This window comes from Anastrepha ludens, chromosome 2, assembly GCF_028408465.1.
Source record: "Anastrepha ludens isolate Willacy chromosome 2, idAnaLude1.1, whole genome shotgun sequence".
Classification (NCBI taxonomy): Eukaryota; Metazoa; Arthropoda; class Insecta; order Diptera; family Tephritidae; genus Anastrepha; species Anastrepha ludens.
Genome location: NC_071498.1, coordinates 183,895,837 through 184,421,378, shown reverse-complemented (window position 1 = coordinate 184,421,378; position 525,542 = coordinate 183,895,837). Strand labels below are relative to the sequence as shown.

General features: G+C 36.7%; 26 protein-coding genes and 1 long non-coding RNA gene across 42 annotated transcripts; 12 read left to right on the top strand and 15 right to left on the bottom strand.

The window, feature by feature from the left end:
- Window positions 1-4,304: 4,304 nt before the first annotated feature.
- On the top strand, window positions 4,305-5,647 carry LOC128860968 (transmembrane protein 179). Its single transcript, XM_054098795.1, has 4 exons — window positions 4,305-4,561; window positions 4,630-4,773; window positions 4,838-5,081; window positions 5,155-5,647. The coding sequence occupies exons 1-4, from the start codon at window positions 4,452-4,454 to the stop codon at window positions 5,347-5,349; spliced, it is 693 nt and encodes a 230-aa protein (XP_053954770.1). The 5' UTR covers window positions 4,305-4,451; the 3' UTR covers window positions 5,350-5,647.
- Window positions 5,648-10,960: 5,313 nt separating this feature from the next.
- On the bottom strand, window positions 10,961-35,216 carry LOC128856103 (ecdysteroid-phosphate phosphatase). Of its 4 annotated transcripts, none has more exons than XM_054091485.1 (10): window positions 34,896-35,216; window positions 19,528-19,768; window positions 18,956-19,151; window positions 18,615-18,716; window positions 13,917-14,086; window positions 13,329-13,659; window positions 12,719-13,226; window positions 12,474-12,640; window positions 12,125-12,370; window positions 10,961-12,057 (listed from the first exon to the last, which is right to left on the bottom strand). In XM_054091485.1, the coding sequence occupies exons 1-10, from the start codon at window positions 35,000-35,002 to the stop codon at window positions 11,816-11,818; spliced, it is 2,310 nt and encodes a 769-aa protein (XP_053947460.1). In that variant the 5' UTR covers window positions 35,003-35,216; the 3' UTR covers window positions 10,961-11,815. The 4 variants fall into 4 exon arrangements, with proteins under 4 accessions (XP_053947460.1, XP_053947462.1, XP_053947463.1 ...); XM_054091487.1 differs by having other exon boundaries at window positions 35,103-35,210; XM_054091488.1 differs by lacking the exon at window positions 34,896-35,216 and adding an exon at window positions 29,851-30,047.
- A 9,392-nt stretch (window positions 35,217-44,608) lies between these two features.
- LOC128856102 (uncharacterized) lies at window positions 44,609-47,211 on the bottom strand. Its single transcript, XM_054091484.1, has 2 exons — window positions 46,890-47,211; window positions 44,609-46,826 (listed from the first exon to the last, which is right to left on the bottom strand). Exon 2 carries the CDS (start codon window positions 46,769-46,771, stop codon window positions 45,503-45,505), a length of 1,269 nt encoding a protein of 422 aa, XP_053947459.1. The 5' UTR covers window positions 46,772-46,826; window positions 46,890-47,211; the 3' UTR covers window positions 44,609-45,502.
- A 967-nt stretch (window positions 47,212-48,178) lies between these two features.
- On the top strand, window positions 48,179-56,262 carry LOC128856101 (two pore potassium channel protein sup-9). Of its 2 annotated transcripts, none has more exons than XM_054091483.1 (4): window positions 48,179-49,047; window positions 53,020-53,192; window positions 54,778-55,178; window positions 55,394-56,262. In XM_054091483.1, exons 1-4 carry the CDS (start codon window positions 48,921-48,923, stop codon window positions 55,686-55,688), a joined length of 996 nt encoding a protein of 331 aa, XP_053947458.1. In that variant the 5' UTR covers window positions 48,179-48,920; the 3' UTR covers window positions 55,689-56,262. The 2 variants fall into 2 exon arrangements, with proteins under 2 accessions (XP_053947458.1, XP_053947457.1); XM_054091482.1 differs by having other exon boundaries at window positions 48,180-49,047; window positions 52,975-53,192.
- Window positions 56,263-56,589: 327 nt separating this feature from the next.
- On the top strand, window positions 56,590-58,698 carry LOC128856100 (tubulin beta-2 chain). Its single transcript, XM_054091481.1, has 2 exons — window positions 56,590-57,382; window positions 57,441-58,698. Exons 1-2 carry the CDS (start codon window positions 56,990-56,992, stop codon window positions 58,386-58,388), a joined length of 1,341 nt encoding a protein of 446 aa, XP_053947456.1. The 5' UTR covers window positions 56,590-56,989; the 3' UTR covers window positions 58,389-58,698.
- A 7,806-nt stretch (window positions 58,699-66,504) lies between these two features.
- On the top strand, window positions 66,505-68,724 carry LOC128856099 (omega-amidase NIT2). Of its 4 annotated transcripts, XM_054091479.1 has the most exons (5): window positions 66,506-66,893; window positions 67,335-67,490; window positions 67,660-68,169; window positions 68,228-68,461; window positions 68,528-68,724. In XM_054091479.1, the coding sequence occupies exons 3-5, from the start codon at window positions 67,665-67,667 to the stop codon at window positions 68,629-68,631; spliced, it is 843 nt and encodes a 280-aa protein (XP_053947454.1). In that variant the 5' UTR covers window positions 66,506-66,893; window positions 67,335-67,490; window positions 67,660-67,664; the 3' UTR covers window positions 68,632-68,724. The 4 variants fall into 4 exon arrangements, with proteins under 4 accessions (XP_053947455.1, XP_053947454.1, XP_053947453.1 ...); XM_054091480.1 differs by having other exon boundaries at window positions 66,505-67,490; window positions 67,663-68,169; XM_054091478.1 differs by lacking the exons at window positions 66,506-66,893; window positions 67,335-67,490 and adding an exon at window positions 67,498-67,602 and having other exon boundaries at window positions 67,663-68,169.
- A 274-nt stretch (window positions 68,725-68,998) lies between these two features.
- LOC128856098 (uncharacterized) lies at window positions 68,999-71,033 on the bottom strand. The gene is made up of 2 exons (XM_054091476.1): window positions 70,106-71,033; window positions 68,999-70,041 (listed from the first exon to the last, which is right to left on the bottom strand). Exons 1-2 carry the CDS (start codon window positions 70,889-70,891, stop codon window positions 69,535-69,537), a joined length of 1,293 nt encoding a protein of 430 aa, XP_053947451.1. The 5' UTR covers window positions 70,892-71,033; the 3' UTR covers window positions 68,999-69,534.
- Window positions 71,034-72,276: 1,243 nt separating this feature from the next.
- LOC128856096 (PC4 and SFRS1-interacting protein) lies at window positions 72,277-74,598 on the top strand. Its single transcript, XM_054091474.1, has 2 exons — window positions 72,277-73,049; window positions 73,527-74,598. The coding sequence occupies exons 1-2, from the start codon at window positions 72,431-72,433 to the stop codon at window positions 74,543-74,545; spliced, it is 1,638 nt and encodes a 545-aa protein (XP_053947449.1). The 5' UTR covers window positions 72,277-72,430; the 3' UTR covers window positions 74,546-74,598.
- Window positions 74,599-75,067: 469 nt separating this feature from the next.
- On the bottom strand, window positions 75,068-76,712 carry LOC128856097 (DNA repair protein RAD51 homolog 1). Its single transcript, XM_054091475.1, has 5 exons — window positions 76,498-76,712; window positions 75,976-76,440; window positions 75,827-75,918; window positions 75,640-75,769; window positions 75,068-75,576 (listed from the first exon to the last, which is right to left on the bottom strand). Exons 1-5 carry the CDS (start codon window positions 76,600-76,602, stop codon window positions 75,328-75,330), a joined length of 1,041 nt encoding a protein of 346 aa, XP_053947450.1. The 5' UTR covers window positions 76,603-76,712; the 3' UTR covers window positions 75,068-75,327.
- A 269-nt stretch (window positions 76,713-76,981) lies between these two features.
- Window positions 76,982-77,602, top strand: LOC128860960 (uncharacterized). The gene is made up of 2 exons (XM_054098784.1): window positions 76,982-77,091; window positions 77,185-77,602. The coding sequence occupies exons 1-2, from the start codon at window positions 77,060-77,062 to the stop codon at window positions 77,453-77,455; spliced, it is 303 nt and encodes a 100-aa protein (XP_053954759.1). The 5' UTR covers window positions 76,982-77,059; the 3' UTR covers window positions 77,456-77,602.
- On the top strand, window positions 77,494-78,153 carry LOC128860951 (mitochondrial intermembrane space import and assembly protein 40). The gene has a single exon (XM_054098772.1). It carries the CDS (start codon window positions 77,494-77,496, stop codon window positions 77,941-77,943), a length of 450 nt encoding a protein of 149 aa, XP_053954747.1. The 3' UTR covers window positions 77,944-78,153.
- An 11,216-nt stretch (window positions 78,154-89,369) lies between these two features.
- LOC128856094 (protein similar) lies at window positions 89,370-285,740 on the top strand. 2 transcript variants are annotated; one of them, XM_054091473.1, is made up of 14 exons: window positions 89,370-89,649; window positions 89,781-90,276; window positions 137,967-138,154; window positions 141,032-141,279; window positions 141,351-141,575; window positions 141,646-141,812; window positions 141,892-141,998; window positions 182,597-182,738; window positions 237,618-238,696; window positions 249,672-250,141; window positions 250,291-251,059; window positions 256,433-257,295; window positions 282,043-283,036; window positions 283,130-285,740. In XM_054091473.1, the coding sequence occupies exons 2-13, from the start codon at window positions 90,164-90,166 to the stop codon at window positions 282,688-282,690; spliced, it is 5,019 nt and encodes a 1,672-aa protein (XP_053947448.1). In that variant the 5' UTR covers window positions 89,370-89,649; window positions 89,781-90,163; the 3' UTR covers window positions 282,691-283,036; window positions 283,130-285,740. The 2 variants fall into 2 exon arrangements, with proteins under 2 accessions (XP_053947448.1, XP_053947447.1); XM_054091472.1 differs by lacking the exons at window positions 89,370-89,649; window positions 89,781-90,276 and adding an exon at window positions 125,118-126,274.
- LOC128856095 (uncharacterized) lies at window positions 253,259-254,475 on the top strand. The gene is made up of 2 exons (XR_008453795.1): window positions 253,259-254,144; window positions 254,199-254,475. It is a non-coding gene; the product is annotated as an uncharacterized LOC128856095 (long non-coding RNA).
- A 413-nt stretch (window positions 285,741-286,153) lies between the features above and the next one.
- On the bottom strand, window positions 286,154-296,813 carry LOC128856058 (uncharacterized). The gene is made up of 7 exons (XM_054091426.1): window positions 296,063-296,813; window positions 295,825-295,996; window positions 295,574-295,735; window positions 295,522-295,529; window positions 293,262-293,350; window positions 292,902-293,199; window positions 286,154-286,497 (listed from the first exon to the last, which is right to left on the bottom strand). The coding sequence occupies exons 1-7, from the start codon at window positions 296,790-296,792 to the stop codon at window positions 286,154-286,156; spliced, it is 1,803 nt and encodes a 600-aa protein (XP_053947401.1). The 5' UTR covers window positions 296,793-296,813.
- Window positions 296,814-304,346: 7,533 nt separating this feature from the next.
- Window positions 304,347-308,611, bottom strand: LOC128860945 (uncharacterized). The gene is made up of 8 exons (XM_054098759.1): window positions 307,993-308,611; window positions 307,736-307,895; window positions 307,400-307,661; window positions 307,197-307,335; window positions 306,982-307,111; window positions 306,248-306,919; window positions 305,044-306,195; window positions 304,347-304,576 (listed from the first exon to the last, which is right to left on the bottom strand). Exons 1-8 carry the CDS (start codon window positions 308,246-308,248, stop codon window positions 304,393-304,395), a joined length of 2,955 nt encoding a protein of 984 aa, XP_053954734.1. The 5' UTR covers window positions 308,249-308,611; the 3' UTR covers window positions 304,347-304,392.
- Window positions 308,612-311,269: 2,658 nt separating this feature from the next.
- Window positions 311,270-312,706, bottom strand: LOC128856092 (triosephosphate isomerase). Its single transcript, XM_054091469.1, has 3 exons — window positions 312,599-312,706; window positions 311,935-312,534; window positions 311,270-311,851 (listed from the first exon to the last, which is right to left on the bottom strand). Exons 1-3 carry the CDS (start codon window positions 312,656-312,658, stop codon window positions 311,645-311,647), a joined length of 867 nt encoding a protein of 288 aa, XP_053947444.1. The 5' UTR covers window positions 312,659-312,706; the 3' UTR covers window positions 311,270-311,644.
- A 56-nt stretch (window positions 312,707-312,762) lies between these two features.
- Window positions 312,763-325,100, top strand: LOC128856093 (uncharacterized). 2 transcript variants are annotated; one of them, XM_054091471.1, is made up of 4 exons: window positions 312,763-312,848; window positions 318,713-319,150; window positions 324,428-324,573; window positions 324,787-325,100. In XM_054091471.1, exons 2-4 carry the CDS (start codon window positions 318,862-318,864, stop codon window positions 325,012-325,014), a joined length of 663 nt encoding a protein of 220 aa, XP_053947446.1. In that variant the 5' UTR covers window positions 312,763-312,848; window positions 318,713-318,861; the 3' UTR covers window positions 325,015-325,100. The 2 variants fall into 2 exon arrangements, with proteins under 2 accessions (XP_053947446.1, XP_053947445.1); XM_054091470.1 differs by lacking the exon at window positions 312,763-312,848 and having other exon boundaries at window positions 318,476-319,150.
- Window positions 325,101-325,205: 105 nt separating this feature from the next.
- Window positions 325,206-343,176, bottom strand: LOC128856091 (uncharacterized). Its single transcript, XM_054091468.1, has 7 exons — window positions 342,348-343,176; window positions 328,660-329,034; window positions 327,808-328,548; window positions 327,340-327,469; window positions 325,676-325,861; window positions 325,408-325,546; window positions 325,206-325,336 (listed from the first exon to the last, which is right to left on the bottom strand). Exons 2-7 carry the CDS (start codon window positions 328,902-328,904, stop codon window positions 325,206-325,208), a joined length of 1,572 nt encoding a protein of 523 aa, XP_053947443.1. The 5' UTR covers window positions 328,905-329,034; window positions 342,348-343,176.
- Window positions 343,177-345,138: 1,962 nt separating this feature from the next.
- LOC128860939 (uncharacterized) lies at window positions 345,139-345,776 on the top strand. Its single transcript, XM_054098746.1, has 2 exons — window positions 345,139-345,450; window positions 345,527-345,776. The coding sequence occupies exons 1-2, from the start codon at window positions 345,176-345,178 to the stop codon at window positions 345,663-345,665; spliced, it is 414 nt and encodes a 137-aa protein (XP_053954721.1). The 5' UTR covers window positions 345,139-345,175; the 3' UTR covers window positions 345,666-345,776.
- Window positions 345,777-356,668: 10,892 nt separating this feature from the next.
- LOC128856090 (uncharacterized) lies at window positions 356,669-358,868 on the bottom strand. Its single transcript, XM_054091467.1, has 4 exons — window positions 358,435-358,868; window positions 357,856-358,108; window positions 357,304-357,677; window positions 356,669-357,238 (listed from the first exon to the last, which is right to left on the bottom strand). Exons 1-4 carry the CDS (start codon window positions 358,756-358,758, stop codon window positions 357,029-357,031), a joined length of 1,161 nt encoding a protein of 386 aa, XP_053947442.1. The 5' UTR covers window positions 358,759-358,868; the 3' UTR covers window positions 356,669-357,028.
- Window positions 358,869-359,093: 225 nt separating this feature from the next.
- Window positions 359,094-371,409, bottom strand: LOC128856088 (uncharacterized). Its single transcript, XM_054091466.1, has 12 exons — window positions 370,681-371,409; window positions 370,122-370,427; window positions 369,466-370,060; window positions 368,350-369,396; window positions 368,114-368,285; window positions 367,581-368,051; window positions 367,391-367,525; window positions 367,241-367,325; window positions 366,960-367,149; window positions 366,731-366,881; window positions 366,453-366,582; window positions 359,094-359,380 (listed from the first exon to the last, which is right to left on the bottom strand). Exons 1-12 carry the CDS (start codon window positions 370,733-370,735, stop codon window positions 359,277-359,279), a joined length of 3,441 nt encoding a protein of 1,146 aa, XP_053947441.1. The 5' UTR covers window positions 370,736-371,409; the 3' UTR covers window positions 359,094-359,276.
- Window positions 371,410-382,317: 10,908 nt separating this feature from the next.
- LOC128856087 (myosin regulatory light chain 2) lies at window positions 382,318-384,212 on the bottom strand. The gene is made up of 3 exons (XM_054091465.1): window positions 384,103-384,212; window positions 383,030-383,269; window positions 382,318-382,903 (listed from the first exon to the last, which is right to left on the bottom strand). Exons 1-3 carry the CDS (start codon window positions 384,103-384,105, stop codon window positions 382,478-382,480), a joined length of 669 nt encoding a protein of 222 aa, XP_053947440.1. The 5' UTR covers window positions 384,106-384,212; the 3' UTR covers window positions 382,318-382,477.
- Window positions 384,213-392,266: 8,054 nt separating this feature from the next.
- LOC128860925 (pyridoxal phosphate homeostasis protein) lies at window positions 392,267-394,864 on the bottom strand. Of its 2 annotated transcripts, XM_054098732.1 has the most exons (6): window positions 394,625-394,864; window positions 394,347-394,562; window positions 392,919-393,066; window positions 392,623-392,864; window positions 392,506-392,563; window positions 392,267-392,461 (listed from the first exon to the last, which is right to left on the bottom strand). In XM_054098732.1, the coding sequence occupies exons 1-6, from the start codon at window positions 394,712-394,714 to the stop codon at window positions 392,454-392,456; spliced, it is 762 nt and encodes a 253-aa protein (XP_053954707.1). In that variant the 5' UTR covers window positions 394,715-394,864; the 3' UTR covers window positions 392,267-392,453. The 2 variants fall into 2 exon arrangements, with proteins under 2 accessions (XP_053954707.1, XP_053954700.1); XM_054098725.1 differs by having other exon boundaries at window positions 392,267-392,563.
- Window positions 394,865-396,300: 1,436 nt separating this feature from the next.
- On the top strand, window positions 396,301-397,187 carry LOC128860915 (uncharacterized). Its single transcript, XM_054098715.1, has 2 exons — window positions 396,301-396,564; window positions 396,628-397,187. Exons 1-2 carry the CDS (start codon window positions 396,400-396,402, stop codon window positions 397,039-397,041), a joined length of 579 nt encoding a protein of 192 aa, XP_053954690.1. The 5' UTR covers window positions 396,301-396,399; the 3' UTR covers window positions 397,042-397,187.
- A 37,697-nt stretch (window positions 397,188-434,884) lies between these two features.
- LOC128856086 (acyl-CoA Delta-9 desaturase) lies at window positions 434,885-455,777 on the bottom strand. 2 transcript variants are annotated; one of them, XM_054091463.1, is made up of 5 exons: window positions 455,520-455,777; window positions 454,736-455,119; window positions 439,863-439,993; window positions 435,969-436,360; window positions 434,885-435,836 (listed from the first exon to the last, which is right to left on the bottom strand). In XM_054091463.1, the coding sequence occupies exons 2-5, from the start codon at window positions 455,115-455,117 to the stop codon at window positions 435,437-435,439; spliced, it is 1,305 nt and encodes a 434-aa protein (XP_053947438.1). In that variant the 5' UTR covers window positions 455,118-455,119; window positions 455,520-455,777; the 3' UTR covers window positions 434,885-435,436. The 2 variants fall into 2 exon arrangements, with proteins under 2 accessions (XP_053947438.1, XP_053947439.1); XM_054091464.1 differs by having other exon boundaries at window positions 454,736-455,777.
- Window positions 455,778-484,262: 28,485 nt separating this feature from the next.
- LOC128856085 (acyl-CoA Delta-9 desaturase) lies at window positions 484,263-490,370 on the bottom strand. Of its 5 annotated transcripts, none has more exons than XM_054091462.1 (5): window positions 490,322-490,370; window positions 487,459-487,711; window positions 487,174-487,304; window positions 485,189-485,394; window positions 484,263-485,108 (listed from the first exon to the last, which is right to left on the bottom strand). In XM_054091462.1, exons 2-5 carry the CDS (start codon window positions 487,694-487,696, stop codon window positions 484,607-484,609), a joined length of 1,077 nt encoding a protein of 358 aa, XP_053947437.1. In that variant the 5' UTR covers window positions 487,697-487,711; window positions 490,322-490,370; the 3' UTR covers window positions 484,263-484,606. The 5 variants fall into 5 exon arrangements, with proteins under 5 accessions (XP_053947437.1, XP_053947433.1, XP_053947435.1 ...); XM_054091458.1 differs by having other exon boundaries at window positions 490,063-490,366; XM_054091460.1 differs by having other exon boundaries at window positions 490,168-490,366.
- A 464-nt stretch (window positions 490,371-490,834) lies between these two features.
- LOC128856084 (acyl-CoA Delta-9 desaturase) lies at window positions 490,835-512,685 on the bottom strand. The gene is made up of 6 exons (XM_054091456.1): window positions 512,462-512,685; window positions 498,114-498,680; window positions 495,673-495,803; window positions 495,185-495,576; window positions 494,945-495,120; window positions 490,835-491,419 (listed from the first exon to the last, which is right to left on the bottom strand). The coding sequence occupies exons 2-6, from the start codon at window positions 498,607-498,609 to the stop codon at window positions 491,259-491,261; spliced, it is 1,356 nt and encodes a 451-aa protein (XP_053947431.1). The 5' UTR covers window positions 498,610-498,680; window positions 512,462-512,685; the 3' UTR covers window positions 490,835-491,258.
- Window positions 512,686-525,542: the final 12,857 nt, after the last annotated feature.

Here is a 525,542-nt window from a genome sequence, read left to right as displayed (position 1 = left end):
GTCACACAATTTATTCGTACACCCTGCGTAGTACTTAAAAAACTTTAGCTTTACGCAAAATATTTGCTGTGACAATATATATATTTTTTTTTTTGGTCAGTATAAGAATGAATTGCCGCAAACAAAACTCACGATATTTCAAGCCACACTGATGAATTCCAAGGAAAGCAGGCAGACGTAGCAAAATGCTGCAAAACATTGATTCGTACACTTTCAGTTCATGATATTGTTGCTACAAAAGGAACAGTAAAAATCGTTTGTTTTTTTACTTATATTGCTTAAAACGAAATAATATAGCTTTTTTGTAGTTTGTCTCGCTGATTCAGTTTCAGTTCCGTTAATATCTCGATTGAAAGTGTCAAAATAGGACGAAGTGCGAAGTGCGAAGTGCCATTAGACATGCATAAAATTGTTATTAAATTGTACGTGGAAAACAAGTATCTGCGCGAAATCGACAAAAAATTGACAAACCGCATTATACTGTGCAAAGTGTTATTGCTAATTACATTAATACTGGTAAATTGGAAGCTAATCACCACCAAACCGGAAGGCGAAAAATATTGGCTTCACGTGCGGAACGCAACATAGTAGCATCAGTCACGCAAAATCCCAAAATAACCTTCACGATACTATGCCGAAATATTCTAGACTCTTTGCATAAAAAGTAAGACAGTCCGTGATTGTCTGCAAAACGCTAGTTATCATAGCAAAGTGGCACGCTACAAGACCTACATTTCAGATATTAACAGAAAGAAGAGATTGGAGTTCGCCAAGCGCTATATAGGTAAATGAGCCAGATTCTTTTTGGGAAAATGTCATATTCAGTGATGAGTCGAAATTTAATGTTTCCGGATCAGATGGACCTCCAAAAGTTTGGCGGAAAGAAAATACAGAACATAATGAAAAAAATCGTATTCCTGTCGTTAAGCATGGAGGAGGAAATGCAATGGTTTGCGGGTGCATAGTTGCATCTGGAGTAGGAAAAATGGGTTTTATTGATGATAAAATGGACAAACGTCTGTATTTAAACATTTTGAAGAATAATTTGAATGATCATCAACGGTGTCGTTAAACTTTGACTGAATGCTAGAGGGTTCTTGTTCCAACAAGGCAATGACCCAAAACACTCATCTTATCTCGTGTAAGAATGGCTTATTTACCACTGTAAGCAGCTTAAATATTCAATCACCTGATCTGAACCCAATTGAGCATGTCTAGGAGCTCTAAGAAAGGAGAATCAGAAAGCACAAAATAACATCAAAAGCGTCATTAAAGACAGCTTTAAGTGTTGAGTGGGAGAAAATCGCAGCTAATGAAACCAAGGTATTAATAAAAAGTATGCAGCGACGTTTGGAAGCAGGTATTAAAGCTAAAGTCGGCCCAATAAGTACTAAATACTCGTTTTTCCATTATTTTTTTAATAAAATATTATATATCAAAATTTTGTTTGTTTTTATACCTCGTGCTAAGTATCAGGTGTATATGTTTATAAACTGTGAGTGTACGAATAAATTGTGTGACCACTGTACGTTCTCCAGAAAAAATAATAGAAACAGAAAATTTTGCCCTAAAAATCAGTGTTCAGAAAAAAATCTTACATGTGAAGAAACAATTAGGTATTCCATAGCACCTTGCGAAGAAATATATAATATTACCAAGGCTTTTTGAATTTTCTTCCACATTTCTTCCCTATTTGTGGCTTTGAAAGGCGCGAATATCAGTTATACCCTTGGGGAACAAGGAATAGGAATTACTTGTTTGTGAAGAGGAAGAGTAGGCGAAAGCCTACAAGAAATTATACGCACACACACGCGAGCAAGTAAAGTATTTTTATAATTCATCCTTTCACAATTTAACATACTGCATTTCGTTTTCATTAGTTTGTTTAGTTTAAATCTCACAAATCACAATATTACCAAGCCATTCACTGAATATTCACAAACATGTAATTTCTACTGCTTTTGTTTACTTTTTCGTAAAGTAACTGTTTTGGGAATACGCTAAAGTACTCAATTTACTTTGCTTGGAGCCTGACGTCACAACGAATTCGGGGCGTAATCTCTTATAGTGCCCACACTTGTCGGCGTTATCGTAGTCCCTGTCTGAGCAAAACTTGAGCCCGTAGGAAACAACTGTTTTCGTTTGGTTACATATTTACACAATACATCAGTTTGTGTGGGTTTGTGCTTGGCTGTATCGACACAATGTTACCATTGATTTACACACATCCGCGTTATCAGTTACAATTTTTCATTGTGTTACCTATGATTAACGTTATTCAACTTTGTTTTTATGTGATTTTAATAAAAGTCAAAATTTTTCTAAGTTCATTTTGTTAATGATTTCGAAATGTACTGTTTGGCAGCACTATGTGGTGAGAGAGCAATCAGCTGACACGTTTCTACAGAACAATTCAAAATTAGCCATTTACGATACTACAGAACGGAACGGTGGTGATTTTTCATTTACATGGGGTTCTCATTAAGTTCATCGTGTTAGCTGACACGGAACATAAGTTTACCGTGGTGAGAGTGAGCACCATTATTCTATCATTCTTGAGTTACGTCAAATCGTTTACCAAATTTACTGCCTTCGTAAAGATGCTGAGTAACGTAGACAATGGGAGAATTATCAATGTATTAGTGAAGTAGTGTGAATGAATTGCTATGGCCTTTGGAAAACCGTCTCGTGTGTACGCCAAATTTGAAAAATTTAAATTGCAACCCTGCTCCTGCAATCGGCCTATCACGCCTATCACAATGGGCTCGTAGCGTTTGTTGCAACGGACGTTCGACTGACGTGACGTATAGAACGGTAAGTGGGCCACAATGAAAATATTGCCGCATATAAAAAAAAACTCAGATAAACGTATTTGTTATCAACGTTACTGTATGGTTGTGAGTTATATACTCCTTGTGATAGTGTGTGTAGTAGTAAGCTTAATGTTTTGTATAACAACATTGCAAGATACGTGTACTGTAAAAAACGTTATGACCATATTTCTGTTTCTGCGAAAAAAATGGCTTCCGTATCCTTTTACGACTTGCTTAGGTTTAAATGTTTAGTTTTACTCCAAAAGATCATAAACACTCAGGAACCCAGATACTTCAAAGATCGACTTATGTTTTCAAAGTCCTGCTGTTCGTTAAACTTAGTCCCGATGAAATACAGCTGTTTGGTGACTGAACGTCAATACTTTGTGTTCTCTGTCCGTCTTTGGAATACCCTACCATACAAAATTAAACGAATAAAAGAAAGCTCGTGTTTCAAAAATAAATTGCTTCTCTACCTTGCCTAAAATTGCCGAATGTACTCAAATGGTTCCACATTATTTAAATATCTTCCAATTAATCCCTACTCCTACTACTACTACTATTTTTACCTTACTTTCCTTTTTTAATACTTTCTCCAACTTATATTTCTTTAGTACTATCTGTAATTTTAATTATTACTGTTAATTCTTTTATGTAAACTATTCTTAAGGTCAATCATTGTAAAAATAACCTATGGTTGTATGTTTAATAATAATAAATAACTAATAAAAAATATTCTTGTCGTAAAAGCAAATATTATATTTCATTGTGTAAAAAGAGGTTTTGGTTGATTGTGAAAGATATTATAAAAATAAACCTTATTGAAGCGGAAGAGGGTTTTAATAAAATTTATGGTAGTCGTAGACCGACTTGACTCAATTAATTTAAATCCCGTTTATTTTTTGTTTGATGCAATAGAAAATTGTTCTTCTTCAAGCAATTGCCATTTTCGCCGGCCTTGCCGTATAGTAAAAATAGGAAATACCCAAGCTTTGTGCATTTCGACATTAGGTACGGCACCTATGTGACGCCTTCGACTCAAAAACCCATAATCCATTTAGGTGTCAGTCAAATTCGTATTCGTAACAGACGCAAGCACCCATTGAGACGGGCCTACAAGAGGCAGCGTCAGCCGGTTCTAAATTACCGGAATGACTTTTATTTACATCACTTCGGCAGCATTACCCATCAATGTTTATGCTGCTACAATAACAACATATACATAGTATTATATTTATATGCATTATTTTTATAATATATTCATAACCAAAAAAATCTCTGCATGCACAACGATATATAATATTTGATTTCACAGTGACATTATTTTTTTTTTGTTATATGTGGCAATACTTTCATTAAGGCACCTTGATCTATGTTCACGTCACGATAGTCAAACTTGCGTTGCAACGATGTAACGGTTCCATTGTGATTTGCCTATAATGTGCCTTGGAACTCACCGTGTGTATATTCACCTTGGCAGTCTCCAAACCAATCACTTTGTAGAGTTCTCTATCAGTGAATGTAGTTTGACGTTTATTTGTAACTTCTTGAATTCGCTTTGTTCTAATATCTGTATTGCAATATTGCAATTAATTTCGTACAACTTGCAAAGTGAAATTAAAGGAGGCTTAGTTAAAAATGGCTTTGTCGAATATATTATTGCTGAGCCAAATTGCTGGGCATGTAATATTGGTTATATTGTCGTTGTGTATGCTGGTCCCATTGGGAATGAGCATCCGTGAATTTAGGTAATTGCCGTGCATACATGTTTAATACGCAAAAAATGATCGATGCATAATAAATAATTTCCTTAAAGTGGGCATTGTTTACTTTTCACGACGGGAAAGTGGCGTGAAGAGGATGGGATGTTTGAAGTGAAATGGTCTTCGACTGGTTTTTGCCATTTCCCAGTTTTGACTGCAATTTTTCATTTCTTAATTTCGACCGTGCAAATTTATCGGTATGTATTTATTTGATACTTCGTAAGGGTTTTGGTACAAATGAATGATCATTTATAAATATAGCTATTCAAGAATGAAAGACGAAGCTTCGTTCCTTTCCCTATTCATCGACGTTGTGCTTGGAATTTGGATGTTAGCATTTTCGATTCTATCGGCGGTTATGATAACTTTAGGATTTATCGTTTGGTGTGATGGTATGACTGAACGTTTTCCCTCGTGTGAAACTGCAGCTGGACAAAATATAATACACGGCGACCAAGACCAAATAGACACATCTGGTTTTTACATTGAAATGGGCACAGCACAGGTGAGTGTAAACCTACATTAATGTAAAATTTTATTTTAAATGGTCCGTCCGTCTTTCATTCTTATCTTAACAGTTCGGCGCTTGGGGGGCTTTTGCCATATCGGTGGGAATTGGAGTAATAGCTATACTCAAACTCATCCACAATCATCAAGTACGAAACATTAAGGTTTCTATGTATTTGGAACGCCAACGATTGGTAAATCAACACCAGCATCAATTAGATGGGAATTCAACACCGCCATTAATGTCGGAGACTACCAATAAATAGTGGTTGCGAACTACGTATTACGCGGAGACTGCAACCTTTTCATTCATCCGAGTATTTTGTTTTTTGTAGTTGCACATTACTGTGTTTTACTTATTTTGATATGAGCAAATAAGTCGGGGGAAAAACACACCAGTTGTAGAATTATACAAACATACTTATACGCATATAATAGCGAACCGTTATTGTGGGTATCAAAATCTCTATTTTTTATGATTTATTATAAACTTATTTAGAACAAAAATATATTTAATGTGATATTTGTCGTATAATAAAAGTAAATATCTAACTCCTCAGTTAATAGTCCGTTTATGCTGAATACTATATGTGCATTTATCCACACTAAATTCTCTGCCTAAATGGAACTAAATGCTAAATATTTTTTGCATTAAGAATCTAATTACCGAAAACAACTCTACAATCTTGGAAAAATTGGTTAATCCAATCAGTATATGTAACAATCCACAATTGCAAAGAGCTTTATACCTGATGAAGAGGTGGTGTGCTGACAGCCTAAACAGCCAGCAATTCCTTCAAAAGAAAAATATCCTTACCAGGAATGAGAGAAATCACCTTTAACCGAGTCGTTATTGAAATGGCCAGAGAAGTTAAATACCTTGCCTTTATCATGGACCACGAGCTTAGCTAGAAGAAAGATGTTAATGCAACCATGTCGAAAGCAACGTCAACTACACTGACGAGATCCAGTACAAAACACAACTACAGCTAGTGGGACAGACATTAAACGGCATTAGTCGGGAAACCCTTACCACCTTCCTCCGAATGACGCTACCAAAGTCCAAACACCAGAGGAAGAGATTTTGCTACCTCGAGAAACCCTCGAAACTTTGGTCCCATCACGTTCTGGATATTGTAGCAGGATAAACACCTACTTATCCCGAATCGACCCCGATCTATTCAATATATGTTCGGCATCTGTCTATTCACATGCCCCCTTAAATCCGCTCACCTAACATCACTCTCCCTTTTGACCCAATCTGTCGAAACACCATGCTTCCTGTGCCTAGCGTTAGATGAGATAGAAATGTATATATGTTTGTATCTATCTATATATATATACCGATAATGCAGCGAAATTCGCTTGCAATGCCCCAATTATAACCAGCCCAAAAACAGAAAGACTCGATATAAACCGACATATAAATACATGCATAATACACAAACAGCGGCAATCATTAAAAAACTACAAGCACGAACACTATTCCAATATTAATAAGAATGGAAACCCTCCACTCTACCCAACAAATATACACGGATTTAAAACCCGAATTTTCTCCCGCCTTCGCCTAGGCCACACAACAGACCCATGAACATATCTTAAAAAAAGAAAATCACCCTATCTGTACAACCTCAACAAATGTCCAAATCACGCCAACGCAAGAAATGAAATACTAAACTCAGAACAAATAAGCGACATCCTGTTGTTGTTGTTGTTAACAGCATAGGTAGCCCTGTCAGTGTAGGCATATCATCGGTCGTCTTCGTCTAGCTCATCTAAGGGTAGGCCCAGGAAACATGCTGTTTCGACGGGTTGGGTCCAGAGGGAGAGGGGGGTTAGATGAGTCGGTTTGAGGGGGCATGTGAAGAGGTGGTTAGTGTCGTGCGGGGTACCTTCACATGCCGGACATGTGTTTGGTATGTCGGGGTCGATTCTGGATAAGTAGGAGTTTACCCTGCTACAGTATCCAGAACGTAGTTGTGCCAGTGTTACACGGGTCTCACGGGGAAGCTGGAGCTCTTCGTCTGCAATAGGTGGTGGTTGGACTCCGTTTACGGCATTCACAGGACGGGAGTTCAAGAAGGTGGTAACGGTCTCCCGGTGAATGTCGTTTATAGACTGTCTAAATACTGTCCGGTCCAGTAGGTTACGGTCAGTCTTGTCCTGGATATCGCCAGCGTAGTCAAAGAGGTGTCTCCTGACGTGCCTGGGAGGCGGCTCGGGCTCAAGCAGGTGTCTGCAGGGATGAGACCTACGGTAACATCCGAGCAGGAACTGCTTGCTGAACAATTTGTTGTGCTCCGCAACTGGGAGCATTTGTGCCTCGTTGTGAAGGTGTTGGATAGGTGACATCAGGAGGCACCCGGTCGCTGTCCGAATGGCGGTATTTTGACAGGTCTGTAGCTTAGTCCACTGCGAATCACTAGTTCCAGGCGACCAGACAGGCGCAGCATAGTTTAGAACCGGCCGGCCAATTGCCTTAAATGTCGAAAGCAACAGTTCTTTGTCTTTGCCCCAAGTGCTGCCGGCCAGCGATTTGAGGACCTTGTTGCGATTTTGGACTTTAGTGGCAATTGCGGTTGTATGCGCAGAGAAGGAGAGCAAGCTGTCACAGGTTACACCCAAAATTTTGGGGTTATCGTCGGAATTGGTGTGTCGTCGACTTTTACCTTAAGGGACAGCTTGACCTCCTTTGTCCAGGTGGTGAAAAGGGTCGCCGTGGACTTGGTGGGGGAAAGTTGGAGATTCCTCGCAGTGAAAAAGCGAGAAAGGTCGGTGAGGTAGTTGTTCACTTTGGAACACAGGCCATCGATGTCATTGCCCGACGCCATTATCGTGCAATCGTCAGCGTATGAGATCAGGGAAACTCCCGCTGGTGGTTGGGGGAGCTTCGAGATGTAGAAGTTAAAAAGCAAGGGTGAAAGGACACCACCCTGCGGTACGCCTTGCTTAATCTTCCTCTGCTTTGACATTTGATCTCGAAAAATCACTGACGAGTGCCGACCGCTCAGGTAGTTCGCGGACCACCTCTTCAGCCCTGCCGGGAGTGTCGACTGATAAATGTCATCTAGTAGCGTGGAATGGCTGACTGTATCGAAAGCCTTTTTCAAGTCCAACGCTACTAGGACAGTCCTCTCGCAGGGGCGGTTTTGGTTGAGCCCGCGATTTATCTGGGCGTTTATGGCGGTGAGTGCAGTGGTGGTGCTGTGCACTCGTCGGAAACCGTGCTGATGTGGGGCTGAGGCCAGGTGTTTCGTGTAGAGTGGGAGTAGGAGGGCTTCAAGTGTCTTCACTACTGGGGAAAGGAGAGTTATCGGCCGATAAGACTCCCCTTGGTTGGCGGGTTTCCCAGGTTTCAGTAGTGGGACCACTCTCCCTGCTTTCCACTTGTCAGGGATGATGAGAGTGGCCATGGACAGATTGAAAACCCTTGTGAGAAATCGCACTCCCAGGGGTCCCAGATGCTTCAGCATCAGCGCGTTTAAGCCGTCAGGGCCAATGGCTTTCGATGATTTCGAATTTTTGATGGCTCCTGAACCTCATCACCGGAGAAAGTAAGTGGCGCACTGTTGTTCGTCAGTTTGTGCAGCCTTCTGGTAGCACGACGCTTGGTTCTGTCGCCCGGAGGATGCAATATAAAAAGCCGGCTAAAATAGCTCGCGCATCTCTTCGGGTCCGACGAAGTGCAACCGTTGAAGGTGATAGCCACCTTGTCGTTGTGCTTCGTCGGGTTCGACAGGGACCTAACGGTGGACCAGAGCTTACTCACCCTAGAGGTGAGGTTACAGGTCTTCAAGTGCTCAACCCATTTGGTCCGCTTATGTTGATTTACCAGTTGCCGGATCTCCAAATTGAAATCCCTCATGCGGGGATCCCCGGGATCGGCCTGGCGTAGGTGGTCACGTTCGTTTGCTAAACTGGCTGCTTCGGCTGGGAAATGAGGACGAATGTCCTTATAACTTCCAGCTGGAATGAAGCGAGCCGCAGCAGCTGTGAGCACCTTGCGGAATGCGCGTTCGCCTACGCGCACATCAGTGGGGATGGGAAGAGCGGCGAAGGTGTCCTCAGTGAATTCCGTGAAGCCGGCCCAATTAGCTTTTTTAAAGTTAAAATAGGACCGGTGATTCGCGGAAACGAAGTCGGCAGGTCTCTCGATCGAGACGATAATGGGCAAGTGGTCTGATGCAAGCGATAGCATAGGTCGCCACGTTATGCTATTTATCAGACCCGCGCTAGCAATTGTTAGGTCAGGCGAGCTGCTACAATTGCCCACTACCCTGGTGGGGGCGTCGTCGTTCACTGTGCTGAATGTCGAGTCGTCTATCTGCTCTGCCAGTTGCTGTCCCCTACGATCATTTGGCAGGCTTGAATGCCAAAGATCGTGATGCGCATTAAAGTCACCTACAACCAATCGGTTTTCACCTCTGATGAGCGCACCTATATCAGGGTGATATCCTGCCGGGCAGCAGGTGACAGGGGGTATATATATGTTAAAAATTTCGAGCTCGGAATCGCCTGACCGGACAGCTATGCCTTGACATTCTAAGGTGCTGTCCCTGCGGTCGATTCTGACGATACTGCACAGTGTGGTGGACTATAAACGCTAGGCCACCACCATTGTCTCGCTCGCGATCGTGTCTGTGCACGTTATAGCCATCCCTGGTGATCAGAGATGACCTAGCGTGCAGCTTTGTTTCTTGGACCGCAGCTATCTTAATACTGTGCCGGCTCATAAAGTCGACTATCTCGTCGACCTTACTCGTAAGTCCATTGCAGTTGAATTGGAGAAGCTTGAAGCTTCTCGGTGAGGTCAGTGTAATTCGGGGGGTGAGGGACGCGTGGTGTTGTCTGCGTTGGGCCTGCTGCGCAATCCACTGTGGCTGTTGCGGCCTGATGGTGGTGGGCGGCCGCGCCTCCGAGGGCGGTAGTGGGTGCAGAGCTCTGCAGCAGGGGGCAACGTAGGCAGTTGTCCACTCACGGGTGGTGCGCAGGCCGGAACATCTCCGAAAATGGCACCAGCCATTGCAGGAATTGCACTGGACTGTTACCAGATTCCGAGGTATTACGGCCTGACACACGGAACAGACTGTGCGGGGGACCAGGAGCTGCTGGTTTGTCCCCGCACTGGGGTTGGAGCTGGAAGGAAGGGGAGGGGTTGAAGGGGAGTTGTGTTGCTCCGATAGGCTCCTCACCGTGTAGGCGTTGGTAGTGGTGGCGGTTGGTAGTGCCGGCCTATCAGGGGGTGTGTTAGCCGTGGAGGCATCAGACGCCTGCTGGCGGGAGCAACACGTGGCCACATACCGTGTGGACCACTCCCTATGTGACTTAAGACCCGAGCAGGTCTTAAGGTGGCTCCACCCGTTGCACTTATTGCACCTAACCGAGGTGGAGTTCGGGTGAAGCCGTTTGTGGCAGACGCAGCAGTAGAATACTTCTGGCCCAGGGTTGGATTCGATTCTAGCTCTGAGGAGAAGTATTTGGAGCAGGATTGCTGCGAGAGTTTGCTCCTGTGACGTAAGGGGTGGGATGATATGGGTTTCACTAGACAATGGCGACATCCTCGCCATTCCTAGTCACTCAAACATCGAAAAAATAAGCAAATTCATTAAAACTATCGAAATGACAATATAACAAATAATCCAGACACCCACAGACGACTCAGAGCTGATGGCCTCTGCAGCCAATGCTCAAACATAATTTTAGTACTGGTATTCACACCAGTCACTAAATAATAATTACATCCAAAGTTATATGAACAAATGCCACGAGTACACGTGGTTGGTTTTAAAGTCTACATATATCTCTACCGTACAATTGCTAAATTATAACCGCCTCATTCTAAAACCTTGTAAAAGTGATAGGAAAGCACTCTAATTATTTCGAGATACATATCAATATGCACCAATATTTATTGACCTTCATTTGTGTTTGGTTGTGACAACTTTTCATTTCATAAATTAAATACGTGTAAATATGTTTAATATTGGTTTCCATTGTATTTCAAATCAACGTGCTCTAAGCTTTTGCTGTTTTAAACAAATCGTAAACCACGGTCCAGAAGACGCCAACTGCTAACCATCGGAGGGTGGTTAAGAGTTCAGGCAGATGCTATTGCAATCAATGCCAAATATTTTAGAATAGCTGGTATATCATTTGATACAACTATTTAAGTTCTGGAATTCTTAATTACAAATATAATGAGCGTCATTGCGGACTTCTTTTCTTAAAAAAAAAAAATATGAATATATAGATTTTTGATTCTTTGATGAGCGCAAATTAAACTTTATTATCGCGTTTTCGATTATAGATCAAGAATATGCACTTACTTTTGCGCTAAAATAGACAAACTCGCAAAAGTTATTGAATTGTAATTGAAGTTGTACTTTGCTGAAAGGATGTAGCATAAGAAACGAAAATTGTACCATATTTTCAGAAGCACCGAGTACATTTCATGCTCATATTTGTATATTTTCGACCTAACTAACCACAAATGTAATTTACAATTATATCACTGACATGGTTGAACCGGCATGTAAATATGCAGCCGAAAAGAAGAGTACACGTTTCTATCGTCCTTAAGAAAATCATCCATTAAATTCAATTAAAATTTTATACTTCCAATTACTTCGGTGTTGCAGATCAAAAAGTTGTTTTGAAACTGTTATATTTTCACAAAGGTTTTCCGACGCGATTTTCAGCTACCAACAGCATCTCACCAAAGCACGAACACTATGTGGCAGTTAGTGCATTCCATTCAAAGCGAGGGTTTTTCGAATGTGTGACGGGCAAACATTCAGGTTCCACCAGCTTCCAGACGCCGGCATCTACCTCCTCTACAGTGCCTAGACTGCAATATGGTATTTTGTGTATTACTTGGCGCAATTCATTTGTACTACGGGGTGGCGCTCCAATCAATTGACGTGAGCACGTATCGAGAGTGGTAGCGTGAGCCACAATCAAAATGTTACCCTCTACAAAATATAAATAAATTTTATTAGTTTAGTTCCTTTAATTTTGGTTTTTTGGTTTTGTTCTAACTTGTCGTTTCAATGATTTTGCGCATAATTTCATAATTACGCGTATAGAACTCTTCAGTGGTTTCCTTAATGCAATCATTCAACACATCCGCAGACATAAAGGGCTGATAATTAGTATCCACATTATAATCAGCCTCCAGCAACTCTGATTTACTCAACCAATCGGGCACACCTTCCGGATACCAAGCCATCCATTCAAATAAACCCGGTTCCAATTTTATTTTGAATTTGTGACGTGACTGCAAACCTAAAATTTTTAGTTTTTAAATAACTTATATTTTTCTCAAATTAAAATAAAATGAAGTAGAATCCAAATAAAATCCATATTCACAATGCTGCTCGTGACTCACCTTCCAGGGTGCTAGTGCAAGTCTGCAAGCAGCGATAGGCTGGTGAACAGTAAACATGATCGATGCACACGTTGGATTCAAGTAATGCTTCCCCAGTCAATTTCGCTTGGTAAAGACCAATATTGGTGAGTGGTGAGTCATTTTGCCAGCCTTCAGGACATCTTTGTCTATAAAAACAAGATAAATGCAATTGACAGTCAATTTCATTGCGCAATGTTTTTGCGAACTGCATTCTCTTTAGTTACCTTCGTGGCAATTTTTTGGGCATGTTTAAGTCTTTGCGTACGTAATTGCTGAATTCATCGAAGCAATATGGTACCCAGGTGCCGAAGGTGAAATCCACACGCTCCCCGTGCCGCATTATGTATACCCGACGGCATTTGGACGACTTTGCTTCAAGACTCGTAGCCTCGTGCGAACGCTCCGAGTCAGTGCTCAGTGTGTCATCGGCGCGTGGCACCGCCACCCCAATCGGTTCCACCATTATCTCCATGTCACCTCGCCGTTTAGCGACCTCCATGACGTGAGGTGAACTCATTTCAAAACTTGACGTGTCTTGATGTATGTTCTGCCGCTGCACTACCTGATGACTTGCCTGCTGATTGCTATTGTGCGTTACGTTGTGATTGCTGAGGCCCTGCACCAATGGCAAATCCAAGCAAGGTTGCAATGTTTTGCGCAAATACTTTTCCACACTATTTTCAGAGTCCTCATTAAAAGACGAGCCCTCGATTAGTTCAGGCGGCAGACCAACTATTGCATCAAATATGGCATAAATTATTAATTCTTTTTTTTTTAAATTAATTCATTTTATTTTAACATGCGCTTATTATAAATACATTTTGATTCACTTACTTTGATGATGCAAGTCTATATGCTGTTCATCGTGCTCAATAGAAATACTACGCCCGTCCACAATGTCAATTTCTTCGCCCGATGTTAGTGAAGGTGTCATCGACTTGGACAATTGCACAACACGATGAAGTGTCCACGCGTCCGACTCGGCGGTTCGTTCAGTGTAATTCACAGGCAAATGTCCGGAGCTGCCTGTTAGCCACGAAATTCCCTCGGCCCAGCCATCACACGAATTGTCAACTGCATCTGTATTCAAATAAATGTAATCGCCGATGCGCAACTCCAGTTCATCGATTTCATGCGGACTATGGGGGTACACCACTTTATGCACCTACTCCGGTACCTCACAGAAGCGAGAAAACAAAAACAAAATACCAATAACACACCATAAGGTTTGTCAACCAGCCATGTTCGATGGGAGAGAAAAAGAGAACATATGTATGTATGTATAACGGAGAATCAGCATGTGTCGAAAATTAAAAAGCAAACGATAATAAAAGAGAAAAAGGCAATTAGCAAAGAATTGTTTAAACCGGTATGCATAACAAAATTAAACAAACAATAACAATCAGAAATGCGACAATATACTTGTTTAGTGGCTAGTCGAGGGTCGCGCGAGTACAGACGCAGCTCCCAATTGGTGGCGCAGGATGCATCAAGCGATTCCACTAATGTTTTCAGTGCATTGAATTGGTTCTGCGGAAACTGATACGCTAAGGTAAGGTGCAGTGATTTTACGTGCGGCTCCAAAGATATAGCTATATTAAAATATATATATATTTATATACAACATGTATATGTATGTATGCAGGTGTGTATGTATATAAAAATATAGTAAGTATATAGTATAAGTGTTATGTAAATATAAACTAATTTACGATCGCATATGGTGTTGTACGTATTATACGCACATGTACATATACATAAGTGTACATAAGTACCTACATTGTGCATGCAAAGTAAAAATAATTCACAATAAAAAAACTCCATAGGCAATTATCCCAGAGTCTTTTATAGTCAAACCTTATAGCAATAAAAAAATTCAATTGCGAGGATAAAGTGAGATTTTTTATACAAATATATAGTATGTACATATGCATATCTTTTTCATGAACCTCCGGATTTATTCTTAAAATTTTTAATTTTGATAAATAAAGAAAAAAATCAAGATATAACAAATTTTTTATATACTCTGGTAGTCATGTTATCCGAAATGAAATATTTCATCAGCGCAAAACACTTAGCCGTTCAAGGCATGTTACTGAATGGTAAGTCTTTGGCCAATCACAAAACTGAGTCGTTCAAAATGCGTAGACACGACCATCGGAGGAACGGAACGATCCACTACGGACAAAAAAACCCCCGATGATTTTCTTTTAATTACGGTGTTTTTCCTAACTACAAACGCGTAACAGACTTTTTCATTTTATTTAATAATATATTGCTTCGTTTATCAAAAATATTGTTTAACATATGTCATTGATTGATATAGAAAACGGAACTCAAATATAATTTTAATTATTTATATATTTAAATAATTAAATTATTAATATCCTACAATCTGTATATTTTTTTTTTCAGAATACAAAGGAGGAGGAGCGGTTTAGGCAGACGGACGTTGAGCAATTCAAAACTGACTGGCAAATTAAATTTCGCCAGCAACATTTTTGCCTTTTGTTTTTGCCTCATGAGCTACCGGCTCACGATTTGAGGAGCTTGTTGCGGTTTGAACCTTAGTGGCAATTGCAGTTGTGTGGCTCAATAAATCTAATGTTCAAGAAAAGAATTGTCAGAAAACCGAAGGTAGATTTTAGAGGTCAAGAGAGGAGGTGGTCCAAAACCAAAACATCGAGATATCGATGTTAAGGGTTGTCCAACGCTACAGCAGCAATATTCTCAACAGAACATCCATGTTTTAGTTTGTCAGTCCGTTTTCTACCCTCAACAGAACAAGTTTCTTGACATTTTTTCACCAAGCCATGAATTGTCGATTAATTCGGATGATTATTTCCATATTTCCATTGGCATAAGAAATTACTGTGTAGGAAAGAAAAGGCGTCGGAGATTTGGCATTTATATAAAACACAATGCCAGAGGAGCAATATTTACCCGCAACCTACTGGACCGGGCAGTATTTCGACAGTCAATAAACGACATTCACCGGGAGACCGTCACCAATGAACTCCCGTCCTGTGAATGCCGTAATCGGAGTCCAGAGAGCTCCAGCTTCCCCGTGAGACTCGTGTAACACTGGCACAACTACGTTCTGGATACTGTAGCAGGGTAAACTCCTACTTATCCAGAATCGACCCCGACATACCAAACACATGTCCGGCATGTGAAGGTACCCCGCACGACACTAACCACCTCTTCACATGCCCCCTCAAACCGACTCATCTAACACCCCTCTCCCTCTGGACCCAACCTGTCGAAACAGCATGTTTCCTGAGCCTACCCCTAGATGAGCTAGACGAAGACGACCGGTGATATACCTACACTGACAGGGCTACCTATGCTGTTAAAACAACAACAACAGCAATATTTACAGATTTTGAAGAGATTCGATAAGTAGCTCGTTGAAATTTGGGTTTTTGAGAAACAGCAAACCGTTAAACAATTATTCACTATTTATTTTTACTGTGTTTTTCAACTAAAATTAATTTAAGTTCTTCCTCCAAATTATGTAAATATGTAACTAGTTATCATGATTCAATTATAGAAGGCTAAGTAAGCAGCTTTTCGTTCTCTCTTGACAAATCGACTCCTTAACTTGCTTCTTTACAAACATTCAGTATTGACCAACACCAAACAAGATTTCTAATAACGCCAAATAATCAATAAAACCCACGTAAAACATGACATATTTGTGTACCATGTTTTTCTTATTCACACGACATGTCATGCTGTCTTTCTGCTGCAGAAAACGGTCGGTTTGTTAATTTTCATACATGTAAGTCTCGACCAGGCATTTGTAAAATTTTTTATTAAAATCTTTTCATTAATAGATGTTTAGTAAATACAATCGCGGCCACCGAGCTATGTATCTCATATCAAACGAAAAGCTCGAGTGAAGTAGAGGCGAATTGTAACGGAAGCAATGATTCACCCCGAACTGTGACGCTGTGATGATTCAATCAACTGAAATTTACAAACACAACTTCCTTTTTTCAAAATTTAAACTTAAAGATCCGTTACAAAAAATTGGTTTGAATGCTGCTAAATAGACGTATCCTCTTCGCCGTACGCGATGTGTAATTTGTTAGTTTTCTGAAAAATTTAGAAAACGTAGGTTATTTCAACAAAATACGTCTGAAAAACTATTTGGAACAGTGTTGCCATGTTCACACCCTACAGATCCAAAAATTTAACGTACATTTCAGCAAATATTTGAAGAAGTGGATGACGTTTATAAATAAATGGGTGCAACGGTATACCGAAGTTTAAAACATTGAGACTTCCCTAAACGAGCCCCAAAAAATAAATATACCTCTCCAAAGCTAATCAGAAAATCAGTGATTTGTTTGTGGCAAACATTTATCATTCTGTGAAGTTGAAGAAGCTTTAAGGAAATATACACCCATAATAATAATAATCGACTACTTCAACGAACGGTCAAACTGCCGTTTATTTGTGTTTACCATCAATTTGAATGCAGTTTTGATGAACGAAATTTTCCAAAAACCATTGCATCGAGGCGGAAGGTGTGTAGAATGGAAACAACAGAGTGGGAATGAAATATTAGATTGGCCTTCAGAGACACCTGATAATGTCCACCCTATTGAAAATTTTTGGCCAATAGTTAAGTAAAACCTGAAAGGAAAACAAATATAACATAACGTCGAACAAAAATAATATAAATTATGACTCGAAGAGATGGCACCACCATTGCATTTTATTTAATACATTGCATATAATAAATATTATAAACCCATACAGTGCAGTTTGTTAGAATCGAATTAGTTAAATTTGCGTGCGTAGTAACTAGTATTATGGAAGCCAAGTACATTAAGGTAGACAAACTAACTAGAAAAGTTGTAGTTTTCGTTGCAAAGAAAATCATTTTAACTTTTCTAACTCCAAATGTTTTTATGACTAGAGATCGACCGAATTTCGGCTTCGGTTACATACGACTCAACGGTAACTTGCATATATTGTTATTCACACTTACCCCTATACATTTTCTGCTGTCTTATTCCTGTAGTTTAAGTTAAATTTTGAGCTGTAGTTATTAACGGACTTATTATAGAAATTTTTGTAGTACATTTTTACCCGCTATATTCCGCTGTTATGAAAATTGTTTGCTCTTTCCGACAAAAGAGACATAAACAAACCCATCTATTAAGAGGTAAGAGCGTCAAAGTGTTCCCAGTTGGTTTTTATACATCATTGCGATCAGCTTTTCTCGTTTTAGAAAATTGTTTATTTATATCCTTTATTATTATCGATAATAAGATTTTTATAAACGACTTCTTTGCGCCGTTCTCTTTTTAATATTTCTAAACACTCCTTTAGGGATTCACTGATCCCGACAACTATCATGAGTTTTGCCGATTTTTGGCTCGTCACAAATCTAACTACAACCTGGGTGAACTTATAGCAGCTCCCTGCTATCCGGAAGCAATCCAGTTAATTGCAACGTTTTTGAAAATTTGTTACGCAACTAGAACTAACTTTAAACACATACAATATCACTTAGTTTTTCGTGGTTTTGTGTTGTTAGATATGCATTACATTTGAATTAAGATTCGCATTTTTTTAATTCAAATCAAATCACCAATATTTTTTCTTTTATTTTTCTATTTCAGTACTAATTAGCTACTTTGCTTACTTTTTTACTACCTTTCGGTAAGAAGATAAAAACATTTCTCTCTTTCTCCATCCTTTGTAAACGTAACCCTTTGTTAGAGTGTCGAAACTGGTGGCATTACTTATTACCTAACCTTTTATATTTGAACCATGTAGTTATAATTAATTAAATAAAATTTGCTTAAAAATTAAAACATAAAAATCTTGTGAACTATAGTAAATTAAAATACTGAATTTTCTTGAAATGCGAAAACTTGTTCTTGAAAAACTGTGTGTATATATGACTAGTTAGATGGTGGCCCCCAAGGAGACATGACTCTAGTATATTTGTTAATAATCATACCTTTTTTAGATAATTTTTTTAGGTTTGTTTTCGTTTGTTAATTCAAAAATATACATATCTATTACTATAATATATGTAGCATGCGAAAAACAAATACACCAACTACAACTTTTTTAAAATAAATATTTTTTCCTTACATCGACTACTACGCGGTATACAACGTGTACCGGACGAAACAGCACCGCACCATGGGAAGCATGCGACTATTGCATCGAGCTGCTCATACGTGTCGCTTATGACTGTCAACAAATTATTTCAATGGCCATAAAACCGCACAAAAATTGTTTACAGTTCAAGAGATACATAGCATATTCCAGTGAAAGCGTTTTTGAAAAAGTGTAGAAAAGAGCACCAAAAATTTGCCATTTACATTTAGTAGAAGAAATAGTTGCACCCTACTCCACACATTCACGTTCACAACTTTCTTTACATGGCAAACGAAAAATTACCAAAATCATTTACAAGAACAGTGTCATACTTGAGTTGGACACCTCCTTAACGTATTGCAGTGATAACCGTTTTAAATAGTTTGCATCTTCTTCGGCTACAAAGAACCCCATAAAATTCTGACTCATATAGGGCTCCAACTTTAATGGACGATCTAGAAGTGCTCCACTCATGTCAACCACCTGTTTTAGAGCTTTGGATAATTGTAGTGAACTTTCATCAGGTGCCTTCATACGAAAAAGAAAACAGCGAAAAATTTTAACGTTAGTATTGAAAAAACATAAAACTTAAAACATTTAAAATCATCCTTTTTCTAGTTTTGTTTGTCGTCTTTAATAGTAATATAATATAATAATAATATAATATTGGTAGTAGTAGTAAACGCATACAGTGTTGAAAGATACAGAGGCCAAAGTTTTTCACTTCGTAACATCTGGCTTAATGTTATCCTACAAATGAAGAGCCTACAATTTTGCAGATGGGTTTTGGACGGATGGCAAGTTTTTTTTCTTGCACTCGGTAGGTGCCATTGCCTGCATCTATGAAGTCTTAAAATTATGAACAACTTATGGAATAATAGTTCTATAACATGCATTTATATACCTTGAAAAATGAAACCAGTGTGATATGTGGCACATAGTTGTGAGCGCCGTTCCAACCGCAAACCATGCGTGACTTGTTCCAGAATTCCTCTAGCTGTTGCAGAAAGGGGCCAGTTGGACATGCATATAAGATGTATTCACGAGGATTATTTTCGTCCAAAGTAGAATCATTTACATGAGCAAGCAACCAGTCGGAAGCAATTTGAACTCCTCGGTTGCCGGTAGCGGCCAAAGCCTTTTCGCTGCGTAAAAAAGATTTAAATATGTGCAGTATTATTTATAAGATAAGCAATATTTGTTTTATTTATCCTCTAATCCAAGTATTTGGATTCTTTTTTTTTTGCAATTTGAGTTGACTTAAGGTTAAAGTAAAACAAAAATATTTTCCCAAAATCTGTTCTACCTTTTCCCTCGGTTGTCAAAGGTAGCTTAAAGCAGTTATAAACATTTACAAGCATAAATATGAAACACATTCTTTAAATTATATTTTTCTTGAAACGCCGTGTATTTAAATGTGTACCAGTATAGTGAAAACACAGAAGGCAGTGCACAAATTTTCAACCAAAGTTTCTTTTTATTATTCCAAAAATAATTTGTAGCGTTGTCAGCATGACCCCAAATTTCGGAGATAATAGATTTGCCCTATTATCCCCACCCACCCGTTCTAAACGTGTAAAAACTATAAACATTAGTGAAGAGTTTCCAGAGCTCCCAGTGACAAAGAAAGACGACCCCAAATTCGTTGTAATAAAACCTAAAGATTCAAATAAATCGTTCGCCGATTATTCGATTTTTGCAAATTAATTTGATTTCACAACAATCCGACGGCAGCTTAGTAGTCCAAGTTTATTGATTACACTGCTACCTATCATGATAACCTCAACTGCGTTAAGGGCACTGTATATGTCCTTTTTCTCAACAATGCCCCAAAAATGAAATCATTTGATGGCTTAAAAGAATATGGCGTAACAAATGTTTATAAATTTCAACGCTTTGTCGAAGGAGTCTCTAAACCCACAGGAGTTATCTTAATTTCCTTCGACAACTACTTGTGCCAGAAATATCAGCAAGCAAAAGAAATATTGAAAATATTCTGTCTAGTGCACCGTATTTTACCCTAAACCTTTCGTCACAGGAGCAACTCATTGCAGCCAGTTTGCTCCAAATACTTCTCTTCCGGGCTGGCGTCGAACCCAACCCCGGACCTGAAGTATTTTACTGCTGCATTTGCCACAAACGGCTCCACCCGAACTCCACCTCGGTTAGGTGTAACCAGTGCAACGGGTGGTGCCATCTTAAGACCTGTTCAGGCCTTAAGACTCACAGAGAGTGGTCCACAAGGTCTGGGGCCACGTGTTGCTCCCGCCCACAGGCGGTCACCGCCTCTACGGCGACACTGCCCTCAGTGCCGGCACATCACACTGCCGCCACTAACAACACCTCAACGGCCAGGAGCCCCCAAGAGCAACACGACTCCCTCTCCAACCCACAACCCTCCTGCTCCTACCCCAGTGCGGGGACAAACCAGCAGCTCTTGGTCCCGCGCACAGTCTGCTCCGTGTGCCAGACCGTAGTACCTCGGAACCTGACAACTGTCCAATGCAGTTCTTGCAGTGGCTGGTGTCACTTTCGGAGGTGCTCCGGCCTGCACACCACCCGTGAGTGGACACGCGACTACGTTGCCCCCTGCTGCAGAGCTCTGCACCCGCAACCGCCCACCGTGGCGCGGCCACCCGACAACATCAGGCCACTCCCCATTTTGCGGAACGCACAGCAGGACCAACGCAGACAACATCACGCATCCCTCACCCCCCGAATTACGACGACCCTCCCGCGAAGCTTCAAGCTTTTGCAACTGAACTGCAACGGACTAACGAGTAAGATTGACGAGATAGTCGACTTCATGAGTCGGTTCGGAATTAAGATAGCTGCGGTCCAAGAGACAAAACTGCACGCTAGCTCCCCCCTGATTACCAGGGACGGCTATAACGTGCACCGAAAGGACCGCGAGCGAGACAACGGTGGTGGCCTAGCGTTCATAGTACACCATTCAGTGCAGTATCGTCTTATTGATGAAGGCATCGACCGCAGGGACAGCACCTTAGAACGTCAAGGTATAGCTGTCCGGTCAGGCGATGCCGAGCTCGAAATTTACAATATTTATATACCCCCAGTCACCTGCTGCCCGGCAGGATATCTCCCCGATATTGGTGCGCTCATCAGGGGAGAAAACCGATTGGTAGTAGGTGACTTTAACGCGCATCACGATCTTTGGCATTCAAGCCTGCCAAATGATCGTAGGGGACAGCTATTGGCAGAGCAGATAGACGATTCGACGTTCAGCACTGTAAACGACGACGCCCCCACTAGGGTAGTGGGCAATTGTAGCAGCTCGCCTGACATAACAATTGCTAGCACTGGACTGATAAATAGCATAACCTGGCGACCTATGCTATCGCTTGCATCAGACCACTTGCCCATTATCATCTCGATCGAGAGACCCGCCGATTTTGTTTCCGCGGATCACCGGTCATATATCAACTTTAACAAAGCTGATTGGACCAGATTCGCGGAATTTACTGAGAACATCTTCGCAGCCCTACCCACTCCCACCGATGTGCGCGCAGGCGAACGCGCACTCCGCAAGGCGATTACAGCCGCCGCGGCTCGCTTCATACCTGCTGGACGGATCCGGGAATTACGTCCCAATTTCCCAGCCGAAGCAGCCGTTATGGCAAACGAGCGTGACCGTCTACGCCAGGCCGATCCCGGGGATCCTCGTATAAAGGATCTCAATTTGGAGATCCGGCAACTGGTCACCCAACATAAGCGGACCAAATGGGTAGAGCATCTGAAGTCCTGTAACTTCACCTCTGGTGTGAGCAAGCTCTGGTCCACCGTAAGGTCCCTGTCGAACCCGACGAAGCACAACGGCAAGGTGGATATCACCTTCAACGGTCGTACTTCGTCGGACCCGAAGAGATGCGCGAGCTACTTTAACCGGCAATTTATATTGCATCCTCCGGTCGACAGATCCAAACGTTGTGCCACCAGACGGCTGCACAAACTGCCCTACAACAGTGCACCGCTTACTTTCACCAGCGACGAGGTTCAGGGGGCCATCAAACACATGAAACCATCAAAAGCCATTGGCCCCGACGGACTAAACATGCTGATGCTGAAAAAGCTGGGTCCATTGGGAGTAGAATATCTCACAAAGGTCTTCAACCTGTCTATGGCCACTCTCATCATTCCTGATAAGTGGAAATTAGGGAGAGTGGTCCCACTGCTGAAGCCTGGGAAACCCGCCAACCAAGGGGAGTCTTATCGTCCGATAACTCTCCTTTCCCCAGTAGTGAAGACACTTGAGGCCCTTCTACTCCCACTCCTCACTCAACACCTGACTCCAGCCCCACACCAGCATGGCTTCCGTAGAGTGCACAGTACCACCACGGCACTCACCGTCATAAACACCCAGGTAAACCGCGGCCTTAACCAAAACCGCCCCTGCGAGAGGACTGTCCTAGTAGCGTTGGACCTACAAAAGGCTTTCGACACAGTCAGCCACGCCACGCTACTAGATGACATTTTACAGTCGACACTCCCGCCAGGGCTGAAGAGGTGGACCGCGAACTACCTGAGTGGTCGTCACTCGTCGGTAGTATTTCGAGACCAAACCTCAAAACAGAGAAAAATAAAGCAAGGAGTACCGCAGGGTGGTGTCCTTTCACCCTTGCTTTTTAATTTCTATATTTCGAAACTCCCCCAGCCACCAGAGGGAGTCTCACTGGTCTCATATGCCGACGACTGCACGATAATGGCGTCGGGCAATGACATTGATGGCCTATGCTCAAAAGTAAACGACTACCTCGCCAGCCTTTCTCGCTTCTTCACTGCGAGAAACTTAAAACTTTCTCCCACTAAATCCACGGCGACCCTATTTACCACCTGGACAAAGGAGGTCAAGCTGCCACTTCAGGTACACGTCGACGATACCCCAATTCCGACGATAAACAACCCCAAAATTTTGGGAGTCACCTTTGACAGCTTGCTCTCCTTTTCGGCGCACACAACCGCTATTGCAACGAGAGTACAGAATCGCAACAAGGTCCTCAAGTCGCTTGCCGGCAGCACTTGGGGCAAAGACAAAGAAATGTTGCTGTCGACTTTCAAAGCAATAGGCCGACCGGTTCTGAACTATGCCGCGCCTGTCTGGTCGCCTGGAACCAGTGATACGCAGTGGGCGAAGCTTCAGACCTGCCAGAATACTGCCATCAGGACCGCGACAGGATGTCTCCTGATGTCCCCTATCCACCATTTACATGACGAGGCGCACATGCTCCCGGTTAAGGAGCATAACAAAATGCTCGGCAAGCAGTTTCTGCTTGGGTGTCACCGTAGGCCTCACCCATGCAGACACCTGCTCGAGCCTGAGCCACCTCCCAGGCACATCAGGAGACACTTCCTCAACTACGTGGACGAGATCCAGGACAAAACGGACAGACCTCTCCAGGATCGGACAGTATACAGACAGGCTATTAACGACATTCATCGGGAGACACTTACCACCTTCCTAAGCTCCCGACCCCCGAATGCCGTTATCGGAGTCCAACCACCACCTATCGCAGACGAAGATCTCCAGCTTCCTCGAGAGTCCCGCGTAATCTTGGCACAACTACGTTCTGGATATTGTAGCAGGTTAAACTCCTACCTATCCAGAATCGACCCCGACATACTAAACATATGTCCTGCATGTGAAGGTACCCCGCACGACACTAACCACCTCTTCACATGCCCCATCAAACCCACTCATCTAACACCTCTCTCCCTCTGGACCCAACCCGTCGAAACTGCCAGTTTCCTGGGCCTACCGTTAGATGAGCTAGACGAAGACGACCGGTAATTTACACTACACTGACAGGGCGAAGATACTGCTACAACAACAACATCTCTCTCATGTTAGAGCACTTCCTTCAGTCCACTTTGTAACTGATTCAGCCGCTTTTAGTATTGCAAATCTCCCACCTTCTGAACACTCAAACAAGATGGATTTGGAAGCTGCACAACAATCAACTCGAAATTTTCATTCGACAAATAACATACATCTTATCAAATTTTTAAATGATTTTACCAACTCGTCTATATCAGCAGCATAAAAATATTACATATAAACAAGTTACTAGTGACTACTAATCACATAGAAACATACAAACTTAGCCAAGTCAAATATTTTACACATATTAACAACGTAATATATATATATTATAATATATTTGTATATATATATATATATTATAATATATTTGTATATATATATATATATATAATATACTTATCTGTTAATATAATATTAATAATTATTATTTAGCACTAGATATACCAGAGCAGTCATTTTGACTGGTTGTGCGATTTCAATTCAAAATTCCTACACGAGTATAACATTTGCTTTCCGAAATTATGCTATGACTTTTGTAGCTATAAGTGGATAATACATTTTATGAACTTAATGTTACTTTATATATATTAATAAAAAAGATATTTTTTGCTATTGACATTTATACCAGTATCAGTCAAAATGACTGGTGCATGTTTCTATGCAGAAACGTGTGATTTCGGAGAAATCGTGAGGAATATATCGCCAAGTGGCTTCGTTTGTCTCGTTATCGGCATTGAGCTGTTGCTATTGTGTTCCTATTACAACCATATTTTGGAATATACTTGTACTGAGTTAGAAGCCTCTCGAGTTTTGGGGAAAAGCTGGGTAATTACGCTAGCAAAATTGAAGGTATTTATTGCAATATTGTTCGCACTTGGGGCGTCCGGAGGAAATACTTTGAGGCTTCAATATTTGTAGAACAACAAGTGGGGATCATCATTTTTCTCCAGCTCTATGTGTAGACGAGATTTTATTCAGATTCTGCGTTAAACGCGTTTCGACAGAAGAAGTCAGAGGAGTCAAAATTTACAAACAGACGGATGCTCTAGTTTCAGCAGTTTAGGACAAAGTTAATGAAAACAGTCAAACCGGGAGCTCATATTGCCGTGGATGAGCAACTGTTTCCAACGAAGGCCAGATACAGATTTACTTCGTATATTCCAAACAAAGCTCATAAATTTGGCATACATTTTTGGCTGGCGTCTGAAGTAGAGACGAAAAGACGAGTCTCGAAATGCACTAACCTCCTAAGCGAGTTTGTCATAATGAAACTTCTTGAAACGTATACCAAAGTATTCCTTTGGCTTTAAAATTAAGATCTAAAAATACTTCGTTGCTTGGACTAAGTACAAAGCATAAACACATCGAAATTGATAAAACTGCTAAGAAATTACCTGTAACTGAATCGTTTTATAATATAGCCGAAATAAACAGCTGAATATATTGTACAAAAACACAACAGGAGAAAATAGTTCACATTCTAAAACTATCTGTTTAGATTTGTTGTTGATGTTGTTGTAGCAGCCAAAACATTCCCCATACATGTACGAAGAGTGCTGCTGAAGTAAGTTCTTGACCGGATATATAGTCCCATTAATCTGGGTCGTTCCGGTAACGTAGAACGTATCGGGGGCATGTATTTAGATTTGTAAAAGAACTTGCTTCAGAATTTCAGACTTCACGGCAAAAACTACACGAATATGATTTTCCAACTACAAATGTCACGGTTTCTGTACGCAAATGATGCCAAATAGAATATTGCAATAATAATCAGACTACAAAAATTTGGAAGACATGCAAAAAAAATATATGCAGAGAGTGTACACTTATGAAAATATACCTACAGTGACTCACAAAAGTATTTTGCATGAGAAGACAAATAAGTTCACGCTTCAATTCCTGTATATTTTTTAAATTCATTTGTTAATTATTTCATAAATTCTTAAACATAAACCTTATATCTACATAAACAATGTATTAAAACTTTAAAAGAAAAATATGTTCCAATGTAAACGTAAAAAAAGTAAAATAAAATAGAATTCATTGCTCACAAAAGTATTTTGCTTTTGACTAGGTGGTGAAAAAATATAGTAATTTCTATTAATTCAATATTTCGTATGATAACCATTATTTTTGGAAACTGCTTCCAAGCGCCTTGGCATAGATTCTAGTAACTTGCGACAAAAGTCAAGAGGTATTTTTTCCCATTCTTGGAGTAAAACATCTTTAAGGTCACTTTTTGACGAAATTTTGTGTTCTCGCACTCTTTCTTCGAGATTTTCTATGGGGGTTGATATCGGGACTTTGGGGAGGTGTTGGCAAATGTTTTGTATTAAAAAGTATCCACATTTTGACATCATGAGCTGTATGCTTGGGGTCGTTGTCGTGTTGAAACAAAAAGTGGTTAGACGACATTCCCATTTTTTCTGCACTGGAATGTAAGTTGTCTTTGAGAATAGACAAATAAAGATGTTTATCCATCGTTCCATCTATAAACACCAGCTTTCCGACTCCTTGGGCCGACATACAACCCCACACCATGACGGAACCTCCACCGTGCTTAACAGTGGATTTTACATTTTTTAATCGCAGCTCTTCATTTGGCTTCCGCCATACCATACGACGTCCGTCCGGACCAAAAATGTTGTATTTGCTTTCATCACTAAATATGACGGTTTTCCAAAACTCAAAACTTTTGGTTTTATAGGTGTTGGCGAATAAAAGCCGCTTTGCTTTATTGACTTGTGAAATCAGTGGTTTTTTCCTTGCTGCACGACCGTGAATATTGTTGCTTCTGAGGGCTCTGCGCACTGTCTCATCGGATACTTCAATCTGAAAGGTTGATTTTATTTTGTCATTGATTTTTGGGGCTGATAAATGTGGGTTTTTGCGATTTTCTTTCAATATTTGGCGTTCTTCTCTCTCAGTTAGCAACTTTGGTCGACCAAAACGGGTTAAATTTTCTAAATTACCGCATTCTTTACACCGTTTTATTACATTTTCTATCGTTTGGCGGCATCGACTAAACATATTGCAAATATATTTCGTAGATTTTCCTTCATTATGGAGATGTAAAATAATTTTTTTTTCAGCTGTAGTTAGTTCTTTACCCTTTGGCATTTCCGATATGCACAGTACCACAATTACAAACGAAATGAACTCAATTACAAATAAAATTGATTATAATACGCACTTGTAGCCACAACTTCAGCGAAAACAGAAAAAGTAACTGAACTGCGTCCAGTAACGGTATCTATAAACAATAAGCAAAATACTTTTGTGAGCACACATTTTCATTGCTACGCACGTTTTTTGTTATATGCACCTAGCGGTACAATTTTTGTGCATGATGTGTAGCCCAATTGCTAAGACAGTGCTCAATAATGCGTGTAAGTATTAACATTTTTATTTTCGGATACTTAGTACATACAAAATCTTAAATTTGTACATACGCGCTATTATGCAAAATACTTCTGTGAGCCACTGTATGTAGAAATTGTGACCGACAAACTGTCAACAATTAAGTATTTTGCTACTTGACGATGTCTATAAATTAGTTTATCTATTACAACTAATGTTGTTCAACTTTTTTTTTATTTTTTTAGGAGTGGATGAAGACTGGAAGTCATAATAAGCAATTTTTCTTATACACCAGTCATTTTGACTGGTTTTCGTAGAAATAGGTATATTTAAATATCTGGTAAATCTAGTGTTAATATTATGCATAAAATTGGTCAGTGGAATATCAGAGGGCTAGGATTCCTTGCAGTGTCCCCTCACTTGTTTTGAGAGAATTATTACGAATTTTCCAATGAAATTCACAGGAAATGTTGATTTCGTGCTTATTTTGCTAAAACTAGCACCAACACTATTCAGTTAATAATAGTTTTTAAGTTATTTGTTGATAAAATTTGTCTTTCACCTTCACCAAATTTTGATACAATAAGTGCACTTATCACATTTATTTTAATAATTATTCAAACTAAATTAACATACACACACGTTTGTAACACTTTTTATTTATGTATATATACCTTAAATTAACAATTTAAGTTGCATTTATAACTTGCGAACTATTGACGCGCCAGCTAAATTAACAATAACTGAAAAGCATGGCTGAATGGAGTGCTGCCAGAAGCAAACAAAAAGAAAATGGAATGCGATTGAAATCGAAGCAACATAGGAACATAATTTCCACACACTCTTTTTTGTTAGTATAATGAGGGAATGGGGGTTTACAACCTCTAAGGTGTATATATTGAGTTCATATATATTTATATATATACAATATCGATATGATTTTCGAAATACAGTTCAGCTTTACGTAAAACTCCTGTGTGCAGCGGAGACGGTGTTGGACTATTAAGGGTTATTTTTTTTAAGTGCGGCCGAAGGCCGCCTACGCAGAAGAAAGTTTTACGCAAAATTTTTTAATTATTATTTTTTATATGTAGATATTTAATACATAAAAAGGATATATATCATGTATTCATAATATAGTGAAAATTTGGAATTAAAAATCGCGCGATTTTTTATTCCAAATTTTCGCCTGCGGCGCTATTTGTTTTTATAAAATATATATATATTAAATATTTGTGACGTATTTTTGTTTACAATAAAATATATGTATAAATATATATATATATCAAATATTAATATATGATATTTTTTCAAATACAACATATATATGTATGAAATATTAATAAATAACTTTTTTTTTGTTTGAATACAAATCTAAATACACCCACCAAATACAAATCTGTAAACTCAAAATGCATACAAAGAAACATACTTTACTGAAAATCAAGCATTAATATATATATGAATGTATATAAATATATATATATATATATATACAACTCATTTAAACTTAAAAACAATGATATTAATAAAGTAATTAAAATCCCAAATTACGGTTTATAACTGTATAACATTGGAAAATAACAGTTAAACAAACGGTATACATACGCAGGTTCCTTGCATTTTACAGGAGCGTCGACTAAAATGGTTTTTGTAAATATTTTGCAATCCACAGTATTTTTGCGTAGAACTCCTTTTCGCGTGGGCGGCCTTCGGCCGCGCTTCAAAAAAAAAAACCCTCATCAGTCCAACTCCGACTACGCAATCCACAGTATTTTTGGCTCCGACTCCATGCAGTATCCCATCACTTGTTTTGAGAGAAATATTACGAATTTTCCAATGAAATTCACAGGAGATGTTGATTTCATGCTTATTTTGCTAAAACTAGCACCAACACTATTCAGTTAATAATAGTTTTTAAGTTATTTGTTGATAAAATTTGTCTTTTACCTTCACCAAATTTTGATACAATAAGTGCACTTATCACATTTATTTTAATAAATATTCAAACTACATTAACATACACACACGTTTTTAACTCTTTTTATTGATATATACCATAAATTAACAATTTAAATTGCATTATAACTTGCAAACACTTGACGCGCCAGCTAAATTTACAATAACTGAAAAGTATGGCTGAATGGAGTGCTGCCAGAAGCAAAAAATAATAAAAAAATAGAATGCGATTGAAAACGAAGCAACATAGGAACATAATTTCCACACACTCTTTTTTGTTAGCATAATGAGGGAATGGGGGTTTACAACCTCTAAGGTGTATATATTGAGTTCATAAATATATATAAATACAATATCGATGTGATTTTCGAAATACAGTTCAGCTTCACGTAAAATTCCTACGCGAAAAGGAGTTCTACGCAAAAATACTGTGGATTGCGTAGTCGGAGTTGGACTGATGAGGGTTTTTTTTTTTTGAAGCGCGGCCGAAGGCCGCCCACCCGAAAAGGAGTTCTACCCAAAAATACTGTGGATTGCAAAAAATTTACAAAAACCATTTTAGTCGACGCTCCTGTAAAATGCAAGGAACCTGCGTATGTATACCGTTTGTTTAACTGTTATTTTCCAATGTTATACAGTTATAAACCGTAATTTGGGATTTTAATTACTTTATTAATATCATTGTTTTTAAGTTTAAATGAGTTGTATATATATATATATATATATATATATATATATTTATATACATTCATATATATATTAATGCTTGATTTTCAGTAAAGTATGTTTCATTGTATGCATTTTGAGTTTACAGATTTGTATTTGGTGGGTGTATTTAGATTTGTATTCAAACAAAAAAAAAGTTATTTATTAATATTTCATACATATATATGTTGTATTTGAAAAAATATCATATATTAATATTTGATATATATATATATTTATACATATATTTTATTGTAAACAAAAATACGTCACAAATATTTAATATATATATATTTTATAAAAACAAATAGCGCCGCAGGCGAAAATTTGGAATAAAAAATCGCGCGATTTTTAATTCCAAATTTTCACTATATTATGAATACATGATATATATCCTTTTTTATGTATTAAATATCTACATATAAAAAAAAATAATTAAAAAATTTTGCGTAAAACTTTCTTCTGCGTAGGCGGCCTTCGGCCGCACTTAAAAAAAATAACCCTTAATAGTCCAACACCGTCTCCGCTGCACACAGGAGTTTTACGTAAAGCTGAACTGTATTTCGAAAATCATATCGATATTGTATATATATAAATATATATGAAGGCTGGAGTTTAGAACAGTGCCGATCTTGGAATTTCTGGCAAACTATAATGTTTTTTTTAATGAAACTTGGTGGAGATGTTAGTGAGGTGTTAAGGAACACTCTTTATAACTTTAAATTAATCGGGAAATAATAATTTTTTAATTATTTACATTCAAAATGCCCTTGGGAACATCACTATAATTTGCCACATTACACTCTATATTTTTTAACATTTCACTATAAATCACCAAATATACACTCACACGCGTGTTTGTACCGATTTTTATGCTAATATTCTAATTATATCTATTAAAATTAAATGCAAATTCATTTGCCTTTGCAATCACATTCCAATTTTAAGCGCGAACAAGAAGAAGATTGGAATTACAACAGTATGGTGTTGCCGGATGCCTGCAAATGAAAACAAAAATTAAGTACTTGAGTTTAGTGTTAATGATGGGAATGGGGGTTATTGTGCCTGCTTACTACATACACGCATATGACGTTTTAATTTTGGGTTCAATGGTTTTAACACGGAAAGGAGTTTTACGCAAAAATACTGTGGATTGCGTAGCCGGAGTTGGACTGATGAGGGTTATTTTTTTGAAGCGCGGCCGAAGGCCGCCCACGCGAAAAGGAGTTCTACGCAAAAATACTGTGGATTGCGTAGCCGGAGTTGGACTGATGAGGGTTATTTTTTTGAAGCGCGGCCGAAGACCGCCCACGCGAAAAGGAGTTCTACGCAAAAATACTGTGGATTGCGTAGCCGGAGTTGGACTGATGAGGGTTATTTTTTTGAAGCGCGGCCGAAGGCCGCCCACGCGAAAAGGAGTTCTACGCAAAAATACTGTGGATTGCGTAGCCGGAGTTGGACTGATGAGGGTAACAAATTTACAAAAACCCTCCTAGTCGACGCTCCTGTAAAATTCAAAGGAACCTGCGTATGTATACGCGATAAAGAGTTCCACGCAAAAATACTGTGTTAATTAATTTAATTTAATTTTAATTACTTTATTATTTTTTGTGATACGCTTAATATCATTGTTTTTAAGTTTAAATGAGTTGTATGTTTTTATTTTCAAATTCATTTCTCAACTTTAAATTACAGCAAAAAATACTGCAGTTTTACAATGAACCTTCCACTGAACATCCCTGCGTGCGAACTTCGCTTTCATTTCAGGTGTATGGCAACACCAACTTTTCGCTAAATTATAGAACTTTAACATTAAATTACTTAAAAACTATAAGCCTCCGGCAGGTTCTGTTTTCAGTTTTAAGATGAGGATACACCCCTCTATCACCCCCTTTTTACCGTTTTTTCCAAAGCGATCGGCACTATACTAAATTCTAGCCTATATGAACTCAATATATACACCTTAGAGGTTGTAAGCCCCCATTCCCTCATTATACTAACAAAAAAGAGTGTGTGGAAATTATGTTCCTATGTTGCTTCGATTTCAATCGCATTCCATTTTCTTTTTGTTTGCTTCTGGCAGCACTCCATTCAGCCATGCTTTTCAGTTATTGCTAATTTAGCTGGTGCGTAATAGTTCGCAAGTTATAAATGCAACTTAAATTGTTAATTTAAGGTATATATACATAAATAAAAAGTGTTACAAACGTGTGTGTATGTTAATTTAGTTTGAATAATTATTAAAATAAATGTGATAAGTGCACTTATTGTATCAAAATTTGGTGAAGGTGAAAGACAAATTTTATCAACAAATAACTTAAAAACTATTATTAACTGAATAGTGTTGGTGCTAGTTTTAGCAAAATAAGCACGAAATCAACATTTCCTGTGAATTTCATTGGAAAATTCGTAATAATTCTCTCAAAACAAGTGAGGGGGCACTGCAAGGAATCCTAGCCCTCTGATATTCCACTGACCAATTTTATGCATAATATTAACACTAGATTTACCAGATATTTAAATATACCTATTTCTACGAAAACCAGTCAAAATGACTGGTGTATAAGAAAAATTGCTTATTATGACTTCCAGTCTTCATCCACTCCTAAAAAAATACTTAATTGCGGCGCTTTTTTTTCTTTTTTTTTTAAATATATATATGTATATATATATATCATATATTCATAATATAGTGAAAATTTGGAATTAAAAATCGCGCGATTTTTTATTCCAAATTTTCGCCTGCGGCGCTTTTTTTTTTCTTTTTTTTTTTAAATATATATATGTATAATATAGTGAAAATTTGGAATTAAAAATCGCGCGATTTTTTATTCCAAATTTTCGCCTGTGGCGCTTTTTTTTCTTTTTTTTTTAAATATATATATGTATATATATATCATATATTCATAATATAGTGAAAATTTAAAATTAAAAAAATATATATCATATATTCAAAATGCATACAATCAAACATACTTTACTGAAAATCAAGCATTAATATATATATGTATATAAATATATACATATATCCATAAATATACCTATATATATATATATATATATATATATATGAATAGACGTATATAATATAGAAATAATTTGTAAAATTTTGTATTTCTAGTCATTTATTATCTTCTAAAATTGTTTATTTATACGATGTCTGGCAGCACTTCGGCTGGTTGTAGTAACCAAAATAGAAGGATTCTTGGTCAATCTTAAAATTTTTAAACTCAAATAACTTAAAAACTATAAGCCTCCGGCAAGTGAGGTTTTCACTTTTGGATAGTAGAATACCCCCTCTACCCCCCCTTATACCCCTTTTTTTAAAAGGGGCGGGAGAACAAATGGGTATTTTCCCGTATTTTTGCGTAAAACTCCTTTCCGTGTTAAAACCATTGAACCCAAAATTAAAACGTCATATGCGTGTATGTAGTAAGGAGGCATAATAACCCCCATCCCCATCATTAACACTAAACTCCAGTACTTAATTTTTGTTTTCATTTGCAGGCATCCGGCAACACCATACTGTTGTCATTCCAATCTTCTTCTTATTCGCGTTTAAAATTGGAAAGTGATTGCATGGGCAAATGAGTTTGCATTTAATTTTAATAGAAATAATTAAAATATTAGCATAAAAATCTGTAAAAACACGCGTAAGTTATAAAGAGTGTTCCTTAACACCTCACTAACATCTCCACCAAGTTTCATTAAAAAAAAAACATTATAGTTTGCCAAAAATTCCCAAATATACCTTGTTCTAAATTCCAGCCAGAGTGTTCCTTAACACCTCACTAACATCTCCACGAAGTTTCATTAAAAAAAACTTTATAGTTTGCCAAAAATTCCCAAATATACACTGTTCTAAATTCCAGCCCTAGTCTCAATTCTTTCAGTTCCTCAGAAACTTTATTTTAACTTTAAAATCTAGTTACTGTATAGTGGTTATATTTGAAGAGGATAAGACTCCAGTTTTCAAATGATACCCTTTTTACTCCGAAAATCGGTTGACCCCATTTCAAAGTTTTCTCCTTTCTCTTATTGAATCACCCTGCAGCTAGCACTATGCATATGCGCGTGTATGTAAGTATGTATAGCCTTTACACATTTTGACTAAAGATAAGAACTGAAAAAGTCCACGCCAAACACAGATCAAAACAAACCACGCCACGCCCACCGACGTTCCAGGCACGTGCCTCTAACGAAATTATTTACATATGTATGTGTAGATATACTCCTCACTCCTCTCTGTACTTAATATTTTGCCGAAATCAATAATCACATTCATTTGACTGCACTATTAATCTCACTGAAATAAGCGGTAATTACTAATATTTAGATAATAGTAACGGTATTTTCGACGACGCGACCATTACTTCCATACAAGTCTCATCGCCCATACTTCCACTTACGCTCGATGCTTTGTGAAGCCCATTTGCAGTAATGTCTGCAATGGTGTTAGGTGTTGCTTTGAAATTCTAGTTGGCGTAGGATTCTTTCGCGGCGGAAGCTGAGCCATTGCTTACGCTGGTCTCGTTCCCAAGCCAGACAGAACACACAAAAAATTCCTTACAAAATTTAAAATAAACGCTAACAATTTTTCCGAGCACTAAACTTACGCACGAACGCACGCAAAACACTTCAATGTTCGTTAAACATGAGAAAATTTATAGTCCAAAAAGAAAACGCGACGCTCACCATTTAATCACTTGCGCACAAATTTAGAATGCCATATTGATGAAAATTCAACATGATATCGGCAATAGATGCCGCTGTAGAAATGAACTGTCACAGAACCTGGCGAACCCACACAAGGTGACTTCGGTATGGTGGTTTGTATCTAAACGTATAGAAACGCTTTGGTTTGTACCAAAAATGATAAATTAAGAGATTGTCTAGACAAATTGAATACAGATGTGGCGTCTTCTTAAAACAGCTAATTTATTTTTAGCGATTTGGACAAGTCTGACGTCAAACTTCTTTCCAATGCAAAACAAACAAAAAAAAAAGGACATGTTTGTGAATATTCAGTGAACAACGTGCCAATATTGTGATTTGTGCGATTTAAACTAATGCAAACGAAGTGTTTTTAATTGTGTTTAATTGTAAAAACACAAATAAATATCTTTTTCTTAATCGGCGTATCCATGCCGGATGTTCGCGATTACATACAAACGTCATTGTGATCTTAGTCGTACGGTTGTCAGGTCATATTATTAATGATTTCATTATATTTTTGTCTGTTTTTCGCTGCTGCTGTTAGGTCGCCGATTGTTTTGAGGCCTGTCCACTCTTTGATGTTGTCTAGCCATGTCATTTTCTTCCTACCAATTCCTCTTTGTCCTTCAATTTTTCCTTGCATCAGCAGTTTTAAAATATCATACTTGTCACCTCTTGTTATGTGTCCGAAATAAGCGACTTTCCTCCTTTTTATGTCCGTAAGCATGTTCCTAGCGGTTTGCATTCTATTTAGCACTACGCCATTTGATATTTTGCCATTCCAGCTTATTTTCAACATTTTTCTGTAACACCACATTTCGAAAGATTCTAGTCGGTGTATGCTTACGGTTTTCAGTGTCCAGGCCTCGCATCCATATAGGAGTGTTGGCCATACATAACATTTTAAAAATCTTGTCTTTAACCCGTTTGTTATGTCCCGGCGTGTCAGTATCTTTTTGATCTTCATGAAGGCTGTTCTAGTCATTTCTATTCTCCCTCTTATCTCCTGATCATGGTCCCATTGGTCATTCAGTCATACACCCAAATACCTGAAACGTTTTACTCTTTCTATTGTTTTGCCACCTATGGTTAGTCTCGCATAGGAATAGTCTCTGCTGCTTTTATTTACAATAATAAATTTGGTTTTGTCAAATAAATATAAAGCCTCCAAATGCAGTTTTTTCGCAGAAGACGCCGAGGCAAGAATATGTGTGTGTCCCTATAATTTCTTGTGTTTAGTAGTTAATATTGCTTTCACCTACTCTTCCCCTTCAAGAACAAGTAATTCCCCTTCCTTTTGTTTGTATATTCTTGTGCCATGACGTCGCAGCGAATCCGGCAGGCGTAATCTTGTATTCTATAATTCTTGAGTCAAACTCAGACGGCAACGAAGAAACTTGGCTGTGCCGTTTTTTTTCGTATATCACCAACACAGTCTCAGTTTTTTCGTCAACAAACCGCTGTCACAACCTCAAGACATAAGCGAATCAACTGATTCTCTCAAATGCGCTTAGCGCCGGTTAACAGTTTGATATTGCCAACACCTTTATAGCATATGGTCTGTTTTAAATGTTTCCACATTAACTTGCTATGGGATTTCTTCAAGGCGAATCTATTAAAGGTGGTGTTGGAAAATCAGCTGAGTTGTTTTTTTTTCTTTCGCCTTGTCCATGTGGCTGTCAGCTCAGAATGAAACAAAGCGAATTCATTATTTGTTTTCTAGTTTCTCAATACTTGCTTTGACAATCAACCCTACCAAGGCGGATTTATTAAGGAGACAGCATTCACCCAGCTGAATTTTTCGCCATAGGTATGGCTTACGTTAAAATGATATGAGTTAAATATTTATTTATTAATTTTTGTTTTTAAAAAATATTGCGGAGCGAACTCCGTCTTTTTTATTCGAGCCTTTAACTAGAACTAAAGCTTATAATATTTTCTTAATTCTAAGCATACCCAAAAAGCATAGCCAAATTGACGATGTCACCTGCTTTGCCGCGTGATATTGTTCCTGGAATTTCGTTTTGAAATAGTTCGCACGGTAAATAAGCAAACATAGTAGCGTCAGCATAATTGCAATAAAAGCGGATGCGCGTGCAACGAGTCGCTTACAGCGTATGCAGCGTTAACTCCTCCCCACTTAAATTCGATTGTCCTCAATCGCCTTTAAAAATATGGCAGGTCGTTTACACTCATCGTGGATGCGCGAATCGAGGTCGGGGGTTGAATGTTGGTTAGAATTATTGGTGTTACCGGGAGGTTCTTTGATTCTGTGATTTTCGTTGCTTTATTTGTTAAATTTGATGAAAATTTGCATAGATGTATCAGGAGGGCTGTGATGGCTATTATGACAATAAATGCTGTCATCGAGACTTCACCTACTATGGTTCCAAATCGTAGTGTTGATTTCATTCGTGTTACTCATATGTAATTCCTTTAGGCTTTCAAGAGTCAAAATATTTTCCCATTTTTCCTCTATTGGTGTTATTTGTAATGTCGCTGGAATTACCTTTAGTGGGGGAGCTTCAATGTTCCGAAATACTTTGTCCTTAATAATTATTGTGGTATTGCTGAACTTTATCAAATATGTTCCGGTAAGTTGTCTTTCTTTATTTTCCTGGCGGATGGTTCCATTGAAATCTTGTAGGAAAATTAGTCCGGGGTGGATTTCCTCGATTTCTTGTATGTGTTGGCTGTTACTGTAGGTACATGTTGATGCTAAGCTTTTGATTATGTTTGGTATGCATGTATTATTACTTAAGTCTACTACTTGTTCTTTATTACAAAAATTAATTTTATAATGCTTGATACATTGGTTTCTTAAACCGTATAATTTCATAAAAAGGTAATTTCATAATTTTTCCTGCTTTCTTTACAGGTTTCAATATATAATTATCAAAAGTAATATATGTTGTTAATGGTATTTTCACCATATAGAGAATTATTGAATTCTTATAGATAACATTGACTTTAGCGTATTCCACCGCTTCTTCTGCTGATGCAAATGGCATCTTTTCTTGTTCTAACTTCTCGATAGCTAATTTAATTTCTAGTTTGTTTAATAAAATAGAATTAATTATTCCATTTTTCGCCCATTGCATGGCGTACTTAATATTTATAACTTCTTCTTTGATTAGTCGTATCTTATTTTGAAAATGTATAGCGATTTCACTACTTAGATAACCATCTTTTTTAATTACATTATTTATATCATTAAATCTTTTAGTTAATTCATTCATTCGTTCATTTAGTTCTTGATTTATTAAAATTTGCTTATTGTTATTAATATTTAATTCATTCATATTTTTACCTAATATTTCGAAGTCATCGTGGTCTGGGGTACCAGCGATGTACTTCCATGCTGTTCCAATTATATTAATTGATCTTTTAGATTTATTGGTATTAAGAGGCTTTAGACTTTGTAGGATTTCGTTTGTTTGGTTTAATTCTTGTGATAGGATGCGATAGAATAGATACGTAATTGGGATATTTTTGTCAACGTACGTCTGCACTTGTAGAAATTTTTCGTAAATGGTCAAGTCAATGATATGAACTATTTTAAAGGTTCCGTCCGCTATTTTTGTCTGTCCACTGTTTATGGTTACCAAATGTGACGACGTGTAGTCCAGTATTTGTAAGTCTGCTGCGACTTCGCAAAGGAATAGAATTCTGAAAAATTCGAAGCAATTGGTTTCTTAATTTCCTTTTTTTTTAATTTATGTCCTTCATATGGCTTTTATGAATGGTTTTTCCAGATTGTGTTAAAACTGTGGTGTTTTTGTCTTGGGCAACTATTTCTTTTCTATATCTTGGGGTTAATTTATTGCCAAGTCTCTTGTTTATCCTGACATATATGGTTTCTCCTACAGCATATGCCTTGGGTGGTTCTTTATTTTTATTGTGGTAGTTCAGGTCTGCCTCTTGTTTGTCCTGTAATTTTTTTATCGTTTCCTGTAGGTCTTTTTCAAGTAAATTTGGATCACTACTAACCCTTCTGCCAAAGAATATTTCTACCGGTTTCTTTCCTGTTGTTGAGTGTACTGAAAAATTGTATTCTTTAACTGATTTTTCCAGGAGTTCATTAAATGTTCGGTGTGTCTTCTCTGTTTTGAGGCGTCGTATAATTTCTTGGAGGGTAGAATGGAAGCGTTCAATTTGGCCATTTACACAGCTTGTGTACGGTGGTATCCGGAAGATTTCAATTTTCGATCATGAAATTTATGGAGGATGAATTGAACGATTTTTCATTGTCTATTATCAGTTTCTCGGGTACTAGGGAGAAAAGAATATCCCTCAAGGGTTGTCTAATGTCCTCAGTTGCTCTGGATTTAACTGTTTTCGCAATTGCATACTTAGAAAACTTGTCTATGGCAGTTAAAATTATTTTTTTGTCAGTTAGAAAAATGTCTATGTGGACTAATTGACTTGGATATTGTAGAATAGGGGTGGCCTGAATTTCATGTTTCCTAGGGTGGCGGTCATATTTGTTTTCTATGCATACTGTGCACTTTTTTATAATGTTATTTATTTTTTTAGTCATGGAGGGGAAATAATATAGTATTTTTCTATTACTTTGATTTTGTTTTCTCTACAGTTTCTATGTGCTCGTCTGTGTGTTCGGATTATAATATCTTCTTGCAATTGTTTATCTGCAATATCTTCTACTTGTTTTTGTGTAAATCTGACTTTGCAATTGTTGAAATATTGTGGGTAAATGTCTTGTATTAGTCCCATTGTTCGTTCGTCTGGGGGGAAAGTGGGGAAAACAATTTTAAATTGGTACGTCGAAATATTGTTTGTTGTAAGAAAGATTTGATTTTTAAATACGTTGATTGGTGCATCAACGCTGTGGATTAAGTTGTGGGAAGAGCTCTCATCACTGTGTTGCGTTACCGTTAAGGAATTTAATTGTTCCGTTTGCGGAATTCTCGATAGAGCATCTGCGACGACGTTAGCCTTTCCTGGCTTATAATGCAGTTCGAAATTATACTCTTCGAGAATCGCCTTCCACCGTTTCATCTTACTATTAATATATTATTTTTGTTGCTCAGAGCATAGGTGAGCAGTTGATGATCGGTGTAAATGTTTACCTTTGATCTACCGTATAAGAAATTTCTCAACGTGTTCAGAGACCAAATAATTGCCAGCATTTCCTTTTCGTTTGCGGCGTAGTTTTCCTCAGTTTTGCTTAACGTTCTGGATATAAACGTAATCGGTTTGTCATCTTGTGACAGTACCGCACCTATTGCGAAATTAGACGCATCAGTTGTTAGCGTGAATTCCTTTTCGAAATTCAGATAGGCTAATATCAAGTCCTCGGAGGTGAGGGCTGTTTTCAACTTATGAAATGCTTCGATTGCATCGGCGTTTAAGTTAATTTTAACTTTTGAGGATTGATTTTTGGACATTCGTCCTTCCTCCCCTCTTAAAAGGGATGTCAGGGGTTTAGCGAGCCTTGCATAATCACGTACAAAGCGACGGTAATACCCTGATAGACCTAAGAATGAGCGCAATTCTTTTAAAGTTTTAGGATACGGTATCCTTTTAATTGCATCAACCTTTGCCGGATTTGTTTTAACTCCTTCTGAAGAGATTATGAATCCTAAGAATTCGACGGATTTTTTGAAAAAATTACACTTATCAAAACTTACAAAAAATTACACTTTCATGTTCGCTTCTTGAAGCGTCTTGAAGATTGATTCTAGATGACGGATATGGTCGCTTTCAGTCTTGCTGAAAATGATTATATCGTCGATATAAACAAAACATATTTTGGCTATATGATCACGCAGTATATCATCAAGTGCCCTCTGAAAAATTGAAGGGGCATTTTTTAAGCCAAAAGGTAACCGAGTGAATTCGTATTTACCATTACTTATTGAAAAAGCTGTTTTTTCAATGTCTGATGCTTTAAGAGGGATCTGATGAAACCCACTCTTTAAGTCCAGCACGGAAAAGAACTGGTTTTCCCCAAGTTGCGTAAGGACATCGTTGATCTCTGGGATCGGGTATCTATCTGCGATAGTTTGCTCATTCAGCTTTCGGTAGTCAACAACAACTCTGTATTGCTTATTTCCTGCGGAATCGGGTTTTTTTGGCACAATCCATACGGGGGAATTGTACGGAGATCTAGAAGGTCTTATTATGCCATCTTTTAACATTTCTTGAATTTGAGTTTCTACTTCCGATTTTAGGGAAGTTGGGTAAGAATAATAGCGGGTATATACGGGTGTATCGGTCTTAGTTCGAATTTCGCCTATTACTTTGGTTGTATAAGTGAGTTTTGTATCTGGTTCTGCGAAAAGATTTGGGAATTTATTTGCTAAATTTCTTAGCGAGTATTTCTGTTCTTGTGTCATATGGTCATCTTTAATGCTGATTGTGTTGACGGTTTTTGAAATTAATTGTTTCATTTTAATTTTAATGGTGTTTTCTATAGTTATGAGGCTGTTTCTCGTATGAATAACTGCATTTAGTGCTCTAAGGCTATCGTTGCCGAGTATACCATGGAACGATTTCAAAGTTGGGAGTATAAAAACTTTAAGGTTAATGCCCCTGAGATTAAAAAGATTAACGTATGTATGTTGGGTGACCTTTACGTTTCCTGCTATTGACTTTGCATAGAAAACTTGTTCGTTAGGCATTGCCTTTTTTACAAAGTTCGGTTGAATGTAATTTTTTGTAGATCCGGTGTCTATTAATAGTTTGAGAATGTCTCCACTCTCCGTCTTGCACTGAATGTACGGTAGCGAAGAGTGCGTCAGCCTAAAAAATGTATGTCACTAGTGTCCAAATAGTCTTTGTCGTCATTGTCGGTGTTATATTGGAAATCGTCGGAATTGTTTTGGAAATCTTCGGGATCGTTTCGGTCAATGTAGTATTGCTCAGGTGGAGTTACCTGTTCTTCGTTATAGGTTTCTGAATCTATGTGAAAGTTTCTTTGCATTTTTTGTGGCGGTAGTGGATTGCCAGTTGTGGGTCTTTTTCCCACAAATTCATTTGGTTTTGGTTTGTTCATATAGTTTATGTTATGCGTACGCATGGATGTATCAACATCCATAGGCTCTGGCCTCGGCTGTGGTTTGAGGAATGGTCGCGGCGGCGGATTGTTCATTTGTCTGAACTGCGGCAGATTGTTCATTTGCCTGAACTGCGGCGGATTATAAAATATGTTGGGTCTGTATGGACCGGAAAGGTTTGCGCGAGGCTGTGGTAAATATGCCAATTCGGGGTAGAATTCTCTATTTTGTCGCGGCGGCGGCATATTAAACTTCCTTGGTGGAAGTGGAGGACGAGGATCATGCATCCTTCTACTTTGGCCGTTCATAGCATAATGAGACCGATAGTTCTGGTTTTCCAATTTCAGGCAGAGATGGAGTGCCTGAGGAAGGTCTGCCGGTTCTCTTATACCGAGCAGTCTCGGCAAATCGCCTTTTAAGCCTCGAATGAAAGTATCGAGAGCTTTGTCTCGGTACGTTCGAGTTAAGAGATGCATTGATTCTGGACCGGCGTCGATGCATCCAATTTATTCGAATGTCTTGGATCTATGGTAACGTCAGAGATGTCGGAAAAGTTGGAATTTGGATTCAGCGCGGCCTGTACGATGTTTCTTCCCTCTCGTTGAAAGATATTACTAACCACTCTGGTCACTACATCCGTCAACTGTGCCATATTTATTTCTGGGGTGTTAGGGATGTTAGGGACAGGAGGTGGTGTTGTATTTGTGTTTAAAACTGGGGGCCTGATTAAATTGTTAGGGTTAGACATTTTCCACTTTTACTAATTTTCACTTATTAATATTACTTTCCAATTATTAGTATTAATTTTTAATTATTAATATTTTATTAATATTCAATTTTCCTTCTAAATTTCTTTTGATAATATGAAATATTCTTTAGTATTCGATTTCCTTTCCTAAATTTTCTTTTGTATATATTTATTCAACTTTCTTAATATTCAAATCTTTTAGTGGATTTTAATATATTTGACTTTCTTTACTATACGATTCCCTTTTGGGTAGATTTAATATTTTATTTCAATTTCGGTCTTTTAGTTTCCTTGAATAAATTTAATAATATAAATTTTTTTTATTTAATTCTCTTTAATTTTATTTTGATAATCTTAACTTTATTGCTTACAATATGCGTCGTATCATTTTCTCGGATCCAGTCGGCTAGTATTTGGATACTTCCTTTTTGCAGTCGCTGTTTTAGTTGCTACTGCTACTGGGGGGCCTCATTTACTGTTCCGTTTTTCGCGTTGTTCCACGTTGGCACTTAGCTTTTTGTATTTTACTCTAAGGTGTCTGGCCACAATCACTAGTTAATCCAGTTAAACGTCACTGTTTAAAGTTTTTTTTTCCTTTTTTGTTTAGAAACTTTTCTTTAGCGCGTACTAACTTTCGATTGAACTTCGAACGAACGCGAACTTTTAAACCGGTCCCTGCTCGGGCGCCAGTTAAATTTTTATTTATTAATTTTTGGTTTTAAAAAATATTGCGGAGCGAACTCCGTCTTTTTTATTCGAGCCTTTAACTAGAACTAAAGCTTATAATATTTTCTTAATTCTAAGCATACCCAAAAAGCATAGCCAAATTGACGATGTCACCTGCTTTGCCGCGTGATATTGTTCCTCGAATTTCGTTTTGAAATAGTTCGCACGGTAAATAAGCAAACATAGTAGCGTCAGCATAATTGCAATAAAAGCGGATGCGCGTGCAACGGGTCGCTTACAGCGTATGCAGCGTTAACTTATGCTTTGTTTGTATGTATTGGTATGTTTACATTTGATTACTGATTTTGACGTGATGCTTGGAAAAAACGCAACAACAAATACATGTAGGGTTTTAATTATATGTGTTTGCTGTCACCTGTAATAAATTCGCCTTGAACCCTACCTACCTACCTAACATATTAAAAAAAAATTATTTTCTACATACAGCTACGGACAGAGAAATACGTTATTATGATTATTCTCACTGAATGACCATGTAAAATAGTTATTTTTGCTTAAATTTATTCTTTTATGCAGTATTATAAAAAAATATATATATATATATATATTATTGTAACAAATTCAATATATACAATTACAATGACTTCAAAAAATCGGAATTCATCACAACTTGAACTGGGCACCGAAATAGCGCACTTTTGACGATCTGCAAGAATTTAGATACTTCCAATCGGTAAAATGTGTTTATTATTTACTTACTTGATGGGTATTTTATTAACTATCCATTATTTTTTAAAATTACGTCACATTCATATTCCGTGAAATAAAATAAAAAATGCCGAGAATATGCATCCGTTTTTGAAAATTGTTCCCAAAGTGAATAATTTGTGTTTTTAATTTACTTTTATTTTCTTAACATGATGCAAAAATGTAAAAAAAATGTTGAGAGAAATGAATTCAACGACTACAACTCACATTAATAAGTAAATAAAAGGAAATAGCTCTATTTAATGCGATATTGTTAATTGATATCGCCATGAACTTTATACGTAGCAAAATATATTTGGATGCATCCGATCTCAAGTATTTGATATCGACAAGCGCGCGTTTTTATTTATTTATTATTTCTCACGTCTTAAAAAAAATTAAAACTTTTCTACATTTTTCCATTTTCCTTCACATGTTTCCCAATATTAACTCATACATAGTTTTATATTTAGAGTATTTCTTTTATAAAGAGGTGAATTCTTCCAGACAATTTGCAACTACTTATTATATTTAAAAGTTGGTTCGCTTTGATCATGTTAAAACACCGAGCAAAATCGGCCAAAAGCTTTCTAGACTTTGTCATTATACGAACATACATATATACATACACATATACAAATACTTTGTATTATTATGCACAGAACTACAAGGACTTTTGGTTTAAGTTTGTTTTAATTATGTAATTGAACGCGCCATTTCAATTCCGCACCTCATTAGTAATAAGACTGAAGGCAAATTTTAGAACATTATAGGTATCTACGTAACAAACCAGCAACAATCAATGTAATTATCTTAATCTGCAAAATGAAAATGAACAACTTATACACGAATGCCTTGGAAATTTCTTCAATATTAAAAGAAGTGATTGTTTAAACAATTCTGTTAAAATAATTCTTTAAAGTTATAATCAAATCTATATAAAAATTTCTGCAGTTACCAACTTATACACTAAAAGTTTTAAAAATAACTAACTAGTATTTTGTGTTTGTTCCCAACCATGTCGAATGCTCTACCCAGCGGAACAATCGCCCTCGGTTGCATGTAAAGATCTTAACAAATGTATTTGATTGAGATATTTTCACTTTTGCAATTCTGCCATTTGTGCTTCAAAGAGAGCAGTATTTATTTTATGCTTGAGGCCCAGTAACACCTCTCGATTTGTTATATTACGCATTTCATTAGAAACATACTCTCCATACGTTGTAAACTCATCACGCAGGGCCCCTGACGTATGTAGCACTTGGGTCACTGATTTTCCATTAATATTTTCATCCAAATTTCGTCCTGGAAGTTGAATTTGTCGTTTATGCTGGCGAGTTTTGGCTTGAGGATTAAGCAATGCGTTTGTTGAATTCGAAGCTGCTGATGGTGTTGACGTCACTAAAGATGGGCAATGTTGCTGTCCAGTGCTTTCATAAAAAATCCGCTTGTTTTCATGCGGTTGCTCCGACTCATCATCATAGAACTCAGCTTCATTGCATGTATCACGACGTTGTATTTTTATAATCCGTGTAGGTATTGGCGCATGATGAAGAGTTTGTTGATTGTGCGATCCGCTTTCGCATCCCTCAGGGCCCGTAGACGGAGTATAGGTAATTTCTTCTTCCTCTTCCCCTTGTAAGTGCAGTGTTTCCATTGCTTCATCCTCTTCTTCCATTGTTTGATTTTCCGAATGATTTCTTTGATTATGCAGTTCCTCCTCTGTATGTATTTCACTACTGTAACCCTGGTGACCAAGGGAAACAGACATTTTTGGTTTGTCATCAATATCTTCAACATCTTTGGTAGTTTCTTCAATTAGTTTTTCTAAAGCACGTGACCGGCTCGTATTTCGATGGCTTGTATTTCGACGGCTCGTATTAGCTATGGTTTCTATAGTTATAGTAGGGGGCTTTTGGTGTATTGTTAAAAATTCTTCGTTTATGTTATTATTCGAGTGCGCAGAACTACCGTTACTCTCAGGTTGTTGTCCGGTCGAGTCTCTTATGATATATTTAGTGGTAACAGTACCATCCTCAGTGATTTCATTCTTTATACGTCCCCTCGACAAACGCCGAGCCATAGGCGAACTTAAAAACTGTAAATTCTTGAAACCAAACCATTTAGAATTATATGGTTCTTTACGCTTCATTCGATTTATTTCGCGGTGATATTGAGTACGCAGTGTGTGGAATTTTTTCTCGATTTCCCCAACAGGTATGTTGCCACCCAGGCTCTCGCTAACCTCAATTAAAAGATTTTGCTTTACATCTTTTTTCCGATAGTCATCGTGTGTCATATCCCATAGACCTCGACGTTTGCGGTATTCATTTATAAGGGCAAGTGTTTTCTCCCGAGTCCATTCCATTATTTCCCACAAAAAAGTTGTTTGTTACACGCAGCAGCTGCCAGGTCAAATATATCTAAAAAAAAAAGCATCATTTTATGTCCTTATGCTGTTGCTCTTTTCTATGTGCTAATTTTACGTGTTTATTTGTATAATATCCTTGTGTACCAAAATTGTATTCGAATTGAATGAGTTTTTTATGTATACAGAAACATAAAATGTTTTAGTAAACGATTGAGGCCGTAGATAACGTAAATGAGTGGCAAGTAAATCACTTTATCAATAATATTTTCTATATATAAAAGCAGTAACTAATAAAGATGAATTATTCAAATTTGCAGATAAATCGCAATGAACCATGTTTTCGTTTGCAACAGCGAGTTTAAGTATTTTTTGGAAATAAATTAGATTTCACGCTTTTGTTTAAGTGTCGATGCTAAATAACTCGGACCAAGTCTCCATGCATTTTTTTTTTTTATTTAGGAGACATTTTGACATTTATTTAAGTGAAGAGTAAGTAAAGAGTTGCCATTACCATTTGGCGATCTATTTCAGATTTTTTATATTGCATATGGCATAATTCATCACATTAACTGGAAACACTCTAAAATAACATTGATTGATTGAGTATCTAAAGTGGCGCCAGTTACTTTATTTTTCGCGATTTTGATAAGTCTGACGTCAGCTCCCTGCGCAATACAAAACCAACAAAAGTAGTAGAAATCACATGTTTGTGAAAATTCAGTGAATGCCTTGGTAATATTGTGATTTTTAGATTAAAACTAAACAAACTAATGGAAACGAAGTGCCGCTTGTTAAATTGTTGAAGCAGAAATGAATATAAAGCCTCAAAATATAGCTTTTTGCGTTTTGATATTATACAAAACAAATGAACAAAACAAACAAAAGTAGGAGAAATTACATGTTTGTAAAAATAGACTGAATGGCTTGGTAATATTGTGATTTTTATATTAAAACTAAACAAAATAATGCAAAAGAAGTGCCGCGTGGTAAATTGTTAAGGCACACATAAATATAAAGCCACCAAACGTAGTTTTTTGCGTTTTTATGCGGACGACGCAGTGGCTCGTGTGTTTGATTGTTTTCATTGCTTTTGCCTACTCTTCTTCTTCGCACACGAGTAATTCCACTTCCTTTTGTTTGTTTTCATTTTGAGAAACCTACGTTCTCTCTGAACTCCGAATGGTAGTCACGCATCAAGTCATTCGGCTAAAGAGGTCATTATTTAAAAAAAAAAAAAAAAAAATGCATTTGGAAGTTTTGTTCTAAATCGTGTTTCATAATTTTTTAGTTTAGTAATTAAAAAATCACAAATCTTAAAATCAGAATAATACCAAGCCATTTTATTAGTATTTATAGATCAGTACATTATCTTCCTTTTGTTTGTTTATTTGAAGAGATGACTTCATTGATTGTCAAAATTGCGGCAAATAAAGTGGTGGCTTTCGGAAGACCCTACTTTTTGTATTCCGTACAAGGTGGCGTCCTGAACTATATAATACAAAACAAACAAAAGGAAAAGAAATCACTTGTTATATTTGAAGATTTAAATTAAACAATGAAAAACTGATCTAAAACTAAACCGAAATGACGCGTGTTAAATTGTGAAAGCACGAATTATATAAACAAATACCTCCAAATGCAGTTCTTTGCGTTTTATGCCGATTACTTATGCCGTGGCAAGGAAGTGTGTGTGCGTGTGTATAATTTCTTCTTCTTCAAGTAATTACCCGTCCTTTTGTTTGTAGATGTATTCTTGAGACATGAAGTCGCAACGATTTTGAAAGGCGAAATCTTGTGTTTTATCATTTTTGGCTGTACACTCTGCCATCAACGATGCATCGATATTTTTCGGGTCTGAGCATCGATGTATCGTTCTAAACATCGATGTTGTATTGCATACATATAGGCACTAATCAGGCATAGATAAAACTATTGATTTTAAGTCCAGCAAATGTTTATTATATTTGTAATTGCTTAAAATAAATTAGTTGTCGAAGAAAGCTAAAAAATTGACTATGGTGTGAATAAAACCAAGTCGTACATCAAACGTAACACTTAAGAAATTTAGAATATTATTCAAGTGCTGATATAACATTAAAGTCAAATCCCGTCTTGAATATCGCAATCAGCAAGCTTTTGCAGTAGTATGAAGCGTCAGAACGTTCGCACCCTATCGTTGGTCGTCTGTACATTCACTTATTTGCTCATTGGTGCGGCAGTCTTCGACTCCCTCGAGTCGCGGACCGAAGCGAAGCGTTGGGAATTCTTGCAAGGTAAAATCACATGTATTAACAATTTAAGATGCTAAAACGAAATGCATACGTAATTGTATTGGCTTGCTTTTCTATAGTATTTGGAGTAGATGAAGACTCTTGTTCCTAATGCTTATATCGTATTTACAGTATTGTTGGCTCTTTATATTATATTATATTATACGCGATAAATGGCTAAAATTATTTTGAATTTTCGAAAAAAGAGCCTTTTGTTAGTCTTCTACAATCGTGTTCACATGTTATAATATTAAAATTTTCGGTGTAATCAATAAAGGTAACGAACAAAAACTCATTCGCAGACGAATATCTTAATTAATCATTCACAAATTATATTAAAATAACGATGTCAATAGTAACTTAAATTAAACGGTGTGCTCTTGATAAAGAAAAGTACGCTGAAATGGTAAATTCATACAACTCCTCTAATTAATTTAAAATAATAAGATAAAAATAAAACTTATCTCCGATAAATATTGGCTTGGTTCATTGTGTCGGTTTTGATTCGACATGGAGGGTTAAAGTTGTACTGTTGAAGCTTTATATTATTTAAAACTGTCAGCATCTATTTACTTTAAATATTATTTGTAAAAAACTTTATAAAGTACGAATATAAAATAACTTTATTCAAGCGCCAAAAACTGTTTGAATTTGGCAGCGGACGTAGATAGTAGTAAATCAAACACAAACATGAAAATGAAAATATTAACTGAATTAATAGAAAAAGAATAGAATAATAGAAATATGTATTAAAAATGGAAAAATAAAATATTACTATATTATTTGTAAGTACATATGTAAATTTAGTCTCTTCGATTAACTTTTCAAAGCTTTCCAACGGTACCATTTGAACCCCCAAGATAGAAATATGTATTAAAAATGGAAAAATAAAATATTACTATTTGTAAGTACATATGTAAATTTAGTCTCTTCGATTAACTTTTCAAAGCTTTCCAACGGTACCATTTGAACCCCCAAGATCGGAACAAAAATTGAATTGTTGTTGTTGTAACAGTAACTTTGCCCTGCCAGTGTAGTGTAATCACCGGACGTCTTCGTCTAGCTCATCTAACGGTAGGCCCAGGAAACTAGCTGTTTCGACGGGTTGGGTCCAGAGGGAGAGGGATGTTAAATGAGTGGGTTTGTTGTGGCATGTAAAAAGATGGTTAGTGTCGTATGGGGTGCCGGGATGGCAGTCGATTCTACGTTACCAGAATGACTCGGGTTTTTCCCGACCAAGGGCTGCCGCCCCAGTAAGCTAGCCCTGTCTAGTGTATCGTATCCCACAAAAATTCACTATTTCAGTTCAGTGTTGATGATGGGGATGGGGGCTATAGTGTCTCTATACTACACACATACATATAATGTTTTAATTTATGAAAGTTATTTTTTGAAGCGCGGAAAAAAGTTCTACGCACAAATTCACAAACAGCCTTCTAGTCGAACGTCTCTGTAAAATCTTACTTGCATTCGAATTTCGTTCTGTTTTGAGGTGTCTAACAACACTAACCTTTCACTAAAACTATAAACTACTTTTAGTCAAAGCAAACTTTTCGCTATTGCTTGCATAGATGACTCACACGTGCATGTCATGAGACCGGATCGAAAACGTTCTCCACTTAAAAATTGGGAGGGAAGGATAGTATAGCTTGAATGTTTCGCTGGTACGCTATTCATTATTTAAAATTTTGGTTTTCATAAAGATAATTTTTTATGTAGATGTGCAATTGCCAAATGCAAATAAGGCGGCGTTGTTGTTGTTGTTGTTAACAGCATAGGTAGCCCTGTCAGTGTAGGCATATCATCGGTCGTCTTCGTCTAGCTCATCTAGGGGTAGGCCCAGGAAACATGCTGTTTCGACAGGTTGGGTCCAGAGTGAGAGGGGGGTTAGATGAGTCGGTTTAAGGGGGCATGTGAAGGGGTGGTTAGTGTCGTGCGGGGTACCTTGATATGCCGGACATGTGTTTGGTATGTCAGGGTCGATTCTGGATATGTAGGAATTTAACCCGCTACAGTATCCAGAACGTAGTTGTGCCAGGGTTACACGAGTCTCGCGAGGAAGCTGGAGCTCTTCGTCTGCAATAGGTGGTGGTTGGACTCCGATTACGGCATTCACAGGACGGGAATTCAAGAAGGTGGTAACGGTCTCCCGGTGAATATCGTTTATTGACTGTCTAAATACTGTCCGGTCCAGTAGGTTGCGGTCAGTTTTGTCCTGGATTTCGTCAGCGTAGTCTAGGAGGTGTCTCCTGATGTGCCTGGGAGGCGGCTCGGGCTCAAGCAGGTGTCTGCAGGGATGAGACCTGCGGTAACATCCAAGCAGGAACTGCTTGCTGAGCAGTTTGTTGTGCTCCACAACTGGGAGCATTTGTGCCTCGTTATGTAGGTGTTGGATGGGTGAAGGCGACGTGATGCCAGGCACCCATGGCAGTCGGTTCTACGTAACCGGAACGACCCGGATTTATATCCGGCCAAGGAATGTCACTTCAACAGCATTCCTCGTATATGCACGGGGAATGTTATGCTGCTACAACAACAACATGCCAGGCATCCGGCTTTACTCATGACATCTTCTTCTGTAACAACAGTTGTTTTTGCAGATGTTGATGAAATTGAATTGCTTATAGTTCATTCGGGATTTCTTTAGGATTCACAACTTATAACTCCTTACCGTTCTTCAGAATCTTAATCGCCAGAAGCTGGCGAACGAATAAGTGTAGTGTCGGTGTTTATAGATCCGATAAAACTTTTGTTTTTCCAAAAAGTGTGCACCACGCGCTATTGACGGGTTCAGTTCCATTTGTTGGACTAGTATCTCAAATTGACCACATTCTGCTCTATTAGGAAGGAAGACATTTCTATGCAATTTAGAGACGTTATAAAGTTTTTAATCAATCCACATTGGTTTTATGAGAGATCGGAACAAGCTTCTAATGTTGACCGCTAGTAGGCAATTCTATATTCAGCATAATAAATGATGATGCCTCACAGAAATTATAGATGAATCAGTACCAAATTTCACTGATAATTAAGTGACGTAACAACTACGGCGGCCGCCGTAGCCGAGTGGGTTGGTGCATGACTCATTCGGAATTCAGAGAGAACGTAGGTTCGAAGAAGAAAAAATGAGGAAAAACATTTTTTTTCTAATAGCGGTCGCCACTCGGCAGACAATGGAAAACCTCCGAGTGTATTTCTGCAATGAAAAAGCTGCTCATGAAAAATACCTGCCGTTCGGAGTCGGTTTGAAACTGTAGATCCCTCCATTTGTGGAACAGCATCCAGACGCACACCACAAATAGGAGGAGGCCCATACACCCTCTTTGCTGTTTGGCCGAGCTCCTCCTCCTATATATATATATATAACGACTCATAGTCTTTAGTTATTACATTTGCATTTTTTTCTTGCTAATGTTTTTTTTTAACTCAGTTTGTCAGTTTGACCGATCTTAAAAGGGATTTGTTGCATGTAATATTACTATAACAAAAGCAACATGCAAACCATTTGAGTACATTCAGCAATTTTCGGCAAGGTAGCGAAGCAATTTATTTTTTAAACAAAGAAAGTTATAAGAATATTTTAAACTCATTTTTATAACTATTAAAATTGGGTGTATTCTCAATTAATTAAGTTAAAGTTTAATTTTGCACAAAGTATATTAATATATAATTGAATCAAATTTGTACTTTTTATATTGTCATTTTCTTAAAATTCTTTATTTGAATTTCGAAATCTAAATCACGTCACAAAAACATGCTTCTTAAAAACAACAATACACCATCACACAACGCTAACAAAACAACCAAAATCTAACCATTCCAATTGACACCGAAAATGTAAATATTAACACTTGCGCATGCAATATACTTGCACTCAACATACTTCCATACACAACGTATACATTACTATACTTATGCTTGCAAATGTAGCGGTGAAGAATAATTTTGTTAAAAAGTACAATGTCACCGCCGAAGACTACCGCATGATGGAAATAGTGATTATCGAGAACAAACCACACAAAGCGGGGCCGCAGTGGAAGTTTGCTGGAGCATTTTATTTTGCCACTGTGGTTCTGGCTATGATCGGCTATGGTCATTCAACACCAGTAACGATTGGCGGCAAAGCCTTTTGTATGGCATACGCAATGGTAAGTATTTAGTTTAATTTATAAATTTATCTTGTTTAAATATTTTCAATTTGCCCTGTAGTAAAAAATTAGACTGTCTGGAGGAGTTTTGTGGTAACTGACCGAACGGGTACAAAACGGACAAGGTTTGACATTTCTAACTCGGTGGACAGTCGCGCTGCTGTGACGATAAGGGACGGTTAGTATGGTTGTGCTGCTAAAGCATCTTTTTTTCTAACGGTTTAGGACACAACAAATAAAAATTTCTATCGAATAGTTCACAATTTTATCCGAATTCTTTCTTTTCGTATAATTAATATACGGCCATGAAAAATCGCGCTCCATTTAATCTAAATCTCTTAAGGAACCACAATTTCTTCACATTTTGGATGAATGATCAATTTGTAACCTTACTCCTGAAATGTCATTGCGGTCGCGGATTTGCGTGCCGGTACATTGTCTTGTTACAAAAGAACATTTCTCTCGACCAATTGTGTTAGTGCACTCACTGGTATACCCTTTTAAAGCTAATTGATCTGCCATGACCTTGTGGGTCGACGTACTCACCTTGGACTATTTGCCTTCAATTCACTATCTCGACTACTCCTCGGTCTCTGCTGTGTTGTGATGAGCCCATGTTTCGTCCATAATTACGAAACGATGCAAACCATCGACGAAATAGCGTTTTAGAACACACGGATTTAATGTTTTCCATTTTTCGAAAACGAATTCGAGTTTCTTGAAGAATCATGGAGAACCTGTTCGGATCAGAGTGCTTCGGAAAGATTAGCTCGAGAGAGAATCACTGTCTGGATTAAAATAAGTCTTAAGATATTGGGGGATAGTTTATAGAAAAAAAGAAAATTTCTTTGAACTCTTTAAGACGCGGGTGTAGCCGTTGTCACCTGCCAAAAAGTCAGTTTTGGTATGCACCCGAGCTCAGTTCTTTTTTGTTTCCGATAGTGTGTCATACTTAAGTGAACGCTACTGTGAGCCGATTGGTACCAGCCGGTTTTCATGTCCGCAACTATATATTGTATATAATATTATAATAATATTATCTGCTATAGCATGGAGAAGGCTGAGACATCTTGGCCAACTGCAGCCAGAAGAAAGGCACATATGCTCAATCCAACGCATCCTAAGTTTAAAAAGGGAACTGTGTCTGGCTGAGGTACTGTGATGAGTAGAGGGCACAAAATACCATGAGGTCGAAGTGCAAACCTCATAAAGAATCCGATCTAATTATGTATGTATATACTTATATTTTCAAATCTATGTGTGTATTAATTGTGTACCAAATTGCAATTGATTATTCTAAATACAATCAAGGCTTAAATATAATATCTAAAAATATCGCATGCATACGCTACTAACTTTCGACTTGCGCAAATAACTTACTATTTGACGGCCTTTGGTATTTCAATTTCTCGAGCCGCTTCATTTTGTGCTAATTATTCTAAAAGTCTGTTAAGCACAACTGAACCGGACCTTCAATCCTGTTCTAGATTTGAGACAGTCGGATTTACTGCAAAATATGTAGTATGTTGTATAAGAATGACTATGATTTACACAGATAAAGAGTTTTAAAATAATGTCGTTACAGGTGGGTATTCCACTGGGCCTGGTCATGTTCCAGTCGATCGGTGAACGTCTGAATAAATTCGCGTCAGTAATAATACGTCGCGCGAAACGTTATATGCACTGCAGCCAAACCGAGGCAACGGAAATGAATCTTATGTTGGCAACGGGCATGCTATCATCCATCATTATAACCACTGGCGCAGCAGTCTTTTCACGCTACGAGGGCTGGAGTTATTTCGACAGTTTCTATTACTGCTTTGTGACGCTCACAACCATCGGCTTCGGTGACTATGTGGCGTTGCAAAACGATCAGGCGCTGATCAATAAACCCGGCTATGTGGCGCTCAGTTTGGTGTTTATACTATTTGGGCTGGCGGTAGTTGCCGCCAGTATCAATCTGCTAGTACTGCGCTTCATGACAATGTAATGGGAAAGAAAGTTCCGCATGCGTGAGTCACCACATCCCTAGGAAGTGGTGAATCTGTACAGTGACACTTGGGCGCCGTTATGTGATGAGCGACAATGACGGTCGATGATTTATAATAACGGTGTGCGCGTGTCGAGTTGCAGCCTATTTGCATTATTTTAATCAGTTATGTTTTGATAAAATACTAAATAAACAACTACTTATTTTTTAGGCAAGCCGAAGACGCCAAGCGTAACGAACAGGATGCTCAACAAGCCGCAGCCGCAGCTGCTGCGCTCTCCAATCAACAACTCGCGTATGATGTCGAGTCTAGTAATTTCAATATGCACGGCAAATTGTTGGCTAACTCACATTATACGACAGAGTACGACGAAACCGTATCAATCTGTTCATGCACATGCCTCGGCGGAACAAGGTGCCTCAATCATGAGACGTTCGCCGATCCTGATTTTCGGCCAACTGATATCATTGAGAGTACTTTGAGTCTGAAGCGTGCGTCAGTTTGATATATGTGTACTCCCATAGTGTTGGAAAAGAAGTGTTGCTGTGATTGCCTGAAAACATTGTAAAGCACAATTTACCCGGACAAGTAAGGTGTTCGTACGCGCATACATACTAACATAGTGGCGTACGCACATATTCATGGATAAGTGCATTCCTTGTACTTCCATATTTATGCAGGTACATACTTAGTTTCATACGAGATGTCCACGCTTTATAGAACTTACCTTATTGAATTGTATACATATTTATGGATGTGTGTACGAACATGTGCCCATAAAAAAGATTAATTTAAACTTCCAAATTCCGAAATGATGGTAGGAGGAACTTCTAATCTACACCTCGCGTGTATAATGATGAGATAGATTCCGAGATTGGCTATTTTCCAACCCACAATTGGAATCACTTAGCCCCCTATTGAAAATCAATGTATAAGGTGTAACATCAAATATGCATGAGTCATTCATGCAAGCTCATCCCATTTTAAATAAAATACTACTCCATGCGTATGTACATAAACACCTATAGTCGCTTACCAAAATAGTTTCACAAAATAATTTAAATACTTAAAGAATTAGAGGAATATATTGTAGGAGTTGAAGCTATTTTAAATAAAATAAGTCAAAAGAAAAGTGTTCATATAAACGCTCAAGGTTTTATGCATTTACTGAAATACAGTAAACTCATATCTATAACTTATGTATGTACATACTATGTACAACACCTATTTGAATAGTATGTCTTTTGAAAGATATACATATGTACGCGAATGCTGACACAGTGCGTAACTTCAAAAGCAAATCAATCAGTACTTTGAGCCCGAAGCACTCCCACTTTCATACATGGTTGCTAGTCGCAGTAACTTAGCTCTGAGAATTCAATAAAATTTCAGAATATTTTCACCTTAAACATATTTCGAAAAGATTTTAGTCAGACGATTGGATTTTTAAATTGCAAAAATACGGTCCAAAGATAAGTTATCAATTGTAATTTCGCAAGTATGTTCTGAATGTCTATAAGCTACAACGATAAGTACTGCGAATTGTTCTGACAGTAAATTGCTAAACGGAAAAAGAGGTCTAGTCGACACGGTCGTCTGCACTAGAAATTTTAATTTTCTTTGCTTTACAACCAATAGAATTGTCAGCAACTGATAGGTCCTGTTTTTAGTAGCACACACGGGTGAGCTACTCTTTAATTCTAAAAACAGCAGCAACAGCGACATTTTCAAACCAATCCTAAAAAGCAATAAATTTTGGAGTGTGTGTAGTTGGCGTGCAGTAAGCTTTAGCGGAAACATTACAATATGCGCGAAATAGTACATATTCAAGCTGGGCAATGTGGCAATCAGATTGGTGGAAAGTTTTGGGAAGTGATATCTGACGAACATTGCATCGATGCTACAGGCACCTATTATGGTGATAGCGATTTGCAACTAGAACGCATTAACGTCTACTATAATGAAGCGACTGGTGCCAAATATGTACCTCGTGCCATTCTTGTCGACTTGGAGCCGGGCACCATGGACTCGGTACGCTCTGGCGCCTTCGGACAGATCTTTCGGCCAGACAACTTCGTGTTTGGACAATCAGGCGCGGGCAATAATTGGGCTAAAGGCCATTACACAGAAGGCGCTGAATTGGTCGATTCAGTCCTTGATGTGGTAAGGAAAGAGTCTGAAGGATGTGATTGCTTACAGGTGTGTATTTATATATGTATGTATTAAAAACAAAAAAAAAAATTTTTTTAATTTCTAGGGGTTTCAGTTAACGCATTCCCTTGGGGGTGGTACGGGCTCTGGCATGGGCACGTTGTTGATATCGAAAATTCGAGAAGAGTACCCAGACCGTATAATGAACACATTTTCAGTGGTACCTTCGCCAAAGGTATCGGATACTGTCGTAGAACCATATAATGCCACACTTAGCGTCCATCAGCTAGTGGAAAATACTGATGAGACATACTGTATCGACAACGAGGCTCTCTATGATATTTGCTTCCGAACACTCAAACTAACTACGCCCACTTATGGCGATCTTAATCATTTGGTTTCGGCAACAATGTCTGGTGTTACGACATGCCTTCGCTTTCCTGGCCAGCTTAATGCAGATCTTCGGAAGTTGGCTGTGAATATGGTGCCATTCCCACGATTGCATTTCTTTATGCCTGGATTCGCTCCGTTGACTTCGCGTGGTTCGCAACAATATCGCGCATTAACTGTGCCCGAACTAACGCAACAAATGTTCGACGCTAAAAATATGATGGCTGCTTGCGACCCACGTCATGGTCGTTACTTGACTGTGGCAGCTATCTTTCGAGGACGTATGTCTATGAAGGAAGTTGACGAACAAATGCTGAATATCCAAAACAAAAATAGCAGTTTTTTCGTAGAATGGATTCCGAACAATTGCAAAACAGCGGTATGCGACATTCCTCCGCGTGGTCTAAAGATGTCAGCTACATTCATTGGCAATTCTACTGCGATTCAGGAATTATTCAAAAGAGTTTCAGAACAATTTACGGCAATGTTTAGGCGCAAAGCTTTTTTGCATTGGTACACCGGTGAAGGTATGGACGAGATGGAATTTACCGAGGCTGAAAGCAATATGAATGATTTGGTATCGGAATATCAGCAGTACCAAGAAGCAACTGCTGATGAAGAGGGAGAATTCGACGAAGACGAGGAAGGAGGAGGCGACGAATAACAGCTGCATCATATCAACTGATACCAGCCAGAGTGAGCCCATTTGTCTGACTCAGAAGTTTGCTAATATTAACGCTGCATCTTGTGGCCACTAAATCGTAAATTTCGATTGTAGCATGATTAGTTTTTAATTTACACCACAACGAGTAACTTATGTTATGCTATTGATTTCATTCCCTTCTCACTCTATGTAATGCGTACGCTTTTTAGTGAAATTTATTTTTAAAACAAATCTTTTTGAATAGTTTTTCTATAAAAAATTAAAATACAAGGAATTGTGTCTGGACAAAATTTGCGATATTATAAAAAGTTGTTTGCTTACTCGACAATTTAAGTAGGACTTATAACGATATAACTTTGTCGCTATCTGTTGTTCATCAAGGAGCATCACCGAGCCACAGGGTTACCTCGTATTTTATCTGTAGCTCGCGCTTTACCGCACGTAATCAGAGCCTAAAGCTGGGACTAACTCCAATTCTCATTTTGCAACAACCTAATCTACATCCCGTGTGAATTCTGACTCCGTGTGAATTCCAAATAGTCGTGTGTCAAGTAAGACAATACCGGAATGCAACCACATTCATCAACTACGACTGCATCCCCATAGCAGCCGGTTCTACGTTACCGGAATGACTCTGGTTTTTCCCGACCAAGGGCTGCCGCCCCAGTAAACTAGCCCTGTCTAGTGAACCGTTTATGGCTACATAAACCTTTGACAGATTGTTCTCCTTTTCTGCGCACACAACCGCAATTGCCACTAAAGTCTAAAATCGCAACAAGGTCCTCAAATTGCTCGCCGGACGGACTTGTGGCAAAGACAAAGAAATGTTGCTATCAACATTAAGTCAGTTGGCCGGTCGGTTCTAAGTTGCGCTGCGCCTGTCTGGTCTCCTGGAACTAGTGACACGCAGTGGATAAAGCTCCAGACTTGCCAAACTACTGTTATTCGGAACGCGACAGGTGGCCTCCTGGTGTCCCCCACCAATGCTCCCGGTAAAGGAGCACAATAAACTACTAAGCAAACAGTTTCTGCTTAGGTGTTACCGCAGGTTTCACCCTTGCAGACGCCTGCTTAAGTCAGAGCCGCCTCCCAGGCACGACAAGAGACACCTATTAAACTACGCCGACGAGATCCAGGACAAAACTTACAGACATCTACTGGACCAGACAGTGCTTAGACAGACATTCAGCGGGAGACAGTTACCACCTTCCTAAGCTCCCGTTCACCGAATGCCGTAATCGGAGTCCAACCACCACCTGCAGCAGATGAAGAGTTCCAGCTTCCCCGTGAGACCCGCATAACACTGGCATAATTACGTTCTGGATACTGTAGCAGGTTAAACTCCTACTTATCCAGAATTGTACCCGACATACCAAACATACATATGTCCGGTATGTGAAGGCACCCCGCACGACACTAACCACCGTTCACATGCTCCACTAAACCCACGAATCTAACACCCCTCTCCCTCTGGACCCAACCCGTCGAAACAGCTAGTTTCCTGGGCCTACCGTTAGATGAGCTAGACGAAGATGACCGGTGGTATACACTACACTGACAGGACTTAGGTCAGGAGATGTCTAATACTAATGTATATGTATACCTGTCGCCCACTGCTCGGCAAGATATCACCCTGATATCGATGCGCTTATTAGAAGTAACAATCAGTAGTTGGTTAGTTTAACGCGCATCACGATTGAACAGGACAACTTCTGGCAGATTGACGATGCGATACTTAGCACGGGAAACGACGACACCCATACCAATATAGTGGATAACCACAAAAGCTTGCCTGATCTAACAATTGCTAGCGTTGGCCTGATTAATAACACAAAATGGCGACCTATACTCTTCTGCCTCAGATCATTTGCATACATACTATCGTGTCAATCGGTAAACCCGCAGATTTTATTTCCTCCAATCACCGCACACATATTAACATTAATAAATCTGATTGGGTCGGTTGGTGGAATATACTGAGAACACCTTACCTGCTTTTCCCATTTCCGCAAATGTGCACATTGGCGAGTAATCACTTCTTCCGCGGCTCATTTAATACCTGCTGGACTTTTAACCGAAATATGTCCAAATTTTCAATCAGAAATGGCCGTTTTAGCAAATGAATGTGAACACCAACGCCAGTCCGATCACAGAGAGACTCGTATAAGAATATCGATTTGGCGGTTCGACAACTAGGATGCTAACACCTGAATACCTGTAACTTCACGTTCCCACGGGCGGGTCTTCTTAAGCTTAGAGAACCATTGAGATACCATTAATTTGGACTCAAGTTCTTCTTCTAATTCCCAATGTGGGGAAACCCGGATAAGCAAGAAAACAATGATGGCTGCTGATTCCACGTATGCTAGACTTCTAAAGTGGTAAAAGTTTATATATCGATATCATGTTCTGGCAAGAGCGGGGTAGTGTCAGTGGTACTTGCAGCTTAAATCAGCTTGAAATACTTCTGCCACTCCCAACTTTCTTATTTAGTCTGTAGTCGTCGAAAAGTTATCCACTGACCCTGGGTCATTGTAAGATCCTTAACGTTATCCTATTCACATATTTCTGGGATTCGTGCGGAACAATTATTTTCAAAACAGACTTGTAGAGCAATGTATTATAGCCACATTTATGCTACCAGAAAATACTATAGAAAACTAGAAAAGTTCCTCATTGATAAGAATACAAGTTCTGGTTGCACCTGCGGCCGGTGTTGCCAACACCTGGTAGACATCCCCAAACACTGCTTTTTCCGACCCAGAGTTCTTGGATAAAGCTCATTTATGCAGTGTAGAAGAGTGTCAACGTAAGCACTGTGTTGAAGTTGTGTCTTACTACTCCACTATAGTCCGCGAGAGCTGGGAACGGAAGTTCGTTGATAACTGTTTCTCTTTGACCTCGGCAGCCTAGACTATCCTCCAGTTATCGGTGGGTAGTTCTTCGTCGCCAAGTTGGATGAACTCCAAATTTTGTTGCGGCTTGGATGGACCTGACCCCCGGCCCGTTAGGGATGCCAAAACAACCCTATGAACAGCTGTAAGATTTGCCCACAGCTCCTGCAGAAGAGACTTTTTTTTGTAAATCTTGACCGATCGCCCGTCATTCACAATACAAGCTTCACACGGTTGGAGAACGTGTCTCTCGTCGTCTTTCCCTAATTTGCGCATTTAACTCTCGACGAGAACTTCAAAGGGGCCCCTTTCGGGATCTCGCAGTCTCTCTACTGCCTATACAAAAAGAATATCCCTCTTAAAGGTTTCGGAGCAACGAGGTGCTGACTAAGATCGTCAGTCCTTGGAAATTGGTTGTTGTTGTAGCAGCAAAAATATACCTCATACATGTACGGGAAGCTCTGCTGGAGTGACATTCCTTGGCTGGATATATAGTAAATCCGGGGCGTTCCGGTAACATAGAACCGACTGTTGGCGGAACATGGTCAAAGCAAACGCTTTGCACGCCTCAGAGGCTGCCTTTCGCTCATTAAGGACTCATGGCCAGCCACTTTGTGCGCTTATTAAAAGCGCCCGAGTTGGGTCTTCTGCGTCCCATCAATCGGGTTAGACTCCCGGTTTCGCCAGGCAGCGACTTCCCCTCAAGGATCTTTACTTTGCTACTGCAGGAGCAGAGGATCGAAGACCCTGGTTGGTCAAATTGTTGTCTACGGAGATGGGTCTTCTGCGTCCCATCAACCGGGTTAGACTCCCGGTTTCGTCAGGCAGCAACTTCCCCTCAAGGATCTTTGCTTTGCTACTGCAGGAGCAGAGGATCGAAGACCTTGGTTGGTCGAATTGATGGCGAATTGATGGCATGCAGGCCTTCTCGGCTCCGTCAAAGCGGCGCCCAAAGAGGAGGACTTAGGCATTACACTAAATCAACCCCGGGAATTTACAGAGAACGTTAAATATAGAGAATTCTCACGAGCTACGAATAGTGTGAGTTGTCAAAAATGAAGTGAAACCGCGAACACTATTTCACCTCGCTTAACTCGACAGCGGGGAAGTTCTTAACAGAGCTGATTACAGTGAATTATGTACAAGTACATTGGCTCTGCTCAGTTTTTGGTTTCTGTATGAAATCAAATTGTGCATTTCTATGTTCCCTTGATAAACGAAAATTTATTCAATTTATATTTTCAAACAAATATAACCAAATAAAAAGACAACATTTAAAATCAAAGTAACTTTAATGTTTGTTGTTTTAATTTTAAAAGAAAAATTTAAACAAAATACGTTATAAAACGACCTCACATTTTGTTGTGTGCGTTTTAGTGTAAATTTTATGAAAATTTTTACTAATTTTTCGAGTCGAAATTAATTTTAGACAAGAATTCTAAGAGCATATTGGTATATTGATGAATATATGTATATGTATGTATATCAATATATGTATATATACATATATTTTGTTAGTTATATTTGTGCAAAAGTTCAATTGCATCTTCAATTCTTATAGTGTTAGAAATGTATGTATGTGCACACGCACTGCAGCAACAATGACCTACCTCACGACGCATTGCCTTATCATATTTATGTGCATTTTTTGGTCCTGTGCCAAACGAAAGTTTTTTAAATTTACCTATGTATATTACAGGGAATAATTCATATATGTATGCATTTTATAGATACATAGTACAAAACTTTGAAATTTAAAATAAATAAAAGAAAACTTCAAAGAAACGTATTTGTATACATATATGGGACAACTAAGTTCTATTGCATCTTTAATAAATATAGTGTTGCACGCACATGTATGCACTGAAGCAACATGACCTACCTCACGAGCATCGCCTTATCATATTTCATGCAATAATTAGGGTGTAAATATTCGAATGATCGAATTCCTGCAAATGCTAAAACAACTTCTTCTGCATATGCATCGACGTATGTGCATGTGCGTATTGCACACTTGATGCCCTAACTATACATGATGCAAAGAATAATGAGATGGCGCCCATCGTGGTCCCGTTACTTTGCGCTCAGCGAATTTGACAACTAGTTACGTGATTTTAGCTCCAGTATGGCCAGATTACCATTTTCGTAACTTGATTTAGCATTTTTTTTTTGTTATTTTTATTATTTTTTGTCTCGGAGTTTTAGTTCTTTCTTCATGACATTTTTCTAGCTGTACTAATTAAAATGTCATGTTTATAATTTTGTAAAATATACATTTTTTAATAATTGTTTAAATAATTCACTCAGTTTTATTTAGCTTTACTTTTTTTTAACATCTGGTGGCATTGCCCGCGATTGCCGGTGTTGTTCATGATGCAAAGAATAATGAGATGGCGCCCATCGTGGTCCCGTTACTTTGCGCTCAGCGAATTTGACAACTAGTTACGTGATTTTAGCTCCAGTATGGCCAGATTACCATTTTCGTAACTTGATTTAGCATTTTTTTTTTGTTATTTTAATTATTTTTTGTCTCGGAGTTTTATTTCTTTCTTCATGACATTTTTCTAGCTGTTCTAATTAAAATGTCATGTTTATAATTTTGTAAAATATACATTTTTTAATAATTTTTTAAATAATTCACTCAGTTTTATTTAGCTTTACTTTTTTTTAATATCTGGTGGCATTGCCCGTGATTGCCGGTGCTGTTGGTGTTCTTCTGTTTTCGGCAGTCAAATCTCTCTCTCGCTCATTTAATTTATGAGTTTTTTTTGTTAAGCGAAACTCTTTCGTTAAGGGAACGACTTTTTTGCTATATTTGAAGTTATGTAACTAAATAGATAAGGTACTCTTTTTGTAAAAATGTCAGTATGGTTTCTTTAGTATTTTCTGGTATTTGTTGCTTATTTTTACTATGAATATACCTCTTGATGCTCTATGTCTCACTAAGGATTGATGACCGGAAGAAACGATTACACCTCTATGGTTTCGATTCGCATTCAATAAATTCAAAGGCTTTTTAAAATGTGTTAAAAGAATTTCACTCTTAAGAAGAGTTGAGAGAGGGGCATTTAATATTTTTGCATAGCCTTAAATGGAGCCAAAAATTAAATTTGCACTTTCAAATTATCAAATTTTATAAGAGTAAACAAATTTTCATTAGCACTAAAATCTTCCCAGAGTGGCCTTTTTTAAACTTCTTTTGTATAATAATACAGTTTTTTTCAACCTAAAGTCTCGGTAGCCTTAAATTAAAAACAAAAAGAAACAAACACCAAACTTAAAAATTGTCGCATTTTCGGTATAAAAAAGCACTAAATTTATTACGAAGAGCAAATGGTTGGCAATACTGCATAACTCTGCAAACGTGACGTCACGTACGCTCTGATGGGCGCAATCTTCTTTCTATCATTCTTGGGTGTTGTTGGTGTTCTTCTGCTTTCGGCAGTCAAATCTCTCTCTCGCTACTGCAGAGTTGCCTAGCTTTGGATATAAAAACGCACTAAATGCCCATTTAAAGAAAATAAAACACGAAATTTTTATTGTGTTACTTAAAGAACTTTGTATGCGTGATAAATTGTCTGTAGAATGTGCGTTTTTTTTAAATAAATGTGTTATGCTTATGTACAATTTAATTTATGAGTTTTTTTTGTTAAGCGAAACTCTTTTGTTAAGGGAACGACTTTTTTGCTATATTTGAAGTTATGTAACTAGATAAGGTACTCTTTTTGTAAAAATGTCAGTATAGTTTCTTTAGTATTTTCTGGTATTTTGTTGCTTATTTTTACTATGAATACACCTCTGGTGCTCGATCTCTCACTAAGGATTGATGACCGGAAGACACGATTACACCTCAATGGTTTCAATTCGCATTCAATAAATTCAAAGGCTTTTTAAAATGTGTAAAAAGGTTTTCAATCTTAAGAAGAGTTGAGAGAGGGGCATTTAATATTTTTGCATAGCCTTAAATGGAGCCAAAAATTAAATTTGCACTTTCAAATTATCAAACTTTATAAAAGTAAAAAAATTTTCATTAGCACTAAAATCTTCTCAGAGTGGCCTTTTTTAAACTTCTTTTGTATAATAATACAGTTTTTTTTCAACCTAAAGTCTCGGTAGCCTTAAATTAAAAACAAAAAGAAACAAACACCAAACTTAAAAATCGTCGCATTTTCGGTATAAAAAAGCACTAAATTTATTGCGAAGAGCACTCACTTTATTCCTCAAAATGCGTATGTCGTTCAAAGCTAAAATTCTATGCCTAGCGACTACAAGAACAAAATGCAGTCTTAGGCGCAGGCGTAGCGGCCATCACTCTAGTTGACATAGCGCTGAACAGTCGCGGCGGCGCTGAACAGTTTCAACTATTGTACTGTGCAACAAAAACTCATCATCTAAAAATTCATTGATAAATTCGAGCTCATAGTTCTAAGAGCAAGTACTTTCATTCATAAAACGAGCCGCCCATATGCCAATTTTCTCGACCATTCGAAAATAGTCAATATTGGAATATTTCGCGTAGAATTATTTGCCAATATTTGATAAATCTTCAATTTTTGTCAAGTCGAGTGCCCGCGGCATCGTGCATATGTATGCAAAAATATATGTATGTAAATATGTGTATATGTACAATGCTGTGCCTATGAATGTGCGCTGTGCCATGAGCGCGCGCTGGATTTCTTGAGAAGTTTACCGTTTTATTTTGAGCTGTCGCTAGTGAGCATACATACACACAGCATATACATATGCGCAAATGTATATAAATTCACAAATTTACATTTGCATATGCCATCTTCCTGTGCGCCTGGTAATGAAGCGTTTTCTATAGAGGATTTTGATTCAGTTGAAGGGATTCAACAAAGTTTTACAGACACCAGACAGACAGACATAACATATGTATATAATTTTGGATGATTAGGAAAAATTCAAATATTTAGGTCATATCAAAAAGCTACCTAACATTCTTTGCTTCTAATCACCAACAAATTCTTATCGACTGCTGCTAAATTTACATAATTCAGCCCCTCACTGTTAATTTTTGTTGAAAAATGTGCCTATGGTGAAATTGTCTTCGCGAGACGAGTACCCCTCGAAATTCCATACGTTCCTGTCATTGAGACTTCTCTATACATTAACGTTCTCTGGAATTTATTATCGCAAATGGCAGAGAAAAGAAAGATGCAATTATCCAAAAAAAAGTTTGTGTGATGTCGTTTTAAAAGACTGCGGAACGATGGAATGTTAGTGCGCCAAAGTTGTCAGAAATTCACAAGGCGAATTGAGTAACTCAGGTGGCGCCAGTAAAAAACAGTTACTTTATTTTCGCGATTTTGATACGTCTGACGTCAGCTGCGTTTGCAATACAAAACCAACAGAATTTACATGTTTGTTAAAATTCAATGTATGGCTTGGTAATATTGTGATTTGTGACATTTACACTAATCAAACTAATGGCAACGAAGTGTCGTGCGTTAAATTGCTAAAGCACAAAATAATATAAAGCCTCAAAATTCAGTTTTTGCGTTTTTATGCGGAAGATGTGTGTGTGTGTAATTTCTCGTGTTTAGTTGTTTCCATTGCTTTCGCCTACTAAGAGGACGCACTTCACAAACAAGTAATTCTCCTTCCTTTTGCTTGGTTATTCATCCGATCTTACGACACTGCGAATTCGGAAGGAGTAATCGTTATTCTATCGTTCTTGAGACTTTCTCATAGAGCGTGAAACACACAAGTCCTTTATCCGGTGTATTTCCACCATGCGTCGTACTGAATAAAACAAACAGAGAGTTTACAAGGATGATAGATTTACGACGGGGAAGGGAGAGGAGCAGCGAGTTATTTATACACGCATCAACATGCTTTGTGTCCTCGTTCTTCTCAGACTAAAAACTATATCAATTGCAAGCACCGCAGTGGTCGTTTGTGAACCCGACGGGCAACACCAAAAGCTCTTTTAAATTGCTGCCAAAATTAGTTATTTATGTCTGCTAATAAATATTAAAAATATTTTCTCTTCCTTTATTTGTTTTGTTTATCGGTGTGTATTATTATGAAGTAACGGTTTTTGGAAGGCGCCGCTTTCGGTATTCTATTCGCCTCACATATTGATAAATTCGCCTTGATTATACGATACTGCAAAAAAATAGATAACAAGGACAAAACTCGGAAAAGTATCGAGTACTAACAAGTACCGGTATCGAGGAATCACAAGGTGAGTATAGCTACAGCTGGAAATATTATAATAGCAACTCAAAAAAGTTGTAGATAAACAGTGTTGACGCCTAATTTAAACAAAGTGATTAAAATGAGTCACTTACCGAAACGTAAGTCCTGCTATTTTTTACTCTTTTAAAGAATTCTATTTATTTTTGCATGTAAAGAAGTTATGCGCTTGGCACTACTTCAGTTGAAGGTCGGAAAGGACAAAATTGCGAATGTACAGAATGCTGTCGACAAGGTTGCGCAAGCGGTCTGCGTACACAAACCTCGTATGGTGACTTTGCCCGAATGTTTTAATTGTCCCTATGGCACCAAATACTTCAGAGAGTACTCTGAAACGATACCTGATGGATATACCTCGAAACAATTATCTGCTGCCGCAGAAACTCATGGTGTTTATATTGTCGGTGGTACTATACCGGAATTGGGTGAAAATGGTAATATTTACAATACCTGTACGGTGTGGGACCCTAGTGGAAAATTGATTGCAAAATACCGTAAAATGCATCTCTTCGACATCGATGTTAAAGGGGGAATCCGCTTTAAGGAATCAGATACTCTAACTGCTGGCTCAAATTTTACAGTGATAGAGGTAGATGGTCACAAGATTGGCATTGGTATTTGCTATGATATACGTTTTGAAGAGTTGGCGAGAATATATCGTAACGAAGGTAATAACTCAAAGAAAAAATCAAAAAATCAATAACTTTTTCAACTTGGATATAAAAGGTTGTGAGATGTTAATATATCCCGGTGCATTTAATATGACTACTGGACCCCTACATTGGGAACTATTACAACGGGCACGTGCCAACGACAATCAGTTGTATGTTGTAACAACTTCACCTGCTCGTGATAAAGACGCTGAATATATAGCTTGGGGTCATTCAATGGTAGTAGATCCATGGGCACAAGTTTTAAAAAGCGCCAATGATGGTGAAGAGACAGTGGCTGTTGATATTAGTAAGTAGTAGCATGCGGTTATACAAACATGCCTTTACCAATAATATATCTTACTATAATTCTTAGACTTTGCATTGGTGGAACAAGTTCGTGCGCAAATTCCGACGTTCAGGCAACGCCGCTTAGACTTATATGCAACAAAAATTGTGAATTATAATAATTTTACATAATGTCAATGGATTTTTTCACGTTTATGAATGAAGCAGTTGAAGTTTTTAATAAAATTACAGCTTAACTGTCTATAATATACATTTACTATAATACATGTAAGCCTTAAATCAATGTTTTTCAATAGAAAAAAGTTCCCAAATACATGTCTTATAAATTGGATATTTGTAATAGAGCATTTTGTCAAAATTATATTAGATATTGGGGTAGGAGGGTTCCCACCAATGGAGGGACTTTCAGTTTTACGTAAACTCCGTACGGCAGATGACTTTTTATGAGGAGCTTTTTCATGACAGAAATACACTCGGAGGTTTCCCATTGCCTGCCGAAGGGCGACCGCTATATATAGTAATAGCTATACCAAATTATATATACATAAGTAATTGTATGTATGTATATGTATACAATAGTTTTTATATAGACTTGTACTCACATAATTACGACACTATCTTTTTACAATACAATATCCACAATATTTTTTATAAAAACAAAAGTTCCAAATTTTTACGAAGTTCACAAAAATTTAATAAATTTCAATAAAAAATGTCATCAAAATTGTCTGCTTTTTAATTAGAATCTTTAGAAAACTTCTGGGTATGCCCATTTATAGTTTTTTTTGGTCCATTTAATTTTGGTATAATAAGTCTGAAGTTGCTCAAAAGTGCGATGATTTATAATTTTTGCTTTTTACAAACGATTTTAAGCATTTTCTTTTATATAAAAGATTTCCGAATAATAAGTTTGGAAGTTTGATTTATAATGTTTTTGTTATGCAATGATCTAAATTTTAAAAAATTATATAAAGAAAAATGTACCGCGAAAAATATTTGGAAATTGTAAAATTATAAAGTGATTTAATTAAGTCGACATAAGTGTACATATCTATAGTAATATTGCCAAAAATTTTATGTTTCACTTTTATCTGAATCTTGAGAAACCAATTGCCTATAAGGTCGCTGGGCTTGGCCAAACAAAGCTTTTATTGCATCATCAGTAGCCATTAAAGGCTGGCTAATGAATTCTAAAGCTTGTACTGCGTATTTTTCTGCGTCACATAATGGATTTTTGCTAGCACTCAAGATATCCAATCCGGATTCGGGAATTCCAACACCCGAATGCAAGACCATCTGCTGTAGAATATTTAAATTTTCAGCGCTAAGACAAATTACGTCAGTTGCTGGAAGGTTTAAGTAACGTATCTTTGCTATAAACTTCAAGTTTCGGAGGATCTCCAACTGTATTTCGCGAATCTGATGTGTGGCGTGAAGCAAACGTTTGGTAGCTTCATCAAGCAATTGGTTTTTGTGAGTGAGATCAGCTTTCCAGCGCGCCAATTCTTCTACCATGACGCTACTTGCAAGAAACTTTGACCGCCATACTTCACACTGGCCTGCAAGAAATTCGATTTGCTCCTAATTGGGAAAACCAAGTGGTTATTCATTTTAATTCAAATAATACATTTGCATGGATATTTACCGTGTGCGTACTTAAATTTTTTGCGGTGTCCAAAAGAGCACGAGCTAACTGAAGTTTATCTTCGGTGAGCACGTTGACATGCGTTTGCATATCTTCACCTACAGATGCTACCAATAAGTTCTTTAATTCAGAGTTTACTTGTGTCTGAAATCTGAATTGCCCCTGATAATAATCACGCTCCTCCTTAGTTTTTCGAAGCTCTTCTCTTAACTTTTCAAATTTTGCATCAATGGCATCGCCATTTTTTTCTTCCTTGTAGCTTTTATCATCTAATTCCTGTGTACGCATTGTAGACATTTGGTTAACAAGCACACCAATATCTAAATTGTTTTTGTTTTTTTTCTGTTCTTTCGGAACTAAGCAGTTGGAGCTGTTTGTTGGCGTCATTAAGTTTGTAGCACCTGTGTAGGGTTCGTATGGAACAAATATTGGGGGCTTATTTTTTTTATGTTCGTGTATAGGAATCGCTCCCTTAACTAATCGTGGTGTCATTAGAACAAGTTCCCCTTTAGGTACGACAGGTGCAAGATTACGTGTTACTGCCTCAGGTCTACGATACAGCGAGTTCAATCCTGGTATTGGCAATATGTTATTTGTGCCACTTGTTGAGGCCTTTCTATGAATATTTTCTTGTATGTTGGTACTCGTTGTGCGACGCACAACGGGACGATGTACATCATTCCCACTTTTACTCTTCTGTTCCACTTTTGCCAAGCTGGCGTTTTCTTCTTCCATACCATCGCCACTTGTACGTCCTCTCTCTAAATCGAAAATTGCAGTCTCCATTTCAATTATGGAATGAGGTAAATCAACTATTTAGAAAAACTAAATAATTTAGAAACAAAGACTATAAATTAGTTAAGAAAAATTTCTAAAACGTAAACAAAATCTGAGTTCCCGTCATAGTTGCCAACTTCCTGCTTTAAACATTAGATTTAGAGCTTTTTGAAGCCATGAGAATGAATTATTTAAAACTGTACCGGTACAATAAAGTTAATATATCCTGCTTTACATTAATATATCCAAAAATAGTTTGAAATAAAATAAATAAACTAAAGGAAGAGAAATTACTTGGCTGTGAATATTTAAATTTACTCAATTTAAATTTTACTCAATTCGCGTTGCAATTTTGGCAATTCCTCTTCCCTTTGTTTGCTTATTCAAGGGCTCTGACGACACAGCGAATTCGAAAGACACAACCTTGTTTTCTATTGGATCTTATTAAAAGTACGTTCACATATGCAATAATTAGCAATGAATCCACAAAATTATTCTACCCGTTCATATATAGCATATATATATATATTGTTTAATTATTATTAACGATATGAAGAAAAGATAAGGAGAAGAAATAGCTAATTTAACTGCGCAATTGGCTGCCAGTATCAAGCAAGCATTATTCAAGATCACAAAGAAAATGGTAAACAAAAGTTTGAGCGAGACCTAAACGGAAATCTCTTAATCAGCCACGTCGTTGGAAAGATCATTTCTCAGCCGTGCTTAACTACATTTTAGACCCAACTTTAGATAAATATTCATTCTCCAGTAGAACGAGAGAAATGAATGCTAGAATCAAAACTGCACCACCCGACATATCGGAAATTGCTGCAGTTTTTGACTACTTTTCAAATAAATCTAAATAAGCCCAATCAGCAAAAACGCGACGCACACGATAGTAATTTGGTTTCAATTCCCTCACCAGCCGTATTTTATAGTCTCGTAAGCCAAGATTTGTACCAATCAGCAAAAATGCGACGCACACGATAGTAATTTGGTTTCAATTCCCTCACGAACCGTATTTTATAGTCTCGTAAGCCAAGATTTGTACGTAAAATTTTCTTCGTACTATAGTCAAAGTACAAAGGCCAACAAGTTGAGAACAACGACGAACCGACATTTTGGTGTCTCCTTCAACACTTCGCTCTATGAACTTCGCGAACATATTTATCTTTTTCAAAGTAAATTTCCTCAATTTAGAAGCGTTGTTCTGGCGTTAAACGATTCTTGAACAGAACTATCAACACAACTGAACAGAAATATCAACACAGTTGTCCATTCTGAGCTGTCAAATCATAGTCATCGATATCGATAGTTCTCGTGCAGCTAATAATTAAAATTATATCGGCAAACTATCATTTAAAAACCTCAAATCGAAGATATTAAAGCAACTCTGCCAGAAAATAAATTGCCGCACAAAGTGTAGGAAAAATACAAGTTGGCGGAAAGAGAAAACATATTAAAGAATAGCGTGGAATTGGGAGTATAAGTAGTATATTTTTGTTTAATATAAAAAATAAAAATTTGTATCTAATCAAAACACTTGCAATGGGCAAAGAAAAGAAACAATTTAGTATTGGAGATTTGGTATTTGCTAAGGTGAAGGGTTATCCGGCATGGCCAGCGAAGATTACTAAGTATAACAATAAGAAGTACAGTGTGTACTTTTACGGAACTGGGGAGACGGCAAACATCAAAGTGGAAGATCTTTTCCAATATGCTGAAAGTAAAGAAAAATTCGCTACCGAGAAAAATCTTAAGCGTTCAAATTTTCGCGAGGCAATTGAACAGATAGAAGCAGCGTTGATTGGAGAAGACTCGGCGCCAATCGATTTACCGGGTGCAGCAGCTGCGATCGACGAAACGTTAGATGATGAGGCGGACGGATTTGCGGAGGTCACGGCGGAAGATTCGCAAATAGGCGATATCACGATGCAGGAAGGAATAGAAGAAGGGTTGGAACCTGTAGCGCCCACCAACGACGGTTCGAAGCCAATTAAAACGAAAGAAGAAAAACAAGTTCCTGTGGTAACTTCCACCACGGATAGCGCGGAATTGGTCAGTCGCAGTGGGCGCAAAATCAAAACAAAGCGATACATTGATGAAGTACAGGAGGGGCCTAACATATCCCATTCTCCACCATCAAAGAAAAAAGTGCCAGCAGAAGGTAAGTGGATCAAGTTATCTTGATCCAAATATAGAAGAATGGATAAGTGATTTGGTTCCGGGATGTATTAGGTTTAAATATAATTTGTCGAAAAAAGCATAATTTACGGTCGTTTTGCACAGAAATTTCAGATCAAACTATTCTACCATCTATGGCTTTTATAGGGCTCTATTTACAGACTACGTTATATCTGCGCAGGATTCCTTTTATGTGTTTCAAATAAGTAACCAACCGTACAATTAATCTTGCATAGGCTGCGTATATAGTATTTCTGAGTATAATTGTATAATAAATGCATGTCTCGGATTTTCGATTGAAAAATTATGAAATTACGTTATACCAAATGTATACGAGTATCTACCTACTGAATATCTGAGTCAGGATTGCACAATTAAATTGGAACCTCATAGATTTGACATTAAAAGGTGTGATAGTAATATAATATATTAATGTTTGTATATATGCCTGCCTTTTCAGGTATTATTGCGGATACGAAAAAATCAGCTAAGAAGTCGAGTAGTTCCTCTAAACCAACAGCCACGATAATTCCAACCGTAAAGCCCTCCGCTGGTAAGAGTGAGGTCTACAACAACCTACTACTAGCTTTTGTACCGCCTGCTAAATGTGTTGGTATCAAATTGGACTTTGGTAAACCAGAGTCATTTCTAAATACCGCTGAACGTACTCACTGGGAGGAGAAAGCTCGAAAAGAAGCAGAAGAATTGAAGGAAAAATTAGAAATTGGACAAATAAAGCTAGAAGCTGTAAAGGATCGTATTATTATTAACCCCCCACGAGCGAAAATTCACCAAGATGCTGCAAATAGATTCACTAACCAAATGATAGAGCAGGAGGATGCACTTTTTGTTGAGCGTGACTTTATACAAATGTCACAGCAGTTGCGTGAAAGTTTGGGCCTTAAGAGCGCTGATGTAAATCGCTGTGTGGAGCTACTTAAACAATATAAAGATTTCGAATTGACTCAATTGATGTTGTTGCGTAATCCAGATTGTGTGGATATTATTAGGCGCTTGCGGCGCTATGTTGGAAATTTAAAAGAATGGTCTTTGAGCGCTGAAGAAGAAATTGAGTTCAAGGCCAAAGCGGAAACTATACGCAATGAAGCGGTTCTTATTTACAATTATTTCAAAAAACTATTTAAAATTTCAGCTGATCAGCAATTTTGGGAACCATTCTGTGATCAAGTGAAAACCTACAAGGAGTGCACGAAGCATATTAGTGAGCAGAACCGTATCACCATGAGTGAGAAAACATATATGAACATTCGCGCCAATTGCAATAAGGATGGGAAAAATTCTCAGGACTTGGAAACAGATTCAAAAAGCGATGCTGAGAAGGAAAACTTGACCGAAGAAAAAGAGATAAAATCAGACAACCAGAAGCAAGCCCCAAGCCATACAGAAGAAACTGATATAGCAGAAATGGAAGATGCCCTTACCACTGCTGAAAGCAATGTACTTGAATCGTCTATATAATCTTCAATATTCTCCGTATAAAGGCAAACATTTAAATAAACAAGATAATTTATTAGCGAACCTGTTGTGTCATTTTTGAACATTTCGGCACTACTTTCACACTAGTATATACAAAAAACATCTTAAACTCAAGTTTACACACATATACATATAAGAGTACATATATGCATTGCTTGAAAAAAAATATTGGATCCTATAGTAAATCGTTGCTTTATACCTTATCACCAGAGACATCCAGAGTATAATTCAAATGTCTAATTTTAGGTATTTGATACAAATCTTGCACTAGTTGGAGGTAACGTTCGATTTATTTAACATACACAGGATATTTTTTCTACGAACAGAATGATTGAATACGAATTGCCCGCAGTACGTCAGCATTGAGCATAACCGTCGTATTTCTAGTATCTTTGGCACAGCGGGAATACAACTATGCAAATTATTTTACCTATATTACATATATGGTATTCTATGAATTAATTGGATATTTTTTAGAAAATGAATTGAATTATTTTGTATGAATTTAACTATTGTGAAATACCCTCAACATTTTTTATTAGAAGATGTATAAGCAGTACATATTTATAATAAAGCTATTCATAACTCTAAACGAAATTAACTTTTTTGTGTCACATGCCCGGAGGAGTCAAATCATAATCCGAATTTCAACCCTTTCGATTAAACTTTCAAAATGTTAAATAATACATAATAGGTTTTATATAAAAGGTTACTATGTGGTAGTTTAATAAAAACAAATAACTTATTTAATAAATGAAAATGTACTACTCTTTTGTGTCTCCAATTCCGTCAGGTAAAATAGCAAATGTCGCTTCGCTCTCCGGTAGGCATGGTGAATCGTATATTTTGCAAATCCGGGTTTCCCCACGTCCTTTACGAAAGTAGAGTCTTGTGGTAGAAGCATGGGCTATTATATTACCACCAATTGGTTTCTTTGTATCGGCAGCGAACATGGCTGGGCCACTATCTACTTGAGCGACCACCTGATTTGTTATAATTACAGCGACGCCAAACTAAAAATTAGCATATAATTGCAATTACATATTAAGTATACGAGTACATTACTAGATTACTACCTCATCAGCTAAACGCAACAATAGACGCAAAAAACGTGCCAAGTGCATTTGGCGTGCTGATAACTCCCCGCGACCTGTATAATCTGTGCGATAAAGAGCTGTTGCACTATCAACTACCAGTAATGCATACCTAAAGAAGGAGTAATTCGATTATCATTTAAATTTGTAGGAAACGTTTTTAAGTCACCGTGATTCCACCATCATAGCAGCAGCTTGCGTCAGCAATTGTGTTTGATGGTCTGTATTATAAGCGCGAGCACAAGCCACATTGTCGAGTACCTTAAAATTATATTAACAATAGTAGTATTTCATTATTATTATTTTAAAAAGTTATACTTCCTCCTTTACAAGCTTGAAACGTTCGGCAATGGCTGTCAAACGTTCCGGTCGAAATGTACCCTCCGTATCAATATAAAGACATTTTCCTTCACCACCATTCTGACTTATTGGCAATTGGCACGTCACAGCTAACGTATGACATAACTGAGTCTTGCCACTACGGAATTCTCCAAACATTTCAGTGATGGATCCAGTCTCGATGCCCCCGCCCAGTAGCTTATCAAGCTCTTTGGAACCAGTTGTCAGCATCACTATTTCTGAACGCTTCTGATAAACAGATGTGGCAGTTGTGAAACCCATTGGCACAAGTTTAACAGCTTCTGTTAGGATCTTATCGGCTTTCGTCTCGGAAAACCCACGAATCTGCAACAAAAGCTTCTTTGGTGAAAACGCTACCGACTCCACTGTATGAAATCCAGCTTCTTGCAATCGTTTAATATCGTTACTTGAAATCCCATTTACCTATTAAACATGCGGGCAATAAAGTGAAGGAAACTTCGATTTCATTTATTTACAAACTTCAAGTTTAGTTATGGATAGGGGTCCGAACTCCTCTTCTAGTTCCACGGAATTGTTGACTGTAGTGGCCGATGCCACAGTATGCTCCCTTCCCATATAAGACATTATACTTTTAAAATATTTCTTTGTTAGAAAGCTTATCTTTCATATCAATCAACACTTAAAAACAAATGTACTAAAATGCTCTTCACAGGCAGATATACGTAAATTGAAAATTGCGCTCATCCTTTCCAGTGCTGCCCAATCCGCAGCTGTACATTTCATAAAGCTTGTTGAAAGTTGAATTTCAAAGCTATGAAAATGAAATAAACAAGTTGAAAATAAATAAAAAACGTATTTCCATATACATAAATATTTTCCGTATATTTATTGAAAAATGTAAGATGAAATAAATGCTACAAATTAAAATTTTAAAAATATGGCACTACTTTTCGCATACACTGAACGCACCGAATCAGAATGTGTCACTCTGATAACCTAAAAATTGGCATAAAACATTGACAGTCGAACAGCTGAATTGAAGAAAGAATTGTTGAACCACATTACTGCAAATCGAAAAGGCATGACAGTCTACTGCTACCTGGACGTGGAATTGTGAGTGGTTTCATCATCAATTTAATTAAGTTTAATATGGTATTTACTTGACGGTCATTCTTTATTCGTGATTTACACGCTCGTAAACAATAGGAAATTACGCGACGAAGATAAAGCCGTTGTCACGCCTGCTTACTTTCTGGGAAGTATAGAAGATTCATTGCAAAGTTTCTTCGGTGAGATTGGTGGACAAACTGATTTAGAATTGGTAAAGTTTGACAAAAACCGGAAACGTGGAATTCTTCGAGTGCAAGACGAATTTCTCTCACGCACCCGTACTGCCATTACCTTGATTGGACATTTTCAGGACATTCCCTGTCATTTTATTGTGAAAGAAACGTCCGAAAAGAAACTAGAGTTTTAACTTTGCCAATATTCATATACATTTTCATTTAAGTTAAGATGTCGTACTGCAAATCGTTTGGTAAAGATAAGGTCTGCTTCGTCACAAAAGAAGATCATGCAATTCCAAGCACTATTGAATTGCCACCACCAGAGCCTGCACCAAGCCTTATAACAAATGATGGTGAAATTAATTGGAGCTGTCCGTGTTTGGGTGGCATGGCAACCGGCCCCTGTGGTGTTGAATTTCGAGATGCATTCTCATGCTTCCATTACAGCAAAGCAGAACCGAAAGGCTCTGATTGCTTTGAAGCTTTTCGGACAATGCAAGATTGTTTTGCTCAATATCCTACAGTATACAATAAATCAGCAGGAAATGATGAAGAGGATGATGAGACTAGTTTAAATATAGCACAGTTGGAAGATGAAGCACATAAAGAGTCGTCAGCCGTTGTATCTCCTCTGGAAGGAGCAACTTTGGACACCACTTTAACAAAGAAAGAAAATTGAAAAATATTTTGAAAAAACTTAATGCGGATGGAAAAGTGGCAAAATATTATTTCAGATTTAAATATAAAAAAGGTTGGACAATGGCGATGAGTAACCATACAGTTTCTTGTTTAAAGCAGTTATTTATTTTAATTGGTTTAAATGGAAGTTAGTTCTTGTTGAAAATAAAATCAAAAATATAAGTTTTTCTCTTGTTCATGCATCTGAAAAGTTATGGCTAAATTATTTACGTGTTTTATAAAGATAGAATTACATCGTAAAAATATTCGTTCTATTACACCAAATCTGTAGTTGGTGATGTAGAGTTCAACCAAGTCCTCGTAAGAGTCGGCGTTATTTAAAGGAGCACGGGAATAGGTACTTACTGTCGTGTGGAGTATCGTCATATGCCGGACATATGTTGAACATGACAGGGTCGACTCTACACAGGTAGGAATTTAAACTACTAGAGCATCCGGAACGTAATTGTGCCAAAGTATCAACATTGGGGGAGCTGGAGTTCAAAGAGGCGATGCATGTCTTTTAAAGCCTCTTTGTATATAAACAGGTCCAATGGTGGGCGAGTTTAGTTTTTCAAGCCATGCAGATGTTTCCTAACGTACTTGGAAGATGGCTCAGCCCCAGGAAGTGCCTGCAGGAACTTGCTGAGCATAATATTATGGCCCCTAATTGGTAGCATGGTTGCCTCACTATGCAGTTGTTGCATGGGGGACATCAGGAGACATCCCGTAGTCGTTTTTATTGCAATATTTTTGTAAGTATGGAGTTACAGGCGACAAGATGGGCGATCGCAATTTAAAAGGAGCTGACCGATTGAGTTAAACGTCGCCAGCAACGTTTCCTTGTATTTGCCCCAAGTGCTACCAGCTACCAATTCGAAAACCTTGTTGCGAAATAAAAATTCTGCAATGAATAATTTGACCAATCAAGATCTTATTTTGAGCTTATATTAGTGAGGTTTTGGAAATTGAAAACTTCGAAGTCGTCAACGCGCATTCATTAATTAATATATTCGTTTGAGATGCTATTACATGTATTTCAATCGTTTGTCTTAAGCACATCATGTTCATTAAATATGGACCAAAGAACTCTTTTTGAAGAATATCGAATTTATGAACTAATATCAGAAAAAATTTAGAATAATGTAACATGCTTTAAAAAAGGTTGTAAGGGGTTGATAGAGGGGTGTATCCCCATCTTAAAACTGAAAACCGCACCCTCCGGAGACTTATAGTTTTTAAGGGGTATCCCCATGAATGGCGTGCGAAAATAGGAAAAGTTCGGGATATTTCTTTATGGAAAAAAAAACTTGAACTATTTTTTCCTTTTACATTAGATTGTTTGATATTTATTTTATAACTTTTCGCTACCGAGCTGTCAAACCGTACGGTCGCATTTAATTCGTTTGTGCGCTATACTTGCTTCTTTCTGTTCTGCGCTACTTAACCTAAGTTTGCTTTTTAAAATTTTTTCCTTGTATTTTTCCGTGCTTTTTTTGTATTTCTGCTTTAAACTTACAAATTATTCTGAAAAAACCGTAATATTACATCAAAATGCCCCCCGGGGCCAACAAGCTGGGGGATAATAGGTTTGCACCTTTATCCTCATCTCCCAAAAGCAAAAGGAAAAAACCAATAACCTCAACTCTGGATGTGTTCCCGGAATTACCTATAACCAAGAAGGATGATCGTAAGTATCTCGTTTTCAAGTCTCAGGATGACACTAAACCGATCTCATCCACATCTTGTTTTGCTGTCTACAAAGGTATTCAAACAATTAGTAAAGACGTTAACAAAATCACAGCTCTTCGAGATGGTAGTCTACTAATACTAGTAAAAAACCAAAAAATTGCCGAAAAATTTTTGTCAACTACATATCTGCGTGGCGCTGGTGCTGTTGTATTTTCACTCCATGACTCACTTAACTCAGTAAAGGGGACGATATATGCTCCATTCATTTGCCAACTTGCCGATGAGGAAATAATTGATGGTCTTAAAGATCAAGGCGTTATTGCAGTTCACAAATTCACCAAATTAAACAATGGCTCGCGGGCACCTACTGGCGCTTTATTACTGACATTCGATAAATACACTTTGCCTAGTCGTATTGAAGTGGCCTGGCGAACACTAGATATCCGTCCTTATTATCCTAATCCCATACGCTGCAGAAATTGCCAGTTGTTAGGTCACACGACTAAACGCTGCAACAACAACCCATCTTGCGTGATCTGCAATCTTCCCTCTAACCATTCCTCCCCCTCTGATTGCACTAGAGTTAAATGTGCTAATTGCGGTGGTGAACATCCTTCTTCTTCTAATGACTGTCCAAAATTTGTCCAATCTAAAGAATTACTCAAAATTAAAACTATTCACAAATGCTCCATGAGAGAAGCCATCAGTCTATATAAGTCTCAAACTCCAACTACTCCTTCGCCATTTTCTTACGCAAATGTAACTGCTACCAGCAATATCGATTCTTTAAATACAAATTTCACCAAAAATCAAAACAAGCTAACCTCAAATGACTCCAACCTCAATATTATAGTTAAAACTTCAAGCCATAACACCTTATCTAATACCAACATCCGTACAATCTCTACAGACTGCTCTTATACTCCATCTCCCTCAGTATCTTTCTTAAATAACTCTCCTTCCCCTCCCTTCTCTCCTCTCTCCCTATCTTCATCTCCTGCCATTAATTTGCCTCCCGCCTCTGCGCCTTCTCCATCTACCGTTCCCTCCTCGCAGATCCCCTCGCTCATGGAAACATAAATCCTTACACTATTTTTCTTTTCCTTTTCTCTTCATGATGTTAACTGTCCTTCAATGGAACATTAACGGTTACATAAATAACTACTTTGAACTTGAAATATTAATTAAAGAACACAACCCCTCTGTTATATTACTAAATGAAACACATATAGCAAACAATTTATACTCCACAACCGTACTTTGGTCACTTCTATAACCTTCCGTATAACACATCAAGCAAGCAAGGTATCGCAATCCTGATTAGAAGAAACATCCCTCATAACATTCTCCCTACACCTCATTCTAACATCTCGTGCATTTCCCTTGAAATTTCCTCCCCCTTTAAAATGATTCAAATTTGTGCCTATTCCCCGCCTCAGCAAACATTTACCTCAGCCGATTTCCTGAACCTTCTCCCCCCTTCCTCCGCTCCTTTCTTACTTGCTGGTGACTTCAATGCCTGGTGTCCTCTTTGGGGTTGTCCCTCAATTAATACCAAAGGCCGCACAATTGAAGACGCTCTACTTAGCTCCGACTGTTTTGTACTTAACGATGGTTCCCCTACCCATTTTTCCATTCATTCCACTTTTACTCATATTGACCTTACATTCTGTTCTACTTCACTCTCCCCCAAAGTTGATTGGCATCGTATTGATGATCTTCATGGAAGCGATCATTTTCCTATCAAAGCTAACATTTCCCACCATAATTCAACTTTTACTAAACCTAGAATATTCTTCAAAACCACTTCAGCTGACTGGCCTAAGTTTGAAGAATTTTGTTTGAAATACTCAGATAAATTACCTCCTTCTAATAATATTAATCAAGAAACTTCCAGGATTCAAAAAATTATAAGATCTGCAGCCAACCAATCCATTCCACAAACCTCTCCTAAGCCCCGCAATAAAAACCCTGCTTGGTGGGATAACGAACTTTCCTCGCTTAGACTTCACAAACAACAAACTTGGCACCATTTCAAATATAATCGCTCGCCATCAAATCTTGTAGCATATAAAAAAGCGAATGCAATTTTTAGAAGAAAGGCTAAGTTGGCAAAAATTAAATCTTTTCAGACTCTCACCTCCAGCATAAACTCCTCTTCTGATCCCAAAATGATTTGGAGAAACATAAAAAGACTATCTGGTAACCTGACTTCCTCTCCTATCCCCTCCCTCAACTCCTCTCAAAGGCACTCTACTATATCCTCAGGATATAGCCTTAGAGTTCGCCACTTATTTTTCTAATATCTCCTCTGATTCTAATTTCTCATCTGTATACTCTTCTAACAAGAAATCTATTCTCTCCCATAGTTACTTACCTCCTCCCTTATCACATTCAGCCAAATATCTCGACTCTGATTTGTCTTCAATTGAACTCCATCTTGCCCTGTCTTCTGTGAAAGGTAAAACTCCTGGCTTAGATAAAATTTCCTATCCCATCATCAAACACCTACCCCCTCTTCTCCTCAATAGACTCCTTAAACATTACAATAATATTTTTCAAACCTCCATCATCCCTCAAGTCTGGAAAACCAGCGCCATCATTCCAATTTTAAAACCGGGCAAATCCCCCTGCGAAGCTACCAGCTATCGACCTATTTCTCTTCTTCCTTGCCTAGGTAAACTCTTAGAAAAAATTGTTGCTACAAGGCTTTCCTGGTTCCTTCAATTTAATAAGCTTATTCACTCTAATCAGGTTGCTTTTAAAAAAGGCCAAAGCACAATCGATGCTCTTTTGTACCTTGACCATTTCATTTGTGATGCTCTATCTAACAAAAACCACGTTTCCCTTCTCTCGCGTGTTGGTATACACGTAGTTCTAAGACAATTAATTAAATGGAAGGTAGGACCCCGTGTTTTTAATTTCGTAAAATCAAAGTTCTTATTTCTGACACATATTCTTCCACACTTCCCTTAGATAACGGAACTCCTCAGGGATCTCCGTTATCAGTTATTTTGTTCACCATAGCATTCGACGAAATTAGTTCTATTTTATCAAATTTTCCTAATATATGTCGCCAGCTATATGCTGATGACCTTCTCCTATTTTCCAAATCTTCCGACCTGAATTCCATATCATCTTCCTTTGTAGACTCCCTTTCCCAGCTATCATCTTGGTCCCTTTCGTCAGGCGCTTCAATATCGTATTCTAAATCTAAATCATTCCACATTTGTAGAAAACAAAATTGTAATTTTCCAACCATTTCATTTAATAATGTTAATATTACATGTTCTCCTACACTTAAGTTTCTTGGATTAGTTCTAGATAGTAAGTATGTATTTAAAGATCACTGTCAGTATATAAGAAATAGAATTATTAAAAACTCAAATATTGTTAAGTACCTATCATGTAAGCGCTCGCTCATTGGCCCAGCTCTATTAATTCAAGTCGTCAACGCTTTAATACTCTCAGTAATAAACTACGCTATTGAAATTTATGGACATCACTCAAATAACCATCTCAAAATGCTTGCTGCACCATATCATTCAGCTATAAGAAGATCGCTTCGTGCATTTCCAACATCGCCTATAAAAAAATTATTAGCTGAATCTGGTCTTCCCTCACTAAGGGATAACATGGAAGACAGTACTATGAAACTCTACCCTAGGATTATTCTTGGTTCCAACAACATGCTACGAAAAGTTTTGTTTTCATCGTCATCACGGATCCGATTGCCAAAAATTGAATCAGCTATATACATTTGCGCGATTTTCGCTAAAACAAATAACTTGCCATTAAAACCACCTAAATTACGTAAACTTTGCCATCCACCATGGTGTATGCCTAAGAATCTTTTATAGACAACCTAGTCCGCCTACCTAAGAACATCACTCCTAATGCGATTTATATCGCTGAATTTCGAGTAGTCGCGAGCGAATTGAAACATAATAGTTGGAGATTTCTTTACACGGACGGCTCTAAAAACTCAAATACGTCTTTTGCTGTCGTTAGCGAGAAAGGTAAGCCGATATCCTATGGGCTGCTTTTCCCTTTCTGTTCTATATTTATTGCTGAGGCCACCGCAATTTTCCACGCTGTTCTCCATGCTTCTAAAAACTCTGGAAAGTATGTAATATGTACCGACAGCTTATCATGTTTTCAAGCTATAAAAAATTGCTATAACCAAACTACTGTGATCAATTCAATTAGAGAATACCTTATTTTATATCAAAAGAAAATTAAGCTAATGTGGGTTCCTAGCCATACTGGTATAACAGGAAATTTTTACGCAGACGAATTAGCAAAAGATGCAGCTAACGCGCCCACATTAACACTCAACTTCTTTACAAAATCTGATATATATCGTCTCATCAATGAAAAGAGGCACTCGAAACTCTTCGTGGATTGGATTTCTTATAATCATCATTATACAATAGTCAACTCAGCAAGGATCAAACCAGTATATCCTTCAACAATTCCAGCTAACTTTCTCACTCCATACATACGTCTCCGGATAGGACACACAATAGCTACGCATGCTCACCTCCTTGGTAGCATAAGAACCAATAACTGTCCATTTTGCAACGACACAGCAACTGTCCTCCATCTATTAGAATTTTGCCCAATGTTACTTTAATACGGATCCTATTTCCCTCCTTTCCAGCCCAACTGAGGAAAACATAAAAACCATATATCACTTTCTAAAAGATTGCGACCTATTGAGAAGAATTTAACACAAATCATTCCTTCAACGGTCAGCTGATAGCCTCTGATGAGGTTTTTTTAGGATGTACATATGTAAATTTACATTGTATAAGCTTATATAAATAAATAAATAAAAAATTATTTTATAACTGTATAAAAAATAAAATTAAAATATTTAAAAATGGCGGAGATATGACTCCACAAAAAAAAAGGGTTGCCGCCGCACCTAAAAAATAACCCTCATCAGTCCGATCCCGACTACGCAATCCACCGTATTTTTGCGTAGTTCTTCTTTTCGCGTGAGTGTATATTTCGTGAATTTTATTGAAGTGTTAAAAAATATATAGTGCAATGTGGCAAATTATAGTGAAGTTCCAAAGCGCATTTTGAAGGCAAATAATTATGAAATTATTATTTCCCGAATAGTTTGGAGTTATAAAGAGTGTTCCTTAACACCTCACTAACATCTCCACCAAGTTTCATTAATAAAGACATAATAGTTTGCCAAAAATTGCCCAATATACATTATTCTAAATTCCAGCCTTTTTTTATTCAATATCTCGAAAGCTAAGCGAGATGTCAAAAAATTTTACTCTTTCATTTCGTTTCCTTTTGTCGAGTTCTATAAGAATCCGCCATAAGATTGTGGCGCCACGTAAACAGCAGAATCCCCACATACATGATGTTTCTCCTTAGATCGTTGAAACATTTCAAGGATGGCGTCAACTTCCATTTTTCCGGAACTTCCAATGTGACTTTTTGTGCACTCAGATTCGCGTTCTTCGTACCAATTTTCAAATTCACAGCTATTCATTTTTTTCTCCAGATATTGCAGGCTTGGCAGAAACTCGATTTCACTAAGGTGTCAACAACTTTCTTTAAAAATTTTCCAATGAGAGTTGAAACACCAATAGCGAGCTAAATCCTCTTTTCTTCCATGTGCCATCTCCTGCTCAACCGCATGATTCAATAATTTTTCATATATTGCCTGTGTAGCTGTGTAAATGTTGTTGAGACAGCCATAGTATAAATTATGACTGATTGGGGAACTCAAATCCACGAGTCCACAAAATAATCTCAGACCTTCAAAACCTACACCCAACACCCGCAGGGAAAATACTAGTCGGCGATTTATTTCATATGCCCGGTCGATTAATGGACAAGAATTAATAATCTCCGTTCTGTCGATGTGCTGAAGCTTCGAACTTTATGTCACCATGGCACTTTCGACAAATCACTAAAGTACTGAGCACGGAGAATACAGAATAAAAAATAATAAAACTGTATCCATGCTCCTTCGACACAGAAACAACGCTGGATCTTCGAAGCCGCTCCGCTAGTGAAAGACGTATCCGTTTCTGCCGTGTACCGATTTCCGCAGAATCTCGGTTTTTTGAATCTACTGGGATGGCCCCGTCCTTTTGGCATGTTGCAAATGAAAAAGTTTCTGGAGAAGTGGTAAACACAACTAGATTCAGGATCAACTTATAGAACTCCTATATTTAGTGAAGTGTAGAAAAATGTATATTATAATGGGTCAAACTATAGTGAAGTTCCCGAGGGCACTGTGAAGGCAAATAATTACTAAACTATTATTATTACATTATAGCAAATTCGAGCTCTAATATCAATTGGCATAGTAATATGGCTAACAAAAGGTATAAACAGAATTCGTTAAAGTACTTCGTTGAATGAAAGTGTGAAGTCAAAACTAAAACATATTGCAATGTATGAGATTACAGATCGTGGAGAATATATTCATTCTTAATTTGGCCGCTGTCACTGGTCAACAAAATCAGCTGTCAGGGAAAAATGTAAGCAAATTTTTGCAAACGTTGCTTAACTTGTAGAAATTCCTATTATAACCATATTTCGAACTCTGATAATTTGAATTAATCGAAAAATGTGGGACACATCTTTTTTGGGCAAAACTTTCCTTTACTACCACGATATATTTGAATGGGGGGCGGAGGGGGGAGGAGGCGTGGCACCACCCACCCCACCCATTAGAAAGAGCAAGGTCACACCATTATAATTGTGAAAGTCCCAACCTCCTAGTGTCCCTATAGAACCCCCAGGAGAAGTTTAAAAATTAGGTTTTTTCCGACCGCATTTGCAGATTGTACTGAAATACAGTTGAAGAGAAGAGTATACAGCAGTCGTCAACCCAGCAAGCATTTAACTTAGGTTTTATATTTCATAGCACTTATGAAAACGTTGTTTTATCGTAAAAGTTATGAGTGGCGCAGGCGAAAATTTGTACTAAAAATCGCGCGATTTTTATTCCAAATTTTCAGTATTTGTAAAAATGTTTGTTTTTGTAATACATATGTATATTTGAAATCAAAGAAGCGCCGCAGGCGAAAATTTGGACTAAAAAAAGCGCCCATATAAATAATAAAAGAATTGTTCGCTTTTGGTTGACTGGGTTTTTCTTATTTCGCTTTGTTCTTCTCTCTCTCATCGTTCGTTTGACAGTTCGCTCCTCAAATTTATTCTGCACGGTATTACAAACGGTTAGAAGAACATTTGTAATAATAGAATTTTAATAGAATTTGGACTATTATTTAGTAAAAATAGCTTTAAATCGAATCTTAATGTAATAAAGAATGTTTATAAGTGATTTTGTTACTTTTCTGTGTTTGTATTTATGTGAAATAAGCGTCTGTAATAGGGCATTTTTTTAAGCTTATGCAAAAAAGCTGCATTTTTAACGTTAAATATTGCTATTAATTCTTAATTTTAATTTATAAAAAGTAATATAAATCGAAAGGCTGATATAGTGACTACATTAGCGTGTTATAATTTTTAAATTCGGTCCACGCACTCAGACATTATAAGCAAATATATCGTGGTAGAAAAGGAAAGCACAGCCCTTTTTTGATTCTGTTTATAAATAAAATCGAAACCGAAAGTGTCGCGCTCAAAAATTGTAAATCATCATCAAAATTGTAAATCGCGCACTACACAATTTACGGTCGGGTTTATATATTTTTTCGCAATTGCTTCATTGGCTTTTCAATAGCTGTTTACACTCATGATGCAAAGAATAATGAGATGGCGCCCATCGTGGTCCCGTTACTTTGCGCTCAGCGAATTTGACAACTAGTTACGTGATTTTAGCTCCAGTATGGCCAGATTACCATTTTCGTAACTTGATTTAGCTTTTTTTTTTTGTTATTTTTATTATTTTTTGTCTCGGAGTTTTAGTTCATTCCACATGACATTTTTCTAGCCTGTTCTAATTAAAAGTAATGTTTATAATTTTGTAAAATATACATTTTTTAATAATTATTTAAAAAATTCACTCAGTTTTATTTAGCTTTACTTTTTTTTAACATCTGGTGGCATTGCCCGCGATTGTCGGTGTTGTTGGTGTTCTTCTGCTTTCGGCAGTCAAATCTCTCTCTCGCTACTGCAGAGTTGCCTAGCTTTGGATATAAAACCGCACAAATGCCCATTTAAAGAAAATAAAACACGAAATTTTTATTGTGTTACTTAAAGAACTTTGTATGCGTGACAAATTTTCTGTAGAATGTGCGTTTTTTTTAAATAAATGTGTTATGCTTATGTACAATTTAACTTATGAGTTTTTTTTTGTTAAGCGAGACTCTTGTATTAGGGGAACGACTTTTTTGCTATATTTGAAGTTATGTAACTAGATAAGGTACTCTTTTTGTGAAAATGTCAGTATGGTTTCTTTAGTATTTTCTGGTATTTTGTTGCTTATTTTTACTATGAATACACCTCTTGATGCTCTATGTCTCACTAAGGATTGATGACCGGAAGAAACGATTACACCTCTATGGTTTTAATTCGCATTCAATAAATTCAAACGCTTTTTAAAATGTGTAAAAAGGTTTTCAATCTTAAGAAGAGTTGAGAGAGGGGCATTTAATATTTTTGCATAGCCTTAAATGGAGCCAAAAATTAAATTTGCACTTTCAAATTATCAAATTTTATAGGAGTAAACAAATTTTCATTAGCACTAAAATCTTCTCAGAGTGACCTTTTTTAAACTTCTTTTGTATAATAATACAGTTTTTTTTTAACCTAAAGTTTCGCTAGCCTTAAATTAAAAACAAAAAGAAACAAACACCAAACTTAAAAATCGTCGCATTTTCGGTATAAAAAAGCACTAAATTTATTGCGAAGAGCAAATGGTTGGCAATACTGCCCAACTCAGCAAACGTGACGTCACGTACGCTCTGATGGGCGCAATCTTGTTTCTATCATTCTTGGTTTACACTGAACAGACCCAATACGTATTTGTGTATTCACTCATACAAATATAAAAAAAGAAGATAGCACGAAAATATTTTGATGGATTGAACGAAACTTTTCGGCCTTGAATGTAGGGTTGATCCACATTGTAAAAAATATAAAAGGTGAATGTATGTGTATTCAATATTTAATAACTCCCGTAAACAATAAAGTATAAAAAATTTAAAGAATCTACTATGAACCTACATATGTACATAAATATAAAATATATATACGAGCACAATTGGCGCGTACGCCCTTTCTGGGTGTTTGGCCGAGCTCCTCATCTTATTTGTGACGTGCCTCTTGCCAAAAGTTTGTTTTGTTTATTCTTTTATGAATTATATCCTAATAAATTTAAACCAAAGGTATTTCTAAAATATATGTATATATGAACAGAAAGACAATTTATTTACATATATATGTTTTATTAACTTTTCAATCAGCTAATAATTTTGTGAGTTATTGAGGTTGTTCCAAAATCAGAATTTTTGTCTTTGACATATAGTTTTTACATTAATCAAATCAGGGCAATTAACTTTAGAAGTACCATTTTTGGGTATTCGAAAACTGGACGGGACCTATTCGGCTTTATTTCCTTATAATTAATCTGAGATTATTAATTATTCAACAGATCATACTCATATATTCCGACATAATATAAGCGCCAGCAAATTATTGAAACTCTTTAATTTTCTGTGCAACTCTGTTTTTTTCGATTCGCCCTTTTTCGTTAATTTTTCGTCGTCGTCGTGCCAGTTCGTTCAGCTATCAAAGTCGTCGATTATTTTGATTCTTTTTTGTTCCGAAATCCGTCATTGTGTAAATGAAATAAGTTTAAAATTGCGAGATGAAAATTAATTGTTTTAATTCAAGTGGTTACTAAAATGCTTTTAAGCCATATGAAATATAATTTGCAGGAAGAAAACGACGATTGGAACATATTTTTGGTGTATAAGCTCAAAGTTCAGCCTTGCAATTGCCAATGATAGACAAGTCAGCAGTGGAAAATTTCGTATTTGGAACAAAAGTAGTACACAAAAATATAGTACGTGGTTAATATATGAGAAAATTCATTGAGTTATAGTGCGACGAAAGTAAAAAGAAAGTTTAATTGCCAACAGCCACCAGTGTCGTGAGTGTGGAATTAATATTTTTTTCTGTTACGTTTTGCTCCAGAACCAGTGGCCATCAAATCCAAACAATCAACAAATCCATTGGGTAATAGTCCTCAGCTAGTTTAGAAAAATAGAAAAAAAAATAAAAGGTCACTTGTGTTTTGATTAACGAAAGTGGGTTGAAGTGCTCCAAAGGAAGAAATCTTTTATTATATCAGTGATAAAACAAGTTTTAAAAGTGGCGTGAATTATGCCTCAAAAGAAAAGAATTAACTTTAAAAGATGATGTGAGAAAACTGGCAGGCATTAAAAAATTGAATTCTGCTTCCGCCTACATTATCGGAACATTTAAAAAGCTTAAGATACGAGCTTAGTAAAAAACTTAAAAAGTGTTTATACATATATATCTTAAGTCAAAGAAATTTAGAAGAAGTTCTCAACAAAATGGTTGCCATCGGAACAAGCATCATTGCGTCTACTGCAACAAAATCAGTTGTCGCCTCGTCAGCCTCGAATGTAAATTTAACTGCCACTGGCAAACCGAAAGAAAAGCGAAGGTAAGTAGAACTTCTATTTAAAAGCAAGAGCTCAATGAAGTGACCTTGTCACCCAGATGAAATTCCGTCTGTTGTAAAAAAGAAAGTTCTATTTAAAAGCAAGAGCTCAATGCAGTGACCTTGTCACCCAGGGAAATACCGTCTGTTGTAAAAAAGAAAGTTAAAGGTAATTGTGCTGGATGTCGCAAATATTCCTTTTTTGATGCTGTACCTGTAGGTGTAGCCCATATAACAATTTGGTAACAATGTCTTCTTTGAGCTCCATATTACCACCTAATTGGCACAGAATATTTTTGACCAGTTAAACTTTATTCACTACTTTTTCTGCATTAAAGCTTTGTTTCTCTTTTTATTGTTTCGGGTAATATTATTGAGCAGTTTATTTTCAAGGTGTTAGTAGTCATATTATTTATTAATGTCTAAAAGAAAGCATGGTTCAGATGTTTGCAACAAAGTAAATAGGTTTAAAGTAAATTAATATGATCACATGTGAGTTGAGGTACGGCATGTGAGTGATTTAGAATAATTTAAGGAATTATGATTAGTGGCTTATATTTATTTTCAGATATAATCGATTTCTAGCGAGTTATATAGCGTATTAAGTTCCATTGTATACATTCGTTATATACATATTTACGGGATTCGCTACCGAGCTGTCAAACCGTACGGTCGCATTTAATTCGTTTGTGCTCTATACTTGCTTCTTTCTGTTCTGCGCTACTTAACCTAAGTTTGCTTTTTAAAATTTTTTCCACGTGCTTTTTTTGTATTTCATTTAAAGCTTTAAACTTACAAATTATTTTGAAAAAAATGTAATATTCCATCAAAATGCCCCCCGGGGCCAACAAACTGGGGGATAATAGGTTTGCACCTTTATCCTCATCTCCCAAAAGCAAAAGGAAAAAACCGATAACCTCAACTCTGGATGTGTTCCCGGAATTACCTATAACCAAGAAGGATGATCCTAAGTATCTCGTTTTAAAGTCTCAGGACGACACTAAGCCGATCTCATCCACATCTTGTTTTGCTGTCTACAAAGGTATACAAACTATTAGTAAAGACGTTAACAAAATCACAGCTCTTCGAGATGGTAGTCTACTAATACTAGTAAAAAGCCAAAAAATTGCCGAAAAATTTTTGTCAATTACATATCTTCCTGGCGCTGGTGCTGTTGTATTTTCACTCCATGACTCTCTTAACTCAGTAAAGGGGACGATATATGCTCCATTCATTTGCCAACTTGCCGATGAGGAAATAATTGATGGTCTTAAAGATCAAGGCGTTACTGCAGTTCACAAATCCACCAAATTAAACAATGGCTCGCGGGCACCTACTGGCGCTTTATTACTGACATTCGATAAATACACTTTGCCTAGTCGTATTGAAGTGGCCTGGCGAACACTAGATATCCGTCCTTATTATCCTAATCCCATACGCTGTAGAAATTGCCAGTTGCTAGGTCACACGACCAAACGCTGCAACAACAACCCATCTTGCGTGATCTGCAATCTTCCCTCTAACCATTCCTCCCCCTCTGATTGTACTAGAGTTAAATGTGCTAATTGCGGTGGTGAACATCCTTCTTCTTCTAATGACTGTCCAAAATTTGTCAAATCTAAAGAATTACTCAAAATTAAAACTATTCACAAATGCTCCATGAGAGAAGCCATCAGTCTATATAAGTCTCAAACTCCTACTACTCCTTCACCATTTTCTTACGCAAACGTAACTGCTACCAGCAACATCGATTCTTTAAATACAAATTTCACCAAAAATCAAAACAAGCTAACCTCAAATGACTCCAACCTCAATATTATAGTTAAAGCTTCAAGCCATAACACCTTATCTAATACCAACATCCGTACAATCTCTACAGACTGCTCTTATACTCCATCTCCCTCAGTATCTTCCTTAAATAACTCTCCTTCCCCTCCCTTCTCTCCTCTCTCCCTATCTTCATCTCCTGACATTAATTTGCCTCCCGCCTCTGCGCCTTCTCCATCTACCGTTCCCTCCTCACAGATCCCCTCGCTCATGGAAACATAAATCCTTGCACTATTTTTCTTTTCTCTTCATGATGTTAACTGTCCTTCAATGGAACATTAACGGTTACATAAATAACTACTTTGAACTTGAAATATTAATTAAAGAACACAACCCCTCTGTTATATTACTAAATGAAACACATATAGCAAACAATTTAACAGCTTATACTCCAAAACCGTACATTGGTCACTTCTATAACCTTCCGTCTAACTCATCAAGCAAGCAAGGTATCGCAATCCTGATTAGAAGAAACATCCCTCATAACATTCTCCCTACACCTCATTCTAACATCTCGTCCATTTCCCTTGAAATTTCCTCCCCCTTTAAAATTATTCTAATTTGTGCCTATTCCCCGCCTCAGCAAACATTTACTTCAGCCGATTTCCTTAACCTTCTCCCCCCCCCCTCCTCCTCTCCTTTCTTACTTGCTGGTGATTTCAATGCCTGGTGTCCGCTTTGGGGTTCTCCCTTAATTAATACCAAAGACCGCGCAATTGAAGACGCTCTACTTAGCTCCGACTGTTTTGTTACTTAACGATGGTTCCCCTACCCATTTTTCCACTCATTCCACTTTTACTCATATCGACCTTACATTCTGTTCTACTTCACTCTCCCCCAAAGTTGATTGGCATCGTATTGATGATCTTCATGGAAGCGATCATTTTCCTATCAAAGCTAACATTTCCCACCATAATTCAACTTTTACTAAACCTAGAATATTCTTCAAAACCTCTTCAGCTGACTGGCCTAAGTTTGATGGATTTTGTTTGAAATACTCAGATAAACTACTTCCGTCTAATAATATTAATCAAGAAACTTCCAGGATTCAAAAAATTATAAGATCTGCAGCCAACCAATTCATTCCACAAACCTCTCCTAAGCCCCGCAATAAAAACCCTCCTTGGTGGGATAACGAACTTTCCTCGCTTAGACTTCACAAACAACAAACTTGGCATCATTTCAAATATAATCGCTCGCCATCAAATCTTGTAGCATATAAAAAAGCGAATGCAATTTTTAGAAGAAAAGCTAAGTTGGCAAAAATTAAATCTTTTCAGACTCTCACCTCCAGCATAAACTCCTCTTCTGATCCCAAAATGTTCTGGAGAAACATAAAAAGACTATCTGGTAACCTGACTTCCTCTCCTATCCCCTCCTCAACTCCTCCCAAGGCACTCTACTATATCCTCAGGATATAGCCTTAGAGTTCGCCACTTATTTTTCTAACATCTCCTCTGACTCTAATTTCTAACCTGTATACTCTTCTAACAAGAAATCTATTCTCTCCCATAGTTACTTACCTCCTCCCTTATCACATTCAGCCAAATATCTCGACTCTGATTTGTCTTCAATTGAACTCCATCTTGCCCTGTCTTCTGTGAAAGGTAAAACTCCTGGCATAGATAAAATTTCCTATCCCATCATCAAACACCTACCCCCTCTTCTCCTCAATAGACTCCTTAAACATTACAACAATATTTTTCAAACCTCCATCATCCCTCAAGTCTGGAAAACCAGCGCCATCATTCCAATTTTAAAACCGGGCAAATCTCCCTGCGAAGTTACCAGCTATCGTCCTATTTCTCTTCTTCCTTGCCTAGGTAAACTCTTAGAAAAAATTGTTGCTACAAGGCTTTCCTGGTTCCTCCAATTTAATAAGCTTATTCACTCTAATCAGGTTGCTTTTAAAAAAGGCCAAAGCACAATCGATGCTCTTTTGTACCTTGACCACTTCATTTGTGATGCTCTATCTAACAAAAACCACGTTTCCCTTCTCTCGCGTGTTGGTATACACGTAGTTCTAAGACAATTAATTAAATGGAAGGTAGGACCCCGTGTTTTTAATTTCGTAAAATCAAAGTTCTTATTTCTGACACATCTTCTTCCACACTTCCCTTAGATAACGGAACTCCTCAGGGACGAAATTAGTTCTATTTTATCAAATTTTCCTAATATATGTCGCCAGCTATATGCTGATGACCTTCTCCTATTTTCCAAATCTTCCGACCTGAATTCCATATCATCTTCCTTTGTAGACTCCCTTTCCCAGCTATCATCTTGGTCCCTTTCGTCAGGCGCTTCAATATCGTATTCTAAATCTAAATCATTCCACATTTGTAGAAAACAAAATTGTAATTTTCCAACCATTTCATTTAATAATGTTAATATTACATGTTCTCCTACACTTAAGTTTCTTGGATTAGTTCTAGATAGTAAGTATGTATTTAAAGATCACTGTCAGTATATACGAAATAGAATTATTAAAAACTCAAATATTGTTAAGTACCTATCATGTAAGCGCTCGCTCATTGGCCCAGCTCTATTAATTCAAGTCGTCAACGCTTTAATACTCTCAGTAATAAACTACGCTATTGAAATTTATGGACATCACTCAAATAACCATCTCAAAATGCTTGCTGCACCCTATCATTCAGCTATAAGAAGATCGCTTCGTGCATTTCCAACATCGCCTATAAAAAATTTATTAGTTGAATCTGGCCTTCCCTCACTAAGGGATAACATGGAAGACAGTACTATGAAACTCTACCCTAGGATTATTCTTGGTTCCAACAACATGCTACGAAAAGTTTTGTTTTCATCGTCATCACGGATCCGATTGCCAAAAATTGAATCAGCTATATACATTTGCGCGATTTTCGCTAAAACAAATAACTTGCCATTAAAACCACCTAAATTACGTAAACTTTGTCATCCACCATGGTTGATTCCTAAAGAATCTTTTATAGACAATCTAGTCCGCCTACCTAAGAACATCACTCCTAATGCGATTTATATCGCTGAATTTCGAGTAGTCGCGAGCGAATTGAAACATAATAGTTGGAGATTTCTTTACACGGACGGCTCTAAAAACTCAAATACGTCTTTTGCTGTCGTTAGCGAGAAAGGTAAGCCGATATCCTATGGGCTGCTTTTCCCTTTCTGTTCTATATTTATTGCTGAGGCCACCGCAATTTTCCACGCTGTTCTACATGCTTCTAAAAACTCTGGAAAGTATGTAATATGTACCGACAGCTTATCATGTTTTCAAGCTATAAAAAATTGCTATAACCAAACTACTGTGATCAATTCAATTAGAGAATACCTTATTTTATATCAAAAGAAAATTAAGCTAATGTGGGTTCCTAGCCATACTGGTATAACAGGAAATTTTTACGCAGACGAATTAGCAAAAGATGCATCTAACGCGCCCACATTAACACTCAACTTCTTTACAAAATCTGATATATATCGTCTCATCAATGAAAAGAGGCACTCGAAACTCTTCATCGATTGGATTTCTTATAATCATCATTATACAATAGTCAACTCAGCAATGATCAAACCAGTATATCCTGCAACAATTCCAGCTAACTTTCTCACTCCATACACACGTCTCCGGATAGGACACACAATAGATACGCATGCTCACCTCCTTGGTGGCATAAGAACCAATAACTGTCCATTTTCCAACGACACAGCAACTGTCCTCCATCTATTAGAATTTTGCCCAATGCTTCGAGATAAAAGATAATGTTACTCTAATACGGATCCTATTTCCCTCCTTTCCAGCCCAACTGAGGAAAACATAAAAACCATATATCACTTTCTAAAAGATTGCGACCTATTGAGAAGAATTTAACACAAATCATTCATTCATCGGTCAGTTGATAGCCTCTGATGCTAGCGCTGCATGTTTTTAGGTTGTACATATGTAAATTTACATTGTATAAGCTTATATAAATAAATAAATAAAAAAAATACATATTTACGTTAATAACTCGTTTGCATTTTAAACGCTATGAACTGTTTTTGACAAATTCAGAACTGGAATTCTCGCTATAGCAGACAACTAAAATAAATAATTTAAATAATTGGCGCGTACATTTCTGATAGGTGTTTGGTCGAGGTCCTCCTCCTATTTGTAATATGCGTCTTGATGTTGATGTTGTTCCATAAATGAAAGCAGACAACTACATACTTTAATTTTTACAAATAATAAACGTTTCTTAGTTACACCGTCACAATTCTCGAAATGAGAGAGCAACGAAAGGATTTTCTGCGACACTGTCATTGCAAATGATACATTTTTGTGTATTTTTTAATTAGTAGTAGAAAAATTGAGGGCGCGTAATAATTTAAAGGATATTTCGTTGGCAATGTATGTATAATAAGTATGTAACTAAACATTTAGCTCATAATCCAGGACATATACACGCATCTGTATATACTTTTATTATTAATTCTAGTGACCGGTTAAAACTGAGACTTGCGCATAGTTCTTATTGTTGTTGTTATTGTTCGTGCTCTATTGATTGCTACCTGAACCTCATCGCTAGATAAAGTAAGTGGCGAAATGTCTTTTGGCAGTATGTGTAGTCCTCTGGTGGCGCGACGCTAGGGCCTATCGACCGGAGGACGCAAACTGAATTGCCGGCGCATCTTGTCATTGTGATTCGTCGGTTTCGTCAGGGACTTTACGGTGGACCTGAGCTTACTCCCACGAGAGGTAAAGTTGCAGGTCCTCAAGTGCTCCTTTTGTTGTTGTTGTTGTAGCAGCATTAACATTCCCCATACATATGCGGGGAATGCTGCTGAAGTGGCAGTCCTTGGCTCCCGACATTTGGTCCGCTTATGCTTGGTGACCAATTGCCGAATCTATAAATTCAGATTCTTTATTCGGGGATGTCCGGGATAGACCTGACGTAGGTGGTTACGCTCGTTTGCTAAAACGGCTGCTTCAGCTGGGAAATTGAGACGTATGTCCCGGATTCTTTCACCTGGAATGAATTGATCCGCAGCAACAATCATCACCTTGCGGAATGCACCTTCACCTACGCGCACATCGGTTGGGATGGGAAGAGCAACGAAGGTGTCTGCGGTGAATTCCGCGGAGCCGGTCCGTCTAGCTTTGTTTAAGTTAAGGTCGGTTTTATGATTCACGGAAACAAAATCGGCAGATCTTTCAATGGAGACGATAATTGTCGATAGTATAGATCGCCAGGTTATGCTATTGATCAGACCAGCGCTAGTAATTGTTAGGTCAGACGGGCTGCAATTACTCACTATCCTGGTGGCGGCCTCGTCGTTCACTGTACAGATTGTCGATTGGCTTATCTGCTCTGCCGAAAGCTGTCCCATACGGTGGTTTGCCAGGTTTGAACGCCAGAGATCGTGTTGCGAATTAAAGGCACCTACAACCATTCGGTTTTCCTCTCTAATAAGCGCACCATTGGCACTTAGTCCCATGCCAGTCGGTTCTACGTATCATCTATCGTCACTGGGTCAACCATAGACCCGAAGTATACTTCGGCTGCCAAAGAGGGCACCATCCAAACTCTACATCGGTTAGGAGTAAATCTGTGCAACGGATGGTGCTCCCTTAAGACCTGCACCCACCCCTACCAACTTCCCGCACCGTTAGATGCCAAGGAATAGCAGCCTGGTCAGGCGATGCTGAGCTCGAAATAATAAGGTATTCCAGTGTTATACCATCCGTCGGACTTGGTGCCGTGTGATTTCTCTCTGTGCTGTAGAGCAGTGCCCAAAGCCTATACTCGCACACTCGTCTTGTTTTTGTTAAACTCAACGATGCTCACTCATAGAAATTATTTTATACGTTCCGTTTTGCTGTTGATGATAACCGATCTTGTTTAGGTCGAGCAGGTAATAAACTTCATAGTTTTATTGTGGTTCATAAGAAATGTTTGAGCATCATTGGAATGGAATCAAAATAAAATGTATTACAGTATCAGACCTGTTATTTAATAGACACACCTCGTACGCATGTATGTATATATTATATGTATAAGTAAATATTTACTAAATGTGTTTGTTTGTTTGTATTCTATGTGTTTGCGGCATTGAACAAATAACGAATTTTGTATTTCGTAACGTTTTCGCATATCGGCCTTCAAAATTTTAATTAAAATAGCCTTTAAATTTTTCCGTAGTGATATCTGCGCACTCTTGACCAAATATTCCATTTCCTTTAATAAACATTTCCTTTTAAAGAAAATCGTTTATAAAACATTGAGTTAAGTTTTATTATGTTTTTCGTTTAAGCTTAGATTTGCTTTTTTATAATATTTAAGGATGCATTTTTATATAATACATAATTTCAATATCGATCACTATTTTTTAACAATCACGTTAACAAATATGTTTGCTCATACATACATACATATGTGTGGTCACGTGTGTCACTACTGATTCTGCAGACAAAAAAGCGAATGAGTTGCCAAATGATAAGCATATTCATATGTACATACATACATGTCGTGGTAAAATTAGGTTTTAAATTTTAAGGTTTCCCCCTATTATCGAGAATGAATGAAATTATTGAATTTGTCGTTACAATTCTCCAGCGAGTGGCACGGAGCGACTGTATCCCACGTAACGGCTAACGTTTAGAGGAAATAATTAACAAAAAAAATCTGGACTTATAATACAATACTCCACTTCAAACTTCAATCACTTTCATTTCGTATTTTTATATATACACTTGTATATACATTCGACCTTGTATGCCTTTGAAAGTTTCTTAGAGTTGGTGAGCACAACCGCTTTTCATTTTTGTTTGTAGCTTTTGCCTAAAATTGCGTTCAGATACAGAAACTCACAATCAGCGGATTTCTGTAGTTATCTCTTTACCAGCTTCGTTATAAAGTGTTTTAGTTGTAGAAGGCGGTTATAATCAGAACTTCGGGTGGCTATAAAATTAATTGATGAAATCTACATATATACATACATATGTAATATTTATCTTTAATTTATATTTCCTAAATTATTAGCTTTGTTTTGTTAAGTTGTTAGCTTAGATACATTCGTCAAAAGGCTAATGTGAATAATGTAGAACATCTATTGAAATCGTCTGCCAATACATATGTATGATGTATTTAAAGGATTTTAGGAAAAAGCAAGGTAGTACCGGAAATACGTATCATTGTTTAATGATGATTTCAAGCAAAATGGGCCGACAAACGGCATCAACCGTCATTAAAAAATGTTTTTCGGGAATTTTATGTTTCATATCCGCAACTTCCATCCGGTTAAGCATATCTTAAGAAGATGAAAACCGCTGTTGTAACAGCAATTTGTCGAGCGTTCGCATGACAGCCGGTTCTACGACCCGGATTAATATCCGGTCAAGATAAATTTAAACTGGGACATAGAGTGGCGCAGTTTCATTCACAAGTAAGGTAGATTACCCTAGTAATAAACCCGTCACCGATGAACAATTTTTACCCGCCTGAGGATTAGCCACACCAACCTACTCACTGAAGGTTCTCCTGCTTCCTGTCCTTTCTGCTCAGATACTCAACGAATCTTTATTTTTGGAGAGATTAAGGCTAAAACATTTTGGCTCTGCGAACCCAGCGTGTACTCTAAAATCTGTAACATCGCGAAACATTTTAAGTATATATAATTTCATCCAAGAAAGCATATGAAATTTTGTAATAATTTATGTAATGTATAATTTTAGTTTTAATATCTTTATATTTGACGTACTTCATATGTATCTACCACTTAACATTAAATTAGAGAGTCGATGGCCTAAGCTACTTGTACTCTATCTTTTAGACATTAAGCATTGTATTCTACATATACTATGCATGTTTTAATAAATAATAATAATAATAATAATAATAGAGCGTATAACAATACCCAGAAAAAATGGAGGAAGGGGACTTATTGATATCCATCAGCTGCACAACAACCAAATAAATAACTTAAGAACATACTTCTACAACCAAGACACATCCCTTCATAAAGCAATAGTACTAGCAGACAAAGAACTAACGCCCCTTAACCTCAACAACCAAAGTCTTATTCTACCAAAACATACAATAGAGGAAACCATAGCAGCATGGAAACAAAAACAAATACATGGAAAACACCCACATATAGTTAACAATGTCAACATAGATCAGCAAAACACATATACGTGGCTAAGAAAAGGAGATCTACAAGCAGAAACACAAGGATTCATCATTGGAATACAAGACCAAATCATAGCCACAAGAAACTACAGAAAATACATAATACAAGATTCAACCATCACATCCGACAGATGCCGTAAATGTAACATATACACAGAAACTATAGACCACATAACAGCGGGATGCCCAATGCTCACTGGGACAAAATACACACAAAGACACAATACAGTATCCAAAATCATCCACAAGGAAATAGCCACATTTCTCAACTTAACCAATGACACAGCACCATATTATGAATATACACCTGAAACCATACTAGAAAACGAAGACTTGTAATATAGTAAGGTCCTTTCTAAACCAGATCTATTAAAATTTTACACTCTTGCAACATTACTACATCGTAACACAAAACAACAGAGCATTGTCCCTTGATACCGATATCCGGGACACATGTTATCTCCGGTAGTTGCGAACCCTACCGAGATGGAGTAACTCTATAATATATATATACATATATATATAATTGGCGCTTACACCCGTTTTGGGTGTTTGGTCGAGCTCCTCCTCCAATTTGTGGCGTGCGTCTTGTTAGAGGGACCTATAGTTTAAACCCGAATTTTTTGGTGGCAGAAATACACTTGGAAGTTTGCCGTTGCCTGCCGAGGGGTGACCGCTGTTAGAAAAAACTTTTTCCTCATTTTGGTGTTTCGTGCACGGAGATTCGACACTACATATGTACGTACTCCCCGAATGGTAGTCACTGTTGCCAAATTACAAATTACCTTAAGTAAGAAATAAACTCGTTTTGTTTTAAGCGATTTTCGTAGATAGTATTTTTCCTTCTCATTGTTAGTAACTATACTATCGTTATTTGGCTTTATATCATTTGCTGTGGTGATTCGCATTGCTTAAGCAACATCTATATCCGATATTCTATTTCGTAAATTCGACTTATTAAGATACATGGAAAAAAAAAGTTGCTCACAACTTAAACAAAATTTGCAATAATAAGAGAATCAATTTTTTGATCACCGTTGCTTGCGTTCCTGCTATTCACACTAGCAAATGATAGAAGGGTTGCGTTTTTATATGATTGTATAATAACGTACATTCCTACTTAATTCCGCTACTGCTGCTACAACTACCACTACATTTTACAATATGAAAACTGTTTGAATGATCATAAAAACTTTGTAATCTCATAGAAAATGCATATATGTATGTAGAAATTTCTCTTAATGAACATTCTACGTCCTTGGCCGAATATAAATCCGGGTCGTTTCGGTAGCGTAGAACCGACTGTCGTGGAAACGATCCTTGGGTCGTAATAAGCACTGCTATAATCTGAAAGTCCAAATTTGAGTTTAATAGAGAGTTTCTTGAATTGGGCTTTCTAAAATGTTATACCTGGCAAAATCTTCACTGAAGGCGTGTGGATTTAGAAGGGATGTGTTGGAGTACAAATCTGCTATGTCATGTTAGCAATTGAAAGTTACTGCTTTTCTTGTATTTTGTTTTGATTATTTACTTTCAGTTTTATTGTTTATTTTGGTTATGTTTTTGTCCGCCTATCAGTGTTACTTCGCTTTGGCTGGTTTTTTCAGCTTTTATCTGTTCATCCGCTTTCTTATCTCATACATTTTGGGGTTTTAAGAAAATTTACATTTTTCCGTTTTATTCCATTCATGTAACATTTGCTTGCATATAAACTGTGGATATTTTTAATTTTTGTTTCGTGTTCCAATTCTCAACAGAAGCTGTTGTTTATTTAGGAGGTCTACGTGACTCTTAATTGGTGGGGCAGAGTATCAAAAGCTTTGATTGAAAAATGCACAGCGTCGACACATTGCGCTTGAATGCGCAACAACAACTACGTCATATGCACGAATTTTGTATTTTGCTCAAGCGGCTGAGAAAAAAAATAAATGAAAGAACAAAGACAACTTTTTGCTTGAAGGGCTTCTCAACAACTCATTTATTATAATTTCAATTATTACATTTAGACTTAAACTAACGTACATATGTATTTGCTTATTCTGCATTTAATATTTAATTTTACAAATTGTTGTCAATACCTTATTCCGCATTTCCTGTCCCACGCTTTTTCAGGTAAGTCAAACTGTTGCAAAACAGGAAATGCGTTTCCAATTACTTTTACTTATTGTTCATTATTTTATTTACAAACTCATCAATTTCGTCTGTTTTACAATGTGAATTTATATTTGAAATTGAATATGTAACTTCTCCCCCCTTTAGATTAGAATTCTCCTGAATTCTTTTATTTAATTTAATAGTTATACGTTTGTGTTTATTGATGACAACAATGACAGTTATTAGAATTATAATAATGCTTAGTACATTGCAGATATGTGAGATTTTACTATGAATTTTCAATTTAAAAATGTTTTCTACATTTGATCTATTTTCCTCCAATATTTCATCGAATGTAATTTTTTTTGTAAAGTTCCGAATGTCTTCATATTTTACACTTTCAATATTTTCTTCTATGTTTTCGATATAATTTGAAAAATAGTAGTCACTAATTTTAATTGAACAATTATTATATCTTATGATATAGTTTCCGTTCATAATTGGTTTCTCTTTATTACATGTTTGATTCATTTGTAAATTTACAGCATTTTTAACAATAATCGTTTTTACGTCTATGGCTAGAATTTCAAGATCCTTATTTCTGGTGAGGTGACAGTTTTGTTTTAATATGCAGTGTTTACTTGGTTTCAATCTTTTTAAAGATTTATTTTCTTCAAATAATAAAGTTTTATTTGCATAAATGAATATTTCTTCTATTTTTGCTTCTATTTCATTATTTTCTTTATTAGGTATTGGAATAACCTTTCTTATTTTTACATATTCAAAGTTTTTAGGTATTTTAATGCCGAATATTAGATAGGTGTTATTTAAAATGGCTGTGCCTAATTGTAGATACTTAAGCTTATTATAATCAATATTATATTTAACTATTTCTTCACTAGTCAAAATATTTGGGTGTAATATTCCATATTTGGCTGATACAACATTTTCTTGTATTTGCTCAATTTTACTTTTTAATAACTGAATCTTTGTATACTGGTCTAAGTATAAATTTTGTTTATATTCGTCATACATAAATTTATTAATAGAATTAAGTTCTTTTTCAATTTTTACTCTATCACTTTTAACGATTTCTTTGAGATGCTCTATAGCTGAACTGAAATAATTGTTTATTTTGATTTGTTGGTTCATTGTGTCATTCGTCTGTAAAAAGTGCGTTTGTATATTTTGTCTATCGTTTTCGTCCATTGTACCAAAAAACCATTTTGACATACTACCTATTGCATTAATTAGTCCGCGTTTATTTCTAGTTTTTACTGGCATGAGCGTTAGTAACTTATTCCTTATGTCTAACAACTCTCGTTGTAGTGTCTCTTTATTTTCTAATTTCATTAATATTATATTGTCCGTCATTTCGTTGATAATAGTTTCTAGTTTGTAAACGTCAATCATGTGTAGTACTATGTCACTATCTTTGGGTATTTCTTGGTTTCTAATTTGTAAATCTATAAATCCGGTTTGTTCCGTTAGTTCCGTCCAAGTCATTATACCTTTACATTGTCGTATCGTTAGTATTATTGCTATCATCATGATCCATGTCTGTAAATTTTAAAGGTCGTTTAATGTTGCATGGATGAATATTTTTTAACAGTCCTTTTTTATATTTAGGTTGTTCTTTGTGCCTAACCGCTTTGTAGTTCTTTATGAATCCCTCACGTCTTTTTTCTTTATAGTCCTCTCTTTTTAAATTAAGTTTATCAATTTTCTTTCTTTTGCATTCTTCTAAATTTTGTTTAATTTTTCCTAGATCTAAACGTCCTTCCTGAACGTCTTTTGGTGCACATTTAATACTTGAATGATACCTTTCGTTATAATTTCTGATTGTTCGTTGAATTAATTGTTGGATAGGTAAATTTTTATTAGTTTGGTACAAAATCCTAAACTTTTCTGCCATCGTATTATGAAATCTTTCTATATCGGCATTTCCTGTATGGCTGTTGGGCTTAGATAAATGTAATTCGATTCCTTGTTCTGTTAGAAATTCCCTTATCCTTATTGTCTTAAATTCATTGTCTGCTATTATTTTATCTGGTTTTCCTATTTTAGTGATATGCTCTTCTAGTTTTTCTATTATAGTCATATGATTTCTGTCATTCAATGGATACGCTGCGCCAAATTTCGAAAATTTATCTATGGTCGTCAAAAAGGTAAATCCTTTGATTACGTATGTATCCATATGTATGATTTGGTTTTTATCTGCAGGAGTTTCTGTGTAATGAAATTTATTTTTAATCGGATGTCGTTCATACTTTACTTGTTGGCAAATGTCACATTGATTAATTACCACTTGGATGAGTTCCATGAGTTTTGGAAAATATATTATATTTTTGATTTTATTATAAGTTTCTTGTATGCCAGAGTGCATACTCTCTCTTACATGATACAGTGATATTTGTTTTACTGCTTCCACTTCAGTTTCAATGTCCTGTGCTCTCATGGTGCACTTAGTAAAATTAATCTGGCTATCGTTTGAATACATATCTATAAGCTTCTCTTGTACTATATTATAGTTGTGTTCGGATAGTTCCGAAAATATCCCTATTTTCCCTTTTGAAATGTATCTTCTAAAAATGTCTCCCATTAGGTTAAAGTCACTTTCTGCAATAAAAATAATTCTTTTCCCATGTATTTCCTTAAATTCTTCCGTTTTATTATTTGTTAATATTATTTGGGTTTTGTACTTATTCACAATTTCTTCTTTTATAAAAAAATGATTACCCAATTCTTCCTCGGCTGAATGTACTGTTGCCATTGTAACATCATCTTCTATATTGTTAACTGAAAAAAAATTTAAAATATTGGTATTTTCTACCATGGTATTTTCACTCCCCTCTTTTTCTGAAATAGTGTCCTCACTATTTTCTAGTCTGCTTAAAAAATCTGCCACTTTATTTTCTTTTCCTTTTAGGTATTCTATCTCAAATTGGTATTCACCTAATTTTAATAGCCATCGCTGGTGCCTGGGTGACATGTCTTTTCCTTTGTATTTGGAGTGGAGATATTTAATTGGCTGGTGATCAGTAAAGATTTTAAATTTTTTACCATATATGTAAGGTCTAAAATAATTTACACTCCACATTATTGCTAGGAATTCTTTATCCGTTGCAGAATAGTTTTTCTCATGGTTATTTAATGTCCTTGAAGCGTAGCACACTGGGTGACCTTCTTGCGATAGTACCGCACCAATCGCATAGTTAGATGCATCCGTCGTCAATGTAAATTGTTTATTGAAATCGGGATAACGTAAAATAGGATGTGTACTTATTAATGTTTTTAACTTTTCGAAAGCTTCAATGTATGTTGGGTCTTTTACATTAATTTTTGCGCCTTTCTTTAGGTATTTTGTTATCGGTTGGGCTACTTTCGCATAATCTTTTATGAATTTGCGATAATAACCTGTTATTCCCAAAAAACTTTTTATCTGTTTTTCGGTTTTGGGTAATTCTAAATTTTGGATAATTGTATATTAATTTTATTTGGGTTTGGTTTCATGCCATCCTTTGTTAAAATGTGCCCTAAAAATTCTGTTTCTTTTTTAAGAAAATTGCATTTGTCAACTTGTATCTTCAAATTTGCGTCCTCTAATACTTTGAAAATATCTGTTATTGCTTTTACATGTTCTTTTAGAGATGTACTAAATATTAGGATGTCGTCCAGATAAACAACGCATGTTCTGTTAATGAATTCGCGTAATGTTTCGTTCATAAGTCGTTGGAATGTCGCTGGGGCATTTTTCAGCCCAAATGGCATTCGTATAAATTCATATAGTCCGTGGGGTGTAACAAAAGCCGTCTTTTCCCTGTCTTTTTCTTCTATTAAAATTTGATGATATCCCTTAGCTAGATCTAGGGTTGTGAAGTATTGTGCTCTTCCTAGCTTGTCCAGAATTGAGTCAATGTTTGGTAGTGGAAATTTATCATCTATTGTTATTTCATTCAATTTCCTGTAATCCACTACTATCCTGTACTTTTTTTCTCCGGAATTATCTAACTTCTTTGGTACAACTATTAATGGACTCGCAAAACGAGAGCAACTTTTTCTGATTATACCCTGCTCTTCCATTTCCTTGATTTGTCGTCTTACTTCAGCTTCATGTTGTGGTGGATACCTGTATAATTTAGCATTTATCTGTTCGTCCGTCGTTGTTCTAATCGTATGTTTTATATTCATTGTACTAGTCAGTTTTTCCCCTTCTTTAAAGAACAAATTTTTAAATCTATTTAAAATTTTCATGACTTCTTTATATTCTTCAGTATTCAGATGTTCCAGATGTAACCTATTCCAGTCAAAATTGACTCCTTCCAGAGTACATATTTGGAGACTTTTGTATGGGTTTACTATAAAATTTGTTATCTTGTTATTGAAAGAAACATTTCCGTCTACTAAATTTATCATTGTGTTAAAACAATTTAATAGATCGGTCCCCATTATAAAACTATATGTTCTTCCTCTTAACTGGGCGACTTTCCACTTAATCTTTGCGTCTTTCACATTAAATTCTTCGGGTGCATCTGAGATGACCTCGAATTCAATTATACCTTTTCCTAGTATTGTTTTAAATTCGATCGGTTGTCTTAACGGTATTTTTCTAAAATCTTGTATATCTTTATTTATTATACTTACACTTGCTCCTGTGTCTATTAAGGCAGTATATTTTTTATTGTTTATAGTAAGTTCTATGATGGGTAAGTAGTCTGAGGTTGTTTCCGAAAAAATTTTTTTTCGTGATTTTGGTTTTCTCTAACATTGTTATCTTTTTCATAATGTTCCATTGTTTCCCTTAGATATTGCCCAGGTTGAGTCAAGCGATTTTGGCTGACATTTGGCCTGGGGTTTCCCATCTGTGGGATTCTTTGAAAATGATTTACCTCGATATTATCTATTTCCATCGGCTCGCTCCGGTTTTGCCCGGTTTGACTCCAGCGATAATGGCCGGAATTTGCCCTGGGATTTCCTACCTGTGGAGACCTCTGGAAATTTCCTGAAGTTTTGTTTGGGACTTTAAAGTGTCCAGAATTAAAATTTCTATTCATATAATTATTATCATACCTGTTTTTATATTTATTAAAATTGTTATTATAATTACTAGGACGGTTATAGCTTTGGATTTCATTCTGATTTCTATTATAATTCATATTTGCATTATTGTATTTATTCACCTTAAATTTTCTATACTCTGGTCGAATGCAACTGTCTTCGTATCTACGTCTGGTCATTATGTCCAATATGTTTCCTAAATCCCTCATATCGTATATTTTGTCGAGCAAGGTACCTTGCGACATTTCTTTAATTGTATTTATTAATATACTATCTATGTTACTCAAATCTATACCATGATCGTCCCTATGATATATTACTAATTCATCCGCTTTATATTTAATATTCTGAATTTCTATAGCTAGTTCACTTACCGTTCTTACACATAAGTTGTTAATTTTTTTGTATATTTGATGTGGCTCCGTATCTGGCCTGTATCTAAGTTTTAGCAGTTTTTTAATCAGCTGCCAGTTGTCTGGTGTCGGTATATTTATGATGACGTCCTTGGCCTGTCCTTGTATGACTTTGTAGAATATTGTTCGGACCGCTTCCTTTTTTAGACTTTCCTCTTGTATGGTTGATAACAGGTATTCTATGCTGCTGAAGAAGCTGTTGACCGTGACTTCTCCTGTCCCGGTGAAAGTTGGCATGTGGTTTATCATTTTAAAGATGTTTTCTCTTTTGCCGTTATCCTGTATTTGGTGTTGTTGCTGCCTTTGTTGAAGATCTAGATAGGCCAATCTAAGCTGCTCGAGTTGTTGCTCCCTTCGTGCGAGCTGCTCTACTAGATCTGCTGGTGCCATTTCCTGTTGGGCCTGCTCCATCCTTCTCTTATCGAATTCCTTCTGCCTGGCTTGCCTAATTTTTGATTGTTGGTTTATCAGCTAGCTTGTTTGCTAAGCTGATGGTTCCCTTTGTTTTTATGTTGGTGGTGTCTACTTTAATAAGTGTTCACTGCACTGCACTTTTTATGTTAGTGGTGTCTACTTTAATAAGTGTTCACTGCACTGCACCTTTTTATGTTTTTTTAATTATACGTATATTAAGTTATACCCTGGAGGGTCCGGTCAACTCCTGAGTTGGCTACGGATTCGCAGGATTAGGGTTTGGGTGTTATAAAAATTTTGTTTATTCACCGCACGTAATTCGTTCACTGGATCCTTTTACTTTTTAAAGGATCCTACCGACTGCGCCAATTTTGTATTTTGCTCAAGCGGCTGAGAAAAAAAATAAATGAAAGAACAAAGACAACTTTTTGCTTGAAGGGCTTCTCAACAACTCATTTATTATAATTTCAATTATTACATTTAGACTTAAACTAACGTACATATGTATTTGCTTATTCTGCATTTAATATTTAATTTTACAAATTGTTGTCAATACCTTATTCCGCATTTCCTGTCCCACGCTTTTTCAGGTAAGTCAAACTGTTGCAAAACAGGAAATGCGTTTCCAATTACTTTTACTTATTGTTCATTATTTTATTTACAAACTCATCAATTTCGTCTGTTTTACAATGTGAATTTATATTTGAAATTGAATATGTAACTCACGCGTTGACATCTAAACGTATTAGTAGAATGCCACTCACTCGACTCAGTACGGGCTACTATGTAGCTGGTTGCATTTTACGCTGATGGTTTTGTTGTGATTGTTACGTTGTGTGACGGTATTTATAGGAGCTAATCGACGCCTTGCGTACCTGCTGTTTAATAGTTTCAAGGCTTACGTCCCTTTGAGACTTAAAATAAAGCAAATTCGTTTTATTGGTTTGCGGCTAATCCTCTGTGCAGCAAAAAGTGATTGCCAGTCAGTCATAACAGCTCACGACTCAGTTCATCTTTCAGCTACCATTTCACAACTCAGTTCACACTTCTGCTCTCTGAGAGTACTGTACAACGTAACGATGTCTGCAAGCAATGAGGCCACATTTCTCGGTCGTTACGTACCACCGCTGAAGAAGTCATTGACATTCAGCGAGCCCGAAGGAACAACTGGTACGATGAGAAATGTCGAATAGCCACGAATGGTTTTGCTGCTACAATAACAACAAGAACGGAGAATAGCGATAACACGAATAAAAATAACAAAGTAGCTGGAGCTGATGGGCTCTGAGAGGATGCCGATGGCGGCCAGGAGCTGTACGACCAGTACGCTAAATCTTGGAAAAGACTCGCAAAAAAAAACACTACCTCTTTTTCGATTTCAAAACCTCCTTCGATATCACGAAAAGGAGTTGCCTATATGCCGCGATGTCTGAATTTGGTATTCTTGCAAAACTAAAATTACGTTCAGTAAATCCGGGATTGGGAAGAACCTTTCCGAGTCGTTTAATTTCAAACGAGGTTTCAGACAAGGCGGCCCATGATATCCACATAATCGGCCCTAACGACAACGCTGCTAATTCTGGCTTTTCCAATTTTGTTAGAGAAATAAGGCAAGTGGACGAGGTGGACGAGGGCGAAACGAATCAACATACAAAAAGTTTCCAATTTCGCATCTTAGCGACACCTTTTGTGTTGGCAGTTATAAATTTGGAAAAGTAGAGGAGGGCTTCATCTACATGGGAACTATCATCAACAACGACAACAAAACCGCCTTGAAATTCGTTTCCACGACAGTCGGTTCAGGGTGGGCCATATAGCGTTTGCTTTTTGAACCATCTATTTTTTTGAGAATGGTAACACAAATGACATGTCAAATGTGTTCATAATTTACTTAAAGGTTTGACATTTACGAAATGGGACGCTATACGCTTGAACAAAATTGGGAAATATTGAAAACCTATTTCCAAAGCGGTTAGTCTTCTTTTTCTTTTCTGATTTTCACATCGGTGGCTACGTCAATAAGCAAAATTGTCGGATTTGGGGCTCAGAAAATCCACACCTTACTGTAGAGGAGCAAATGCATCCACAACGAGTCACTGTTTGGTGCAGTTTTTGGTCTGGCGGCATCATCATGTCATTTTTTTTTTCGAAAATGAGCGAGGAGCCGCGGTTACAGTAAATGGCGAGCGTTACCGTGACATGCTCAACGAGTTGTTTCCAAAAATTTAAGAGGATGACATGGACGACATTTGGTTTCAACAGGACGGTGCAACTTGTCACACTGCCAAAGTTACACTCGAACTTTGGGCTACCGTTTTTGAAAACCGAATAATCAGCCGAAATTCCGATATCAATTGGCCGCCTCGGAGCTATCATTTAAGCCCGTTGAACTATTTTTTGTGGGGAACCGTTAAGGTCAAATGCTATGCGAACCATCCAGAGACGATTGATGCTTTAAAACACGATATCGAGGTTGCCATTCATGAAATTGGAGCCCAAACAATCGAAAATGTGCTTAAAAATTGGGTTGATCGAATGGCCTACTCTAAAGCTAGTCGTGGCAGTCATTTGAACGATATTATTTTTCATTCATAAATGACAATGATCAATCTTCAAAATAAAAAAAAAGTTTGAAAAAATATTGATTAGTTTTTTTTTTATAGCCGATTCAAAAAGCAAATTTTACATGACCCACCCTATACGTTACCGAAACGACCAGGATTTATGGTCGGCCAAGGACTGTCACACAGGCAGCATTCTCCATATGTAAGTGAGGGGAATGTTTAAGCTGCTACAACAAAAACAACCGTCTTAAAATTCAACGGAGAATCTCTCTTGCCAACAAGTGCTACGTTGGATTAACTAGGTAATTGGGTAGTAAATTCCTTCTTCGGGGAACAAAAATCACATTTTATAAGCCTCTCATCGTTCCCCTCCTATTGTATTGCGCAGAAACTTGGACGATAGCAACACCTGAGTGTGACGACCTTTGGAGTGTGAGAGAGTGTTCTGCAGAGCATTCATGGACCATTGCTCATTGCCGACGGCGATTATCGAAGGTCATGAAATAACAAGATGTATGAGTTGTATACAGGTATGGAAATAGTGCAGCGAATTAAGACACATGTCATATGAATGGACATATGTATACGCACAGCTCTGAAATTATTCCAGTGCTGGCATTTCTAATTGGAGTCGGTAATTGGAGTTGGTCATAATCGCTTAGGCGGTTATCGTGACAATTATGAAGAAGAAGATGAGGAGGTAACTGCTGCTCTACATATTACATGTAAGATTTTCTAGACCGTAGAACATAATTTGCCATTTACTTAAGGTTCACTGGTAGTGATATATTTTGCCTGCAGATCCAATTAGCCTTTTGCAAGAGTACAAAGACGTAATGGCTTTGCGTACTCTATATGCAATTGCTAGTCTCCAATTTAGCTTCGTATCCAGTTCAAGGTCTAGATATTTAGCCCTTTACTTTACTCTAAGGGTATTTCCTAAGGATATTTGTATAAGAACAGGTGTTTTATGTCTCCTGATAAAAAGTAACAGATACGTTTTTTTCCAAATTTACCTCTACACCAAAGTTCACACAATGTTGGATGGTGTTTTCCCGAGATTTCTATTACAATATCATCGGCGTATGCAATTACGCCAGCTTCTACAGAAGTGTGGAGATTACCCCACCCTGAGGTGTGCCCCTGACCGGAGATGTCTTAATAATTAGATCATTCACCCAATTCTGCGATTACCATCTGCCCGATTGCATTCGTACTATAAAAGAGACTTATTTAATATAATAAAACTTAACTGGATAAGCAGATACAGTCTGTATAATAAAAGCGTGACCGACAAGATGCAAACTTAGAGTTCCGTTATAAAAAAACTTAAGTGCTAATTCGAAGATGTTTACATGCAGAAGACCTCAAATTTCGGAGCACATTGAAAAAATACTTTCCTAGGCTAAGGCAAGTTCAGAACAGAATTGGAGAAGCGTAATGTTCACGAGTGAATCTTTCTTTTGAGCGAATAGTTGCACACGTCGGCCTTGGTGTACTGCTGATAATCGACAACTTCAAAGAATTGTTAGGCATCCAGCTAAGGTTCATGTTTGGGGCTGCTTCCCGAGAAATTATTTGAAAGTTTGTTTGCGTTTACCGGCAATAAGAATACAGTTTTGATAAATAAAATTTACCAAAAATCATTACTACCGACACTTTTTGTAGAGGGGAGAAACTGCCACATATTCACTTGATCAGAGCACAACAGTTTGAGAAAGGAACACGCAATCATATGAATATGCTGAGAAAAGAACACACTGCTCTGGAACAGGGCGGAATAAATGCGACATTATTGCGAGAAAAGAAAATACCATTAGACAATATTATTTGCACCCTGAGTTTTTGAATGCAAGGTAGTCTGAAATTACGCATTTAGGTAAAAATGTCTCTTTCATTAAAGTGCGAGACTCGATTAGTCTAGATTTTTTTTGCACATTTTCATTATCAAATCGGAAGGGCAAATGCCAAGTCAATGTAGCGCTACACTGAATGTGTAATTTTGCAAAACGATTCAGCACCATGTTAATAAAGCTGCCATTGTGAACTATTAATAATTTAATGGGACTTAGTGTTATTAATTTTTAATAATAAGTTGAGATACGTTTCCTTTAAATAGTTTCCAAAGTACACTTCACGGAATGGAAACCTATACAGTCGAGTTTTGCAATTAAAGTTTTGTCAAAACTTCGAAATGTCTGTACAGATACAATCTACCTCGGTCAACCCGAACGAAATTAGATTTAAACAAATCAGCGAACAAATTTGTCGCATTAATGGCAGTATACCCTGATCAAAAACTTCCCGGAATATACTCAGAAAATTTAAAATAAAAGTTTATTCCTCAAAATTGATATTATCGCCTTCAAAGTACTCCCTGCCAATTTCAACATACTTATGACGGAACCGTATTTTCGGTATAGCCATCAGAGCAGTCTTCGATTTTTCCATTACTTCCTTTCGGCTGATAAAACGCGTTCTCGTAGTGGTTTTTTGACTCGATCAAATAGAAAAAAATCTCAGAGAGCCAGTTCAGCAGAATTCAATGGTTGTTGGTTGGTATTCGTTTCGTTCTTGGTCGAAAATTCATTCATTGATGACAATGTGTGACGGTGTGTTATCATGATGTAAAATCTACTAGTTGTTTTCCCACAAATTATTTCTTTTTTGGTATTACTTCACGTGAACGTCTCAAACTTAAAAATCATGTCTTTGGTTATATCAAGTCAGGTCCTTAGGGACCAACTCTGCAGCAATATGGCGCGAACCCAAATCATTAACTGCAATGACCTGAATGGATCCATAAATAATGTTTAAGTCCTCTGCCAGCTCTGTGATGGTTAATTATTAATTATTATTTAGAGTATCATTAACGAGCCAATTTCTCAACATTTCTAAAGTGTTTGCACCATTGAATTCATTTTTAAAAAATCGAAAATTCGTTGCAGAGGGAGATATACCTAAGGCGGAGTAATTTTTACAAATGTCAAGCAATGGCGGTACAATTTTGGTATGCTGGTTTATAATAAAAGAAAACTGAATATTGTAGTGAACAGCGCGAGTTTTTTGATTTTACAAAATTTCAAATGGTTCTGGGCTTAAACAAAGAGCAGTGACATTGACTATTGGTGGACTTGTACGTGTCAGGTTGCATTGTTCAGTTTCTTCAAACGAAAATTATACCAAAAAAGTTTACATGGCTTATTCTTGGCTGTAAGAACATTGACAACAAAAAAGTCTAACAAAATTGTCTTGAAGATGTGTAAACAAGTAGAAACATTCAAATCGAGCAACAACTTTGCCTAGTTCCAATCCAAAAATAAATGATTAAATTTCGAAGTCACAGCGTGTGTAATTGAAAGAAATATTACTACTACTATTTACGGTAATATGCGCAAAATAATAAATTTCAATATCGATAGTGCGAGCAATTCGCAGCAAACCATGAGGAGCAATAGCTTAGCCCACCATCCATAAAAATAAAATCTAAAATTCAATCGAGTTTGTTTACAATGTTGTGAATCTGCCATAAGTCTAGACTAAGCTAATTATCTATTAAGAAAGATTCACAAAGAGAAGGCAGATAATTAGGAATAAGCTTATCATTGGAACAGATATTTCACCAATTAACATTACTAAGGTCACCCTTTACGCGCTTTCATAATTTCACTCTTCTCCTTTCTTATAGCTGAACTATTCTTTTGTATTTCATTGCGCTTTAAACTATTGAAAAAATGTTCAAATATAATATAATATATTGCAATCTGAACTTATCGAAGAAAATGTCTAATATGAAAGTAACAGTCAACCAGAAGCAACTTCAAAACAGATAAACATAAAAAACAATACATGCTAAACGCGCTAATTACGTTTTAATAGAAAAATAGGAATATCAAATCAGCGAAATCCGAAAAAACAGGCCTACCACTACTTTTATAGGTTTGTTTGCATGTGCGTGTACTAGTTTAGTGCCAGTTGATAGCGCATTTATGCTAGGCATGGAAAGTCAATTTGGTAAACCCAATAAGCAATTTGATGAAATTCATATCGAAGAAAAAACTCCATGGAAATATCGCAACCTAAACTCATTTCAAACCCATCTTCTACAGCTTGTTGTATTTTATTAAATATTAGTTGTGTTTATTTATATGGTTTTTTCTCTTTTGATATTGCATTTTTATCGAAACATGGCAACCATGGTTTGCAGTTGTCAATATCATAACAATTTATCTGCCTGTCTAAGATTTAGGTATACATACATTCACATAAAACAATTTATTTTCTCGTATATTTGTTTTTTCTCTAACTATATATTATTTAAAAAGGAAATGGCAAAATCAACTTAATAACTCATATTTAAGAATTGTAGCAATTCACATTTGACAATAAAAAAATGAATCAAGCGAATAACTATGGGTTTGCCTTTGGTGGAAATATATTAACCCCTGAAGAAACTGACAATGACGAGCTGGACGCGCCAGAAATTATTGAGGTTTGATGCTTTTTGTGAGAGCAGCATTTGTCATATCGAGCCTATTGCTTTGATATACTTGTATGCATGCTACTAGTTACCGTTAGAATGTAATTTGTATAAATCTATGCAGCCATCAACGCTAACTGGAACATATGCATGTACTCAGTATGTCCGAGTAGGTATATGAAAATACGATGCATATAAAAATTCATTTCATTCTTATAAAAAGTAACACTTGAACCATGAATAGTCCGTTAACTTCTGCTTGGATCTCGAATATGCCCAATAGAGTTCCATATAAAATATTCCAAATAGAGCTTTTCCAGTGGATATGGGAAATAAAAAATAATTAATAAAAATCTACATTGAAAGTCTATTTATTTTTATTTTTTATTTCATAAAGTTTACATAATAATAAATTATTGAATACATTAAAACGAACGCAACGCTAGCAGCAGAGGCTTTCGGCTGGCTGGTGACGTGTGTGGGGTCAGATACGACGGAGAAGGTCGGTGTTCTTTCTTTTAAAAATAAGAGAGGATCGATGTTATCGAACTGGAGAAGCAAGTTCTGGGTGCTGCACACTAGTTTGGCAAAAGGGGCAGGTGTTTTATATAATGTCCTGCAATAAGTCTACGCTGGTTATTACGGTGTGCCCAATATGGAGACATGTGTATGGGGTTGTGGTTGGTGGGTACTGATGATGGATAGCCAGGTTTTATTCGGTTGGGGTTTTTTTTGACGGGGGAACTAGCAACTGCAGCTCTCGGATAACATTAAGTCCATTTATACAGTACTCGGGTCCCCTTTTTAATTTTCTTTAAATCCATCCGACCTTCGAAAAAATCTGAGTAGAATGAGCCAAGGTGGTCGCATCTTAACACATCAGTGCCAAAGAAAGTGGCCCGTCATTAGCCGAACCAGCTGCTTACAGTCGTTTCTGCTTCATCACAGGAAGATCTATGATAGTCGGTCGGACATGACAGGTAACATCAGTTTTGTCGGCTGGGTTATTGTCCGAATAATGGTGTTTAAAGTTCGTCCATTCGCGTAGTAACATTGTTTGTGTCTGGCGATGAATAAGTCGGTATATGTCGCTGGGTACGATGATTACGGATGTCATTGTTGGTGTGGCGGAAATGTCCTTACGTTGGATGCCGGATTATTCAAAGTTTCTTGTGACATTATCTTCCTTTGCAGCTGGAAATTTAAAGACAAAACTGTGTCACGAAAAATTTTATTTATTTTGGCTTACGGGTTTATAATTTTAAAATATTAGCAGCAGGCACTAAATATCTACCCTGTAGGAATATTTTATAAGATAAGTAATTTTTTTATAAAATTAATTATACAAATTTATTATTATTAAATTATTCCAACCTATTTGCACTAAATCACTTCTTATTTGTTTGTGGAATGCGACAGTTCAGCACTGGAATCCAGCTGAATCTGTGTGCAGATGTTAACACCACTCGGTTATGCAGTATTTTTATATATATATGTATGTTATGTAGTAGATTTTAATAGTAGCAGCCAACGCCATAAAGCTAAAAGTAGGCATTGAAATCTTAGAGGAGTGAGATTTACTGCAGGGCTTTACGAGTAAAGACATATGTGCATTCTGTCGTAAAAGCACCGGGAATCGTTCAATAAAACGCAAAATAATTGTTTAATCATCAAAATTTATTTTGTCGCCATCCAAATAGGCTCCATTCGAAGCAATACACATATGTAAACGTTTAGTCCAGTCATCAAAGCACCTTTTAAACGCATTTGATCAGATCTTCTTCAGCTCTTTCTGCGAATTCTCCTTAATGACCTCTATCGAGTTAAAGCGGCGTCCACGGAGTGGTAATTTAAGTTTTGGGAGAAGGAAAAAGTCACGGGGCTAAATCCGGTGAATACGGTAGTTGTTCGATGATATTTGTCGAGTTTTTGGTTTCGTGTTCACAATATGAGCCTTGTGAGACGGTGCGTTATCTTGGTGGAAGATCCATCAGTTTTCTTTCCACAAATTGGACCGTTTCCTACGCACATTCTCTCTCAAACGTCGCATAACTTCCAAATAATTTTCTTTATTTACCGTAGAACCATTTGGAACGAATTCAGAGCAAAACACTATGAAAATCAATGAAAACTAGTAGCATGACTTTCCCTTTTGACCGACTTTGACGTGGTTTCTTGGGTTGACTGGTTTGCTTGTCAAACTCATATACCCACGTCTCATCACCTGTTATGATGCGCTGGATAAACGTTGGGTCCGAATTCACTTGCTTACTTGCATGTCTTCAGCCACGATGAATTTGTTGGAAGAAATTCAACTCTCTTGGAACGATTCGAGCAGCCACGTGTGTCATGCCCAGTTGATGGTGTAATATATTGCGAATTGATTCGTAAGACATGCTAAGGTCACGAGCTACCTCCTCAAACTTAAATGATGGTTTTCCAGCACCATTTCCTTGACTTTGTTGACGTTTTTATCCGTTGAAGACGTTGATGGGTGAACAGATCGGGGCAAATCTTCCACGACTTTTCGGTCCTCTGCAAAAGCCACTCGTAGACCCGTGTTTTTGATAAAGCACACCACTCGCCATAGGTTTTCTGCAACATTTTCAACGATTCGGCACGAAAAATCCCGTTCAAAAATTTGACACATACCATATGTGTAACGCGCGCTTTTTAAATGAACAATTCCCGATATTTTTTTGACAGAATGTATGTGTGCTTGTATATGTACGGCATCGCGCGCGCTCGTGAATTTTATTTTAAATACAAATTAATCATAGGTATTCTTTTCTGACAATCTGGTATACGCCGCTTTCGTTCTCACAATTACTCCTGCTCATGTTGTTGTTGTTATTGTAATTCTAATATATGTTGGATGCGCTGTCAATTCTAGTTTGGATGGCGATCGTTTTTAAACGTTAAGTTTCGTCTTGTTCGTTGTTATTTATACATCTTATTGTATTTTCTGTTGCTGCAAAGTGACGACCTACTTTGTTGTTGGGCACGTTAGCGTAGTTCAGCGTAGCACTGCTGCCGTGAGTTTACTTTTACGTCTGTGGGCGGGCAGCCAACAAGCGGGTGGGTCAAACAAAGGCATGCGCCCAAACGTCACAGAGGCTATTTATCGTTTTATCTTTGCTTCTCATTTTTATTTTTTACTTATATTATTCTTCTATTCCCTTTTCCTTATTCCTCATATTTTGTGATTCCACCACGATTAAAGCTTTTGGCCTTACTTATAAGTAATATTTGAGGGAATGCAATACCAAAGTCTGTAGTTACACGAATAATCGAATGCTCAACAGCCGTTCCCGATTTTTTTTAGTTTGTGCTGTAATCGTATTTATTATACTTAATATAAAAGCTGTTGCTCGTACGATCATTCCCCAAAAGAGGCCAATGGCCTGGTAAGCAGGTTTCTAAATTAATTGATATGTATACCTTTTTACGTCGTTTTTTTTTTATTTTTATTTTTTTTGCATCATTCGCTTGTACATCTTTACTTCCAACCGTCATCAGACGCTGATCTGTGTGCACCTTGCAAGGTTTTTTTTTGAATGAAGAAGAGGCGAATAGGCTCACAGTGCGTCAGACGCAAGATGGATTTCAAATTATCAAAGGCATTATGAGAGAATTCCTAGAGAATATCGGGGGTACTGACTTACGATAGAAGATTTTCATTATTTCGTAAGTTTCCCTTGATATGTATTAAATTAATATATTTTTTGTTTCTACATTCAGGTTAAAAACAATTAGTCATAGGCGGTTGTAAACTAAACTGAACTTGACCGGATTTCAGAGCAGTTGGTGGGCTTTTTCCAAAGAGTATTTTGATTGACCTGCAGTTGCGAGTCGAAAAAGACCGCACATTTTTTCCAAGTTTTTGTAAATTTTTCGTGATTTATCCATTAATATAAAGAGTCAAAACTTTTTCTGATGCCAGTCTTAATTTTTATAAACAACATCCGCGTCATTGACTATCTCTGACATAATTGCTATGAGCCTCCTATAGGGTGGTCTTCTTACGTTTGGGATTCAATTGGGTTTATGAATGACTGCACTCGGGCATGAATCATCAAAGTTTTTTCCAATAGCTGCCGTCTCTCGGCAGGCAATGACGCACCGCCGAGTGTATTCCTCAATTGAAAAACATCATAAAAAATCCAACTATCGTTTGGCGCAAGTATAAAACTGTACGCCCCTTAATTTATTACTTTTATTATGCATTATGAGAACATTTTTAAATGTAAATTATATACAAGGAAAATCCTTTTTTAATTTTTCCACATTCTGATATCTTCCCATTTACTATCTTCTAAGTTTGACTTAAACCGTTCTAGATTCAAGTCTCGAATCCATTACTTGTAACTTTGTTTTTAACAAAATCTCTCTATCAATAGTCAAAATTAAAAAAAAAAACTGACATAATATTTTTTTTTGTTTTTCACCGGTTTTCCTTTCATCAATGATATAATTTATTGCGGATTCACAGGAATGATATTTACGAAACCCCGACAGGAAATTCGAGAAAACTTCATTAACTTCTAAATTCTAATAATTCTATAAGTTGTTGTTTCACCACGCTTTCCAAAATCGCTTCAATAGGGCTTAAATTATTTGTCTCTTTTTGTTCTATTTACTTTCTGGACCGGAGTTATCATTGACTCTTTCAGTGAATTTAGAAAATCACCTCTCGTAATTGACATATGTATTTACCGTGGCCAGCAGTGTTACTTTGTTGTTGTTGTTGTAACAGCATAAACATTCCTCATACTCATACGGGGAACGCTGCTGAAGTGACAGTCCCTGGGCGGATATAAATCCTGGTCATTCCGGTTACGGAAAACCGACTGTCGTGGGAACGGGGTGTGTGCCCTATTTCACCGCAGTTATCTCTTTTCATACTCTTCTTCCTAAGAAATCTGATTTATTTTTCACGGTTTTACATATTTTATAAAGTTTTCGTAATGTAATATCTCTAAATTTAATACGCGTTTTATATCTTCACTGTAATTTACATATGTCACATACTCAGTTTATTCACATTATCGTCATTATATTCCACCCCTTAAAATTCTACACAATCTATTTTTGTTGTTCTTCATATAAAACTAGTTCTTTGATTTTGTTTCGCATTTGTTTTTACGTATCTGTTTATTATATATTTGTTTTTTGGCGATATTTATTCCGGTTATATATATATTTCTTATCTTTGTATATACCTCATTTCTCTTTCCCATTTCTCAAGAGTATTTTGTAGTTTTGTAACTTGCTATGCCTTGATTTTCTCTGTTTTAAGTTTTTTTAGACTATGGCTGAACCTTCTATTTGACTTTCTTTGTCTTAATATTATTTGAGATTATGCTCTTTAATATTATCTCTGTTTTTTTGCCCTTCATCCTATTCCACATTTCTTCCGTCAAAATGTTTTTTGAAGAGTATTTTATCATAAAATAAATATTCTAGCAGTTTGTGAATATTTGTGTTGCAAGAAAATAAAAATAAACACCATAGCTATTATTATTACTTCGGAAGGACCGATCATTAGTTTTTTTTTAATTTTTTCACGTTGCTCTGCAATAATCCTCCTAAGTTCTCTAACTCTCGTCGTCGTAGTGTAGAGAAAACTATCATATCAAAATAGGCTGGAAGTTTTGAATTTAGTACCATTGCTGCATAACTGAAAATAAAGCCATACATATGTATTGCCTTCTAATGAGATGATGGTAATGATACCAGTGTGAATGAGAGCTTCAGGTAATTTTTTTGCATCATAACACTTTTCCAGTAAACGAGTGATATGATTTTATTTTTTAACAGTTACAACTTCATTTTGTTTTAAATAAATAAGTGCGCACACACTTATACTAAGTATACACTCACATACATCCACAAAAAAATTTTTACGAAGTTATCAGCAGTAGAATTAATATTGTAAAGTTAAAAGGTAAGATCAAAAAGATTATCTTTTGTGTACATCCGACTTTAGAAGACATGAGCGGATCAGTTGATCAGTTTTTATGTTTGCCTTAAGCCTATTTTGTTTACAGTGCACCAAAATATATCATATCTGCAAGGTAAAAAATAAACAATTAAATAGGAAGTATACTAGTCATGCAGAATTTATAATAGCCAAATTTTTTAACTTCATACTTTGCAAGTGTGTAAAAAGAAGAGAGGGCAGCTTTTTTTTTGGTTTATTCTGGTTTTATTACAAATACAAAATAATCAAATTGTTTTTAAAAGACGATTTCACGGGATTTCTTTAGAAATTTAATATGGATCGTTAATCATTCACGTTTTTTTCACGTGGATACCCATTCCTTTTATTCAATGGGTAACTGGGAATGGGACTATTTAATTGTTGTTGTGTCAGCATAAACATTCCCCATACATGGACGCGGAATGTTGTTGGAGTGACAGTCCTTGTCCGGTAACGTAGAAGCGACTGTTGTATGAATTATGAGTGGATAGTGTTAACACGTTGAGCGCGTCGCCGATATTTCTGACCTTTTCCTTCGGCCGGCAGAAATTGGTCGCTCTCTAAGTAAGCTATAAGTAGCAAGAAGTAACCGGACAAAGAATACCAGTTACGGAATTTCGGCGACAATTGGTAAACGGACTGACAGCGACTAGATGACCAAAATCCACTTCGGGAAGGAAAATTGTTCATAAATTACAGAAAAAGGAAGGAGACGTCCATAAAGTTCGGAAGTAGTGTTCTGGTTGTTATGATGAAAGTTCAAAATTACTTTGGTCTAAGAAAGCCAAACATTTAACAAAAAAAGTTGTTATATTTTGCTTCATGGGAGTCAAAAATATATTTGACTACATTCATCCAGGTTACATTTATCTTTTAACTTTAATACTGTCGGTCCCACAAAAAGTGTAACGACGGTACCTAGGCATCGGAGCCGGGCACGGAGAAAGATCAGCGTCAGTCCCAGGGACCGGGGTCGCACTGCTAGGTTTGCACTTTACATAAGGTTTTCAATTACACTAGTCTACAAGGAAAAGTATCCGAAATAATTTAAACTAATATCTGCTTCTCTGTCCATGCAAAATTCGGATTGATAACTAAAATTAATTTATTAGTTTGAGTTTTCGAGATATCCTAACCTAAAAGTGCAAAAAACCCCATTTTTGCCCATATTTGAGGTTATGTAGCCTTGCAGATGTTTTCTTTCACCAAAATTAAAGGATGTCATCTTTAAATACAATCCTTCTTTTTTCAAATGGCGTTTTGTTTGCTCAAATATCATTTTTTTTCGCAGAGATATCGCATTTTGAAATTTTCATGTTTCGAAATTTTCCTACACCTGAAAATCGATTAAGATAACATAGACATGATATAGTCGCTTACTAATTTTCTTGGGTTTGAGGGCCTGAAATATATGGATTAATAGTATGTAAATTTGGAGTTTGTGGGAAAGCCTGCTTGCGGTTATGTGGGTTAGCCTGATCGCGGTATGATAGGGGTGGTTTCTAGGGGTTAGGGCTGTGTGTGACTCGGTACCCAAAGGTTAGATAGTGTAGGGATGTGGTGAGTCAGCACACTTATGGTGTGAGACAAAATTTTAAGAAAAATAAGACTCAATTCAAGAAAATTAGTAATCGAATATATCATGTCTATGTTATCTTAATCGATTTTCAGGTGTAGGAAAATTTCGAAACATGAAAATTTCAAAATGCGATATCTCTGCGAAAAAAAATGATAATATATTTGAGCAAACAAAACGCCATTTGAAAAAAGAAGGATTGTAGTTAAAGATGCCATCCTTTAATTTTGGTGAAAGAAAACATCTGCAAGGCTACATAACCTCAAATATGGGCAAAAATGGGGTTTTTTGCACTTTTAGGTTAGGATATCTCGAAAACTCAAACTAATAGAGCAATTCTGAGGCCAGATTTGGATTCAGCGCATCATAAACCTTCGGAAATATATAGTCTGGTTTCTGGGTCTGAATGTTGGTTAAATTTTGTCGGCCTGTGTTATTTTTCCTTTTGTACTATAATTTTGGAGCTTCATAGGGGCATCTAGTTGCTAGAAGAAAGAAGTTCCAGTGACAGATGTTTCTCTAAGCGCCGCATAGCTTTCATGCAAGTTTCTAACCACACACTGTGATTTAAATATTAATTTTGCAAGCGCTTTCTCCTTGTATTTTCCATAGCTTCTAGAGTCTAAATTTTTTTTCGATTTCTTTCAATTTCTTTCCGTTCAAAAAGTGCAATGTTAACAAAACAGACTGAACAAAACCATTAATAAACCATATTGCAACAAATCATATCAGATTAGCAAAAATTTACCTTTACTGAGTTCAGCTATTAATTAAATACCAGGTAATTATTTTAGTTAAGCATACGTACTTTTATTAAATGTTTTCAAATTAACCAAAATCTATCCTTATGGAAAATTCAATTCAATTTTTTATAACAACTCGATAAATAGGTAGACAAATCAAATGGAATCTTTTGAAAACAAAATGAAAATTAAGATAACCATTACTGAATAACAAATTCATTGCTTTTTATTATTGCGCTACATCATTTTGTCATTGATGCAATTAAATGATCGATGGTTTTAATCGCAATTGAATGCCAGGCCTCTTGTGGTCTATTGAAGAGATCGTCGCCATTTCTCACGCTACACCTATCTGTACGCCTATTAACCAGCTCTCACAAGTTCTCAATGGAGTTCAGATCCGGGGACTGCGCTGATCAATCTATTACATCGATATGTTTTACGCTAAACCATAAGTTAATAGATTTATTCGCAAAAAAAAAAATACGAAGAGTTAATAATTATTAGCAGCGCTGTATATATTAACCGCTTCGTTTACTTCTACTTGTGTAATTATTATCAATTACGGCATTTAAAAGCGACACAACCACATCATAATTATCGGAGCAACCAATAATTTGGTTTTAGGATTTGACAACCAGCACCAAAGTATTGACTGTTTTTTTTGCATGGTAGGGAATCTTCCTATACATACTCTTACAAGTGACGTTTCAACAATTCACGCACGTGATTAATGAGTATGTTTACTAGCTATTTTGTGGTAATCGTTCTTCGCAGAACTAATATCTGTCCAACTCTTATACATCTCATTTATTGATAAGCCATATTGAAACCACCACTGCCAACTGATCAGTTATAACATCCCTTGTCTCTGTTTCATTATTTTCTTGCCGCTCTTCTTTGCTTGTCGCACCTTGCATGTCAGTTCTGTTTTGCTTTTGCGATTTAATAGCCATATCTTATCACTGCCGTGCTCCGGGCCGATAAGGACTACGCTCGGGAATGTATTTGTTTTAATTTTTTCCGCTCAGAACCACGAGCTAAGAGCAATGTAAATGACTAGGCCTTATGGTGAGCATGAAACTGTTAAATGAGCTTTCTTTTTGCTCTGAAAAATATTAGCTTTCGTTTAAATACAAGTACATGCAACATTTTAGTAAGTGAGGGTTTCTACTCATTTTAAATATACTTCGTCGTGAGTAGCGGACGTCGTCTGACATTATCGATCGCTCGCGCGACGGTTGACCTGTCTCACAATCTTGTCTTGCCGAGTGTGCAAATCTACAAATTGTGAAATTTCATAAAATTTGTTCAACAAGAGGAAGGTTTTTTAAAGCCTTTTAGAAAGTAACTCTTTCTGACGAAAAGTGTAGTTTTTTCGTGTTGATAGAGACAACATAACTCAAAGCGAAAAAAACAGAAGAATACATTTTAATTTGATAAATGTTATACCAAACATACATACATATATAATAATTTTATAAGCTTCGTAAAAAAGTGAAAAAATTAAATAAGAGAGATAAAGCGAAACAAAATTATTTGAAAATGTTTGAGAATCCCAATTCATGGGCTACCTCCACTTTCATGGAGGAGGCGCCCACCCTCTACGATGACAATTTGGATAAATTGTTGAAAAATCTCTGTTGGGAATGCCAACTATACGAGTGCGAACATCAATGCTACGAGCAGGAACCAGTACAAGAATTACAGCAGAAACAATCAGAGTTTGCACCAGAAAAGAAAGCACAATTTCTTGCTCAGCCATTGCATTCTAATCTGGAAACCATAAACACCACAAATCAATTATTCGCGGCATTAATGCCGACGCAACAGCAAGAAGAAAGTCTTTCCGATTTCGGGTTTCGGAGTACTTGTGGATGTGGCGATGGGAAGGTGTGTGAAAATGGTGAATGTGCTTTATGGGTTCCGCAGCAATATCAACAGACATCAAATACGCAAGTACAAAGTCAGTCTAATGCCCCGCAACAAATAATGCAATCATCAATTGGATCAGTACCACAGCAGCATAATGTCGTGACGTGCAATGGACCACTTCAACGGTGCCAGTCTTACCAACGTGAAGAGCAATCGTACGGCGTAACCGTTTATCCACCACGTAACTATCCCGCGCTCGAAGCAGTACCGGGAATAACGTATCCAATTGAGAACGATCGATCACAAAATGCGTATGCGCTACAACAAGAGTTGCCGAGGCACCGATTTCAACAGCCACTGCATCCTTTGCAACAGCAGCATATACAATCGCAACAGAGCTTCCAGCCGCCACAACAGTTCATTCAAAAACAAAATATACCCAATCAACCAGTGCAAGTGCCACAACAATATGGACAACAACACTTTTCGCAGCATCCGTACCACGAACAATTTATTGACTCACACCGCAAATGGCTTAGTCAACAGCCGACCGCACGACCATCGTATCCTGTGCACAGCGGCATTAGCGATGGTTGTGTGTCGGATACTCGTTTGCCTTCTGTGCAAGAACGGAGTGCCGGCTATTATCAACAGGCGCCAACCGGCGCGCCTGGTGTAAATGTACAGCGATTGCTGGGTCACGCACCGTGTAGTGGGAATGTTCCGTGGTCATATTCCTATTGCTACGGTAATGAGCAGAACAAATATGAACCCTGCCACTTCATACAATGCGTTGACATTGAAGACTTTCTGTAAGTGTCGAATTTTTGTTTGTCGTTGTAATTTGTATACTTCTGGTCTTAACCTTCTATGCACAACACTGTTATTTCTACCTTTGCAAGAGAGTTTTTAACCTGAGGAAGAATGCAGAGTTCTCAAAGCTTTTTTATGCAAAGACTAGCAGACCAAAAATTCGTGAATGTGAAATTAGAAACACCGACATCTAGGTCCCGATGCAGAAAAAACGTTTAGATAGAATTCGATATCGTACATGAAACTTTCTGTATATATGAGTGGCAGCTTCAACTGCTGTGGTTGAGCAATAGAGTTGCAATGTTGATAGTACTTCTAAAGAAGATGTTATGCAAAGTTACTACTACAACAACAACAACAAGATGTTATGCACCATTTCCAACTCAATCCTGTATTATTTTTTTTGAAAATATTGAATGAAAAGTTGCAGTATGAAAGTTCTATATATTTTTCTAATATCGGTCGCCTGATGCTCGACAGAAATTAGCCCCTGTAGTGAAAAAGTTAAGAGCCAGGCTAACTAAAATATTTACAGGCGAAACTAGAATTATATTCCTGAAGACTGGATGCGTCTTACTATTCTTGTTTTCAATGATCCAATTAAATCTGAAATATACCAACAAACGAGAAAAATAGATAAAAACTAATTATGTTATCAATATTTCACTCCACTTATAATTTTCTTCTAGAAGGTGCCTAAAACCTAAGGCTGTCTCCAAACAATGCACTTAAAGGAAAAAATAACCAAATTTGCTATAATATTTGTATGACTCGATTCCTTTGTTGTTATCTCCAATTTCCATTTGTCGGCGTAAGGTAATGCTTATATTAGTTTCATGTTATGACAACATTTACTCGAGTCTTAGTTGCTTATCAATAATTAAAATAGCTAACGCGTAGGCATGCCAAATGAAAAGTAGACGCAGAGAGGGACATAGAGAGAGGGAGCGAGTCCAAATAGGGAGAGTAACAAGCGTGGCGCTACTTTCATGGAATTTCTGCGTGTTTCTAATCAACATAAAATATACGACCTTAATTATTAAGGTAGTGAAATTATCGGTGAAAATGAAAGCACATTTGTTGAAAATATCTGTAAAAAATTGGTAGTTGCACACCCATCAGCCTCGATTTCAATTCCTATAGTTTCTGTTCATATACATATTTGTTTAATCTACTTCCGCTTAAATTCAATCCCGCCTGTTGTTGTTGTTGTTGTTGAGGTGGTTGAGCATTTCTGAGCTGAATATGCTCCTAATTAGTGACCAGCACCGTTTTACTACCACTATCTCGTGTGATGATGATTAAGGTTTTTTTTTTTTCTTTTTCAAGTCAGATCCATTTAGTGAGGTCCAAGTATAGCAGCAAATCCTTTATCTCAATGTCTGAGATTTCCTTAACTTGCTGTAGGAAAGGCTTACCGAAGGATCGGAGTCGTGCCCTGGCTAGTCCCGGACATTCACATAAATAGTGGAAAAGACTTTCCTTCGCCCCTTCCGCTTGACAGCTTCTACAGATAGGATTGAAGGGTAGATTGAGTCTAGCTGCATGATCCCCTACTTTCCAATGCCCTGTAAGGGTTGCAGTGATGCGTGAAATGTTTGGTCGAGAACATCCTAGCAGGTCATTCGTCCTTTGGATTTTGTATGACGGCCATGTGTTTTTTGTTGTAATACATTTAGGTATTTGCTTCCATCTTCTTTCGGCTAAAGCATGATAGTGTGAAGCAATGGATGCTTTTAGTGTGTTCAGTGGGGTGGAGACTGCCACCGCCTCTGCTATGTCTAGTGTCGAGCCCTTTCTTGCTAGCTCATCCGCTATCTCATTGCCCCGTATGTTCCTATGACCGAGAACCCATATCAGGGTAATTTCAAGCCAATGGCTGAGCAGTTTCAGCTCCTCTCTACACTGTAGGACCAGTTTGGATGAAATGTAGTTGGAGTCTAAGGCCTTAATAGCTGCTTGACTGTCTGAGAAGATAGCTATTCTTGCACCAACTTCCTTGTAGAGTTCTAGGGATTTGCATGCTTCTCTGATCGCTAAAAGTTCTGCCTGGAACACGGTGGCATAATCAGGAAGACGAATTGATTGAGATAGGTTGAGTGGCTCCGAATGGAAGCCAGCTCCCACACCACAGTTCATCTTAGAACCATCGGTATAAATTTCGATGTCGTATCTTCCAATCACCTCTCCTTTGCTCCACTCGACTCTCGGTGGAAAACGTACCGTAAAGCCTTTCTTGAAGTTTAGGTCGGGGATTGTGTAGTCTGATCCGTTTTTGAGCAGCGGGGGTCCCTGTAGGAGGATCTTACTGTGACCGTACGACCTTGTTGTCCAGCTTCCTATGTCTCTGAGTCTCACCGCGCTGCAAGTAGCTATTGTTTTAATGTGTAAATCTAATGGCAATAGATGTGTTAGTACATTGAGCGCTTCAGTAGGATTGGTGCTAAGCGCTCCTGTAGTTAGGATACACGCTGTTCTTTCTATCTTGTTCAGCTTAGTTTTGTTGTATTTCCTTTCTGTTGCAGGCCACCAAACCAGCGCCGCATATGTTAGTATTGGCCTTACAATGGCTGTGTAGGACCAGTTGGATAATTTTGGTAGGAGGCCCCATTTTTTCCCAACATTCTCTTACACGTGTAAAGTGCTATATTTGCTTTCTTTACCCTGTACTCTACGTTGGACTTCCAGCTGAGTTTGGGGTCCAGGATAACCCCTAGGTATTTTGCCTGTTTGGTTAGCGTGAGGCTGACGCCGTTTGGTTTTGGGAGATTAAAGTTTGGCACCTTGGTTTTCTTGGTGAATTGCATCAGTTCAGTTTTTCTCGGGTTTACACTTAAACCACAGTCCGTGGCCCAATTGCTGAGTAATACCAGAGCTCCTTCCATAATCTCACTGATTGTGGTTGGAAACATTCCTGAAACCATAAGCCTCCCTGAGGGGTTCCCCTGTTGACAGAGCGTTTTATCGTGCTGCTGCCTACCTCACCGATGATTATTCTAGTTTTGAGCATGTTCTCTATCCATTCGTTGAGCCCCCATGCTAAGAGCCTCTTGTCGTAACATTGTTGAAGGCCCCCTCTATGTCGAGAAAAGCGACTAGTGAGTATTGCTTGTATTCTATGCTCCTCTCAATCGCACTTACAACCTCATGAAGAGCTGTCTCTGTGGACTTTCCTTTGAGATAGGCATGTTGAGAGGGTGAGATCGTTGAGTCTGTAATCTTTTCCCTGAGATATACATCCAACAATCGCTCGAGAGTTTTGAGGATGAAGGAGGATAGGCTGATGGGTCTGAGACCCATCCCGCCTGTAAGTACACTTCTCACAAAAATTAAGGGAGCAGTAAAATTTCCTAAATTTCTTAGTGATTTTTGAAAAGCTGTATCTCGGTGAAAAATGGTCGCACGGAGTTCCGACAAAAAGCAATTTGAAGCTTTGAACTTCTAGTTTTTTTTTTTAATTTGCCAAAAATAATTTGTTCAGCAACAATAATACTGAAAATTTGAATTTTGTTTATATATATATTTTTTTTTTAATTTCATAAGATACTTCTCAGGAAATTAAATTAGGATCTTATAGAACATTTTTTCTACTTTCCAAAACCATTGTTTTATTTATTGTGGGGCTATAAGTTGCTGAGATATCAATGATCAAAGATAAAATGGTCTTTTTTCGTAAAATGCGGATATCTCAGAGAGAAATGATCGTAGCGAGAATTCAAAAAAAGCAAATTGAAGCTTAATTATCAAGCTAGTTGACTGTATGGCTAGTTTTAGTCGGAAAAATTTTGCCAAGCCCGTGCAATCAAAAAAAAAATCATGGAAAAAATTTCGAAAATTTTTGTGTCGCCCTTTAACTGACGATTACAAAATAACTGTTAAATAAAAAAAAACTTTTGCTCAAAGATCTTAAAACTAGAAGTTCAAAGCTTCAAATTGTTTTTTGTCAGAACTCCGTGCGACCATTTTTAACCGAGATACAGCTTTTCAAAAATCACTAAGAAATTTAGGAAATTTTACTGTTCCCTTAATTTTTGTGAGAAGTGTATGTAGTAAGTTGCGTAATTGTTTATTATTTCACTTGCAGACCAGAACGCTGCATCTCTCAAAGCTCTAATGAAATGGTAAACTCAAAGTGCAACCGCGTTGCATAAAGCTCTTCGCAATAAGAGTCCAGTCTTCTCCCCAAGAGTCCCCCTGGTTATCAAAAAGTAATGCACATTGTTGTGCGCTAATAAACCTACATAATATTAATAGTTCATTTCGCAGCTCAAATAATGCACACACGTCGACTGCTCAACGCATCGTATCAAGTTCTTCCAATAAAAGCGAACCTAGGAATCACCGAGCGACAAAACTCAAGAATTTTATTCAAAGGTGCTTAGTGATATCACACTCATGTACACTAATAAATAAACTGCTGCCACCCAATAAACCAGCTGTCTATACTACGCTGAACTTTACGCCTCGTCTGTTGTTGCAGGAGTAGTTCTATGCAGCAAGGCTGCTCCAAATACTTCTTCAGGCTGGCATTGACTCTACCCATGGACCCGAAGTTTATTTTTGTTCTCTTTGCAGAAGACAGCTCGACGCGAACTTAACTTCGGTTAGATGTAATCAGTGCGAGTGGTGCCATCTTAAGACTTGTTCGGGTCTTCATATTCACAGAGAGAGGACCTTGCGACCACAATGTGACGTTGCCTCCGTTAAGCACCATAATTGGAATCTTTACGGTTCCTCGCAGCGCACCACAATAGCATCACTCTCGCCTTCTTTAATCCCAGCAACTCTTGGTCCCCAAAACTGCCTTTTCCGTGTATCATTTCCAAGTATAATATAAACAATTTGGACAACAACATTTGTCCACACAAAACCCCTAACAAAGATAAGTTTGAGAAAGCGCTTTTGAGCCGGTTCGGTGCTAAGATACGAGATACAAGTTTTTTAAGCCTACCATAACATCCGGCATATATACGTACATAAATAAGCTGCAGAAAGGAATTTTCCAGTAATTAAAGTTTTTATGCTCTTAAAAAAGAATTTGGTGAAATAAACGCGGTTATTTGGGAAAACTGCTTAGATTTTTTTATAAAAAGGTACTCAAATTTATTTCTCGTCCCTCTGCTTTTCTCCAATGTCTACATGAAAATTCGTTAGTAGGCCAAACACGCACACATCAAACGTCATTTACAATTCGACGTGCGCGTGCGCAAATTGTTTACTGCCCATTCAAGTCCTACACTTAGTTCATAGTACACTTCTTCGCGTCACCAAATATTAATTCCGACGAATACCCAAGTAAGCGTGCAAAATCTTCTCATAACCGAAACTAATTGTAATCAAATCAAAAATGAACAAAACTCAACATTTTTAATAAAGCGAGGGATTTCAATGCGTAACTTGTGATTGTTTTAAGCGCAGATTCTCGAATCCGTATACGTATGCGCTATTAAGAATTCGTAGAGAATTGCATAAGGCGAAGCTTAATAAACATATTTTTTACGATTCTATATGTATGCACATGTGTGTTCACGTATGGCCAAAGAAACTTTACAAATTCTCAAATTCGTGTAATAAGGTACAGTAGGTTCTGTTTTTATGCGGTTTTTTTTATGCGGTTTTGAAATAGTGCGGTTTTTTTTTAATTACAAAATGCATGTCGACCTATCGGGAATTGTACATATAAACAAGATTCTAAACCAGCTCAGCAAAAACTCATCACAGATTACATCAGAAATGCTAACCCTACAAGTATGGAACCGCCTGCATAACTATCTAGATGAGACGTGTACATTTCCTCAAGTGACGAAAGTGATTTTACGCCAAATCCTAAACGAACGCGCAACATGTGGGTATTGTCTGATTCTAATATATTTCTGACTTAAATTTATTTTTCGATTCAGACGTTTCTTAAATAAAGATATAATTTTCAAAAATACAATATTTTGTTTATGCGATTTTATTTAATTATTTCAGATTCATGCGGTCTATGGAACGTATCTATAGTTATAATATGGGACTAGTGCCCTTTTTTATGCGATTTTATTACATTATTTCAGATTTATGCGGTTTTAGCACTTTGAAACGTATCTATAATTTTACTATAGAACTAGTAGCTTTTTTTATGCTGTTTCTTGCGGAACGTATCTACCGCATAAAAACAGAACCTACTGTACTCCTTTTTCAAGAAGGTCGTTATAGTATCTTCAGCATCATCTGCCATTTGTTTCTGCTTTGTAATATGAATATACCTCTATGACTTTAATTCGTATTCAGTAAATTCAAAGGCTTTTAAAAATTTATAAAAAGGTTTTAAATATTAAGAAGAGCTGAGAAAAGAAGATCCAATATTCTGGCATCTTAACATCAAATTTTATAAGAATCAAATTTCAAATAGCAAAAGCTTTAAATGCAAGAGTGACCTGTTTTAGCTTTTTTCAATTATTCAGATTTTTTTATCTTACAGTTTTGGTAGCTTTAAATTAAAAAAAGAGAAACAAGCGATAAACCCAAAAATCTTCGTATTTTGGGTATAAAAAAGCACTAAATTTATTGCGAAGAGTAAGCGGGTGGCAACACTGCACAACTACACTAATGTGACGTCACGCACTCTCTGATGGCCGCAATATTGTTTCTATCATTCTTGGTTCACATTCATATTCTCATATACGCGATTAATGAAAATTTGACCATGCAAACGCAGTCCTGAAAATTATATTTTTTTCGACAAACAAACAAAAAGTTTGCAACATTTAGAAGGAAAAAGAAATCCGAAAAGACTCGAAATTGGTCTATAGCGTATACATATGTGATTATGGGCTAACGGGGATGTTGTAAAAATATATATACTGAAAGAATCACAATTTCAGAGCACCCTAAATTAAAACTTTAATTGTTTAATAATTTCTACATTAATGTTTTTTTATGTGTCGTATAAATCTATGTACAATACTATACATACATATAATTGAACGAGATTACATTCGTCTGCTGTCTGCTGTCATCTGTAGATCATTTTAATGTTCACACTCGAATGTTTTTCAGTGCTCTTTCCTTCTTGGCTTCAAAGTAGCTTACTTGCAATTTATTGCCTTGGGCTTATGATAATTTGTATATTTTATCAGTTTATGTCTCCTTTGCTTTGCTTATATCTTTCCATGTTTGTTGCTAACTTGTAGTTCTATTCCAAATGGTCGTATGTTCATAAAGACTACTTTGACACCGTGATTAATGCATTTTAATTATTTATGAAGAAGTAATTCTTGACATTACCCCTCTCAATCGAATGCGAGTATTAATTTATTTTTATCAAAAAGCTTAAATCGTTCTTTAAATTCATGTACAGTATAGGAAAGTAACCTCTTTTTGATGATTCATAACATATTGGACAGCTTTTGCTTCCAAATAATTGGAACAACCCGGCGTGAATTTGATTTCGTAATGAAATTTTATACAATTTATACAGACAAGGATGAAATAAAATATGTCTATATTGTTTTGATTTCTAATAATATACATTTGTATACGTCATTGCATGCCGTGGAGCGACTGCTATTAGAAAAAACATTTTTATCATTTCTGGTGTTTCGTGCCTTCAACAGGTTGCGAACTCGGGGCACTGGCGAATGGTAGCCAGCCACCACTGCAGCCGAATGGAATATAAACAGTAATTTCATAAAAACATCTCAAACAAAAACAAACAATATACACCAGTGATATTTTTTATGACTATCTTCCATGTAGTGTTGCAGAAGGCAAGATTTCCGTTATCTACCGACGTGACGTCAAAACTCATTTGTTATTTTGTATAAAAATATTCTTATTGCTGTAACGAAGAGCTATTAATCACAGTTTCAACATTTATACAAAATTCTTGAAATTTTCATCAAAAATTCGTTGAATTTAAGAAAATTCTGATTATGCAGCTTTATAGCTCAATAAAATCTAGTTCAAACCTCTACCATAAAACTTCGTGCTGATTTTCAATAGTTCTTTTTTTGAGTCGTAAGACCGAGTTTTGTTACATACTAGTAAGGGCACTATATTTATATATACATATATATAAAGATAGGTATAACTTGCTCACTTTTGTTACATACAGTATTTTGTCTTTGGCCACCTGCTGTAGTGTAATCAGAATTAAAGAGACAGAACAAAACATTCCTTTAACAACAGGTGCCTCAAATAACTTCTTTATAGTTGACCAAAAGTTTACCTATGAAACACAAATACAATAATTTCTCGAACTTTTAAAACTGAATCTCAGCATTTGAAAATTCCGATCATGATATGGACAAAACTTTTTCACTCGCATTTTAATACGAAGATGACTTGTGATTTAAGAAACTGTTTTGGAAATGTTGTGGGGGAAAAAATTAGAATAGCGCGGGCTTATCTTTTTATTTTTGTTATTATTCGCAGTTGAAATATGAAATTGTATATTGTTTAGCAAACAGCTGTTTTTCTCACAGGTTTAACAAAACAGTTCCACGCAACTTTATTCACACTCAAAATTCGAACTTTTCTCGAGGTTTGCTTCGAATAGCTTGTGAAATGGAATATTGCTCATATTACGGAACCATTGGACAAACTCAGGGCCGCATAGAGGGATCAGCTCCAATTTATATTTATTTTAAATGACATAACTTACGATAAGAAAAGTGAAAAAATAATTAAAGATGGATTGAAATAAAATATTTGAAGAATAAAATCCATTTCCCCTATATATGACAACAAGGTGTTCTTAAAAATTAATGTATGTAGAACATAGTACAAAAAGAAGTTGCCTATTCGGAGCTGTGTAGTTACATATCAGACGTTTTGAAATGAGTTCGAAATATAGTTGAAACATTTTTTGAAAATTTTAAGAACATGATGGAATAAAATACCCCTGTAAAACGATTCCAAGCTGCAAATGTGGCACGCTACCACTTCTTTTTACTCATTAAGGCGTCAAAATAAATGCGGAATATTGTCTAAAATTTTTATTTAATAAATTATCTGAAACCTCATTCAATGGAGATAGAATGGGAATAGACCATTTTGTTTCCAACAAGTTTCTGCTCCTGCACACAAAACAGAATTACCAAAATTTCTGTCGCGAAAAATTTCCAAGCTTCATATCATCGGCAGAATGGTCCCCGTCTTCTACAGACTTACATCCATTCGATTATAGCAATTAGGACAATTTGCAAGTAGATAGTAATTAAGGTAGGAACTTTGATAGTTCCAAAAATCAATTGTTTAAAATTGGAAACAAAATACCAACTGAAGTCGTCCAACTGTTTGAGTCTAAATGGTGAAAGAATTAGACTTTATTGGAAAAATAAGTGCGTCTATTAAAACTAAGTAAATAAAAAACCTTTTTAATTTAAAATATGTCTCAACAAATTATAAAATATCTTCTCCGAGGCCCACATGGACTCTTCACCATATAATGGCTGTACTGAAAATGTTTGATGATTAATTTTTAGCAGTTTTAAGGTTTAGGTAAATCGCATACAAAATAGCGAGTAAGGCTGTAGTAAATATTTTTATTGGAGCCATCACTTGCAATTATTATCCTCAAGCTTCCTCTGCAGAAGTAGTAACGATTAAAAAAATACGGAATCGACTTTCCACTACCTACTTCGATGGTCCAGGGCTGCAGTTGAAACGAATTCAACATTTGAAGTCAATTTTCTTCACCAGCTTGATCGAGATTGGAGATGATCTGAGATGGCCAGAAAATTGTCTTATTTAATTTTAGGTCCAACGGTTAGAATAGTTATGCACCTCTACGCCAATCACAGTGGGAATTCAAAATTGGCAATTATGTCTCCGAGAGCGAATATGAGATTTTCTCATACACGCCCGCCCAACCTAGCATTTATTTTACAGCTTTTTAAATTTTCGTCAATTCTATTCAATTATTAACTCAAAAGTGAATAACTGTTCTCGTCTAACTGGCGACGAATATTCTTGTATTTTTCTTGCTTTTTTTTTTAGTATCGTTCATCTGCTCGATGCCATATATTTCCACATGCACATTGCAATAATCGGCGTCATAGACGATGTTCCAGCTTGTTTTTACTCTTATTTTTCTATTAATGTTGTTGCAATTACACTTGCGAACATATCGCACTTGTTACGTTGAAGCGTAACAACTAAAAATCTAAACATTTTCAGTAGAGACGAAAAACTGTTTCCGTAAATATTAATAATATATTACAAGGAAAAAAATATGTAATTGCACGAAAATTTCATTAAAAACAATATAACGGTTGTTTCATTCTTATTTGTTTAGTAATTGCGCTAAAATAACAAATTTTTGAGTTGTTACACTTTTCCTGAAATTTTTTTATACACTTAGTGTTATATTTTAAGCAAACCGTTTGGTTGTAAACAGGCACGATTCAAAATGTTACACTTTATATGACACAAATTTGTTCAGTCACTTGGAGACAACTAAAAATGTAACTCTTTAGTTGAGACAAAAGAAGTCATTCTGAAAACAAAGAGAGAGTCATAACGGTTTTTTTAACGCAAGACTAGACAAACCACTGAACGATTTTTACAGTGGGTAGAGATGACCACTGTACATTGTTTGTTTTGCAAAAAACTAAAATTGGAAAATTTTGAGTTGTTACGCTTTAACGTAACAAGTGCGATATGTAAGTAAATTCATATCCAAAGTTAGTTAAAATATAAACAATATTCATTTTCTCGAAACTTTTCTATCTTATCATAAATTAATTATCCATTTATCATATAAGAAAATTTTCATGAGAATGTTCTATATTTTGTTAATACTAATTAATAAACATAAAATTGCTTTCCGCTCGTAGAGAAGCAAAATAATAGCACACAATGCAGTAAAACTAAAAATTAGTAATAAAAATGTAATTCAATATTTCATTGGCATGCATTTTTGCCGTTATAATGCGTTCAAATAAGTTGATATTGGTTGGAAAAATTTGTTGTAGTGTCGTCAGCAATATATTTCCATTCCTCGTTTAAAGATGTTTGCTTGGACTTGCTTGAAACTGACCGACTTCTGAACCTTTGCTCCAACTACCTCCACCAATGCTCTTTGGATTAATGTCAGAAGGATGTGGGCAAGGTATGTTCAACTTTGCATGCCAACCACATACGAATGACAAGAGTCGTGGAAGCTGAATGTGTTCGCTATCTATTCATTAAACTTTTAAGGTGTGGTAATATTAAAATTCAAGCAAAATTGATTGTAGGCTGTTTCCATTAAGTTTGTATGTAGTTGCCCAGTGCCAATACTTTTGCCCAGTACTGTATTATGTATGCACGGAATTTTTGCAAAAAAAAGAAACGTGTTTCAAATTGCCATTAATAGTGGCATGCAATGGGCGGGTATGGGGGAATGCCATGCTAAAATGTAACTGCAACGTCAGTGACTGCAATGAGTGCCTGGTGAACGTGATCATAGCGACGTTGTAATGCAAATGCCAGATTTCCTACCTTTACCGACCAATGTCAGTGTGTGCGCAGATGAATCGCAGCATTTTTTTTATTTGAAAGGGAGGTGGGGTGTCACATCCGGTCTTAATTATTTGTTTACAATTTATTTAGTTTTGTTATTCGAAAATTGCATCTAGCTCACAACTAATTTGAGATTAATAAGGTTTTCGGATATTTTTGAATGCTTTATTAAATTTTTGGTATTTGTTTTGTGTTTTGCAGAAATAATGAAAAACGGAAAGAGAAATCACGTGATGCAGCCAGATGCCGGCGTTCACGCGAAACGGAAATCTTCAGTGACTTGGCACAGATTCTGCCACTCCGCAAAGAGGACGTCAACCAATTGGACAAAGCATCTGTAATGCGCATTGCTATAGCGTTTTTGAAAGTTCGCGAAATGCTACAGCTCTGTAAGTAAAATTTGAATAATAGTCGATAAGAATTAAATAAAAACTTGAATAAAATGTTGAGTGCCAATTTTACAGTTGATCAAATATAATCTTAAATCTCACGGTATGCCCTGAACTGCTTTATTGAGAAGCAAATCAAATAAATGATAATAAACCTCTCTAAACTAAGTAAAATTTGAGATATTGCACGTAAACACAAAATATTTGTCTTATTTCTCCTTCCCGATCCCTTCCTTGCTATTGGGCAACACAAAACACAAATCAAGGAGAAGCTTAGGAGTCGATTGCTAGGGCTAATGGAGGATTTCTGGCACCGAAATATGGGGCTACGCCAGACGAAATCCTTACTGGGAGGTTACAACCGAAAGAGGTTGTAACTTATAACCCTCCCCAAGGATAAACTGAGATAAACAGGCCACTGCAGATTGCGCAGTCATATCTGCACATGATCGAGATTTGGTCTATTATATTTGTCGTTTCTGCAACCAATCTCAGGGGACTCCTGAGGTACTGTGATGAGTAAAGGGCACAAAAGGCCGTGAGGTCGAAGTGCAAACTTCACGAAGTATTATCTATCTATCTTTTGGCCAAGGCGTGTATCTCGAGAAAATTCGCTCAAACTCGGGACATTTATTACTCTCCACCTCACTTAGATTTGACATGAACACTATTGAGATCGAATAAAACCGCGCCCACTTTTTTGTATATTACTTTTGCCCTGAATGTCGCATTTACTTCTTATGCATTTACTTCTTATCAACTTTTGCGAAATTTCCCTCGCTGCTCAAATTCAATCAGGTTATCGGAGGTTGGCTTATGGAGGTAATTTCTCAAGGGACATGGTAGCATTTTTAGGCATCAATAGCTCTGGCTGGGTGTAGATATCTGCCGGTTGGAGATGTCTCATGTTTTTGCATGCTTTAGTGATATTTGGGGAGTACCAAAGTGGTAGTTCAACCATTTCATTACCTATCCATGAAAAAGATAAGCGCTAATTTGAAATTATTAAAATACAATAAATATATAGGGTGTTTTTTTTAGAGGTTAGGTTTTCAAAACGAAATAAGACATATATAATTTAATGTTATGGCCAAGAATTTAGCTTTATTATAAAGATAAGGGTTTGCCATTATGTTTTAAAAATGATTTCGGGCAAGTGGCCGCCGCGGCTGGCTCGAATAAATTCCAGCCGAGAGACCCAATTTTCGACCACTTTTTGCAGCAATTGGGGCCGTATGTCAGCAATAACGCGCCGAATATTCTCTTCCAAGACGTCAATCGTCTCGGGCTTCTCTGCGTAGACAAGCGACTTCACATAGCCCCACAAGAAATAGTCCAGCGGTGTTATATCGCACGATCTTGGAGGCCACGCCACAGGTCCACGGCGCGAGATAATGCGCTCACCAAAAGTTTCCTTTAATAAATCGATTGTTGCGTTGGCTGTATGGCATGTAGCGCCGTCTTGTTGGAACCAAAGGTCGTCCACATCAACATCGTCCAATTCAGGCACGAAAAAGTCATTAATCATGGCTCTATAGCGCTCTCCATTGACTGTAACATTATGGCCGGCTTCATTTTTAAAGAAATATGGACCAATGATTCCCTCTGCCCATAGAGCACACCAAACAGTGACTTTTTGAGGATGTAACGGCGTCTCAGCAATGGCTTGTGGATTATGTTCACTCCAAATGCGACAATTTTGCTTATTGACATACCCATTCAACCTGAAGTGAGCTTCATCGCTGAACAAAATTTTCTTGTGAAAATCGCGATCGGTGGCCATCTCGTTTTGGTCCCATTCACCGAACGTGCGACGCGCTTGATGGACGTTCGGCTTCAATTCTTGCACGAGTTGGATTTTGTAAGCCCGCAAACCAAGATCCTTCTGCAAAATCTTCCATAAAGTGGATGGGCACATCTCCAATTGCTGCGCGCGATGGCGGGTGGACTCATTCGGGTCTTCTTCGATACTCTGCTCCACAGCAGCAATAGCGTCTTCGGTGCGCACTGTACGACGTCTCTGAGGATGCGTATTATCCACTAGAGCAAACGTGGTGCGAAACCGATCCATGGTTAATCGAATTAGTGACTCTGATGGACGATTATGTCGACCGAATATTGGACGCAGCGCGCGATGCGTCGCGCGAACCGAACCATTATTTTCGTAATAAATTTGCACGATTTGCAAACGTTGTTCAGGTGTAAGTCTATTCATTACGAAATGGCAAACCAAACTGAGCATAAATCAAGTGACAGCTGTCAAAAAGACCATCTACGAAATAAGTAGAGCCAACTTGAAAACCTAACCTCTAAAAAAAACACCCTTTACATATTGATTTCTTAACCCCATGAAATCTCAACCTGATGAAATCAACATAGTTGTTATTATCTTTATGCTAGTTTCAAGCGACTACAAAATACTGTTGATTTTTGGTAATTTTTTCTGCAGACGGTCTTGGGTGTTTTCTTCCATATATAGTAAAAAAAAGTGGAGTAGGCATTAAATGGAGAAAATGCGCAAGGCTGCTTTCGAAAAAAATTCTCAAAAATCAGTAATTTTTGATCCACTTGAAACTTGCACTATACCGAAATTCAGTGATCTATAAAGCTGCATACCCTAAAAATTGTGAGTGAAAAGATTGAAATGTTGATGAAAATTGCTGAATTTGAACAAATTATAACGAAAAATAATTCAAGTTAGAAAATAAATAAATACAATAAATAGTCAAAACTTATCTATATGAGGTGTACACTTTATTTTGACGCTGACTGCGTACAAACCCATATCTTACATACAATATAAGAATAAATAGCTTAATTGAAAAAACTATTGTAATAAATAAAATAACACTAAAGTATTTCTGTATCTTTTTGCAGTCCCGAAAATTCAAAATCTGATTGAAGATTTGAAATTAGACATTGATATTGACGACAACTCAAACAGTGCAACCCAAATGTCAGTCTCTTCAACGAAGGAAACTAATAAAAAGTTCGACTTGCTCAAATGCGCCGAAGCAAGCCAATTCATCAAACAGACCTTGGATGGCTTCCTGATTATTCTCTCTAATGATGGTGATATCACCTATGTTTCGGATAACATCACAGATTATTTGGGACTGGCAAAGGTTATGACTATTCGATTTGTATAAAAATATATTGGTTTGCTAAAACGAGATATTTTTCTAAACATCTTCAGATTGACATACTCGGCCAACAAATTTGGGAATACAGTCACCAGTGTGATCATGCCGAACTCAAAGAGGCGCTCAACATTAAACGCAACGGCACCACCGATAAAATTAAAGATGAGAATATGGTAGAGGAGGGACTCTCCACCGACCATCGCGATCTTTTCGTGCGCTTTAAATGCACATTGACTAGTCGTGGACGTAGCATAAACATCAAGAGCGCATCGTATAAAGTATGTGTAATTGCGATAAGATAAGTATTTAATTATTCCACTTCGTTATGTATTTGTGATCCTGTTTTAGGTTATACACGTCACCGGACACTTGGTTGTCAACATGAAAGGTGAACGTGTGCTGATCGCCATCGGTCGACCAATACCACATCCATCCAATATCGAAATTCCATTGGGTAGCACAACATTCTTGACAAAACACTCGTTGGATATGAAATTTACATATGTGGATGATAAGTAAATCAACATACTTTCATATCTTTAAGGAAGTTTTCAATTAAAGTTCATAAATTAAACGAAATTTTCATGCTTTCAGAATGCAAAATCTTTTCGGTTACAACGCCGAAGATCTATTAGACCAATCACTCTTCGCCTGCCACCATGGCGGTGATTCTGGTAAACTGATGGCAACATTCAAAAGTGGTAAGTAAAAATGTTTTGCGTAGTATTTAGCAGAGCGTCATAAAAATATTTGTTTGTTAAATTTGAATTAGAAGTCTAAGATAGATTTCTGCTGTAATGCAAACAAGAGTAACTTTTTGGATTTTCACTGTGAATTTTCACTTCAGACAGATAACTGCACAATCGTTTGTCAGTTTGGGTTTCAATGGTTGAGCCTGACACTAGTCAATACTTATACTGTTGGTGGTTCTTATAGTATGTTAGTTCTGCCTTCATTGATAATCGTTGACACCCAAAAAATAATGGGTATCCTTGACTCAATTCACTCTTCCACTTGCTACTATCGATATGATCTTGAAACCGACGTTAAGAAGAGCCAGTGACATATACTGACAGCAGGATCATCGTTCTTATAGATTCGGCAGGGTACACAAAGATTCCAATCATTGTGAATTTATTCGTCTTTATCTATATGTACGTCACTGCCGTTTCTCGATTGTATTCTGTGGATCCTGTGGTTATTTGGTGCTCAAACCCTTTTTGGGTGTTTGGCCGAGCTCCTCCTCCAAATTGTGGTGAGCATCTTAATGTTGTTCAACAAATGGAGGGACCTATAGTTTTAAGCCGACTCCGAACGGCAGATGGCTTTTTTTGCGGGCTTTTTCATTGTAGAGATACACTCGGAGGCATGCTATTGCCTGTCGAAGGGTGAGCGCTGTGAGAAAAAACGTTTTCTTTCATTTGATGTTTCATGTATGGAGACTCGAACCTGCGCACTTCCGAATGGTATACACGCACTAATCCATACGACTACGACGGCCGCCAGGTCTTATAACCTTACTTTTTGAACTCATGTTTTTCTGTCCTTTGCCCCTCTTCTTTTTAAAATTACAACTTTCGTCCGTTTTTACGCTCGCGTCGTATTTAACCGCAAGGTGCATTTCTTCGCAATAGCGACCCGTCGCACAAGTTGTGTCACGAGATTATGAGACGAAATCCCGCTGCTTACAAGACTAAGCGTCAGGTTCCGAAAATGCTCCATCCGTTTTGACGTTCATCTCCTTGCCTCCTTGCCTGCCGCGTGCTCTTTATTGCAACCAGTGCTTCCAGTTAAAGTCACTAGTTCCGTCTCTCTTTTCTCCAATGTTTTACACCAACTTTGTGCTTTCATATACATAGAATGGCTTGCACTTGTAATTTCTGCCCGACATTGGCGACATACTACTATTAAACTAATTATCTTAATGTGCGAATTAAAGTGTAATGCAGGAAAATTTCAATAACAAAAAAAAAAAAAAAATAAAAAAAAAACCATACTCCTCTTTATATCACACAGCGCTTACTATAAGGATTAGAGTGGTATGTGGAGAAGAATTTGCCACCTAATGTCGGACGAGCAGCGTCCAGCAAAACTTTGCGCGTCGCACAAACATACATAGCATGTATTCCGTTGTGTGCAACCGTTGTGCGTAATTAGCGTTATCACCCGCACATGTGGATATGAGCCCACATCTCATGCTGAAATATATACATACATACATATTAGTATCTAAGTACTTAAGCACTTATATGTATATGTTTTCCATGTTATCTCTGTAATTGTTGCCTTGCCTTGTAGGAATAACTTTTTTTCAACATTGTTTGTACAGTTCTTGCATGGCTGTTTATAATTTACTTTACTTCTCCTCATTGTGGAATGCGCGGGAAAATACTTTTCACATTTACAAAATTTTCTGACTGTTTCGGTTTTCGGAATGGCAATAAATCTGTGGTAGTGAAAGTTCAATTTTATCACCACACAGTTCTTGCCAACAATAATATATATACAATTCACTTAAACTAACTTTTTACTCATCTCAATTCGTTTTTTGTTTGAGCTTACCAACGGGATTTTCGATTCATATGTAGTAACGTTGCTGCGGAGTAGCTCGAAATCTTCTATTTGAAGTCAACCAGTTCACTTGTTTCTTTCCTAAAGTATATTTAGTGAAACCTTTCTCTTCTTGATAACAACTTAAGCGGTTTTGACCAAGTTTGACAAAGCGCGCCAGTTGTATCTTTTCGTGCTAAAAAATCAAGCCAAGTCCTTCTCCACCTGATCTTCCTAAAACAGAGGATATATTCCTTTTCCTCTGCTACTGCCAGCTGCTACGCCTTGAATACTTTCAGAGCCGGAGCTTTGGTTTCCATTCGGACGACATGAGTCAGCCAACGGGGTTGTTGGCTTTTTATTTGCTGCAGAATGCCTATTGTGTCGCAAAGCTCATACGGCTCAGTTTTCCATCGCCTACGATACTTGCCCTCGCCCACGTGCAAAGGTCCAAAAATCGAAAGTATAACTACCAACAGTGACGTGAGTGCCAATAGGCCGATCGTTTGTTTGATCACAGGAGGTACTTCGTTTCGTCCTCTTTCACCATCAGATCCATTCGTTTTGCTTATCTATCCAGTTTGGAGAAGCAGAACTAATACCGCGGTTGTTAAGGTCGACGATGTCAATATCATCGGCATACGCCAGCAAACCTTGGTACAACGAGATATAACAAACAACCACGTTGTTGCGAAATTTTTGATAAAAAAAGGCCTCTACAGAACGAATTTTGAATATGTTGGCGGTTAGAGTCCCGCTAGTTAAATCCCTCTATAATGAAGTGCAGTGGTCTAACTTTACCTTGTCGCATCTAGTCGCAAGTGGATTTCACCACCCGACAAAATTGCAATCAAAATTTGCAAACATTTCCCAAGGCCAAACATTCTACACCGCGTTATATATTTGTTTGTTTTTTGTCGGACCCGAAAACATGTGTGAGTTATTTAACAGTTTATTTGTTGTTGTTGCTGTAGCAGCATACGCATTCCCTATACATGGAAGGGAAATATGCTGGAGTGACAAGTTTTTGGCCAGATAAAAATCCGGGTCATTCCGGTAACGTCCTTGGTCCTTATGGAATAGGTCTGCTGATGCTAAAACTCTTGGGTGCCAGCCAATCTCGGGTGTAGCCAATCACAGTGTCAATGGTCCTTCTTACAACCCTAAAAAATTAAAAATAGAAAGAGTGTTTCCACTACCAAAGCCTAGAAAATTCGCCAACCAAGGGATCGGTTACCATTTCTTGTTTTCCCAGTAGGGAGACTCTTACTCCTATTTCTCCCATTCTTTAGGATAGATCTAATCAACATAGCACAACCCCGCCAAAACGTTTAACACAAAAAAAAAAAGATAAACCGCGACTTAAACAAAAACCGACTTTATAAGAGAAGGTTTATTCAAGGGAGTTGACAGCGTAAGCCACACATCGCAATCTGAACTCTTGAACCGTGACTGAACATGTGATCGGCGGACTATCTTTGTGATAGACAATTATCCATAATACAGTGCAATATTTTTGAGGACGTCGAATACTGACTCGGTTTTGACCTCAGTTTCTGAAAGTACTTATAGAAGCAAGCAAAGTTTTTTTTCGGTATAATTATAGGTATAGACCAGGAGAAAAAAATTATAACAGACTTTTAACAAAGCATAACAAACTAAATAAATTAAAAATTAAAATTCAAGAAGAGAAAACGGGAAAAGGTAATACCATATTTTGAAAGTATTTTTTCGGCTGGTGCTTAATAAGAAAATTCGAAATAAGTACCAAATGGTTTAAATTGTAATCTTAAATGTGGCAGTTTCGGTTCGTTGTAGCTACATTGAGGCTAATTCCAGGTTTTTTTACAAATGTGTATTCCATGAATAAAGCGTTGGAGCTTCAATTTCTATTTGGTTTTAAATTTTCCCAATAAGGTGTACATGTAACTAACAGTTTAAAAGCTGTGAGAAGGCAAAGATTCAACCAATTATTAAACGGTATTTCCCCTTCCAAATCTTCCCTCCTGCCCGTTATTCAAAGTGCCTCCGAAGATTTAAGTCAAAAATACAAAAGAACCTCAAATACGCAGAACAACAGTGACAATAAAATGTCAAAGTTTTAAGACAAATACCTAGCAAACAAAACAATAAAATGCACGTTCGCCACACGCTGCAGTAAGAGGGCGTGCAACAAAAACCTAAAAATTTCACTCATTCTTTGCTCGTTGCACGCGATACCTCGGACAGCAAGCGGCGCACTTTAGCAAATAATTCCTTAGTATGTAATTGCAAGCTTTTAGAATAGTCGCTTCTATGAAGGAGGGGAACAATCCGCTTTGTCGAGCGAATGCACGCATTTCACGTGCCATGCAAAAGTTGAAAGTTGAACGTGCGGCGCCAATGCACCAGGAATTCGTGTTTCTGTACAAACGTTGCTGAATCGTTTGTGATTCGCTGTGTGTGTAAATGTGCGGGAAATGCATTTTCGTTGCTGCTTTTGCAGTTCACCAAACTTTTACAGAGTTGAAACCTTGATTTGTGCGACGAACCCGAACTCGCCCTAGCCTTCTCTTTTTTGTTTTTTTTTATTTTTTGTGCTGGTGCAACATTTTGCAATGAGCGGCATGATGCCGTATCTTCATCCCTATAACTCTACCCTTTACAATTTCCCCATCACTTTTATCCTTCGAAAACATTTCTCGTGGCGCTCATGGCTTGCCAGAAATTTATTGCTTGGCCGCCTTACTCCTTCGCCACATTGGTTATGGCAACGTGCACACAATGTGGCGTGAAGTTCGGCATCCTTGAAAGCAGTATGCGACAAAAGCAAATGAGTAGCAGCATCACCTTCTACGAGTCGGGCGCTAGTCTTCGTTTAAAACACTACCAAATAGGGTGTGAGTTTGTTGAACTTGGAGGGACTGCATGGCTGTGGCATTATTCTTGACTGCCGCGCAGTTGACTCAACAATTTTGTAGTCTTTATCTGCAAGGCATCATTTTTCGTTGCATTTCATTTCATGTCGATTAGTTTGCATTTCGTTTGTGCTTTTTTTATATTAACTTGCGCTGACTCACATGAGAGATGATTTTTATCTGCTTTCCTGTTGTTGTTTTCAGCATGTTTTTTTATTTTCTTAAGAGAAATTTGACTTGTTTCATAATTTTCACTTCGAGGCAAATTCAAAGTTTACCTCGCTCTTATTTCTTTCAGTTCCATTCTGTCCCTTTATTTACCAGTTCCTCGCTTTATAACTTCTCTCTCTTATTTATACCCTCCCAATTTGTCTGCGTATGATATTTCACTTTCTTCTCTCTCCTAGTAATAGCGCGACGTATTTATGATTTTCCTCTCGGTTTATATTAAATATATTATTTACTGTTTCAGCCGATGGCCCATGCTGCTAGTGCTGCTGCCTTCTTATAATTGTATAACTTGTTATTATACAAATTTAATAATAATAATAATTAGACATCGGATTCTTATGCAATTGCATATTTTTGTTTAACATCACATGAAGTTCGCACCTAGGTAGAAACTCATCATAATAAAATATTCAATTTGCATAAAAATCCGACCTCTAATAATAATAATAATATTTACTGTTTATATTAGGGACATATACTGAAAGAGAGCCACTCTTATTATAGACTTTTTAAAACAATTTTGGGAAAATTTGCTAATACCGTTTACTATTGAAAGCGCCGTTGACTGCTGTTGCAGCATAAATAAATATACATGTACGGGGAATGCTACTGGAGTGTCAGTCTTTGGTCGGATATAAATCCGGGTCGTTCCAGAAACGTAGAACCGACTGTCGTACCGTTGGCTCCATCTTTGGTTTTGTTCACACTCCAAATTTGGCAATTGTGCCTAACCTGTGCCAAACCTGTTCATAAAGGCAGAACTGAGTCTTCTAAGATGATTTCTTAGTATAAAATCGAAGCTACATTTGCTGCCATTATTGGTTCGTTTCTGCGCCGACATCTTAAGCTGTCGCCGCCCGCTCGATTAACTTGGCTGTGCAAACAAAGTATCATATGCTGCTGCTGCTTGTGCCTTTTCCGTTGCTTTTGTATCTGTTTTTGCAAGTGCTACTAAACTCAACAAAAAGCGGAATATGCAAAATAATTCTAGTAATAATTTTGAGATAAGTGTAGCTACCATCACGCACGAAATGGCTCCACATTTGCCCAGTGCGACTGAATACGATATCTTGGACATAGACAAAAAGATCCCCAGTGTTCCATGCCCGTAAAGGAGAATATTTCGACCGACAGCCTTAAGAATGTCAATTTTAAACTGGGACATCGAAAGGATCGTGGTCGCGTAAAAACAGGACTATTCAGAGGTGGTGGTCTCTTGTTCAGCTTGGCCCAAGTTTGTGGGTCCGTGTGCGGCGCCTCGTGCTCAAGCATTCCATACAATTTTTTTATAATGGAATACCTGGGACAATGGGAACTCCTCTGTAGAGGCCGAACAATTGTTTGCTGATTTCTTCAGCTCTAATTATCATTCTGTATCAGATTCCTCTGCAGACATTTGTCTGAATTCTAATACTCCAATTGAATTTGAGCACTCCATAATGCTTGACGATGTAGTTGATGGCTTAATAAATATAAAATGTTCATTTGAAATAAATGAAATATGAAATAATCATTTGATTCATTGATACTGATGGTCTACTTCTTGTCCTTTCAAAAACTGCACCTCTTTTGCTTACCCTGTTTTACCCTTGCACAATGTATAGACCTATATCTAAGTTGTCTACAGTTTCTAAGATGTTTGAACTCATTGCTAAACAAAAAATGTACTTGCAACTAAGCGGTTGATTTCAGTTGATCAAAATGGCTTTATGTCTGGCTGATCTAGTATTATAAACCTTGCTGTTTTCTCTCAATTATGTCGTGTCTGACTTCAATAATCAGCAGCAAGTGAACACTGTTTGTATGGACTTCACTAAAGCATTTGATAAAGTTAGTAATTCGCGCCTGATATCTAAATTATTTAGTTTAGGGTATTAAACTTCTCTGTTGTGGGCCAGATCTTACCTTTAGTCATGCAAATGCGCTGTCGTGGATACAATTTAGTTTCAATCTTTTATTGCATCATCCAGTGTTCCGCAGGGTAGTGTCTCAGATTCCCTTCTCTGCGTAATTGTTATGAACGACTTACCCACCTGCTTTGTTCATCCAATTTCTTTTATATGCCGATAATTTAAAAATTTCCACTACGTTTCAAACCAACCAGATTCTGTAAATCTCCAATCGGATGCTGTTTGGTTTAGCATAAACCGACAAAAAAGTGCGTCCATATTATATTTTCTAGGTCCCGTACTCTTGCTGGCTCTTGCTTAAGCTCTCTTGGCGGTGGTGGAGGAGGTGTTATTAAAGTGACACAGCCCAGACCCAATTATCACAAAATATGCCATTTTAATACAACACTTGTAGAACCTATACAATCTTCCCCTATCCCGAAACTTCTGCTTGGAAAATATTATTTTAATTTCCAAGGCGAAAAGACTTGGAAGTTTCAAGGTCTTTCGAATATTCACCGGCGCCGACGCCGCAATCCATCATAGATCCGTCAGTGTCAAGTGCAGTTATATTCTCTTTGACTACTGAATTCAAATCCCATTACTTTCGCATGGAGAACTTTACCTTAAACTTTATTCTAAAGTCTAGGGTAGTGGTAGTAAAATCCAATGAGTTGCTAGTAAGCCCTTGGCTGTCTAAGATAACACGCTGACCAAACATCCTAGTATTCCAAAAACCACCTTCATTTATTCTGAAGGCGGTATTCGTTGCTGTTATCGAAGGATCATTCTTTCTTTATAAGAGAAGCGATTCGCCGTTCTTAATTGAATGCATCTGTTTTAATATCGCTACTAGAAACTTGCGTAATCATGACATTTTTTATTAAATCGGGCCAGAATCGTTTATGCTTCTAACGCTCCTATAAAAGCATGTAGAGCACTACACTAAAAGTGTAAAGCACTAATTCCCACTGTTCCCGGTATAGTATGTATGAAAATGTAAATTTTCTATGGGGCAGAGAATAGATCACTAATTATGGAAATTATTAAAATTTTAAAATCTATATGCTAGAAAAATATATTGTATTTAAAATATTTAAAAGATGTTTTAATATTACCACTTAATCAGTTATCTACCCTATTACCAATAATTGAATATCGTACAATTTTTCAGTGGAGTATATTAATTTTTGGTTACTTAACAAACTTATCAAATGCGAATGAATTTATTAAATGCACGCCGAAGTAAATGTGAACCGCTCTTGATTATTTCCAACGATTGTAGCTAAAGCCAGCATAAAATATATTAGTAAATTCAATGCAACGACGGTAGCAAGAGCTACAGCAACAATAATAAACAATTCGCAACGTTTTAGTCGAATTGGGCCATTAGTTTTGGCGGCATTAGTTGAAGTAAATGATTTCTGTGATTGAAAAAGTGTTGCTAGGCAAAATGGCACTAAATTCGGTAGTGTAGCGGATGATGCCAACAAGAAAAACAAGTCAACTAAATGCCAGAAATAGCAGAAACCAGAAGTGAGAGAATCAAATTAAGCCGTGGAGTGAGAAAAAAGATACTAACAGAGGCGGTGACCGTTTTAATGGTATTAGTTGAAACTTGCCACTCCCGACTACCAACTGCGTTCATTGCTTACTCTTGAAAGTCGATGGAAATCACCAGTGTACATTGAATGCGACTGACGCCGTTGCTACCAACACGTTCCCACGGCACTTTGCGCTGGCAAATTATGCATGTAATAAAACTGGCGAATCAACACCAACCCAACCACGCGCTCCACCCATCACAAACGCATTTAGCGTAGCTGCAGTATACACCCGAGCTTAACTTAAGTGCATTAACATAAAATGGCAATAGTTTTCGCAACCCATTGCCTCCGACGCCTGCTTCCGTTGTCTGCGGATCCTCCTAGCAGTCGTTGACGAAGCTCTGCGGCGGCGGTGTGAAAAATAAATTCATGTTGCATGTTTTTACTGGTGTTGGTTTTGTTGCAGTCGGCTGATGAGTGCTTCGACGTCCAATGCCTTGACTTCGGTGACTGTTGCAGGAGGTGATGAAGTCGAACGATTACGCCCACAGCGGTGTGGCAAGATTTTGGCACAGAAGCGATTTTCTATTGTCGATTTGTCTGTCTTATTTTATTTTCCACACACATTAGGGGAAAATCGATGGAGTGGCACATTCCTTATCCACTTTTGTCGGTATAACTTTGTTCTGCGTTGCAAACTAGTTTGGCCGTGATTACAAGCGGCTGTCCCGAGTTGCCTCATTCACGCCATGTTTTCAGGTAATTGGACAGTCCCGACCGTGGCTGTTTTCGTCAATGTCCTCTGATTACACAGTAGTTCTTCAGCCAACACCTTAACCCCACCATTTCGCGCCTTGTTTGCGGCTTTAATTTTAAATTATTCACAGTATGAAGTTATATTTTTTGCCAAATGAGAATGCATTCTTGACAGCGGGTATACTTTAATTTAATTTATGCAAATGGGTTTTAGAAGTGTTTCGGTTAGTAGCAACTAAAAGTACTTACAATAGATATAATAAAGCGGCGGCGTAATTTGTTTTTGCGAATGATTTGAGAGGGCTTTAAACGGATATTCTAAATTTCCTTTATAGACATAATTTCTGTTAGCTGAATATAAAACTATTGTCTAGAAATTAAACAAGAGTAAAGAGCCTTAACATGTAAAAAATCGCGTTTAGAAATCTAAATTTGTTTCTGCCATATATGTACTCTCGTATACAGCATTGACATTTTGTTAGGGCGAACTTCACATCCAATGTGTGGTGCGCGTTTTGAGATCCACACTTACAGTTTTTCTCCACGTCCAAATGGTAGATGGGTTTTTATGAGAACCCTTGTCAGCGCAGTAAACACTCAGAGATGTGCCATCCGCTGCCTAAGGGGGCGTAATAAATAGTAAAATTACTTTTTGATCATAACTAACTAGAGTGGGTTTCAAACTTAAGAGCTACTGTCTGTATGCCATGCACAAATATACTAGACGACAGCGGTGAATTCGCAATTGTTGTTGGTTGTCCTGAACTATGTTTTGAATTCACTATCTCTGCAACTCGTTAAAACTCTAATTGAAATGCTAGCAAGTCCAACAGGTCACTGCACGTAATATTTTTTACGTACGTACGTATGCGAGTATTCGATTTTTTCATTTCGCTCGCTTTGCAGTTGTTGGTTACGACTTCTGTTCCCCACAAACTTCTTCTCTACCATAGACATGCCACGCATGCTACTCATTCCACTCACATTACCACCTTAATACCGTTTTAATTACTCGCTTCCACTGGAGTATTTGCATTCGTGCTGCAATTTTCAACTTTATCAATATCAACTCATGTAACCAACTAATTTTGAGGAGTCTACATGTACATACCGAACTCTTTAATGCTCGTTTACCTTTCGCAACGTCGGTCTATTTCATGGTCTGTGCCCACACTGATGTTGGCTGAAACTTTATAATCTATATGCATTACCATACAAATTAATGAGATTATAATTAAATGGCTGACAAAGGGAATGAAAATGAGTATCAACAAGCAAATGAGATTGTATAAATAACTGAAGGAGAGGCAGGTGTGAGAAATTCAACAGGATGTTGTTGAAGTCATTGTACAGCGCATTTGGGCAAATTACAGGATAAAGTTAGTAAATGTAGGGGTCCGAGTAAAATAATTGAACCTCGAACTTTAAATATATTTTATGATGTTGTTTCTGTTTTACTATGAGGGGATTTAGCATTTCGAACTGAGAGATCTATTTTGCTCCTTTTATAAATTCAGAGTATTTTTCTGAGCCCAACTTTCCCAATACATTTTAGTAATTGTCCTATTTGAGTTTTAATTCCCCCTCTGGTAAAATACGTCTACTCAGATGTTTATTTCGCCTATGAATTATACAATATTTAAACCGGCTTAGGCTAAAGCTACCTATCATTGATTTTGATTGCCATAAGCCCGGTAGATTGCCTCAGCATAATCTTCTTTGTCTACTTCGGGAATAAGAGAGGACAAATTACACTTTCATATGCCACAAAATGGCTCAGGGCTTATAAAAACATACATACCCATGTATATTCAAAAGGCTCGAAGGCTTCTTAATAGCTTTTATTGTAGGTATTATTGTCTTTCCTTCAGTGAATTCGATTGCACGGAAAAATTCGCTAGAAGGTGATATCCCAAAGATAATTGTTGTTGTAGCAGGTCTCTAGGCCCTGCCAGTGCGATGTGGTTCCCGATCGTCATCGTTTAACTCATCTAACGGTAGCCCCAGGAAACGTGGTGTTTCGACAGGTTGGGTCCAGAGGGAGAGAGGTGTTAGGTGAGTGGGTTTAAGAGGGCATTTGAATAGGTAGTTACTATGGTGCTGTGTATCTTCACATCCCGGACATATGTTGAGTATGTCCGGGTCGATTATAGATAAGCAGGAGTTTATCCAGCCCGTAATTGACATAAATAATTGTATTATTTGTTCACTACACTTTTTGAAGTGAAAACTTCTTTAGAATCGTTGGGAGTGATTTGAGACTCGATGAAACGAAAAAGCGACACTAAAAAGAGACATACATATAGATCTTATCTGTGCGAGAGAATGAGATAGAACACAGTTATACAGCGTTCTCTATTCTCCGTCTCCTCTTTGTGCGGTGCTTCGTAGCTTCGTGTTGATATACGTATATGTGTGTGGCTGCGTACTGCTGAGTCACGCTAGTATAGTGAGTATTGTATTATGTATACTACAATGCCTATTACTTGCTTTGGTGTTTAGTTCAAGCGTCATACGTATGTATGTTTGTATGTATGCTAGTACGTATGTGTGCGCGCCTGCGTATTACGGAGCCACGGTGAGCGAGAAGGCATTATGTATACCTATACTACACTACCTAATACTTGCTTAGACCAAGCGTCCTACGAATGTTTGTGTGTATGTTAGTACGTCTGTGTAATATACGGGTTACAACGTTCATAATTGCAACTGCGTGTGCTGTATTGCGTCCGTATTTTTATATTCGTAAATATTTTCATTTTTAAATATTTACCGCAATTATGCCGAAAAATAATGCAGAAAAGTGTCGTGAATATCGACAGAAAAATAAATTTTGCATTGGACACAGCGGTTCCTTTAATTGACTTTCTCAATACAACATTCAATTTAAAAATGTGTAACAATCGCACTGAATCGACAACACGATCAAAAACAACAATGGACGCGGTACTTCAAAGATATGTTGACAACATCGAAACCAAAACATTTGTACCATATTTTAGCTATCATAAGCCACTCGTATCATTTGTTGAAATTGAAAACATTGAGGATGAATAATAATAAATTGAAGAAAATAAAATATGAACATTATAACAATATTATAATGAACCTATAATTATCCCGCTCCTAATGCTGCTTTCGTCTCATTCTCTCTCAGTTTGTTTTACGGAAGGTTTCACTTCTATCGCGTCTAACCGTTAGACTGGTATTTTTTTTTTGAAAGTATTTATTCAAAATGCTTCCATTTTAGTTTTAAAATATGCATCATTCAGATTTCAGCTTTTTCAGCAGTTATTCCGTATACTTTTTACCATTTGCTTCTTTCCAAACCCATTCTTTGTCTTTTGAGGCTTCATAAGATAAGGTAAAAGCCAAAGCGGCCAACAACACTACATTTAAAAAAATTATAAATAAATACTTATTCACTGAATATATGGAATATTCTGTAGAAACTTATATACAGTTAAACCTCTTTATAATGAAGCGCATAGGGATGAAAGGTATTTGCGTGGAGGTGTTTCTATAAATACTTTTTTTTGGTTGCGTTGCATTAAGTTGCAATCAGGTATGGGAGGAAATTGCTTTTCTGTAGGTTTTGCTTTCAATTGATTTTCTACCCATGTAAACACTTGAAGAGTAGTAGAAAAATTATTTCTTCTTTTTTTTTTTTTGATTATCAATTTCGTCATGTCCCATCCTGTGAGATTGAGCCAAGGTTGGGTATTAGTATAACGGGTATCAACAACATTTTGAATGAACACCTTGTGGCAAAATAGGTATATTCGCGTTGTGTCCCATACGATTTAAAAAACACTCTGAAACGCGACTGGGCAAAGAGCTTTGAAGAATGTTTTCAAACGAAAGTAAAAGTGTATTGATCATCTTGGAGAATGTTTTGAAAAACAATAAAACCGCCAATCTTAATTTTTGTATTTTTAGACCAGAAATATGAATAGCAACCCTTCTGTCACTTTGCCAGCTGCGGAATAACAAAATATCTGACAAAACAGTCGTAAATTACGTAAATTAACTTCTAAATGTATGGCGAGAAAGCGTTGGCCATCGCGTTAAGAACAGCGAAAATGTAGTTTAAGAATTTAAATTTTCAAATGTACATATGTACTTATATTATACATATACGAGTATATAATTGGCGCTTATACCCTTTTTCGGTGTTTGGCCCAGCTACTCCACTTTGTGGCGTGCGTCTTGATGTTGTTCCTACAGTTCTAATCCGAGTCCAAACGGCAGAACTTTTTCATGGCAGAAATATACTCGGAGGTTATTTGCCATTACCTATCGAGGGGCGACTGCTATTAGAAAAAACTTACTTTATCATTCTGGTATTTCATGCACGGAGATTCGAACCATTCGGCTACGGCGGCCGATATAATATATTACATATGTATTACATTATGTAAACAGAATAATATAGATATTCAAAATGTGTTGAAAAAGTGAATTATTTAAATTATTAAAAAATATCATTATAGAGATAATTTCTTAATAAGAGATGTTCGCTGTGCGATGTTTGACTGTAGTTACGTACATTGCCAGATGATTTCTAGTGCCGTTATTAAATGTTGTGAATCCTAAATTTGTACCTGAGAGCACTGACTCATACTTACTATAAAAAACAAGCATACATACATACATGCGTGCCTGTATTTGTTGGATATACTAGTCGAGGTTATCTTTGCAACCTTAATGCGGAATTCCCTTAAGTTGCTTTTGGAATTCGTTGTCTTGAAGCGATAGCAAAAGAACGTGAGTTTGGATCATAGCAGGTGAGGTCTCAGACGTTCAGCTACGCAAAGGTATTAAAAATGCAGTGCTGTTTGGTTTTGTATTATGTTTACAGTTTTATTTGCAAAAATGCATATTCGAGAGCTGAGACAGTAGGAAATGGCGGAATGGTGGAATTAACGGAAAGGAAGTTAGCTAATGCCCAATGTCTGTGTTGCTCTTAATTCATTACTTTATTTGTGCTGCTGCTGTGCGGGGTTGATCTTAAGCTTCCTAACAGGTAGCTAGTAAATAAGGACGAAGATGCTTTTGCCGTCAGGAAGTAAGAACTTTTACTTCGTTTGCCTGTTGCTCGCACTGTTCCTTTGTTTGTGCCAAGTATATTTCATTTAATTTGCAAGACATTGCCATGACTTATGATGATGAATGAAAATTGCGTGTTACTTGCATTGAAATTGTTTACAAATGTTGTAGTAGAGAGTAGCGTCTCAAAAACGCTTCCTTGCTGTTGTCTTTTATTACGTTTCTTGAAAGAGAAATAATGCAGTCGCTATTAATAAATCTAATTACAATAAATAGAATAAATAGGAAACGTAAGCGTCGCACAAAAAAATTCTTTCCCCCTATGTCCAAAGCTCAAAGTCGTAGGGATTACTATTTATGTATGGCAAAGTTCCGCGGGAAAATGTTAAACTTTAAAATTAGTTGAAAGTGAACTTAAACTCGATTCGTCATCTTCGACCGGTGCAATTTAAAACTGTTGCTTCAGTTTGCGATTTTTAGGGTTTAAGCATTTTAATCTTGTTTCACTGGTTGCCATATCTATGCGTTATAGTCTTTATATACATATTTGCACCCGTATCACTTGCCAATTGGCAACACGTCGCCGGTGTGGCATATGTTTAGTACAAGTCATGCGAGCAACATCACAATTGGCAGCTACACGTCGGTGAAAGCGTCATTCAGCACTTGCCACATGCCTGTATGAACTAGCGCCACCACTTGCAGTTAGTTGCCCCGTTCATTGACGTTGCTGCCCTCAGTCATTTGCCCTTATCCTCTACCTGCAGTTCTAAACTGCCGGATCATTTCCAAACTGTGTACATAGGTATGTGTGCTCCACTGCATTTTGCTGAAAATTGCTGCTCATTGTCACGTTACAATTGCAGAATTGTCTTGGCAATTGTGTTACGCTGCCTGTTAACTGCAGTTTTTCTGTTAATAAATGAGCTTACACTTCCATGCTCTTTCAATCGTTTGGGTGCTTTCAAACTAGCGATTCACAACGTCTTTATATAGAAACTGTTAAATGGGTGGATGGCAATGATAATTTGTTTTGATGTCAATATCCTTTATCTGGTGTTGCTGCAACTCAATTGCTGTAAGTCAATAAAATACATTTAAACAATTGAATTACATTAAATTTTATTGCTTTTATTCTCATTTATGCGCAAGCGCTTCTTGTTGCCCTGCATTGCTCCAGATTTCGGGCAACGAAATTTTATCTTACAGTTCTGATAATTAATTCTATTGAAACATTCTATTTTAAATTGTGCGATTATTTCCTAAAGGTTTTCTTAGTTACATTTTTATTTAACTGTCGTTTGTGAAGATATTCTTGAAAAATGAAATTAAATTTTCACACTTCTGAATTTTAGTTGAATTGATTTTCGTTCGTGCATTTAACTTTCTTCAGGTATCCTTGAATTTTTATGCCGTTGAAAAAACTTTGCATTTGTTTTTTGATAAAATCTCTTCGTGTGCATGGTGTTGGAAATACTGATCAGAGAGCGTTGTTGTAGCATCGTGAATGTCCACTAAATCATGTCATCGGGTGAGATTATATATATGTACCTTCTGCTCAAATATGAACGAGACGTTATCAATAAAACGGTCCGCGGATGACATATGGCAAAAATAAATTTTTTGTTTTTTGGTAGGACTGTTATAAACTTACATGGCGAATTTCAGCGGGATATGTCACATAGTTTGTTTTCTGTGCTACTGTAAACAAGTCAAGCTCGAGTGTCTTCTTCGAATTTAACGATGGAAATTCAAGTTGAACAAAGAATTTGTTTGAAATTTGGTTATTCCAACAAAATTTCGGCTTCAGACGCCTTAAAAATGTTGCAGACAACCTATGGGGACTCTGCTCTATCGCGTGCACGTGTTTTCCAGTGGTACAAATCGTTCAAAGAGGGCCGTACATCGGTTGAAAACTTGCCTCATGAACGTCGTCCAGCAACATCAGTAAACGTCGAAAACATCGGAAAAGTAAAGGAAATTGTGCTTGAAACGTTTTAAAGCGTTTGCGCGAGAACATTCGTCTTAAAAGGAAGGAATTGTGGGACAACAAGTCATGGTTCTTGCATCACGATAATGCACCAGCTCACACATCACGTCTTGTTCGCGATTATTTGAACAAAAATAATGTCAATATCGCTCCGCAAGCACCGTATTCGCCTGATATGGCTCCATGTGACTTTTTCCTGTTTCCCAAGCTCAAGTTGCCGCTCCGTGGAAAACATTTTGAGACAATTGAAGCCATAAAAGAGAATTCGAAGAACACACTCGAGCTTGACTTGTTTACAGTAGCACAGAAAACAAACTATGTAACATATCACGCTGAAATTTGCCATGTAAGCTTATAACAGTCCTACCAAAAAAACAAAAAATTTATTTTTGCCATATGTCATCCGCGGACCGTTTTATTGATAACGTCTCGTTCATATTTGAGCAGAAGGTATATATATATAAAATCCTCTAACTCTTATTTGGAGCATGGGGCGTCAACAACTCCTCTTCGCCATCGAGCACGGTTTTGTACCAGTGCTCTAAGTTGATTCCTAGTTTTATTCCACGATCTCATTTCCGCCTCCGTCTCCGTTGAACGGCGGCAGGGGGTTGGTGATCTGCCTACATTTCGTCCTGTCTAATGGAAGGAGTTCCATCGTAGCACCTGTTTGGCGCTGTTGTCGTCATTCTTCCGTAGGGTGTGGCCGATCAATTGCCATTTTCTTCTACGGATTTCAGTCGCCACATCGGATTGATTAACCTTCCTCAGTAATTCGGTATTATTTTTAGTTCGAGCCAAAAATTACGCATCGTGTGATGTAAGCTGCGATTAATGAACGTTTGGATGCGCCTTGTGACCATTGCGAGTTATGTATGGGCGTAGTTATGTTATTACTTTGCCGGAGCGATGCAAGAGTGCCGAACGGCACTTTGGTTTTGGTAAGTCTGCTTCCAAGGTCAGTCTCACTTCCTCCATCTGTGGCGATCATACATCCGAAGTAGCAAAAATTATCAACGTGGGGAGCGAAGTTGGGGCCTTATTATTTAGCCCTCGATGAAGTGTCGTCTATTACCTATCGAAAGTTTGTCGCTACTTGTTGCTGGACCTCATCTTCGCGCATAGGAGTCCGTTCAGGTTCCAGTAGAGGTTGCCGGGGGCCAACATAATGTACCTGCTTGTGCATATTGTTTTCCTCCTTAATTAGGGTCATACGGTCTGCTTTTTCTGAAATTGGAGCTGCATAGTTAAGTACTGACTGGATAGTCGCCTTGTATGTTGCCTAAAATGTTTCTTCGCCTTTTGTGCTAGTGCGTTAATTGGATCTCACATGTGTGTGTTTTGGTTTAGCACCGCTGAATCTTTCTAGAAGCATCAAATTTTATTTATGGAATTCATGGGTGGTGTAGTCGATGGCTGAAATTAAATAAATATCGTCTGTATCGGAAAAGCTTGTTGCCAAATTAGTTTCTACAAAGAAATTTGAAAAAGAGAAGCTTCCCTTTAAAATCAATCATCGGATTACGGGGTTTTAACAAATTAAAAGATTATTAATAGGGCGCCCGCCGTAGCCGAATGGGTTGGTGCGCGACTACCATTCGGAATTCACAGAGAGAACGTCGGGTCGAATCTCGGTGAAAACACCAAAATTAAGAAAAAAAATTTTCTAAAAGCGGTCGCCTCTCGGCAGGCAATGGCAAACCTCCGAGTGTATTTCTGCCATGAAAAAGCTCCTCATAAAAATATCTGCCGTTCGGAGCCGGCTTAAAACTGTAGGTCCCTCCATTTGTGGAACAACATCAAGACGCACACCACAATTTGGAGGAGGAGCTCGGCCAAACACCCAAAAAGGGTGTATATATAATATGAACTAATTTGTATCCCACTTTTTAGTCTTGTTTAACCGTTTGAGTGCTAAGCGATTTTCTTTAATACATACGAAAATTGCGAAGCAAAATTTGGTCTAAGAAAACTGAAATATGATGGCTTTACAAATATAAGCATAGAGAACACAAAAAATTACATATTTCAATAATTTTATTTTTATTTTGTAGACTAAACTATTAGTTATGATTATAAGAAAAACTTATTTACATTTTTTTAATATCATCTTTTTTTTTTTTTTACAACAAGTTCCGGCATTATTATTCAAATTTTGGCACATTTGTGGTTCCCCACACATGTACCATGCACACCTTTTTTGCAAATGTTGCATATTAGCCGGGAACGCTTTGGATTTTTAGATCCTTTTACACTACATACTACACATTTGCGCAATTTATTTTCAAAATATCGATATTGAACGAAAAATAAAAATTGTTTTTAACGGTCTCCACTAATTTATACTTTTATATGACATAAATTTTTTATAAATATCGCAAAATAATATTCAACACGTTCCTAGCCGAACGCCAAATGCACAGTGATGCAATCGTCGCTATAGCAACGCGCCGCAAATTTGGAGTAATTAGTTATCGTCGCTATATCGACGAATCGCACTCAAACGGTTAAAGTAATGAAAACGAACTTAAAAGGTCTTTGCACTCATTTTGCTGTAAAAAGTGTTGACTGCAGCGATTTGATTCCCATGCCAGTAATTTTAAACTTTTGCTATCTCCCAAATAATTTGCAAATATGCATTTCATTATAGAAAAGAAACTGCGAAGCTAAATATCATCATTCATCGCACATTGCAGTGTGTTACGCCCAAAAGTATGCAGTGAGCATGTAATTTCCATACAAAAATACCAAAAAGTGCAACCTCAAAGAAAAATCTAAAAGCAAAGTTTTCACATTTGTTGTACCGCCGGCGGGACGTGAACTGTCAATCGGTGAAGTGGAAAATTTTTTCATTAAATTATAAAAGATGAAAACAAAATATACAAGAAGTAAGAGAAAATTGCGGCAGCGAAGTAATGCTCTAAGCAGTGCAAGAACGGAAATGGAGAAAATGTAATTCTCGCTAAATTCTCCACAATGCAAATGCATGGCGCGGATTACGCGCGGTTGTGTTTGTTGTGCACCATGCAAATGCATATGCAAATGTAATAGTGCAGAGCTTCTCTGCTTTCGACTTTTGTTCAATTTGCTTCAGCGCTCGCCTGCTTCGCTTTGAGAGCCTTAGTTGATCGCATGACAAGTGATTTGATTGTTTCACTTTTTTTGTCCGCTGTCTTATTCTTTAACTGTGGTTTCATTGGTCTTTTGTTTCCTTCTGGCTTGGTTGGCTGCTCATTTGACAGTTTAATTTAAGCCATCACCCAAAAACACGAATATATAAACAAGCTGAGGTAAGCAAAATGCTTGCATGGATACGTCGCTGCCAAGGCGTCCCAACGTTGAAAGGTTGAAAAATACAGCTGAATGGTTGAAAGGATAGAAGAAAAATGCGAAATTGGCATATAGTGATTGTTAGTACGAGCATTTGTGTACGTGTGAACGAATATATATATGTGGGTGTATTTATGTGTTGTGTGTGCATGTCGGTATGTTTGTGTGTTTTTGCGCGCGTAAAGAATGAAGTTAATGTAGCATACCAAAGCAGTTTTGCGCTATTGAATGGAATAACGTAAATATCAAATATACATACGTACGTATGTACATATGTACATATATAAATAATCAGAAAAATAATAAAAAACTCTTAAAATATGACAGAAAAGTTAAGATTTTGGAATGACAATTTAAGATGCCACCTTATATGAACATATCTATATTTGTAATTGTGGGTGTGAGAAAGTATACAGTGTAACAAAATTTTAAGAAACGTTTAAAATTCATTGTGGCAGAGTTAGTTCTAAATTCATGTAACTTTGTTTTTTTATTACGTTATTAGTTTTACTTTGAAAACCATGCGAAATACACTACATCGAATAAGTTGAAAAAATTAAAAATTAATTCGAAACATCACAATAAATAAAACAAAATACAGAAGAAATACTTGTTTCCTTTAATGCAAGTGTAATATTTGTGCTGCTATAGCCGAATGTGTTTGTGTATGATTACCATTCGGAATGCGCAGGCTCGAATCCCCGTGCATTGAACGCCAAAAGATAGGAAACACTTCTTCTAATAGCGGTCGTCCCCTTAACCGTAGGTGGACATAAAACTGTAGGTCCTTCCATTTGTGGAACACCATCAAGAATCCCGCCACAATGAGCTCGGCCAAACATCCCATTTCAAGCGCCAATTATATGTTTTACATATATATTTAAATGTAATCTTTCTTTAGATATTTTTCGATGCATATCTAAAACAAAAAAGCACGTAAAGCGAAGTGATATTACAAACCATCCTGATCAAAAACTTCCCGGAATATATTCAGAAAATTTAAAATACAAGTTTATTCCTCAAAATTGATATTATCGCCTTTAAATTACTCCCTACCAATTGCAACATACTGATGCCGGAACCGTTTTTTCGGTATAGCCACCAGATCAGCCTTCGATTTTTCCATTACTTCCTTTCTGCTGATAAAACGCGTTCTCGTAGTGGTTTTTTGACTCGATCAAATAGAAAAAAATCGCAGAGAGCCATATCGGGTGAGTTTGATGTCTGTTGGATGGTATTCGTTTCGTTCGTGGTCAAAAATTAACGGATATTGATGACACTGTTGCAAAATGCACAAGTTGTTTTCCCACAAATCATATCATTTTTGGTGAATTCCTTCACGTGAACGTCTCATAACACCCAAATAATAGTCCTTCTTAACTGTCTGACCTTCTGGTAAAAATTCGTGGTGTACGGTACTGAATAAGAATGGTGAGCATCACTTTTTTTTTGACTGTAAACGGCGTGGTTTATTCGGAGCTCTCCACTCACTCGCATGATGTCTGGATTGCGCGTCGTACTCATAAACCCGCATCTCCTTTCCAGTAGTGATATGTTGGATTCAGTCAGGTCCTTTGGGACCAACTTTGCAGCAACACGGCGCACACCCAATCATTAACTACAATGTCCTGAACGGATCCATAAGCAGTGTTCATGTCCTCTGCTCTACAGCCCATATTAGTCACAGATTAAAAAAAACAAGTTCTTAATAAAGGATATATCATCAAGGTCATCTGATACATTGATGGTTCCATTAACACGTTCCCGCCGCCATATACCACTAGTGGTACATTGAGGCCTGTCCTATTGGACGACTTGTACCATTGGTGGTACATACACAATTGTCTCATCGGACGGTTTTCTGAGAATGCTGGTAATGGTTTTCTGAACAAAAAGGAGAGAAATAGTTTACATCTAACGCGTGTTTAAACTACAGTGCCTTAGGATACATTGGCGAATAATTCTGTTTCGCTTAAAAAACAACCCATGTAACTGAATGTTAAATTCTAAATACAAGGGAAATAAGAGAAATGAAATAAAAATTATCCCTGAACGTGTTGGCGTTCAATGGATTGGCAAATTGGCTGACCTAACGTTTAGTTGATCCTGTGAATTTCGGGCTCAACCCAATACCTCATATGCTTCCTTATCATCACTTCAGCATATTTTTCTGTCTATCTCCATTCCGCAACTTGTCCTCTATTTCACTTTCCCACTTGCCCATTTCTCACATTTGCCTTTCAACACTTTTGTATTGTATTATCCTGATTCTCTCTAATAACTATTTTACGGCAGCTACATAGAAGAAATATAAAATTAAATAGAATAAAAGACAAAAAAGGCAAAACCCCTAAAAAGCTAAGATTCTAAATTTAGCACTGGGCATTACGTTGTATAATATAAGCGTTGGATCGCATTGGCATAACTGCTAGGATATGCTTGCACATATCCTTTCTAAGCGGTTTTCTCAGATTTGTATAAAAATTATCGTACATCAATGAGTGCATTCACCTAAGGTCTGCTGGGATTGAAGCAACGCCTGCCTCATCTACGAATGTTACTTCCTTCTTTACTGTTACATTTTTTTGTTTTGTGTTTAGTTTTGTTATGGCGCAGCAGGTATTGGCACATTTCTCTATCCATCGCTGCGATGTTTGTGCGGCTTGGCTGCTGTGGCTTATTTTGTGGTCTTGTGTTGTGATGACTTAAAAGGAAATGCATGTCTGATGTGTTGCTGCCTGCCTGTCTGTCGTGGTGGTTGTGGATGTGTTCTCTGAGTATGTATTGCTTCCGCTTGTGTGTTTTTCTGGGTGATTTTATAGCGGACTAGCTTGGCTGCTGTACTGCCTGTCTATTCGCGCCACCTGCTGCGTCTTATGAGCTTGTGGGTGGTTATATTTTTGCTTGGTTCATGTGGGATAACGGTTTATGATATCTGCAATTGAAAATACGTTCGCATTGCCGTTGAAATTGACATGAACCATTTAACCAGCGATTTTGATGCAACACTTTTGCAACTCGTCGCCGTCGTCTTTATCACTTTTTCACCATTTTCTTATTGCATGACGTTTAGATGCATCATAAATTTCGTCGTCATGTGAATTGTCTTCTTACTCTGCGCCATTGGAGTTGCTTTGCAACTACTTTGGGAATTCGAACGTCAGTTTGGCCATTCCGTCAAATTGAATTTCCCTCCATTTCTAATGAAAATTCACTTGGCATTTGAATAAGAATTGCGATTGTCTAATGTTGCTGACAGCTGAATGACAGCCAAATGACAAGAAGTTGTTAAAAACACAAATGAGGGAAATAAATACCATCAATAAAGAGGGAGTTAACTAAACTTATATAATTTTACAATATGTTTTCGTTTCTTCTCCTAAATGTGGGATCTTGTCTCCGATTAAGGCCTTTGCCAGGTTCGTTTTCCGTACAAAAAACCCACGCCTATGTTGGTCTGGTGAATTCCAGTACGGTCAGTACGGTCAACTATGGTGATATCTGTATGTAGTCTGTATAGGAATCGTAAGCTCACCCGGAAGCAATTTTACTCGTAAGCGAATTTTTTTGTATGATCCAAGGTAATGGTTTATACATAAAACAGTAGATCTATTAGCTTTAGTTGCCTCCGTATGCAAAAAGGCACTCCTCACAGCTTTCCGTAGTACACTGCATTGAAAGCACGTGACATAAATGTGTAAAGTAATGGGCGTTATACTCCGTAGATTGTTTTGTTACTACGTGAAAGGAGTTAATATGATCAGATGTAATATGCGTCATAGTAAAAAGGTTTTCAAAGCTCTACTGACTGCGTTTAACATTTCAGTGCAAAGACTGAGGTCGCCTTATCTGGAGATCATATAACTACTCTTTGGTTTTTACGGTAGTGATTGTGTTGTTGTATTTATTGAATCAGTACGAGTACTTTTTTTTCAAATGTTCTGCTGAGATGTTGGCAGGACCAGCGTCTGTACAACTTTTTCAATAATAAGGGGCTCACTTAATATACTTTGTTCCATATTTCGTAACAATGGTTTTCCCCTCAACTAGTCTATACGAGGTGTGTTCAAAAATAAGGTGAAGTTTAATTTTTCTTTTTCATATTTATTACTTCATCATTTTATTTATTCATCACTTTCAATTTTATCTCCCCCTCAGATATAATACACTTCTGCCAGCGTTTTTTCCAATCCTCGAAACAGTTCTGATATGTATTATACTTTTTGGTATGTCCTCGAGCTCTTTTAGCGATTCGGTTTATCTCCGCAATCGTTGCAAAACGCCGTCCTTTCATCGGTCTCTTCAATCTTGGGAAACAGGAAAAAATCTGGTGAATGCGGTGGCTGAGGCATGAAATGGTGTTGTTTTTGGCCAAATAATCTCTCACAAGCAAAGAGCAGGTGGTTTATCATGATGCAAAAGCCATGAATTGTTTTTTCCACAATTCCGGGCGTTTTTTTCGTATTGCTTCACGCAAACAGGACATAACTTCAAGATAATACTCTTTATTTACCGTACGATCTTGTGGTAAGAACTCCTGATGTACTGCGCCATGGTAATCGAAGAAAACAGTGAGCAAATCCTTGACATTTGATTGAACTTGGCAGGCTTTTTTGGTCTGGCTCTCCGGCACTCACCCATTGGGACGATTGGGTTTTGGTTTCCATGTCATAACCACATACCCATGATTCGTCACCAGTTATGACCCTTTTAATCAAATCTGGATCATCGTTGATGTCATTCAACAATTCCTGAGCGATGCTCATGCGACGTTGTTTTTGGTCAGAATTCAGCAATTTTCGAACGAACTGTTTGAAGAAGAGAAAGTACTGAATGTAGACGTAATCTTAAAAAGCTGAGTTATTTATTTATGCATTTTAAGGACTATAAGGAAAATATCTTATGCTCGGGACTTTTTCGAGGGATTTGAAAAGAAGAAGATTTGTATGCACTTAAATTAAGCGCGGCAAATGTGCGTTTCGAAGTTCCTTATTCGAGTTTTGACAAAGTTTTTGGAGATTTCTTACCCACTATTCCAAAATATATAACAAATTTGCTTTTAAACACAATATAGATTTATATGAAAGCTCTTACACCTATAGTGGTTTTTTCGGTAAAACTGCTAAGCGAAAAGCATCTTGGTAAATGCCAAAAATCTGTTTTTATTCTATCTGTATTATATTGATTCGAAAATCAGTTTGCGGTTCTGTGTAGCCATCTGTTAAGTTTTGAAAATTTTTCTTGTTATATGCAATTATTTAAATAAGGCTTTTTGGATGATTTTTATTCATTCAAATTTAATTGTTTAAAAAATTGATTTACCTATTTTTCGGTATTAATAGGGATTGCTAGTAGTTTGAGTACATAGCATTATTTGTTTATTTTGGTAGGCTTATTGGAAGAAATATTTTTGAAATTGTTTTAATAAGTTTGTAAAGTTTACCATGCGTCTTAAAAAAAATGTTGTCGCGGACCTACCTCCAGGAATAGCGAGAAGAAGTAGGCATCTTCGCCTGTGACGGCCATTTCCATCCTAGGTTTATTGAGGGAACTGTGTCTTGACGAGGTATTGTGAAAAGCAGTTGACTAATTTTATTCTATTTCATTTTAATAAATACACCGATGACAATTAGTTTTCACTTGAAAGATTAAAAATCCGTATCAGCTGTACTTGTGGAAAAAACAGTTCCTAAGAAGAAATATTAATTTTAATTCTAAATTAAATCTAAATTTTATTTGCTGGACAATACTGCTAGCATTTACGTTTCTATAAAAAAATGTCTGATAAATTTTAGCGAGGTTCTATTTGTATCAAATAGCTAGCATTGATTTCCGCTAAATTTTAGTGATTAGTTCCGGCAGTCCTGGAAGAATTCCTTGCCATTTCAGTTTTCAGTTTTTCAGCGTTTTTCATTTCCTTTTTCTCATTTCTCTGTTATAACAATCTTATCATTACCGCAGACACATGAAAACTTCATCAACAAAAGTAGTTTTTTATGGCTTGTCTGCTCTTCAGCGCCAACTTTACGATACTCCTAGTAAATGCAAACACTCAAATTGCTAAATATTCAGCAGTAAGAAACGAGAAAAACATTTTTTTGTTGATCGTTCATCAGCCAGACTGCAGTAGTCACACTCATTGGTGTAAATTTTACAACCAAGCTGCGTTACTTGAGAAAAATTGACTGCCATTAACTCGTGTTTGTTGTTCTTTTTGTATTATATAACTTTTGTTGTTATTTTAAATCTTTCTTTTCGCTTAAATATAGATAAAATAATTTTTTTTACGTTTCTAGTAGAGCAGCATTGATGTTCTACAATTTTTCAACCCACCAAACTCTTTTTACTGCTGCAGTGCAACCAGCAGCAGAACTCATTTTGGACACCAGCTGGAACTTTATTAAAGTTAAATTTAAAGTTATTGGCGGTGTTGCTGTTCATATCCGTCACTCTCGTGTAATCTCTTCGGACTGGCTACAATTGTTGCTCTTGTCGTTGGTGGCCGTTTACCTCGTTCCTCATCCCGCTTACTTTCTATTCCTTTACTACCCCTGAATCATGTTTTTTTTTCGTTTTTGCTATTACGTTTAATGCTCGACAATTAGTTCATTCACCAAGTTCTGGTTGCATCTTCGCAACTCCATTTCACATCAAGCCGGTCTGACTTTATCACATTTAACGCCTGCATCAGCGTAACAGTCTAATTGGACGCGTTGTAGTTTTCTCCAAAGGTTTTAATTGTTTTGTGTTTTACAGCATGAAAATGTGAAAAGTTTCGCAAAGAACATCTCCAGCAGCCGGCGCTTCATTGCTCTTAGTTGGTGGTAGAGAGAAAAGTGATTTTCTACTTTCAATTTACTTTGCGCTTAAAGCGAGTAATTTTTGTTGTTTCATACATCGTTTTAGTGTTTATAGCTACTAATTTTTTCAATGTAACCAATTTGCCTTTTCTTCGATTGTAAGTCTTTTTTTAATAATTATGAGTTATTGTACTTGTACTTACCGAACTAAAGACTTCAACGAGTTTTGGAACATTGGTTCTCAAAGGGTGTTAGAAATATCTCTTTGAGTAAAGTGTTAGTAATATGACGGATCCCGTAGAGCCAATGCTACAGTTAATTCTCAGTTCTACAGGCAAATTATTCGCCATACTTTGATTACGTCCATCAATACTAACTGTCTAAATGTTAGCGATTCTAGCAAAAGACGGTACCGAATTCTATGTAACTCGCGAAGCCCGAAATTTATTGGGACGAAGTTTTGTGGGGGCCGGCCAAGTCGTGTACGATTGCCGAGCGAGGTCGGTTATGCTGAAAAAGGGGTACTATCGGATGGTCTTCATAAAAGTTCGGCGCGATAGCAATTAATCATCATCACTATCACTGTTGGCATAGAGTTCGACTCCGTACAGCAACGTAGGAAGCAAATGAGATCTCGCGATTAGCAGTCTAGCGGGTGCTGATGTTAAGTATTGTGTTGATCAAAAATTAAATAAAGTATTTTTACTCTCTCTTGTTAACCATAATATTTTTATTGAAGTGAAAACTTCTTTAGAATCGTTGGGAGTGATTTGAGACTCGATGAAACGAAAAAGCGACACTAAAAAGAGACATACATATAGATCTTATCTCTGCGAGAGAATGAGATAGAACACAGTTATACAGCGTTCCCTATTCTCCGACTCCTCTTTGTGCGGTGCTTCGTAGCCTCCCCACTCTTGGCTACGAAGCGTTATATGTTGATATACGTATATGTGTGCGGCTGCGTACTGCTGAGCCACGCTAGTATAGTGAGTATTGTAGTATGTATACTACACTGCCTATTACTTGCTTTGGTGTTTAGTTCAAGCATCATTCGTATGTATGTTTGTATGTATGCTAGTACGTATGTGTGCGCACCTGCGTATTACGGAGCCACGGTGAGCGAGAAGGCATTATGTATACCTATACTACACTACCTAATACTTGCTTAGACCAAGCGTCCTACGAATGTTTGTGTGTATGTCAGTACGTCTGTGTAATATACGCGTTACGACGCTCATAATAGCAACTGCGTGTGCTGTATTGCGTCCGAATTTTTATATTCGTAAATAATTTCATTTTTAAATATTTACCGCAATTGCAGGCGGTGTTGCAACATACCCCAATCAAAATGACGGTGCTCGTATTGTAACTCCACAGATAGATCTGAATGCACAGCAACTAGAATCACTGTCTGTTCATCTCTCTAAAGTGGGAGAAATATGTGCATGCAAAACCAGATTGAGCAATGGAAAAACAGTTTTAATTGTGGCAATTTATATTTCACCGAATCAATCAATAAATAGCGTCACGGAACTCATTCACGAAAATTTAATAAAGTATACACCAGAAGTATCGCGGATACTTAGAAAAGATTACGATAAAGTTCCAATGATTTTAAGTGGCGATTTGAACGTAAATTTTGCATTGGAAACAGCGGTTCCTTTAATTGACTTTCTCAATAGAACATTCAATTTAAAAATGTGTAACAATCGCACTGAATCGACAACACGATCGAAAACAACAATTGACGCAGTATTTCAAATATATGTTGACAACATCGAAACCAAAGCATTTGTATCGTATTTTAGCTATCATAAGCCACTCGTATCATTTGTTGAAATTGAAAACATTGAGGATGAATAATAATAAAATGAAGAAAATAAAATATGAACTTTATAGCAATATTATAATGAACCTATAATTATCCCGCTCCTAATGCTGCTTTCGTCTCATTCTCTCTCAGTTTATTTTTACGGAAGGTTTTACTTCTATCGCGTCTAACCGTTAGACTGGTATTTTTTATTTTATTATCAATCGTATCTCCTACTAAAACACCCCCATTTTTTTAATTTACCACAGCTAAAAACTTTGCATTAATTCAATTACATAATTAAAGAGAAATTATTTGAGCGATGATGATTGTTATTGCACAGAAGTTGTTTCCTTTCCTACTCTACGCTTTAGCCGTCATTTTCGGTTTCCGGTCCTGGGCTTCTCACCCTTCTCTGGCAGGAAATAGCACAAGAACAGGGCTGTCAAATTTCATTTTGAAATTAATTATAACATTTAACGCTACACATTTTCGTTGCCTTTGTGAAAAACTGGAGTCGTTGTTGCTGATATTGTTGTCCGGATTTCAATTAAACACATCTCCGTCGCACGAAATAAGGCAACGTGGAGTCGTTTGCGAGCGTGTTGGCTGTCGGACCTAGTTGCGAGTTATTTATTTAATTTGGGTGGCTGAGTGCAGAATAGAATGGCCTGCCTCTCTCACAGACATTTCTTCTTGGTTTTGGTGCAAGGTCCATTCTGCTTAAATTGAGTTAATTAACGTTAACATTACTGCAGGTGCTGCAAATAGCTTTGCTTTTCTACTTTCACGTCTGCATTAAAGCGAAATTAATGCAAGCATAAAAACGGAGTACCGATAATAATAGGAGTGGACTGACTGAATGCAATGAGCAAAATAATATTAAACTTAAATACTGTAGAAACGGATAGGAGCTGATATGAGAACTAATACAATCATGGTGACGAATTGTTTTTATTTTTTAAATTGAAAGCTTGCCATTAGTTGTTGGAGAGAGTGTTTTCCTTCAAATTGATTTAGTGCAAATATATACATATGTACATATGTATATCTATATATACATTCATACATAGTCATATTTATATAGAAAATCAAAGAGCGCTATTTTTCAATTCTATAAATGGACTTAAATGTGCAATCAATCAGTCACCCATTAATTTATTGGATTTATGCATTTTCCTTGTGAATTAATTCTCATTCGTTTGTTTTTATTCTTCACTTAATAAAATTTTCTTCTTTAGCATTTTGCTCTCTAAAACAGTTTGAGCAAATATTGGTATAAACTTTGCCAAAGAAAATAACTAAAGTTGAAATGTTTGTCTTCAATTAACTCTTGAGTTGTAGACGAATTGAAGTAAAAAGAAATTAAGAATAAAAAAATCCAACGACATGATTCTTTTCATCGATTTTAACAACAGTGCAGGGCATTATGCGTAGTATTCAAATTTATGCGTTCAACGGTAAAAGTATGCGAATTAATTTTTTCTTGCACGCTTCTTCAAAAAAAGTACTCCATTAAGAAATTTAGGAGTTTAAGTTTAGCCCGTGTGTATTCAAATGTATGCGTTCAAAGGTAAAAGTATGCGAATTAATTTTTTCTTGCACGTTTCTTCAAAAAAAGTACTGCATTAAAAAATTTAGGAGTCTAAGTTTAGCCCGTTCAGACCCGTTGTTAAAGCACTTGTAAAAGTTTTACAACTAAATTTTTCTTTTTAATAAGTCTATGTCCTTTATAGTTTTCGAGGACTAGTAAAACTTACGAGTTTCTTAAAACACAAAATTTCACTTTTTTCCATGCACAAAAAAAGAAGAAAAATAAAGAAAGCACTTACTTGCAAAATTGAAATGTGATATTGTATTATTTTTGCAATATTTTAGCTCGAAAGCAGCATTTATAATAGTTTTAGAATATCTCAACAAAAAATATCTCATGCTAGTAAATGTCTCATTTTCACGAACTACAAGATGACATAAGAACGACATCAATTGTGAAGCAGGCATATTTTAATTATCGAAAAATGTATGATGCCAATAAATAGAGTAAAACGCGCCATCGACTATTAAGGGTGACATTTTTTTGACGTTACGTTCAAACGAATACATAGTATAACCAATTTAATCAATGTGCGTAATTAATGCATCAGGATCTTAAAGAGTTAGGGGAAATTTTAAATTTGGTAAAGAATGTGCCACAATAAACGCCCTTTAATTGTACATTAATTTGTGGCAGATTTTTTTATACTACACGATATTAAACATAATATTGAAGATGCCCTATTTACCTGACCATAAGTAAAACGAAAATTGCTAAACAAATTAGAAAAGTTTGGAGCTGCTTAAGTATTTCGAAAAAATTTAAAACATTGAAGTAAGTGTATGCAAATGCAGAGTTTTTCCCATTTATCTTTAGTAGAAATATTTTATGATAAACTTGAATTGTTACTTTAAAAATTGTTTTTTTAGATAAGACATACCTATAAAATTATTCTTATGCTACTTAGTAGATCAACGAGAAAAAAGTGCATCTTAAAAATTTCTGCAAGGTTACATTTGTGCGGTTGATATAGAATTAAGGTGTGGCAAGCGGTGGTAAGCAACTAGCTCTCGCTCTACCAAACTCAATAAAATGTAAAAACGTTCAAACACGGGAAAATTGTTTTCAAGGAAGTTTTGGGACTAAAGACTTGTTGATTTAAAATTTTGCTTAATGTTTTTTTCTTTTGAAATTTGTAAATGAACTATATACTTATGTCATAAGCCACATATACGGAGTTTCGGGCTGCAGCTAGTGTAACTTACTTTTTTATTTATTTCTACATTCTATCCTCTGGTTTCTAATTCACCTGTCATCATACCATATCCCCTGCAAATGTTATAACTCCGCAGGTCGTTTATGGTTATGTGACCTAAACATCAATAGCTGCTTGCGATTCACCAATCACCTAGCCAGTAGTGAATAGAACAAACATTTTCTCTAGAATTCAACGTTGCATGTGAATTATCAGCAATCAATGCATTATTTTCGTTTTGACAAAATATTACGTAATTCCATTGCCTTTCAAAGCATTCGGCTAGAAAATATGTAAAATATAATAAAAATATATCCGTACATATACAGGGTTCGACACTCGAAGTGTAATCAACTTCAGACCGCTCGCGTAGCTAACGCACGGGCATCAACTGTCTGTTAGTTGGCTAAATGACAGTCCAGAGTATTGTTTACAAGCGCGCGGAAGCATTTTGCCGAGAATAAACGCGCAAAAAGAAAATTAGTAATGGATCTCAAACGGAATAGTGCGATTGCATTACATAATATTTGCCTCGAAAATTACAACCAGCGATGGTTCAGGAGCTCGAGCTCCTTAAAGTAAATAAAGTTTTTGTTTATCGCACCATTACTCGTTACAATTCTACTGGTAGCATCGCAAAACGTCATGGACGTGGTCATCAAAAGACTGCAGCGTGAAATGGTTCAAAAAGTGAAGAAGCGACTTGAGTGAAATCCCCGACGAAGTGCCAATCAAATGGCGAAAGAACTGAAAATATCTGACCGTAACATCCGTCGCATATTGAAAAATGATGTCAAAGTCAAGCCTTATAAGATCCAAAAGGCACGCCACACCAAACCATCAACAAGTCCTACTAGAGAACCATACAAGTGAGAAACTATCAACAAGTCCTGCTTGGATAATGATTTGGGCCGCTGTATCAGCAGATTGGCCCTCTCCAATCGTTTTCATCGAGCCTGCCGTCAAGGTAAATGTGAAATAATATCGGGAAAGTATTCTGGAGGTTGCTTTGAAGCCGTGGGGAGGCAAAGATTTCGGTGGCAGACCATGAACGTTTCAACAGGACTCGACACCGTCTCACAAAGCTCGAGTGAACCAAGAATGGCTAAAAAAACAACGTTCTGAACTACATTTCGTTCATACAATGGCTTTCAAATTCACCAGACGCGAATCCGATGGATTATTCTCTTTGGTCCATTTTGGAGAACAAGGTCCGAACTAAAAGATTCACCAGTCTCGAAGCGCTGAAAAAAGGCATTGTCCGCGAGTGGGCCAAAATACCTGCAAGTCACATTCGGGCAGCTTGCGATTCGTTTCTGGACCGACTCAAGGCAAAAGATGGTCATATCGAGCAAAAGCAAATAGATTCTTAATTTTGTATTATTTTCACACATTTTTTAGTTTGAAGTGAATAGGTAAAAAAAATTTTTAAACTAAATCTGTACTTTGGACCGTGTCACTTAATGAGTAATAGTGAGTTATACCAACATTTTGAGATATAACCATGCTTGCTAGTGGTGAATCGTGCTCGATAACTTTCTTGTTGCTTTCAAATGCAAATTTTTGGTCACACGAGCAGAGTGGTGGGGAATCGTAGTTATGCATCTTTGCTTGGTCATCGCTAAACGGTTGCTGCTTTCACATACAAGTTTTTCACTTAGCGAGCAGAGAAGTGGTGAATCGATGATAGCTAATATTTAGTCTTAGTCTTAGTCTTAAGCTTCGCTAATACTCTATGAAAGCAGCAACAGTTTAGTGGTGCCCAAGCTACTTTGTTTTTCGCCGCTTATCCGATATATCTTTTAACACTACTGAAAGAGTGGAGGTATAGTTTAACCTCGATGAGACACTTCACTCGATCTACCTTAAATTTAGAACCTATCACTTATTAATTTGATTTAGGGGGGAAAAACAACAAAAAAAAAAGTAATATACTATAATATATAATTTTAAATACTAATGCAAACCCATTTCATATCTCATTTAAATATTCTTGTACATCTCGCTTTTTGCCCTTCCCCTCATAAATCAGGTCTTTCCTTTTCTTAAATTTGCTTAATCTGACTTTCTTAACTCAGTTCGGCACCAGTTTATCTGCAGACACACAAAGTTCCTTTGCCAAGTCATCACCTTTTGTTGGTGTCTGGTTCCTTAGACAGCTCCACACGTACAAATGCAGTTAGCCAAATGGTGTAATTGCAATTTTCCCCTTGGCTGACAGTTATGATGTGCACGTCGATGTACAGCTAAATCTGCTGTTAAATTTGTTGCATGCCACATAACAAACTGGCTGGCAATATTTGGCCCACAAGTTAGTTTATATTACATATATATGCATGTATATGTGTTTTACCTGCAACCATACTGCCTCGGGATCCGCGGTCGTATGAGTAACATTTTCATAAAATGGAATTGTTTTGGAATTGCATAAATTTACATGGAGTGTGAATTTCAAGAGTCACTATCGTTGTTGCAGACGTGCAGTTCACATAAAATGATTTGGATGAGCTGATATTCAGATGTGATGCTATGCGTTTGCATGTAGAGAGAAATGGGCGCATATGCTTTCAAATATTTTGAATCGTTTCTTTTTCTGATTACGTATACGTTGTGAGCTGATTACGTATACGTTGTGGATTTACAATTTCACTATGATCTGTAATATGAATTGTTTAAATGTATTAAAATTTATTTTATGTTGCCTAAACCGAGTGAATGGTAACCTAACCTTCACTTCTTCCAAAAGGTCAGTGCATTCGCAAGCAATTACAATTACCTGGGCATTCAAAGGAGTGCATCGCTTTACCAGATTCATTCCATTGCTATTTTTCGCAATCTTTCCTAAGCAGCTATAAGTTGGTGATCATAATGAGTTTATCTTTTGACGGCGCAGTTCCAACAAACAAACAAAAAAACTGTAGAAAGGAAGCGGCGCACGACATGAGTGCTGATACGTGTGACTTTTTTTTGCCTGCTCCAGCAGCATTGCAACCAATGCACGTTCGAAATCCAAGTAAATAAATCCTTGATTTATGCTTATATCCTTTGGCCAGAGAAGTGCTCGTTTGTATTTCCTTATCCAAGCCAGGCAAAGCAAGCCGAACACAACGACAAATAAAGGACGCGGTGGAGAGTGTATCACAGGTTGTAGAGGAGTTGTCTGTAAAACACTCACTTTTGTTATTGCTGCCTAGTTTTATTCATTTCGTTGCGTTTTCGTGATGACCGCAAATAATCAAATGAAAACAAACGACCTCAAGCCACAGCGGCGACTATAAACGTAACTGCTTCCATTTTCGTACTCCCTGGCAGTTTTGCACTGTTGGTTGGTTGGTTATCTGTGCACTTGGAACTATTTCAATGGCCGCATTGCCATTGCACTGAATTGCACTTCTGGCGTGCTCTCAGACGATTGTAACTATCCATTTGTCTGTCTGCCATTGAATCCTTTCGGTTCGCCGCTCACCGCCTGTTTATACGCTCAAATGCGTGCTATTGCATGAAGTGCAATGAAATGATGACGATGATTTACCGTTATGTGATTTCATTCAAGGATTTACTTGTGAAAATCAAACACGGCCACTCACCACAAGCACTGCATTCGAGACTACATACATAAATACATACATACTCGTACACACATACACACATATTTACATGGTTTATTTGATATGAACGTGAATGAAAATTTTACATGAAAACCGGCAGTCATATTGTGGTACAGATATGGTAGGCACTTTCAATTCGCTGATGTAGGAACTCTGTTTCCTGCATAGACAGGGCCTTGAAGCTCCCAAAATTCAAACTAGAATTTTCTCTTTGTCTTAAGCCAGTTAAATAACTATTTTTAAATTAATCTAGTCATCTAAAATGGGCGTTTTTCTTAAAGGTGGGATTTATAGAACGTCCCTCGTAAGTTCCATTTTCGGACTGTTGGCTACTTGATACATAGCCTTGAATACTGCATTGTGTTTACTTGTTTTTGTTTTCTTTGTTATTTTCCAACGACTGTTGATATTTCTGTGTCTGCTTCTGCTACTATCGTTGCATTTATACGAGTTGTCGTTTCCCCCCCTCAGATTTGCTTGCTGTTGTGATTTTCCCATTTGACACTGGATCTTTCATGGGCAATAATACTCCAAGTTCCAATAATACTCCAAGCTCCAATTCAGTATGTGGTATTTTATATATATGTATCTTATTTTCCACAGTCTGCATGATGGCCCAAGTATTATTTCTGCATTCGTTGGCATTCTTATCTCCTTTGAAATCGGTCTGCTCAGTCCGTTGCCTTTCGTCTGCTGCTCGTCTTGTCACGAGATGCACTTCTGCGTTCAATATTGGCGAACGCATGTCCATAAATTTTGGCAACAGTTAAGTTTGTTGCAGCAACGGCATCACCATCCCTTATTTGAGATATGTACGTATGCTGCCACCCGGAAAAGTCCTTGGCTAAAGGACACATCAAGTTCATAGAAAGTCGTTGTATTGTTTTGTGTTGTTTGCTTGTTTCATTCCTGTAGTCTCCCGTTTTTGTTTTATTTTATGGGGCCAGCTTAGCAACGGTTAATGCCATAAATACTACAATGCATTCGCGGCATGCCGGCATGTCGGCATCCCGGCATTCTGAGGACGAGCTGTGAGCATCCTGATGCATAATAGCGCCATAGAAGCTCTTCTCCCTTGAACTTCATTCTGTCAGTACGTCCTCTGGAAAATATTTTGTGCATTGACCCCCAAAAGCCGGCGTTTGCATTGCAGGCGATAGCAGTAATAGTGCTTTTTCTGTGGTTGTTGTTGGTTGCTTCCGTTAGTATGTGTATCTACAGATGTGGTAAAAGTTTTCCGCTTAAAAATGCTTGAATGTGAAAATAACTTTGTAAATGAAAAATCCGAATATGAATGAGTGACTAAATGGGCAAGTGACAGAAAAACGGAAAGGTCGTTCAGGCATTGACATTAGCGTGGCGCGAGGAAATAGCTACCGCTAAGTTCGTTTGTTTACATTTTCTCATAATGGTGGAATGAATATTGAGTACTTGCTGTAATAATTTTTCACGAATGGCTTTGAGATGTGACAATACCTCACGACGGATTGAGTTGCATAATTTCATAATAAATGATGTGTAAAATATACAGTAGCGGACACTGAAATCCGGACACTTGTGCAAAAACTACAGCCTTCGCGATATTTGTGGAAGTGGTCTTCCCAGAAGGACTAAACTCACTAGATTTCTCGGCGTTTATAGGAATTGGGCATCATTTAGATTTTGTACAAAAATCTTGATATTCTTGGGACTCCATTTATTTTTTTTTCTTGATTATTTATTTATTCAGTGATTTCTAACCAAATTCAGAACAGACATTTAAGAGATTAAATTAAAACTAAAATACAAGAACTTTAGTGCATTCAAGATTAAAAAAGTGTTATAAAATTAAATTATCAACATAAGAAACCATTAAATTGCTGAAAAAATATATATCTTGTATATAAAATGATATGCATAATCCAAAATTTTAAAGAATTACTAATTATAAAACTAAAATAACAAACATTTTTAAAGTATTGGGTGTATTTGTTACATACAAAGTAATGTCTTAATTGCATTTGATATACCTGTTTGGTCCCAGGAAGGTCCAAATCTAAAAATGTTGTTATAAAATCGGACATCGTTCTAATGAGTGGCGCATTATCAATATATAATGTCCTACTAAAACCAACGTGATAAATCTTAAAACGACCAAATTTTCTGCATGGAATATTAGACTGTACTATTTCTAAAAGAGTCGCGCAGTCGCTTTTTCTATTAACGAGATCAAAGATAAATGATACTGCCTGAAGAGTGCCTCTGTTACTAAATGGGAAAAGAACTAATCAATCGGCAACGAGATTTGTATGATGGTTTCGGGTCTGAGAAATTGAAACCTCTCCACTTTTTGAAACCTCTCCACTCGATTTATATGAACTACATGATAGGATAAGGTCTCAAAATAAAAGCAGCGTAATGTAATTTGGGCCGAACAAACGCAGATATCTTAAAAGTATATGGGCCAGTTAAATGCGAAGAGTGACGTCTTACAAAACCCAGCACAGCAAATGAATTGGAAACGGCATAGCTTAAGTGCGGGATAAAATTGAGCCTTAAATCAAAGAAAATCCTTGAATCTTTAATCACATCAGGTGAATTTAATGCATGTGCACAGAACTCTTTATCAAAAATTTTACCGACTAAACCATGCTTTCATACTGGCGAACCAAATTGTCATTATTACTCGTATAACCACTTGCCAATTTGGATGTTGTCTGTCAGCCGTACCAATAACAGCTTTAGGTAAAGTGAGATAGGGACAATTTTCAGAAGTTAAAAATATATTTCGTATTCTGACTGTCCGAGCTGAGATCGCAGTTTTTAGACAAAATTTAATAGACCTGAGTTCACTAAACACTTGATTGTGTCAGAACTATAATGTTGATGGGCTAACTAAATGATAATTTTTTGCTACGACTTATTTATCCCCTGTGCACGGCATAATCGTCGCGCGAAATTAATTCGTAATGAATGCAAACACATTTTCTGCTGCGTATTTCGGTTCAAACGTACGAATTTGTTTTGTCTTTCGCAAGGCAATGCAATGTCTAAAGAAATGCGGGATCCTGGTACTTGCGGTAGTTGAGTGAAGATTGCTTTCGGTGAGGTGGTAAGAAACTGCGATCTTTTCATAGACTAAAATTACATAGAAGCTTTAAGTATTGCATGAGCAAATCTAATAAAAGGGTAACAGTTTAACGGTCACATATTAACTATCGAAATTGTGAGGCAGTTTTCAAGATTATATTTATGTTTATGTCTGTATTTGTTTCAATGCCCTTCATAAAGTTCAGCTTTTAGTTGCACATATAAGATATTCCAACAGATTTTCAGAATATTCCTTAAAGTGAGTTGTATGCGTCTTTCGTTTCATTAAATCATACTTTTAATAAAAAACAGATGTACCCAAATTAAATTTAAATAAGGTAATGAAAAAAGCGCCTCTGAGGCAGCTTGCTTGTATTAATTGCCCATTACAAAAGATTTATAATAAATTTGTGTTTATTATTTCATGGTAAAAATGTTCAGGTATAATATATTTTATGTAACATACCTTCTTATAATTTAATTTCATGCGTATCCTACAAAGTGTAGGGTGTGTTTTTTAGGTGCGTGAGTACAATCGATGTCGATAACTTTGGTTTGACAGCTGAGAATGGCAAACTGTATTGACATTTCTGCTCAGCAAAGCTTGACAAGTCATATTGAATCGTTAAACGCCAGAACAACGCATCCAAATTAGGAAGGCTTACTTTGAACAAAAAAAATTTAAAACATGTTCGCGTTCATAGATCACTTCGTCTATTTTGTGTTCGGTGTTCACGCTGGCGGCATCATCGGTCTTTATTTCTTCGAAATGAGGAAGGAGCTGCCGTTACGGTGAATGGCGAGTACTATTGAGGCACACTGAGTTAATCTTTGTTTCCAAAAATTAATCCGCTAAAAAGAACGGCATTTGGTTCCAACATGACGGCGCAACTTACTATACAGCGCGCTTAACAATCAAAGCAGCGGCAGACATATGCCGGAATATTTAAAAAATAAGTGCCATGAAATTATGTACCAGGTTATACAAAAAAATTCATTCCAAGAATATTTCTGTTTTGTAGTATCATATTACGTTCTCGAGCTCTCAAAAAAACACCCCACGCAATAAGTTTCCAAATAATGTTTTTAACAGCGTGTGGTAAAAGTGTAGGGGATATTCTTCAGTCTCCCTTATTCATCCGTCTCGGATTAATTTGGAATCATTACAATTCTGTCATAACATTTAACCTTTTTCTTATTACAACAATTTCATAAATTCGAGTGTATGTCCCTAATTGCTTGCCCAACTGCGACAAATGCCAATTTTGCCTAAAAATCTTTCACACAACCTGGTTTGGGGTGGGGACTTCTGAACTGGTCGCTTCACTATTGAGTCTTTGGTTTCTTAAAATATGACTTTCATTAATTTCTATTTTTTATTACTGGTTTAGTGTTATTGTCTTCTCACCTGTCGCATCGCAATTCCAATTTTGTGTGCTAAAAGCTAGGCCAGGTAAACCATAGGAAATACCTGCAAGACAAAGCAGTTTTAATTACACAGAAAATAATTAACCGTTTTACTTAGGGGTTCGATGATTTTTTTTTTATTTCTATTGTAGGCAAAGAGGAACCGAACAATGTTTCTTTTACGTTAATATCTTGCCTCTGTTGCATCGGTTGTGGTTGCAGTTGTTGTTTGTGATGAGGTAATTCTCCTCTGTATGTGAATTGCGCAACCAAATGTCATAGCTTTAATGCTTTAATTGCTACATTAAACTGAAATTATTTGCGAAGGCTATGATACCTCGGCAATGGCCCATATTAAAAGCAGCTGGTGGGAAATATAAATTGAAATATTTTCCTTAAGTTGCACTTTTCACAAAATTCTTGCCTCATTATGTTATATGTACCGCTAGTAAGTAGGCCATAAAATGTAATTATAGGAAAAGTTATGCATTCATATTTGTAACAGTTATTATGCATTTGCTTTTGATTGCTGCCCAGCCGTACTGCTAAACGGCTCTGATAAACCACAAACTCTAGCTAATAAATGAGGTTCGGATTTCTCCCACCACCGATGTTCATACACACATACATATACATTTGTATAACTGTGTGCCTTGCAAAGCTGCCTAAAGACTCTGGAAATTCGAGAGCAGTTATTAGATTTTAAATACCGTCGTGCTCATTTCATAACAAAATACACCCTCTAAAAAAAATACCTTCATGCAATAGACCAGAGTGTAAGAAATATTTTTTTATTAATTAATATATGTATTCATATTCTCCTTCCAAATAATTAAACGAGGTATCCACGTCCTTTCTAGGAATTCTCTCTAGAATGGTGGCCTAGCGGCTTGAACAGCTTAAATCGATTCAAGATATTTTCCTTTCGAATTCAAATACAATTTTGGGAACAGATAATAGTGGCAGGGTGCCAAGAAAGATGAATACAGCAGATGGTGCAACGAAGTAATTTGCGTTCTTGCCAGAAATACCCTCACTACTGATGCTCCACATCATATTACAAAACTGAACAGCTGCCAATTTAATGAATTGAATTTACGATACACAGATGTCTAAGAAATCCACAATTCCATTTCAATGCTGTTTACATATGTACTATTTTTTATGGAATCAAGCAATTTTTCTATTGTTCTCTGGGGATAATCCAACCTGATCTGTGATAGCCTGTAAGTATTTCTCTACTCGATCGAACTCCTTTTCTCCACTAGCATCTGATGACTAGCGTATCTGATGACACTGTGTGTTCTTTTTATTTATAAAAATTCAGTATTTTTTTGGCATAGAGGGTTTAAACTTGACAACGCTGAGCAAAACCGCAACAAATCTCACTGAAGACTAAATTACAGTCTGATGGGTTACGTATACGCTCCGGGCCACCATTGCCCTTTAATATTCACGAAATTTTATATGTTGTAAAATTATCGCACTGCATGTGTATGCACATATATATAAGGATGTGTTACAAAAATAGTTTGAGTCTCATTTCCATTTTCTTTTTTCTCGTGTCTTTTTAGTGCTGAGCAAGGGCCAAGGTGAAACTTGCCGATATAGATTTCTGGGAAAATATGGCGGTTACTGTTGGATCGTGACACAAGCCACAATTGTTTATGATAAATTAAAACCACAGAGTTTTGTTTGCGTAAATTATGTCATAAGGTAAGTACGAAGATTCCCTCTTTATATTGTAAAATGTATCTTGTTTGTATGTTTCCCAATCATTCGGATCGCAAACGAATGTTTTGAGCGCGTGTAAAGTTACGTCAGAAAACAGTGAATACGCCAAAGTGAACGCGAATAACTCTGCTGATTTTGGAAAATATTATTGTAAATGAGAAGATAATAAAATAAAACAAAATAAATATTGACAAGTAAGAATAAAAAAATAATGAATATAAAGCAAACAAAATAAACTGATATTAAAAATGGAATGAAATAAGTGATAGTTTGCTTATAACAGATAATAAAAAAAAGAAAAAAAAGCAACAAATATCTACTTGTTAAACTGAATATTAAAATGAAAACACATAACTCTAAGAAATAATAAGAGTAGAAAACATAACAACCAGAAGAGTAAAAAGGCGGTTGGCAGCAACTGCATATTTGAGTTTATAATACAAGGGACAAGTATTTACGCCAGTGTTAAGAAAAATTAGTTAATGTTAAGTTGCTGAAAAAACAAACAAACAAGAAACAGAAACGTATTTGAATGTTTTGAATTCTGTAATATTCTGAAATAGTTAATGGTTAGAAAGAGATGAAGGGTTCGGGTCTACTGGTAATTACTATCTATTGAACTCAAAAGCACAGAACTTGATATGGATATATCATACGTAGTTTATATATTTGATTGGAGTTTTTTTTTTTTTTTATTCCAAATATTTAAATTACCGTTTGACTCTTAATAAAATTAGAAAACAAATGTTTACAAATCATTAAATATTGTTATGGTCGAAAATCTATGCTTACTTTCACATGGAATTCTGTGCAAAAGACAGCACAAGTAAAAATTCATGTGCATATATACATACACACAACCGTCGACAGAAAATCCACGTGATTATGAATTTTAACATTTGATTTTTAACTAATTTTCAAAGTTCCAAATATTGTGAGAAATTCAAACAAAAAAAAATATAATTTTCATCAAAATTTCCAAATTTTAGTTTGAATTTTTAGACAATTTTTGAGTATGCATTGACAATATGATAAAGTGAAGGTCTGCAGTGTCTCAAAAATCACTTTGATTTAAAAAATTGTGGATTTTTTTCTAGATAAAAAATATTTTATATCAAATTTTTATCACGAGATGAATATGTACACTTGATATATATAAATAAAGGAAGTATATATGTAGTAATCATTAACATTTTTATGGTTTATGGTCTACAAGTACAACAAGTCCCAAAACTAAACTTCGCTTCAATGAACTTAAATTGAAATTCATTCAGGCGAACTCACAAGAAAAAAAAAAGAAAGAAAATCTAAAGAAAACAAAAATACAATGTTGGGACAGAAACTAAATAAATAAAATGACTAAAGCAAAATCTAATTATATGGCGAATGCCGGTTTATACGGGCTAAGAAACTATATTCCAATAGAATGTGTACTTGGTTTTTAACTTTGCTTATACATTAAATTTTTCGCGTAATTGGGCGGAATTATTAAATTTTTAAATATCTGCTTTTTTGCCCCTCAATCGCGGTTGTGGAAAGCAAATTCCGCTTCGACGTAAAAGCAAAATACAAATGCCGATTTGATTTTAGGCAGGAAATGTAGAAAATGTAAAAAAGTAGTCACGCGGCGCTAATCTGCTGAAATTAGTGCGATGTTCTTGATAGAGCATCCTTTATGCTTACTTCACTGTCATCCGCAGCTCCTGTATTGTACTGTTAAGTGCGCAAAAATTAAACTGGCTTATGGCAATCTAAGCTCCACTGATGGCTTTTTGGGCAGGAGGGATGGTATATATAATTGGCTGCCGCAGAAGAGATAAACTGTCATAATACTTTTTAAAGCAAAATAAAATACAGTTTGTTCATAAAGTTGCTTACCTATATTCGTATATAATTTACGTTTATTAACTACGTGCAGTCGAAGTCGAAGTCGTTTTTGTTTTTATTTTTCTCTTCTACCATTTTCGCAAGTAAGCTATTTTTTGCTGCCTTATATGGCACTCTTGCAAAACAAATTTATTTTATAAGCTTTATTGTGACGCAAGAATCTTAACGTTTTGAAATATTTAACCGTGTTTTTGTGTCCTTTTTTTGCGTTTGCTTATGAAATATCCGATCACTTTTTATTACGCAACCATTTCTACCCTTGCAAAATTATTGGGCAATTGAGCCGGCCGCGTACGTGTTGCTTCGCCTAAAATTTCTGATTTTATTTCAGTTTACTGTTCAAAGAAAACACTACGTTGAATTTGTAACTAAACTTTAATTCCTTGGTATTGGCATGCCCTGTTTACTGGTTCCCTTTTCTTTATTGACCATTCTAGAATTTAATTTACCACGCATTGCTGACTCCTTTGGCAACTTGGAATTTGGAATTTTTTCAAGCTTGAATTTGCTTTCTATAACGGCGTTCGTGCTGATTACTTGAACTTCATAGTCTTATTGTAATTTACGCGTAAACGAACGCGGATTTTTATTTTTTCAACGCTTTTAACTACTACTGAGCTTTAGACAGCGTTTCGTCATTAAATTTTTATGTGAACATGTGTGTGTACATGACGCTTCAAATACATTAAGAAATACACAGCAAAATGCAAACAAATATCTGTTGAAAGATGGGCAATGCTAATACACGTGCGAGTACCGCCTTAAACTTATACATCGGAAATTTCCTACATTTCCACAAACAATTTTGCTTTGATCTTTTTCTTTAAAGAGGGTGACAAATTTAAGGTGACGCAACTTTAAATTAGTGTAGTAGTCGAAATCAGCAGTTGTTGTCATTGCAACTACTTATATACTGTACTGTGTAGTAAAAGCGAAGAGCACTGCATGGGACTTACATGTGGCTTTTTACAGAAAAAACGCTCGAGAATTGGGCCATAAAATTATTTGCACATTCATCAGAAATAAGAAAATAGTTTGCTATGCGCGAAATTTTACTCCTTATGTTTATGAACTATACATTTTTTTCAGAATTAAATTAAGTTTTCTGCGAGTCAATTTAAGAAATAAAATCCAAATCAAATCTGTGAGGTTAAAGCTTTTGCGAGAAAATTTACTTCGCTGCATTATTTAAAATTATTTAAATGTTGGTGTGACATACCTATTGGTTGTTTTTTAAATAATAGTGCGTGATTTTGGTGGTTTAATATTTCTATGCCACACTTGACGAGAATTGAAAGAGAAAGTTGTCTTCATTTTTAATTTATCCACCTTTAATTTGAAAATATGACGTGCATTATTTTTACTCAGCGGGTTGATTATAATCTGCAGTAGCTTGTAATTTTGAAGGCAAAATAATATTTGGGCTGCTAATTATGCGAATGGACATATGAAATGTTTCGTACGTACTAGAACATGGTGCACATTTGTCGTTAATTGTAAAAGGGACGCGGAATAGTCGTATTTAATTGATGTCATGGAAACCTTCCGCTTATCAGTGGAAAGGGTGGGGAATAAGCATATCTGCTTTTGACAAATTTCCATTTTGTCATTGCGTAGAATGAAACGCATATCATAGAGCGCAATTGAATGATAACAACAACAATACATTGATCATCGGCAATGTCAGAAACAACCGGTATGCTAAGTTTTTTTGCATTACTGTAGTCAACCCGACTATCTTAGGCTTAGCACACTTCGAGGCCATACCGTTCCATGCTTCATGGCCATCAATCCTCTTTCATTTGGTTTTAAACCTGTTCTAACCAGACACTCTTATGAGTATGACCGCCTTCTTCTTCATTAGCTTCTGTATAATGAAAAAAATCGTGACGATGGGTTATTTATTTATTTACATATAATTGAAAAATCTTTGCTTTTTGACTGCCCCAATTTTTCTGCACTTCTTTGTACATCAAGTCACATATTTTTGCTTCTGTTTCTGTACGATATGCCAAATTTAATTCAATTGCAGATATTTTGAATACAAAAGACTACGTTTTGCAAATCGATTGTGTAATCACTTGTGTGTGTGAGCAGCCAAGCAGGAAATTCCATTAGTACCGCATGAACTATTAGAACTATGAGCAGAACGCGTTTCTTCTCTCTCCCATACACGAAACTGGTGAGTCTGTTATAACGGTGCCATAGGAAGTGTCAATTGCCCCCAGCTGAATCCTTTCGATGGTTCCGAACAAGTAGTAAATTTGACAAAACAAAATATAAATATATAGAGGTACAACTGCAGAGATAGAACTACAACATTCAGGAGCTACTGTTGCGCAGATACGATTTCAGCTGATAATAACTTTTGTTTGTAATGAAAGTGTGACACAAAAAGTTATATTTTGAATTCGAATCAAATTCTTACGGCATCACCCGATGCCTAGTTAATGTTTATCTGTCGACTTTGACACTCTCACACTGTGACGAATTAGTATTAAAAGATTTGGACATCCGAAGTAAAATTGTGAGAGTAAAAATTGGAAGAAAGCGAGTGATGATTGCGACTCACATTTTATTTATTTTTTATTGTCATGCGATTGATTTAATTTGTTTCAGTAAAAAAATGTTTTTTTTTTCTTAGTTGCGCACTTGAATGTGTGTCTGTTTTTAAGTTTTGCCCTATTGTAAGAAAACCTATAAACCTATTCTAATATTTATTAGAGGACTCCGCCCTGGATGCACGCCTTCTTCGTAGTTGTAGGAACTAAATTTTTTTGCATCAGCTTTTTCCTGAAGGGTATCTCTGTGCATTCATATGTGCCTGTGCTTTGTTTACAAACAAATAAGTTTCAAGTACATACATACATGCATTAAGCCGGGGCGAATTATGATTCGTCTTGTGATTACAACAAGGCCTGAAATGAATTTCGAGGCTCCATAATGCAGATTTTATGGAACAGGTTTGGTTTAACTATGACTTTCAAGGCACATGAAATTTTCAAATTATATTTATAAGTAATAACCTCGAAAGGAAATTCGAAATTTAATATATAAAAAAAACTTTATAATTTCGTTAAAATTTGTACGATTGTACGTTTCAACCGAGTTTCGTAAAAATGTTAATTAATTTTGATTGTTCTGATTATATTGATATGACTGATTTGTAAGATATGAAGTGCTGTCAGAGCCTCAAATTCACACGAAAGGTAGCTCGAAAGGAAATTCGAAATTTAATATGTAAAAAAAACTTTATAATTTCGTTAAAATTTGTACGATTGTACGTTTCAACCGAGTTGCGTAAAAATGTAAATTAATTTTGATTGTTCTGATTATAATGATATGACTGATTTGTAAGATATGAAGTGCTGTCAGAGCCTCAAATTCACACGAAAGGTAGCATTTGGCCACTTACAGCAATACCTCGATGGCGGCGAGGAAGGAGAATTACCACTACCAGATCAGCTTAAACCCTGTTACATCAGGAAGGTGATGACGATGGTGTTTCAGGGAAACCTTTTAATTTAAAAACAAATTAATAATATAAAATCGTTCTTTTTATAAGTATCGGCAAAAACAAACGCATTGTCATTGATTGAAATGATTGAAGTTGAAAAAAAAGTACCAGTCTAACGGTTAGACGCGATAGAAGTGAAACCTTCCGTAAAAAAAAATGAGAGAGAATGAGACGAAAGCAGCATTAGGAGCGGGATAATTATAGGTTCACTATAATATTGCTATAAAGTTCATATTTTATTTTCTTCATTTTATTATTATTCATCCTCAATGTTTTCAATTTCAACAAATGATACGAGTGGCTTATGATAGCTAAAATACGATACAAATGCTTTGGTTTCGATGTTGTCAACATATATTTGAAATACTGCGTCAATTGTTGTTTTCGATCGTGTTGTCGATTCAGTGCGATTGTTACACATTTTTAAACTGAATGTTGTATTGAGAAAGTCAATTAAAAGAACCGCTGTTTCCAATGCAAAATTTACGTTCAAATCGCCACTTAAAATCATTGGAACTTTATCGTAATCTTTTCTAAGTATCCGCGATACTTCTGATGTATACTTTATCAAATTTTCGTGAATGAATTCCGTGATGCTATTTATTGATTGATTCGGTGAAATATTAATTGCCACAATTAAAACTGTTTTTCCATTGCTCAATCTGGTTTCGCATGCACATATTTCTCCCACTTTAGAGAACTGAACAGACAGTGATTCTAGTTGTTGTGCATTCAGATCTATCTGTGGATTTACAATACGAGCACCGTCTTTTTGATTGTGATATATTGCAACACCGCCTGCAATTGCGGTAAATATTTAAAAATGAAAATATTTACGAATATAAAAATACGGACGCAATACAGCACACGCAGTTGCTATTATGAGCGTCGTAACGCGTATATTACACAGACGTACTGACATACACACAAACATTCGTAGGACGCTTGGTCTAAGCAAGTATTAGGTAGTGGCTCGCTCACCGTGGCTCCGTAATACGCAGGTGCGCACACATACGTACTAGCATACATACAAATATACATACGTATGATGCTTGAACTAAACACCAAAGCAAGTAATAGGCAGTTTAGTATACATACTACAATACTCACTATACTAGCGTGGCTTAGCAGTACGCAGCCACACACATATAGTATAGGTACGTATATCAACATATAACGCTTCGTAGTGTCGCTTTTTCGTTTCATCGAGTCTCAAATCACTCCCAACGATTCTAAAGAAGTTTTCACTTAAAAAATTTGTGTTTTAAAATAAATAAGCGGCATAACTGAAAAAAAATGTTGGAAAACGCCCGTTATTGGATGCCAGAAGTAAAAATAAATAAATAATTTTTTTTAATTCCAGGTGCCTTGTAAATTCTAGTTCGTGTGTCTCAAAAAATCGTAGAAGGACCTTTTGCTCGTAAAGACAAGAGAAATCATAATTTGGACTGCGCGGCGTGAGTTTCAAATCGCCCCGGCCTAATGCACATACTTACATATGTTTACCTTGCGTGCTTATGTAGATAGGGGTGTTTGTACTGACAAGGCATTCTGCGACAGTTATTTTCACTTTCCTCCCCTTCTACGTCATTTGCAAAGTATTTGCGTTTACATCATTTAATTGAAAATACCCCAAATGTGTGTGTGTACCTATGTACGCATATAAGAAATTTTATATTACTTATACGACTGTAAGTGAATACGTCTTTTTATAATTTGTTTTTTAATTTTAATTGTGTTTTTTTTATATTAATTTTCTTTTTTTTAATTTTTTTTTTTTTGTTTTTAATTTTGCTTATACTTTGGTGCTCTTCAGCCGTTGCCAATAGTATTTTGGGCGACAAGCTCTAGTACAATGTGAGATCAGCGCAGGGTTAAATGCCAGTGTTGTTGTAAATCTGTTAGCTGTTTTTTGTTCGTGGTCGAAATTTGTTTAAATTCAATTTGATTACGTAGAAGTCGCCAACGATGTGAATATTTATGTTATTACTTTTAATTTATTTTTTATTTCTAAATTTTTATTTTTATTTATTTTATGTTTTTTGTTTATTTTTGTTTTATTCTAATTAATATACGAGCTCTTTAAGGGGTTATACGCAGTTATGAAGCAAATAAAAGACGGGTTGTCAAGGATTTATCCTGAAGAAACTTCAGAATATTTTAATTTGAAAATTTTTGGCGGTTATAAAAGCATCCTTCAAGAACGTAACAAAATTTTTTATTTATGAAAATGTTGATTATAGAGCGCGCTGCAGGCGGTTTCTGGAACCTCCTTTAAAAAAAGACGATTTACGGTGTACATCGTAACTCAGGATTGGATTATCTGAAATCAAAAAACCAAACAAATTTTGTTAATATATTAGATTATCTAGTAATTAATCGTTCGGCTAATCAAAATAGTGAATTTTCACAAAATGGCAGCTTTGATTTGAAAAATGCCGTTTTGAAAAAAACACGTTTAAAGTTTCAATACCTACCTTAAAATGTGCCGAGGCATCTCTACATATTTAGGTATAACTCCGAAAGTATTGCATAGATCTACTTCAAATTTCGTGCGTATACTTTTGAATATATGTACATTACAAAAATGCCATAAAAAAAATCGATTTTTTTGAAATTCATAACTGCGTATAACCCCTTAAGTAATGCTTTATGCAAATTATCCTTGTTTGATTTGATTTGTACTTTTTAAATTTATTAAGTATTTCTTTAATTTCCTTTTAATAACGATTTTGAATTTGGTTTCTATCTAGCGGATACATTTTTAAACACTATATATTCTTTAGGAATGTGGGCTTAATATCTTGACGCCAGCTTAATCTTTTTCGAACGATTCCCATATACCATTTATGGACCAAAAGATAATAAAGTAATTATTTTCAAATTAAAAGAAAACAAGTGAATTGCTAAAATTCAAACGTGCTTTTTAATCGGTCTATATTTTCTTAATTTTACTAATAATCCAAGTGGCATGCATCTGTTGGTTCCAGTTTTCGCATAGAGGCCACCCAACGACAAACAATGATAATCCATGTTTTTGTGATAATCCATTCAAAACCATTTGTTTGTAGTCAGCATAAAACTTTATTGTTTTCTATTCGCAGTTCACAATCAAGTATGCCAAGCAATGTAGAAAAAAAGCCTTAGCCACCTGCCAACGATGCTTGGTTTACATGTTTTATTATATTTTTATTTTACCAATCACAGCTTAGCATTCGTATTAAAGGCCTAAACTACTTTTCGGTTTCCCTTGAGAAAGCGACTAGAAATTCCTTTTGATGATTTATTCAATCTAAGTTCAAGTATGAGGGAACAATTCCTTTTCGCTCTGATGCAAAATGGCAGCGGCTCCATATAAAAAGTGGGCAAGAATAGGAAAGCAGATGGACTTTGCTAAAGATGCAAATCCGATGGACTATTCCATCTGGTCCATTTTGGAGACCAAGGTGAGGACTAAAAAATATGCCAGTATGGATGCGCTGAAAAAAGAGATTATACGAGAATGGGCCAAAATACCTCCAGATCACATTCGTGCAGCATGCAACTCATTTTTTGACCGTTTGAAGGCTATAGTCAAGGTAAAAGGTGGTCATATCGAGCTAAGTGAATATATGTTAAAAGTGAAAGCAGTTTTGAACAATTTTGTCTTCGAAATCAATAAAACTAATTTCACACAAAAAAGTTATGGTGTTTTGAATAGGTAACACTTCATATCGTCCACCCTGTGCCATCCGTTATTAATCAAGTTCGCCATTTGTTATTCCGATTCCCGCAGATTTTTTTTTCAGCAGAAGACCATCCTGCAGACCATGATTTATGGCTTTGGCAAAAACTTTGATTTATGGCCTTAAAAAAATATGATTTTTGGATTCACCCCTATAAACTTTAGCATTCATTTATTTAACAAAATAAGTTTGATGTTAAAATATAGCAACTGTAAAATACAAAACTCCGAAGAAAGGTACTTTTTCTCAATTTTTTAAGCAAATGGAGAAATGGAAGGTTTAACTTAAATCTCTTAAGTTGTATTTTTGAACATTGGTTCCGAAAGAGGCAGACAGGAAACTGACTAAACTAAATGGTTTTAAATACGTCAACCCCAAAGATATTTCTGCTGCATATTATTAGTTTCATAAAAACAGAATAAATAAACAAACCACTTCACGAGTGGATAGATGTCCATCCTCTAAACCGATCCATTGTGTTCCCACAGTAGAAGTTTACCTGCTACTCCTGATTATTGCATTTTGTTTTAAGTTCAAGCCCATTCATCTGGTGGACACTTGCTTCCCTAAGGTCATCGGTATCAATCGAGAACGATGAACCAAAGTATCTAAACCTAGTGGCATGCAACGCGGGAGGGTGACAGAGAAGTTGTCTTACAGACTCGTTCTCCTCCTCGTTCTTGCGGCTTCGGCAATAGTCAAAAGGAAGTGCGTTCAAACTTTGAGGATGTCCACCTAGGAGACAGTGACCTGTGATAATAGCAACTAACGTAGAGACGAATGAATGATAGGAAAACAAATATAGTTTACATTTAGTCACATAATTACCATATGTCCAACTAAAATATAATTTTTGAAGCTACGGACAAAATTTAAAATCGGTCCATTTAAGGGTGTTCAAATAAGTTTACCAACTGATCCGTGGCGCTGTGCCAAACTGAATAGTTGAAGTTTTAAAAACCCCTGTCTTTTATGGGAGCAACTGCATATTGTTTTTAAGGCCCTAAATTAGTGTTAAAGCCGAAAAGCACTGAATTTTCCAAAATCGTGAGCGGTGCAACGAATATTTGACCATTTACTGTCATTCTGTTCGTTGATTATTCGTTCTCTTTAACCATCTATTTTACTTTTAAATTAAATGCTGCCATTAAAGAATTTTCGAAAAAAAACTTGACTGCTTATAATATTAAATACTTAGTCAACTTTCTGTTGTTTTAGCTTTTAATTACCGAACCTCATTGTGCAGTTGATTTCCCTGCAATATTCACCGCCTCAGCAGCTTCCCCAGTTGCTTTCGAAAAGAAAGGCTTGGAGGAAGTAGTGCGGCTTAATTTCGTTTGTTGTTCAAAAGTTTGTTTGGCCTTTAATGGAATTTACACGCGCTAATAACAGCACTTTTGCATTTTACGCACGCACGCTCCGAGCCTATCATGCCAAGCAACACAACCGCTAATGAGCCAAAAAGCAAACACACAATAGTACAACTAAGATAGAATGAGATACATACTTACATGCCTTCGTGCGTGTATACGAACACTGCTAAATGCTCTCAAAAATCAGATAAATTCATGATTTGTCTCTAACCAATCCCCGTCTACAGCTCCGTTGGTATAGAAAAAATGTTGTGGCTGGTGTGGTAATGAACGGAAAGTGAGAGTACTTTGCAGTTGTAACAAACGACAATGCTGGAGAGAAAATGCTGTGCTGTAGCTGCTTCAATCCTTCCACAGCTGTTGAACTACCATTTCGGCGCGCTCCAAGAAGGTTTTGCTGTAAACGTAGAAGGAACTCAAAAGTGGGCTCATTTTCTTATAATTTTGTTGAGAGTTTCTTTTTTTTAAGAGCTTTCTTGCATTGCAGTGTTTTAGTATTAGTATCAATAAGGCCCTTCTTAAGCCCTGTGTATAGGTGAACTCGTGCATCTCTTTTGCCATTTCTGATCTCCTCGTTCTTTGATGCAAGTCTTCCAGTGACCAGTTCTCTTGGCTTCATCGACAAGTGCTCGGGGTTTTATTCTCAAACTAGGTAATGTGTTATTTCAGCTCATGGCCTGTCTGTTGTTGGTTGGAGACAATAATAAGCTCGAATTAGTTGCTTATCCTTTATTCTTATCCCTATTCAAGGAGACCTTAATTTATTTGTTGGCATTCATTTGTGTTGTTATTTAAGGTATAGATCATTCTATTTAAAAAAATGTCTTAGATATTTCTAGAAAAAAATAAAATAGTATGTGCAACCCGCCCTAAACAAATTTTTCCCCATTTTATTTATTTTTCATAATTGTCGGGGCTTCAGTCTTGAATATGGAGTACATTTTTATTCCCTAACTCCCTTGGATTTTTTCAAATATCATTTTAAAACCACACCAACAAAATAAATAATGTTTTTAACTCGCTTACAGAAGAATAATGCCGCTTTTTTTTAACTAAATCCTAAATAGCCAGTGGATGAATTATTGCATTGGCGGATAGGCATTGACTGGCCTGATTAATTTTGTTTTTACAAATGACAAAGGAAAATTCGCTAATTAATTAGAAATTTGACTAATATCAGACAGATCAAATTACTGAACAAATGTGAGATGGTTTTTTATGAAGTACAAATGACAAATTATTAGTCGCCTGGTGTAGCTGTAATTTCTCATACAGACATGCATGTTGAATTGTTATCTGACAGTAAAGTATCGCAAAGTGAAGAAAGCGCATTTTTTGTAAATATTCCAGTCGATCCTGCAAACAAGTTTCCAACACTCGTAGAATTTAGTATGTGAACAGAGCTAAAAAGTTTTACAGAAAAGGAAAACGAGTCCTTCAGAAATGGTTTGCTAATCGTGACACTAATCAATCGCTTATCCAACTGAGCTACCAACTTACAAACCCACCCCGCCGTCCCACTTTCCACCATTCTTGTCTCTGGTCTCCTTTAGTGGCAAACACGTGCCAGTGGCATATTTTTATTTCATTTTTCCATCATTTTCGCTTCGACATTTATTGGAGTATCAAGGTTTCCATTTCACTTCGTTTATTACGTTTTTTTTTTTCATATTTACTCTTTATCTTTAGTTGGATACTCGCATTACAACACTTCTGTAAGATGAATTTCAAGAAGTGAGAAGTTTAGTAGGAATTTTTCCGCAGGGCAGTTGAGACGGAAGTATTTCGAAAAGTCATATGAAAATGACGCGATGTAGCTTTTAGACTGCAGTCCCATCTCACGCAACTGACAGGCTTGTGGCTTCCAAATGAGTCACTATTTTATTCTTCATCGGCCTTCGTTGTGTTGGGTCGTACTTTGTTGCTGTTTTTAGTACCTGTTTGCCGCTATTTATGTACTGGTTAGATTGCATTCATTCGGCAGCTGCAATTATTTATTGGAGTCGTAAAATTTTTTATTTCGCTTTAGGTATTGATTTTTTATAATTTACTATGCACGCACGTAAATGCTATACATTTAGACAAAAAATAAGTTCAGATCAGTTTGTTAGAGTCAAAAATCTTAAGCGAGAATCTTCTTATGTGGCTCCACAACTATTTGTTGGTTTGGGACTAGAACAAAGCTCCTCGACAGGCGCCGCCCACCTTTCCATATATGTATGTATCCTTCAAAATATTATCTTACAAATATTACTCTCGAATGCTTCTAGTACGCAAACAGTCATGGCGATCTAGAAAATAGCGCCTCACTCTTCTATTATATATTCAATTACAAATTCCTATATCCTTTGTTGGGTGTTTGGCCGAGCTCCTTCTCCTATTTGTTATGTGCGTTTTCATGTTTTTCCCCAAATGGAAGGACCTACAGTTTTAAGCCGACTCTGAACGGCAGATGATTTTTTATGAGGAGCTTTTTGATGGCACAAATACACTCGAAGGTTTGCCATCGCTTGCCGAGGGGCGGCGTTATTAGAAAAATCCTTATTTGTCTTTGATGTGTCATGCACGGGGATTCCAACCCCTGCACTTCCGAATGGTAGTCACGCACCACTTGGCTTCAATATTGACTTGGTTTGCGGTATTTACGGTAGTTAAAAAAAGGGAAATCAATAAATTCTCTATAACGGGTGAGTATATAGTATGCATGAATGAATATCAACTATACATTTGGTGTAACAGAAAGTAAGCTTATTTCCCTTGTAAATGTGGAATTTATTATTGCAAATTAAAAAGCTTTTGAAATGATTCTATGTTATCTATGCACAGCAATAAACGAAAAAAAGTTACGTAATTTGACATTCACGTAGTCAAATTAATAATCCACATGCTTCCATTTACCATTCATGCAATTTTATTACTGTTATTAAACCCAATATTTTGATGGGCTCATATGGGAAACAAAATCTCATAAAAATTCCAGTTAAACTGTCCCATAAATACCATAGAAGCAGAGAAAAAAATCCATGTGATAAATAGATAAAGAAAGCTAGTTTCGCCACAAATTTGTTTTCTGCTTGAGTTTTTTTGTGCAGCTACTTAAAATACCTAACTTTGCGGTCAGCCATCGAATTTAACAATCGATTTTATCCTTATTGTTTGTTTCATGTGCAACTGTTGCTACCATCTTCATTAAATGCTTCCCACGCGCTTACACAAATGTCACTCAAATTGACATTTGATCATATTATATTTGTATTGCTAGCAATTGAGTTATCCGTTTGTGTGGGCCGGGAAGGAGTGGAGGGAACAAAGAATTTCGCCAATGGTTTCGCATGTCGCGTCCCTTCGCCATTTCAAAAGTAATTTGAAATTTTATTGCATGTGAAAAAGCTTGGAAAAGTTATGATCTCGCCACGTTTTATGCTACTGTTATCTGCGAAACCAAGCTCGAATTTCCCTAAGTCAGCTGCAGTCGTATGCGGCGTCGGCCACGTCGTATGAGTTATATGAGCAGTATTTTTTCTTTTGTTGTGAGTGTTGCACATCACATGTTTTACATTTTTATTGGGTTGCTTGCATTGATGGATATTTGTCGTTGTTGGCGGCAACACATGCTGTTTCTCCATTTACGCAACACATCTGCAGCACTGCATAAAAATCTTTTTGAAATGTCCTTTGATGGTTTGCCCAAATCACGAGCTTTTGATTTGTTTGGAGTGCAAATAAAGAATGCCATAAACTCATGCGGAGTAAAAATTTAAAATAAGTATGTAAATGGAACTAAAGGGATGAAACTTGTAAGATGAAACGAAATTGGTGATAACATACAAATACAAAGCTTCAGCAGCAACGGATAAAAAGTGTTGAAAAGTGAGATGAAAAGTGTTTATTTTAAACGCCCTAAACGAAAAGATTTCGAACCCTTCTTTGCCTTTCCACATTTATTCGTTTTTACTTTCTTTTATTATTTTACAGTGTTTTTGCCACCGATAGACGGATATTTATTGTGCCAGTTTATTCCATCGAAAATCAATTTCTACATTTTACCAAATTTACATCAGCACTATGCCATTTGCTTTAGTGTTTGTGAACCACTTATGGGTGTTTGCCTATATGTTTGTAATGTGCGTTCTGCTTACAATGTACACATACGCCCAACTTGAAAAGCTGCCAGTGCAAAAGCAGAGCAGTGCAAAATTCATCCACTCAGTTCTTCTATCCTATCCTTGCTTCTCCAATTACATTTTTTAATTCGCCTCTTTGAAGCCTTCCGTAGTGTTTCTGTACGAAAACTCAAAATATTTAAAACTGCCTGTCTGCTTTTGTGCTACCCATTGGAAAATGAACTTTAAATTTTTTTTATCCAAGTGCAGGCAAAATCATCTGATAATGGTAAAATATAAATGATAAAGATAACAGTTATATTATATTTTCGTCACATAAGAATGCAGCAGCAGTCAGAGCAATTTATATTCGTTACTTACCGTTATATTCATAAAATCAATGCTTCATATAATTCCTTGGTTCCGTATCTTCAAAAAACGACTATGGAAAATTTTGTGTTGTAGAAATATGCATCAGAAGTATCAAAATTGTTTAAACATTACAAAGTTATTTAATATCTTAGGGAGCACTTCATCAGTTGTAGAGTTTTTAGTACCTTTGCTTGTATTCATCCAAATTGCTTTATATAGTAAATACGCGTACTAAAGGGTTGTTTTATGTAAAAACCCAAATCTGTCATTTTTGGTTTATTTTCCTTTTAGCGGCATCAGATTGATTTCGCAGTAAAATCCTTTTATGCAGAATTTCAAAACCACGCTCGCGGGATGCCCGAATGTAATAGGTATGGCACTGATCTCTGACGGTCGCATACATTTTCTTCTTGCAAACAATTTACATATGTGGCTTTGCGCAAATGTCAAGTATACTAAAGATTAAATGTATTGAGATTTTATTGCTAAATGAAAGTGAAATACGAGTACAAATTTCAAATATAATATAATGTACAATATTTTAAACTAATTTTCAAATTATGTACCGAATGTTTTATCTGTTGCGCTAATGATAGTGTAACATTTTCCTTTTTTTGTATTGCTCATACGAGCGCCTGTGCAAGCTCAGGCGCTAAGCCTGCTCCTGAGTTTATGTTCCGAGGGAGCTTGAAGTGAGCTCTTTTCTACATCGTCTGCAAAAAGTATTAACTCTATCCCCCACCTCTACATTAACTGAGAATGCTTTCTTGTCATCCACTCCTAACCATGCTAGTATGTACGAAGTCCCTTCGCGGGCTACTATACTGTTGCAGTTGAGCATGGGATGGTGTGATGTACCATAAGTAACGCGTTGCCAATACAATACTCATACACAAAGGAAAGAAGATATACATACAGAGGGTGGTCAAATTATTATAATCAAACAAAATTTTCTGTACTTTTATTCGGTTCCTTAGCGTCCAATTTTTTCTTAATATTTCGAACGCTGGACTGCGAAACATTTAGTAACTCAGCTATTTGACGCTGGATATATTCACACTGTTCCAACATTGTGGAAATTTTTGCTTTTTTAGTTGGTGTGAGGTCACTTCCCCATCTCTACAAGACAAAATTTTCAATTTATTTCTATATTATAAAAACCCAATTAACAAATAAGAAAACTAGAAATCATCAAAAAAAATGAGTATATAACACAATTATAACCCAAAAATAAATAAACATTAGCACTTACCTAGTATTGTAGATTTATTTTTTCTTAAAAACCACACCCGCAAAAAGAAGCTGGCACTTTGAAATTTGAACAGACACTGTCACTAACGTCTGTCAAATATGAAACAATAGAAAAAACAAAAACATAAGTAATTCTAGATCACGTACAAAGTTGCCAGATGCGTACGTAATGAATCAAAACCAAAAATGTTATAACTACTACCCTATATATGTGCCCCAAAAAGGGTGTAAGTGCCAATTATAGATATAAGTAAATATGTATATGGAACCTTTATATATATATATTGAACCCTTTTCTGTTTGTTTTAATTTTTGTTTTTTTCTACGTTTTTACTTGACCAATCCATTCCAATTGAACATAGCTTTAATTGCACTCAACTAAGTTTGATTCAAAACAGAAATGACGAAGAGAATTTGTATGCACCAAATCAATAGAAAGTGCTTAGAAAATCTAATCGAACTAAAGTTTATATTTTAAATTTATTCCAAATAAAGTTTTTGTGTCATAGGCATTAGGTATTTATTTTATTAAAATCCTCACATTATGTTAAGAATTCATTCATATTTTTAGCGCTCTGCGATTTGCTCTTTTATATATGGATTTTATATATATAATATATACATATTTACCAGCGCACATTTTCATACCCAAATGATTTACTTTCATCCGGAATATGTGCGGCTGAACTTTGTAAAAACTCACTTTTTCTCTGATACTCACTTTCCCTTTCTTTGTGGAGGGGACTTGGAGATGATGTTTCGTGGCCCATTCGGCTTTCGAGCGGCCTAAAATTACTCCATGTACACGTGCACATGTACAGTAGTGTTGTACATCATTTCTGTTACGATGTCACTGCCTTCAAAAAGTGAAAGTTCAACCTACAAAAACACACACTTTACTACACTTCGTTGTAGTAAAATCATACCAACAAAAGTACTACAGAAAATATGCGAGAATGTGTGAATTTAAAAATAATCACAAATGCGACCCGCTTCCATACTCTCGAGCCCCTGTAACGCTCATCACTTAGTTGCCATTCTATATATGTACTTACATACATTCCTACATATGTATATCAGCCATACTCTATTATTTAAATGTTGTGCAGCTCCATGGTAGGCAGCGTAATCGGATAGTAAAAGTGGAATTTGACGTTTCAGGCTGAACTGCAATGCCCGAGGTCAAGGCTCTATAAAAGCCGCATGCTCAGTGAGCACGCACTCAAATTTTTAGTACGGTGCTTTGTGCCCATGCGCCTAAATGTAGGCTGTAAAATGAGCGTAGGACAGAAAGTCAAAATAAATAAAGCGTGGAATTTTGTATCTTTTACATTTATTTTCATCGATTTTGTGAGAAAGCTTGTGCAAACGCTTACAGTTTTCCCATTCTCATATATTTTCACTACATATAATAATCTACACGTGGAAATCCCTTTCAAATAATCCTTGAAATTGTGGAATTTAGAGGATGGAAATTATGTATAAACATTTGAATGAAGTTGAGTAGGCCTGGTGTTGTTCTCTTTGGCTTTTTCTCATCAGAAAAATGTTGCTGGAGAGGAGTTCTGCACCGAAAGATAGTGTGAGGGAGTTAAGATAAATGGGAGCGTAATGTGGTAATGGGCATTTTTGCTGTGGATTTTTACGTTATTGTGATCATATGACAGTTGTCAAGGAATGCCAGTACCGTCGTCGGCCGGCTGATACAATTCCATTTAATCTCGGTTGTTGGACTTCCAGCTTACCTGGGAGTTTTGTAGAACAGCTGGTAGCCTGCAGTTTGCAAAGTACTTTCCTTCACGTATAAAGTGTACAGCACTTCGGGCATCCGAGTTGTCGTCCGTGTCGAGAGTGTCGAGAGGGAGTCTCTATGTATGTGTGGGAATTTCCTGGGCACGTGTACACATTAACAAGATTACGTCTTTCGTTTACGTTTATGAGGTAGTCTACTATTTCCTACACTCCAATATTGAGTAAACTTTTTAAAGAAGAGCATTTTTTGTCAATGGTGGCACATTTATGGGCCATAATTTGCCGCGATTTTGTGCTGGTATTGGTTTATTTTTTATTTTTATCTCCTTTTATTTACGATTTGGAGTTGAGTATTTATTTTTGCTTAGTCAGCTTATTATTTTGCTGAGCACACGGGAACATATATTCAGGCAAAGCGTTTGTTCCCTCTGTGCCCATTTTCTGCTAATTCAGTACACTATTTTGTGCCTACTTAATTCTTGCTCTATTTCTCCCATAGCGCCCATAGAGGTTATACTTATTGTTTAGTTGTTTCTGTTTCATTATTTTAAATTCAGTAGTTTGTACGCAAAAGCTTCCTTTCCAATTGAATTTGTGTTTCTTCTTCATGCACCGTAGTTAAGTCTCATCGCATTTCAAGTGCTCCCGGCACCTTTCATAAATAAGGTGGTCCCTTTTTATTTAACTTTGTGTTTTTTTATTGTTAGTTATTTAACAGAAACGGTGCACGCATTAACTCCATGCAACTTGTGCTTTTGTGTTTGCTTGCGCAGTGGAGGGGGTCTTCTTAAGGGGGTAGTATGGTTAATTCGGTGTAAAACAAGCATATTTTTCGAAATTTTTTTTGTCGACACAGTTGATTTATTCAAAATTTTAAAATTACTTCATTATAAAGTCATATTTAAAGAATATTGTGTGAAATTTTCATTGATTTTTATGAAGAAATGAGTTGGTGGCAGCGAATCTTCGCGGACGTCTCATAAAAAAGTTTTATTGCGGTGTCCCTCAGAACTCATTACTGGATCAACTAAAATCAAAAAACCAAATTGATTTCATCAGCTAATAAAGTTTCGCAGGTAACAACGTCGAATTTTTTTTTTTAATTTTTTAAAGCGCTTTGAAGTCAAAACACCGATTTTTCATAAAAAAAACTTGAAAACTTTGTTGTTTTAAAATATGACAAAATTTAAAAAAAAAAAAAAAAAAAACTCGACGTCATTACCTCGTGAATAAAGTAAAGAAACAAAAAAACCAAATTTGAAAAGAATCGGTGCAGTAGATATGAATCTGCAGTGGACACCGACCGTAAAAAAGGCAAGTGTGAGAAAAACGCGTTTAAAGATTTTCGGCAGCGTGAAATCCGGTTGGAGAGGTAGATACTTAATCCTTTGTGTCTTTGTCAATTTTACTCTAATGCACTTCAAACTTTCACACAATAATCTTAAGATGTTATAGAATAATTAAAAAAAAAAAAAAAAAAAAAAAAAAAAAAAAAAAAAAAAAAAAAAAAAAAAAAAAAAAACCACACTACCCCCTTAAGTAAATGTGAGTTTGCATGTGTGGGCCATGATGTTGCTCACTTCCGTTCATATTGAATGCAACGCGTGTACGGTTTTGAAATTCTCGGTGGTTTATTTGTTTTGTCTTCCGAAAAGTGATTAAAAGTGTGGATTATTTTTTTAATAGTACCTCAATTTGCTTTTGACAAATTTACTGACATAATTTTGTTTTGATTTGTTTTTTCCTATTTCCGTTTGCTTGCTCACATGAGCTCCATTCATGTGACTTCAGTTGGCGTATTTTGTAAATAATCATCACTTGTTTTGGAAAGTTTTGCTTTGCTTTTATTAGATTCGAAAATATTGATTTTTGTTTTTATTTCTTGCTTCCTAGAATTTCTCTCTAGTTTTCGCAAATTTCATTCACCCTCGAGAAAATCATTAAATTGTTCATATGACTTGAGCCATAAAGTACACGCACACACAAACACTCATTTGTTTTACAGTTTTTCTTTAATTATTTTTATACTGCAATAAAAAATGTCAAGCAATCGTGCATATATTTTTGTGACTATATTTTACTTCTGACTTTTGGAATCCTTCTGATCGCATAGTAACAGCCCACGTGCCGCATTGGACATTTTTTTCTATCTGAGATAGAATAATTAATGATCTTGCCTGTGTCTATGTATGTGTTTATAAGAACCCAGCAGCAAATTAGGCTGGTTACTGTGGCGACAGTATTGTTTATCTTGTTACCCAAAGCTAAAGTTCAATTCTCTACTTGCACATAGCGATGCCCTGAGGGATGACAATTAAGAGATGCTACTCGGTGCAATAATTTGGAACGCTTTTGTTTTCATTGATTTGTATTAAATTCGGCAGAAAAAATAGCAATGGGTTATTTTTGTTGTAGTAGCATAAATATGCTCCATATATATACGGGGAATGCTGGTGGAGTGACAGTTCTGGCCGGATATAAATCCAGAACGTGCTAGCAATCGGTAGGTTAGAACACTGATGGGTAGAAGGGTCTTTGTGCTTCCAGCTTACCTTTATTGTTCTTTGGAAACCCGCACAATGTTTCCTTCAAACTGCAATCACCTAAGTTTTAGTTTAGAGCCCTCGACGACAGTTTGTTGGTTTGAGTCGACAGAGAGCCGAGACAAACGCTTTTAAACTCAGCACTCGGGTGCGGAATCGGAAGATCCTTTAATCGGATCATTGCCATTCATATGTGTGATAATACCAAGGCAAAGAAAATTTTTTAGTTTTACCCGCTTATTCTGTCTGCTGCGGTAGCCGACACCCATGAAGAAAGTCAATTAATATGCAGAATAGTTCTCTCAAAAAGCTACTAGGCTTCTAAATTTTCTCTCCTATTCCGATCTACTTTATTTAGTATTTGGTCGCTTGTCAACTGGTATGCCTATGGGAAATTCCATTACCTCAACTTGTGCCGTTTTTTAAAAGTATGTTTTTGTTTTATTAATCAAATATTTCAATGGCAAGGAAAAAATGCAAATTTATTTTCGAGATTAATGTTTTCTTCACATGTTCCCATTAATTTGTCTAACAAATGGATCTTCACGGTATTACCATCAAGCCCAAAACTTTCTCTAACATATATGTAGACCTTCTTATGTATAGAGAATGGCTGTTGCCACTCGTCTTGCCTTGGCATTGAGCCAGGTCACGTATACCATTTACTTTATGCGGTCTGCTTGACTAGATCAGATCAGTCAAGTCAGTCAGTCAGGCAGAGAGTCAGCAGCCTTTGACGATCAATGAAATTATTGTTGCTTCTATTCTTAGTGTTGCTTTTGTTGTTGTGATATTGGCAACACGCTTTTAAATTGTTGTTATTTTGTATTTATTTCGGTCGCAGTGCACATTGCAAATATTTATAACATCTGAATACGGAAGCTCGGACTGGTCAATAGTTTGAGTTTAAATTTTTTTCCCATTTGCTAAATTTGTTTGACTAAATATTTTATGTTGCTTTTGCTGCTTCTGAAGCAGATTTAGTCAGCGACATTTTTGGATATGCAGCATGTGACTGTTAAATTTAGCGAACACAAACGTGATGATGCAGCAACAAGTTGTACTCGCACTCGTATGCTTGCTGAATATTTCATTTAAGTTTCAGATGCTCCTTTTCTGCTAATACTGCCGTGACAGAGATGTTTTGTGGTTTTTGTTGTCGTTCTCTCCTTCTTTTCCTTTTAAAATTTTGATATGCTTCGCTCGATTAGTGCAGGACGAAGTTCTAATATTAAGGAACCCACACACAGCCCAAATCTGATTCTATTCGTATGCAGCTGCGGACATGAAAATCCGGGCACCAAACATGTTGCAGTTTTTGGTTGTTTTTAATTGTTCAAAAGGTAAGAGTAAACAAAATTTAACATTTCATCTGGCCGGCCCACCTTTAGATGCTAAAACGGCTTCGACCCGCGAGGGCATGGATTCCAAAACTCCGGACGAAATTTCTTTCTCTCCGTTCTTTTATTTTTTACTCTATCTTGTTGCTTGTGCTGTTTCCACTTTGTGCCAAAGATATGAAATTTCAAGTGCCGCGAAGAGGTTTTGTATCTTTACCTCTCATTTCCAAGGCGACGTAGGTATCGGAGATTGGCGGCGGAATGTAAATTAAATTTTGCTCTACTCGGGCAATATAAAACTTCTCCGTTGCTCTGCAGACCCTTTTCGATGCGTCCAGGCCCACTCTAGTCGCTGACTCCTTTCTTCACGCATCTTTCTCTGGCTTTTTCAAGAAATTTTATGCGTTATGGCTTTGAACAAATAAAATTTTTCAGTAATTTTCTTGGATCCGATCAAGTAAAGTTCCAAGCATCCAAATTGTGCCAAAGGTTCTCGTGGAGTTGACGTCAAAGCTTTGCGCTGCCCAGTCCATTGCCAAATAAATTCCTTTGAAAAAATACACGTTGATTAATGATACTTTCAAAATACTTACTAAATACCTAAAAAAAATGCTTATAATTTTAGGAGGATGGCAAGGTATAATATCGTCTTAAAAGATAAAGTAAATTTTTCTATGAACACTGGTTTTTTCAAATGAGATTTAACTTTCCTCAAGTATCTAGCGATGTAAATTGTTGTTTTTTGTCATCACTTGCTCCTCGACCGTCAGGTTGTCGGAAGAAAACCTCAGGTCATCCGGGGTTCACATCATCTATCAGGGTGTTGAACGCCAGCGACGTTATAGCGTTCAGTGTCGGAAAGAAAAAGGTTAAATTTGCCTGAATCTGAAAAAAATAAGTTTTTCCAATAATTTGTGACCTAATTTTGGTGCTGTTTGGAGTTTTGGCAACCTGTCTAAACTATTGGCTAAACTAGCGTCTTGAATTCCCCTCTAAGAATGCAATATCTTCATTTCCTATAAACTCTTCACCTATCTATCCTTCAACTTATGCATTCCAGACAAACTCATCAATGCAGTTCTTGGATGCCGGGGTAGAGATCCGTTCTGTAAGAAATATCAGATTGCTATTTTTGCAAATCAGGTTTTAAATTATTTTTTAAGGATCAACATCCGCTTAGACTTTAACATTCACTGCAATTTCTAAATAATATCTAAGAGAGGGACCGGCTGAATCTTATTTTTGTTTTAAATGCAAACTTACCATCTGTCCGGATTTTTATGTCTGCAACTGCATAATTTATTGATTACAAAAAGCGTCCTTTAGCAGCATCTTATACTTAAAAGGTTGCAATAATAATATTCAAGGCACTTAATAAAAGAGTTTTTGTTTTCCCACAAATTAACTTACTTACGGTATTTTTCCAAAATTTTCTGCGACTAATTCCTGTGACTAATTCTAGAAAAAAACATAATAAGCGAGTTCAAGGAGTACCTTAATTTAATTATTAAAACATAATGCTCCGTAAATATAATTACATATCACAATTCAAATATTTAGTTTCCTTGATTCACCCCCTCTATTGCTCCTGTTCCCAATCTGTGTTTGTCCAACCATGAACTAAATATATCTTTTTATGACTTGTTCATTCACCTGTCACATACACATTTAACTTACTTAGCGAATTTTTTTCTGTATTTTCAATCAGCTTGGGGAAATGGAAGTATCACATGAATTGTTCACTCGCACGATTTGATCTTTATTTAAGCTGTAACGGGGGGTTTGAACCTAACTAAAATTAGTCTGTGGCCATCAACATAACCTTCGATTGCTATTTGACATGTTGCCTTCTTTTTTGTCATGTGTGCTATCTACCCGTATCGTGACTAAAATATTCGAAAATCAAAAAAAATGCCCAAATAGTGACTCCTTTAACAGTTAGGTATATCGCTTTGCAGCACTTACTTTGGAAATGAAGGCGGAATGTGTACGACTTGTGGATGCAAATATAAGCAAGGGTACGAGGAGGATTTGTGTCCTGTAGAAAAAATAAATAATACGACTAATAATAATACAAAAAAAACCTAATTCATAAATAAATACGAATTAAACTGTATGTGTGTGTGTGTGCATACATTTGGGTCATGCAGGAGCACCAATACTCGTATTACTACTGTTACGCTGGTAAAAGATACGACCAAGATGATTGCGGCCGATGATTGATTTGCACTAATTTTGGCTAGCGCATTGGCCTGTTCAATCCCTCAAATCCCATTTCCTCCGTGTCCTGGCACCCAGTAGAGAGTACCTAATCTGTTAACGCAAAGTTAATTTGTCTTAGTAATAAAAATAATAACATTACTCTTTTCTGCGGTCTAATTAAAGTACTTTTTTAGCCATTATAAGTTTGGATTATGGAAATTCGGGAGAAAACAAATACATTTTTAATACCATCACGATTTTTAGCTCATATTATTTATGTTTTAGTTTCTGTTGATGTGCGCTTGTAAGAAGGCTGTGCACTTCGTTATGACTTCACATTTTGCCCTTCCATTCTTTAGTGGATGACAGGAGCGGAAAATCAACGTCAATAAATCAAAATGTTTTCGGAATAACTAATTGTGTGCTTTTTGGTTGCTCTTACGTTTTTCGTCTATATTTGTTACTAAATTGTTGGTCAGGTTTCTGCGATGATGAAGCGATATTTCATTGTTAGTCGTTGGCTTTTTCGTTGGAATTTTAAATGAAACGTTAATTGGATTGACTTGGCTCGCACCGATTACATTGATTTTGCTGTTAGGACAATATTAATGAGCTCCTCCTCGTCTGCCGATCGGATTCGGCTTAAAACGGTAGGTCCCTTAATACGCACACCACAAATAGGAGGAGGAGCACCAACAGAAGTGTGCGCGCTCATTATTTATTTATTTATGTTATTTTTAAGCGAAAATCCCTACGTAAAATTTTGCAAATAGTCGAAGGACTAAAGACAACAAATTAGGAACGACGACGAACCGATATTTCGGGGCCATCCTCAACACTTCGCTCTATGAATTTCGCGAACAGATTCAAATTTTTCTAAGTAAGTTTCCACAATTTGGAAGAGTTGTTCTGGTGTTAGCCGATTCATGATGACTTGCCAAACCTTATTGAAGTAAAATCAATTCTCAGCTGTCAAACCTTAGTTATCGATTTCGATTGTTCGCATGCAGCTAAAAATACACCCTTTATATACATTTATTTCTCATGATTTGGTGCAATTAGAAAAAAAATGTTTTTTGTGTATTTATTTATCAGCCCTCACTCTCATTGCTGTACTCATTTGGCTTACCAAACTCGTAGAACAGTCATCCTAAACGTATAAGAAAATGAATTCAATAAAAACTCTTCTCATTTGCCTTTGCGGTACTTTGCCAAGTCATTAAATATTTTTACGACCTTCGACTTAAATTTTTCGTTCCCAAAATAATTTCTTTAGTCGTTTATAGCAGCCACTTGACCACTTCCTCTATTTTAGCCTAGCATTGTTAGTATAATAACCTTTAAAGCCGCCTAAATGGCGGCAATAGGTATTTGCGAGATACTTACATATAACGGTATTTATTTCAAAAGCAGAGGCATTTTCTAAAATATTTAATACCTTTTCAAAGTATTTTTATCTGCATATTTTTATGTAATCTCCAATTTTCCCTACACCAACTACTTTGACTTATTGCGCATCGTTTATTTCATTACTTCAAGCGTTACTGCACTTTAATATTCTGTTACTTGTTACTTGGTAATGTTTTGTTTTTTTCTTTTTACTGTATTCGGCTACTAGAGCAAGTGTGCGTCGCGACTCGCGAGTCGAAGGCCACTCAGTCATCCATTAAAATATAGTAAAGCAAAAAATCGGATACATTGTGGAATGAGGCGTTACGTTAGTCAGTTGGTCAGGTGATCAAACAATGTTTGCCTGGACAGTTTTTTGGGATTTTTATTATGCTAGCTTTGCGTGTTGATTGCCAATTATTTGTTTGCTTAACTATCACAGTTGCCCACCCGCCTGTTTCTTTGTTATTTTTGTTTTGTTTTCATTCAAAAATTTTCACCTGACATGACTGTTTTTACTGCGTTTTTATGTTTTTGGAAAAACATTTTTTCTCGGGCATTGTTAAGCTAATTTAAGTAATCAATATAGCGAAAACTTACATTTATCTGCAGCCAATACTCGTACATACATACACACATATATAAGCGCACAGGAATATTTTGAAGAAGAAACTGCTTTAAGAAAACAATCGAAGCTGAATTGAAAAGAATGTATTATACTCATACTACATTCTAGGGCGAAATATGTTGGAAAACGAATTTTGAAGTGAAGTTAGTTTTGTCAGAAGACCTAAATGCCAAATGCTACACGCTCGCATTTGCTCAGCCGAAGCCTTTTAATTTAACATTTGCAAATAGTGCTGCTATTTTCCACCAAAAGGAAAAAACTGGTGAACGGTATTACGTAATGGAATATAAATATCAGCTCTTAATTTATTAGACAGTAATGGTGGCAAATTATAAGTGATTATTTGCTAATTAGTATACATGCTTTGTGGAAATCCCACCCCTGCATTGCCAATGTTCAAGCATGGTTTCGAATACACATTTTTGTTGAATCAAATGCGTTTCTCTAACAGAATTGTTGAATTTTGTTTTTTTTAATTAAAAATTTTCGTTTTCCAATTTGCGTAGTCCAAAAAAAAGAAAGCAAACCAAAATCCTCACATACCTTCGAGTGCTTCCACACATAAATAAATTTGTGCAAGTGCGAAAGTATACCAACGCTGTATCAGTGCGAAATACGTTGGCGTGTATGTTGACAGAGCGTAAACATCATTGTAAATCAATGCGAAATCGATGCTTTTCATCGGGATTCCGCAACGAACTTGGCGTAGTAAATGGCTCTCAAGCCACATGCGTCTATTGTGCGATAATAAAATATGTTTGCTGTTAGCAATGATTATCCACTCCGATTTCCACTAACTACGACAGAACACTTTGTCACCTATTCAACTGCAACACTCGCACAAATTCATGGGTCGACATCACAACGCACAACAACACGCGCTTAGATAAACACCACAAGAAGCATTGAGCAACCAGTGGAACAGTAGTGGACACACAGTGTGACCAAAAGAGAAAGAGCAAAAAACAGCTCTGCACAGTTTATCGAATAAAATAAAGAAATTCGAAAAACTTCCAATCCACTAAAGTGGTTTTTACTGGTTTGTCCCTCTTTTTCCAATTTCATTGTCTGTCTTCTTCAATTGTCTTCTATTGTTGGATTTTTGCCTTTTTTCTCAGAGCGGTGAATGTTGATTGCCACAAATTTAATTTTGTTTAATTTTTCGCCACACTATTCTCCTACAATCGCTGATGCGATTGTTGCGTGCCACGTATGTCACTTAGTTTCATTTTCACTATAACATTTCAATAGGCAAACCCAATTCAACCCAACCCAACCCATCTACTGAAATTCTATGCCAATTCATTTTATGCTATTCACCCTATTTGCCTCGTGTAGCCCTCAGCTCGCTTGCCACCTCCCTCTATTCTAAGTCTCTAAGTGATACGTACATAGGTGCATAGATATGTATGTATTATTGGCGCTGTCAGCTGATGTATAAATTTATAACATAATTTTTGATTGCCACAGTTCCTGCAGCCGCTGTTCTTCTCCTCTCTCTTCTTCTCTTCTTAGCTTTGGCATGCTGTTGAACTTCATTTAGAGAATCATTTAATTATGATACCAAACGGTGATGGCGTTAATTGCTTAATAAATCGAGGTACTTTGTCAAATTTTAGAGGCTTCATTTTAATGGTGTTTTGTGTTCTGCACTTCCATTATTCATTTTGTATTATCTTATTTCCTTCTCTTCGTCTTACATTTTCTTTTAAATGCCAGCATTTATTGACGAAGTTTCTTTAATTTTGTGTATCTAATTTAGATTAACTTACATTGTTAAATATATGTGAATGTAACTCATTATCAGAAAGGATTCCATTGAGAGGCAGTGAAGTACACATTTTTGTGTCAAACACTGTAATCCCCTTACTTACACTTGAGAAGCTGCGCTAGGGCCAGACTAATCCAGTCATTTTTTTCAATTGGTGTGCCCAACACACTTTGTTAAACTCGGCCATAATCGCGTAAGCGGTTCATTTCCTGGATAATGGAATAAATGCTCCCATGCAAGTCCAAATCGCTTTGCTTGTTACATTCAATGCTGCATTGCCCCTACGAACAGAACATGTTTTTTGGCCGCTTGTTCCGAGTTTTATTCCTGGTCGCAGTTGTATTGAAGAATGCATCGAATCTCTCTCGTTCTCTTGTTTTACTTCTATACCTTGGAACCCTGCACAGTGCTTCCTTTCCATATAAAATGAATTCACAAATAGAATTATGGACAGATTTAAATTTGTCTTAGTGAACTTGAAGACTCTGATTTCAAAAATGTTGATAATTTTTTGTCGATTTTCGATTTGGATTTTTGTCTACTAAGGCAGATGTTTGCCCAAACACAATTGAGTCGCACATCTATGAATCGCGTATGTGATGGCCCGATGCATTCTATACTTCGTGAGATGTAAAGGCATCTGGTGGAAAAGTGTCGAAGCGTTTCACTTCGCCAACTTGAGTACGTATTGGCAAAAATATCGCACCTATCAATGATTCGATTTCCAAAGAGTGATCAAAATTGCGATGACTAAATTAATCTGAACTTCAATTTCAATGCAATCTATTTTATCATCGCAGCAACTATTTTATGGCTTCATTAATTGGATTGCATGTGTGTTACTGGAAATTACACAAATTTATTGATGGCATTGTTGGAAGAATGGAGAAGCAAGAAGTTACTAAGAGCTTTTAAAATGTATAAAAATAAAAATAAAAAAGGTTCATATATACTATATGTGTAGATATGTATGCTTTGTACAGAAGGGCACTTTGTTTTGTTAATTTTTGTATACTAACTAAAGTATGAATGGGAGATTTTAATTTAGATACAAATAAATAAATTTATATGTGGTTTTCATTAACATTTTAGCTTTTGTAGGAACCAAAGTGAGCGAAGAGATCATTGAGCAGCTAGTGTGAAGTAAAATCTGAAAATCTCTTTAAAAGACCCCACATTTTTAGGTTTTGCACCTTATTCAGAAGAAAAATGTTAAACATTTCCGGAAATTAATGTTGCATTCAGATTCGTATTGAACTATTTAATAACAAATATACCTCTATTGTGAATTTTGATCGTGTTGTGAATTGACTAGAACACCCGGAGGCTTTCATACGTACTGAGAAAAGTAAACAAAAGTTTGAAAGGGGTAACCGGTATCAGATCTTGACATTTTGCAAAGTGCATTCTAATAATAGTCGGAAATTTATAACCCTGTCATTAAAAAATGAATAGTATATTTAAGAAGAAATAATGGATAGGAATATTTGTTTAATAACACTGTTCAACAGTATTTTTTGAACAAACAAACAAAACGTCAGCTTTCAATTCAGTAAGCTAAAGTTTCCTACTTTCGGCCGCCGTAGTTACAATACATATCACTTGTAAAAAGAGCCGATTTTTTATAGAAATATGATTGCCAATGATCTATAGAAGAATTTCATGGATATCATTTTTTTCTGGTTTTTATTTCGAGCTACTATGATCTTAGATTACTAATTACTCTAATTATTTTTATTTTACTTAGCTCCAATTTCCTTATTTACCGGCCAATTTGAGCCTTTCTATAAGAAAAACCCAGGAAGTCCTTTTTAGTAGGACATTTGATGACTAAAGGGTCTACGAAAGTTTCGGCGGGAGTTACCGAACAAAAGGCGTCAATATATGCATGTTTTTATAATAGGACAGAAAAACTCGTTTTTAAAATTTTTTTTCAAAGTTTTTTATATTTAAATTTCGAATTAATTTGTTGAAATTTTAAACGTATAAGTCGAATGCCAAATTATGTTGACAGAAATTACAACGCAATTCTTTTTTCTGCGGCTTTTCTTCTGTTGAGCTGCATACTGTTTTGTTTGTTTTTCGACTTTTATTGTCATTTTTTTTGTTAAATAAAACCGGTTCCATAGTGGCTCTGTAATTTCTGAAATGCCGGCCGGCCGGCACTTTCTTCATTACCTATCTTTATTTTCTTATCGTCTCTTCAGAGGAAGAAGGCCGCTCATCAGTTGAAGCGTTACACAGTGAGCGTTTCAAGTCTTTAAGCAGATCTCTCAGTTTAAAGAGAATTTTAAATAAAAACTCAATTCGCACCACTCACTTTCGTTCCCCCGCTCAACCAATCATTAAAACGAGTAAATGAGCAAACTTTTCAATAATTAATTTGCAAGCTCATACATTTTTTGGTTGGTTAAATTTAAGGAGGTAGGTTTGCTAAAGTCTTCTGTTATGCCATGCAGATATTGCGAAAAATTCCATTCACTCAATAACCCAAAGTCGGCTAAGCAGTAAGCTCATATTTATCTCAAATGTGTGCATACGAGTAGGTATGCATGTATTTGGCTTTTTTAATATGTTGTATATGTATTTGTTACGCGCAATTAGTTTGTGGTTATTTACTTTAGTTACTAATTTGTCTGGTATGCGCTTTGGTAGTTCCCCCCATCGTCGCACTGTGGCGATGGTACACCAGTGGTAGCTTTTATCTGCCGCTGCAGTTATAGCTGTTGATGTTGTTGCTACGCCATGGCGCGCACTTACCTATCGCAGAGAACTGCTGTTGCGCACGTAGGCACCGGATCAGTAGCCAATCGGCCGACTGATCGGCATTTGTTTGGTTTATTGTGTCAATGCTGGCAACTATCGCCGGCAAGCGGATCGTCGCTATGGTATGCATACATACATACGTGCAAGCATATGACCCATATGCGGGTCTATCGCAGGTGACCGGTATTTTGTAGCCGTCAAACATTACAAGCTTTCCAATCATGGCTCGGTCTCAGTAGTCGTTCCAAATGTTGCTGCTGTGGCTGATTCCTTACTTTGCTGTTGCTAGGTGCCTGCCTTCGATTGCATTTGCTTGGCGTTAGTTGAGTTCAGTAGTGAAGTTTGTTCGTACGCTTTAGTTTTGAATCATCAATTCAACTGAACTTTGCGCTTTTGCGTACACGCTTTATTTGATAGTTTATTTCGCAAGTAGCTGCTGGGTTTCCTCAGCAAAGCATATCACTCAAATATGTATGTACATTCATATGTATGTGCAGTTGCACGTATTTAAGTAAATTCGTTTCACTATGCTCAACTGCGATAGTTACAAATAGGCAGCACGTTTCAAATATAGGCTATGAGGTCAGCAGGGGGAAGAACTTAAAAGGTGATGAAATGTGGGCGTGTCATGCGGTTTATACCCTTTCGCATACACAGCTGTTCCGTTTCCAATGTTTACTTTCTTTCAGATAGACTTTTGGGCGGGCGCGGTAGCCGAATGCGTTTGTGCAAGACTATTCGATTATAGGTGAGTACCGAATTCGGAAATATCGAGTGGTGCCGAGATATGGGTGTTTTTTCGGGCAAATCTTTTGTTTTAATTGTAAGTTAATTAGTCGTCAGTCGAAGAGAAAACAAGACAACTGTTTTCTATAGAATTTTTTCTCTAATCTCTCTCTGTACCCTTTTTTTAATTTCAAAAATTTTTATTGAGATAAACATGATTTGAACTATTTTAATGTATTACAAATACTTATGTAGTTGTTGTAACAATAAAATAAAAAATTAAATTATTCATCATCATTATTATCATACATTTCCAGATTTCTAAGTTGGATCATAGGGTCACAAGGAATTTCTTCCATTCTGGTCTGTTTTGCGCCAATCCCCTAACTTCATTCCAGCTAAGGTGCAATACACGGGCTTCTGACTCCTGCAGTCGTCTGCAGGTCTTTGCTGGTCTTGCTCTCCTGCGATTTCTTTGGGGGCCTCAATTGCAGCCTTTGTTTCCCCCCGCAGTACATGTAAAATCCAGCCCCATTTCCTCTTTCGGTGTTCCAGTTTCACTGCCTTCTGCTGTGTTCTGACCCATAAGTCAGCATTGGAGGTGGTATTTGGGTAGAATATTTAAAGCATTTTTTAAGAATTTTTCGTAGGCATCTGCTTATAAAGACTTGATTAAATTAATGCTATTCTCTCTCAATATTTCGACTTCAATTTGGATCCATCTTCAGGAATCTTGGCTTGATCTTGAATACCGTCTTCTACATCGGAACGCTGCAATCGATCAATAATAAATAATAATTTAAATTACAGATTTCACTAGAAAATGCTTTCTCGAAAAATCTTTGAGAGAATACAGTTGGGAAAGGAATTACTGGTGAATATTCCACACCATCAGCTGTAGTGTGTTTGAAAAACCATTGGATAACGAAACCAAAAATACCTTTTGCGCTTGAATATTGAAAAATATTAAATTATTTTGAAAATGGAGTGATTTACTGAGTGAATTACAGCATGGTTAGATTTCGTAGATCGGGACGCCGAGTTATTTGGTATAAATTGTTGGAGAACTCAAGCGAGGGATAAATCGGACTGAAGACAAATGTTATAGCAAGCCAAGACCCGCGGCGGGTTGTTAAGCTAGCAATGATGATGATGATGAAATACATCTCTATGAAATCGAGGCGAATTGGCTGGAAAATAGTTCTCTGGTGCTAAAGGGGATACCTACCACTCCTGGCGAACAGTTCATTTGCATTTGTTTGCCCATTTTATAAAATACCGGATTGTGCGCATTTTTAAATTTTTTTTGTAGTTTTATTCAGAAAAGTACTCGACAGAACTGATTCATTATATTATCAGAACCTTGTTCGATGTTTGGTTTAATTTTTCTGCCGCTTGATGTTTTATTAGTACAACTCGCATGCTTGAATTTCGACATTTCAGTTTCCGATTTCATATTCTAGTTTGTGGTAGCGCATATGTACAGAATTTTGGGGGCTCGTCCACGCTTCACATGTCGAATGCGGCATGGCCAGCTCGATAGCAAATGGTAGAGTTAAAAACATGAAAACCAAAAACCAATACATGCCTAACTGTTGTCACCCTCATCACTGTCAATGCCATGCTCTTCTTTACCAACTGTCCCACGCCACTTCTCGGCCACTTCTCCACCACTTCACTACTACTCATCGGCTTCTGCTTTTGTGCCTTTTCATGACTCAGGTTTTGAGTACAAACACTTGTTATTGTTGTATATCGCCTATTGGTTTTGTTGTTTCTTATATTTGTGTGTGTAGTATACAATTTTGTTTTTATTATTTGGCGTTTGTTTGTTTTATGGCTGAGTCGCTGTATCGCTGTACTGGTGTTCGGGTTCATGTTGATGTTGATGACGAGGGCGATGACGATGACGGTAGCGTTGATTGTGTTGCCTTGCTGAAGAAGATGACGTTGGCATTGCTGTTTTCATTGAAATTCAATAAATGTTTAAGAAAGACGTGATTTAGAAATTTTACAATGAAATTTTGAAATGTCGAAAGCAGCAGAATGCCACCGTCTAGTGTTGGTTATTCCTAGGAATGGTAATGCGTGAATGCTTAGTGTGATTTCTATTATTTCCCCAATTATTCCACTCTTTCATTGCACCGACGACCAGCTGAATGAAGTGCCTAAGAAGTGCCTACGTGCAGCTCAGGGCACAACACTTTCGCGCTGGTCATAATGTAATTGTTCTTCCTTTTATTGTTTTTCGTCTTTTTCAGTCATTGCTTTTGACACATTCTACTTGGATATTATTTTCACGACTTCGTAATTTTTTTTCCTGTACTCGTACATTTCGTAAGGCCTGGTCAAAATAATTTCGCCTTCGCTTGTGGCCACGCAGGTGTTCATGCACAGTTTTAGTTATAATTGATTTTTTTCACTAGGTGTGGATCATGATTTATTGTCGTCAAATAAAAAAGAAAAAGCTAGCTGTCATTTACCACTTGGCGGCAGTAGTCGTTAATGGCTGAAAGCGAATTATTTGGTAGCATCATTGGCCGGCTAATGTCAAGCCACGCACCACAAATCGGGCGAAAAACGTGGCCAATCACCTGCGCAATGTATTTATACACCAATTATGTGTGTGTAAACCAGCTGTAAGTGTTGAATTCCATAATCTCTCAAAACTTTATCCATCGTTTACTTGCCATTTTGTATTTTGCACCCCTATCGAAGTGCTGCACGTCCTCCACCCTCTGTTTGTTAGTTTATCAGATTTTCTCTGTTACATTCGCTGATGCTTGAAAATCACTTTAGAAAGTATTATAAATTTTTTTATTTTGGTATTGTCACCAAATATACATATGTGTATACAAATCAAAAAACATTATATGTATTTACAAATCAAAAACAAATGAAAACTTTAATCCGCTGAGACATAATAATAATCTACTCTATAAATCTGTGGCCGAAAGGAAATGTTCATTAAGTTTGCTCAGATCAGGAAAGCTAATTCAATTCACAGATAAGAAATATTTTACCATCGCTCAAATAAAAAATGTTATACAACAGTTTTCTAATTAAACATTGTTTATTGCTATATAAAATCTCCGTTTAAATTCCTCTCCAAATGTTTACAATAACAATCATGAATTTTCATTATTAGTATTTTTTTGTTTGTGATTCATACGACTTGAGATGATAAGAGAATTTCAAACCATAAATCGTAAATCAAAAGCAAAAAGAAAACTTCTTCCTTGAAGAGTACCCCTGTCGGTCGATACAGTTTTGAGGTTTAAGTACAGGGTTTTTCAAGTTCGAGTTTCTTTATTAAATTCAAACTAAATATACTTATATTTTGAATGACAATTCAGTACCTGTTTATTGACATGCGTGAATAATAAATGCCATATTCTAAATGTCCCCGCAATCTCATTCGTTTTGTGAAAGTTTCGATGGCACCGGTCGATACGTCAATTTTGTTTCTATATTCTATCGTTCTTGGGCATACAGGCATAATTGGGGTTTAGCTCTAGAATTTCGCGCTGAATGATAAATTGTAAAGGTTCAATTGCGTCTGGTTTATTCTCATGAGCTCCACAGAAAATACTCCAAGGCGTTAGGCCTATCGCATTAGGCGACCTCATCATAAAATTTGCCTTATCGGGAATCTCAATTGACTGTCAAAACAGTGATATTTTGAATTGAGTGGCTGGTACGAACATTTGTTAAAACATAGGCAGCTGCCAAAAGCAAAAGTTGTTGGAAATTAAACTAGAACTTGAAAGACCCTTTATCCTAGTAAGTCGACTTTGGTGTATCGATAGTGGCCACGGGTAGTGAACGCCATATGCTAGAAATACACCAGTTCCGTCCGTCTCTGTCTTGTTTATACGGGGCCGGTTACACTCGTAAGCAGTGGGGCAGAAATCATTAATTTATGATGCCCCGTTATGATACATCGTTCTTAAATATTTGGGCTTCGCATTTCCTCCTATTGATGCCCAATTGTCGAATTACGTCCTTATTTTAGTTTCCAAGTTGTTGGTGTGTTATTGTTTTTGTTCAGTTCCTTTTTGTGTGGTGATTTTTTCGCGAAAAAAAGTACTAAAAATGTATGCCAAATAAGCAAAACGTGTTCCTGGCGTCTGCGTGCCGCTTTCAAATTCTTATTTATTTACTTGATGCTCCTCCCGTCTACATTTGCCGAGTCATAAAAAACAAATAAACTAAAAATTTTTAATGGACGAAAATGAAAATAAACTGCAAAATCACCAAATTTGACGAAAGCTAAATGAGAATGTGGAGTCAACAAACCGACGACGGCTCCTCCTCTTAGTGTGCAGGGCATTAAACATGTTGGTCTGTCAAATCAGTTTTAACTTGTGTGTTAAGAAGGAAATATTCCATCAAAATGCAACAAATAATTGTTTGTTGTTGTTAAAAGTGTGAAAATGCCGCGATTTTTTTTAAATATGGATTGTGAAATCTTACTTGCGACAGAGATAAGTTATTTGATCTTGTAACGAATTCAACAAATCACTGCTTGGAGTTACTGATTTTCCGAAATACTATCGCCTTTTCAAATACTAAGAATAGTTCTCGCCTACTTCCTTTTCATTCCCTCTTATTCCATTCGCCTTCCTGTACTTCCTGCAGCAAATTGAAAATGAGCGAAAAATCGAAACTGCAACTCCAATGCATCGCCGGATATCTGTTCGGCGGTGGGCTTGCCGTTCTGTCTATGTTTGCTATTGTCGCACACGCATCCACGCAACCACGCGATCAGCGACAGCAGCAGCGGTTCAATGACTCTGGTCTCTAAAGTGCGATTACTCTGTTCTGTTTGGCTGGCCGATTTATTCACTGTATATATGTATGTATGTGTATATATGTATGTATATATGTATTTTTGTGTATGTGTATGTATGTGTATGTGTGTTATTTTGTGAGTATTGCCTTTGTTGTTTGAATTTTATTTCGGCCCATATCTTTCTTTGGGCTATTTTTGTATGCCAGTTTTAATGCAGCTCTCACAGATTGGCAACTGTTGTGCTGTTCTAGTGACGAAGCGAGAAGTTGACTCCAGCGTTGGTTAAAAATACATTTTAAAATTTCGATTTGTTACACTGCTTTACTTTTACAGTTAGTCATATTTTTCTATTCCTCCAGATTGTTGTACAAAATGAAAACTTATGGTAGTCAAATACAATGAAAGTTTTTGTTTATGGCCTGGGCTTCCCGAATGCAAGCACTTAAAAGTGTAGTTACTGTACATCTGCAGGACTAACTTAAATAATACGCTCGTTACAGCCCTGAGAACCTGAAGGTAAAACTCACCGGTTCTGTTACCAGAAACAAAGGCAACTAATTTATAAATTATTAAAGATTTTATTTATTTATTTATTTATTAGAATTAATATATAATACTAAAACTAATACAAGAACGAGTACTAGCTGCCAGGGCCTACAACTCGATAGATAGATAGAACCGTCTGTGTTATTATTAGCAAATCATATTAAATCATAGCAGTTAAGTTACAATCTTTCAAAAAATGATTTAAAGCAGTTATATTGGTGGTAGTAATGTTATATGCCCACGCTTAGAACGTCTACAAGTAAAATCCGACGAGCTGTCGATTGTTGAGAACATCGAGATATCGATGTTAAAGGCTGATCAGTAACACTTGCGCTACAGCCGCAACATTCTCAATAGATCATCCAGTTTTTGGCCTGCCTTTCTTTTCTTCTTCTTCCTTTGCCCTCGACAGAACCAGTTGCTTGAAATTTCTTCACCAACCTTTGAATTATTGCCGCATTCGCACGATTTGGTTAAAAGCCGACTATTTTCATAATAAGTTTTAATTATTTTAACGCGTTTTCTATTGAGTAAAATTGTATATCTGTCTACTTGACAAATGTCAAAGATGATGTAAAAAAAGAACGGTCTAGGTCACTACTGACATCTACGCGTCATTTTTGGAGGTGAATATAAACAAATAGTTTTACTGGCGAATACGTCTTGGAAGGTGTTTTGAGAAAAAACCCTATATTTTTCCATCCGAGGGTGGCTAGCTGTAATGTCCACAGTGAGGGTCGAACCAAGAATACTATACATTATCATACTAGGGCACACCCACCGTTACATAAATAAATAAGTTTTCATTAAGTTCATATTTATCCCTAACATACGAGGATCATACTTAAAATTGCACAAGAAAAATGTTTAGCATAAGTAGCTAATAATAAAATATGAATATGAAATATTTTAATTCACAAAACTCATTTGACGTTTGTTTCAAGAAACGTCTGAAGCGCAGCAGCGGAGAAGAATAATGAAAACCTGATGAATTAAATATTTATATTTTATATTTTCCTGGCGTTCAGCGGCGGGCCGTAGTATTTTGGAGGTAAAAAGTCCATTTTTCAACAATTTTTATGTCTTTCCTCGATTGCCGAATAAACACAATTTTTCTGAGAAAGTTCAATAAAATGATTAATGAAAATTTGTGTTAAAATTTGTTGCATACTTTGGAGCTTAACACCAGAAACTATCATATACAAGCAAATCTCTTATGAAAAATAATGCAATGCTAAAAAGTAAATTCGTAAACAAAATTCTTTACTTCGAATTTGGAATACCATAAAAAGCTTTTTTCAGTAGTTATGTTTTAAGTATCACTGGCTGATGACCAACCTAGTTGCCTCCTCCTAGGAAGCAGAAGTCCGTACTTCAGATTACAGAATGCACAGATTGAGTTTTTCACGAAAATGCAATAGACCTTTAACAAATCCTTATGTTTTAATAATCTGTTTGCATCATCTGATCCTTTCATAAGTAGTGTAGGACGCCAACCAAGTAAAAAGATATTGGAACTAGACGATGCAGTCACAGAATTGAAAGCTGTTGGATAAAAATGTTTCAATAGTTTGGACACTGTTTGTTTGTTCATAAATTAGAGTAGGAACAAAGGGGGTTTGGCGTTTTATTTTTTACAGGAAGGATATTTCGAGGAAGATCGGATAGAATTAAATGAATAAGAACTTGTGAGAATGAAATAAAAGTTTTATGGGAATGGAAAACAATTTGAAGATAAAATTTCATTAATTCATTCGTTTTTCTTAATTTACCTTAATCAATGAATCAATAATTATCGCTTGCCCATGCAAAGTAGCTTTTAAGTTAATTAGTTTTAGAATTTGGGCAAAATCAAGTTATAGTTTCTTTTAACGCCTCTGTCTTTATTATGTCTTTATTTGTATTCTGGCGGTACTCCTACTTGTTTCCAAAAAATATATGAAGCCATGCCACTGTGCGGCGTACTGCAAGTGAAGCTAATTTTAAATATCCAGCAGAAAAATACATTTTTCATATCTGTTTCAGTATACTAAAATATGACGTACTTTCTTCAATTTCTGCTTCTGTTTCATTATTTGATTGCTACATTTTATCGGGTAGATAAGCTAATGGATTTTGGCTTGGATACTTTCCCTAGCGGATTTATTTACTAATGACTTTTTTCAGTTGCTTGATTTCTTTTTCGTCGAATTTGGTTTTTAATTTTCATACGCTTACCCTGCAAATTTCAATACAGTTTGCGCGGAATATTTTGGCTTAGAAAATTTGTGTAATATTTTATTAATTTATAATTCTTATGTATTGCTTTGGGAAATTATGTCAAACAGATTGTCACATAAGAGCGCAATCATGATTACAGGTAGCAAAATAATTGTTTTCCCATTCAGGGGCAAGTGTTTTGATGTATAAAAAAAAATCGTCAAATGGCGAACGAACGAAACAGTTCGTAAACATTTTCGCACACATTGAAATACAAAATTTTAAATAGCGAAAACACATCAAAGACAGGTAGCTCGGAGAGCAGGTAAATTGGCTTACTCATTTAAGATTGACGTCGCGTTGCGAAACCCGTCGAAATTAGTTAAACAAAAATCGAAGAAGTTTTCAGTTTCGAAGTACTTCCCCAAAGACTAGTTTGAAAGTCTTGTGGAAAGTAGGCCCCGGGTGCCGGACCATAATCTATGCTAGTGGAGAGCGGAGGCAAGGTTTTTAATATCAATACAACAGTGCCCTTTGGCAGAACTCTTCTATCTACAAATATTTCAAGTTTTCGCATAACAATAATACGATGAACTGTGACTGACTGTACAGACGGCAACGTGGCTCGTTGGGGCAATTCAACTGCGACAGCGGCAATAATTTCGTTATTTATTTATATTTGAAAAATGTATTTTTATTCTCGCGTTCACGAAATGCTCCACGCCGGTAAATGGTGGGTGACACGTGCGCTTGTCGCTGATAGCCCTAATGACAGTTTTTGACTTTTTTTGTAATATTCACAAATACATATGCGTGTGCGTAGGTGTAGCAGTCATCGATTTCGCTTGACTCATATTGATTACTTTTTATTATCCAACGTTCTTCATATTGACTAAAGGATGTTTCACTTCAGCTTGCCGAATGCTTGACAAACGATTTTCTATCACAACTCCTTGGACCAGAAACTTTAAAACAATAAAAAATCTTAGTGAATGGATACGTCGAGTAAAATTCCAAGCTTGCTTTTATATAATTGCTCCAACTCCGCATGTTAATCAGTCCGAACTTTTTTAAGTGTTCCAATCGAGGAATAGTTATACGTTAATAATAATACTTATGAAAAGATCATTCAGTTCGAACATACGCCCATTGCAGACGAAGAGCTTTAGGTGCATCGTGTGACCCGTGTTACTGTGGGAAATTACGAGCTGGATATTATAGCTGGTTAAGGGGGGATTCTACTGTAAAAATCAAATTTTCATGGATTTTGTTTTCATACTTGTATTAATTTAATTAGTAAAAAAAAGTTTAGGGTTACATAAACACAGGTCTTGAGTGTACAAAAAAATTTTTTAAATTTATTTTCATTTCAAAATGGCAGCTGTACAGCCGCTCCCCCGAAACGCCTTTTGAAATCTGCCCACACTGTCGCGCATTTAAAAAAAATCTGAAATGAAAAAAACCAATTTTTTTTTATTATATATCATTATTTTTAGTTGTTAAGCCTATTACTTGCAAAAAAAAAAATTTTTTTGTAAAATTTTTGAAGTTTTTTAAAAAATCGACATTTTTTTGTTGTCATTTTGTTATTAAAAAAGGGGTTATAAATAATAAATTTTTTCCCACCATAGCTTTAAAAACTAGTAAATATTGTTAAAAATATACTATCAAAGTTTGAGCTTGATATGTTAATTTTTCACGGAGCTGTGATGTGGGCAATTTTGAAAACGTGGTTTCGAGAAAAACACGCTTAAACAAGCGCATTATCAAGCGCATATGACCGTAAACCGCTCGAGCGCTCAGTTTATACCTGCTTTGCTAAAACTTTTATAACTTGAAAACTATTCAAGATTTCTTTTTAAGATTTTCATGGAACATTCTGGAGTTGTTTCTGAGTATGTTTCAACAAAAAGTAAAAAATCGATTTTTTTTAAGTTTTACAGTAGAGGCCCCCCTTAAGCCCCTACTTATCTAGAATCGTCCCCGACATATTCAACATATGCCAATTAATACATACATTTAATAATATGTAACTGTTTTAATTTTTTTTTTAAATTTCGGATTCAGAAAAATTTCACAACTTTCAGAGATTCTTAAATCATTTTATTTTCAACCAACCTCTGCTTATTGGAGAAATTGTGAAACCGTAAGCGTAAAAAATAATTCTCCATATCGTGCTTGCAGCTGTTGGCAGAGAGCTTACTCACTTACATAGTTAGCTAAAAGTTTGTATTCGCCTATGTTATACATACATACATACATATTTAGCATTAAAGCGCTGTTTGTTATGTGCGCACATCCATACATAATTGCAATTACAGAATCAATCCTTGTTTTGCCTAGATTAATAAACGCTTTTAAAATATATTAAATCGATAAATGTGTGAAGTTACTCACTAAAGTATGCAACGCTTTGTGAGCAAAAATTTGAAGTATGTAGTGTTGTAACAACGCTGCAAGAGCAGGGACGGCAATTTGACCTATCCTACGATCAAAATATTCGGCAATGCTCAGAGCGAAGTTTCTATCGCATTTTTAATTCCAATGTGTCAAAGTTGCTGAGACGTTTGTTTATGTATGCGTTTGCCTCTCACTTCTAGATTTTATCGCCAAATTTAACATATAGCTAATTTACTCAATCTAATGTTTTTTGTCGTCAACGCTAAAATCATCAGATATGACAAGTCCATAGACACAGTGGAGTTTTAGCCAAATTTGATGTAAATATCCATCATAAGTAAATTGCTCGGTTATATATTTTCGCTTTATTTTCTTAAAGCTTTCAAAATAATTATCATATTTGTACAGGGAATGTTGCCGGAGTAGCAGTCCATGGTGGGATAAAGATGCGGGTTGTTTCGGTAACATAGAACCGGTTGTCGTGGTTATTCGAACTCTTGCAGTGCAGTGTAGAACTTGAAGAGGAGCATATTGGCTTTTTCGTCTTGAGCCCTATCACCAATTTCACCCGCCATCGGACAAACTGAGTGCGCCACTTTTCACATTTGCGCATTATTTAGTTCTGGTTCATTATTTCCGAATTATTAGCCATCTGAAAAATTTTGTTTTTAATAATTTTTCTTGGAAATGAGAAATCATGCGGGTGTCAAACACTTACATCTATTTTCAATGCACGAAACTATTATCTTTTTAAGCGATCTGACATTATTTTTTCACCCTTTTTTATCAGTTTTTTGCATGGAAATCGGATTGGCCCTTTTGCGCTATTTCATATCGGAAGCAAAAATATTGCAAGTATTTGCATATGTAGTAGTAGAAAAATGGTGTATGTATTAGTTCCAATCATTCAATTCTTGTAGGGAATAGATCTTATTGTGAGTTGGTAGGAGGAGGATCTATGCTGACATTTGTGGTTACAGTGGTTTTGATTGATTTCAAGAAATGTTTCTTTGTGTAATGACATTTGCAGTAAAGCGCAACAAACAAATTTTACCTTTCCCCGGTTACCAGGCACGCCTACTACTGCAGAAAATATTTCATTAAATATTTATATTTCAAATAAAACTTCTTAAAGAACCCATACAGATGCACACATTTTTGTAGGTTTGTATCTGAATTTATAAATGCAGATCTTTTTTTGCAGTTGCGAGTATACTAATGAAATTATAGGAACGTGATGTTTGATGAAGGAGTATACTATCGCCTGTTTGTCAAGTGTACGCTCGGGCTACTTTCCAATAGCACTCTTTATCTCTTAATTCAGCACCTTATCGGCAATATTCTACGCATGCTGCTTGGAAAATTTCGAAACGTGATCTAATATTTGCTGTTCAAATGTAACATTGGTGGACACCTAAGCACGTACTGTGCTCGGAGATAAGCCAGCGCACACAAGTGCAGTCTCGCCTCCATAACACAACTGTTTTCGGTAGTCAGTGTACCTTATCTTCTACTAAGTATAATAAGACATTATGCACAAATATGCCATACATATTTTGTTTTTATGAGTGTATGCATATACTCGTACATGGATGATCGTTGCAGGGCTGATAACCTGTGGCAGTTACAACTGTTGTGTTCGCAAGTGCTTGCAAATTTTTGGCGCTAATTTGAAAATGGAAGCAGGTGTACCATATGCAAAAATACACTACTATGCACGCATACATAAATACTTTTAATAAAAAGCAAGTAGGCAGTAGTAATTATCAACAATAACATGAATACTTAAATATATATTTATAAAGATGCATGCACAAATGTGAGTGTCGGTGTACCTGTTAGCGCTTCCCTCTGTTCACACTGCTAATTGAGGTGTTATCCACTTTATCACTGGAACCGAGTGCTCTGTGCAAATAAAGCTTAAAAGTAATTATTGGAAGGCACTTCAAAGATACCTGCCATAGTAATGCTTATAAATTTTTGGCTTAAGTCTACGTAAGTGGGAGTAACTGCAATCAAAGTGGCAACAACAACACAATCGATATTCCACATATTAATATTGTTTTACAGATAGTGCGAAAGGAAAATACCAGTTCAGTGTCAAGTTGTATAACTTGGGGAAAATCATAAAAGCTTCCAACAAATCCGAGTTGCTCTTCTCCTTTCTAGGTAGAGATATGCAGTATGAGGGGCACGAAAATAAATATTCGGTTTTGAATAGAATTGAGTTGCGCTACTCTTGAAGAATATACATATGTATGTATGTGAAAAGCACAAAGTGGCGCAAAATTAATCACCCCATCGGAAGGTTTATAATTTTTGCAAATGGCGCCGTATGTCAATCATATTTGACATTTGTGCACTGGACAGTGGCCAAACTGAAGATTTCAATCACTCAAACTAATTTTTTTTATTTAGTAAAAAATATATTCGAATTCAAAATTGATAACTTTTACGCCACCTTGTATATTTCTAAAGTGGAGGGTCCATGGTGCGACTTCGTTGTGTAAGATAAAGAAGCTAATTGCTATTTTTGGATAGGGTATATAGTATGATAAGATTATATGTATATATATCTGCAATTGATGTTTTTGTTGTTGTCGTTATACATAGATGTCGTATTTTTCTATTAAATGCTGTTCTTTACATTTGTACAATAAAATCATCTCATGAGCCGCGGCGTAAAAATGGATAGTGCTTCTCGTGTAACTGTTATTGTAGCAGTTATACTAGGCCCTGCTTAGTGATCCGTTGTGGCAGAAGGATTTTGGATGAATTGGCTTTAGTGGGTATGTAAAGTGGTTGTTAGTGCATATGAGGCTTTTCCCCATAGTGAACATTTGGTTAGTCTAAAATGCTTGGGCGAATGGGTTGAGAAATAGCGTGAGCTCTTTCGCTGTTGTACAGTGTTAATTGCTAATTTGTTTCATCAACAGCACGTCATTATCATCTTCATCAGCGTTTGGCATCATTCTTATCACTAAACTCGAAGTTTGTTTATTGAATTTGATTTATCTTGAAAAGTTCTTCATCAGTTCTACCTTGCTTATCACTCACTTTCAACTATGTATGCACATTCGTATATCTTCGTTAGAATTTTCAGCTATTCAGTTTTTTGTTTTCCCTGTTCGAAGCGCAGAAAAAGAAAATAAACATAACAATAACAACAAATACAGCTATAACCGACCATTTGAAAATACCATAAATTGCTTTACTATATGAGAGTGTTTGCAGAGACGCATTGGTGCTTGTGCTCTCCCATCTTCTTCATAAGTTGAATTTTCGTTTACTCCCTTCTTCTTAAATCAAAACAAAAAAGAAAATAAATAATGCTCTCGGTGTTGGTGGTGAAGAAAAGACATATATTCTATACGAATTATTTAATTTCCCCATGTTTACTTTCATTTTTTTTCACTTTGAGTTTCGTGCTCTAGAATTTACCACAATTTGGAGAATTTCGCCGCTTTACAGAATGTTTTTCGTTTTGGTTTTTATATTTTTTACATTCGCTCTTTACTTTTAAAGTACTCACCAATCATGCGCTTTTTATAATACTCGTAACGCTTATATTCATTACATCCACAAACTCTCTGTTGATTCTCTTAGCTCGCGCAAGCGCATAAACTTGTACGAGTACGTTTGTAATATAACATACATGCATACATAGTACATACTATATGTATATTAAAATTGTAGTGGATGTTTGCTTGCTATAGATGTTCGCTCAGAGCTATACTCTTCGCTTCTCCTCCTGTATAATTTTTCTGCTTGTTTCCCAGATGCTAAATTAAGCCTTTAAATGTATTCAGTGATACCGTATGGATGAATTTTCAGGGGATTTGATATTTTGATATTTTTCTCAACACCAATCAAATAATAATTATTAAAAAACATTCTTTGTTTCTGTACATTATACAATCAAGAACTTACAAAGACACGGCAACTTTTTTATTTAAAAAAAAAAAAATAAAATACGGGTAATAGTTATTAAAGTGAAACACAAACGCTTTCCCGAAATAGTCCATTAAAATGATGGGATTTTTTTCAAACATGTTGAAACATTTTAGGCTTCACTTATGCTCCAATTTTTCGCAACCTCCTGGCAACACTGACTGTATTATCTAATGCCAATGGTTGCTCGCTTATGCTCTCTATAATTATCACTCATTTGCTCAATCAGATTCCTTGGGTACTCTCGTTGAAGAACTAGTTTCGTTCTGACTCGTTGCTTCTGTTTCGCATACCTGATTGAGTGTGAGCGCTGTGTAGGGTAATAAATCAGGCATGAGGCGTGAGGGGGGCCCAATGCGCATCGCGTGAGCCAGCTGTGGTTGTGCTCCGTTGACATGCTCCCTGCTTTATGTACGTTTGTTGGTATGTACGTACGTGAGTTTCCACTCGCTGAGTTTTGCTCCCCGATTCGGCGGCATTTAAGGCAGACAATCAGGCTGTTTGGCATACGTTTACTTCATTTTGCAGCAGCAAACTGTGCACTGGTCGTAGGAACGTTGACGAATTCGCTTGTGTGTCTTACAACGGAACTGAAACTCGAAACTATTAATTTTTTTTTATCAAGCAGTCAACACAGAAAAGTGTGTTTGAAAGTTAAATAAACAAATACAGTTAAAAATAAATTGTGCAACATTAGTAATTGAATATTTAAGAAAAATGTTAAACAAAAATTAAAACCAAAGAAAGGTAAAGTGTGTACGTTTTTTTTTGCTTTAAAAAAGGCTATTGTGTGTTGCGAAAAAGAAATAAATATGCAACCCAACAAACTCAAATAACACCTACACATTCGCGAAAAGAGAATTCATTAAAAGAAACGCAAAAAATGAAAACAAAAGGAAAAAGAAAAAGCACTTATCGTGTCAACGGCGAATAATTTTTGTAGTACTGTTATTTTTCTGGCATACCTCCGAAAAGTGCTACGTTTTATATACCAAGCGAATATAAAAGATTAAAAAGTATAAATCTCCTTACTTTAAATTTTTGTTTTGCCATTTTCGGTGTAAACTTATTAATTCAGAAAAATTCATCGAAAGAAAATTTAATCACTTGAAATGCAGAAAAAATGTTGTTAAGCTTTTAAAGTTAAAGAGGTGTACAAGTGACATAATTAATGCAGATAGTAGAGAAAAAAATCAAAGCACCAGCCAGCAGAAATCGAAAATATTGAAAAGAAATTAGGCAAATTTATTAAAATAAAAATAATTAATTGAATTTGAAAATTAGCTGAGAAAATCATTGTGCAAATACATTAATTCAAAAAGTAAATTTTATGTGAGTCTTATGTAAAATCCAATTGAATCGTGCATGTATTTGCAGTTCTTGGTGAAGAAAAAAGACTCCGAGTGCTGAATTTTCTTGTTGGCCATTGAGCTATCGAAACTTTCCAAACCTAAAGCAAACAATTTATTGGAATTTTTGCTGAAAATATTTGATTTTATTATTCAAGTGTTTAAAGATAAAATACTATAAAAAGAATGCAATTGTGGCAATTTTCTCGTTCAAGTACACATACGCACATACTCGTTGGGAAAAGTGATTTTCGGGTAATAAAAAGTTTTCAAGAAAAATACGCTGCAAATGCGTTATTTATAATAAAAATTAAAATCAAATGCAAATGTGAGTGAGGAATTTAATTTTCTAAAATTTAAAGTTTAGTTAAACTAAAAATGGTTTTAGAATCTTAAAAAAGTTAAAAAATTTTGTGGAGATTCAAGGGGGAAAATACATAACAACGGCATAACCTATAAATTTCTGCAAGAAACGTCATTCCGTGTAAGTGTAAAATGACAAAAGAATTAAAATGCCAAAAACCATACAACGATGTTCAAAAAACGCAAAAAAAAACAACAAACAAATATTTCACATCTGCAAATAGTCTTACATCTACGAGCGGATCACTTTAGCTTTTAGCTACATACCACTGGTATAACGAAAAACAAGAGCAGTGTGAACAGTTTGCTTAATTGTGACTAGCCTGTCAAAAGAGCGTTTCTTTTCATGTGTTCAGGGCCTGCCGTTACTTACTATTTAGATCCTTTGTTTGTTTTTCCACGTTCTTGTTTGTTTCCTCTATTTGATATTTTCTTATACCTTCTACTGGTTTCTCACATTTTTCAATTGTTGTCTCCTGTAGTTTTATGGAAATTTCAAAGCGGTCTGTATACATACGAAATTGCGGTTATTAAAACCTGCTTTTATAAAATGGGGAAATAATTTTTCTCCAATTCAATCTTAAATGATTCAGAAAGTGGATTTCTTTTCTTTCCTTCCATATCGGACGTGCTTTTAAATTATTTGTAAAAATACTCATATAGGAATTTCTCTACTTAAAGGATTCTCTAATAGGCAAATTTTAATAGAGGCTATCCAAAGGTGAGCTTTGAGAGAAATGCAAGGGAACGATTCCGAAACTTGCGTATTTTGTAGAATAAATCGACTCATTGAGATTATTTGAATAAATTTACGATCGAACGCATAAATAAGGCGACGAAAGAGTTCAAGGAAAGGAGGGCGCTAGCAAATAAAATGGTTGCGGGAGGCTTTTATGACAGGCAGGCAGGCATTCATTAAATATTTCTGCTGCATGTGCTCTTCATTTGCAGCTTCTCAGCTCCAGTATATATGTGCATATTTGTTTTTGTGCACCGAGATGACTTTGTGTATATTTATGTAAGTGTATTTGTGTGGCTATGCCTACAGTTTCGAGTATACGTGGCTGGCTTATGCATATGTGAATTTACACAATAAAAATTGATCGTAAAAATCTACGCAAATCTCGTGTTTTAGCTGCAAAGGGAGGGCTAGGAGGGAATAATCATCTACCGGTAGATGCAAAGCGTCACTGATGACATACACTTGTATGGGCATATAAATACAAATTAATAAAGAGGCAGGAAGAGGAATACGCAGAAAAATTACACAAACTCGCCGCCATAAAAGTGCAAAAATAAATAAAACAAAAAAATATAGAATAATATAGCCATAAATTCACGGCGAAACCTCAAAAGTTTACTATTTTTTCAGTGCAGTGGCTTTGTAACATCCATAAATGCGCATTAGTTTTGCTATTTGCTTCCCAGAGCCAACCTTGCTCCCGCGCTTTGTATCTTAATCCGTTGAAATGATTGTAATTAAACCAAATAAAAAACTTAATTTTTTGTAAATTTTTTTATGAAAGTTGTTGGTTCTGTTTCTGCTAGTTGCCCTCTCATCCTCAATTTATTTTATTTTTGCGATTGTTCCGCCAAGAGGTTGTCTATTATGAGACCGAGATCTACGATATATTGTAAAATTAGAACTCTGTTGGCCAATACTGAACTTAGTTTTCATAGAAACTTTGAGGTTTGTTACTCAGCACGTCATCACGATTGCACACACGATATTTCCCATCGTCCACTTTTACTATGTTTTGGTTCACTTATCTGCTCGCTCTGTCTTTATTTTCGCTTTCAAATGCTTCCCCATGATGAGCACTTATACGAAACACCTTTTTTGTATGGGATATTGTGGAGAATAGTTGAACAAATGATAGGTCAGCATGATTCCCTCTCTTCTCTCAATTTACGTAATATACATAACTTAGGAATCTGAAAAAAAGCTTTCTATATTTTCTAAGTCAAGCGGGTTCTAGGTTAACCAGAAACAGGTGCTGCTGCTATGGTAGGCTGGCCTAAGTTATGTGAACTTATTTTTAAGTTCGGCTATCAGAGCTCTTGGTCATTTCACTCGTGTTTGCGCACTCACATATACATATTGTCCGATCTACTCTGTAAAATCTGTGCCACTATTACCCCTCATCAACAACTCCTGCACTCGTATCTGCCTATTTCATTGCCTCATTTGCTTTTCGCAAATTTCTTTTGATTCAATCAATTACGAAGTAAATTGTTTATATGCAAATCACTGCAGTCAAGCTAGTACATGCCCAATTTGCATATACATACATATATACAGGCATATGTACATAACACGAGTGTAGTATAAATTATACGAAGTGCTCACTTTTTGCTTTTCCGTACCTGTACTGCATCACGCGATCTTTAATGATCTTTGTCGCTGTGTATTACATTCGTGTATTCGACTGGTTATCAGTTTTTAGCTGAATAGGCAATCCCTTTTTTGTTTTTTTTTGTTTTGTGTGTCAAAAGTCCGTATGCGCAAACAATATTTGAAGGTTATAAAATGGTATTATACCGCTGTTGGAGTGGTGAAAATCACTGTCACGTCCTTGGGAGAACATCCATTTGCAATTTGCGAATTCCACGCATCGCTTTTTCTATTGTTAATTTTTGCATATAACAGGGCTGCTCATGAAAGGAAGTAAGGTTTGGAAATATATGCACGAAGGTGGTGCATAAGGGTGGTGGTATATGGCGTTTATAAATACTAATTTTTGGGTGATTTCGCGCCTATAATCCTCTTGCTTTTGCTTGTATTCGTTACATTATTTAAATTTGGGTTTTATTCGTGTTTTTTTATATATTATATATGTGTGGAATAGAATGTAACGTTCCTGACAAAGAGCGACTCTAAGGTTGTTGTTGTTGTTGTTGTTGTTGTTGTTGTAGCAGAACATTCCCCATGCATATACGGGCAATGCTGCTGAAGTGACAATCCTTGGCCGGATATAGATCCGGGTCGTTCCGGTTACGTAGAACCGACTGTCGTGGGAACGAGCGACTCTAAGGTACTTATAACTTGTTAACTGTCACCTCGTTCACAAAATGTAGCGCCGTTAATTTTTTTTGGCCAAGGCTACGTTGAATCATAGCTTTACGTCACCGAAAGCTCCTCTGGTAGTAAATAATCGAGATCTTATGATATTCAAATCGATTTGTGTTATAATTATCACGTGAAATTAAATCTTGTAGTACTTTTAAAGAACTTTATATATTCCGGGAGTTTATCTCTGATTATAAAGGAATTTCTTCTTCTTACACCAATTAAAAATGTTTGCACTCTTATTGGATAACCCCATACATATAAATCAAACATCAACTGAGTTGATTCTGATGTATTTAGTGCAGTCCATAGAGCTACGCATCGACTTTCCGAATTCATTTGTTCAATTAATGTGGTTTTTCAAATAGATCAGTCAGATTATTTCTGAATAATTTACAACTCCTAAACTAAGAACTTGCGCACTAAAACCCATTAGGCAACTAACACCAAATGAAGAGTGTGTTAGCATTGTTTATTCTAATCTAATTTTGGCCGAAAATCCTAATATTTGTTTTAATTCATATTTCTGTCACTTTGTTTTAGCAGTTAGTCGCAACTATTGCTTATAATGCCCATCATGAATTGTTTGCAACATATAATTTTATTTTTCTCTTAACCTTTTGTTATTTGTTTATTCGGAAAACATTAAACAATAAATGCAATCAAAAAACACTTAACCTGCCGAATATTGATGCTGTGACTTTGCCATAAGTAATTTCTATAGACTCAAACAATTCCCTCCTCAGCCATCTACTATATTTTTTGGCACTAGCGGGGCGTGGGCGGTGCCTTGTGTTGGTATTGTCACCCGACTTGAGCACTCGGCTGTTTTGCACCCATTCAACGGTTGATACCACCAGCATTTTGTTGTTGTGCATATCGCTGTTGGAGTTCTAAAAATATTTTCCACTAAACCAAATAGAAAATATAAAAGCAAATATTCGTGCTGTGAGATATTTTTAGTCGAAAGCTTAAGTCTGCGGCTGTTCGCCGGAGTAGCAACAACAACGGCTAATAATAGGCCAGAAAAAAGCAAGACGGCAAAAACAATGTATATTATAAAAATCCATCAAACCGTGAAAGAGTGCGAATATTTTGCAATAAAATTCATTATTATCTTATCAGAGAAGCACTTATTTTTTTCTTTGCTAATTACTGTCCCTCATTTAGCTACTTTTTCGCCAATTATTATTCATACTGGAGCCACTCTGGTTAGGATTTAGACATCCAAGGGTTCATATGTGTCTGCCCACCTTGGCGAATTCAACAGGCTCATAGCAAGGCGAATCTATACAAGGTGATATTAGTAGAGCAGCTGCTTTGCTTTCTTTTCTTTCGTGTGAAACAAAATGAAGTGACGAAAATCCGTTCTATTTTACTACTACTCTACTTTCATTTGTAGTGACATTCTGATGGACACCATGTTTTTGGTCTAGTGGCTGATGTATTGATGGGTAGAATTGCCCTCCAGGCAAATATCTGAATCAGTCCATGCCGTTCATGCGGTCCAATGGCTGATGGGTTCGTGTTAATGAATTAAAAGTCGTTGCGATAATGCCATGATTAAGTATCAGCGTTTTTTTCCATTAGGGATGATAAGTGCCCAACTGTAAGTTGCCGCGCTCATACTAATACTACTACAGGTAGTAATGAAAGCTGAGAGACTATTCGCATCAATTTAGATTCCGTATCAGACAAGTTTCTATTGTGAAATATTGCACAGTTTTGATTATCAGCCACGTGAGTGCCTCGTTTTTACTCGTCGTATTTTTATTGGAAGAACAATTTGCCTTTTTGTTTTGTTTTAAAATCACGCTCTTGTTGTTGCGGGCATTTAGTTGTTCTTGAAAGGAAAAGAGCAATAAGCATAATCTGACTGGTTTACGCTGCTTGAACTTGAAAATATTTTTGAATACCTATTTGGTGCCATTTTCATGAATAACTAAACACTTCTAAATTCCGGTGGTACTACTACATTGCTTAAATTTCTTGGGAATTTAAGAAAAACATTTTTTTATTTGTTTGCTTTTTTGAGGGATCTCCAATCTAGATGCAGATGCACCCGCTTCATTCTCGGCTTGATCTCTACCAATTAATTAAGTGTTTTACATTTGGTTGACCGCAACATTCGATGTGCAGTCTATGTTATCGTCGAGATTATTTCGATGCGTGTTCACTGCTGGTTGGCACGCGTGCTCAGCATGATGAGAGTTCCGACTTTTGTTGCATAATTCAGTTGTTGAAGAAACAAAAGCATGTACATAGGTATGTATGTACTTTTGAAAAGTACTCTACGAAATTTATTATGCGCGGCTATCTATTTGGTGTTTTCCGAAGGCCGCCTACTTAAAAATTGCAAAAAAAAAACAAAAAAAAAATATGTTGGAGTGCTCGGGAGGTCATGAACGAAACCTAATAACCGATAAAGGTTCGCTCTGTTACACTTAGCGGCTGTTCTTTGGTCATCGGCACCTTCCCATTCTAAATATCCCGAATGAAATAAGAACCATTTAATACTCGTTTTTATTTTTACTTATGTATATGTAACCTTGTAGGGAATCCGGTTCACTTAAGTTTATTTTAAATTACTATTTCTCAACTACTTCTCGTTGATACTTCGACTTTTTTATTTGCTTTTAACAGGCCACTGAAAAAGTTGAGTTCTTTCAGTTAAGTCTGACTTGGTTTGAGCCCTCGAATTGTAGAAAAATACACTTTACTGCTTTCGAGTGAGCCCTGCGTGATTTTGAAACCAACTGGTAGTTAAAGCTTGTAAGTGGTGAATAGATGAAGAAACTGGTATAAATGAACATATCTTGGCAACGCTAGAATAGAGCTGGCTAAAATTACATTTTGTTTGTAAAGTACTGAGTTATACCAGTTTTCGGAGGAATAACCATACTCACGAGCGGCGAATCCTGCTCGATAACTTTGTTTTTGCCTTCGCACGCAAGTTTTCGTCAAGTTAGTCGAGCAGAAAACTGGCGAATAGAAGAGGTCTTCTTTTAGTAGTCGGTTATGTATTTCGCGGTGGAGCAGTAAATTTTCATGCATACTTATTTGCTTACTCGTACATACTTATATAATGGGTGCGCATCATCGCCAACCATAGACTTGTTGTAAATGCAATACAAACAAAACACAATACGCAACGTTCTTTACAGCGTATGCTCATATGTATGTATGACCGAAATTGTCGTGCAACAATTTGCCTCCAATTGTAAAGCTAAAACAAAGCAGCAGTCTCAAAAAATGAAAATTAAGAATATTCAACTGTAGTGGCGTAGGAATTATCCGACCGCTACCCACCGATTCTATTTCATTGCATTGAAACTCATACAAACAAACAGATATAAGTACATACCTCTGCAGTCACTGTTTTTACGTTGCAATTTAGTTGAGGCACTTAAAAATGCAACGGAGTGCATCGCTTCGTCGCGATCCAACCAACCGTTGAACGAACGAACGAACGAGCGAACAAACGAGCGCCACAAAAGTGAATGAGCGCCAATTTTGCCGGTAAAAAATGGACAGCAAAAAAATAAGTGAATAATAAATAGAGACAGAGACAAAGTTGAATAAAAAGAAAAATGGAGTGAATTTTACTACTTTTTAAGGGGGCTAGTCGGTACTAAAGGAAAAGGTAGTATTTCACGTGGTGCTGTAATTTATTTGTTATTGTTTGGGCCGTAGCAGCTCTTGAGCGTCGTTCCAATGCACTTGAGTATAGTGCTCGCACTGTTTGAGTGCAATGTGAGATGGTGCAATTGTATGAGTAAAAATATTGTAACAATATTTGAGTGCACTTTCGGGTACAAAGAGTAGAGCAGGTCACAAGCATATGTGAAGTATTGAGCGCAAGCCAAGAAAATTAGAGAAAGAGTAAATTTGTTTTAATTCAAATTGATAGTTCTCACACTTCAGCAGCTCTTATTCTCGCACACTCTTTAATTACTCGTATGCACCAGCTTTCTTCGATTTATTTTGCATTTGCCACTATATGTAATTACGCGATCTCGCACCATATTATTTATTCTCTTATCTTGTTTTGCCATATGCGATTTTTAGTAAAAATCACGTGTTTTTCTTCCAATGATGCAATCGTTTTTATATATATAATTGGCTGTTACAGCCTTTGTTTGTTGTTTGGCTGAACGTCTCCTATTTGTGGTATGCGTTTTGGTGTTTTTACGCGATTGGAGAGACCTACAATTTTATGCCGCCTCCTAATGGCGGATGAATTTCCATGAGGAGTTTTTTTTGACAGAAATACGCTGGCGGTTTACCATTGCCTGGTGAGGGGCAAACGCTTTTAAGAATTTGTTTTTATCTTCTGGTGCTTCACGTTCACAGTGATTTTTAGGCCTGGAAACTACCAACTGGTAGTCACGCAACAACCAATTTCGTTACGTCGACAAGTTTTTAGGCAGAATATTTTAAAAAGGGAATTAATAGATTAACACGTGGTTTAGTATAAAATGATAATATAAATATCATAAAATGATGCAAAATAATATAATATAAAATAGAATTTTAATGAAATTATATTATATAACATTCAATATTAAACGCCTAATATTTTTAAAGTAAAAAGAAGAAAACGTAAATATAATATTTTCCAAAAAACGCAAAAAAAAAAAAAAAAACGCTTTGAATTAAAAAATAAATAAAAATTATTCGCGAAAACGTTTACATCCGCACTCGGAAAAACTCCCCTACCGAACCGCGAGTGTTTCATGCTTCCCCTTGTTGTGTTTGCGTGTGTTCATTGTGCGAGAAAATCGTCGAAGTAGTTACCAAAAATGTATAATGCAAAACCCGCGATATGTGTAAATTTTTGCAGCAATCTTGAGAACAACAATGAGATTTATTCACTTGCACAATACGAGGCAAGCAAGCTTAAAGTTGAGGAAAGCGACAGCAAAAGTGATCAAAGCAACGTTAGCGATAGCTGTAGCAACAACAACAAGAGTGAAAACGACAACAACAATAGCAACAACATCAACTCAGCTGACGATGATAAAAACATATTAAAAGAGTGTACTGAAAAATCAAAACTTGAGCAAGAACTACCCCACCAAGAACAAGAAAAAATAGAAAATCAAGAAATACTAAATAAAACTTGCAAAGTTGAGTTTCATTCGATAAAAGTAGCCAATTCACCACCAGCCCCAAAATTGATATCAATAACCGACAACGTTCTAAACGAGGATCGTAGTAACAACTCGAACAACAATACCAACAAATTGTGCACCACCATCAAACGCGAACAATCGCCAACAATTGTCGCAAAACCGAATACTACCTCAGACACACCCCCATTGGGTAATCCCTCGAAATCGATTGACGGTAATAAAACGATTGTGTGCGAACATTCACTTTCGCCGTTGCGCCGCAATCTACAATCGAATTGTTTGATCGGCAACGATAATAACGCAAACAACAAAAACAAGAACAACATTACTAACAATCCGAGCAATAAAAACTTGCTCATACCAAAATTGGTCGAAGAGAAACGCCCAAAGTCGGTCACCGCATCGGTATTTCGTCCGGCCACATTGGCCGATTTGAGCGCAACACAGCCGACACCATCGTCGCCACCCCTACCGCCAGCGACCACCAGCACTACGGCGGTGTTTGTGAATGCATCAAATGCCGCATTGCCGCCATTGAATGCTGCGCCACGCGCCCAATCAGTGACGGCTTCCGTATTTACGTCTATTTCGCAGTTGTGCAATAAGCAACAACAATACATTGCTAAAACCAATTCCATTACAACACCAACAACAGTCACAGCAGCAATACTCAGTGGCCAACAACAACATCATCACCAACAGCCGCAGACACAGACTCGGACACAGCAGCAACAACAAGATATGAATAAGTTTTTGACATTCGGGGATGACGCTACTGAGTTAACAAGTAAGTACAAAACCCATTTAATCGATAATTAATATTTAGTTTTGATCAATTGCCTCATTGCAGTCACACGACTTATTTATTTGTTTATTCATTTACAGTAGTGGCCAAATCATATGCAATGATTGCCCCATTATGCGCCCATGATAATTGCGCGCTTGTTTTAGTTCAGTTTTGCAGGATGTTGATTTGAAAGAAAATTCGTTTATTTTGGTATCCTGAAAGAACAAAAAAAAAATGAATAAACAAAATTTAATATTCTATAACAGGGCAATAACTGCATTTGATTTGGCCACCACTGTGTATGTATTTACATATTATATATTTTTTCGATTATTTTGAACTCATAAAAATTGTCATTGAAAGCTATTCATTGATGATAGCTTAATCCTTGAAGGCGTTAAAGCTTCATTGTGATGTGGAACGTGTGCGAACATTCTGCGGCGCGTTGAAATAATCAATCAACAAATAATTTGGCATTCTGTAGTAATAGAGCATGGGGAAATTTACTTATGTTTTTTGTTTTTGTTTTAAAACGTAGATTAGAGGCAATTGAATATTTCTTCAATAACCAACAAATACTGGCGAATGCCGTAACTGAACCTAAAAGTAGGAGTACTCTGTGCCAAAAGTATTTCATGGGCAAATCTAAGTTTCTATGCTGCTCTTATTGGTTTGTTGAGAAGCGACCATACATACATAGGTGAACTGTATGCAGATATCAGAAAATGGAAGGAAAAGCTTAAGAATGTTTATTCGCACTTTAAAAGTTTCCTGTATAGATAAACGATGGCGTTGCCATTTAAATGTGGAATAGACGTAATTTTTTTTGTTTTTCAAAATTGAAGAGTAGTAAAATTGTACGAAAATGTACATTTATAAAAAGATGCACACTAAGGAAATAAAATACTTAGCAGGTTAGAAGTCAAAAGCGAACCAAAGCTCTTATCTATTTGAGTCTATCAAAGTGCTGATCTCTGGCACTCGTCGTTTTGCAGCTTTGCTATTATAAGTACTAATATTTGAATGCACATATCTACATTGGCTCAGTGTCCAGAAATTTAACAAACTAAAAAACAAAAGCACAAATAAAAAACAATCGGCAATTTCGAATATATTTTCATGGGTGTGATTATATGTTGTATTATAAAGCAACCAACTTTTGGCGGAAGCCTTGAAGTCATGAAGCGTTCAGAATGCGAAAACTGTAATGATAACGCTAATTAGCTACTGAAAATCAGTTGTATATAGTTTGCTAATACTTGAATGCATATGTATGTATGTACACAAGTGTGCATTCTCGGTTTGTTCATTAGTTCATTTGGAGGGAGTGTGTAAATAAGGGTATATATAATCGTCCGCATAGCAAAATTACCGTTTCGTAAACAAAGTTAATTAAGACTGAATCACTTTTTTAATTTTTCCCAACTATTTTTAAATATATTTTTCCTATGGCTAATATCTCTGAGGTTACTTCTCGATTTGGTTTGAAAATACAAAGCATTTTTGGTTTTGACTTAACCCTTTTTACTCCTTTCTGCTTTTTTGTTTGCTTTGATTATCACGCAAGTAATCCAATGGGCACGGTGACGCATAACACTTTGGTTTAGGAGGTGGCAGCTCTTGGTCATCATTCTCAAGCGATACCAGGCAGCAAGATGAAGCATCGCATCGAATCCAGTTTGAAATTCGATTAAGCTCAATGAAGACAATGCCTTGAAATTTTATGCCCGACATTAATAAGATAATTAATTCAATCTGCCCGAAACTTTTCTACATAATCACCAATACTTTCGAAGTCAAACTTCTTCAACGATGGTAGTGAAAGAAAAATGTTGGCACGTTTTTCTCCTCTACCATCCAGCTAGAGTTATTACTCTTCTGTTTTTTGGCCTGCTAACATTAATTTATTTTGTTATCTCTTATTTTTTTTCGAAAATATTTTTTAAAACATTAACCGCTCTCTTCCGTGTATTAATTTACTTGTTGTTCATTTTTTGTTGGTTTTTGTTTTGATTAGGTTTTCTAAATTTAGTGGAGAGTGCTTAGAAAGACACGCGTAATTTCCCCTTACCCCATGGCCACTGTTTTAATTGCCCATCAAATTTTTCCATAAGTATTTGTTGTTATATTCACTTAATTTATTTTTCTGTCGTTTCTGTTGTTGGAATACTTTGAGACAGTTCTACTCGTAAATGAATTAATTGACATTGCTTTTTCTGCTTGCTGGCAATAACGGCAGTATTCTATTGGCATCTTCCCCCTCCCGGCGCACCTTATATCATACAGTTTTAGTTATTATCGGATTTTTGTGAAATTTCTGATTTTGACAGACTTTCCGACTAGTATCTACCAGCAGCCACTAGTTATGAACTTTTTATTATATATTCCTTTCACTGACTTCTTGTGGAAAATTACTACTGACAGAGCCAGCAACTGCCGGGGAGGATTGTCGAAATAAACAAATAAAAATATAATCCCGTGAAATTGAATGTTTTGTGAGTGCTTGAGAAAATTGCTATCGATTTTTTTTGTTTTATTTCACTGGTTTTCTCTTATTTATTTGCCATGTAGCAGTCCGCAAACATCACATGTGTCTTGCATACATGCACACACTTCAACATAACGGGTGATCAATCATGAGGTGCTTTTTTCAATAGTTAAAAAAAAAACAAAAATGTAAATTATGTTCAAAACCTTTATTTATCATTTGAAAGGACATTCTTTGACATTTACTTTTTGAATATGACTTCATTCAAATGTTGGCCGCAACTACGCTTAAGGTGGTCCATTCTGAAGGTCCAATTTTCAATCACTCGTTCGAGCATTTCGACTGGTATGTCGTGAAGCTTCAATCGTAGCTGGTTTATCAGCATAGACCTTGGACTTCACGAATCCCCAAAGAAAAAAGTCCAAAGGTGTGATATCACAAGATCTTGGTGGCCAACTCACAGGTCCTAAACGTGAAATCAGCTGCTCTCCGAAATGACTTCTCAATAAAGTCATTGTTTCACGAGCTGTATGGCAAGTGGCTCCGTCTTGTTGAAACCAAATGTCGTAGAGATCATTAGATTCAATTTCAGGTAGCAAAAAGTCCGATATCATGGTACGGTAGCGAGCACCATTCACAGTTACGTTGCGGCCATCATCATTTTTGAAAAAATATGGACCGATGATTCCACCAGCCCATAAACCACACCAGACCGTTGTTTTCTCTGGGTGTAAAGGTAGCTCTTGAACCTGTTCTGGTTGCTCTTCGTCCCAAATACGGCAATTTTGCTTATTGACGTAACCATTGAGCCAGAAATGCGCCTCATCGCTGAACAAAATTTTGCTCGAAAACAGCGGATCTTCTTCAATCTTTTCAAGAGCTCAATCAGCAAAACGGTGACGTGCAGGAAGGTCATTTGGCTTTAGTTCTTGTACGAGCTGTATTTTGTATGCTTTTAAATGAAGATCCTTCCGTAAAATTGACCAAGTTGTTCCATACGACAGTCCAAGTTGCTGAGAACGGTGCCGAATCGATTCATCGCGGTTTTCAGGTACACTCTCTGCTACTGCCGCTATATTCTCAATGCTTCTTGCTGGACGTGGTCTATTCGGTCGAGAATTATCCACCAATGAATATTCGGATTCAAATTTGTTGATGGTATGTCGAATAGTGTTTAAGGCAGGCCGATTATGTTGACCATAATGCGGTCTAAGCGCACGAAAAACATTTGTCACAGAACGCTGATTTTCATAATACAGTTGAACAATTTGTAGACGTTGTTGCGGTGTGAGTCTTTCCATGATGAAATGCCAAACGCTGTTCAACAAATCCACGATGACAGTTTGCCACAACTCGCGCGCGATCTGTAAAAAAAACGCAAATGAAAAAAACTCCTCTTAATTGATCACCCGTTACTTTGCCGGTTTGCCAGCAGCCGCCTTTTTGCGGATAATATTTTTATGCGAACCAATTTATAAATACTTTTTTTGCGAAATATTTTTTTCTCGACACGTTAAGCAAATAGTAATTAAGAAAATTTAGTCACATGAATTTGGTTAATTTTTTTCTATTCTATAAAATAAATGAAATCATAAATTAATACAAGTCTTGTGTAAACCGTTTTCAAGCTTGGAAATTGCCAGTAAATGTTCGTAAATAAATTTCCAATGATGACAGTGAAGAGTTGGTTGAAATCCATTTACAGTCGCAAAAGTTGCCTGCACAATTCAGATTAAAAAAAAAAAAAACAAATTTTCTAACAATTGTAATAATTTTTTTTTTCTGAAATTTCTTTTTTGATATTTTTTTCTTTTTTATAAAAATCTGTTTCACATATCCTCTTATTCCTATTCCATTTCTTTCAAGCCTAGACATCTAAATATTGGTGCTTTTGTTTGTATTTTTATGTATTAGAGACGCTCAACTTTTTAATAGCCTTTTTTAATAAACTGCACTCCGAATGTATTACAAAAATAAATGACGAATGCAGCAGTAACAACAGTTTAAATACGGAAAAAATGCATAATTGAACATGACACAGTTGCGCCGTACTCTTAGTCTCTGTGCTGTAATTTCGGTTGGCATAGGTGCATACGAGTACAAATGCACGTTGGGGTGCGGGGATTCGTGGGAGAGAAACAAATGTATATAGTCATGTAAAATTAAAAATATTCATGGCATGTGGGGAGGAGTTATCATTACAGCTTCCAATCTTTCTTCTTAGGTCTGGCATTGAGCCTAACCCTGAACTCGAAGCTCATTTCTGCAGTGTGAACTTCGGCTAACTACTTATTCAGTGCCCCCTTAAACGATCTCGTCCTCGTCCGCATGTTTCTTGGGCCTACCGCTAGATGGCAGGGGTTAATGAACTGCTACAACAACAACAGCAATGTATTAAACAGCCATGTATTAAACATTTGTAGGTATTTGAATCAATGACGCTAGTCAATTTAAAATAATACGAGTATTACGTTACAATAATAAAATTTTTTGCATAAAAACTTTTCCGCAATCCTATAAATAAGCACCTTACACAATTAACGTTGTTGTTGTTTTAACAGCATAGTTAGCCCTGTCAGTGTAGGTATATCATCTGTCGTCTTCGTCTAGCTCATCTAGGGGTAGGCCCAGGAAACATGCTGTTTCGACGGGTTGGGTCCAGAGGGAGAGGGGGGTTAGATGAGTCTGATTAAGGGGGCATGTGAAGAGGTGGTTAGTGTCGTGCGGGGTACCTTCACATGCCGGACATGTGTTTGATATGTCGGGGTCAATTCTGGATAAGTAGGAGTTTAACCTGCTACAATATCCAGAACGTAATTGTGCCAATGTTACACGAGTCTCACGGGGAAGCTGGAGCTCTTCATCTGCAATGGGTGGTGGTTGGACTCCGATTACGGCATTCACGGGACGGGAGTTCATGAAGGTGGTAACGGACTCCCGGTGAATGTCGTTTATTGACTGTCTAAATACTGTCCGGTCCAGTAGGTCTCGGTCAGTTTTGTCCTGGAGTTCGTCAGCGTAGTCGAGGAGGTGTCTCCTGACGTGCCTGGGAGGCGGCTCAGGCTCAAGCAGGTGTCTGCAGGGGTGAAACCTGCGGTAACACCCCAGCAGGAACTGCTTGCTGAGCAATTTGTTGTGCTCCGCGACTGGGAGCATTTGTGCCTCGTTGTGCAGGTGTTGTATGGGTGGCATCAGGAGGCACCCGGTCGCTGTCCGAATGGCGGTATTCTGACATGTCTGAAGCTTTATCCACTGCGAATCACTAGTACCAGGCGACCAGACAGGCGCAGCATAGTTTAGAACCGGCCGGCCAATTGCCTTAAATGTCGAAAGCAACAGTTCTTTGTCCTTGCCCCAAGTGCTGCCGGCCAGCGATTTGAGGACCTTGTTGCGATTTTGGACTTTAGTGGCAATTGCGGTTGTGTGCGCAGAGAAGGAGAGCAAGCTGTCAAAGGTTACACCCAAAATTTTGGGGTTATTCACAGTCGGAATTGGTGTGTCGTCGACTTTTACCTTAAGGGGCAGCTTGACCTCCTTTGTCCAGGTGGTGAAAAGGGTCGCCGTGGACTTAGTGGGGGAAAGTTGGAGATTCCTCGCAGTGAAAAAGCGAGAAAGGTCGGTGAGGTAGTTGTTCACTTTGGAACACAGGCCATCGATGTCATTGCCCGACGCCATTATCGTGCAGTCGTCAGCGTATGAGATCAGGGAAACTCCCGCTGGTGGTTGGGGGAGCTTCGAGATGTAGAAGTTAAAAAGCAAGGGTGAAAGGACACCACCCTGCGGTACGCCTTGCTTAATCTTCCTCTGCTTTGACATTTGATCTCGAAAAATCACTGACGAGTGCCGACCGCTCAGGTAGTTCGCGGACCACCTCTTCAGCCCTGGCGGGAGTGTCGACTGATAAATATCATCTAGTAGCGTGGAATGGCTGAATGTATCGAAAGCCTTCTTTAGGTCCAACGCTACTAGGACAGTCCTCTCGCAGGGGCGGTTTTGGTTAAGCCCGCGATTTATCCGGGCGTTTATGGCGGTGAGTGCCGTGGTGGTGCTGTGCACTCTTCGGAATCCGTGCTGATGTGGGGCTGTAGGAGGGCTTCAAGTGTCTTCACTACTGGGGAAAGGAGAGTTATCGGCCGATAAGACTCCCCTTGGTTGGCGGGTTTCCCAGGTTTCAATAGTGGGACCACTCTCCCTGCTTTCCACTTGTCAGGGATGATGAGAGTGGCCAGAGACAAATTGAAGACCCTTGTGAGGTATCCTACTCCCAGGGGTCCCAGATGCTTCAGCATCAGCGCGTTAAGTCCGTCAGGGCCAATGGCTTTCGATGATTTCGACTTGTTGATGGCCCCCTGAACCTCATCACCGGAGAAAGTAAGTGGCGCACTGTCGTTCGTCGGTTTGTGCAGCCTTCTGGTAACACGACGTTTGGTTCTGTCGCCCGGAGGATGCAGTGTAAACAGCCGGCTAAAATAGCTCGCGCATCTCTTCGGGTCCGACGAAGTACAACCGTTGAAGGTGATAGCCACCTTGTCGTTGTGTTTCGTCGGGTTCGACAGGGACCTAACGGTGGACCAGAGTTTACTCACTCCGGAGGTGAGGTTACAAGTCTTCAGGTGCTCAACCCATTTAGTCCGCTTATGTTGATTTACCAGTTGCCGGATCTCCAAATTGAGATCCCTTATGCGGGGATCCCCGGGATCGGCCTGGCGTAGGTGGTCACGCTCGTTTGCTAAACTGGCTGCTTCTGCTGGGAAGTGGGGACGGATGTCCTTATAACATCCAGCTGGGATGAAGCGAGCCGCAGCAGCTGTGAGCACCTTGCGGAATGCGCGTTCGCCGACGCGCACATCAGTGGGGATGGGAAGAGCGGCGAAGGTGTCCTCGGTGAATTCCGTGAAGCCGGCCCAATTAGCTTTTATAAAGTTAAAATAGGACCGGTGATTCGCGGAAACGAAATAGGCAGGTCTCTCGATCGAGACGATAATGGGCAAGTGGTCTGATGCAAGCGATAGCATAGGTCGCCACGTTATGCTATTTATCAGACCCGCGCTAGCTATTGTTAGGTCAGGCGAGCTGGTACAATTGCCCACTACCCTGGTGGGGGCGTCGTCGTTCACTGTGCTGAATGTCGAGTCGTCTATCTGCTCTGCCAATTGCTGTCCCCTACGATCATTTGGCAGGCTTGAATGCCAAAGATCGTGATGCGCATTGAAGTCACCTACAACCAATCGGTTTTCACCTCTGATGAGCGCACCTATATCAGGGTGATATCCTGCCGGGCAGCAGGTGACAGGGGGTATGTATATATTAAAAATTTCGAGCTCGGAATCGCCTGACCGGACAGCTATGCCTTGACATTCTAAGGTGCTGTCCCTGGGGTCGATTCCTTCATCGATAAGACGATACTGCACAGTGTGGTGGACTATAAACGCTAGGCCACCACCGTTGTCTCGCTCGCGATCGTGTCTGTGCACGTTATAGCCATCCCTGGTGATCAGAGATGACCTAGCGTGCAACTTTGTTTCTTGGATCGCAGCTATCTTGATACTGTGCCGGTTCATAAAGTCGACTATCTCGTCGACCTTGCTCGTAAGTCCGTTGCAGTTAAACTGGAGAAGCTTGAAGCTTCTTGGTGAGGTCAGTGTAATCCGGGGGGTGAGGGACGCGTGGGGTTGTCCACGTTGGACCTGCTGTGCAATCCACTGTGGTTGTTGCGGCCTGATGGTGGTGGGCGGCCGCTCCTCCGGGGGAGGTAGTGGGTGCAGAGCTCTGCAGCAGGGGGCAACGTAGGCAGTTGTCCACTCACGGGTGGCGCGCAGGCCGGAACATCTCCGAAAATGGCACCAGCCATTGCAGGAATTGCACTGGACTGATACCAGATTCCGAGGTATTACGGTCTGACACACGGAACAGACTGTACGGGGGACCAGGAGCTGCTGGTTTGTCCCCGCACTGGGGTTGGAGCAGGAAGGGATAGGAGGGGTTAAAGGGGAGTTGTGTTGCTCCGATAGGCTCCTCACCGTGGAGGTGTGGGTTGTGGTGGCGGTTGGTAGTGCCGGCCTATCAGGGGGTGTGGTAGCCGTGGAGGCATCAGACGCCTGTTGGCGGGAGCAACACGTGGCCACATACCGTGTGGACCACTCCCTGTGCGACTTAAGGCCTGAGCAGGTCTTAAGGTGGCTCCACCCGTTGCACTTATTGCACCTAACCGAGGTGGAGTTCGGGTGGAGCTGTTGATGGCAGACGCAGCAGTAGAATACCTCTGGCCCAGGGTTGGATTTGACTCCAGCCCTGAGGAGAAGTATTTGGAGCAGTTTAGCTGCGGGAGTTTGCTCCTGTGACGTAAGGGGTGGGGTGATATACGATACACTAGACAGGGCTAGTGTACTGGGGCGGCAGCCCTTGATCGGGAAAAACCCGAGTCATTCCGGTAACGTAGAACCGGCTGCCATGGGAATGCAATTAACGTTGTGGTTGTTATTGGTGTCGTTGTTGTTATAGCAGTTTACTAAACACAATTTACGTCAAAATAGGTTGCCAAGTAGTTATCAGTGATATTTTGTAATCACATAATAGCAGGCTTATCACTACAGCAATACAAAAGCAGAAAAAATATTAACGCCTTTGTTGAAAATTGTATAGTTTTCTCAGCAGGTTGTCATCATACTAAATTTGTTATGGTGCAATTTCATAGTGATATTCATGTACATATGTATGTATCTGAATGAATTGTTTGAAAAATTCCATGAACGTAACCTCGTAATAGAAGTTTATTTATCAAACAGTTAGATTTTAAATATGGGGAACACCAACGAATCCACTCCTTTCAGATATCCAAAAATGCTTTCTTGACGTTAAGGTAGAAAAAAGCCGTGTGCCGGCCTGTGTTTTTTGCGCTTCGCTTGAACTCTCTCACTGCACTTCTTTGGTGTGGAGGTTTTCCGTTCAAGAGTGCATTTACTGTTGATATTTTAAGAGTATTGTGTGTGTTTGCATTGTTGATTTTGTGGTTGTGTGTTGAGGCCTTGCTCCAATGGGAGATAAAGAAAACGATGACGATGATGATGATGAGTGTGTGTGTTCATATACCATTAGCTGCAGGAGATGGATGTTCCCTTGATTATTTATGAAAAGTGCCGAATTTCAAAATTAACACTTATGTGCTTATGTTATCTGCCTTTTGTTTGATTGCCTTTGGATGTTTGAGTGTTATTAAGTGTTCCAAAATTGCACTGTCATGCATTTGAAACAGAAGATATGAATGTAGGATATGCAAAGTATGCCCTCCTTATGACCTGAAGTACTTATGTTCTCTCGTGTTATGCGCTCACTGGTTATCATAATCTGTATCGCCTTCGCTGTTTTTGGGAGGATAACGCGCTAGTAATAAAGTGTGATAGCCAAATATTAAAGATTAGTAATGGTTCATTTGGTATTTACCCATCTATCATACTTATTTCACAATAAAATGTAATAATTGAGATTTTGTTGAAAACGTTTTATCATAAATCAGAAGTCGTATTTTTTATAAAATCATTGATACTATTCCGGAAGAGTTGCCATTGAAAATATGGTTGAGGCAAGAATACTTTTCAAACAACTGTGCTTGTGTTAAATAAGTAAATAGTTTGACGATTCAAACAATTATTCAATTATTAACGCAAATAATATATAATTTGCCCAAAACCCAATTTCAGCAATTATTTGCGCGCACCATAGTTGAGGGAAATTACTCGTCGCTTGCTTTCGTGACATACTTTGATGATAGTCCATATTTATGGTACTGTGAAATATATTTCTTTGTACCTACAGCTAAATTTTCGGCAGGCTACATCAATTAAATTCTAATAAATCAACTAATTTATGTGAGCCTTAATTATACTCAATTCGAATCTGTCAATAAAATGAGTGAGGGCACAATTGCTAAAATTTGGAAATGCGAATAATTTCAGGCGCCATCTCATGACAACAAAAACGTTTATAAAAAGTGCATACATACATACAAATATGATTATAAATGAATGTATGAATAAATGCAACTGTGCGCAGAAATGTACACACAAACATACAAACATACGAGTGTATAAGTAAAGTACTTGTACTTGTCACTTAAACAAATAATTGAAATCAGCGAAACAAGGAGACTAAAAAATTGCCTAGGGCGGAAAATGCACTGAAAACTGAATTCACTCAGTTGTGATAGTTGGGATAGGTAACCATAATGTAAAACTAAGTGTAGCAACTCGCCGCGGAAAGTAATATCAGAGTAAAATAAACTCAGAAACTTCGGAACTGTGGTCTGTCTACTTTGGAACGAACGTCGAAAGCCTTAACGCCTGCAATCACAAAAGCATTGTATTTACGTATCATTCATCATTACATTTATGTAAAATCGTAGTTATAATTATTGATTTTCTTTAGTGTCTGGTTTTGGTCCGGGATTATAACTTAATCGCTTTTCCTCCTCTCCATCTCTGTCTCTTGCAGTGCTCAAAGAGGAACCCGATGATTTAGCACATTTGGCACCAGCTGCTGTTGATGCTTGCATGCGCCTCGATGACGCTGCTCCATTTTGCGGCGAAATGTTGCTTGGTCTGTGCTCGTACAGTTATGGCGGTTTTTTGCCCGATGACTACAGCTCCCTCGATTCAACCACGAATTCTTCGTCTCCAGACTCACCAAATCATAGTGGCAGCAACACTAACGGCAACATTAACAACAGCAGCAACAATCAGCACAATAATCGAAATAACAAAAGTAATTTTAGCAGTCCAACGCATCAGCAGAATTGTAACAGCAATCTGAACTCTGTCACATTGCGCAATAATAATAATAACAACAACAACAACAGCAGCATTAGCAACACCAATCGCGTCGATCCATTCATTAATTATCGGGAGGAATCGAATGACACAAACTGCTCACAGCATTTACTCTCGCCTTGTGTGGCATCGAAGGTTAGTTGAAAAACATCCATACATAGATCAATGTGTACAAGTATTAGTAATTAAAAAAATAGCTGTTTAATAGCTCAAATACAAATGTACCGATTTCTTTTGCAAATAAATGAATAATTTTTTCTTAATTCTTCTTTACCAAATTTCAGAGTCCCGAAGCGAGCAGCCTGCCGTCGTTGTGCAGTCCCAACTCCCTCAGCCAGGATGATGGATTTGCATTTATGACGATGAGCGTTGACGAAGACATAGACATGACCATGCGCGCTCCATATATTCCAATGAACGAGCAAGAGGACTTGCCTCTCCTGACTGCCGACGATCTAATGTGGTGCGCCAGCAATGGTCTGGGCAGCGAAGAGTTGAATAACCAAAAAGATGTTGATGCAACATTGCAGCAACTGCAGTTGCAACAGCAACACTCCTGCGAAAGCAGTCACAACTTGTTGAGCGGCTATCAGGATGCCCAACATATTACACAATCACATTTAAATTCGCTGTGTTCCTCACCCGCATCGACCGTTTCTTCGCTTTCGCCTTCGCCGGTGAGTCAACAGCAGCAACAGGATACGAATTGCGTTTATAACACAGACACCAGTGAGCTGGCGGCCCTGCTATGTGGCTCTGGTAGTGGCACATTGTCTATTCTAAATAATAATTGTGGTGGTGGTGGTGGTGGCAATGAGCAGACTGGTGCTGGTTTGCAACAACAGCAAGAACAAGCACATCAACAGCAATCGCATTGTGGCGATTTCCGTTTGCACCAACTGCAACAAGATTTGGCGGCAGAGCAGCAGGACCAACAGCAACGGCAAATGCAGTTGCTTGGCTTGAGTATCGATTGCAAGAAAGAAAGTTCGCTATCGCCGAGCTTATGTGATTCCATCGAGGATGCATTTGATCATGTCTACAACAAGGATTGTAAGTATCAGCTCTAAAAAGGTGTCTTAAGAAATGTGAAAGATTGGGGTCTTGCTCCGCATAAGCGGAAATGCGTATTTCTTGCGGGAGGAAATTCGTTGCGTTAGTCTAAATTTTATGCTGTACTTTATTTGAACCAATTTAAGTTAATATATTAGTTTTGTGAGTTTATATGTGAGCATCTACATATATGTCCATAGGTAGATATGCGGGGTCTAATTTCCTATTTGTAATTTTTTGCTCATTAGTTTCAGTTTTCTGAAAATTCTCTATTTATGAAGGGCGTGGTGGTCTTTTCTACTTATGCTTATAGTGACAGAACTTCTACAAAGTTTAAACTACATTTTGTTTTTTCTTTATTATAAAAACTCGTGCTTGCTATGATTTTTTCACATCTTCCGTTAACGCCACAATTCATACTAATTTTGTTGATGGCTCATTACTCGTGCCGCCCATATTAGAAAACTTGGAGCACATCTATACATACGTACGTATAGGTATGTGTATAATATGTATATTTACTTTAATTTACAATTTGCTTGTCAATAACTGCATTGCTGCAATAATAATAATAATTGGCGCCAAGGGTGTAATGTTGAGCGTTTGGCCGAGCTCCTCCTCCTATTGGTGGTGTACCTCTTGATGTTCACAAATAAAGGGGCCTATAATTTTATGTCGCCTCCGAACGGCAGATGATTTTTATGAGGACCTTTTTCATGGCAGAAATACACTCGGAGGTTTGCCATTGCCTGTCAAGGGCCCACCGCTTTTCGAAAAAGCTTTCTATCGTCTGATGCTTCGTGCTCTTAGTGGGTCTCGAACCTGGGTGCTACCGAATAGTACTCATGCAACAACTCATTCGGTTACGGCGACCGCTACTATATTACATACTTTATTACGACGGCTTTTCATTCTCGGCTTCAAATGGAATGTGGAATGTGAAATGTTATGCAACAATTTTATATGCTAATCTGTACCTATGTGTGAGATACGTAGCAATAACAGCAATAATAGATGCAAAGCAAAATAAAGTACCGCTACAACAACACAAACAACAAAGTGCATGTGTACGAACATAAGTAAAGAGAAATTGACGAAACAAATATCATTCCATTGTTGAGGCGTAGGTTAATTAATTCAGTGGATGCTTCCCTCTACGCTTCTACGCTTGCACCTATCACTTCTGTTGTGGCGTTTAGAAACTTCTCATCGTCGCTCATTTAGCTCAGCAGTACGTACTTAGTATGTATTCATTTTGGCGAAAAATTGTTAGTTGCTTGCATAAGGGTCCATACGCTTTTTTATTGTTTTTTGTTTGTCGCCGCCTTACAAATGGTAATATCAAGATTTATAGCTCAGAATAGCTCACAACCAAATCTCGTCTTGCTAAGGCTCATGCAATCTTCCAATTAGAATTACCGTTGTTCACAATGAACGGATTGTCCGCGGAAATCTGCATTGTTACAGAAATTTTATTTGGTTAACGCCATGAAATTCTTGTTACAGGACAGCCGAGCTAATGCCTCGCAATCGTGGTGCAAATAATAATATAAAAAAGAAAAATTGCATACCGGAAGGTATTGGGATTTATATTATATTAAAAAATATGTATTTGTTGTTTGGGTCCTCACACCCATTTCTTTAGCCTTAGGCCGGATTCACACTATGATGCCGATCACGGTCCGCTCTCGGTCCAGTCTCGGTCCGGTAAAATATTCACAAACGAAAGACAATGACTGTATTCACACTATCCGTGCTGTTCAAGTTTCGGTACAGTCACACTCCAGCATCGATCAAGTTCGAAGAATATTTTGCTGGAGCGTGATCGAACTTGCCGCGACTTGTACTGATAGTGTGAATAACGTTGCGTTCTCGGTTCAGTCTTTCGACAATAGCAAAGGAGTGCAGATCGAAGTTTTTACAATGACAGCTGAAAAATCTTGGTCTTTTGAAAAAGGTAAGTAATTGCATACATTAGCCATAACGGCTAAGTCTTCAAGATCAAAATTGAATGCCATTTTTTGGCGAAAAAATGCACAAGATCTGTTTTACGTGTTCACGCAACGAACGATGAATCGCGACTGGACCGATGTAAGAACACAAATGTAGATGTCGAAAGATTTTACCGAACCGAGACTAGACCGAGAACGAACCGTGATCGGCACCATAGTGTGAATCTACCCTTAGTAAACTCTTAGTTGAGACTCGGTATAAGCTATACCTGTGGAATCAAATATTTATTAAATATCAAACAGTATACCATTGCCAAGAAATGTGTTACTATTACCACAACAATTACCAAGGCAAGTTAATTTGGCTATTCACTCAAGCAGTCGGGTATTTTTTATCAAAAAACAGCATTTGGGGAAACTTGACGTGCGGACATCTTAGGTTTTATTTCCGATACTTACCCGAAAATATCAGCGGCCCGCACACGAGTCTAGTGTGAGATTAATTGCATATTCAATGTAATCGATCGAAATTTCTTCTTAATTGCAGAGACCTGCAACACCATTAAAGAATTGTAATACCTGCCATTTTTTTATGCTAGGCCTAGAAAAAGGAATGCAAATATTTGATTAGTCTTTGCGGATATGAAAATTATGAATTTTAATTTTTAAATATTACTCAGAGATCTCCACTTTCTGTGCTGCTTCCGTAATTTTTGGTATAGTGTCTATAAGATTTTCCAAAATGCCTGTACGAACTTACTATATATTTTGCGGAAAATTTGTCCTGTTTAAAATCACCCAAAGGTGTTCAATGGGGTTGAAATCTGGGGATAGGGGAGGAGGAATCCTTTTTTTTTGCGTATAATTTTTGCGCGAATAGTTTAAAACTGTTTTATGATCGATTTTTAGCTCCTGGGGGATGCTACGACTAGTAATACGACGCCGGTCAAGTGCGATTATTCCTGACATTTTGGACGACGGACCTGCCTGTTCGAGGTGCATCTTTAACATCAAAAATGCCTGAACGGAGTTGATGAAACCTAAATTGCACGTAACTAGTAGATACAGTATCAGCACCATAAACACAATTCACAATTTGAATTTTCTTCTTTATCAAAGAAAGACTGTAAAATGTAACGAATTTTTTCTTTATTGACTTCCATTGTTAATACCCTGTTATTTTTTAGATATCTCCGAATTTGTTCGTAACTGGTGTTAATTTCGTGGGGCACCTCTTCTAAGTCCTTAGACTTCATCAGCTCCCACCGCGGTTTTTGTGGCTCTTGGAACAGTTTAGCGTCTCGCTATTCGTGAAAATTTCCTTTTTCATCTTAAGTGCTCGTTAGTGGCAAAACATTATTTTACTTGTTTAATCGCAGTTGAGCACTTCATACTCTGTGTTTTAGTTTTTATAGTCGGGGAGTATTTTTTGAAAAATAGAAAATAAATACTAAAATATGAATACTTATATCCGTTTAAAAATATCTTTTAACTCACGGGTTTGTACACAAACATTTTTGTATTTTGTGTTTGATGTGTGGCATTGCGCTACGGGCTGGTTATTGACAAAGGTTAAATTTCTTTAGGCGCTTGTGCACGACCGTTCATCACTCATCATTCTGCACTCGCTTCTTGCTTTCCCATCCTGCTGCTATATTAAAGTTTCTTTTTCATTAATTAGTCATACAAAGACAACACTTTGTCTAAAGTTTCACATTTGTATAATGAAAATGTTCACTGTACTATTGCGAAATTGTTAATATGTATTCGTGTGTAGGCGTAAACGTGTCTAAACTGTCTATTATATATACATATATACACTTGAATATACTTGGGTTGTCCTAATTAGTACCTATAAATATTTTTCCTTTATATAAAATATGGCATATAATTTTCGTAAATACAGATATAATATATAATTGGTTCTACACCCTGATCATCACAACACTAAAAGCAACTTCAAAAATTCTCATTTGCACTGGTTGTTTACCAGTCCTTTAAGCAGATCAAAATTCATCTCATAGTTCGAGTAGAGTCAGCTCAAACAAAGACCTGCCAATTTGGGACACTTTGGACACGAGAACAGAATCAGTAAACATAACGCGATTTATTTTGAGCCAGCTTCGATGTATAGGAGCACAGGATTTGTATAAGTACCCTTAGGATAGGTATATCCCTTACACAGCTATAAATTGAGAGCTGACGGTAACTATCTATCCGGCAAGCAGTTCTTTAGGTCATATTGAAACGTGCATGAGACTCGACCTCGACCTTCTGTCGCCCATCTTCGCTCAGGTGATCGAACATCAACATGCCCACTCTGCCAACATGTTTTAAATTTGGACAAGAGTTCGAATGCACTACTCTCCAGCAACTAAATACCCTTGTCTCAGCCACTGAATCGACCTTCTTAAGAAGCCCATTAAGAACGTCATTAACTCCATCAACAAATTTCTCAAAGCTATCCAAGCAACAACCCAACTATTTATTTAAAAAATTCCAGTAGAGTTGATAACCCTGATAGCTGATAATAATTTTACGGCCAAAATCGCTCAAGCGGTTATCGCGCCAATCAAGAATAAGAAGAAGTAGATTATTTGAACTTTTTTCTCAATGCTTTATTGTAGTTTGCAGCCAATGCCAGGGACATATTGATCATTATTTCTTATTGTTGTTTCCTCTTTGCGGTAGCAAATGGATGAAATGAATTGTCGAAAGTATTGCGTGTTGCTTTGCAAAAGCTTTGAAATATTGTGCGTGTAGTAGTGCCGAATTAAAGGCAATTCAGGCCATCGTCCCAGTGCTCCACGCTCTTGCGGGCACAGCAAAGAGGGGAAAGAATGGTGCGTTTGTGTTAGTATAGTGAGTTTTTGAAAATATGAAGAACACTGATGCTTTGAAAACACCTTCCTCACGATTTATAATAAATAACTATAAACTAACTTTAACATGAACTGATAAACTATTCTGGAATAAATTGAATTAAATTGAGAACTAAAACTCAGTTTTAGAGTTTTTGTTTTTCTGAATTGGTGTAAATGGTTTTAAATTTTTAGTTAAACTCGTATTTTGATAACCGAGTTTCCATTTTTAAGTGGTTTCATGGTAGGCAGATTTATTGCCTCAGAAGAAATTTAAATTATACATCTGAGCAGATTTTAGCAGACACCAAATTTCAACCCCCACTGTATAAGTTTTAGATTTACATTGAATTTATACTATGCACATTTCTCATATTATATTAAGCGCAAACGGCTTTAGTGAATTTTTTCGTTTTTGTTGTAATTTCGAATCTTATTCTCGATTCCCAACGAATTCCCAACAATTTTTACGCATTTTTGGGCCAAGCAAGGCGAATAAAATTATTTCATTCCAATTCTAACTCTTTTCTTTCTATTTCCCCTCTCCGCTTACTGTGTAGCAACAAATCTGGACTGCTGGAATGAGCTGCTACAAATTAACGTCAATGAGAGTTCGTCGTCGGCATCGCCCTCGCCAGCAGCGTCACTGAATTCGCCACAGCAGCAGCGGCAAGAACAAACACTGACAGATTGCAAGTCGCACTTGCAACTGGAACAACAACTGTCGCCGCCGCAGCAGCAGCAGCAACATCAGCAACACAATATAATTTTGAATGCCGTGCCATTGATAACAATACAAAACACTAAGAATATTTTGTTACAGCAACAACTCCAACATAATGCCAGCAATAAAATGATAATTAATGATGAAATGTTGCCAGCGAATCGCGGCGGCAATAAAATCACAACAATAAAGTTGGTGAATGGTCAATCAACGCCAACGGCAACGGCAGCGGCAATGACAACAGTCGGAACTTCGTTGGCCGCCAGTAATGGTACGACCATTCGGCTGATTGATGGTAAACTTCAGCAATTGTTGCAGCAAAAACAACAACAGGAGGAAACACGTCTGCCAATTAGTGCCAAGGGAGTGCTGGCACAGCAAAAAAGTCAACAACAACAACAACAATCACATAAACGACATTTGTTGAGCACTTTGGCTGGCATCCAACAAGAGACAAAGCGCATGAAGAGCACTGCTGCTGGGATGGAGTTGCACGCGGTGCCACAGCTGCTGCAACAGTTAGTGACGCCTGTGCAGCCGCAACAGCTGAAGGAACAAGAACAAAAGCAACAAACGCGCAAAGTGAATGGCGGAGTGGCACGTTGGCCAACGGCTGTCGACGCTAAGGCCGCTAACGGTATCCAGCAACAACCACAATCGAACTCAGTGCTGAAAAATCTGTTAATCAGCGGTTGTGATGTAAGTGCGGGCTACTGCCTGGTGCCGGTGCGGCCCAAAAAGCTGGCGAAGGCATAAATGCGGCTGGAGAGATGCGAATAGCTCTCCAGCTCATAGTTCTCCCTCTTCGCCGTATCTGCACCTAATAATTTGTATCTTAAAAATACATTTGTCAGGTGCAACAACTAACAACAATTCTTTAGCGATGCAGATGGAAACAAAAAAGCAATTTAAACAAAAAGAAAACAATTTTTTAAATATATTTTTTGTTTGGAATTTCTTCAAACACAAGCATAACGTTAGACGTTAGAAGTTTAAAAGCAGTTTTTTAGTTTTATAATTTTGTAAATGGATCGATTTTATGATTAATATGCACTTACGTTTCGTTAACTTTTTAGTTTTAGCGCCGTAAGTTATGCTACAGAAAAATGTTGATACGCTAAATTTAAACAAAATACTTTATTTAGGACTAGAACAATTTAAATACGATTATAATTATTGATTTAAAATTACGATTATGAGTACATAAATAAAAGTAAGCTTTAGAACTAGTCGGATAGCTCTAAGCAGTGCGAGGAGTACGAAAAGAAGGTATGAGAGAGAAAGAGAGATTGCAATGCGAGAACTACGCAAGTGTATGGTTGTTGTTATTACAACATTTGCCCCCCATCTACACCCACACAAACAAGCACACGCACATATTGTACATGCCTATATATCACTAGATTGCAATCAATTTCCCGCTAGTGATTTTACACCGATTTAAGTTGACCAAAAAGGATATATATTTTTTTTTATAAACCAAAAGTGTAGAACACATAAGGTTAAAGTTGTTAAATTTGTTAAACGGACACTGTAAATAAATAGTTTAGTTATGGAATAAGTGAGTGAAAGTGAATGATAAAATTCAAATAAAAATTTATTTGACCATTATAAAGAAAAAAATAAATAAATTTATCAAAAATAATCGGGAAAACAAATGAGAGGTAAAATTGAAGCAGATAAACTTCAAACTAGTAAAAATCATCACTGTGTTTGGGTTATATACAAAGACTCGTAGTTGAGGCTCGATGCGTCAGCGCGTGTGCTGAGACATTTCGCGCACTGCCTGGAGGTAGCCGGGGTGCGAGCATTCGCTGTCACTTAGATCTACTAAAATGTGTATGAAATTCTCAGTACAGTTGACGAAATTAGAACCCAATAAAACATACAACAACAAGCAGTGCAACTTTGCACGTATGCAAAATAAAAGCATCACGAACACCGCATCACGAGCAATTATAATATATCAATATCTCAGCCATTGGCGGTATTGTGTTTTGCGCACATCTCAGTCATGCATAAATACATATTAAATAGGCTTACATCTATACATATAAATAAGTTTATGCACAATTTGTGGCGACTTTAATTTTCTACTGTGATAGAATTTTCCTTTCTGTTTTTCAATCATACAAATAGGATGACGTCGGTACGTAGGTATATACTATACATAGGCGGAGGTACATATGTATATAGAATGCCAATTACTTTTCCCGTTACAACTCGGTTTGTTGCCAATTTGCTGATTCTCCGGCTGTAGTGTAGTTTTAGTTCTGTAAGTAGCCAAGTAAATGTCAGTGCCGCAGAAGTTGATATTTAAATATTTATGTAGAGAATTTATACTCAAAGCAAGATTACCAAAAGCTGTACCCGCAAATACCCTTTTGACCCACAGCACTGAAACAAACGCTGATTAACATTTACATTAGCACGTAAAAATGCTTCCTGACAAAGTGACCCACTTAAAAAAACCAATTAGAAGAATTAAATCAGAATTGTTTCCTGCCATTTTGTTTTGTGAATAACCCCTTCTCGTTAATGGTTCCTAAAAAGAAGCTTGAAAATCCATTGTTACAATGCAGTGAAATCTTTGAAAGCCCTATGAAAGCTCGTTTTTTATTTTATTTTGTAAATACTCGTATTAAATAGACCCACGCTGGTAAAACAGATAAAGCTCTCGGCTTTTTGCCGTTAGATTAGAGTATATTTGCCAAATATTTCGAAATGTTGCTTATTCGTTGAGTTTCACTTTTACTTTGAGCCATTCCAGCTTTTTTACCACAAGTTTGATGCTAAATATTTGTATTTTCCTAGTGTAAAAATCGAGTCATCGATGAAGAAAAGTAGAAAAAGTAAGGAAATAAATAATAATAAAAAATCGAAGCGAAAAGCTTGTGTTTAAATGAAAAAGTTACAAAATTCGAGCGCTGATGGTACAAAAGAAAACAAAAACAACAAATAATGTAATGAAAGTAAAATTCGAAACACCTCCACAACACACTAATGAAGGATTCGAGGAAGTCGCATTAAATAAAACAATACTTAGCAATATTCCTAGATAAGAGTAAATAAATATGTAAGAGATATGCGATAAATCTATAAGATATTTAGATAAAAGTCATTTAAACGAAAATGCGCAGCAAAAGTAGCGAAATACGAATGCAACCATTAAGTGAGTGATGAAAATAGAACGAGGAAAACAAATTGACATGGAGTTGAATGCATTCTAACTATCAAAATGCAAAGTGGAGCTGGAAAGCGGACTTTAATAGACTTAATTAGGCGAACAATAGGAAAAATAAACATAGACCTTAGATACCATACCAAAAAAGGGGGAGTTATTAGCGTTAAATTTAAATGTGTGCGGGAAATGCTGCTAGAGTAACAGTCCTTAGCCGCTCTGATAACGTAGAACCGACTCTCAATAGGCGCACAATAACTTTGCCTTGTGCATAGTTCGTTATTGCACTATTTATCAAACGAAAATACACAGCAAAAAAGGCTTAAACAGATTTAGCCTCTAATAAATATATAAAAAGTGGTCATGCAGCAAGAGAATTAGGGCCGGAGGTATTTTGCATCGATTCGGAGATTCAAAAATTGTTGTGCAAAAAAATGGCAAGAAAGAGAAGAAAACAAATGCTCTGCAAAATTCTATAATTAAACAGAAACTAGAAATAGTTTGCAGAATTTGTCTTTGTAATACATAACATTTTAGAAGCCTACCATCATATGAACAAACATACACACACATACACACATACCTACTACGATGAATGCTACTTTTAGCCGCAATCTTTTTAGTGATTGGAAAACAAACTAACATCATATACTCGTGCGTCTCCATACATTACTTTTAATATATGGACGTGTGCATCCACATTGACATATTGACTTGCATAGTTAAATAGGATAATGCGTACACTTTTTATTACTCAATATATAAACTATTTTTAATTTTGCTTAATAATATACATTTCTTTGTAAGTTTACGCTCAAATACAAATATGCACACTTCTTCTCCCTTATTTAGTTTCTAAGTAACACTTCTTTCTGTTTTTCGAATGTGGCAACATATTCTACTCTTACGCTATGATAAATTTCAACCTAAGCTTGCAAGTTCATTTGACTGAGTTATGAAAAGGCCAAAAGAAAGATACACAAGCAAATATCATAATAAGATTTGTGGAAAGGTCGACAAAGAAGAATTGAATTACAAGCAAAAAGCAAGAAAAAAAACTTAGAAAAATAAACAAAAACAATAATAAAAATGAAAATTATTAAAAACTGAATGCTAATGTGCACAAATTTTGTTTTACTTTATTTTCCTTTCTTTTTTTAATGAGTACATACATACACTTCACATATCGTGAAAAAGTGAGTGAATACACCGGCATATAATTAATTAATCTTTAATTAATTTTTATTTTTTTATACTTTATTAACTTTGAATTCTTGATTTCTCCCGATTTTAGCTTGTCATCATACAACGCCTCGTCTTTTAATTTTTTAAATATTTAATTTCTTTAATATTTAATAATGAATTCTCCACAGTCTTATCCATTCAGTTTATAAAAGTTCTCCATATTGTCATAATGATAATACCCATTGATTTACTTCCACGGCGCTCGCAATCAATACGCACAAAACCAATTTTTAGCTACGTGCCGATGCCACAAGCAGCACACGTTCCATGTGACAGTTATCGAAGTACATCCACATATAAACTGCTATATATACATACATACATATACATATATACAGATGTACTAACTTAATCAATTTGTTGATGACTTTTTGAAGGGTCTCACCCTACATTTATTATTTAAGTAGTGCGAGCAATCCCCATCTCACTGACCTCACTCAAGTTAACTGCCGAGGCTATTTTTGAATTATGTAGGCATACCTTCGTTTCCTTGTGCATATAAATATATAATTTGTAATGTCCTTGCCGTGTGTGGTATTTCCTTTCCGGTCGTGTTGAATGCTCTGGGAAGCGTGCGTGCTAGATTTCTATTTACAGCTATTGCATACATATGCACACACAGATACATGCGCGTTCTTACTGAACTACATATTAGCTCAAAATGGAAGTTAGAATTAATATTTCACGTCAAATTAAAACATTTATTAAATACCCTTTCCTACTGATCTATGAGGCTCGTGGTTGTACTATTTCTCTTTCTGTGAAAAAAGTGATTGAATTTGGATCGTACTCGCATATTTTAGAAATATACATTTTATGCTCGACATCGCGCTACTTCTTGATTGAAATCTTTACGAAAAAACAAATTTTTCAAAAGGCACTCAAAATGGTTCTTTAAATTATTCGGAAATTTTTAGAGTGGCTTGAAAAATTGGTTATATGGCGAAAAAAACATAAAATCGCACTATAAATCTAGTATTTAGGCATTTTCTACCACATACATGACTTGAATTTGTGTTTAGATATATGGGGTGTTATTTTAGCTGCATGAGAACTGTTGATATTGATAACTATGGTTTGACAGCTGAAAATGGCAAACTGTGTTGACAGTTCTGTTTAGCAGACTTGGCAAGTCATCATGAATCATTTAAAGCCAAAACAATGTATCCAAATTGTGGAATTTGCTTTGAAAAAAAAAAAAAAAACTTCGCGAAGTTCATAGAACACTAGTGGCATCATCGGCCCTTGTTTCTTTCGAAATGAGAAAGGAGCTGCCGTTGCGGTGAATGGCTAGCGCTATCGAGCCATGCTGATGAATTGCTTCCAAAAGTAAATCAGCTAACATCTACGATATTTGGTTCCAACAAGACGGCGCAAGTGTGAATAATTAGAATGGTCGAAAGGCCCTTGAAGCTGGTAACCGCGGCGGACATAATGCCCTGAAGTTATCTACCAGTTCTCAAGTTCTTAAAAAACACCAAACAGGTTAATCGTGATTTTCTCGCAAAAAAAATTGGACTTAAAGATTATCTGTATTTATATACTTTTATCCTTCTATGTAGTGCCGTTAAAACCAACCGGTAAATCTTAAATACCTTTTGCTTGTTTTTGTTTGCTCAGCTGCGTCTGAATCTAGGCAACAGAAAATAAACCTCAATTTTCGAAGGCTCATAGTCACACACACTCACAATATTTTAACTGTGTCGCCTTTTTGCCGTCTTCAAGTGTACAAGTATCGATATGTATATCAACTGAGCGTATCTCGGCCACCACTCGCGCCTATTCTCTATTTAAAGCCTCTTCGCTTGCGCCTTTAGTTACATAAATATCTACAGACGTTTTTCAAAATTTACCAATTTCATAGCGCTTTGTTATTCGCATCGTCCTAATTCGCCGAGTTCTCATACATATATGTATGTATGTATGTATTTGCTTAACATTTAGTTTGTTGTTTATCGGGCTCAATATTAAATTTTTTGCGATGCCATTAATTGTGTATTCACAACAGATTTCACAAGTGCTGTCGAACACTTGTATGTGTATTATTTCTTGCCCATTTTTCCATGCCAAACTCTCACACATAACTCTCCTAAGCAATCTGCTGTTGTTTTTGTTGTTGTCACAAAACTTTTCATTTTCATTGTGTTATTTCGTTCTTTGCCTCCCGTTACTCTTCTGTATTGCCCGAAATATTGATTTTATGTGCAGTATTTTTTGAAAAAAAAAAAAAAAAAAAAATAAATAAATAAATAAAAATAAAAAAAATAAATAAATAAATAAAAATAAAAAAAATAAATAAATAAATAAAAATAAAAAAAATAAAAAAAGATTTACCATTCCGTTTGTTCCTCTCACCTCACAGATTGCCTTGTGGTGAGGTGGTTGCGTATACGCCCTGTCGCATTGCTTAGCGGCCTATCGTTCGCCTGTTGTTCATTTGGCAGCTTATGATGTAACCATTTTGTTTTTTCTTTTTTTCTATCCTAGGGTTCTCGTTTTTTCGACAGTAACATACTGTGCCAAGTTTTTTTCTCTTGTTTGCTTCCGTTTTGCATATTTACTCTATTTTAGCCTACTCACAAATTATGGAAGTTCTCACTACATCTCGTACTTACATTCAAATATGTTTGTATGCTTCGGATTGTCTCAGATTGTCTTCGGATGAGACTGCCTGCATGCCTGACTTTTCGTCTGCCGCAATGTCTGCCCGGTGTTGTGATGATTGGATTGCCTGGCTTTCAGTCGTCCAATTGCGAGTCTGTCACAAAATTCTACTGTGTGTTTATCCGAAGTGTTCTTTTATTTTTCGTACAAGGCAATGTTCTCGCCATTTTAGGCCCCCCACTCTTTTTGCATCCTTTACTCAGTATACACGACTACACATATTTATGTATGTGTGGAGCTGCAGAATGAAAATGCGCTGTGGTGTGCCTTTATTTTATGTGCTATGTTTCTTTTAGAATTTATATTTGCACAAATGTATTTTTATTCCCAACGTACAATTTGTTTTGGAGGCAAGCGCCCCTGCTTTATTTTTCCACACGAGTTATACTAATTTGGTCTTTTGTTTAAAAAATGCTAAATGAGCAGGCAGTTGAGGTGGTTCGTCTAAAATAACAATAAAAAGTTAACACCGTGCGAGTGTGTGTAGACGTACCTACTATTTACATATACCATAGGTTCGCCTGTGGGCTTATGACTTTCCTTACATGCTGCCGAATGTGTCCGTTTTAGGTTTGTGGTTTGCGCGTTTTGTTATTTTTTATGATATGACATTTTATGTACATATTTTCATTTGTCCTTCTTAGTTAAAGCTAAAATTTGCCGGTGAGGTGATGTTTTTCACTCTGCTATAATTCTTACGATTTTTTTTCTAAATTTAGTTGCTATATAAAAATTCATGGCGTGGATGAAAATTTTCCTATTTCAATTTTCTTTTCTTCAGATTGGAGTTGTAAGGTATTATTTATTTGGGAAAGAGACGCGGGGCTTAACTTTCTAAAGCTGCATGTGCCACACAAGTTCACTATTATTACTTTTCAGTAATTTTTTAAAATTTCTCTAAAAAATTGCTTGATTTCGAACGCATCTGAGATGTAGTAAACACAAACACACATATGCGTACAAACAAATATGACTCCAAAATACCTCCATGAATAAAATAAACGAAATAAATTGCCAATTAAGGACACATCTACCTCCAGCATTGCATTTACAATTTAATAAAATAGCTGAACCGCGCTGAATGGCTGAAATGAACTGATTGTGTGAATTAGTGGAAATATAATATGTACATATATACATATATACTACATATGTATATATATATACTCGTATAAAATATTTACAAACTTATTTACTAATAGTCGTACTAGTGCGTATGTTATTTATAAAAATGTGGAAGATAGGTGCGATGAGAGAAATGCGGGAAAGAGGACCGAGATGTAAATAGGTATATACGTATCATATTTTAAATAATTTCTTAGCCTTTGTGCGGCTAAAATGCACAAGTATTGGTTGGTTGTTAATTAAATTCAACTTAGTTTAAAAACATATCCAAACTGTGTCCTATTTTTCCTAAAACTTTAACTGGTCGGCCACATAGTTAACAACGCCTAATGAATGTATAACAATATATTTTTTTATTTAAATTTTTTTTTTAATTTTTTCTTTAATTTTTATTTAATTAATTGCTCTCGGAGAAATTCGTTGGGCTTCACATCAGAACTCTAATGGTTGAATGTCAGTCTAACAATGCACCTTGGTTTCGGTTCTTCGATTCGTTAATCATCGCAATAAGAGAGCTTTATGTTGTATACACATACACAGCATGGATATGAGTTGCAACCCTGAATTTGTATCATTGTATTACCACCTGTATTTTTGATCATACGCCTTCCTTGTTGTTAACGAATGTTCTTCGGGGTATTTTCTTCCGAGGCTAATTTTTGGTCGCTTTCGTTTTGTCGTACACCATTGAGATATTTAATGATTGTGGAATTTCGCCATATGAGTTTCCGTGAATTATATTTACTCACTTTATACGCCCTTATGAGGCAAATAAATTATATTATTAATCACATTTAATAACCCACCAAATTGTGCGTTGCTAATTACGTGACCGACTAGTTTTATAATTTATTTTTAATAAATAGTAAATATTCCGACTTAACGCCAGTTCATGTTGTAAAATACAACCTACACAGAAGTGGAAGTATTCTAATAGTTTTTTTTATTGATGATTATCTTAATAAATAATTTGCCGTTGCCTTATGGTACGAGTATTTATCTATTATTCATTTATGTTAGGTCTTTTTAGTGCAATTTAAATTCACAAGATTATATTTAAACTCGTTTTGCTTCAGGTTTCCCCTCGCTTAATCAAAATGTTTATTCATTTCTCTTTCTTATTATTTGCATTTTATTATCTGCTTATCAATGGGTTGCGTTCTAAATCCACTTTTTTCCTTTATTCTTATTCGGAGGGCTTAGAACAGTCGAGCGTTTATAGTGTCATTATAAAGCTCTGTAAGTATTAAAACCAGTGGCTCATAATAATTGAAAAGCAATCTTAATCATAATGAACGAATACGTATAGCATACCTTTAGGCGAATAAGATAATGTTAGCGTTGATGGTGTATCGAATTGTGTTTGAACATGTATGTCTAATATTTTAAATATCAAAATAGTAGTTAAATTTTTAAAAAGACTGCAAGCAATAAAACGCTGAAAAAATTTAAATAAAATAAGAAATAATGAATAGATAAATTTGTGCATGCTGAAAAGGTCATTTCCGCAAAATATTTGTAACTGGCAAATTTTGTTACCGAAACTTGTTGTAGCCACGGCTGCAATGCACTGGTGACACTGCCAACTGGTTAATTTCTATATTTTGTTATCCTCTTTATTTTTTACAATCTGTGAAATATTAAGAATATGCGAGAAAATTGTCATAATTTTTGTAGTTGTTGTTAACAATAAATTTGTTGCCCGTATAAAATGGATTTGCAAATATCAAATTGTATACCGCTCCTCTTGTCGCATAAACACTCCCCATACATATACGGGGAATGCTGCTGAAGTAACAGTCCTTGACCGGATATAAATCCGGGTCGTTCCGGTAATGTGGAATGAAATGGGGAAGTCTACTTTTTGTTCTTTTGGCGTAGTGCAGCATATTTAAATTTGAGTTTGAAGTGGTACCAATGATTTTAAAAATGATTTAACTTGTAAATTGTAAATTGAATTACAAAGTTCATGCCGAAAGTTTGTCTTTGGCGCATTCAAAGAATATAAATTCGTAATCTGCAATGGGTTACACCTCAGTAATAAAATACGAAACTAACTAAATTGAGCTCGCATAAGTGGAACTTTCAAAGTCAACTGTGGCAAAAAAGCATTGTTCAGAAAATCGTGATACTTTATATGAAAAATCTGAGGTTAGACCGAACTTCCTTCATAGAGTATTTTCCACTAGACCACCTCAAATTTCAATAATAAATTTAATGAATATAAGTGGACATAGAGTGAGACGTATAATTTGAAATTGAAAGTAAAAGCACAGGGGCCTACATATTTTTATCTATTCATTTATTCTTGAATATTTATTTACATAGATAATTAAGGTACTAAAACACCACTTAATGTAGATTAATTATAAAAAAAGCAGATAATGAAATAATGCAATTATATAAAACAATAAGAAGATTATAGATCTCAACCAAATTGACTTGACTATAATACAATTCTGATTATAAGAAATTATAGCGTTGGCAATATATTGAAACACTTCGTGTAGATCGGATGAAAGCTGTTTGGAATGCGGCTGGAGAATTTTGTGCAAACGTCCTGCAGGAAAAGCAAAAAATTGGTGCAAAGTAAAAGAATGAATTGGGATTTGGGATTGGTAGCATAATTTTAGGCGCATTAGCTATATTCATAAGCACTACCTAATCAATTGAATTCCTTTTATGTGTTAAATTAAATAGTAAATTAGTGAAATAGTAAAATATCGATGTGGCTTTGAAATTGAATAATAATATTCCTATATGTCAAGTTTACCAGTAAGACGAAAAACGCAGAAAATGGGTGTAATATTTAATACAAAATTTACTAAAATACATACCTATTAACTTTAGAATACAATTTTGGGGATAATCAACTCAGACGAACATATTTTTTTTAATGATAAATGCAGAGCATTGAAAGAGTATAAAAAATATTAGTTTGATCAGCTGTTATCGGCTGATCGAATGGTAGTAAATAGTGTGTAAATTTGTTTCTTTTACAAAAAGTCAACAAAAGTTCAATATACAATGACATACCTCATAGATGACCCCTGCACAAAGCGGACGACGAATGCCGAGTAATTCAAATATACTACTACAATTATACCTCATCTAAGGAGTACACAACAAAAACCCTATTGTAGAATAATAATTAGTCTCATAGCCGAAAAAAAATAAAAATTATATTCATATGTATGTGTAACTGGGGGCTCTAGGTCCATTGGTACGCCCACTAAGCAATGTCGTGCGTGCTTTCACCTACCTCTTATCATTGTCAAGCTATTACAAAAAATATTAAAAATTATAATATTTAGCTAAAAGAATGCATGGTAAAGAAGAATGCAACTAATACAAAGTAGCTTCAATATTCTTGATGTCAGAACTTAAAAATCATGTAACACAAATTTAGAAAAATGCATACCGAGCACGCATACATGTGTGTGTATGTGTGCATACTTGGAATATATAACTTGATAATGAATAATCACTTATAGTAAATTTTGGTGCATCCTTGTCGTTATCATCGATGTTGTGAATGAGTTTTTGATAGCGTAATTTCTAGATTAATAATTTACAACTAGCCAAAAGAAGCAACAGATTTACGATATTGATACCAATAAAGTAGCTTACACATATACATATACATAACCTGTTTACATATACATACATAAATATTAAGCAGTATTACGGAGAGATTTTCTAAATTATGATAATATACATAAAAGCATACATATGTACATACATACATGCCTACATACATGCCTACATACATATATACAAAGCAATGCAAACTCTTGAAACCTCAGCAAAGTTAGAAAATCCGGCAGAAACTAAGTAGTCGTATTGAAATGGGTAAAATTTTACAGTATTTTAACGATTCATAGGAGTATATAAATCGGTAAATAAGGTAAATAATAGGCATCTTAAAAAGCCACGTATGTATGTGTGTTCATATATGATAATATATGCGTGTGTAACACCTTTACATGTATGTTTAGTCGCAAAAGCAAGTAGTAACAAAGGAAAGTTGTGTAAATGAACATATCTGCAATTTGTATTTTCATAACGCCAAAATGAGAATGTAAATGAGAAATAAAATAAACGGACCGAAATTAAGTACACAAACCGAAGTAACTGCACACAAATGAAAACCAACGATTTTATACCCTCAAAACATCCGTCGTGTTTTTAGAAGCCAAACATTTTAAACGTTTTTAATAGCCTAAATCTTATTTCCTAAACAAACACTTACATACATACATCCATGTAGTAAAAAGCATGTAGTAAGAAGCATTCATTTTCACGCATATAACTGCCGTGGGATTCATTGGCGACCCAAAATGCCTATCCTGTCTTGAGAATGAGGACACTGCAGGACATTTTATCTGTAGTTGTCCGGCGATTTCTAGAATCGGACGTAGGCTGTTGGGTTGCGATGTACTGAGCACGGATAAGGTTCATGCTTTTCCTCTTCCGGATCGCTCACGATTCATCAATGAATCCAAAATATTTGCGGAAGAGTGACATAAGCACAAATTTTTCCTTCTTACTATCCATTACATATCTATCCTGTCTCTCTATTCTTTCGACTGCAATCTGTACGGGTGTAGTACAATGTCCGTCCTGAATGAACGCGTGGACTTGTCCTACCCGCCACAAATCCCATCTAATCCTAAGCAGTCACAATTACTTACACACATTTTAATGTTGGAACAGTTCATAGTTTCGTTGTCATAACTCGAAATGCGAGTGCTCATAAAACTTTTGAGTGACTCTCGAACTCCAACAATTTGTATGAAGAGGTATTCATATTGAAAGCAAATCGGCAGCCGCCAAAAGTGGAAGGGCGTCGTCTTGCCAAACACAGCTGGTGACCATTGATGGATATTGCTACATACACATATACACATAGTGGCACGCCTCTAGTACATTTAAAAAAGGGAAATAAAGGGATTAAGGCTGAATGTGTTGCTAAGCTAAGAAATGATTAATGACACCTTCTCAAGACGAGACGAGACGACACCATTTTGGCTCTGTGTGCGAGAATTTTATGATATTGGGCATAAACGCACACACATGTCACGTTAAACTATTGTGTTGCTTACATTTGGCAAATTCTGTTGTTAAACGCCGTTTCCGCACCGAGCGAATTAGGTTCCTCTCGCCCTGTGCCTTTTTCTGTATTTGATAACTGCCAAGTCAGTGGCTGTCTGTTGTCTGCTGCCGGGTGCCGGCTGTCGGCTTTTACTGATCCGCCCTGTTGCTGTTATTGCCGCAGTTCATTGATCCGCCCTGTACCCTCTGCTTTGTTGTGCGGTAGGTGCTGCACTGGATGCTTATGTTGCATGCAACAAGTTGGCAAGTTCTCTTCATTGACTGTTTTGTTGCGTGGAGCAAATCAGCAGAATGAATAGCAAAATTTTATAATAATATACTAGAAAATTATGAAGCAACACTGCTGCCGGTTCTTGATAGGTCGTTGACAAATGTGGCAAAATTAGTGTCGAAAAACTTCCGTTAATGCCTTTTGGGGGAGCAGCAAATGTGGCGCGAAGAAACAATTTCAGAGCATTGAAAGAGGCAGAGAGAGAGAGGATAATTTGTCAAGTTGTCAGCGCAGTGAAATCATTACAGTAATTAGCGTTGAAAATTTAAGAAAAGTTTAACTTTTGAACTTAGATCGAATTATGTTGTGATCAAATCAGATTTCGTGATTGCGTGAAAATATTTCACAAAATATTGCCAATACGAATGTCCCTACTGCAATTTACAGATAAATAAAATAAATTAAAAGCACAAGATTAATTTCATTTGAAGGCATTTGCGTCTACCTAAAATCTATATTTGCCGTAAAAAAGTCCCCGCATCTTGGAAAACTAAAACCACTTTGCTTTAAGCAAAATTATCAGTACACAGTAACATACACACAAATCTATTATGTGCATAAGTATCCACACACATACATTTACATAAATATATGAATATTATTCATCTTACCCTTATCGACTGTGTGTTGTTGTATTATCAAAGCTTTCGTCAAATACACACTTGTATGCAATTAACTGTATATGAGATGCGTGCAATGTACACCAAGGGTACTCCAACATAAGTACTCAAAAAATAATAATTAAATACAATAAACGTAAAAATAAAAACAAAAACAAAGTAATTAAATAAATCTAGTATCGATTATCAAGCGTTTGAAAAACGTAGAATTGTATAATGAATTATTAAATTAAAAATTATGCTGCAGATAACGAAAAAATTGTGTTTTATTTCAAGAGAACTTCTTAGATACTGGAAAACTTAAGAAAGATTTACAATTCTGAATCTCAAAGGTTAACACGCCCACGACTAAACGAAAGTTAATGCGAGTTAGATCGGAAAATGATATCGGCTGGGAAATTCAAACTTCTTCGAAAACATTTCCCACTTATTCCACTCGAGTTCAGTGGAAAAAAGAAGAATTTTGCATTATCTGATAACACTTTAGATCTCCAAGATTGCTTTATAAAAGTCCTTACGGAAGGCCGAATTACGGCGCAGGGTGATCAATTTCGATTGGGCAACCTTTATTATTTTTGGATAGAATCATTAATGACATTTATTTTTTAAAAATGTTGACCCTTTCAAATGTTGTTCGCAACTGCGCCGTAATTCGCCCACCCGTAAGGACCAATTTTGAATGACTCGCTTTTCGTTAATTTGCTTCACTATAGGACCTTTCCATCCTCGGTGTGAGCTGGTTGGGTCTGCGACTGGAGTGTTTTATCTCCAAGCGATTTTCGTTTTCTACGTTATTTTTAATGTTGTATACTGCCCTTGCATTAATAGAAAACATTTCAGCCATTTGTTTTGCTGATTCAATTATAAAAAATGGAATTATTGGAAAAATGGTTTCTTTTTAATGCGAGGTAATGAACACTACGAATCACTTGACCCATCAACCCCTAGTACAGTAGCAGCCACAAATTTATAAAGAAGAACAAAAATGGTGTATCGTTAAGTTTCTGGTGTTTGCGTATGATTCTTCGAGTTGTGAAAACAATTTTGAGACAATCCAAAATATGACTAATTTTAGTGTTCGTTGTTGTTTTCGCATATTGAGTGTTGGAATAACTATTCCTGTTTACAGGATCACATAGAAGGCGTTAGCAAAGGGTTCTGGTGCAAAGAAAGGAACTCAAAGTAAAATGCCATAATCGAATCTACTGAGAAAATAATGACATTAATAATATTGCATTGCGAAAAAAAGTAATTATGAGACAAACTGCATGTACTTGTGCAGGGTCTATCAAGTTTGAGGCTCTTGTTTAGCACCGTTGTTTTTTTTTTTTTTTGGTAGCTGCCACTTTTTGATGAGACCCCTGCTGAGGTCATTTCAACAACATCGATATATCTCTTTCATCGCTATAGATATTTCCATTATCATTATTCTTCTTATTCTTTTTAACGAGTTGTTCGCCTCTCGTTCATTTACGCTGTACGGAATTTTTTTGGATTGTCAACCTTTTATCTAAATAAATTAGTTTATCAAAGGATTTATTTGTGAAACGTAAGTGCTTTCCAAAGCAGTGAAACCGCCGCAACAACCTCTTTTCATTGATATGATTGATGTTAGGTAGAAAATACGTGCGATTTCACTAGAAAACCGTATAAAAATAATTAAAAACCCAATATAATTCATGATGATAATGATAAATGGTTCTTCAATTATATTGTCGATCGTTCTAATCGTGCATCGTCCAATAGACCCCGCAACAAAAACGTTAATGGCAAACATAATGCAATGATATTCGGTGTGATGTTGCAGAGACGCAGCTCTAAATATGTCTGTATGCCATCGAAAATATAAAGGAAATCTATATCTGTAAGCAATTTTGGAATTTGGAGAATATAATTCATAAATTATAGATCTTCTATTACACAAAAAGTAATTGCCACTTGAGTTTAGTTTTGTATGGCGTGGCTTGGTTTTTCGCCTTTATCAGAGAAAAACTAAGCTAAGTGCATTCGACTTTCGATTTATTTTCTGAACATTGGCATTGCTGAATTTTATTTAGCCATGTACTCGTACTAGGAAGTGTTCCCTTTTCGATAGTTCAACAATTTTTGGAGAAATAAAACCCGGTGAGAACGCCTAACGAAAATTCAACCAAGTAATGACTTTTTCAATGTGCAATGGCACATGATGAATCACTCGAAGATTTTTATGGCTCCAGTTCCATAAATTTTACTTACCAGAAATGGGCCATACAACTGGAGATGGATTTTTCCCGAAGCCAGCGAACTTCTGCCGAACAGAGCAATAATTTTGATAATAAAATCTAACAATTTCAATGCACCGTTGAATAGTTAAACGCCAAGATGAAAGCTGTATCTTATCGACTTTATTTATACTTATCAACTTTACTTAGTTTGCACTTGAAAACACCAAATTAATATCTTCCAGATTGACTCGAACCAACAACCTAATGCGTCAGAAAGCTTAGTCATCACACGGCGCAGTGGTCGTCATGCATGGGAAGGGTGATTGTTTACGCATACGTTTTCGCTTTGGCACTGAGTGCAGAAGTCGTTATCCGCAACATGAGCAAAATAGCTGACAATTGTCGAAATCTAATAATTCTGAACCAGAAATTTGTTTAACTAAATAGTTGACGTTTTCTCCTGCAGGGTATACTTATACACCCACAAACATAGCTTTTCAATATCTCAGCACTTTGCTTATTGCCATGCAAATTTAATTGTAACTAAGCAGCAGTCAATGAAACTCAATTTTTCATCCAAAATGTAATATGAGCAGAGATTGTGAAATTTAAACTGCTGATTTAGGGAGTATCCCAATTTGCAACTTTTACTGCAAAACTTTGATAATGATGTGAATGTAAGCCATTTGAAAGAAGATATAAAACAACTTACACACATACATATATACAACTGTGTATTCAGCCGTACTTATTTGGGAGAGTATATGAATAAAAAAGCGGATACATTTTTTCTTTTGTGGCTGGTTAACAAATCATTAAATTACAACATTCTCAGCTGGGGGGAATTGCGCTGAAGAAAATTTTGTGATTACTGTTTCATTTGTCCACATAAGTACGAGAAAACATGTTCCATAGCATACTTTCAGGTGCTTACAGGACTTGTTTGCCCATTCATTTTGCGACTTGTGTGCTACTTTTGTATGCCAAGGCCATTTGGGTTCTCGCATCCTCGTACACATTTTCTTTATTTCTTTTCATGTCTGTTCCTTTTTGTTTCCAATTTTTATTTAGCGCCCATACATTTATTAATCCGGCGGGGGTGAACAGAACAGTTTAAGAACTCGTGGCATATTTGCTAAAATATGGAATTACATAAAGAATAAAGGATAAAGTATGTATGTGCGTATGCATGGAATTACGAATTCACCCGCCCTTTAATATTTGGAAGCGTGACTAGTTTAAGTTCGAACAACAGGCGAAGTTTACTGCTACATTTGCTACTGAACCAAACACTTTCAAACGGCTTTTAACTATGCGTGCTATAAAGAGTCAGCCAATAAATAACCAATCCAGTCAGTGTCGTTTCACGCATTTCTTAAATTTCTTGCATAGTTCCGACGGAGTTGGGAATTAAATATTTATCTACTTGCAATAAAGTGTTAAATAAATAAATAAATGATTGTGCTAAGATCGCCAGTGGACGAATTAATAGGCAGAACAGAATTAAATTAGTACGGATACCAGGGCATATGGAAATATGAGCATAGCAGGCAACGAGCTATGTAGCTGACAAATCCACTAACTAAGCCTTTAGCATACCACTTGCTTGTAGCAACAACTCCTTGCTTAACCACTGCCATGACAAATTTCCATAGATCGTATCTTAGAATAGATTAAGAGATAGTTTGTGGGAATCGTCGACCTGTTTTTTAAATAGCGCACATCCGGGATCACATCAAAAATCAATTTCTACAATCCGAAATTTTTCACATCTTAAACTGGGTAAATAGTATTTTGTTAAGTATCCATATTTTTTAAAACTGCTTCGCACCTACGAGGTAAACTTCTATTAACTTTTGGCATCTCCCCAAAAGAATAGAGTTCCCCACTTGCTGCACTCCTTGCCATAGCTCATTGGCATTCTTAATTTTTTTTTGCCGAACCTTAACCTTAATATCGTTTCACAGATTTTCAATGGGGCTTAGTTCGGGGCTTTGTGCTGGCCAATCGTGAACCAATTTAGTAGTCTGCTTGATATAAATAAATAAATAATTGGCGCGTACACTTCTGTTAGGTGTTTGACCGAGTTCCACCTTCCATTTGCGGCGTGCGTCTTGATGTTGTTCCACAAATGGAGGAATATGCAGTTTTAAGCCGGCTCCGCACGACAAATGTTTTTTATGATATTTTGCTTGATATATTCGGGCTATATTCTTTATTTATTTCCAGCGTAATCGCTCAAGAGAACTTGAAACGGTCACACTTACTTTTCTTAACAATGGCCTTGTCCTGCCCTTTGTTTTTGTATCTTCTTTTCTATGTTTTTTATTTCCTCATTGCTCAGGTCCCCTTCCTGTTTTCATGCCCAATAATGATTTTAAAGGAAAAATTGTCTTTGTAATAGGACTATGAATAAGTTCGTGCGGTTTTTTTTCGAAATTTGAAACTTTATTGACGTAAAATGGTTACAAATTTAATATTCAAAATATTGTCCATCGCTTACTACTACTTTTTCCCATCTTTATGGCAATTCACGGATTCCCTTTGTGAAAAATTCGGTCGGTTTTGCCGCAATCCACGAATCGATCCATTTTTTGACTTCATCGTAATTACGGAAGTGCTGGTCAGCCAGGCCATGTTGCATCGATCGGAAGAGTTAGTAATCGGATGGCGCAAGGTCTGGACTATACAGCGGGTGGGGTAGGACATCCCATTTGAGCGTTTCTAAGTATGTTTTGACCACTTGTGCAACATGTGGCCGAGCATTGTCATGTTGCAAAATAACTTTGTCGTGTCTATCGGCGTATTGCGGCCGTTTTTCTCGCAGTGCTCGGCTCAAACGCATCAATTGTCGTCGGTAGACATCCCCCGTAATCGTTTCATTCGGTTTCAGTAGCTCATAATACACAACACCCAGCTGGTCCCACCAGATACACAGCATAACCTTCAGGCCATGAATATTCTGCGCCGACGTCGATGTTGAAGCATGGCCAGGGTATCCATACGTTGCCCGACGTTTTGGATTGTCGTAATGGACCCACTTTTCATCGCCAGTCACAATTCGATGCAAAAAACCCTTTCTTTTGTGCCGTTGAAGCAGTTGTTCGCATGCCATAAAACGGCGTTCAACGTCTCTTGGCTTCAATTCATACGGCACCCAATGGCCTACCTTTCGGATCATTCCCATGGCTTTTAAACGTTTGGAAATGGTTGATTGATCAACTCCCAAAGTTTTTGCAACCTCTTCTTGCGTTTGAGCCGGATCTTGATCGAGCAATTCCTCCAATTCGGTATCCATGAACTTTGGCGGCGCACCCTCGCGTTCTTCGTCTTCCAAGCCAAAATCACCACTTTTAAAGCGTGCAAACCACTTCTGGCACGTTCGCTCAGATAGAGCATGCTCACCATAAACTTCCACCAAGATACGATGACTTTCGGCTGCTTTTTTCTTCATATTAAAATAATGAAGAAGAATTCCCCGCAAAAACACATTATTTGGCACGAAATTCGACATTTTCAAGTGTGGTAAAAATATTGTTGTTTACGCTTCAAATAAAAAACTTATACTGACGTTTGTGCCTTACGACAGTAGCTCTCCAATGAATGTTTGGAAATGTGGATCGATGGAATAATAATCAAGTTACGCCATCTGTTGTAAAACCGAAACGAACTTATTCATAGTCCTATTAAATATAATATAACAAATGCGAATTTACCATAAAATTTGCTTTAATTATATTAACAACGAATATGCATTTAGGTACAGTGAAAATTTGAAAAGGAAACATTAAAAAGTTAACGGGACTTATTGTCCGATATTATAGCGCAGTGATTCACTGCCTAACATTGGCAATAGAAAATGTACGAATATCAGCTAATCTTCTAAGAACCGTTTGAGACGGAAGAGTCAAAAATTAAAATTTCAAATTTTCAAAGTTTTTAAAGTGGCACAACATTTTTTCTTGCCAACTATAAGTAGTGCCGTCTCTAAAATTTCATTTGCTAGTTTGTTTCGTACTTTACTTTTAATTATACGAGTATTCATGCAAGAGAACGCTTGCTCGCACGAATATGGTGATCCGAAGATAGTCAGCACTCCAAATGCCAAACCTCACTGTAGCAATCTGGAAGACTATTCCATGCGTCGAATATAAGTGCTTCGACTCATTTTCGGCATTTCTTTTAATGCTGGCCACTTTTGGTGCGCTACGTACATACATTTCGTTTATGGATCCCAACTCTTCCAACTTGCTTTTCAACTCTGTAATTTTTCCACTACACAAAGATTTTAAATCGAGGAATTGTGTTTCTAGAGATCCAATATTAATTCAAATGGCTTAATGTGGATTTCGTTACCTGTGCTGAAGTAATTCGTGCCAACAGTTGCACTGGTTTTGCTTTAGAAATTGAAAAGCAAGTTTTTTACCGCTCTGAATATCTTCTGAAAAAGAATTAATTTCTCTTCAAAACAAACTAATTATTTTACTAAAACATGGGCTGGGTTTCCCTTTCCTTGCAGTTTTAGATTTAGCTCATTGAATTTCGCTGTTATATCCACCATAAAGTAAAAAATAAATCAAGCAAGTACAAGTAACTGAGAAATATAATCGGGTTCCAATCCTCGTTAATCGATTCATAACGATTTTTAAATGTGCTTCTTTTTTGTTTGATAAAATAAATACAATACTATTTGCGTAGGGAAGTAAAAAAGCCGTATGCGGATGTGAGGAATGTTTTTCTAGTTTGACAAATTTCAGAGCTTGGTGGGCTTCTCGGAAGAAAAAAAGTTATTATTTACTATGTATTTGTGTACGTATTTATTTTCATATGTGTAACGTTACATAATTTTTTGTAGTATTCATTTTATTGACAGGAAATAAAAAAAATGTATTTGTATATAAATTAACACATACATACATTTCCAGTTAAATAGTGCTACATCGTTCCCAGCCACGACAGTACTGACCATAAATATTTATAAGTTCGTCCTTCTGTTCGAAAGCCTGCAGAAAGGCAGCTAGCACTGCTTATTGCTTTTGTAATGCTACAGCCAAGAACAACGATTTGCAGAAGATGTTCTGTTCTCGCAAGCATTTGTGTCATTGCATTCTTCCGCTTTCCATTATTTCCCGAAGATAATTTTTTTACTTATTGCTTTGCACACATACAAATACATTTATTTATTGCACGGCCTGTTTGTGAGGGCCAATTGGTGTGGCTTGCGGCAGCCAACAACTCGGCGTGTGCCAGAAATAATTGCAGATGGTTTTACTTGCAAATCATCATGAAGCCAATCAAAGAGAATGTGCGAATAAAAGGTTGACTTAGTGATGCTGATATCAGGAGCGAACAAGCAGTTTAATTTTTGTTTATTTTTTCTTCCGCCTTTCTAATGCCCCATTTCCTGGAATCCGCCTATTTGTTGACTAAAATTTCTGCTGTTGTGGATGCCCAGGTATCCCTTAATTATTCGCCTTTTAAAGCTTTAATATTTAATGAAAACTCCATATTAAACAGAAAAATACACAAACAACATTGAATAGAAGAAGCAAATAACTGCTCAATCAATATTATTGACACGCAATGCATGTAATTAAGCCGCTTTCGACCGGGGTGTCCGGCAACCAAAAGCAAACAGAAATGCCGCAAAATAACATCACTTATGAGTATGTGTGGGTATTTGTGAATGTTTGTACGCATGTTAGTGACCAGCAAAACTTTCATTTTCACTGCTGCTATAGCGATAAGCAAACATACATACATACATATATAAAGGGTCAAAGACCGTTGCTTTTCGACGCAACGATACTAAAATTCTGTGTATGTATCGTTTTAGATAAAAGCTCCAGCAGGAAGCTCCATCAGCAAACAGCTGCTTCCGAAGCACAAAAAATGTATGCATAAGAAGTTGGTTGAAAGCGCAAAACCACATGAAAGTCAATATAAAATTCGAGTAAAGTGGGCAAAACGAAATGTGTTGGTGTACTTGCCATCCACCAATACAGAGCTAGGACTCGACAGCTTTTTCAAGGAAACTTTAACCAAACTGCCTGTTGGTAGTTTTAGGGGTTAGGTACAAAGTTTATCCATATCAAAATAGAGTGAATTCGCGATAACGTGGACAAAGTAAAATCTCATCCGCTAACTGCCTCAATTCAGTCTAGGCATTTAAAATTAAATTTGATTTCGATCAATTGAAAAATATGCTTTTGGTATACTATACATTAAGAAAAGTAGGCAATTATGAGAACAGAAAACAGCAGTTAAAACTACCAAATAACTGTGGAGTAGTTTTCTGAAACAGTTTATTCGAAAACTAATAATGTATTCTTTTCTCGTAATAATGTTGCACTTATTCTACCCTGCACCAGGCCTCCGCTAGAAACTTTGGAGACTGATCAATGTACACACTTGCTCGGTCTGAACGAATATTTTTCATTCGTATTCCGTCAAGGGAAGAGTGGGCGGGGTGCAACAATTGGTGGCAAGATCTGGTGAACCTGGTGACGTCGCTGGTAGAGGAGTATTCTGTCTGCAGCTCCCCATCAAAATCAAGTTGAGGCTGGCGGACCACGGCTGTGTGTTCAAAGCAGAGGCAGTCGTAATGAAGAAAGCAGCTGCTTACTTGTATGACTACATGAATTAAACAGCTACTCCAACAGCCATTGGCAATTAGGGTTCTATGTTTGATGCGATCGCAACTGGTCGGGGAGAGTGATTTCCCTATGAAACGAAATGATTATGTTAGCCTTGCTTATCTGTGGGGTGGCTTCACCGGACATTGCCCGTTGTGATACCACTGTGCGACACGGGAACCTTGTTTATTTACTTTCATGAAACCATTGTGAGGCTCTTATGAAGCGCAGGATTTGTCTAATCCCCCCACATAGTTCTGTAAGAGAATTGAAAAATTGTTTACCTAGGCAACCTGCTCTGATTTTAGCTAAGGCTGGACAATTGCAAAAGAAGTGCTCTACTGTTTCTTCCTCCTCCTCATCTCTACAGCTTCTACAATATTCATGGGAGAATACTCCTAGTCTCAAGGAATGCCTTCCAAATAGCCAGTGGCCGGAGATACAAGCCACGACCTTCGAGATATCTTTTTTTCAATTCCTTTGTCCTTTTCTTGTTTATTTGCGGCCATAGTAGCCTGGCTGTTACGCATGTATCTTCATCTTCCCATGTCCTATTGGCCTCTTGGGTAATGTTGTTTTTTATTATTAATTTACTCGTGGCCAAAGGTATTCCAATGGTATTTTTATCACGGAACAGTTGAGGAGCAGTACCTTTTGTGGCTAGCTCATCAGCTCTACAGTTTCCGTCAATATCTCTGTGTCCCGGAACCCAAATAAGGTTGACCTTGAATGCGACGCTAATATCATTTAGGGCTGCTCGGCTAGACATTACTTAGAGTCCTTTTTGCAGCAGCTGTCTGGAGATGAGAAGCAATCATCTCAGCGCCATCTGCTCTCGAATGCACTGTGTTCAGACAAGGCCACTCCTAACTTTTGTTAGAGAGGTCGACGGGAAAGCGAGCACCGAATTGCCGTGCAACACGCTTTGCCTTCTTGTTCTTCTCAATGTTGTTCTTGACTGTAAAAAATGTTTAAATGTTGTTGTTTAAAAAAACATTTAAAAAAGTGCAAGCAAATCGAGTAGCCATATCTGAACGCAGTCTTACTAATTTTCATTAAGTGAAACAAATGTTATTTTTGGGAGTTCTTCTCCATTGCTGCCAACGTACATATGTATGTCTACTTGTACCAGTTGCTTCTTCTATTCGACACTCGCTAACGGATGGCGAATCGAAGAGGGCTGTTGATTCATTGGCGCTATAATATATTTCTTTAATTTCAGTGAGAAGTAATTTACGTATTACTTTTAATTCAGCCCAGTTTTGTCGTTTGATCACTTTCTAAGCGTCTTCAATCATCTATGTATATCAAAATTTTCTTCGTAATGTAAAGTAGTTATACAGATCAATGGCAGGTGCCATATAAAAGGATTTCAGTGCCGCTATTGTAAGTAGGCACAGTATTTTTTCTTAACTCCAATACTTCTCTGAATAAAATTACCTGATATTTTTCCGCTATTTCCCTCATATGAGTAGTTATGTACGCCTATATGTATATGCGTGTGTGCGTGTGGTTGTGTTGTTTTCGTTCTCCGACACTATTTGCTGTTACTCGTCTTATTGCGTTTTACGAATCAGTACGGCTCTATTATCTTGCCTGTGACTTTCAGATGTGTGTGTAGTTGATTTGTTTTTCTATTGCACGAAAACAAACAAATTCGCCTCATTGCATAAGTACGTAAAGCTGTACCGATACGAATTTGCGTTTATTACAATTTGCTCGATGCTGTTGTTGGGCTGCTATCTTTGAAAACTAACTATTAATGTGTTAAATTAAATTCGATTTTATGAAAAAAGAAATGTAAATCCTTGCATTAAAATTCAAAATGTTATAACGCCAGCTTAGTAAAGCTTACAAATGTTGTTATAAACTATTTGATTTGAAGTTTGAAAATTAATTTTTTATGTGTGTATGTAAGCTACTTAATAGTTTATGCTAGCATTAATATTTTAGAGTAAGAAAAAAAGTTTTCGAAAAATAACTTAATGTAAAATTTATAATTATTTATTGTACTGTGCGTGAGAACAGTTCAATGCGATTTACTTATTAGCCTAAGTATATAAAAATGCAATCACTTTATCTTATAAAAAATATCAGCTGTTATTACAACTAAATCGATCCATTTACAAATTTATAAATAATCAAGCGTTTTTCATGTGTCTAAAAATAATTTTTTTCTGCCCTTCGCTGTGACTGCTACAAAATAATTGAAATTGTTGTTAGTTGCGCAAACTTTGTACTCTCTTAGGAATTCTGGAAGTTAAAGAAAATTATTGAACTACTACTAACTTTGACTTCAAGAACTTCCAACTACAACTGCAAGATTGTTGAGAAAAAAACTAACATTAATTTTAATTATCTTTCTTCCAATCCAACTTCTTAACAGACAATTATCTTTAAGAAACCAGGGGATATGCTTCTGGACGAAGATTCCTTGGACCAAGCACCAACTCCACCACTCTCTGGCCTTTCGCCATCACTCACCGGACCCTTGCATTGCCAAACTTCGACAGCAACGCTTCTACGCGATTATCGCCACAATCCAATGATCGGCGGACCAGGTGTGTTGCCATCGCCACCATTTGGATCTACCAGCAGTAGCGAGGAGTCTAGCCCACCTGGCCTAACACCGGTCGACTCCGAGTCTACTTCGGACAGCGGCATTGATGACATTGGCATCATTGAGGCCTCCTCACCGATGAAAGTACAATTGGACAATCCTAGCAGCCCGATATTGAAACCGATGAATACATGCTCAGCCACCACTAAAGATATGCTCCTAATAAAGTGCTTGAATAGTAGAGCCGCCAAAAAACGTGCCGCCATGGACTCTTTAGCTAGTGAGCCACAGTTGAAGCAACAACAACCATTTTCTTCGAGAAGTGTCGATACAGGCAATGATATAAGCCCACTCATGGAACCCTTTATAATGGATTTGTGTAATGATGACTACGATGTAGCGGCCACCGAGCAGTTTTTGGCACCCAACGAAATTGAGAATGTGCTAAGCGATTGGACAAATGAGATGGCCTAGCTGGAGGCAAACATCAGTAAGAAAAGACGAAAGAATCAAACCAAACAATTACGCAGACGAAAACGACGAAGGACAATGAATATGCGGACAAAGTGGGGACAAAGTCGAGATTAGAAGAGTTTTGCTGGAGGGTAGATGGTGAGAAGTGTCGTAGGAAGCAGGATGCAGAAATATATGTATAGGTTGCAGCGAAACTGTGGGTGCGCACGTAAAAAATCGTAACTATAACTATAACTGTAAGCAAAGCTGCCGCGGTGGCGGCTGACTATCGTATTTGGCGTTTATGAGTGCTTTGACAGGACTTGAAATGATGACATGCCATCTCCAACATTGAAAACACTTAACGGTAATTACATATTTAAATTTTTAATAAATGTCGATTCTTGCAAGAGTTGCACTAAAGCTTGAAAATTGTTCTCTTTGGTATATTTCGTTTCAGTCGAAATAACTAATTTTAGGGAAGGTGGGACGAAATTCAGGGAAAGGATTTACGGAGTGGACATTTTTACAAACAGCAAAAACAGCAGAATCGAAAGGAAATACCAAAAATATTCATTTACAAAGTTTGGTATTTATTTCTTTACTTCAAAATTTGATTTTCGGAAGACTAGAAGATTTGGATATATCAGTGTCAGCTTGCACAAGTGAGCGGAAATATTGTCGATTGGAAAAAACCAATTAATGCAAAAAAAAAAATTCAAAAATTATTTGGAAGCAAATTCATGTTTTTTGGTGAATATTTGTGCACATTAAATCTTGCAGAGCAGATTCAAATTCGTTGATAATAATTTTCCTAAAGTTTTCTAAATAGTTGATTTGTCCAATCGGCTTTCTTCGCTTCATTGGCACATGCAGATCTGATTTGTTTTAGAAAAAAAATATTTTCGTATTCTTTATTGATTTCTTAAAATTAAGAGTTATTTTGCATAAAATATTACAACTAACATACAACCCACACATAAAAGCCATATTTTACCGTATTTACCCCAATGAAAGGCCAAAATGAAAATAGTAAAATATTTTGCAAAAAGTTAAGGAAAATATTCAAAAATAACAAAACAAAAAACCAACTTTATTATATTATATATACATACATATAAACACTTTGTTAGTTTTAATTTTTTACTGCCCAAAACAGAAGTAAACCGTGTGGTTAGTTGTATAAGTGCAAAACTTTATATATCTGAAATAAATTTAAAGTTAACAAAACAAAAAAAAAAAAACAAAAAAATTAAAATTTGGAAAAAGTGTCATAGTTCTTGTACACAAATAACACAAATAAAAAACTCAAAGAATCTAGAGGAAAATTTAACTTGACTTAATTATTGCTATTACTGGTGATAAATATTTTTAGTGCAATATTTTTTATTCTCAAACGAGCGCAAACGGTTAAAAAAAATTAATTATTGTATATCGAACAAAGATGTTTAGCACCGGAAAACAAAAAGATTTAACTGCAAATGCAGCATAGCAAATCATTCAAACTTTATTAACCAAGGCAAATTAAGGAAAACAAATAGATTAAAAATATGGCAGAATTAAAATAAACCGAAATTGCACACAATTTTCATGAAAAATTTCCGGGCAAAAATTAAAACAAATTAAATACATATAATTCCGATACATTTGCACAAAATAAGGGTAAGATTATCAAGTCGGTTTCTTTTGGAGTCGTCTGGCAATTTCACTTTCACTTTATCTCTCGAACAGTTCATTTTGTTAATGATAAAGTTCGTAAAAAATTATTGTAAAAAATCCCTTAAAACAGCAGAGAATAAATACCAAGAACTATGATGAAAAAAAAAATTATATACACGTTAAGGCTTAGCTGTAGTTATGAATAAGAGAAAATTAAACAAAAACAAAACAGCAAATAATTATATACATATAAAAATGTTTAATATTTACATTTAAAGAAACGCGAATGTGTTTGTTTTACACAGCAAAAAACTCAGACATGGTTTTAAAAAATTACGAGTTTTTCATCAATACGAATCTATAATTTCTCAGAGCATCTGGGCGCAGTGGGAGTCTTTGCATGGATATAAACAAATGAAAATATACTCACCACACAATAGACCGCACGCAGAGTTGAGTTATGTCAAGAGCAGAACAGGGCAATAAGCGGAACAAAAATTCAAATTTTATCCAACTTTTATAAATGGCTTTATTGGAAAAGATATTTACTTTTCAGTGCTCTTATTTTATAAAAATTACAAAAAATAATGGAGCGATTTCTTGGGAAGTTCTATTTGTTTTTTAGTACATAAAACTTATAAAAAATTTACAATTTACATTCAATTAAATTCCAAAAAACTTGTACGAATGTGCACTTGCTTTTCACATTATTTCAAAAGCTTTTCTTCCAATTTAATTTGAGTTTAATTAAAATATTTTTTATTGATTAGGGTTGCTAAGTAGAAAGTAGGCGGTCGCCGCAGTCGCATGCCCATTCGGCAGTGCATGAAACATCAAATGATAGAAAAAGTTTTTTCTAGCAGCGGTCGCCCCTCGGCAGGCAGTGGCAAACCTTCGTGTGTATTTCTGGCATGAAAAAGCTCCACATAAAAAATCATTTGCCGTTCGGAGTCGGTTAGAAACAGTAGGTCCCTCCTTTTGTGGAACAAAATCGAGACGCACACCACAAATTGGAGGAGGAGCTCGGCCAAACACCCAATAAAGGGCGCAAGCGCCAATTATATTTATATAAGAAAAAACCGTATCAAAAATCTTTTCAAATACTTACTGAGAATTACACAAATAACATGTTTCATGTGGCTCCTCTGCTTGTAGTTGATGACGTTAACAAACCCTAATTTTTAATTAAAAATAAAGTTACACTTGAAAACCGGAGAGTTTGCTGCAAGAAATTAAAGTCATACAGTCATTTTAATAATTACTACTAAAAATTGCAACGCAATATTATGGACATTTTCTTTTTACCTTTGCATTTCTTCCGGCAAAAGGTGCCATACTTTAGGCTTCTGTAAAAAACGTTGACACAAGGAAAGGAAACTAAAAAAGTAAAAAAAAAAAAAACAAACAACAAATAGTATATAAATATTCTTTTTAGATTTAACTGTAGTTTGGACTTGTCATTTAAGGCACAATCGGTGGAAATTTTTTGTTTCACTTTATTTTTTTGTTCTCGGCCAAACACCTATCGAAGGCTAAAAGCGCCATTATGTACATTTATACGAGTATATTTACATATGCACACATATACGTAGGGCAAACTGCTCGGTTTGTTTTTAAAATGTACTTTCACTTTTTATTATTTCTGTTTTGGCAAACGTCACATTTATACATAGTTTTGATTTTACTGTACGCTAAATAAATTTTGATTGAATAGTAAATTGTAACAAAAAAAAAATCAAGTGTTTTATTTCCTAAAAGAATCAAACAAAGTAAGTATAAAAGCGATTAAAAAATTTAATAATATTTTTATATAAATAAGTCACCCTTAAACAAAGTTTACATAAGTTCCAAACAAATCAACTAACTGTGTTTCTGGGTTTGACCATTGACATGTGGGATATGCCAGCGCACAACTGGTACTCGTTTTCAGTTTGCCAGCCTTTATGGTTCTCCTTAGTTCCTCGTAGGGCACTAGCACATCCATAAGCCATGCGAAGCTGCTGATTCCGTCAACGATTTTCTGCCAGTTTGTCGCTTTTCCTTGATGCACATTTTTGCTAGATTTCTGTAGCATCAAACAAATTGACTTTTGCACGCAAGCTCCTATGTCGATTTCGTTGTCCAGGAAATTCTCCTCGATGTGAGCAAACAGGTTGGGCAATGTGGTCTCTGCGTGCAGGAAGAAAGAGAAGTGAAGTTTATTTGTATTTCATTCAAAGTTGTCGAACTTCAAAGTCTTTTAAAACAATGGAGTAGGTGACCTCATAACTGGTAACGTTTTAAATGTTAACTGTCAATCACTATTTATTTCTTTATTTGTTTTTTGTTGTTTAGCTTTCTTTTAGAATTTGTATATCCTTTTTACCTTGAACTAATTACTATCGTCAGCGTAACTGTCAAACACGACAGACAGGCCGGAAATGCATGGATCCAAAGAGTAAAATATGTTGTGCTATGACATTAAGTGATATAGATTTTCTTAATCCGGTGAGTATAAGGCAACCAATAATTAAAGGTTATTTAAATTTTATAATATTTGTCTGTCTGGGTTTTTAAAAGATATATATAAACAATAAAATTTTCACTTATTTAGTTTCACAAAATGAAATTTTAGCTATATGATGCAAAAAAATAAATAAATTGTTGAAGTAATTTGTACATTTTAGTTACATGGAAACTTTATTTCGTTCTCTTTAGACCTTCTGTCCTTCAGTCTTTTCTCAAGCTTTTACATGCAAGTAGGCTTTGCATATCAGTCTTGCTTTTGCCGTTACAAATAAAATACTGAATTGTTCTTTCACACGAAATCACGCGTTTTATTCAAAAGGTTATGGGCTCGGATCCCATAGGTCGCGCGAAAATTGCTAAATATCAATAATTGGTTCATATTAATAATTAACAAAAAAGAAAACGTATTATTTTATTATAATGTCTTCGGAAAGTGAAATCGAAATTGAAAAACCGCAAGATAGCTCACAGTGGCTGACATGGAAGTTTCAAATGGTACAAATTTTGGAAGCTGGTGACATGTATGGTGTGGTCAACGGAGAAGAGCTATTGCCCAGGACAGGTGAGCAAGAACAAAAGAATTGGCGTAAAATTGATGCTAGAGCTCGCCGGACAATAAGTACAGCATTGGGAAAACAACCGCTTATGCAGATTCTTAATTGTGTTTGTGCGAAGAGTTTGTGGGATACACTCAAAAGTGTATACGAGCAAACATCAACAGCGAGTTTATTGTTTTTGCTGCAGAAGTATTACAGTTATGCAAAAGATACAGAAGATGATATTGCGACTTTTTTGTCGAAGTTAATGGAAATTGTACAGCATCTTCGTGATCAGGGCGAAACCATATCAGACTCGATGATTAGTGCTCACAGTGCTTGGGAATCGGTGCGTTCATCTGATCAGAATTTGAACACCTTGAGAGCCAGACTAATGGCTGAAAAAATTCGTTTGAGCGCTCAAGAAAAAAATAAAGTAGAGGCGTTTGTAGTCATGCATCAGAATCGGCAAAATACGAAGAAGCAACAAAGTAAAAGCAGCAGAACAACAACAAAAGGAGCATGTCTTAAACGTGGTTCTAAAGAACATTTTAACGCCGGCGGGCCAATTAAAAGGTCAAAAAAATCGTTTTTTTTTTTTCCTGAAATCAATAGCTTAGATATTCAAGAACATGAGACACAAATTTTCAGAGTTAAATTCCAAGTATTTGCAGAGCTACAGAGCCGAGCGTAGTGCGGCGTCGAGCAACCGTGCGCTTATTGTTGTAGTTTGAAGCGCGTTTTCTCGGCTTTTCATTTTCACGATTTTACCTAATTTATGTACACGATTGCAAAAAAACTAAACGAGCTATCCATTTCATTCAAAATGCGTTATCTTCAGTATTGTTTTCTCTTCTATGTGAACTAAAAAAAACATCCAAACACTTTTTTTAAGCGACTTTTGTTTTTTTTTCTCATCCTACAATGCTTCGCGAAAACTACTGAATTTAGGACATCTAATTGGCCCGCCGGCCTTAAACGGGACTGTCCGCAAATGGCAAAATCCGCAAAGAATGAGACTCCGTAAAAATGTCGAAGCGCTGGTGTGTGGAGAATGTGTAACGGGTAAGCAACACAGCTGGGTACTTGATTCGGGTGCAACCGATCACATGAGCAAGCGGCGAGATTGGTTCACTACGTTTGAATAGTACAATGATATTGTCAAAGTTGGTGATGGGCGTGCTATTAAAGCAGCAGGAAAAGGTGACATCAACGTTTTAGTTAATGACGGTCAAGAATGGGTGCAGAAAGTTTTGACAAATGTGCTTTACGTGCCGGACATTACATATAATTTGTTTTCACAAACAAAGGCGCTAGATCGTGGTTTTCATTTTCGGTCGGATAGCGGTAACTGCAAATTCGTTAGAAAAGACGGAAGTACTGTTGCAGTGGGAGTTCGTCTTGGAAAATTGTTTCAAATGCTGATCAAGGTTCCGGAAATTAGCATGGTAAATATTTCGGTAAGTGAGAAGTTAGCTTTGCGTACGTGGCATAATCGACTGGGTCATCAGAATTCGACACATGTTAGGCAGTTCCTCAAGAGCTCCAAAACATCAAAAAGTTAAAATTTCATGTGATGTGCAATTCCTTCCGGAAACAGTGACGTTTAAATTGCAAACAGATAAAATGCAAGAAGAACGCTTTGAAAACTTGTATGACGCTGAGAAGTGTCAAGAAGAAGACACAAGATAACGACGTTGAGTTAGTTGACAACAATGATGCGGTAAATGTAAGCAACAAGAAAAACAACGATAGAAGTTGTATAGCTAGTCGTTTACGCAGCAGAACAACTGCACAACATACGGCGGCTATTATGATATGTCAGGAGCCTAAATCATTTGCGGAGGCTATGCAGTCTAACGAACGCGAAAAATGGCAGCAAGCTATGGATGATGAATTTGACTCATTGATCGAAAATGGAGCGTGGACACTGGTTGAAAAAACTTCAAATCAAAAAATCATTGACAACAAGTGGGTTTATAAACTCGAACAAGATATTGAAGGGAAAGTTGAACGCTACAAAGCACGTTTGGTTGCACGGGGTTTTACCCAAGAGTATGGCGTTGACTACGAAGAAACTTTTAGTCCAGTGGCAAGATTTACTTCTATTCGATGCATTTTGGCTATGGTAGCAGTTCGTAAAATGCATGTTATGCAGTTTGACGTAAAGACGGCAGTTTTGTATGGTGACCTAAGCGAAAACGTTTTTATGCAACAGCCGAAAGGGTATGACGACGGAAGTGGCCGTGTATGCAAACTGGCAAAAAGTTTATACGGACTCAAGCAAGCGTCACGCTGCTGGAATAAAACATTTACAGATTTTCTTCAACATATTGGGCTCAAGATGTCAAATTACGATCCATGTGTTTTTTCGCGTAATACTGAAGATGGGTGTTTGATTTTGGTAATCTACGTTGATGATGGTCTAGTTGCAGCAACAAATAGCGAGCTCATTACGGAGCTCATGAAGCATCTACAGGAAGAATTTAAAGTAAAATTCTTCGGGGCAAAGTTCTTTTTAGGGCTTGAAATTCACCGCGACGCTGATGGTTCAATTTTCATCGGTCAAAATGCTTATGCCAACAAGGTAATTGCAAGGTTTAATATGCAAAATTCTTCTTTTGTAGTCACACCTGCTGACAGTTCCACCAATTTGAGCGATTTTGACAATGATGGTGATCTGATAAAGTTTCCCTATAGCGAGGCAGTCGGGAGTCTTATGTATCTGGCGGTAGGTACAAGGCCGGATATAGCCTTTGCTGTGTCAAACGTGAGTCGGTATATTGAAAAGCCGACGGCAGCGCACGTTAAAGCAGTGAAACGTATACTGAAGTACCTCAATGGAACGATGAGCATGGGTATATTTTATAAAAGTAGCAGCGATCTTGAAATTAGTGGTTATAGCGATGCAGACTACGCGGGTGATATTCAAACGCGAAGGTCAACATCAGGTTTTGTATTCATGGTCGGCGATAGCATAGTGAGTTGGTGCTCAGAACGTCAGAAGTGCGTATCTTTATCGACTACAGAGGTACATTGCTGCTTCTGGTGCAGTAAAAGAGCTGGTGTGGCTCAAGCGTTTTTGGTTTGGTCTTGGTGGTCCAGACTTCACGATGTTTTGTGTTGACAACCAAAGCGCCATTCGACTCATAAAGAATCCGGAGTTTCACAAAAGAACAAAACATATTGATGTGCGTTACCACTACATACGCGATAAGTATGAGGAACAAGTTTTTGCACTCAATATGTTGCGTCAACTGATCAACTGGCGGACGGCCTAACAAAAGCGCTTCCAAAGGATAAATTTATTAATTTTAGGGAACAATTAGGTTTGAGATTCATGTAAGAAATCAAGTTTTGTGTATCTGCAAGTTTTTTTTAATTATAAATATGAAATGTAACTAAAAAGTGGGAGTGTTGAAATAATTTGTATATTTTAGTTACATGGCAACTTTATTTCGTTCTCTTTAGACCTTCTGTCCTTCAGTCTTTTCTCAAGCTTTTACAAGCAAGTAGGCTTTGCATATCAGTCTTGCTTATGCCGTTACAAATAAAATACTGAATTGTTCTTTCACACGAAATCACGCGTTTTATTCAAAATAAATAAATAATCACATCTTTTACATTTAATTCACAATGGTTTATTAACATGAAGGTTTGTCATACCCTGCCTCATTCTAGGCCAAACATGCTTTAGGCGCATTCTCGCCGGGTTAACAGAGGGTTCTCAAACTTTTTCAGATCACAGCGCTATTATAGGCAAATATTTTGAATTTTCACTATGAGACTACTAAAGATGACAATTTTTGCTGAATGGGCTCTTGGAAAGTTGGCCGAAGATCCACTTTTTTATCGAAAAATTGTGTTCAGCGACGAAGCTCATTTTTGGATCAATGGGTACGTAAATGAGCAGAATTATCGATTTTGGAGTGAAGCCAGAAGAATTGCATGAGCTACCAATGTATCCAGAAAAGGTCACAGTTTGGTGCGGTTTATGGACCGGAGGTATTATTGGACCGTACTTCTTCAAAGATGCTGCGAGTCGTAACGTAACTGTGAATGGTGAGCGCTACCGTGAAATTATATCCAACTTTTTTTTTGCCCAAAATGCAAGAGCTTGACTTGCATGACATGTGGTTTCGGCAAGACAGTGCCACATGCCACACAACACGCTTAACAATGGACTTGTTGAGAGGCGCGTTCTGTGAACATTTTATTTCACGTTCGGGACCTGTCAATTGGCCACCCAGATCGTGCGATACAACGCCTTTAGATTCTTTTTTGTGGGGCTATGTTATAGCTCACGTCTATTCAGTGTTATAGCTCACGTCTCTTCAGTGTTATAGCTCACGTCTATTCAGACAAGCCTGCATCAATTAACGCATTTGAAGACAACATTAAAGCATTTATATGTGAGATACCGGCCGAAACATTGGAAAGAGTATGCCAAAATTGGATTAAGCGGATGGGCCATTTGAAGCGCATTCGCGGTCAACATTTGCATGAAATAATCTTCAAACATTTAATTATATGGACTATACTATAGGTTCAAATAAAAATTTCATGCATTTTTCTGAATTTTACGTGTGTTTTTTTGAAAAACTTTCCTATAGCTCTCAAATAATCACCCTTTAGATGCTGAAACGCGGAACAAGGGTCGCAAAGAAGGCAGAAATAAAACAATTATCAGAAAGAAGCTCATTCAGCCAAACTTTACGGAAAAAACCCAATATGATTTGATTCCGACGAAACCAAAATTGTTCTATTTGATTAAAAAGGCCGCATACATCTTGTACGAGGGCCGAAAATGCTGATGTTAACCTTAAATATGTCAGCAGGGCAGTAGAGCACGGAGGTGCCAAAATCAACGTATGGTGCTGCCTCGCCACCTGTATATTGGATAAAGAAACATGGATGCTAAGTTCTACCTGGAGGTAATGGAGTCCATCATGCGGAGGGAAAGATGTTTCTGAAATCGGTGAATGTGCAACACAAGCACTCCAAGCATACCAGCAAATTGAAAGAAATTGGTTCGTTACAAAGTGGGTTTAGGTGATGGGCTAGCCGGCTCAGTCATCTGACCTTAATCCCCTTGAAAATCTGTGGGCAGATATCAAAGAAACTGCCGGCAAAGAGAATTCCACAAATATCAAAGAGCTTTATAAGACTCTGTGAAGAACGTGGAAGCCCATTCCAGCGGAGAAGTGAAGGCGTTTGATGGATTGCGAAGCAGTATTCGCGAACAAGGGCCACTCAACGAAATATTAATATTTGAACTCTTATTTTTATAGCTATGTAATAAACTTTTTCTTTAAGGAATTGTTTTTGTTGTTATATGCCGACTACTGCACTTTTCAATCACTATCAAAATTTACCTTTTCCCACATGTTTGCTATTATTTTGTACAGAGTTGCGTATCCATTTTACTTTAAGCGCGATTTGGGAATTTGGTATTACGCTTTTATACGAGTACTACCTCGATTCTATACTTATAGACATGTAGTATATATTAATGAAAAATCATCTTACCCACTCTCTCGCCAGTTTGATTTTTGTACACTAATTTGAAGTGATCGAATATATGTTTGGCATCGTATAAATAATCCTCCGATCGTTTTTCTCTGCCTTCTGTTTCCTTGCTTTTCCCAATAAATGTTTTGTTTTCCCTCTCTTCACTGCCACCTTTCGCCTCTTCGTTCTCATCTTCATCTTCCTTCGAGTGTCCTTGGAATAAATTCAGTGAGCGTATAAGATGCCCCACAATCGTACCGCCACCGGCCAGTAGACCACCGGTTATCAACGACGCCGTGTTGATATTTACCAATGCCTGTAGTGAATAATTTTTATATGCTACCGATTGGGTACAGTATTAAATTTTGTTGTGCATACCGGATAATTTCCGTGTTTATCCTTATAATGCTTCATTGGCACTTGCATAAAAGGTAGCTCAAAGTCCAGACCCACTGCCACATCATTGCCTACAGGACGAAATGAAAAAAATTTGGTACGCCCACTCTGCTCTGACGGTGAAATACTCTTGGAGGTGGCAATTGTACAATCAGCCAACGACAATAGTGCAAGTAACAGGGCATTGCTAAATGCACTGACTAAGAATTTCATTTTAGTTTTTGCTTTTGTTTTACACTCCGAACTTTTGCGTTTTCGACCTGCTCTACGATGCGGTCCATGCACTTTTAAAATAAACATTTCTAAATAGTACCATTTTATGCATGCGACTTATAGTTGTAGTTACTTTTCTGTCATTCCGAAATCATTTCACACACTGATATGCTCCGTTGCTCCCCTGAATTGTATATTAATTGGGCAGAGTAATTTTGGGGACCTGAAGTGGCACCACTATGCTCATGTAATCAAATATTATCTGTAGATGCATTTGTACGCGTGCTTGACGCGCATGAAGCAACTGCCGCTCGAAAAGGTGAGATAACTTTTATACAATTATTCCTATTTCTATTTATTATTTTCATGTGCGGCGTGACGTAACATTTGCTCCACATATGTATGTATGTACATAAGCACGTAATTTGCATGAAGTACTACTCGCACAAGAGCTCCAGTTTTCAATGAGGGTACTAAAATTTAGAGCATTTGGCATCAAGGCCACTTGGAATGATAAAATTATTTACATATGCATAAATAAATGAACATTTGACGTGCATTGCTTTAAAGTTGTTTGGAATAAGTTCTTTTTGGGGTGGTGGAGGCTAAAAACTTTGAATAAGCACTTTGAACAGAGCTTTCTCATAGCCAAATACTATATTGCATGAGCCAACAAGTTCTTTTGATATCTTTACGTTGCCAGCTAACTCACGCTACGTCACTTTTCCATCATTCAAAACGATTTTGTGGATTTTTTTTTATGTTTTCAAGGGATCCCGCCTCATTCGGACGTCTACTGCGATATGCATCATCGGAGTCTCTACGACCACAGGACATTCGTCCAGGAGATGTTGTACTGATAAATCTGGTCTATTGCAGTTTGAGCATGGCGGCTTCAAGGCTCCATTTAGTAAATGACTATGAGTGGGAATTGAGTGCCCAATTCGTAGACGCACAAAAGTTCTGATACCACTGCAAGGGGAGTCAGATGGGAAAATCGATTTAGTTCCACGGGGATTATTTAATTTGTAGTACTGTTGATATGTGGCCCAATCATGCGTGAGTTTTTCGGCAAAGTAATTTGACCCATACATCCGTAGGTCTTTAGGACAGTCTAAAATTAAAACACGAAATTCTTTTTGAGCCATTGCTTCGAAAATAATAAAAGTAGCGGCACTCTTAGCACAATAACTCACGAACTAATGAATTCTAACAGCTATCGTTTTAAGGTTAGTAGTAACTGAAAAAGAGGTGAATGCAATAAAACTGGTGCCATCAATGTGTTAGGCCCGGGGCTTTTCAGCACATGTATTATTTAACATAGTACTTGATATACTCAGTGACGATAGGTACTTTTCATGCAGTACGCCAAAATGTGCACGCTTGGCATCAAGTAGCGATGAATAGTTGCGAAACTGACCGTTATTCCAAATTTTGACTTGAACTTTTACAAGTACTATATCCATATTTTTCAAATTATTCAAATACAAAATCTTAAATATCTCCATATAAAAAACGATAAAAAACTCTAGAGGAACAACAACAACTCGGCTTCAAAGTTTTCAACATTTTTATTCCATCAGATACTGGCAATTTATATTGCCACGAATTTTTTACACGGCAGATAGGAAGAGATGTGGCAACTTCTGCTTATTTATTACATTTTTTGTTTTTTGGATTATTACTATGAAAATTCAAGAGATTAATTGAATTCTTTATCTATGGTTTGTACAAATAATATTCAAAGCCCATCAGTTCACCCATATTAGCTTTTTGTGTTTTAGATTGTAGTCAAAAGAAATTAAATATGAATCATTTTTCTCAGGCGAAATGATTTATTAAAGCAATAAAACAACAATATTAATAGGTGACGAGTCACTATTTTTTGTTTAGTATTGCAATCCATTTATAAAAATCTTATTTTTGGCACTTATATACATACATATACTAGTTATAAAAATATAAAAACAATTTATACATAAACATATATTAGTTTAAAAAGTACGTAGTAATAATTATTGGAACACACCTCTTATTCTGAATAGTAAAATACAATTAACTAAACCATCTCTCAAAGTAGCTGGTTAAAAACGTCCGTAGCTATTTTCCATGCTGTATTTTGCATTTTCGACCATCTGCAATTTCGATAAACGGCCTCGCAAGTGGCCGCGTCCTTTGTACGCCCCAAATCTATAGCATTCTTCAGTGCGGTGCCATTCAGATAGGCTTTTAGCAGATCCAAGCTAAAATCGAAAAGAAATGTATATTAAATGTGTTTGCATACGTACGTACAACATAAATTTGATAGTTGCTGGCACTTAGTACAACTTACTTGACGAGCCCATCGACAATGCGCTCAGTGGGAGATCCCCGCCCTCCATGCACGCCCGCTGTGGATCGGTGCACGTAATTGCAGATTGCCTGCTGTGCGCAAGCGCTTATATTTATATTGTTAGCATGCAGATTTCGTTCCAAAACATTTAATACTTCCTGCGCTTTACTGGCTAAAAATGTTAAATATTAAGATTAAAATAGAAATTTTCAATTCCGACTTTTTGGTGAATCCCTACTAGTTTTTGTCGTAACACCTTCATCGTCCAGCGGAGCATGATTTACAAAATTGAAGGTATCCATAAAATCTGCTGCACGCGTGGCTTTTTTATAGCCATATCCGTAGAATGTAGGTGTGGTAACTGTTTTCAGTACTGCCGCAATAAAAGCACCGACAACTGCAAAACCACCGCCTAGTAGCAGGGTACCCGAGTTCAAATCGGCCAATTTCCGAAACGCTGACTGGGTTAATTGCAAGCTACGTGAGACGGGCAGCCGCAAGAGGGGTACAATGAACTCCAAATTGATGGAAAGGTCTTTCCCATCGGCTTCGAAATGTATACCACGCGCCCTGCGTTTTTCCGACGCATCTTCCTTGAGTTTACTAACATTTTCCTCATTATTCATCACCTTCCCCTCGGATGCTTCTGCTGGTCTTCTTTCCGTCGCAGGCCATGTGTACTCGTTCAAAGTACGTGGCTCGAAATCGCGAAACCGGAAGGAATGAATTACATTACTGTCTTCACTAGCTACTCTACTGCCACCAGTAACCGTTGAGTTATCGTAGATGTTGCGGTTAAAGTTCAGGTGATTATAATTATTATCGTTTGCACTTTTACACAAAACAAGGCTGCATGGAAAAAGAAACAGGAACAACAACATAACTGCAAAACAGCTAGCGCGGGCGGATAACCATAACCATCCACGAAGGCATTTCCACCACTGAATACCACCGAAGTTAGTGCGCATTTTCTCTGTTGTTGCCTCGGAAACGATTGGCTGCGATCTGAACGCGTTCGCATTCAACTTGTCAATGTTTATATGAACCGATAGTAAAAACAAACAACGACAGCTAAATGATGGCAGTGGCAAATACAATACGGATAATTGAAAAAAATAAAATTATAATAACGGCGCAATGAAAAAGGTGACAAACGCTAATAAAACCTACATACATACATATGTACATTTTGGAGAATTTCATGCTTTGCGAGTACAACAAAGCGACCAGCGCAGTGTCTGACGACTAAAAGCAAATTGGTAAGGTCTACATACTTTTAATGGCTTAGATATTAAATATTAGCTTGGGGAAAAATAAATATATTATTTTCTCGATGGGTGGCTGTAGTTGATCCTTTTTCTTGCAAAATTTTGAAATACTGAGTTTGGGAGCTCGGTAGATAGTTAAAAGTGCTATAGAATTATAGCTTACAAAATTTTACTATGGATTTTTGCTAGCCGTTTCAAAAAAGTATTCCAAGTTGCAATAATTTTTTTATCCAAAACCTTTCCGATTCCATTTCATGTGCAATTATGACATTCAACCCGGGTTCAACTAAGAAGAATAAAAGTTTTGCTTTTAACTCAAACTAAAAATGTAATGTAGTTAACCTCAGAGCTTTATTTTTATTATAGTTATTAGTATATATAGTATTCTTATGTTTCGTACGAAAACTGCTTTTGTTATAGCTTTTTATTTTATTTATACTATTAACAGCTGAAACTTAACTAAACGGAAATTACGCAGAAATTTCAACCCGAGTTAATTAACTAAAGACTCCGTATTTATTCAAGCTTAGAAACTGACGGCGGCTCTGGCAGTTGTTGTTATTGTTATAGCAGCTGATGGTCCTGTGCTTGAGCATTTATTAATTGTAATTTTCATATGAATATTTATTTTGTTTGTATTCATTTCTCACTTGCATTATTCTTCACACTTTCAGGTGACTTATCAATCTTTTCTCTTGAACAAATTTGTGAACGTTCATGGTTCCGCTCTGCCGCTTTCTTGGATATGAAAACTATGAGCTAAACTCATAACTACGTATGCCAGGTGAGGCTATTTGTATACCTTGCATTGAAGAGAATGGTATATCCAGTTTGCCTCAATACGTGTGATTTCCAAAAATCAATCCAGCTCGTAAGAATCCTTTTCGATAGCCGAAATCCTCTGCTGCTAGCGCTGCGATTGCTTTAGTTTACCTAATATTTATGTATTCTTTTCAAAATAAAACTAAAAACAAGTAAATAAAAATACATAAAAAAATCCTTTTCGAAACGGTTATTATGGATTTGTACGACCCATTTATGTATCTTCACAAATATTTGCCCACTGAAGTGCGTAGTTCGCGTACAGCCGATAGCGCACATTCATGGATTTGTGGTATTTTAACTGGGAAATTCTACATATTAAGCACTAAAAACTTTTTAGTCAACTGAGCGATTTCAATTTAGAGTTTCTGATTTTGAACGCAAACTAAATATTTACTCTTTGAGACTGGCGAAGCCAGCAGCTTCCTTAGTTTTCTAGATAAAAATCACAATTGAGATTATTTCAGTTTAAAAATTGTAATGTTCATTGCCTTCATACATTTATTAATTTGGAAAAAAAAAAAAAGACAAAATACAAAAAAAAAAAAAAAACAGCCGGCTGCATTGCCCGTAAATCCGTTTGTGAAGGGTGAAGAAGTTTTCAAATCCCATATTTCGATTACATACATCTATACTTACATACATATGTATATACTTGAATGCATTGTTGTTTTCCTACTAGCTCGTAATGAAAAATTGTTTGTTTTGAAGTAGAGGTGGGAAAAGTACGTGAATTCCTCAGTGATACGTCGTGACACGCTTTCCCATGCTTGGATGTGATTAACTGAAATGTTTGCAAGCATGGTATTAATGGCCAGATTCTTTCTTTTTCAGTTAAGCAAAAAAAGTCCATTTTTACACGAGCTGTTTTGTTTTAACGCGATTTTCAATATTTCATGAATTTTTCTTGAATCTAATGGAGCAAATAGAGTGAAATTTTTCGACGCATGTACGAAGCATTTAAATTAGCCTCAGGAAAAGTCTCGGAGACTAAGTTGGAATAAATTCTTAAATGATCTCTAAAAATAATGTTTCAGATTGTTTTCACCTAATTCTCTTTTTTGACACGAATTTTTTGGGAACGTATCTATCGTGTAAAGAGATAATCAGGTATGTATATTAGTAAAAGTTGTTTTAGGCATGGAAAAATCAAGATCGACAGATATTGAGAGTTGGTTCAATTCGCAAATGGCCCTTCCAATAGATGCAATACATAATTGGTTCCAGCAATATCTACATAGAAAGGCAACGAAGCACGAAGATACCTCCGCGGAATACTAAAATTTATTCTTCCAAAAGTGTCTGACAATCATAAACTTTTTAACCAAATACGTGCAAGAAAATTAAGGCAAGCATGGACGCTTTGGTGCAGGCCATGATTTCGCAATTCCTAATAAAGATATTAAATTTAATTGCACCAGATTTTGCTCAGTAATGCATCACTTTTTGGTAACAGTTTAAAATGTAATATGCGTACATATGCAAATACATACATACATATGTTCATTGCAAATAATAGGTCTCCTCTTTTCGCCAAGCGTTAGCGAGTGGTGAATAAATGAAGCAACTGGTATAGCTGGAATAGAGCTGTTTGCGAAAATAGTGAGATATGTATAATAGTTTTATGAGGTACAATCATACTCGCTATCAGCGAATCTTGCTCAATAACTTTGTTGTTGCTTTCACATGCAAATTTTTCGTCAAGTGGCGAATAGGAGAGGCCTTATAATATATATCTACTCGTAGTGCAACTTATTGCCCTCCCATTTGTTGTGTTACTTTAGTTTGGTAATCTAATACAAGCTACAAATAAAAAAAAAATGGCTGTGAGAAATTCAATAATTATATAATATTATATTTATTAAACCTAAATTGTGTACAATTTTACAACCTTTCGCGAATTTGGCATATCATATTTCATTTTTTACACGAATTTAAAGAAACTTTTAGGAGAACGTTTTTTCATTAATTTTATTGATATCCTGAAAATATATTAATTGATATTCTGCATCCACGATTTACCACCTCAGTCATATTATAAGACTCTAAATACAAGGTGCATACGGTAGTTGAGGGCATCATATATGCATGCTATAACTTCACGAAACTATTATTTTCTTTTTGCTCTTCTTCAGATAAGCCATGGGAACTAATTATCATCGTTGTATATGCAACTTATAAATCTCACATTTTCTGGCATGCGCCCATTCATTCGTAAGGTTCGCCGTGAATTGGAATGCAGATGCAGAATTTGTTACACAACGCAAAAAAACACGGAGAGCGTTCTGACACCTTCTGAACGGCAGAATTTATTCAATAAATGCAAGTTATCTTTAAAGGGGATCCTTCAAAATCAATAAGGGCCCTTGCGAGGAAGCCATATCCGTCGAGTTGCGTATAAGTCAGTTTATGTCGAAGCATGAAACATGAGAACAACGAGCAATCCGATTCAAGCACAAAATTAAATATCGTGAAGCGCCTGAGGTATTATGGTTTTTTTGTGACGAAATAAAGATTGAGCAAGACCAAAAGACCAACCGTAGAAATAGTCCGAATGCCAGGTGGCTATGTTTCAATCCTACAGCACACGTTGTTGTCATGTAAACGAAGTTTACTACAGCCACTGCTATGGTTTTAGTTGTGGTGAGCAACAAAGGACATCCCATACTACTGTTCTTTACTCAAGGATTTCAAGTGATTCTGCTGGTCGAGGTTCTAGAGACAGTAATTAAATCCTGGATTGATATTGTACGCTACATCTTTAAGCAAATCTCTTCTCCTTCACACAAAGCGATGGCAACACAAGACCTTTTTCTTCTTCTTGATTGGCACAATAACCGCTTAAGTCGTGTCAGTCGTTTCTTTCTCGTGTTAACCGGCTTCAGTTGGACACACCACGTGAAACCAAGTCCTTCTCTACCTACTCTTTCCAACGTAAAGGAAGCATTTGTCTAAATGTCTAAACATCTTCCGCAGAATCTTTCTCTCAAACATTCCAAGTGACGTCTCATCGAATGTTGTCATCGTACAAACAATAGGGCATCATGCCCGCCCTTATAAAGTGTTAGTTTTGTTCGTCGAGCAAGCACTGTTCTACTTAATTGCCTACTTAGTCCAAACTTGTTGGAAAGAGATTTTCCGTTGGACTTCAAGACTCGCGTTGTTATCGGTGATAAGGTTGGCTCCTAGATAAACGAAGTTTCCTATAATATGGAAAGCATAACTGTCAGCAGTGACGTGGGTGCCGATACTCAAGTATGCCGACTGGTTGTTTGATGGCAGGAGGTGTTTCGTTTTGTGTCTATCACCAGATTCCTTCGCTTTGCTTCTTATCCAGTTTGGAAAAGGCAGACCTAACAGCGCGGTTGTTAAGCCCGATGATGTCACGCTTATCGCTCAACACATATCAGGCACACTTTATATTCCTCTAATTCTTGTCGTTTAGTGTATTTCAAGGCAATTAAGAATATTTGTATGTATGGAAGTGATCCAAAGTGATATGGGATGATGCTTAGTTGTTTCATAACTTATCAATTTGTTATCAGTTGTGCTACTACGCTATGATATTTTAGTAAATGTGATTGTAATTTTTTACATATGTACGTACTCGTATATTATATTTTGTATGTACATAATTCAATAAATTTCGATGTTTTCGCGCAAAAGGAAACATTCCACAAATTTTGGCGTTTACGGAAGAAAATTAAAAAAAAAAATTATCTAAAAGAAAACTGGCCGATCGAAGTATATTATTGGTATATTGATATACATAACTCGCAGCAGTTATAATAAAAGGTTTTTAAAAATTTACTCTGGCCCTATGCTTGGCAACGGAGATCAAGGAATGATGATGATTATGATAAAAATTGCTTATAAGCAACAATTGTCTTCAAAGGGTTAATAACCCCCAATCCTTTATAATATCGAAGGACCTATCAATTTCTTTTTCACTTGAGATCCGATGACTTGTTCAAGGCTTAATGTTTATAAAAATACGATATAATATTTGGTACCATTGGCTGTTCAGATCTACTCGGCCAAATAAGTTTCAATGTTCCTAATAGAGAATTTTGCTCTTATAATTCATTTTGTGTTGAAGTTCTTAGATCTAATTACGTAAATTTCGCCTCTCTTACAAGAGGATTTGAAGAAATTAATCAGGTTCCTACAAGTCTTGATCTTGGTTTAACGATGGCAGGCCTCTATTCAAATCACTTATTGTGTCTTATTATTTGTCAAATAAACCATCTATTTTGCTCTTAAGTTTTTGTTATTTTACCCTGTAAATCTAATCAGTATGATTGTTGCCACTGACTTAAATAAAGAAAAAGAAATAAATAAAATCAAAACGTAAAGGCGCCGAACACACACAGCAATTAAAATTTCGTTTATTTTGCCAGGCTTAGTAGCAGTTTTTCGTCACTCTAACTTTAGACCTGGTTTTAAGCGATAAAACCGACTTTAAAACGGCTATGACTAAGAAAAAATACATTTTTAAATTAGAGCAGGATTTAATGTAGCAATGACTATGAGCAGTTGCGAAAGGGGTGGCTATGGAAATGGTATCACAAGAAAAAGCTGTCTACGGTTTTCATACAAAATTTTCGATTAACTGAGATTTCGCAAACATAGGTACAGCATTTTATTCACATATGTAATCTATAGACCATATTTTTATTTCCTAGATTTGAGTTAAGAAATACATACGCTTGAAAATAAGATTCGTCTTCCATGAGTGAACAGAAATAGTTGCTTGGCTTTGCACAATTCTGCATACGAATATGTAAGTCATTAGCTGCTTTTGATTCGCCAACCACTTAACGACTTTCGAATAAAGCAACAAGTGCTTCCAATTTTTCACTAAGCGAGCAGAAAGCGGTTGCCATGATATTTAGTCATTATTGTAGTATGCAAATACTCGTATTTTAGCGTTAATATTATAGGCGTTGGCAAAAAGGTTCGGAGACACACTCTCCATATGCGGTTTTAAAGTCGAAATCTCTCGTAATAGGCATTGCGTCAGGTACATAACACTGCGGCGCATTTGAGAAGTGCTTGCGGATTCAAATTTGCTTTTCGACTGCTAGGAAGAATATAACTCATCGAGTAATCTTTAAAATGTATATGCGTATACTAGGTGGTTTAATAACGTTTGCGGTTCGATAAGAAAAACACAATTTTTTAATCTGACATAAACTTTATTATTCATATATTCTCTCTGAACACCCACGCACTTGTTCCAAAAAGATTCCATTTTAGGAATTCAAACTCTGAAGTGAGAACCTGGAAGGGCTGCAAAATATGCTTTCTCAGCTGTTATAACCTCATCATTTGATAAAAAACGATTTTCACGTATACATTTTTTTAAGTCTACAAACAGATGGAAGTCTCTAAGAGCCACTGATGAATACGGTGGGTGCTCCAACAATTCGAACTTTAATTCATGGATTTTAGCCATTGTCAAAATGCTCTTGTGACACGGTGCATTTTCTTGATGGAAAATAATTTCTTTCTTTTGCAAAATGGGTCCTTTTCACGAATGTTTTCCATCCAGCTGGTCTAAAATGTTACAATAATATTCAGAATTTATTGTTTTACCACTTAGCAGGTAATCCACAAACAAAATTCCTTTCGCTTCCCCAAAAACTGATGCTAACTCCTTCTTGTCCGATTTCTGGACACAATTCGTTTCGGGGCCGAAAAATCACTCTTAAGTCTTTTGTTTTGATTAAGAACTATGGTGATAGGCCCAAGTCTCATCCATAGTGACGAATCGATGCACAAAATCCGCTTTATCTTTTCGAAAACGTTCTGAATGTTGCTGAGAAAGTCGCATTCGAATGTGTTTTTTCCATTGTTAGCGAATGTGGCACCCATTGTGCGCACATCTTTCTGAAATCCCAATACTTCAAGGCTTGTACGACCTAATTTAAATTCAGCATCTTTCCACTGCATGAATTGATGGCGGAAAGTCATTATACACTTTCAATATTCAGTCATAAATTTTCTTCACCAAAAATAAAAATTCAATCAGCACCGCAAAACTTATTAAACAAACTATAGTTGTCAGCAGTTATGACATTATAAGAATAAAAATGATTAGTTGTCTTGCCTTTTAGAGCATAGTAGATATAGATATTTCTCAGTTATAAGAAATTGCTATTGGTAAAAAGAGGACAAGAGGAAACTATCAAAACTTACCCATGGCTAGAACGAAAATGTGTAGTTTAATGAGAACTTTTGTAATTAGCGATGATGATAATTTGAGTACTTATATGATAGTCAGCTGCCTTGTAGGGCAGTATTCATATGTACCTATATACTTGTATATACTTATATGTGAATAGCAAAGAAGTAAAGATATCAGAATTGAAATTTAAATGAAGAAAGCAAATTCTCAACAGCTGGATGCCCCTCTTCAACAATGAAACTCACATTTTAGTTTTTTAATACTTTTATGAATTTATGAATGAATTATTTAACATATTCGTTCTGGACACGGATAACAACAATCGCCGCACGGATAACATGGAGGATAACTTGGATAACTTGGATAACATGGACAATAGCATGGATAACAACATGGATCCGGTTTTCTACGCCGATCGATCATGCAGAGTAAGGGTGGAGGAACTTCGGTTAAATGCTCTCGTCGAAGTTTCCTAGCGGTAAATAAAAAAAATTAAGAGGCATTGTTAATGATCCGAAGTGAGTTGATTTTCATTCCGTGTCCAGTTCTCGAATAGTGGAAGTCAGTGATTGTCCCATAACCTTCAATTCAAGACAAACGCGTTTCGTTATGCCGAGGCCTTAGAATGTTTATTGAAATAATTCACCTTCAATTTGTAGTTAGTAATTTAGTACATAGAATTTGGACAAAAAAAGTTTAGTAACTAAATTTTTAATTTTGCATACTATTAATAATCACTTAAAATTTAGTGAGTCCAACAAGTCCGGGTACGTTTCAATTATTTAATAGCTTGATACAGAAATAGTATCTGCTTCAATTACTATTCGAAAACTGTTCGGAGCATAAGTTTGTGTTTGTTCGCATTGTTTAGCAGACGGTCGGTTAATTATGGGTGTACTAAACACAGTTCTAGAGGGGCATTACGCTTCTAGCACTTACGCCTGATATGCAGACATTCCGCCACCAGGTCCACCTTTTCCTTGTTTTAGATACTTCATCATATCAACACCACCACCTCCGCGCAATGGTTTGCCGTCGGGCCCGATTGCACCGCCAGGACCACCTCCTGGTCCCCCACCGAATCCTCCGCGTCCTCCTCTACCACCGCCAGGACCGAAGCCACCTCTTCCACCACCTCTACCACCGCCAGGGCCCCAACCGCCCCTACCACCTCTACCCCCTCCAGGACCCCATCCTCCGCCGGGACCCCAACCACCACCGGGGCCTCCACCCCAGGCGCCCCAACCACCTCCACCACCACCGAAATCGTAATGGGCTCCTGTAGCGCAGTTGTAGGACTTCATAAATCGGTTGGGTGGCAATGGATACTTCGGTTGTATATTCCAGTCATTCTCTACGTACTGTGTGCCATGATTTACCAAATGAGGTTTTTTGAGTCGTTCAGGTTTGATGACGCCTGCAGGTGGTGTCACACCAAAATCAAATTCCACATCTGAGTCGGTAGTATCAGAGAGTACCAACGTGCTATTACAACAGGCTATTTGACGCTTTCTGCATTCCTTGCTAACCTGATACTCTAGACGCTTCTTATCCAAGAAACTCCGACAAAAACACTCAATTACCGGTTTATGGCACGTACATTTAGCAAATCCCATATCTTTAAGGCAACGCTTCAACTTGCTCATTTCTACCACTAAAGGGTTTTTAGTTATTTTGAATTGTATGGGTTTCATATTGAGGTAGGGATCAGCACACTCCTTCAGCGCCTCTGCGTCCTTAAGTGGGCGCAGTGTTATGAAATACTCATCATTCTTTTTGCAGATGTGCAATGTGGGTCGCTGTACCATCTCTTCCTCCGATTCCTTCCCATCGCCTTTGCCTTGATTGCGATAGGCGTATTGCGAAACACGTATCGTATCGGCTGGGTAGTCTTTTAAAAAGAATCTCATTATCTCTTTGATGGGCTTGCGAATGGCTCCCGGCTTCCAACCCCGTCGTTTGCCACTAGTATCCAAATTCCACAACCATCCCATATTACGTGGCACATTCTTTTTACCGATGGAGAATCCATTAACACATTTCTGGTGACGATCATCTTTGGGAAAGAAACGATCGCCCCCATAAGTATAGCTGCAAAAAAACTCATTACCAACCTGCATGGATTGACAATTTATTAACCTACGCTTTCTTGTCTTTTTTTCTGGGTTCTGTGCCACTCGGCCCCGTTTTAGTCTGACCTTTTTTCTTTTGTCTGGGTGTTTTATCGCTTTCCTGGATATCTTGCTTTTGCTTCCCCGCTTTCACATCTCGTTGATCGTGCTTCCTTTGCACACCCCCTGATCCCTGCAATTCTTTTTCACATCTTTCATCTTGCTTAAATGGTTTATATTGGGCCTTCTTTATGTCATATAAATCTCTGAGCTCCGAAAATACACGAGCTAGATATGGCCGACAATCCTTGCTACTCGTCTTGCATACGTTGAACATTTCCTCAGACTCGCATTTTCCACAATCCTGTTCGAGGTCCTCGGGCGGTTTGGGGGGCTGAAAGATATCTTCACACAACTTACGTATTCGGCAATGGGCGCATATCTTGCCATTCTTGCATGTACACCGACATTCTTTCTTGTCCGGGGAAGAAGGCATTTCACCGTTCTCAGCATGGCAGCAGTCACTTAACTTCTGATCGGTGCCACTCGAGTGCTTGTCCAGATACTCTTGTAGTACTTGATCAGCGGTCATTTTTTCATTATATGGCTTCTCCTCCACATACGGCACTGGCTTATAACCACATTTTGGACAGCAGGCGAGTTTGGGTAGCCACGAAATGTTCTCCTTGCAGACGGGGCAGTGTCTGAGAAATTAGAGAAACATCAACAAACTATTAATAGATTTCCATAAAACTCACTATTCTACCTCGGGGTATGCATGACCGTTTGATTAGTATTGACTCCCCCCTGGGGACAAATATTAATAAGTTTTTCACCGGCGAAGGCGCCATTTTCCGTATGTTGGTTAGCAAAGCAGGAACATGGAAATCTGCAATCTGGAGATCAAGAGTTATTTAATTAAGTATTCATTGGATTCCTAATTAAAAATGCAATTTGATTCCACAGATTTGATTTTGCTACCTGAACTATCTCTAGTACTGCTCGAAGAGAATTTATTCTCATGGGGGCACTCCCGCATGTGAGTTGATGCACGACAGGAGCGCTTATCATTTGCTGCTGATATGGAATCGATCAGCTTTTGATAAGCGTGAGACATTTTCTAAATGAGAATGAATTCAGTAGATTATATGCTTTATACAACACAAAATTTTACTTGCACAAACCTTCAGCTCACAACATTCTGTATTACCGCAGGTGTTCAAAACATCCGGTGTTGGAACCAGCTGTCCGTTCATGGCGCGATAGCGTGACAAGTCGAGTGCTGTGGTAAACCTATTTCCATCACACGACTGATTAGAGCCGGGCATTAGGCTGGCACACTCGTCATCTTTGTTCGTATCGCCGACCACAAAGAGAATATCGTGCGGGTTGATAACCTTGTCCAAGTGATGTCGAATATCATCGCGATCTGCCGCAAAGTCATCACTACACGACGGTTGCATTTCGAAAGGACGAATAAAATATTTCTGAGGGGATTTAATATTCCATTCTAAACTTACCAATTTTCTTCACATTTACACTGCAATCGCACGATTACCTCAACAGCACCAACCTTATCTCCATTTAATATGAGTTCGCATTCGTCGACATGTGTGATTTCGCCAGCTGAATCGGCTATTTTATTAAGAACGCAATCTGGCCATATCATAGCACCGGAGCCTGCAAGAACAAGTAAGTTGTATACATACCTACGCACACACCTACGTTCGCATACACAAGCAAACATTAATTGCCGAGCAAACGGGAGATAGCCTACCTACAATTGCATTGCCATATTTAACAGTCATTTTGAGAGGATTAGCATCCATGTCGGCACGCAGCTCTTCTGGAGAGGAATCGAATTCATAGCTGCGTCCGGAACGAAATTCGGCCACATTGATACGGCTGGCGGTGATGCTAAGCGAGACATTATTGAAATTTACATCGACGGTAAATTGATTGGGATCATCAAATTTCTCTGCAGACGTGTCTATGCGCACTACGATGATGTCGAATATGTAGCCTGTAACCATAATTGTGGATGGTAACCGTTGTGTGAGTTGCCGAGAGTTCTTGGCTCCCACTACAATTTAGGTCATTTATGTAAAATTTGGCAAATTTGATTCTTTTGACCTTAATATATTGATAACTGATGGAGTATTTTCAGCACCGTTGTTTAAGGATTTTTTTTTGTAGTCTCCTGTTTATGTGCGATATTCCACAATCCTATATTTCATGTACATATATGTGCATGTGTATATTTGTATGTAACGAATACGGTTTTCAAAAGTATTCCCCGTTCACTCTCGACGAATTTTCCAAAAAGGATCTAATAAAGTAAATAAATCGAAAAGCTTATTGATTAAAAAATAATTTTTCACACAATTGAATTGTAATTCTTTCAACAATTTTGAAATAAATGATAATGATCGAAAACCCAATGATATACAACTCTGCGACGCACATAAAGCCCAAAGTTTTTTCATACGAGTTTAATGCCGAGTACCAATGGTGCGATCACACTTCTCCACAAAAAATGGACTTGGTCTTCCCAATAGGAAAACAAACCAAAACGAACATCCGCTTACCGAATCAATGGTATAACGCATCATTCAGTTCAATTAATGGAAGAACAGTTACTGCCTGTGGTTAATCAAATGCGGTTAGTTATTGGAATTTATAATTTATTGAATGCCAAGACAATTCAAGTACAGCCTGCGACAAAACAATATAACCTCAACAAAATTTGAACAGATTTGACTATTCTTCTATTCTTTTTTTGGAGAGTTTTCATTATTATTTTCATAAAATATAGCTGAATGTCTAACAAAAACCATGTTAACTCAAATCTCAAACTTTATACAAAAATTAGATAAGTTCCACAAACTATTCATCACAATTCCACGGTTTTATATAGCACGGGTATGGGAATAAGTTTTCGTCCTTCCTTAGCCAAAGTTAGTAATTATTTAAAGAATTAAATAATACAAGATATTCTGTGGCATTGGAAGCTATAACTTTACTCCATCTTTCATCTCCTGTGACGAAAAATTCGAGTTCTTTTGGCTTGATCCATTCAATGAGCCAGTTTGGGATGCTCTCGTAAGAAGTGAACCGCTCTCCAACAAGAGCTGACTGCATTGATCGAAACAGATGGTAGTCCGAAGGTGCAGTGTCTGGGGAATACGGCGGGTGGGGCAAGATTTCCCCATTCAGTCCCTCCAAATATTTCTGGACCGATTTAGCAACGTGTGGCTTGACGTAAAATCAGTTTGTCATGTCTACCGTCCCATTCTGGCCGCTTTTCTTGGAAAGCTCAATTTAAACGCATTAAGGATCGCCAGTGCCGGTTTCAAATGGTTTAAGAAGTTCATAACAGAAAACACCCTTCTGATCCAACACAACATAACCTTTGAAGCATGCATTTTTTTTTCGCTGTTGTTGTAGCAGCATAAACATTCCCCGTGCATATACGAGTAATGCTGCTGAAGTGACAGTCCTTGGCCGGATATAAATCCGGGTCGTTCCGGTTACGTAGAACCGACTGTCGTGGGAACGATGGACCTGGTTCACCTGGCAGGCTTCAACATTTTCGACGGTTAGGGTTTTCATAATAGATCCATTTTTCATCGCTAGTGACGATGCGTTCTGCCGTTCAAGAAGCATTTCACACGTCTCCAAACGTCTCTCGATATCCCTCTCCTTCAATTGATGTGACACCCAGTTACCTGCCTTCTGGACCATTCCCATCACATGCAAACGTTTATCGATGGTTGATCTGTTAACATGCAACTCTTTAGACATATCATCAAGGGTTCGACATGTGTCTTCATCCAATAATTGTTGTAGTTGAGTATCTTCGAAATCTTTATCCCTCACGTCGAAATCGCCACTTTGGAAGCGTCGAAACCACTCTTTACAAGTTGCATTTGATGGAGCGTGATTACCGTAAATATTGATTAATATACGACACGTTTCAGATGGACTTTGCTTTAAAAGGTAATAATGAAGCATGAATTCCCGCAAATGCTGCTTTTTCGGAACTAACGTAGACATTTTTGACGTCAGATAAAAAAGGATCTTTACGCTTCAAACGTATGTTGTTGTTGTTGTTGTTGTAGCAGTAAGGGATATCAACTGCTGCGATGGAGACCTCACATATACACCTTCAAATCACCAGTATATTACTAGAGCGAACACAAAAATAGTATCAGCAGCGATACGTCTTTTACGAGGGCGGAGACTTATTCCCATACCTACTATAATAAAGTTCAAGTTTAAGTACAATAAAATAGTCAAAAATGGCTGTTGTTGTTGTAGCAGTAATTCAAGCCCTGTCAGTGTAGTGTATATCACCGGTCGTCTTCGTCTAACTCATCTAAACGGTTCACTAGGCAGGGCTAGTTTACTGGGGCGGCAGCCCTTGGTCGGGAAAAACCCGTGTCATTCCGGTAACGTAGAACTGGCTGCCATGGGAATAAGTCAAAACTGGTGCTCTCTATTTTATCTCACATCAAGTAAAGGCTTTGTGTTTTTGGAATTTTGTATAACTATAAAAATTGTAAATTGTTTCAGGTACCGGTCTTCTGACACTCAATAACATCATTCAGCCTATGGCAGAAGTTTTTTAAATACTGCAACACCTGCATCTGGGGAGTAAAAGCTTCTTCACCTATCAGTCAAAATCGGTTCATCCGTTCCTGGGATTAGTGTTTACACCAAGGTACTCTAAACAGGCAACATCAATAGGGCTTCAACTTAGACTTATTTATTTGGTCTCTAAATAGCTAAATTTTATGTCAGTTACCGAACTGTAATTTTTTGTTTATATATTTTAAGATTCTAGGGGCCAAACGCAAATTTAAAATTCTTTGCTCGTTGCTTTTGCTCTACTGCTGTTATCTGTTTAATATACCTTGGTTTAGACAAAGTTCATACCGTTACACTATCTACAGCGTCCGCATGGGGGACCTATGTATGTATGTAGATTTATTTATCAATTATAGAGGACCTGAAAAGAAAACACAAACACATTTTCGAATTTCAAATCCATATTTAGGGTTGTAGAAATTTTAACATTTATTTCATAATCTAAAATTTACTCGCAATTTCTTCGAGTATATGGTGGAAGTAACATGATGCATTTTTTCCGTTCAATAAAGTTACAATTATTTTTAGCCTTTTAATTTTGAGTACTTACTATAACTTCCCGACATAAAATGCGAACTCTCCAAAATATGTCAACCCATAACAATAAATCAACCTGCCGATTAGCTATGCACACAAGGCAAAGTAAAAAATGGGAAAGATGGTTATTTCCACTTTTAACGGCAATGTAATTCATTAACAATAGTAAACCCCTGAATTCTATGCCACAACTTTTTGGATTTTGTGGCAGTTGTGCTTTTCTTCATATACTTTCGAAGCATTTACTGTCTAGCATTGACGATTTGCACGAATTCAGGCTTCAGAGATGCACCGCCCACCAGAAAACCGTCGATGTCGGGTTGTTTGGCTAAGTCCTTGGCGTTAGCCCCAGTTACTGAACCACCGTATTGGATTCGTAGTGTGTCTGATACTTCCTTTGAGATGTTTTCAACCAGCCATTTGCGCAAGAAGGCGTGCACTTCTTGGGCCTGCAGATATAAAACGATATTTATATGTAGATATTTATGTTCGTTATACAACATATTTTTTTTCTTTTGATATTTTAACCTACTTGTTCCGGTGAGGCAGTTTTGCCAGTGCCAATAGCCCAAACCGGCTCGTAGGCAATAACAACTTTGCTCCAATCCTTAACTTTCTGAGCTATCGCACACATTTGTCTGGCAACAACCTCTTGCGTCTTATTGGATTCACGCTCCTCTAGTGTTTCACCAATGCATGCCACCACTTTTAAGTCAGATGCTAGTGCATGCTCAACTTTTTCGGCAATGAGCTCATCACTCTCTTTGAAGATTTGGCGACGTTCCGAATGACCCAAAATAACCCAGCCAGCACCAGTGTCTTTGATAATGGCCGGCGAGATTTCACCTGTGAAAGCACCTTTTTCTACTTTGTAGGCGTTTTGGGCAGCAACATTGATGGAGCAGGGTAGTAAGCTACGCACGTACATGAGATAAGGTGCCGGTACACCCACATAAACCTCCGTGTTGGGATCTAAAGGTCCTGCAGAAAGTATTTTGCACAGTTCGGTGATTGATTTTTGGTTACCATTCATCTTCCAGTTACCACCAACACAAAATTTACGCGACATTTTCTTGCCTTTTTTATCTTTGTCACAGCTACTGAGAGAACGAGAAATCTGCAAACCAGTGAACTGAAGATAATTTTTGATTAATAAATTAAAAAACAATGATTAAATTACGAAAAACTCTACACACCTTATAAGAAGACGGTCGAATGAATAACCTTGCAATGACCCTTTCGGCGACTGTCAACATTTTTATTTTTCTTCGCTGGGCAATTCTTTGGAGTTAAAGTACAGTACGTAATAGAACGCTAGATGCAATGCAACTCTGTGTTGGAAGCTAGCGTAGTGAAACGACGGATGTCACTGCTGGCGTTCGATTATAAAACTCTAAGCGAAAATTTGTGTACTTCTTTTGTAACGGAATAAATTAAAATTCTTTTGTAAGTTCATATTTTCATATTTTTAACAATTAACAATTAACTCAAAGAAATAGTGTTTGCTGGGCTAATAAAGTATTAAAAGGTCTGTGTTTGCCAATAAAGTTTAAGCTTTAAACCTATGGAAAAGGGAAGTATTTATTAACAAGTTCACCGTACCACACAGGAAGAATAGTCAAAGGAGGATTAATAGAATTAAATATGTGTATATGTATGTGAATTGTTTACGTTTTATTGGACAAATTAGCTTAATATTGTCCTTTATAACATAACCTACATGCAGGCGGCCGCCATAGCCGAATGAGTTTGTGCCTGTCTAGCATTCGGAATTACTATCCCACCTCTTTAAATAATTTTTTTATGTTCTTTTATGGTACGTTCAGTTTTTTTCATATTTATTGAAAAATATATATGTATGTATGTACATTTTTATATTGGGACAATGAGTATATTTACACATTTGAATATACATATTTGATTGAACATATTTATATTTTAGGCTTCAAAAATTCATATACCGTAGTCTGTCGTAGATTTTCCTGTTTATGTTTCAGAAAAAGGTTTTCAAGATGACATTCTGAAGTCTTGGTGTATTGGAATCCCGTAATATCGTCTATTAGAAATTGTTTAATGCTTCAGGATATGACTTGATCTGACATTCATCCTGGACACATACATGATTTGAGTCTCCGCTTTCTCCGTCAGATAATTCCTCAGTATTAATTTCGTCAATGACAACGTCAATATTATTGCCTTCTGTATTAACAACTTCGTCGATTAAGGCCGGCGGGCCAATTAAAAGGTCAAAAAAATCGATTTTTTTTTTTCCTGAAATCAATAGCTTAGATATTCAAGAACATGAGACACAAATTTTCAGAGTTAAATTCCAAGTATTTGCAGAGCTACAGAGCCGAGCGTAGTGCGGCGTCAAGCAACCGTGCGCTTTTTGTTGTAGTTTGAAGCGCGTTTTCTCGGCTTTTCATTTTCACGATTTTACCAAATTTATGTACACGATTGCAAAAAAACTAAACGAGCTATCCATTTCATTCAAAATGCGTTATCTTCAGTATTGTTTTCTCTTCTATGTGAACTAAAAAAAACATCCAAATACTTTTTTTAAGCGACTTTTTTACCCAGTTGAAGAGTTTTTTTTTCCTTGAAAAACCACTTTTTTTTTCTACCTTCCCCAAAAATTCGAATTTTACGTGTTTCTCCCAATTTTCTTAGTTCACATCGAAGATAATTACATCAAAATTAATAATCTATTTTTTTTTTGTTTTCAGATGAAAATTGCAAGTTGTATCTTGTACAGAAGTTTGATACTTCAGTGGCAAGGCGCTCTGGGAATCTATTGATAACTCGGCTTACAATAGATTGTTGGAGATTGTACAAATTTTTTTTTTAATTCAAATATATATTAAACTATCCCCAAAACTTCATTTGGCTAATTGTTTTTTTTCTCATCCTACAACGCTTCGCGAAAACTACTGAATTTAGGACATCTAATTGGCCCGCCTCCCTTAACAAAAACTCTTCTGTATACTGACCTTGCTGATGTTCATTTAAAATCTTTATCAAAGCCGCTAGTGTCGATATGGGAATATCATCCTCTGCCTCGAAGTCAGAACATTCAAGCGGAGCTTTTTGAAACCCGGCTTTCGAAAAACAATTTTTATTGTTTCTGCCGTTACGTTGTCCCATGAAGATTTAATAAAATAACAGCCTTCAAAATGTCAAAAGTTTTTGAAAGTCTGTCCATTGGAATGCCTCCTAATTTTGTCAAAATATGTTTGATTATATGGCATCTGTAATGACACTTAAAATTTTGTATTATACCCTGATCGAGGGGCTGACAAACGGATGTTGTATTAGCAAGTAAAAAGATCAACTTTATGTTATCTAGTTTAATATCTCGAGGGTGAGTTGTAGCATTGCCCAAAAATAATAAAATTTTTCTCTTCTGGCAGCCCATTTTTTTATCAAGCATTTCTAGCCACTCACACATAATTTCACGAGACATCCAAGTTTTCCGGTTTGACTTCCATTCCACTGGCAAACTTCCTATATTGCCTCTTTTAAAGGCGCGTGGGCATGCTGCTTTTCCGATAACCAATGGCTTTTCTTTATCTCCAACCATATTGCCACACAATCCTCGAAATTAACCTCGGAAGATTCCCCACATATTCTTTTGAAAGTCACATTATGACGCCTACGCCATTTCTCCAACCATCCATTTGACGCAGAAAAATTTTGAATACCTAATCGGCCAGCGATTTCTTTTGCTTTTTCCTTTATAATAATACCCGATATTGGTATATTTTGGCTTCTGGCCTTAACGAACCATTCGAAACTCAAATGGTAAATTTTTGAGCCATCCGCGTTTAAGAACTTTTTCTTTTTGTTGACGTTATCACCTCCCATCCATATTTAAGCTCTTCCACCAAAACAATGAGATAAGCAATCAAAATGTATTAAAACAAATAAAACCTGATCCACTCCTGCTTAAATTTGGATGGAGGTAGTAATTAAAAGAGGTTTAAGTCAAACTTTTTTTTTAGGTTAATCGAGTTTAAAAAATTGAAGATATAATAAAATATACTAGGCGTACTCACTCGCAATCCGTTGCAAATGGTTATTGGATATCACAATACACGCCTTTGATGGGTTTATAATTTTGCACTGGTGTTAATTCGATGGAAAAGGCTCTATATCTGTGTTAATAATAATTTCGTGACTAGCGTTTTTTTTATTAGAAAAACAATGTTTTTGGTTTTGGTATTGTCTATAACATTTTTTAGTAACCTATTTGGACTTCTTTCATTGGGGTTATTTGGAAAAAAAGGTGTACGTCGATAAGCCAGTAACAATTCAAGAGCTAAAGGATGAGATAATTCGTCACATTAACGGCATAGAACCTCAATTATGCCTCAGCATCATCGAAAAGTTGGACCATCGGATGGAGGTGTGCCACCGAGGTTGCGGCGGCCATTTGACCGATATTTTATTCCATACGTAATTGAGCCATATCAATATTATCATAATAAAGAGAAATAAAAATAATTTCCTAAAAAAAAATGGGTTTTATTCAAAATCCTTGAAGCCCTTGAAACTTAACCACCCTTTACTATAGTGTATCAGTTAATCGTCGGAAGAGGCTTTTATCTGCGAAACCAGTAGGCCCACATCCTGATAGCTAGATAAACCATCCATTTGGCAGATCTTTCATTAGATAATCCTTCATTGGACACCTTTTTCAAAACCTTCGATTGGGCACGCGGGTATGGTCTTTTTTCGTCCTGTTCGAGGATCTTTTTTAAAAGGTTATATGCAAAAATCGAGCTCAAGTCGTTAGCTATAATAGAAATATGATAAATTCATGACTAAAGTCGAAAAAGACTGGCGAGACCCAGGTGCCCAACAGAGCGCTAAAAAATCTCTTATTGTAAACAATTTCTGTCTTGTAGGTTTTCTAGATATTGGAGGCACTTTCAGTAACAATTAAAGGGCTAGGGGTGTATGACTCTCACTTACGCAGCGGCATAGTAATGACGGCTAGAGGAAGGAATTGAAAGCGTCCCTCTTATGGAATTTCCCTGTTGCGAGGAACAGACTGATGATGAGGCTATGGAGATGATAAGGACAAAGGGTTAAGCTGCCTTTGCCAAAAATCTCATGAATGCATACCAACGGAGTAATTTGCATTCGCCTTCGCAAGAATTTATATGTGACTGAGTGCCATTATGGGCAAGAAGCAATGCTGGAAAAGCATCCTGTGCTTGGCGGATATCAGATGGCAAGTTTTACTCCCTGCACTTGAGAGAAATCGCATGTACATATCTCGACTTTTGAGAGCAATTTCGACACAAAATTTCCAAGCAATAGAGAGTGGCATGATAACTATCGAACTTCACGCAGTCGTGCAGCTATTTTTTTTTAGTTTTTCTAAAGATGGTCCAATAATTTTATTCACTCCTAGTACATATGTATATATGTATGTACATTGTACCATAAGTTCAAATGTATTTATTAAGTTAAACTTATTTATCAAACAAAATGTTACAATTGAAAGAAGGAATTAATAAAAATGAAGTTTCACACGAAATACTCGGAAGGAGCATACAAACAGATGCACATGCGTGCATGAATGCAAATATGAGCCCATGCCCACTTCGTATAAATATGTATAGTAGGTATGCATGTGTGTATGGATTTACTCTTTCAAATGTAACGTGAGAACTACAGCGGCAATCCCACATTTAGTTGCTTTGGTTCTGTATTTATGTAGACAGGCTTGCAAACAAATGAATGATATATGTATGTATGTACACGTAAGTATATATCTACATACAGTGACTCGAAGATTGTTCGCACAGTTGATCAATAAGGCAGCCTGACAAGTGGTGGTGTTTGATATTTAGCTACCCCAGTTCTGGAACTTACATACCTTGTAGGGATTTCAACCCCATAAAATATTACCTATTTATGGCCGTTTGAAGAGAAAGAAAAGTGAGTGGCTTACTCGTCCTATGCTCTAATAGGAGTTAAAGAAAAAAACTAAATAATACTCGGATTTCCAGCAAAGAAATGATAACAGGTTCCATTGGAAAAATACAGAAGGTTTCGCATATCGCGTTACAGACACTCGGCTCCAGAGGTGAACCGAGAAAAAAATGTGGGGGTTTCTTTTTTTAACCCTGGCTGTGCTCGTTCTTTTGACCCAGTTTGAACTTAAATAAGAAACAAATAATAGTTAAAAAGGAAAACCGATTTGATGATTTTGAGTTATTTTTATTTTTTAAATATTGTACATAAAAGAAATTTTAAATATATATCATATTATTTTTCATATTATAATCATAAAATAGACAAAAAGGTATATGACTGTAAGTAGAGATGCGATAATACTTTATATATTTGTATGTTTATGTTTTCCTCTAACTCCTAGTGGAGCAAAGGGCGCCAGAATGCGAGAAGCGGAACACGATTGTTGTTAGACGAATCGACTAAGGATAAAGAAAAAATTAGTAAGGAAATTGTCAATAATTGGGGGATGAGGGTGGGTGGTTTAATCTCGCTGCGTTCGCGTCTGCTTGGCTCTCAGTGAATTCGACAGAATCAGCGTTGCGCCGATGTAACATCAGACGGCAACGAAGTAACGTGGGGATTTTCGCATTGACTTTTCTTATATCTCTAACGCAATCTCAGAATCAGCTGATTCCTTTAAAATGACCTTTTCACCATGGTTGACTCTACTCATCTATATTTCTGCTGCTTGCTTTGAGTCACTGTATGTTAGTGTTTGCTTGCTTTCATTTGCCATATTTTACTGATCGCCATGGGTGAAATTTAATATGGATATGTTTTTATTCAGTTCTCCTATACTTTATCTTCATTACAATTTTGTGTTTTGTTACATTCCTTTAATTGAGCATTGTGTACGAGAAGCACATATGTACCTACATATGTATGTAAATATGTCTGTACGTATCTACAAAAACTTAATATTTATTCTGGTATTTAAATGTGGATATGTACGTATGGATGTATGCATATCTAGTATATTGCCTTTAAATTTGTGCTTAATATGTTCGTAATTAAAACGCCAAATGCCTTTCTGCGTGATTCGGGCGCGCAGTTCGCGAGCGACACGCTCTCACTTAAGATGTGTGGCGCGGGAAGATCGCCCATGATCGGATTGTCAACGCGCAAGGTCCCTTTCACAACGCAGCTGGCAAAGTTCTAAAACCACGCACTACATACATACATACATACATATGTATGATATTATTAATTTAATATCTTAACAGACTTGCGTACATACAGATGTTTGTATTTATTAATGGAATACCCTATTCCATTTGCTGCAGGTATCCGGTAGGAAACAACGAGAACTGTGTGTGACTTAAGGCGAACCGCTTCGCGTTTATTCCGCAAATAACTCGATCAAATGAACTAATCGCGTTGCCGCTTATCTCATCAACATTAAAGGCATCCACTTGTTGCGCCCGCGTTCACTATGTGTTGGTGTTTGCGCGTCTACTGGACCGTTTTGCATAATTTGTTTGCGCGCTTCGTGGCGAATGTGGTCAATTCTGTTTACAAAAACGATATGTGTTGGTGTTTTTCGTGTTGCTCCCGTTCTATTTGCTGTTTTTGTTGCGATCACTGTTTGGTTTACAAACAAACCCAACGAGTTTCAAGTGAGCTAAACGCCGGCGAGGAAACTGAGTTCGCGATGAGAAGTGGGGGAGAAATTCAAACAAGAACGACGTCACCATTCTCACATCACGATTATGTCATAGTTGGTGAGTTCGCCAAACAATTCGCCTTAATACAAATACAATTGCTGCTTTTGATTTTTAATAAATATTGGAGTTTTTACTTATATATTATATATAAGTATATATGTACTTATGCAAATCTACACTGACTCTTTTATAAACTATCCAATTTGAACCAAAATAATCGTTTCCACGACAGTCGGTTCTACGTAACCGGAAAGACCCGGATTTATATCCGGCCAAGGACTGTCTCCTCAGGAGCATTCTCCGTATATGTATGGAGAATGTTTAGGCTGCAAAAACAACAACAATAATAACAACAAATATAATATATTCCCTAGCAGTGCAAGTGTTATTAAACTCATTTGTTAGGTGTGGTTTTACAAAAACAACAATGTACTAAAAGTAAAATGCTATAAACTAAACTTTTCATTAAAAGGTCACAGCAGATCAATTCAAACTAAATGCAAAATAATTTTATAAATCGAAAATTTTTAAAGAAATTTAAGTAAAAAAACAACATAAAATTTAATTTTTCAAAAAAAAAAAAAAAAAGAAACAAAACAATAAATACTGGGAATTGGTCAAGAAAAGACAAAGTATATATTTTTTATTCAAATTTATTGTATCGCCTGAGAAGTGGGACCTCTCCAAAATAATGAACTTACTCTAACCAAGGCCGCATCGCACCATAAAATTTAACGTTTACCGGAACAGGGCAATCTTTTCTGTTGCATCGAATCATTTTATTATCGCTTTTTTTGTTAAAGGTGGTTAAGTTTCAAGGGCCGGTGTTGATTTTGAATAAAATACAATTTGTTTAGGAAATTATTATGATTTCTCTTTATTCTGATAATATTGGTATAGCTCGCTCAATTAGGTATAAAACAAAATGCCGGCCAAATGGCCGTCGCGGCATCGGCGGCACACCTCCATCCGATGGTCCAATTTTTCGATGACGCTGAGGCATAATTGAGGTTCTGTGCCGTTAATGTGCCGAATTATCTCATCCTTTAGCTCTTGAATTGTTGCTGGCTTATCGACGTATACCTTTTCTTTCAAATAACCCCAAAGAAAGAAGTCCAATGGTGTCAAATCACATGATATTGGCGGCCAATTGACATCGCCGCGACGTGAGATTATTCGGCAATCAAATTTTTCGCGCAAAAGAGCCATTGTTTCGTTAGCTGTGTGACAAGTGGCACCGTCTTGTTGAAACCACATATCGTTCACATCCATATCTTCCAATTCGGGCCATAAAAAGTTCGTTATCATCTCACGATAGCGAACACTATTCACAGTAACTACCTGACCGGCCTCATTTTGGAAAAAATACGGCTCAATGATGCCGCCGGCCCATAAACTGCACCAAACAGTCACTCTTTGTGGGTGCATTGGTTTTTCGGCAATCACTCTTGGATTATCATTCGTGCAAATGCGGCTATTCTGCTTATTGACGAATCCACTGGGGTGAAAATGTGCCTCATCACTGAAGATGATTTTCTTCACGAAGTGCGCGATATGCATTTTGATTTGAATTTTCATAATAAGCCTGAATAACTTTAACGCGTTGCTCGATTGTGTATCTTTCCATGATTCAAATTGAGTTAGTCTGAAATTGAAAAATGCCAAATGAAGTGCAGAAAAAAACTTTACGTTTAGGTGTGGTTCACATTCAACATCAGCCCTTAAAATTTAACCACCCTTTATATGAATACTTATGAAGGCAGGCAAGGCATCCGCTGCAAACAATGCACGCCTTCAGTTCCCTCGAGTTCTCTTTTATGTCTCCTATTAGTTTCCATTTTTTTCTAACAATTCAAATTAAACCCCATATTTTTACACAGATGAATTAAAATCAGCTGGGCAACGCTCCCCTTCACTTTTCGTATAGGTTAGGAAATGTTGGACGTTTGCCCGGTGAGAGTGCAACATTTTGAGAAAAGAATATAAAGCTCTATTCATATGCTGAGAAGAAGGCACGAAAAGTTGATAGCCCTGGAGTCCTGCTATTAAATGTTTTGGACAGAGAAAATACGGAGGTTGTAGGGTTATGCAGGACATGTTTTTGGACAATTTTAAGACGGCATTTGAACCAAAATTTCCACCTACAAATTTGACTATTTTCGACGAATGGGCGATGGAAGCAATATTTTGACTGAAGTATCGGGTTTCAGAAAGCTGTGCGCACAATCGGTGCCATATTCGATAACAATGGAACAAAAACACATTTGAATGCGACTTTCTCAGCAACATTTAGCGCGTTTTCGAAAGGATAAAGTGGATTTTGTGCGTCGATTCATCACTATGGATGAGACTTGAGTCTATCACCATGATCTTAAATCAAAACAGGAGGCTAAAGAATGGTGTGAACCTGACTAGTCGGCTTCGAAACGAGTTCGTGCCCAGAAATCGACCAAGAAGGTATTTACATCAGTTCTTTGGGATGCGAAAGGAAATTTGTTGGAATTTGTGCAAAGCGTTTTTCATTAAATGATGAGGTCATAACAGCTCACTATACTGAGTAATAAAGTGTATTTCAAACCATAAAATTGTGTTTTTCTTATCGAACCGCAAAACTTATTGAAAAACCTAGTATAATATGTCTATGTGCGAACAGGTATGAAATTCCATTTGATTAAAATTTCTTTTGAAATATCGCAACAAAATCACAGTTTTCACAAACTTTCAAAGTTTTTATATGTTTCAAGTACAGTAAAATAAATAAATAATGCGCAATGTGTTAGGATTCAGAAATTAAAGGCAGATAGTTTGTTCTGACGTTCTACGTATGCGCAGGTTTTACATGCATTGGTATCTGTGTATATACAGGGTGGCTGATGAAAGCCGCTACCAAAAAAAAATTGAATGACTTTTTTTCTTTTTAAGTTATCTGTTCCATTTTTGTTTTAATTTGCAGATTGATCTTTAAAATTTATTAAAATGGATAACTGGGACACGCAAACAAGAATTTGGATAGTCCGCCGCCATCACGCACTGGAGTCCGTAGTTTTGGTACAGAGAGAGTACAGGCGGATGTTTGGCGGCGATCCCCCGAGCAGATGGACCATAATGAGACTGGCAAGGAACAGTCGCAAGAAGGCCTTATCATCGAAACCCACCAGTTCGGACGGAGGAAACGATCGCTGCTGTAGCTGCAGCTATACAAAGCAATCCAAGGGTTTCAACAAGAAGCTTATCTGCTCAACTTGGTGCCAGCCGACAGTCTTTGCAAACAATAATGCACAAAGATTTAGACTTATTTCCCTACAAAATTCAAATGGTTAACAAACTGAATGCAGCAGACTTGCCGATTCGCTTGGAATTTTGCCAGAAGATCCTGCAAATGGTGGAAGAAGACCAAAACATGTTAAACTGCCTTTTCATGTCTGATGATGTCCATTTCGATTTAAACGGCAATGTGAACAAACAAAATTGCCGAATATGGAGTACTTCTAACCCACAGATACTCCACGAGACGGAATTGCATCCTCTTCGCGTGACAGTGTGGTGTGCGGTTTCTTCACGTTGTATTGTCGGGCCTTATTTTTTTGAAGAAAATGGTCACACCGTTACGGTTACTGGAGACCGTTATTTGAAAATGCTGAAAGAATTTTTCTATCCAGAACTACGCCGAAAGAGAATTCCTTTCAACTCTGTGTGGTTTCAACAAGATGGGGCAACGTCTCACATAGCCCAGACTGTTATGACAGAGTTGCGACGAAAATTTCCCAATAAACTGATTTCAAGAAACTCCGAATTTCATTGGCCCCCCAGGTCGCCTGACCTTACTGCACCTGACTTTTTCTTGTGGGGTTTATGTAAACAAGAAGTTTATAAAACAAAGCCAACAAATTTGGATGAACTAGAACAATCCATTCGGGCAACAATTGCGGCTATTCCTGTCGCAACTCTCAAAGCAGCAATGAACAACTTTTTACTAAGATGCCGCACTTGTGTCAACGAGCATGGGGGGCATTTAAACTCAATTATTTTTAAAACTAGTTAAGCTACATTTAATAAAATTTAATGACCTTCAACTTGAAAAAAAATAAATGAATTCCATACACTAAAAAAAAAGTTATTTGAGTTTCTTAATGTAGCAAAATTCATCAGCCACCCTGTACATATGTATGTACGCAATAAACACATTCAAGCGATTTTCTTTGTTTCGATTTGTTTAGTTCCGATTTTCCTATACATTTTTTATATATAAAGTCTCTTCATGTAAAAATTAGCCAGTAACAAAATATTGCTGTTGTAGCCGAAAGTGTTGAAGAAACCCCAGGTTTATCTATTCCTCGTCGTTCTTTGGAATTAGGCATTCTACAAACGTCGTTACACCGTATTTTGCATAAAGGTTTGGGACTTAAGGCTTATAAAGTCCAATTAACACAAGAATTCGGCCGATCATCAACAACGGTGTGTCTTTGCTGATTGAATCGTTGAAATGCATGAAAATAATCTGGAATTCCATCGAAAAATTATCTCGAGTGCTGAGGCCCATTTCCACCTCGATGGCTTCGTCAACAAGCAAAATTGTCGGATCTGGGGCTCAGAAAATCCAAGAGTTATTGTTGAAAAGCCTCTCTATCCTCAACGTGAGACTGTTTGGTGCGGTTTATTGTCCGGTGGAGTCATTGTATCTTAGTTTTTCGAAAATGAAGCTGGAACAACAGTTACGGTGAATGGATTGCGCCATCGAGAGATGATTAACGATTTTTTATGGCCGAAATTCAATGGCATTGATCTGGACAACGTTTATTTTCAACAAGACGGCGCTACGTGCCACACAAGCAACGAACCCATTGATATTTTACGGGAATAATACCTCTTATTGGAAAACCCTTTACGAGCTTACAACACAAAATATACCTTGAATGCTTTCAATTTGTATTTCGGAAACTGCAGCAACAGTGACTGGAGGCTGTGTGAGTACGGTGTCAGCAGTGCATACCTCTATATGCCGATTCCTATTTAATAAATGACTCTAAATAAACTATAACTTTTGTTTAAAATATATTTACTTACATTCTCTATTTGAATCACTGTTTCTATTTAAACTTAAAACTTTTACTCAATTCGCAAACTTTAATTCGTGTTTATTTTTGCTTTGCGATCAGCTGTTTGTCTCCCTTGCGAATTCTTACAAGTAAAAATTTATGAAGTAAAAACTTGCAACTTCCCGTCGAAATGAAATGAAATGCTCTCTCACTTTCCCGAACTTTGCAAGTTTTTTGGATACATGAACAGCAACATTTGATAATTTCAAACAATTGTTTCTTTTGCTTTTTGCTTTAGATGACATTGATGCGAATTACCTTCAAATTGAGCGTCGAAAAATTGAGACAGAACCCTATTATCGTCTAGTAGATCGTGCAACGGCTGAGGATATTTTGAGCAGCAGGGAAGATGGTTCTTGTTTAGTGCGGCCATTTAAAGAAGCGGTAAGTTTTGGTTCAGTGGAAACTTACCTAATCGGTTATCATCATCCGTATTTATGTACAATATATGATCTAATTTGTTACTTCGAAACCAGCTACTTTGTAAAAGCTTTCGTCATACAATTTTTAATAAAATTGTATACCTGAAGACACGATATATGTATATACAATTTGTTTACATTCTAATCCATTTGCTTTTGTTTCATTTATTCGCAGGACTTCTCAGTTAAATACATCGTAACGGTTTATGCGCAGCAGCAATATTTCCATCTTTTCATAAGGCAAATAAACGGCAAAGACCTGTACGGCATAGGTCAACAGAAGCCAAATGAGAGGATCTTCAGTTCGCCCAGCGATATAATCGACTTCTACGGCTTTAATACATTACAATGTACAAATAAAAGCACCAGTGTAAGTTTAGTACTAAAACCCATAGTTTCATAGAACTTCGCAAATGTACATAAAGTAGTTTAATGGACTTTAAATAGTTATTTATTTATTTCTAGATATACGTATACATGTATGTTTGCATTACTTTCTGTTTTGGTTATTAAAAACTAAATATGTACAAATTAGAATTGACTTAGGCACTACTTTAAAATGCTTGTATGTATATGCGGAAGTTCAGGGGTAGACTAAGTGGCTACGATAGCTTTAAATACACAACGATTGTTCTGCATGAGCGCCGGCCAAAGGAATGCTTTGATAAGATCGGAACGGCGATCGGACTGGGGATGGCGTTCCTGTTTCTCTGGGCGCAGAAATCCTGAAGTGGAGTACGAGGAAATAATTGCAAAGAAATTAACTTAAGGTATAATTCTTTTTTGATTAATTTACCCAGATTGAAATCACTGTCGAGATAATATGGCGACTTCTGATTGATCATGTGCCAAGTTAAGCGCACGCAAGCGCTAACAAAGTGTGTGAGGGGTGGGCACGATTCCAGGCAGGGGTATTCATGCAATGTGGAAAGCACCTGTGAATGGAGAAAGTATAGAAAGTCAGAAGGGAATGCTGAAGCCAAATTCAATATATTTGCTGCATAATAAATTTAATTAAATATGTATGAAATCAAGCAAAACGCTTTTAAATGCGTCCCACGCACCTGATTGAACACAGAACGTTCGATTTCTCCCAAAGGAAATAATTCTACAGTTTCGTGCAAATAAGTTCGCACTGATCGATCCAAAGCGAGTGTGATCTCGTTCGACGCGTCTAAGGGGCAATTCAACGTGCGGCGCACCTCCATCACTTTCCTTTCACGCATTCCATGACACAGACGAAAAGATAACTGAAAGGAGATGGGCAAAAACAGAAAAGAGTTGAATGTGAAATAAGTAAAGTGAATACGATAATTATGGAATTGCATAAACGGCAAAAGTCAGATGGGCATGCACAACAGCAAACTCAGCCGCCCTAATTCAAATCACAATAATCACAAATAGATCCATAACAGTTGTAGAGACTGCCTGGGCGTCACTCTCAAAGTGCTGATAAGTAATTATTATTTATCGTAAAATATTTTCTTCGGGCGAAAATATGGCCATGCAAATATCAAACCACTTTTTTTTGTTGTTTTGCAAAGTCATCCAATTAAGCTAGAAAATGAGTATTTCTCTTGAGGCATTTGAAATCACTTTCTAGTGCCCCAATCATTAAGCACTTTTTTTGTATTTTTTGTAATTGACCGTTATTGTTCCCTGGCACGTTTCAGTCAGTGGATACCCGTGAGCAAGCACTTGACAACATCATTGCTCTTCGACTAACTGATCGTTACAATATTTTTATTACAAAAAATGATCAGCAGTGAACATTGTTTAGGCGTGCAATATTTTCTCAAGTAGACGCAAATAAATGCAATTGTAAGCAGTTTGTGAAATCTAAAGTGTTTATAAAAAGGCATCCTTTCGTGATTTAGATGTGTTGGTCAGAACGCAAAGTTTAAATGGTTTCTTATTTCTAAATATATGTAGGTAAACACATATTATATTGCATAATTAGAAAAATAGATACATATATAATATTTACACTGTGCAACGCGTTCCGTAAATAAATATGTGGCGGTGGTTTAATGCAAGCAGTTACTGTTGTCGTGGGGATCGAAATTAAAATAGGAAAGCAAATCAAATGATTAGAAATTCTTTATTGCTCTGTGTTATTCCAAAATGATTTATTCCCAAGAAAGTTCGAATTCAAATAAGGCTTCTTATGGCATTCGGCAGATGTTCCCTTCGTTCCAATCCTGCCCACTTGGAATGATTTCTCTGGCAAGGCCCTTAAACTCCAGTTTGTAGATAGATATATCTGTCCGAAGTTCAGAGAAAAACGGTATTAACTGCCCCTGCAGAGGCTAGTTTAGTGATATGACAGCCCTTCCAAAAGCCAAACCAGGCACCCATACATTAAAATTGGAAAAACCACTACGTTGTCCATCCACAGAACGACCTGTGGCTTGAGTAATGCTGTTTTTACTTTTATTACAATACATCACTTATATATTTCATATTTGCTCACGATCGCGAAATCAAAACATATTTGGGCAATGAAAGGAAATAGCAAAAAACCAATTCTGTTTTACAAATCAAAAAACGAAATAATCCTTGGATTTAGTACGGAGTTTATCGCATTCCATAATATTTTATGAAGAAGTAAGTCAAATATCAATATAATTAATGCATAACCCAAAGCTACTGCATTGCTTGGTAAAATGCTTCGTTGTGCGAATAGTTTTAGATCTTTTTTAATAGCACTTTTCCAGTATAAACTTACCACGATTATGGAGAAAAGGATTTTTGTTTTCAAATTATGAACATTTTTTAGCTGCGGCAGACCGTCCAACGCTTCCAACGTGTCCGCTCTGTTCTCCATATACAGGGTACGATACTGAGTTACCATTTCGCTGCAATTGAAGGACGAACAGAAATTTGTTATTTCTTGTAATATTTCCACTAAATACATTTAAATCAATTGTTTTTAACTTAAGTTCTACTTTCTGAAGTACAGTTAGTTACGAGTTAAATTAGTCATGCAATTACTTTAAAGCCAATGCCAAATGACAATGCGTGGCTTATTCAAAGTTTTGAATATTTTTTTTGTAATTCAAGTAAACATACAGTTGACTCTCTACCCACATACTCGTACATTATCATGCCCAAGTAGAGCAGTGTGGCATTAGCTAAAAGGTAGTACTCTCACTCCTTATATGGCATGTGTTTTTTCTTTTCATTTTTGTCATACCTCGTCTCCTCATTCGCTGAGTCATCCGAATGATAACCGTCGCTGCAAGTGCTGCTGCCACTACCCGGGCCGGTCGGACTTGTGGGCCCAGCTTCGGCTCCCATCAACTGCAAGACCGCTTCGCAACCTCGCGCGAAATTCATCAACAACCCCGCCGCCGGCCGTTTCTCTATGCACGCCTGACCATCCAAACGTTTCACCTGGCCTACACACTTTAACACCTCTTTGTCGTTTTCCACACGCTGACTCAGGTTCTCCACGAGGCAGGCCAATTGCTTCAGTGCCGGCTTGTCCACCATGGTAAGTAGTGTTTTGTTCTCTATGAGTCTTTGTTGTATATCACCGTAGTTAATGGCGAGTAAGCGCTGGTGTGAGGAATGCGCAGGATCTTGATGCGCTGTTTTCATACTAAGTTCTTCCAGCTTATGTATGGACATTTTGTATATGTCCACATGCCTTTGCAGCTCAGTCTTGAGTGCGACATGCAAAGATATTAGCTGCCCGGTGGAGTCTGTTGTGAGACCGTGCACGCCTAGGCCTTGGACAGCATTGTCTAAGGATTTTCGCTGTTCACGTAGGGTTTGACGCAAATTCGGTTCGTACTGCGCTATGGCTTGTATGAGCTTGGTGCAGCGTTGCCGCATACCTGATTCGTGCGGATGGGAGAAGAGACGCACCAGCTGCCAAACAACTGATTCAATTGGCACATCGGGTTTTGGTGTGGGATTGACGGTGATTAATCTGAGTTGAGTAAATCATTATTATGGATAATAGACAAAAACATTTTTTAAACAACGATTAAGAACAAATTTCAGAATTTCTCCAATCAATTTCTAAAAACGCCTACTGTACCTGGTAAAAAACGATTCCAGTAGATAAGCACTGTGTGGCAAATGCTCCAGAAGCAGGTCGATAGGCAATTCTGCTATGACTGAACGCAACACGGAAGGCCCCAGTCGACCCACAACTCCCGCCGCCTCCCTGTACTGTCGTCCCTCGGAGAGTAACATCAAGCGACGCAACACTTGCCTGGGACTCGTGAGGAACTCACGTCCATCACGCGGTGGCCCTCGTATACGTTCCCGACTATCGCCCATTGTCGCATTCAGCAACTGATGGTGAATCTCGTGTAATGTCCTTTTTCTTACGTGTGATGAGTTTAAGATTTTGTAAAGTTTGGATGAGTGTGTAAGTGGATTTTAAGAGCAGACGCGCAAATGTTTTCACCTAAATTATATCCAAGGGTTATAATATAATACTTCTTTATTTACTTTTAGAGTTCACAATATTTGGTTACAGAATAAAAAATAAAATTGCTTAACAAATAAATAAAGAATATGCAGCATTGGCCTTAAAGGACGTCGGCCGGAATATGGATATATTTTTAGCGCGTCACGTAAATTCATTTATAATTAGCTCTCTGGACTTTAAAGCACCAGCGACGTAAGAAATTAACTTTTTCCAAGACTCATCGTTTTTCCATTCAACACATTCACTACATCATAACGTGTGTACAGACAACACACCTTCCTATTTCGCTAAATTTCAAATAAATTGGGCTTCAAATTCATTAGAGTCTCATTTTCCTACACCCATCTAACAATTCTTTCATCTAAGACGCCCATCAATATTTTTGCTACACAGTTTTGCCACAATCGATAATTTGATACCATTTCCTCATTTCCCTTCTTAAATATCGGACATATAATATTATTATATCGGACGGGCTGAAAACACTTCTCTGTTTCACCCGCGTTGTATGGGCGCGTAAACGCATCGGCTAACTCGTCTAGCAACTCCTGCGGTATATTAAAAAAAAAATCGTACTATAGGTATTTATATAACTGTCAATTCCTGTTGAGTTTTTTGGCTTAGCTTTTTTTAACATTTTTCAATTTCTTCTCTTGTCATTGGTTTGTCCACATTGTGAATCTCAATTTTATTTAATCTCAAAGTAGTTCTTAAAAGCAGAAACACCAATACCTAATCCGAGATTTTTCGATGGTCTCTTCTTTTGGAAGTTAAATTGCTCCACTGTTTTGAGTCTTTAACATTATTGATTTTTTAATCGAGTTCTATTTAATAAGCTTTTTTACTTTCACGACATATTTCTCCAACTCCTTGTTTGCTTTTTTATATTTGTTTTCATTATTCAGTTCCAGGGTGTCGCTAAATGTACGAAGGCAATCAAAGAAAAGTATACTGCCGGAATTATTTTTCACAAATAGATTACTCGCTTTTTTCTTTTTTTTGGGCTTATGATTTGATCAATAATTGCACTAGCTCATCTGGACCCCATTATTTTTGATACTTTTTTTCACAATCAAGACTACATCTGCTTTAAAATTTTCTAAATGGCTCAAGGGGTTCTGATCCACTGCGAAAATGCCATTCACAGAGCTGCCAATACTGCCTATGACTGTTAAGGGGGAAGTCTACTGTGAATTTTTCAAAAAATCGATTTTTTTTTTATTAGCTTAAAAAATACTTTGAACCCTCTTAAATAAGGTACAATATGTGTTACAGCTGGCTAAATTTTTCTTCGTTGAAATTTCGACGTTTTCCCGAAGCGCTCCAAAGCGCGTACCTGCTATACTGAAACTTTAAACGCATTTTTCTCGAAACTAAGTTTTTGTATACGGTGTACACGATATCTCGAGTTCTGATAAATGAATCAGCTTAAAAATTTAATTATATATTCTCTGTAATAGTGTCTCTCGTCTGACATAGGATTTTTTTGATATCGTTATTTGTTAAATTGTTATAAACAATAGTAACATCAATTTTAGGCAAAAAAAAAGAAAAAAATTTCAAGAATTTTTTTTTCAACGCCAAAATTTTTTATCGACATACTCCTACGTCAGACGAGAGTCAATACTATGTATATGATAACAATATTTTGTTTTTTTGTTTTAGATCACCGAAACGTAAGATTTCATGTACACCGTTTAGGCACCTAAGAAAAGCGGACCTGCGCTTGCAGAAGTGCCACAGCGGCCATTTTAAATATTTTGACTTAAAATTTTTTTTTCAAAAACTTAAATATATAATAAAGATAAGAGTTTAAATAGATTTTATGTACGAGCAATATTTTGTTAGAAATAAAATCCGGAAGTAAGCCTGTTTTTCCCCTTGTCACAGTAGACTTCCCCCTTAAGGGGGTAGTATGGTACTTTTTTTTTTCATTTTTTTTTTTTTTTTTTTAAATTATTCTATAACATCTTAAGATTATTGTGTGAAAGTTTGAAGTGCATTAGAGTAAAATTGACAAAGACACAAAGGATTAAGTATCTACCTCTCCAACCGGATTTCACGCTGTAAAAATCTTCACAAATCTTTAAACGCGTTTTTCTCACACTTGCCTTTTTTACGGTCGGTGTCCACTGTAGATTCATATCTACTGCACCGATTCTTTTCAAATTTGGTTTTTTTGTTTCTTTACTTTATTCACGAGGTAATGACGTCGAGTTTTTTTTTTTTTTAATTTTGTCATATTTTAAAACAACAAAGTTTTCAAGTTTTTTTTATGAAAAATCGGTGTTTTGACTTCAAAGCGCTTTAAAAAATTAAAAAAAAAAAAAAAAAAAAAATTCGACGTTGTTACCTGCGAAACTTTATTAGCTGATGAAATCAATTTGGTTTTTTGATTTTAGTTGATCCAGTAATGAGTTCTGAGGGACACCGCAATAAAACTTTTTTATGAGACGTCCGCGAAGATTCGCTGCCACCAACTCATTTCTTCATAAAAATCAATGAAAATTTCACACAATATTCTTTAAATATGACTTTATAATGAAGTAATTTTAAAATTTTGAATAAATCAACTGTGTCGACAAAAAAAATTTCGAAAAATATGCTTGTTTTACACCGAATTAACCATACTACCCCCTTAAGTTATCTTCTCTATCGCCATACAAGGGATATGTGGCATGAGAGAGGTTGGTTTATGATTAGTTATGTATAGTTTGCTGATATATGTTTATACACAGACACTGTTACACATACCTATACATACATAATAAATATAATATTTCGGGCGCCTTATATCCCATAACTTTGAAATTATAAGTGGAAGAAAAAATTCCATCTGATATTGCGGAGGAGTTGGCTACTCATCAAAGTGTTAAGGAAATATTTTCAGAGGCTTGACATGGGTAACAGAAAAATATTTGTACTCTGCAGATTTTACATTTGGTATGCCATCACAGCAAAGAGCATAAGTAAATATAATTCGGACTTTCTCCTGCGTGCCACGACCGCGTAAGTATCTAACAACAAATACATATATATATGTACGTACGTATATGAATATAGGTTTGTCTACGCACCTGAATAAACGAATGGTTGCAAGTTTATGAGTCGTCAACAATAATATCAACTCTCGGCGCAACAGATAAGGAAGCGAGGCATGGGAGATTTTTGATTTATAACCAGAAGATGCGTATGTGTGTGTATGTATGCATCTGGGAATGCCAAGGAAAAGTTTAATTTTGAAAATTGTAACCGTTGCAAATGCATTTCATTCACTCATTATGCATTCTTCATCTTGGAGCTAATCCACTGGATTCACCAAATAAAATACATTTTGAAAATTAAACTTTTAACAATAGGAAATAAAGGAAAGATAGTTTTAACACTTATTCCTACATACAAACTGAATGTTATTATTTTTTGCAAACAAAGAAATTTAAATGCCATGGGAACTGCGTTATTTATGCACATATATGTATGCATGTGTATGTAATTTCATGTTGAATGCATTTCCTACTTCTTGCAACACTTTTCACAGAGGTTCCGAAAATGTTTGCGATTACCCCTACGTGAAGTTGTTTCAAGCACATTTTGTAATTAAAATTCATTTCATATTCATCGTTGAATATTCAACGCAGTTGACTAAGCAATTTGCCTTCAACTGCTGTAGTCTTTTGTTACAAATGGCCGTCAATAAAGACAAAGACAAATTAAAGGTTCAAGTTGAGGAAAAGGCAATGGATTTTACTTCGCGTACAAAAACAATAAAGCCATCTTTAAAAACACGCAGAAATATTCCTATGTGCACACCTTCAAAGGTAATTAACAACTATGATGTACGCAAACGTTTACATGCAAGTACATACAGGTATGTACATAAATACGTGCATAGCTACTCATAGGGCACAATGAAAGACTTAGGCCGCGAACTTCACAATTTTTACCTGTGAACGCAAAAGACAAAACAAAACAAAAACATAAACTGCTTGAAGTACGACACGGAAAAAATGCTCTTAGACGCACATCTCAACATTCATCTATTCTTCGCCAAGACTGTTATTTTTCCATACATAACTTCACTGCTTTTTTGAATGCAAGTCGGTCAGCGCGAATTTCCTTCGGGTATTGGCCAAATTCGACTTAATAAAAGACAACATTTTTATGGAAAACAAAACCAAAAACAGGTTCAATTTAAAAATTCTCCACCTAAGTAGTTGAATTCATTGAAAAGATAAGGAAAAATGGAAATGCAGCTGCAAAAGCAAGAATATTTGTAATATAGGTATCTTCGTGAGATGGAACCAGAAATAGCTTTATACCCGTATAGTGTCCCACATACATGCATTCATATTTGTACACGCCATTGTAGGTATTATAATCACTTTACTGCTACATATATCAGCAGTTTTTTCCTTCCTTGTGGCGGTTTTCAGTGTTATTAACCCGTTTCCGGCTGACGAGCAACAACTTATAATATTATAATTCTCAAAACAAACTTTAATAAATATGTATAACGAAAGAAGCATGAAAAATTAATTGAAGGCATACCCGCACCAATGTCTCTACGGGGTCTTGATATTTGTCTGGTTTTTTTTGTTTGTTTGTATATGAAAACCATTTGTCTATATTCTCAATTTAATTACTTTCATTTGCCAAGAAAGTTGGCGCCCTCGGTGGCCGCTGTAGCCGAATGATTAGTGCGTGACTACCATTAAGAAGTGCACAGGTTCGAATCTCCATCCATGAAACACTAAAATTATAGAAAATCTTTTTCCTAAAAGCTTTTGCCACAAACATCCAATTATTTATACACAAACAGCCTTGGCCAAAAGTACTCATAGCCAATCCTCTGCGGCATGCTGCATACCAGTTGGGCACTTTTGGGTTATTTTCTCGAAATTGGACTAGGATAGCTTCTTGGGTGTTGATATTTAAAAACAAAGTAAACTAAGCTTACCACGAAGTTCGATTCATCAGACCACAGGACATTCGACCAATCTTCCTCGGAAAAATATTGGTATCAAAGAGCCCATTCCAAACGCTTTTCCCGATTTGTTTCGGAAATCTACGGCTTCTTTTTGCTCATTAGCGGATTTTAGTATTTCTTCCAACTGGGCGGCTGCAATAGCAGAAGAGGATTTTTTACGACACGCGTATACGCTTTCGGACCTCTCGTTCGTTAGTGAGGCATTTTCTTCCACTTTTTAATTTGTTATAGTGGGATTTTGTCTCCGCAAACAGCTGACTAGCGCACCAGACTGCGTACCGCGAACATACCACCAAATTGGCTATCTCAACCTGAGACTTCCCTTGTTCACTTAAAACTTGGATTCTCACTCTTTTGTCGTAACAAAGTTCACTTTTTAGGCATTCAGATAAAAAAAATTAGTTGTATCCTCTTGATGGTTTTGCATTAAAGATTATTCAAAATCCAAAATATTTTAAGTATACCTTTAAAAGAGCAACTTTTTAGACTTTTTAGACCAAAATGTGCCATGGCTTTTCCCATAAAAAAATGTATTGTTGTAATCAAAGCAACATATTTGCAAAAAGGAGTGGTCACTTTGGTAGCCACAGTTGAAGTTACTTTATTTTAGTTATTTTAGTGGGACGCCCAATATTCTGGGCCAAGGTCTTATATATAAGAACATTATTTTGGTCGTGTTTGAATTTTTGCATAGAATGCAATCAAGTAGGTAAATTATTTGAGTTTTCAATTAACTTGCAATCAAAAATAGTTCAGTTAAATTCTTTTTAAACTTCAGAGGTAATTGTAAATATTTGTATTCATAAAACTATATAATATAATATATATATTATATATAAATAAATAAATTGCATCGAGTTACTTAGCTTCCAAAATATGTTGAACTTATTTAAAAATAGTTGTAAATTTCCCTTTACAAAAATAGTATCCACTTAATTAGATAGGAATTGGTCTCTACTTCAAATTCGATAGACAGCTCACGAAACAAAAGGATCAGAAGTGCACAAGACATAAGGAAGTAGCCCCTGCCCTCAAATAAATACTGATTGCATTCGCGTTACTGTTGACAATCATAATTACAAAGCATTGCCTCCAACAACAAAGTCAGCCTGCATTGCATTACACTTCAGAGAGCCACTCTTGTCTGCAAGCGTTACTTGGTTTGCATTGTTCTGATACTAAACTATCATTTTCATTACGCTTTTATGTCAGGGCATTGTGTTTAATCAAGATAAAGTGGGGCTACGTATGAGAACAAAAGTGCTACCAGTTCTTTTCTAAAGTTGCCTTTTACAAATCTAGCATACACACACACCCACACATATTCATGTAGGCACTTTAATGGCAGTGAATGTATGCAATAATATTGAAGAGTGTTGTTGACAAATGCTGGCAAACGGCATTCAACTAAGCCAATGGGGCCTGAAAAAAACTGAAGAAAAGGTGGTACATCGATGAAAGTAGATTAAAAGCAATTGCGTAATTTCACACACACAAGTGTCTAATATACATACTTTCATATACTTGTGTTTGTATTGGTACGACTTTAATCAGGAAAACACCTTGCAACATAAGCAAGGTCAACTATGAGGTACGTATTGTTGTCAGCTACAGCAGTAAAGGGTATTCATACAAGGCTTGACATAGCCCCGAATTTTTGCAGGTGGAATTATGGCTAGTAATCCAGATATGGTGAATTCATTCCCTACTTAAGACATAAAATATGCAAACACATTTTTCATTAGCAATTGCACTGGGGCAGCCAGTGTTTAATCTCCGAGCACATTTCTGCTATGACAAGTCATTCCAAAAGGATATCACACATATGAACGTGACGGAAAAAGCGCAGTGCTTTACACTTTTAATGGCAACTCAACGCAATGCTAAGCTTTTTTTATTATTATGTAAGTATTTATTGAAGCTCACATTATTAAGTGAAATTGACTTAGGTCCGCAACTCAATGGTGCATACATATGCATTACACATACACTTACATAGCTATGTTATGATACTCGTATCCACATAGCTGATAATCTCGCTAAGCTTACAATATGAAGTAGGAAGTAATATAGAACCAGAACAACGGTATTTGCTGCAATCTAAATAGAAATTAAACTCTAAAATGTTATATTTTGCTGGAAAATCATAAATAGCGATTGGTCGTGAGCTCGAGCACCTTAAAGTAAATAAAGTTTTTGTTTATCTCACAATTACTCGTTACAATTATACTGGTAGCATCGCGAAATGTCATGGAGGTGGTCATCAAGCGACTTGAGCGATGTCCCCGATGATGTGCCAATCAAATGGCGAAAGAACTGAAAATATCGTTTCATCGAGCCTGGCGTCAAGGTAAATGCGAAATATTATCGGGAAAGCCATGGGCAGACAAACATTTCGGTGGCACAATTGCTCTCAAATTCACCAGACGCGAATCCAATGGAAAAGGTGGTCATATCGGGCAAAGGTAAATTGATTCTTAATTTTGTATTATTTGATTATTGAATTGAATAAAAGTAATTTTCCAAACTAAATTTATGGCCTTTTTAAATGGTTACACTTAAAGTGCCGGACCCTGTATATAAGTAAGATGGTTGCACGATTATAATTATGCAACGAGGTGTATTTTATGGAAGTATTTTTTTATACATAAACTAGGTTTTTACCATTATAATTGACACTCAAATCGAAGTTGATAGGTCGGACCCAACTAGAATCTAAAACTTGTTATTTCCTATCAGATTAGAGAGCTCTGGCTATAACAAATTTATATCGGCTACGTAATTATTTGTAGCTACTGTAGTACTCAACAGTACAATTAGAACAAACGCGACTTTTATGATAATGACATTTCTTTTTCGTTGCGTTTTGCTACTTTTCTTCATCACCGTTTAAGTATGTGCATATGTATGTGTGTTTGCGAGGCACCTGTGTTCTGCAGATATCCGCCAAAATAATTTTGTAGCCACTTTTATTTACTTTTATTGTATTTGTATGTATTGTAATATATGTAACTACATAAATATATTCCAGATGCTTTTGTTTGTTGTAACGGAAATGTGGGCGAGCAGTGGACAGCAGTAAAATGGACAAACAATTCTGCACTCGCGTTTTGATTTTCTCATTAGACTTTTCGCGTTGACTGTAGTTACTTCATATATTTAGTAGAGTTGGGTGATTATAATGTATGTGTGTACGTAAGTATAGCGGCCGCTTAATGGCGCAATTAAAATAAAGCACATAGACTTTAACTTTACAACTGTACTTTGACGAACGAGTACTGAGACTTTAAAACAGCTACCGAATGAATCCCAAAACATAAACTATTTGTAATCGTAACACTGTCTAAATATGATCTAACGCGACTTCTGAGATGCCACTTTAATTTCCACTTTTAGTCATTGTGTGGCAAAAGAAGCGGTCCCTTACAAAACCGCATTCGAGCATGACTTGATCGCGCAGTAAACCGCTCAGGCTGCCTTCAAAGTTTTTTTGTATTGTAAGTTCTTAGAAATATATGTAGTGAGTGCATGTGTCTGTGTTTGCAAGTTTTATTTTATTTACTTCTCATTCTTTGTTTGCGTTCATAAAGATATTTACCCTGCTTTAATTACAAGCCACAGGCAAACAAAGATTTATACGCATTAGGGCAATGGTTGTATGCATACATTTAACTCAACTTGTGTGCATATGTACATATGTATGCATTCTGAGGTGCAAGAACCTTCCGCGTTGTGCTCCAGCTTAATTATATTTTGAAAATTTCTAAAAGCGAAGCCCACATACACTTAATATGACTTGGCCAGCAAGACTTGAAACAAATTATACTGTGAATAATAAAGTGTGAAAATGTTTACAGGGAAATTTGCGCACGAGCGAGCGAGCGATGATGATGATTTTGAAGAAAATACCAGAAATGTAGTTGCTCATTTAATTATATTTGTGGACTGGTGTTACTTTCCTAAGTGAAATTCAAAATTTGAGGCATAAAAAAACTATTAAAGCTTCAGTCTAACGCCGTTATTTTGGAGTCAATTATACCTTCATATATATTTTTTAATGATATGCTGTTATTTTCTACATTATGTGGGATACATGGAAATTTTTCATCTGGAATGCGAAGCCAATGTGAAAAGCAATACACACATTGGAAATAAGTGCGAAAGGATTATTACCAATTATTAACGAATTCTCTAGCCTGATTATTTATTCACAATGGGAAGTGACATTCTAAATCCAATATCAGAAGTGGGGAATGATGCAATTGATTGGCTCCTTGAATTACCTTCGAGTAGTAATAAAAGATTTTTCCTAGAAATTCGAAGGCCGTATGATCGCTCTTCACTTCTAACCGAAAGCTTCTAATTGATAGCACTTTTTATTTAAATAGCGGCGACTTACCCGCAGGCGAAGACAGAAGCAATTCACGCCAATTCTCCCAAAAAAAGTTTTCTCCTAAAACATTGGTTAGTGCTTATCTGTAGGAAAACATGCAAGCGTGCGCTACAAATATCACAAACAAAAGTATTTAAATTGAAATTCAAAAGAAATAAAGAATAATAGACAAATTTCTAACATATTTTTAACACAAACATCAATAGAAGGTCTTTTTTCTAGCACATCATTTGACTGTTCATTCGTTTTTTGTTAATTGGGCGGCTCAATCAGTGCCACTCAATTCACAGTTATTCGTTACACTTGCATACATTTACCATTTGTAAGCATTACTACCACCTGTGGGTTACAATGGCACACGGCATTTTGCGTTTCTACGATGAGTTGACGCTGCTATCGATTAATGCCTTCCACCATGAAATCGGCAGAAATTCACCATGTCCCCATAATGAGTTAATGTGTATGCATGAGCGTAGATCGCTAAAATTCACTGTTTTACTACCTCTAACTTACATGCATACACACATATAACACAATTCAGAGATGGAGGAAGGTCGGAAGGTCGGCAGGTCTACAGAATGCACTATAGCTTAGATGAAGTAAAGGGAGAGAAATTCAATGCTTTAAAGACCTACTTTTACGATCAGCACCAAAAACAACAACAACGTTACAACCGACTCCCAATGATTGCTACTACTATTAATTATTGTAATTATTTTAGTTTTGTTGGTTTTTGAAGTTAAGCTATGAAATTTCAACCGGAAGACAATGATGACCGAAGAAGCAAGAGAGAAAATGAAAAGCCGGGCTTATGCACACCAACCCAAATAAAAATTAAGAACACGAACGAAAGACAATTTGCGATTTCGTTTCGGTCATTTGTCATAATTTCATTCAAATTAACACAGATTCTTGTAGCTCTTAATTGACTGACCGTTATGCGTTGTAAAATGTGTGCCCCTTTTTTATTTTACCAATGACTGCAGCTTCCTGCAGGGAACTCAAATCAATTAAATATGCATACACACATATGTACGTACATTCGAATATATGTATACATTTACCGGACATTTATTTTGAATTAAATCAATACCATTCTTATGTATTTAAGTACATCAATAATCAAATAATCAAAAAATAAAATCAAATATCCAAGAGAAAATGGAAATAGGATGATTTTTGTAATGCTTAATTACACCCTATCCGGCAACTACCTTTCAATCCGTAGATACTTCACTCCACCAGTGGAAAAAACACGACATCCCTACAAAAATATTTCAAAAGCTCTTCTAAGAATTAACCAACAAACTTATAGAAACAAATTCAAACAAATCTTCACCTATGGTTCAAAAAGCGCAAACCAAAGAGGGTTCAGCGTTGTAGCTTTATAACAGTACACATTTTGCTTGAATTAGTGCAATATGTTCGCCAAATACCTGGAAAAATTGCAATTTGTTCCGATTCCTTAGCCTCATTGGAAATTGCAAAAAACATAAACAATAACAATTATTATAGGGCCTACGTTGGAAACTGCTTAATAAAAGGAACTCAAAACCGCCCCCTAACTGTGTCTCTAAACCTCCTACGCACAGATATTTTTCATATCTCATATCACATAGCAAACAAATTTAAAAATCAGCAATACTCCACATTCGAAGAAACAACCCAAGCAATTTGAAGCAAGCAATCAATGAACGCACATTTGCGCATAAAACCGACATAACTAGAAGGGAAATAACAAAAATAATTAGGCTACACCTCGGATACACAAGACTAGCACAAGACAAGTGAATATCTGTAAATACTGCAATACCTCAGCTCAAAGCATCAAACACATCCTAGAGGGCTGTGCACATTTTATAAATCACTAGGCAACACAAAAAAAGAAGTAGGAGAAGAGGATACAGAAATTGACCATCTCTCAGTCTAGAATGAGGGCGAGTATCCATAGCTATAAGCGTATTGCAATTTATAGTTAACTGTATGTAAATATAATTCTGGATAAACAAAAAAAAAAAAAAAATATACCCCAATGCATCCATATAAATATTTTGAATATAAGGGTGGAATGTTCCTAGCATCAAGACCTTTTCGTCACTTAGGTATGCAAAGCCTAATATTGCTTATTAACAAGTGAATAATTCCCACTCCTTGCATCCATATTTACTTAAACTATTCAGTCAAACTTCATTGTCAAAATCAATGTATGTATATGCAGTTCATATATTTATCGCTCCGGCAGGACAGTCTTTTAATGCAAACAGATACATTTTGAGTGAACCGTGAAAGCGTTTTTTTAATGTAATTAAATCAGTCTAATCAGAAATCTGAGAGGGTTTTGTGGATTCTCCACTATCATCATTCAGGTCGAAGAGTTTTTTTTATACCTTTAAAACTTTGCAATCAATTAATAAATGTTGGCAAAAAAGTCTTGCGGTATTTCCGCAAGCTTGTCTTTGCAAGCACGTAGGTCTAGTTGTATTCGGCGCATCGGTTCACGCTAGAGCTTTTTGGAAAGCTCTTTTCACGTGCTAACACGTGTTTGATTAATTGTTGTTTGCTTTTATTCGTTCGTGAGTTATAGCGTCGCAAATATGGAGCAAAATAAAGAGAAAATACGGTATATTTTACAGTACTACGATAAAGGCAAAAATGCATCTCATGCTGCCAATAAAATTTGTGCAGTTTATGGACCCGATACAGTTTCCATTTCCACCGCACAACGATGGTTTCAACGTTTTCGTTCTGGTGCAGAGGTGATCGAAGATGCGCCACGGTCCGGAAGGCCTGTCGTCAAAAATTGCGATAAAATCGCTGAATTGATCGAAAGAGACCGGCATAGTAGCAGCCGTAGCATCGGCCAAGAGCTGGGCATGAGTCATCAAACCGTTATAAACCATTTGAAGAAGCTTGGATTCAAAAAGAAGCTCGATGTATGGGTGCCACACGACTTGACGCAAAACAACATTTTTGCCCGTATGGATGCATGCGAATCGCTTCTGAATCGCAAAAAAATCGACCCGTTTTTGAAGCGGATGGTGACTGGCGATGAAAAGTGGGTCACTTACGACAACGTGAAGCGCAAACGGTCGTGGTCGAAAAGCGGTGAAGCTGCCCAGACGGTGGCCAAGCCTGGATTGACGGCCAGGAAGGTTCTTCTGTGTGTTTGGTGGGATTGGCAGGGAATCATCCACTATTACCTGCTCTCCTATGGCCAAACGCTCAATTCGGACCTGTACTGCCAACAACTGGACCGCTTGAATGCAGCACTCATGCAGAAGAGGCCATCTTTGATCAACAGAGGCCGAATTGTCTTCCATCAGGACAACGCCAGGCCACACAAATCTTTGGTGACGCGCCAGAAGCTCCGGGAGCTCGGATGGGAGGTTCTTTTGCATCCACCGTATAGTCCGGATCTCGCACCAAGTGATTACCACCTATTTCTGTCCATGGCGAACGAGCTTGGTAGTCGGAAGTTGTATTCAAGAGAGTCCTGTGAAAATTGGCTCTCCGAGTTTTTTGACAATAGGGAAGCGAGCTTCTATAAGAGGGGCATTATGAAGTTGGCATTAGTTTGACTTAAATCGCATTATTACAACCAATTTTATGAACAATTGAAAATTCAATAAAAATACCGCAAGACTTTTTTGCCAACCATATTAAGAAATAATTGGTATATCAACCCTGTTTTGATAACATTTCCCTATTTAACCCAACAAATTTCTCGGGTTTGGTTATGGAACTCCTCAAATATGTACCTTCTTTGGTAATAAACCTGTAGGTGTTCCTATTTAAAACACATATTGCTGGACCTCCTCTTAACCAGGCACATAGCGTATCATGTGAGGTTATCTAAAAATTTTCCGCCAGTATTCCCTTATTCATCAAAATTTAATACTTTTTACTTACCCAGCCTTCGAGTAGCGATAAGTGACTTCTAATGAAATTCAAACTAATTTTTTTAGCATAAACTTTATTGCAAGTACTGCATTCAACCGTTTCAATAATTCGTATGTGTGTAACAAATTATGTATGGGTACGCAAAGCGCAGTTAATTAATCAAAACTTTAAAATCAAATTGAATAACGAAGTTTGTACAAACACTCATTTAATGTGAAATGTTGACCTTGTTTTATTTAAAAATTGTCTCAGAGTTTAGAATTATTTTAGCCTTTTTAGTTAGTTTAACGCCTGAAACAACATGCAAAATGTAATTTGACCGTTCGAATGCAAAATTGTTTAAAACTTCTTTGCTCACAATAAAGCACGCACTTCGTTTTACTGATTCAATACACGCACGTAAATATATTTTTCAATACAGTTACCATTTTAATCGAAAGAACGTGTTACATTCACTGAATACTACAAAATCAAAAGTAAAATAACATTCACACCAAAATTCAAATAAAATCTAAATTATTTTCTTTCAAATGTTGCCGAGCGCGCTTTCACTGCAAATGCAACCGTTGGCGGTAAAATATCAGCGAAGACTGAATGCCATGACCAAAGACATTGTACCAAAGACACGGCATGTAAAACTTTCTTAAGCGTCAAAGCGGCAATGTGGAAGAATTACTCGGGTAGATGTGTCAGTGTCAGTGCTACAGCCAGGCAGAGCAACAGTAAAAGGCAGTGACAACGAACGTAACGCAGAAAGGAAGGTGCGCACTCAAATAGCAAGTGCCGGACTAGTTGCAGGGGCGGAGGCAGTGAGCAGTTAGGTGGCTGGCTGTACGGTGGCACTTGCCATGCAGAGTTTTTTGTTTGCGTTGCTTGTTCAGCTTGCGAGCATTCCAACTAACTCAGCGCCCAAACAAAATGAACAAACAAATGAGATAAAAAAGCATTAAAATATTTGTTCGCTTGTTTGTTTGTTAGGCATGACAGAGGATCCAGAATTCAACTGCAGAGATGGAACATCAAAAATCTGCTCATAAAAACCATCTGCTTTTTGAAGGCGACTGCTAGACTTTTCTTGCTTTGCGCTTAAGACCTAATGCGTTCTGAGCACATTTAAATTTTTCTTTTGCTGTTTTTTGGTTTTGCCGACAATTAAAATGCTAACAGAGATCTATACATTTTAATCGGAACCTTTGCTTTTAAATCTCTCATGGATTTGCAATGGCGATCAGTATTTGTAAGAAAAAGGTCGAGTGTTAATTTCCGATGTCATGAAACAAAGAGCCTGGACCTATGCTGCCTCCATAACTTCAATTCAAATTTCCCGCCAATTTGGAAGCTACGACTTTATTAACTCATTTGTGGTTTTTACAAAAGGGTTGTGCATTTTTTTACGAGGATTTTTTAAACACCTCAGATACCCTGTTTTTGCGGTTTATCTTTTAAGCGAATTTCGCCTGCTGTATTACTCATCCATTTACAACTAACTGCATTGCTTCTACAAAGTCTTGGAAAGGCAAAAGGACATGAACCATTATTTTTGAAGAATACTTTACGGTATGATCTCTTTTATTACCACAAAGTATATTATGATACTTTTTTGAGTTTTTCTACTGGGGTTCTATGCTTCGCCTAGGAACCACAGGAAAATATGTATAAGTACTTCAATCAGCGTCAAAATGAAGTGTACAATTCATATTGGTAAGTTTTGACTAATAAATATAAAATAAATAAAGATTAAAACCCAGCCGTCTCGGTTAAGCAAATTCAACTCTGTGAACATAATATTTTCAAATGACAATATACAGTAGAAATACAGGGTTGGCCAAATAAGACCTCCTAATGTTAGGCACAAATACCTTTTTTATTTTTGACATATTTATTTTTCTCTTTTTGTAGGTAATAATTGAATTGTTGGCAATTTATTATGGAAACCTACAGCACAACACAACGCGTTAAAATTATCGAGTTTTTCTATTCTAACACAATTAGCCACACAAATTGATTTTTTAAACAATGATTTGATGTCGGATGAAGCGCATGAAGCGCGTGGGGCTCTGAAAATCCAAGAGCAACACACCAACATCAGTTGCACCCATCTAAATGTACTGTTTAGTGCGATGTTATGGCCACTAGAGTTATCGGTCCATATTTCTTCGAAAATGAGGATGAAACGCCGGAATCGATTTCAGGAGCTTCTTACAGAAAATTGATTGAAAACTTTTTGCGGCCAATGGCGGAGCAGTATCCTAATTTGTGGTTTCAACAAGATGGAGCAACTGCGCATACTGCTAGGCAGTAGTCTTTAGTCATTAAGAGGTCTTATTTGGCTCACCCTGTGCTTAGAGAGAATATTTGAAAAGTAGTCAAGTAGTTTTGTAGTTCAGTAATGCAGAGAAATAAGTGATTATGTTCTAACAATTTTGTAATATAAATAATCTATATATATAAAAAGAAGTTACATTTCCTTGGTAATCTTATAACTCAAGAGCCGCCGAACCGATTGACACACAAATTTTAGAGTTCTTTTCTATCTTTGAGGAGGTGGTTTATGTGAAGTTTGATTGAAATCGGTGCAGCCGTTCCTGAGTTATGACATTTTATGCTTATGAGCGTTTCTGTTGTACTGTTGTGGTTGTAAGTGTTTATGTTAATATTAATTTGCTGTCGTTGGAATTCAGTTTTTGCAAATATATTTTATTGGTGATGAGAATCGTGAATTAGATCAGCGCTGTGCAATTTCGACGAATACGAGAAGATCAATCGTGAATGAATTGCAAATAATGTTCCATTAACACAATGAATTGGTGAAATTGTTCAAAGTGGCACTCGATCTGATGCCCACCGATGGCCACAAAATCATAATAAAAGCCGATAAAACACCAATTGGGGAGCACGCCAGACGATTCAATGTAGCAACGATTGATGAAGTAGCCATTGTTGTGGTTGGTGAACAGTTTCGGTCACGAGATATTGTTTTGTATCGTAGAAATGAGCAATTACAACGTATTTCAGAACTCCATCGCTGTTATGATGCATTGCAATACCCCATTTTGTTTTGGAGAGGTCGTCCCCTATCATACCAACATACCAATGATAAATCCAACAACTGGTACATACACATTTTATTTTTGTTGAAATATGATTTTTAAATAATTTTCATACGCTAATTAATTTTTGCATTGCAGGTCAAAAATCAACGAAAACCGTCAGTGCGATGAATTTTTATTCGTATCGATTGATGATTCGCCCTCAAGAAAACAATTTTATTTTGCGATGCAATCAACTTTCGCATCAATATATCGTCGATATGTACGCCAAAATTGAAAGTGAGCTATTCAATTTCATCCGTCAGAGTCGAGCCCGATTGAGATCAGAGGAATACATACATTTGCGTGACGCAATAATCAATGATGCTTTTATCGAATTGCAAGTCATTTTGGACGAAAATATAATAGATGCTTTCCATTTCAATTCAACCGGGCTATTCGGGTCATGTTCTTCGATTTCGATGTAACTTAAATATGTTGCTCTCTGGTCAAAATAATGAGACACGTATTTTTTTGTTCGCCCGAAAAAAATTTTTTTCAAGAGTTATCGGCAATTTTGTTTTTCGCCCCTAACTCGATTTTTTTTAATTATATAAGAAAAAATTTTTTTTAAATGCCCATAACTTAGTCAAAAATGAACCGATTTTAATAATTCTGGGTTCAAAATGATTGTAATTACTTACACGAGCGACTTCATGTAGAAACAATTGCAAAAAAGTAGTAGAAAAATTTTTTATTTAGCAAAAAAGAAAAAAAATTTAAATTTTTTCAAAATTCAATATTTCAAAAAGTGTATTTTTTTTTTTTATAACTTTTCCCAAATCAAAAAAACATCTCAAACTTTAATTGAGCTGCATGCCTAGTAGCTAAAATGAGTTGTTTTTGAGTAATGAATTTTTGAGTAAACACCCTGTTTCGCACTTTTTGTTTTTTGCAAAATAAAAAATTTTCAACTACTTTTTTGCAACTATTTCTACATGAAATCACTCGTGTAAGTAATGACGATCATTTTGAATCCAAAATTATTAAAATCGGTTCATTTTTGACTAAGTTATGGGCATTTAAAAAAAATTTTTTCTTATATAATTAAAAAAAATCGAGTTAGGGGCGAAAAACAAAATTGCCGATAACTCTTGAAAAAAATTTTTTTCGGGCGAACAAAAAAATACGTGTCTCATTATTTCGGCCAGAGAGCAACATATTTAAGTTACATCGAAATCGAAGAACATGACCCGAATAGCCCGGTTGAATTGAAATGGAAAGCATCAATAAAAAATTGAATGCTCCAGGAGCCCTTGGAAAAACATTTTTAACTTTATTTATTTTAGCATAATTTATTTAGCGTAAAAAATTGAAATGGAAATTAAAGAATCAAAGTTTAATTACAAGTTTTTATCGGCTCTTTCACCTTACCTGTATATAGGTGACCACCACAATCAAATTTTAAAAAGTACAGAAAAGGCTATTGTGACATCTTTAAGAAGTATGTTGAATGAAAAAAAAAACAACTAATTAAACTGTTTAAACATTTTACGAGTTCTATACAGACAACTTAATATGAAAAATTTCTTGCGATATAAAAAAACATTTTATGTATGGTGGTGCGAAGCCCACTGGGTGATGCTAGTTTCTTTATAAAAATATAGTTCATACTAAAACCAGAACCATACAAAGCAAAGTTTCGACTTTGTATAAAATTTGTAAAAACTCAGCAAATTTTCATCGAAATTTCAAACTTTTTACTGAGAATTTTTTTAACAATTTCAGGTATCCAGTTTTATAGATCATTAATCACATTTTGGTATAATAAAGTGAACGTTTCAAGTAGGTCTAAATCCACACTGATTTTTGAGAATTTTTTTCGTACGCGGTCTTGTGCATTTTGTTCGAGTTTTTTCTTAATTAGGCATGAATAAGCCAATTTGCTCATATAACATATACAAATGGCGCTTACATCCTTTTATTAAGTGTTTGGTCGAGCTCCTCCTCCTGTCTGTGGTGTGTACCTTGATGTTGTTCCACAACTGGATTGACTCACAGTTTTATGCCGCCTCCGATCGGCAGATATTTTTTGTGAGGAGCTTCTTCATGGCAGAAATACTCTCGCAGGTTTGCGCGGCATAAACACCGAATAAGAAATAAAATAAATGATCGCCATACATCCCGTTTTTTACCAAACTTAGGAATCACCTGTGTTGATTTTTCTTCGTATCTCCGGCATTTATAATTGCAAAAATAGTTCAGACTCAGGGGTGTGCGGCCAAATTTTTTTCGATACATCCAATTATGTGCAGAGCGAAATTCCAAATAATAATGTTCGAAGCCTGATGCTAGATATTGCAGTTAATTTGTATGCGCAGGTGTTCTAGCCGAAGTATGCAGTTTTCTTTAAACATATGAGTAGAGTAAATACATAAATACGTATGTATCTTGTCAAAGAGTATAAGTTGAAACATCGACAGCCGAATTAAGTCTCATGTCATAGTTTACTTTATTATTATTATTATTATCGTCTTCAGCCCATAACTCACAGCGAACTCTGCTGCGGTCTATTGGACTTGATCGCAATCTGAAAATTGGAGACTTCTGACGAATTTGAGTACCTCCTCAGACCTTTTGTTTTATTGTATTAAGTCGCACCCTCCAAGTGCATAAATCTTCATATTTGGAGAGCTGCGGATTCACAGATAATGTATTTTGGAGCTCATAATCCAGTGCGAAAAAACAACAGGCACTTCCCTCTTGTGTAGTTTGCTGAAAGAACGAAGACTACAATATCCCGTTTAGTATTCAGGGGTCCATGAAAGGGGTTTGGAACATGCCCTCATAACCTTCATGCCTTGGTACCCGGTCTGACAAAATGGTTTCCTTTCCACCCACGCTAATGAGGAGAGTGAAGCATTCCTCAAGAAGTTTCGATATTAATTTGTGAGACTGAAATGCACACAATGCTGGTTGACTGCCTGATAAAATGCAGACGCGCTTCGAAGTTATGCCTCTTCGCTGCCATTCTCTGCCTCAGATTTCTATTATTTGGATTTCCGCCGGAAAGCCTGTGGGATAATCGCCCATGGATATCGGCCAGAAATACATATGCATGTATTACTACACTCGTCTGATATTGAAAAGATAAGTGGTGATTGGCTTGAGTTTATGCCTTGAAACGAGTAGGCATAGCATAGTAAATGAAATATTGAAGGAAATGTTGAAGTAAGAATTCATCACCTTACATAACATTACATGGGCTTGATCACGGAAAGCTGCTTTTGCTAATTTGTGCTTCATGTAGAGGGAAAATAAACAAAGGAAATTACTTAATATATTTGAAATTACTTAATATTTGTACAAATATTATACTAAATATATATTATACTTGACGACACGTGCATCCTTTTTAGGTACTATAAGAACTCTTCCTTCAATTAATGGTGTGTGTCTATATGTTTTTCTACAAATGGAGAGACCTACCGTTTTATGCCGACTCCGAAGAGTTGATGGTCTTTTTATAGTAGAAATACACTCGGCGGTTTCCCATTGCTTGCTGCCTTCTCTGTTATTTAAGATTTATGGCTGTACAATTATTTGATGAAATTGAGAAATTATGTGCAAAAGTTGATGCTTAAAACCTAGTTGGATGCAGAAAAATTAAAGAAATACTAAAAGTAGAGAAATTTGTTTTGAATATGGAGTTTCATTATTTTTGTTAATTAAAAATATTAATTTATTAGTTGCTTCTTCACAGTCGCGGACTGTGGTTAATTTGATTTTCTACGACTCGGGTAAGCACGAAAGCACACAACCAATGTGCAAATTTAAAAAGATTGCACAGATGTGATAACAATATGGTATTGCCACCAAGTCAAGTTCCACTTACTATTAACCTCTTGATAAGTGCGAACTCACACACACACACTCACAATAGCAAACATTTTCTGCAGATAATTAAGCCTTAAAGTTCACTGCTTATTATTGACGTTTGTTAATCGCTCTTCTAGTTATTTGACACGCATCCGCTACCAACAAAGTTTGATCACACATACACACACAGCCAAAAACAATAGTTTACACACGGCGGGGTAACCTTCAATAAAGAGATGATTTGAATTCAACTCGGTAAGAGCCTTCAAAATGAAATTTCAACTTAGCGCTCCAATTTTTCTTTAAATTTGCATATCATTGCTTACACTCACACAAACATATATACATACATATTTATATAATATGTTAAATTGACTGTTAACGAATCAAGGTTGCTTATAATTGTAGTGCCATTTTCCTAATGATGTAATGCTCTAAATGTATTATTAGAAGTAATGCGGCTTATAGCTGCGTTTCGAAAATTTGACGGAATTTCCAAGCTATAAACCTCACCAAACTGAAGGAGTTAAATTGATTTATGACGTCTCTTTGCATTTGTTACCGATTTGGAGGACTGATTACTGCCTCGTTTCGATCGAGAAAATTTTAACAATTAAAAATTATATAGAAAGGAAATAAACAAGTAAATTCATTCCAGTAGTTAAACTAAAAAAACTTCAATTATCATTAGATGCTTGCTAGGTGAAATAGGTATTTTTGTGCCACACCGAAGGGTGACATAGCAGCGGACGTGTTAAGCTACAATGAATGAGTAAAAATGAGTGGGTGGGCACCACTTGTCCCAATAAACAATAACGATTTTCACTTATAAGACCTTTTATGGATATTTTCAATATTTTTATAACTCATACATTTCGACTAATTTGAGTAGATAACTTCTTCAGAGGTTTAACTTTCTCAAAAAAAAAAAGCATGAAAAAGCACAACTGTCTACTTGTACGTACCTAACAGAAATAGTCCGCTTTGGATCAATTAAATACGGCAATGGGTATTAATACTTAAATTTAATGTGAAAATTGATAATAAAAATCGTCCGCATGATCATTTGCTATATATGTATAGAGCTACATTTACATGCATGTTTGAGTACATACGGCTGTTCATTAGGGTGAACATACGGAAAGGAAATCATGCTCACTTTTGAATACTCCGCAGCTTCGCATCTTAACAGTAATAATAATAAAGTTTTTGGTATGGTCACACTTTTGGTATGAGACACCAAATGGTGGAAATGGTCTTCTCTAATAGAGAGCGCCCCTCACCTAGCAATGGCAAACCGCCGAGGTATTTCTGCCGAATTTGAGCAGGAGCTCGGACAAATCTCCAATAAAAGATGTTCGAGGCAGTTATAAATAAAAAGTTGTAAAAACATTGGTTTAAGATTCTACTTTCAATTCATTCAGCTGTTTGAACTTCGGCTTTTCTGCCTCACTCCTTATTGTGAATCAAATGAGCACGCATTTACCAAGAACAATTTTTGAATTTGAAAAAAGGCTACCCTAATGCACATGAGTACATATTCAAACACTAATGTGCAGTTTTGACGGCTTAGGATCATAAAGAAATAAATAAAAATAAATGTCAATACAATGCAAATGCGGTGAGCCCGAGTGCAACCGTTGGCATTGGTCTTAATATCCACACTCATTTTGGTGAATGCGCATTTTTAATTACCCACATAGGCACATACATACAGACATATCTTTCGCACATCTCAGCAACTTTGTTTGTTCGCAGTGCATTTTCTATGACAACTTTTTCCCTCATTACTACGGCAATGCATTGGAAAATTGTTTTCTCTTTCGAGGAAATTATTTCAATTGGCGAATAATGCAACGGTAAGAATTTCATAAATACGCACAAATATGCAGTGACGATAATTATGAATAATGCAATAATTGTTGGTATATGCACACACACAAGCCTACATAAAAATAGGCTCTTTAGTTAAGTATTCCCATGAAAATTTCTTCGACGCTGCAAATCAACATTGGCGGGGTTAGTAATTTAGCTTGGTCTTGACATTCAACACTCTGCTCTAAAGCTATGGAAAGTGATTGAGAGCTGGAATCCTTATGAAAAATATGTAATAGGGTGGTAACAACGCCCCGACATACACCAAATAGCTAAGGTTTATTTATTTATTTATTTAATTCCTTATCAAGTCTATGAAACAATAATTTCTCACAGATTATTTACCAATTATGTTTATGCTAGGACATCGAATTAAAAATATTAGTAAAAGTTGTTTTACGCAAAAAAAACTCGGGCCCGATAGATGTGATGTTTGGTTATATCCACAGAAAGCCCTGCCAATAGAAGCATGGCGGGCATAACGCGAATCAAACCAACTCATAGACAAAGACAGTTTAAGTGTTTAGCATCATTGAAATGGATGGGAATTTAGACTTAACATCTAAAACGGGGGCGTGGTTCTTACCCGATCTCAATTATATTCAACCCTCCGTTGGGCACCCGCCTGTCCAGACTTTTTCTATTTGCCACGTGAATTTATCATATTTCTATTATGGCTAACGACTTGAGTTTAAAGGTAGCCCACTAAAATTTAATTTTCTATCGATTTATGGATATAACCTTTTAAAAATGAAGCTCCAACTGGACGAAAAAAGGCCAGACTCAGGTGCTCAACCGAAGGCTTTAAAAAAGGTCCTCCACGCGGGTTATTTAACAGGGGCGGCGAGCAATGCGTTCACCAAGTTTGGCCGAGTTTTTGGGCGAAAGTGGGCGTGGCCCACACATTTTTCAAAAGTTTTAATTTTGCCTCGTTTCTAACAGAAATACCAAGGCCTTTTCTTTCTTGGAAATTGCCGTGGCACGGGAAGTGGGCGTGGTTATTGGCTGATTGCGCGCATTTTCAATACCAATCTACCTTGGATAAAGAACATATGTGTAAAAATGTTCATTGATAAATCTTAATATTCGTCGAATCATCGGACAAACATGCCTAAGTTAACGAAGTAGTTGTTACATTGTCAATACTACTGTATGGCCGGCGTTATATTTGGTACACCGAAAGTTGCAATTGAGACTTTACTCTGCCTGCCTTCTTTTTACTCGGCTGTGGGAGGTTCTTAGAGCAATACAAATATAATATATCGATTTTACGAATTGTCTGTGGCTGTGTGTCGTTAGAAACAAATCAAAAAATTGCTTTATTTTCCAGTAACTAGCTAATTTGTCCCTCTGCATGACCACTTAATAGTCTCCAGCTATTTATCATAAAACAAACAGATAGAAATTTATTTTGACACTCGAAGCAGTCGATGGGGTCTTGCTGGTTCAATAACCGTTTTATTTTAATTTCAATTTATTTAGTTTATAAACAGTTACTTTGAATTTTGTATTTTTATTTGACTTCCTTTTTTACCGGTTTCTTGCTTGTTTTATTAAAATCGTATGTATGAGAGGAGCTCCTTTTACCTGCCAGGCTGTGTGGATATTTTGACAACAAAAGTAAGAGCCGAAAAACTAGTAACTTGACCATCGATTTACTCAATTGCAACATAAATCAAATACAAACACCGATTAGCGATCGTCCGCGCATCAACTTTTTTAAACGCGGCCACTTTCACAGCTATCCTGCTTGTTTGCCTCAACATTCACTGCTGGACACCACCGGACAGGTTAGTAGCAACTGGCTCAGCTCACACACCGTACACGGCATTGACACACATTGCGTGGATGCACGCGTATGAGTCTGGCTGCGGCAGCTCACTTTTTGATTAGACTTAATTGCGCATGCGCGAGCGGCGACTGAGCGCAATCGATTTCGTTTTTCATAGAAATGACAACGAAAGTCATTTGACCGGTAGCAATTTGAATTAAATTGAAATAAAATGCTTGTGAGTATATCCACTAGGAGATGGGGCATTGGCGGGGGGCTGATCGGCATCTTAACCAGAGTTTCCAGGCTCCGGAAACTCGATTTTCATCCCAACGAAGCTTTCAAGTGCAGTGTTATTGAATGTGCATCATGTGCAACATGTGTTTCAAATACGTAAATACTTGTGTAGGCTTACATGTGCGTATGTATTGCATGCGTAAACATACATACTTATATATGTGCAGCATAACAAGAAAACGAAGCATAAGAAGGAACTTGCTTACTTTCATATCATCTGCAAGGTATGCATGCACATACATACATACATATATAGCTACTCAATACACACATTTACACATGCATACATACCAACATACCTGAGCATACTTGTTGTTGTCAGAACTCGCTTTTATTATTCGTCTCTTGCGCCACGGCTTATGTAGTTGACGAGGCAGCCGCTGAGGCAACTTGTGAGTTATGTGCAACAAAGTGGGTCCGGCGTATTAATGTTCCACAGTTTGGGCGTAAAAGTATGTAGCAATACGTACGTAAATGGGTGTTCAGTTACTTGTCGAAATTAGAAAGTAAAATTTTTTTAGCAACAGATCGATAAGCGAAGAAAGCTTGTCAGTCTACATAAATGGGATGAAAGGAAAATGGCACAAGCACACACACACGCAGTGATACTTTTTTATATACAAGTGTTTGCATGTGTGTGTACCAAATATATACTTGAGTATTCATGTAAATACAAATGTGCAATCAAAAAATTCAAAAAAATATTTTTTTAGATTTCTGCAATGCCATTTTTCTATTCTCCTATCAACAATTAATTAGGCAAATTTGATATGTGATCGGTCAAAAAAAAAAGCACATAACTTTTCTTTAAAACCTTAAACGAAAGATGGCTATTTGAAGCTTCTTCTCGACAACAAATCCGCTAGCAGAGCCAGGATCGCAAGGAATCTGAAATTAAAAATTGTGCTTGATTGGCACAACAAAAGGATGTGGTTGCCTTTGTAGTGCCAATTTCACACAATTTCAGTTTTTAAAATACAAAAAAAATAAAAAATACTATACCGTCTCGCAAAGTTTGGTCAGCCAGACTTTACCAATTTGCTGGAATTCTTTTGTTTTTTAGATTGACGCAGTAACCGAGTTCCAACAAATTCATTAAAGCGCGCCCGTCGATTCCTCTTTCTCGTGCTTACTGACAACAATTGGAAGTGTTACTTGTTATTGACAATTAAGAGTTACTTTTTTTTAGATGATATCAAATTTCTGCAACTATGCTGACGTCACGCGTTCTGTCAGTAAAATGTTGACAATCTGATGGTCATCCCTAGCTAATCAAGCGCAACATTTAAAGTTTTCTCTTCAGTGTTGAAATGGAAGAGGAAAAGTAAGTTTTTATTTAATAAATACTGCTTCGAGGTCCACTTAATCTCGTTTAGTTATTATTTGTAGCGCAAAATAAAATTGAAATGAAACGAAGTTATTGGTCCAAGTATTCGCATTTTGAAAGAATACGTTCGGCGCGACATAACTTCCGCAGTATTGCGGCAGGCAAACAACAAGTCATCAAAAAATATTGCTGTAATTAAGGAGTGCGGCGCACACATCTATTCGCTGCGCAGTTGAGATAAAGGACGAGTCATAAGTAAAGTTGGTAATAAATGCCATGTTAAATTATTGTTTTTATCGAAGAATTAAGTTCAACTGGAGTTACTGACGGTGAAGGGTTAAACTTCAAAAATTAGGTTGGTGCTTTGGGACAAATTAATGCACAAAATGAAAATAGATATCCCAGGGCCTCACACTTGCCCATACGACTTCGAAGAAAATGTTTAAAGATGATCGCAAGCTACATATGTATTTATGTATTTATATCTATCTCATATATATTTCTCATTGCTAATTATAGACTATTCCGTTTAACTCCCACTGGAGGATAAGGCGTCAACTACACCTCTTCGCCAAGTATCGTATCTCAATTCGTTCCACGTAAGACCAAGAGAGTTCATTTCAGCATCTGTTGAGTATCTCCAGGTTCCAATGCAAAACCTGCCTAGCCATATTGTCATTACTTAATCTAAGCGTATGTCCAACCCACTGCCACTTCCTTTTTTGAATTTCAGTGGCTAACCAGATGCTTTTTTAACAGGTTCGTGTTGGATATTGTACGGGACCAAAATCACAAAATACGGCGCTGCTAGCGGTTAGCAAATCTTTGCAGGCGTCTCGTGATTACTGCGGCTACTTTCCATGTGGTGCAACCATATAAGAGGACAGATTTGACATTTGAGTTAAATATGCGCAATTTGGTTTGAACGTTGGTGTTGTTATTTTGCCAGAAATTCGCGAGGATGCCAAATGATGAAATAGCTTGCTAGTCCTACATCCAACATCTACCTCAGAGACACTTTCGGAGGTGACCATGCAGTCAATGTAGCAAAATTTCTCCACATTTTCATACTGTTGTACGCCTTCTGCAATCGGCTCTGCTTTCATTTTTATGTCGTTGATCTTGAAGTCGGTACCTTGCCTTTCCTACATGGCTTGCGTAAGCAGTTTCAGGTCGTAAAGTTTATAGGCTAGCAAGCAGATATAATTCGCGTGTGCCAGGTACCTGAGAAATTGATTGTTTACTTGCCACTGAATGCCTTTTCATTATCCAAAATCAACGCACATGACGCCCTCCAGGACTTTTTCAAATCTCACGTGAGCATCAGCAACAAAGCAAGAGTTGAACACAGCCAAACACATACAAATAATATATATATACAATGTAATATATTTATTAGGAGCAGGAGGAGGGGGGTTTGAAGTCACCACCTATTTTCATGTTTTGTAAGCCGCCATACAGATATAAACACTAAAATAATTACAAATATTTTGCACACGCACCTAAGATAGGGCTATTGGATATTTATTTGAAACACTCACGAATATATATAGGTATATGTATGTACATAAATACATATGGCAAGATGTAATTGCTTAATAATTGTAGCTATGTACAGCTACTTTTTTATAATACTATTACTGTTAATGAGGACCTTTCAAAATGAGGACCAGTAACGCCTAGATGTCCGTTGCCAATTACTGCTAGACGGTACCATTTTTATGTCATCTTTCACATTTCTCAAGTAGACAAATGTACACTTTTACAACGCATTCGAATTATTGAAATTGATTATGAAAATTGTCGACTTTTAGGAACAACACATCGCAAAACTTGTAATATTTTTGGTGGAAATAATCGTCCGAATGAGTCGACAATTCAAATGTCAAGAAACCGGTTCTGTCGAGAATAAAAAATTTGACTGACAGAACTGGACGTTCTGTTGAGAATATTGCTCCTGTAGCGCAAAGTGTTGCTGAACAACCATCGAAGTTGACACTTCGACGTTGTCAACAATTAAGAATTCATGCATCGACTGTTTTGGCGGATGCTAACTGCAGACGTTCTCATGGTGGGCATTTAATTGATGCCATTTTTCACACATAATTGTTAGAGGCGTGTAGTGAAAGTTAAGAAAATCTACATTTTCACATACTCTGTCTAGGCGCGTCTTTTGAAAAACCCTTTATTTATTTAAGTTTTTGTTTGAACTTGTAATTATCTAGAGATCAATAAAACAATAAAATATACACATACATAACAATTAAAATGAACAATAAATGTATTAGGAAAAATTCTATAGCCAATGTGAAGAGCACAAGAGGATTTGTGATGCCGTAGGTAATTAGTATGAACATTCCAGTACTCGTTAAGCAATTCATAAACACTCGAATAAGTTTACATTTGCACAAGCGACTTTTTTATATGTAAATATGTAAGTTGGTAATATTTTTTAGCAGACGATGAAGTGGGCTGAGTGGAGAGTACCCCACTTCGGAATAATACGTCGCCACTACTCCTGAATAAACAGTGACAGTTGCTTGCTACGTGAGCTTTCAAATCGGTTTGGTGTTTTTATATCCATTAATGCAATCAGGCCAATAGACAAAATGCCAACTAAGAAAAATGTTATTAGAACGCCGGCCCAAATAGGTGCTGTGGTAAAGCCGACGCAATCGTAGACATCGCCAAAGCGAGGTATGCCATTCAACCAGGGTTGCACCTAAGAATGTAAATTGTGCATGAGAAATCATATAAATGTATACTACGCCAAAAAACGTTAGGTACTTGATAATCGATTATGGTGAGGCTGTCGTTATCATTGCCAAATTGTAGACTGCGTGAGGAGCAGCGGTACGAGAAGCCAATCGGTGCAGAAGGAATGGTATAGAGCGTGCCCACAACAGGCAATACTGATTTGTACTCATTGTACTCCACCTCAACGGCCTTCATGTTCCAATAACCGCGGCTCAATGTAAAGTTGAAACGCAAGAATAGTTTCTGAGTGTCCACCGAGAATATGACATTGAGACGTCCATAGCCTTTTCCCTTCTGATCATCGAAAGTGACATCCTTGTTGTGCGACACAAGCTTGGTGTTGTTGAGCTTGCCGTTGATGTTGATTATCGGAGCAGAGGTGACATATAGTACAGCTTTATGGCCTACGAAGTAAGAAGTGCATAATACTCAAATGAAATACTTTGTATTGAGCGTTCAAGTGTTGAAATTGTGATTCGATAAATAAATAACTGAATAAGAAATAACATAATAAATAAAAAATATGCACCAGTACAAAAGAGATGATTTGGTCGAATGAAATCGAGATCCTGCAATACTCACCAAGTGCTTCGTATATGAAAGTTTTGTCTTCCTCTTCAGCGGTTGGTGTTTGAGAAGTCGTTGTTGCGCCCCGTTCCTCCTCGGTGCGTTCCTCACGTTCTTTGGTGTCCCTTTTAGTAATGTAGTGGGTGTCATCCTCGCGACTGGCTAATATGGCCAATACCTCGCCACTACCGTAAATGGCGACCGCATCGTTGTAGCCGGAAATGAGTGCATCGTCTTCTTCCTCAGCAGAGCCGCTTAAGTTGATGACCTTCGGATGCAGAGAAGAAGAAAACGTTTAAAAATATTTCACTCTAAACATTGCGTATGATTGGATGCAGATGTGTCGAAACGGGCAGACAAAAATTGATTACCATACGCACATATGCGCATGGATGCACTTATAATTATGCTATTTTATGTAATTATGCATATAAGTATGCATGTATGTATGCAAGTGTGCATTTGTGACTAAACACCCATGCAAAACACACACATACTCGCGCATATGCATGCAAATATGAACACTGCGCGCTTACACCACATATTGGCCAATGCATGGCAATTGCAAATCTATGTATGTATGTATGTATTTACTTCTATGTTTGCATTGTAGTTGAAGGGTTCAGCGGTGAGAAAACGTTGGGGTAAGTAGGACCAAGCGTTATTCTTCACCAGCTGCTGGAATTTCGGATAGGCCTCGCCATCTAGGCGTCCCGTAGTGTTTCGCACGAATATCACGATAGCTTTTGCGTCCTGGAACAAATTGGTGAGGTCGTCTTCGCTAGCCTCGACAAGTGCGCGCGGCTGCAATGTAATGACACTCTGATGACCCCAAAAGAGATATGGGCCACTTAGAACGGTTGCGCTGCAAGTTGTAACGGCTAAACTCAAGCAAAATGCTAGAAAAACGCAATTCATTATTGAATTCAAAATTGTTAATTTTTTGCTATACTGCTGCTTCACTCAACGGCTAGAGAACAATTTTTCACGACAGCTGCCAGGCGAAGACTTAGAATTTGTGGTGTATAAAAGAAATTGTCCATTTTTCAATCGATACTAAAGGCACATGTTTGCGACGCAGGCGCATTGCATCAGAGCAGCTGAATACGAGTACATACATACAAACCTACCAACATTTATTTCCAAATTAAAGCGCTGCTGCACGGAAAAAGAGAAATTAGGGTGTGAAGAGCATAGGCGTTGCTGCTTGAGAGCGCACCATAGTCGCGGCGTAAGAGACTTGGAAATCGTAAATGCGTTTTGTTGGCAGAGGTAGAGAGAGAAAGATAAACAAAGCAAGATTCTAAAATAAATTATGTTTATTTATTTATTGTATGAATACAGAAGGTATGTTTATATATACACAAAAAAGTTACATATTTAACAAACACTGGACTATATTTGTGTGCACATCACGCAACATCAAAGCGAAATGTTTATTGACTATACAAACTGAATGAGATTAAAATTGCGAATATGAGATACTTTGGAAGCGATCGATTTGAGGTGTTGTAGAAGCTGCCGGTGAATGATTTAGTACCTGAAAATATACAAACAAATTTATTGATAAACAAATGTGACGTAATTGTATGTATGCATACAGTGGCTAAAATTTTGCAAATTTGTGTGTATTTATTACCCCAACAGTGTTGTTTTTACTGCTGTTTTTTAATTTCATATTTTTACATACAGTAAAGTACTTAAGTCTACATACAGGAGCTTATTTCTTATTTCCCAGAAATAATTGAAAAAACTATTGAAGCAGTTTTACTCGGAATTTATGTTTATACATAAATTTACAAAAAAAATTTTACAGGAAACTTGCTGTTTCGATAGGTTGGGTCCCCAGAGAGAAGGGTGTTAGATGAGCGGGTTTGATGGGGCGTGTGAAAAGGTGGTTCGCAGAGTCCTAAGAGATGCTTTCTTGGGCAAAGAGTAAAATGTGTGTCAAGTTTCATTGAAATATAGTAATTTTTGGTCGAATTAACGGGCGAATGGACAGGCAAGATTTAGCCTTGCCTCACTCTTTTCTCATCATTATGAGCATTCGGTATACTACGAGTATACGTGTTTACTTATATAAGTTAAGGTATCCCCTCTGACCGAGCAACCTTTTACTTGCATTTGTATGCTGGGTTAAGTCAACGCATCAGATTGGATGCTGGGTTGGGCGGTAGAAGTTTCAAGTGCAAGGTATTTGCACTAATAAAACAGCAAGGAAACAAATTGCCCATACCGTTGCCTATTGTTCATAGTGCCAGCAGTTATGAAGATCACCTTTGCAAGAATAGCATAGGTCAGTTGAAGGTGAGACTAGCAAAAACCAGTTGTGGGTGCTGGCATTGTTGTTGGGACATGCACGCTAAAGATTGCAAAGGCAACAGCAATTGCGGGCGATGGGAGTCAGCGATCGGGCAGTACAAAAGTGAACGTACGAAAGGCGAGTCATATCGCTAAACATTTAACTTTATATTGTGCTCAAAAAAATGAAATAAAGTATATAGAAATAATAAACGATTACAATTAATTGGCGCCCAACTCGCAGCGATAAAAAGGACTACATAATCCTGAGAAGCTGCTCTACCCGAAGCAATAAAGGACCATAGAATCCCGAGAAGCTACTCAACACAAAAGGACTACATAATCCTGAGAAGCTGCTCTACCCGAAGCAATAAAGGACCATAGAATCCCGAGAAGCTACTCAACACAAAAGTACTACATAATCCTGAGAAGCTGCTCTACCCGAAGCAATAAAGGACCATAGAATCCCGAGAAGCTACTCAACACAAAAGGACCACGTGACCTAAAGAAAGGAACTTTCATTAATATTAGGCATCCAAAAAAGTGTAAGTGGTTTTCAAATTATGTTTAAAGTGGACTAAATTTTGAGTGTAAGATTAAGTAATAATACAAAAGAAAGTTAAAAAAGATTTTTGAATTTAAAACGTGTTGATAAAAAGTGCACATTGTGTGTTCAAACACAATTTCAAACTAAGTCTTGGTTTTTCTTGACAAACTTAAAGTTTTAAAACAAAATAGTTTTTGATAATTTCAATAAAAATTAAGGGAAGAATATTTCAAATTCGTAAGATTCAAAATATTAAAAAAAAACACTCTTTCATACCTTTTTTTGATTTAAATCTAGTTTTTCTTTTTTTTTAAAAAAATCCGTCTTGTATGAGTGGTTCCTTGCTCTCTTAACACTTTTGGTTGAAACTCAAAAGTATTTCATAACCAATTTTTTGCCGCTTTTGATGCGCTGAACTTTTTAAAGTGCATTTTGCTTTATCTTAGAAAACTAATTCCTTAAGGATAAAATGAGTGTAAGTAGAGAAGATGTGCTCGAAATTGTTAACCAAGCCAATGCGCGCACTAAATCGGAATTATTAGAACAGCTTAGTCAGCTAACTTTAGCTGTTGGCAGGTTACAACCACCTAGCGTTGAACCGCAGCTACCGGTTTCTATAGATCCATTGGTTCAAGATAATGCAAGTTTAGATTTGATTAAGTCCTTGCCCGAATTCAAGGGTAATTCTGCTTCATACCCAGGTTGGCGAAGTGCCGCACAATTCGCCATGAATTACTATAAAGAGGGTTCGGAAAGGTATTATATTGCCATGGGCATATTTCGAAATAAAATAATCGAATCTGCTAATTCCACTCTAGCTTCCTTTAATACAGTATTGAATTTCAAAGCAATAATTTCAAGGCTTGATCAGACTTATTCTGATAAAAGACCTCTATATGTGTTAGAGAACGAGTTAAGCATCTTAAGGCAGGACAATTTGTCCATCACTGATTATTATGATAAGGTAGATAAAAAATTATCGATGATTATTAATAAGCAGATAATGACACACAGTGGTAATGATGAGCTCGTAGCAGCTTTGAATGAGCGGACTAGAGAAAACGCATTACACGTATTCATATCTGGTCTTCGAAGACCTTTATGTGATGTATTATTCTCCGCAAGACCTCAAGACCTTCCAACAGCCCTGGCAGTTGCACAGGAGCTGCAAACTAGCCATAAGCGTTATGAATTCGCCGAAGCTTTCGCATTGGGTAATGCAAATAAACCTAATCGCACTAGACCATTCATGTACCAATATCAGTCTACAGAGACCAAGAATCATAACTTAAATAAACCAACCCCAATGGAAGTAGATAATGGCTCAAGTTTCTATAGGCAACGTAGTAATTTTCAAAGCTCACCTACTCCACAACAGCCTCATGCCACACAGCAGCCTTATAGCCCTAGATATACTTCTAACTCACGAAATCCAGATCCTCGTCCAGTGGCTTTTAAGCGTGGTAATGACCGAGAGTTATCTGAACGTTCGCCGGTTCATAAGATTCAGAAGGTTCACTTTATGCCAGAAGTTGAAATATCTTCGAATGATCATGAATGTCAAAGTTTCGATGAGTATTATAATCAAAATGACGGTGATTACTATAATTATAATGAAGTTGATGTGACAGTTTCGGAAATTGGTGATGAGATCAACTATTTAAACTGAGATCGCTCCTGCCGTTTATTACCAAAAAAGGCAGAAACGGTCAGGAGCTCCGATTTCTTATTGACACAGGTACATCCAAAAATTACATTAAACCATTACCATTTCTTCAAGGCATCAAAAACTTGAAAAGCGGTTTTAATCTAAAATCGATAAACGGTGAAAATATCATTAATCAAAAATGTCAAGTAAACATTTTAGAAAATACCTCAACGTTTTACTTATTATCCACCCTAAACACGTTTGACGGTATAATAGGATACGACTTTTTGAAAGAAATCGATGCAAAAATCGACACTGTAAGAGGCTATTTATTTTACCGGAATGGTAAAGTCAAAATATGCTTTCTTTCATGTGAGCAGGTAAACCTAATTACCATTTCAGAAGACTCAGTACCAGTAAAATTTCAGTCCAAATTCCGCAACATTATAAATAAAAATGTTAATGCTTTTGCTGATCCCGACAGGGCATTACCGTTTAATACAAGAGTCCAGGCGCGTATCCGCACAACTACAGAAGAACCAATTTACACTAAAAGCTATCCCTATCCGATATCAGTAGCCCCATTCATTAATAATGAAATTAAATCGCTTCTTAAAGATAGCATAATCCAAGAATCCTGTTCGCCTTACAATTCCCCTGTGCACGTTGTGTCGAAGAAAGGTGTCGATGATAGTGGAAAACCCAATTTACGTATGGTAATTGATTTTAGGAAAATCAACGAAAAAACGATTCCTGACCGATACCCCATCGCGGATACGTCTGTAATATTAGCTAATCTGGGAAGTTCGAAATTTTTTACAACTTTGGACTTAAAATCAGGCTTCCACCAGATAATTATGTGTGAGCAGGACAGGCAAAAAACAGCGTTTAGTATCAATAATGGGAAATATGAATTTTGTCGGTTACCATTCGGCCTGCGAAACGCGCCTGGCATATTCCAAAGAACTATCGACGACGTGTTGCGCGATGTAATAGGGAAATTCTGTCATGTATATGTCGATGATATAATCATATACTCTCCAAATGAGGAATCGCATTTGGAGCATATCGATTATATTCTACAAAAGCTAGAAAATGCTGGAATGAGAGTGTCGCCGGAAAAGTCGAAATTTTTCAAAACCGAAGTCGAATTCCTAGGGTTTCTTGTTTCACAAAAAGGCATTTAAACTTGTCCAGACAAAGTCCATGACATAATCAATTACGAACAACCAGAAACGCTGCGTGCCTTGCGTTCATTCCTCGGTCTGTCAGGGTATTATCGACGTTTTGTGAGAGATTATGCCTCCATTGTTAAACCATTAACCCTTTACCTTCGCGGTGAAAATGGGCAAGTCGGTACCAAAGCTTCGAAACAGACAAAAATTACTCTCGACACAGAAGCTCTACGCGCATTTGAAAAGATCAAGCATATATTAGCATCTGAAGAAGTTTTACTTCAATATCCTAATTACAATCAGCCATTCGAGCTTACGACAGATGCCTCGTCCAAGGCATTAGGAGCGGTTTTATCACAAAGGGGTCGTCCCATAACGATGATTTCCAGAACGCTTTCCGCGACTGAAGAAAATTATGCTGTTAATGAGCGTGAATTACTTGCCATTGTGTGGGCGTTAAAAAAACTTCGCCATTATCTATATGGTATAAAAGATATCAAAATCTTTACGGACCACCAACCCCTTATATTTGCGATCTCAGAAAAAAATCCCTATAGCAAAATGAAACGATGGCGTGCGTTTATTGAGGAATTTTCCCCAAAGCTTTATTATAAGCCCGGAAGCGAAAATAAAGTAGCTGACGCACTTTCAAGGCAGTTTTCTCACAATTTAAATGGGACCGAATCAGCTGAAACAGTCCATAGTGAAGTATCGTCCAGTAATGTGATAAAGACAATCAAGAATCCAATAAATCAATTCAAAAACCAACTATTGATATCGAAATCAGGCTCATGCAGTAAAAGTACAAAGATACTTTTTCAGAAAATGATTAGACACACAATCACATACGACTCAATTGAAGGCCTTATTCAGTGTTTAAAGGGTGTTATAAACTATAATGTTACCAATGGTATACACTGCAATCTTCCCACACTGGGTGAAATACAGAGCTCGATATTACTAGCTTTTCCCGGTATTAAATTTGTTCATACTGAACTCCTCGTTATAGATTTAATCAATAAGGATGACCAACTCGAAGCAGTAGTAACAGAGCACAATAGGGCCCATCGTGGTTTACATGAAAATTATCAGCAAATTTCTCGCGAGTACTATTTTCCAAACATGAAATATTTACTTAAAACAACGATCACAAATTGCAAGATATGTTTGGAAAATAAGTATCAACGTAAGCCACCTGATGCATTGATAGGTCAAACTCCTATTCCTACTAAATTAGGGGAAATCCTTCATGTCGATGTTTTTATAATTTCCAAGTATTTATTTCTGACCTGTCTTGACAAACTATCAAAATTTGCCATTGTGAAGCCTATAGCATCCAGATCTATGATCGACATAAAAAATGCGCTTTTAGAAACTTTGCTCGTATTCAAAGATACTAAAACTATCGTTTCCGATAACGAAAAAGCCTTTCAATCGAACACGATTATGACATTGCTCCGAGATAATTTTTCCATTGCGCAGTTTTTTATACCAACCCTCCACAGCGAAAGTAATGGACAGGTGGAGCGGCTCCATTCCACGTTGCTAGAAATTATTCGATGTATATTAATAAGAACCAGCAGCAAATTGATGATGTTACCGAGTTAGTATTACTAGTAACACACAAATACAATTGTAGTATTCACTCCGTGATTAATGCTAAGCCAATTGACGTATTTCACGAAAGCTCAGAAGAAAATTCAGAAAATCTCAGGAAAATGTTAGCTGCAGCACAAGAAAAAACCATTCAAAGGTGTAATGTAAAAAAGTCAATGAGAACATATTATCCCGGGGAAAAAGTTTTCTTAAAGCGTAATAAAAGACTTGGCAACAAATTGGATAAAGTTTTTGTAGAAAAGGTTATCCAGAAGGATATTGGCACCACAGTTTTGATTGACGGCAAAAGGATACATAAGAGTAATCTTCGATAATCTATTTAACATAAAAAATATCAAGGTTGACGCAATAATCGTACCAAACAAGTCCATTTTTTTCATGGTTTGAATGATTATATCTTTTTCTAAGTAATATTAAAGCTATTCAAATAAGAACTTAACATTCTAAAAAAATAAGAATTTGAAATCAATGATATATTAATTTTGTAAGTAAGCACTCTGAATTAATTGTAATTTAATATTTCTGCAAACTTAATGCGACTACGCCAAGGATCGTTCACGGAAATCAAGTTGTACTTCAAACGTCAGTACAGACAATTTTTGCTTCTAAGGTATCCCTTCTGACCGAGCAACCTTTTACTTGCATTTGTATGCTGGGTTAAGTCAACGCATCAGATTGGATGCTGGGTTGGGCGGTAGAAGTTTCAATGCGCCTAGCAACACATAAAACAGCAAGGAAACAAATTGCCCATACCGTTGCCTATTGTTCATAGTGCCAGCAGTTATGAAGATCACCTTTGCAAGAATAGCATAGGTCAGTTGAAGGTGAGACTAGCAAAAACCAGTTGTGGGTGCTGGCATTGTTGTTGGGACATGCACGCTAAAGATTGCAAAGGCAACAGCAATTGCGGGCGATGGGAGTCAGCGATCGGGCAGTACAAAAGTGAACGTACGAAAGGCGAGTCATATCGCTTAAGCATTTAACTTTATATTGTGCTCAAAAAAATGAAATAAAGTATGTAGGAATAATAAACGATTACAATTAATTTATATATTCGATTCCTTTTTGCTGTTTCATATAACCGTAACAAGTATCCAAAAGACTCCCTGATTCAGAAAAACAAACCACGACCCAAAATTAAACCTCCGTGCCTCAACTTTTTATGTGTCATTTTAGCATCCCTACACTGTTATTTAAAAAAAATGCATATCTAGTGCTGAACTGGACTGGTCGTGTGTGTTGATTGTGTATATTTATTGGAAATTGTATTTTTCAGTTTTGAAAATCCTTCAGTAAGCCAATCATAAGGCACAGGGTTACTCACGTTTTTCATTTGGATCTCGTACACCACAAGTCCTATACGATATTGTAGCCTTTCTTTTAGTATTCACGTAACCTGGAACGTATAAACTTGGTGCGTCTAGACGTCCAGCAGCGATTAGTCGTGACATGTCCTGTGAAGGAAGCAAACAAACGATATGAAAATGGTTGGTAACAGATCGTCAGGTTCAAATAAAAAATCTCCGTTCTTTACGTCACACTAACAACTCTCTCTACCTTCTCTTCAACAAAGTTCTATTGTTGCAAGCATTGCTTTCTTACCAGTTCTAAACGATGTGCTATGGGACCCTTGAAATGTATGATCATTTGAATGCAAGCACCGCCATGCAGCTCCTTAGTTTTGCGTGCATCCACGTCCAACATCCATTCGGGTATGCCCATGACGGACCGAAGTTCTTCCAGGAACTGAGCTCTGAAAAGGTGTAAAAATTCAAAGGTGTTATAAGAAAAATTATAAGCAATGAAAATAGTATTAATAAATTGGGCGTACACAACAAATCTTGGGGGTTTCTGCAAATTGACATATTTGAAAACATTATGATCCGGCTCAATGTTGGCACAAGCAAAGCGTTCCGAAGAATGATCAGGTCCAAAGAGGACTATAGAGCGTCCAATAGCCCCCACAGGACCTTCGAGAGGAAAGTTAGAGTCCGTAAGAACCACGCGTTCAACGCCAAGGTCTGGGAAAAAGGTGTTAGTTAAGTACAGATAAGGTTAACTAAAGTAAAGTTTGGAGTAAGCGATGAAATTATACATTCGAGTGTTACATACTTATAGTACCGAGGCGTGCGCCTACATCGCCTACATAACAGCGTAGTGGATTATCGGGACCGCATTCCTGCTCGTATAAATCACGCTATAATTGAGGAAATACTGGTTAAACTTGTATGTTCAAAATAAATTTATCTAAGGCAAGCCCACATTCAGGGGATCTGCTAGTTGAGTATAGTATGGGTTCCACACATAACCACCGGCAACACATCGCGTTATTGTGGGCTTTACTACAGCATCCACACCTACAGGGTTCACATATATCTGCCAATTGTGATCATACGTCTGGAAGTACGAAACTTTTGTATTTCATTTCCTAGTTTAAATATATCTTTCCAACCATATTTCGATCGTTTTTCCCTGGATGTCTTAGTTTGACCTCGATAACCGTTTCCGATTGACTCCCGGCGATATGTACCAATTGTGTCATTTTAATATAACCATAAGCATATCCAGTGGGATGATGAAATGATGCAATCGCACGTATCTCCCGCGCCTCGCTAGGGCTGTAGCCGCGTTCCAAAGTGCTGCAGGCCCAACGAGCATTTCGACGCTTTTTATGTATCACCACTGAACGACCGATTACGCTATTGTAACCAAACAGCGGCAAATTGGTATCATTGTAGGCATCTTCGAACTGTGTGACGTCATCAAGGGTACCGAATTTCCCACTCAAATCACCCATTTCATACTGATCGGTCGTCCCTTGCTGTGGCGGCGGTGAGGATTTCACATTGATGTTGAATGGATTCCAGTGGCCATAAAGGGTGGTAGCTTCGCAAGGAAACTCAAGATTAGCTTCCACTGGGGTCTAAGAATAAATTCAAAATTACCACATGGGCACTGATTAAGGTTCCAAATAATGTGTCTTACCATATGTATATGATAACCGCTGTTTTCTTTCAATCCTTTGAACTGCGCCTCGATATTGCTAATGTCATATTCCGATTGTTGTGTGATTTCCAGGCGTCCACTTACTGTCAATTCATCTCCATTCGCGTACCATTCTTTCGCCACTACTTTGCGCCGGAAGTGTCCAATGATGCTATGCGGACAAAAACTCGTTCCATTACAAACTTTTGTTATCGGAAAAATCTATTTTATCTTACATTGAGCATGCCAGTCGTTCCCCGCGTGCCTTTGGACCGAAGTCGTCGTAGACTACTAATGATTTTCCCAGAATGCTATGCCTGCCAGACAATGGCAGATTTGTATCCGTAAACATTAGTCGACTCAAGTGCTCTGCATTTTTCTTACTGCCCGCTATTGTCAAAGTTCCCACGCGGGTATCCAAAGCTCCCACACGGCACATTGCCGGTAGATGTGGTTTACAGTAATCGTCAACCGAATGATTTCCCCACTGTACCTTATGAGGATTAAAGACGTTGCCTGCAGAAATGCAACGGTTCTGCCAGTCATAGAAATCCTTTCCGGGCGAGTTACTATGTATGGCCCAACGGTGCTCGAAGGTGTTATTTTGTGTCGATCCATCGGCGTGTATAAGATATTCAAATATGACAGTGGTGTCCTGCCAAGGCTCTTCAGCCGGTTGACGGAAAAGTACGCGGCCCACCAACGGATAGCGGAACAGTACTTGCGCTGTAAGCATTGGCTTCTGATAGACACCATTCTTTCGGTATTGCGTTATAGTCGAACAACTCCAAGGTGTTTCTGTTATGTTGTCTATGTCGGTACGGTTGTATGTAAAGATTACCATGCCGCGGTGTGCGATACTATTAATACCCTGCAATGGTAAGAATGTGTCCCAGTAGAGTCCACTGAGCTCTGAACTAGCATTTGGTAGTATATAATTATGATAATAATCCTTATTGCGACTTTGCAATTTTCCACTCAAATCGCCGATGGGATATTGATCTTGAGTTCCAAAGCCCGGAGGGGGTATAATTCCAGTTTCGAGGGAATGTGGATTAAATATCTTTCCGGTGGACTTACAATAATTTTGTAAGCCTTTGCTGTGCGGTATAGGTGGGAGAGTGTGTATGCGAAATGCCGAGACGTCTTCGGCAAACTTTCGGTTGACAAAGCGTGCTTGCTTGCCCGCTGATTCAATTGTGAAATTCAGAAAGGTGGGATCGAAACGTGAACGTTGAGTAAAAGTTATTTCACCTTTAATGCCACCAGAGTTTAAGAAGGTTCTGCAAAAACGAAAAGTTAGAACGACTACACAACTAAATCGGAACGTGTTTCAACTTTCAATCTCTTACTTGTATGTCAGTTGCTGCACATGGCGAATTTGTGTGCACGCCAAAAAATTGTCCGGATGCTGATCATCGAATAGTACCAAGTACAGCGTGCGATGTGGTATCGATAAATCAGAGGGCAACAATACAAATTTATCATCTCTGTAAACAGCGCGTTGTGCTGTGTGTAACGCATTCTTCGCTACATTGATCTTTCCCAATCTGGCGTCGAGATCACCAATACCTTTGTTCTCCCCGTAACCTTGAGGATCAAACACGAGCTGCAGAAAATTGCAATTGTCCTCGGTGCGATGATGATCGTTTTTGAATATATCAGTAACAAAAATTTTCCAACTGTGACGTGTCATCGGCTTGCTACGATCGTCATTTGCGGGCTGTGCTTGTATATGATAGAGGTCAGAGTAGATGAGTGTATCTCCATCTGCGCCGCCTGATGGCGCCAACCATCGAAAGTGCACTGAGCCCGCTATAGGCGTGTTGAAGCGAGCTTCTGCCATATGCTCTATTGACATCTGGATCGTGGTGATAGTGGAACAAATACGAACATTTGAGTTGACTTCCGTAAGAACGAGAGATTTACCCCAAATCCCAGATTCACCTTAAGGGAAGGAAGAATTTGATCAAAAAATTTTGCGTGAAAATGTGTGTCCTTGCCGCACCTATTAGATTCATTTCGCGATGCCATATGGCAGTCTCATTTCCAGGCAATACCAAATAGTCGAGACTCTCATCGAAACTCAAAACCTGAGCACCCAATTTCTCCAAAATGCAACGGGTCACTGGATCGGTATCAGTATAGTCTACTGGAAACTTTCTTACACCCCAACTCCAAACTTGGTCCGGATACTGAAGTGTGGTTTCTAGTTTTGCTTTAATTTCCACAAATGTTGAATTGGCTTGCCGGAAAGTGATCTCCCCATGCAGACCATGCTGAGAGATATACGCTATCAGTTGTTGCGCGCCGACTGTTTACGAAAGCAGATGCAAAGAGAAGTAAATAAAAAGTAATAAAAAACGCAAGAAAGCTGCAGGTACAAAACGAATAATGAGACAACTGTACATACATATAAAAGCATAAAAACGTGAAGTCGAGCTTTCACAAGTGAATTTGATCCGCAAACACATAAATACATACATACGAGTACATATTTGAATTAAGATATAATATCTGCAGCTTTTATCCAAACTTTTTCGAAACTGGCAGTCACGTTTACTTACCAATATTTTGCGACAAAATTGAAGCAGCCATGACTAATAAGTATGGAAACTTCATTTTGCTTCTCTGCTCGCCCCTTTGTATTTTGTTATAACAAGAGAATATTCATGCAATACATGCATCCATATGTACATAACATGAAAAGGTTTCCAAACTAATTTTTCACAACCTCATAACAAAGAAACAGTTTTAATTATTTTCACTTTCACATGCTGGTCAAACCACGCACCGTCGCTATTGACTGAGTCACAAAGTGGCGCTTTAACGTTTCTCGTGCAACTAAATCTGGTTTTCTTCATCGCAGTCATCGATGGCCTGCAAAAGTTGACTTGAAGGCGTACTTGTGTGCGAGCTGGCAGCAACTGGTGTGGTGAGAAAGACGTTTTATAACGATTTTCGCAGTCTACCATTTCCACTGTGGCTTGCTGCATGGTTTCGCCGGCATGGAACTGGTTTGAATTACATCAGCTGACTAAGTTACCTGGCCGAAGCTAGTTTTCAGTGTTATGCCGTTAAATTTGGACGTACAAGTATACACAAGCAGAATTCTATCAGGCAATCATAAGCTACAAGTAAAAATTTATTATTGGAGCTCAACGTGTTTCAGTGAAATGCTTTAACCCATTGAGCTCTTCATCATTCAAGCTTATTTCGAAAGAAAAATATTGCACTCTTTACCGCATATGAACCCAAATGTGGTATTGCAGTTTCGACTCAATTTTATTTGCAAATTAAGTATTATAAAATAGTTCAAGTTATTTTAATCTAGCAAATACATATTTAGAAATATAGGTTTTTAACTTCAAATTAAAGTTTTTTTATTTCAAATGAAATTTTTTAAATTCCAATTAAAGATTTTTAATTTCAAAATAAAGTGTATGAAATCTGATACGATAATTAATTATTGTTTTCCAAATATATTTATTTTGCTGATAAATAAATAAAACTTTTTTTTGCAAACGCAGTAAACGGCAAAAGTTTCCGAACCGTGTTATCTCTCGAAGAGGTGATCACAATTGGCCACCGAGATCTTGTGATTTAACACCTTGTGACTTTTTTCTTTGGGGCCACGTGAAGGAGAAGGTCTACGCCAACAGCCCAGGGTTGAATCAAGACCTCAAAGATGGAATTCGTGAGGCTATCGAGGACATAGGGCAGCCACTTTGCAATTCGGTTATGGAAAATTTTATGAAAAGGATATTGTCCTGTAAGCGTAATCGTGGAGGTCAATTGCCTAATGTTATTTTCCACTATTAGCGGCATACCTTCCTCTTTGTAATGAAACAAACATCCGATCATTCATATTAAAAAATAGCATTTTTCTTTGAATATCAAAATAACACCTCTTATTGGAAAACCCTTTACTAAATCTCTTTCAGTCACTCGATGATTTTCCAATACGATATTATGTATTTGTTCTACGATTTCTGGTGTTGTTGTAGTTTTTGGCCGTCCGACGTTTAAATTCAGCAACCCATCTTTCTACTGTCCTAATTAATGGCGTCCTATTTGATTTAAAATTTAATTACTGTACGATACTTAATTTTTTCTATTGTAGAAAAAACTGGGACGAGCCGATACTGAATGGCTTGTAAACAAAGAATAAATTGACAGATTGAAATGAAGCTTCACATACTCGTACGTTCACATGAATAGTGTACCAACAAAAGAAAGGAAAAATTAGGCTAGTTGCAACACCCTCTCTTATCGAACCTATTATTTAATAATTTTTATTAAAATTTAACTCAAAATGGTTTCATTCAATCATAGAACGGTATTTTTGATTAGTAGGAAAATGAAGTTATATACTCACCAAATATTTAAATTAAATTACAGAATTCATCATTTATTTCGTTTTTCATGTTTGCAATAATGTATTATATAATAATATATATATGGAAATATATAATTTATGCTAAAAAATGGAGCGACCTACGCCATTTTCGGCCTATGGACGATCGCTAATAATGTCCAAAACTAAACAAGTACGCATTTGGGAAAAATACTACGAGAAGCTCCTTGCGCCAACACCATCCGTAGCAATACAGCCATGTGAATGTCCACGTCACTTGGTAAGACGCGATATCCCCACCACCTCGCCTGATGAGATCGAAGTTATGAACTCAATTAAAGCCCTAAAGGCCAATAAAGCGCCAGGACCAGACAACATCAATCCTGAACTACTTAAGGCCGACCCTCAGGTGAGCGCTCGAAGGCTACTCCCTCTACTGCAAAACATTTGGATGTCCGGGAAGATCCCGAATGACATTAAGGAGGGTGTCATCACGCTCATACCGAAAAAGGGCAATTTATCCGATTGCAAGAATTGGAGAGGCATAACACTATTAAGCATGGTCAATAAATTAATAGCGCATATAATTAATAAAAGGCTTTCCGACGCACTGCAAAGTGGCCTACGGAATGAACAAGCGGGATTCCGACCACGCTGTTCTTGCGTCGATCAAATCAACACCCTGAGAGTGATTGTCGAGCAATCGGTCGAGTGGCGTTCGCCACTTTATCTCTGCTTCATCGACTTTGAAAAAGCTTTTGATACTCTTAACCACGAGGCAATCTGGGGAGCACTTTACTGCAAAGGAGTACCTGAAAAAATCATTTCACTTGTCAAAGAACTGTACAGTGAAGCAAGCTGCCGTGTGAGACATGAGGGCATCCTGAGCAACGCTATTCGAGTTCGAACAGGAGTAAGACAGGGATGCGTGCTATCTCCGCTCTTATTTAATCTGGTACTGGACTTAGTGATGCGACAAGCCTCAGCGGCGAACAGAGGCATATCCTGGGGCCTGAGCGGCAACCTTGAGGACTTAGACTACGCTGACGATATTTGCCTGCTATCACACAAACACTCACATATGCAAGCAAAAATAGAGGCGGTGAGCGAATTCGCAGCGAGGGCTGGACTGAAAATAAACATTGCGAAGACAAAGATAATGCGCATCAACACCACCGATTCACATATCTTTCAGATACGCGGCACTAACATCGAAGCTGTAGATGAATTCTGCTACCTAGGCAGTGTAATAAATAAAAACGGCGGTTCAGCGGGTGACATACGTAACCGGATATCGAAAGCTCGCGTAGTGTTTGGCATGCTTGATAAAGTTTGGAGAGCAACGCATATAACGAGGCGCACGAAACTGAGAATCTTCGAGTCCAATGTGAAATCTGTCCTCTTGTATGCATGCGAACCGTGGAACGCGTCAACACGTGACATACAAGCAATGCAAGTATTCATCAACCGCAGCCTTCGCAAGATCACGCACATTTTTTGGCCTAACGTCATATCAAACTCCGATCTGTGGACTATAACGAAACAGATACCAGTCTATCTCGAAATTCGACGCCGCAAATGGAAATGGATCGGTCACACACTTCGAAAGCCATATGGTGATATCACTAGAGCAGCCCTGGATTGGAACCCCCAAGGCAGCCGCAGACCTGGCAGACCATCTAACACGTGGAGGCGACTAGTAGAAACAGAAGTGCAACAAGCAGGCCGCTCCTGGCGGCAAATAAAATTCCTAGCTTCTAATAGATTTAACTTTAACTTGTTTATTGAGGCCCTTTGTTCCACCTAGGAACCACGGGAAAAATATATATATACGATCGCTAATAAAAATCACTTTTTCTTTTATTTGGTGTTTCATGTCCAGGATTTTGAACCCGTTTGCTTCCGTATAATAGTCACAACCCAATCTATTCGGCTACGGCGACCGCCTAATATATTAAGGTTAATATTAGTCCGGGAGCCAGGGACCGTCTCTGGACTGCGTTTTTATACCGTTAAATTGTTGCTTATACTTGTGATTTAGCTGTCATTAATAACGAAAGTGAACGTCAACGAGGCAACGAGTGTCGAAAAAAAATTTCTACCAACTCATTTTATACCGGCTGAAATTTTTTTCACGTATTGTTGACATTTAGTAGAATAAAAAAAATAGTCGTCTGCGCCGTAGAGGGGGGAAAATACGTCAGCTGAACGCAATGATACATTCTTGCTTCGTCTGACGGTCTTCCCACCGCTATACGCAGCTGACCATCATTATTATATTTTCATATGTGTCCAAAATTATGTAAAAAACTTCAAACTTCATTTATTTTACAAGTTCGCCTGTTCAACTGACGTTTCAAAAAACGACGTTCAACATCCCTTGGTTTTAACTCATAAAGAACCCAAGTCCCCTGTTTCTGAATCATTCCCAAAGCATGCAATCGCTTGGAAATGGATTGGCGGGTAACTCCTAATACTGAAGCAAGCTCTTCTTGCGTTTGACAGAGATCCTCATAGAGCAATGCCTCCAATTCAGCGTCTTCGAAGGTTTTTGGCCTTCCTTCACGCGGACGGTCGTCAACATTAAAACCACCGTCTTTGAAGCGACGGAACCAAACTTAAAGCAGCATCTCCATAAACTTTTTGTAGCTCTCGATGCGCTTCAGCCGCCGTTTTTTTTCGATTGAAAGAGCAAAATCAACACTTCCCGCAAATGACGATTATTCGGCACAAAGTCAGACATTTTCACCAAACCAAAAGTATATGATACCAAAACAAAATCACTAATGTGTCGAAGCAGTTTGTTTATTATATGTCTAAGCTTTATGTCTGGTTTATGACGTTTAGGTTATGTTAGAATCGACTAGCACACACTGCTGACGGCATCTATTGACAAACAGCAGGAACTTAGTTGTGCACCTAATAAATGAAAGAAAAAGCTAACATTGGTCATCCCTGAGCAGCGCATGTCTGCCATGAAATAATTGCTCATATAAAACTGAAATTAAATTCTACTAATCCATGTAGTAGGGTTGTAGTTGCTTCTAGTTAACGTATCTTTAATCGTCATCAACCCTTTCCGACTATCGAATTTTCTCTACCGGTCAGAAGAACCGGTGTCACGGAAATTAATCCATCGTTCTATTCGCTCAACGTAAATCGGATATGCAAAGCAAGTTGAATGATCTCGCAAAACACTCTAGTGCCGCTGGACTTAAAACCACTGCAAAGAAGACCAAACATTTGGCAGTACACAACGAACGATGCATTCTACAATATCGGAGAGGAAAATATTGAAAATGTAATCGTTGAAAGGCAATTCACTGCGGAAAGCGGATGCAAAAATGATGTATCTACAAGATTGCAAAAAGCAAGAGGTGCATTTGCAAATATTCGTCCGGTGTGGCAGTCCAAGCAAATGCACATTACAACAAAAATACGGATTTTCAAATCCAATGTTAAATGATGAGTGGTGGATGGTTTCAATTGTCGATGATCAATCAGAAAATTCATATTTCAAAGAGGGTATCTGACAATTAAAATATTTAACATGTTTTAGTTTGTTGGGGACTATAAAAAAGGATGAGAACGAAAAGTGTTACCAAACACAACCTGTCACACTTGAATTATTTCAAAGAATAGTTTCAAACATTTTTGTTAAGCACGAAGTGCGTGTGATTCTCAGTTAAAATTATCTACACTAATATTATAAAGAGGAAAACTTTGTTTGTTTGGTTGTAATGAATAGGCTCAAAAACTACTGGACCGATTTTAAAAATTCTTTCACCATTCGAAAGCTACATCACCCACGAGTAACACGGATTATATTTTATTTTGGAAATAGGGCTCGAGATATAGGACAAAATGTGGACCCGGGTAACCTTCGGATGTGTATGTACAATATGGGTATCAAATGGAAGCTGTTGATAAGTGCTTTAATACGGGGTAATTTTCATACCTATTGATGACTAGGGTCTGGAAATATATGCCAAAACGTGGACCCGCCGTGTCTTTGCACCGAATTAAACCAAACTTACACACATTGTTAAGGAGGTATTGAAGATGGTTTCCGTATAGTTTGGATACCTATTGGTAGATAGGGTCTCGAGATATAGGTCAAAACGTGGACCCGGGTAACCTTCGGATGTGTATGCACAATATGGGTATCAAATGGAAGCTGTTGGTGAATGCTTTAGTTCAGAGTATTTCCATCCGCTCCGTGACAAGGGTCTCGAGATAGAGACCAAAACGTGGACCCTAGAATGTGTATGTACAATATGGGTATCAAATGAAAGCTGTTGATAAGTGCTTTAATACGGGGTAATTTTCATACCTATTGATGACTAAGGTCTCGAAATATATGCCAAAACGTGGACCCGCCGTGTCTTTGCACCGAATTAAACCAAACTTACGCACATTGTTAAGTAAGTATTGAAAATGGGTTTCGAAAAGTTTGGTTGTAATTCGGAGCACTGGCAACGGGTACAGCGTTCTTTTGAACCAGCCATAATGTCGCTTACTTTTTTAACGCTTGGGGCGGAACTGAACTGTCAAATTGACAGTGTGAGTTACAATGTGTCTATATTTCTTTCTGATTTGGATGCCATAAGGAAAAAACGTAAGTGCAACATGTAAAAATTGTTCGTGAATTTTTTTGGAGTGGATTTTGGAACAGTGAATAATTTCTTACGAAATTTGAGGATTTAATGTGAAATCCGAATGAAATTATGTGTTCGTGGAAAAAAATTTTTTTTTCGTTTTTTTTTGAAAAATATAAATGGATAATGGTTAAAAAAGCTCCAATGCTTAATAAAACATATAAATTGAAACGAAAAATTCATGGATGATCAGGAAAAAAGACGATTGTTTATTCATATATGTTGATTTGAAATTTAAAAACAATCTTCTTTTTTCCTGATTTTCAATTTATATTTTATAATTATTTACTCAAAAACAAATAGAAAAACAAAAAATATTGTTTATGCCAAAGCGCTTGAATAAAGAATAAAGAAATAAATAATATGAAAATCATATATTATATTTTCTGTTCTAAACCATATCTATTCTATTTTAGTGTGCCCAGCGAAGGGGGCCGGGTTTGCTAGTAGATTATAAAATTAGCAGAAGTTGCCTAGGCTCTGCACATCCTATTTTATGACCATGGACTCATTCGTAAACGCATTATAAAAGGGTTTGTTCGAACTGTGTTACTTTTTATGAGATGACATCACGTTCTGGCATAAAACTGTCAGTAAAATGCTGACAATCTAATGGCGATTACTAGCTAATCAAACGCAATGCAAACCTTTTCACCGCGGAGTTGAAATGGAAGAGGAAAAGTAATTTTTTATTTAATTAATACTATTTAGATGTTTAATATCGTTTATTTATTGTATTTAGCGCAGAATAAAGTTCAACCTGACCTCCTTGGGGTGCTATTGCGGTACATAGCCTCTCCTATCCAAATGTCAACTTCACCTACACGCCGGCGCACCCTGCCAATAACCAAAGAGGCTATGACGACCGATCAAGGGCGGGATAACCCTACCTGACACCAAATACTGAAAGGGCTATTGGTCACCCAGTGGTCTAGGGCAAATCAGACTATCTGACGGCAGTAAGAGACATCTGTCCAGCAGAAGTTACGCCGACAACCTACTCAGCGAAGCAATCATGTCATGAAAGCCAAGCAGAAGCCTCGAAATGATGCTAAACATCTTGAAGAGCTGTAGCGCCAAATGATGATGGTGATGCAAGTTCAAATGAAACGAAGTTATTGGCTTATATTTCCATATTTTCAATACGAAATAACTTCTGCAATATTGCGGTAATTAATCAGCCTGGCCGCCATTGCCGAATGAGTTGGTGCGTGACTACCATTCGGAATTCAGAGAGTAAACGCCGGTTCGAATCTCGGTGAAAGACCAAAATTAAGAAAAAGTTTTTTCTAATAACGGTCGCCCCTCGGCAGGCAATGGCAAACCTCCGAGTGTATTTCTGCCATGAAAAAGCTCTTCATAAAAAATCATCTGCCGTTCGGAGTCGGCTTGAGACTGTAGGTCCTTCCTTTTGTGGAACAACATCAAGACGCATATCACATTTTGTAAAATGCAGGAATCAAGTGTGTTTGTTCAACAATAATAATTGATGAAATTTTATTTTATTTATTATTTACTATTCATTGCTATTTATTTCATTTTTTTTCTTGCTTTTCTCAATTTAAATTTTTTTTTTTTTAATTTTTCTTAACATTTTTTTTTTATTTTTAATTTTTTTTTTTTGTGTAAATAACTAAAAAGAATAATGTAAACAAAGTTGGTTGTACAATCTGCGTATGCAGGTTCCAACTCATTGTACAGCCGTTAGCTCCGCCTCCCAAGAATTAAAACATCTTAATTTTCATGCCTTGACCGTATAAAACTATTCCATGTTGATACTACAGTTGGAGCATGTATGCTTTGCACTAGTGGTGCGTGTTAAGTGTCGCTTCAGATGTAATAATCAAGAGAATGTACTGCAATTCTGGTGACTATTCCTTCTGTAGTCTTGTGTTTTCGCAGCCAAACCATTCAATTATCTCTATAAGGCTTTTCCGTTGCGAAGCGCTTTCAGTAACTCATCGTTGAATTGACATCTGCTACAGCGCTCCACTGTCAATCAAGAAACGTAACAGACACTAAAAATATATTCCTTTAAAAACAAAAATGGTGTAACGCCAGTACACCAGGCCTGCTACTGACACGTCTTCCGGATTAACCTCGACAGCCCTGTACTGCTGACCAGTCCTCAGGAGCATTTGCTTACTAAAGTTAAATGAAATCTGTGTATGGAGTTGTTACTGGGATACATTTTTAGTTAGTTTGATGGTTTTTTAGTTTCGAAACTTGGAAAATTGGGTTTAGTAATGAATTGTGTAGCTATTAATAGAGTATGTACAAGTAAGTACCTGTCAAGCAGCAAAAAACAAAAAAAAAAAAAAAACAAAAAAAAAAAAATAAATAAAAATAAAAAAATTGGGAATTAAATAAATTAATACATAAAATTAAATTTAAAAAAGTACTAGATAACCTCTTAAGAGCACGCAAAGGAATAAATGGTTTTTATAAATGAAACAAGCGTTCGTTTTCTTTTGCTGTTCTATAGATGACTTTAGATGTTTTATTCAGCTTGTTTTAGTTTTTTTCTTTTCTTTTTGTTGTTTGTTTTAAAGTCATCTTTTTGTTTTACTTAAAAATTGTATACGTTGGATATCATTTTCTATGTACAGTTGTTTGATGTTTTTCAACTGCTATTTTTTCATAACAATTTGTCTATAAAAATCGAAATTCGGAGTCATAATATGATTTGGATTAATCTCCATTGTCATGATGTTAGCCCTCCTTCTCACTATACTTGTATATCTACAAACTAATATATTCTTTACACTTAACTTTCGTCGTTCACTTTGGGATTATGTTTAAGATAATTTGTTTTAAGAGTAAATATATCTAGAGAGATGCCTCTAATTTTCATATGTATATATATATAAATTTGAATAATATGTAATTTAAGTAAATTCCTTTAATGTTCTAAAAAATCTCAAGCCTGAGCCGTATAAATAGACTCAAAATCAAACAATAAAATATGAATTAAATATTGGTTACGTTATTTGATAATCTTCCGTTTCTGTAACAAGTTGTTAATGCAATTTAATCCATTATTTCCATTTCTGTTTTAGGCTTTAGTTAATTTTCTTTATCCTTCATTCTTTCCGCTTGTTTTGCATTATTCCGCTGATACAAATAAAATACATTTTTCCCTTAGTGCATTTCTATAAATAATAATGTATCTGAGCGATGTGTGTGTATTAGTGCAAGAATGTGAGTTTGCATTGCAGATACATATTCTGATTTGGAAAGTTAATAGGGACAGTTAGACAGATAGATAGTGTCAATAACTAGCAGTAAATACTTATATAAAATAGTAAATTTATTAGTGTTTGATACTTTTTAGTAGCATCGTTCGGTTTTGCCGCTCTTTATGTACTTGACGTACTTGCGTGGTGGTTTTTTTTTAATCCTTTTTTTATTTTTTTATTTTTGTTTTTGCATTTTACGTTGTTGTTGTTTTCAAATTATGTTCATTGTTTGCTTGCATGTGAGTGTAACATTTCAAACATTTTATTCGGTTAGTACATAAATAAAATATTTTGATACACATTTTGTTAGTAGAAGGGTTTTCAGGCCTTTGTCGAACAAATAATAGCTAATACAATATATTTATAAGTGTATATATATGCGTATGTGAGTATACATACATATTATAGTCGAACTTTTTCTAGTTGTAATTTCATTGAATATATGATTTCATAAAGTTTTTTCTCTTTTCAAATAATAGCCTATCGCCTTGGTTATAAACGTATATACAAACAAGTATGTAAAAGTATTAGAGCATAAAATCGTGTATGCCTATAAGTTTCGGTTATGTAGTAACTACGTATATATATAATCGGCACAATGGCGCATGTAAGTAAAATTTATGAATCTTGCATATATTTACGAGTTAGTTAAATAATATTTGCAACTAAACCGGATTTTTTTTTTTTTTTTTTTTAATTAATATACACTTCATCATAAGTTGTGCAATATGTATGTGAATAAATAAGAGTGTAAGGTTAAAACTTATTTCGTTTATATGAATAATTTCTCCAAGGGATGTCACTCTTTAAGAATATTAAAGTAAAGTCAAAAATATTTGAATTAAACATCATAAGGATTGAGTTCTACTCATTCATAGTTCAAATCTAACTTCAATGTAATCGCTTAATATTCGTAATATGTATATAGATATTGAATTAAATCCATACCAAATTGAAATATGGACAACATTTTTTCAAAATTCAAAGAAACTCGCAATTGTTTAGTAAGATAATCGTAAGATAAAATCGTCATAATAATGATCGTTGCATAAAATTGGGTTAGGTTTCAAAAACACGTGTAATAATATCAATAAATATAGAAATTCTGAACAAAAACAACAAATAGGTGTACGGGCATTAATTTCCCTTAATAAAACTGTAAGTACTTATAAAATATAGTTCATGCACAAATTTCGATCCTTTGATTGATTGGTGATTGGTGATTAGTGATCGGTGATCGGTGATCGGTGATTGGTGATGGGTGATAGGGCTAAGTAATATTTATATAGCTGGATGATTGATGAGTGATAGTTGAACGCGTGAGTGATTTTGTATGATTCTTGTTTGTCTATTTTGTGTAAGCTTATTCTTGTTTTTAAATATGTAAGTAGTATAATACACAAACATTATTTACTATTAGTTTCTAATATTCATCGACTTTTGCTGGTTGCCTTTAAGTGTCGAAGTAACTTCCATGTGTGTCGGTGGAAGCCGGGTCCCTAAATTGAGCAATTGGTTGCCAATACATAAAAGCTGTTCGTTCGTTTAATATGGCACAAGAAATCTCTTCAAAAAATAAAAATCTCCGAAAGTTCAGTTTTTTAAGTTTTTTTTGTTGATTTCTTTCATTTGTTTTCTAAATAAAATATTGTTGGATTTTTTCCTCGTTTTTTTTTCTTTTTATAAGTTTTAAATGTAAAATTTAATTTATCAACTAGAAAAACTAACTGTCAGCTGTTGGTTGACGTCGCGGCTAGTGGTGTTGGAAAACCCGCGCTAACTGGTACATTGCGTACTAGAACTTTCTTGATTTATCTTCAAGAATTTCACTTTGGGCTTTGGTTTTATTTACCCCGTTTCAATGCTCTCTAATATAGGGACTACATTTTTTTAAATAATTTTCGTCAGAAAAACTGTTGTTGTTTCTTTAAAAAAATGAATGCGTAAAAGTACACACAAAGTATGTTGTTAATTATTTTTTAAAAAAGTAAAGATACATTTTTTTTTTCAAAACAGGATCTTGTTGTTTTGTATTACGATTATTTTGATATAAATATTTTTTTTACTTATTTTTTTGCTGGTGTTTTGCAAGAGTCTAGCCAGTTTGTGTTTATGCAGCGGCTTCCTCCTCCTCTTCCTCACCCTTGCCGGTGAGCATTTCAATAAGGGCTGCGGTATCGATTTGGTTTTTGTCGTCAATGACCATCTGATCCCAGGCATCGTCGCACTCCTTGGCGGTGAATTTGTCACCGAAGTTCATGAGGGTTTCGCGGAATTTGTCACCATCAATGAGGCCATCGATATCGAATGTTTTGAAGGCAGCAATGACAACTTCGTCTTCGTCATTGGCACCAGCTTGGGCCATACGGTTGGCGAACAAGGTCAGCAATTGGGTGAAGTTGATGGGGCCGGAGGCCTCACCCAACATCTGGTCCAACTCCTTGTCGGCAGCGATTTTACCAACAGAGTCGAAGGCAGCACGCAGATCGTTCTTGCCAATGATGCCATCCTTGTCGGCATCCATTAGTTGGAAAGCCTAAGGAAAAAAACGAAAATATTTATAAATTAGCGAACAATTTTTTGGTTAATTATAATTATATTTATTGATCGTTGCATAAACTTAAGAATTTCTAATAGCTTTCGAATCATTCTTTTAACTTACTTCCTTGAACTCGGCAATCTGTTTCTGTGAGAAAACAGAGAACACACTGGAACCAGCGCGCTTTGATTTCCTTGAGCCACGTGAGCCACCTGACGCTCTCTTCGATCCAGTGGTTGAGGCTGGAGCCGGAGTAGCAGCTGGTGCTGGGGTTGCTGCCTCTGATGCGGCTTCAGAAGCGGTTTCAGAAGTACCTCCCTCTTCCTTGGTCTTCTTCTTCTTAACCTTCTTCTTCTCATCGGCCTATCAAATATTTTGAAGTGAAAAAATTATTACATTGGAAAAGACATTGCGCAGGTAAAGTAAAAAAATTAGTAAGGATTTATCAGAATTATTTGCTTTTTATTTAATTAAAGAGTCAAATATTTTTTTAAACACTTATTAAATCATTGAAAAAATAATAATGAAATGCAGTAATATTCACTAAAGTGTTTTTTTTTTCGTTGCAAAAAGAATGCAATTGTATTTAGTCAAAAGGCATAATTAGACGCGTTTCCGATAGAGAAGGCGAACATGAATTTCAAAACGATTACGCAATTTCAAAAATAATCACCAATAAGACCAGAGTACGAATGTATCCCCACTATATCGGATTACGAATTCCATTTATAGTAACGCGAAGTGGCACAATCGGCTAATGGAAGTGGAACGCGTTTCTATTTCGAATTATTTAAAATAGCCATTACTGGAACGAGGTCTGCTTACACATACTTATGTATATCAGGTAGGTGTGTGCAAATGTTTTCGAAAATTCCGATCTTTGCACATTATCTTTAGCACTTGAAAATTTTTGCCATTTTGCTTGCAATTTGAATTTTTTAGCAAATATGCATTTTCATTTAAAATATTTTAATTTGAGCTTTCACTCATTATTAATATTCCTTTTTTCAATTTTTCACTAATTTCACTTTCAAAAACCGTGTCGATCCACTTTAATCATTTAACGTTGACCCAATTACTGGAATCATTACTTAATTCACTTTTCTTTTGAAAAAAAAAAAAATTCTTGGTTGATAAATCCTTCGCTTTGAATAGAAGTCCACAAGTTCACAAGGCAACGTTGGAAGGGTCCTTACCATGATGCTGAACTGTTTTCTGTGTTGTCTAAACGGATCGAGCGGTCAGAGCACACTGAGTGGTCTGGCTGATTTTATCGGCAAGACATCATTTCTTTTGTAGAATTTGCGCCTCGAAACTTTCCACACGCACACACTTTCACATGAATATGTATGTTGGCACACCTTATGCGCCCCCTGTGGGTTGATCGAGCAGTCGGTTGGCGTTTCGGCCTTCGGGCAGCATTGCCGAGCCACGCCGCTGCCACATCCAATTTTCCGTTCCCAATCGCGTATTCGTGCTACCTTTTTTAGTAGCTTGGTGGGATATATCGGCCACTTTCATGCCTGTGTGGCATACACATCCCCAAACACATAATTTTCTTTTAGATGCGTATGCAAATGTATATACTTTAGTGCCCGTGTGTGTGTGTATGTGTACATGCATATTTTCTGCGCATTTCATCGATGTTCTAAGAAAATCTAATTTTAAAAAAATTCTTCTTCATCGTTTCGGCTTTCATGTTTCACTCGATCGCGCACTGAAAAACACCAGTGTACATAATTTTAGCTTATACGACTGGCTACAAATGTATATGTAAATATGTGTGTGTATATATGTATGTATGTATTACATGTTTGTGCATCTTTCGAAAGGATAGCCTGATCGAAAATTCTGTATCAACGAAAACGAAATTTCGACAGCGCTTTTGAAAGCACAGCCAATTCTTATTTTTTAGTTTTTCTTATGGGATTACTTATGTATGTGTTGGTGGTTTGTGAACGAACTCTAATTTCAGCACTGAAATCGCCTACAAACGGAACCATTCCATGGTGCACAAATTTATGTAGATATATGTATATTCTTCTATGTTTCTATGTATATGAGTACTTACCTATATTATGTACTCCCATGTACACTTACGTCTGAATGTTCACACACACACACTTTTACTTTCCGATACCCAAAATGTGTGTGAGATAATACCTGGCGAATGCGTGGTATTTTAAAGGAATTCGGCCGCGACACGCAATCGGTTGAGTAACTTTGCACATACATACGTGCATATGTATGTGTGCATGTACATAAATACGGATATTAAAAGGCAAAGTGTTGTGCAATAGCAGAATTTTTTTGCATTTTCAAATCAAAACAGTATTTCTTATGAAATGATGTACATCGATGGGACTAAATGGTAACCGAACCGAGTTATATAAGAAATACATTTCAAAATATTTAAAGTTCAAGTGCGAATTTTGCAGCTTACATTCCAGGTCATGCAGAAATTTTGACTAGTTCATTAACTTATATCTATATATGTATATATATATAAGTTCCATATTTTTTCGCCCAAATATTAAAATGCAATGCTCGTTACTTAAACAAATTGTTTCTTTCCTGCCAGTTGATATTTTGTTGGATCCCCACCATACGTCGAGACGCCGACTGTGTTAATTTCTGACAGATGCCCTTTGGAATAGCTTTCCACTCCAGTGGAATTATCCCTTTAAATACCTTTAAATACTATATTAAAACGCTGTAATTTTCCGGATTCTCGCGTAAACTGTGTCGGCAATTGTCCATAACCTGTAAAATATTTGGCTTCACTATTCAAGAAATATCAAATCAATATTTATTGAGATAAATTGCGAACTCAAAAATGCAAACGGCAAGAAAAGTGAATATCTTAATTGTTTTAGGAATTCTGAAAGTGCATTGCACGATATCACTGCCTCTGCTCACATTTCGTTTAATAATTACGGTCAATAAAGCAGATTGCAAACGCCGATAAAAACTATGGTACATAAAAATATTTGCTGGCACGGATTTGTCCACAACTTTTTCATAAGCAAATGCGATTAAAAAAAAAATATATACGGCAATTATTAGTTCGCCTTCTTTGCCGGGATTTATTCGGGATCTTTATGTGAGATATGTAGTTGTAGTTGTAGTTGTCAGTGATGTAAATTATTATCCTTTTATTGCCTCTTCCTGTCCCTCGAGGCAGCATTTTGATCCTCTTGTACTTTGTCATTTTTATTAACGGGACAGATACCTGTAATCGGCCATATTTTCCTTCTTTTTTATTAAAATTATTCAAAATGAAGAAGTCAATATATATTTTTCAAAATTTGCATACAGTTTGTTTATACATTAAAATAATGTAAAATTTTTTATTATTATTTTAATCATTTAAAATGGCGGATGTACACTCAATTCTTCCAGGAAGGTCGCAGCGGTGCTTTGTAGTATCGGCGTCAGTGACCTGAATACAAAAAACCAAACATTTTTTTATTTATTAATGTCATAATTTCTATATGAACTCAAAAAAAAAATATAAAAACAATCGCGGAATAAAATGCTTCACAACAAAAAAATGAATTTTGGGGCGAATTTTCCTACTACTTTTGCTTCGAAAAAATAATTTTTTCGAAAAATTTTCAAAAACTTGTAAATTCACATAGAAAGTAATATCATAAAAAGTTCCAAATTTCAGGGAGATCGGTCAATAATTTTTCGAGTTATCGTGTACGCCAATTCGAAAAATGTAGTTTTGAGAAAAACGCGCCTAAAATTTGAATACATGAAATTTCCTCTCACAGCGCTCGAACGAAAAGAATAGAGTCGTCACGGTTGACGATCTATAATACGAGTATAAGAAATACTTAAATTTACGTTCTATACATTTTTTGACATATTCTTAAAGGATTATATTAACATTTTATGAAATTTTTTTTTTTTTTTTTTGAAATTTTACAGGTATCCGCCCCCTCAATGGCATATCTGAATGTTTCCATTCCTCTGAGTTTCTTTTATACGTATAAGTCTAAGTCTAATCATTTAATCTCAACTTCATATTTTATAAAGAAGTTGCGTCTGAACGCTCTTAATTAAATTATTGATTTGGAAGCAATCTTTGACTCCATTTTTCGATTTCTTAGTCATTTGAATTTTGTCATCACCAATCGTATTCTACACTTGCTTTCATTCGGCTTCAGATTTAATGGATCCACAAACTTTAAAGTCACAATTAACTTCACTCGTACGATCGAAGCTGGAGTGTACCGTCTTTATTTGGAGGCCATATCGTCATTGCCAATCAGTAGACTTGAACGCATTCCAACGAAATTTCTTCGTTTTGCATTTAGATCTTTAAACTTCACTGATCCGATTCCTTCATACAACGCGAGGTGTGCATAACTAAGTTTAAAATCTCTACAAATTAGAAAGTAATAAAAGTATCGCTCTGCTTTGTTTTCGATATCATAAATAGGACAGTTGACTCGTCTTTATTCTTAGTGCGCATTCATTTTCACAGACCTCGAAAAAAACTTCAGCGTAATAATTTATTCCTCCTAGAGCGGATCAGAACTGTTTTTGCCTCGAAAGCACTCCTTTGATTAGAACATTGAATGGGTTTAATCAGGTTTCAAGTTCCTTGGATTTTGATTGATTGCTATCTAATTCAACAATAAATCTAATTCTATTCAAATTATTACTCAATGAATTTTTTAAATAGTTTCGAAATATGTGTACATAATTGGTACTATTAGTTCTATGTAGTCTGTAAGAAACCTTGTAATTCTAGATTTACTAAATGAATAAATCAAATAAAAAAATATACCTTTTTAGTCGTTTTATTCTTGCCCAATTTTCTTTTCCTTTCTCAGAATATACATAGTTTCCTATCTTTACACTTATCTTCCCTTGCCTTTCTCGGAGATTCATGTGTAGATATGTGTGTGTTCTATTTTTATTTACTAATCTCTTAATTTTAGCTCAAAAATTACACGGAGATATGGAGAAAGGAAACTTTGTTTTAACTTGACCATATCCTTCTGAACTTTTGAAAAAAGTCATTCCGGTGAATATAATTAAAAATCTCGCTTAACTTTTTCTTAGAAGTTAATTTATTTCATTAATTTATTTTCATTTTACTCAAAATACGGCTCTTAAAAATTATATGTGAAAAATGACAACATGACAAATGCCCTCCACGAGCGCGCCTACAGGTATTTTTTATTTACTTATTTATTAGAAATATGACTATGAACAATTACATTATATTGTGAAAGGCACTAGTAGCTAAGACCATCGGCCTGAAATAATGCTAATAGAAAAATTATTAGAAAAATTATTAGAATAAAACTAAATTCTGTAGGAAATCAAAAAACAAAGTTATAAAAGAGAAAATAGTCCAATTTGATATAAAAAATAATATATATTTTTATTATTTGCTTAAGTCTATGATTACAGCAATCTTACAGACTAGAGGCAATACATATATTTACTTATATTTATTTGAAGCCTTGAAGTATAGCTAAAGACGGTCTTGATTGCGTGAAGTCAAAATCTAAAGTATTGAAGGAAAAATGTATTTGACATATTTTCTAGAGAAATCTCTTTTAATACATCTGAAGTTGTCCTGCCTTTAAGTGTGATGTTTCTGCCGCTGTCTATTATGTGAATTATGGACAGTTGACTGTTACACGCTGAGCAAGTTGGGGCGGCCATTCCTTTTAGAAGGGCTTGGTGAGTGATATTTGTATATTCTAGTCGGAGTTGGCTGAAGATTTTTGTATGCTGCAGTGTCGCTCCTGTTACTTTTGGGAAAACCCCATAGAATATGTAAATTTTTTAAAGCCACAATCTGGTTAATTTACTCCGATTAAAAAGTTTCAAAACCTAATACTCTTACAATTGAATAAGATATTAGGTGAACCAACAGACAATGAAAGAAACATTAGTGCTTTAAACCAAAATATATAATACATTTTGTAATACTTAGAAGCATTTCTCACAAATTGTTACTATCAACATGGATTTAATATTTAGCATTTTAATAAGCCTTTCAACTAGATGTCTATTGATGTCCAAGAATATAATTTTGTATTAATTAATTTTCGATTGACATGGGCTAGAAATGGATACAATTATTTAACTGTAAAACATAAAAATTATATGTAAGTATGTAAGAAAAGATACCAGAGAATAAATATAGAATTTTAATATCAGAAGGGGCAAAACTCGACTGCATTTTTTAAAAAGGGCCCTTGATGCAATTTCTGATTACTTAGGAAGCGGCATAAATATGTATCACCTACAATGTCAGTCTTGAGATTGCACGAACAGTATAGGTCTTGCCAACAAGTGCTATTTTAAGCTCGCTAGACAGATGCGGGCGATGGAACAATGAGCTATATGGCCTTTACGGGAACATAGGTAAAGTGCAGCGAATAAAGATCCAGGTCATGTCGTCCGAACGGATACAAACACTCCCGCTCTGAAACTCAATTCGGCATAATTTTGAGTTAAAAAGGATGGTCTAGCAAAATTACAACCACTGAATAGGCATTTCATTCCCCTTGTACTTCCGCCACTTGATTGCCGTGGTGCTACTTTTAGGCCCAACGAAAGCTATTTAAAAATCTTTAATGGAATTTTATTTTAAACAACGCAGCCAAATTCATTTATCTGAGCCCAAATACAAATGACAATTCAGCATCTAAAAGTTCGAAACATTTTAGGTGTAGCAACAACGGGCGGTGGGTATTGGATAGCCTAATATTGATCAAATAAGTAAAAGTATTCAATTCAGACATGTCTTGCCTACTTATTTTCAAACTAAGGAAGACGTGAATGCCGTGGATCATTAAAATCTAATCACTTTCATACATTACACCCGCATGTACGTATATATATTTTTTTCGTGCAATTCGGCGATCGATTGCAGTGATCGAAGATACAGAATGCAATTCCAAAGTTTTCACTATCACAAAATATGGCACCTTGCATAAACTACATACATAATTATGTATAATAAGAGTATATACATGCATACGTATGTTATTTAAATATATTTGGATTCCTATATATAAGTGCATAACACAAACGTAAGCATTTACATATGTATGTATATAAAATTATATGTTTTAAACGCAAATAAACACCTTAGAAACCTCATTGGCGGGTGGCCAAAATAACTGTTGGCGAGATGATTCAAAGGGTATTGAAATATGTATGTATGTTGAATTTTGTTTTTCATTTGATGGTGCCCAGAAAATATTTGAGTGCTACCCAATACAGCACACATACATACAAATATATAGACGCATTAAATTTTCGTACGTATATATTTATGTATTTGTACATACATATGCATACAGTAGAATCGCGATAGTCCAAAAAGTGTTTTGGAGGCCATGTTGACTTATCGAATTTGTCGAAGTAGTGTCGATAACCCGGTCCTTTTTGTAAAAACTTCAGTTCGGCAAATTAATCAACTCAGAATTGGCAATTGACATTATAAGTCGGTCTGTTCACGGACATATTACCGAGACTCTACTGTAATATTAACGTATAATAATGGTAAGTGTTGCCAACATATAAATATACCCGCATATTGGCTTAATAAATAAATATGAAATAAAAATAAATTGTTGCGGTTTACCTGCAAAGGAGTGTGCCCATATAGACTATGTATGAGCTTTAGATCTAACTTGAATTTTTTGTAAGAAATCTAAAAATCACAGTATCATCCAATTCCTTTCAATTATTATCGAATATTTTGTATGACTAACGGCTCTTCAAACCTATAAATGATGCACGATTAAATCGTTTTAGCGTTTCCCTACAAAAAAATGAAAGTATAACTTACAGTAACTCTGTTTGGCGGGACAAGAGGATGTTGCTTGTAAAGGGTTTTCCAATAAGAGGTGTTATTTGGATATTCAAAGAAAAGTCCTATTTTTTAATATAAATGGTCGAATGTTTATTTCATTATAAAGAGGAAGGTATGCCGTTAACAGTGGAAAATAACATCCGAGAAATGACCACCACGACCACGCTTACGGAACAATATCCTTTTCATGAAATTTTCCATAACCGAATGGCAAAGTGGCTGCCCTATGTCCTCGATAGCCTCACGAATTCCATTTTTGAGGTCTTGAATCGACCCTGGGCTGTTGGCATAGACCTTCTCTTACACGTGGTCCCAAAGAAAAAAGTCACAAGGTGTTATATCACAAGATCTCGGTGGCCAATTGTGATCACCTCTTCGAGAGATAACACGGTCCGGAAACTTTTCCTGTAAAAGGTCAATGGTTTCGTGGCTTGTGTAGCACGTAGTGCCGTCTTGTTGAAAATAAACGTTGTCCAGATCTATACCATCCAATTCCGGCCATAAAAAATCGTTAATCATCTCTCCTGTTTAACACCTAACGCCTGTTATTGGAAAACCCTTTATTTTATTTATCCTCACTGATATCTTAAAACGGTTTTTATTGATACTTCGTCCTTATTAATGCGTAATCTGTTATTAAATAAAAAAAATAAATAATTGGCGCGTACACTTCTGTTAGGTGTTTGGCCGAGCTCCTCCTCCTTTTTGTGGTGTGCGTCTTGATGTTGTTCCACAAATGGAGGGACCTACAGTTTCAAGCCGACTCCGAACGGCAGATATTTTTATGAGGAGCTTTTTCATGGCAGAAATACACTCGGAGGTTTGCCATTGCCTGCCGAAGGGCGACCGCTATTAGAAAAATGTTTTTATTAGCTTTGCTTTCACCGAGATTCGAACCAACGACCTCTCTGTGAATTCCGAATGGTAATCACGCACCAACCCATTCGGCTACGACGGATCTAAAAAAATCCGACATGTCGAACGAGAACAAATTTTATTGCTAAAAGAAAGTTAAAAAACTGCGTTCCATACATTTGATTCGTGGGCACTCCTTTGCCGGGTGTTTCGCCGAGCTTGTGAGGCGGTCATTTATATAAAAAAACATTGATAATTTGTGGAATTCAAGTCACTTTTATTTCAGTTATATTGTGAAGATGAAAAATGGAACCCTGATATGAAACGAAAAAAACCTTGGGTGCAGCGCGGTGAAACTGGCTTCGGCTATAAACAGTTAAAGCGTGGGATAGTGTTATGCTCTGTATCTGAAAGCACAATTGCCGATATCTACTGACAACGACCGAAAGGCGTGAATAGACGTGACAAGCTGGTTTTTCACCAATAGAAAACTGCTCCGAGGGCCAAAACTGGTATCCGCTGCAACCACTAGACATCCTCATTGGCGATGGTCGCGGTACTTTGACTAGTATGACACCGTAATATACTCGTATATTTATTAAAAATATACTTTTAAAAAGAGGCAGTGAAACCAAGTTTAATACTCCTTGTATATGTATGCACATATATTTTTTTTTAATACAATTCCTTTTATACAAAAATTAAAAAAAAAAAAATGTACATGCTTAGAATGGAACTAAACTCAAAATAAAAGCAAACCACGGTTTTCTTCACTTGGAAAATCGCGCCAAATGGTGAGCACAAAGTATAAGTAATTTGAGGAAAAATATAGTATTACTTTTATGCATCACATTAGTTATTCATTTATTCAATTTGCCAGTCATCTTGCCGCGAACGCCGAAAATAGTAGTCCCAACGCGTACAATAGTACTGCCGGCTTCAATCTGAAAAAGTTAGAAGCATAAAATTAAGTAACATACATAAATTTAACTCATAAACATACCGCTTTTTCAAAATCATCAGACATTCCCATGGATACTTGCACAGCACTTGGTTCAAGTCCATTTTCTGTGCATATTTGGTTGTGCACACTCATCAGTGATATAAAATCTGGATTCGGCCCTTTCGAATAGTCAAATCCAAATGCACCAATGGTCATAACTCCTTCCAATTGTAGGTTCTTCAGATTTTCTTTTATGTATTTGTAGAGTGTTGGAGCTGCATTGGGCTCCACGCCGTTCTTGGCTGATAAAGTAATTTTTTTATTAACTTCTAGTAATAAACTACGAAATGTTTTACCTTCTTCGCCACTAGTATTCACTTGTATCAGCACGGGGAGAGGTTTTTTATTATCACCTTGTATTTTCTCCCAGGCGGAATTCAGTCCAGCGGCAAGTTTTTCACTGTCGACAGTTTGAATCATATACAGATTTGGAAGTTTGAGTACCTAAAATTTAAACAAAGCAAATACTAATAATTAATAATTAAAAATACAAGCTGATAATTATCAAAACATAAATTGCGCTGTACTGATAGCATAGAAGGATTAGGAATTGAAGGATGGAATTTAGGAACACAAATCCACAGCATACGACTACATTGTATTTATATGCATATTTTTGCATTTTGGAATTTATTATACGCGAAAAGTCCAGGTGTCCCAAATGGAATCTCTTTTCTTCTTTCTGTGTATTAAATTTCATATCATCACTCGAATTACTTCTTCGGTTCGGCATGTCACAGGTTTCTTAATCTAACTCATCATGTCCTCTGCACCCACTCCGTCAAAACAGCCGTTGGTTGAGATAAGTGAGATTAAGTGGAGATGAGACGAAGTGGAATCAGAAGTTTCAGTCTGCCAGCCCCTCATCTCACACAATAGCTCTGGTTTAAGTCCATTAATAGTTGCATAACTCTAAGTGATATTACGTACAGTGGTCATCAGTCATATCAGTAGACGCGGTCCGGCGTCAGCATAACCTCACACACTATGTAGATATGAATGTGTTAAAATGAAATCTAGAATATTGGATTTATGTTTTTTCTTTCGTATCGATTGCAATAAAACGATGCTTTGGAATAATATCGCACTTAAAATTTTATCTTTTTGCTTGCAAACATTCTTAATATACATATTATTTTTACGCATAATTTAAGACTTGGCTAAGTAATTTCACAATTGATTAAAATGTTTTCACAGGTAAGCATAAAATCTTCTCAGGTGTTTATTGTACATATCCACACATATATGAATTCTCCTTAAGTTGTTTGAATTTAATATTGTTCTATTTTATAAAGTTCTCTAGTAGTTTACGAATTTTTAATCCCTATATATTTTCCATTCGTTTTTGTGGATTTCGTTTCTAAATAAAACACTAACTCAACACTCAACACAGCCTTTAGGACTTTTAGTAAAATGTATATACCTATACAAATATATACACTGGAGATAATTTCAATATTTTGCTATGGAATAAAAATAATAAAATAATTTATTAGGCTCATCTATGTTAGCTTTTCCTGTACTGATGAATGGCAGGGCATGACTTTCGTTACGGAAACTCCCTGTTGTGTAATGGATCATATAGAATACAATAAAATAGTTTTCTGGTAACTACGAATGGGCAGAAAAGTTGGAATTTTCCACCAACTAGTGAATTCATTATATGTTTGTAAAGTATTGCGTGCCTCTAACTCATCAGGAAATGCCCTAAGGATTTATTTTACCTTATTGATTTTGTTGTTTTGCAAATGGCCAATAAAATGCCATTTGATGTCCGGACATTGTTGCAAAATATCTGGATGCTGCGTCTTCTCCACCAGTTCCTGCACGTAATTTTCACCGAAATGCCGCTGACCTGCCCCATACGCCTCGATAATCAATTCAACTGGCTTTGTTTTGCCGACCGCAACCAGTTGCGGTTTAGGCATTTTCGCCAGGTCCTGTGAAAAATTAAATATCACTTTATTTTTCTACATCACTACAAAATATGCAGAAACAATACCGTGGGCCGACGGGCAAGCGCCTCATCGATGCGCTTTAAAACGCACTCAATGCCTGCCTTAACATTAACCTCAGACATTGCACGTATCATAGAATCACATCTGAACTCCAATTATTTTTTATATGGGGAAAAATACTGGAATAAAAGCGTAGATTATGCCAGATAAGCCATGAAAAATAAACAAACGTATCCGTAAAAATTGATTAGTATTTGCACAAAATATGAAGATTGAAAAGAAATGTCAAAAAAGTGTGTGAATCAGCTGTTCTTAAACATGTGAACTATCAGCTGGTGGTAGTCTAGGGCAGAAGAAAACTTTGCGCGTTTTAATATATAGATGTCGCCGCTGCATCCTACGTCGAGAGAGTTGTTCCCACGGCAATCTATTCTACGTAACCGGAACGACCCGAATTTATATCCGGCCAAGGACTGTCACTTCAGCAGCATTCCCCCTATTGTTGTACACCAACGTCGAGAGCGTATATAATGAGAACGGGCGAATGAGCGTAAGAATTTAGAAACATTCGAATACAAAAACCACGGTTTCTTGCACGATGTACAGAATGAAAGGATGTGGCCAACACCAAACCGCTAATAGGCGCTCAGCTAATTTGAAGGAAGCAGCTGATTTGCTGATGTAATACAAGAGATGCGAGTGGTTTGTTTATAACAGGGGTAGGAAAAATTAAGAATTTGTCGGTGATATACGAAAAAATTGACGCAGCCACTGCCAAGTCTACTTCGTTGGCGTCTGAGTCATCAAGAACCATCCATAACCACATTGATATCAATAAGAATTTGTGTATATTCATAACGATCTCCTACGCGCAATTTTTGTAAAGAAATTACTATTGGACAAGTTTGATGGTGAAGAGAGACTAATTTAGTAAAATATAATAATACTTTACTTATTTTTCCATATTGTTTAAACGTTATAGCGTGGGCAAATATTTATGGATGAAGTAATAGACGAACCCTATGAGGGTTAGTACGTGGTAACTAAATTTTGAGGTACAGGGTGTTGAAATCAATTAACTGGCAGGAATATATTTTAAAGCACTTACATAGATTATGATCACTTTGAATCTGTACTAAGTTTAATATTTTAAAATAAATTTTCATAAAATATCCTCCATTCTATACTTCAATGTGTAAATGCAAATCAGCACCTGAAATGCGTAACAACACGAATTAGCTGGGGTGTTAACTATGGTTCAATTTCAGTTAACGGACTAAATTATTTGGTGTACATGCATTGCATATATCTTATATATAAAATAAAGTCAACTTTTTGTGTGTGTTCGCTAACCGGCCGTGCCCTTGCACCGAATTAAACCAAACTTACACACATTGTTAAGAAGGTATTGAAGATGGTTTCCGTATAGGGTTTGGTTTAGTTCGGTTTTTAATGAACAAATGCTTTAGTTCAGAGTATTTTTCAAGCCGCTCGGTGACTAGGGTCTCGAGATAGAGACCAAAACGAGGTATTGAATAAAGAAATAAATTATATGAAAACCATATCTTTTCTGTTCTAAACCATATCTATTCTATTTTAGTGTGCCCAGCGAAGCGGGCCGGGTTTGCTAGTGTATTTTAAAATTTACTGCTTAGGAAAAGGGCATATGTGGATGCAAGATTTGAATTCGAAATCAAAAGAAAATCAGAACAAAACAAAGTTAAGTAATTTTTAGAAAAGCAAAAGTCCAAAAAATAATTTGTCGTTAAAAAATTCGAATAAGTAAATTTATTATTTTTCGGCGGAGTGATAGCCCCAAATGCTAAGCGTGATGGCTTGCGGAATAGAAAAAGTCCTGTGCTTTCTAAGGCTCGTCATAGTTAAGTTAACAGTTGGGCCGATTTCTTTTATATTTTTTGAAATTTCTAAGTTTGTACTGGTGTTGGCACTAGCTTTCTGGATCACCATTGGCATATTTTTGATGGTGCGTACGGAAAATTCACAATTGCAGTAAAACTTCTGAACGATGATTTGGTTTATTTTTTAGTGGGAAAGCATAATGCCTGAAACAGCTCAACGTCTCTCTGAGGCGGCTGCTGCAGTTATTGCCAACTCGAGTGGTCTCACGCCACAAGTCGAGGACAAAGAAAATATTGACGAGTCGGGCAGTTATCCGTTTATTGTAGATTTGCCAAAAACGACATCTTCTACTGCGGAAACGCTTATTAAAGATGTATTATTGGTGCAAACAGCAGAATCCGAAGCACCCGAAGGATCTAGCACTCCTATAAAGGATTCTCTACCCGAAAAGGATACTCTATCTAAAACTCTCTTGGAAGCATCGAAAGAGAAGATCACAAATGAAAAGAACGAGACCTCGGAAGCAGTTGTTGAAAACCCAGAAGCTCCCAATGCAGAGACTGAACAATTAGACGGCAAACAAGTGGATCCAACGGAGTGATTGAATATTGTTGCGGGTAAAACTTAAAACTAAATTATATTGCGTGACCGAAGAAAAGTAAAAACATACAAGGAAGAAATTGTGTTTGGAATCTCAGAATTTTTAGTAACCCTTTTGAAAAATATACTTAACCAATTGCTACTAAATGCTTTGCAAAGATTTATTTGTACTTCGAGTTGCAGAATGTAGATGAGAATGGATTAGATTTTTTTCTTCCTATTCCATAACATCCTGTGAAAAGAGTGCCAAACGGACAAAGAATGTTTGGTAAATAATTTTGCTACAGCAGCAAAAAAATGTAATCGTATTAACTTCCGCCGAGTATTTTTAGATTGAACTTTTAATTGCCATTTTATAGGATTACATTTTGACTAGTAATAATGGAAGCCAAATGTAATCACAGACTTTCTTAATATTTTCAATGATATCGTTTCTCTCATTGGTATTTCCTTATTTCTTGTTTTAACTTGTAGAATGTAGTTGAATGGAAAAAGAAATATCCTGTTCAGCTGAAGAATTAAATTTAGGTAGGTATTTTGCGGATGTTTTATACCTGTGTGGCCTTCTTTGTATGGGTCTTATAAATAGCCCATGGAACTTGATTTTGGCAAAGGAGAAGTAGGCAAGACGGGATTAGGTAGGTATTTTGCGGATGTTTTATATGTCGCTTGTGCTGAGAGAATGGCTGCTTTATAATGTGAGGCCACAAAGCCAAGAGCTGAGCCCCACAGAACATTTATGGGCGTTTATATGGAAACTATTTCGAGAGAGAGACGAACCACCAACAAATAAATGCCAAAAAGTACAGTCGTCAAAGCTGGCAATTCCGAGCGTGGACAAATACGCTACTAACTTGATAAATGATTACTCGTTTTTGATAAGTAGCTAAATTTTGTTAATGTACGAAAAGCTGAAGAATTCGGATTGGAATATTTATGATTTCAGAAAATTTTTTTTTAACATAAAAGTGTGGAATGCTTAAGATTTTTGCTTCATTTGCTACCTGTGTGATCTTCTTTGTATGGGTCTTATAAATAGCCCATGGAACTTGGTTTTGGCAAAGGAGAAGTAGGATCTGCTACATCGCACGACGTATGCCAAAATTCGAAATTCGCGCAGAAACCTCTCGTAAAGTCGCTCATTTTGGTGCATGGGTGTAGTACATGCATATGTGTGGGTATATCTTGTTAATGGCCATTGCTGTATGAACGAAATTATGTCACTTCGATATATCTACGCGCGTTTATATTTATTATATGCACTGCCTACATCGACAGACGACATCAACGTCTCGCCGCTAGTGAATTATTGCACAGCTCATTTTGATACAACTGAAACTTCAAATCCCATCGCCATTGGGACATCTGGCATATCGATACTATAACAAAATGTGTTTGCACCTTCATCTATAAATGGCATAATTGTCACAATTATACCCTAAACTGCATAAATATATAAACTAGAAGAGCCACACAAGCAACATACAATATTTACATACACACGCTTGTACTATTTTTACATTATGGCATTGAGTAAGTAATTGAATTATTACTTGAAGAAAATGAAGACAAATTTGAGAGAGTACGGCTATTCGATTGTATGACCGTTACATTCGCCAGACTTTTGCATTTCATATTTGAACTTTGGGTGTTCCAAAACCTATTAAAATAGTCAATATTATTTACTTGGGTATGTGAAATTATGTTATGAAGAACAAATCGCTAATAGGCTTAGCGCTATAGTTTTTGAACACAGATTTTTACTGCGTTTCGCAAACTTCAATAAAGATCATTATTGTGGTATTTAGTTTAAAATTTAATATAATAATTAAAATACGAGCAAGATCCGCGGGTGTTTTGCGCTTTAGTCTTCTCGGTTGAAGTTCCATTCCCGGTATTAGTCACATTATTAGGTTTTTGTGCTCTAGTAGCCGCAAGATATGCTTCCTGCTGCTTCGCTTTCCTGTTCAGTGTGTGTATGCCGAGGTCGTGGTAAATATTTTCATTTCTTATGAACCAATCTTTACTGGCAGTCCCCCATATTTCTAGTCCGTATACCCATGTCGGTCTTATTATTGATTATTAAATAAGCTCCGGTTTGAGTAGCCAGTAGGGCTGTCGGAATTTTTCTTTCATCTCATTTCTCTTGTTCAATATGGGCTGTTCCATGTGAGTTTTGAGTCAACCGTGTTCCCTAAATACTTTGCACTTGAATGTTTTTCTGTGTATTCTCCGTTAATTTGGATGTCTTGGAGATTTTCTCTTCGTGCGATGTTTTGTCTGTATTGACGTCGATGCCCCATTTTTCAGACCATTCCACTACTCCAGCTGTCGCTGACATGATTTCAGAGCAAACATCGTCGTATTTCATGAATAAGTGTCAGGCAGTTATGTAGCTTTTAAGGATATTAAATATGTTAAGTGGTAAGTCGTCTTTTAGCCTATGAAGAAGTCCTTTTTGCCATACTCAATTGCTTTTGCAATATACGGGAATCGAATAATTCTTCTTATGGAAGTCATCTGTAATTTTGTTAACTACTCTGTGAATCTGCTGTCTTTTTTTTGAGTTGCCACATCTGTTTGATTAGCATTCCCACCAATAACGTGCAATAAATAACGTGAAGGTGCCAAAATCTGTACCTTATTTTCAAAAAAGATTATTTCTTTTTGTAAGTAGATAATAAAAAAGTTAACCTTTATGCGTTTTAGAAAAACGATCATTATAAAACTCACTTCTTGAGTGAGTTATTAGCAAAATTAAAAATACATGAATTAATTACTCGCCTACTTTTAACATAAAGGGTTTTCCAATAAAAGGTGATATTTTGATATTCAAACGAAAATGTTATTTTTTAATATAAATTTTCGGATGTTTATTTCATTATAAAGAGGAAGGTATGCCGTTAATAGTGGAAAATAACATGACCACCACGACCGCACTTACAGGACAATATCCTTTTCATGAAATTTTCCATAACCGAATGGCAAAGTGGCTGCCCTATGTCCTCGATAGCCTCACGATTTCCATCTTTGAGGTCTTGAATCGACTCTGGGCTGTTGGCGTAGACCTTCTCTTTCACATGGCCCCAAAATAAAAAGTCACAAGGTGTTATATCACAAGATCTCGGTGGCCAATTGTGATCACCTCTTCGAGAGATAACACGGTCCGGAAACTTTTCCCGTAAAAGATCAATGGTTTCGTTCGTTGTCCAGATCAATACCATCTAATTGCGGCCATAAAAAATCGTTAATCATCTCTCGATAGCGATAGGCTATTCAAAATAATACCTGTTATTGGAAGACCCCTTATTTCTAAAAGTTCATAACGACGGATTTTCGATTTCCAAATCGCTTTTATTGTTTCAAGTTTCACATAAATTCAGCACAATTCGTAAGCAGCAACAAATCGTGAATATGAATTCGTAGTATTTACATATTTTTGAAGAAACTTTTTTTATTGTTGACGAAATTTGGGTTTGCTTTTAGCTCTTTAGAACACTCGATATTGATAACTATGGTTTGACAGCTTAGAATGGGAAACTGTGCTAACATTTCTCTTCAGTAAGGCTTGGCAAGTCATCATGAATCGTTTAATGCCAGATCAACGCTTTCAAATTGTGGAAATTTTCTTTGGAAAAATAAAAGATCTATTCACGAAACTCATTGAGCACTGGTGGCATCATCGGTCCTTATTTCTTCCGAAATGAGAGCCATGCTGATGAATTGTTTCCAAAAATTAATCAGCTAACATCGACGATATTTGGTTCCAACAAGATGGCGCAAGTGGCCATCAGCGCTCTTAGCAATCGATTTATTGCAATATTCAAACCACCATTCACGCAACATGGCCAGATTTAGTACGAAAAGTAGTCAACAATTGGACTGATCGCATGGACCAAGTAACTCGTAGCCAAAGCGGACATATGGCGGATATCATAAAAAAATAAATGTCATGAAATTATCTACCAGATTATATTATAAAAACATAACTCTAAAAATATTTCCATTTTGAATTACCATTTTAGTGAAAGTTCTCAAGGTCTTAAAAACCACCCGATAATAATTTTAGCCTTTAACTTTATTATCCAAAAGTTTTGTACATAGGTATATACCGGTATTTTTTGCTCATAGGGTATAATGGAATGTATAAAAAATGTAGAAAACTTTGGTGCAGTTAATACGGTGACTGACAAATCTTCTTGTGTGTCACAGAAGTAGAATAAGTTCATATACATACATAAATTTGAGCATAAATCAGTGTAAGGTAATAGTTGGATGGAGTATATAATGGCATGAAAAAGCTGCTCGTAACAACTGTTTGTTATTAGCAAGCAAATATTCATGTGATTGAATTCACTATTTGGAGAGTAGTTTCTATCTAAAGGAAAAATATCATAAATGTGTGTGTGCATTTTTGGTCGCTTGCCTAATGACCCCATTTTTGACAAAACAACCAAAAAACTTCAATTAATTTTGCAATGTAATATTAGCTGCAATAATCACATTAGTAAAATTACAGTCGAAAGCATTCAGTGGAAAATGAAGAAGAGTTTATGTTTGTCATTCGCGGTTCACAGGCGAGATGATGTCAGCGTCACCTCTTAGTTCCACTTTTGGTTTCACGTGCACGAGCAAATTCTGGCTTGTATTACAAGATGAAGTCCAAAATAAATAAGACTGGCGTCATAAAAATGTTTTTGATGGCGCTATGTTTTTAACGGGTTAGTGCGTTGGAAGTTACATCTTTAGCTGAATTCCAGTTATTGCATCTAAGGGGCCGTTCAAGTATTACGTAAGCGCTATGGAAGGGTGGGGGGGGGGTCTTTATTTTGCTTATTTTGGATGACATGGGGAGTCTAGATGATGATTACGTCATCAGTAGTTATTTAGTTATTTACACGAATGGCAACCCTCACATTATCTATGCTTGAAAACGAAACGCATTTTCGGGGATTCCCGCAAATATACACGCATACGCGATTCCGGGAATTACCGCGCGCTGTTCACTTGTCTAAATTTCTTCTGTTAGTGTATTGTTTTGTTCGGATACAACGCAACTCAACATTTGTGTTACCGTTGATTCCATTAGCCAAAGTTTAACGTTTAAATAAGATGTCGTTTCAAATAGACAAATCCAAGTTATACCAAAAATTTTTTGAAAGTTTTAAAAAATCTCATACAAGTACGAAAGTACAAAATGTACAAAAGTTAGTTAACGAAGTGTGGTGAAATTATAAATTACAAGCAAAGTCCGACAAGGAACTAGATATCATTGTATCTAAGAGAATTGAAGAAGAATTGCAAGGGGCGACTAAGAATAAATCCAATCTACTACATTTTTTTTCCAAGGTGAGTGACGAAATCATTTTAGGTATCTATGAGTACTAGAAATATTAAAAATTTATGCGAATTTTGCAATTTCCCTCTGGGGGAAGTTGATACACGTAAATGACGGGCTATGGCTTTAAATAATCTTTAAATGCAGTTTTTACTGCATACTTTGTATTTACCTATGTAGCTTAATAAGAGAATCTTTAGCAGAACCAATAGAAAGTTTGTACTTTTCGGCAACGACTACCTGTAAACCTACAGAAAAAACACAAATTATACAGCCAGCTTCAAATATTAAAAAACAGGAAGAAGAGAAATGTGAAAATAATGAAAATGCAGATAAACAGAGAGCAAAACATTCTCAGGAAGCTATGAAAAATAAGATTGCTCTACTCGAAAAAAATCTGAACGCTTTGTATTCTACCAGAGATACTATGCCAAGCCGTGCTGAAGTTGATAAACAGATCATTAAGTTGCGTGAGGAAATAAAAACAGCAAAACAGTCTTTAACCAGGAAGATTCAAAACGCAGTTGCCCAGAAGAAACACAGGGATGGTATGAAAAGAAAGTTAGAAGATATTTGTCATGAAAATCCAGAAATAAAAAAAGACTATCTCTGAGGGATTCAGTGGGGCGTCCTAATCTTGAAAGCAATCAAACATCACTATTGAAAACAATTGCGGATATAGCTTTATTTGAGAGTGCAGTAGATGTTAGAAGACGAACGGAATCTATTCGCAGCGTAAAAACTCTTGATGAACTCACACAAGAATTACGTAAAATAGGATTTGACATTAGTCGCAGTGGGACATATCTTCGTTTGATTCCCAGAAAGTCTAATTCTGCAGAAGGACGAACACATGTATCGACAGTCCCTGTTAAGCTTATTCGGGCTTAAACTGATCACCACAAGAGCCACTTAGATATGAAGTTCGCTGAAACATCAACCCATTATTTAGAGAACATAGCATCCATACTTGGACCAGATCAAGTATTTTTCATATCTCAAGATGATAAAGCTCGAGTCCCTATTGGCGTAACTGCGGCAAATAAGCAATCACCTCTTCTAATGCACATGGAATATAGAATCAAATTACCTGACCACGATTGGGTAATCGCTGAGCGTCATAAATTAATATCATCTGTTTACGCTGGTATCAAAGTCACTTCCAGTATGCTAGGGTAACCGCAAGCCGTTGGATATTCTGGACCAACATACATCTCTATTCGAAGTGGAAAGCATAGTTCATCTACTGCTAATACTCATGCTCAGGATTTCGAGACCCTTCTCGAACTTGAAGAGTTTCGACCATTAGCTAAAACTGACCATGGACTAGTAAAACCTGTGGTAATCATGACGGTTGATGGAAGACCAGATGAAAATCCGCGTTATGAAAAAGTCATAGGGTTTGCTATACAACACTTTAAGCGAAATGATCTCGATGCATTGTTTTTAGCTACCAATGCTCCTGGAAGAAGTGCGTACAACAAAGTAGAGCGCAGAATGGCTCCTCTTAGTCGGGAACTGGCTGGTTTAATATTGCCTCATGACCATTTTGGGTCTCATTTGGATGAACGTGGCGTTACAATTGATGAACATTTAGAAAGATCTAATTTCGAATTTGCAGGAAATGTATTAGCTGAAGTATGGAGTTCAATGGAAATTTATGGCTATAATGTTACTGCAGGTCAACAAGATGTTCCTGATTTTCCAGACATTAAATGGTATTCAGAACATGTGCGTGAAAGCCAATACTTGCTTCAAATTGTAAAATGTAGAAATACAGAATGCTGTCGTCCAAGAAGTGGCCTATTCAGATTACTAGATAACAGATTTCTTCCACCACCTGTAAAAGTAAAACAAATAGTTGATGACTTGGTTTTGGATGAAGGAGGGCAATTTCTTGATCTTCCAGTCAATTTAGCTCTACGCTTAAGTGCTTCACTCAAAGATGTCCTGCAAATGCCCTACGATTATTTTTGTCCGACGGTAAAATTGAGGCTATCAAGTCGAACATGCAAAACGTGAGGTCTTTATCATGCTTCCATCAAGTCACTAAATCGTCACATCGAGAAGATCCATAAAAAAGCAAACACGCACACTGATAGGAAAGTTAGACCTGCAAGAGTCGCTGCTCGTCGTGCTAATGAACTGATGTGCATTATTCAAAATTTAGAGCACCATGATGTTGAATGGCTCGATGAGTACGACGTAGACATTCCAAAATCTGATGAAAGTGAGCAGAATAATACCTCGAAAACATCGATTTATCGCATTGTAACTGAAAGCTCTGTGCACGTTTCATTCTGCACAAGTTAACTGAGGACCAAAACCTGCTCAGAATTCAACATTAAAGAGGCGAGAAAAGACGAGAACTTCCTTTACAACATTATAACTGGTGATGAAACGTTGTGTTTCCAACATGAACCTGAAACTAAGCGTCAAAGTGCCGAATGGAAGGCCCCAGACGAGCCATCACCCAAAAAATCGCGTTTGGAGAAGTCAAAAATCAAGTCGATTCTCATTTGTTTTTACGATTCGAGGGGAATTGTCAACAAGGAGTTCGTGCCAATGGGCCAAACCGTCAGTGCAATTTTCGTTTTGAAGTGTTTGTTGTATTGCATTCGTTGAATTCGCCCTGAACACTGCGAAGGAGGAAGCTGGCGCTTATTGCATGATAATGCACCATCACATCGATCCACTCTTGTGACTGATTTTTTGACTATAAATCGCATTTTAACCACCAATTACTCACCGTATTCCCCTGATATGGCTCTCTGTGACTTCTAACTATTCGGAAAATTGCATTTGACCATGAAGGGGAAACGTTTTGTGTCCGTAGAGGCCATCCAACAGTCTTGTACCGACATTCTGAAGGACATTCCGGTCAATTACCTGACACACTCTTTCGAAAAGCTTTTAGATCGCGCAAAACAGTGTATCGAGGCCAGATGGGACTATTTTGAATAAATAAACTCGAAGTTATTAGAACAAAGCTCCTGTCGTTTCTATTTTAGCTCAGCCTTATTTATTTTGAACTTCACCTTCTATATGTACTACACATACATTTATATGTCTTTGTTATGATATGCATTTTAAGACTAAATCTCAGATTAGGTTTTTGGTATTTGGCGAGATCTTTGAATATTTCATGTACCATATGCGCATTATGAAAAATAATAAATTGTTAAGTTGGGGTAGGTTGAAATAAAATATTCAGTGATGAACACCTTATAGCGTTAACTATGAAACTTAAGCTCAATTTATGATCGCTGAACTATTGATACTCGAATTTCTACTTTTGTCAAAGTAGTTAAAAAACTAAAGAAAAAATAAACAGCGGTAGTTATGTGGATAATGAAGTTGTATTCATTTTAGAAACTTAATTACTGGCTCTTTGATATCATAACAAATAAGATAGCCACGCACAATGAAGTTATTATATTATTCTTATATACTGGGTGCATACGGTATTTGAGGACGCCCGTTCATTCGTTCATAAGATTCGCCGAGAATTGGAGGGGAGAGCTCAACGTTTCTGAGAGTCTTACCCGTCGAGTTGTCCATGAAGATCTCCAGTATAAATCCTACGCTACGCTCAGAAAAATACTGAGTTATCGCTCTGAACAAAATTAGACACCTTGAAGCGGCTGAATTATTATGGGGTTTTTCTGACGAGACAAATTTGCAAATTGGAGAATGTAAGTTTCTTGCCTTTTTTGCTTTTGTTTTTGAGTTTTTCCTCTTCCATTTTTTCCAAATTAATTTTTTAATAAGCTCGAATATTTATTCATACATATAAAAATATCTGCGTTAATAGCGACAAAAGGCAAACTTAAACTATAAAAAAAAAATAGTGCGCATTGCACAAAATTTGGCGCATAGGAGCACAGTGCCAAAAACAAACAATCAACGCAAAGCGTAAATTTGGATGACTTTATGATCGCTCGTCAGCAGAGCGGAACTGAGCTGTGGTAGCGTAGAGTAGTGGAGTAGAGCTCCAATCATGAAACAATTCAATACAGTCTTCAAGAACAAGCACACGAAGTTGTGGCTGGCAATTGTCAACAACACTACGATACGAGGTGGTGCAAGAAAATATAGAAAATGTCAAACTGCAAAGTAAGAGCAAATGAGTATGCACGGAGCCTAATTACGAGTAGGTATATAGTAATTACAGGTAACGCTAAATTATATATGGTAATAAATAGAAGAAGACTAATCCCATTGGTTCACTGATGTGCGTCACACAGTGATGATTATGTGAGCAAATAGCATACGGCGATGACACCTACGCCGGTACAAGGTGGCGCAAGCGGAGTACTGGTTCCAGACGGTAAAATGCTTGTAAAGTGCAATAATTACAAAAGAAATCTACACTACGATATAATGAAACTTCAGAGCAGTGATAAATTACTTTTGCTGTCCCAATGATTATTTTCCTTTTTTTTTGTCTAACTGTTTGTCGATTTGAACTCAGCAATCTACGAAATGGTTAACGAGACTTTCACTGAAAAAATAGTGTAAAATAAAATGTATAAGGATGTAACAGAATGGAACAAAAGAAGTGAAAAAGACGTTGTTAAAAATTGGTCGGCAAATTGTTCCTTTTGTTTATCTCCTTATTTCTTAAATATCTTATCTGATGTTTTGTGAAATTATTTGTGTTTAATTGGAAAACAATTATCCGTTGTCAACTGTGTACAGAGAGGTTCTCACGAACCATCGAAGGCAGCGAACGTACGCAGAATCAACTGACCTGCATTTATAAGCGAGCATCTTTATGCTGAAGCAAATCGCCAGATTCCTTTACATCGTTAGTTTGGCATAAATACAGGCATGCAGAAGGATATCAGATTTACTTTTACTGTAAACAAATCGGCGAGCACTCATCTGTATGTGTCGAAAACGCAGGATTTGATACTAAGTATACTGGGTAATTTCAATGAGTTCAACTACATCTTATCGCTTGTCAGGGATGACAAGGCCTTCTTGAGTAAAAATAGTGTTCCACAGATCCCTCTAAAGGGTCTTTCTTCAGACGTTCCTAGATGTAAAAATTTATATTCTTTCAGGTTTCATTATTTTTACTCAAAATAAGGCTCTTAACAACTATATGTGAAAAATGGCATCATTTAAATGTCCACCATGGCACGTATAGAGGATAAATCCGCCAAACAGTCGATTCATGAATGCCAAATTGTTGAGAACGTCGCGATGTCGATGTTGTTCATGATGGTGGAAGGTTGTTCAGCAACACTTTGGGTTACAACAGCAATATTGTAACAGGGCGTCCAGTTTTTGGTTTGCCTGCGCGGTTTCTTTCCTCCACAGAACCAGTTTATTGAAGCTTTTTCACCAGCCTTTGATTTGTCGACTTATTCGGACGATTATTTCCACCAAAAAAATCAGGAATTTCGCGATATTTTGTTTTTAAACATCGATAATTTGTATAATTATTTCAATAATTCGAACGCGTTGTTCTATTGTGTAAAATTATACATCGGTTCACGTGAAAATGTCAAAGATAACATGAAAAAGGTGACGTCTAGGAATTATGAACTACTGGCCTCTAGGTGTCGCTTTTGAAACACCTATGTAATTGTAATTGCAGATTGCCCTTTTCAGGTTCGACTCAAGTGGAGAGAGTGCATCCGTTCGAGAAATTGCAACTGTTTAAGTTAACAATTATATTTAATTATTTCCATCCTTATTTTGTTATACTTCCTTTCTTCAGCCAGTGTGCCCAAAAAAATTATAATTATGAAAACGTTTCCAAAAACAAATTCTATTTGGTGTTGCCATAATGGAACTAGGGTGAGATGTTGCAAAATTATGGCGCTTGAGAAATGCCTCGAGTGTTGTATGGAACAAATTTTATTTGGAATAACAACACTACAGATATTTGGGTTTTTTTTTTTGTCGGGACAGACTAGCAAATGCAGCACTCAAATACAATTAAATCCATTGTACTGTACTCGGGTTATCTTTTAAATTTCTTTAAATATATTCGACCTGCGAAGAAATCGGAGTAAATCTTGTGGTGCCAAGGAGCCAAGATGGTCGCTTCTTAACACATCAGTGCCAAAGACCTCAAGCCGGATTCGAGCGAAGGCGGGGCAGATGCACAGAAAGTGGTACGCCGTTTCATCCTCTCCACATGCTTGGCAGAGTGCACTGTCTGAGATGCCCACCTTTTCCATGTGCTTTGCCCATAGAAAGTGGACCGTCATCAGTCCAGCCAGCCTCCTATAGTCCCCTTTGCTTAGGCAGGAGGAACTGCGACAGTCGGTCGGACATGACAGGTGGCATCAGTTTTGTCCATCTGCAGCCTCTCTCAGCCTGCCAAGCTCGCTTGTGGGTTAGAGTAACCTGTTTGCTAAACGTGGCTTTGATGGCTGCCGAAGGGAGTGGCAGAACGGGCTCCGGGCCAAAAAAGTTGGCCTCAGAGCCCAGCCTGGCTAAAGAGTCAGAGATCTCGTTTCCCGCGATACCCACGTGTCCAGGGACCCAAGTTAGCATCAGGCTATTATGTTTACCGACTGGATTTACAGGACTCGGCTACGCTTGAAGTGGTTGGGGGACTGTCTAAGGCCATGAGCGCAGCTTGGCTGTCGCTGCAGACACATATAGATCTGTCTCTCCATCGTTTTTCCACAACAAAGTTCATCGCTTTTTGAACTGCATACACCTCCGCTTGAAACACAGATGCATGCATTCCAAGAGCAAAATGCAGTTTTGTCCCGCTGGATTCCGCGTAGACCCCAGAGCCGGAGCCGTGCTCGGTCCTGGAGCCATCCGTGAAAATGCGAAAACAGTGTTTGCCGGGCTCATTTTCTGAGTTTGACCATCTCGTACACAAGTATTGCACCCACCCCATCAGGGAAAGCCACTCGTGTGATGTCAGAGCTTCCCTATCCACCACCTGTGACGAGCCCGATGGGAGATCAGGCAACTCCTCCTATTTGGGTTACAAAATGTTGAAGCGAACTTTTTAAATTCCTCTACTCCCTTAATTATTTTTATATAAAGTTCTTTTCTTTAGAATTTAACTTAATTTGTATGCAAGTATTAGATAACTGGTTTTGTTTGTATTCGAAATAGAAAGTGTCATTTTCAAGAACTACGGAAAATTCTCACTTAGATAAACGACTTGTTTACAAAATATAAGGAATATGTGTAGCACAAAATTAATCACCCTATAGGAAAATTTATAATTTCTGCAAATGGCGTCGTAAGTCAATCATATTTCGCACTTCTGAATTGGACAGCTACAGTTTACGAACAGACAAGCAATCAAGCGCGAAGGCTAAAATAAAGATTTTCATCACTCAAAATCCTCTTTGTTTTCTTTTTTTGGAACTAACGATTCTCATTTATTTTTTGGAAGCGTTGTACGATTGCACCTGTTTATATGAAAGGATACTAATAAGATATTTTCGTTTGATAATTTAAGAAGCTGATATTATTTTTAGTCGTTGTTTGTGAGCAAAGACAAATTGCGGCGTCACTTCATTCACGGTTGGTACACCAAGATCACGATGAAGGTCGCTATTCCTTATATAGGACGGTGCATTAAAAAAAAAATAAATAAATAATTGGCGCGTACACTTCTGTTAGGTGTTTGGCCGAGCTCCTCCTCCTATTTGTGGTGTGCGTCTTGATGTTGTTCCACAAATGGAGGGACCTACAGTTTCAAGCCGACTCCGAACGGCAGATATTTTTATGAGGAGCTTTTTCATGGCAGAAATACACTCGGAGGTTTGCCATTGCCTGCCGAAGGGCGACCGCTATTAGAAAAATGTTTTTATTAGCTTTGCTTTCACCGAGATTCGAACCAACGACCTCTCTGTGAATTCCGAATGGTAATCACGCACCAACCCATTCGGCTACGGCGGCCGCCACAATAGACACATAGCTTCTCGTTTTTTCTTGAATGAGCTTTCCAGCGCAGTTTGTCATCAAGTGTTATGTCCAGGTATTTGGTCTTGTCGACGTATGGGATTATCGACGCATCGATGAAGATTGACTTGTAAGTAGCGTTTTTTAGAGAAATCCCTTTATCTGCTGACTTGCTTTCGTTTAGCTTTAAGAAGTCATTCAAATGCAAAGTTAGCTGTATAAACATATTTGATTTGTTTGCTTTCTGCTCTTCCATGAAATATTCATATCCACGTGCATAAGTAATACAAATATTTAGCTACTATTTAAAACAAATTCGAGGCACGAGTGAACCTCAGTAAAACCTTGCATCGATAAGCTAAATAAGAGACGCTCTATTTTTTAGAGCATGCAACTGGAATTTTCGGTTTCGAAAACTGTACTGAATGAATCTGAGCAGTGGCACATATTTGACATTAAAAGGCTAACTGAAAACTTGCCAAATAGGCATAAAACGGAAAAAGTTCACATGAAAACAAACTGGCGGTTCGCACCATAACTGAATATAATATATGCATGAGTATATTAGCAGCGTGTACAATACATATTTAAATTTATCACCATACAATACAAGTTTATATTCCTACATATGTACACATGTGCGTGTGTAATTTGAATTGCTAACTTAGTTCTAATTAAAAGTGTCTTATTCGCATAGTTGATCGTAAAGCTGGACAACAGTTACTAATTTGTCAGCTATGTATACATACATATATACATATATGCCAAAATACAAATGCATATGTAAGTAGGTATGCATGTCCAAATTAATTATGTGTGTGTATTGCGAAGAATGTTAATGTGAGCTACCACCTCTGGTAGTAAGAAAAATTGGTTTACGTCGCAAATGGAATATAATTAACTACTCGATTCGATTTAAAATTAAATATTACAAGGTTTCATTCAAATACAACTATGCGAAGATCGGTAACATACAAGTACATACATACCCATAAACATAATCTACACACATACAGTCTACATGTACATAGAGTCCGCGTCATTTGATTAGAGGCAACAATTTTTATGGAAGAAAATGGTTATTAAAGCAACCCTATTTCGTCTAGTAACACAAGGCTTTCTGATAATTCAAGTGAAGACTGTACTTTGCTCGAATATAAACATGCATCAAAATATAATTCCATCTAACGGTATTTGACAGCAGTAAGACTTCAGCAGCGCACTTAGTTCGCCTACATTACTTGCGCATTAAAGATGTGAAAATCGAACGTTTTCTAAGCAATAATTGTGCTTGGTCGAAAACTTTTTAATTCTAACAAAATGGGAAAGCAGAAAGGTCTACCAGATCTCAAAAAAGGATAAATCGATATCTTGCCAAATCGTCAAATTGCCAAAAAGATTGGTCGAAGTCCAAACGTTGGGGATCTTTACGTAAAACAAAGCGCCTCCTATGGTTAGAACTGCAAAGGCAGAACTGCGATGACTTTGACACCGAAGGAAACCTGCTAAATCCTTAGGATTGCATCAAATTCCGCCCTTTCAACAGCAAAAATTAAAGAAATGGCAAATGTCGCAGCCAGCAACCATTCGAAGGCTTATTCTAAAAGCGTCACATCTGAAGCATACAAAATTAAAAATTACAAACAAAAACAACTTTGAATACATTTTGCAAAGAACGCCGTCTCGATTGTGTAAGGGACCACAGGGCTAGGAGTTCTGTTACAAATAACGATCGTCGTGAATGGAAGAAAGTAGTATGTAGTGACGAAAAGAAGTTAAATCCGGATAGGTCAGATAGTCCACGACTTAAGAAAGGAGGAAAGGTACGTGAGTGGACATCACAGCCACGAAGGTGGTGTTATGGTATGGGGGGTAATATCGTACTATGGCTCGTTCGAACTGAAAATTTTACACTACAAAATGTCGGAAAAGAGCTATAAAGCTATGTTGGAATCATCTTTCCCCGAGATTCGTGACACATTTGGATCTATTAATTGGATCTGCACCTGTATACATTTAAAGTGTGGCCAAAACTTGGATTACGTGAAATTTCATTAGGATATCTGGATGATTTGTACAGACCCATCCATCAACGTATTTACAAAGTAATTTAGAACAAGGTGGCAACACAAACTATTAAGCATTAAATAATAAATTAAAAAAAGACCTGTATTTATTAATATGTTTTCTTATTTGGTTAGTGGCTCTATTCAAGTGAACCCCACTGTATTTATTTTTTTTTATGTGTTGCCATACCTTCGACCTTTTCGTGGCGTCTACAAAAATGTGCAAAAAAGCACCACAAAATCATAATATATTCCGATTTTTTTCCTAGAAATTGCCTAGCAAATATTTCTGTGGGACGTGGCGGCCTACGTGCAAAACTCACGTACGCATGCGTCCGCATAAACATTGCAGAAGCATGCATCTGGCAGATGCGTAAAAGGCCTTGAAAAAGTTCTGCCCACCAACTCGCAGCTTTATAGCTTCCGTACTTGCATTCCTAAATACATACATAAACATGCAAGAACCTTCTATATTTGTATGTATGTACATACATCCTTTTGCAAAATTACACTTGTAGTAGTTCCATACCTGGCGGTAGTGATTATTTTCTGCGGCACGTACGCCTAGCACCAATTTGGTCTGTTGCTCTGCATTGCCTCTTCAATTCATCAATCATTATGGGCAATTTGTCAAGTATGCGCCCAGGGCAGTCATAAATATAAAATTACAAGGAGCCTTAAATAACAACTTAATTGTTGGATTACGAGGGTGCAATTTTGTGTGGGACATAGTGCATACACACACATAGATATTTATGCCATCTTTATTCCATGTTTGGCTGTTATTCGTGCAAGTCTTGGACTACACGTACAGATGTACATATGCACGTATGTATATATTAACATTATTTCCTTCAAAATAAAATCAAAATGCATTTTTTTGCAAAAGCAAAACTTACCTTATTTCGATATTTTTTAACATTCACGTTTACAAGATCAGCCGAAAACCAATATTTCTAATAAAACTTTCCTAAATTTACTTTCAGGTTTTACTTGTAATTCACATTCGCAAAATCTTTGCTGTTTAAATATGGTTATCTCGCCTTTGATGCACGTTCGTAAAGAAGTCAAGCGCAAAATTTTGTTGCTGAAATATGGTCAATCCACATTTTGGCCGACAGTATTTATAAATCTTCGAAAACAATTTATTTTCCTTCGTGCAAAAAATAACATCCATTCTAATAAGTACATGAAAATATTTTTTAACAAATTTTTTATACAAACTCATTTTTCGGTGCAAAATGTAAAAAGCCTTTATAAAGGGTATAGCTCAATTACGTACGGAATAAAATATTGGCCAAATGGCCGCCGCGACTTCGGCGGCACACCTCCATCCGATGCTCCAAATTTTCGATGAAGCTGAGGCATAATTGAGGTTCTATGCCGTTAATGTGCCGAATTATCTCATCCTTTAGCTCTTGAATTGTTGCTGGCTTATCGACGTACACCTTTTCTTTCAAATAACTCCAAAGAAAGAGGTAGAACGGTGTCGTTGACGTTTAGGTATGGTTCACATTCAACATCGGCCCTTGAAATTTAACCAAAACAGATTTGCAAAGAGAGTGAAAAATGTGCAATGCACATGAAATCAGTTGCAAGAGTGGAGTTTTTATACTCGACTACGATAAAAATATTGAAATACTGAAATATGGTCAACCAACTGAGGCATTGATAATGAGGCTGGAGCTTTGCAAAAGTATCGTACGAGTGCTCCTTAAACTATTCGTTTAACGAAAGGGTAATCCCAAACAAAACAAACAACAACAACAACAAACCTTACTTAACCTTCATAAATAAATTCTTACGTTTGATTTGCCGATGTTGGAAATTTTTGAAAAAATTGTTGGTAATTTATAACTGATTTTTAGTGTTTATCCTTGAACTCTATTTAGTTCCCTTGTATAGCATAAAACCAACGAAAACACATTTGGGAAGATTTCATTGTATTGGGTATGTGAACGGAACAGAAGTTTAGACAGCTGCAAAACTTTTCCAAGCCCCAGGGGCGTACTTTTATTTTATAGTTGAATAAAAAAAAAATGTATTGTAAAAAAAAATTAGATAAAAAATGTGTTCATATTTAATTAAAAAGGTGTGCAAGCTTAAGTCAGCTCCAGTTCCATTCTTCTTATCGCAGTCTGATTTTGCATCTCAATCTTTTTAACTCCACTTTATTTCTTTCTCTTTCATTTTCAAATTCTAATTTTAGTACTTCTAATTAAATGTTTTTTCTTGAACGGCAATCAAGTAGCTCATTGCGCTGGAGGTTGCAGACTTTTTTGATTGCACTTTTTTAAAACTACTACCACAGAATGAAATGGGAATTGGGAAATGGAAGTTTTGCAGGCGTCCTTTTGAAGCGTAGATGCATGCGTAGAAGCGGATTCAAACGCATCATCTGAATACTTAAGATCGTATGATTTGGCTGTTTCATTGAAATAAAAGCTTTGATGAGGAAAATTGGTCAAGGTTTGTAAGCTATTCGAGCTTTCGTAAATATATTCTTTCGCTGGGCGAAAATCTTTCCTAAGAGATCTCAGGTATAGCAAATGCTCTCTATACTTTCCAGACTAGAGTCTGTGCCCTCTTTACAGGTAATGACAGATGAATACCACAACTTCAAGAGTCTCATTTTCATTTTTATGATATCCAAGCATTTGGCTCTTTTATTGGTGCCATCACTTTAATTTTTTCATAAAACTTCTGAAAAATCGAGATGGTTACGTTTGCCAATTACTCTAAGCTTTAAATATTTACCCCGAAAGTCTAGAGTGTGCTATAAATAGTGGAAAATAAGAAAAACTTGGTGTTGTCGTCTCGTAGTGATGCGCGGACAACGTACAGACATTCACCTTTATAGTATAGATGATGTGTAACATATTACTCTTAATGGAAATTTGGTTTATTTCTAATAAAGCCTCAGTATAAAATGTAAATTATTTATTTATGAAACCATACTTGTGTTTGGGCCGCCCTGTATACTCGTTTGTTGGCGGAGGAATATCTCTAACATTTTTCTGAACTAATGGATTTCTGTGCCTCGAACTCTTGCATTTCATTACAGTATTCGTCTCCAAAAGCCAAAGCAAAAGCATCACTATGTCATGTGACCTGCGGCCATTGTATAGGCGGGGGGTTGGAGGGCTACCGATTTATTGTTTTGATGTACATATATCTTCATATACATATGTATGTGTATGGATGTATATGGATGATATTTTTGAATTAAATCAAAATCAGCAATAAACACTGTTCACTGACCTCAAACGATGCGAACAAATGCGAAAACATAAATGGATCTATGGGTTGAAGGTTAAAACAAGTTTAAAGTCTTCCCATTTTCGTTGAGATTTGATTTCGCAACAAAATAATCATATTTGTGTTTTAATATGACACACTTTTTGGCAATACCGCTATCTAAAATGGGTAGGCGTGAAAAGGTAGGTAAATTTGGGACGAATCAAAAATGATTTTATATTGAACAAATTTAGTTTCCTAACAATTAGAGTAATGAATGTAAAACGGCATTGAGATGATAGTCGAGTATACAAAAATATTAAATTACGTAGCAATTCAATTCACATTTGTATCTACATACATATGTATAGACTATATTTATGTATCTCACTTTGGTATGTATGTTTGTATATATGTACTGGAACAAGATCTAGCGATTAAACAAAGCAGAGGTATTTCTGCAAAGTAGTCATGCACGAGCACAGCATTCAGAAGTTATTACAAGAGAAACGTAGCAGTTTCACAACCCTTAATCCACCGAATGAATCTATGCCGCACAGTATTTCAGCACACAAAGCTTTCATTCATTCATTTGCTCAAAGAATGCGAACCCGGAAAAAATGGAGATAGGTGAGAATAAATAATAAACTAGAATTTGCAATAAAAGAACTTATGAATGCCGTATCTAAATGTTATGAATTGTAAAAAACTTCGAGGCACTTTTATACACATTAGAGTGGTAAAGAATTTACGAAAAATTATACCATATGCTTTATTTAAAAAAAATTGCAAATTCTTATAGATACCCTGAGAGCCGCCAAAATTTAGAAATATGTTACAAATTAAATAAGAAAATATTTATGTCGATTTTTTTGTACTTTTAATACCGCTTTTTACGTGAAGAGAGGTCAAAAGAGGAGGGTACAATCTGTCTAATAGAAGCGCGACCGCCACAACTTAGAAACTGTTTCACCAATTAAATTCTAACAAACTGCATTGCATGGGCTTATAATATTTGTTATAAGCAAAATATTCAATAAAATGTATGGTCACCACCATTAGGTATAATGGCTGCACATCTCCGACCCATATTTTGTGGTAATTTCTGCCCAAGTTGTGGAGGCTATCAGCTCCAAATCAGCCGAATTCGCCTCCGTGACTTTTTGATCGTCCATGTTTGTTTTCCTTTTCCAAACATTTTTAACAGAGTTGGCATCAGGTGACTATGAAGGCCAATCCAACCTTTCAATCCTATTTTGCTGTTTCCACTCTACACACCTTCCAACTCGATGCTTGTGAAGTCAAAGGTTGGCCAGTTCTCCAAACATCTTCGCAGCTGACAGTAATAATGCGATTTCGTAAATTTTATTCATCAAATTTGTACTCAAATTGGCGATAATCACAAATAAACGGCCAACACCTTTTTCGGAAAAGCAGCCCGAATCATGAACCTTAACTGGATGGTTACCACGACCGACGTGTGCAACTATTCGCCCAAAAGGAATATTCATCGGTGAATACTACGTCTGTCCAATTTCGTTCTGAATTTGGCTTAGCTCATGCAACCCCTTCCTCAATGTGTGATAATGAGAGCAGCGGTTTTTTCAATGTGCTTCGTAACATTTTTGGATCTATAGAGTGTGGACATCGGAACTCTGCTTCAAATAGTTTTTACACGTGAAACATATTTTGCAAAAACAACGTACGCTTTCTAAATTTCTCACAAAGCTGACAAGTTGCACATAGCGTATTGAACGCGCATTGAACTTTAAGTTTAAATTTTGTCGGTCACGCGTCTAGTAGATAGACTGCACATAAATAATAATGGTATGACACAAAACTGACGGAATTAGATGTCTCAGTGTTTTGGACAGAGAAAAAATTTAGAGGGGACAGCAAGAAAAACAAATATTTTTTTGGGCCATGCTAATGCACATGTGTTTATGGGTATGTGTGTGTGGCTAAGTAGACTTATAATGAGACATCTTTGTTTTCTGTGGAAGCGTAGGAATACCATTAGCGTCAATACACCAACGATAAAGCCATAACTGTTTAACATATTGACCTTCAATTGAGTTTTATATTAAATTTGCGAATATGTGTTGCTGTCGCAAAGTAACGTAAACAATTTTACGATTTCACCTTGATGAAAAAATATAAATTAAAATATAAATTAATAATTTAGTTAAAATGCTGATGCTATTGTTGTGCTAGCATGGAACGAGAATTCTCGCTGCTTGTGAGAAGCTTAATGAAGTTGTATGAATGTAGCACCTGGGTATCTCATGGGTGTTTGAATTGCAAATATAATGACTTCCCGCGAGAAAAGTGGCTTTCTTGGTTCTTTCTTTCGTTCGTCCGAAAGCCTCACAAAACATCTCTACTCAAAAATTGTTGCTTTCAAACAAAAACAGGAGATGCATTCTTGCATTTCCCACAGCCGCATACGCTCAGATGCTCCATGCAAAAAATCCCAAAAACCCATAAAAAATCTAGTGGTATTATTAAGCAACATAAGACAATTCATTTCCTCACTTCAACACTTGTTTTTCCTTTTAAAACGAAGTAAAACTACTTTTTGCTAAGCATAAATAAAAAAATTCAAATTTTATTCGAACCAATCACAAAAAATCCCTCAATAATATTATCAGAATCACTGGTAATAGGCCATATATTTGCGTCGTTCAGTTATTGGAGAGTCACTGTCATCACATCGCAGGTCTTTCCACATTAACATCAACAGTCTTGTCTGCTCTTGTAAGAAATGGTATGCCTTTAACTGTAGTTGTATTCTTCAACTGTTTTTGCTGCCTTCGACAACCAGATCTGAAACATGCACATCTATAATTGGCGCTTTACTCGTTCTCTGTGCACGCTGGTTCAGTAAGTTTCCAGCCTAAAGCGAAAAAAATGATTTGAAAAACGCACAAATTCAAATCCGCGCAAAAAAGACCCCAAGAATCTTTCTGAGATTTTCATTGCCTAACATATGTATGTACAAGAATATCTAATTAAGAGTATTATAGCTTCGCAGGCATCAAATACGGGTGTAAGTTGCCCTGATACTAAGTAATATTTATTTATTTAAAGAAAATCTTAAATTCAAATCAAAAATCAAAACAATAAATGTAATTTCGTACGTGTTTGTGCAAACTAGCATTGCATCCATCTTCTTGTTCTTCACTTTAAAAGTTTCATTATTTAGGCTATTAGGCCGCACTCCGGGTAGTATGAATTATATCATTTCTAATTCATTGAAGTACAATAAAAAACAAAAAAAGAATTAATAAAAATTATAGTTAGATAAAATTAATTTAAGCCGAATAAAATAAAACTGCCTGTGATTCGATACAGGCGTAGATAAATAAATGAGTTAATAAAATTAGATACTTTAGGCTTACTTTGTATACGGCACACACAGTGATGGAAGCCACAATAGGGCCAAGCGAGATGTCGGTTGTAAATTCTTTTAGCAAATATATACAATTTTTTGTTGTGCTGTCCACTGGGAATTCTTACTCAATGCAAATTTCCTGTTTTAAATTGTAACTAGAAGTAATACTGAATGCTATTTTTATTTGATAAAAAAATGCATGGCCTAAGCACATGGCTTTGCCGCAGAGACTGTTATTTCGGCTCTGAGCGAATTTCACAGAATCAGCTGATGGGCTGACGTCACTTGGGATGTGTTTAACAATATTTAGCTTCTTTAGTGATATACGATACACGAAAAAAAGCAACCAAGTACACTTCGTTGTCGACGAGTTGACGAGTGTGTGAATATATATAGGTATATATATATATATAATTGGCACGTACATCCTTTTTGGGTGTTTGGCCGAGCTCCTCCGCTTATTTGTGGTGGGCGTCTTGATGTTGTTCCACAACTGAATATATGTATGTGAAATGTTCGTGCAGAATTCGGCTGAATCTTCCAAGTGACGAGGCAACCAAAATTCCCCTCACAATTGTTTTTTCACCATAGCTAAATAGCAAATATCATCCTTGGTCACGTTCTTATCCGGGCTCTAAATTGATTGTATATCAGTCGACAAAGTTTCGTTTTGCATTCAATTGTTTGGTTTTCACTCTATATTTCTGAAGTGGCTGAACTCCTATTCAACTAATAGGAGAGGGTTTCTTCTACTCCCTTCATTGCATCATCTTGCACACCTCTGGGCGGTATTTTAGGACATTTTCTCTTTGTTTCTTTTATTTATGATATAGGCAGTTGTTTTTCGTTTTCTAGATTCTTACTCCACGAGGACGACCTACAAATTTTCTCTTCGATTAAGGGTTCTGAAGATGATTCTGGTATTAAATTAGGGATCAGTACATTGTATAGAGACTCATGTTGATGTCGGCCTCACCGACAGCACCTGTTACTCCCATTCAGTCTGTTAACGTAATCAGAGACTTGCTGTAATCTTCGATACCTCTTTTTATTCAGTAACCAAGTCAATTTCAACATATCTAAATCATATGGTTGAATTGGGCTTAGCTCGTGGAAATAGTTCTAACTTCACAGATCCCTGCATCTTGAAACTACTCTACACATACATATTTTGTTCGTCCAAAGCTTGAATATGCTGCATTTATCTGGAGACCTCAACACAAATTTGCTATTGATAGAATTGAGCGTATATCTTAAACATATCTAAGTTTCTAAACTAAATTTCTCCACAGCTATTCTTACGTGCAATTCCCACCTCCTTTTAATTAATCTTAAGACTCTCGAAGCAGACGGTTTCGATTTTCCCGCATTATTGATAGCTATTCAATTTCTCATTCTTGCGAAAACACTTCGTTTAAATTTCCCTTTTTACCTCAAGGCTCCACCACGAATTACGCAAGAAATGTCTCATAAGTGCGTTCACTTCGAGAAGTCAATGAGATTTCGAATTCCATTTTGCTTTGATTTTTCTTTGTCCAAGATTGTGTTATCTAAACTATTGAACTCAATTTTGTCGAAGATATTGTTGATATTGTTGTCCTTTTAGCCAGTAGGAACCTTTGTAGTTTATTGCCTGTTTGAAATAAATAATAAAATAAATAAATAAAGAACCTTATCTTATTTTCATTTTACCTCAATGCATCTACGATTCATGATTACCATTGCTCCACGCTTGTTTTCAAAATTCTTCTTTATTCCATTCAGCATCACAGAATTCAACATCTTTACAGAAACTGTATTAAACCAATTGATTAAATTTTGTAGAAGGAACTTGCTCTGAAAACCTGCTACAATATCCTGTAAATCACCGCAATTGCCCATCAGCCGGTATGACTGACCGATCTCAAGGTCTCCGAGTGGATTTACGCACACATCGCACACACTCACATATTCATAGTGGTAAGCCAGTTTGTGAATAGCAGGGCGCATGTCGCACACTCCGGTCGCATACTTGATTTCTATAAGATTACAACAACTTGTAAATTAGTGATCCGAATTAGAATAGCAAAAATGCTAAATATTTAGAAAAACTGAAGATAAACGCAAAAGATGGACAAAGACAATCTAAGATGACTTCAAAAGCCTGTATAGCAAACTAATAATTTATGGACGAGCTGAAATTTTATTTTAAGAATGCCTTTTCTTCATGAATTAGCATAACAAATTAACGAATATAGAATTCAACCATCGATTTAAGTTATCTATTAAGAAAATCCAGTTATTAAAAAATAGATTCCATCAATCAAGCTGTTGAATCTTTCTGCGCATAGATAAAAGCCATTTTTTATGTAAACTGTTTATTTTAAATGTTACGATGCGCGCACGCCGTTATTGGTCACTAAATTGAATTGCACACCTGCATATTCCAATGTTCATTAAAGATTTTGCAAGCCGTACTAAACTTTCTATTAGTGATAATTAAAATCAGCGAGATTTTTAAGTTTTGTTCGTTAATTTCAAATCTATTTAATGCTTTACACATTTTCCACTCAGCAAAGTGAAATGCCAGACATATCTGTGAGTAGTAATAGCAGTGTGAAGTGCTTCAACCGGAAAATATATGCATACATATGTGAATGTGCGTAGATAAATGCTCGGTGCTGTGTATTGTAAATATCAACAATATCTTCGGCGGATGGGCTTGTGCTTCTTTACCCTTTCGTTATGTACGGTTGGAAGCCCGGTGAGGACATGGATCATGAAATGATAGCAAAGGTATTGTCTAATGACGGTCGCCATATAGTGAGCGACAAACAATAGGAAACCTTTGAGTATATCTCTGACATAAAAACGCTATTATAAAGCACCATCTGTTGTTGGGAAACGGCATGAAACTGTAAGTCAAGACACGCAGTAAAGGAAAAGCTCGGCCCAATATTTAACAATTAATGTACGCTTCAATTTATGCAAATGTAAATTATGGAATGAACTTTAAAAATCTTTGTCAATATCTCACGCAGCGGCGACATTTCTTTTTAAAACATTTTTAAGAGGCTAGACATACTTATGGAAATACAAAAAGCAAGTTCTTGGCTGGAGTCTTTTGCAGCTAAGTACATTAGCGCCTCACAGTGGCCAGTTAAGGCTACCTATACAGAATTTTGCAAGTTTCATTATCTCGATGAACTATAGACCTACCAGATCGTCCCAAAAATACATTATACTAGTACGCGTAAAATAATAATAAATAATGAGCAGTTTAAAATATAAGTAATGTCCTGTAATTGTCAAGTTTCAGCTGAAAACTTTTGAAAACTTTGGTGTTGGGCGGATCGAAAATGTAATGGCGCTTTGAACTTTTTGAAATGAAAGATGTCCGTCAACAACTAACAGCGATTCCACCCAATTTTTAAAAGAACAAACGACTGCTGACTCTCTAACGTCAATCAAAATTTCGAATATATATATAACATATTAAGGTATACAAGGCTATATAAATCCTATGGACTCCACGCCATTCCATTTCCAAACTCGTAGGTGTGCTTACCGGTCATTGGAAGATCGGCACACTCATAGAAAAGCTGGGTTACCATTTAATCACCATTATAGAAGCTGTGAGGACCTTTCAGGAAAGGAGACTGTTGAGCACCTTCGCTGCAAATGTCGGTTATTGGCAGACGATTAAGGTTACTGAGAGCTACTTTCTTCGACGTCGTTCCCACGACAGTCGGTTCTACGTAACCGGAACGACCCGAATTTATATCCGGCCAAGGACTGTCACATCAGCAGCATTCCACGTATATGCACGGGGAATGTTTATGCTGCTATAACAACAACAACGACAACGGCCTAGGGCAGTGCTCCAACCTAAGTCCCATCAACCTTTTCCGTTATACCAACAGTTCTGGTTGCCTGCAGGAGGCCTCAAAATGGTATCAAAACGCCGCTTTAGTACTTCTTGGTGGTGCCAGACTGGTACTTCAACTATTTCACTTACTTAGTGATGATATTAAAAGTCATCAATGTCTACACTCTTCGTTAAACTAAAAAATATCAGAAAGTTTCAAATAAAGCAGCGATTCTTCCCATTTCCCAATGGCATTTGCTATATCGCTAAGCCATTTGAATATTCTATACAACCTTTCACGGAAGTTCAACTACTTAAATCATAAGGAAATCACTTTAAGCCAAAATAAAGCAGATATAATATAAATCTCAATAAATTTACATTTCAAGGTCTCCAATCCAGATTGGGTGTTGTTGTAAAAGTCGCAGCATATTTATACCATTTATGTATTTAAAGTTGTTAATAAAATTTGTGCAAAAATCGACAAATTAACGAAAGTTGAAAACCAGTAGATTTAACCAAAATTAGTAATTCATATAATTTAAGCTTAGTTTTATAATTATATCTGCCTTACATATTTATGAACGTATGCATGTATGTATATTAATTCAAAATGTTCCCATTTCAATGTGTTCACACACCCATATACGGACATATAGACACTCTTATAGTCAACAGAGCCTTTTTAGCATTTCAAATGTACTGTGGCACACAACCGTCGGCACGCGTTGCAGTGTTGGTAGGTCTACTTATACCAATCACGTTGCTTCGAGCTCCGTGCAGCATCTTTGCGTATCCATAAACATGCACATACATATATACATAAGCGAATATAAATATATTTTGATATGCAAATTTCGCGAATAAATAAAAATATGAATAAACCCAACGCCAAGAATAGAAATTTGATTCTAAATCATTTATGATGATTTCGTTTTTTTTTTTTTTTTGTTTTTGTTTTGTTTTTGGTTTGCCATCCATTGTTGTAACTTTCATTAAAACAAAATTATAACACGAACGTTCAGTTCGACAACTATCACGTACACATACACGCATACACTTCTACAGTTCCCTATTTCTCCTGGAATTGTGAAGAGAGCTTAATGTTCTTTGTGCAGTCTAAGAACCTTTAACTGTAGGGTATGATAATACTTTTTAGGAAACGTGGCCGCAGTGTTTAGATTTGATAAAGCTTATACAGCCTTCAACTTACTTAAGCATAAACGCGGTTTCATTTAAACTATGTACATCTAGAATCATTTTAATTTAGGCAACAGACAAATTACGTCGACGTTTTTCCATTTCAATCATGGGAGGCATAAAAATACTCGTTTAGTTAGATATCGAGTTTTGTATGTTAATTATATTAGTTCATTTTAACTTAGCCATGAAATCAGTTACTGCCTGGTTAAATGCTGCATTTGGACAATATTGGCATTCGTTTGATTGTTGAGCCAAAAATAAATTGAGTGGCCTTGCAGTGTTTTACATGAATAACCGATTTGTTTAAGAAAATAGTTAACGTTTGTTGGAATGAATGATTGCCAATCTCACATATTGATAAAAATATATGCATATATTGGTGGATAGATCGAAGATCAAGCCTATTATGCTTTACAATGTGAAAAACAAACTGGCTGGCTAAAAAATGTTACGCCAGCCACACCAATGCTTCTGCTATTTATAAAAACGGAATGGTATAGATGAAAACAATAAAAATTTCAATGTTGTGATATACCAACAACTACAACTTCATTATTTTCTTTTTGATTGGGGCGGTATCCGCTTAAGCAATTTTGGCCGAGTTCTATGTGTAGAAGTCCACGCAAGCGGGGAAGGTCCCTGATCGCTCTTCATTGGAGTGGCCAGGACGATTCTTCTGCTTTCGATCCAAGCAACTCACAACTTCCGGGCGTCGCCCAAGTATCGTCTGAGTAGCTTCAGAAGATCCGTTCGAGAGCGAGTTAATGTGAGAAGGTGAAGCAGCCCAGGGTATCTGGATCTGCCCTAGGTTTGGCACCCGTCCCGTAGAAATCGGAAACAAACTGCATTAGTAACTCAAAAACCAAAGAAATTTCAATTAAAGGCAACAAAATCTTAAAACTTATCATAGGAGTGGCGGTAGACTGCTAGTTCGCACGCAGGTGCAAATAATGGCCGCGTAAAGAAAGTTTGGGCTTGCAGTGATAGGGAAAAGTTAATCTATACTAATATTATAAAGAGGAAAACTTTGTTTGTTTGGTTGTAATGAATAGGCTCAAAAACGACTGGACCGATTTTAAAAGTTCTTTCACCATTCGAAAGCTACATCATCCACAAGTAACATGGATTATATTTTATTTTGGAAATAGGGCTCGAGATATAGGTCAAAACGTGGACCCGGGTAACCTTCGGATGTGTATATACAATATGCGTATCAAATGGAAGCTGTTGGTGAATGCTTTAGTCCAGAGTATTTTTCATGCCGTTCCGTGACTAGGGTCTCGAGATAGAGACCAAAACGTGGACCCTAGAATGTGTTTGTACAATATGGATATCAAATTGAAGGTGTTGGTGAATGCTTTAGTACAGAGTATTTTTCATGCCGCTCCGTGACTGGGGTCTCGAGATATAGGTCAAAACGTGGACCCGGGTAACCTTTGGTTGTGTATGTACAATATGGGTTCAAATGAAAGCTGTTGATAAGTGCTTTAATACGGGGTAATTTTCATACCTATTGATGACTAGGGTCTCGAAATATATGCCAAAACGTGGACCCGCCGTGTCTTTGCACCGAATTAAACCAAACTTACGCACATTGTTAAGTAAGTATTGAAAATGGGTTTCGAAAAGTTTGGTTGTAATTCGGAGCACTGGCATTGGGTACAGCGTTCTTTTGAACCAGCCATAATGTCGCTTAATTTTTTAACGCTTGGGGCGGAACTGAACTGTCAAATTGACAGTGTGAGTTACAATGTGTCAATATTTCTTTCTGATTTGGATGCCATAAGGAAAAAACGTAAGTGCAACATGTAAAAATTGTTCGTGAATTTTTTTGGAGTGGATTTTGGAACAGTGAATAATTTCTTACGAAATTTGAGAATTTAATGTGAAAAACACATAATTTCAGTGTTCGTGGAAAAACATTTTTTTTTCGTTTTTTTTTTGAAAAATATAAATGGATAATGGTTAAAAAAGCTCCAATGCTTAATAAAACATATAAATTGAAACGAAAAATTCATGGATGATCAGGAAAAAAGACGATTGTTTATTCATATGCGTTGATTTGAAATTTAAAAACAGTCTTCTCTTTTCCTGATTTTCAATTTATATTTACTATTTACTCAAAAACAAATAGAAAAACAAAAAATATTGTTTATGCCAAAGCGCTTGAATAAAGAATAAAGAAATAAATAATATGAAAATCATATATTTTCTGTTCTAAACCATATCTATTCTATTTTAGTGTGCCCAGCGAAGGGGGCCGGGTTTGCTAGTTGTTTCATAAAACCCTGTGGCCCTTTTCAACAAATCACTATAGACGCTCTGCCATGGAAAAGTCTATCACAATTCTACTTCAAAAAAAAAAAAAAGAAATCAATCGAAAAATTAATCGAACTTCCAAGTGTTACATTAGTAATATAGGGTTGTTCAATAGGTGCGCTTCAACTTTTTTCGGATAGGGAGGGCGAACGACGCAATATTTTTTATCTTTCGCTTGTCATTTGTAAACTTCATTAGTATACATTTCATCATGGAACGCTACACACTTGAGCAACGATTGCAAATCGTGCAAATTTTTTATGAAAATAATCGTTCTGTTGCTGCTACTTTAAGAGCATTACGGCCATTTTACGTTCCATTTAACAAGCCGTCCCGTTTTGGGGTTATGTGAAGTCATTGGTCTACAGTAACAAGCCGGCGACGATTTGTGAGCTCAGAGCCAATATTGAACGCGAAATTGCTGGAATTTCGGCCGATTTATGCAAAAGAGTGGTCGAAAATAGGGTTCAACAATTGGACTTCGTAAAAGGTGCACGCGGTGGTCATGCAAAAGAAATCGAATTTCATACTTAAATGTATATGTTCAAACTCGATAATAAAAAAAAATTAGTTAAAAAAGTCAAACCGTTTGTGTTTTATTCAAAAAAGTTCAAAAGTTGAAGCGCTCTTACTGAAAAACCCTATACTTTCTGAGTTGACAAATTATTATTACATCCAAGCCTGGAGAAGAGGCAACCTATCCTTATTTTATTAAGAGGAACAAGTTCGCAAAGGATAAGGCAATCCCATGAGTGAAGAATAAGTGACCTTTAAACTCTTCCTTTGTAGACTACTCTTTATTGCTCCCATAAACTGCTAGAGCCAATACACCTCCCAGATGGGTGACAGGCCACATTAACTTGCTGGAAAATAAGATTTTCTTATGCTTATGTACTCTTCGGAATTCATGCCTGCTGAAGGGGAAGTGGATATTGATCTTTCCAAGTATACTCACAGCCCCACATAGCGTTAGAGTTCCATCGCTCTTGACTCTAAGCGCTAATCACTCCAATACTTAATAAATCTATCTAGCCTACTTAAATAAAATTTCTTCATCTTTCCTAAGAAAAAAAAACCTTAAAAAATTGCTAACATTTGGAAAACTTATACATTTTTGAAAAGCTGTTTTAATTAATATATTTTAAACTACCAAATTCCAAAACGATCCATATCAAAAGAGCGAAGGTTTTCCGTCTCATTTTGGGGTCAGTGGGTAAGTAGCTCTGAAGGTAGCTTCATTTTAGAGAACTTAATAGTTTAACAGAGCCCGAGAAACATTGAGGTCACATTCAGCCTTTATATCACATAAGCTCTTTGTACTGTTCTGCGCCACGCGAATACTTATTCGCACTTTTTCTACACGCTGATTATTTGCAGCTCCATAGTTTTCTTTCTTTTCAAATTTCGCACGATTCTTCTTCCTTCCTCCCTTCTTCCTAATAGACCGTCTATTTCCCGAATTGACATTTTTACATGTGAAGATTTATTTACGCTCATTTTCAAACGCCAGCTCCGGAGCTATTTGGATATTTTATTAGATATTTCTTTCAATATTTAATATTTCATCTTTAATTTGCATTTTTTTTTTCGATATGCCAATCCCTTCTATGTTTGCAAGTAGCAAATGGCTGACTTGAAGTCTCCTCGTTTCTTTGACAGAATCTGATTAAAAAATAGTAAAATTGCCAAAGGAATCTGCTCCTTCACTTTCAACTGCTCGTCTATGCGTGTTCGTACAAGCGTTGAATATTAGCCTCGTAGTGGGCATCCAAAGAGTGCAACAACGCCTGAAAGATTCATGTTTGACTAAGTGTGCTTGCAGAAAATCATTACAGAGGTGATAAAAAATTATTGGATTTTGGAATAAGTTGAAGTTGAGGGTTGTAAGAATAATAAAAAAAACTAATTTCATTTAAAATTGATATTTTTTCTCTTTGCTTTGAACACTTTTCAACCGATCTGTTTTATAACGGTCGAAGTAATTTATATATGTTAGTAGTTTGCTTCCACTGACCCATAGGAGGCAAATGAGATAAAAGTACCTAAGAATTTCAAGTGATATTTCAATCAAATGCGTTTGAAATAAAGCCTAATTGCGGCATTATTTCTTTTTCAATAACATGAATCTCATCCGAAATTTGGGTTATTAACTTCAGTTTCGAATAATATAACCTGAAATGTACTTCGTAAAATTCATCTACCTTAAGAAACTACGTCTGAACTCGAACGCTTGAAGCAGAAAAATCGTTCGGGGAGAAATGATTCACAGAAATGCGAGCTGTGCACGGCAATTTTTTCTTTTTTCAAAACATCGAGTAAGCACATTTAGTGCTGTTGCATGAAAACATGAATTTTGCGGTATTTGTTATTTAATTTTATATTTTTATATTGGGAAAAATATTTCTTTTCCAATTCTCACAACTGAAAAGTAATTTTATTCGGGTTAAACTAGTGACATTTAATGCAAATTTTCAATTAATAATTCAAACGAATTGCCAACTAAGCAGAAATACATTTTTTATTTTCGCCACTTGGCTTACTGTACAAACTCTGAGGGATGAAGGGAAGAAGGATGGTAATAAAACATTCCTTTTCATTATTATGCTTTACTTACTTCAAATTTTGTAGCTCATCGAATGAAAGTTTTTAAAGTTAAAATTTGAAGTTTATATTTAACGTAACATTAACGGCGATAACGGAGGCAATATTGATTGTTGGAAAAACTGTTTTTATTATTTGATGTTCATTCAAGATTCGAGTCTTCGTACTCTTGAATGGTAGTCACGCACCGACCCATTCGGCTACGGCGGCCGATTTGGTGGTTTGCAAGTGGGACAATTCTAAGTATTATCGAACTAATACGACTTCTTCCATCGATTACCAGTTCATGAACTATATTTTCTAAGTAAATTGGCTTTTTCTGCAGGGTATTTACATAAGCACACATATGTACATATAATTATAATTAGTTTTGTATTTAAATGGCTATGTTGAAAGCTACCAAATTGATTGAAATTACATGCAAAATAGATTTTATTACATGATAATTCTATGAAAAAAAAGAAAAATTTAAACTATTTGTAAAAAACGAATCCATGAGAACAAAGTTAGGTAAATTTTATTTTATTTTCATCACACAACTATGCATGTTTGTATATGCATGTACGTATATTATATAACTTAAAGGTTTATACATTTGAAAGCTAAATTTAGCTGGGCTAAAGCCGCAAGACGCACGCCACAAATAGGCCAAGCACCAAAAAAGGGTATAAGCGCAATTAGCATAAGTGCATATAAATATTATACATATGTAAATGTAAATATATATTAAACTTTGATTACACTGTAATATATGTAACACTGCCGAGGTGTCGAGGAGTCGAGGTGCCAATGATTATGATATTTTTGCTTGGCGATTTGAATGGTCTCAATTATGTCTTAATTCGTGTTCGGTAAGGTTCGAGTTGACAGATAGGAACGGACAGTGGCTTAACCGTTCAATCAGCTACAAATAAAAACTTACTTATTATTGTACTAACTTCCGGCTTTAATTTTATTTTAATAATAGACGTAATAAATAACCAAAATAGTGCGTAGCTACACCGAGTATAGTGCAGGACAAAAAGGCCTGTGAGACAACAGAAACAAAAATATGTTTATGGGCGCAGCAGGTCGAGCAAACTAATTCCAATCTCAAACCAAAATCCTCTAAAGCAGACTTACCCAACCATTTATATCTGAGCAGGTTCCAATGTAATACTTTTGAAGCTTTTTATCGCTTGTAAGTACGCAGCAAGTTTCGGCTTTTATTTATAACTTTATTTGTCTCGTAAGCCTCTTTCTTAAATGCCCAATTAAATGCTTAACTGAAATTGTACACTCCGTTCATACTGCGCACCAAGGTCTCTGCACTAAGAGTGCATATTTACAAGAATTCCTAGACCACAAAGCTCAATATGTGGAAGACAAAAAAGTCCAATAATGAAAATTAATTATTTTTACACAGGTGGATCTATAATTATGAACAGTGTTTAATTGCACCATTCGATAAATCTTCTTCTGAGTAGTTTCAGTTTCCGCGATTATTTTCTGTTTCACTCATTCCTAAATATGTATACCTCAAGCAGACCTTCTTATTAAACCACTTTTCCTTAATTGATTTGTGAGAATAAAAACTCAAAAAAGAAGTATTTTTCAAAAAGTGATGGAATAGAATTTCAAAATGCAGAATTTGATATCATCGATGTAGCTCACACCATTGTGGTTCCACCTGAATTTTCTCCAAATGTATATAAATTTTATACGAGTATGTTGACTTTAAAGAGGAAATTGATACTCCCAAAATGCTTTTGCAAAGAAACCTATGAGAGACGAGGCAAGACAAATGAGTTTGCCTATCAAAAAATTTCAAAATATAATAATTCAGTTCCTGAGGGATTTTGAAAGGACAGTTTTTGAGGGACTGCGGGAAAAAACAATTGCCTATACGAGCATTCCAATTTTTCGAATTTACAAATAATTTATGTTCATATGTAATTCCAATTATTGACAACGACTGTGAATACAAATTATATCTGTACGTAAATTTGAGTTGAAAGCAAAGAAAACCTTAAGTCTCCAAAAATAATCAACACAGACTCAAACTCTTAGCAAACTTTAATTGTTTGAGTGTAGGAAAAAAGGTTAAAACACCGGACTGGGTTGGACGCTGAAAAGAAAGCGATAAAAATAAGCAAACAAAGAGTCAAAGAAACGAGGTGAATGTGTTTGTATTGATTTCACATACATATTTACGCTCGTTTAAGAAGAGTTGGAGAAAATTGGGAAGAAACCTGTCTTCTGATCATTACAGCGACGAACTACTGATGTGTATTGGCTTGTGGTCAATACCCGGGCGCCGCTCAGGTTTGACCCACAAATATTGCATTATTTGAAATTCATTGATTGGAAGAGCATGACGTAATATTTTCTGCTTCAGCTTTCGTCATCTCACATCACAGCATACGATTGGCTAAATGCTAGCCAAGAGAAGGACTTGCTTTTGTAAGCATGAACAAATTTATATTTAAAGATGTAATGAAATTTTATCACCGTTGCACGCAGAAAGCGTTAAGATATTATTGTGTATATAATTTTTTTTGTTTTGTCGCCGGCAACGCACAGTGTGATATTTCGACAATGTGGGTGGAAAAAATTCATTTTTTTACGCTTTTGGTCATTAAAGAGATCACTTACAAATAAATCATACAATTTGATTATTTTTAATATATTTTACAATAGAAAAATATTGATATTCAAGGCATTTTAGTTTAATGTAAAAGTAGTATAAATAGAGAAAAAAGCGAATAACAATTTACGTAGAACTGATAAAAGTTAAATAATAAATAATGAAATAAATGAAAATTATAATAAAGAATAAAATCACATTCAGAAATATGTGTGTTCCAGTCACTGGGTGAGATGTGGTAGCCACCTTCTACTGGACTATTTATTTGAGGTTTTCCTAATAAATTGAGTACTTGAGGATTGATTTTGTAGCGCTCGGTCTTGGGATGGAATAAAATTATCTTTGATAATTCTTTCCAACACCCACAGGCCCGCAACCGCAGTCCTATGCGCACAGGATCTCCTCCACCAAGGACCTATTCCCTCCCAATGCCTCCGGAACTGTAGGGGCATTCCCCCGGGCATCGGCTTCGTAGACTTTTAGAACTACCATTTCGAGGCCAGGGGCTTAGATCCCTTCCAGACTTGCCCCACCAAGGCTATTGCAATGTTAAAATAATTTTCGTATACCACATTATCCGATTCCTCCAAAGAAATAACCCTTCTACATATACATACACATATTATTCATTCATATACAGGGTATTTAAAATTGGTTTTTCTTTGCGTCTACACCTGTTTGAAAACTAACAGAAATGATGAAAGTTATGATAGTTGGCCAAATGACCACTTTGCTTAACGCGATTGAAGCGCTTCAAAGTTTCGAACAAATATAAAAATAAAAATGAAAATAAAAATAGTTTTATTGTAATATTATACAGATAGTCCACACCACAATCCCAACATTTTGCTATCTGTTCATCATTGCTACAAAAATGTTTGAATAAAATAAAAGAAATAAGTAAACAGCTTAGAAAAATCCAAACAGCCACAGTCTTAAAGAGCTGATGCGAGCTGAAACAGAATGTTTTTTTAAATACATGGGAGCTATGAAGAGCTAAGCATCAGTGGTGTAAACGTGTGAACGCAAGAAAACGTAACACCGTTTTATGAAAAGTATTTTTGTTTCAATTTTAGTGCGAGTTATGTCTTAGACATTTCTTTTGTTACATAGTTTAAGCTTATGTTGTGGAAATTTTATGTTCGAGAACTTTCAAACTACAGCAGTTTATTAAATGAAATTAAGAGCAAATAGCCCAGCACCATGGCATTTTCAAATTATGATATACATTTAGTTGCTGTGGTGTTATATGAGCCCCTACTTATCCTTTGTTACACCGTTGCAAGTAAATTGATTTTAATTTCACTAAGTCTCCACTGACTACACCTTCGTCGAAACGTGCACGCGCCTCTTATATAAAAGTAAAGTGCACTAGATTTTATCAGCCTCTACTTTTTCAAGCATTCCGGGATATACTTTAACTTATCCCTTCTTAAAACTTACCTCGTTGTCTCGTATTTCGTAGTTTGAACCTAATCAGAACAGACTAAATCTTGCTCTAATTTCATTTATCCTTGTTGCCTGTGGGACAACAGGGGAAATCTATCTTACGACTCCACAAAAAAAGTACACTTGGTTTAATAATTTTGTCGAATATCTGTGAAAGTTAATTCTGACCGCTGCTATTGGGTATCGATTAGTCATGGTTCGCTCTCCTTATATTAGTAAGCTGCAATCGAATAGAATCCTGTCTTTACCACTACCTAAGCCAAAGTGATGTCTATTATTTCTAGTGGATTATAAAAACAGAGTTTCTTTCATACTCATACTACTTACATATTGGAGGCTCTGACGAACGCCGTTTTGCGAAGCTCCTGCATATTCTACTGGACTGTAACTTAATTCCGCTGCATACTCTATTGATGCCTACGCTTTTGTTTCTAAAGAGTGATCAGATTGGAGGAACTTTTTCAAATGGGGTTTTTCTGACAGATAACGCGGGACTATTGTCAAATTAAATACATAATTTCATCGTGGGCAGACTTACTGTGCAACAACGTTTACACAACGTACACTTGTATTATGAAAATCGACGCTCTGTGAAAAGTGTTCATCGCGAAGATCCGCATTTTGGGATCCGTATTCTGTTCAGCGATGAGGCCTATTTTTGGCTTAATGGCTACGTCAATAAGCAAACTTGCCGTATTTTGGCTGAAGAGGAATCTGAAGCCATTCAAGAACAGTTTGGTGCGGTCTATGGGCTGGAGGCCGATATTTCTTCAAAGACGAGGCTAGCGCCGATTTAACAGTGAATGGCGAACGCCTTTACGACATGAAAACGATTTTTTGATGCCAAAAGTTGAAGCCTATGATCTCCACAACATTTGGCTCCAACAAGACGGCCCTACTTGCCATACAGCCCATGAAACCATTGATGTACTGCGTCGTCTTTTGCGTGAGCAATTTATCTCTCGTCTCTGACTAGTGGATTGGCCAAAAAGATCGTGTGATATCATATCTTTGGAATTTTATTTTAGAGGGTATCTAAAGTCGAAATGCTTGGTGAATAATCAGCTGCAATTGGGGCTTTGGAAGCCAACATTACTGAAGTTATTTACGTGATACCAACCTCCAGCGAGCCATTCAAAATTTGTGTTTACGGATGGCCGAATTACGCCGCAATTGCGGCTAACATTTGAAAGAGATTATTTAAAAAAAATAATGATATGAATGGTTCAACACAAAAATAATAAAGATTACCCCATTCATTTGAATTTGCGTTGTTTTATTTCAATTTCCGATACCTCTAAGTTGATCAACCTTTATAATGGTGCGGGCAAGACGTTTTATGGCAGAGGTTTCCTCCAATAGACGGCATCGAATTTTGGTTAGCCCCAAAGCGATGAGGGCTTTGTACTGTTAAGAAAGTAACACTCTGTAACACTCCTACCGAGTCAGTGTCTAGGATATATTGGCTATGTTGTGAATAGGGCATAAATGGGATTTTTACAAATATTTCGAGGTCTAGACTATCTGGAGAACGCTTTTTGATTTTTTCGTTGGAGGAAAAGTAGATTATATTTATATATGTGCACTTTGTAGTCAACTGTCAACGAAACTGTCATCGAGTTCAGTGCTGCCAAATCAATGACGTATGGAAGAGCGAAAGTCGCCAAGTGGTTGGTGAATCGAAAAGAGCACCAAGTTAATTATTTAGCATTTCGTTAGCATTAGCGGGAGAACCGTTTGGGCGAAAATACTCGCAATATTAAAATTAGAAAGAAATTATCCCTAAAATTAGAAAAAAATTATCGCTAAAACCCAAAGTTTTTAAGGAAAGCCAATGAAAATATTTCATATGAATTTTTTGTCTTATTTTCGTATGTATCATTTTATTGGACATAAAAATTTCGTCCTCGGGCGAAGATACTTATTAAAATTAAATTTAACATAAAGTAATTAATAAATGATTCTTATTTGAAAACACTGACTTAACTTACTATATAGTTTTGTAAATAATTTGTTGCATGATTATCCCATTTGCGTGTTTACATGGTAGTGCAAAAAGATTCAAGTTCTTACACTCTAAACCTACAATATTTCGTACTCGCAAAGTATTTCATTTTTTTACTTAAAATAAAAGTTTTCACTTTATTTCTCAAACAAAAACAATATGTCTGCTTGTGTGTTTGTGTTGGTGTGTAGTCTTAAGTGCACCCGCAAAAATATACCAAGTATTTAACTTTAATCCAAATAATTAGAGTAAAATAATGTATTTATATATGTAGACGATACACCCAGTATTTATTATACGCATTACAAGAAAAATAAACAGCCACACGTCCAAAGTTTTATGAACTCCGATGTCTCCCGCTCACTTTAGCCAACTCAATAGTCACCCTGTTTAACTGGCAACCATTCATTTGATTCTACGTTTGCACTTTCTTTTTCAAATTCTCATTTTCATCTAATTTAGTGCTCTCCGTACTGCTCGATTCTGCGTCGGATGCTTCAAATTCAGGATCGGGGATTTCTGAATAATGAAAATTACCCACTGATGTGGTCTCAGTAGCTGACTTGCCACACGATGGATGTGTGCCATCACCATATTTATCAATAACGCGGCGCACTAATTCTTGTGATGGCTGCTTCATATCCCAAGCCCAGCCAATGCGATGGAAGGCATCTAAGATCATAGTGGTGAAGTTGCCGATGTAGTCGCCAAGTTCAGCTGCTTTGTAGTCCCAGGGGAAGACATGATGATAGTTGTGCCAGCCTTCGCCCATGGCGATGATTGAGACGTAGATGTTTTCCGTGGGTCTGATGCGACTGTAAAAGAGAAAAGAAAGAAGAACGTGCGTTTGTATATAAGTACCTGTACATGTTATCAGAAGCGTGAGCTTTTTTAGGAACTTAAAACTTTTGTTGCTGAAATGATTTGAAAGATATTCGAGTACTCACTTGTCATAGGGGTGTGAGCCCCACATATGGGCGGCGCTATTCACCGACCAAGTGAAATTCAAACTGCTAACATAACGGAAGAGACATTGAGTAATGAAGGCCAAAGAGAATTCCTCGCCCCAAAAGTAGATTGGCACAATTGAAGGCAAAATAAAGCACAGCATAACTTTCAAGGGAATGAAGTATTTCTGATGGAACTGTACAACGGGATCGTTCAACACATCGCTCATATCCAATTGCCGGCCGCGTCGCAGAACTTCCGGGTGCTTCAGCATCATTAACCAGCCAACATGGGCAAAAAAGAAGCCACGGTTGGAGTTGTGTGGATCAGCATCAGTTTCGGAGTATTTATGGTGCACTCGATGATCGCGCACCCAATCGTAGAGAGTGTTCTGGAGGTCATGAAAAAGGTGAAATATAAAGAGGCATAATATTTCGTCTAATAAAAAAGATAAATTTCAATCAATTTTTAAAGCATTAAAAACTACAGGGGGGTAAGTGTGTGGATTTTGGAAATAGTTTGAAAAAACGCGCACATTAGAAATCTTTCAAAGTAACAAATACACATCCATACATACACACAACCGAACTTGTGTGTTCATTATTTCCCAAGCTGCGAAGATTTTATTCAGCTCCTCAGCTATGTAAGTTTATATGTATGTGAGTTGACGTTTTTGTTTTAAATTGTTGCAAATTGTTCACGAAGATTGATGGCCGAGATATGGTACGGGTAATAGCCATTAAGTACGTAAATTTTCGCGGTCGAAAAAGCAACTATTGACGATAATTGAGTACAAATATGGCAAAACGAAATAATGCAAAACAATGGCGGAACTGCGGACAAAATTGCAGTGGCGTGAGATGGAAAACTGCTTAGTACTGGTAATGAGTTGAAGAGTTGGAATAAAGTCTGTTTTCGCTATGTGGAAAGGTTTCGTTGAGAGACCAGTTATGCGGCGAAGCAATAGATACATGGTTTTCAGAATCAGTTTCCCTAAAACACTTTCAAACATGATGAAAACAACAATAAGAAATAAAGTAGCTATAATTTAAAAAACGAAAGCTCCATAAATAAAATCTTAAAAGACACGACGAGGGAATGCCTTGATTGCAGCTTGACTATCGGAAAAAATGTGAATATCTCGCATTAGAGACGCAACGAACTCGAACTTAACTTTTTCATGCAATATTTTACAATTGTTTTCAAATATCAACTCTGTTCGAGTTTCCAACCAGCTGAGTAGCCGGCTACACGAGTTTATGTGTGGACGTTTGTGGCGCGTTGGATTTTTGCTTCGGTGATATAAACACTCGTGTCGCCTAAGCGCTGAGTTTTAGCATTAAGCTTTAGACTTTTTTAATTTTTGGAGATGTGTGCCTCGAAATTCCAAATAGAAAAATGGCTGGAGTAGCTGTATTTAAATAGAAGCGAAAATGAAGATAATTTGGAAGTGGATTTCGATTCAGATGAGAGCCAACTTGAACCAAATGACACTGATGCATCTAAGGATTGCATGGCCAATATAGTCGTAGGAAATCAGCAATCAACTTTAATTTCTGCCCATGCCGCTGGCGCATTGCAAGTAAACAAATCTTTGAATCTTATCTACAAAGCAACAAAGGGGAACAGTAAAAACATTTGATCGAATGCGGGGCTATGTTGATTGCAGTCGCTAGACCAGGTGCTGGCCGTTTATAGTGTTTTGTGGAATGATCAATATCTGTGCACTAAACAGTTACAACATCTATGCTTCCAACAGTGAAGAACTCAAAATAAAGCCTAGACTAGAAAAGATTTCATGTAAGATCTCAGTAAGGATTAATGCCAAGATTGGGGCATTACAAAGCTAAAGGAAAGACCCTAGTTACAGAAACGTGACTGTGATATTATTGCGCTAAATGAAATAAAATTTAATGTCTACAGAAAAGATCCCCAACTTGCTACGAAAAAAGTCTAAATTAGTTTTTATAAAAAAAACAATTTTTTAAGGCACATGGAATTTTTTTATTTTTTAATTTAAATTAAATAATAGGACTATGAATAAGTTCGTGCGGTTTTTTTCGAAATTTGAAACTTTATTGACGTAAAATGGTTACAAATTTAATATTCAAAATATTGCCCATCGCTTACTACTACTTTTTCCCATCTTTCTGGCAATTCACGGATTCCCTTTGTGAAAAATTCGGTCGGTTTTGCCGCAATCCACGAATCGATCCATTTTTTGACTTCATCGTAATTACGGAAGTGCTGGTCAGCCAGGCCATGTTGCATCGATCGGAAGAGATAGTAATCGGATGGCGCAAGGTCTGGACTATACAGCGGGTGGGGTAGGACATCCCATTTGAGCGTTTCTAAGTATGTTTTGACCACTTGTGCAACATGTGGCCGAGCATTGTCATGTTGCAAAATAACTTTGTCGTGTCTATCGGCGTATTGCGGCCGTTTTTCTCGCAGTGCTCGGCTCAAACGCATCAATTGTCGTCGGTAGACATCCCCCGTAATCGTTTCATTCGGTTTCAGTAGCTCATAATACACAACACCCAGCTGGTCCCACCAGATACACAGCATAACCTTCAGGCCATGAATATTCTGCGCCGACGTCGATGTTGAAGCATGGCCAGGGTATCCATACGTTGCCCGACGTTTTGGATTGTCGTAATGGACCCACTTTTCATCGCCAGTCACAATTCGATGCAAAAAACCCTTTCTTTTGTGCCGTTGAAGCAGTTGTTCGCATGCCATAAAACGGCGTTCAACGTCTCTTGGCTTCAATTCATACGGCACCCAATGGCCTACCTTTCGGATCATTCCCATGGCTTTTAAACGTTTGGAAATGGTTGATTGATCAACTCCCAAAGTTTTTGCAACCTCTTCTTGCGTTTGAGCCGGATCTTGATCGAGCAATTCCTCCAATTCGGTATCCATGAACTTTGGCGGCGCACCCTCGCGTTCTTCGTCTTCCAAGCCAAAATCACCACTTTTAAAGCGTGCAAACCACTTCTGGCACGTTCGCTCAGATAGAGCATGCTCACCATAAACTTCCACCAAGATACGATGACTTTCGGCTGCTTTTTTCTTCATATTAAAATAATGAAGAAGAATTCCCCGCAAAAACACATTATTTGGCACGAAATTCGACATTTTCAAGTGTGGTAAAAATATTGTTGTTTACGCTTCAAATAAAAAACTTATACTGACGTTTGTGCCTTACGACAGTAGCTCTCCAATGAATGTTTGGAAATGTGGATCGATGGAATAATAATCAAGTTACGCCATATATATATATAACTAATAAATATATATAAAAAAACTATAAAAAAATGTTCCTTTTCGTGTGAAAATTCTTGATTATTAATCAATTTATAAATTTTTAAAAAGGAAAAAAATGCCCTTGTAAAAAGTAGCCCTACAGGCGAGGTTTGGTATCAAAGTGTAAAAAATTTATTTAATGTTCTAGGGTTAAATTTTTAAAATATCTGGAAAATCTGAAATTGGCTCAGTAACATAAACACGCACACTCGCACATATTACTAGTCGCCAATGGTGACAATTTCGCGTGCCATTTAAATGTTAAATAGCGCATTAGCAAAAAATAGAAATAAAAGCGAGAGTTACAGAAAAAGGGGTAAATAACCTATATTAATGTCTCTAAAGCAGTGTCGTAGAAAAAATAAAAAAAATGTTTTGCCATTAAAATATTATACAAAGTGTAAGCAAAACAGCTTTATTAGCGGTAAACGCTTTGAGCCGAAAATTAATAGCCAACAGTAATAGATGTACAAACAAATCACATTCACTCGTTTATTGTGCATATATCGAAATTAATTAAAAGTGGGTAGCCGGCGATTCATTCATGTGAAAAAATGAAATTACATAACTGAGAGTTCAATTACCTGTCCAGCCGCCGAAAAACAAAGCATCAAAATACTGCGCAATGGCAAATTGGCCTTAAAAGAGCGATGAGTCCAGAAACGATGAGCACCTGCAGTAACACCAAAGCCAGCAACGCCACCCATAAAGAAAGCTGGAACGGAGAAGAGAACGAATAAGAGAAGTGAAGAGAAGAGAAACAAAAGCTGGGTTAGAATACATTTAAATGGATATATTAACATTACTACACTCAACTCTGATTCTGTTTTTACACGGTCGATACGTTCCTTAGAAAAGCGTGCAATAAAAAATCGTGTAAAATAGTACGTGCGACATATGGTAAATTTGGGGATGGGTTCCACAACTTAAAAAAATCGTGTAAAATGAAAAAATTCCAAATATTTTCCCAAAACACTGTGCAAAAGAAGTAATAATGCGGTCCATATTAAATCAGTATTTATATGATAAAAAAAAATTAATTTTATTATGAAAAAAAATTTAAATTAGTGTGCAGTGAAAATTCAATCCTCAGAATTGTATACCGTAAGCCCAAAGCGTTCTTAGCCGTTAAGCCTTTTAGCCTTTCTAAATAAGTAATTTGATGCGGATTGATAAGCTTGAGCGCCTACCAGCGAAGTAATATGGCTTATTAAATTTCAAGCCAAGTTCATCTCGCTTTTTCTCACCAGCGCAGTTTGGCATCAATGTTATGCACAGATATTTGCCCAGATATAGCACAAAATGTCGAGTTTACATGCATGAAGTGTTGAATAAACTCAATTGTGTATTTGTGTATGCGGACACCACCACGAGCATGAAACAAGTATTTTTTTTTAATATCGTGCGCACCTCGGTAGACAATGTTAAACCTCGAGATGAAGGGCTAACGATAGAGAGCTTGAATGATCATGCGACGTTCGTTGTACTGAAGCTACCACCGAGCTAAATAGCACATCGTAAGCAGATTCCGTATTAGGTCACATTCTTTAAGTCTTTTAAAAAGATGACAAAAGTGAGAAATATGCTTAGCTCGGCTCAGTGTCGCGATGCCGATGTCGTCCACGCATACAAGCACAGAGTCCAACCTCCGCACAATCGCGTGTGCATGCTCTGGCAAGTTTATGACGCATTGCGCAAACCAAACGCCTTGAGTGAAAATGAAATGTTCGATACAGACACCCTGGCGCTATTGTGTATTTGAATTATGTATATATTAGTGGCATTGCGTTTAAGGCACAAAGTGTCAGTATTCAGTTATTTCACTTCATGACTCTGAATTGTTTATGACGTAGCTCCAAGGCCTACTAAACCTGTACGCATTTACCCTAAGCTCATAATTATGGTATACCCGCAGTTCTCGCTTGATAAATTGGGACTTCGCGGTTGTTGTCTTTGCAACGATTTATTACTACGTAAAAGCTGCAAAATTTCCAGCTGGCCTACGAATGTCTTATTCTTGTTTGACCTACATATATTCTATGTTTGAGAGTGGACATGAGAAACAATTGCCGAACTGGTCCATGTGGCCCACGTTAAACCGGTGCAGCCTGTGCTTTCTCCTTTAAATAGCTCTCTTTATTCTTTACTATAACCACCAGTGTGCTACAGCAATGTCTTCATCAGATGAACCCATATTGTTAAGCGCCGTGAAAGAGGCTATCGCTATCGCGTCGCAATTGCGCTGTTTGTCGAATCGCTCTAGTGCGAACCGCGGCCAACACACGTACCGCTTTCATGTCGTATCGCGTACCCTCGGTGCCGTAACTCCAGCATGTGCGTGCTACAAAAAACAACAACAAATCTAAGAAGATATTCTATGACTAGGCCTCATATCCAGCCAAGTCATCTCTGACAGCGCTCGTAGTAATCACGTTTGCTGTCTGCCAACAAACTTTGTATGCTAAGATAGAATCCCAATGATTACACAAAATTCTGTTAGCCGGTATAGGAAAATTCGAGCTATATCGATATTAAATTTTTGCGGACCTAGGCAAACTTTAAAACACGTTCTAAACGCGTTCACATCCTACGTGATGCCTACTTCAAATCATAATAGAGATTGTATTAGAGGTCTCCATCTGGTATCGCTAGGGAGCAAAAGGTCAATGCATGGCTTAATGCCTGCCGGGTTACCTAAACTAACCTAGGCAAAACTGGACGCTTGTGGATTCTCAGAATGGTTCCTACGCTAAATCAAGCCTCATCAAGTTTGGTTAAGTTGTTGCGTTGTCGTCATCACCCATAGTATGGATTCCATACAATCATAAAAGCAATATTCTCATAGAACTAAAAGCAAATGACGCGTATTATATTTTTTGTTGCGGCCACCACTTGCGAGAAATCAGGAACTTTCTGTATTTAATTCTAAATTACATCTTTACTCGATGGCTTCGTACAGGAATTTCGCGAAGCTGCTATGAGTTATTGCGCAAGCTCCATATCGAATCAAAAATTATCACACTGTTGCGTAATGTTTTGAAATATCATATATTCTATGTATGTATGTAGGCATATATATTAATATAAATTAACAAGTCTGCCAACTCTTCCTTATATGCCCGCTTTCATACGCATCTTGCTTTATTCTTTCTAAATATTTTTATTGCTTCCTTGTCACCCCAAATTGGTGCTCTATGTTCATTGAATATCAATAAATGTTTACTTGCTAATTGTTAACGAAAATTTGTGTAACTTATTATCACACACTTGAGACCAGTTAGTTGCGTGGAATACTCCGTCGCTCGGCATGTCTGTGATAACGCGCTTGCATACATATATAACACATACATACATACATCTGCAGGTTCATTAAAAATGCCGCCAATGTATTCGTCACTCTAAATTTGCATATGAATGAGCTGTGTTATCCTCGCCTGCAAATGATGCATGAGGCTATTAGATGCTGGTTTGATCATTAAGTTGGTAAGAAAATGTGCAAGTCATTTAAATTTTATAATATAATAAAATATTGTAACAAGGTAACATCAGTAACAACATCATATTTTTAACCAGTTATTTATGCAGAGCATTCAAACCGAACTGATATCTGAGAACGCCTTTACTGTAATTGTATGTCTTGTATGTAGTTGTTGGCGTAGTAACACACTTTTTGTTTCATATATCTGGGCACCACGCCCATTTTTCCACATTTGTATCCCTTTGGGTTGGGAAAATTCTCTGATGGGCGTGCCAGCTAGTCGGATCAAATTTAGCTTTTCGGATTTATTTTCCCTTAATGATTTAAGCAAATATTTAGATACTAGAAAACACAGAATTCATCCAAACGGATTAATTGAATCTCGTAGAATAGCTTTCTACTGCTCTCAACTCTACTGATCTTAGAAATCTTTTCTTTCCTCTTAATGACATCTTGCCGCCAGACTGGCAGCACCGACTTTAACGAAGACTTGCGAATGCCGCCACTGTGGAGGCATCAACCGCAAAGATTTGTAAACTCATATTTCACCTTTTAAACCATATTTGGTTTTCTTTAGGTTTTATTAAATCGCAATGTTTGCCAATTCGAAAATTACGGTTGTACTGAAGGTGGGCGTGGGTATTATCCGACTTTGCCCATACAAGAATTTGTCTGTAATTCTGGTCCGAATTGTTTTTTCTTGTTTGTGTTTATTTATTAACAACATTTTTTACAAATCTTGTAAACAAAAGTTAACAAAAGTGTAAACATAATAGGACTATGAATAAGTTCGTGCGGTTTTTTTCGAAATTTGAAACTTTATTGACGTAAAATGGTTACAAATTTAATATTCAAAATATTGTCCATCGCTTACTACTACTTTTTCCCATCTTTCTGGCAATTCACGGATTCCCTTTGTGAAAAATTCGGTCGGTTTTGCCGCAATCCACGAATCGATCCATTTTTTGACTTCATCGTAATTACGGAAGTGCTGGTCAGCCAGGCCATGTTGCATCGATCGGAAGAGATAGTAATCGGATGGCGCAAGGTCTGGACTATACGGCGGGTGGGGTAGGACATCCCATTTGAGCGTTTCTAAGTATGTTTTGACCACTTGTGCAACATGTGGCCGAGCATTGTCATGTTGCAAAATAACTTTGTCGTGTCTATCGGCGTATTGCGGCCGTTTTTCTCGCAGTGCTCGGCTCAAACGCATCAATTGTCGTCGGTAGACATCCCCCGTAATCGTTTCATTCGGTTTCAGTAGCTCATAATACACAACACCCAGCTGGTCCCACCAGATACACAGCATAACCTTCAGGCCATGAATATTCTGCGCCGACGTCGATGTTGAAGCATGGCCAGGGTATCCATACGTTGCCCGACGTTTTGGATTGTCGTAATGGACCCACTTTTCATCGCCAGTCACAATTCGATGCAAAAAACCCTTTCTTTTGTGCCGTTGAAGCAGTTGTTCGCATGCCATAAAACGGCGTTCAACGTCTCTTGGCTTCAATTCATACGGCACCCAATGGCCTACCTTTCGGATCATTCCCATGGCTTTTAAACGTTTGGAAATGGTTGATTGATCAACTCCCAAAGTTTTTGCAACCTCTTCTTGCGTTTGAGCCGGATCTTGATCGAGCAATTCCTCCAATTCGGTATCCATGAACTTTGGCGGCGCACCCTCGCGTTCTTCGTCTTCCAAGCCAAAATCACCACTTTTAAAGCGTGCAAACCACTTCTGGCACGTTCGCTCAGATAGAGCATGCTCACCATAAACTTCCACCAAGATACGATGACTTTCGGCTGCTTTTTTCTTCATATTAAAATAATGAAGAAGAATTCCCCGTAAAAACACATTATTTGGCACGAAATTCGACATTTTCAAGTGTGGTAAAAATATTGTTGTTTACGCTTCAAATAAAAAACTTATACTGACGTTTGTGCCTTACGACAGTAGCTCTCCAATGAATGTTTGGAAATGTGGATCGATGGAATAATAATCAAGTTACGCCATCTGTTGTAAAACCGCACGAACTTATTCATAGTCCTATTATATGGTTTTGCCTTGAATCAATAATTTGTTGTTGAAATAGCATAAACATCGACATTTTAAATATTTTTTATGACAAAAACATTTTATTTATTTAGGAAGCAAATAAAAGTTTCGCCGAATTTCTGCCTATTAGACTTAAACTATTGATGCGGGGAATCAGTGCTTCAGGCATCAGTCGAATGGTATTAGAATTCCTTCTGATTGACATTAGAGATCTTAGTTAGTTAAGCGTGGCTTAAAATATACGCATTGTGTTAGTGGGTTAAATGATATGAAAAATAAATTACTGTCATTTTTTTTTTTTTTTTAATTTTAGTATTTTGGAAATGGAACTCCATAAGAAAAAAATAGTGCCAGTCCAGGAAGAAAATTCATGATGCAAAGTAGATACTGAGTGAGACGAGAGTTACTTGGCTCTTGTGCTGGAATCGCTACAACAACAGCATCAGCTCACATGCATACCTACAAATATATAGAAGTGCAATTCCGTGCATACATTTGAACTTGGGAACGTTAAGCTGTAATTAGTGGACGAAAAATGAATTCACTTAGTGGAAAAGCATTCATGTTTTTATGACAAAATGCAAAGGTTGTCATTAATTCTACCTCAATGGGATGAATAATCGGCAAATGCTGCAAAGTTGCGGCTGCGGCGTTATGGCTACGGTACCACCAACGAGCAGCTTAAGGAAACGACTCAGAAAGGGAACAAAGATATGTACGCTGTTTGTTGAGAAAAAAAGGTAACTTTTTATTTTCTAAAAATATTTATTTATTCCTCAAGATTTGTTTGTCAGCTTCAAAGTAATCACTTGAAATATAATATTCTCAAGCCACAGGTTTTTTCAATCCTCGAACCGCCTCTGACCAATAAGCGTTTTAGTATGGCCAGGAGGTTTACTCTGTAAAGCGAGCGAATGGTGTTTGCAATGCCAAAGGAAGTTTGGTGTTTGTATAGCAATGTCGCATTTAAAAATTTCTTAGAGATATAGTTTAAAAGAAACTTAGCCACATTGCCAAAATATGTATGTGTGGATGTATGTATTATATGTAGACGTCAGCGATTTTCATACAAATAACACTCGTAATTGCATACCTCTGCCGAATGCAATTATCAATTAACAGCATCTGATTGGGCATCGAAAGGTATGCATCTGCAGCAAAACATTTTTTTTTTTGTATTTTTATATTGTACATAAACGCAAATGTGTGTGTATGCTAAACACAGCTGTACTTACAACACCTTGTATGGGTGTTGTTTTTACATTTTTTCGATGCTCAACTTCAGTCAGTTTGCCATTAGTAAGTTTTGCATTGATCATTTGAAATGAGCGGAATTAACCTTCGGCACGTTCGTTTTCTTCTTCTTCTTCTTCTTCTTCTTCTTCTTCTTCTCTTGTGTATTTATTAATTTTTGATCTTTTTGTTTTGATTGGCAACTCAAACCGGTTATCTTTGACTGACTTTGAACAAAAAGCCTTTTAGAGCGACTAACTGCAAAGTTTCGATGGATCTCGTATTAAGTTTACAGATCTTACTAAGGTTTGAAATGTGCTCTTGCATATGCATGTACATATGTATGTATGTACACACATATGTAGATGTAAATGATGATATCTGTGATTTTCTGAAAAGTTCCAAAATAAACTTATTTGTTTTAAGATATGAAATATGGGGGAAATTGATGGCTAGTGCAAGAGTTCGAAAGCAGATATGTGGACGCGTATGGAAAGTACTTCAAAAATATGTTTTCACTATTGCTTCGAATACATACTCACATACATACATATGTACTCTTGTGTAGCGATGGTCAAGTGTGAAGCAATCATAACAAAGATTGTGTAAGTAAATTTCCCAACCAAAAGATGACGAAGCAAATATTGCACAATGTGTGAGCATAACGAAACCACATTCGTATATGAATGTATGTATGTAAGTAAATATGTAGGTTTACACATACAAATGCAAGTGCATAAGAGCAATATTCATCTATGCAGTGGTAAAGTGTGGCAAAAAGCTGAAAAAATGTGAATAAACACATTCATGATGAACTCGTGTATATGTACGAGTATGTGTGCATATGCTCACACCTACAGACACATACACGAGTTAACTTCGTTATAAACTAATGACTTAGCATTGTTCTTATTTTTCTAGCATTGCTAACATTTCTTGTTGTATTCGGTGCGCATTAGCTTGATTTTGTTTATAGGAAGCAAACGTTTGGACAATCACGAGCTTACGACCATTACGGCCAAAAATGGCAAAGACGCCCCACATTCATACATACACACGTATGTTCAAATGGCAAAGTGTTTGTAGGCATTATTGTTATTGTTGAAACTTTTTATTAAGGAAGTCTGACCACTCCAACAATCAGTTCATTCAGTAGGGATTCCCCGAATTGGCGTCATGTGACTCATAATTCTAAACTTATTTCATGAAAGATTAAGTTTTAAATTCTCTCTGAATTCATTTGGCTAATATTTGTACATATATATACATATATATGTATATGCGAGTGCAATTTATAACTGAATACGAATTGCAAATATTTAGGTACTTAAGTATGTATGAGTATGTATGTGTTTGCTTTTCTTGTATTATAATTGGCGATGGTTATTGGAATGGATTTTTAGCATTTTGTTTGCAAAAACAATTTGCATATCTAAAACATTACCGGCACTTGAAAGCAGCAGAAGATCCCGCGCTAATTCTCGATAATAAAAAGAAGAAGGAAGCTCAAACTAAATAATAAAAAGTGCTATAAATTTTGTTTAAAAATGCTTCAACATTTTTTTGGGAAATTTTATTATTTAAGATTGCATATCGATAAATAATACAGTGTGTACATATATGCAAAACAATTAATATAATAAAATTATTTGTTACCTTCTCTTTATCGCCGTGGCTGTTTATCGCTACCACTTAAATTATTGGAAATATGAAGCATAAAAAGCAATCAGAAAGTTATTACTATCATAAAACACAAACACTTATAAATGTACATATATATCTGCAAGCACAAGAAATTTTCACATTTTCCACAACCAAAAAGTCCAACGGAACTGCTTCAAAATAAAAAAGGTGTAATCCAAAGCAAGCACAAACCAACACAGGCGAACGAAATTGTTTACTTCTAACGGAAAGCAAAATCTCAGGTGGGTGTAGAAAGTGAGAGAAATGCAGAAATGTAGAAAGTGAGAAACAAATTCACTGGGCCTTGTTTCCAAATGTTACATCCCATTCAATCTTCCCTGGAGCGGATGTGGTTGGTGGGTGGTCGACTCGGATCCACCGGACGGGCGTACACTGCTTCGTTCCAGCAGGAATTACATCAAAGTGTAAACGATTTTAAGAGTATTTCTTAGCCTAGTCATAAGTCATAGCCTGGACAGCGGCGAATTTGTCAGAAAAAAACTTAAATATCCAGCCACCACGGGCCTACTTTCAGTTAACTGCATGCCATAAATTAACTGCGCGTTGGTATTTCCCAAAATGTCGGACCCCAGCCACAGCCGCATCCGCTACAACATCACACAAACACACGGATGACACGTGCAGCCTACCAACAAGTTTAACTACGTAGATGAAGAGCAAAAAGTGCATCGATAAAATGTTAACTGATCTTTCGCACATTTTATCATCGCTTCAATGCCAAGTTACAGATTTACAAGTACACTCCGACAAACGGTCAACTACATGGCCAGCGGCAAGAATGGACAGACAAACAATAAATATTGGCATGCATTTTAGTAACAGCTACTCATTTGTTTGCGTTTGCGGCACGCTTGGAAAGAGGCCTACAACGTGCCACAGCATGCCAGGATTGTCATTTTTTTGTTGATATACTAAGAGAAATTGACCTAAGAATGGAGAGAAGACATATATCAAAAAAACTTGTATTTTACTCGAGGTCAATCGTCCATATAACTAGTCAATAAAATTTAAAATAATATCATGAAACCAAAATTCTCTACAGACCTAATTTTAATAAAAATAATAAAAAAAATCTTTGGAAGCTCTGTTGTTTTGCTTTGGCGTGCATTTTGCAACATACGTATATGTACACATAAACGCATTTACACACATACATATTTATATATATGTATATGTATGCATGCATGTAAAGACCAATCATGTCATGCAACTAGCTGACCATCCCAGTAGACATTTTTAGTCTGCGAGTAATTCACCTTTGAGTGCTCCTGCGCAAAGCATATATACATACATACATAAAAATGAGTAAGTCGCTTTTCCACTGATTTTTTTTAAACATATTTTCAATACCTGAAGAAATCTTCTGCTTAATATTTTGTTAAACAAATTTTATAGTGATTGGAAGGAAGACTTCGCATTGAAACTGCACAGTTGAATTCCGAAAACTCGCTTTAACCCTTTCAGCCCCTGAGACAACAATTGTGCGGGTTGGTTTAAGTTGTTAGACATTATTTTATATGCATCATAAGCTGACCTGATTTGAATCGATTGTGCGTTGCTTTTTCTTCACTTTACGTTTTTAATTTTTACGTGGCTTTAGTCTCTGAAGTATCGATATCGCATATTCGATGTCTTTCTAATGGCCATTTTGGCAAAATATTTCGTAATATTTATTACAAATTAATTGTGATAGTAGAAGTGAAATACTAGATTTGAATTTTAAAGCCTTTGATTTTTTTTCATTGAATGTAATAAAATTTTGAATGAATTTTTATAAGGAGCCTCAATTAGTTAGTCCTTGAAAATTATGAAGGAAATTTGGCAAACCAAAAAATGTAAAAGTTTCACAGGCACTTAGTCGTGGGTCTACTGGGGTTACGCGGTCGACTTTTATTTCATGCCGAAGTTGCAAAAATATGAACAAGGCAAACTAAAAAATAAAACAAAAAACAAATAAGAATAAGTCAACAAGTCGGAACCGAACTTTATATACCCGGCGCATGCTTTTGAAAATTGTTAACAGAACAATCAAAAGAGAATTTTAAATAAACTAGTATGGTCGTATATTGTTTATTGACATGTATAATTGTATCTAAATATTTCAAATATCTTCTATGGGTATGAGAGGTGATCGTGGTAATTTTCGCTTAGCAGAGATTCTAGCTTTAAGAGTCGCCCACAATTGTCCGGGCGATTCTGCAGGTGGGTTCATTACGCCATCTGTCATTCCCTGCTCTAAAATTTCCTCAAAAATAAGTAGCTTACAAGCTTGTAATGGTTTGCCTATGCCGTTGTCTATGTACTTATCAGTCAACTTGGTGCCGAGTATTGCCAGTTCATCGGCCCAATTATCCATCCTCAAGAGTACAACTGCAACTATGTGACCCCAGTAGCTTGCTATCCAATAAAAGTCCTCGATATTTAGCCGTTTCTATTGCTCGAAGGGTTTTCTCCCAAGAGATATTTGTAGAGTAGGTGTCATATGTCTCCTGCTAAGCAGTAAAAGATCCGTTTTTCCGGATTTGTTACTAGTCCTCAACCATTAGAATATATCAAAGCGATAGTCTGCTGGGAGATCTTTGCTGAAGATCACGCAATGTTGGAAGGTGTTTATCATCGGCATATGAAATTATGTTTCCTCCAATTTTTTCAAGTTCCTGAAGAAGATTATTGACCTTCAGGTTCTACACGTACTTATGGATGAAGATATGAAGATATTTTATCCTAGTGGACTAATGCGCATGGGTAATAATAAAATAATTATAAAACCGCTTGCTTGCAGTGGAACTTCGTGTACCAAGTGACATAATTCGGTCACGGGGGAATCAATGAATCTGACCAACAAATTGCTGTCAAGAGCATGAAGACGCTCCTACATACATACATACACAAACACATAAATGCGTTCATACGCGCATTCGGTGTAAGCCCTTTATTAAAGCCACTGGCAAGCGGGGTTTTGTTGTAATGTAATTGCAGGAGAAACGACAATTCGCTACGTAAGCATATGTATGTACACACGTGTGTACTTCCAAAAATTAATTTTAACATGCATACATATACATACATATGCATACATGCTTACATATCCATGAGACACTTAACTTGACGGATTGGTCGCCACCGATATAAAAACTTTTTCAAGTAATTTTTGGTGAGGTGTGGCAGCAGTAAATTAATGTGTACGTCGGCAGACCTCACAGTAAATTCATACTCATCAACATTTGAATTTGTCTCCTTGTACAACAACAAAAGAGGATTCGAGACAGAGGTATTCGCATAAGTGATTTATTTTTAATTTGTTTTTGTTAATACTGAATTTTATTAATTCAATTAAGAACTGGGTGAGCTTCTCCTCCAATTTGTGGTTGAAGTCTTGATATTGTCCTTCAAATAGGGAGAGGTCTGCGGTTTTATGTCGCGTTTGAGCAGCAGAAAGTTCTTTATGAGAAGCTTTTTATGGCACAAACACGACCGGAGATTCACATTTGCTTGTCGAGAGTCGGTGAACAATAGTGCTGGCATTTTCCTATAATTTGTTGCTTTTTGTCTACTATGGACTTCGTTATGTGCACAAATCCACTCGGCTGCGAAGAGTACGCGACTCTCATTGAGTGGGTTACAGTTTTTTTATCTTTCGTCTGCTACAATTTCGTTTACTATAAATTCTTATTAGTTGAGGTGAAATCTACTCCACGCCGGCGCTGTTATTCATGGTTTTCGCCCACAGACGGCAATGTTTACATCTTTTCGCTCTATCGGATGTGAGCGATTGTAGGTCATAAAATGAAATTTGTTCGTAAGGGTAGTCGTTTATGGCATCTCATCTCATAGGTACCGTCTAATAAAGTACCATTGGTGGTACGCGCTGCCAGATGACGCAATCTTGTGCGGGCCACCGGTGGTACGCGCCGGCGTGAACGTGTTAATGCCACATAAATGAAGCTTAGTTTTTTCTTCGGCGATTCGTTTTTTATGCCATATTCATGACACCAAAATCTATATAAGAAGCAGACTTATCGCCTTTAAAAATGTAGTGATGATTTCCAAATTAAAATAAGCACCTGGATTATTCTAAAATCGCTACTATTTTTAAAACCAACCCATGGCAATTTAAAAGCTAACTCTCTCAAGTAAATTGTTCCTAAGAGTGCGCGAGTATGTTTTTCCCCATACTCTGCAGTGAGGGACTCAATGCATGGCCGCAAAGGTAAAACAAAAAACAATAATCGCTTGCAGTGCAAATATACATGGAATACATACATACCTACATGCATATGTTCATATGTGTGGTTGTACACACACGTGTGTACTTATGACCACTTTGCAAATATGCTCATGTTATATGACTGCCGAAAAATTGATGTCGAGTTGCAATTACCGCACTTTTTATGTTCCATTGTAAATTACCGCTGACAGCATAAATTTGCCTTGGCAGTTATCATAAAATAAAATACGAAAGGAAAACGATGAAATAAAATGTCTTAAAACGCGGAAACCTTTATTTTGGTGCTTTCAACTGTTGTGATGCCGATTGTGTAAGCGCCCAGACCGCAACAACAAAACAATTATGACACCTAAGCGGCAGCAGCAGCGACGACTAAAAAAAGGTGTCTATTTACTTTTGCCAATGACTCAAATGATCAAAACCCCGCACAAAAAGAAACTCATAGAAAAGGTCTTAATTTTTGCACAGGTGGAGGATTGAGCAAAGAAGACCTATTAAAATTTATTACAATGTTTCCACAACTTTGTTCAATTAATAGCACGAAAATATTTACCCACACACAAACGCATTTTGAACAATAGATTTCTATGTTAGCACCTGTAACACCTTTGGCTGAATGCCGAAAAATTACTTCATTCGAGATAATTTGAAAAACTACATACATAGATGAATTTTGTCGTTAAAGTGTTGTTGCTTTGTGAAACCGCATTTTGAAACTTTGGGTTTTTTCACAAACTTATTAAAAAAAGTATTTCTTATGATGACAAGAAACTTCAAATTTGTGCATACCCATTTACCCATATACAATTTTATTTTTTTTTAACTTGCGAAAGTTCTTATCTCTGCATAAATTTAAATTAATATGGAGAGCCAGTCAGAGCCGTTTTTGTAAGCTTAGCCGCATATTTGCATTACGAGAGCGTTTTTGGTATTTTTCTGTGTCTGTCTATCCATCTGTTCAGGCTGACCTCCTAAACGGCTAAGCCGATTTGGATGCAAATTTCATTGGCAGATTTAGGGTTTCTCAGGGACGCCTGGGAGTTTTTTCATACTTTAGAGTACCTTTGTTATGGGCTACCATCAAATGGGCTTATGGAGTTGGAAAATTTGAATTGTTTTGCTAACTTTTGGAAATTTTGCTTACTTGACATTCGACATTGCCACCCTTTATTGGGTGTTTGGCAGAGCTCCGATTTTTTGTGTTTATCTTGATGATGCTCCGCAAATCAAGGAACCTACAGTCTTATTTATTTAATTATTTTATCTGAACGGCATATGATTTTTTTATAAGGAGCTTTTTCATGGCAGAAATACACTCGGAAGTTCGCCATTGCCTGCCGAGTGGGGACGGCAGAAAAGGGTTTCTTTCATTTGATATTTCATGGCCGGAAAGTCGAACCTCGTGATTTTCGAATGGCAGTAGCTCACCAACCCATTCGGCTAGGGCGGCCAATATTGATTATTCTTTCATAATTGCAAGTATATAAAGAAAGGGGCGGAACATAGTGTGGCTTATTTGAGTGAAGGTTTTGATTTACGCTGGTTTCCTGAAAATATTACGGTTTCTACCCGCGGTCAAAATGTGTTGGAAGTCCATAATAGTAATCGCAGTTTTTGTAATTGTTAAGTGTCTTCTTCTTAAAGGGAAATCTCGCAAGTGGATGACTTTAATGCTTATTTAAAATGCACAGTTCATTAGAGACATAACAAAAGATTAAACTTAAAACAAATTATGAGGAGATTTAGAGTTCTAATAAATAGAAATCAGATGTCATAAAAATGTGGAGATTCTTTTATTCATCTAGAAATTAATGTAAGCCATTCCAAAGACACTCAGGATGCTCGGCAGATTGTTAAGGACTCTCAAAGTAATGTATACGGACATTCACAATCTCAATAGTATTCTTGATAACTACATTTCACACCATTTGTCAAACAAAGGGCAATGAATACAACCATAAACGTACAATTTCAAATCGTTGTGAAGATGAGATTGAAGTTGATCGACCTTAGTGAAAAAATTTTTCGTTGAACCCAGCAAAATGTTCTTGCTTTTATTATTGCTGATCCTGAACTAAAATGTTTATTCACATCTTAGTAGAATTTCTTACATCTAGCTCTAACTTTTTGGTTTGATCTTGATTTCATTTTTGGCACCTAACTTCCACCACTGGCAGTTTAATAAACATTAAAATCTTCTTCCATAAGGCGCTGCGAAGGTAATCGGGTATTGGCGCATAATAAGTAAAAATTATAGAAATGAAAACAAGCACAACTTTGTTTCTCATATAAACATAAGTCGCGCAGTCGACGAAGCTTTTGGTAAAAGGGAAGAACAAACTGCGAATTTTGAGCTAGCTTTTCTATACCGATTGAGCAGGGGAAACCCAAACGAACTGGTGTTATCACGATTCACAATTAAGCAACTCACGGATTTGGGATAATGATATAATAAGCCATAATTAAAACTCTCGATAAATTATATGGGAAAAGGTTTTAAAAGCAAGACATGTAGAAAATTTATTGGAAAAGCATTATTTGAAATAAGTGGGTGGCGAACTGTTAACAAATAACCGTATAAATATTAACAAGTCTATCTTTTTGGAATTGCATGCCCTTAAGCCCGATCTTGCAGACGTGGAGAGCTTTCGCAAAGCAAATGTTCCACAAAGAATGCCAATGCCATGTGACCCCTTAGAGTTAGTCTATTAAAATTTCTTATTTCTAATTTGAACCTTTGTTTCATACTTACCCCACAACGTCGTGTAGAGACTTAATCTTTCCACCGGATATGTGAACAAACACACAATACTCGCAATATGCACCAAGAAGATCTGAATGACTTTGTCCCATTTGAGAGGCGCTTTAAACTCTATGCCAAACACTTTGTCACCCTTAAATGATTGCGTGTATTCCTCCAGATTGATGTGATAAACAGGCTCATACAGACCGATTTTCTTAAGTGGATTGGATGTTGGAGGCTCCTCACCAACAATAGTGCAGCCATTGGAAGCTGAATTTGTCGCATTGGCAGACTTCGATATGCCGTTGATGCGCTGTTTGACTGCATCTTCGCCATTGGAAAGCGTTGTGGCAGCGCCAACGTGGCTCGAGGAGATCGATGGATGACCCATTTCTGTTTGATAGTCAGTATGAGTAGGTGAAAGAGTGGTGATTAGAAATTAATTCAATGACATTAAACTCGACTTTTTAGAAACGTTTTTTGGTGATGGGTAATGTGAGATGAAGATAAGGATTTGTATCTTATTTAAGAATGGGTATTGGGTTGTTTTGTATCAATTATTTTACTTTAGCGGTCAGAAGTGATTGATTTTTGATTGATCTTGATTTTTGTAGGACAACAAATTTTATTATTTTTTCATTAATCACAAGTGAAGTTCTGAGCTATTCCCGTACACTGATATTTTTTTTCTTATTTTTTAATTTTTAGTTGAATATAAGTCAGCACTTTAGCAACCAGTCGTTCTGCCTAACGGTGAAAAGTTTTTAAATTTAGCTGTATACACAACACATACCAGAACACACTCGCTTTTGATAAATTCCTGAACAACACACTTTTTTCTACGAATCAAGCTGATGCTTCTTTATTGATCTTTTGGATTTAATTCAAGTTCGTCTATATTTTCTTCTTCACAGTCAACTTCTTATATTTTCATTTAGCCATTTATTTGTAAAAAATCGTTAAGAGTTTTTACGCTCCTTTTTTACTCATCCGCACCCAACTTTTAACGATCTTTACACGCCGCCGATCCGAAGACAAATGAACGCGATCAAGTCCACAATTTCGTATCTATTAGTTTATTGCGGTGCTGTCGAGATTCTGCTTTCTAGGCAACATACATATGGGCGCACTTACACCAGCTTAAGCGAATGCCCAGCAGCGTCAAAACAAATCAGCTCAAAGCGGCGCCGGAGTAAGAAAAAACGGAAAGGTCAAAATATAGCGCGGCAAACAAGTGTAAGCAGAAGGCAGCCAGTTGAACAGCGGTCGTCCCAGTGGTGGTAATGGCAAAAGCCGTAGCAGTAGCAGTCGGCAGAAACAAAAGCCAGCAGCATCTGCCGTATGACAGCGACAGCGCATAGATCATACTCATATGTATGTATGTATATCCACTTGCATGTATATATGGAAGTGTTTACGCGTGACGGCAAATGTAAGGCCGAAACTGTGGCAAAATACCAATACAGACATGAATAATTACATAGATACGAGCGTATGTATGTGTGAGTGTTCAGTAGCGTTTATTCACAAATTTGCAGCATCGAGAAGTTTGAGGCTTCGTTTCGGTTGGCACAATATTTTACTACATTAGAGTAAGTTCGGACCAAAATATTTTCTTTCAGAAATATTGGTTACATATTTAAATTTTATATGGGGTTCGTTAAAAATTTGCAAAATTTCATAGCAATGGTTACAGAAGTACGAGTAGCTACCCCAAGCTGAAACTGATATGACATTCCTCTTTCCCTGATTAAAAAATCTCTTATATCTAATAGTCTTGCTATTTTGTTCTGGAACTTAAAGAAGTTCGGTTTAAAGAAGTTTGGATTAAAGAAGTTCGACCTTCTCTAAAAGAAAAAAGTTGTATTCGCAATTCAGTAAACTAAATATTTTGCTGTTTCAGTTCTTATTATTGGGCACATGGCTAATTGCGCCGATTTCATCTACTTACCTATTGTGGACCTATTGCCTTGTTATTGTCCTAGTTGCTTGTGGCATGAACAGATGGGCGAACATAAGAGAAATTCTTGCTGTTCGATTTCCTTAACTTCCAAAACTTGGCCAAAATTAATGTGTCTTTCGAAATGTATCCTTTAATAGATGTTTGATCAAGCCTTTTTCTACATTTTGTGGTCTGCGTCTTGATATTATCAAAGAAAGTTAGGGATATGCAATTTTAAGCTTCTTAGTTTATGAATGAACCACGAATTGTGTGAGCTCTATGGAGATATTGGCATAGTCAAGCGAGTAACCTTACAGCTACTAAAGTGGCTGGGTCATGACGTACGTATGGAAGGAACTGCTCCGTCGAAGAATTAATTACCGTTATTCAAAAATAGTCGTTATTTGAAAGTACCTCGTAATTATGATCGACTTTTAGCAAACAAATGCATATAGATTATTGGTATATCGATTCCACTTTCATTTCTAAGCATGCATTTACAGTTACTCTCCTTCGATTGTTGCGAACAATTGTTATTTGAGCGAAGTGGTAAGGGTATAAATATTACCACGATTATGTCGATCTCTATCTAAATACGATAAATGACTTCAGCTCATCCTGATCAAATACTTAGCCACATTTTTGAAACTTTTTAAAATGGCACTTCAGTGATGACGAAATGGCGCTACATTGAATAAAAATTAAAAGTTTATACCTAATCGAAAACCGCTAGCAGGAACCTTAATTTTACTTGGAATCGTCTATGTATGCATATATGTATAAACGTGTCCATATGTTTGTGTAAATTTACCAACATTCACTCACTGACCCGCAGCTATCGCACACCTGACTCACACACTCCAGAAACTACGAGCATTTTAGCCGAAACGCGTGTAGCAGCTAGTTTCATACAATTCACGAATATATTCCACACACACACCTACACATATATTTCTTTAAATATATATGCAAATCGTACTTAACGAATAGACGCCGCTCATCTAAACCACAAAAGCATCAGCGCTCCGAATCAGCACGGCCAACTCGCCCAAAATCACACCAATACTTGTGCGCTTGCACATGCCAACAGAGCTCATGTTCATACATACATATATACATTCATATGTACGTGCCCATAGAGAGCGAAGAATGTGGCTTAAACTCACTTACACCAACGCTAAGAAGCATACGTCACATGGTATCTACACACATACAAACCTCTGTGTAGGCATGCATACATACATACTACTATTAACACAAATACACTCCCATGCAAGCTTACACACATATGAATTTAACTGCACGACCTATTGTGGGGCCCTTTGTCTGAAGTGATTTTTAGTTTTAACAACTCCGCGCCAGCGCTGTTTGCCACTGCAATAATAACAGCTGTAGCAGTAGTAATTTTAAATAATGAAATACAATTTTTCCAGCAACATCGCCGCTCAACTCAACAGCTTCAATTACGGCGGCAACACCAACAGCAACAGGGTCGGAGCCTGAGAGCTGCGGGGCCCTAATGGAGTGATGCAATGAAAATAATTTTCATGATGCTAAGATATTTTTTCTTCGACAAAATGGAACCGGTATGATACTCGACGAAGAATGGCACAAATGCGCCTCCAATGACTTAACCACTAACGCATAAAAGCTGCATCGAAAAAGTGTTTTACTTGATACGAAAATACGACATACACAAGTAAAAAATTTGGATTTTCTGAAAGTAATGGTAAACTGCTCAGTCTCTCTAGTCAGTTTTAGATCCCAAAATATCTTTACGTCTTTGCCATAGACACGGAAAGGACCAGAAGCACGTGATTGTTTGAAAATAATAAAATAATTAATCAAAAAATATGAGTTTGGGGAAGAAGAAATCCATTATTTTCTCGGAAGATGGCTGTAGTGGTCGATATCTCGTAAAGAATCGATCAAACAATTTTAAGTTTATGCTCGGCGTCAAGGTGACATTTCACAATAAAAAAATTAGTTTGCAGTTTTCTGTTTGTCCCATTCAGTTGAGAGTACAGGGTGTTAACAATGGAAGTCAACAAAGATAAATTTCTTTGGTAAAGGCGAAAATGCAAGCCAGGCAGCTGAAATTGTGAATGGTGTTTATGGTGCCGATACTGTTACAGGTAATTTCGTACAATTTTAGTTTCGTCGATTCCGCTCAGGCATTTTTGGTGTTCAAGAAAATGTCGAAAATGTCGATAAAATCACAAATATAATCGAAGTTTACCGGCATTTTAGTAGTCGTAACACCGTCCAAGAGCTAAAGATCGGCCATAAAACAGTTTTAAACTATTGTATTTGCGCAGAAACGTTACGCAGAATCCATGGATTTCTTTCTCCCTTCTAATATTAAATATTCTCCCGTCATTTATCGTCTTTTTCAAAAGACGAGCCAACACATTTAAGAAATATGATCACTTCAGAATTGGAGCCCCGAACTCCACCCTTTATGAATTTGCTAAAAATTCAGTGAAATTGCGACTTCAAAGCTTCATATGTCTTCAGAATATTAGTGCTGCAAACCGATTTTTTTTAGTTCCAGCTTCACGAAGTGGGTAGAAAATAATCGATTGATTCCTATTTAATATCATCAAGCCGTTAGTTTTGGGACAAAATTAGTTCTGATTTGACGCGACATTTATTGACTAATTTTGTATAAATTTTTCGGTTATTTGAATGTCTGACACAGCCTCCTGTAGTGCCTCACACCCATCTCGCAACCTACTTGTAGACTTAACTCGTTCATTATGAATTTCAGTAAAAAATGTGCATGGACTTAAAGGGATTAACGTCTCATAGTCAGACGCCACAATGCTGGATACTGCGGGCATTAAAGCACCGGCACTGAGTCCCACCAATAGTGCTGCTGCTTTATCAACACCCGTCAGTGCCAGTTTTTGTGATTGTTTTACACATACGCACATGCATTCATATACACAAACAGAAGTACGTAGTCGTTATGTTGTTTCGACACTTTGGCTGACTGGTACTTTCCTTTTCTCTTTCCGCATTTATATGTTTTGCTGCCATTTCGCACTTACTGCATGAGGTGGTTAATATAAGGGAGCGCTCGTGTCTCATTTGTACGAAATTTGATGAGTTCTTGTCATTATGTTGTTCAATACCAGATGGGTTGCATCACTTAAGTGGCATTAGATTTAGGCGACATTTAAATCGTAATTTAATACTCTCTCTTGATTTCTTCATACGTATATACTTAAATATGCCTAGTTTGCATTTCAGATTTGCGATATGAGTGAACAAAATACTTTTTTTGGCGCCAATAAGTCTCGCAGGCAATGAACTCGACATCCGCTGGTAATAGAAGGCGGGAAGACTTTGTCCTACCCGTACAAATTGATGATATTGTATTTATGTGTGTATGTATGTATGTACGCATACTTATTAAATGATATTGAAATAATTGCGAAAAGGTAATTTCAAAAAAGATTTTCTGTCACATGTGTGTGTACATAGGTGCATACTTATACATATAATAAGTAAATAGTGCATGTACAGTTTTCCACCAAATAATAGGAGAGCTAACATTTTTAAATGAAAATAACTTTTATTTTTAAATATACAGACAAAATTGGAAAACTATTACTAATTTACGTATTGGTGTTTTTGGTTCGAGTGGGTAGAGGAAAACCGAGCAATGATCAAAATGCTAAGAATACAGGGAAAAACATACAAGGAAATTCAAGATGCCTTAAATGATTATATAAAAATAAGCACGCGGACGATAGCACAAAATATCAACTGAAACTGATCGCAATAAAATACGGTACTGGAAGAGTAATCCACTTGCATCAACCAGGGTCATCCGCGGCGACCACAGTTTGCCAGCAACACAAATTATTCCCAATAAGTCGACGAAAAGTACCACTACCAAAAAAAGAAACACGTTAAAAACCATATTGAGTTTGCAGAAAAGCATCTGTGGTCAGGTGAAATCAAAATCGAATAGTCTTGTAGTATAGGCTCCAGAAAGTATGTTCGATGCACACCCAACACAGAATATAGTTCCCGATTCACCACAAAAATGGTAAAACATGGTGGCTCTAAGGTCAGGATATGTCAGGGTAGCTACTGGAGTAGACCCAATTAATTTGATTAAAGGCATCGTGAATCAAAGAGCATATCTGAGAATATTAGACGAGGTAATGTTGCTATGTGCCACGTGGAATGTGCCACCGAGATGGGTGCTTCAGCAGGATAGTGATCTTAAAAATACCAGTAAGGCTGCAAAAGAATAGTTTGGGTTCAACGGGACTGAGTTTAGGCATTGGCCTGCTCAGTTCTCCCATTAGAAAACTTGTGAACTGATATCAATAAAAGTGTTGCTAAATGGAAACCAACCAATTCTAGAGACTTGTGGAAGGTAGTAAGAGAGGCATGGAAAGGAAGCCCATTAAAACGTTGGCAGGATGCCATACCATAGACCAGTCGGGGCCAACTTGCGGCTCTTAGAAGATTATTTGAGGCTCTCGATAAATGTACCCGAACTCCCTTTTCATTTTTCTGCTATTATGCTGCTACGAATTTCTTACGTTCTTACCCAAATAAAATCTATCAGGATAATTCATCTGAGCTCGATTTAGAATTCGTGGTAAGCTGGTTATCACCTCAAAGAATTACTGTGTAGTGCTTTCACAAATTATTCACCAAATTTTAAAGAATTATAAAGAGCAGTAAAATAAATATGTTTAATTGAAATATTTCAAATTCTGAAAAATGGCTCGAACTATCATAGACTCTATGCCACGATTTTCTTTTTGTAAAGCTTTCACAGCAATTTATGCCAACAGTTTAAAATATTCTTACACTACTTAAATTATTCCTATTTTTAGGTGGAACTAATTTTTAGTTTGTTAATTTAAAATTTTAATTTTTGTTCAAGTTTGATTGGAATACGTGAACTGCGGAAAGATAAATGCAACTGATTTATTTTGAGCCAAACAATTTTGCATAAGCCCCTTGTTTTATTGAAAATTTAGCATTGCATATTTTTCATGCCGGCACTCCTATTATTTTTCGGACAACTGTAGGTGTTTTTCTGCGTAGTATGTGCATATGTATGTGCACTGCGTCCAAATACAATAAAAGGGGACCTTCAAGTAAAATATACGATCGTTCCGGTATTTGCTATTTTAGCCAAAGCGTGCAACAAGTTAATTAAAGCTCACATAAATAAGGTCAGAATTATGAAAGTTTGTAAACGCACACATACAAACGTACACATACATACGTGTAATATGTTCATTTGCGAGCAAACTATTGTACAAGTAATTAAATTACAACATAGAAAACCAAAACCAACTGTCACCGGTTTTCAAATTGTAACACTTTTGAGATTTTATGATTTTGTGTGCCATGATTTGACGGCATCGAGCATGTCTTAAATATTTTTTATTAGTATTTTATTGCGAAAACCCACTGGTTTTTTTGCGTTTCGACTTTTTTATGTGTATTTGTGATCAAACAAATTGAGTGTTAAACGAAGGGTTCAACATCTGAGCCAAAAGCCAAAAAATAAAAAAAATTTGGTAAATAAAGCAATAATTTCATTTATGTAAAACAAAACCTGTTTCGGCGACCGCAAACGGTAAAAAGTGAATAAAGAAAACATGCGCGAGCCATTGGAAACACCACCAATGCCATTAGCATCACCAGCATCACCGCCACCGCCAACTTCGTTTTCGGCAACTCGATTGTCACAAAATGTTATACGACGGAATCACGTTCAGCGTGTCTTCAGATGGAGCCCTTTGCTGTGAACTTGTGTTCATATGCCACTTACAAATTCGCCAATGAAGTACGCACGTACACAGCACATACATACATACACGTGTTGTGTGGTGCTTTTCTGAAAAGAGAAAGCATTCAGGGTCAGCGCTTTACACTCAGCAAAGGGGCGCCATACTAAGAAATTGATAGAGAATACATGCGTAGATTAATACACGCGATAGTAATACATACATACATACAAGCACATGTGCATACAAGTACATAAAGACAATCGAGACAATAAAATATTGCCGTTTTTCTCTATTACTTGTTTAGCGGCGAATGTACGGATACTATTTTTTGTGGTAGCTTTAGTTTTATTAAGAAATAATGGTTCGAAATATATAATCTGCATATTTTTAGTTGTGGACAGAAGTAAAGTATTTGATATCCGCCCTGGTACCTGAATTTTTAAAATGTGACAAAGGTTATCAGCGGATTGATGCTTCAACCGGTGATACTTTTAACGGATCAGTTCATTGACGAAAACCCTTTATGTAAAAAGAAACTGGCGGGTTAGAGATTCAAGGGATTAGAACAGTTTGTTAAAGCCTTCGGGTAATATGCAGTGCTGCTGTTCTTTCTAAACTTTCTTTTAATATTCGATAATTCTGAACATATCGGGTGTTTTTTTAGCAGCTTGAGAAATATCGATATCTATAACTACTTATACATATAATATTTGTTCCAATAATACATAAAAAAGCAAGTAACGTAAAGTGTAAAGTGGTCCGAATATTCTATTCAAAATCTATGGCTCGTACAACTTTATTCAAATATTGAAGCAGATTTGTTTGACTACATCCATTCGTCGTAGGACAAACACCTGTTTTTCGACGAGATCAAAGCTCAAAAAATCGTTTGGCAACTTTTCTTCAAAGTCATAATTACAGAGTCTAGTTTGGCTTACATGTAAATGACTGATATATGTAAGTAACCTAAATTTCGAATGGGACCTGAACTCATCTAGAGAATATTCCCAAAGACAGGGTATCTCCAGTTCGAGTTCATCTGTTAAATTCAAATTAACCAAATATTCTCGATAACAATAATAATAATTACTACCGCCGTCCGATGGGCGCATAGTGTCTTCACATGTGTTTTAAATTCACCACGGCTTTCAGCCTTTGCCTTGACTTGACTTGAGAGCACGCCACGCTGATTTCATTAAGACTGGAGACGCAGTCGGGGTCGTCTACTTCTGCGCGATGTGCTTGGATTCCCATCGAGGGTCATTCTAGTGATTTCAGAAGCAGGTTTCCGTAGTGTATGGTCTATCCATTTTCATTTGCGCTCTCGGCCTTCCAAGTATCTGGCCACCATATACGAAGGATGACTCTGAGACATCGATTGACGAATACTTGAAGTTTTCTGTTGCTTTCCGCTGTCATGCGCCATGTTTCATTCCCATAAAGCAAAACTGAGATCAGATTTTAATTAAAAATACGAATTTTCGTCTGCTTCGAAATATGCTTAGCGTACCATATTTTCTTTAGGAAGGCAATTTTTTTTTTATTCTGCACTCTACATCCTAGCGCTATCAAGCCAAGCTGAGCGTATTTTTGTTTCCGAAACTTAATCAGCAAAACATCGACAACATTTGATTCCAATAAGATAGGGCAACTTGCCATACAGCGCGCTTGACAATCGATTTATTGACTGGTCGAATGGACAATTTGACTGGCCGGTGGACATATGGCGGGTATCATAATCAAAAATAAATGTCATGAAAGTAGTTATCAGATTACAATAACGAGAATTCATCCAATAACATTTTTGTTTTTTATTATCATTTCAAGTTCTCAAGCTACTAAAAAGACACCCGATACATGTTTTAACAACAATATATAATTGTTGAATAGGTTTTCATACACATTCATCATAAATATTCATCATAGGTATGCATTGGCAATTGATAATTTGAATTTTTCTCTGTTAAATTGGGCTACAATTAAAGCTTAAATTACTGAAATGTTCTTAATTGCCAATTAGGTGACTGCTTAGTCCAAGCCTAATACCCACCTACGACTTTCTAGGGGCTTAAGATGTAGAAGTATAAGGCAAAAAAAATATGTGCGTAGGGGATCTTCAAATATAAAAGAGCGTACAGCATATTTGAGCAAATCAATCTTAATTATGGTATTTAGATTAAGGTCCTCTGATAAAAACAGCATATTTATGTAGTATGTATGTATGCAAAGTACATAAATATTAAATACACACGCACACATACACATGCTTATATTTACTACTGAAAAAAAGTAGTCTAAAATAATCATGGGTTAGTGGGCTAATAAGACCGTAATAAGAAAAATTGATTTGCTTTGCGCAACACTGTGTAATTTATATATAAAAAATAGTATTTATCGCATAACGAAGATAGATCATTAGATCAGTCATTAGATCATTCCCATACATTCACTGTTACATGAGCGTGATTTTCTAATTCTTATCTGATGATGCGAAAGCATTTGTTTGCTTTGTTATTAGTTTTGTTGCATGTTTTTTCATGATCCAGCGCTTTGCAAATAAATACTAAACTTAATTTCCGAAGAAAACCTTGCTGAGATCTGCAATGCCAATAGCGATTGTGAAACGAATCATATAACACATCGCATTATCAGAAAATTAAGAGTTAACACTTTCGTTTGAAAATAACTGAAAGTGCAGCGTTTTTGTTGTAACACGCTCGGGGGCAGCAGCGCTCGGTAATTGATATTCTTTATTTATTTAGCACCTTTTGGCTTGTTTACTCATTTTTTGTACTATGTATTATTAAGTATTTCTTCTTTCCTTTTTGTTTACAATAAATGCACTTTGGCGAATCTTGTTTTTATTAAACTTTTCACTTTTGTCACGTTTCTTTATAACAATTATTTTGTTGTTTTTAATATTTCAATATGTAAGAGTGTTAACGTACTATGCACTCTGGTACTGTATTTACATACATATATACATAAATACATAGATACGCATAGGCACTTAAATCGCTTTTCAAAGTTTACAAATTTTCTTTACATTCACCAAATTGTGAAGGTCAATCGAAGGGTACCACAATTAAATACTACAATTACTATTTTCAATACCCAAAGAACCAAAGTGCACTTATCGATTTGCTACAAGTCATACTAAGCTCATGCTGGCATGTTGGTTTTTTAAGAATAACTTCTGTTGGCTAAAAAAGAATGGCTTTTAAAATTTCGCGGCAAAGTAAATACAAGCATACATTCACATTCACGCCGTAGCCGAATGTCTTGGTGCGTGACTACCATTCGGTAGTGCCCGAATTCGAAACACCGGATATGGAACACCAAATGATAGCAAGAGTTTTTTCTGCCAGCAGTCGCTCCTCGGTAGGCAGTGGGACACCTCCGAGTGTACATTCTGTCAAAAAGGTACTATAATTGTTAAATAAAACCCAAAATAATTGTTTAATCATCAAAATTTATTTTGTAGCCTTCAAAATAGGCTCCATTCGAAGCGGCGACCGCGGAATGACAATTTAGGTTTTGGGAAAAGGAAAAAGTCACAGGGAGCTGAATCCGGTGAATACGGTGGTTGTTCGATGATATTTGTCGAGTTTTTGCTTTCGTGCTCACAATATGAGCCTTGTGAGACGGTGCGTTATCATGGTGCAGGCTCCATGAGTTTTCTTTCCACAAATTGGGCCATTTCCTACGCACATTCTCTCCCAAACGTCGCATAACTACCAAATAATATGTATATTCAGAGTGCAAAACACTATGAAAATCAAAGAAAACGAGTAGCATGACTTTCACTTTTGACCGACTTTGACGTGGTTTCTTGGGTTTCGGCTCATGTGAGAGCGCCATTCAGCCGCCTGTCGACTGGTTTGCTTGTCAAACTCATATATCCACGTCTCATCTCCTGTTATGATGCGCTGAATAAACGTTGGGTCCAAATTCACTTGCTCACTTGCATGTCTTCAGCCACCTTTTTCCGATGAAGTCGTTGGTAAAAATTCAACTCTCTTGGAACGATTCGAACAGTCACGCGGATCATGCCCAATTGATGGTGTAAAATATTGCAAATTTATTCGTGAGACAGGCTAAGGGCCCGAGCTACCTCCCTCAAACTTAAGTGATGGTTTTCCAGCACCATTTCCTTGGCTTTGTCGATGTTTTCATCCGTTGAAGACGTTGATGGGCGAAAAGCCTTCTACCACTCGTAGACCCATATTTCTGATAAAGCACACTCGTCATACGCTTTCTGCAACATTTTCAACGATTCGGCATAGGAAAACCCGTTCAAAACACAAAATTTAAGACAAATTCTTTGTTCGATATTTTTATCCATAGTGAAAATAGCAGAGCAAACCTTCGGTTGACTGATATAATTAAATGCTAATTGACAGATCACGCTCAAACTCTGCAACACTATAGAGGACAGATGTACCAACATTCCAGCAGAAAAAATTTAGACATATGTGTAACGCGCGCTTTTTAAATGAACAAATCCCGATATTTTTTTGGCAGAATGTATTTCTTCCATGAAAAAGCTCCTCATAAAAAACCCCATCTACGGCGTAAAATCGTAGGCCTTTCCATTGGAACAACATTAAGACGCAGTGCGACGAGAGCATTAAATACCATGTTACGTTCACACTGCTTGACAGCAACTGACGCTAGCGACAGGCGGGAAAAAATTCACACATGTGCAGGAAGGTTACAGGTCTGCTTATGCAAGCGCGCGTAATTCAAATTTGTCGCTAGCGACAGGCGGGAAAAAATTCACACATGTGCAGGAAGGTTACAGGTCTGCTTATGCAAGCGCGCGTAATTCAAATTTGTCAGGTGTTAGAAATAAAAAACAAAGTCGGATACTTTTCTAACAGACCTCGTACTTTTACCACCTTCAGAAATAAAGGGTTATCTAATGAGAGGTATTATTTTGATATCCAAAGAAAAATACTATTTTTTAATTTAAATGATCGGATGTTTATTTCATTATAAAGAGGAAGGTACGCCGTTAATAGTGGAAAATAACATCAGGCAAATTACCACCACGACTATGCTTACAGGACAATATCCTTTTCAAGAAATTTTCCACAACCAAATTGCAAAGTGGCTGCCCCATGTCCTCGATAGCCTCACGAATTCCATCTTTGAGGTCTTGAATCGACCCTGGGTTGTTGGCGTAGACCTGCTCTTTCACGTGGCCCCAAAGAAAAAAAGTCACAAGGTGTTAAATCGCAAGATCTCGGTGGCCATTTGAGATCACCTCTTCGAGAGATAACACGGTGCGGAAACTTTTTCCGTTAAAGATCAATGGTTTCGATGCTTGCGTGGTACGCAGCGCCGTCTTGTTGAAAATAAACGTTGTCCAGATCAATACCATCCAATTCCGGCCATAAAAAATCGTTAATCATCTCTCGATAGCTCAATGCATTCACTCATAACACCTGTTATTGGAAAACCCTTTATATAACTTAGGAAAAAAGTAGATAATTTCATGGCATTTATTTTCTGCTTATGATATGCTGCATATGACCGCCGGAGCTACGAGTTGCATGGTCCGGTCAGTCCAATAAATATTTAACGCCTCCAACTATTTTTATGAGGCTATCTCAGATAAATTTATGAAAATAAATCAGAGACTATTGCAGCTTTGAAAGATATAGTTCGTTGTGAAAACGCCGCAATAGAGCCCCAATCATGTCTAAATACTAAATTTCACCAAGAGAATAGGCATCTATAAGCGTGGACGAGGAAAGAGTATTCATAAATTGCTTACTAGAGGAGAGAGCAGGCCCGTGGACCGAAAATGCATTCCCATACAAAATATTTGGATAAGTTGGACATAACAAATGAACTCGAACTGGAAATACGCTGTTTTTGGGAATATTGTCTCGATCAGTGCAGATCACATGCAAAATCTATTGGCTATATACGAATTTTTTCCCCTAACATCCTTTACTGAGAGTTTGGCCGAGCTCTTCCTCTTATTTGTGGTGTGTGCCTTGATACTGTTCCACAAATGTAGGGACCTACAGGTTTACGTTGCCTCCGCAGAAATACACTCGGACGCTTACATTGCCTGCGGAGGGGCGACCACTGTTAGAAAAAGCTTTTTCTATCACTTTGCTATTTTACGCACGGAGATTCGAACCTACGCACTACCGAATGGTACTCACGCACCAACCATTCGGGTATGGCGGCCGCCCAGGGCACTTACAAATTCATTCATTTGCAGTAAATAGTGAAAATTTCCCAAATAAGTTCTCAGCCTGAAGCCGGACTAGAAGCCTTAATGCAGACTTAGCAAGCAACAAAAGTTGACAAATGTTATTTGAGCTTTCATCTCGTCGAAAAACAAGTGTTTGTCCCTCGACGAATGCCTGCAGTCAAACAAATCTGCTTCAATATTTGAGTAAACTTGTTTGAGCCACAGATTTTGAACAGAATATTCGGACCACTTTACACTTTCCGTTACTTGCATTATTTATGCAAGTATTTGCATTTTAGATACATACATACATATGTCTATACATATGCTCGTAAATATACATATAACTTCGTGTTTATTGGAACAAATATTATAAGTATGTTTTGTTGTACCCACTAATTCAAATGCATTTGAACTTGTGGGTATGCGAACTCACTGACATAAGGACAATAGTACTTAAGTTTTCCACAAACGTAAATATTAAAACAAAAACATGTAACGATCATGTGAAACAGCTATGCGATATTGCTCACACTTAAAGTCGTAATAGCTTGCCATTTAATCACTTTTTACGTGCATACATTCGCTGGGGTCTTTAAGCAAAAAAGGCACCACTGAGAAATAAACTCAAATACTAATGATGCACATATGTACATGCAAATGTGTGTGTGTTTGCCTCACGAACTATTTAATGCATTTGCTTTTTTACATATACATACATACTTATACGAGCATGCACATACATACATACATTCACATAATAAAAATAAATTAATAAAAAAGGCTGAATAAAAGCTAAAAAAGTTATTGTTGTTGTTATTGTCTGACGCTGAAGAAAAATTGCCAAATCATATTCGCCACTCATTAGGCGTTGAATGGGTGTAAAATTGCAAACGCTCTGTAGAAGCACTCGCCACCGCAACAGTTGGGTAGTTGGACGGTCGGGGTTTCACAATTTGCTTGCATTGGCCAAATGACTCTTTTAAAATGAAATTTTTTGTGTCTTTGAGATTGAGTTCAACAATTATTTCGATATTTTATATTCAAACATGTTTTGACACAAATTTAGCTGCATTAAAATAAATAAAAATAAATTTCAACATTTTTTGCCAATACTACCAAATATTCTTGCACATTTTTGCATAAATATTGGTGGCTTAAGGATATTCACTCCGAGGTAAAAACAGCCAGTGATTAGTAACCACTTTAGCACCCATCCACTGCTCTCTGACTACTGAAATAAATTTACTTTGCAGAGAACGTGCAGAAAATCTCGTACAGAGGACTGGGTGAAGATGTGCAAGAAGTTAAAGAGGAGAAGCACGTAGACACTCTTAATAAACATACACAAATACCATGGCGAGTGACCTATTGGTTGTGAATTGATGTGATTTCTTGCATACATCTATACATTTCTGATGGTGGATGTGCTATGAAGTGGCAAATTGTTTTTTCCACAAAAGGTACCAGTTGTGAAGTAAACAACTTTTCGACTAATTAAATACAAGCATAACTGGCAGTTTGGAGCGACAGGACTTGGCGACTCTTTCTTATTAGGAAATTTAAATATGTTTGTATGTATTTTCGCTGGAGTTAGATTACAAAAATTCTGTATGTCTTGCATCAAACACAATAGGTGACCTACATTTCAATTGCCCAGGTGGATCCGTTGAAAATAATTTTCAATAAGTCATTGTCTTCTGGAAATTTCACTGATGCTCGGAAACTCGCTTCTAACTCTTGCATTCAAAAGCGGCAATAGGGGTAGTGATTTATGTAAATATGGTCCTATCTCGAGGCTCACTAATGTTCTTTATGTATCAAAGCTTTTTGAATAAGTTATCAGAGGAAAATACATTTCTCATTTAAAAGTTTAATTTGCCCGTTTCAACACGGATTTGTATCGGGTCGTTCTAGGCTTACAAATCTGGCTGCTTTTAGTGAGTGTTGTATCTCAGCATTCACTTCCGGGTGCTTAATCGATTGCATTTACCCCGACTTTTCTAAAGCCTTCGACAAAGTTTCACATTTTGTATTGATTGCTGTTGTTCTTGTAGCAGCTTACTACTGTGTCGATCGAAAAACTCGTTTGCCTGGATTTTCACTCTACTGCAATGCCTTAAACCCTGCTTGCATCGAAGGCGAAGGGTTCTTGCCTTTCGTTCGCCAACTTTATATGCCGACGATGTGAATATTTATTCAGTCGTTAAGATTACCGCAGGTAGGATGAAACTCCAATCCGAACTAGATGAATTATATTCTTGGTGCTTGAGATCACATCTTTCATTAAATATTAAAAAACTACAATAACTTTAACCCGCGGCCCCGCTCGAGTAGGAGTAGTTTTGAGGGATTTAGGATATGTTTGTAAAAGAATTACAAACAATAATTTCATAGAAAATATTTTTTTATTAATAACCATAATATTACAATACCAGGCATCCGTTGCTATGCCTCGTTGAATAAAATCAAAACAACCGATCAGAAAAATATCAAGCAAAATTATTTTTATTAATTTTCTATCTCAAACCGTTTTTGAACTTAGCATTTGGATCACAGTTGAATAGCTTATGCGGATTATGAAGTCTAGAGTGTGCTATAAATAGTGGGAAATAGGAAAAACTAAGATTTTTTAGATTAAATTTAAGCAAATATTCGATTATTAGTGACGATTGAGAGTGGTGGCGCGGCCTGGGGGCTGTGGGAAGGGAGTTCCATCATAAAAACATGCCTATAACCTTCATTGGGTGAAAATATGAATGTATAAAAATTTGTACGTCATTTGGTGTTGTCGTTTCGTAGTGATGCGCGAACAACGTACAGACATTCACCTTTATAGTATAGAAGATACGTTCATGTTGCTTTTTCAAAATCACGCAATTTATTAAAAACTCAGTACAGCTTCTCTGGAGGCAACAAACAATTCCTTCAGGAATTTGAGGATCGTGGCATTATTTTTCGTATTAAATATTCCTCATCAGTCATATTAATTTTGTCATTTCAAAAGCATATGCTGTGCTCCGTTTTGTGCGGCTTAATAGCACTAAACTTTTCGGATCCGTACACCATAAAACTGCTGTCTACCTCCTCTGTTCACTCGCATCTGGAGTAGCCCACAATAGTCTGGCTCCCTTTTTACCAGTTGCTCATTGATAGGATAGGCAGAAGGTGTTTCACAAATCTGGTTTACGTTCATTGTGTTTCTGAGATCCATGCACGTTTAGCGCTACTCATCGCTGTCGGAATCACTTGGCAAAAGGAAGTCAATATTATCTTTATTTTTTCTTTATCCAAGGAGTTTTTGACTGTCAGTCACTTTTGAAAATAATAAATTTTAATCTTGCGTGGAGACATGATTCAATTATAAAAGGTTTGCTCAGTGAGCAGCTTTCTCGTTCTCTCTTGACAAATCGCCTCCCTTAGCAAGCGACTGGGATGCTAGCTCTAGAAATTTTGAGTAAAAGTGGAGGAAAAGTAAAATTTGTAGAAAAAACATTTCATTTTCAAAATGGCCTTCGTAAGCAGGCAACAACTCGCTAAATAGTTTTCATCGGTATGTTCAGGACTATGGTAGTATGACATGAAATACATACCGCTTGAGTCAGGACAAGATAGAGTAATTGACGCAATCTGAGATCGATGAGTGGTGAATTTATAAAGCTTTATTTCTAGGGTGATTTGCACGGAATTCATGTTTTGCAAAGAGCTAGCGTTTGCTAAAGAGTTACGGCAGGGAGAATAATTGGATAGCCCCGACGCAATCGATAACATTGCAGACCAATGGATGGATGAAGTGTTCAGAGGAGGCTTAGCAAAGCACAGTACCAGCATGAAGAAGCTTGTCATAAAAACCATCTATCGGAATCGGCTTAAAACTGTAGGTCCTTGCAATTGTGGAACGCGCGCTACAAATAGGAGGAGGATCTCGGCGAAACACCTAACAGAATTGCACGTGCCAATTATGTATTTATTTTTAACAAAATAGTTTCATGTTGGCGAAACTTCGCGATCGGTTTTAAATTTAAAAATTAATTCACAAAATAAAATCTTGGATTATGTGAAATACTTTCTTGTTTTAACATTAGACCTGGCAATTTCCGCTAATAACTTCTATCTATACCATTATTTATATTCAAATATTAATTAAAATTTATTTATTAAACCGTTCGCAATTTGTTTCCATTTAAGTAACAAAACACTTTTTTGCTACCATTTTTACCAAAAAAGATTTAATATAATATTTTCCACTTTATGCACCTTCTTAAATACAACCTTTTGTAAGGGCGTGTCAAAAATCTAATGTCACTAGTGAGCAAACCTTTAATAATTGAATCATGGGGTGGAGGTATCTCCGTGCATCGTTGTCTTTCTATGCAGATAAAGCTAATATTCTTAATTCGATGCTCTGGTTTAAGCACAATTTGTTGAAACGTGTGTAAGAAATTATTGTTTCATTGACTAAATATGCAAAATAAAATAATATTAACTAATTACACACACACATACACACAGATATATGTATGCAGAATACCCATTTCGATTTCCTACTTTCAGCCTTCTCAAATCAAGTCAAAGAGACAACAAAAATATTAAGTGAATTCTTAGAATTTTGCAATTATTTCGTAATTAAGAAACTGTAATTTGTTAGTAAGAAATAATAACGATACGTAATTTATTTCCATTTCAATTTATCATTTTAATTTATAAATTAAGTAGCTTAGAATTCGTGTACCACCAATACTAAAGCACATAAGCACTTCGTTATTTATTTCAAATATGTACTGAAATTGTAGCTGCCTTTAAATGGGTGCCATGTATGGGTGTAGTAGTTGGGATCATGCAACAGTATTGAAATTTCGAGGTGACGTCAATCACGAACCACACACTTAGAGGAGGTCAGCTTTTCCCCCACCCCAGCCAGCGACGGCCACATCCAATACTTTAAAGGCTAGAACATTTAGCATTTGTGTGATATTGCCAACCGACTGTATCCAATGGATTTTAATTGATTTAAGCAAGTAGTTGTTACAGTTTATAAATGCCAGCTTTGGTTGATCGTAGTCCCCAATGCACGAAGTTACATAATCTTCCGGAGAGTCGTGGTTTGGAACACCTCGGCTGTTGCCTTCTTCTGTGCTTCTGCTTAGTACAATAGGGTGTCCAAAATGCCACTTGCTGAATGAAACAATTCGGTGGTCGCCATTAGCTATTCAACTTACAAAATTCTGGCAAAAAACCATACTTTGCCAACTTATGGAAGGGGCACTTATAATACGTTTTCAAAACTTGATTAAACACCAACCAATCAGGATGGTGCAATGAAAAGTTCCATTACTAACACCGTACAAGAAAAAATTTAAAAATTGAAAATCTGAATTTTGTTTTATGGTAAATCGGTATTGATTCTTGCATTTTAGATTAAAAGCTGTTATGTGAATAGCTATGGCAAGCGTTTTTGTGGAACATTTTAACCCTTTAACTCCTCCCTTGATGGACCTCTTTTAACTCTTTTGTAGAAAAGGGCGAAAAATGATCATAGCAGAACAAAATGTTTGCCTAAATTATACCTAACTAAACGAGGTTCTTAAAATTCTTAGGCTCCAAATACAACTTAAACAGCAGAAATAAGTCAAGAAGTATGTAATAAATGCAGCTCAATGAGATCTCCAACCTTGATTATCTATAATACATACATATGTACATATAATATTTTAGCTACTGATGAAAAGGCATCACAATCATAATTTTTTTAAATGGCAGGAGTTACACACACATACTCAAATGCACACACTTATATAAAAAATGACACGATTGATGAATTCATAAAAAATATAAATAAGTACAAAATAAAATTAAAACAAACAAAAACAGCAAACCATTTCCGCTTAAGTTCAGAAAACAAAATTATTTATCGGTCGCAACTCCAGGAATTGCAACCGTTTAATTTTAATATAAAAGAATTGAGAAACAATGACAACATTATGCATAAGTAAGCAAAAATTGTAAAATATACCTATTTTAAGCCTAATTAGCAGAAGTGGATGATAACAATAAGTTTAATGTAATCAAAGAAATGAAAATAAAGTCAGTTGTTAAAGATCCACGGTTGAAACTTGACGGCATTTCGGTTGATTTGCTGTTTTTTAAAACGCTCCCAACACGACTAGTTATTAAATTCAGACACATCAGATACTACTGCATATCCGCCCACTTGTGCCCAAGGGTATTCAAATTTTGTTCAAATAACGATTGTACGAGCATGTAACAGCATAAAGGAATCGAGGTAGAAATAAACATATATATTCCAAAATGTTCAGAATGATGAGAAGAGTCTATTTAGCCATTTTTGTTGGTCCCTCCGTCCGTCCGTGTGCCCGATAAGTGGCTCAAAAATTAATAAGTCAGAAGTTCAATGAAAATTGATGCACATCTTTCTCATTGTCGAAAGTAGTTTGTGTTGAAAATGGGTGAAATAGCTACGAGGATCTGCATATAACGGAAAATTTCCAAAAAGAAAAAAAAACGTGATTTCTCTGTTACACAAGAAACAAAATTACTCAAACTTGGTACAAATTAGGAGCCCAAGAAAAAAAAAAAACGACCCAAGTAAAATTAAAAACAAAAACTTACCAGTGTCACGCCCCTTTTGTGTAAATGTGTGCCTCCCGATAATGTATTAATAAAACTCTTCCAAACTTGGAAAAGGCACACTTCAGTTAGGCACAACATTAATATTTTTGAGATCGAATAGAACCACGATGTTTAACTAAACAAGGTAGAAAGTGTCTCAAAATTGTGTCAATATTTAATATTCGCTTTACTTAGAAGATGCTGTCTATGATGATATTCCAATTTGAAGTTGTATCGGGTGTTTTTTAGCTGCATAAGAAATATTGATATCGCTAACTATGGTTTGACAAGTCATCATTAATCGTTTGATGCTAGAAAAACGTTTCCAAATTGTGGAAATTTACTTTGAAAAAAATAAATCTGCTCGCAAAGTTCATAGAGCACTGATGGCACTTCTTTCGAAATGAGAAAGGAGCTGCCGTTATAGCAAATGGCATGAGCTATCAGGCCATACTGACTAAATTTTTGTTTCTAAAAATTAATCAGCTAAATATCGACGGTTCCAACAAGGCAACGCAACTTGCCATACAGCGCGCTGTAGTAAAGAATTGAACTGATCGAATGAATCATGCCAACACATGCCGAATATCTTATTCAAGAATAAATGCCATGAATTATGTAAAAAATTATAATACAAAAAACATCATTGCAACAATATTTCTGTTAAGTTCTCAAGCTCTTAGAAGAACATATATTAGCTAGCGATCGACCCCATGACCTTGAAATGTAACACCCTCCAATTTTATTTGAATTAATTAATTAATAAATGCGAATGATATTGAAGATTTGAAGATTCGCACTCCAAAGAAGCAGAGCTTATACGAGTAGTAAGACGCTTTGAATAATATGTCATACTTAATCTGTCATTACTAACTTATTATTAAAGAGCTTAGTAAATAAATCCTTTGATACCTGCAATAATTGAGTTTCAGTGATTGACCTAAGCGTATGCTACCATTAACCCGCTTCATTCACTTGAGAGGCTACAGTGCTGTAAGAATATTTCTTATCGGGAGCGAATCCACCAAATTATTTTCTCTTTACTTAAGTAGATATACAATAGAAATATTCCAAATTGCATAAAAATGTGGGAAGTTTAAATTGTAAGAATATTTTTGTAGGGTAGACTTAACTTAACTTAATTTAACTTAGAAAATAAACAGCGTCTCAACTGTTTTGTTTTTGTTTCTTCTAATGCACCTGTCTAACAATTCGTCTCCTTCGATTCTCTCATTGCCATCAATGTGCTTAAATATCTAAACAGTACTTTGCAGCTTTTTAACTTGTTTAAGTTAAGTTAAGTATTAACCTACGGGAGTACACCTTTCCATATAATAGTTGGGCAAAATATTAAGTTAAGTTAACTAACGTAAATCAAATCTAAACTAAACTTGAATTCTGAAATTGGTGCTGCTTACATCTATGTCACTTTCTAGTTAGTATAGCCTGTTGTTTTTTTGTTTTTCATCAAGTTGGACTTTTTCTATGGCATTAGGAGTCAAAGAGCAACAGTGAAACTTACGAGAGACTTTTCGAAACTATTTTCGCAGCCAATTCGTCTTGAAAGTTGTTGAAGCTCAAGGAAATTTTTTGTTAATTTACATTAATTTTGTTGTATTATCAAATCTGGTTAAGGAATATACAGTGAAACCTCCCACAAGCGGACACTCACGGTTCCACAATTTTCGTCCGCTTATGGGGGTTGAAAAAAACTCTAAGTTAAAATTACTATCCCACCTCTTTAAACAATTTTTTATGTTTTTTTATGGTACGTTCAGTTTTCTTCATATTTATTGAAAAATATATATGTATGTATGTACATTTTTATATTGGGAACAATGAATATATTTACACATACATATTTGATTGAACATATAATATTTATATTTTAGGCTTCAAAAATTAATATACCGTAGTCTGTCGTAGATTTTCCTGTTTATGTTTCAGGAAAAGGTTTTCAAGATGACATTTTACAGTCTTGGCGTATTGGAATCCAGTAATATCGTCTCTTAGAAATTGTTTAATGCGACGCAGTTGTTCTAATGCTTCAGGATATGACTTGATCTGACGTTCATCCTGGACACATACATGATTTGAGTCTTCGCTTTCTCCGTCAGATAATTCCTCAGTATTAATTTCGTCAATGACAACGTCAATATTATTGTCTTCTGTATAAACAACTTCGTCGATTAACAAAAACTCTTCTGTATACTGACCTTGCTGATTTTCATTTAAAATCTTTATCAAAGCCGCTAGTATCGATATGGGGATATTATCCTCTGCCTCGAAGTCAGAACATTCAAGCGGAGCTTTTTGAAACCCGGCTTTCGAAAAAAAATTCTTAATTGTTTCTGCCATTACGTTGTCCCATGAAGATTTAATAAAAAAAACAGCCTCCAAAATGTCAAAACTTTTTGAAAGTCTGTCCATTGGAATGCCTCCTAATTTTGTCAAAATATGTTTGATTATATGGCATCTGTAATGACACTTAAAATTTTGTATTATACCCTGATCGAGGGGCTGACAAACGGGTGTTGTATTAGCAAGTAAAAAGATCAACTTTATGTTATCTAGTTTAATATCTCGAGGGTGAGTTGTAGCATTGTCCAAAAATAATAAAATTTTTCTCTTCTGGCAGCCCATTTTTTTATCAAGCATTTCTAGCCACTCACACATAATTTCAGGAGACATCCAAGCTTTCCGGTTTGATTTCCATTCCACTGGCAAACTTCCTATATTGCCTCTTTTAAAGGCGCGTGGGCATGCTGCTTTTCCGATAACCAATGGCTTTTCTTTATCTCCAACCATATTGGCACACAATAGCACAGTTAATCTTTCTGAAAGCACTGAAAAATAGTCCAGTTTCATCCGCGTTGTAAATATCTTTTGGGCTGTAGCCTAATAAAATATTTGGTAGTTTTTGTTTAAATTGCTGCACATCCTCGAAATTAACCTCGGAAGATTCCCCACACATTCTTTTGAAAGTCACATTATGACGCCTACGCCATTTCTCCAAACATCCATTTGACGCATAAAAAATTTTGAATACCTAATCAGCCAGCGATTTCTTTTGCTTTTTCCTTTATAATAATACCCGATATTGGTATATTTTGGCTTCTGGCCTTAACTCAAATGGCCAATTTTTGAGCCATCCGCGTTTAAGAACTTTTTCTTTTTGTTGACGTTATCACCGCCCATCCATATTCTTTTAATATCTTTTATTTCAACTATTGTCTATCTACTGTTTTTTTTGTCCGCGGATTAAACCAATTCGTTTTAAAAACACAACATAAAGCTTGGTTTCTCAGTTTTTGTCCGGTTATGGGGAGTGTCCGCTTATTGGAGGTGTCCGCAAGGGGAGGTTTCACTGTACTTACATACGCATATGTACATATCGTCATATGAATTCAAAAAAGCCCTAAGTTACAAAAAATTCAAAATCGACTTTTTAGTTGATTATTATGCACCGTATCATTATACATGTTCCTTTAAAATTTTATAATCCAACAACCAATAATGACGTTGGTATAAACAAAATTCGAAAAGCCGGTGACGGTGACGGTGAATAAAACATTTTCATTTTAAAAGGTTTTTTGCTTCTCCTGTAAAATTTTTAAAATTTAACTTAGGGCGTTTTTGATTTCATGTGACGATATGTACAATGTATTTATAAATATATTTCACGATTTTTCTACATTCTCTCGAAAATTCTATGACTACGAATACATTAAAAGAAACTCAACGTACCAAGCCAAACTTTCTCAAGAATATAAAATCTCTTGAATTTATAACGAGGTTGTGACTTTCCAGTTCCGCATCTACTTCTTAAAAATCGGAATCAATGTAATATCGAACTCAAATATGTTGATGATAACCCAAAGGCGTGAGCCAAAAGGATGTGTCCCGCCATTGGCATTGTGCTTCTGTGCTTTTGGATATTTTATATTAACTTTTGTGGAGTGACTGTATGTGGCACCAGCACACCAGTAAAATCAAATTTCGTTCCGTTAATCCATTGTTCAAAAATCGCATGTGAAGCAAAAGTGGAGTAAAGCTTATCCGCTCAAGTTGAACTGGACAGTCAACGATGCCATTAACAGCACCGACACTAAACGAAAATGAAAGGACTGTCCTCCTCTTTTCTCTAAATCAATTATCTCTCTTTACCGAGAGTTGCTCGTAAGGTCTCCAAATGATGGCAGCGCTCCCTAAGTGAGATCGAACAGGAGCCGTAAACAGCGTTTATACGTATACGGATCAGAAAATTCGGAAGTAGTGCGACGAATGAAGCCTAGACCCGAGTAAAATTTTGAAAGAATAAAATTAATGTGACCACTGAAGAAAAATTTCATATCGAATAAAACTCCAAGCTCCTTAAACTCTGTTATATTTTGTAACTCATTATTACAGCAGGGTGTGTTAAAAATGTACTGGCACCTCGAATTTATTAACTGAGAACATTTCTTAACTTTCAAAGGCAGATGCGGTCTCATGCATCATCGATGAAGATTGTTCAACTCGAGTTGAAGCTTCTGAGCATCCACTGCGTCCTTAACAGATGAGAAAATTTTTAAATAATCCGCGAAGCGCAAGTATTTGGAAAATAAAAACATTTGCTAAGTTAATCGATAGAAATGACAAAAAGAAAGACCCCTAAGATGATCCCTTGACGGACACCTGAAGTAGGTTCGAGAAACCCATGTAGATTTTTACCGCACAACGTCTGTATGTCAAATATGACATAATCCATTGCAGAGGGATGGAGTGAAAGCCCAAGCAAGCTAACTCGTTTACTAGAATCTCGTGCGACACCTTGGCAAATGCCTTAGAGAAGTCTATGCAAATGCAACCAACTGAAAGTCCTTTGGAAAACGATGACATACAGAATTTACTAAAAACAGATTACAAAATTACAAAAACAATTACAAAATTATGTTGGTTTGTACATTTTGTACTTTACAATGCAATCAAACAGTTGAGAGTTGCTTGATTGCTGATGGAAATCGGCCTACCATTACGAACATCATTTTTTCTTCCGATTTAAAAAAAGGTGTGATGATTAAAAAATTTCCATTCCTTTAAAAAAGTCCCTGTAAATGAAGATTTGTTAAAAATAATCTCGAGAGGAATTGCCAACGACGGACAATTCTTCAGCAAGAGAGCTGAGAGAATCATATTTAGTTAGCTGTATCAAGAAATTGACCCCACTGATAGTTTTGCAATTGTAACTTCAAACTACAGTATTTTGTTATTTAGCGTCCAATGCGCGTTATCACTATTAAGGCATTTATAGAAATTATTCCCCAGAAATAAAACCATCGGCCAGCGTTGTTGCGCCACTGGCCAGAAAAATCAAATATTGGCAGACTCATTTAGTTTTGTAAATACACCGAGTCTCTGATCGCTTCTATTAACTTTGCGTATAATTAAACAAATACATTTGATAAACCCGCTCGTGGACGCATGTTTGTCTGACATATATGTATGTATGTATGTGCATGTGAAGCATAGGTATGAAGCAGCTCCGTATATTAAACTATACAAAGTAATCAATCAAGCATCGATTGGCTGTTTGATTGCTAGACAATGCGAGTGCTAACCAGCTGTTTAAAGTACGAGCACAACGGGCACAATGCTCAATCTCTTAATACGAGGTGTCAAGTATGAAGCCATATTGAAATGCTCATGAATTAAACCATTAAACTCTTCACACTGATGCATTCATTATGTTGGAGTTGTTTGCTCTTGGAAGAGCTGGTGACGAGTATTTTCCAATTAACACCTTATCAATTTGCATATTTCCATATTTCCATAGTTGTCGGTTAATTGCAAAACCTAATTGAATTAGTAAACATCATATGAATGTGAGTAGGTGCTTTGATGGGCTCTACGTTTTTGATTGCCATATCCACTTGAAGGAAAATCAATTTGTGGAAATGCGAGTGTTTACATTTGTGTGTATATAAAGCATCACTTGACCTTTAACACACACTGCCCTACGCACATCTCACATATACCTGTACATATGTATATCATTCAATTGTACATACATACGTACTTGGGCATTTGAGCATTGGTACAGTGAACGATATAACTCAAAACCAAAGTTTTATAGTCTCCAGAATATAAACCAATTATACCTACAATTCAAATATATTTTTCTCTGTATACCATAAATTCCAAAAGAAACACAACTTTTTACATATGCATAACAACAACAACTGCATTTTTTATTATCCTATTTATTTACCTTCTGCCTTGATACATAATTTTTCAAGCTTTACGAAGTTATCAAGCAAGCACCTTTGCCCTTTTTAGAAATGTTGTTAGGATGGTGACCATAGCGACTTGAGTAATTTGATACTTCATACACCAAAAAGAAATATTGCCTAGCTGGCCGCCATTTATTTACAAATTAATCAATCAGTACAATTTCAGCGAATTGGAGCACCCTGTTTCAATATTTACGAACTTATTTGGCTTTGAATAAAGGCTGATGCTTTGCAACATAAAATTCTGTGATGATGCATGCATTTAGGAACTTTAAACAATTACGCATCATAGACTGTTTCGTTTAGGAACGGTTGACTTTGAGCCTATGCACTGCACTATTTTTACCAAAAGGGTCTCACTTTTTGCACCCCTCTTGAATGCAATATTTTGTAAGGGATTGTCAAAAGTCTAATGTGACTAGTGGACAAGCCTTTAATTATTGAAGCATAGATAAAACCCACCTTAATCTAATTTGGGCTAGCAACCCCACCAATTCACTCAACCAAAAACACAATGCACTCAAACCAACGCACACCTAGAGCCTGTCAGAAAAATGAGAAGAAGAAGGGTGTATTTACTTGTATTCCTGTATTTAGGTAGACATAATAAATTGAAAAATATGACGTCGTTTTTCTGGACAATTTGCTTTTGTGGATTATGTCACTCATGCAACAAAGGAAGGACATGGATGTGGCTAATAAAGTTAAATCGGTTGGTTTTGCTTAACTATCAACGGACCAATTTCGAGTGTTGCGCAGTGTATGCACATATATTATACAATACTATGTGGGCCATGTAAAATTTGCTTTTTGAATCGGCAATAAAAAAACTAATCAATATTTTTTCAAACTTTTTTTTTTATTTTGAAGATAGAACATTGTCATTTATGAATGAAAAATAATATCGTTCAAATGACTGCCACGACTGGCTTTACAGTAAACCATTCGATCAACCCAATTTTTAAGCACGTTTTCGATTGTTTGGGCTCCAATTTCATGAATCGTCTCTGGGTGGTTCGCATAGCATTTGTCCTTAACGGCTCCCCACAAAAAATAGTCCAACGGGCTTAAATCACAGCTCCGAGGCGGCCAATTAATATTGGAATTCAAAAACGGTAGCCAAAAGTTCGAGTGTAACTTTGGCAGTGTGACAAGTTGCACCGTCCTGTTGAAACCAAATGGCGTCCATGTCATCCTCTTCAATTTTTGGAAACAACTCGTTGAGCATGTCACGGTAACGCTCGCCATTTACTGTAACCGCGGCTCCTCGCTCATTTTCGAAAAAAAAATGGCCCGATGATGCCGCCAGACCAAAAACCGCACCAAACAGTGACTGGTTGTGGATGCATTTGCTTCTCTAGAGTAACGTGTGGATTTTCTGAGTCCGAAATCCGACAATTTTGCTTATTGACGTAGCCACCGATGTGAAAATCATAAAAGAAGAAGAAGACTCACCACTTTGGAAATAGGTTTTCAATATTTTTCAATTTTGTGCAAGCGTATAGCGTCCCATTTCGTAAATGTCAAACCTTTAAGTAAATTGTGAACACATTTGACATGTCATTTGTGTTACCATTCTCAAAAAAATAGATGGTTCAAAAAGCAAACGCTATATGGCCCACCCTGTATGTATACATGTACGTATGTATGTGCATATGTATCTCATCAATAATCCACTCTCCATTACTTCTCACTGCTTCATTAAAATTGTCTCGACTTTGTTTTCTTACCTCTGTGACTAAAATAACAAAAACTGAAGATGGTTGGTGCTGTTTTACAGAAACGTACAAATAGTCAGATTGTATTGTGCTTTTTTGGATTTCGTTTTAAAACTTTAAATCGTTGTTTTGACATGCCGGCGAGAAGTCCATTGTCGTAAGTAATGCCGTATGAAATTTTTATAAGCAAACATCGGTAACGCCTTTATTTGATGTTGGTACCTTTTAGCCTTGGCTTTTTTCATCATAAAGAGAAATATGCCAAGTGCGTCAGATGGGTGCGCGAGCGGCACACATAAGAAGTCAATATTTAACATTCAAACGTTTACTTTAGCCCAGTTTTTCATTGCGAGATCAGCTCTGCCTACCAGCTCACGCACAGCGCAGAATAAAACTGAACAGAATAAAAAATAAAATAACTCGAAGCTTTTTCAGTTAGTCAAATCACTTAAACAAAGTTAGTTCCCTAAAATTATATTCAAAAATTGTTCCTTGGGAAAACTAGCCAGATGTAGTTGTAAAGCTTCTTACCTACTAAAAAAAATTGCGTTCTTATGTGCACTTGGCTCAGTTATTTAAACTAATATTTATGTACAGCTTCAAGAGCTTTGATTTAAAGATTTAAATGACCCTTTATGAGATATTTTTTAAGGAGAAATTTAACTTTAAGTAGGGCTGGCTGGCAATATCTTAAGTTACATAAAACCTCAAAGAGATGATCTTCTGAATTGATCCAAAAAAGGTTGGGGGAAATATTTATAACGGATGTGACTTCAAATACGTGTCGTATCTGGGATCTATGCGTAGTGACTGAACCAAATTTTTTATTCAGTATAGCGAAAGACTTGGAGTGTCCAACTGTCGCTGGTTACCACGAGAAAGAAACGACTGGCGCACTTTGGTAAACTCGGCCAAAATCGGTTAAGCGGTTATCGCGTCAGTCAAGATGAAGAAGATTAATATAAATAAATATAATATAAAGTAAATTCAATTGTATCGGTAGATGTGTGTATTTTATGTTGGCTTTAAGATTTTTGAAAAACTCAAAGTTAATAAGAAACCTGTAATAGAATTTTATATGAAACTCAATTTTGAACAAATACTTCAACGACAACAGAGAATCATCTCAAAAAATCAGGTTAATTATTTTAATATAAACGTAACTTTTCTGGAAGCTTAGCTTTTTAGAACAGCATTTGACGATTTCGGAATTTACTCAGTTGGTAAAATTTTCCAGCGAGTATTTTTAATGAAACTTTTTATTTTCTTAGATGTATTGTAATATTTAAAATGCTGAGCAGCTTGCAGTTTTTAGGTTATAAAAAATCTTCTACATAAATCGCTCCCGGTTCAGAAAATGATTCTTTGGCATTTCATTGAACTCCTCCGCGGCCTGCTCTTGGATGCATTCCACAATCGGTCGACCTGTTTCCACCGCAGCAGTCAATCCCTTGCGCACTGCCACCGAGCTGATGGTACGCAAATCCGATGCCATGTCCAGTGCAGCGAAGACCCGAATAATTGCTGTGGTAAAATCAGTTCCGTAGTCCCCAAACTCGCCGCTCTGATAGTCGTTGGGCAGCAGGTAATGATATTGAGGCCAATAGCTTTTAGTGATAAAGAATACACTATTCGAATCGGAAGGTTTAAAATTTTTGTCCAGGCCCCAAATGAAATGCGCCGAGTTAATGAGCCAACAAACGTTTAAAACGATTAGGTAGCGCAGCGAAAAGGTCACAAAGATGGAAGCAGCAATTGAATCACCCCAATACTCTAGCGGCGCATTGACTGGCAGTAAAACGTGCAGGAAAAAGTACAATACCCAATAATACCTAGAATAGAACCAAGAAGAAGCGGCGGAAACAGCCACTCCGGTTATTTGGAAAATATAAATGCGTTGGTGAATCCTCACTTTTTTTGAAACATGACGGTTTTGTCCTGCTCGATGTCTGACATATCTACTTCATTAAGAAGTTGTTGTTGTTCTGGGGTGTAACTCATAATTTGGGCATGCACTTGGGCGGCCATGAAGTTGCGTGCGCTGTAGAAGATATCATCTTCCTGGCGGAATTTCTGGTGATGCAGTCGATGTGCTTGCACCCAGCCATAGATAGTTCCCTGAAAAATTGGGAGAAATGAATGAGAAGTTTTTAATGAATTTAATTGAAATTTAACTAAACATAAAATAAATATTTGGGCAATAAGAAATTTATGTAAAAATATTCAGATGATTTATTTATTGTTATTGTTGTAGCACTCCATCACAGTCGGCTCTAAGTACCCAAATGGCTCGGATTTTTTCCGACCAAGGACTACCGCCCCTATCTAGTGCGCTAAAGCTCATCTCTACTTTATTATGAGTTATTATGAGTTATTATTTATATTTGAAATATTCCGATTACTATATTATAACCGTTAAATGCAAAGAATGGCAGAACATCCTCGCCGATACAGACCATGTTTTGCAGTTGAGACTGAATGCTTAAGAATTAAATGGCAGGCAAATTCAAAAACTTAGCATAAAATTATATTGGCGGCCGCTGTAGTCGATGGTTTAAGAGTGACTGCCACTCGGTGGAGCCTGGGTTCGAAGCCCAAGACATGAAATATCAAATATTAGAAACAGGTTTTTCTAATAACGGCCGCCGAGAATAAAACTAATTACCGTTCGGACATCAAGACGCACACCACAAATTCGAGGTGGTGATCGGCCAAACAGCCGACAAAGGATATAAGCGTAAATTATATATGTATTTATAAAATTATATAGAAAAGCCTACTGAATTAGTTACTATATATAATGGCGCGTACACCCTTTTTGGGAGTTTGGCTGAGCTCCTCCTCCTCTTTGTTCCGTGCGTCTTCATGCTGTTCCACAAATGATGGTACCTACAGCTTCAAGCCTACTCCGAACGGCAGATACATATTTTTTATGAGAAGCTTTTTCATGGCAGAAATACACTCGTAGGTTTGCCATTGCCTGCCGAGGGGCAACCGCTATAAGAACATTTCTTCTTTTTGATGTTTCACGGAGACTCGAACCTATGTTCTCTCCGAATTCCGAATGGTAGTCACGCACCAATCATTCGGCTACGACACCGTCTTAGGCATTATGGAACTTAAAATTTCATGCCAAGGCTCTCATATTAATTTCCGTCACATTCAAAATGAATTCTGCTATATCATTCGCGTAGGACAACATGTCAAAAAATGTAAATCAGTCGGCAATGTCGGGGTTAAGACAAAGAGAAAGTTCACCAGAGAACGTAAATTCATGAATTCAGTTCACTGCGTTTACGCTCTTGGCGAATGTAGCCTTAAGTTTAGCAAAGACACAAACCACAATAAATCTGTAAATCTACGTTCTCTGACCGTATTAAAATTCAGAGAACGTAAATCATACGTTCTCTGTAAAATTCAGCACAGGGTGTCAATAAATATATGAGTGGCAGAGTTCCACAGAGAACGTATGAATTTACGTTCTCTGAGTTCCATAGCACAGGGTAAAATAATTTATGTTTTTTTTAAAACAGGGAAAGTTAATGAAATCAGAGACCGTTAATGAAATGAGAAGGCGGAAATGTGGATTTTGAAAGATTTACTAGGAAGTGATTTTAGAACATTTGACGAAGGGACGGTATGTGCATTACACTAAGTTTTGCACCACACATCTCTCCTCAAGATTTCACCTATTAAATGTTTACTATTTCCTTATTTGAAATGATAAGACTAAATAATATTTTTTTCGATTACAAAAAAAATAAAAGTAATAAAAAAATTAGCACTGAGCATAGATATCGAGCATGTATGTATGCGTTTCATTAACATTTTCAGCCGGTATGAATGCGCCTTGGATGTCACCTTATAATCATTAAATGCATTTTGGATAATAATTACCTGGCCAGCCAAAGTTTGGCACAGCATCAGGAAGATCCTTAGAGACGTGCTAGCTGTGTATGTCTGATGCGTCCATAGTCGGTGAGCGCCGGCCGTCGCACCCAAAATACCCAAGAAAGTCAATGTGAGGGCTAAATGAAAGAAAAAACATTTGAGACTCCACTCCATTCCCTACTCAACAGAATTTCGCATTCCCTTCACTTTACTTATGAAATACTCGTATATGCATGTATGTAAATATGGCCGTTGACTCATCGACCTTTTGTCAATTCGAATTGAACTCACTGAATAAAATTGTCAGGAATGAGGCGCTCGTAAACATTACGAAGATGCCATAGAGTCCAAGAATATTCAAGTGTATGTAAAATAACACCGAAGGCCAGCTCGCTTCACGTTTAATGCGTTGTGAAAAATGTGTTGATGTGTCTGCTGTCGTCGCTGATGTCTGTGGCTGCTGTTGTTGCTGTTGCTGTTGCTGTCGCTGAATATCGCCATTACTAGCGAAGTTGTTTTGTGTTTCCATCCTTGAAAAAGTTTTCTGGAATAATAAGTAAAGGTTTGTTTGTAAGATGAAGTGAATTTTTCTCAACGGTTTTATATTATTTAATTTTTTACGCATGCCAAAAATGTTAATGTACATGTAAATGGATGCAGATGAGAGTATTTCAAAAATTATATATCAGTAAACTGCCCTATCACTCAGTGAGTATTCAAATTTTGTTCAAGTAACGGTTGTATGTAACAGCATAAAATAATGGAGATAGATAGAGGTGGATGTATGTGTACATATATACCAAAATGCTCAGAGGAATGGACTTAGTCCGTCCGTGCACGCGATAAGTCGGGAGAAATTATATTTCAATGAAAGGTTTTACACTTAGTGCCTTTGCCCAAGCTATTAAAAATAGGTAAGAAATTTTTACAAAAAAACTAAATTCTGAAATAGGAAGAAAACCAAGTGCAAAGGTACTTAATGCTTAAAATATGGCGTGCGTTTAGGTCAGATTAGGCATTAGGTTAGATTGAGCAGGTTGGCTTGCATAGACCGGTTCGGTCCATTGCGAATTTAAGAAGACATTTCCGACTCACTGCTGAGATATCTTCCAATCCGTGAAATTGAAGAGTGTATTGAATAACACGAAAATCCGCAAACGAATTGCTCTATAGTTTCCTGCTCCCTACATTGCCAGCATTCCTCGCTGTCCGAGATTTCTATCTTACAAGCCTACGCTGCTACTGAGCTATGTCGCGTCAGCACGCCTATCATAGTTCTACCAGAGAATGTTAATGCAATTCTACAATCTCTTCGTGTTAATGATGGTATAAATCGAGTACGACTGAGACCGTCTTGTTTACTCTCTGCATTTCTATAAGTGCGCAGGTTTTCCCATATTTTCCTGAATTTTCTTATCATGTTTGCGGTAATTCGTTGTACAATATTCGCATTTGCGAATACGAGGACAGAGAGACCCCGTTTTTCTCTATATCGTCTACTATCTCGTTCCCTTTGATGTCTTTATGGTCTGGAAATTAATAGGATTGTAACTTACTGAAGTACGTTCATGGACTTTATACTTAGCGATGTAATTGTTTTAATATTTTCTGACTCTTTGTGTAAAAGTGAACCTTGGACTTGGTCTTCTGCCTTTCCAACTGGGAAAACCTCAGCCAGGAATACCCCGCAGTAATTTGGAAGCTTATACGACTTCCTTAGGTCTAAATCTGGACAATATATCCCAACGTCTACTCCACTAGTAATTCTAGAACCGTCCGTATAAAAGTTAAGTGTATTGCGTTTGGAGCTAAAACCCTTACACCATCCTTCTTTTTCTTTTCTTGAACATGTTTTCCCCTTTAAAAACCGGAGCCATATAATCCATATTGACTATATTATTCTATATGAGAGTTCAATTAGGGGCTTTGCAGTTTTCTGCAAAAAGATTTGTCGGTGGTAAGTCAAATATGTATTCGAGAGCCACCGTTGGAATCGTTCTTAGCGCTCCCGTAATGCATAAAGTAAGTATTCGCTGAACCTTTGCCATAGGCGCAATGCATGGAGAGTCTCCAGTAACTCTAGTACATACGTAACTACTTATAAATTTAGTACGTCAGATAAAAAAAAATTAAGATTTGAAGGATCTGGTTGTAGTGATATTTTTTGCCATGTGGGTTTTCATGAAATATGCGACTCTTTCCAAACGCTATGTTTCCAGGAAAAATAAAAAAAAAATACTGCACTAAAAATACTGAAGTTTTCACTGGACTTTCGTTATCCTTTATTTAAATTGGAATATTAGAAGGATTAGAATTTTATTTAATGTCATTGGTTTTTGAGACACAGGAGACACACTTGGTTTTATCAAAACGCAAAATGTAATATTTCTTATAAATATAATTATACATTTTTTCAATCCAACTGCTAATACTTAAGTCTGAACACTTTTCGTTGGCCTGACAAATGAAGTTCCCCCACTGAGTCTTGAAAAGCCAAAATGCCTGCTTGGATTTAACAAATCAACTACCAACCTGCTCACAGGTGTTATAACGGGTCACTGCACTATTGGCCAGTAGAATGGGTGTACCTCACAATGACTTCTGCAGAAGTTGTGGAGATGAAGAAGAAATTGGGTTGGTACAACACCTGCTCTGTGAATGCCCTGCGCTTCAAAGATGCCGTGCCAAATATCTTGGCGATTATTTCTTAGAATACCTAGGAAATTGGCAAAATGTCTCACTGGAGGGACTTGTTGTTACCTTCTTAAAAATAACTAAGTGGCTTAAGCAACTTAGTTAGGGGATGGGCCTTAGGGCCACCGAGTGCCTTGTCTTAGACAAGTAACCTGGCTAAACTAACCTAACAGAGCTTTTAATGCAGTTCAGCAAACTTACAAAAGAAAAATATGAAGTAACGGTGTTGATATATGGGGTATTCACATAGATTTGCAAACATTAATTTAACGAAATTTCTTCGAGAAATAAGATTATATTCTTTACTTTCGAAAAAGTTTAAAAAAAGATTTTAGTACCGACAGCAAATGAAATAAGTTTCAACTATCCCACCGACTCCTTTGAACAGTATATAAAATATAGAAATTTGTAACACTTAAACCGAATTCCGCTATTTCTGAAGGACTTATGAATATTTTACTTTGTGCCAATGAATCGAAAAATGCTGCTCAACCGACGCGCACGCTGTCACAAACTTAACTGAAGAAATGTAATTATTTCAAAAACAAAGGGGCTTGAAAAATTCAATTCATTCTCGATACAAATATATGCACATATACATACATACATGCAATATATATGCTAAATATATGATCGGGAGCAAACCCGTAAATTTCCAAATAGAAAGTATTCAACTGAATCGATTTTACTCAAATTAATATTCGTTTCTGAAGAATATGCAAGTACATACATACATACATATATACATATAGGTAAATTAAATATATGCACACTTGTACTAGGGAACCAAAATATGTGATTAGAAGTCGGTTTGGACTATTTGGTACGAGCTCACAAACACATACTCACCTATGCTCTGTAGCTTTTGGTGGTTATTTAAGGGCATGCACCTTTGGAAGCACAGGTATGTGCATACGCAGGTGTGTGCGTGTGCACATTTTCAGGTTCAACTTCGAATTAAAACAAAAACAGCTCCAGCTCAAGGTACATTTTTATTGTTATTCATTCCGTAGATTTGGTAGCAGCTGCAGCGATTACATTCTTACTTTTTAAAAATAGTATAAAGCACTAAGGAAATACTCAAGTAGGTGCACAAATGCATGAAAATATTTAAAGTTTTCAGATGGTCACATTTATACACCGAGTATTCACATATAAGTAAAATTAAAGGCAATTATGTATGTTACACATAGCAAGCACTGGATGTCAATAAAGCTTAAATTACGTCAAAATATACATTTGTGTGTGTATATGTATGTATTTAAGAATATTTTTTCCTTTCTAAAACTTGTACGACACTTAAGTCTAATTAACATAAAAATTTGAACGAATGTCGAAGTTAATACGAAATATTTTAAGAGCCTCCATTTACAAATCCATTATTTCGATTGCGTAGCTCACTTCATTTTAGCCAATTCATTGGCATCTTCTTTTGGTATGTCCCGATCTCCGAAGCCCCACACTTGGTCCTTATGAGCGAATTCGTCGGTGAGAAAGCGTGAACCATCGCCACACTTGGTAGCGCGTCGTTTAATCATATCAGGAGAGACTGACTTTCCTGCAAAAGAGGAAAGGAAAAATTTAAAATAAAGCTATGTAAAAAAAAAAATTATTTCAGAATTAATATTGTACATGTAGGTACATATGTGTGTATGTAATTTATGTGATATTTTAGGCACGTTTCCAATACTCAGCGGATTTATAAAATATTTTCTACACTTATTGTGGTCAGTAACTCTCTGTTGAATGAGACCTGCTACACCCGAATATCTCAGAACGTATATTAGAATTGTCCAATGAATTTTTAAGCATATGGTATACCATATTAACAAAATTAACACACCATATAGCAGTAGGTTCTACGACTTTAATCCACCTTAATCAAATTGGCTGGTTAGCTAATATTTATTGTTTTTTTTCTTATTTTTAATTCGATGTAGTATTTTCAAAAATATACACTAAAGAATTTAGAAAGGTTTTAAGTGCCAGATTATCAAATGTATATACGTATATATCTCGTATGTATGTAAAAATGCCACCTCTTTGGGAAATCAAAAAACAAATGAAAGAGGAAGAATTTCAAAATTGTTTGGTCTTGGAACATAATTTGTTTTTTATTTTTTCATTATCTCCTGGGAGGTTGAGAAATGAATTTGATACACTGCTGGGGGTTTGTGACTAATAGAAAACAGAAACAAAATTGGTTGAAGGAAACTGAAAGTCAAAATTTATTTTAAGTAACTACGCAGGTTCTTTTATTTTATCTGAGGCCGGTTTCCGATGTTTTTAGTGAGCCGAACAAACACTATTCTAGGGTAAGAAAGAGCTCTTCAATTCATGATTTTGATAAAATTGAGGAAAGTTCTTTACTGAATTTCGAGACCGGTGTATGTTGATGTCCAGAAAACGTGATGTGGTATCTGGTACAATTAAAATCGGGGCATATGAATTTGAAGTGGTGAAAACGACAACGCAATGAGCAGCACAATCGACGAGAGAATACAAGCAGCATAAAGAGCATTCTACTCACTTATTAAACTTCTTAAATCAAAGCGGCTGATTAGACCTTGCAAAATTACGCAGTGTAAATCGGACTATAGACCAGTTCTTTGCTACGGATCGGAGTCTTGGACAATAAGTGAAAAAGACAAAAAAAACTCAAGGTATTCGAGAGAAAAATGCTGAGGCTAATCCTCGGTGCAGTCAATGATAGCGGCGAGTGGCGTATAAGCCGAAACCGTGAACTGGACCTGCTTATAAGAGGGGAAAATGTTGTGCGGTTCATCAAAGCTCACAGACTAAGCTGGCTAGGCCATACCAAGAGCTCAATGAAAAATAATGGACGCTAAAACACTTGCAACGAAAGCAAGAGGCAGACCAAGATCAAGATGGATTGGCAAATTAGAAGACGGCATGCGGAAATTCGAAGTCAAACATAGGAAGCAAACAACCAAGGCTCAGGGCAAATGGAGACATTTTCTACAGCAAGCCAAAGCTCACACAGAGCTGTAGTGTCAAATTATCACGAGGATACCCATGGTTGATAGCACCAACAACCTTCCTCCTTTAATTTAATTACCCTTTTCTTATCTAATCTCATTTGGTGTCAAAGGTAAAAGGTAATTGGTCATGTTGTGATAAGTTGGACCTTAAGTACAAGTTCCATAAATATCTAAGCTACTGCCTTAGCTAGTGCCTTATATCTTGTTATGTAATTAGTGGATTTGAGCTAAGTCGGATCGTAAATACGATTTTTCGAAATATAAATATCGTTCACAACTCTTTACAGCTGCCGGCTATCGGACGAGTCACAGGTGCGGACGAGTCAGAATTGGAGGATAGCTGCGAATAAATATTTCCTAACAAATAAGCAGTCCCGGGGAAGTAGCGGGTGGTGGATATAGACGTAGTATAAGAGTAGTAGGTTGGGCAGTGGGCTCTGCGCAACCTCGTAAAACTACGAGGTCAAATCCATCACCAACAAGGCATGGTGATGGCTACCCTTTAATAAGCATTTAGCCCAAAACAGCGTGTGTCTTGTAGCAAGCGGCTGAAAAACGAAATGCCGCTCCTAACAGTTAAATCTAAGATGGATAGGCGGATAGAGACCCTAGGCTTACAGCGTGTCGCTACTGATTAAAATTTGTTTCTGAAACCTTCTAGTCTCGAACAGAAACGGTACTCTGCTACTGCGCTGACTTATTTACATCTCTAAATATGTATATATGTAAATATGGACAAAAGCATGCGAATTGTCTAGGAAGGCATCAATCAAAAACCACTGACCCGATTTTAACGATTTCTAGAAGTATGAAAGTCTGTGGTTGGTGTAATACAAAATAATTTATTAAAAAACAGACTTAAATATTATAATTTAACGCATATTTTTAAGAAACATCTATTCGCAAAAGAAACTTTTTCCTACCTGAATTTTTATTTGCAGAAATAGCAAATTATTACAAACTTCACTGAAATATTAAGATATGGATGTCAAGGGAAAGGTGTTTAAGGAAGCTAGCATTGCCACCTAGTTTTTGTGAAATTAACTCATTAGCCGCAAAAAATATTTAAAAATATATTTTAAATAAATAAATATTTCAAAAAGAGATTTAATTCAATAAAACAAATTGAACAGCGTTGCCATCTAATTGCAAAAATAAATTAAATTAATAACACTATTTAAGAGGTTAAGATATGGGCTAAAAAGAATGAACAACGCTGCAATAAAAATTATTTGAGTTTGGCGTTGCCACCTAACTCTTACGGCGAAAATGGTATGAACTAAGTATTGGCACGTGGTTATCGCGTCAAATATGTTTGTAAACGTTTTAGTTAATATTTGTTTTAATGGGGTTGACACTTATTTTTAGTGCAAAAAGAATTGGAGTTGCCAAATAATATCTACTTTTTCAGTGGACGAAAATCATTACTGAAAAGAGAAGCTCATGGTTTTGCGAACGGCCAATGTACATTAATGTCGAAAAATAAACGGAGTTCAGTTGACATACATTTGGAAAGATGCGGCTGTTGAGCAAGATGAGTCAGCTTTTTATCCAATTTATATAACCTAAAAGCTGCGGGTAATACTTTTAATGGGTTTGAAGTCTCCTAAGTTGTGTGCCAAGTTTGACTGGTTGCGGCAATGGATTCAAATTCAAGCAGCGCTCTTCGCTGTTCCCGAGTATGAAAATCAGACGGTTTTTATATTTGTGCCACCGATATTAAAACTGAAATTATTTTGTACAAGAAAGCTCTTTAGTAAATGTATGTACATACTTTAAAATAAAAAAAAATATCAACTGAATATAGAAATTGTTTTCTTTCTTTCAAAAATTTAATTTCGATAAGTGTCTTATTTGATGTGTTCCATTTTAGTTAGACTTTTTATAATTGAAGTTATCTAGTTTTTTCTTATTTTATTTAACTTTCATTTCATTTGTTCATAGACGACTTTTGCGAGTACTTTTTGGCAAACCCTGTATTTGGTTTTATAGAAACCAAAAAACTCACGTTTGGGTGCAGTAGTTATGGTAAAATGAAAACTATTTAAAATATTGATAATTTCATATATTGCACAACTCACTTCCAGTGGCCCAGCCTATTTTCGCACAGAAGTCAATAAAGGCAGTCGTGACGTTCAATTTGTAGCTGCCGAACTCGCCGGTCTTGTAGTCCCATGGAAAAACGTGATGATAATTATGCCAACCCTCGCCCAATGCCAAGAAAGCCACAAATCGGCTCTCCACCGAACTGATATTTCTAAAAAAATAATTATTTGAATGTTTAGCCAGTAGTGGAGGTATTGCAGAAAGTTGCAACTTACTTGTCATACGGCTTTCTGCCCCACATATGTGCAACACTGTTTACGAAAAAAGCAGCATTCAGTGTGCAGGTAAAACGCAGATTGAAGTTTATCCAAAACGATATCCACCAATTCTCTTTCCAGAAATAGCAGGGCACAAGCACAGGCAAAGCGATCGACAACAAGGCAAAGAGCGGTATGTAGTATTTGCGTTGGAACATGACCACTTTATCATTCTCCAAATCCGACATGTCGATGACTTTGCGCTTTTCAATCACTTTCGGATGTGGCGTTAAGAAGAGCCAGCCGACATGCGCGAAGAAAAAGCCTCGATTGGCATTGTGCGGATCGGCATCAGTTTCGGAAAATTTGTGGTGTATCCTATGGTCCAGCGCCCAAGTGTATGCATCGCGCTGTTCGTAGGAGAAAATTGTGCAAATGAAAAGAGAAAAGTGGAAAAAATTAATTAAATAATACTTGGATTGGAGAAATTCTGCTGTTCTACAAACCTGTCCGGCGATAGTGAAAAGGAATATCAGTAAGATGCGCAATGGCAAAGAGGCGCTGTAGGATTTATGTGACCAGAGGCGATGGGCTCCAGCGGTGATACCAATGCCCGAGCACCAAACATTGACAATCACTGAAATTAAAGTAATTATTTCGGAATTTTAATAATTATCACCTAATAGAACCACCAAGAACGCGACAGTACCCCAACACACACCACACATGCACACGAATATGGGTGAATTGAATGCCTATCTACGAGCGTCAAGTGAGTGTGCGAGTATGTCATAATATCGAAGCAAATCAACTGGATGCTGTCAAGTGGACTCAATTCTTCTGATATGCGTACATGCACATAGACATACACACATACATATGCAAATACTTTCAGCCATACATACACACGCGCATATATTTCAAATCGTTGGCATCTATGCTGTGTATGTCCACAGTTACACCTCTTCGTCCAATTGATTCTTCACAGCTAATTGTACTGGTCAAAGTTCACTTTTTATTAAAACAAAACATTTTTTTTTTATTAGTTTCAGCATTCAATTAAAATAACTCGAGCCTTGTAAAGGTTTTAGAAATAACATCAGAAATGCTTCTGTGCATGGCTAGCAACGAGTTTGATTCATCTATTTGTGTACAATATGTATGTATGTATGTAAATGTACGTGAGTGTGTATTATGTAAATATGTGACGTAATTATGCATGAAACTAAAATTGTAAAAACAATCAACGTAAACGGTAAATAAAGAATTTTTTCTATGTGTTATCCGGATTTATAGGAAACACTCTTGGCTTTGTGCCATAGGAACGGGAAGTTCCACTTCATGGCATTAGCAGTCATGCAACCGTTTGATTTTTGCTGTTGCTGTGACATCTTCATCGAAGTATCATACATACACACAGTGTCTCACAAAAGTATTTGGAATTATAATTACCCTAGCAAAAAGTTCGAAAAACGCGTTTGGAATTCGCTTGCATTCAAATATTAAATGTACCTTATGTTAGAAATGAAATCACCAAAGCCTCTCGAAGATACCTAGACAGACTGTCGTACCATGAAAACTTACTAGCAAGAAATCTTCTACACAATAGCATGAATGTCAAACGCCTTAAAAAAATACATATTTTGGATCTCCCAAACACATTTGAGGAAACATAATTGAGTTGTAGCGAATACAACTGTTTTACAATATATTGATTGGTCTCAATGGAGCGCAATCAATCCTGTCATGATTCTTATATTTAAAAAATTTGCTGATTGTCAACTGATAGATTGCAAATAAAATTTATTCATAATAAAAAAAATAAAAAAAATATTAACGGAGAATTTGAGTGCTAGCGCCAATAAACTTGGGCTTTCGGGGCATTATACCTTCCAGCAAGATAACGAACCAAAGCATACACCTCACAATACGAAGCTGGATATTACATAACACCCCGAATTATTGGAAACACCACCTCAGTCGCCGAATCTAAATCCAACCGAGCACTTGTGGGCAGATTTGGAAACGTAAAGTAACGTCAAGGGACAGCCTTAAAGCAGCGATACTCAAAGAGCAGGCATAGATATCAGCTGTGACAACGCGAAAGTTGGTTTTCGCAATGCAGAATAGATTAAGAGAAGCTACTAAAATGCAAGGATACGCTACTAGATATTAGTTAAAAATAGCTTAAATTATATGTATGTCTGGATTGGTTTTTCCGAATATTTTTGTGACATGTGAGTTCCCTTTTTAAGTCAATGGATTATTTACTTCCGTTTTTGCTTAAAATATTTTTAATTCAAGCTTAGATCACAATGAAATTACTGAATTAGTTTTTGAACAACAAAAAAAACTGAAAGGAGTTTCTGATATTTTATAACCTAGAAAAAATATTTCCGAATACTTATGTGAGGCACTGTATGTATAGCTACTAGAACGAAAATTGTTGTTAATTACAAGACAGACTACAATAAGACTATATAGGCCTCATATTTATGCCAACATTTAAATTCGTTTAAGCTTTCAGTATACCAGAAAGGTGCAAAAATTACTCTAAAAATATGAAAGTACATATTTACATGCATACATACCAACAAGTTGCTAATGTCATTGGATCTAGGAGCGTAAGCAAATATTTAAATAGACAAAATCGGTCCTCTATGAGATATTGGCATTCTTTGCTTTATTTACTTCACAAACATGCGTGCAACTTAAGTTCTCGGAACTTACACCTTCAATACGTACATACATACATACATATACACATATTTAAGTACATAAGTGGAAAAACTATTCAAGCATTCACAATTATTTAGCACATTTTTAGTTAATGCCCAGATGGGTATTTATGTACGAGGCTATGGAGAAAGACGAATATTCCAAATATATGCCTTTATGTGTGTATGCATGTAGCGGTGTTTGGTTTTATTTTTTGTCTTTGGCTTACCCCACAAAAATGTGTAGAAATTCGCTTGGAATAGCAAATAGATTCCATACAAGGAGCCGCCATGTAAAAAGATCTGGGCTATCAAATCTGGCCACCTGATCTGTGGGTCATACTCGGGCTCGCTGGACGCTTTTATTTGTAACCCTTCCTTCGATTCTGCTGGGTGTGGAATTTCTTTGTAGACAGCATTTTCTTCTTTATAACCTAAGTTATCAACTAACTCTTTGGATTGTTCCTTTTCTTCGTTGGTAACACTTGTTGCTGTAGCTTTACCGTTGACTGTGCATTGTTTTTGCTTGTGGCATATTCTATTTCTAATACTGACACCATTTGCATTGCCATCACTTTCACTGCATCGCGCGGCACTCAGTGTGCAAACATTATTATTATTGTTATTGGTGTTGTTGTTGTTCAAACAACTGCCATTCGCACAGACTATAGGCTTTGTAGTTGCATTGCCATCCGAACCGGCAGCGATGGGTGTCGAAAGGCACATTTTGAATATATTCTGTTGCCGTTATGATGAATGTTCTTTAAGATTCTCATGGATTAGTTGCAGCTCATTATCTGTAAGAGAAAACATTTTAAACATTTAGCTTACTTGATAATGACAGATATATTACGTGCCCCCAACGTTAAGTTCTGAAAGTTTTTCGCCTTATTTCGAGAATGAAATAAATTTAGTAATAATAATTTTTAAGCAACTCGTTTCAGACTTCGACAATTGGGAAGGGAATCTTTGAAATCACCGCTTTGAAGCTACACTCAAAAATAATCTTCATAAGAGTACCGCCAATTTGGGAGCCCCAGGCAAGATCTACTATTACCAGACAAAGTAGTCCACCCATTTTGTGTGAGAGTGTCTGTTGTGTAACTACCTCCATATGAGTTATCCATGCCTCCGTAGCTGAATGGGCCTGAGCGTGAATACTATTCGGTAGTTCGAGACCCAATGTCCGCATGAAACAGTAAATTAATACAAAAGGTTTTTTCAGATGGCGGCCGCTCTACGGTAGGCAAGACCAATAGCTCTGAGCAAATTAATGTCATGAAAAAGTGACTCACAAAAAAAAACCATCTGCCATTCGGAGGTGGTATAAAACTGTTGGCCCCTCCATTTATCGAACAACATCAAGACGCTTACCACAAATAGGAGGAGGAGCTCATCCAAAAACGCAACAAAGAGTATACGCGCCAATTACATTTACATATACATACATACATATACATATTTGAAATGTAAAAGTGACATTTTTGTCGTTCACCCCGTTTCAGATTTTCCAAAAAAAAACTTTGACTATTTTCTTTATTTTTTCCATTTTTTCACTGCGACTCATTGTATAGCAACTTGATTATCAAGCGATATCGATTGCTCACAGGCAAGTCACTGCATAACTTATCTATGCGGCATACGCACTTTTGTGGGTATTTATTTATGCCACAATGCATACTAGGGATGTTCCCATGCTGGAAATACACAGGTGAAGTAGTAAGGGCATGTACTTCTTAGATTTTCTAAAAGGGTGAAGTGCAGACATATAGAAAATGTGCCCCCTTTTGGACTATTTATTTATTCAGAAATCAATAAGGAATTGATCTCACGGACTACTTACTACAAAAATATATTTAACAAAAAAATGTTGTTACATTACAATTATTCTTACTCACTACATACAACAAAAATAAATTAAATTATAAAAATTAAGTTACAATACCCAGTTTAATTGAGCAAAAAAACATAGTTCCGATTTTGTAAAATGTACAATACATAGTTCAGTCGAATTCGAGATCTCATTGACCTCATGAAGAGGGCGAGCAATAGCAGCAATGCAGGCATAATTTGTTCTCAACGGATATTTATTACGCAAAGAGATGGTAGGGGCCGAAAAGTTAAGGAGAGACTGACAGTCAATTTCCCGCTTGCTAAAATTAAGAAAAAGACAGCAACAAAATCGATTTGCTACGTTCTAGTTGTTTAAGATTAATTAATATAGAAGTAAGCGGGATTTATGTGATGGAATTAATTCAAAAAAAATTCAGGAAAGAGAGCGCATGCTTAAGAAAAACCTTTTGTACTCGTTCAACTCTATCAATGGCGAATTGGTGGTAAGGTCTCCAAATAAACACGGAATATTCTAATGTAAATCGAACAAATGCAGTAAACAGCAACTTTAGAGCTCAAGGGCCTGCAAAGTTCGAACTATTCCTTCTTATAAAGCTAAGAATAATCTAATAGTCTAGAAAGAATAAAGGCTATATGATTAAGAAATGTAAAATATGCATCAAAAGCAGCTCCTAAATCTTTGATTTCTTCAGCAGATTGACATATATCATCAGCGATGGAATGATGTTAGTTGTTTCTGAACACATTATTATTGTTATTTATTATTATTATTAAGCGGTTGTCGAGAGACACTGCACCAATTAAGTGAACTTTAAACTTCAGCTTGAAGTTTATGTACTATAAATGCGCTGAGTTTGAAATAATAGAATGCATTTTTAAAGGGGCAATTCAATGGCGTTTTTGGGTAACGAATGTATAATAAAATATAATTTTTAATATAATTTAATTTAATAATTTAATCCCACCATTTGTTGCTCCTATATTTCGAAATAACAGGTGTGCTAGCTTTTTAAATCGGATAGCGTTTTATGATACTTAGGTATCGAGATCAAAGTTGAATCGTTCGCAGTCTATGCCTCCTTAAGGCCGCACATGGCTTGTATCGTCGTCGTAGCCGACACGCATTTGTCAAGCAGCGACGATGACGATGCGCCTTTCGATGCGCATACAAATCGATTTTGAGTTATCAAAGCCTACCACGTAATTTATTTTGTTAAATTATCTTTGCCGCCGAAAGAAAAATATAGGGAAAGGGAAATATTAAGGGGGGAGCCTGGTTAATGAGGTCTAAAAATTGTATCTCTTTGCGATTTTTTTTTAAGGAACAAATTAATTTAGCACTGCAAAGTTTTTTCTATCTTTTAATGAACATTTAAAAAGTATAAAAAATGTTTGTACTGGTTAAACTAAGTTGAAAAAAATGTTGTACAGCTCGTAATTATTATCTAAAGCAAAAAATTCAAATGGATTTCTAATTATCATGATTTTTTATTCTAGATGAACTAAGAAAACTGAGAGAAATTCCAAAATTTCAACTTTTTGGAGGTTTTAAAGAAAAAAATGCCTTTCTATAAAAAAAAAATTCACTTCAACTTGGTATAAAAATCTTGAAACATTTTTTTGTATCTATTTTGTTAGTTCAAACAGAAGAGAATTTAATACTGAAGGGAACAAGCTATGATTCATTTCAAAAGGTTCATTAGTTATTTTCATTCATGTACGCCAATTCAAAGAAATCATAAGATTTTGGGGATTGTGGGTCGATATATTTTAAGAAAGTCAATTAAGGGATTATTCAGAGACATAGAGATTAGGCTGAAGCTGATTCCATATTTCACATATTTCACGGAATATCCATAAATACTTCTAGAGAGGTTTTGTACTAATTGAAACAAGTTGCGGCATTCGTAAATTTTTAGTACGAGAATTTCAGTTAAAAAACGTTCAATTAGTAGAAAAGCTTCTTCGCAACTACCACCAGCTAAAAATTAAATAAACATGTTGGTATAAATAGGATACTGATTTTTCATATACTATAAATGTACTAATTGACAAAAAATTGCTGTTTAGTCGAATGTTGTTTATGATTCTGAACACCGTCTATTCTATAAAGATTTCGATAACAGTTACAATGTGCGGCTCTACAAACTTCGTTTCAATAAATGAATACAATCGTATAAAATCTGGCAAATATTTGCGTTTAAGTGATGGTATAGAGGTATGCATGTGCACTGCTACATACATACACGTACATATCTATATAGTACAATACTATGTAGATACTTGTAATATGGGCTCCACAAGCTTCTTATCTTAACAACTCACACTTGAAATAAGTGAACGAGTCTTTGAATGCCCTTTAATCAAAGTATAAAGAAAATAGGCGTATTGTATAAGAATCACGAAAATCACCAAATTACCACATGCATATACCCATCCATGTTAACTTATCGAGTAATTATTGTAATGACTACTGATTACCTCTTCGGAACTCATACTAATAATCATAAATGCTCCAATAAAATATGCGCTCCTATTAACAAATCATCAGACAGTGAATTGTTATCATATACAGACATCTTCGAGAGTGACAGGCACAAAATATAAAATATATATTGTAAGTAATTACATGCTTGTGGCAGTTTGGTGGTACAGGACGTATGAGTGCCCTGTTTTATGATGCGCCCAATTTGTATTAAGTGTGCCGATAGCTTACATGTTTGAAGCAGGGCATGGCATAGACATGAAAAGTCTTTCTTTAACTATTATTTAAATGGAGAGAGGGAAATTCACAAAATGCCTGAGTATTCCACTTTTTTATTAGGATTCCAAATTTAGTGCCTAATAGGAATCCGTTTGTTGGTGGGAGCAAATCTATCTATTTACAATACATATTCATACGTACCCATTCATAAGTACCAGAATAATGTTACTTTATTTCGTTTACTAGATCAATCTTAAACAAATTTTTCTGAATTGTGATATCCTTTAATAGCCAATAAAAAACACTTACAAATTTATTATTAACGATTTTGGAACTAAGTATAGTTTGACTTCAAATCTACATGCGACGAGGCAATACGACTTTCTCTTGGGGAAGATCAAATGAAATCACAAAAATTATTATTAGAGATGAAGAAAGAGGCCGAAAATTCTGCATTTTTATTACTTCAGAAACTTTGGGATTTAATCAATATTAAAAAAAAGAATAATTTTTCATTAACCCTCCGTTGGACACCCTTTTTAAAGCCCTGTTCGAGTATTCTTTTTACAGGTTACATCCATAAATCAATAAAATATTAAATTTTAGGAAACTACATTGAAGTTTAAGTCGTTAGCTATAACAGAAATATGTTAAATTCACGTCCAAAGTCGGAAAAGTTTGGCCAGACCCGAGTGTCCAGTTAAAGAACGAATTGGGCACTCATCTTGATGAATATCTCATGCCAAAAGTTGTTTAAAACTGGTATCAAAGCCAAAATTTTCTGTTTAGAAAAATGCTTTAAAATATCTACATATCAACTGCTACAGATCAGCTCTAAGTGAAGGCACATTCTCTGGCAAAGTGGCAATGCCGATAAGGAGTTGTTTTTATATTTCAATATAAAATTCAGAGGTGAGGTTCATCCCAGTAGACAAGGGCGGCAGCCCTTGGTCATGAAATACCCGAGTCATTCCGGTACGTAGAACGGGCTGCCATGGAAAAGGAAAAATATGTATTTAGAGAATTTAATGAGTATATAACTGTAAAATTCTGTGGTCGTATACATTACATATTATACAAATGTAATTGTTTTCTTAATATTATTACAGTTTATGTAACTGTTACTCCTTAAAAATTCGTCTATCAAAAAATTTAAATTCAAAAATTGTTTACCAAAAATGGTAAATCTACGTTTGGATAGAGCAGGATAATGGTGGAAGTGCGAGATCGTCTATTCCTCTTCCATCAGAAGACATGCCATTGCACGCGCATCCTCCGGGCATGTCTGCTTATTAGGCAGTGCTCTGTTATAACTTAAATCAGTATACTAAGGCTGTGCTTAATTTGGCTTAGCAAAGATTCTGTGCGTTTAGCAGTAAGAGCCGCCACAATAGTCGGGCGATCCTGCAGTTCATTACGCTATCTTTCATTCGCTGCTCTTACAATTTCCCCAGCCAACTTCGTGCCGAGTCTCGCTAGTTCAGTGGCCCTACAGTTACCCTCAATGTCGCAATGGCCAGGAACCCATGTTACCTTTAGGTGAAATGACTCAGCCATCTCGTTAAGAAATGTGAGGCGTTTCATGGGTGCCTTAGAGGCTGTTGACTATTTTATGAGAGATTCTGTCGCCGCCTGACTATCAGTGAATATGTAGGCATCATATCCAGTTATCACAACACACTGTACCAGTGTGTGCCATCATTTGAGCCTGAAACTGCCACTACATTAGTCGGGGAGCCGAAAACTGAAAGAGATCTCCAAAATGTTCGGAATATACACCTCCGCCCACACTGCCCTCGAATTTTAAGCCATATGTTTATGCATGAATGGACTTGTACAGAATAACAGGTTGAAGTGCATTTTGGAATGGAGGCATCAATCTCCAATTTAGCATACATACTAGGGTCGTTTGAAAGGCCCGTACAGCAATAAAAACTAATTAATTGTTTGGGGTAAACCTTTTTTGTTTTGCGTCTCCACTTCGTTCAACGCTGTTCTAGTTTATTGACCTCTTCCGGATAATAAGATTTGTCCAAGTCTGAAAAGTAGCCATTCGTTTCTGCAATCACTTCCTCGTTTGAATAAAATCTTTTTCCCGCCAGTCAGTCTGAGGGAGCCAAGTTTGAAGCATTAGAGGTATGTGAAACGAGTTGACTTCAACTGCTGAGGCGTGAGCAGATGCGGTGTGGTAATGGAAAAGGAAAATCACTCGACTTCCTCGAACACAAAAAATAAACCGATATGGCGAAACTTTTTGGGGTTCTTCCAAGAGATGCTACTAATTAAACATAACCTCGATACACGCCAGCAGTGCTAACTCTCTGACTTTGCACGAACTTGACCCTCGTACATTTTGGTAGCTTAAATTTGGCTTTACAAAACTTAAGAGATAACTGTAATACTTAAGATCATAAACCATATTTATCTATAGCTGCAGTTGTATGGTGAAGCAAAAGTGGTTAGAACAACGTAAACAAAATTTTACGAACAAAATGTTTTCAGATAAGATTGTAATATAATTTTTTTATTTATTTATCTTTGTCCCATTTTTTTATTTTTTATTATTATTGTTTACGTAATCGTGTTTAGACGCATGTGCATACAAAATTTATTGGCTTTTCTTATCGCGCAATGCCTTATTTCCGCATAATTTTGGTGTTATCTGTTGTTTAGTGTATATATCGATGAATTCCACTTTTGGGCCACCAGGTGTTCAATGAATCATTTCAGATTTTGTATTATTTTTAATGAAGAACGGGGAGAAACACGGAAGTTTTTTAAGCATTGATACATACCTGAAATGGGCAATTGAATTTGATTCTAAAACTGATTGATTGGCGAATGTTAGGAGATAAGATACGATTGGGTGCTTATAGTGGGCAGCGATTCAGAGAGTTTTGCGCTATCCCCATTTTATGAAATAATATGAACTACACTGGCCAACAAAAATTTGTTTCTAATTTTTACATGCACACTTTCGGTGTTTTCATTTATTCCATTCATTCCATTTATATTAGTCCAGCAAAAGTAGCAATCAGATAATTACGTGGTCTGCAGCCTCTGTCACTTACACTTACGTAGCAAAGCTTGTGAAGATGATTGGTACACTTCCTTTGCTAGTTGATGTGACTAACAACGCTTAGCTTTTGTGAATAATAAAATACAGTAAGATTATAAACAGCTGCCCAACGAATATGTATGTGGGTGACACGAAAATAATAATTTTGGTTTTATAATGGGGGTATGTAGCAAAATAAAAATTGGCATACAGGATCCATGTGGCAAAAACCTTGTAGATCAGTGTAGCTATAGGGTAAGCCAACTTAATAAAGAGCGCTTCATAATTTATCCGGACAGTCTTCTAAAAATGGATTTACTTTCAGGTTTGAGTATAATAAAAAGTAACCTTCAAAGTTGAAAAATTTGGATAGCGTCTTTTAAAATGTAATATCTTCGGCTCTTTTAAGCATACGAATATGTATATTACATAATATTTTTGTCTTGTAATTTTTTATGATAAGATATACTTTAAAAAAAAAATTTGTTCAAGATTTTTGGAAAAGCACTTTTCTTTGAAAAACACCCACTATCAGATTTTTTTCTAATTTTTTATTAACGCCTAGCTTAGTAATCCCGGCGAGTTCACCTGTTGCCCTACGTGCAATATTTTCTACCATAAAAAACCTAGGCGACATAATTTTCCTTATGGGCAACTTCAATGCGAAACTAGGAAACCACAACTCTTTTATAAAGCAAATCATCGGTGTACATGTGTGCGAATCATGCAACAACAAGGAAAATCCATAAATACTATACACTTGGATCTCACCCAGTAGGAAGAGTCATAACCAAAAACCGTCAAGATCAAGCTGCAAAGCAGAATGAAACCCAATACTCTCATACTCACTGATGTCTAATCAGCGATTCAATGTCCAACTGCTCACTATCCAGAACAACAAAGGTTGGGGAGCTAAAAATGCCACTCTCAGGCAAATCGCTGAAAAGAATAGTGGCACAGTAAAAGCCACCAATATCGAACCATGAATTTCTGATACTACTTGGGGCATCATTCAGCGCGGAAATGAGCTCAAAAGGCAACTTAGCAGCGACGGCTACCTGCGGTCAGCCTGCAGAGATGCGGCAAAACAAGTATCGAAATCATCGATCAGCAACGATAAGAGAAAGTTCATTGATTATCTTATCAGCGATGCCGAAGCGGCAGCAGAAGCAAACAATATGAGGCAACTGAACCGCGTAGTTGGCCGCCTAACCAACCTGCAGAGTACTAATCAGCCGAACAGAGATCTGAATGGTACCTTACTGACTTTCAATGATGACCCGCTCAGTAGATGGAAAGAAAGCTTTGAAGCAATTAGCAACATAGCTTTGAAGTGGGCACAACAACAACCAGCAGCAAAATAACAACATCCTGCCCTAGTCTGGCAGAGATCAACGATGCAAGTAAGAAGCTGAAGTTCAACAAAATCACTCAAAGAAAATGGCATTCTATTGATCGCCGCCCCACAATTTTCAGCGGAAATTCCTCATCCCCACATCACCGCTGCCCAAGGAAGGTGATTTGCGTGACTGCGGCAACGGGCAAGGTATAACGACGTCATAAGTCACCCTGCATAAAAGAGATATCGTATGAAGTTTCATCAGACATATTGAGAACCTGGACTTCACCGATCACGTCTGCCTCGTATCTCACAAACTCGCGAAGACGGTCAGACTAGTCACACTGACACGCACTGTGGAACTGGGACTGGAGGTCAACATCGCTAAGACCGAAGCTCAGAGTCAACCACAATGAAGGAATTTGTCGAAAGCTTCTTCTACCCTCGGCTGCACTATCAGAGCCGAGCAGAAAGGGCAAGTGTTGTCTAGCTGATTTTAATTTATCTGTATATATTGTACAAGTTCGGAATTTGGAAGTAAATCGGTCAATTATATTAGATTCATCATATAATTCGTGGAAGAATTGAATTTTTCTTATTATACTCTCATACAAAATATGCAACATTTTCCAGAGCGAAACGTGCAACGTTTGCCTAATAATGCCATTTAATGAAAAAAAGTTCAGTTCAGCCCCAAAAGCAAACCCTTTTGCTTAAATTTGTTGGCCTGAAGCTCTGCGTACCGATACCGACACAGCAGTAGGACACATCTGGTCGCTCAGCCTTCCTCCTCCAATGGACGCATTTCAGGGTACGCAACATTGCAATGTATCGACACATCCAAAGCAACCAAATTAAAAAGAAATAAAAAAAGGACAATGGAAAATATAAAATTGCACTAACAAAAACTATGCATGTATGTGTGTGTTTGATGGAAATTTATGATTGCGCTGGGCTAATCTCATTGAAGGCTTCTGAATCAGATTACTTCCACGCATACATACATACAATTATTTACATTGACAACACGTCCCACGCCAGCTGAATAATTTCCTGCTAAACACACACTTTTCATACCTTAATTCATATTTGGCATTCAATTCGGACATTTTCGCTCTGTTGTGGGCATTTAATGTGTTTAGCGCACGCAAAGTCATGGGCATGCAAACATACGTATTTATTTATGGCCGATATAGCCGATATTCAGACATGCGTACATACATACTTATATCGTTTCAAAATTCACGAGTTTTCCAAATGGATTTTCAAACAAACAAACGCCAATCCAACAGTCTACAGCTGACATATTTTTGATAAACTGAAAATTAGCTGTCGTATATAAAATTGCTGAGTAGAAAAGAGGATTGTGCGAATGAGAAGCAATTATTTTTTTATTACATATTTATGATTCTTTGCTGTTACTGAAAGCATTCATAAAATTATTGTGGGTGGCATAAATTTCGTTTTCAGTATGGCTGGACAATTCCTCGAATAAAATTTAGAGATATTAATTTTTCTGCGCGTGTGCAATTTTTTGAAAAAGTATATTATTTACATACATATGTACATACATACATACAGACCTTGCACTATGGAAACAATAGAGCGCACACACAAAATAGCTGGGCCTTTTGAAGAAAATTAGGCTACGAATAGTTATGATTTCCCAATTTCTTTCACGAAATTTCGTTGAAGAGTTGTAGTTTATTTGAAATACACTCGTGTGTGTGTGTGCATATTCGTATGTATTATTGAAATGAAAACATGAACCATAGGAATAATTAATTTAATAAGAACGTGATGCACAGTGCTCTACATGTATGTATGTATATGCACAAAACAAATACAAATAGAGAAGAAAACTCATAAAAAATGGGTCAGTGGTGGTTTCCTTAATGCCTTTCAGGCCCAGTTCGTGTTCAAAGCAGTGGAATTGACATGTGCCTCAAATTATTATTTGATTAATATCAGCGACTGGCATGTCAGTTTGTACACACACACATATGCATGCATACACATATACACACCTATGCATTTATTTACTTGTTATGCTGTCCACAATCATATTGCATTGCACTGATGATTGACAATTCGTATGGGCATTCACTTAAGAACTGTTAACTACAATAAACCGGCATTGTCGAAGCGTAAAATGCCTTATGCCTTTTGAATTTGCAATAATAACAAATAAAACATAGTAATTAGAATATTTAAGGCAGCTGATCAAAGCATTACCCCATACAGCATTGCCCCTCCACATAAGTGAAATATACACACACCTGTTTATATATGTATGTGAGTACGCACCTATAGTTTGTTGTTTTATAGTGCCGTTGGCTCGATATGATTATGCCATGCGGCGAACCAAATATGTAAATATGTGCATTCGTACATCGCAAATGCTGAATTTTTCGCAGAATCCGCACGCATACATACACACATTAAATACATAAGCATGAGTATTACTTCAAACAGATTTTCTCACTTGAAATTCCCTTTTAAAAATTGTGTCACTGCCACGGATGTGACATCATTGTTTACAAATATGTATGCATGTATGTATGTATGTTTATGAACATGAACATGAAAACCCAGACAAACAGCAGATGAAAACTTTTGTTTTTACATATTATTCCACTACCCAATGACACCAGGTCTCTTCGACTCAATTCAGTTTACAACAAATTTTCTTCTCTCTACACACAAAACTAGCTTTTACTAATTACTTCATCGCTAAGCCACTGAGCCACTTTTTGAGTGCTAAGCCACTAATTTATGCCAAACTGCATGGTCGGATATTTCCAGATATGTACATACATATGCATGTATGTGTTCGTGCGCTCCGGAAGCAAAGCTTGAGATCAAGGTCGATGGCAACGGAACGCGCCTTCGACTCATCAGCCAATTTGTTGGCTTTAAGATAAAATTGTGTATCAAGTCAAAAGTTTATTACAACATTAGGTTACGGTGGAGAGAGAAGTAAGAATGAAGAAAACATAAAGATACAAATCCCTCAATGCCACCAGCTTCACTTTTATGTATTGAATATTAACTCTGAATCTCGCTTAGAAGCTGATGCGGTATTTTCAAGTGTATGCCTGGGGCAGTCAAATCAAATTTGTTCAATCAGCAAATCTCGCTTAAAAAAACTATTTGTTTATGCTTCGTTCTGTGAAATCAAAATAAAAAGGCATTCAATGGATCGAATTGGCCTTTTTTATTCTTGCCACCTCGCTCTGAATAGAAGCATATCTACAAAAAATACATGCATACGAATACAAATAAATATATGTACGAGTATGTATGTGCATGTCCCAACTGGGAATTGGGTAATCGACTACTAAAGCAGCTGACTTTTAGAACACTTACTGAAATTAGATTTTAGTTGGCTTTAAGAAGTCAAGCGAAGACCAGTCAATGCTTGAAAACCAGCAAGAAAAAGTATAGGTATTTTAATTTTTCATCTCATTTTTAAAAAATATTTTAGAATTTGTATTGGTAGGTATATTCCGCACTGCCACTGTATTAGTGCGAATTAGTTGAGAAATAATGCATCCAAATTGAACTTACACTTAGGTCAGTTCCCTACAGGGGTGGTGTCTGAAGTGATTTTCTGTTCGCACTTTCAATTTCTTAAAATTTGAATTAAGTTTGTCAATGTATGCGGATGCCTAAATTAATACTAATGTGTCATGCATACATACATGCACATGCGCATATGTATGTTTGTATAAATGAAAGTTTGCAATTACTTAACTGCCACTTAAAAAACCTATAACTAAAGCGCACAGGCGGGGTCAATTGATAGTCATGCATACAATATTTAAAAATGGTCGTAACGGTTTTTTAAGAAAAAGGCAAATACGTAGGCCTACATGTATGTACGTGTACGGAATATAATTTTTTCAAAATCATGAAAATTGTTTCGCCATTTCCAAGTGGGCCAAGAAGAATTACTTATACAGTTTTGCTATGTGTAAGAAGACATTTCAATTAATGCGTGCTTTTGGTTTCTAATAGAAAAGCGTTTTCCTTTTTACATTGCAATCGCCACAATTTATGTTGCCTATATTTCAAATATTGTCTGAGTTTTTGAAACAAACCTACAAGAACCAAATTCGTTCCCACGACAGTCAACGTTACCGGAATGGCACAGATTTATATCCGATCGAGGGTTAGTCACTCCAGCACCATTATTCGTACATATAAGGGCAACGTTTATGTTCCTACAACAACAACAACCAAATTGGGGAGGGCAATGGAAATAAATATCTAAACAAATTTGAACAAATCTAATCCCCTCTGCTTTCGTATTTCATCAAGAGCGTTCCTTCCCCATGTCCTTCTTTTTAAGTATTCCGAAAAATAAAACTAAAGTTTTTATTTCTAATAGTAATAATAAAGAGAAAAAGTTTGATGTTATTTAAAAAAGTAAAAAGTAGCTTTGGCTACTGAATTGAAAAAAATATTCAGCCCTTTTTATTGTTTTGAAAAATTTGAATTGTTTTATTTTGGTACATATACGTATGTATGTATGTACGTACAACTCAAGTTAATTATTTAGTTTCCTAGAAGAGCTGCGTTTGTAGTTGCTGCCTCTTTTCTGAACCCTTTGCGGTCGTATTAAATTTGGAAAGGATGTCGCACTGTCCGTTGATAGAGCAGTGATACCAAACATGTAAGATAAAGGATAAAGAAGATTTATTAATTTTATAAATAAATAGGCATACAAATCGTATGGTTGCTTCTTGTGGTGGCTAAGAGTAGATATACGACCGCAAAGGGTTAAATTAAAAACCCTCTCGACTTCTGGTAATGAAACTTGGAATGAGTGTTTTAATGCTAAGCAGGTAGGTTTTTGTTAAATTTACAAATTTTACACGTCACACAAACCACAATATTTTGCAAAAAAGTTTCTTAACAATTTTTTAATGTGAATACTCTGACGACTGCTAAGCGTTTTCAAATTATTATTTCATTTTTATTTTTATTTCTTTTTTTATTAAAAAAAATTGCACCATAATAAAACAAATTTTTTTTCGTAAATTTATCAAATTTTTAATTCATGAAGATTTAGTAGACGCAAGTTCGAGTCGCTCAGAAAATGGAAAAAATATATACCTAGATCAGTTTCAGCCTCTAATTTTATTCTATTGCTAGTCTATTGCAAGTCAAAACAAGCACACATATAAAGTTACACCTACATACATGGGTACTTACAAATTTCTATTATTTGTTTGTTACACACACATTTTTTATTTTTTTATTATTTGAAAAATCTGAAAATATTTATCTTGATTTGTATTGAATCACTTTAGCAGAACTATTTCAAAACAAAATATACGGCAGATTGCCACAAGCACATGAACACATCGCTTCGATTGCCACTTGCTCGCAGGCCTCAATATTTATTAAATGGTTTTACTTTACATTCATATGGCACTAATTAGCAGCTAAATATTTGAATTTCATATTTTCGACTCTCATCCACACACTCATATGTATGTACCTACAACCCCCTTTTTTTCTTAGTGTGTTAAAAATATTTATAGTATTTGGCTAGCGACACTGGCTATATTTAAAAACCAAAGATTTAAACATTACAACAAATTATGTGTATCACCTTGTGGAAACCACTGGCGACAGATGTGAGCGCAGCGTTTGACTCAAAAAAATCGAAACACACTTGCCGCTGTAAATAATACTCAATTGTTTTCTGTTGACTTTTTGAGTTGACTTGAGTTTAATTAAAATTTAGTAATTCAAACATTTTCAAGCGCAAAACCACTAACGAATAAATGCGTCTCAACAAACCGAACTTCCTCCAGTGACTGACTGAGTGGCAACCGGCTCCACTAACTCATAAATACGTATGTATGTACAGATATTTCAAAGCGCGCACACTGCCACACACCCACGGCACCCGCACTAACGTGCACACATACATACATGCATAGTTACATAGTTACATTCTATTTACAAACGTAAAAGCAATTTAGTACATAAGTAATTGTGTGTGTGCGCGCATTTGTACACATGTACATACATATGTATGTATGCATGCTGGAAAAGAAATGTGGCCGATCAAGAGTAGGTTAGTAGTGGAGTAATTGAGGAGCGCAATGGAGCGGCAGCACCCTGAATGGCGGTGGAGCACCGTCGCTCACTATTCTGTTTATCATGGGGCTTTTTTTATTTATTGTATGCATGCATGTATGTGCATATGTATGTGAGTGTGTTTGCTTATTTATTTACTATGAGCGCTGGTCTGACGCGCCAATATCGTTTGGAGCATTTACCCTTATATCTGTGCGGTCCCATCGGGGCGCAGCAGAGTTCAACGCGCAGAATGTGTCACCACACTTGACCAAGCGGCCGCCTCTCGTAAACAATGTACAAGTAGTTCAAAGTCAATGTTCAACGTAAAAGCTTATTACGACTAGCGCGGAAACTCACTCACACTCAAGTGAATATAATGATGAAATAGAAGAAAAACAAAAAAGATAAAGCAGTAAACTAGAAAAAAAAACAATAGTGACAAACATAACATACATATGTATGTGCAAATGAAGGTGTTGAGGGGGCGTTTGGATAACAGAAAAATAATCCCCCTCGTTTTTTATTTTTGCTGACAACATCACTTGCGCAATTGTTGTTGGAGTTTGATGGTATTCTTTGCCGGTAACATGAGAACTGTTGATGTCAACAACAATCTCAGTGGAACATGTTGGGTTTGAAGTTGTGGAATGTGCTGGTGTTTCAGATATCACTTTTGATTTCTCTCAACGTGTATTGACCCATACTTGTGCACAGCCATACACATACACGCATAAATAAATATAATACAAATAATATACATACAAACATGACTAGGGCTTTCAAACACAAACGCAATCACATAAACGTATGTATGTATGTATAGTTTTACTGTTTACATACACACTTACCGGGCCATAAGTGGTATTTGACTAGAGCTGTTTTAGTTAGAAACTATTCATAGTTAGAATCTGAGAGAATTATTTGTATCAGCAACATACGTCTAGTATAGGATCTAGGATTTCTTTATCCTTTAACCAACACAAAGAAAAATATAGCGGACATAAAATGCGAGTTTATTTCAAACTAGAGTCCTTAAGCTTTTCTCCTGCTCTGCTCTCTCTTTCTCAGTGCTGCTCTGTTCCAATTCATTTGTTCGTAAAAAAATGGTTGGCAATGGTCTATCAACTATTCTTCTAAGTACGCGTAACTTGCCTTTCATACTATTAGTTATCCTATTGAAGATGAGAGCTGGGAGCTCCACTTCGCCAATGAACTAAATTTGAGTTATGCTGTCTCTAATCAATTGCACTACAAGCTTTAGCTTTTATTGATCCCCACTGACATTCAGACTAGGTCATTACCCAGCACCCATCAGCCTACTGTTTGTGCCAAAGGCGTATTTGTTTTCGTTCCTGGTAATTTTGAGTAGACTACTCGACTGTATTCATAGTTTTGGAAGCATGTCTGGGCTCCTCAAAAAGTAATTATTTCTTAAAAATTACCACTGGGTGGTTCTTTCATTTTCTCTACATAGCATACGCGGGGAGTTCTCCATGTTTTTATTATGTCTACGATGTCGACATGACATTGCATGCGCAAACTACTGCCATTTAACAACTATTGAAGCGGGTAGCGGGTGCGAAGTGCGAGAGTCGCCACATATACAAAACAGCGATACTTTCAATATATACATATTTACACGTAGATAAGAGCTCAGAGGTATGCCATGAACGTATTCTCAAACCTTTGCGTATTCGATTGAGGGCAGGGGAAAAACTAGTTAATGAATTTTTCCTTTTAGCTTTTCCAAACATTACTCATACATACGCATAGAATTTGATTTGTTTCGCATTTGAGTTTTTTTATTAAAATGGTTTTAATGTGTTCTTTTATAATAAATTATTGTTTTTGTTTTCTTTGTAGTTGGTTTTTATGGTGTCATAACTCTTTTACAGCGAACATCGGAGTGACTGTGTGTGCTCTTAAGGCCCGAATGAAGGGTTCGAAGCCAATATGCTGGATATAAATACAACTATTAAGAGAACGAGGTGCTCTGCGACCTCTGATTTAGTATATTGAGCTTGATCCCTCACCCTATATAAGAAATCTTTTGGTATATTTTAACACTTATCGGTTTACTTTTTTCGTACTTCCGATGGGTCATAAAAAGCCTTCAAAAGACGTGCCTAGTTGTTGTTCTAAAATAAAACAAGTAAAAATTTAGATTCTTTCAGGTTTCACTCTTTGTACTCAAACTAAGGCCCTTAGCAATTATATGTGAAAAGATACATCATTTAAATATCCACCATGAGCAGGAGCAGGTGTACAGGGTGTCATACGACAATTAAAAATTTTCGAGGGCTCGTTCAAACAAATTTCGCATTGAGTTCAGCAATCTGGATCCCCATGTTGTGTTTCAGCTCTGGAATCGTTGTTAACTTATTTACATAGACTTACTTTCAAAAAATCCCACACAAAGTAGTCAACTGGAGTTATATCGCATAACCTAAGTAGCCAATAAACTGGTTACCATTACGTGAAATTAATCGAACGCAAAAATGCAATGTTTTCCTGTATTGCCTGGTTTGCGGCTCCGTCCTGTTGGAAATAAATATCGTCTATGTGTATTCCTTCAAGCTCTGGCCACAAAACATCTTCAACTAGTTTATAGCGATGCCAGTAACAGAAAAACAGGGTTTTACCTGATTGTTTATATAAAAAAAACACTCACATAATTTTAGTGGTGGTCGATGGTTTTCTTCTCTCTTTCTTCTGAGAAATCCATTCGGTGTGAAATGAACGTCATCACTAAAGGTGATTTTGCGTGAAAAACCAGCATCATGTTCGAAGAACCAATTCAATTTCTGGGTTGATAATGGTACATGTAAAATTTGTTCACGTAAAAATTATCCAGTAAATTGCGAGTAGCTTAATTTTTGAGAATTCACTCTCAAAGAGAAAAATGTCAAAAAAGTACATGAACGCTAAGCCAGTAACAATTTGCAAGTTTTATTTTGTCCATTGTTTTTCTCACTTGCAATTTCTTACAAGTAAAAATTTATTCAGTAAAAACTTGCAACTTCCCCTCAAAACAAAATGTCATTTTGCTCTCTCACTTTCCCCTACTTTGCAAGTTTTTTCGATATATTAAACTTGATAATTTGTAACGCCAAAACTTTGTAATTGTTACGAGTTATTTGCTTCATGAACAGGCCTATATTGTTCCATCGGCTAAGTATCCATGTTTAAAATTGTATATCTGTCCACTTGGCAAATGTCAAAGATGACATAAAAATGGTACCGTCTAGCAATTATTCACTACGACATATTCGAGAATTATATATTCAGGCATTTCCTACTTGAGCTCACAAAAATTACAAGCTTGGTTAACACTTCAGTGTCTGACAATAGCCCTCTATTCTGTAGGTGAACATCGAGTGAAGGAAATATTAATTTTGGGAAAAATAAATCCATTATTTTTGCTTACAATTTTTGTGATTTTACCGACATTTTCGACGACGGCCTGTCTGTGTGAGGAGCATCTTTAGCATCAAAAATGCCTGAATTGAATCGACGAAATCAGTATCGGCACTATAAACACCATTCACAATTTCAGTGGTGGGCTTGCATTTTTGCCTCCACCAAACAAAAACTGTAAAATGTAACGAATTTCCTCTTTGTTGACTTCCCTTGTTAAAAGCAAAGTAATTTTTTTAGTGTGAAATGTCACCTTGATAACGAACATAAACTTTAAATTGTTTGATCAATACTGTAAAAGTTATCAATCCCTAAAGCCATCTACCGAGAAAATAATGCATTTCTCAGCAGTTACCCGAAATTCCAATATCTCTGTAAATGATTCTTGACTACAAGCATAGTTTCGGAATTCGAATTCAGCACTCTTGTTCGAACCAAAAGTTGTGGAGATCACTGGCTTCGCCTTTCGGTATCAAAAAGTCGTTTATCATGGCGCGATAGCGTTCGCCGTTCACTGTAACATTGGAATGTTGCAGCCTCGTATTACAAGAAATATGGGCCGATGATTCCTCCAGCACATAGGCCGCGCCAAACGGTTGTTTTTAAAGGATGTAATAACTGTTCTAAACCAAAAATGAGTCTCATCGCAACTCAAGTTAACCTGAGCGAGAAAAACACTTTTCACAGAGCGTCGATTTTCGTAACTCTATTGTACGATTTGTAAACGCTGTTGAGGCGTAAGTCTTTCCACGCTGAAATGTCAAAGAATACTGAAAACAATTATGTATTTAATTTGACAGCAATCACCCGTGTTCTATCGAAAAAAAAACCTTATTGGAAAAGGTACCTCCAATCTGATCGTTTTGAGAAAAACGCGTCTCAAGTCGGCAACGAAACTATACCTCTCCCAGCGCTCGAACGCAAAGAATAGAGTCGTCACGGTGTTGATTTTGAATAAAATACAATTTTTTTATTATGATAATATTGATATGACTCAATTACGCATGAATCAAAACATTGGCCAAATGGCCGTCGCGGCCTCGGCGGCACACCTCCATCCGATGGTCCAAATTTTCGATGACGCTGAGGCATAATTGAGGTTCTATTCGTGAGATTACTCGTTAGCTGCGTGACAAGTGGCACCGTTCTGTTGAAACCACATATCGTCCACATCCATATCTTCCAATTCGGGTCATAAAAAGTGCATTATTATTATCTCACGATAGCGAACACTATTCACAGTAACTGCCTGACCGGCCTCATTTTGGAAAAAATACGGCCCAATGATGCCGCCGGCCCATAAACCGCACCAAACAGTCACTCTTTGTGAGTGCATTGGTTTTACGGCAATCACTCTTGGATTATCATTCGCCCAAATGCGGCTATTCTGCTTATTGACGAATCCACTGAGGTGAAAATGTGCCTCATCACTGAAGATGAAGTGCGCGATATGCATTTTGACTTGAACGCCCGTTTTCACAATAAGCCTGAATAACTTTAACGCGTTGCTAGATTGTGTATCTTTTCATGGTTCAAATTGAGTTAGTCTGACGTTTAGGTGTGGTTCACATTCAATATCGGCCCTTGAAATTTAACCACCCTTTATTAGAAATACAGGGTGGCTGATGAATTTTGCTACATTAAGAAACTCAAATAACTTTTTTTTTAGTGTATGGAATTCATTTATTTTGTTTTTCAAGTTGAAGGTCATTAAATTTTATTCAATGTAGCTTAACTAGTTTTAAAAATAATTGAATTTAAATGCCCCCCATGCTCGTTGACACAAGTGCGGCATCTTAGTAAAAAGTTGTTCATTGCTGCTTTGAGAGTTGCGACAGGAATAGCCGCAATTGTTGCCCGAATGGATTGTTTTAGTTCATCCAAATTTGTTGGCTTTGTTTTATAAACTTCTTGTTTACATAAACCCCACAAGAAAAAGTCAGGTGCAGTAAGGTCAGGCGACCTGGGGGGCCAATGAAATTCGGAGTTTCTTGAAATCAGTTTATTGGGAAATTTTCGTCGCAACTCTGTCATAACAGTCTGGGCTATGTGAGACGTTGCCCCATCTTGTTGAAACCACACAGAGTTGAAAGGAATTCTCTTTCGGCGTAGTTCTGGATAGAAAAATTCTTTCAGCATTTTCAAATAACGGTCTCCAGTAACCGTAACGGTGTGACCATTTTCTTCAAAAAAATAAGGCCCGACAATACAGCGTGAAGAAACCGCACACCACACTGTCACGCGAAGAGGATGCAATTCCGTCTCGTGGAGTATCTGTGGGTTAGAAGTACTCCATATTCGACAATTTTGTTTGTTCACATTGCCGTTTAAATCGAAATGGGCCTCATCAGACATGAAAAGGCAGTTTAACATGTTTTGGTCTTCTTCCACCATTTGCAGGATCTTCTGGCAAAATTCCAAGCGAATCGGCAAGTCTGCTGCATTCAGTTTGTTAACCATTTGAATTTTGTAGGGAAATAAGTCTAAATCTTTGTGCATTATTGTTTGCAAAGACTGTCGGCTGACACCAAGTTGAGCAGATAAGCTTCTTGTTGAAACCCTTGGATTGCTCTGTATAGCTGCAGCTACAGCAGCGATCGTTTCCTCCGTCCGAACTGGTGGGTTTCGATGATAAGGCCTTCTTGCGACTGTTCCTTGCTCAGCAAAATTATTCACCAGTCTCATTATGGTCCATCTGCTCGGGGGATCGCCGCCAAACATCCGCCTGTACTCTCTCTGTACCAAAACTACGGACTGCAGTGCGTGATAGCGGCGGACTATCCAAATTCTTGTTTGCGTGTCCCAGTTATCCATTTTAATAAATTTTAAAGATCAATCTGCAAATTAAAACAAAAATGGAACAGATAACTTAAAAAGAAAAAAAGTTATTCAATTTTTTTTTGGTAGCGGCTTTCATCAGCCACCCTGTACTTAAATTTACGTTCTAAAAATTTTATGACATATTCCTAAAGTTAACATTAAATTAACATTTTATGAAAAAAATTTTTTTTTTAATTACTAACACATTGAACTTTGAAAAATATTAACTTAAATGCACTTTTATTTATTGGTTTTCATTTCTCTACATCAAATTGCATAAAAATAGTTATTCATTTACACATTTTTCATCAATGTTCAGAAAATGCATGCGTGTAGGTGTGTATGACCAGGCATAGGAGAACTAAAGAGATTTCATTATATGCAAATAGCTAGAAAATTGACTCCCTTTGCTCTCAATTGATTTCGAAACGTTACTGTTACCCGGCGCAGTGTGTGAGAAAATGATGTCAGCAATACTCATTAAAAACATATACCTGCATACCTATAACACCGGGTGGAAAATGTGTGACGAGGCGGGCTGAACGCTTTTTGCCTCCGGGGAGATGATTAAATTAGCTGACGCTCTACCACACAATTGTTTCAATACTTTTTAATTACATCTGTACGTATATATGTATGTATATATGTATTTATACAAGTATTATATATCGCTTGTTCAAGTAAAAGTTTCTATAATAGCAGCGATTCAAACTGGGTATGGTTTATATTTCCTTCTTATTAGAGAATATTAATGAACTAATTTGAAAGACGCTGACTGAAAAAACTTCAAGCACTAATAGAATAATTAGGCCACTGTTCCAATTAATATGCATAAGTAATATTATGTACATACATATATACGCTTAGCTTCATTGACTACTGAAAACTCATTTATTTTCCTTCAAAGCTACTACTTTGCTACTGCGGATCGTGATTTTGTAGTTGTGTTTTCTATGTTTTGAAATGTGTTACAATCGTTTGCTGTATAAATTATATCATTATTAATTATTTTAGAAACTGAATAATTATATTATTTGCAAAAGCATACAAAAAAGGGCGAAACAAGGTCGAACTATTATTTTTTGTGACTAGAAAAAACTGAATGTCGACTACAAAAAGAATAAATTCACTGTTCAAAGCCCTATTATATTTTTTCAAATTGATTTAGTTCTATGCAGTATATTCAATGCATTTGAAGATCAAGCCCAACTTGATGTTATTTACACAGATTTTTCAGAAGCCTTCGACAAGGTTGATCAAACTATTCTTAAAAATAAACTCTCTGCCTTTGGAGTTAAAGGAACGCTTTAAGAAATTTACAGTCGTTTTTTAATTAGGAGCCCAATGGGTCCAGTACAAATCCAAAAACGGCAACAGAGGGACTCCACAGTTAGGAGTGCACTCTGCTCTCCTATAGAATTTAGTGATGAATCAGATACTTGTAAAACTTGGGGATAACAGACCAAAACTGACGGCATATTCTAACGATTTGGCTGTTATCATTCCGGGTAGTGAAATACTCACAAGGACGCTCAGAGATATCTACAAGTGGATGGAAATGGTCGAACTGGAAGAAAATCCAGATACGACGGACTTAGTACTATTCACGAGAAAGTACAAGATTTCCAACTGGTCGCCACCGATACTTGGAAGAGATGAATTAACACTTAAAGTATCGACTAAATACCTACATAGGTGTTATTGTTGATAATAAACTTTCATGGAGATTTAATGTGGAAGAAAGAGCAAAGAAAGCTTCGTATGCCTTATACGCATGAAGGGAAATGCTCGGTAAGACTTGGGGCTTATCTCCTCGACTCACTCTTTGGATATACAGGGCAACGAACATTTAAACTGTTTATTAAAATTCGCAAATTCATCTATCACGAACTATATTAAACACGACTCCAACAACACTGGTAACACTACGGACCATTATGGCCTAAGTGAGATCTATTCAGATCAGCCAGATATACATAACCTAAATTTTAACTGGAGGAACCTTTTTGTAAGAATGGGTACCGTGAAATCGTCGCCGAAATAGTAAACGCATGGTTTGGTACACTTCAGGGGACACTGCGGCTCATTTTTCAATGGTTTACGAAATCATTTTCTTAAGTGACTGACTGTAGTAATCTGCAAATTGACCATAAAGATTTATTTATTTATTTATTTAATTAATTAATAGTCTAAAAATACAATATTTCTTACAGACTATGAAAACAGATTAATGCTGAATAAATTAATCAAAGTAAAATTAAACTTATAATTAACTAGTTTCAAGTGTAATGAGTGAAAGAAAAAGAATACATTTTTTATAATTTACAGAAGAAGATTAGATTAATACTAAGAATTTAGTTCAACAATTCATTTAGAACCAATTTGAAGTGATTCTTTGTGGAACAGAAATCCAGGCCAGTATGATTTGAAAGCGAATTAAAATCACCCAGAGTTCTAGAAATCGGAGCATTGGAAGCATAATTAGCACGTGCCATCCCTAACCGGAAAAAATCATGATTCCGTAAACTTCGCTGAGGAATATTGAAATTGATTTTCTCGAGTAGCGCTGGGGAGTCAATAACCCCATTTATCAAATCGAAGAGGAAAGTAATGGAAAGAATAGTCCTTCTAATATCTAGTGATTTTAGATTTATAAGCAAGCACCGACTTTTATAGGATGGAATTGGATCAGTGAAATTTAAAGAACGCAATGCATAACGCACAAAAGCTTTCTGGACACGTTCAAGCCTACTAATATGACAAGCATAATATGGTCTCCAAATAAAGACGGCATATTCTAACTTGGAACGCACCAGAGACGTATACAACAACTTTAGAGTATATGGATCAACAAAGTCTGAACTAAAACGTCGAATAAACGCAAGTACGGAATAAGACTTTGAAATAGTGTGATTTAAATGTTTTTGAAAAGAGAATTTAGAATCAAATACCACACCAAGATCAGTAATTTCACTTCGATGAGATAAGCTAGAACCACAAATGTGGTAGGAAGTGGGTATAAGAGAACAAGATTTAGAATAAGAAATATAAAAACACTTGCTTATATTTAAATCTAACTTATTTCTTTTACACCAAGAATCAACGTTATCTAGATCAGATTGAAGGTTTAAAGAGTCCACTGTACTTGCAATCCTCGAGTATATCTTTAAATCATCGGCATACAAGAGAAAATTTGCGTTATTAAAACAACTAGAAATGTCATTAATAAAAAGTATAAAAAGTAAGGGGCCCAGTATACTTCCCTGAGGTACACCAGAGGACGCAATGAAAGAAATAGATGACACACCATCAACATTAACAACACATTTCCGAGAGGAGAGATAGGATTTAATCCATTTTAAAAGAGTGGAATGGAATCCTATAGCACTCAATTTGGAAATTAAAACCCTGTGATTAACCTTATCAAATGCTTTTGAAAAGTCTGTGTACACAGCATCAACTTGAGTTTTTTTTTTAAACGATGATATACAATATTCAGAGAACACAGCAAGATTTGAAACAGTAGATCTACCTTTCATGAAGCCATGTTGGTCTACTGAAATATAACGACTAACTACGAAATAGATTTTATCTTTCACTATTAATTCAACTAATTTTGATACCGTGGATAATTTGGCAATTGGTCTATAATTAGTAATATTGTTTTTATTTCCACTTTTGAATACTGGATTAATGGTTGTTACTTTCCAGGCATCTATGAATTCTCCTCGATCAAGGGATTTGTTAAACATTAACAAAAGTGGATAGGCAATTGCAGAGCAGTTTTTAAGAAGATACGAAGATAGCCCATCTACATCAGTTTTTGTTGATGTTTTGAGTTGCCGAATTCCATCTTCGATATCAGAAAGCGTAAAAGTTAACGAGCCAATATTGATTGAGGAATTCATGCTCGAATGAAACTCATCAATTAAATCAGAGTCTACTTGAAAATTTGAACAAAAAAAAATCTGCGAAAAGATTGGCTGCATCTGTAGAAGTAAGTATGTGCTTGAGTTTCGTTATAGAAGACAACCGAAGGAATACTTGAGCATGATTTCCTAGATCTAACATAACGCCAGAAGGAACTAGGATTTGATTTAATGTCCGATTCGAACTTGAGAATATAATTTCGCTTTAAGTCCATATCCAAAGATTTAAGTTCTCTAGAGAACTGTAGATATTTATCTTTATCTGTGAAGGAATGAGAAAACTTAAACTTTTTGAAATATTTATTTCTCAAATTTTTTAGTTTTCTCAGTTCCTTGGTATGCCACGGTACTCTATAACTAGTCCTTTTTATCACCGGTATATTATTTTTACAGATATCATTTATATTATGCTTGAAAATATCATAACAATTGGCAACTTCAACCCCAGTAAATAAAAAATCCCAGTCTATAATATCAACTGCTGAATTAATTATATTAAAATCAAAGTTTTTAAAACAAAAATTGGAAGTCACATTCTCAAAATAAAAATCATTAAACTCATAGAATTCTATATGAAGGACAAGTGGTACAAGATGCAGACCAGGAGTAGACAGAGGGTCTACACATTCTAATAAAGAAAAATTTATATTGTCAGTAATGAAAATGAGATCGAGAATTCGAGAAAGACTATTTGAGAAATTATTTATCTGAACCAGTCCAAAACTTAAAAAATTATCAATCAAATAAATTTCAGATATACTACTAACATTGTTAGGACATAATGCAGTACTATCATCTAAACTAGACCATTCAATATTACTCAAATTGAAGTCCCCAAGAACACAAAAGTTGCCATTATTTGAGGTTAGAGCTAAAACATTATCCACATGTGCTTTATAGTGTATCAATACTTGACGGAGGAATATATGACGCTCAAATCAATATATTTGAAGCACCATGCACAGAGACACACAGCTGATCCAGGAGTGTATCATTGTTTTTCAGAGATACTAGTGATGAGCTATACTTCCGTTGAACAGCTATTAAAACCCCTCCACCTCTGCAGAGACCAGTTTTCTCGACATCACGGTCTTTACGATAGACATGGTATAAATTTGGATCAAAAAACTCATTATCGAAAAAGTTCTCATTTAACCATGTCTCGATGAGAACAAAAATATCATAGTCCATGTGCGAACTAAACGCTAAAAGTTGATTAGATTTAGTTCTCAATCCAGAAACATTTTGAAAGTACATTTTTAAATTTTTTTGGCCATTATTGAGAGCACAATTTTTTATTGCTGATGCATTGGTGAATCGTTTTTTTGAAAAAAATGAAAAGGTCGGATTTTTACACTCTCTGGCCATATGTCCGCATTGAGCACCTTTTCAAAAGAGCATTCTGATACTCCCAATTTAAAATTAATTTTTCTAAGTGTATTTAATTCCGTATCTTTTTTAACAAGTTTGTAGCATACCAAAGACTTAGTTTCAATTTCAGCATGCTTCGACACATAAGTCAAAATATCAGTTTCATTGACATTGGGCGAGAATGACGACAAGTGTAGCCATTTAAATATTGGGACCACTTGTAGCTCATTATTGTTATTGGAACCAATCACAATAGGCTTATTAAATTTCCGTCTACTACTTTTTGTTACCATTTCCCACTGGGATGTCTGTCGTATTGCGGGCACAGATTCAGTAGCAGCATTTAAAACAGAAGTCGCAGAGACCTGAGATGAAGCAGCAACAGAAGCAAAGGTAACTTTTGCAGGTGCAGTAATAGTAGCAGCAGCCGTCTTAGATATAGTCTTAGCTTTCTTTTCCTTAGCGACGGCAGAACCATGCAAAGCAGATGTTTGCGACGCAGGCTTAGACGTAGCAGCAGAGTTCAGCGCATTGTTTTCATGGTCATTAGGCGGACAACGAACAGAAAGAGGAGAGAGCAAGGAGCTCGCATATTTTGAATTTGCACTACCGAGAACGCTAGCAGAGTTAGCAACAATGCTTTTGAGATTTATTACCTCAGTTGTTAATGTAGCGAGAGCGACATCTTTTGCTTCAAGCTTAGAATGCAATGAGCGAATTTCTGCAAGAAGATCATCTGATTTTTGCATTGTTTGTTTTTTTTCTTCACGCAGAGCATTTACAGCAGATAGTATGCGACTGTTTTCCGTTCTAAGCGCAGCTAGTTCTTTAACAACAACAAGCAATGTAATTTGTTGCTTATTATTGTGCACATTTGTATCATCATGATTATTATTTTTTGTTTCGGCCGAAAGTACTGATAATGTTTGACACCTAATGGAAGAGCGTCTATCAGCAGAGCAGGTCTTGCAGAGATACGGTTTATCAGATGAGAGCAAGAAATCCACATCTGCCTGTAGTAAACCAACACAATCAAGGTGAAAGAACTCTTGACATTCAGCACACTGC

Coding starts and splice junctions, on each gene's coding strand:
- LOC128860968 (XM_054098795.1), top strand. CDS start 4,452: ATGGCTTTGTCGAATATATTATTGCTGAGCCAAATTGCTGGGCATGTA. Junction 4,562..4,629: donor ATGAGCATCCGTGAATTTAG/GTAATTGCCGTG, acceptor ATTTCCTTAAAG/TGGGCATTGTTTACTTTTCA. Junction 4,774..4,837: donor TCGACCGTGCAAATTTATCG/GTATGTATTTAT, acceptor TTATAAATATAG/CTATTCAAGAATGAAAGACG.
- LOC128856103 (XM_054091485.1), bottom strand. CDS start 35,002: ATGGCTCAGCTTCCGCCGCGAAAGAATCCTACGCCAACTAGAATTTCA. Junction 14,087..18,614: donor TATACCGCGTAGTAGTCGAT/GTAAGGAAAAAA, acceptor ATTTTAATATAG/CTATATCTTTGGAGCCGCAC. Junction 13,227..13,328: donor TATAGACTTGCATCATCAAA/GTAAGTGAATCA, acceptor TTGATGCAATAG/TTGGTCTGCCGCCTGAACTA.
- LOC128856102 (XM_054091484.1), bottom strand. CDS start 46,771: ATGGAATGGACTCGGGAGAAAACACTTGCCCTTATAAATGAATACCGC.
- LOC128856101 (XM_054091482.1), top strand. CDS start 48,921: ATGAAGCGTCAGAACGTTCGCACCCTATCGTTGGTCGTCTGTACATTC. Junction 49,048..52,974: donor GCGTTGGGAATTCTTGCAAG/GTAAAATCACAT, acceptor TTGCAAATGTAG/CGGTGAAGAATAATTTTGTT. Junction 53,193..54,777: donor TTTGTATGGCATACGCAATG/GTAAGTATTTAG, acceptor ATGTCGTTACAG/GTGGGTATTCCACTGGGCCT.
- LOC128856100 (XM_054091481.1), top strand. CDS start 56,990: ATGCGCGAAATAGTACATATTCAAGCTGGGCAATGTGGCAATCAGATT. Junction 57,383..57,440: donor AAGGATGTGATTGCTTACAG/GTGTGTATTTAT, acceptor TTTAATTTCTAG/GGGTTTCAGTTAACGCATTC.
- LOC128856099 (XM_054091477.1), top strand. Junction 68,170..68,227: donor GAGAATATATCGTAACGAAG/GTAATAACTCAA, acceptor TGGATATAAAAG/GTTGTGAGATGTTAATATAT. Junction 68,462..68,527: donor GACAGTGGCTGTTGATATTA/GTAAGTAGTAGC, acceptor TATAATTCTTAG/ACTTTGCATTGGTGGAACAA.
- LOC128856098 (XM_054091476.1), bottom strand. CDS start 70,891: ATGGAGACTGCAATTTTCGATTTAGAGAGAGGACGTACAAGTGGCGAT. Junction 70,042..70,105: donor AAAATTTAAGTACGCACACG/GTAAATATCCAT, acceptor TTTCCCAATTAG/GAGCAAATCGAATTTCTTGC.
- LOC128856096 (XM_054091474.1), top strand. CDS start 72,431: ATGGGCAAAGAAAAGAAACAATTTAGTATTGGAGATTTGGTATTTGCT. Junction 73,050..73,526: donor GAAAAAAGTGCCAGCAGAAG/GTAAGTGGATCA, acceptor CTGCCTTTTCAG/GTATTATTGCGGATACGAAA.
- LOC128856097 (XM_054091475.1), bottom strand. CDS start 76,602: ATGTCTTATATGGGAAGGGAGCATACTGTGGCATCGGCCACTACAGTC. Junction 75,919..75,975: donor TCAAGCTTGTAAAGGAGGAA/GTATAACTTTTT, acceptor TATAATTTTAAG/GTACTCGACAATGTGGCTTG. Junction 75,770..75,826: donor GCTATGATGGTGGAATCACG/GTGACTTAAAAA, acceptor CTCCTTCTTTAG/GTATGCATTACTGGTAGTTG.
- LOC128860960 (XM_054098784.1), top strand. CDS start 77,060: ATGACAGTCTACTGCTACCTGGACGTGGAATT. Junction 77,092..77,184: donor TGCTACCTGGACGTGGAATT/GTGAGTGGTTTC, acceptor CGTAAACAATAG/GAAATTACGCGACGAAGATA.
- LOC128860951 (XM_054098772.1), top strand. CDS start 77,494: ATGTCGTACTGCAAATCGTTTGGTAAAGATAAGGTCTGCTTCGTCACA.
- LOC128856094 (XM_054091472.1), top strand. CDS start 125,133: ATGTTTGAGAATCCCAATTCATGGGCTACCTCCACTTTCATGGAGGAG. Junction 126,275..137,966: donor GTTGACATTGAAGACTTTCT/GTAAGTGTCGAA, acceptor TGTGTTTTGCAG/AAATAATGAAAAACGGAAAG. Junction 141,576..141,645: donor TCAAGAGCGCATCGTATAAA/GTATGTGTAATT, acceptor ATCCTGTTTTAG/GTTATACACGTCACCGGACA.
- LOC128856058 (XM_054091426.1), bottom strand. CDS start 296,792: ATGCGCACTAACTTCGGTGGTATTCAGTGGTGGAAATGCCTTCGTGGA. Junction 295,736..295,824: donor ATTGTCGATGGGCTCGTCAA/GTAAGTTGTACT, acceptor TTTCGATTTTAG/CTTGGATCTGCTAAAAGCCT. Junction 286,498..292,901: donor TCAAACTGGCGAGAGAGTGG/GTAAGATGATTT, acceptor TCCTGCACGCAG/AGACCACATTGCCCAACCTG.
- LOC128860945 (XM_054098759.1), bottom strand. CDS start 308,248: ATGGTTACAGGCTACATATTCGACATCATCGTAGTGCGCATAGACACG. Junction 307,336..307,399: donor CAGAATGTTGTGAGCTGAAG/GTTTGTGCAAGT, acceptor ATTCTCATTTAG/AAAATGTCTCACGCTTATCA. Junction 304,577..305,043: donor GGAATGTCTGCATATCAGGC/GTAAGTGCTAGA, acceptor ATTTACCGCTAG/GAAACTTCGACGAGAGCATT.
- LOC128856092 (XM_054091469.1), bottom strand. CDS start 312,658: ATGTTGACAGTCGCCGAAAGGGTCATTGCAAGGTTATTCATTCGACCG. Junction 312,535..312,598: donor TTCGACCGTCTTCTTATAAG/GTGTGTAGAGTT, acceptor AATTATCTTCAG/TTCACTGGTTTGCAGATTTC. Junction 311,852..311,934: donor AAACTGCCTCACCGGAACAA/GTAGGTTAAAAT, acceptor TTATATCTGCAG/GCCCAAGAAGTGCACGCCTT.
- LOC128856093 (XM_054091471.1), top strand. CDS start 318,862: ATGTGTTGGTGTTTGCGCGTCTACTGGACCGTTTTGCATAATTTGTTT. Junction 319,151..324,427: donor TCACGATTATGTCATAGTTG/GTGAGTTCGCCA, acceptor TTTTTGCTTTAG/ATGACATTGATGCGAATTAC. Junction 324,574..324,786: donor TGCGGCCATTTAAAGAAGCG/GTAAGTTTTGGT, acceptor ATTTATTCGCAG/GACTTCTCAGTTAAATACAT.
- LOC128856091 (XM_054091468.1), bottom strand. CDS start 328,904: ATGGGCGATAGTCGGGAACGTATACGAGGGCCACCGCGTGATGGACGT. Junction 325,862..327,339: donor TCCTTTTCTCCATAATCGTG/GTAAGTTTATAC, acceptor ATCTCCTTTCAG/TTATCTTTTCGTCTGTGTCA. Junction 325,337..325,407: donor CGACAGTGATTTCAATCTGG/GTAAATTAATCA, acceptor ACTCCACTTCAG/GATTTCTGCGCCCAGAGAAA.
- LOC128860939 (XM_054098746.1), top strand. CDS start 345,176: ATGCCCACCGATGGCCACAAAATCATAATAAAAGCCGATAAAACACCA. Junction 345,451..345,526: donor AATGATAAATCCAACAACTG/GTACATACACAT, acceptor TTTGCATTGCAG/GTCAAAAATCAACGAAAACC.
- LOC128856090 (XM_054091467.1), bottom strand. CDS start 358,758: ATGAATTGCGTTTTTCTAGCATTTTGCTTGAGTTTAGCCGTTACAACT. Junction 358,109..358,434: donor ACTACAATGCAAACATAGAA/GTAAATACATAC, acceptor CTGCATCCGAAG/GTCATCAACTTAAGCGGCTC. Junction 357,239..357,303: donor TCACCATAATCGATTATCAA/GTACCTAACGTT, acceptor TTACATTCTTAG/GTGCAACCCTGGTTGAATGG.
- LOC128856088 (XM_054091466.1), bottom strand. CDS start 370,735: ATGAAGTTTCCATACTTATTAGTCATGGCTGCTTCAATTTTGTCGCAA. Junction 368,052..368,113: donor GCGGTTATCATATACATATG/GTAAGACACATT, acceptor ATTTATTCTTAG/ACCCCAGTGGAAGCTAATCT. Junction 367,326..367,390: donor AACTAGCAGATCCCCTGAAT/GTGGGCTTGCCT, acceptor CCTCAATTATAG/CGTGATTTATACGAGCAGGA.
- LOC128856087 (XM_054091465.1), bottom strand. Junction 382,904..383,029: donor AGATTGCCGAGTTCAAGGAA/GTAAGTTAAAAG, acceptor TTTTTTCCTTAG/GCTTTCCAACTAATGGATGC.
- LOC128860925 (XM_054098725.1), bottom strand. CDS start 394,714: ATGATACGTGCAATGTCTGAGGTTAATGTTAAGGCAGGCATTGAGTGC. Junction 392,865..392,918: donor GAATACTAGTGGCGAAGAAG/GTAAAACATTTC, acceptor TTACTTTATCAG/CCAAGAACGGCGTGGAGCCC. Junction 392,564..392,622: donor CTGATGATTTTGAAAAAGCG/GTATGTTTATGA, acceptor TAACTTTTTCAG/ATTGAAGCCGGCAGTACTAT.
- LOC128860915 (XM_054098715.1), top strand. CDS start 396,400: ATGCTAAGCGTGATGGCTTGCGGAATAGAAAAAGTCCTGTGCTTTCTA. Junction 396,565..396,627: donor CCATTGGCATATTTTTGATG/GTGCGTACGGAA, acceptor TTTATTTTTTAG/TGGGAAAGCATAATGCCTGA.
- LOC128856086 (XM_054091464.1), bottom strand. CDS start 455,117: ATGGGTCATCCATCGATCTCCTCGAGCCACGTTGGCGCTGCCACAACG. Junction 436,361..439,862: donor GTTTTTCGGCGGCTGGACAG/GTAATTGAACTC, acceptor CATGACCTCCAG/AACACTCTCTACGATTGGGT. Junction 435,837..435,968: donor GGCTCACACCCCTATGACAA/GTGAGTACTCGA, acceptor TCTCTTTTACAG/TCGCATCAGACCCACGGAAA.
- LOC128856085 (XM_054091462.1), bottom strand. CDS start 487,696: ATGGAAACACAAAACAACTTCGCTAGTAATGGCGATATTCAGCGACAG. Junction 485,395..487,173: donor GCCAAACTTTGGCTGGCCAG/GTAATTATTATC, acceptor CCAATTTTTCAG/GGAACTATCTATGGCTGGGT. Junction 485,109..485,188: donor ACCGTCATGTTTCAAAAAAA/GTGAGGATTCAC, acceptor GTTCTATTCTAG/GTATTATTGGGTATTGTACT.
- LOC128856084 (XM_054091456.1), bottom strand. CDS start 498,609: ATGTGCCTTTCGACACCCATCGCTGCCGGTTCGGATGGCAATGCAACT. Junction 495,577..495,672: donor TTTTCACTATCGCCGGACAG/GTTTGTAGAACA, acceptor TCCTACGAACAG/CGCGATGCATACACTTGGGC. Junction 495,121..495,184: donor GGCAGAAAGCCGTATGACAA/GTAAGTTGCAAC, acceptor TTATTTTTTTAG/AAATATCAGTTCGGTGGAGA.